General features: G+C 39.3%; 77 protein-coding genes, 5 long non-coding RNA genes, 8 other non-coding genes and 1 pseudogene across 143 annotated transcripts; 41 read left to right on the top strand and 50 right to left on the bottom strand.

Moving 5' to 3' along the window:
* Positions 1-2,411: 2,411 nt before the first annotated feature.
* On the bottom strand, positions 2,412-3,792 carry LOC135589245 (uncharacterized). Of its 3 annotated transcripts, none has more exons than XR_010476662.1 (2): positions 2,869-3,792; positions 2,412-2,781 (listed from the first exon to the last, which is right to left on the bottom strand). It is a non-coding gene; the product is annotated as an uncharacterized LOC135589245 (long non-coding RNA). The 3 variants fall into 3 exon arrangements; XR_010476663.1 differs by having other exon boundaries at positions 2,412-2,747; XR_010476664.1 differs by having other exon boundaries at positions 2,412-2,729.
* A 6,269-nt stretch (positions 3,793-10,061) lies between these two features.
* LOC135588780 (porphobilinogen deaminase, chloroplastic-like) lies at positions 10,062-15,628 on the bottom strand. Of its 2 annotated transcripts, none has more exons than XM_065081084.1 (5): positions 15,340-15,628; positions 14,285-14,690; positions 12,451-12,654; positions 10,495-10,672; positions 10,062-10,400 (listed from the first exon to the last, which is right to left on the bottom strand). In XM_065081084.1, the coding sequence occupies exons 1-5, from the start codon at positions 15,534-15,536 to the stop codon at positions 10,288-10,290; spliced, it is 1,098 nt and encodes a 365-aa protein (XP_064937156.1). In that variant the 5' UTR covers positions 15,537-15,628; the 3' UTR covers positions 10,062-10,287. The 2 variants fall into 2 exon arrangements, with proteins under 2 accessions (XP_064937156.1, XP_064937157.1); XM_065081085.1 differs by having other exon boundaries at positions 14,285-14,695; positions 15,340-15,479.
* A 466-nt stretch (positions 15,629-16,094) lies between these two features.
* Positions 16,095-21,070, bottom strand: LOC103995612 (alkaline ceramidase). 3 transcript variants are annotated; one of them, XM_009416235.3, is made up of 3 exons: positions 20,954-21,070; positions 18,792-19,150; positions 16,095-16,941 (listed from the first exon to the last, which is right to left on the bottom strand). In XM_009416235.3, exons 2-3 carry the CDS (start codon positions 19,046-19,048, stop codon positions 16,425-16,427), a joined length of 774 nt encoding a protein of 257 aa, XP_009414510.2. In that variant the 5' UTR covers positions 19,049-19,150; positions 20,954-21,070; the 3' UTR covers positions 16,095-16,424. The 3 variants fall into 3 exon arrangements, with proteins under 3 accessions (XP_009414510.2, XP_018686066.2, XP_018686065.2); XM_018830521.2 differs by having other exon boundaries at positions 18,879-19,150; XM_018830520.2 differs by lacking the exon at positions 20,954-21,070 and adding an exon at positions 20,579-20,946.
* Positions 21,071-22,686: 1,616 nt separating this feature from the next.
* Positions 22,687-23,606, bottom strand: LOC135589244 (putative germin-like protein 2-1). Its single transcript, XM_065081525.1, has 2 exons — positions 23,453-23,606; positions 22,687-23,363 (listed from the first exon to the last, which is right to left on the bottom strand). Exons 1-2 carry the CDS (start codon positions 23,571-23,573, stop codon positions 22,828-22,830), a joined length of 657 nt encoding a protein of 218 aa, XP_064937597.1. The 5' UTR covers positions 23,574-23,606; the 3' UTR covers positions 22,687-22,827.
* A 519-nt stretch (positions 23,607-24,125) lies between these two features.
* On the top strand, positions 24,126-25,054 carry LOC135589243 (putative germin-like protein 2-1). The gene is made up of 2 exons (XM_065081524.1): positions 24,126-24,304; positions 24,389-25,054. Exons 1-2 carry the CDS (start codon positions 24,187-24,189, stop codon positions 24,922-24,924), a joined length of 654 nt encoding a protein of 217 aa, XP_064937596.1. The 5' UTR covers positions 24,126-24,186; the 3' UTR covers positions 24,925-25,054.
* Positions 25,055-29,870: 4,816 nt separating this feature from the next.
* Positions 29,871-30,815, bottom strand: LOC103995614 (putative germin-like protein 2-1). The gene is made up of 2 exons (XM_009416237.3): positions 30,637-30,815; positions 29,871-30,552 (listed from the first exon to the last, which is right to left on the bottom strand). The coding sequence occupies exons 1-2, from the start codon at positions 30,752-30,754 to the stop codon at positions 30,017-30,019; spliced, it is 654 nt and encodes a 217-aa protein (XP_009414512.2). The 5' UTR covers positions 30,755-30,815; the 3' UTR covers positions 29,871-30,016.
* A 519-nt stretch (positions 30,816-31,334) lies between these two features.
* LOC135589241 (putative germin-like protein 2-1) lies at positions 31,335-32,282 on the top strand. Its single transcript, XM_065081523.1, has 2 exons — positions 31,335-31,488; positions 31,578-32,282. Exons 1-2 carry the CDS (start codon positions 31,368-31,370, stop codon positions 32,111-32,113), a joined length of 657 nt encoding a protein of 218 aa, XP_064937595.1. The 5' UTR covers positions 31,335-31,367; the 3' UTR covers positions 32,114-32,282.
* A 6,308-nt stretch (positions 32,283-38,590) lies between these two features.
* LOC135589240 (putative germin-like protein 2-1) lies at positions 38,591-39,589 on the top strand. The gene is made up of 2 exons (XM_065081522.1): positions 38,591-38,783; positions 38,871-39,589. Exons 1-2 carry the CDS (start codon positions 38,666-38,668, stop codon positions 39,404-39,406), a joined length of 654 nt encoding a protein of 217 aa, XP_064937594.1. The 5' UTR covers positions 38,591-38,665; the 3' UTR covers positions 39,407-39,589.
* A 300-nt stretch (positions 39,590-39,889) lies between these two features.
* LOC135588779 (tubulin beta chain-like) lies at positions 39,890-42,977 on the top strand. Its single transcript, XM_065081083.1, has 3 exons — positions 39,890-40,389; positions 41,302-41,571; positions 42,163-42,977. The coding sequence occupies exons 1-3, from the start codon at positions 39,996-39,998 to the stop codon at positions 42,831-42,833; spliced, it is 1,335 nt and encodes a 444-aa protein (XP_064937155.1). The 5' UTR covers positions 39,890-39,995; the 3' UTR covers positions 42,834-42,977.
* Positions 42,978-43,647: 670 nt separating this feature from the next.
* Positions 43,648-54,636, bottom strand: LOC103995618 (biotin--protein ligase 2). 2 transcript variants are annotated; one of them, XM_009416241.3, is made up of 9 exons: positions 54,190-54,629; positions 54,029-54,090; positions 53,775-53,923; positions 53,514-53,634; positions 53,083-53,238; positions 51,814-51,859; positions 44,769-44,838; positions 44,623-44,699; positions 43,648-43,956 (listed from the first exon to the last, which is right to left on the bottom strand). In XM_009416241.3, the coding sequence occupies exons 1-9, from the start codon at positions 54,585-54,587 to the stop codon at positions 43,914-43,916; spliced, it is 1,122 nt and encodes a 373-aa protein (XP_009414516.3). In that variant the 5' UTR covers positions 54,588-54,629; the 3' UTR covers positions 43,648-43,913. The 2 variants fall into 2 exon arrangements, with proteins under 2 accessions (XP_009414516.3, XP_018685361.2); XM_018829816.2 differs by lacking the exon at positions 53,083-53,238 and having other exon boundaries at positions 54,190-54,636.
* A 1,745-nt stretch (positions 54,637-56,381) lies between these two features.
* LOC103995620 (probable UDP-arabinose 4-epimerase 2) lies at positions 56,382-61,801 on the top strand. 6 transcript variants are annotated; one of them, XM_009416242.3, is made up of 11 exons: positions 56,382-56,540; positions 57,341-57,525; positions 57,826-57,950; positions 58,785-58,898; positions 59,023-59,130; positions 59,230-59,321; positions 60,013-60,154; positions 60,350-60,444; positions 60,520-60,649; positions 60,793-60,937; positions 61,241-61,801. In XM_009416242.3, exons 2-11 carry the CDS (start codon positions 57,465-57,467, stop codon positions 61,480-61,482), a joined length of 1,254 nt encoding a protein of 417 aa, XP_009414517.2. In that variant the 5' UTR covers positions 56,382-56,540; positions 57,341-57,464; the 3' UTR covers positions 61,483-61,801. The 6 variants fall into 6 exon arrangements, with proteins under 6 accessions (XP_009414517.2, XP_064937150.1, XP_064937153.1 ...); XM_065081078.1 differs by having other exon boundaries at positions 59,230-59,325; positions 60,017-60,154; XM_065081079.1 differs by lacking the exon at positions 56,382-56,540 and adding an exon at positions 56,589-56,916 and having other exon boundaries at positions 59,230-59,325; positions 60,017-60,154.
* Positions 61,802-66,457: 4,656 nt separating this feature from the next.
* LOC135588777 (NAC domain-containing protein 21/22-like) lies at positions 66,458-68,477 on the top strand. The gene is made up of 3 exons (XM_065081077.1): positions 66,458-66,671; positions 67,395-67,666; positions 67,756-68,477. Exons 1-3 carry the CDS (start codon positions 66,479-66,481, stop codon positions 68,140-68,142), a joined length of 852 nt encoding a protein of 283 aa, XP_064937149.1. The 5' UTR covers positions 66,458-66,478; the 3' UTR covers positions 68,143-68,477.
* Positions 68,478-72,635: 4,158 nt separating this feature from the next.
* On the bottom strand, positions 72,636-77,837 carry LOC135581495 (cold-responsive protein kinase 1-like). Of its 2 annotated transcripts, XM_065081075.1 has the most exons (7): positions 77,579-77,837; positions 76,264-76,398; positions 75,994-76,109; positions 75,695-75,905; positions 75,358-75,595; positions 74,978-75,128; positions 72,636-73,136 (listed from the first exon to the last, which is right to left on the bottom strand). In XM_065081075.1, exons 2-7 carry the CDS (start codon positions 76,331-76,333, stop codon positions 72,789-72,791), a joined length of 1,134 nt encoding a protein of 377 aa, XP_064937147.1. In that variant the 5' UTR covers positions 76,334-76,398; positions 77,579-77,837; the 3' UTR covers positions 72,636-72,788. The 2 variants fall into 2 exon arrangements, with proteins under 2 accessions (XP_064937147.1, XP_064937148.1); XM_065081076.1 differs by lacking the exon at positions 77,579-77,837 and having other exon boundaries at positions 75,695-75,900.
* A 6,884-nt stretch (positions 77,838-84,721) lies between these two features.
* Positions 84,722-87,170, bottom strand: LOC135588776 (F-box/WD-40 repeat-containing protein At5g21040-like). The gene has a single exon (XM_065081074.1). It carries the CDS (start codon positions 86,611-86,613, stop codon positions 84,916-84,918), a length of 1,698 nt encoding a protein of 565 aa, XP_064937146.1. The 5' UTR covers positions 86,614-87,170; the 3' UTR covers positions 84,722-84,915.
* An 838-nt stretch (positions 87,171-88,008) lies between these two features.
* Positions 88,009-91,547, bottom strand: LOC103995624 (DNA-damage-repair/toleration protein DRT111, chloroplastic). Of its 3 annotated transcripts, XM_065081073.1 has the most exons (4): positions 91,397-91,547; positions 89,942-90,841; positions 88,457-88,730; positions 88,009-88,370 (listed from the first exon to the last, which is right to left on the bottom strand). In XM_065081073.1, exons 2-4 carry the CDS (start codon positions 90,812-90,814, stop codon positions 88,357-88,359), a joined length of 1,161 nt encoding a protein of 386 aa, XP_064937145.1. In that variant the 5' UTR covers positions 90,815-90,841; positions 91,397-91,547; the 3' UTR covers positions 88,009-88,356. The 3 variants fall into 3 exon arrangements, with proteins under 3 accessions (XP_064937145.1, XP_009414528.1, XP_009414526.1); XM_009416253.2 differs by having other exon boundaries at positions 88,009-88,730; XM_009416251.3 differs by having other exon boundaries at positions 88,009-88,730; positions 89,942-90,876; positions 91,397-91,503.
* A 1,258-nt stretch (positions 91,548-92,805) lies between these two features.
* On the bottom strand, positions 92,806-97,394 carry LOC103995626 (uncharacterized). The gene is made up of 3 exons (XR_010476465.1): positions 97,236-97,394; positions 93,198-93,395; positions 92,806-93,013 (listed from the first exon to the last, which is right to left on the bottom strand). It is a non-coding gene; the product is annotated as an uncharacterized LOC103995626 (transcript).
* Positions 97,395-98,102: 708 nt separating this feature from the next.
* On the bottom strand, positions 98,103-128,932 carry LOC135588774 (ABC transporter C family member 2-like). Its single transcript, XM_065081072.1, has 29 exons — positions 128,709-128,932; positions 127,425-127,820; positions 126,629-126,807; positions 126,094-126,133; positions 125,705-125,864; positions 125,484-125,598; positions 125,318-125,398; positions 125,160-125,184; positions 124,717-124,773; positions 121,879-121,944; positions 120,802-120,876; positions 118,928-119,035; positions 118,378-118,512; positions 116,361-116,467; positions 116,184-116,277; positions 115,885-116,052; positions 115,101-115,241; positions 108,894-109,100; positions 108,720-108,818; positions 108,178-108,330; positions 106,803-107,194; positions 104,907-105,087; positions 104,448-104,771; positions 103,577-104,333; positions 102,694-102,815; positions 101,834-102,079; positions 100,154-100,255; positions 98,922-99,234; positions 98,103-98,551 (listed from the first exon to the last, which is right to left on the bottom strand). Exons 2-28 carry the CDS (start codon positions 127,755-127,757, stop codon positions 99,091-99,093), a joined length of 4,611 nt encoding a protein of 1,536 aa, XP_064937144.1. The 5' UTR covers positions 127,758-127,820; positions 128,709-128,932; the 3' UTR covers positions 98,103-98,551; positions 98,922-99,090.
* Positions 128,933-131,534: 2,602 nt separating this feature from the next.
* Positions 131,535-133,181, top strand: LOC135680441 (cytochrome P450 703A2-like). The gene is made up of 2 exons (XM_065194323.1): positions 131,535-132,464; positions 132,537-133,181. The coding sequence occupies exons 1-2, from the start codon at positions 131,535-131,537 to the stop codon at positions 133,179-133,181; spliced, it is 1,575 nt and encodes a 524-aa protein (XP_065050395.1).
* Positions 133,182-134,854: 1,673 nt separating this feature from the next.
* Positions 134,855-137,425, bottom strand: LOC103995629 (uncharacterized). Its single transcript, XR_672528.3, has 2 exons — positions 137,254-137,425; positions 134,855-135,456 (listed from the first exon to the last, which is right to left on the bottom strand). It is a non-coding gene; the product is annotated as an uncharacterized LOC103995629 (long non-coding RNA).
* Positions 137,426-137,656: 231 nt separating this feature from the next.
* LOC135588773 (protein transport protein SEC23 E-like) lies at positions 137,657-148,355 on the top strand. 2 transcript variants are annotated; one of them, XM_065081070.1, is made up of 13 exons: positions 137,657-138,570; positions 138,659-138,832; positions 140,384-140,545; positions 141,427-141,569; positions 142,610-142,685; positions 142,810-142,982; positions 143,065-143,143; positions 144,562-144,639; positions 145,048-145,209; positions 145,317-145,580; positions 147,265-147,369; positions 147,739-147,918; positions 148,026-148,355. In XM_065081070.1, exons 1-12 carry the CDS (start codon positions 137,776-137,778, stop codon positions 147,883-147,885), a joined length of 2,358 nt encoding a protein of 785 aa, XP_064937142.1. In that variant the 5' UTR covers positions 137,657-137,775; the 3' UTR covers positions 147,886-147,918; positions 148,026-148,355. The 2 variants fall into 2 exon arrangements, with proteins under 2 accessions (XP_064937142.1, XP_064937143.1); XM_065081071.1 differs by having other exon boundaries at positions 148,010-148,355.
* A 1,037-nt stretch (positions 148,356-149,392) lies between these two features.
* Positions 149,393-169,049, top strand: LOC103995631 (protein EXPORTIN 1A). The gene is made up of 32 exons (XM_009416263.3): positions 149,393-149,795; positions 150,306-150,422; positions 151,468-151,560; positions 151,673-151,744; positions 151,894-152,001; positions 152,073-152,155; positions 154,236-154,374; positions 154,496-154,564; positions 154,807-154,884; positions 155,024-155,086; positions 155,201-155,245; positions 155,737-155,844; positions 155,936-156,034; positions 157,389-157,592; positions 157,905-157,964; positions 159,266-159,376; positions 160,015-160,112; positions 160,201-160,309; positions 161,042-161,107; positions 162,460-162,558; positions 162,654-162,734; positions 162,864-162,953; positions 163,845-163,930; positions 164,106-164,186; positions 164,283-164,465; positions 166,043-166,109; positions 166,191-166,301; positions 166,370-166,477; positions 166,571-166,708; positions 166,773-166,910; positions 166,999-167,103; positions 168,262-169,049. The coding sequence occupies exons 1-32, from the start codon at positions 149,700-149,702 to the stop codon at positions 168,382-168,384; spliced, it is 3,228 nt and encodes a 1,075-aa protein (XP_009414538.1). The 5' UTR covers positions 149,393-149,699; the 3' UTR covers positions 168,385-169,049.
* A 1,114-nt stretch (positions 169,050-170,163) lies between these two features.
* On the bottom strand, positions 170,164-175,599 carry LOC135588771 (uncharacterized). Of its 4 annotated transcripts, none has more exons than XM_065081067.1 (4): positions 175,464-175,599; positions 172,893-173,040; positions 171,318-171,397; positions 170,164-170,524 (listed from the first exon to the last, which is right to left on the bottom strand). In XM_065081067.1, the coding sequence occupies exons 2-4, from the start codon at positions 173,001-173,003 to the stop codon at positions 170,452-170,454; spliced, it is 264 nt and encodes an 87-aa protein (XP_064937139.1). In that variant the 5' UTR covers positions 173,004-173,040; positions 175,464-175,599; the 3' UTR covers positions 170,164-170,451. The 4 variants fall into 4 exon arrangements, with proteins under 4 accessions (XP_064937139.1, XP_064937138.1, XP_064937140.1 ...); XM_065081066.1 differs by having other exon boundaries at positions 175,403-175,555; XM_065081068.1 differs by having other exon boundaries at positions 175,411-175,548.
* Positions 175,600-176,452: 853 nt separating this feature from the next.
* LOC135588770 (transcription factor ILR3-like) lies at positions 176,453-180,269 on the bottom strand. 2 transcript variants are annotated; one of them, XM_065081064.1, is made up of 5 exons: positions 179,905-180,256; positions 177,701-177,748; positions 177,529-177,603; positions 177,257-177,419; positions 176,453-176,971 (listed from the first exon to the last, which is right to left on the bottom strand). In XM_065081064.1, the coding sequence occupies exons 1-5, from the start codon at positions 180,033-180,035 to the stop codon at positions 176,708-176,710; spliced, it is 681 nt and encodes a 226-aa protein (XP_064937136.1). In that variant the 5' UTR covers positions 180,036-180,256; the 3' UTR covers positions 176,453-176,707. The 2 variants fall into 2 exon arrangements, with proteins under 2 accessions (XP_064937136.1, XP_064937137.1); XM_065081065.1 differs by lacking the exon at positions 177,701-177,748 and having other exon boundaries at positions 179,905-180,269.
* Positions 180,270-181,735: 1,466 nt separating this feature from the next.
* Positions 181,736-182,137, bottom strand: LOC135680440 (classical arabinogalactan protein 9-like). Its single transcript, XM_065194322.1, has one exon. The coding sequence runs from the start codon at positions 182,135-182,137 to the stop codon at positions 181,736-181,738; it is 402 nt and encodes a 133-aa protein (XP_065050394.1).
* Positions 182,138-183,102: 965 nt separating this feature from the next.
* On the bottom strand, positions 183,103-185,878 carry LOC135588768 (large ribosomal subunit protein uL24c-like). The gene is made up of 4 exons (XM_065081061.1): positions 185,712-185,878; positions 184,006-184,044; positions 183,611-183,841; positions 183,103-183,462 (listed from the first exon to the last, which is right to left on the bottom strand). The coding sequence occupies exons 1-4, from the start codon at positions 185,811-185,813 to the stop codon at positions 183,262-183,264; spliced, it is 573 nt and encodes a 190-aa protein (XP_064937133.1). The 5' UTR covers positions 185,814-185,878; the 3' UTR covers positions 183,103-183,261.
* A 2,289-nt stretch (positions 185,879-188,167) lies between these two features.
* LOC103995637 (beta-glucosidase 25-like) lies at positions 188,168-192,578 on the top strand. Of its 3 annotated transcripts, none has more exons than XM_009416272.3 (13): positions 188,168-188,440; positions 188,521-188,587; positions 188,689-188,747; positions 190,327-190,402; positions 190,482-190,553; positions 190,653-190,740; positions 190,815-191,070; positions 191,160-191,275; positions 191,361-191,584; positions 191,654-191,685; positions 191,766-191,868; positions 191,945-192,047; positions 192,171-192,578. In XM_009416272.3, the coding sequence occupies exons 1-13, from the start codon at positions 188,237-188,239 to the stop codon at positions 192,352-192,354; spliced, it is 1,584 nt and encodes a 527-aa protein (XP_009414547.2). In that variant the 5' UTR covers positions 188,168-188,236; the 3' UTR covers positions 192,355-192,578. The 3 variants fall into 3 exon arrangements, with proteins under 3 accessions (XP_009414547.2, XP_018685364.2, XP_018685363.2); XM_018829819.2 differs by having other exon boundaries at positions 188,300-188,440; positions 190,331-190,402; positions 191,358-191,584; XM_018829818.2 differs by having other exon boundaries at positions 188,306-188,440; positions 191,358-191,584.
* A 918-nt stretch (positions 192,579-193,496) lies between these two features.
* On the bottom strand, positions 193,497-196,614 carry LOC135581478 (multiple organellar RNA editing factor 9, chloroplastic-like). 2 transcript variants are annotated; one of them, XM_065081063.1, is made up of 5 exons: positions 196,196-196,613; positions 194,372-194,469; positions 194,227-194,292; positions 193,905-194,078; positions 193,497-193,825 (listed from the first exon to the last, which is right to left on the bottom strand). In XM_065081063.1, exons 1-4 carry the CDS (start codon positions 196,579-196,581, stop codon positions 193,906-193,908), a joined length of 723 nt encoding a protein of 240 aa, XP_064937135.1. In that variant the 5' UTR covers positions 196,582-196,613; the 3' UTR covers positions 193,497-193,825; position 193,905. The 2 variants fall into 2 exon arrangements, with proteins under 2 accessions (XP_064937135.1, XP_064937134.1); XM_065081062.1 differs by having other exon boundaries at positions 193,497-194,078; positions 196,196-196,614.
* Positions 196,615-201,470: 4,856 nt separating this feature from the next.
* LOC103996412 (G-type lectin S-receptor-like serine/threonine-protein kinase At2g19130) lies at positions 201,471-204,030 on the top strand. The gene has a single exon (XM_009417336.3). The coding sequence runs from the start codon at positions 201,500-201,502 to the stop codon at positions 203,969-203,971; it is 2,472 nt and encodes an 823-aa protein (XP_009415611.3). The 5' UTR covers positions 201,471-201,499; the 3' UTR covers positions 203,972-204,030.
* A 155-nt stretch (positions 204,031-204,185) lies between these two features.
* LOC103995640 (ubiquitin carboxyl-terminal hydrolase 14) lies at positions 204,186-230,693 on the top strand. The gene is made up of 19 exons (XM_009416275.3): positions 204,186-204,449; positions 204,535-204,706; positions 210,205-210,317; positions 210,391-210,727; positions 212,391-212,485; positions 213,818-213,951; positions 214,037-214,093; positions 214,170-214,247; positions 224,106-224,160; positions 224,973-225,053; positions 225,950-226,148; positions 226,226-226,283; positions 226,364-226,486; positions 228,187-228,275; positions 228,388-228,477; positions 228,590-228,757; positions 228,931-229,058; positions 229,289-229,415; positions 230,247-230,693. The coding sequence occupies exons 1-19, from the start codon at positions 204,354-204,356 to the stop codon at positions 230,423-230,425; spliced, it is 2,379 nt and encodes a 792-aa protein (XP_009414550.2). The 5' UTR covers positions 204,186-204,353; the 3' UTR covers positions 230,426-230,693.
* A 212-nt stretch (positions 230,694-230,905) lies between these two features.
* Positions 230,906-231,627, bottom strand: LOC135588767 (uncharacterized). Its single transcript, XR_010476462.1, has 2 exons — positions 231,246-231,627; positions 230,906-231,154 (listed from the first exon to the last, which is right to left on the bottom strand). It is a non-coding gene; the product is annotated as an uncharacterized LOC135588767 (long non-coding RNA).
* Positions 231,628-232,338: 711 nt separating this feature from the next.
* Positions 232,339-236,396, top strand: LOC135588766 (vesicle-associated protein 4-2-like). Its single transcript, XM_065081060.1, has 7 exons — positions 232,339-232,754; positions 233,880-233,950; positions 234,198-234,279; positions 234,400-234,518; positions 235,716-235,793; positions 235,889-236,008; positions 236,110-236,396. The coding sequence occupies exons 1-7, from the start codon at positions 232,472-232,474 to the stop codon at positions 236,167-236,169; spliced, it is 813 nt and encodes a 270-aa protein (XP_064937132.1). The 5' UTR covers positions 232,339-232,471; the 3' UTR covers positions 236,170-236,396.
* Positions 236,397-237,599: 1,203 nt separating this feature from the next.
* LOC135588763 (uncharacterized) lies at positions 237,600-241,474 on the bottom strand. Its single transcript, XM_065081059.1, has 2 exons — positions 241,120-241,474; positions 237,600-239,542 (listed from the first exon to the last, which is right to left on the bottom strand). The coding sequence occupies exons 1-2, from the start codon at positions 241,324-241,326 to the stop codon at positions 238,052-238,054; spliced, it is 1,698 nt and encodes a 565-aa protein (XP_064937131.1). The 5' UTR covers positions 241,327-241,474; the 3' UTR covers positions 237,600-238,051.
* LOC135588765 (uncharacterized) lies at positions 241,269-242,282 on the top strand. The gene is made up of 2 exons (XR_010476460.1): positions 241,269-241,406; positions 241,621-242,282. It is a non-coding gene; the product is annotated as an uncharacterized LOC135588765 (long non-coding RNA).
* Positions 242,283-243,041: 759 nt separating this feature from the next.
* LOC135588762 (AP-5 complex subunit mu-like) lies at positions 243,042-252,329 on the bottom strand. 2 transcript variants are annotated; one of them, XR_010476459.1, is made up of 9 exons: positions 252,183-252,329; positions 251,807-251,947; positions 251,272-251,583; positions 248,838-249,121; positions 247,809-248,713; positions 245,733-245,789; positions 244,569-244,616; positions 243,528-243,870; positions 243,042-243,354 (listed from the first exon to the last, which is right to left on the bottom strand). XR_010476459.1 is itself a non-coding variant. In XM_065081058.1 (8 exons), exons 1-8 carry the CDS (start codon positions 252,254-252,256, stop codon positions 243,280-243,282), a joined length of 1,896 nt encoding a protein of 631 aa, XP_064937130.1. In that variant the 5' UTR covers positions 252,257-252,329; the 3' UTR covers positions 243,042-243,279. The 2 variants fall into 2 exon arrangements, 1 of the variants encoding a protein (XP_064937130.1); XM_065081058.1 differs by lacking the exon at positions 243,528-243,870.
* Positions 252,330-252,458: 129 nt separating this feature from the next.
* Positions 252,459-252,541, bottom strand: TRNAL-UAA (transfer RNA leucine (anticodon UAA)). The gene has a single exon. It is a non-coding gene; the product is annotated as a tRNA-Leu (tRNA).
* Positions 252,542-253,457: 916 nt separating this feature from the next.
* On the top strand, positions 253,458-255,202 carry LOC135588761 (arogenate dehydratase/prephenate dehydratase 6, chloroplastic-like). The gene has a single exon (XM_065081057.1). It carries the CDS (start codon positions 253,584-253,586, stop codon positions 254,979-254,981), a length of 1,398 nt encoding a protein of 465 aa, XP_064937129.1. The 5' UTR covers positions 253,458-253,583; the 3' UTR covers positions 254,982-255,202.
* A 5,227-nt stretch (positions 255,203-260,429) lies between these two features.
* Positions 260,430-262,591, bottom strand: LOC135588760 (cytochrome P450 94C1-like). Its single transcript, XM_065081056.1, has one exon. The coding sequence runs from the start codon at positions 262,256-262,258 to the stop codon at positions 260,720-260,722; it is 1,539 nt and encodes a 512-aa protein (XP_064937128.1). The 5' UTR covers positions 262,259-262,591; the 3' UTR covers positions 260,430-260,719.
* Positions 262,592-267,829: 5,238 nt separating this feature from the next.
* LOC135588757 (protein HIRA-like) lies at positions 267,830-276,336 on the top strand. The gene is made up of 10 exons (XM_065081051.1): positions 267,830-268,212; positions 268,958-269,233; positions 269,348-269,599; positions 269,703-270,100; positions 270,201-271,260; positions 273,535-273,745; positions 273,852-274,092; positions 274,231-274,353; positions 275,476-275,593; positions 276,037-276,336. The coding sequence occupies exons 1-10, from the start codon at positions 268,105-268,107 to the stop codon at positions 276,208-276,210; spliced, it is 2,961 nt and encodes a 986-aa protein (XP_064937123.1). The 5' UTR covers positions 267,830-268,104; the 3' UTR covers positions 276,211-276,336.
* A 34-nt stretch (positions 276,337-276,370) lies between these two features.
* On the bottom strand, positions 276,371-278,236 carry LOC103995648 (GDSL esterase/lipase At5g03610). 2 transcript variants are annotated; one of them, XM_009416285.3, is made up of 5 exons: positions 278,059-278,236; positions 277,782-277,997; positions 277,389-277,663; positions 277,032-277,284; positions 276,371-276,958 (listed from the first exon to the last, which is right to left on the bottom strand). In XM_009416285.3, exons 1-5 carry the CDS (start codon positions 278,120-278,122, stop codon positions 276,735-276,737), a joined length of 1,032 nt encoding a protein of 343 aa, XP_009414560.2. In that variant the 5' UTR covers positions 278,123-278,236; the 3' UTR covers positions 276,371-276,734. The 2 variants fall into 2 exon arrangements, with proteins under 2 accessions (XP_009414560.2, XP_009414559.2); XM_009416284.3 differs by having other exon boundaries at positions 277,032-277,320; positions 278,059-278,232.
* A 2,548-nt stretch (positions 278,237-280,784) lies between these two features.
* On the bottom strand, positions 280,785-284,980 carry LOC135588758 (nifU-like protein 4, mitochondrial). 4 transcript variants are annotated; one of them, XM_065081052.1, is made up of 8 exons: positions 284,775-284,980; positions 284,440-284,695; positions 283,460-283,621; positions 282,131-282,306; positions 281,577-281,680; positions 281,366-281,477; positions 281,217-281,264; positions 280,785-281,133 (listed from the first exon to the last, which is right to left on the bottom strand). In XM_065081052.1, the coding sequence occupies exons 2-8, from the start codon at positions 284,654-284,656 to the stop codon at positions 281,068-281,070; spliced, it is 885 nt and encodes a 294-aa protein (XP_064937124.1). In that variant the 5' UTR covers positions 284,657-284,695; positions 284,775-284,980; the 3' UTR covers positions 280,785-281,067. The 4 variants fall into 4 exon arrangements, with proteins under 4 accessions (XP_064937124.1, XP_064937125.1, XP_064937127.1 ...); XM_065081053.1 differs by having other exon boundaries at positions 284,440-284,685; XM_065081055.1 differs by lacking the exons at positions 284,440-284,695; positions 284,775-284,980 and adding exons at positions 282,666-282,784; positions 282,934-282,998 and having other exon boundaries at positions 283,460-283,597.
* Positions 284,981-287,392: 2,412 nt separating this feature from the next.
* Positions 287,393-289,088, top strand: LOC103995650 (sialyltransferase-like protein 1). Its single transcript, XM_009416293.3, has one exon. It carries the CDS (start codon positions 287,630-287,632, stop codon positions 288,797-288,799), a length of 1,170 nt encoding a protein of 389 aa, XP_009414568.2. The 5' UTR covers positions 287,393-287,629; the 3' UTR covers positions 288,800-289,088.
* A 12,024-nt stretch (positions 289,089-301,112) lies between these two features.
* Positions 301,113-302,247, top strand: LOC135588756 (hevamine-A-like). The gene has a single exon (XM_065081050.1). The coding sequence runs from the start codon at positions 301,165-301,167 to the stop codon at positions 302,113-302,115; it is 951 nt and encodes a 316-aa protein (XP_064937122.1). The 5' UTR covers positions 301,113-301,164; the 3' UTR covers positions 302,116-302,247.
* Positions 302,248-312,584: 10,337 nt separating this feature from the next.
* Positions 312,585-313,635, top strand: LOC135589239 (hevamine-A-like). Its single transcript, XM_065081521.1, has one exon. The coding sequence runs from the start codon at positions 312,628-312,630 to the stop codon at positions 313,576-313,578; it is 951 nt and encodes a 316-aa protein (XP_064937593.1). The 5' UTR covers positions 312,585-312,627; the 3' UTR covers positions 313,579-313,635.
* Positions 313,636-317,171: 3,536 nt separating this feature from the next.
* LOC135589238 (hevamine-A-like) lies at positions 317,172-318,249 on the top strand. Its single transcript, XM_065081520.1, has one exon. The coding sequence runs from the start codon at positions 317,208-317,210 to the stop codon at positions 318,147-318,149; it is 942 nt and encodes a 313-aa protein (XP_064937592.1). The 5' UTR covers positions 317,172-317,207; the 3' UTR covers positions 318,150-318,249.
* A 591-nt stretch (positions 318,250-318,840) lies between these two features.
* LOC135588755 (hevamine-A-like) lies at positions 318,841-319,997 on the bottom strand. The gene has a single exon (XM_065081049.1). The coding sequence runs from the start codon at positions 319,980-319,982 to the stop codon at positions 318,966-318,968; it is 1,017 nt and encodes a 338-aa protein (XP_064937121.1). The 5' UTR covers positions 319,983-319,997; the 3' UTR covers positions 318,841-318,965.
* Positions 319,998-321,635: 1,638 nt separating this feature from the next.
* On the top strand, positions 321,636-322,387 carry LOC135589237 (acidic endochitinase-like). The gene has a single exon (XM_065081519.1). It carries the CDS (start codon positions 321,768-321,770, stop codon positions 322,281-322,283), a length of 516 nt encoding a protein of 171 aa, XP_064937591.1. The 5' UTR covers positions 321,636-321,767; the 3' UTR covers positions 322,284-322,387.
* A 2,417-nt stretch (positions 322,388-324,804) lies between these two features.
* On the top strand, positions 324,805-326,546 carry LOC135588753 (hevamine-A-like). The gene is made up of 2 exons (XM_065081048.1): positions 324,805-325,884; positions 326,138-326,546. Exon 1 carries the CDS (start codon positions 324,884-324,886, stop codon positions 325,838-325,840), a length of 957 nt encoding a protein of 318 aa, XP_064937120.1. The 5' UTR covers positions 324,805-324,883; the 3' UTR covers positions 325,841-325,884; positions 326,138-326,546.
* A 3,273-nt stretch (positions 326,547-329,819) lies between these two features.
* On the top strand, positions 329,820-330,952 carry LOC103995656 (hevamine-A-like). The gene has a single exon (XM_009416299.3). It carries the CDS (start codon positions 329,862-329,864, stop codon positions 330,819-330,821), a length of 960 nt encoding a protein of 319 aa, XP_009414574.2. The 5' UTR covers positions 329,820-329,861; the 3' UTR covers positions 330,822-330,952.
* A 642-nt stretch (positions 330,953-331,594) lies between these two features.
* LOC135588752 (transcription initiation factor TFIID subunit 7-like) lies at positions 331,595-335,153 on the top strand. 2 transcript variants are annotated; one of them, XM_065081046.1, is made up of 6 exons: positions 331,595-331,865; positions 333,033-333,217; positions 334,022-334,155; positions 334,223-334,342; positions 334,435-334,498; positions 334,759-335,153. In XM_065081046.1, exons 2-6 carry the CDS (start codon positions 333,103-333,105, stop codon positions 334,911-334,913), a joined length of 588 nt encoding a protein of 195 aa, XP_064937118.1. In that variant the 5' UTR covers positions 331,595-331,865; positions 333,033-333,102; the 3' UTR covers positions 334,914-335,153. The 2 variants fall into 2 exon arrangements, with proteins under 2 accessions (XP_064937118.1, XP_064937119.1); XM_065081047.1 differs by having other exon boundaries at positions 334,435-334,500; positions 334,767-335,153.
* A 584-nt stretch (positions 335,154-335,737) lies between these two features.
* On the top strand, positions 335,738-340,918 carry LOC135588751 (vesicle-associated membrane protein 727-like). Of its 3 annotated transcripts, none has more exons than XM_065081044.1 (6): positions 335,738-335,883; positions 336,320-336,537; positions 336,622-336,820; positions 336,898-337,018; positions 340,315-340,377; positions 340,487-340,918. In XM_065081044.1, exons 2-6 carry the CDS (start codon positions 336,348-336,350, stop codon positions 340,628-340,630), a joined length of 717 nt encoding a protein of 238 aa, XP_064937116.1. In that variant the 5' UTR covers positions 335,738-335,883; positions 336,320-336,347; the 3' UTR covers positions 340,631-340,918. The 3 variants fall into 3 exon arrangements, with proteins under 3 accessions (XP_064937116.1, XP_064937115.1, XP_064937117.1); XM_065081043.1 differs by having other exon boundaries at positions 335,763-335,916; XM_065081045.1 differs by having other exon boundaries at positions 335,804-335,909.
* A 322-nt stretch (positions 340,919-341,240) lies between these two features.
* On the bottom strand, positions 341,241-345,388 carry LOC135588750 (ubiquitin-ribosomal protein eL40 fusion protein). Its single transcript, XM_065081042.1, has 5 exons — positions 345,132-345,388; positions 344,935-345,021; positions 344,699-344,801; positions 342,037-342,103; positions 341,241-341,484 (listed from the first exon to the last, which is right to left on the bottom strand). Exons 1-5 carry the CDS (start codon positions 345,232-345,234, stop codon positions 341,458-341,460), a joined length of 387 nt encoding a protein of 128 aa, XP_064937114.1. The 5' UTR covers positions 345,235-345,388; the 3' UTR covers positions 341,241-341,457.
* On the bottom strand, positions 342,635-342,729 carry LOC135591895 (small nucleolar RNA Z266). The gene has a single exon (XR_010478660.1). It is a non-coding gene; the product is annotated as a small nucleolar RNA Z266 (small nucleolar RNA).
* LOC135591892 (small nucleolar RNA Z266) lies at positions 342,973-343,066 on the bottom strand. Its single transcript, XR_010478658.1, has one exon. It is a non-coding gene; the product is annotated as a small nucleolar RNA Z266 (small nucleolar RNA).
* Positions 343,308-343,401, bottom strand: LOC135591891 (small nucleolar RNA Z266). Its single transcript, XR_010478657.1, has one exon. It is a non-coding gene; the product is annotated as a small nucleolar RNA Z266 (small nucleolar RNA).
* Positions 343,644-343,737, bottom strand: LOC135591893 (small nucleolar RNA Z266). Its single transcript, XR_010478659.1, has one exon. It is a non-coding gene; the product is annotated as a small nucleolar RNA Z266 (small nucleolar RNA).
* A 192-nt stretch (positions 345,389-345,580) lies between the features above and the next one.
* LOC135588748 (uncharacterized) lies at positions 345,581-346,501 on the bottom strand. Its single transcript, XM_065081039.1, has 3 exons — positions 346,217-346,501; positions 346,081-346,134; positions 345,581-345,976 (listed from the first exon to the last, which is right to left on the bottom strand). The coding sequence occupies exons 1-3, from the start codon at positions 346,499-346,501 to the stop codon at positions 345,743-345,745; spliced, it is 573 nt and encodes a 190-aa protein (XP_064937111.1). The 3' UTR covers positions 345,581-345,742.
* On the bottom strand, positions 346,383-351,216 carry LOC103995661 (peptidyl-prolyl cis-trans isomerase CYP18-2). 4 transcript variants are annotated; one of them, XM_065081041.1, is made up of 7 exons: positions 351,061-351,216; positions 350,839-350,934; positions 350,676-350,737; positions 350,326-350,459; positions 348,379-348,463; positions 347,402-347,470; positions 346,383-346,578 (listed from the first exon to the last, which is right to left on the bottom strand). In XM_065081041.1, the coding sequence occupies exons 1-6, from the start codon at positions 351,130-351,132 to the stop codon at positions 347,425-347,427; spliced, it is 495 nt and encodes a 164-aa protein (XP_064937113.1). In that variant the 5' UTR covers positions 351,133-351,216; the 3' UTR covers positions 346,383-346,578; positions 347,402-347,424. The 4 variants fall into 4 exon arrangements, with proteins under 4 accessions (XP_064937113.1, XP_009414581.1, XP_064937112.1 ...); XM_009416306.3 differs by lacking the exon at positions 346,383-346,578 and adding an exon at positions 347,019-347,327; XM_065081040.1 differs by lacking the exon at positions 346,383-346,578 and adding an exon at positions 347,019-347,319.
* A 305-nt stretch (positions 351,217-351,521) lies between these two features.
* Positions 351,522-355,412, bottom strand: LOC103995662 (IAA-amino acid hydrolase ILR1-like 3). Of its 2 annotated transcripts, none has more exons than XM_065081036.1 (6): positions 355,024-355,412; positions 353,665-353,790; positions 353,134-353,448; positions 352,464-352,592; positions 351,945-352,331; positions 351,522-351,840 (listed from the first exon to the last, which is right to left on the bottom strand). In XM_065081036.1, exons 1-5 carry the CDS (start codon positions 355,381-355,383, stop codon positions 351,957-351,959), a joined length of 1,305 nt encoding a protein of 434 aa, XP_064937108.1. In that variant the 5' UTR covers positions 355,384-355,412; the 3' UTR covers positions 351,522-351,840; positions 351,945-351,956. The 2 variants fall into 2 exon arrangements, with proteins under 2 accessions (XP_064937108.1, XP_064937109.1); XM_065081037.1 differs by having other exon boundaries at positions 353,134-353,436.
* Positions 355,413-355,896: 484 nt separating this feature from the next.
* LOC135589236 (E3 ubiquitin-protein ligase PUB23-like) lies at positions 355,897-357,338 on the bottom strand. The gene has a single exon (XM_065081518.1). It carries the CDS (start codon positions 357,336-357,338, stop codon positions 356,091-356,093), a length of 1,248 nt encoding a protein of 415 aa, XP_064937590.1. The 3' UTR covers positions 355,897-356,090.
* Positions 357,339-359,184: 1,846 nt separating this feature from the next.
* On the bottom strand, positions 359,185-359,937 carry LOC135680439 (dof zinc finger protein DOF1.8-like). Its single transcript, XM_065194321.1, has one exon. The coding sequence runs from the start codon at positions 359,935-359,937 to the stop codon at positions 359,185-359,187; it is 753 nt and encodes a 250-aa protein (XP_065050393.1).
* Positions 359,938-360,058: 121 nt separating this feature from the next.
* Positions 360,059-360,130, bottom strand: TRNAP-AGG (transfer RNA proline (anticodon AGG)). The gene has a single exon. It is a non-coding gene; the product is annotated as a tRNA-Pro (tRNA).
* Positions 360,131-360,914: 784 nt separating this feature from the next.
* LOC135588746 (SKP1-interacting partner 15-like) lies at positions 360,915-364,871 on the bottom strand. 4 transcript variants are annotated; one of them, XM_065081032.1, is made up of 2 exons: positions 363,533-364,871; positions 360,915-361,292 (listed from the first exon to the last, which is right to left on the bottom strand). In XM_065081032.1, exon 1 carries the CDS (start codon positions 364,784-364,786, stop codon positions 363,551-363,553), a length of 1,236 nt encoding a protein of 411 aa, XP_064937104.1. In that variant the 5' UTR covers positions 364,787-364,871; the 3' UTR covers positions 360,915-361,292; positions 363,533-363,550. The 4 variants fall into 4 exon arrangements, with proteins under 4 accessions (XP_064937104.1, XP_064937106.1, XP_064937105.1 ...); XM_065081034.1 differs by having other exon boundaries at positions 360,915-361,241; XM_065081033.1 differs by having other exon boundaries at positions 360,915-361,226.
* Positions 364,872-368,212: 3,341 nt separating this feature from the next.
* LOC135588744 (RING-H2 finger protein ATL74-like) lies at positions 368,213-369,132 on the top strand. Its single transcript, XM_065081030.1, has one exon. The coding sequence runs from the start codon at positions 368,393-368,395 to the stop codon at positions 368,930-368,932; it is 540 nt and encodes a 179-aa protein (XP_064937102.1). The 5' UTR covers positions 368,213-368,392; the 3' UTR covers positions 368,933-369,132.
* A 1,072-nt stretch (positions 369,133-370,204) lies between these two features.
* On the top strand, positions 370,205-370,825 carry LOC135588745 (histone H3.2). The gene has a single exon (XM_065081031.1). The coding sequence runs from the start codon at positions 370,255-370,257 to the stop codon at positions 370,663-370,665; it is 411 nt and encodes a 136-aa protein (XP_064937103.1). The 5' UTR covers positions 370,205-370,254; the 3' UTR covers positions 370,666-370,825.
* Positions 370,826-376,617: 5,792 nt separating this feature from the next.
* On the top strand, positions 376,618-381,169 carry LOC103995665 (tubby-like F-box protein 8). Its single transcript, XM_009416313.3, has 5 exons — positions 376,618-376,871; positions 377,974-378,439; positions 378,663-378,750; positions 379,913-380,045; positions 380,120-381,169. The coding sequence occupies exons 2-5, from the start codon at positions 378,083-378,085 to the stop codon at positions 380,841-380,843; spliced, it is 1,302 nt and encodes a 433-aa protein (XP_009414588.1). The 5' UTR covers positions 376,618-376,871; positions 377,974-378,082; the 3' UTR covers positions 380,844-381,169.
* Positions 381,170-382,144: 975 nt separating this feature from the next.
* LOC135588743 (uncharacterized) lies at positions 382,145-391,033 on the top strand. Its single transcript, XM_065081029.1, has 13 exons — positions 382,145-382,321; positions 382,416-382,481; positions 382,905-382,970; positions 383,062-383,134; positions 384,813-384,890; positions 385,149-385,246; positions 386,181-386,254; positions 388,917-389,004; positions 389,086-389,243; positions 389,414-389,456; positions 389,596-389,661; positions 390,522-390,599; positions 390,788-391,033. The coding sequence occupies exons 1-13, from the start codon at positions 382,160-382,162 to the stop codon at positions 390,866-390,868; spliced, it is 1,131 nt and encodes a 376-aa protein (XP_064937101.1). The 5' UTR covers positions 382,145-382,159; the 3' UTR covers positions 390,869-391,033.
* Positions 391,034-396,167: 5,134 nt separating this feature from the next.
* On the top strand, positions 396,168-403,969 carry LOC103995667 (cellulose synthase A catalytic subunit 5 [UDP-forming]-like). Its single transcript, XM_009416316.3, has 14 exons — positions 396,168-396,671; positions 397,305-397,500; positions 397,571-397,794; positions 397,872-397,974; positions 398,097-398,280; positions 399,379-399,645; positions 399,721-400,066; positions 400,292-400,429; positions 400,876-401,001; positions 401,126-401,338; positions 401,441-401,723; positions 401,792-401,988; positions 402,098-402,448; positions 403,124-403,969. The coding sequence occupies exons 1-14, from the start codon at positions 396,591-396,593 to the stop codon at positions 403,706-403,708; spliced, it is 3,294 nt and encodes a 1,097-aa protein (XP_009414591.2). The 5' UTR covers positions 396,168-396,590; the 3' UTR covers positions 403,709-403,969.
* Positions 403,970-404,532: 563 nt separating this feature from the next.
* Positions 404,533-411,261, top strand: LOC135588741 (protein YIP4b-like). Its single transcript, XM_065081028.1, has 3 exons — positions 404,533-405,165; positions 410,564-410,638; positions 410,734-411,261. The coding sequence occupies exons 1-3, from the start codon at positions 404,674-404,676 to the stop codon at positions 410,992-410,994; spliced, it is 828 nt and encodes a 275-aa protein (XP_064937100.1). The 5' UTR covers positions 404,533-404,673; the 3' UTR covers positions 410,995-411,261.
* Positions 411,262-412,043: 782 nt separating this feature from the next.
* LOC108953597 (small ribosomal subunit protein eS10z-like) lies at positions 412,044-415,825 on the top strand (annotated as a pseudogene).
* A 141-nt stretch (positions 415,826-415,966) lies between these two features.
* Positions 415,967-417,517, top strand: LOC135588740 (pathogenesis-related thaumatin-like protein 3.5). Of its 2 annotated transcripts, none has more exons than XM_065081025.1 (4): positions 415,967-416,326; positions 416,483-416,555; positions 416,633-417,299; positions 417,380-417,517. In XM_065081025.1, the coding sequence occupies exons 1-4, from the start codon at positions 416,243-416,245 to the stop codon at positions 417,504-417,506; spliced, it is 951 nt and encodes a 316-aa protein (XP_064937097.1). In that variant the 5' UTR covers positions 415,967-416,242; the 3' UTR covers positions 417,507-417,517. The 2 variants fall into 2 exon arrangements, with proteins under 2 accessions (XP_064937097.1, XP_064937098.1); XM_065081026.1 differs by having other exon boundaries at positions 416,430-416,555.
* Positions 417,518-417,636: 119 nt separating this feature from the next.
* LOC135586768 (uncharacterized) lies at positions 417,637-421,390 on the bottom strand. 2 transcript variants are annotated; one of them, XR_010476453.1, is made up of 9 exons: positions 421,151-421,390; positions 420,953-421,042; positions 420,262-420,321; positions 419,913-419,952; positions 419,716-419,809; positions 418,675-418,734; positions 418,501-418,592; positions 417,879-418,044; positions 417,637-417,753 (listed from the first exon to the last, which is right to left on the bottom strand). XR_010476453.1 is itself a non-coding variant. In XM_065081027.1 (8 exons), the coding sequence occupies exons 1-8, from the start codon at positions 421,291-421,293 to the stop codon at positions 417,958-417,960; spliced, it is 666 nt and encodes a 221-aa protein (XP_064937099.1). In that variant the 5' UTR covers positions 421,294-421,390; the 3' UTR covers positions 417,720-417,957. The 2 variants fall into 2 exon arrangements, 1 of the variants encoding a protein (XP_064937099.1); XM_065081027.1 differs by having other exon boundaries at positions 417,720-418,044.
* Positions 421,391-422,538: 1,148 nt separating this feature from the next.
* Positions 422,539-424,075, top strand: LOC103996420 (uncharacterized). Its single transcript, XM_009417343.3, has 2 exons — positions 422,539-422,911; positions 423,223-424,075. Exons 1-2 carry the CDS (start codon positions 422,623-422,625, stop codon positions 423,543-423,545), a joined length of 612 nt encoding a protein of 203 aa, XP_009415618.3. The 5' UTR covers positions 422,539-422,622; the 3' UTR covers positions 423,546-424,075.
* A 1,629-nt stretch (positions 424,076-425,704) lies between these two features.
* On the bottom strand, positions 425,705-430,914 carry LOC135581447 (V-type proton ATPase subunit c1-like). 10 transcript variants are annotated; one of them, XR_010476451.1, is made up of 5 exons: positions 430,780-430,914; positions 430,504-430,665; positions 430,139-430,424; positions 426,876-427,463; positions 425,705-426,090 (listed from the first exon to the last, which is right to left on the bottom strand). XR_010476451.1 is itself a non-coding variant. In XM_065081019.1 (5 exons), exons 2-4 carry the CDS (start codon positions 430,577-430,579, stop codon positions 427,358-427,360), a joined length of 468 nt encoding a protein of 155 aa, XP_064937091.1. In that variant the 5' UTR covers positions 430,580-430,665; positions 430,780-430,914; the 3' UTR covers positions 425,705-427,257; positions 427,341-427,357. The 10 variants fall into 10 exon arrangements, 9 of the variants coding, with proteins under 9 accessions (XP_064937091.1, XP_064937092.1, XP_064937093.1 ...); XM_065081019.1 differs by having other exon boundaries at positions 425,705-427,257; positions 427,341-427,463; XM_065081020.1 differs by having other exon boundaries at positions 425,705-427,138; positions 427,341-427,463.
* On the top strand, positions 430,914-436,457 carry LOC103995672 (uncharacterized). Its single transcript, XM_009416321.3, has 3 exons — positions 430,914-431,160; positions 435,387-435,664; positions 435,966-436,457. The coding sequence occupies exons 1-3, from the start codon at positions 430,914-430,916 to the stop codon at positions 436,266-436,268; spliced, it is 828 nt and encodes a 275-aa protein (XP_009414596.2). The 3' UTR covers positions 436,269-436,457.
* Positions 436,458-438,624: 2,167 nt separating this feature from the next.
* TRNAQ-UUG (transfer RNA glutamine (anticodon UUG)) lies at positions 438,625-438,696 on the bottom strand. The gene has a single exon. It is a non-coding gene; the product is annotated as a tRNA-Gln (tRNA).
* Positions 438,697-438,981: 285 nt separating this feature from the next.
* On the bottom strand, positions 438,982-441,165 carry LOC135588738 (uncharacterized). Its single transcript, XR_010476449.1, has 2 exons — positions 440,808-441,165; positions 438,982-439,241 (listed from the first exon to the last, which is right to left on the bottom strand). It is a non-coding gene; the product is annotated as an uncharacterized LOC135588738 (long non-coding RNA).
* Positions 441,166-442,877: 1,712 nt separating this feature from the next.
* Positions 442,878-445,546, bottom strand: LOC135588735 (acid phosphatase 1-like). The gene is made up of 3 exons (XM_065081016.1): positions 444,268-445,546; positions 443,980-444,192; positions 442,878-443,164 (listed from the first exon to the last, which is right to left on the bottom strand). The coding sequence occupies exons 1-3, from the start codon at positions 444,750-444,752 to the stop codon at positions 442,987-442,989; spliced, it is 876 nt and encodes a 291-aa protein (XP_064937088.1). The 5' UTR covers positions 444,753-445,546; the 3' UTR covers positions 442,878-442,986.
* Positions 445,547-446,885: 1,339 nt separating this feature from the next.
* Positions 446,886-452,712, bottom strand: LOC135588737 (ABC transporter I family member 6, chloroplastic-like). Its single transcript, XM_065081017.1, has 7 exons — positions 452,380-452,712; positions 452,240-452,290; positions 451,737-451,958; positions 450,068-450,232; positions 449,770-449,833; positions 447,407-447,503; positions 446,886-447,319 (listed from the first exon to the last, which is right to left on the bottom strand). The coding sequence occupies exons 2-5, from the start codon at positions 452,276-452,278 to the stop codon at positions 449,825-449,827; spliced, it is 435 nt and encodes a 144-aa protein (XP_064937089.1). The 5' UTR covers positions 452,279-452,290; positions 452,380-452,712; the 3' UTR covers positions 446,886-447,319; positions 447,407-447,503; positions 449,770-449,824.
* Positions 452,713-453,878: 1,166 nt separating this feature from the next.
* On the bottom strand, positions 453,879-458,502 carry LOC135588734 (ribosomal lysine N-methyltransferase 3-like). The gene is made up of 6 exons (XM_065081015.1): positions 458,442-458,502; positions 457,993-458,374; positions 456,511-456,707; positions 456,244-456,389; positions 456,099-456,157; positions 453,879-454,690 (listed from the first exon to the last, which is right to left on the bottom strand). Exons 1-6 carry the CDS (start codon positions 458,447-458,449, stop codon positions 454,037-454,039), a joined length of 1,446 nt encoding a protein of 481 aa, XP_064937087.1. The 5' UTR covers positions 458,450-458,502; the 3' UTR covers positions 453,879-454,036.
* Positions 458,503-460,728: 2,226 nt separating this feature from the next.
* LOC135586385 (TOM1-like protein 5) lies at positions 460,729-471,514 on the bottom strand. Of its 4 annotated transcripts, none has more exons than XM_065081011.1 (10): positions 471,357-471,514; positions 470,504-470,696; positions 470,238-470,316; positions 469,954-470,052; positions 469,727-469,840; positions 468,448-468,605; positions 465,447-465,522; positions 465,108-465,193; positions 464,277-464,432; positions 460,729-461,446 (listed from the first exon to the last, which is right to left on the bottom strand). In XM_065081011.1, the coding sequence occupies exons 2-10, from the start codon at positions 470,602-470,604 to the stop codon at positions 461,086-461,088; spliced, it is 1,230 nt and encodes a 409-aa protein (XP_064937083.1). In that variant the 5' UTR covers positions 470,605-470,696; positions 471,357-471,514; the 3' UTR covers positions 460,729-461,085. The 4 variants fall into 4 exon arrangements, with proteins under 4 accessions (XP_064937083.1, XP_064937085.1, XP_064937084.1 ...); XM_065081013.1 differs by having other exon boundaries at positions 471,302-471,471; XM_065081012.1 differs by lacking the exon at positions 471,357-471,514 and adding an exon at positions 471,225-471,348.
* A 6,985-nt stretch (positions 471,515-478,499) lies between these two features.
* On the top strand, positions 478,500-482,264 carry LOC135588731 (UDP-glucuronate:xylan alpha-glucuronosyltransferase 1-like). Its single transcript, XM_065081009.1, has 5 exons — positions 478,500-478,652; positions 478,963-479,059; positions 480,013-480,210; positions 480,310-480,953; positions 481,063-482,264. The coding sequence occupies exons 2-5, from the start codon at positions 479,016-479,018 to the stop codon at positions 482,037-482,039; spliced, it is 1,863 nt and encodes a 620-aa protein (XP_064937081.1). The 5' UTR covers positions 478,500-478,652; positions 478,963-479,015; the 3' UTR covers positions 482,040-482,264.
* Positions 482,265-483,565: 1,301 nt separating this feature from the next.
* LOC135588733 (protein trichome berefringence-like 7) lies at positions 483,566-487,474 on the bottom strand. The gene is made up of 4 exons (XM_065081010.1): positions 486,412-487,474; positions 486,074-486,232; positions 484,200-484,477; positions 483,566-483,847 (listed from the first exon to the last, which is right to left on the bottom strand). Exons 1-4 carry the CDS (start codon positions 487,209-487,211, stop codon positions 483,831-483,833), a joined length of 1,254 nt encoding a protein of 417 aa, XP_064937082.1. The 5' UTR covers positions 487,212-487,474; the 3' UTR covers positions 483,566-483,830.
* Positions 487,475-494,010: 6,536 nt separating this feature from the next.
* On the top strand, positions 494,011-495,733 carry LOC135588730 (stearoyl-[acyl-carrier-protein] 9-desaturase 1, chloroplastic-like). The gene is made up of 2 exons (XM_065081008.1): positions 494,011-494,954; positions 495,063-495,733. Exons 1-2 carry the CDS (start codon positions 494,271-494,273, stop codon positions 495,630-495,632), a joined length of 1,254 nt encoding a protein of 417 aa, XP_064937080.1. The 5' UTR covers positions 494,011-494,270; the 3' UTR covers positions 495,633-495,733.
* Positions 495,734-496,646: 913 nt separating this feature from the next.
* Positions 496,647-498,894, bottom strand: LOC135588729 (ABC transporter G family member 5-like). Its single transcript, XM_065081007.1, has one exon. The coding sequence runs from the start codon at positions 498,800-498,802 to the stop codon at positions 496,799-496,801; it is 2,004 nt and encodes a 667-aa protein (XP_064937079.1). The 5' UTR covers positions 498,803-498,894; the 3' UTR covers positions 496,647-496,798.
* A 3,360-nt stretch (positions 498,895-502,254) lies between these two features.
* LOC135589234 (protein DMP7-like) lies at positions 502,255-503,200 on the bottom strand. The gene has a single exon (XM_065081517.1). The coding sequence runs from the start codon at positions 503,196-503,198 to the stop codon at positions 502,548-502,550; it is 651 nt and encodes a 216-aa protein (XP_064937589.1). The 5' UTR covers positions 503,199-503,200; the 3' UTR covers positions 502,255-502,547.
* A 2,629-nt stretch (positions 503,201-505,829) lies between these two features.
* LOC103995680 (cytochrome P450 71A1) lies at positions 505,830-507,982 on the top strand. Its single transcript, XM_009416330.3, has 2 exons — positions 505,830-506,752; positions 507,199-507,982. Exons 1-2 carry the CDS (start codon positions 505,847-505,849, stop codon positions 507,820-507,822), a joined length of 1,530 nt encoding a protein of 509 aa, XP_009414605.2. The 5' UTR covers positions 505,830-505,846; the 3' UTR covers positions 507,823-507,982.
* A 7,971-nt stretch (positions 507,983-515,953) lies between these two features.
* Positions 515,954-518,388, bottom strand: LOC135588727 (amino acid permease 3-like). The gene is made up of 7 exons (XM_065081004.1): positions 518,250-518,388; positions 517,981-518,110; positions 517,657-517,890; positions 517,479-517,572; positions 517,174-517,388; positions 516,946-517,085; positions 515,954-516,837 (listed from the first exon to the last, which is right to left on the bottom strand). Exons 1-7 carry the CDS (start codon positions 518,256-518,258, stop codon positions 516,184-516,186), a joined length of 1,476 nt encoding a protein of 491 aa, XP_064937076.1. The 5' UTR covers positions 518,259-518,388; the 3' UTR covers positions 515,954-516,183.
* A 1,586-nt stretch (positions 518,389-519,974) lies between these two features.
* LOC103995682 (probable anion transporter 6) lies at positions 519,975-522,505 on the top strand. Of its 3 annotated transcripts, XM_065081003.1 has the most exons (3): positions 519,975-520,179; positions 520,867-521,049; positions 521,133-522,505. In XM_065081003.1, the coding sequence occupies exon 3, from the start codon at positions 521,264-521,266 to the stop codon at positions 522,362-522,364; it is 1,101 nt and encodes a 366-aa protein (XP_064937075.1). In that variant the 5' UTR covers positions 519,975-520,179; positions 520,867-521,049; positions 521,133-521,263; the 3' UTR covers positions 522,365-522,505. The 3 variants fall into 3 exon arrangements, with proteins under 3 accessions (XP_064937075.1, XP_009414607.2, XP_018685418.2); XM_009416332.3 differs by having other exon boundaries at positions 520,921-522,505; XM_018829873.2 differs by having other exon boundaries at positions 520,867-522,505.
* Positions 522,506-523,766: 1,261 nt separating this feature from the next.
* Positions 523,767-540,989, top strand: LOC103995683 (ubinuclein-1). Its single transcript, XM_009416333.3, has 13 exons — positions 523,767-524,395; positions 525,034-525,117; positions 525,259-525,351; positions 526,661-526,737; positions 528,635-529,241; positions 531,517-531,613; positions 531,721-531,830; positions 533,692-533,778; positions 536,943-537,068; positions 537,246-537,383; positions 537,712-537,759; positions 538,193-538,294; positions 540,137-540,989. Exons 1-13 carry the CDS (start codon positions 524,036-524,038, stop codon positions 540,629-540,631), a joined length of 2,424 nt encoding a protein of 807 aa, XP_009414608.2. The 5' UTR covers positions 523,767-524,035; the 3' UTR covers positions 540,632-540,989.
* A 1,845-nt stretch (positions 540,990-542,834) lies between these two features.
* LOC135588725 (F-box protein At5g39450-like) lies at positions 542,835-547,064 on the top strand. Its single transcript, XM_065081002.1, has 2 exons — positions 542,835-544,883; positions 546,844-547,064. The coding sequence occupies exon 1, from the start codon at positions 543,052-543,054 to the stop codon at positions 544,861-544,863; it is 1,812 nt and encodes a 603-aa protein (XP_064937074.1). The 5' UTR covers positions 542,835-543,051; the 3' UTR covers positions 544,864-544,883; positions 546,844-547,064.
* A 601-nt stretch (positions 547,065-547,665) lies between these two features.
* Positions 547,666-550,303, bottom strand: LOC103995685 (BTB/POZ domain-containing protein At4g08455). The gene is made up of 2 exons (XM_009416335.3): positions 549,912-550,303; positions 547,666-548,397 (listed from the first exon to the last, which is right to left on the bottom strand). Exons 1-2 carry the CDS (start codon positions 550,188-550,190, stop codon positions 547,933-547,935), a joined length of 744 nt encoding a protein of 247 aa, XP_009414610.2. The 5' UTR covers positions 550,191-550,303; the 3' UTR covers positions 547,666-547,932.
* Positions 550,304-551,203: the final 900 nt, after the last annotated feature.

The raw sequence follows: 551,203 nt of genomic DNA, 5'->3' as shown, positions 1-551,203 counted from the left end.
GTGGTTTTGCAATCTCTTCCATTGTTATGTGAAGAGATACATGGTGAGATATTTAGAAAACATGAAATACTTGCAAAGTATTTAGTCGAAAATTAAAACTTGACTTCATGAATGATGCCTGCTGGTTAAATGAGAAGTATCAGAGTGCAGGTTTCTCGTCAAGGTTATCTCTCTTGGTATTTTTCAGCAAATATTAGGACTTCATTTAAGACAAATGAGTTGTGAAGATTCTTAACTGGTTTTTGGTGCCTTGTATTTCCTTCTGGTTTAGAACTGAATAGGCTGAAATGGTAATTAATCAACATGAGAACTTGAACATTCTGCAGTGTATTTGAACTTGTTTTAGTGTTTTTTTTCTTCTTTTGTGCAGTTTACAGAAATGAACTTGTGCTGAAGATTGTGGAAAACAATCATGAGATGTTCTACTAGAATTTAAGTACATCATGACATTTGTTTATTGTTATCAAGTGTATATAGTATTGCTAGTAAATGCAGCAAATCAGACCTGTGACTATCAGGTGGACCAATCATCAACATTAGGGAATTCAAAGTGGCTCAAACCAATAATCTTCTTGGCTGGACTTATGGAGAACACTTTGTTTCCTTTTTTTCAATCACATTTTAGAACATCTCTGAAACAACAGTCCTTGAGACAATTATTATGCTCTGTATTACTACTGCAATGTGGATTGAATCTTGGTGAACTTTTATCTGTCATGTCCATTGATTGTAGCATCTTCAAGAAACTCATACCTGTTGTAAAAGTTATGGGTCTTGCATGATGAATTATGTGACAGATTAGTTCCATTTCTTGTAGCTCCTGTCACCTTTCCCCCTTGTGCAGGATGGCATTTGTTCCATCACTGGTGGGGCAGTGTCAATTACTTTGCCAGTGTAGCAAACCAAATTAAGTGATGCTGGAAAATTAAATAATAGAATTATATATATATATATATATATATATATATATATATATATATATATACAATAGTAAGATTGTTCTTTTAGGACTAGAAAGATAAATACATTAATTATTCTTATATACTTGATTTGTGCTTTTCAGTATAATAATGTATTGAAGTTTTTCTCTGTTTCCTATTTATTTAGAAAAGTTGCTGAATTTTGAAGTATTCCAACTTTAATTGCAGTAACAAAAGTAGAACAAATCATAGAAAATCATGGGAAACAAGAGCACTGATATGATTTGGAGAACAGTAAAACTGTAATTATTTAATATAATTATAATATTATTATGTTCTTTTTTTTTATTATTATCTTTTCTATGCTCTATCCTTTCTGTATTCTCCTGCTGTTTCTTCTCATCTTCTTATGTTTTTTCATTTTTCTCTCTTTTTTTTTCCATGCTTTTGTTCTTCTTTGTCTAATCTATCTCCTCTCCTCCTATTAGATCTGTTTATATATTTTATTTCTTTCTCTCCCTTTCCTCTTAAAGACTGTTTGGGATAATGTAATCATAACAGCAAGAGAAAAAAGCTTGGAAGAATTGTTTTTTTTTTTAATGTTATGATGATCTCGATTATAATTTAAATCGATTTAAAAAGCAAAGGTGTTATTTTCTTTATTTATATTGAAAAATCAATCTGTTCTTGCTAATCGAATCGACTCCTATCATTCATTAGCGAACGATTTAGCCGATTCGATTTGATTTTTCGATTTACTTGGCCGTCGAACATGATTACATTCGGATCTAATTAGTTCTGATAACTATGATGACGACATCTGATAATGAAATATAATCATAATTATTCCATGGGAATCTTAGGCAGGCGATAGACATAACATGTGCCATGATGATTAATGTAATCAATCTTATTCATAAAGTCACAAGCAAGACGATTGTTGCCACTACAAAACAATTCAACTTTTTCGTGCTCATGGAAAGCACAAGGTTTATTTATAATCCTCCTATCTTTTTCTTCTTCTTCTTCTTCTTCTTCTTCTTCTTGTTCAGATGATTACCAAGTTGCCGAGAAATCCTTGTGTTAGTAGGAAAGTAGGCAGTGCATTGCTCACTCTTTCATGAATGTTTACTTGAAATCATCCATGTTGCTTCTTCTTCAACTACTGTAAGAATCTGATCTGATGGCCATGAAATTGAACAGTCTTTCAGATTGGCTAAGCATGATAAAGCTACTTTCTCTTTCTAACTCTCATTCTTTCATTTAGTTTCTTAAGTAAGATTGCCAAGAATTACTTGTATAGTGGAGTCAATAATTCATATATAATAATAATAATAATAATAATAATAATAATAATAATAATAATAATAATAATGAGAGTAATATGATTATTTCAGTTTGCAATGGTTTGAAGATTGACAGATTCATTCTTTCTTTCTTTCTTTTGGCACATTAAAATGTATATGTGTCATAAATCATCCTCACATCATCTTCAAGAAAATTTGCATAGAATCGATTCACCACTAGAGAAAAATGAAATATATTACATTATCAGAAATTCCAAGAATGCTACGTGACAAAGCCAACCCCATAACATCATGACTGTCGTTTGCCATATTATCCATGTCATCGCAGTGCTGTCATATGTGGGGGGTGGGTGGACGCCACCAAACACTTACCTCTGTGTACTGATATATGCCTTGTGTCTCACCTTTCTCTTCTTAGAACATGGAATAGAAGACATGACTGTCGTTTGCTATACTAGAATTGTGTTCTCATGACTCATTTCTGAGACACTCTTCTTCATGGCTACAATGCGAGACGGCTCTTCATGTGAGCAAGAGTCATCAGCTAGCATAAACTACAAAGAGGAAGCTAAAGAAGACGAAGAAGAAGAAGAAGGTAAAAGAAGAGCAAGAAAGATGATGAAGGAACCATAATTTTGTACCTCTTTTGAGCATTCTGGGAGAGAGCAAGAGAGCGCAGCCTTGTGTTGGTGAGTGAGTGATTGAAACTGCCGGATGATCTGATGGAATCAAATAACCCCCTCATCTCTCTGGATGGAAAGACACATTGGAGCTCTTGAGAACCTCAAACGATGGCTATATCTTTGGGTCTTAATCCTATTACCTTGTTGGATCAAGATGAGATGCTTCCTTCTCGTACCAATACTCATAACTAAACATGCAACATTGGGTTTCAGGGCACATAGCTCCGTCTCTACAGCTATCTAGACAAGGTGATCTTCCTACGGCTAACATCTCCATTATTGGACTGCCCACCATTGATGCTTTTGGCAGCTTCTAAGCAGCCATGGAGAGAATGAGCAGCATTCGATGACCAGATCATGCTGGCAGCTTCAACCTCTCACACCAACAAAGAAAACCTAAGCCGAGAATTGAGAAGAAGGATAAGAAGAAAGGCGGGTTGGCTAGCAGATATATAAGAGAGGAGAGAGAGAGAGAGAGAGAGAGAGAGAGAGAGAGTAATGGTGGGCTTTCAGAATGCCATCCAACAGAATCCATGCATGGTGGTGGTGGTGATAGGAAGGTCCCCCATCTTCCCTTGTGGAACTGCTGCTTTGTAGTCACGCCTCTTCCGCCTCCACATGAATGATCCTCATCACCATCGATCTTCTCTACATGCGATGTGCTGCTTCATTGGTGCAATTTGGCCGCTTAGCTTGCTACAGCTAGTGACAGTGACTCCGGTCTCTCTCTCTCTCTCTCTCTCTCTCTCTCTCTCTCTCTCTCTGGATCCATATGAAGTCGATCTTCTGTATGCTGTTGAATACCTTAATGGAAGACACCAAGCAAAACAAAGTTAGATCCTTAGGTTCCTTTGGCTGAGTGAGTACATGTGATGTGTAGCAACGAAACGATTCTACATGGATTACAGTAAGAGGTTTTTAACAGATGATATTTGTTTCTCCTCTTTGTAATAGAATGTCGAACAAAAAGACATATGCTCATTAGAGTTTAGCTGCTCTGATACTGTAGCAGCATAATAGCAGCATCAGCACAGGAGACAAAAAAGGATCATAGCAGCAAAGAAAATAGCAACTGATATTTGGTGTAATAGTTTCTGCTATTCCATGTTTGCCAATCCACACAGTGTTCGGCTTGTCTTATTCGGAGCAGCTTGTGGGAAGATGATCATGCATGTCCTATGATGACACATTTGGAACAGTAAGTTGTGTCCTGAATTAAGACGCCCACCAGCATTAGACTCTTCCCTGTCAAGCTAAGATATGAGATGCAATCCTGTCCATGTCCAAATAACATGTCACCCACTCACTCACTCCCTCACTCACTTACTCACTCTAGATATGAAATTTGCCTCATAAAATGTATAGTGCTTGGATCGGTGGACTGTGTCGAGAAGCAGTTGTGTGGGCTTGTCTTCTCTCTTGGGTGGTTCCATTGTCATGCTGTTGACAACCATTAGAGAGAGAGAGAGAGAGAGAGAGAGAGAGAAACAAACAAATAGGGACCATATGCCTTTCCAGTCGATTGATGGATAGGGGGCACATGGTTGCCCTTTGTACTGTAGCCAAGTGAGTCCCTCCTTCCTCGAGGCCAAGTCATGTCCTGTGGACTTCACCACACTCTTCCTACCCTTTTGCTGATCCAAAGCTTAGAGGGCAGTGTTCCACCACGGGTCCCATGATTTGAGCTTTGTCGGATTCAGAACAGTGGTTGGCATTTCATTGGATCATCAATTATGCTATCTCTACCTCCAAATATTAATTCTGGAAATGACTCCTTGCCTAACTCCAATTCATGACATAAAGCTGACACTAAATCACGATGCTCAAAGTCCTCTCAGCTTTGACACACATGTCATAGCTGTAAGTGCACAGCGAAGGAGATGGACATGTAGCCAACTCTGTTGTGATCATTAAAACCTCAATCTCATCACTTCTTCTTCTTCTTTGTGCTTTTTAGCCACACAAATGTTTCACTTTTCTGCTTGCTTGCTTGCTTGTTAGTTTACTGTGGATGTAGCAGTGCCAGGGATAGATGTTTGGGAGAGGTTAACGATACATTGCGTATGTGCTGCATGCGTTTAACTTAATTTGTTTTGTTTTCCTTTTCTTGGAAAGACAGATGAGGAGACTTTGCCACTGCATGACAATGTTCTGATCTAATTCCTCAGTTAGAACATATTTTATTGACTTCTTACTACTTTTTAAATTATTTTTTTTTTTAAAAAAATATATATATATAGAAAAGGAATCGCACCATTTTAGATTTTTAAACCACCGATTCTAGTAGTAGAATCTTTCTTTCTTTAGATTAGATTGCTGGGGATCTTGTCTGTTGAAGAGGAATACGATTCTGTCGTGTCCTTTACATATCTGTGGATCGTTTACCCAGTATCGCGATCTGGACCGTAGGATCGTGCGATCGTACGGCTCGGATAGAAGCTACCGAGCCGGTTCAAGCTTCGATCCGGCCCTAATCGACCCTTGGATGCCGTCCAGGCTGTTGAAGTCGTTTACGTCCTCGCAACTTGGGTTCCTACCTCATCGGGTCTACCCGACCGTGGGGCCCCCCGGAGCCACTTACGTCCACGCCCTCTCTCCCTCTCTCTTTGTGCTCCTCACGTATGATCGAGGCAGCGCGAAAGCGGCGTCGCCATATTTCTTCTGCTCCGCGAGGTCGGTGGCGTCAACTGACACCCCTAACGGAATGCGCTCACCACGTCCGGCTTTCGCGCTCTTCCCAATTCCCGCGTTAATCCCATCGACAGTCTTCTCTCCTTCTCCGTCTCTGCGTCCGCAGCAGCGTCTCCTTCGGGATAGGGCTACGGGTTCTATAAATCTCAAGCTCTCTGCGTCCATAATCTCCTACTTTGACCGCGTGTGCTTCTCGATCTTTCAGGATTGAATCTGCCATGCCAGTTGCTGGTGATGATTGATTCCTTAGGTTTCAGCAGCAAGAATTAGCTCTCTCTCTCTCTCTCTCTCTCTCTCTCTCTCTCTCTCAGTATTAGTCGAGCAGTCTGACATGATCTTGGAGGGAGGCTCTTGATGACAGATATCATGTGAGGCATCGCAGTATGGCTTCTTCCTGCTTCTTGATATTTGATGGGATTGTCGAGAAGGAATGCATGCATGCATGGTTATTTTCTGTAGCATGTTTTTGACAATTCTGCGAATTTATGTTCAGGTAGATTACATCTGACATCCAATGGATGAGGAAATCTCCATGAATTAACGTTGGTGGTAATCTTCACGATGGTGGGAACACGTAAACGTCGTCCAGGAGAACGGACAGACCCCGAAGAAGAGAAACCGGTGACTAGGGAAGAAGATGGAGAAGAAGTCATTGCTCAAAAGAGAGAAGCATGCAGAGTAATTGATCAAGTAAGGCTGTCTATTTTCTTTTCTCGTCTTTATATGTATATATATATATATTTTTTCTCTTTTCACTAATTTGTTTTTTTTGGTGGCATAAAAGAGCTTGATTTCTGCATTGTAAAATCCACATGGATCATGACGAAGAAGCAGTCTACATACATTCTATGAATGTTTTTTTGGGGGAAATATTTGATCTATTAACCTACATAATTTAACAAGATACAACAAAAGGAAGTAGAAATGCTAAACAGTTTACAGATTCATTTTAAGAACATGAGCATGCAGTTGTGGCATATTCACATTGGAGATTATGTTTCCTCATTTTTTAGCTGCTTTTTTCATGCTTAACATTTCAATTTCAGGTAAAAGTTTTGATCGAGGAGTGCCTCATGCAGTATATGAACAAGGAAGAAGTGTTGAATGATCTCTGTACAAGGAAAGGAGTCGACCGTGGAATCACTGAGACTGGTACTTAATCCGGCAAAACATCTTTTGCACTCACATCCATCCATTCCTCTTACGTGCTAATTTTTAGTTCATTACGTTCTTCTCCCTCAACATTTGTCTGATGTTTCAGTCCATTCTATGCAATTCACCATATTTTCTTTGGGTTCTCTGTCCTGGATTTTTTAGATTTCATATCACTTGCTACGTTCTTCTCTATATCTATTCTAATTGAAGTCAATGACAAGCAATGACATGTTCCTCTCTCCCTCTCTACCTATCTGACATCCTATGCCTTTGCAATGTCTACCAGTTTGGGAAAAGCTTGTGCAGGACAACTCTGAGTTCTTCCAGCAATACTATGCTAAAACGATGCTCAAGAAACAAATTCTGTGCTACAAGTATGTTCTCGAGAAGCAAGTCAGACTGACGCATGAAAGATTTCAATCTGCAGCTGCTTCCTCCACATGCATGCTTCTTCCTCCGATTTCAATGAATGCATTCCTTTTATGTTCCAGCTTTGGTTTCTTGTTCTACTACATGATCGTATCATGTAGTAGAACAGGCTTATGTTCTTGAATCTGGCATGCCTATTTTGTAAGAGAGGGCATTGTTCCTCGGTAACCCTCTCGTTTCATGATATATCGATCGTAATACACGATCGCAGATCGATACGAGTCTCTAAAAGTAGAATTTGTCGTTGTTTCAGTGCAATCTCAACCAGAGAATACAATGAGACATGGATCAAACTCTGCAGGGACAAGCTATAAGGTGGGCATGAACAATCAACAGAGTCCCATGATACATGATGAGTTCCCTGCACTTGTGAGCACACATGTTGGCCGGTGTGCTTCGGTTCCCACTGCGAGGGTGCCGAAAGGAATGATAACAGGAGATACAAGAGCTATAGCTCTTGAGGAGTTGACAGGGACAGCAAGGGTATCAGATAATAGCTACATGAACAACTTGGGTTCTGGATTTCCTGAGGGCAATCTCTTGGGAAGACCCTCATTCACAGGATACATGCTTGATGCATCTTTCGATCCTGAGTTGGTTGGGCAACACTATAGCAAGCAGTTCTTAGATGCTAATGTATCATCTGGATATTCATGTCAGGGATCTGAAGGTGCAGGTAAATTTCTGCCTTCCTATTAGACATGTTAAACTCTTCCTCCTCCTACTACTACTATCTTGTTTACATTGCTTTTGTTGTGCTTCATTTCATTTAGATGGTTTAGGAACAATGAAGGTTAGCAATATAAGAAGAGACAGATACAGCTTCTTACTAAGCTGTACACATAGTCACATCGTAATACCATATGGATACAGCTTGTATCGGCATATCCAATTGATAGGGTGTGGAATTGCATGAAAACTAGACATAGAATTTTGCTGAGATCTACAATAAGGTAAATCGCATGCATACTTGAAGATAGATAGATACAAACTGAAGGTAGGCAATACGAACCTGAATCAAGCGGATGCCACCAGAAAAGAATGGATGTAGATACCATCATCATAATTTGTTTTCGTCTCGCAATAAGTGAAAAAGTAAGAGATTAGGCGATAGGATTTTTGATAATTCTTCAAGAGAGAAGGAATTCATCTTCAGGATTGCTATAATAGAGTCTGATTTCTGGGATTCTTTTGTCTGATTGCTTCTGTTTCTTTGTTTATTTGTCTTTCTTCTCTTCTCCATCTTTTGGTACTGATTACTTCTTGTGTAGTTCTCATCTTGTAAAGCCTCCTTCTCTTTATTGTTGCAGGAGGAATTCCACCACCACATGTAACACAATTTGCTTCAGCTTCGGCAGCAAACTATCAGCCATGCGCTCAAAATCCTGAGAACATGATCACCCAAGGGGGGGGGATCTTCACACACCTCGCTCCCGCTCACGTGATGGGCAACTCGGCAGGCATGCAAGCATCAGAGAATCCATTCGGCGGAATGCTTCATGAGGTGGTAGGCGGAGGCACCATGTCCTCTCCCTGCTACCCGAGCAGCTTCGATTTTGGAGATGCTGCTGTTCCTGAGAGTGCCATGGAAGCTTCCGCCCCCATGCTGAGATCAGAGCCCCCAAACACCGGAATGCTGCTCCACGAGCCGGGAGGGAGAGGGGTCATGTCAGCTCCATTTTATTCGAGCAGTTCAGGATTCGCGAATGGTGAGGAAAACCCGGGAAGAATGCCGGCATCGGATCACTGGTACACCGAGTTGCCTGTGGAATTGATGGGGAGAGAGAACACGTACTGGAGTGCTTCCAATCCATCGTCCCTGCAACAGCTTCAGCGAGCTGGACAACCAGCTGCGGCGCATTCACCCTCGGCGTTCATGCATCGTAATATCTGATTCAGGTAACATTCTTTACGACGACGTTGTTTCTTCATCCAAGATCAAGAGCAACAGGCAGATTGTGGAAGCCACCGACCATGATGCACTTTGCAGAGCTTCCAAGGTAGCTCTGGCGGAGGAGCTACTGTTTCTGCTCTAGAGTTGTCATGTCTTGCAGACCTATTTTCTGCTGCGGAATATCTGTTTTGCTCCAAATGTTGCGAGCTCTCATTTCTTTGTTAGATGAACTTGAAAACTTGAAACGCTGGTCTTCTTGGTCTGCATTCATCTTCCTGCTCTGCAAGTTGTACAGGTCAACACATGCTTCAGGTTTGACAAGGATGAGGAAGAAACTTACCTGTATGACCAGCCCTAATAGAACTCATGGAAGAACACTGAAATAAACAGGCCTTGGAATCCTGTATGCATTTGCCAAAGGAGAACTTGGAAAGGAGAAAGGGCCATCTGTGTGCATCATGTACTTCCATGATTTCTGCTAATGCTTCACCTTCCAAAGCAGAGCTGCAGTTTGCTCACCCATTTTGCTGATGAAAGCTGCACTCTGCTGAAATCCATGCATGTCCGAAAAGTAAAGTTTAATTGCTACAATTTTAGGACACCTGAAATTTGCTAATTCAGATTAGCATCAGCTCAATATGACGAGGACTTCAATACAACCTCTGTTGAGCTCCACCGGCTGTCCATAATACAGAATTGCAGACCAAATACCTGCAAACATATAGCTCTAAAAGTTAAAAGTGATAATGGCATGACAACACATGCTTGCCTCTTTTTAGCTCATACAAAAAAGATTGAGTTAGATGATAGACTCTCAGTTTGTCGACAGATAAAGTCAGCTGGCCATCCAAAAGTATATATTGGACACACATGGCCAATCTCAAGTTTAAAACAGAACTCAGCACTTATTTAATATTATGAGCAATGCAGGTAAATCACTCCTACAAAAGCCCTCAACATTTTTTAACAATGGGACAGTGGCTTGTGATGTCAAGTTAATTCAACTTAAATCTTTGACAAAGTTACAAATAACTTAATGAGAAGGTCCAAATGAATACAACTACAATGATACAAAAGTTGGAGTACAGCCTCTGCAGACAAACTCTGAATAAATGACAAAGAAAGAAGAAAGCATAAAACAATGCCAAAGCTCTAAGTTCCCTTCCTAATTTGCTCTTGTTAACTTTTGTTGGCAATCTGATTACAGATTACCAATCAAAGAAACTTGGGCCAGCCTTTGAAAGTAACTCCTTCCCTGCATCCTTTCCCATTGCAACCATATCATCGAGAGCATACAAGCCTTTTCTTGATGTCTCCAGTACTGAAATATTAGAAACAGAAAAGAAAAACAATTAAGACAAGTTCAAAAATGAACAAAACAGATACATCTTTTAACATTAAAGATGTCAATTTACCCCTGGTTCCATCTGGAGAAGCAACCAAACATCTTAAAACACAATTTCCGTCACTATCACGATATGCATACCCCGCAATTGGTGTACGACAAGACCCATCCAGGGTCTCAAGAAATGCCCTCTCACAAGCAACAGCTAACCGAGTATCATCATGATTTAGTGAAGCTATGTAATTAGCCTGGTTCACAAAGTTAACTGGCTGTCAGGACCCACAATCTAAATTAAGCAGAAAAGTAACAACAAAGACCAAGTTGCTATGGAAGTAAAAGATGTTACGAGTATTTTGTTAAGCCTTTGTATTGCAAAATAGATATTTGACAATAGTCTGAAGCAAGGTTCGCTGTACTGTACCGTACCGATATTTTGACCCGGGCTCGGTACGGTATGGTACCGGTGTACTGGGTGGTACATCAGGGCGTACCGAGCGGTACACCCTAGTGTACTGAATATTTTTTTATTTTTTTTCATACCGTAGCACTGTAGCGGTGCTGTAGTATAATACTGTAGCAATGTAGCGGTATCGGATGGTCTGCATACCGATAACCTATCGTACCGGTACATACCGCCCGATACGGATGGTATGCTTCGGTACGGTAGACCTTGGTTTGAAGATTTACTACTCAAACCAACAGTGCAACTAAATTAAGCAATCTTAATTTTTTCCAAAGACAAACTAACCAATAAATAGGCTTTATTTTGTGAAATAATTTTCATATATTAAGCAGAATATAACATACTTTAGACATATAAGAATTTTCAGCAGGCAATATTAATAATGTAGATAATCAGGTCATAATCAACCTACTCTCCTGAGACACAAAATTGGTCCATGTAAAAATAAAATGAAAACTCAGACTAATTAAAAAGTTGCTAAAATTACATGAACATGCAATCTAAGTTTATTATTGACATCAATGCATCACCACATAGGGCAACCTAGGTAACATGACAACATAAATTGTATATAAAGCTTCAATATATGATATGCAATTACTTACACGATAATGACCATCTCACGAACAAGAACCATGGCTAAGTCTTAATTCGATATACTGAATATTGTATTTGCAAGATGAAAACTTCTCAACCATGTAGTGTGCCTTATCCTTTCATTCAACCATGAGCCAGAAAATAATGCAAGACCAAGGAAAGAAAATATAATTACCATCAAAAGCTTTCCCACTCAATAAATGACCAGCGATAAAGCCTGTTGATCAAAAAAAGTTATCTAGACCATTCGAGAAAAAAAATTGACCACATATTTTCCTACTACAACCCTCAAATTCCTCATGAAGGCAAAACTTAGACAAGTCAAGGAGTTGCAGTAAAGTATAAAACTAGACGTTTGGTAAAAACATCTACCTTGATAGTCACACAGACTAAGTTCATGCTAACAAGAATGATCCCAAGATTTCCTAAACCTGGAAAATGTCTAGAAAAACAGGGAAACAAAAAATTGGAAAGAGCAATATTTGTTTTCAAGATAATTGATTGATCTAATTTGATAGGAAAAAAATGACTGGGCATAAATTTGTTTAAATAGTTTTACTGACACCTGGAAACCTGATAAATTCCCACATTTGCTTGCAAGAAACTGTTTTACGAACTTCGTTTTAGTCAAAAACTATAAGATGAATAATCATTGCAGTTTCCAAGGGACAAGGGGTAGTGATATTATATAAGTGCCAAATTATTATGACAAAAAGTACATAAATGATTTCGTAAGACTAATTTATTTAATATTTCCCTATTCGAGAAGTTCCGTTACAGTGAGAATTTCATGAAAGATGACTGATTATGTTATCATATGTCAAGAAGTATCATCCACCAAAATAGCATTAACTATGTGCATCAAGGTCAAATCACACGTCCAAAAGTATGATCCTTAAATATACACGGCCTCGGAAGTTGCATTTAAATGAAAAAAAAATCCAAGTGAATATGTAATACACTGACCATCGTATCATCGTTGCTTCTACAAGCTATTCCAATAGCACCTTGGGCAATTGCTGGAAGCATTTCTTCAATAGAGAGTATAGCTGTGACATTTTCGGTCATGTTTAGCCGTTTTAGCCCTGCCAAGGCTAACAATGTTGCTTGGACTTCACCTTCATTGAGTTTCTTCAATCGTGTCTGGACATTTCCCCTGAAGTTAACAACCTGCAATTGAAAGTAACTATATAATTATCTACATGTGTCACATACTTATACCGGTCAACGGAAAGGTGAAAAGAAGAGAGAGAGAGAGAGAGAGAGAGAGAGAGAGAGAAAGAGAATTTGGATAAATAGGGTTCCTCAAAGGCACTGAATGCAGTTACAACAGATTGATAGGATTAGCATATACTATTTTTGAGATGCCTCACATTTGAAAACATTATGTCAGTATTAAATCTCCATGAAAACAAGCACAGTTTTCTAGATTTAACCCTCTCTTCAATTACTTAAACAAACCTTGATAGCATATTATGTTAATAATCAGGCACAGTAACTTAAAATAGACATGATTGGATGTCAGCATGAGCAAAATACTAAATATTGATATAATACCGGTTCTGGTAACCTATTGGAACAATATGGTACCAGATATAGTGGACAGTGTACCAATACGTATTGCCTATTGAATAGAATAACAAAAAATAAACAGAAGTCGAGCTATATGTTCTGATATTGGTACTTAGTTGAACTGGTAAATACTTGTTGGTATATATTAATTCAACTGGTGCTTAAATCCTTGAGCAGGAGTACATATAAACATGCAAGTACACATTATCATGGTTGTCCAAAAACACTAATTGATAATAGGACAACCATATACATGTAAACAAAATTCATACTGAAATAACAAAATCAATTTAGTTTGAGACTTCTTCCCAGTGCAAAAAGGTCACACAATAGACTTTTCAATCTCAGTAACAGTTGTTTAATGGTCAGCAACAAACAATCCTAAACTCTCGTCTCTTTGCATTAAAATTTAATTCCGTATCATTCATCTAGGTAGGCCACCACGAATCCTGAGGTAGAAACTGTCGGCAAATTGAAGTGTATTACATCTAGTAATTTACGGATCTACTTCAAGAGCAAGACAAAAGCATCTTGTCACTCTCACAAAGTATGATAGTGTCATTGCTAAAATAAAACCTCGGGATTAACTGTTGGTTTTGCATCCACTAAAATTAAGTGATTACAAATACTAAAGAAATATGTCATGAGAAACTTCCAGAAGCACATCTAGATAAGAAGGCAGTGATGAGTCATTAAATACCAGTATCCATGCTTACAGGCATACATAAGAAAACCTTAATTACCTACTTGTATGCATATATGCATACATATACTCACATATCCGCGTTCCAATGCAGACATGTGAATGCGCATGCATACCAACATTGTATACAGATAGGAGATTCATGTATACAATAGGCACACATGAAAATGCTTACATATAATACATAGATGTATAAATATGCATGTCTGCAAAGTAGGTACAACTTCATGAATATATGTATTGACATGAATGCGTCTATTTTCAATGGCGCATGAGCTTTGTAAATGCTCAACCGCAGATGTCAAGAAAAAGGTCAATATTAATCAAGACACATGTACAATTCAAGCACTCAGACAGAGATAATGTTTTGCCTTGTCAAATGGCTTAACATATAACAAGTTAGCGACAAAAACATGCTGCTGACTATTTATAATCAGCTGAGGTCTACAACTGATTAGGGAAATTAGGACAAGCAACTTTGTAATAAAGTAATATAGAAATATAAAGATCAAGATCAACATCTACCTTTAATGATGGATATCTATATAGAATTTGAGATTGTCTCCTAAGGGAAGCAGTTCCAATAACACTTCCAGCAGGCAACTCCGCAAGAGACTTTGCAGTCAAGCAAATGAATGCATCCCTTACATCTTCTCGGGGAAGGTTGCATGGCAAGATTGTCCCATCCGGAAGATATGTAGGCACATCCTTCATCGAGTGAACTGCAATATCGATGCTACCTTCCAAGAGGGCCTCATCTATCTCTTTTGTGAATAAACCCTTGCCACCAATGTCAGCAAGTGGTTGATTGAGTATTTTGTCGCCTGTTGTCTTGATAATTACTATGTCAATGGCTCCTTCCTCGGCTAGCTCTGAATGTGATGCCATGAGCTTATCCCGGGTCTCATAGGCCTGCGCAAGTGCTAGTGGACTGTCCTACATGCCCACGACGTGTGATAGTAAATGCACAGCCTCAAGGAAAAGAATAATACTTAAAGCTGCTAAAACAACTAAATTGATAATTCATGCGTAGATATAATTACAACATGATGCGCAAAACAAGAATTAAGTCGGAGAAAAATTACAAGGTCAGAACACGAATGAAGACCAAGTCATAATGTAAACATCTAAGAGACCAGAACATCTGACATTGTGCCAATGAGACCAGAGGAGATATCAACAACACCACCAGCATCGAACGGGTACTAAATGAAGTGAATCACGGTTGAGTCAAAGGGAAACCCCAGAAATATAATTCCAAAACTGATATATGTAGGAGGAACTAAACCTAAGAAATTAAAGAATCGAATTGGGACCTTCCCAGCACATGACCAAAACAGCGAGGAACCTCAGATGTGAAAAACCAATTAATTCAGAGGGATGTCTTAAGGAAAACCAGCGACCTCATTAGCGTCCAATTGAAGCAATCTCCAAGCGGGGGGGAGGCGGAAAGATACAATTTTTAAGAAGAAAAGCTAAAGGCCCGAGTCAACGACCGCACAGCAACAGAATCTTGATACAGAAAAATTAGAGAATGAGCCAGAAAACGAAGGTGGGGAAGAGGAAATCAAATGGTCTACCTGCCCCTGGTGCCAATTCTCACAAGGGAGATCTTGGTCTTGACCTCCTGCTCCACAACCACCGCAGCTCTGACGACCAAGGCCCCTCTCCTGGGGCGTCTAGATCCAGAGGGGAGCACAGGAGCCGAGGTCGGCCTTGGTCGAGGCCACAGGTTGCAAGGGGCGGTGATGAGAGGGTGATGCGTGGCGGTTCTCATGGCGGAAAGGAGGCGCAGATCCCCGAAGCCAACACGAGCGAGGGGAAGATGAAGAAGATGAGGTACTTGGAAGCCACCCTCTCATAAAAATTGGGTTATCGAGGGTTTTATATGGGGGGAACAGATAGGAGAAGATAATGTTAGGGGATTGACCAATCACATTCAAACAATCTTCGTTTCCATCTCCCTGATTTCTCCTTTTTTTTTTTTTTTTGTGTGTGTTTTCTAATTATCATCTAAAATTGGTCCAATTCTCAGTCAGCCCTCCCCCTCCCTTTCCACCTTGTTCACGGGGGACGTTTTGAGTTGGGTGACTAAGGCTAGTTCTGGATTTGGTTGGGCAAAAAGTCAACACAATCTTATGCAAGTGGAATCCATAGCCCAAAGGTCAATTCATCACTTCCGTGTATTTTCCAATCGTGCATGCACACGTATGCATTCTCAAGAATATTTATTTACATGATCGCATCTTTCATGTTCGACAAGATCCCACACACTCTCTAACATTAAAGATATAGCAACTAACATGCATACGTATATCATTGCTTGCTCTGGATGTAAGATTAAATTCACTAGTTAATTATAGACCCAATTAACCGGTTGGGTCAGTCTCCAATTCAATCATCTTGTGTAACCCTAAAAAAAAAACATATCAAGCAAGAAAAAGAAAAAAATACTGTTCATGATTCAACCTATTCTAAGCACAGATTGTAGATTTAGGAACAGTACATAGCAAGCGCCAGTCGATGAAATGTAAAACATCAATAAGCCCATGTCACTAACGTTCATTTCCAGAGTGCCACCGCCTGTTTGCACGCTAGACAAAACATCTGTTCCAAAGATTGCAGAAAGAAACCAGCATGGAACACTTTCCCAACTGCTTCTTTCTCACTCCTGCTTTTTGGGCTTATGAATCTTCACATATGGGAATACACCAAAGAGGTGAACAACTTGCGGTTCCCAACCCAGCTGCTGTGCCCGACAGAACATCAAAAATGCATTCGCAAAGTATGAGTTGAATCCCATAAGCACATGCCACCACGCATGACCCTGCGGATTAATATACCAGTGTGATAATTTCTTGCAGAACATTCGGTCGAACAACCAGCATATAGCCCCGAGAAATATTGTCGCAACATAGAGCTTGGCTAGCCGTTTAGCTGCCGCATCTTTTGTTTGTATGTAATACTTGTACATCCGCGGGATACATAGAAGACAAAGGCCAACATAGTGTATCTTGAATCCTATTCCAAAACGCACCAATGAATGAGCAACAGCGAAGGCAGCACCATAGAGGAAAAGAAAAGTAGGCATAGTGCTCCTATAGTGCCAGTCCGGTGAGTAAAGAACATAAAGGTAAAGCAACATCTCCCATACCATTGGTGTTTCATCGCTTTGCTGCAGTCTGAAAGTGAATTAAGATGTGATCAGATTGTTCATAAGCACTGACAACTAGTCATAATGTAATCTCATGCATAAAAATTATCCTAGCAATTGGTAAAAGAAAATTTTCAGTATGCAATAGATAAATGCACGATAAAAAAAGATAAAAGCTAATAAAATCAAGCAAACAATTTCAAAAGAAATTATACATATATTAATAACAAGCCAATCACAATGGTAAAAGTCAACAATGGAATACTTGGAAAAAGCAGCACTTGCATCCAAGTATCTTAAATCAAGTAGAACGTAGACGATACTAATAAAAGTAAAAGCAACTGAATCAACAAGCGCCATGAAGGCATTCCTTTCGGAAAGAAAGAAATGAAAAGGCAAATAGATAAAGCACTAGTGACTGAATCAACGTTATAGAAACACAAAGTAGGTAACTTTAGTACAATGAAGATCGATCATTAATACAGATCCACCAATTACCGAAGGTGCATATAGGTGCCACCAAACAGAACAGTCGCACAGATGTGGACAAAAGAATTAAATAGGATTCATATCCAAGCTTCCAGTATGAAAGAAGACAAAAAAGAAATTGCAAGGCATATGGAACTTTATTTTTTAAAATACATTGCACGATACTTATATTTCATTGTCATGATAATAAACTTCAAAGATGGATGCATAATAATGTTAAAAAAACAAAAAGGTCCACTTTCTCTCCTTTAATATTATAATATATGATCAAATAATATGATAAGCATCCAACAAACTGAGACATATCCAACATGTTTAATAGGGTGGATACCAGGTACCACTAACACTGCCAGTGACCTCTGAGATAATCAATTTATCTGAATAGTAGATCTATTTCATAATCATAGATGTATGGTAAATTCAGAAATGGACAGATAATAATTAACAAATGATTAGAGCTTAGCAAAAGCACCAGATAATACATCATAGCATATTGACAAAACACAAGAACCACTAATCACAGATAGGATGGTGATGCATGATTATAATATATCCAGCTGACTTTTTCGTGTGTTGAACATTCAAACTGGACCTTTGCTTAATTGCCACCTTCGTAAAGCCTGATTATATAACTTACATTAATCAGTATTTGAATCTCGGAGATTTTAGAGAGTTCACGGCCTGTAAGATATTCATGAATAAAGTTCCATATCAAAGCAATATATTGAAATGCAGCTGTCCAGTTTTAGTCCTACCACGTATTTTACCATTAAGAAAAAGCACATCCTAAAACAGAGCTCAATGACAGGAAAAAAGATATCCATGTAGCCATCTCCAAATATGTGCAACACAACAGCTTGTTGGATAGAAACAAAGCATGACATCTAAAGGTATCAGGTTCAGAAACAAATTTCATGTCATTAAAAGTTAGTAAAACAAACCTACCATCGAATACGTGTAGAACATGAAAGCCAACCTAGAATCCATCTATTAGGCTTTTATTATGAGCGACCACAAAAGACACAAGCAACCCCACAAAATGCTGTGGTTGCAGAAGTTACAATAGCTTGGCCAGGGCCAACCCCAGATGTCCTGATAGTATGCAGATGTGTGTTTGCTAACCATCAAGAAGCACACAAATAGCAACGTTAGATGTGCACATATGTTGTTCAAAGATTGAAGAAACGATGCTCACTGGCATGTTATCTGCCTCAGGTGCAGATGCATGTAAAGAAGTAATGATTTCTGCCAAACATACACATTATTTTGCAATAGAACCCAATATATTTCAAGGCGAGTAACTAGTATGATTGAACGATATAAACAGAATAAATAAAATGAAAAGACACAGAAAGCAAAAAGAATTCAGAGATGAGCAAAGAAATTTACACATGTTGCAATGTGGCATGAAATATCATGCTCCCAATTGCGAGTATCATGTTGGAAATGTGAAGCACACTAAATCGTTTCTCAAACCTTTGTCTAAGGGCATTTGTAAGGCCAATAAGTGCAAAAAGAATGCAAGGAATATTTGATATGGTGTTGTAAAATTCTGCAATATACGAAGAATGGGCATAGTTTTCCTCGCACAATTCTGTAGTGGATGTAACAGGTCCCCAAAAGCTTGAGATCCCTGAGTCTTCCATTTCTTTATATCAGTTGACAAAATATGGATCAGATTTCCATAATGAATGGACCTTGCAAGGAAGAACCTGGTGCTATAATCATATATTTAGCACATGGATGACCTGAAAAACACATAAAAGGATAATCATTAACAAATTCAATTAAGAATGTCAATTGAAACGATGACCATTTTATTTATCTTCATCTGTAAAGCATGTCCAGACAAAATTTACTTGATTGTAATTTCCAAAACCAACAAAATTGTCTTTAATCAATTCCTAAATCTATCTTATTAAACAATTGAAGGTTGCATGAATGCATGATCATGTATAAATAATCTATTTCCTAAAGAACCATAACAATTTCCACAAAAGAAGCATCTATTAGAATGATCCTCCTCTCTGGGCCTGATAAACGGAATCATCGCTGTAAAAACCTTGTGTCAGCAAAGTCGGTTAATCGTAAAGATTTATAATAACAGCAAATAAAAAACTGACAATATCAGCAGTATATCTAGAAATGAGTTAACTGGTATATCCATGTTGAAGCCTTCTTGCAGCAAACAAACTAAGCCATGTAGCTTCATATTCAAGATTATAATCACAAGACCTAGCGATGTGCATTTGATCAGAAAACAGAAGTTCAAAAGATAGAGAAGGATTAGTGTGAGGAGAACTTGGAAAGAAGGCAGATTATCCTAAGAATTTGCCGCCAATCATAACTGAAAATCCAGATAATCAAATACGAAGCAGAGGAAGTTGTTCAAAGACCAAAAGGTAAACAATAAGGATTCCGGTACAGGAACATTAAAAATGTCACCTTAAAGTTTGAAAGATCCCTCCAGTATATTAGTAGTTTAATTGCTTTCCCATATAATTATTGGCTGCAAAAAGGATCCCAACCTACAGTAAAGACAAAAATACCACTGGACGGATGCTACCTTTTAGATAAAATAAACAACACCACAAGGATAAGCCCAGAACATAACAAATGATCACAAAAGCACAGAAAGGTACAGGCAGACTGTCTGAATCTTTCTCCGTGATAATACCATTTAAATTTGTTACATTAGAGGATATATATATATATATATATATATATATATATATATATATATATATATATATATATATATATATATATATATATATATATATATATATATATATATATATATATATATAGAGAGAGAGAGAGAGAGAGAGAGAGAGAGAGAGAGTAATGAAATGATACTGCAACAAGAAGATTTAATCCTTGTCTTAAACATACTTGGCTGGCACAAGATTGCAGAAGCCACTGCTAGTGCCATAATCCAAGCTCCCAGACATCAAATCAATGCTTTATTATCAGTTTTTATCCTATTCATTTGAAAATTTTCCTCCACAAAGCTATCAACCTCAGATTTCAAAATGCAGATAGAATCTGGTTCAAACTACAAGTAAAACCCACAACTCTCCCTTCAACACTGAATCCCACATCTATAAAAGAAGCCTAACACATCGGTACACACACAGGAAAAGTAGAATAAGTACTAAAAGATTTTATCTAACCCTCAACGCAGGAAAGAGGTAGGTCAACTTCTTCTATGGCTCAAACAGCGATCGACGAGCACCATAACACCATCTCAAACCACGATTTAGAAAGGATCTAATTTTACGCCTTCGAATCGCCCGCTTTTGATCTTCCCTCTCATCCTCTCCTCGCGGCGCGATCCTTCTCTGCTACTTCCCATCAAGAGGATCTAAGGGGTCACAAGCGCTCCCCTGGCACCTCGCAAGAACCTCGGTGCAAGACGACAACCAAACCAGAGCGGATCCAAATCCAGCATCCACGAAGAAACCCGTCCAAACACGAGTTCCACGGAACATCGTGTTGGGCTACGAACGCATCGGCAAGTAGGGATCATGGCGGGGAAGAGATCGCACCTTGGGGGCATCGCCGAGGAAGCAGAACGGCGATCGACGAGGGACGGGATTAGGGCTCCGCGTGGTGGCATCCACCATCTTTAGTTTATTTATTCGAAGCGCTTTTCCTTTGCTTTTATTCTTTATTCCTTATTCTCATTTTTTTTATTTTCTTTTTAGTTTTACATATCTATCCTTTCAAAAATTACTCCAAGTTCTAATATGTAAATCCAATTATTAAGAATACTTATGTATATTGTCCCACAAAAATACTTAATATGAATATTTAAAGTATAAATAAAATTATACTATTTTGTTCTAATACTCAATATACATGCATAAAATATTCTAATATATAAATACAACTTGAATTTATCAACCCCTATCACATTCCAATCTGTTGTTAAATTATTTATCTAGTTTATATTGATTTTCATTTAATTGAACTGAGTTCTACTTGATATAAAGGAAAGTGATTTGATTTCTCTCATTGTCATCCTCGAGAATAAATTAAAAGACTTTATTTTTTATTTTTATGGGGAAAATAATTTTAACAATTATATATATTTATATATATATATTTTTATTTATTTATATTTCCACGGTCACTTGTTCTTGTCATCCGAACTTTGGGAGCACCTCCTGAATCATCTGTTCCGCAAGATCTCTGTACGTTGCCTCTGATGGATGAACGGAGTCCCAGAACATGAAGGAAGAAGGAGCCGAGCACACCGGCGTCATCGCATTGCACAATGGACCCACCTCCACCGTCCCGGTCCCGCAGCACCCCAACGTCGTCGACTCAAAACCTATGGCATCATATCATCGGGGAAGACAACGAGGACGTCCGCTCTTGAAGGCAAAAGAAGGGTTTCTTAGTGTTTCTGTTAGGGTTCTGGATCATGTCCATCAGTGGGGTGTAGATGTCCACGTACACGAACCTGCCTTGGACGAGCGAAGCACTAAGGGCGTCGATGGAGGGTTGGAGCAGGGAGTTGTATGCGGCGGCGTCGTTGTTCTGCGCCACCACGCAGCTTCGTTGTGGCGTGTGGTCGATGGGCACCATTGCCTTCAGAGTGATCTGCAGAGGAAGGCATCCTAGCGTAAGAGGCAACAAGACTTGTCTCAAAAGAGGAACTCTAACAAGATCGAACGGCTGACCGATGGGAAGATCATGTTACCATGAGAGAGAGAGAGAGAGAGAGAGAGAGAATTGTGCTTTTTCTCTCTTAATTGTATTTTCCATGTGATCTGAATCGAAAGAAAGTTGGCGTTTTGACTAAATTGTTTGGAAGCGATGGGAGAAGAAGCAAAGGAAAGCGAGGCGTGGAGAAGGACACGACACGTATGGTCTCTCCACGGCATTATGCGTCGGTCTGGGAGCGGGGCCCACTGAGACGAAGTTGTGGTGCGGGGTCGGGTGTGTTTTACGTATTTTACATATATATCATTTCAATTCTAAATTTCATTATAATATATAAATGCATACATTTGCATTTAAACTTTGCATCTGTCTATATCTAAATTTCAATCGGAAGTTGGATCTGAAATAAAACGATTTATTGTATTTATTTCTTCGCCTGTTTTCACCCGGTCATGTTGTAATCGTACAAACACAGAGTTACTACGTATTGCTATCGGCACCATGTTTTGCAACAGAAGAAAGAGAGAGAGAGAGAGCCTATATATATTACCGAGAACTCATTGAGATAATTAACGATAGCATTAACATTATTCAATCTAGAAACATCAAGAACGTTCACAAGGGACAAAATGCATACGACGATCAAATCAAACGAATGAATAGAAAGAATGATGATGATGACAAGGAGCAGCATGCAGCAGTGGTTCCCTAATCATTTTGAAGGTTTCAAATCATCCGAGATGGCCGGATCCTAGAAATGAGCCTGAATCCGGTCTACGATCTTCTTGTCCACCCCGAGGGCCTTAGCGAGGATATCATCCGAGATGGCCGGTTTGGAGCCGAAGACGGAATTGGCAATGGTGATCACCCCCGGGTTTTGGCTGCTGAGACCGGAGAGTGCGACGGCCTTGTTGGTGCCGTAGTTGAACTGGAAGTGGATGAGGCCTTGGGGGAACACAAACACATCACCCTTGCGAAGCACTTTGGTGACGAGCCTGTTGTCGGGGTTGGAGGTGACGAAGCCGACGTAGAGCGAGCCTTCCAACACCGTCTGAATCTCCGTCGCCCGGGGATGGATGTGAGGAGGGTTAAGGCCAAACGGCGCGTAGTCCACCCGGGCCATGGAGATGCCGAGGGTGTTGAGGCCGGGAATTCGGTTCGCGTTTAGGAGCGTGACGTTGGAGCCGACTTTGTTGGTGGTGTTGCGAGGCTGGTCGAGACCGGAGAAGAAGAAGTCCTCGGCTTTGACGAGCTTTGGATCCTTGCAGACAAATCCGTTGACGAACACTGCATGAGTCGAAGCAGGAATCAGCATCTCGAACCATGATAATAATTAACCCGATCACAGGGACATCGATAAGCTGTTAGTATAATACCATTGGATGTGTTATCCGCAACACACAAGTCCTGGAGAGCACCGGGATCGCGGGCCATGGCTGGAGAGGAAGCCAAAGCAAGGAGAGCAGCGAGGAGGAGGAGGACGTAGGACGCAGCCATGGCTTTACAACGAGAGCAAGGAAGCAACGAGAGAAGTTTACTTCTTGGTGGCAGAACAAGGAGGGGGCAGATGCATATATATATAGATAAGGAGACGGGTAAGGGAGACTTGGCAATAAGAAAGCGTCGGGGTTTATGGCAGCTCTAACGATCAATGATATCCGCCGGCAAATGATTGACCGAACAAGTCATCGTTTGCATGTGCCTCCAAGAAGAACAATTAAAACTTTGATGCAGTCCGCTACAGAACCTCATCCGTGTTTGATTATTTTGCTTTAAGACCATGAAGATACATCTCTTGATGACGGAAAAAGTCAAAGAGAAGCTAATTAATTGAGGACGTTACGTGGTGAAGCAGATGATGGACTTCATCAAACACATAGTAGTTGTTGTTACACAGCACTCGTAGTTGACTTCTTCTAGCTCAGGCCGGCTATGAATGCTTTCCTCTTCGACGGGAAAGCGTCAACTCTTCCGGCGTGGCCAAGTCTCACACACCTTCGATCTCCATATATATCCATCTGCGCCATTCTATTCTGCCATCAAATTACAGATTGCTTCTCTTCTCTCCTTGCTTCCTTGCTCTCATTACGCGGTAGCACAAATCAAAGACATGGCTGCGTCCTACATCCTCCTCCTCTCTGCTCTCCTTGCTTTGGCTGCCTCTCCAGCCATGGCTGGGGATCCCAGTGCCCTCCAAGACTTTTGTGTCGCGGACAACACATCCGATGGTATACGGCCTATCTAATGTACTTGTGATGCGGTTAATTATTATCATGTATCGAAGATGCTAATTGGTGCTTCGACCTATGCAGTGTTTGTGAACGGATTAGCCTGCAAGGATCCAAAGCTCGTCAAAGTCGAAGACTTCTTCTTCTCCGGTCTCGACAAGCCTCGCAACACCACCAACAAAGTCGGCTCCAACGTGACGCTCGTAAACGTGAACCGAATTCCCGGCCTCAACACCCTCGGCATCTCCATGGCCCGCTTGGATTTCGCACCTTACGGCCTTAACCCTCCTCACATCCATCCCCGGGCGACGGAGATCCTGACGGTGTTGGAAGGCTCGCTCTACGTCGGATTCGTCACCTCCAACCCCGACAACAAGCTCTTCACCAAAATGCTCACCAAGGGTGATGTGTTTGTGTTCCCCCAGGGCCTGATCCACTTCCAATTCAACCATGGCACCAAGAACGCCGTCGCGCTTGCGGCTCTCAGCAGCCAAAACCCCGGGCTGATCACCATCGCCAATGCTGTCTTCGGATCCAAACCGGCCATCTCGGACGATGTCCTCGCTAAGGCATTTCAGGTGGACGAGAAGACCGTACATCGGATCCAGGCACAATTCTAGGCACACAAACTAGCCAGACATCTGCTGCATGCTGCATACTGCTACTTATCCTCATTCTTTACTCTTCATTCATTTATTTGTCATGTGCTTGATTTTTCCGCTAAATAAATTTCGATGAAGTTTTATTGTTCTCATAGCAATAAATGCTCAACAATTTGTTGAAGGAGTTTATGTTGCATATTTGTCATCCAGATTTTGGGAAATTGAAGTATATTAACCATACTCAACAATCAAACCCTAGAACCTCTCTCAACTGCCACTGCACCCCGGTCTTGCCGACTATGCATCGACTTGTGCCATCTGTGGTCATCGCAATGCCACCCACATCACCACCCATGGTGAAGTCATCGCCCACATCCGCTAGCGATACAACCTGCTCGTCGACATCGTCGACATGATCCATTGATCAAATACACATCGAAGATACTTTTTTATTTTTAAAATGAACGCGTTAAGAATCATTATGATATTAGTAGCTAATTATAATTTTAGATATATCATATGAAATGTGAAATAAGTTTTTTGAATGAGAATTATTGTAATTGTACAAACAGAGAGTTATTGCTGTTGGAGAACGTTAATGCCATAGTCGAGATGTCAGCATAGCTCAGTCTAATTCTGAATGCATTAAGTCGCCCATGTGAATTCTTGGATAGTAGAAGTAGGCGTAGAGTCGAGTTGAGTTCTGTTAGGACCATTTTGGTACTAAGAGGGGGTGAATTAATGCTTTCGTAAAAATTATGTCTATTCAAAAATTTCATTCGATAAAGACAGTATTAGAAAAGAGTTTAACTTAAAACATTAATAAAGTAATAAGTAATTAAATCAATAAGTAATGAGAAAGAAAAGCATAACAGAAATGCAAACGAAGTTTATAATAGTTCGGTCATTACGACATACATCTACTCTCATTCCTCTTTCGTCGAGACCATCGGCATTCACTAATGATATTCTTTCAATGGGCAAAAATAAACTATCCTCTTACAACTCTTTTTCCTTTTCTCAGGTTTAGGATATAACCTTTACAAGTCTCACAACTCTCTTAGAAAGATCACAAAACTATAAAGAGGAGGACTCTTAATATATTTTAAGACTTTTCAACTCTAAATTACTAGCTTTTTTTGTTCACTTTTTGTGCTTTTGTAAGTAGAAAAGTGTGGGGTATTTGTAGGCCTCAAATGACTTCAAAAATAGAGCTAAAAAAGGCTTCATCATAAGTTTTCCGGGTCCTGGCGATACCATCGTCATTACTGGATTGTACCATCGTCTGCTAGATTGATAACTAGTGGTACCATCGCCTACCAGATTAACACTGGGTGGTACCACCGCCCAATCTGACGGTACCATTGCCTAACATTAATGGTACCACCATCGGGTCTTTCGAAAGAAATACATTTTATACTTTTCTAGCTCATGGGCAGTTCCACTGCCCTAGTCTGGCGGTGCCACTACCTAACCTAACCCTAGGTTACTGAATGGGCCTCCCAATGAGCCCAACTCAACTCCAGATCAGACCCAATAGGCCCCAAATTGAGTTATCATGGTTACCCCCCAAAGCCGACTCAATTAAACCTAAACTACTTCGATCTAAACACACGATTACAAGACTAGAATACTATGTTGTCCGGCATGTCATTGGTTCATCCGACGCTTCGTCTGATTTTTCGGTGCATCGTCTTCTCCTTCGGCGTATTACCCAATCGACATGTTGACCTCCCGCAACATCCGATCTCCTTAGTGTAATGTCTGATCCTTCGGTCCAATGCCTGAACTCATGACATGAAGTCCTTCTAGCACGTCAACCAGTCCTTCAACCCGACGTCCAATCTTCTAACATGTTCCACTATGGCCCAACATTTTATTCTTCTTGTTTTAATCGAATTATCTTTCTATGATCGAAGTTAGTCCTGCGTCACTCACTCAAACGTACATTAGATTATAACTTTAATTGATTTCTTTATCAAAATCCAAGATTCAACAATCTCTCCCTTAGAAAAACTACCTCGAGTGAGAGCATCGCCTCTGAATGCTAGACTAAAGGGTGACTCTCCCATGGCAGTCTTTTGTGTGTCTGAGATGCCTATAGGATGTTTCGGAGTGTCGTGCACCTCGATGACCCTTCTTTTTAGGCCTTCTAGTATTGTTTGGTTGGTCACTCCGCATGGCCGTTGGTTTGGGGGTGCTCTACTAAGCTGAATCTTAGCTGAATTCCATAATTTTGGCAGAACTCCTTAAATTTTGTATTGTTGAATTGGGCTCCATTATTCGTGATGATGGCCTTTAAGATGCCAAACTGAGTGATAATGTTTTTCTAGATAAAGCCTTCGACTTGTCTTTGGATGACAGATGCTAAGGGCTCGGCCTCGACCTATTTGGTAAAATAATCCATTTTGACGTTAAGGAATCTTCGTTGTCTTGAAGCCAAAGGGAAGGGGCCGAGGAGATCCATTCCCCATTATGCAAATGGCCACGTGCAATCTATCGAGGTCAGGGGTACCGCGAGCTGATGTTGCACTTGACCATGCGGTAGGATATCATCGCCTATATGCAATGATATATGCAATGATAGAAGCATGCTCAAGTGCAACATCAGCTCGCGGTACCCCTGACCTCGATAGATTGCACGTGGCCATTTGCATAATGGGGAATGGATCTCCTCGGCCCCTTCCCTTTGGCTTCAAGACAACGAAGATTCCTTAACGTCAAAATGGATTATTTTACCAAATAGGTCGAGGCCGAGCCCTTAGCATCTGTCATCCAAAGACAAGTCGAAGGCTTTATCTAGAAAAACATTATCACTCAGTTTGGCATCCTAAAGGCCATCATCACGAATAATGGAGCCCAATTCAACAATACAAAATTTAAGGAGTTCTGCCAAAATTATGGAATTCAGCTAAGATTCAGCTTAGTAGAGCACCCCCAAACCAACGGCCATGCGGAGTGACCAACCAAACAATACTAGAAGGCCTAAAAAGAAGGGTCATCGAGGTGCACGACACTCCGAAACATCCTATAGGCATCTCAGACACATAAAAGACTGCCATGGGAGAGTCACCCTTTAGTCTAGCATTCAGAGGCGATGCTCCCACTCGAGGTAGTTTTTCTAAGGGAGAGATTGTTGAATCTTGGATTTTGATAAAGAAATCAATTAAAGTTATAATCTAATGTACGTTTGAGTGACGCAGGACTAACTTCGATCATAGAAAGATAATTCGATTAAAACAAGAAGAATAAAATGTTGGGCCATAGTGGAACATGTTAGAAGATTGGACGTCGGGTTGAAGGACTGGTTGACGTGCTAGAAGGACTTCATGTCATGAGTTCAGGCATTGGACCGAAGGATCAGACATTACACTAAGGAGATCGGATGTTGCGGGAGGTCAACATGTCGATTGGGTAATACGCCGAAGGAGAAGACGATGCACCGAAAAATCAGACGAAGCGTCGGATGAACCAATGACATGCCGGACAACATAGTATTCTAGTCTTGTAATCGTGTGTTTAGATCGAAGTAGTTTAGGTTTAATTGAGTCGGCTTTGGGGGGTAACCATGATAACTCAATTTGGGGCCTATTGGGTCTGATCTGGAGTTGAGTTGGGCTCATTGGGAGGCCCATTCAGTAACCTAGGGTTAGGTTAGGTAGTAGCACCGCCAGACTAGGGCAGTGGAACTGCCCATGAGCTAGAAAAGTATAAAATGTATTTCTTTCGAAAGACCCGATGGTGGTACCATTAATGTTAGGCAATGGTACCGTCAGATTGGGCGATGGTACCACCCAGTGTTAATCTGGTAGGCGATGGTACCACTAGTTATCAATCTAGCAGACGATGGTACAATCCAGTAATGACAATGGTATCGCCAGGACCCGAAAAACTTATGATGAAGCCTTTTTTAGCTCTATTTTTGAAGTCATTTGAGGCCTACAAATACCCCACACTTTCCTACTTACAAAAGCACAAAAAGTGAACAAAAAAAGCTAGTAATTTAGAGTTGAAAAGTCTTAAAATATATTAAGAGTCCTCCTCTTTATAGTTTTGTGATCTTTCTAAGAGAGTTGTGAGACTTGTAAAGGTTATATCCTAAACCTGAGAAAAGGAAAAAGAGTTGTAAGAGGATAGTTTATTTTTGCCCATTGAAAGAATATCATTAGTGAATGCCGATGGTCTCGACGAAAGAGGAATGAGAGTAGATGTATGTCGTAATGACCGAACTATTATAAACTTCGTTTGCATTTCTGTTATGCTTTTCTTTCTCATTACTAATTGATTTAATTACTTATTACTTTATTAATGTTTTAAGTTAAACTCTTTTCTAATACTGTCTTTATCGAATGAAATTTTTGAATAGACATAATTTTTACGAAAGCATTAATTCACCCCCTCTTAGTACCAAAATGGTCCTAACAGAACTCAACTCGACTCTACGCCTACTTCTACTATCCAAGAATTCACATGGGCGACTTAATGCATTCAGAATTAGACTGAGCTATGCTGACATCTCGACTATGGCATTAACGTTCTCCAACAGCAATAACTCTCTGTTTGTACAATTACAATAATTCTCATTCAAAAAACTTATTTCACATTTCATATGATATATCTAAAATTATAATTAGCTACTAATATCATAATGATTCTTAACGCGTTCATTTAAAAAATAAAAAAGTATCTTCGATGTGTATTTGATCAATGGATCATGTCGACGATGTCGACGAGCAGGTTGTATCGCTAGCGGATGTGGGCGATGACTTCACCATGGGTGGTGATGTGGGTGGCATTGCGATGACCACAGATGGCACAAGTCGATGCATAGTCGGCAAGACCGGGGTGCAGTGGCAGTTGAGAGAGGTTCTAGGGTTTGATTGTTGAGTATGGTTAATATACTTCAATTTCCCAAAATCTGGATGACAAATATGCAACATAAACTCCTTCAACAAATTGTTGAGCATTTATTGCTATGAGAACAATAAAACTTCATCGAAATTTATTTAGCGGAAAAATCAAGCACATGACAAATAAATGAATGAAGAGTAAAGAATGAGGATAAGTAGCAGTATGCAGCATGCAGCAGATGTCTGGCTAGTTTGTGTGCCTAGAATTGTGCCTGGATCCGATGTACGGTCTTCTCGTCCACCTGAAATGCCTTAGCGAGGACATCGTCCGAGATGGCCGGTTTGGATCCGAAGACAGCATTGGCGATGGTGATCAGCCCGGGGTTTTGGCTGCTGAGAGCCGCAAGCGCGACGGCGTTCTTGGTGCCATGGTTGAATTGGAAGTGGATCAGGCCCTGGGGGAACACAAACACATCACCCTTGGTGAGCATTTTGGTGAAGAGCTTGTTGTCGGGGTTGGAGGTGACGAATCCGACGTAGAGCGAGCCTTCCAACACCGTCAGGATCTCCGTCGCCCGGGGATGGATGTGAGGAGGGTTAAGGCCGTAAGGTGCGAAATCCAAGCGGGCCATGGAGATGCCGAGGGTGTTGAGGCCGGGAATTCGGTTCACGTTTACGAGCGTCACGTTGGAGCCGACTTTGTTGGTGGTGTTGCGAGGCTTGTCGAGACCGGAGAAGAAGAAGTCTTCGACTTTGACGAGCTTTGGATCCTTGCAGGCTAATCCGTTCACAAACACTGCATAGGTCGAAGCACCAATTAGCATCTTCGATACATGATAATAATTAACCGCATCACAAGTACATTAGATAGGCCGTATACCATCGGATGTGTTGTCCGCGACACAAAAGTCTTGGAGGGCACTGGGATCCCCAGCCATGGCTGGAGAGGCAGCCAAAGCAAGGAGAGCAGAGAGGAGGAGGATGTAGGACGCAGCCATGTCTTTGATTTGTGCTACCGCGTAATGAGAGCAAGGAAGCAAGGAGAGAAGAGAAGCAATCTGTAATTTGATGGCAGAATAGAATGGCGCAGATGGATATATATGGAGATCGAAGGTGTGTGAGACTTGGCCACGCCGGAAGAGTTGACGCTTTCCCGTCGAAGAGGAAAGCATTCATAGCCGGCCTGAGCTAGAAGAAGTCAACTACGAGTGCTGTGTAACAACAACTACTATGTGTTTGATGAAGTCCATCATCTGCTTCACCACGTAACGTCCTCAATTAATTAGCTTCTCTTTGACTTTTTCCGTCATCAAGAGATGTATCTTCATGGTCTTAAAGCAAAATAATCAAACACGGATGAGGTTCTGTAGCGGACTGCATCAAAGTTTTAATTGTTCTTCTTGGAGGCACATGCAAACGATGACTTGTTCGGTCAATCATTTGCCGGCGGATATCATTGATCGTTAGAGCTGCCATAAACCCCGACGCTTTCTTATTGCCAAGTCTCCCTTACCCGTCTCCTTATCTATATATATATGCATCTGCCCCCTCCTTGTTCTGCCACCAAGAAGTAAACTTCTCTCGTTGCTTCCTTGCTCTCGTTGTAAAGCCATGGCTGCGTCCTACGTCCTCCTCCTCCTCGCTGCTCTCCTTGCTTTGGCTTCCTCTCCAGCCATGGCCCGCGATCCCGGTGCTCTCCAGGACTTGTGTGTTGCGGATAACACATCCAATGGTATTATACTAACAGCTTATCGATGTCCCTGTGATCGGGTTAATTATTATCATGGTTCGAGATGCTGATTCCTGCTTCGACTCATGCAGTGTTCGTCAACGGATTTGTCTGCAAGGATCCAAAGCTCGTCAAAGCCGAGGACTTCTTCTTCTCCGGTCTCGACCAGCCTCGCAACACCACCAACAAAGTCGGCTCCAACGTCACGCTCCTAAACGCGAACCGAATTCCCGGCCTCAACACCCTCGGCATCTCCATGGCCCGGGTGGACTACGCGCCGTTTGGCCTTAACCCTCCTCACATCCATCCCCGGGCGACGGAGATTCAGACGGTGTTGGAAGGCTCGCTCTACGTCGGCTTCGTCACCTCCAACCCCGACAACAGGCTCGTCACCAAAGTGCTTCGCAAGGGTGATGTGTTTGTGTTCCCCCAAGGCCTCATCCACTTCCAGTTCAACTACGGCACCAACAAGGCCGTCGCACTCTCCGGTCTCAGCAGCCAAAACCCGGGGGTGATCACCATTGCAAATTCCGTCTTCGGCTCCAAACCGGCCATCTCGGATGATATCCTCGCTAAGGCCCTCGGGGTGGACAAGGAGATCGTAGACCGGATTCAGGCTCATTTCTAGGATATTAAACTAGATAGGGAACCGATGCTGCATGCTTTTCCTTATCATCATCATCATTCTTTCTATTCATTCGTTTGATTTGATCGTTGTATGCATTTTCTCCCTTGTCAACGTTCTTGATGTTTCTAGATTGAATAATGTTAATGCTATTGTTGATTATCTCAATGAGTTCTCGGTAATTTTTTTAGTCTCTCTCTCTCTCTTCTGTCGCAAAACATGGTGCCGATTGTAATATGTAATTGATGTGGCACATTTCTCCACCGTCCGTGGCAGCATATGGTGACTATGGCAAGGCCAACAAACGACCTACAAGTTGACACCATGCAACACCTCGGATCGGAACGAGACGATCACACTCCCTCGGGCTATTCGACACCATACAAGTCAGCGTCGAATACCACGGAGTCGTTTCGAAAAGCTTGGAACAGAGCCGCACAACCCGGATCCGTACATATCCATCGATGTTCATCCATAGGGTACAAGTCATCCTCCCAAGGAGTTGACAACCATTAAAGGAACATGTACGATCAACCCTTATTCGCATGTCTAAAAGCTAACCCCCTAACCAAGGTCGAGAGGGATTTCGAGCACTCTACTCTCCCTAATTTCACTCACACTAACTTAAACTTTGGAGGGGTCGAGTTAGAAAATTCCTCTCCCGACTTTGGCCTATGTATAAGAACTCAGCGATAAAAAAGCAGGCAACTCACAAAGGGAGAAGACTGCACTCGGGAGACGAGGCTCAAACCCAACCTAACCCGATGCCTAGTTCTGCTATCCAAGCATTTGTATGGGCGACTTTGCATATGCAGGATTGGACCAAGCCGTGCTAACACCTCAGTTACGACATAAAGGTTCCCCAATATTTTAGCGCTAGAAGGAGAGCTCGATATCACAAGAACACCCCCAACTGAGCATCCCGAGAGAGCACCTTGGAGAAGAGCCACTCCCGACTCATCCGACCTTCGGGTTTGGATGACAGCTCCCACTTCCTCCAAGCCTAGAATGGAATACCTCGGCTGCGACCCCGAGTTGCTATTGACGGTTGTTCAATGATCCAGTGCTGTCACCTCCCGAGACCACCATGGGGCAACTTGCTGCCTCAGCTTCACTCACAAAGTCCAATCCTTAGCTGGGATGATGAAGACTATCATCCCCCTCATCACCCAACATGCCTAGCAGTCAGTACTGCCTAAACCGTTGCCGTCGTGGGACCCACCAACCCCTATCACCGTGCCACGAGAGCCATCTCTGGTCCCTCACCAACCTAGAGCAACGGATGTGAATCTGTCACCTGAAGAGTACTCAGGGATCCCGAGACCAACAATAGAGCACAGTGACCTAGGCCTCCGACGCACCATCCCGAGCTGCCTCGATCCCGACACCCTATCATATGACTCGATGGACTCTCTCGAAGCTCAGTTGCACTCGGTCAATCGATGTTTGGACAAGATCCAAAGGGAGTTTGATAAGTCCAAGAGCTCAGGAAGGCCTCCTCAATATGGTCTCCCTTTATGAAAGAGATCCAGGACAAATCGATACCACTAAACTTCCACCTCCCTACGCTTGAGGCTTACAATGGTGGCTCCGACCCGGTAGAGCATGTCGCCACCTTTTAGACTCAAATGGCCCTATATGGTACTTCCAATGCCTTGATGTGTCGCGCGTTTCCCATCGCTCTTCGGGGTTTGACTTGGATGTGGTATAGCCGACTTAGGCCAGCCTCGGCCTCATCTTTCAACCAGCTTACAAGGGAATTCAAGCTCAATTTCCTAGCTAGTGCATGGCCAAAACCATTTGCAGCTAAGCTCCTTAGTCTGAGTTAGAAGGACGACGAACCCCTCTCTCACTTTGTTGCTCATTTCGTCGTTGAGATATAAGGAGTTCCCGACACGCACCCCTCATTGATCATGCAAGCATTCTTGATGGGCATGCGACTATCCAAAATTTTTTGGTTATTGGTTGAGCGACTGCCGGTGATCATCTCTAAGATGCTCCAACGTGCAAATTAGTACATAGCCACCGAGGCCCCAGTAGCAGGAAAGCGTGAGGAACATAAGAGGCTTCGCATGGAGCAATCTTGAGGGTAGCCCTCGAGCCCACTAAAACGAAGGCTCGATCGACCCAAGCCACCACTCCCGTGGCCACCTCTCCCACCCTTGAGTTCATCCAAAATGGAGATCTTCATCTAGATTAGAGAAAAGGGGCTCCTAAGAGTGCCCAACCTAATGAAAACTTTGTGCTAGCTCAGAGATCACTTCAACTATTACCGGTTCCACCACAACTATGGTCATGACACCGAGAAGTGTCATGACCTAAAGAACCTGATCGAGGAGCTCATTCGTAGGGGGCATCTTGGATGCTACATTAAGAAGCCACGAGAATCCTCCCTGCACCCCCTGGGACTTGTAGAAAGATAGATTGATATCATCATTGGTGGTCTACTTTGGGAGGAGACATCACATCGACATAAAAAGCCTACACCCGAGCAATCGTGGAAAGGCGTCCCAAGTAATGGGATGAGCCCGAGATCACCTTCCCAACGGGGGAAGTCAAGCACCCTGACCATGACGATACCCTGGTGATCTCAGTCAGGATTGCCAACGCCCGGGTCAAAAGGATAATGGTAGATACCGGGAGCTTAGCCAAAGTATTGTACCTCAACGCCTTCTAGAAGCTTGGCTTAGCTAGAAAATACCTAGCTCCTATGGCCTCGACTCTCACCAGGTTTACTGGAGATTCTATTTCGCCCCTCGACACTACCACCTTATCGGTCACCATTGGGGAGGAACCGAGGTCCAAGACTATGATGGTCACCTCATAGTGGTCGGACTCCCTTCAACATATAATATCATCCTAGGCTGTCTGACTCTTAACAAGTTAAGAGCTATCATCTCCATTTATCATTGGGCAATAAAGTTCCTACTTGCATTGGGATTAGAGAAGGAGTGATCCTTGGGAGTCAAGGCAATGCAATCTGGCAGTTGTCATGCTACGTAAGAAGTTAAAACCCAAGCTGCATGTGTCCAACCCCCAAGATGTTGCCAAATTATCACATCGTCCTGAGCCAACTGAGTAGATACTGGATGTCCCCCTATGCAAAAGCCGATTAGACAAACTTGTGAAGGTCGGGTCTGAGCTCCTAGAAAAAGAATGAGTCCAACTCATTGACTTATCTATTCTGTTGAGGAAAATCCTCTATTCTGTTAGGGAAATCCTTCCTCATAATTTGTATAAATAGGAGAGGGAACATATTAATAGATTCAAGCTAAAGCTATTTCAATTCTACAATAAAGCTTCTTTAATTATTATTCTTATCTTTTATTATTTCTATCATGGTATCAGAGCCACTTGCTTAGAGCAAGCTCTCTTCTCGCTGCCAATTCATCATTAGTGTTGCCACTCTGCGCCAACGTCCGTTCACAAAAAATGTCGATGTCTTTGCTTGGTCGCCAAAAGACAAGTTGGGAATTAATCCAAAGGTAGCACGACACCACCTGAATAATTGCCCCCAAGTGCGACCGGTGAAGTAGAGGCCTTGAAAGTTTTCTCACAACTAACAGAAAGCAGTCAGTAATGAGGTGGATTGTCTATTGGAGGCATGGTTCATATTTGAGGTAAGGTATTCTTGATGGCTATCCAATATAGTCCTCGTCAAAAAATCTAATAGAAGCTAAAAGATATGTGTTGCTACACTGATCTTAATTGTGCATGCCCGAAGGATTGCTACCCGCTCCTGAGGTTTGACCGATTGGTCGACGTAACCTCGGGGTACGAGCTCCTTACATTCATGGATGCCTTCTCGGGATATAACTAAATCAAAATGGCTCCTGAAGATCAAGAGCATATTACCTTCATCACAAATCGAGGAGTCTACTATTACAAGGTTATGCCCTTCGGGCTGAAGATCGCCAGAACAACATACCAAAGAATAGTTAACAAGATGTTCAAGCACTAGATCGGGAGGAATATGGAGGTATACGTTGACGACATGATCACGAAAAGCAAGCTCACTAGCACCCATCTGGCATATCTGGCTGAGACATTCCTGATGAAAATAATAGAAGATAAGAACAAATATTGAATGAAGCTTTATTGAATAGTTGAAGATGCTTCAATACATTAACATGTTCCCTCTCCTATTTATACAAATTACGAGAAAGGATTCCCTAAACAGAATAGAGGATTTTTCTCAACAGAATAGAGAGATTTCCTCATATAGTTAGGGAAATCTTATCTTCTATCATGCCCCCGCAAGATGGTGCTCCTGATAAGGATACCAATCTTGGATCAATGTAAAGAATGATTTACAAGCAAGAGACTTTGTGAATAGAGCAAGAGCAGATCGCTGCTACTGTTGCGATTGCTGTTGCTATGAGGGCATAGGCGTTCCCTTCGTTCTCCTTAAGTCTGCCCTTCGTTCTCCTTAAGTCCACCGTCTTTTGGCAGATCAGCGAAGGCAGCGAAGGCTACTGCGGTGAGGAAGATGAGGATTGGCCGTGGAGCCTCTTAGGAATGTGGCTACAACGACGTTAGTCGCTGGCCGAAGACAAGGGCGAAGCTTCGCTTTTCTCAACGACGTTGGTCGCTAGCCAAAGGCAAGAGCGAAACTTCGCTTTTCTCACTGCTCTGATACCATCTGTCACGGACTTAGCTGGTTTTGCCTAAGTCGTGCGGCACCCTTGCGTGTCCGTCCGCAAAGGTCAGCCTCCCTGAAGCCTCCCCTGGTCCCTTAGGACCCACAAAAGAGAGAACAAGACAGAGAAAACGCCTCACTCGGGATCCACAAGCAAACATGTCCGAAAAATACTTCATAGACAATGCAAATTATAAACAGACTTTACAAGCTCTAAACAGTTGCACAACAAAGGGTAAGATTTCCCTAACTATATGAGGAAATCTTATCTTCTATCAGTTCCAAACGCTTAGGAAGTTCAGCATACGTCTCAACCTCGCCAAGTGCGCCTTCAGAGTCGATTCTGGTAAGTTCCTCAGCTTCATCATTCACCAGAGGGGGATAGCCCCAAAAAGGTTCGAGCTATAACTGATATGTTGCACCCCTGCTCGGCTAAGGAGGTGCAACGCCTTACAGGAAGGCTAGCCGCCCTTACCCGATTCTTGTCCCGAGAGACAAATGCCTTCCCTTCTTCCCAGCTTTAAGGCATCCCAAAGACTTCAAGTGGAATTCTGAATGTGAGGAAGCCTTTGGGAATCTCAAGGAATATCTCACTTAGCTACCTCAGCTTGCCTTGGTCATCTTGGGTGAACCGCTTAGCCTCTACCTCGTGTCGTCCAAACACGCAGTTAGTTCGGTCCTAGTCCGAGATGATGTAGAAACACAATGACCAATCTACTACATTAGCCACATCTTGAACGGGCCCGAGGGATGATACCAACCGATCGAGAAATTGGCATTAGCCCTAGCACAAGCGATTAGAAACTGCACTCATATTTTCAAGCCCACAAGATAAAGGTGGTGACCGATCAACTACTACGTCAGATTCTATCCAAGTTCGATGTATCAGGACAGATGCTCAAATGGTCGGTCGAGGTTGAAGAATTCGACATTCAATAGATCCCGAAGACTACCATCAAAGCCCAAACTATTTGAGTGGAAGTATCCTTACAAAGAATTATTTTCAAGATTCGGTGATCAATCGTTTGGAAAAGATAATTCTTTTGCCTTTGGATCTTTCAATCTTTGTTCTTCCAACTTTATTTTTTTGTGTGTTTCCATCAACATTGCCTCCGGTGCTTTAATTGTTACAATCTGCTAATACTCATTTGATAGTATGTATTGTATGCTGAAGACAGTATGCTGATACCAAATGTAATGTAACATAGAAGTCTCTTAAAGAGGGAGGTGTAAGAACACAATTAGGATAAGTTTAGATCACACGACAGTGTCAAGGAATCAACAATTCTGCAAGTTCGATTGCCAAATGGCCTAACAATCAATAATGTTATGCTCATTGCACAGTGTTTGGTGATCAAGACGGAGCCAAGAGAGAACTTTACTAGTTGGTGGTAGAACGAGGAGGAAGCAGATGGATGGATATCTACAGATAGAGAGACTTTTGGCAATAAGAAAGCGTTGACACAGTTATGCTTTCCCATTCAACGGGAAGGCTTACAGTAGCTGTGAACGATCGATCAACAATATCCCGCCGGCATATGATTGATTGAACAAGTCATTGTTCGCATGTGCCGATAAGAACAAGTACAAGTTTGATACAGTCACAACGGAACATTCTTTCTCTTTGGTGCTGCTATCAATAATTCCGCGTGCATATGTTGTTACGTGGTGAAGCAGAGGATGGACTACATCAAACATTCGATTCTTATTACTAGTATATATCACATGCGATTGACTCCTTCTTGCAGCTGCCGCCTATCATTTCCTGTTCAACGGGAAAGCGACAACTCTTCCGATGTGATATATATACATGTATCCATCTGCTCATGCTATCTGCATCCAACGACAAAAGCTCTCGTGATCCTTTCCTCTCTTTACTTCCTTGCTCTCGTTACATAGCGGAACAATTCAAAGACATGGCTGCAGCCTACGCCCTCCTCCTCGCTGCTCTCCTTGCTTTGGCTTCTTCCCCCACCATGGCTCGTGATCCCGGTGCTCTCCAAGACCTGTGTGTCGCAGATAACACGTCCAATGGTATACTAACAGCTTATCTAACGTACCTGTGATCGGGTTGATTATTATCATGGATCGAGATGTTGATTCCTGCTTCGACCCATGCAGTGTTCGTCAACGGATTTGTCTGCAAGAATCCGAAGATCGTCAAGGCCGAGGACTTCTTCTTCTCCGGTCTCGACGAGCCTCGCGACACCACCAACAAAGTCGGCTCCAACGTGACGCTCCTAAACGTGAACCGAATTCCCGGCCTCAACACCCTCGGCATCTCCATGGCCCGGGTGGACTACGCGCCGTTTGGCCTTAACCCTCCTCACATCCATCCCCGGGCGACGGAGATCCAAACGGTGTTGGAAGGCTCGCTCTACGTCGGCTTCGTCACCTCCAACCCCGACAACAGGCTCGTCACCAAAGTGCTTCGCAAGGGTGACGTGTTTGTGTTCCCCCAAGGCCTTATCCACTTCCAGTTCAACTACGGCACCAACAAGGCCGTCGCACTCTCCGGTCTCAGCAGCCAAAATCCGGGGGTGATCACCATCGCCAATTCCGTCTTCGGGTCCAAACCAGCCATCTCGGATGATATCCTCGCTAAGGCCTTTCAGGTGGACAAGAAGATCATAGATCGGATTCAGGCTCATTTCTAGGAACCACAAACTAGCTAGAGAATTCTATTTGTTTGTCTTGTGTGTGTTGACCTTAATAATCAAACGTCACCTACTGCTTCATCCAACGACCGATATAACTGTGATGTGTGTAGATCATGACATCCGATGCCGAGTTCACTGTTCTTGGCATCGACAAGTCAAACTTGGAAACCGGTATTTACCGAAGAGTCCATAACGGGTTCGCACGCCATATATCGCTGTGTTACAAAGGCGAAAGAGCGTTTTTTTCCGGCGCCAAACCGGAGCCAGGTGGTCGTTAACATCGTCGTTCTGTGAATGGCGATTGACGCCGTTGCGTAGATCGTCCGACTTACGTCGCGATGGAAGGATGTGCGTCTAAATCGTGACTCGTAGTTTAAGTTGTATCACAATCTGCGAAGTGAACCATTTCTCCTAAAAATAATTCCTAAATAATCGGTAAGCACGACTAACTCGGGTATAAATAGGGGCGGTTGTGAGTCTCCGATCCCATTCGTCTTCTCCGCCTACTTCTCCTCTTCGCCTCTCTTCCCTTCGCCGTCGCTCCGAACCCTAAACTTAGCGACCTTGGGATCTCCGGCAGGTGAGTATGAGGGAGATCCTGCACATACAAGGTGGCCAATGCGGTAACCAGATCGGTGCTAAGTTCTGGGAGGTGATCTGCGAGGAGCACGGCATCGACAGCACCGGTAATTGCACGGGCGACTCCGGCCTCCAGCTCGAGCGGATCAATGTATACTACAACGAGGCAAACGGCGGCCGGTACGTCCCCCGCGCCGTTCTTATGGATCTCGAGCCCGGCACCATGGACTCCATCAGATCCGGTCCCGTGGGCAAGATCTTTAGGCCCGACAACTTCGTCTTCGGCCAGTCCGGGGCCGGAAACAACTGGGCCAAAGGGCACTACACCGAGGGCGCCGAGCTCATCGATGCTGTCCTTGATGTCGTCCGCAAGGAGGCGGAGAACTGCGATTGCTTGCAAGGTACTTTCATTTTTGTACTTATATTTTGTTCGTAATGTTTGACATTTTTCTTTATCGCTTTGATATTTGTAAAGAGTAGAAATGAGACTAATTAGGTTTTCTATTTCTTGATTTTGAGAATTACTTTGGGAATTTATTACCTACGATTCAAGTTTGTTTACTGAAACTAAATGAATTTTCTTGTTTTCTTTCACAATCATGTAGCCATCTTGGTGCCGACAGGCTTTACCCTATTCAATCTTCTTTTCTTGCTCAAGTAGATTTTCCTGAAAGGAGAAGAGAGAAAAGAAAGTTTAAAGCATATTTGAAATAATATATGTCTTTGACATATTTGTAGTCTAATGTATTTTGTCTTAATAACATGTGCAAATAGATGTTTGTATCTATGAATCGTCAAGCATCTTTTTCCTTTTCATTTGTAACAAATTAGCCGAATCCAAGTAGTTGTGACCTTGTTGTTGTAGTGGTAGTATCTTATATCAAATTAGAAGAGCTAAAAATATTTTATTTTTGAGTCTGGAAATGCATCAAAGTAGTTGGATATCTGTTTGGATAGTAACCAAAGGAGAAGGGAATAGATAAGTGGAGAAAAAGGGAATAGAAGAGAAGGCAAGGGCGGAAGAGACATTAAAAAAGAAAAGTTAACTTGGTTTGGATCAGCAAAAAGAGAAGCTATCACTTAATGTTCTTCCTTCCTCTCCAAATCTCTCCACTTCTGGAGAGAAGGGCAAAGGGATTCCGGATAAAAATTGGTTCTATCCATGTTTCTCCATCTTTCTACCAAGATTTGCTGCCAAATGAGTGAAGTGTCTTATGTAATTCTGAAAAATTAGTTCATGTTTTACTGTGTTCCACCTGATTTGTTTATTGCTGCATGTAAAATTTCTGATTTTGTTCCCTTTTGGTCTGAAGGATTCCAAGTATGCCATTCTTTGGGAGGAGGAACGGGTTCCGGAATGGGCACCCTTCTAATCTCTAAGATCAGAGAGGAGTACCCAGACAGGATGATGCTAACATTCTCTGTTTTTCCATCACCTAAGGTATCAGATACTGTGGTGGAACCATACAATGCCACACTGTCCGTTCATCAACTTGTTGAGAATGCTGATGAATGTATGGTCCTGGACAACGAGGCACTCTATGACATCTGCTTTCGCACTCTGAAGCTTGCAACTCCTACTTGTAAGTAAACCCTATCAATGAGAACAGCTCTTTCATTATAATCAGATGCTATGACCGTCGACGTCCATCTTTAATATCATTTACTTACATTTCTGAATGTTTACATTCTTAACACGCACGTCTGCTGTTGCTTTTATTGTTGCATATACAAAAGCCTATTTGCTCTTTCCTCTGTTTTCTGTTCTGATCCATCTGGTAGATCTTTAGCATGGCTTCATTCATTTATTGATTTCTCTAACGTAATTTTAGCACATAACATAATCATGTTTAATTTTCTGAAATTCTTTAGGTTATTTCTTATCACAGTTAAGATCTTTACATCTATCTCACCTACCTTTATGGCCTGTGCATCTCTGTTCTATGACTGCTGCTTTCGTTTCTACTGTGGACAATGGAATTGCTGCGTATGCTTTTCCATATTTCCTTCTTTTTTTTTTCTTTCTAAATTATGCCTATATGCTTTTCCAAAGTTAAAGGTTTTTGATGTGTGGCAGCACTAGTAATGGTCACAAGAACTGTAACCTTTTTATTTAATCTTGGTTTCTCTTGTGCTAATCTTCAGTTCTTATTTATTTAATCTTTGCATTTCAGTTGGCGATCTTAATCATCTGATCTCTGCCACCATGAGCGGTGTGACATGCTGCCTTCGCTTCCCTGGCCAGCTTAATTCTGACCTCCGGAAGCTTGCGGTGAATCTTATTCCCTTCCCTCGCCTCCACTTCTTCATGGTAGGATTTGCACCATTGACATCACGAGGCTCCCAGCAGTACTGTGCCCTCACAGTTCCCGAGTTGACCCAACAAATGTGGGATGCCAAGAACATGATGTGTGCCGCCGACCCCCGTCATGGCAGGTACCTTACTGCCTCGGCCATGTTCCGAGGTAAGATGAGCACTAAGGAAGTCGATGAGCAGATGATAAATGTTCAGAATAAGAACTCATCCTACTTTGTCGAGTGGATTCCCAACAATGTCAAATCCAGCGTATGTGACAGTCCTCCCGAGGGGCTTAAGATGGCTTCCACTTTCATTGGCAACTCAACCTCCATCCAGGAGATGTTCAGGAGAGTGAGTGAGCAGTTCACGGCCATGTTCAGGCGGAAGGCTTTCTTGCACTGGTACACCGGCGAAGGCATGGATGAGATGGAATTTACAGAGGCCGAGAGTAACATGAACGATCTGGTTGCCGAGTACCAACAATACCAGGATGCAACAGCAGACGACGAGGAGGAAGAGTACGAGGAAGAGGAAGAGGCAGCTTGAGAGGGGTACTTGTGCCTGTTGATTTCTTCACGTTGCTACTTGTTAAACCTGTATGGTCCATGTGAAATCTCGCTATCTGCATGTTGTTTATGAAGCACATTGCCCTACCCAAAATTGTGTCGATTGTGTTTTTTCGTGTGATGAGTTGAAGTTTTAGATTTTATAAATTATTTATTCAATAAGATAAAAAGAGATTGATGAAAGCATTCTTTATAAAGAAGAGGATTAAATTGAAGAGGGATTGATGTCATCGGTTATCGTTTAAATCGAATGAAAAATTCTACATGTCAATTCTTAATGTTGTGCTAATTAAGAAATGATACATATTAAAATAAGTACCGTTAAGATGGATTTATGGAGTACATAAAAAATAAAATAAATTATTTTTTATTCATAAACATAATAAACATGTGATAAAGAGACACAAAAAATACTACAATTAAAAGATTAAAGATAACTAATATTAATTGTGTTAGGAGAGATAGACCTAAAAACAGATTTTTATTAGAACCAACCTATAAATAAAATTTTAAATACATCTATAGCTCAATTACGACAAACTAAAAGTATTTATTTATTGTTGTATATTTCTTTCTAAGTTCCAATCGCTTTTCCAATGTACGTATCTATTATCTTCATGGAAAACAAGTAGGAAACATAAACTCAAGTGGAAAAAATTGCACACATTCAAACATTGTATAGATGAGCAAATGATAAATGATGATAACCCACTGGTATTCCAGTGTTCATCACCCACAAACACCAAATACAAAGACAATAATTTGTTATTCTATACAATTTAACAAGATTTCGATGGACAAAAATGACTTGTCACTGTATAAACATCTGAAATCAGTTCAATTATTTGATTAGTTTATTGACGAACATTCAACAACAACAACAACAATAATTAAAAAAAAAAAACATAATTTTCAACTACTTGAGATTGATTGATTACACGAGTCTTTTGTCAAGTCATATCTTTAATTACTAAGAGTATTTGTAATTTAATGAGAAGGTTAAGCACCAAAATTCTCACATCCGCTAGTGCTGTTTGCTGCCTGCACAATTTCTTAGTCTTCACTCCAACTTTCTCCTAACCAGTCCTTTGAAGAAGTCAAAGCTGCATGCATCAAATAGGCAGGTAAAGACTCACAATTCTATATAATGACTATAAACAAATACAAGTATATATATATATATATATATATATATATATATATATATATATATATATATATATATATATATATATATATATATATATATATATAAAGTGAGAAAAGTAACTCAAATAGATGCATCAAATTTTAGTTGACTATCAGACAAGGCAAGCAAAGCAATGTTTAAATCATTTAAAAAACAATAGTTCTGTGATGTTAGCCATCAATGAGTTCTATAGCTCATGTCTATCAAGAAATTTATGAGTCGAAGTTTCAGCCAACCGAGTATCGCACCAACTTAAAACCAAAAATTTGGTTGGAGTTACATTGGCTAAGTTTCAAGTTAACAAGTTTTTAAATCATGCATCAAGATGATGAGAGATTCAATTCCTTCCACGGATTTGATGCTCAGATATCTTTCATAAAAAGAAACTCATAAACAACAGAAATACTTCACAATTGAGGGCAGGCATGCTGCCTCTTTAATTAGACCATGTAGGATAACATAGTCTGTACCGTTTATCAAAGATTTAAAGAGGACACAGACGATTGCTGCATCTGTACTCAGCATAAGCATAGAATGGTATTTATCATTTGTTAAAGATGTAAGATGACACAGAATATACCTATTGCCATCAGGATGGAGTTCATAACTCTTATCGTCCTCACCAACAGCTAATAAATATCCTGAGGATGTTAATCCCTGTGTAGAATAAGCCAAATTAGATAAGCTAGAACAGTTATTTCAGAATTTCACAATTGCAAAATTTACCTGAACTGTAACTATAATGCTTTCCTCAGGTTGTCCCTCTTGTTTTTCTTCTATGACAACCTTCTGACCACTGCATTTTTAAACATAACAGCTTATCAGACTATATGCAATGATACCAACAAAAGCGTGTGAATGGAAAAGAAAGCAGATAAGAGGTTGTCGAAAATGTGTACACATAGAAAGACAAAGAAAAAAGAGAAAATCAATGCCAAGTTCTTCACCCATTAATTTCTTGTCTGCATTGTCATGCTAGTCAGGTAAGGGTTTATTTCATTAAGTGTGGAATGTCAATTATATAAGTGGACAACTTCAAGTGACTAATCTGGTTAATTATAATGTGTCTCCCTTCCAGAACATCACTTTGATGTAGCTAAGAGATCAAACACTCATTTCCTGTGAAACAAACAACAAAATGTAATGATTGCCATGTCATTGTTACTTGAAGATCGATCATCATGTACAATGTGTTTTTTCTGTAGTTGGACATTTGCCATGTCTAACCATATAACTAGCCACTTATGTTAATTCTGTAATGAAAAAAAGTTATTTAACACCAAACCTACAGAACTGAATATCAGATTACTCAGTGAAACCACTCCTTGCAATTTGCAACTCACAAGTCACCTATCTAAGCACGTTTAGTTGAAGCAATAAAGCTCTCTGAAGGGTCTTTTGTAACAAGAAATTGTCTTGTGATCATGACAGAGCCTACTTAGTGGTAAGAGTGCTCCAAGCAAATAAAAACTGAGTTCCCTATACATTCCCTTGCTCCTACACTTATGTGACTTTCTCAATGAGATGAAACTTCTAGGATTTGTTCTGTCATCGAAACCTAAGCTATCACCAAGACCAAACCATCAGTCACGAAAGAAAAAAAAAAATCAAATTCAAGTTTTGGTTTCAATAACCATAATAACCATTTGGTCCTTGAACAATATAATTTTAAAAAAAAGTCATAGCAGATGCTAACTCTGTTTTCACAGATGTGGAAATGTGAAAAAATGTACACTAACAAAAGAATTTAAATGACTCCACAAACAAATGAGGTTTTTTTTTTACTAGACTTATGAAGATGCGTAAAACTACTTCTTAGATGAATGTCCTTATAATTGGTCTAAATTATTTTTGGGTCTCCGAGGTCCATCTTGAATATTGTGATAAGAATCAATGATATAAAAAGGCGCTCGGGCGCTTGCCTAGGTGCTCGTGCGAGGCGAGGCTCGAGCGCCTCATATAAGGGCTAGGCGATGCGCTTCAATAAGGCGTTGCCTAGGCGTTCACCTAAGCCCAAGCACTGGGTGCTTCAGGCAAGTGCCCGATTGATATAAGGCAACCGGGTTCGGTTAAATGTGCGTTAGTTGGTTCGATTGAACCAACTAACGCACGCAATTACCTCAAAACCTACGCGCGACCCCGACTACCAACCAACCTAGCATGCGCTTTCTCCCTTTGCCTCTGCTGCTGACGATTTCTCCCTCTACAGCCGCCGTTGACGATTTCTCCCTCTATCTCCATCGTCGACAATTTCTCCCGCTGCCTCTGAGTCATCCTCTGTCGTTGACTGAGTCTCCTCAACTTCCGCTGCTACTGTCCACGACTCTACTGCTGCCATTGCTGTTCGCTACCGCAGCTATTGTCCGTTGCTTCTCACCGCTGCTTCTCTTCTGAGTTTTAACTTCTCACTATCGATTTCACTAGGTGATATTTTTTATCCCTTTTAACAAATATACTCTTCCCTTCTAACTACTATTAACAGTAAATAATATACTATTAACAGTATATTATTAATTACTATACAAAATAATCTTTATTTAATATATTAATAATATTATATATTTTTTATATTTTAATATTTTAGAACGCCTCGCTTCGCTCAGGCGAGCACCTAACACCTCGGGCGTTTTGGGACCTTTGTCATAGACTTAGCTGGTTTTGCCTAAGTCGTACGGTACCCTTGCGTGTCCGTCCGCAAAGGTCAGCCTCCCCAAAACCTCCCATGGTCCCTTAGGACATACAAAAGAGAACGGGTTAGAGAAAGCGCCTCACTTGGGATTCACAAGCAAACATTCCAGGAAATACTTCATAGACAATGCAAATTACAAACAGACTTTACAAGCTCTGAACGGTTACACAACAAATTGTCAAAATGGTTCACTACAGATCGAATATATCTCATAAGTGTCCACATGACACAACATTTATTTACAAGCCTAAGAAGGCCACCAAACCCAACTAAAATGAGGCTGTTAAACCTTCAACCGTTCCTCTACATGTTGTGCAAAGCATGAACAAACAGAAAGACACGGACATACACAAGTATTACATCAAACATCCTGTTTAGAACTTTGTTCGTGACATTCTCCCCCACTTATTCCTTTAACGTCCTCGTCGAAGCCTTTGCCGACACTGCAACTCCTCGCCTTTGCTGAATCTTCAATCTTTTGCTCTAGCCGCAATACGCCTCTTGGCTCCCAACTGCTCTCCGTTGCTGTTTTTAAGTAGTCGAACCTTTGATCCACCATGCTGCTTCAACTCGCCAATGACTCTGACTCTAGTGTGGGGTTGGCTGAGTTGTATTGATCCCTGTTGGTTCCTACGAATCCTCTAGATGAAGGAAAAGACCATCCTTACTATGCGCTAGTCTCTCAAATGCCTCATGTTGCTTGAACTGGGTGGATGCTTGTTGGAGCTTTAACGAGCATCGCCTTATAAACTTATGAAGTTTTAGGTCCTTCCTCCACAAAATTTGCTCATCAACTCTTCTTTCACTTAGTTGTCACTTTCAAGTAGATTCACATCATTTTCGCTTTCGATTGGCATTTTGTTGGGAAATGAAACGGATAATCTACTCTCAGTAGCACTTATCACCATTGGTGAGGATTTGACAACTATTGTCTTCTAATATCTTCAAAGGGTTTTTGAACCTGTGCAGAACTTCTCTGCTGGATAGATAAGAGAATTGGGGCACTCGATTTCGCCCATTCTCTTAAGAGTTAAGAAGGTAACGATTACTTGATTTCGCCCACCTCCTCAAGAGTTGTACTCCATGCATCGAGCTAGTTACTGGCCTTCGCCCGCTCTTTGCTCATACTTCTGAAGCACTGGAAGTGTTTGCACTCCTTGCGTTGAGTTAGCTGCTGTGATTCACCCTCTCAATGTCATCGAACTTCTGGAATGCAGGAAGTTTTCACCCCAACTTGGAGTAAGTTTTTAATAGTTTTGGTCGCATATGGGATTGTACCGTCTTCTCTATCAACCTTGCAGCCTACTCCACTGAGTAGCAAAGGTACAACACCGCATACTGCTTGCTACGTTCCTTGGTCGGGCACTCTTGCACGACCCGAAGTCCTTTACATTCGGCTATTTTGATGCGAAGCTTGTTGACACCGATTTTACGAAGTTCCTTGACCTCTCTGCCCTTCAACCTTGTCTTGGTACTTGGAGTTTGCCTCTGCATGCTCCACCTCCTCGGCCCCTTTCACGACCAAGCGCTCCCCCTCCATGAGAGCAAGAGATCAATGACTTTCACAGAAGTCCCGCCTCTGCGATACCATGGCGCTGTCATGCCCATGGCCCTACTATCCGGCGCTTCGCATCTGCATCCCTTTTCTTCACGATCAGTAGATATGTCTCCGTGGCACTCCTCCGAGTCCACCTCCATTCTAATTGATGCTTGATTTTGGGTAGCTAAGTCCCTTTGGACTCGTCGTCGCTTCCTCGCCCCTTTCGACCCCCTGCTTCAACACCTTTGTGTTCTCCAAGCAGATCCCTTTGGTCGATGGAAAGACAGACTACAACTCTCATGCATGGCCTCTGCCATCACGTTGTAGGGTTTGCACCGATTCTGTTCTCCTTAGCTTCATTGGTAGCAACGTTCGCTTACTCGACCTTGTCCTCTGACTTGTTGGGCTCCCTTAAGTGAATATGGGCTCTGAAGCAGTTCAACTCTCCAACTACTTCGATCATACCTCTACATGATCAAGTCCCTCCCATGGGACTCACTGGTACTTGCATTCGAACTTTTCCCTTGGTGGAACACAGCCCCATATGCTGATGACCAAGGCTTTCATCCGATGCACGCACGGAAGACCCGCCTCTGCGGTACCATAGTCTTCACTCATTGAATTCATAGCCCTTCTTGTCGTTGTGTTGTTCACCGAAGTGGAGCTCTCAGTAGCTCCCGATCATATCTCCATATGATAGTCACTCACGGGACTATGTCGTGTGTATCGCATTGCCACGAACTGTTCCACCACGATCCGCTACACCATATCGCCTCTTAGTGACATCTCCATTGTATCCTAATTCTTGTGGGATGAACTCGAATTACGATCCCTCCATGTGTGGCCTTTGCCAATACCTTGCAGGGTCTTTTCCACCTTCGATTTTGTTCGCTCCTTCGACAATTGACCTTCATCCACCCGCTCTTGAGTCACACCTAGATGAAGTACCGCTCTAGGACAATCTGTCGCCTAGTAGCTCTCGAAGCCCACCGACTTCGCTGAAAATGGTGCACCTTTGTTTGAATCTTGGGCCTCTACCCCTACTAGCATAATCTTCGCTGTGCACCGCTTCCTTCATGGCAACTTGAATGATAACACTATGGCATATTCTTCAAGAGTACCCGCCTTCGTGTCCTCTTACCCCATGCCAAGGCCTTCCGAACCCAACTTTGCCTCCGCAAGTTGAGTCGCCTTAGTTCCTCTCTCAAATGCTTCACCGAGATAAGATGTATATGCCTAGAAGCTCCCTTCATCTTTGGCACCATGCAAAATAAGTCCGCTCCATCAGAATGAAGGACCCATGAAACAACAAGATCCTGCTCTTGTCTCTGTAAGAGTCAATGTCCTTGACCTCTGTCCAAGGAAAGCTTTGTGCCTCCGCTCCATGTTTCATCTTCTATGCCGGCTCCCTTCATGCGGCTTGGATACTTCGCCAAGTTACACCTAAGTTGCTCCGCTCCTTGTTTTGCATTGAGTTGACGGTGGCCCTCATGCCCACCATTCCACGGGTCAGCCCTCCCTTGAGTCCGATCTCCATATCGACTCCAAGTGTGTCTTCATTTGTGTTGTTTTGGATCGCTCCCCCACTTGATCTCGTAATGCATCCACCAATGCATTCTCTCAAGCGAGATCATGCGACGACTCCTCGCTGCTCGCCCGATCCATTGAGCTTCGTGGAGTTGTTATTTTTGAGGTACTCCTCCTCAACATGTACGGTTTGTTGCACATGATTCTCCCTCTGGAGAACCGGGATCTATCCCTCCTGGATAACTGTCCCGTTGGAGCAACATCTCTCTACGCTTCTTTCTCTCTGAAAGTTTCAGAGACCACAATCCCCTTGGACTACTCCGATTTGCTGAACAAACTGTACATTGTTCTGCCTCCTGCAAACGCACTTGCTAGATTATGACTCCACGTCAATACAGCCCCCGCTGCACCACTCAAGGCCTAACAATATGCTGAACTCACTGCACACTTCAGCCTCCTACGGATGTATCCTTCACATGCCGAAGAGAAAGTTTCAATGCTCCATGACGCCGAGTTTCGGTCGCCTTGGTATGGCCGTGAACATTCCATCGTCCACATACAAGCCCATGCATGAATACCAAATTCTTCGAGTTAGCAATTCCCCTCACCTCTGTGAGCTTTGCACAACTCTTTCGGTCGCTAAGCAACTCATTCCGCCTTGCATGGTCTCATCCTTTACTAAGCGCCTCGCTTGCCTTGAGTACCATCAAGTATCGTTGTCAACGTCGAGTCGTAGCTCGAACTCAGCCATCCCAACCTTTGTGCGCTCCGCATTCTTCCAAGCTTGCTTGTTCTCGTGGTATCTCTTGCACGAAGGGTTGGTCATTCCTTTGATTGTCAATCTCAGATGTCCGCTCCTCCGAGCAACTCCTTTTCCCTACATCTCCATGCTCGTTTTTCCCCCAAACAGTCGCGCGTGTGCTGACTGCCCTCAACGCAGCTTAGCTAGGTCCCCCACATTTGCATGCCATGTGTTTCTATGAGTGCTTGTCCCGCTCTGATACCATCTGTCATGGACTTAACTGGTTTTGCCTAAGTCGTGCGACACTCTTGCGTGTACGTCCGCAAAGGTCAGCCTCCCCGAAACCTCCCATGATCCCTTAGGACCTATAAAAGAGAAAACAGGTTAGAGAAAGAGCCTCACTCGGGATCCACAAGCAAACATTCCAGAAAACACTTTATAGACAATGCAAATTACAAACAGACTTTACAAGCTCTGAACGGTTACACAACAAAGGGTCAAAATGGTCCACTACAGACCGAATATCTCTCACAAGTGTCCACATGACACAACATTTATTTACAAGCCTAAGAAGGCCACCAAACCTAACTAACATAGGGCTGTTAAGCCTTCAACCATTCCTCTACATGCTGTGCAAAGCATGAACAAACAGAAAACACGGACATACACAAGTATTACATCAAACATTCTGTTTAGAACTTTGTTTGTAACACCTTGGTGCCTAGCGCATTTTAAATCACTGAAAAGAATCATATGCAGGAACGATATGAATTCAAGAAGGATGGAATCTAGATTCTTAAACTTTTTTTGAAAAATGGAATAATAAGTTTAGTCAATTTCTAATCAGCGGGTAGGCTATTCAAATTTTGCAGTAAATGTTGATCGTGCCTCATGATAGCAAGTGATCATCTTGTTGATCTAGGTAAGCTCTGGTAACAGGATCATGTCTAACTTTTGAGTTTATATTATGCTATGATGGGAGAAAAACTTTGAGCACGTTTCCAAGCTTAATCATCCAAGTAAAACATTTATGTAATCAAATCATTCAAATTAATTATTAAGTAGATGGATACATTACACCTTGCAAGTTAAGTATATCCAATACATGTTTATTGCATATATCTTCATAGAAAGAGAAGGAAGAAGAAAATGTACTGCATTAAACTTGCTTTAAAGAAATTATTGAGGAAAATCAGAAAAGTTTCAGAAAAAGTTAAAGTATTTACAAGTGCATGAATAAAAATAAAAGAATGATTTTGGAATTGTAATATACCTATGAAGCCATGTCTTATAGTACAGCTCCTCAAGAGACTGAAAGCCTGGCAAGAAAACAAAACCCGATACAGTTACAAGTTTCTAAACATTGACTTACTAGCTGTTGTTATAAGAACAGGGCAAGGAACCACAAAAAAGAAGCCTCATTAAGCAGGGTGAAAAAACATATTGGCAATGATGTTGAAGCAAGATGCACTACAGAATCACCCCCAAGTTTGGAAGGTTAACCATCTATGACATGAAAGCTAGCCATGGTAACCACTTTGGCTTCCAGCCAAAAAATTGTAATGCATCCAAAGGAGTTCTCACTCTATAACTGAACCTTCAAATTAAGCATGATGATATGAATTTCTGAGAAGAACTAAAAGTAGTAAATGGATGGCAGATATATGATTGAAAACAATTCTATGGGTTTCAACCAGTTTCAACCACAAATTCCTCAGGCTAAGCTAAGGGTTATGCGTTAAATTGGTGGTTATAGATTTAATACATGAAGTGCACAAGAGTTAAGAAGGGTCAAAATCATCCAATGGAAGTATTTAAACCCAGATAATCAGATGAAGAAAAAGAAAAAGCGTTAAAGCTAATTGGGTAACCAAGTTAATTCCATAATGTTAACCATAAATTCAACCCAGACCTTGTATAACCAAACCAAACAAGATTAGACAATATAGGGCATAGACCATAAAAAATAAGAATATGAACGACTATGAGTTATGTAACTATTTACAAATTGTATTTTAGCTATTTTAGCTACATACAACCCGAGTAAGCCAATCCATCTCTAATACAATCTAACTAAGCTTTGTGTTAAACTCTTTGGTTTCAACACAAAGGCAGTGATATGATTGACCTTAAACAGATACATACTTCAGATAAGGTGTAAAGAATCCTGATACAGAGGATGGATTAACATGGACCTGATCAAACTTAAAGTTAAGCTCAAGGAACTTTTATAAGTTGATGAGCTCAGTCAAGTTTGAGCCGGATAGAAGTTTAAATAGAATTGGACTAGTCCAACCTAATTTTCCTACATACAAATTAAGAAACTTATCTTGATATGACAATTAACCTGGTCTAATACAAATCCACCTATCCCTAACCAGTCAAATTCCAAGTTACCCTCATTCTTCCAGAATCGTTGATCCCTTGTGGGTTAGAGCAAGTTCAGGTTGGGCCTACTAACACAGATCAACTGGAACTGACCAATTGTCATCATTAATAGTGATATAAAAGAACAAAATGAAAGAATCATGTAGTAGTTTACCTTGATCTAAAAAAACCTCAAAGAGATTCTCAAATTTATTGAAAAATGATGCAAGTATATCCTCTCTCCTCAAGCAAAGTGAACCTGAGTTAATCTCTTGCAGTACTGCATTTAAACATGTAGTTGGCTTCTCATTATCCAAGTTCAATCCAATACCTATAAACATAGAATTATCCATTCATCAAGCCAAAGGGAAAAACTATCCGGTTAAAAACAAAATGTTTAAGCTGTTGTCATCATCCAAATTTAAATCCTAAGCAGGAAACAGGTAAATCAAATTAGTCTGTTAAAGAGGAGAAAAGCATCAAAGTAAATTTTCAATCCATTAAAACTTCACCCATTATTGCTATATTCAGAAGGTCAGAGCAGTCAAAAGAAATAAAAAGTATTGGAAACCTACACCATCACATGGAAAAAAGAGACCTGTTTACCAGCACAAACATTGAAGTGCTTCGATCTGTAAGTTGAAGTGCAAAGGATTCCGCCAACTTTAATACCATTTAGATAAAGATCATTTGGCCACTTTATTCTAATATCGAGCTGCGGTAATCCCTGAAATTATATTATTTTCACAAACCAAACCATCACATATCGATCACATTTGGAAATTGGAACGATCTAAAAACGAGGCCCAAAGAGACTATAACAAGAAGGCACAGGGGACGAGTAATAATTAGGATGAAAGAGCTCACATTGGTTTGGCACAACTCCTTGATTGCCTCAGTCACCGCAAGAGACACAACATACTGCAACAGCGGCAGCTTTCGCCCATCTTCCATCTGCAACGTGAACGAGAACAGAAGGCAGCCCATGGGCGACTCCCACACATTCTTCGCCCGACCTTCAGAGCCAAATAACAACATATACGGTCTTTATCCGAAAGGAAAACTTCATCGCACCCCGAGAGAGGAAACCAAAAACCATTTTTTTTTTTTTCGATCGATACCTCTGCCTTTGATCTGGACATCCGTGACGCAGACTGTGCCGACCGGCAGCACACCAAAGTTCCTATCCACGACTCATAAATCAAATATGAGGCTTCAAATCCAAGAAACGATTCAAGCAATAGGAATCAGAAGAAAAGACGGGATCTTTCCGTGCTCTCACTTTGAAACAAGGTCGTGGGTGGAGGGAAGTCTCGGGGACCAGATGAGTAGCCGCCCAAAGCGGCTTGCGGTGAGGGCGCCCATATAGAACTGAGGATCGAAAGTGGATTGGTACGCCTCGGAGCGGAGTAAAACCCTAACCTCCCCTGCTTCCTCGTCGAGGAGCTTTAGGGTGTCGCTCCTGGACTTGAGGAATCGAGCAAGGTCGTCCTCTTGCGGAGATTTGCCGGCCAGGACGAGGACCGTGGAGTTGCCGCAGCCGTCCATGGCACCACCACAATAGGACGAGAGCCGGGAGGCGGACAGGGGGAGGATCGGACGGCGGGGCGGAGGCGGGGAACGGAGGCCGAGGCGACAGAATGCGGCTGCAGCGGCCGTAGGGCGGAGGGCCGAGGGCATCGGGTTCGGTCGCGTCGCGACGCGTCCGAGACTTTGAAGCGAACGAAGTGTGATAGGATCCGCGATGACACGTGGCAGCTTCACGGGTTACGACTTACGGTACGATATAAATATATATTAAATCTAGAATTAGAGGAATAAAAACAAAAATAATATATTTAGAGGGTTATATATGAAAAATTGCATACATACAGAGCCAGACGAGCAGAGCATTCCCCGTCCGGCCAACTCGATCGACCGCGTCCTCCACAGCCGCTGCGGCGGCTTCGTCTTCGATCGTCCACGCTTTTCCGTGCGGCTGAGGGTTCGACGTAGTGAGCCAACACTAAGAGTTGGAAGCTGAGGAGAGCTCAACTCGGTTATCATCAAGTGCTCTGCATCGGATGCAAGCATCTGCTTCCATGGGGTTATCTGCAAACGAAGGATGGTGACAGGCCACATTATGTTCCATCATAGGATCTCAAACATGAATTTGCTGAGACTGTGCATGACATAATCTATGTGTGTGCTCTGCATCAGCTGCAGGCATCCGCTTGTGTGGAGTTTCCAGCAAAGCAGGGCCGGTGGCAGGTCATTGTCTGTAATCCCCGAGTCAATGAGAATACTTGTGAGTTAGGCCTTACCAAACCCAATCTCATCTTGCTCTCGTTTCACCTGTGTCATAACTTTCGAGTGCGGAGAGAAAGAGTGCCACCAAATCTTCCATGAGGACATGCCAAAAGCACGCGTCTTTGGCAAGTGGTGATGGTTCAGCATCAGACTCAAAGTTGTTTCAGATGCTTAGACTCGAGAAGAACATTTGAAGGAGAAGAAGATTTGGATTGGGAATTGGTGGAGTGCCATTCGTGGCCTTATTCCTAATAGTTTGACTTGTTAAACTCAGCTTGGCTTCTTTAGAGACATGATTTGACCCCCAAAAAAAAGAGAGAAAGAATTCATGATGGTAGTTCATCTGGTTGACTTTAACCCAAGTAATGGAAATTTAGGACATTACATGCATCCAGTGCTGATGATTTTTGAAACAATCTCTTGAGGAAAATGTTTTCTACCTTCTTCATTTGCTTATCATGTAGAGATCTATTGGTTATAGAAGCTTCACTTCAAACCAAGTGGATCTGACACAGATTCATGTTTTGCTGTTCTGATACTTGTTTAGACAATCAAATGGTTCAACAAGTGCTTCAGATAACTTTGTTAAGAAAGCATCTTTGAATGTCCACCTTATTATATTAAATTGTTGCTAATACCAATGCAAATTATATTGCCATTATGGTTCTCCAAATCTCCACCACAAAGACCCCTTTATTGTTCATCCTTCAATGTTACCAAATGCAAACTTCAAAGTCAACACCTACCTCTTGAACATTGACACTTCCTTCCAAATGCATCAATTCATTGATGAACTGACATCAGAAGTTTGGTCGAGCAATTAAAAACAATTGATTCTGTGTCATACTTATTATGTGTTAAGCAAGACTTCCTGTGGAACAAATACATGCAAAAGCAGAGTAAATTGTTCATCTTTTTGTTAGTGATGTGTGTAGCATCGAAGAATTAGGAACTCTACAATTCCTTTTGAAATGGAGAGGATCCTAAACATGAAGAATTAAGCGATAATTAAGGGGAAAAAAAGAATTTTAGTTGAAGAAATAAAATGAAATTGAGGAAGAAAAATGGGTTTGTTTCACTCTCTGTTCCAAGGAAAGGCATCCAATGAGATCAAGGCTCAAAATGTGGACCTTGTGTCTGTGGAAAGCTCCTCATAGGAAGAACATGGGAGGGGAGGGAGTCAAAGAGATCTCACAAATGTCTCAATTTCTTCTCTCTCTTCTTCCTAACCACTCTAAATGGTCCACACCGCGGCTTGGTCCAATCTCCCCCCAAACCTTCCTCCCCTCTTCTCGGTCCCTCCTCGTTCTCTCTTCCCCTCACCTGTTCCTCTATTGTTGCCAGGTACCTTCGCCGTTGCCAAGACTCGATTTTGATCGCGCGTTAATTCTCTCCGGTGGATTTCCCTGCGAGGATCTTGATGTGTTTCGGTTACTCTTTTGCGGGTTTCTTTCCGTGCGGGGTGTGGCAACCCCGTTTAGTTTTTTTACCGTGTGCCGCTCGTTCCTTCCGGGAATGGGGTCTTGTTGCTCGGATCCTATGTAGAGATCTTAAAGGTGGCCTTTTGGTTTGGTTGGTGCCTTTCGGGCGGTGGGGTTCCTTTGGCGTTGTGGGTTCGTGTTCTCTTGATATGTCCGCCTCTTTCTATTGGCTTTCTTTATCTTTATGAGATCGTCTCTACTTTTCGGAATTGAAGCAACCTCTTCTGGTTTCTTCGAGTGTAAGTTGAATCTTTCTTTCTTCTTTCAGTTTACTTGTCGTCGTTGTACTTGTTCTTTCATACTATACGGAGATTAGGCTTTCCTCGTCGTAGGCGGAAGTATGAATTCGCATTCTTCAGTCCTTGAATTCGTAAGGTGCTTTTCTCCTGAATCTTGGTGTTTTCTGTGGTCTTCCTCTTTCAATTTTTGGTAGATTGAGATGGCTGAGACTTTAATGCTGTCTATGTTAAGGTGCATCCCAAGCCTCCAAAGGGGTCTGATTGATTGTCATGGTTGGATGGCCTCCTTGTTGTTTTACTCAATATTTGGATCCCTTACAATCAAGAAAAGTTCGTTTTTGAAGTGACTTTTATTTCCACGTCAATTGCAGTGTGGAAACAACTGGTTTTTTCTTCTAAAATTTTACAACTCTTTGTTCCACAGCTTTGTGGAATTGGTGGGCAACTTCATGTTAGTTCAAGGAAAAGAGCAATCTGTTTTACCCCCAGTTTCTCTGAGGGTACCGCATGTTTGATCCTTGTGGTTTGACTTGAAGGGTCTTCCTCACATGCTACCCATCAATAGGAGCAGAAGTCAGTCCAGGGCTGGTAGTCCTTGGTCTTTTCCAGGTTTCAGCTATATCTTAGTATACTTTCTATGTTCTCTTCTGTTGATGATTGAAGTACATCCTTATTGATTAATAAGAATCCATAAAATTGGTTTGATGTCAGTAAAGTTTGATTCCATATGATCACCGGTTTGACCTCATGTTCATGGTAGTCATTCTTATCCTTTGAATTATATGCATTTTAGCAGTATATTCTTGGAAACTATCAACATGGTAGGGATTCACATCAAGATATAGTTTCTACCATTGTTTTGAGATAGACAATAAATTCTTCTTTGATCTAAATGTACTGAGATTACAGGAATGGACTACTCAGATTCAAGGCGCAAACCACAGGTTGTTGCAAAACTTGTTATGGTGGCTATTCTTACTGCCTTTTGCATATTCATTTTGAAGCAATCCCCTGCTTTCAGTGGACCTAGCCCGGTACTCTCTTGACTCCTTTTATGCGCAAGTCTTTACTTTTTTGACAGTGTTTGCTGAAAGTATATTGGACGATGCATGAAATTTCTCTTTCGGGTCATGTTTGATTAGCATCTTTCACAGTTTGACTTTTGAAACTGATACTGCAAATTTGCAATTTGATTCCTTGATTTGATATATGGAGGAAGTTAGATGAGTTGATGACACGACTATGTACATCCAGATTGAGTTTTGGCTATTAAAGTTTGATTATTTATTAAGCCAATATAGTTCTTTCATTATTAATAAAATGCAGTAAACTGTTCATCCTAAAAATGACAACACTTTTGTCTCACTAGCATCTTGTTAATTTTTGAAGCCCCGAGGTTATCTTAGAGAACTCTATAACATGACAGTTTACGTTTATAGATATTGATAAATTGAAAAAAAATGAATTGATTAACAGGTAAATTATGAAGGTATTGAGATAAATGTCTGGTCTAGGCATATGGAGATCTCAACTACTACATTTGCTCATGATGTCAATTCACTTAGATATGATCCATAACAAGTGAACACTTGAGATGAGAGATGTGCCCTAATGTTTTATATATTTAGCGACTTTAATTCTGCTGAGTAACTTCTTTCATATAGATCTTCAGCACTGATGTGCTCTTCTTGAAAAGATTCAATTATATTAGCAGGCTTACTTTACGTTGCAAATTAGTTGCAAATGCTGACAAAAATTTTATAATTCATGGCTAACGTATGAATGGTAAATCTAAATCCATGTGCCTCCTTGTTTCTTTTTTTGGTTTCCCTGGTGTTGTTGACATCAGTGTATCTTTAATTTTGCAGTTTTCACGTCGTGAAGTTGGAGCAACCCATGTTTTAGTAACAGGAGGTGCTGGGTATATTGGTTCACATGCTGCTCTTCGCCTATTGAAGGACTCATACAGAGTAACCATAGTGGTAATAATATTTATGCTACACTTTCGGGAAAAAATCATTGTGATCTCTGTACCCTCATAAGAGTTTATGTAAAAGGATTCAAGACTTCTACAGAAATAATTAATTTTCATCCATGATTTGACAGGACAACCTTTCTAGAGGAAATATCGGAGCCATCAAAGTTCTGGAGGGGCTGTTTCCAGAACCTGGGAGACTTCAATTTATTTATGCTGATTTAGGCGATGCAAGAGCTGTATCCTGATAATGCAGATTTTTAACAAACTAGTGATGTTGTTTTCTATATTATTGACTGCAAAAGGGCCTACAGTTCATTCTCTTAACCAACATTTAGGTTAACAGGATTTTTGCAGAAAACGCGTTTGATGCGGTTATGCATTTTGCAGCTGTTGCTTATGTGGGTGAAAGTACACTTGATCCTCTTAGGTACCTTGTGCATCTTCTCCACTGCATTCAAAATATTCTGATCATATTTTTCTTCGTTCAACAGTGACCATATATCTACTAGGAGCATCAGACAATTGGATTTGCATCTGTTTGGATATCTGAATTACACACACAGACTAGTTTTCAATGTCATAGTTGATGTACACTTCCTGTAACATGATGTTAGAAATTACAAATATGATAATTTTTACCTATGCTTTAAAACCTTCTTGCTGAATACTAGTCATCAATGCAAATATACAGATAAAATCTTCCCATCATATCAGCACTCACTTAGCAAACGAACAGGTTTGGTCAAATTTTGGGATTGGCATCGCATGGTACTTTCGATTGCAGATGTCTCATGTCCTTAGCATTATGTCGTTGATTCTTTATATATTTCGAGTTTTGAGTTAAAATTATCTCAGTTGTGATCTTTAAAGCAGAATATGGCACTATCTACTACTTTTATTAAATAGAATATTAATCTACTTGTATTTTTTTGTACTTTAAATTTATTAAATATTCATCATAAGTACTTATCTCACATTTATGATTTAACTGCAATGAATCATTATACCAACCTGATACGTAATCTACTTTGTTTATTTGTGAATAATAGAGTGTCTTAGTCAGCTCATTATTTATTACATGCTTATAGTTGCTAAAACAGTATCAAAGTCTGCAACAGGTACTATCATAATATCACAGCAAATACTTTGACACTTCTTGAGGCTATGTCAGCACATGGCGTTAAAACTCTTATTTACTCGAGTACTTGTGCTACTTATGGAGAGCCAGAAAAAATGCCCATTACAGAAGGAACACCTCAGGTTGGTGAAACATAACATTTTATTGCTTTGATCGATTGCATTTAGTTCTAATAGGATAAGCAATTTGGCTTAGCCTTCAATAAACTTCCATGATTACCTACCTTCAAAATGTGTTACCTCAATAACGTCAACCTTTAATATATTTAAAGTAGCAGCTTCAGATATTCCACTGAATAAGGTTTTGTTCAAATGCAGCTTCCTATCAACCCATATGGGAAGGCTAAGAAAATGGCAGAAGATATAATTTTGGATTTCTCAAAGAAATCAGACATGGCTGTCATGATCTTAAGGTATGTTGCTACTAATAACAGCTCAAAACACGAGCTGTTGAGTTTTTAGATTAATTTAGTTGTCTTCATGTGCAGATATTTTAATGTCATCGGATCAGATCCAGAAGGAAGATTAGGTGAAGCCCCCAGACCTGAGCTAAGGGAGCATGGACGAATTTCTGGTGCATGTTTTGATGCAGCACTCGGGATAATACCAGGGTTGAAGGTATCTTTAGTTTCTTTTCCTTATAGCTTGTATGTATACATTTAAAATTCCATTTACTCTGTTGTACAAATTGATGTCATGTAATTCTTCAGGAAGCTGAACAATGACTTTTCTGAGATACTGATTTTGTTTTCGTCCATTAGGTTAGAGGAACAGACTACCCGACGAATGACGGAACTTGTATAAGAGACTATATCGATGTCACTGATCTTGTCGATGCACATGTGAAAGCCCTTGACAAAGCAAGGCCTAGCAAAGTTGGCATATACAATGTCGGCACTGGAAAAGGTCACTTTGCCTGATTCTGCTTATCATTCTCCTCTTATCCATTACATGGAGAAACTTAATTTTTTTATACATGTTAGCAACAGAAATATATTATATTAGCAAACCTACAATGAAATAAATGCTCTTAGAGTAGACTTAATGAACTGTGAATACTGTTGTTTCTCATGTTACTGTTGCTACTAGAGAAGCTAATTACAATACAAGATAGTAATAAAATTACCTAACCTATCAGTAATGGAGAAATAATGTACTCTGATATTTATATCCGAGAGGGTTCAAGAATTATTTCCATCCTTTTTTCAGGCAGATCCGTCAAAGAGTTTGTCAAAGCCTGCAAGAAAGCAACTGGGGTGGAGGTTAAAGTTGAGTATCTCAGCCGGAGGCCTGGGGACTATGCTGAGGTTTACAGTGATCCATCGAAGATAAATCAGGAGCTCAACTGGACAGCGCGGTATATAAATCTTCAGGAAAGCCTTTCAGTTGCATGGAGATGGCAGAAAGCACATCCTAATGGTTATGGCTCACAATCAGTCATCACACTTTGACTCGATCCTTGCAACAATATAATTGCGTATAATTAGATTTGCATGGAGTTGCAGACTTCGAATAGGAAGTCGATAACTGCCATCTATTGCTTAGCTTGATAGAAGTAGCAAATATGGTTATATTTGGAAAAACGAAGATTTGGATACAGAATAAGAAGTCTCATCATACAGGTGTGGAGGGAGCTGTGCTAATTGCCTATCTTTTTTATACAGGGATAGACGAGAAACAATTAATTGTTAGTGATGAATGCTACACTTTCTTGATTCATTTCTGTTGTATCATTTATATTTATGGTAAATAGGAAAGCCATTCTCTCTTTTTTTTTTCATAATGATCATAAGTCTTTCTTTTTTACTCTTTCCTGATGTTCTAGCTCTATACAGTCGCTGTTAGCATTTTCCCTACACTCTTTAAGGTGCTTTTCTGTTTTAGGATTCTTGATCATTGTGAAATAGACCTGTTTTAGGATTCTTGATCATTGTGGAATAGACCAAGAAAAGAATTGCTAAATTCTTGATCAAAAATCATGATTTGGAAGGGAGAAGATGTGTGCATAGAACAGAGCATTCAGTACATAGAACATGAAGAGAATGCACTGCAGAAGTAGGTTATAGAAAGACATGCATATAAACATTAGGAAAACATTCTAGCAAAAGAAAATAGTAAATTTCACAGATATTTTAGGAAAAATGAATACAGCTAAGCTCAATTAGATAATAACAATAAAGTAGCACAACTGTGACATGATTAAATTTCAAGGTCAACACCTTTGACATGTGAAACTTGAATGGCAATTGGAGCCAAAAGATACTAGCATCTATCTTCATTCCACATATGAATAAAAAAGCATTGTGCTGAATGCATTGAAATAACAGGAAAAACTCCTCAGAGAATGCGGAAACCAATGCACAATTTGCACGTATCAATAGATACATCTACATCTTTTCATTCTAACACAAGAAGTTGCCTGGATAGAACAAGCATAGTTTTTTGTTTTCTTTTGCTCATGTAAAAGAATATTGTAGCCAACTGCAAGAGTGAGTCTGTTTCAGAGTTGACATAGATTTTGCTCTGCCTATGACTTAGTCTTCCAGTATGTCATGGATCTCAGCCAATATAGATTTTGCTCTGCCTATGACTTAGTCTTCCAGTATATCATGGATCTCAGCCAATAGTTTTCCTCATCTCAGGGAATTTTTACTTTGCTGTTTGTTACACATCAAGATAATAATGATCAGTGGAATAATTTGTTTCCAGAGAAAAAAAATATCATGATGATCCAACTTTTTGTCTGGTTGTGATGTATTGTTCTGTCTTAAAGCTTATCCTTAATTCTGGTTGACTAGTCTCCTCTATCTTCACATTACACAAATCTGAATTCTCTAAATGGACTGAAGGATATATCATCAAACTGATCCATTGCATCCACCTAATAATGCTGTGTCTTAAGTGTTTCCTGAACTGCTTCCTATGATGGATTGTTTTATGAACTAATTCACTGCTTGCTAAAACTGACTTGAAAACATGTTACCTTCTTTGTTTTATGGTGAAGGAATAAATTGAAGCCTTATTGTATTCTAAGGTGTTTGGGTTTTGCATATGAGGAAGTTAATTGCCTTCAAACTTCATATGTATCTCATGTATTGTGCTTGATTTCTATGAGCTGTATTGCTGAACTGTGATTAGAATATTGAGATCAGAGAAGCCCAGACTATGTACCTAATGAGCAACTTGATGTAGAACATTGTATACATGGAATCCCATGCATCTTATAATTGATGACCTACCAATTCAGAAAGTAATATTCTAACTTGACTTGGCATTAATACCAAGTCCTCCATGTGTTGCTTCACCTATCCCATGTTTGCCAGCATTAATTATCATCAGACCAACTACATCTCTCTTAAAACTGTTTGATCATTCTTCATGCTCACTGAAAAAGATGCTTGTGGAACACACACAATATGTTGGCAATTTGAATTTTATTATGAGCTTTTGGATGGGATCATCTTTTTCTTGTTTGAACTTTGAATTTGCTTTCCCTAAACAAGAATATTGTGTTGGAAATGAGAAAGAGAATTGTTGGTTCTCTTTGTTGGTGTTTGGATTGAGGTAACCTCATTTTTCTTCCAATTATGGAGCTGAATTGGAGTATCCTTAGGAATTGGAATTCATTCCTGGCTAAACTAACATATTATAGGAATATAAAATATAGTACAAATTTTTTTAACAATAAGATAATATAAAATTAAATAATATGAAACTCTAAAAAATAAGTAAAAGGTAATAAACAGTAAATATATAAAAGATCACAAACTTTTAAGAGCGAATTAATCACATAAACATTAAATAACAAATTCCAATTTCGCTTCTGAACTTTAGATTTTGGTCCATGTTTTATTTTTCCTTTTCATGTTTTGTGAATATAATAAACATGCTGATATCTCCATCCTTTCCTTCAAAAAGAAAGAAAGAAGAGATATTTGGATTAACATTGTTATTCTCTTATTCTGATTCCAGGATTTTAAGAGTGTCATATTGCATATTCTTTAACATAACCTGACATTGTGATAGATATGCTCAGTGAAGTAAAATGATGATCTTTCATTCCGAGTGAAAACATGTCATCTGTGGAGATATTCAAATCATTGTTCTATTACAAATAAAAAGAAGAAGTTGATATCCCAATTTATCACAGCCACAATAGATAAGACCAAGCCTTGTGAAAATATCCTGAAAAGGATTGCTACAGTGATCATGAAAGCAGAAGAGACCAAATTCTATATGCATCACTGTGACCAGGTAATAACATCTGACTTCAACATGATTGTGCTGACCTCATGATTTCCAGACTGTAGAACCTGAAGTTTCTCGGACTCCTCTCAGAGTTCACTGTAGGAGGAAGAACAAGGAGCAGTGTCCAATCTCGCTTTGACTTTCCATGTGTTTTTCTTGTGCTTATTTGAACCATTGACAATGATTTCTATATCCTAATAATATCTGACTGGGCAAAGTATGCATTGCTTTGGGGACTCAAACACAGCCATAGCTTGCTTTGATCTCTTTACTTGTTGTGATGCAGGCTTTTTGGCTCAAACCATGTGGTCAATCTCCTGCAGCCATTCCTTGATGCAGTCAAAACAAACAGATTGGATCATTGACTTGCTGCTTGGATCCACATCTTTGAGATCCTCATTACATGGAAAGCACTACTAGTCTCTTCATTTTCCTTGCTCTTCACCATGACCAGGTTCATCTCCCTGGTGATGTCTATCCAACCAAGGCACACTAGAGGTCTCAGTCTCAGCAGAGGTCGAAATGAGAGAGACAGTTTGGCAGCATACATTTATTGCCATATTATTCTGACTTTTTCTCCTCAGTTTTCTACATTGCAATGGTGGCAGCAGCCACTTCAAGAGCCACCCTCAGCAGCATGTGTGCAGGACTCTGTCATTGGTGGATGGAGAATGTGACAAGCCATTTGCTCATATCATGGAATGGAATTCCTCACTGCTCCTTGATTGGTTCATGTGCAATAATCATTCATGGCCTAAAGCTACATCAACTGTGGCATTCAGGTTTTTTTTTTTGAGCAACTTGTTCTCCCATGGAATTGGTGATAAGTCTCCATTGGTGTTTGATGGCACCCAATAGAGTAGTTAATATGATTCGATACATATAATATTTATCGGTTCAATAATTTATTTTTAAACGAATCATGTGTTTGATATAGATAAGGGTTATACTCGTTCCGACTACTATTAGGTAGCTATCGACGTATACTGATCCGATGAGGATCGATAATCGATATCTTATCGAAACATAATTCATGTAGTTATTGGTAAATGAAAGTCGAATCGACAAGATGATTCATCCATCTATCAAGTTCCAATAATCCAAGAAGGTAGCTATCCGTAGAAAGACAAAATGGATAGATAAGAAATTATTAGGAGACATCCTTTGGGCATCAGAAGACAATTCCAAATCATAGATGGTGACATTTATTAGTTGTGTGTGCCACAAAGATGTATGGGCGAAGATGGCTCTTGGCATGATGGGGTCCATTCATCGATGATTTATGGACGTTCGATCGTGATCGGAGGACGACGGGTGACGAGACAAGTGGCCGACAACACATGAAATCCATGTGGGGAAGCACGAGATAAAAGGTGTTGGTGTTGGGTGTGCCCCAATCTATCTCGTCTTCGAGGAGGATAGCGAGTCTAACTAAAAAGAAGGATTGGATCCGTAATTATAAATCAAGTTGGGAGGAGGATTCCTCGATGCAAATTTGTTGCCCCCCTCCCAAAATGAATCGATCTTTCTAGCTCGAGATTGGCAATTCGATTGCTGAATTGGTGAAGAGTCGGATTGATAACATCCATATCGATGGATTTAAGAGAGTAAAGTGACACACGTAGCTTTCCTAACTTTAGGGTTTACCAAAAGAAGACTACAAATTTAAACTCAAAAGAAAAAGAAGAAGATGGAGTATGTCATGTATATATCTACTGTCGAGAGTTTACCACGGCACGTCAAAATCTAACATAACAATCATTGTTCTGATATCATATTTATCTATCGATTTTATCATCATAAAAGAATCATAATTATCATTTGCAAGACGGATTAATTAATGATTCGATACATGCGTGGGAATAAAAATCAATGAGTAGCATCCACTTCTCATGGCCGTGTGTGAACTGCTTCCTTCTCCATGTCAAGCTCTCTCTCTCTCTCGAGCAGTTGACTTATGCATCTTATTAATACGCCATGTAGGTGGCCAACGGAGGCTTACACCTCCATCTCTTCATCCTCAACCCTCATCACCATCATCTCTCTCTCTCTCTCTCTCTCTCTATATATATATATATATATATATATATATATATATATATATATATATATATATATATACACACAAATATATATATATATATATATATATATATATATATATAGATACATACATACATACATACTATAGAGATCAAGATGAGCTTCTTGAGCATGACGGAGGCGAGGCTGCCGCCGGGGTTCCGATTCCACCCGCGGGACGAAGAGCTTGTGTGTGACTACCTGGAGAAGAAGGTGAGAGGCGGCAGTGATGGCGCCGGCAGCTCCCACGGCGGCTACCCCGTCATCGTCGACGTCGACCTCAACAAGTGCGAGCCATGGGACCTTCCCGGTGAGATGATCACGCTCTCGCTGCATCACACACACACACACACACAGTTGACCGTGTTGCCTTAAGCTCAACGAAGAGAGAAGCTGAATCTGTTCATGCCAAAGTTCTGTTTTTTGTTCTTTTTCTGAGGATTAAAAGATCACTTGTTCGTTCATCACCACAAATTATTGGTTTTCGCTGGATGGAAATCCTGTGTCTTGATTCAAAAAAAGATCCCAATTTACTATATTCTATGGCAACAAAAGTAGCCAACAATTCGATGATTTCCAAGATCTTTAGAGAATAGATTTTGGTTGCTTTTATGCTACGCTTGAGAGTATAATCTCCACATTTTAGACTTAATTGGATGTTTCTATTTTCTTCTTAGGATTTATCGTTTGTAGACTGCTGAGAATCAATTAATAGATTTTATGTCGGAATCTTATTGATCTTCTCAGATCAAAATGAATAGTAGATAGCAGATGATCTACGCCATCACCAGTTTTGTCAGCCTGATGCAGACACCACATCCTCCCAAGGTGGAATTATTGGCCATGGGAGGCGGCGGTGGATGTGCCGATTACATCATTGCATCCACACCACCTCAATAATCCATGCTGTGAATGCATCGGAGATGAATCTTTCATGTCAATTGTGACATCCCATCCCCCCAATAACAAAATCTTCTTCTTCTTCTTCTTCTTGTTGTTGAAAGAGTTGCATGGATTTTTGCCGTTGTTGCAGAGATGGCATGTGTGGGCGGCAAGGTGTGGTACTTCTACAGCCTGCGGGATCGCAAGTACGCGACGGGGCAGCGGACCAACCGCGCCACCATGACCGGATACTGGAAGGCCACCGGGAAGGACCGGCAGGTGAAGCGGCGGGGGGCGATGGTGGGCTTGAGGAAGACGCTCGTGTTCTACCATGGACGAGCTCCCAAGGGGAAGAAGACCGACTGGGTCATGCATGAGTTCCGAATGGAATCCAGTGATCCACCAAGCTTCCCTCCTCTCCGTGTACGCTGCTCTCTTCTCTCCTACAGCTTCTCACGGTAAATGATCGGTGCCTCACCAATCTTTATCTCTGTCCTTCTCCATCGGAGCAGGAAGATTGGGTCTTGTGCAGGGTGCTCCACAAGAGCAGAGATGGTGCCACCACCTCCATGACGACTTCCTGCCATGACCACGCAAACGCTTCCTCCCTTCCTCCCCTCATGGAGCCTTTCATCAGCTTCGACCCTGCGAGGCTGGAGAGCAACGCGCAGGCGCCCTGCTTCTCCGACCTCCCGCCGAGCTCGGTGCCCCTGCAAGATGCTGCAGCTCCTCCGACCTCCTCCATAGGTGGCTTCCCAGACTCGGGTGCCTGTGACCGTGATGACAAGGTCATCAAGACTCTGTTGAACCACTTCCTCCCTCCATCTCTGCCTCAGGGAAGCTCGGAGGGCTTCTTCTTCGCTGACAATGGCTTGTCCCACATGTGGAACACTTTTTAGCTGCAACCACAAGCCTCTCATGACACACAAACATGCACATACTTCACCTATAGTTAACTACAGTAAATTGGATTGTTAGGAACGTGTGATGTGTTCAGCAGTAGAATACCTAAATCATGTAGCAGAAACTGAGATCCTTGACAGCAATGCTGCCAACACCCACCAGGTTTCAGATCTACACATTTATGGTAAGCAAATACAGCTAATTCTTGGTCACCAACCGTGTGTTCTCATCAGGAGAACAAAATCTATGTAACTTGTTTTCGAATGACTGCAGTGCTGCTTCTCTGGCACACAAACAACTGTATGGTATTTGTTTGGGGTGAGATCCTTTACAGTGTGTGCCTCATGTGAATGATAACAATGAATCAGGTGGGGAATGAAAGTGCAAAGGGATGTCAGGTCTTTGTTGGAGCCAAATCAATTTGCCTTGACTTGACTTTGATGTAAAACATAAAAATATTTATGTGCAAGGCTATTTGATGATCCAAGAAATGAGAAATCCACAAGAGTATCAGTATTCAAGAGAAAAAGAAAGGAACTATAGCAGTTCTAGTGCTAGTCATACTTGTCATGCCATCATCAGTGACAGAAATTTAACCTCAGTGAAATAAATACTCATCAGCTCTGACAAGAAACAATAAAATCCAGCAGAGGTCAGAGACCAATATGTATTCATGAAACCAGGAAAAGGAGGATGTTAGCAGTTTTATTGTGCCATATATATTTGATGTCAATAACAACTCCATGAATATTCTCTTATGCTTGCATCAAGGATGAATACACCCACTTTAGTTTACCATAAGATCATGCTGCAAGAATAAGACTTGGAAGACCCAGACCAGTCTATAAATATAACTAAATAGATTCAAAAGGGAAAGAGAAATAATATTTACATGAGAAACATGAAATATTTTTAGCTTGCATGCTTGAAATATAAAGCATCAAAGTTAAGATCATGAATCAGAGGGTAGCATGCTTAGAGGATAGCACCAATTTCCAAGTTTTATAGCATCTATAATACATCCTATGGAAAGTTAATAGAACAGAGTGGCTCTCAAGCTAAGTGAAACCTCAAAGCTTTTGTATACCAATTTCAATGTGAATGTTAAGAATCATATATTCTGCAACATCACAATGCAATAAGCTAACATCTGGGAAAAGAAAGGAACATTGTGGTGCCCTCTGAAGAAACCAAGTTATAAATAAGCTGGGCATTCACCACAGCCAGATTTCTTATTCTACTCTGATTCTGGCTCTAATAATCCAATTATAAGGAGGTTTCCCCACATTTTCTCTGCAACTCCATTTGTTTTTCTGTTTCTTCCTTTCACTTTACTTACCCATCATAGATGCCTCTCCTCTCATTAGTAGTAATAAGCATGCTTTTGTTCCCAAAGATTGTTGCATCGCTGCATATTGCAATGTTGTGACATAATAAACCTTGATCTGATGATAGGATGGCAGAGCTCCATAACTTCCATCATCAATAAAAGGTTCCTCCAAAAAGACTGCAATTAATAAAACAACTTAACAAATGTGCTCACCCATTAACTCTTTCAGTTATCTTCATAGGTCATATCCATCTTAGAATGAAGAACCAATGCATTCACAAGCTTGTCAAAGAAAGAATCTTAAGCACAACAAAGCCAGATTGACTTTCTTCATAATATTCAGGGTTTTTTTACTGAGAGGAAGGAAGGACTTTTTTTACCCTTTTTTTGCTAATCTCTGGACAAGAATCAATAGAAGCCCCAATCAAACAGTGGAATTTCAAGTCTAGAAACCTTTCCATGAATACTAGTCCAAGCCCATAACTTAAACAAAAGAAAGTTTCTTCTCCCAAATCTTGAATCTGCAACATCAGACATATGCTTATTTTGTTCAATCTTCACCCTAGTCGAACATAGAATTCATAAGCCATTTATTTGATGGAAATGTTGTAGTATGGTCTCCTTAATATTACTTTCATTCATTCTTTATTCTGAGCTTTATATTTTTCAGTGTTTCTTGCAAATTTTAATATTCTATAAGTATCATCAAATCTGAAGGTAAGAAGATTGCTTGCTTCCAACATACTTCAGAAACATTGAAGTCTGAAAACTCCAGTTTGGGGTCACTGATTAACAGTTTGCAGCGATGGCTGTCAAAACCCAAAAAATTCCTTGTCAACATTAACAATTCCTATTAGCTTACAGTATATTAATCTATGAGAAGTCAACTACATCCTGCCATTCCAGCAAGACAGAAGAAGAAGAACAAGAACAATATGTTCTTTCCTGAACTGTTAGTTCTGTCAAGTAAAAAGGTTTCTGTAGTTTCAACCCTAGAAACAAAATCCTGACATGATTTAGCAAAATGATTCTGTTCTCTATGTTGCAAAATAGGCATTCTCATCAAAACCTAAAGCATTCCCAAAGCTACTGACTAAACAACAGTGAAAATTTTGAAGAATTGGCATGTTCATAGTAAAAACTAAATGCAATTTACTTCTCCAAAATGACTCTGTGAAGAACACTATCTTATTCTATTAACCTTCTCAATGACCAAAAAGAAAAACTCAGAGAAGAACATAGAGCCGTGTTTGCTGCCTGGATTCGAAAGTTAGGTGGTCCAATTGGGTCAAACAGTGCGAGCAATATGTCAATGGCTGCTTCAGGTCACATAGACCTTTGTCCATTGGGTGCCAACCTTGTCAAATATTGACATCTTGTTTGTCAAGTTGTCTGAGAGAATCACAGTTAATCCAAGCGCTCAAGACAAAACTCCAGTCCATATGCAGACGGGGAAAAGAGATACATCCCTACCCCCCGGGAGCAAGCGAGGAAAGCCAGCAGCCATTTGCTTTCTCCCACTCTTCCTCTTCTCCTTCCCTACCCACACCTACTCCCGCAGCTGGGTTCAGAGAACAGCAACTGAGCTCTTGCCTGTGGGTGATATATATAAGTGCTCCTTTAATCTGGAATCATCCTGTGTCACCTCTTCCATGGCTGCCCATTCATGATCATCTCTCTTTCAGGAGATCCGTAGGGTGGAAGAGCTATATGGGCTTTCGATGATTGTGAGAGAACGGCAAGAGAAGGAACGATGTTGTCGATTCTTTTCCTGTATGAGATCGGGTTGTCCCCTCAAAGGAAGAAGAGCTGATCATGGTGCAAGCACAAAGGTGACAAATGGTTGTGCCTGGCTCCCTGTATGCCACACATGGACACCAATCTTTGGGTGATTGGTGACTGTGGGTGGTGTGCAAGGAGCCAAGCATGCCTCTTCTCTCTCTCTCTCTCTCTCTCTCTCTCTCTCTCTCTGTATATAATATATGTCTATCTCTTTATTTTTCTCTCTAAAACACACGAATCATTTCACTCCGCAGAGGTTCTCTCTGAGAGCACTATAATGTTCTCTCTGGTGTATGCTTATTTTATTTGTCGAGATGGTTCAGAAGAAGTGGATGAAATCTGTCTTTGCATCATAACTTTCTGTTGTAATGAAGCATTCTCTCTCTCTCTCTCTCTCTCTCTCTCTCTCTCTCGTGATAAAGTGCAAGAGGAGTGAGGCTGGAGATTAAATTTGTGAGCATATAGAATCTAAGATCGAAATGTAGCCATGTCATGATCAGCTTTCCATCCTTCCTAGGATTCAGAAAATTTGAATTTCCAAAAAGAAGCTTAGTAAAGGAAGACCTCTAGAAAACAGTTGGGAAATCTAAATTCCAAGTCTCAATGGCGCATATACCTCTGAACCATTAAACATGAAAGTTTAAGATATAAAAAAACTTTAATATTTCCTCAAATGACCGATGAAAATAACGATGATGAAAGAGATATAAAAAAATTAACAAAATCGAAAATGGAAAGAACCGTAACGCAATCCATCGGTTGAACCGATCATATGGGTAATATAAGATTTTGGGTTTAAATCTTAAATTACTTTGGAGGGGAAAAAGGAAACAATGAAGGAATAAAGAATCCACTCAGTTTTTGACAGAAGATGTTGAACAAACTAAATTAAAGAAGTTGGTCTGATGTCCCTCTCCAGCAATTATTGAAGGTAATTAGTCTAACAATAAGTCTAATATGGAGGCTATTCCAAGTGACAAGAACACGGTAGCATGTTGTAGAAAAATCATCACCAATCCCAACTTTTAACAGAACATTAAAAGAATTATGGTAAATAAGGTGTCCAACTCATGCAAACAACACACTGGGCAAGACATGGACACATGATGGCTTGATTGATTCACTCAACAAAGAGTTTTCCAATTTGATAGTTTCATACCTGCAATATATATAAAGTACAAATTGGGCCATGCAATGCACATTAAAATCACAAAACTTTGCGTGCGGCAAAAATATTCTCATAAATTGAGAAAGTAATCGAGCATTAACTTCCAACTTGCCGCTCAAACTAATCAAGATTGGATTCAAGTCTTTTTTTTAGCTCCAGCAAATACCCAGATCAATATTTATTAGGCTCCAACTGAATGTTCACAGAAAAAACAAAAAAAAAAAATTTGTATACGAGGATGCAAACAAACAGACAAAATTTCTCACAAAAAAAAAAATGAAAAAATGTTTCACGGAATATACATGAAGTTATGTACCTTGCAATTAATTCTGCATACTGATATTTGAGCCTAAATCCGATCTTCATGTAGAGGTCATGGATGCAAGTGTAGTATTTTCTGATAACAATGGTGAACTATCATGACCGGAGGATATGAGGGAGGGAACATGGATGTCATCAGTTCTCTTCTGGCTTCTAAGGTCCAAGAAATCACCAAGTAGACCAGGCTTCGTGATTTCCTCTAAGTCAACATCCTTTTCACCGGTCAGCATCCTGACAACATCGGACATTGAAGGGCGCAGCTTTGCAGTGTCTTGTGTGCATAAAAGCCCGACCTTCAAGAACTTGCATGCTTCATCAACATCTAAATCATCAGCCAAATCAGTGTCTATAATGTACGTCATCTCACCACGTTCATATAGCGACCATATCTGCAATATGAGAAGTCTAAGCATGACGTCTGGGGATTATGGATTAAACCATGAGTTTCGATTCATTATTGATTAATGTATGAATTTCATCATTATAAATGCACATGAAAGCTCAATCATAAGAACTGGGACATTTTTAAGTAAGAAGTGAGACTTAATCATGAGAGCAGTTTCTACCTTCTGACAGAATGCAGTCAATACATATTCAGAAATACTTCCGCAAAGCCAGTTTGGTATAGAAATTGCTTCGGTCGCTAAACACATTTGAATTAGCAGTCGAATTTGATGCATTCAAACATTGTAAAGTTTAAGCTGTTGAGTGTGTATGTTCTCTTTTTTTGGTGAAATCTGGGAGCAAGCGTATGTATAGAATGTGCATATCATTGACCTTTGACTACAATGTCATGGAACCAAATGACTTTGATTCAAATATAAAAGAAGATGAATGACAATATAATACAGTTCTAACTGGCTGAAAACAGTAATCATGGTCAAGCATGAAAAAGAGAGGACAAGAAAATTTACATCAATATATTTGAGGATGAGAGAAAAGCATATAAAAAAGAATAACTGGGACACAATTAACAAGTTATCAAATAATTGACAAAAAATTAACAGGATGAAAGCATTGATGTAATGTAACCAAGCTGTCATGGCATGCTATTTATAAAACTAAAATTAGACAGGCAATAGTTGCAGTTGGGGTCTCTTAGCATCCATGCCAAATTAAGATGAGCATATGATCACGGAAATCATGAAGTATAGTCAAATTCTATAATCTTGCTAGATCATATATTTGTCATTTGTTCATATGAACAGGAATCAGATTACGTTGCTACGGAAATTTGGGATGAAAAAGCATAGGCAACTTAATTAACAGCATAGATTCATGCAAAAGAATAAATGGTGACTTACACCGATTGAATTTAAATACCTAGTGTTAAAAAAATAAATTTCTGTAATTTTGTAATTCTATATCCAATAATTAAAATAGAAGACATTGAGTTAAGGCAAGTAACAACTAGCAAATTTCCTCTTCTTTTCTTCTATATCTATATCGTTGATCTTTTTTCATAAAAGAAATATATGTCTGTCAAAACTTTTGTTTAGACGTCAATTCGTGATCATCCTTACTTCTTATCATAAAATTTTCATACATCTTAATGCATCTACTAGAATTTTGGGATGGTCCTTACTATTGGTAACAGTACAAATTTTGAAATTTTTTGCTTCTTTTTGTAAGAGACATCTTCAATATGTTTCTGATCTCAAATCTATTATTAATCACGACCTGAAATTGTTCATAACAGAAAGATTGTGGCAACCGGCATAACATCTGACACAATTTTTCTCATATCAACGCAATATGCAGAATACATATGTCATGAACATGTCAAGTTGTGCATTGAAATTCCGATAAGTAAGCACCTCTTATTTAAAGGTGTTAAAAGAAACATTAAAATTTAGATACTTTGAAGTGCCTGCTGCCTAATTTTAATTTGATTGAGCTTGTTGGAGAGGTAAAGCAATGACACTATATAAGCACAATAATGAGTTAAGACATAAATGTGTTTCTTAGGATTTAATTTTAAGAACCTGGCAAAAGTAGTAACTCTTCTCAGGATTATAGAGCATATGAAACATAAGTTGCATGTCGCCATCAACAACAATGACCATACGCAACATTTTGGTTATATACTAGACCAATGGACACAAGTAAAAAAGCATTCCAGCAAAAATGTCGACTGACATGAACAAAATAAATCTTGCTTATAAGCAAATATTTCAGATTCAAATGGAAAGATAGAAAACTACATCCATGTCGAATTATATTTTCTTACCCTCTCAAGTAGAAATTGATCCTCATATGGTAATCTTGTGTTTGTGTTACACCGGCCAGTGACTATTTCTAGTAGAAGCACGCCAAAGCTGTACACATCAGACTTCCGTGTAACTTGCCCTCTAATTGCATATTCAGGAGCCAAGTAACCGCTGCATAAAATATAAAGCGAACAATTTAAAAGGAATTAGATAACCAAGTTGGCCTGAGGTGTAACTGGATTCTATATTTTTTTGCATCAAACTGCAATTCCATGTTCCAGAGTGAACAAGTCAAGGCCACGGAGCACAAAAAGCAGTATCAAGTCAAATGCAAAGTTGTTACTGTGTAACTGAGAGAATAATATCGATTAGAAGCTAGAAAATTAAACAGTGGAATTACATTGTTCCAGCTACTCGAGTGCTGACATGGGTAGTATTTGGTGGCAGAAACCTTGCTAAACCAAAATCAGAAATCTTGGGTGTAAGATCCTTATCAAGAAGAATATTGCTGGCCTTAATGTCCCTGTGAACTATACGAGGCTGGACTTCCTCGTGTAGGAAGGCAAGCCCACAAGCAACGCCAATGCAGATTCTTACCCGTGTTCTCCAGTTGAATTTGATAGTACTGTGGCCAGAACCTGCAAGTAAGCAAGAACTTTAAGATATAATCTGACAGCATCAACAGTACTTATAAATAATGAATCAGGCATCGAAGCACTAGAAAGAAATTAGAATACCAAGAAGGGTTTGAGCAAGGCTATTATTCTCGAGATAATTGTAAACGAGTATCCTGTGAGTTCCTTCAACACAGCAACCATACAGACTAACAAGATTCTCATGCACAACATCAGAGATCACAGTCATTTCAGTCAAAAACTCTCGTGCTCCTTGTCTTGACTCAGAGGATAGCACCTTCACAGCAACAATTTTCCCATCTTTAAGCCTTCCCTAAACCAATTAATTCAAAAATAGCTAATCATTAGGAAAACTTCCAAAATTAAATAGCATTGGTTAATTAAAAGTCTGCAGAATTTACCTTGTAGACAGAACCAAAACCTCCCTCACCAACCTTATTGGCAAGGCTGAAATCACCAGTTGCATTTTTCAATTCCTTATATGTGTAGATTTTAATGTTTCTGATTCCCGGAATATCTGGAAAAGATTAACATAATCAGCACCCATTGAGGGTGGAAAGAACTTACTGGATGCAACCTATGACAAGCGCTCGAAACAAGTGAATCCTAATTTACCTCAAACACTGAAAACTAAATTAACTTTATTTAGACCTCGGTGTGATATGTCTAACCTTCATAAAGTTGATTCCTTTGTTCCCCTGAACAACTTGTCCTTTGAAATACGAAAGAGAAACAACTCATAGTGTATTCCTAAACCACCAATTTCTCTCTTTGCTGATCTTGTCTTTTGTCAAACAAAAAATTCCCTGCAAAAATAAACACATGATTGAGAATAGATATTATATCAAACCTAACACAAGCAGAAATCAAAATTAGGAATATATCGAAGGAGACGAATAATGATTTGTTAGTTTGATCGGTCACGTAATATGAAAAGGAACCATATTCCTACTATGGATATAGGATTTTGGCCCAAAACACTACCATTTTGGCTGATATTTCTTGTTTTGTCAGAATATTAAGTTGTGTAACAAGTTAGTCTTGTGGACCAGTTAAAAAAGTCTGAACCAGCTTTTAATTGGACTGAATCAGCTTTTGTTGGACTGAATTGGTGGATTGTTTTATCCATCACACTTAAAACTTGATTTAGGTTCTATAGAGTTTTGTCTGACATAATTTGCGAGTTAAAACAGCTGTTGCTCTTTGTCCAGCACATCTTTCCTTGACTTGGGTCCAAATGCTCACCATCTCAATTGACTATCCATTACTGAAGCATCAAATAATACCACTACAATAACAGGCTTCCTTTGTGTTAAATAAAGAGATAAAACTTACTATGCACCAACAAGAACCTAGTCAAGTGTCCTTATTTCAGTTACAGCTTGTGATGGGATCAACAGATAAATAAAAGCCTGCAGTGGGGAATGACCTAAGAGATCAGATGACTGACATGAAGATAAAACTCTAAAAGGTATAACAATAAAATGGCAAGGCAAACATGGTTGTAAAAAAACTGAATATTCTTTGGAAGGACAAGGTAGTCATTGTGAGATCCTCAGGAATTCTCTCACATCTTCAACTTTGTGCTATTTTTCGTACAATTGCCTCAGGAAAACTCATCGACCAAATGAATTGTGCTATGACACCCGACACTGCTCCCACAGGACGACACTACTCATCGACCATATAAATTTCCTTCTCATACACAACTTTACTTCCAACAAGAAATAAATACCACTAACTTCCATCGAAAAGGTGTTGTGCGGCCTTAAAATTCTGCTTATCCAAGAAGGCACTACTCAGTCCAATCAACCAATTTCAAAATGACTACAAACTATGCTCATCCAAGAAGAAGATCAGACATCTTGGGTTAATCTACAGGCAAGCACAGAGAGTGGGAATGTTTATGCGGAAAAATTAAAAGAAAAGAAAAAAAAAAGGATCCGATCTTGATGACCGAACAAAAAACCGGGGAATGGAACACACCTCGAAATTCGACCAGAGAGCCAAAGAAACGCAAGAGGGACCTCCAAGGACCCACGGCGCAGGTTAGCACACTCAACCAGGCCACCAGCCGACACCACTTCACCTTCGACCGCCGACGTCGTCTCCGGAACGATCGGGAGGAGAAATTAAATCGACTATCGCAAATCGATCGGGGCGAGACAGAACCCCGGGAAGAAAGCTACCAGATCGGGCCGGGAGAGAGAGAGAGAGAGAGGAGCTCCGAAGGCACGTGGAGAGACGGAATGCGGAGAAGGCGATGGGATGGGGAAATATATAGTCGACTTCGGGATCGCCAAGAAACGCGGAACCCGGTCGAGCTAAGCCGAACAATTGACCGGGACGGTTCGATGAGTCCACAAAAGCGTACCACGGCATACGTTCCTCCCACGCGCTACCTGTGTGAACCCACCCAATCTTGCCATCTCCCACGGAATTGGCAACCTGACGCGGGGTCCACGTTAGTCGCGTAAGAATTGCCCTTTCGTCGGTCAACAATCACACGCTGCATTCTTTGAACCGGGCGGTTCGATGAACCGAAAAAATCGAACCGGTTCGTGTCCCACACGCTGCCCCGTCGGAACCCACATTCTACCTTGTACACGATTTACATATGAGAGCACTCCTCGTCAAGTGGGACCCCTATATTTGGACCAGTCACGTGCTCGTCTTCGACTGACTAACTTATACTTGGAATTTATGATGAATTTTATACTGCAAAAAATGCCACCAATATTACGTAATAATCCATGTCAATTTCTAATTTCTTTGAAAGATGCACATGAATGAGTTAATTTGTTATTAAACTATGAATATAAATTTTAATTTGAAGGCCTCGAAATGCTCATCTATTTGACTATTATTAGAGATATATGTGATGATAACAAGTGTCACTGTGGATGAATCTCCCATTAGTTTTGTATTGGCCATTTATTATGCAAGTGGTATTAAATGAAGAGAAAGAAATGTCAAGTTGAGGGAAGGAAGTTTGTCGACTCCACCATCAATGTATATATATATATATATATATATATATATATTATGCCGCCGCACCTCTCAGCGTTGTTTGACTTCAATCGCCTTAGTGGGTCAACCCACTCTTCAAGAAGAGACGGCCACCACATCTCGAGTCAACGCCATCATCCCACGTGACTAGATTCTGACGCAATCGTGAGGAGTGCAAACGGGCATAATACTATTCAGGTGGACCAAATCACCCATGAAATCCATCATGTCATACGTGGCGCCTACATGTGTGGGCTCCTTTATATAAGATATTATCAGAGATCATAATCAAATTAAAATTAAGTTGGAACCAAATCGATCGACAATCGAAATCGAATCAGTGATGATTTCACTTGGAATCGATTTGATTCAGTTCCAAATTTAGTGGAATCAATTTTGATTTCGAAACCATTTTTCTCCCCACTCTTAAATTTTTCTTTATATCATGGAAAATAGAAGAATAAAATACTATTATTCGTTGACCAGAGCCTCCTGTGCACATGTTTGGGGTTGTTCATGTGTCAATTAGTCAAAGTAAAACAAAGCTGAGTTGACCATCATGCAGATTTTAGTCTGCCTTTGTTGTTTGACAGACTTGTTCTTGTTTTCGTGTCCAACAGATGTTCACAAGTGAGATTGAATGACCACAATATAAACCCAAGGCAGCATTCAAATGATATCCTCTTCTCAGAATCATTCATTGCATGGTTTTCCAAATGATATCCTCATCAGTGTTGTTTACCAACTTGTGTTTCCACATCAGTTGTTTCTGTTTTCTTTGCTTCGGAAAGCACAGCATCTGAAGTCATGGAAATTGATGGGAAGGTAGCCTTACTGAACCAGACTGCTCGCATCTCAGCATACATGTAAATTCATAATCTCAATTATTTTTCTTTTCTTGTAGGAAAATTATTGCATTTCTTACCAAAAATATGAAAACATTTTTTGTAAAGAGCTCCTAGATGGGGCGTCGAGAGTCCCGCACAACAGGTCTACGTCGGGGACATCCTGACTCGACTCCTCCGATGCTTAAGTTAGAGAGACGAAGAGATAGGTTAATCATGTAAGTGAGAGAGTAAATAACTCTTGCCCTAACTTGATCAAAGGCTTGGCTTTTATACCTAGATGCTGAGCAACCTGGACGTGCATTCACCAAGGCCCCCTTTACCCTATACAGTAGAGATATTAATGAGGGTGATTTCTGGTGCTTGAGGTGGACTGTTGGAGGGATGCTTTTGGGCTGACTTCTTTATCGCTTTAGATTACATAGGGAGTGGTCTCTTCATCAATCATTACGAAGAGAAGATTGGTAAATTTATGTTATCCGTCGTTAACGAGGAAACATAACTTTTGCTGATATATCATGAGCCCATTCTTGAAAGGTGAGGTGACATCTTATTAGCGACAGTAGAGAGTAGAAAGTGTTACTCACTTTTACTTAGATGTTACTCACTTCTTAAATGAAGCTAGATTATCTCTATCAATACTACAGGCACCTCTGCATGAGAGGTCTATGAGATGTTTGTTCTTCAACAGTTGCATACTTTGGAGTTGGAAGAATTTGGAGGTAAACTTAGCATCATCTGAAAGCAATTGCTTCTTATAAACTATATTATCTTGTTGTCATGTTGTTGTATATTTTAAAGGATTCTTCGAACACATTAGACCTGCAACTTCTCTTGAATGACTGACATTCAATCAAGTGCATCAAATCTGTGGAATACTATTCTAACAATTATTAGATTATATGACATAAACATCATGTAAGCTTCTTTCCGGCTTCCTGATCATAATATCTTTCCACACTTTAGCAGTCATTCTTACCAACATTGGCCAAGTTTGCAGACTTCTTTGACAAGATAGGAAGATCATTTGTTTATAGGTAACAGCACATTTTTGTGGTGCTACTTCTCTGGTATTCGAGGGATGAAATAGAATTCAACACACATGTGAATCCATATGCAGATCAGAAACATAGAACAGAACAATGACCAGTTTCTGATGGCAATTTCAATCCACTCGACATGTGATTAGTGTTCTTTTGGTCATCTGAATCTTGTTGGCTTCAATCATTCACACTTGTTATTTTAAATTCTTAAGATTCAAGTGAGGTTTCAAATCAACAGAGGCTGTGAGAGTTCATGTTCAATACTGGATGAGAGAAAGTAGGCAGCATTTGAGCCTGAAGAGATGCACTAAAAGTTAACCTCACACATTAGTTGTTCATCTTTATTTGACCCTAAGAAGACACATCAGTTTGAAGACAAACATGAGTTTGCTTGAGAACTCTGCTTTTAATTAAGAGTTGTACAGCAAATCTCTCCATGTTCTAATTTTCTTGGATCACCAAATGGGGTAAGGAATAATGACAAGCTTTTGTTTTCTTTGAAGCATCTATAAACATCTCTTTTATTCTGGACATGTAATTTGGATTGACTTGGTATCTTCTTTTTTTTCACTAGTTTTTTATGCATGCACATAAATGCATAAATATGTACGCACACCGACGTATAGATATATACATACATACATACATACATACATACATTTAATTCAAACATGAAATATATATATATATATATATAATTTAATTTTACTGTGGATAATTTAAATATTTTAACCATTAACTACTCATTTTTTATTGTTTCATGAAGTTAATAGCTGATTTTTTTTTAATCTATTTCTCTTATTTTCTGCTCTTGTCTGCCCTTCAGAAGTAGCTTTTAGAACATCTTATCTGCAAGTCAAGTCTAAATTCAAGTGCTATCAGAATTATGAAGAACTAATTTGTCACTATGATATTGAACAAAAATTTGAGGAAAAAAATCTCAATAGAAAGTTTGTCAACTAAATATTTGAAGTTGCTAACTTGCTGATCTATCAGAGGAGGATCAAGTAATCTTCCTCCCAGCTGAATCTTAAACATGATGCAGTTCACTGTATCAAATCAATCAGACTTATCTAATTACCAACATCTGAAGACTCTTCAATTTTGTTCAGATCAAGTGCACATTCAGATCCTCTACCAGCATTGGATTTGTGCCTCTTCTCTCCAGTTGTGCAAAGTGGATCCAATTCTCTCATCCTTTTTGCCCCTATGAGCACTCTCTCCTCTTCCATTTCTCCCAACTGACTTGATCTTCCGATGGAGGATGATGGTTCATCATGGTCACTCTGAGCATCCTCAGCTGCCATCTTGAAGTCTTCTACTTCAAATGTTGGATTCCATGTGACAGTCCTACTTCTTGCTGATTCCTTCCCTGAGCTTCTTCTCTGCCTCTCTTCTATCAATTGCCGGCGTGCCCGTTCTCCATCGACCAAGTGACAGAAAGCTTGAAACTCTGCAGACATGGTGCTTGCCTCACCATCACTGCTTTCTTTCTTCTCCATGTTCTGGTTGCTCTACACCTAATGAGAATGTGAGAGGAGATATGTTGCTATTTTTGGGTTAACTATCTACTTGCAGACAGTAGTCATCCAGAGAAAGAACTTGTAACATATTTAAGAAAGAGAGAGGCAGAAAGCAAACATGACCTGCTCACCATTTTGATCTGTGGAGGGAGGGCCTCTTCGATTCCTACGATTTCTTCTGTGGCTGCAACTATGATCACTGATGAGTTTAGAGTGTGAAGAGGGCCTGAAGGCTTCTATCTTATCTATCTGTTCTCGTTATGAGAAGAGTTGGGGTTAGAGATTCACTGATTTGCCTGTGAACTTCTTCATGTGTACGAGGAACTTGTGATTCAAATGTCACCAAAGTTACTTTGAATAGTTAATTACCCTCTTCTCATGAAAGTCATTGTGAATCTTTTGGCCAAAGTTTGTTCTGATGATGAAGTTCCTCTTCATTACTGATGTTATAGATTGATTCCTTGACTGAGGAGTCATATGGTTGATTTCCTTTGTTCTCCCCTATGGTGGTACTGTTTCAGAGCATCTTTAGTTATTTTGAGGGACACGTATTGCCAGCATCAATACTTTTTCTGTCTTTTTTGGTCTCCCTTTCTGCTTGAAATCTTGTATGATTTGGTATCTTCTGCAATGGACAGCACCTACTGAGTCTTGCCTTCACTTTCTATCATGCCTGAATCCATCTTTTAGATTTGTATCATTATCATCTCACCCAAAAGCTTGAGTAATTAAATAAGACATCATCAGATTTATATTCATAAAAGACTCATGCAAGTGAGGATAGCAGACAAACTCAATCTAACAGGTAGAACCAGATTAAGATATAGGATCTTCTGCTTTGTTACTGCCTTCAATCAAAATATTTATCATAGCAATAAAAATAAAATATGCAATCTGCCTTGCACATGATAAGAGATGTATTGGAAGCTACACTACTTTTTCTCAGGTCAACATAAACATGGTGGAGATGTATTGGAAGCTACACTACTTTTTCTCAGGTCTTCACTCATTTGCAGTCAGATTCATATGAACTCCTGCAGCATCATTTAAATTGCTTGGATTGCTGACCTCCCTGTCAAACAATGCAGTCACTACTCTCTCTGTCCTGTGGTCACAAGTTTCTGCAAGTCAGCAAGCCAACATCCATCATAATTTCCCCTGATTTTTCCTCTCACTTATCAATCAAGTCCTCAAATGAGAGATCTCATGAAAGTGGAGATTCTGCAAGTCAGCAAGCCAACATCCATCATATTTTCCCCTGATTTTTCCTTTCACTTATCATTCAAGTCCTCAAATGAGAGATCTCATGAAAGTGGAGATTCTGCAAGTCAGCAAGCCAACATCCATCATATTTTCCCCTGATTTTTCCTTTCACTTATCATTCAAGTCCTCAAATGAGAGATCTCATGAAAGTGGAGATTCTGCAAGTCAGCCAGCCAACATCCATCATATTTTCCCCTGATTTTTCCTCTCACTTATCATTCAAGTCCTCAAATGAGAGATCTCATGAAAGTGGAGAATTTTGCAGTGTTCTGGTCTGACAACATCTGTGAGTATGGTTAATATGAAATGCCTACAAAAAGTGAAAGAAAAGAATCTTGGAGAGTCCATCTCATCAGTTATACAATGGGCTATGTTGTAGGAGAACAAATGGCAGAGAGGTGTATATGTGGTGATAAGATGATGCAGTGCTGTGTGGATGCAAATGCAAGTCATGCAAACACACTTCAGCTCAAAGTTTCAAAAGCATTCGAGGGAAGTTCCAAAGATTTTACTCTCAACTAGAATTTATGCTCATGTTTTAGCAAAGCCTGATCAACAAATATGAGCAAGTGAAACATGAGGGGAGAAAAGGAATGTAGAAAGAGTCAGCTCTCTCCGGCCTCATCAGCTCTCAATACCTGCTCAATTTGTGCCATCTTGTGTCCAAACATAAATAAGAAGCCTTCTCATATCTCTGATTTGTGGACAGAACTAGTGAACATTGCTAGTTGCAGTGGCATAATAATGCAGATTACAATCCCTGAAGTAGAGATATGAGAACATCTAATAAAAGTCCAGTAATAGTTACTTAAAAAGAAGAAAAAAATGAAACTTTTCAGCACAGTGCATACAACAGAGATGTAGTGCTCTGATAACTAAACATCAAGCTTTTCCAGGGGCAAATACAACCATTGACAGAAAAATCTCCAGATGGACTTTAGGCAACAATAAGTTGAATATCTTAATGAGGCTAACAACAAGTAATATATCCTGGAGCACAGAGGAAACTGTCACCAATGCTTCTGGTCTGTACGGAATGAAATCATATTTTTGGCATATGATTCATCTCAAATATATTTCTGTACTTAACCAGGCACTTACAAGTGAACCCAGAAGCCACAGTTCACATTAGGCATCAGTCGGAAGTTAAGTGCATGTAGATAAAACATTAAAAGAGGGGGGGGGGGGGAACCAGCCAATTTGCTCTATCCCCACAAAGCTCATCTTTTAAGTATAATTTGTGAGAGCAATTTCCACATACTAAACTTCTCTTAGTCAAAGTCTCAATTATGTGAAGGCTAGTGTACCTACTACGCCGATATGCATATCCAGGAGCAAATATTCCTTAAAAATATACGAAAAAGAATATGACTAACAATATATGAGAAGGGGTCAGAACAAATCATCATCAAGTCAAAGCCAACACGAAAAGTAAGAACACAAAAATTGAGTACAAAATATAATAAGAGAGCTGAAAATGACAACAGTATGTTTACACTATGCAAGCACAAATCTATAATGAAGAAAAATGTGGAACATGGATAACACTATGCACCAGTCTAAGATTAATCCTGACAGTATGTTTATACAAGTTTCATAAATTAAGCACTTGACAAGTTACAGGGACAGAGTCCCTGTCTCTAGGCCTTTAGTTTTCCACTCATGCCACGCTTACTGTGCCAAACGCCACTGCGCTCCCCATTCAGCTGATTCCTTCTTGCTGCAACTGAACACTGATCAGCGCATGCACCATTACTACACATCTCAATCTGCGCCTTGCGCCGCCTCATCCGGTTCTCCAGCCTAACACTTCTAAGGGCTTGGGCCCTCTTTGCAACCTCCAATGCCTGTGAAAAGTTCCAAATTCTAATAATACCTTCCTCACCACCACATATGATCCTATCTGCACCAATGTCCACAGAGAAAAGATTGCAACCAAAGCCGTGTAGCATCCTTTGAGGTGGCTCCACTGCATCTGGTGTGGAGTGCCTGACCTGAGATTGCTGACTTGAAGTGCAAGATTGACCAGACTTCAACAGCTTCCTCACATCAATTAGGGCGATCCTCCCATCACTTGAAGATGACACAACCCATGGAAACTCAAAAGCAAGTGAATGAACAGGGCCTGTGTGTGGAATCCAAGTCGCAACTGGTTTAATATCTTCAGCATCACAGTCATGGCTAACTTGGTACATATGAATCATGCCATCCTCTCCTCCAGTAAATAAAAGATCTCCCAAATGGCTTCGAGTCAAAGAATAGGCATTACCCTCATGAGCATTATGGATAACAGTCATCAAGCATCCAGTATCAATGTCCCAAATATAAGCATCTCTACCAGCTGTGCTAGCAACAGTTCCACCACGAGGGACGAGAGACCACACCCAATCTCCATGCCTCAATGTCCTCAAGCATTTTGAATGAGTTCGGTCCCATATACGAACACTCATGTCCCATGAACCACTATAAATTCTGGTGGAATCTAAAGCAAGACAAGTAACAGGACCTTCATGGCCCCATAGGCGGAAGTTGCAGTTATGGTTCACAGAGACACCTGCAATGTCAAACAGGTGTGGATGCCCTTCAATTGCTCTCCAGCACTGCAGAAATGCATCTGTTCCACCAGCTACCAAGAGCTCAGAATCAGCAGTGATAGCTCGAATTGTGCAACCGAGAGGGCGAGATACCGCAACCGACAAGCCTTCTTCCATGTCCCACATACGAATGACAGCATCATACCCTCCGGTAAAGATAAGTTTTGCTGACTGGAGAAGAAATACAGCTCGTACAGCTTCAGTGTGGCCATGGAGGTCCTCCATGCTGTACCGTCCCATGAACGATTTGCTTCTAAACTCCCTTTCCACAAATAACTCCTTCCAAGATTTATGGTTTGGGAAGCCAGGTCCAGCAGGAGGATTCAGTCCCCGTGGAGGACCCCATCTATCACAATAGAAATCCTTCCACCCATAATGGTCAGATGCAAGGCTATTGAGCAGAGTAGAGACACAGGACATGATGCCGAGATCTTTGGCATCGAGACACTGAAGAATCTCAGAAACTACAGTCACAGGAAGGTCCGTGAAGGAAAGGGGTTGACCATTAGGACCTGCCTCATCAGCTGTCGTCCTCTCAGACTTGGAGTCACCTTTCTTCAAAGGAACCGAGGAAACAGATTTCCGAGTAATGGATTTGCTGTAAGGTTTCTTGCTGCACATTGGTTTCGAGCTGACACATAAAACTTGGGAAGGGACGCCAGCCCAGAGAACTTCTTCGTCCCAAGTACTAGCGGCAAACTTCTCTGGCAATGATTCCTCTATCCCTCGGCATTCTAAGGCCATAAAAGAGTCGAGCTTGGAACTAAATTGCAATTAGAACAGTCTCCTCTACCGCCAAAACAATTGTAAAATCCTCAAAGATCTCTTTTTGTCAAAGATTGAACAGCCAGAACCTAAATTAACGAAGACAAAAAAGCGAAAAGGGAAGAAAGAATGCTGTGGATCCCTTCTACAGGAAGAATTTGAGCCTAATTGAGAACAAAAAGACGAAGCAAAATGAAGAATCAACCAAAAACCCAAGAAGAGATCCTTCCCAAGTTCCTATTCCTAACTAGTAATCTGCAAACAAAAAAAAGCCCCTTTTTTATCGATGCTAAAACCTAATCAAAGATTAAAAGTAAGCCTCGGAACAACGAAACCCTAACCCTAACCAAGATCCGCAGGGATAGAAAGCGTCAAATAGTAGGCAACCGGAACGAAGGGTGACGAATTGAAGGTACCTCGAGAACCCGACGATTCGATCCAATCTCGAGAAAGAAACCCTGGGAGAGACTTCGATCGGATCCGCCCACAAAAGGCAGAAGAAGGAAAGGTCGAAGACTAATATCTTTCTTCATTTCTTGGCTTCCTTCCGCTATTTATATCGTCCACCGTCACGCCGCCAATGCCCACGATAACGGACGGCCAGATCTAACCATCCACTGAAAAGAAAGTGGTCGCAACCGTTGATTTTACGGCTCATTAACGGTCGAGGAGTCGCTTATGAACCGTGGCGGTCTATTTTGGCCCATTTCCATGTATAATAGACAATTGATAGCATATCAGTCAATTTCGGTAATAAATCCTTTTGTGGAACTATAAGTATTTTTCTGAAATTTATTTCCTGAACAAAAGTTAATGACCTTTTCTCTCTGCATTCAGTTTTTATTTTAGAGACATATTCTCAAAAAGTATGATATTTCCTTTTTTTGGTAGCTCTGTTTTAATTATGAAAAATAGAATTTGATATGCCTTCTGCATTGATTTCCTTGAAAAAGAAAACAACTCTACTGATCCCAAGTTTAAATTTATCAACACAAGGATATTCATTGCTAAAAGAATTACACACACATATGTATACATATACATATACACACATACATATATATATATATATGATAAATTGATTGAAAGAGTACAACCTAAATATTATTTATATATATATATATGTATATGTATATGTATATGTATATATGTATATGTATATATACATATACATATATATATATATATATGTTTACATACACATATACACACATACATATACATACATATATACACACACATATATATATATATATATATATATATATATATATATATATATATATATATATATAATCTTAAATCCAGTATATGATAAATTGATTGAAAGAGTGCAACCTAAAAATTACATACAAGACAAAGGGGGTTAGTTCATGCTGAGAACATTAGGATGAATCATTATGACAACTGACCTCACAGTTTTAACTAATAAAAGCAACCATGGAACAAGCAATATCCAGAAAAGGATCATGTCCAAGCATGTCTTTAGGTCTACCAACTTTTCCCCAATAAAAGATACACTTTCCTACTAATGCATCACACAGAATGATATGTACCTCAAACTAATAATAGTTCACATTAAGCTCCATGGTTCAGGAATATCAGAAGAGGTATAGCTTGTACAGCTCTTGATCCATGTTGGTTGTGTTCCTAAATATTGTTGCCAGCATCAAAAGTTCCCTAAATTTTGCCAAACAAGTGGCACAGCTCCAATGCGGGAAATCAGACTCCAGCTTCTACCAAAAAAGAAAATCACACAGGTTTACATCGATCCCCAATTTGGTCTGTGTTTAATCTTCTCATGGGTAACCAGGTATCTCACCAGGCATTGGAGCCAGCTCGTTGTTTCCGAATCTCTCCTCATCGTAGAATGAAGCATGCACTACTCTTCCACCAAAGAAGCGACCATCAAGGTCAATTAATGCCTTTGTCGCTTCTTCTGATCTCTCAAATTGCACAAAGATCCTGACTGCTTCATCAGTTGGGAAGTTGGCCTCGGTGATTTCGAATATCAAGACACGTGTCACAGTGCCATACTTGGTGCACTCGGAGGCAACCTCATCTTCAAGCTCATCATCCACCTCTCCTGGTCCAACCTGGTAAGAAAGCAGTCTATTAGCACCTCCATTAAATTACTATTTTCTTATTGTTTATGTTCCTTCTATGAAGCAGGCCAAGACTTAGGACAACGGAAACAATTTTCAAATGGTGTTAGGTACCTGTTCCAGAATGATTGACAACAGGTTTCTCTACAGCAATATATGAGGACAAGGGCTGAGTAGACAAATAATATCCAACAGCCTTCGAACTGGATTTCAAATGGAGGCTAAAGCAGTACAACAGCCTTCGAACGCTTATGCAATTAATATATCTTTCAGGTTCTTTCATCAGCTCACTAGCTTGTGTCTTTGAAATGAACATGGCTCCATATACCCCAAAGGAGGAGAAAAAAGTGACTGTACTTGTGCTACTCCAGTAAGTGAGTTGCACCAAAAACATTGGATCACACACATATAACAGAGAGAGAGAGAAGGCAAGAAAAGGGGAAGGGGAAAGAAAAAGAAAAGAAAAGCATACTGAAAAAGAGTGACAAGGATAACAAGAACAAAGGATAAACATTGTTGTTTGTACCTGTATAATACATACAGAACCATGAAAGAGTCCTTTCTTTCCTATAAGAACAATATTGTTCAACAATCTTTTCTTTTCTTTACAACTAAGATTATTCAATGATCTTATGTATGTGAGATATATTCCCTTGTGTCATGAGCCTAAACCTAAAACCCAGAATTTCGTAATTGAATCTTGTACAAATAAAACCACATAAGAGAGGATAGACCTCAAAGATCAATCCACCAAAAAAAAACACTAGCGGAAGAAGTTACATTAACAATTTGCAAGCTAAAATAATAAGCACAAAGGAATTTTAACATATTAACCACTGCCAACATCTTACTAAAAACAATACATGTCTATTTGAAAGAACTTGGAGACGAGAACCCATGAAATGATATAGAAAAGCACAAAATATGACAAAAAAGAACAATTTAACTTTCACTTGGGCATGCATATTGAGCAATACGAGCACATGTCTACTGCCATTTATATAACTTATGGCAGCATAATGTTAACAATTGCAACATCAAAAATTCAAAAGTTAATGCAGCAACACCTAAACAGGCATATGATCCGAGAAAACTGTATATGTACAAGAAAGCATGAGAATAGATTAGATAATAGCATGCAAAACAACACACTTGCTGAATCTGAAACCACAGTGATAAAACAAGAAAGACATCCCCCTTACCATGTTCCGGAGTAGTACAACACGAGTCGGTGAGCTATTGAGATTAACACTTTTAGGCTTCTTATCTGGTTTAGACTCGCTGGCATTAACTATCACCCCAGCTCGTCTGTCAGTCTTTTTGGCCATCAGTGGAGTAGTAATTCCCTGTTCCTGCTTGCCGAGTCCCTGGCCTTCTTTCCAGCCCATCTTTGCCATCATCCTCTGTGCAGCAGTCATCTGCCCACCAACACCAATTCCCAATCCAGTCGAACCTGACTTTCCGATGCTAAACCCCTCCCCACCTGGAGGTGGAGAAGGTGACCTTGGAGCAACTCCCCCGCTTATGGCAGCACGTCTTCTCCAAGCTTCTTCACCAGAAATACTCAATGATGAGGACCTTGATTGATGATCATTATCCTCTCTCTCTGCAGCTTCTCGTTCCCTTCTTTCACGCTCTCTCTCCCTTTCTTCCTCTTCGCGACGCCTCCTCTCCAGCTCCCTCTTCATTTCAGCCTCTGCAGCTCTTTTCTTCTTCTCTCTCCTATACTCTTCATAATCATTTGGTCTTGCAGGATCATATTCCTCGATCACTGATGATGTTACCCCGACAAGAGCTGGCTGAAAGGATGAGCTTTTTGTACCATTTTCTGGTAAAGATGGTGGTGGAGCAGAAGAACTCAGAGTCTTCATTTGTGACGCAATTGAGCTTTTAGCTTTGCTTTGTGACTGCTGGTTCTTCAAAACGGACTGAGGAGGTGTAAGTACAGATGACGGCTTTCGCAATGTGGCCGGCGCCATCTTTGCGCTGCTTGACCAAACAGTGGAACTACTGCTTTTCTCTTCATCAGCTGCTGAAGAAGGAGGCGGAAGGTCCCCATACAGTCCACCCAGCATTTTTTTTCCTTTTCTCCCTTAATAAAACTGCCGGCAATCACAAAGATGTTCAAGCTGTAAACCTAGAAACACACTGTGATCTATTGCAACTTAAATCAAGTTAATCGACAATGTCAATGGAAAGAGGAACTAAACATGAACATGCTCTTCACTAAGTTACAGTATTAACTAAGACAAACTGGGAGATGGCTTGACTCTGATCTCAGTAATTAGAATTCAGCAAATATTCATGACTCTGATTTCAGCAATCATCTTCTTCCATCTTTCAGTGGTCAAATTCTCAGAATAATCGAAAACTTAGGAAGCAGAACACAATCATCTTTCTCGATTTTATACCAAAAAAGATTGAAAGTTGAAGAGATGAAAGAAGCAAAAGAACTCGACGCTGAAACCTAATCAAATTTTCAACGTAAGTCCTATCCCTAACAAATCCTCTGCAAAAGCCCAATATTTAAGCCCTAATCTACGCTGAAACCTAATAAAAGATTAAAAGTAAGTCTCCGAACAACGAAACCCTAACCCTAACCAAGATCCGCAGGGATCGAAAGCGTCGAATAGTAGGCGACTGGAACGAAGGCTTACGAAATGAAGGTGCCTCGCGACTCGATGCTTCTGTTCAATCTCGAGGAAGAAACCCTAGGCGAGATTTCGATCGGATCCGCCCGCGAAGAGGCAGAAGAAGAAGAAGAAGAAGACGACGGAAAGGTAAAAGACTGTTATGTTATTTGTTGGCTCGCCTCCACTGTATCGCCTCCGGCGCTCGCGGACACGGACGGTCGGATCGGGTTACCCATTGAAAATAAGGTAGTCTCAGCCGTTGATTTTACGGCTCATCAGCGGTCGAGGAGTCTCTTATGAACCAGGCCGGTCCATTTTCGCAAATGCCCATTTTCGCTTTTTACTAGTGATAATCTCTTTTAAAAAATAATAAAATATTATTTTTCTTATTTACAGAGTTGCTGACGACTTACCAATCAATTTATGGTAATTAATCCTTTTGAAGAATTATAAGTCTTTTTTCTTATATTATTTCCTGAACAAAAGTTAAACCACATTTTCTCCCTGCATTATTTTTTTATTTTTAGAGATGTGTTCTTAAAATTTTTTTGAGATTTCATTTTATTCATTGTTGGTAAGTAGATGTGCTGGTGAGTCAGCACGGCCTGGTCCACGGGTCAATGTCGGGAGTCTTCTGTCGGTTGGGCTGGATGCCGAGGTCGATCGGGCCCTCGCAATGGGGTTTTGATCAACGTTTCTTGTATGCCGAGCTACGTCTCTCCTTCTCCGGAGTGACTGGCAGCTCGCCTTTGTGAGGTGGTCAGGTTCTCTTGCAAAAATAGCCCTCGTCGGGATCACCCGACGAGGCCCCTCTGACGAGCAAGTCAGTGGAGTGATCAATTGATCTTTTTTTCTTTTTTTCCCCACCCTGCCAGATGCTGGCTAGAGGTCTTTATAATATTGCACGTGGGTCGATCGTACGCGAGTTGACGTGGTAGACATGTCAAACAGTGCCTTGGTACAAATTCTGACTTAACGTGTCTCGAGAGTGATTCTACCTCGAGATTCCCAAGATATGACGTGCCGAGAAATGTCCTAGTACGGATTCTGACTGTGGCCGATGGCGTCGGACTCTGACGTGTCTTGAGCCAAAATATACCATATCATTCACTATATATGTTTTAATTTTGGAAATAAAACTTGATATGCCTTTGTTTTGATTTCCATGAAAAAGAAAATATCACTACATATATGATGACATTTATATGTAGATTTGAACCCAAGAACAGTACATTAATGATTGGAATGCGTCAACAGAGACAAATCCATGACTTGATTTATTTATGATGCTTCTTTCAAAAGGCTGCTTAAAAGATGTGAAGAAGGTTTCTAAAAATTTGAAGGAATGTGTTGTTTGTGAAAATCTACAGAGAAATATAAAATGAGAGACACAACAAGACACTGCTCTTTCCAGCAATCCATTTAGCTAAAACTGAAAGAAAAATAATTATCCATCCATGTATTGTCTTTTTTTTGTCGAAATAATATTGATACAGATGGATCATCCATCGGATACCATAATATTCATATGACAGGATCTGATCATTAAACCAAACTTTCTTTATCCTCACAACCCAAACTATGATTACCAAGTACTAATCATTCCAGTAGCAGCATTCAACCACAGCAAAACCACTTCCGCTGCACCAAATTAATGAACTGGTTAGTAAACCAAGAAATTGTGTGCTTGTGTAGTACAAGATTAGTTTGTGTTGAAACAAACATGATCATGGATACCAATTGGTGTGGAAGCTTCTGTGATCAAATCACAGTGATGAGTTTTTTCTTTTGTTTCAGCAAAGGTTCTAAAAGATAAGGGTCATACAGTTTTTCTCGGATGCTGGTAGGTGTCATCTGGTGGCAGACTACCTACATCTTTTCTCGTTGGTGTTGTCGGAGTGCCCGAGTTACCACCTGTCTTCTTCTCATCTCGAACTTTGTTAAATATAACAGTGAAACCTTCAGCCGAGGCAGGATTGTTGACATCCCACTCTCCAAACTTGGGCAATGGTTGACCCTTCTCCTGATGCACTCAAAAAAATAAAATCTCGGGGACCATAGTCAGCTATGGGAAACCAAAACAGCCATTTGGAAAGAAGACAGAAACAATTAAGCAAGCAGTCGATAGTCAATTTTCAGTAAAAAAAAAAAATTGTACTACAAAGTGTACAGTAAATGACAAGAATTGAAGAAGTTCTAGTATCATTAATCAAGTGCGGATTACAACAACAGGAAAATAACAAGCTGAAATATTCCAACTCTTTTGGGTCAGCTATGCAACCAAGATCAATTAGACCTATTTTTATTCTGATGTTTTAAAAAAAATTGTTTCTTTGGTCTTCTATATCTCTTTTTACACTGAATCATAATTGGCTTGTCTGTTCTAACTAGTACATCTGCAAGTCTCTTTTTGGCACTTACATACCACCTAAAATTCATCTCATTTTATTCTTTTGTAGAAACCACCCATAATTGTTTGCAAATGTAAACATTTCTGGTTCCATTTTTATTTAGTAATACATGATCTATCCCAACATCCTTATCTCAAAACCAATTTGGTGAGAGATAATAGCTTAAATGTTATTGATACTGGTGAATCTTCAAGCAGGAAAATGGTGATAAGGTATGAAACTACAGCATGTGTTCACTGCATTACCGATTCAACAAAATACTTCTCTAAATTCAAATAGAAGTACAATTATTGGAAAAAAAATAAAGGACAATTTCCTAGCAGAGTGGCAGTCAATGGGCAGTTGCCTTCAATTTCTCACTAGGGCCAACTTTTGAAGTTACTTAACAAAGTGCTGTTTACAGGTATAGCAAAATTCCATTGTTCATCCAAATGTACATCTCTACCTACACTTTTCTTTTCATCAATCTCCTAGCCCTTCACAAAGAAGCTTTTTGCAAGTAGCTGATGCATTTCTTCCTTGAGTAGATTTCAATTTATCTTCTTGAATAAACTTAAATTCACTCAAGTGCTTAAAAACATAATAATCCTTTTCACAAGAAAGTTCAACAAAGTAAAATTTTGAGAAGGAAGATACACTCAGGTACTGAAATGCATAATGATCCTTCTCATAATCAAAGCATAAGATTGTAAAAGTATGAGAATAAAAGGAAGACAAACTATGTACAACGGAACTGTGGATCTGCCAATTTGGCTAAACACTAATATATAAGAACTTCCGTAAGTATTATACCCAAACATATTAAAGTTTCTGATGTTCATTTCAAACACTCCTCAGTTTGACCTAACTGAGAAAAATAGAATACATCTCCTTGAAGCTTCAGATTTATGCAAGTCTAATGCATTTGTATTTAGGTTCCATATAACTGTCTTATCAACAAGCACACTAGTTTCCTTCTTGGATTTCTCACTTTTTCCCAACTCAATAATTGATGGAAGAAAAATTCTAGAATATATAGGCTAAGAGCTAAATTCAAGTTTGATATAACGTTCTGTTAAAGGCGATCATGAATTCTAGCTCAATGTTTAAAGCAAGATTCGCAATACCGTACCGTACCGGTATTTCGACCTGGGCTCGGTACCGGTACGGTACGGTATACCGAGCGGTACACCCAGGTGTGCCGAGTCCCTGGCCTGCGTACCGACAGTGCACTCGAACCGGTAACAGGTGATGAACCCTTCAAAAGAAACAGTGCTACAGTGCACTCGAACCGGTAACAGGTGGTCCGCGTACCGACAACCTGTCGGACCGGTACGTACCGCCCATACCGGGCAGTACGGTTCGGTACGGCAGACCCTGGTTTAAAGAGTTGGGTTTCAATAGGCTAGTTTCTTTTGAAGGGTTCATCACTTAAAAAAAGGCAACTTGCTTGCACAGAGAATAGTAGGAAGATTTATCAGACAGATAATTGTATGAGATAATCCTAGACTAGCAAGTGGAAATGGTTACAAATCACTTCACATAAAACTTTCAACTTGTAATAACAATTGTCCAGCATATAAAACAGTAGTAGAAGATGTAGCACGGCCCTCAAATCACTTAAAGAGTACTTTGGCAGTCACACTAGTAAGAATATTAATTGCAACGAAAGCAAGAAAAGGAAGAAGCAAGTGTGCAGTCATTTTCTGGTTTAATAACAATTGTCCAGCATATAAAACAGTAGTAGAAGATGTAGCACAGTCCCCAAATCGCTTAAGAGTACTTTGGCAGTGACACTAGTAAGAATATTAATTGCAGCCAAAACGAGAAAAGGAAGAAGCAAGCATGCAGTCATTTTCTGGTTTCAATTATGATCAACCCAAGCAAGGGAAAAATACTAGTATCATCGTCAAACACAATATGCCACGAAATATCATATGTAAATCTTATGTCATTACTTCCTTACATTTGTGCTATGATTATCTAGGCCATCCACTGATGCATGTTTGATGCTTCTTTATGTGTATGTGCAATACAGTCATCATTATCATGCACTTGAGAAGAAATATTTGGTATCTGTGCTGAGCAAGCAGTTTCTTAATAATGGTATACTGCTTTATATTTAATTACACAGTTAAGCATGATTAGAAATGACTAGACTCCATAGCATACCTTCTACATCCACAAAATTTATTGAGGCTATACAAGGAAATGTATAATCGGAAAAGTAGTGGACAGCAAGAAGTTATGATATATACCGGCTGACTGGAAGGCAGACATCCAATAGATTATATGATGGAAAGAAAGCTGGACTATTATGTTGTGAACAGGATTTTCCAAAAGATGAGTTGCATCGTGTTAGAGGAGAAAAATGAAGAGTGATCTCTGGGGGACCATAACCATAAGAAAAAAAGTTTGGCCAGCAAAGCCTGAGTCCACATCAAGGAACAGAATTGGTTGATACCAAGCAGAAGGTGTTGGCTTAAATATCAGACTTCATTAGATGTAGTCTACATTTAAGTGGATCACATATGTTCAGATGCCTTGTATGGTTTATCATGTCAGCTTTTTCATTCAAAGTTAGATTAAAGATCCATCTCCCTTAGATTTTGGCAAAATAAAACAAATTTAACAAGTAATATCATGTCCATATCCTGTTGTTTCTCACTCAGAAAAGAAAAGGATCATCTGTCTAATCTTTGCTGTCCTGTTACATTCCAAGGTTGAGCTTGCTAAAAAGTTCTAAAATGGGAACAGCAGGAAGAATAATGAACGTAATCAAGGTATATTGCTTATCCAGCACAAATTATTTCGATCATGAAAACAGATCCAAAAAATAGTAAAGCAATTCTAGATAACATTATTGGTTTGTTTGTTTAAGCACTCAGGTTACTAATATTAGCTCAGACGCCACAATTTGAAATCCTGATGCAAGAAAATCTTTCCCACATAAACAGGCCATGCATGTATAGATCTTGAGCTACTGGCACAATTCCTAAGGACTGGATCACTATATGATAAGCAATTAAACAATTTAATTCATCAAAAATTCTAAGCCAACAAGGAGCACAAATTACATGTTCCAACACACCAATCAAAGTGCTAAAGAGCAAAGACTGGCTCCACAGTAACCAATCAAAGATCATTGACTTCCACGTACGTGCATCAACAATCAAGCTTCACAATCGACCAAATCAAGACACACCCGCATCATTTCGGTCGATCCTCAAGACGGAACCAATCCTCAACCATAGCGCACGTCTCCCAGAACTTCCCAGAGTAAATTTTCATGATGATTCTCTTTTTTTTTTTTTCAGAATCAAAATCAGATGCATTAAATTCGAAGAAAAAAGAGCATTTTGACTACTCCGATTGTTAGAAAGGACCGGATGCTGGAAGTTCAATCGGAAGAAAAGGAATCACAGAATCAACGAAAAGAAGACTCAGGGAATCTGGAGAAGAGAATCGCTTACTGCGGACATGATCGACGAGATCGAATGCTGGGAAGCCCCAGAGATCGGAGGCGGAGGCGGAGGCGGAGGCGGAGAGGAAAGAGGGGTACTGGGAACGAGAGCCACTCCCACTCTGTCTTCCTTTCTTTCTCAGCACGAACGATATAATAATGCCCAGTTTATTATTCAACCGGCGGGCCCCAAGAAGGATCCCACGTCTCTTCAATCTGGCTACAAATGTGAGTAACTTTAGGCTTGGGTAACTTCTAGCTGGTTTCGCGACTCATAGCGCCTTCCTTGGCCGTTGGATATGCGCGCCTTTGCTTCAAGATCCGCGAACATGCGAATCCAACGGCATCCCCTAGGCAACATTTCACGTCTCGCGGGTCGACGGCGCAAGCAGACCCACGGACACGGTCGTGTCGGGGCCCAGCTGTGGATTCACTCCGATGTGACGAGGTGGGGACTCCCGGTGTCCCGTGCCCATCAGCCTGGTAGCCAGTATCAATAGCCGTCGAAAAGCTCCTCAATTGTCGTGTTTTGATTGGTTTCGCTTCGATTTGTTGTGATGGAGGCTGTCATGGCCGCTGCACGATCGCTATCCGAGTATAGGAATTGGGGGTCCACGTGTCAGTGACCGGTTGGTTACCTGTTCTTAAGCCGATGGGTTTTGAGTACACCTAAATAATCATGTCGATTAAATAGATATTTATTTTTCATCCATCCATCCATAAACAAAATCATATAATTAGCCCATCTCATCTAAACAACAAAGATGGATGATCAAGTCGAAGTCCAAATCAAAATGCAGAGTAACAATATGATAAAAAGTATGGGACAGAAGGTGTCATATTGTCAGGTCAAAGAAAGATGGATGGAACTCTCAGGTACAAGAAACCTACATTTCTGATACTCATAAATCCTTGCAATAGCATCTTTGACAATAAAGAGAGTGTTTGAAGACAATGTATGTCCATCACAGCAGAGTTTTACAAACATGCAAAAGCCAGTTACCTATCTGTGCCTTGGCATCCTCTCAATACCGATGATTGAGAGAGAAGAATTACAATTACAATTATAATTCCAATAATGGATGTCTTCAGTATCAGCTGTCGAAAAGAAGAGAGCAAAAGAAAGATTAAGAGTCACTTCAATGGACAAAAGTGGAGGCACCATAAGCTTCCCTTGCACTTCCCAGCAACCCGATTTGAGGTGCAAAATGGTGGTCAGCTGCATTTGCTACATCTCCAGCTGGTCCCAATCGAGCGATCTGTCTCCAAAAGCATAACCTGACTGTTGAAGTCGGTTCCGTGACAGTTTACTCATAATCGCAAGACCTGAAAGAGACCAGCATCGTAACATTAGAAGCTGCAAGAAGCAAATGAGACATAACAAGCATTTTGATCGAATAGTAGGGTAGAACAAAGGAACATGCACTTTCCACGATTGATAAGGGCTCGACTTATTTTTGTGTACCGTATTCTTTCAATCACTGTCACGGTGCCTCTTGTTACGTGTAGTATATTTGTTTAGTATAAGTTAAACATGAAAAATCTGTTAATATGCCTTGTTGAGTGCTGAATCTGGTGCATATGAACGTATCTCTTTTGACAAGCAATCAGCCGAAGCATATTAATTACCCATGCAGACTGTTGCAGTCTATGTTCAAACATGTGTTACGGGTAAAGCTATGTTGAAAGAAATTACCTTCAACCACTTTATATAGTGAAGACCACCACCTATCTCTTGGGACATGGTATTCTTCCAACTTTTCTTCAATTTCGTTGTCATGCTTTCCTTCCAAAACACTCTGCAATGTCACAACAGCATCCTTTGTTCTGCTAAGGATGTTATTCTCATCATCAATCACCAGCCCTTAGAGGTCACTCTGCGAAGATGTCAGGCTGACCCCGAGTGCAAATTGGGCAGCAGCTACCCAGCGTGATGAGGCCAACCATCTCCTCTGACCTTCTTGTCTCTTGGTCTCTTCCCTGCTAGACATGTTCTCGAAGACCAAACTCTGTTTCCATCAAACAAAAGGCCATAAGTGCATATTAAAAAAAAAATGCTGAACAGGAAGGCAAGCGATAGAAAAATAGCCATAATTACTCGTTACTTGATTTGGCAAAGGTCCACAACAACATACATACAATTGCTGGTAACAATTTTCAAATCCTAGTGCTGCCAAGCATGGATATTTGATGTCTTGAAGACTTATTTAGATGCTCATTATCAAAATTTGAGGTATTGAAGACTAATTACATGTTATAAATATCATACATATGTGCGAGACATATGCATGTCAATAGTACAAGGAGTTGAATACGTTTGAAGCATCATGCACATGTCATGAAGTATCCAATTAACATGGACACATAGACAACACAGGCACCACAAGAAATTTGAAGTGTCCAAGCTTGATGACAGGTTACCTGTTCTTGAGCCGATGGATTATCTAGGTCTAGCAGATAACTTATTCCTAAAATTGAGCAACCTCACCATGACACCAACACCCTCTGAATGATATTTGCAGCTTACAAAATGAAATTAGAGTGTGGAAGGTGTCTTCCTGTGACATTTGCAAATTTCTTGTTTGGTAATAAAGCTAAATTTCCAAAATACAACTTGAACTCTCAATACCAAGTCATTTTAAGAATTATTATTCCTCCTAGGATCTAAAGTGAGAATGAACAATTAAGGAAAAAGTCAATACCTAAAACCAAAGAAATACAAAAAAATGATTCATATTGGATAAAACATGCTTACTAATTTTTAACTTTATAGGCTTGACTAAGAGAGTTGACCACCTATATGACAACTAAGATTTGTGATGAACCATACTTCTAGATTAAAGTGACAAAACAAGATAAGATATTGCTCATGAAAACTCTTTTGAAGAGGTAAATAACTAACAGAAAGAAAAAGACATGTATTAGTACCCGTAGGTATTGTGCATTAGCAGTTCCAGTACTTTGAACCATCTTGGAGAAAGCACTGTCATCCTTTGATAAAAGGGTCTCTGGGGTGTCAAATTCCAAAACCTGCAGATGAAGTCGGGTGATATACATTGATGAAATCTGATAACTGTAATCTTTTAACATAGTAATTGAGAGAGAAGCATGAGACTTGACAGGAGTCTGAGCAGAACACCAGTATATCCGTTCAGATCTAAGTAGGCTGAAGTACATGTGGATTCAGATCTAGGCGTGAATGTATTAAAGCATGCACAGTAAGCATCAACATATGTATGCATCTCTGTTTATACATAAACAGTACACACCGGTATTTCCATAGAAGAAGATTCAGAAAAGGCAAGTTATCGTTTAATTGAATGAGCATTTCTTTTTTTTTTTTGCCAACAACATATTTACATAGAGAGCAGAAAGGCAATGCACTTTCAATATAATGAAGTACCAATTTCAGCACTGAGTCATGATTCTAAATATTAGGAATCACATTTCCAACATAAGTTTCCAAACCACAAAGATTTCAACTGCTATGAAGAAACCTAGTTAAATGCAATGATCAATATAAGAATTAATATCCACTTTGTCTCACTCACAAGAGGGTTGAGACAGTATCACGATATCAATCTTCCATGCTGAATTGTAGGGGTCAATACCATCGATTGATGCAACATCGACAAGCTGTAATGTCCGAACTATTTAGGCTGGCTAGATGGATTTATTTTTTTAGCATTGAGCTCAACAGTGCCATTTGATAATAACCAAATAGCTCTGCTGCCAAGGTGATTGCATTGAACTTGATAATTTTGACAATACTCATTGTGTACTATCAAGTTAGTCAAAGCTCTTGAACACAAATAATTCTTCACTTGATTCTTCTTAAGCAAAGCTATTTCACATGAAATGAGCATGGACCATGGAGATCTTAAGATGTAAATTTTTGCCAGAACTAGAAGGATAAGCCCAGATGTTGTCAATGGAGGAGGCAAGAGTTGCCATTGCTAACAAGAATATGATGCCACAAGTACAAAAGTGCTTCTGCATTTGCAATAAATTGGTGAATTCTTACTGCTTGATTAGAAAACCATAAAACTGAGATGATGACTGTGTGTTCATTTCAAAAATCTAACAGAAAGAAAAATAATTCAAAGAAAAGACAGCAACCAGTGGCTAAAAATCACCCATTTTATTTAAACAAAAATAGATAAATTTATATTGTAAAAGAAATACGTATCGGATCTCCATGAGTTGAGGTAAACTTATCCTAGATTTCTTGTCACCCCTCAACTCCCACCCACCCCCTCCAAAACCTCCTTCCCCAACTTTTCTCTTCCAAAGCACTGATGGTGTCCCCATTTATATGCATTCAGATGCATAAAAAATGATATGAGCTGTCCAAGAAAGGTTTGAATCTAGCTACTAGTGGTTAATAAATTCTATGACAATAAACCAACATGCTGTATTTTTATTTTTTTTGTAAGTTCAACATGCTAATAGCTATCCACATCTGAAGGTTAAATTCTGAACAATTAGTTGTTGAGTCCATAATAAGCAGATAAAAACATGCTCCAGATATTGAAAAAAAGGCTTTGGGTTCCCACACAAGTTATCCTAGTAAGATTGTCATGCGGCAACTGGAGTCTCACAGAATACCTTGCCAGCACCGAGGAGAAGAAGCCGGTCACAGTCGATGATGGTATTTAATCGATGAGCTATGATGAGCATTGTGCAAGATTTGAACTCTTCTCTTATAGTTTTCTGGATAAGAGCATCAGTCCTGACATCCACTGCTGCTGTTGCTTCATCAAGAACAAGAATCTTCGATCTCCTTAACAATGCTCGAGCAAGACTCAGAAGTTGCCGTTGCCCAACACTGAAATTCTCCCCTGCTTCTGAGACCTACAACAATAAGAGGTTGAATAGTTCAGCCACAATACTTGTGCAAAATCATCCTGAGGATAAGGGAAAAATTAATCATATCAGTAGAAGCTACATGTAATATACCCTTGTTCTATATCACTTTAGCATTTGAATTTATGAGAGAACTAAATTTCACCCTCATCCTTGGTGTCAAATAGGCAACAAAAATACGACTTCTGTTGTATTCTTGTAAGCCACTGATATTGCATCTACGGCAATAAGTCCAAAAAGATAATCATAGAGAGATAGGTTCACACAAGACCAAATAATGTAAGAAACTAAATATTTAAAACTGTAACTATGTAAAATTGAGGAGACAATCATAACATGCTGAAGAGAAAGCATAATTTATAATAGGAATTTACTTGATATACCTTAAACAGTGTATTTCAAATTCCAATCAACAAATTGAAAAGCCAGAAGTAAAGTAGTAAACATTATCAGGAACAATCAAAAGTATTTATTTGTTTCTGATTCTTTTGATGCTGAGGTTTTCTAGTCATAAGTCACTAGATGTCCACAATAACAGCAACTCAATGCATGCATATAATGAGAAGATAAATAGATGGTATAAAGAGTAGAATGCACCAAACCTGCGCATCAAGTCCCATTGTATTCCTCCGAATGACATCTTTTAGATGTGCTCTCTCCAAAGCCTCCCAAAGATCTGCATCATTGTGCTCATTGAAGGGATCCAGATTAAACCGGACAGTGCCTGGGTAGTTTTTGGGCCAGACAGTCAAAAACACAAACAAAAATAGAGCAAAACAGCACCATACAGATATATATAGTGAATAATGAACAGGTTCTGTCTATATGGAAAAATGAAAAGTTAGATTCTTTTAAAATCCTAGGGTACAGCACTTAAAATGATAGATTCTTGGATTAATGCAGGAAGTTCACAGCCGAAACTTCAACTATTTCAAGTAGTTAAAACTCTTGCACATGAAACTGCTTCAACAATGCATAATCAAACTAATAAGCCATGAAAGCATTTCAACAGTCTCCATGAATGCAAAAAGAATATCAAGATTCAGTTTGTCTTGCCATTTACCCAATGTTTTCATTTCGCTTGAAAATTTTGACTATTTGATAATTGAATTTGATATATCTTGTGATTTACTCAGTCAAATAAAAGCCCTTGAGAGGTCACCAATCTAATTATTGGCCTTTCAACTATTAAAAAAATCATTCAATTCAGGTCACATTAAACTGACACAAAAACACCTAGATGGTCCAAATTAATGTTCCAAATTAATGACCGTAAAACTAAAATTTTATAATAAATTCAGGAAACCTATGAAAGGTAACATGCCCTGATTGTCAGATTTTGTGCTAGATGCTTCAGGAAGATTCATACCACTAATAGAAGACTACTATCCAGTGTTTCATATTGTTTAAGTAACAGAACTTAAGCAAACAACAAAAAACTTTATTTTTAAATTCAAGCCCATAATGATGGAGGAAGTATAATACCTGAAAACAGAACCGGTGACTGTGGTATAATTCCAAGAACTTTACGCAAATCCCAAAGACCAAACTTAGATATATCATAATCATCAATAAATATTTTTCCTCTTTCTAGTTCCACAATGCGGAACAAAGCATTAAGCATGCTAGACTTTCCAGCCCCAGTACGACCAACTATTCCAATCTTTTCACTTCCTTCAATTGTGAAGGATATGCCATGAAGAACAGGGGGAAGCTCTGGCCTATAACGAAGGACAACATCTTGAAACTTGATAATTCCAGCTGATGGCCAACCTGGAGGTGGTCTGTTGCTTTCAATAACAGGAGGAGCTTCAGAAGGCAATTCTATGTATGTCCCAACTCGCTCGACAGCATTTAAACTATTTTCAGCGAGACTTGCAAGTCTCAGAACAGCTGTCAATAGGTTGGTAATGTTTAAAGCGTAAGTAAGAAGTAGACCCATAGTTGATGCAAATGCTTTCTGATTTTCTGCACGTTGGTTTTGCATGACAGCAAAAGTAGCTGTGAACCATATCATGATGCCTCCCAGTGTCTCCAACCGAATAGCAAGCCACCGATTACCACTCATATTAACAAGCGTGAATCTTACATTATTATCCATTGATTTACCATTGATGCTGGCCATCCTGTCATATGCTTTGTATGCTCGAATTGTTGACAAACCATTTAATGCTTCGGAAAATTGTGCATACACTGGCGATCTGGTAATGGAATCTAGACGCTTTACTTCACGTGCTGTACTCTGTAAAATATTAAAAATTTAAATGACCATGAAACAAGTGTTACAAGCATTTAGTTAAATGAAAATAAGGAAACTGCATTTCCTGAACTATTAAATAGACTAGAAATCTTTTACCTGATAGTACAAATAGGCAGCATAGAACAAAATCAAAAGGGGCATTATTGCCCACAGAGAGGTAGTGCTCACGATGCCAATCAAAACAAATGTTGAGAGAAGTTGTGAGACTTGTCCCAGGAACATGTTAACATAGACTGCAACATAGCGATCAATGTCACCAAGATCTTTTGCAAACCTGTTAATTATGCGTCCAAGCGGATTGGTGTGAAAGAATACCATTGGAGCTCTTAATATAGAGTGAAGCATGCCATCATGCAGCCTTTTGGCTGCATAAAGACTTGACATAATTAGCCAATAAGAGCTTGTCAGCGTCACTAGTACCTAAATTAACATTTGAACCTGGAGTTAGAATTCAGAGAAACTTCGGTTTAAGCAAAGATTCTACCCCGAATTAGAATTGCCAGAGATTGTTAACTGTGAGCAATTAATAACATTTTAGTTCTGAATTTTCTGTACCTGACCAAGAGAAAGAACTGAATAAATCAGATTGTAAAATCCAGCACCATGGCTCTTCGGAGAGCTCTGATCTGTCCAGACACTTAACCATGTGCTACTTGAGACTCGGAGAACTTCAGTCAAAGCATAGCAAGAGAATAGCATCAGAACAACCCACATCCCACCCAATGCATTCTTGTACCTGCAAAAAATACAATTAAACAAATTTGGTAAACATTAACCGCACTCAAGTACAAGGGCAAAAACAAAGCTGAACATGACATGAATCTTGAGTAACATATGCACTAATCTGGTGACATAGGAATTTCCAACTCGTGGCACTAATGGTTTAAAATGTCAGTCGGACCGATATGTACTGCCCCATATTTACCAATCCAACCATGCACCTAACTAACCATATACCTTGGTATAACTCAATATACTGCTTTTTTTATTAAGTGATACTGGGTACAACTCAGCATAGTTCTAAAATTTAGTTAGTATGACGCATACTAATCAGTGTTTATCAGTTTGACTACAGAACAATATCAAGTCATATGGTGCAATACCCATCAAAATAGTTTTTTAGTTTTTATTTCAAGTGACACCGAGTGGCATGGATCCATATACCATTTGGTTTATGGTTCCATATCAATCCAATAGATTACCAAAACCAGCATTGGACAGAGCTTTAAATCTTTGAAGATCAAAAACTATTATCGGATTACTACTTGAAACTTTGGTTGCAAATGCCTTGGATTAAAGTAGTAGCTGTTAATCATGCAAAGCTGTTGGAAACATTTAGAATACCTATCTTCATAATCTTCTGTCATGAAATGCCCAAGCAAAGCCCACAGCAGAGTTTTTGTAAAAGAAATAAGAGGCAAGAATTGTGAAATAAAACATTACAAAAATAAAGAGAGAGATTCATAACATAATATATAAGAACTTAGAAGAACAGAACATGTAGTAAGACATCAAAATGTTAATTTTGTTAATACAAATAGAGCACAGAAAGTTCTCTGGATATTAGATAGAGCACCAATTTATCAAGACAAATAATCAAAGCATAAAATGATTAAGAACTCAGGCTATATGAAACAAGGATACTCCAGATTACTTGCCATATCCATATCAGATTGCTCCTTGCAATATACATTTTCAAAATAACCATTAACTAGATCCAATGCATCTAGGATACTAGGTAATCTTTGATAGAGACTACGTGTAAGAACTTTGTTTTTGTTGAATGTTGATCTCAGATTGTTAATGAAATAATATATAATTTGATAAATTGCTTTGTGTTGTTTGTCTTAAATATCATAGTATGATAAACAAACTTAAAAGGATTTGGAGAAGTTATCGTAAGTGAAGTAAGATTAATATTTGAAGTAATATGTTACTAAAAATTCAAGATGAATAGTCAGCTAAATACTTCTTGTTATTTATAATGATACCTGACTACATTCTTTGACATTACAAATAAATATCAAGCTCTGTCATATATGCAATTCAAATATTTTTAATATCATATCCATGATTATTATATCATATATTTTCAAGATTTCCTGAATTGGTGTATTGGCACTGTCATATCAGTATCCAATATCCATATATACATAATCCCACAAGTATCAAGAAAGCCCTGTAAAATCAAAGTTTTGACCAATGCTATAATTGCAACACAAGCATTGCATATAAGATGAACTTCAGAGTCATCCTTCAAGAAAGTGCACAGAATGTCAAACAATGAATAAGTTAACAAGATTATCAGAGTTACATCTACAACTTAACATTGTAAAGCTTTATTCGGCATCCAATAATATGATGAATCAACGATTTCAGAAGGGTGAAAAAAAAATATATTATATTTATATTGTAATCACAAAGTTATGCAATGTAACTAAGATTTAATACCTCGCAAGAACTTTCAAACTAACAACACCTGTTTCACGTTCCTCTTGTTTGATAAGCACAGATTTTCCTTCTTTCCCTCTATTTGTTTTCTCTTCACTCTTCGACAAAGCATTCACTGTCTTTGACACATCTCCATTTTCAGCTGATTTTGCAGTCTCTTCAGAGTTACCACCTTGCTTTTCGTCTACTTGTTCTTCCATTTTCCCAGCATTTTCCATTAATTTTTGAAAATGTATTCCACTAGTACTGAGTTCCTCAAAGGTACCCTCCTCCTTCACCATTCCTTCATGAACGAGAATAATCTTGTCAACATGTGGAAGAATATGCAACTGATTAGTTACCAGGACTCGAGTTTTATTCCTCAGTTGATCGTTGATGCATTTATCAAAAACCTGGATCATAATAGACAGAAAAATCAGAATATAGAAATACTAATTTGTGGATAATGATATCATGATTTCTGAAGTCTACGGATAGACTATTTGCATACTCAACTAGAAATTTAAAACACAAAACATTTGTATTTATCCAATAACTTAAAGTTCCAGTAGCAGGAGGGAAGGCTACTCAGTACTCAAACAAGACAGGTTGTGAGTTAGCAACACATAAGTAGGTGGCCAGTTCCTGTCATTTACTTTATTTTAAACAACGGTTGTAATTCTGATACTAGAGCCATGTCAGTCGCCGGCTGGACTGGTATTTGTCTGATATGAACCAACAAATCGATACATGATATTGTGGTACATACCACAGTACCAGAAAGGAAAAGCAGGAGGACGAGGAGGAAAAGGAGCAAAAGGGGGGAGAAGGAAAGAAGTACTACCCATAGGCTGGGGACAACGGGCGATGCAAGAAGAGGTGCAGAAGGTTTCTGGAGTTAACTAGCAAGGGGCTTACTACACGGTTCATACGATTTATCAAGCGGCAAGCCCTATACTACATATATAATGTCAGATAGTCTGCAATTTGCATGATGGTTTATCCCTGAACTAGTAAATACCAGTAGATACATGTCAGTTTATGCAAGATTGTATTCCTTGGTCTCAAATATGTTTTTCCCCTTTTATTGTGTCCTTACCAGGTGCAGATACTTTATGCTTGAAGAAAAAGACCAATTGGAAGCACCTAGATATGCATTTGCACATATCTAGGCCCAGTGCTGGATTGATAGTGCTCTTGATACATGTAGCTACATCCAATATGATAAAAGGGGTGAATTTAACTATTGTAGATAAAACATTGAATTGGTACGAGACTTTGTCACTGAAATATGGTGAATGCTAAGCAAGATGTCTCTTTAACAATATAGGACCACAACAGCAAGTAGATAGAATCAGGGCATAAGTCAGCTGATGACAATTTTGGCAAATTGTACCTGCCGACCAACATGAGCATCCAATGCACTCAAAGGATCATCAAATATATATACATCTGAATCTGAATATACTGCCCTTGCCATTGAAACTCTTTGCTTTTGTCCACCACTGATATTCACTCCCCTTTCACCAATCTCTGTAAGATCACCACCCTGACAAAGCACAATGAAGAAGAAATTAAGCATCTATGTTCCTAAAAAAAAAAGAGCTAGAACAAAGGGGGCTTATTAGATTATTTTGCAAAGCACAAAGGCTAGTCCAGCAACTTATTTGATGGCTGATGCATACATGTCAAATACTTCTAAATTCTTAGGAACTCCCAGGTGAGAAGTTCTATTTCATGCATGTACATATTTTCATAGTTGCAACAGAAGTAGCATGAGTGTATACATAGGGATAGTGAATGTAAGAAACCCATCATGCACTGAAAAATGTCGGAATACACCATTTGTGTTTGTGTGAGTGACTCGGTGACAGAGAGAGCAGGGAGTTACAAGTCAGGAAAAGAAACACATCCCATTGCTATGACATGTTCACTTACTGGAAGCAAATCAAGGTCATGCTGCAATGAGGTAACCTCAATTGCCTTCTCATATTGCGATGGTTGAAAAGGATATCCAAATAATATGTTCTCACGTACCTGTCTTGCACAAGCAAAATTTAAGAATAGTTGTCTATTTGACAAATAATGAATAAAGACATAAATATAACTTACAGTAGCATTGAATATCCATGAAACTTGAGGAACATAAGCAACAGTCCCCCGAATAGTCACTGATGTATCAGTTCCAGCCACTGGTGTAAGTTCTCTAAGCATTGCTGATATTAGAGATGTTTTTCCTTCTCCAGTACTTCCAACTATTGCAACCAAGCTACCAACAGGTATATCCACATTGACATTTGCTAGTGTAGGCCTCTCTGCCTGAGCTTGATATGTTAGATAATTAGCATTTAAAGAAAATTTAGAAATACATTATGGCGTATAAAATGGATTGTGGCATATAGAAGACTAGTGCAATAAAATTAATGTTACACATGATGAAAATCTTGAGAACATAAGTGACTAGATGCACAATGGCCGAGCTTGTTATATTGTATAGACAAAAGATTAGTAAAACATATTTCTCACAAGCCACAAAGGAATGATTATAAGTATCTCGTAACCATCCTAACTATCACATCCATGATAGATACTAAAAAAGAATGGTCCCAACAAATGGTATCATCCATCCATAACATTCTTAATACTCAAGCAGACTGAATTCACAATATATATAGTGTGGTGCTAAAAAGGCAGCCATGCGCCAGTCAGTTTATGCCATACAACTTTGAAACCATTAGAATCCTGCAGCAGGAAAATATCACCAACTGGCAAGTATGACTTTACAATCTTTAAAATTCCACAGCAGGAAGCTATCACCAATTGGCACACAAGATTTTTGTAATTTGTATCACTCCTAATTTTATTTTGTTACTCTCAAAATTTTGTTTTACTTAACTACTTCAAGATCATTTCAGTAAAACAGGAGCTGTCAACAAAGTCTTCCTTTACATTTCTGTTGCACTAAAGAATATGTTGTAGGTAATTTAGGACCATATAGGCCATAAAAATTCAAGTATATTAGTCATAAAAAAATACAAGTAATATTTGTAGCTAGTACAATTTTTGTGGTCTTATTTGATTTTTTATAAACTGGTAACCATTTTGTCTCTGAGGAATGAGGAATGAGGACATATAATTGTGTTTGAAACTTAGAATGCTTCCAAATCTACTTGAAGATTGTCAAATTAAATTTCAGCTTTTTTGAAATATAAAAGAAAATAGAAAATAAATGCAATATGCATATGTAGGCAGTCATAAATTTATTAAGAAACAGAAAAAATACGACAGGCGAAAGAACTAAAGAGGATCCGAGCTCAATTTAAGGGATCACATTAAAAAGGGACCCAACAAGAATAATCTAGGGTTGATTAGAAAAAATATATGTATAGGAGATCGATTAATCAGTTACTAAGATGATTCTGATGTTGACATGCATAAATGACTCTAGTATGGAGGGTTTATTACAACAAGGCATGGAATTAATGCCATCACTGAAGATGGCTAATCTTGCAAACAGTAATGTTATCTGAGTTCATTGACACATAAGCCAAACCAAAAAAAATCAACTTAATTATAAAAAAAAGGATGTGAAATTTAGTATATTTTGTCACGGACAAAATTGTAAACGGGGTGTTTGATGTAATGCTCATGTATGTCCATGTCTTTCAGTTTTGTTCATGTTTTGCACAGCATGTAAAGGGCTGACAATAGGCTTAGCATACCCATTTTCTTTTGTTTTGGTGGCCGCCTTTAGCTTACAAACAAAGATTGTGTCATGTGGGCACTTGTGGAGATTTCAGTCTGTAGTGGACCATTTTGGACCCTTTGTTGTGCGCCCATTCAGAGATTGAGAAGTCTGTTTGTAATTTGCATTAGCTATGAAGTGCTTGCTGAAATGATTGCTTGTGGATCCCGAGTGAAACACTTTCTCTAACCCGTTTTCTCTTTTGTAGGTCCTAAGGGACTATAGGAGGTTTCGGTTTGCGGACGAACACGCAAGGGTGCTACACGACTTGGGCAAAACTAGCTAAGTGTGTGACATATGGTATCAGAGCGAGACAAGCACCCATAAAAACACTTGGCATGCGAACGTGGGAGACCTAGTGGGGCTGCATTGAGGGCAGCCAGCACGCGCGACCGTTTGGAGGAAATGAGCATGGAGATGTAGGGAAAAGAAGTCGCTTAGAGGAGCGGACATCTGAGATTGGCATTCAGAGGAATAGCCAACCCTTCGCGCAAGAGGCACCACGAGGACAAGCAAGTTGGGAAAAATGCATAGCGCACAAAGGTTAGAATGGCTGAGTTCGAGCTATAGCTCAACATTGACAACCATACTTGATGGTGCTCAAGGCAAGCAAGGCGCTTAGTAAAGGATGAGACCATGCAAAGTGAAATGGGTTGTTTAGCGACTGAAAGAGTTATGCAAAGCTCACAGAGGTGAGGGGAATTGCTAACTCAAAGAATTCGGTACTCATACAAGGGCTTGTATACGGATGATGTAATGTTCGTGGCCATCCCAAGGCGATCGAAACTCGGCGCCATGGAGCATTAGAACTTTCTCTTCGGCATGAGAAGGATACATCAGTAGGAGGCTGAAGTGTGCAGCGAGTTTAGCATGTTGCTAGGCCTTGAGGGGTGCAGCAGGTGTTATATTGGCGAGGAGTCCCGATATAGCAAGTGCATTTACAAAGGTAGAACAATACACAATTTGTTCAGTAAGACGGAGTAGTACAAAGGGATGGTGGTCTCCAAAACTTCCAGAGGGAAGGATACAAAGAGAGAAGTTGCTCCAATGGGACAGATACCTTGGAGGGACAAGTCCCGGTTTTCAATAGGGAGAATCATGCGCAACGAACCGCATATGTTGAGGAGTACCTCGAGACAACAACCGCACAAAGCTCAATAGACAGAGTGAGTGGTGAGGAGTCATCACATGATCTCGCATGAGGTAATGCATTAGTGGATGCATTGTGAGATCAAGTGGGGGAGCGACCCAAGGCAACACAAAATGAAGGCACACTTGGAGCCGATATGGAAATCGAACTCAACGGAGGGCTGACCAGTGGAATAGTGGGCGCGAGGACCACTATCAACTCAATGCAAATCGAGGAGCGGAGCAATTTAAATGTAATTTGGTGAAGTACCCAGGTCGCACGAAGGGAGTCGACATAGAAGATGGAATATAGAACGAAGGCATGAAGCTTTCCTTGGACAGAGGTCAAAGACATGAACTCTTGTAGAGGCAAGATCAGGATCATGTCGTTCCATGGGTCCCTCATTATGATGGAGCGGACTCATCCTACATGGTGCCAAAAACGAAGTGAGCTTCGAGGCACATGCACCTTATCTCGGAGAACCATTTGATGGAGGAACCAAGGCGACTTAACTTGTGGAGGCAAAGTTGGGTTCAGAAGGCCTTGACACGAGGCAAGAGGACGCAGAGGCGGGTACTCTTGAAGAATATGTCACAATGCTGTCATTCAAGTTGCCATGAAGGAAATAGTGCGCAGCGGAGATTGTGCTGGTGGAGGGCAGAGGCCCAGGATCCAGACAATGGTGCACCTATTTTAGCGAAGTCAATAGACTTCGGGAGCTGCTACGCAACGGGCTGTCCTAGAGCTATGTTTCGGCTGGGTGTGACCCGAGTGCGGGTGGACGAAGGTCGATTGCCAGTGGAGTGAACAGAATCGAAGGTGGAAGAGGCCATGCGATATGTTGGCAGAGGCCACACATGGAAGGATCGCAATCCGAGTTCATCCCACAATGATCAGAATGCAATGAATATGTCACCAGGAGGCGACATAGTGCACCGGATCGTGATGGAACAGTTCGTGGCAATGCGATACACATGAAACTAGTCCCGCGAGGGATTAGATCATACGGAGGTATGATCGGGAGCTACTGGAAGCTCCACTTCGGTGAACAACACGACGGTAAGAAAGGCTATGAATTCAAGAAGTTAATGCTATGGTATCGCAGAGGCGGGTCTTCCGTGCGTGCATCGAATTTTGCATCGAATAAAAGCCTTGGTCATCGGCATATGAGGGCTATGTACTACCGATGGAGAATTTCGAATGCAAGTACCAATGAGTCCCATGGGTGGGACTTGATCATACAGAGGTATGATCGGAGCGGTTGAAGAGTTGGACTGCTCCAAAGCTCATATTCGCTTTAGGGAGCCTGGCAAGTCAGAGGACAAGGCCAAGTAAGCGAACGTTACTACCAAGGAAGATAAGGAGAACAAAATAGGTGCGAACCCTACAACATGGTGGCGATGGCCATGCATGGGAGTTACAATCTATCTTTCCATCGACCAAGGGGAGCTGCTCGGAGAACACAGATGTGTTGAAGCGGATGGTTGAAAGGGGCGAGGAAAAGACGAGTCCAGAGGGACTTAGCTACCCAAAAACCAAGCATCGGTTAAAATGGAGGTGGACTCGGAGGAGTGTCATAGTGCCACAAAGCAGATCTACCGATCGCGAAGAAAGGGACGCAGATGCGAGGCAATGGATAGTAGGGCCATGGGCATGACAATGTCATGGTACCGCAGAGACGGGATTTTCGTGAAGTCATCGATCCCTTGTTCTCATGGAGGGAGAACGCTTGGTCGTAAAAGGGAATGAAGATGTGAAGAATGTAGAGGCAAACTCCAAGTACCGAGACAACACAGAAGAGCAGAGGGCAGGGAACTTCGTAAGACCGGTGTCAACAAGCTTCTCATCAAGATAGCCGAAAGTGGAAGACTTTGGGTCGATGAAAGAGTGCTCGACCAAGGAACGAAGTATGCAGTACGCGGTGTTGTACCTTTGCAACTCAAAGGAGTAGGTAACAAAAATGATGGAGAAGACGGTACAATCCTAGAGACGACCAAAACTATTAAAGACTTGCTCCAAGTTGGGGTGAAAACTTCTTGCATTCCAGAAGTTTAATGACATTGAGAAGGTGAATCACAGTAGCTAACTCAACGCAAGGAGTGAAAACACTTCGAGTGCTTCAGAAGTGTGAGCAAAAGAATGAGCGAAAGCTAGTAACCAACTCGATGCATAGAGTACAACCCTCGATGAGGCGGGCGAAGTCAAGTAACCTTTGTCTTCTCAACCCTTAAGAGAATGGGCGAAACCGAGTACCCCTATTCTCTTATCTATCTAGCATAGAAGCTCTGCACATGTTCAAAAACCCTTAGAAGAAAGCTAATAGAAGACAATAGTTGTCAAATCCTCACCAATTATGATCAGTGCTACTAAGAGTAGATTATCTGCTTCATTTCCTAACAGAATACCAATCGAAAGCGGAAGTGATGCGAACCAACTTGGAAGTGACGACTAAGTGGAAGAAGAATCGATTGACAAATTTTACGGAGGAAGGACCCAAAAACTTTAATGTCTGCGAGGTAATGCTCGTTAAAACTCCAATAAGCATCCACCTAATTCAAGCGACATGAGGGATTTGAGAGATTAGCATATACTAAGGATGGTCTTTTCCTTCATCTAAGGGATCCACAAGAAACAACAAGGATCGGCACAACTCAGTCGACCCCATACCAGAGTCGGTATCATTGGCGAGTTGAAGTAGCATGGCGGATCAAAGTTCGACTACTCAACAATAGCAACGGAGTACAACTGGGAGACAAGAGGCATATTGCAACTAGAGCAGAAGATTGAAGACACAGCAAAGGCAAGGAGATGCAGCGTCTGCAAAAACTTCGACAAGGACGTCGAAGGAATAAGTGGGGGAGAATGTCACGGACAAAATTGTAAACGAGGTGTTTGATGTAATGCTTATGTATGTCCGTGTCTTTCGGTTTTATTCATGCTTTGCACAACATATAAAGGGCTGACAGTAGGCTTAACAGCCTCATTTTCTTTGACTTTGGTGGTCGTCTTTATCTTGTAAACAAATGTTGTGTCATGTGGGCACTTGTGGGGATTTCGATCCGTAGTGAACCATTTTGGACCCTTTGTTGTACGACCGTTTAGAGCTTGGGAAATTTGTTTGTAATTTGCATTAGCTATAAAGTGTTTGCTGAAATGATTGCTTGTGGATCCCGAGTGAAACGCTTTCTCTAACCCGTTTTCTCTTTTGTAGATCCTAAGGGACTATAGGAGGTTTCGGAGATGTTAACCTTTGCGGACGAACACACAAAAGTGCCGCATGACTTAGACAAAACTAGCTAAGTGCGTGACATTCGGTAGAGACCATTGCCAAGACAAGCATCAAAGAGAGAAACGATGAACAAGAGAGTAGTACTTTTGCCCTCAAGTTTAACTAAAAAGATGCAAAACCATATTAACAAAATAAGGCAAGATTATGATATGAAACCTGTGAATCCCAAGAGAAGTATCCATTCTTAATCGAAATAGCTGGCAGCCCTGGGTCAATAGGTGGATTTGGCAAAAGAATTCTCTCTTCCGCTAGAAGTAGGTCCTCTAAACGTTGAAGTGACACATTACAATTCACAACCTGCAGAAAAAAAATAGATATCAGGCATTAGAAAAGAATGATGTGCTTGTTAAGTACCTTAAATTCTATTTGTGAATCTATCTCCATGTATATTTTTACAAGATTTTGCCATGTGGGTAGAATGGAATGCTCACATGAAAAAGAGCATGAGCCTATATTTTCTACATCATAACAAACACTACCCAAGTCAATTTTAGCGACGGTGAGCAACAACTCACTTAGTTTAGTCACAGTGGACCCGTAGTATCACTCCAACCCCTCACTGAGGTTAGTCACAGTGACTTTGTCATTGATATTAGCAAAGCATACAAGAAGCTAGATATAAACCCCCAAATGCAGCAAGTATAACTGTTGAAGGCTCCCATAAATGAACTCGTGCGTAGCAGTAGCACCATACATATAAGATGAGAGGCTAATTTTGTGGCTTGAACCCATGACAGAGACAAACTTATCATGGTGCCAAGGTTCAACTTTAATATTTGATAAATCTAATTTTCTTTATATACAAGGCTAAGTACTTCAATTTATTCAAGCTTCAAAGTTCAAACTCTGAGGACAGTTTCGATTATCTTATAGCCACATTGAGAAAAGACTACCAACTACCAAGTGATAGAAAAGACATAAAGCTTAGGGAGTATTGTACCTGAGTAATCAAATTGGGGAGCATGAACAGAGGAAACCTCAACACTGCAAACAATGAAAGTGAGGTAAATGCTTTTGCAGGTGTTAAATCCCCTCCAAGAAGAGTATACACCCCAAATGAGGCAACTGTAACAAATACTGGAATGGTGTTCAGGATGAAAGTATTGAACTGCAAAATTAGGTAGAATTCATAAGAATACATAAACTTTCTACAAAAAAAAGAAACAAAAATAATATTTTTTCACTGGTATATCCTCTGATCCCACTAGGGAATTCATGAAAATATTTTTTTAATCTTACCGCAGCTAACAGCTGAGAACTGCGGAACCATGAAAGCTCATCATTGCGAATGCTCTGCACTTTTGACTGGAAGCTCTGTTCCCATGCGTAGCATCTGGTTCACCGAGAGATCAAGAATGATCAGCGGCCAGCCAAAATAAGATACTCTAAAGCAATACCAACCAATCTGAAACATACTTCACTGTATCCATCGCAGCTAATATTTCATTCATGAGACTAATCCGCTTGTCAGTACGTTGCAAACCCTCCTTAGAAAGTTTCTGCATTTTACTTATCACCAATGTCTGGTTCCACAATAAACCAAAAAAGATATCAGAATGGGAAATAATATAGGGAAAGCAGTTAACAGACCTAAATACTTGTACAACTGCATTCTAGTGAAACAGTGAAAGTTATTCTTTAGAGTTTAGCCTGATTGATTTGTCTATGAAAAATTGACAAACAATCATTGGTATGGTTGATTTAAAAAGGCAGATACTGTAAAACATTAAAATGACAACTCCAAGCACTATATTAAATGTAAACACCCCATACATATCGATTCTAGTTAGTTGCTTTATATGGCTAACATGGAATGTGGTTTTAAATTGAGTAGCAAATTTCAAATGTAACAATTGGCATAGAAAAAGAAAAAAAAATGTTTCAATGAAGCGAAGAACTTCTGGAATTTCTCTACATTGAAGTATAAAAAGCTGCTCCAAGCTCCAAAGCTATGTTCTCTTTTATATGAGAGAAACATATATGGCCAAGAATTTCAAAATATTTTATTAACCTGCACCTAAAAACTGCTTGGAAATCACAGCCTCACTTAAGGCAAACTTATATAAAAGACTGAACAAGCCATAAACAACACATAAGATGATTGTAGTAGGCAATGAAAAAAATACCATACAGGACTTTACATTATAACTTTGAGACAACTATTCTGTTCCTTCCAATTAAGAATATCAGAGCTGAAACAGCTTCATGTTTCTTCAGCTCAAGGACTGTTTAAAAGCACCCAAAAAATTGGTATAAGCTCAGGCTTAAGTTCCTGAGATGCAATTTGCCTGACAAAAACCTATATTTGAAGGTAATGCAATCCATTTAGGATTGCATCACTCGATTATGTCAATCATCTTTTACCAAGTAAACAGTGACTATCAGATCCACTCCATACTGGTACGGTGGGCGGTTCTTGGAAATTTTCATTTGCAATTACTTAAAAGATTACCAAATAAATCAAGACAAGGAATATTCCTTTGATAGCTAAAAGTTCCAACCAGCCTCCATACAACTAGAAGCATGATCCACTTGACCCTTAGAATAGGCTTTTTTAATGTAATTTCCACATGATAAACAAGAGAGCATTAGAAGCATAGGTTGCCAGGATACGTATGAAGCTAGTGCTGCGAATCTATTTCAGTCTTGGTATTCCAAACTAAACAAGAAAAGAGTAAAATAGATCAAAGGACATATATGCACAGCAGAGAAGGATTGGAGAGGACTATCTTGTAAATAACAAGTTTTAGGGGATATACAAAAATATGCATTTGAATAACTAATATGGAAAATATTATATTGTCTTGCTCATATAATTTCAAGGTGAAGCCAAGCTGAACATGTTAAGGAGTTGACAGCGATCGCAAGCCCTTTTCTCACTGCTGCCCTCTTCACACGACGCTGCTGCCGTTCGATGTCACTGCCGCTTATCTCCATAATACACTTCCTCCTCTTCTCCCCCTTCTCTTCATCATTCTTTTTCTCCCTTCCTCTTCTTCCTCGTCCTCCTCCACCACTTCCTCTTCTTCCTTCTTCTTTCTCCATCTCTTCTTCTACCACTACCCCTTCATCTTCCTCCTTTCTTTCTCCACCTTTTCCTCCATCACCTCCTCTTCTTCCTTCCTCTTCCTTTTTTCCTTCCTCTACTGTGCCTTCCTCTTCTTCTTCTTCATCTTCCAAACACCAATACATACCGGTGTACCATATGTTGGTACACCGGTACTAACGTGCACATACCGGTTCGAGTAGAACACCGAAATGGGTCCAATATCCAAAACGGCAATCCTTGCTACTAAGAACCATAAAGTGCAAGTATCACATTTGAAATTGTGTCAAACTTGACCTTAATAATGTTATGAGATGACAAAAGTTCAACATTGAGACTGCAGAAAAATGATAGATTGCAAAAATATAATATTATAAGGGTGATTACCTGTATGGGAAACAAAAGAACCAGCACAAATGAGCCAATAAGAGATGCAACACCTAGCTGCTCGTACAGAAGAATAACTGAAATGATAATCCGAAAGGGAGCTGACCATAGACTGTGAAGCTGCTGGCACACTTGCTGTTCAAAGAGAATGGCAAGATGCATCAAAATAATGTTTAGTTTTGTACACAACCTTACCGAACCTTAACCTGAAAGTTTTCACAATGCCAGTTGATTAAACTTGTCAGTCATTATCAATTATCTTAATTCTTTAAAGAATAATTTTAAAAAGACATGCATAGAAATATACTTATTTTACATAAGAAACCAGAATATATGTGCTTTCTTTTTCAGCATATATCACCTAACTGGAAAAGATCACAAAATGTGACCTTTGTTGAGGTAAGAAACTAGATGTGCTATTTAACATGTTATCTTCCATTAAAACATTTGAGCAGACAAATTTTTTGACACAGTTAAGCAATTGAGGTGGACTAAATATTTCTTTCACGTCATCTCATCTGCAGTAATAGGTTTAGCAAGATGGAAATGCCTGAAGTGCTTCTGCATCAGTTGTCATCAAGTTGGTTATCTTTCCTGATGGGAATTTATTGCGACTCTCGTGGGTTAGTCTTAGAGATTTCCGAAACACTGCTGCAACCTGTAATGAAAAGGACAAGTACATAATTTCTTTAGGACACAACTATCGAACCTAAACATAGAAACCAGAACAATAAGTCTCAAAGAATTTCAATATGATAGTAATCTGAGAAATCTTAAGGTGAATAAAAATCAAATAGTCATACTAATAATTGAAGCAAAGCAAAAACAAAAAAATGAAATGAAATGAAGATGCGAAGCCAATACATGAATAAATTAGGACTAGTCAAATTAAAATGATATAACATATACAAAAAACAAGTAAAATTTGTCGTGGTTTCACTGCTTCAATATAATGAGTTCCTTGAAACAAGTTCATATGGGGGAAGGTATCATAAGGGAAAGGCAGTAACTTAGCTGCAGTGAAGCAATAAGAGATATTCCTTACAAGAGTAGAAGTATCAGAATGTCCTGCATTTATACCAAGTATCATCATTAAATGAAATGAGATTCTACTCTACATGGATAATCTTTTAACTCATATTTCGTAGACCATCCTGATCCCATAACTCTGAACCAAAGCTCCTCGGAAAAGGTCTAAGAACTTCAATGTTCAAATGGGAGAGAAACAGCAATGTATTGCACAAATTCAGCAATATTCCAGCCATGGTGAAAAAAGCAACAAAACAATAACAGCTTTATGTGATTTCACATATTGTTCTCTGTCTTGACTTTTTCACCAAATTCAAATCAACGTCAGCCCGTGGTGGACTCAGATCAACAGAACTAATTGTATTTGTTAAATGTCCTATAAGTTGTTCTCTAGATTATTATCAGTACCATATTACATATTCCTACTAGAGTAATTTTTAAGAATGAGTAGCATCAACAGTCCTCAAACTTCTGAGCCGGACTTCATTTTAACTCTACAGCAACATCTAACTGTAGCAAATGTTTAAAAAGAGGAGACATAGTGCATGAGGCTCCTACCAAATTTGATCCCAAAAGGTTAAAGCAATCTACTCAATCTGCTAACACATGAAAGATACAGGGACACTATTCAGAGCAAGGTATGCAATTTCGAATAATACCGCCCGATATGGGCGGTACATACCGGTCCGTCAGCTTACCGGTACACGGACCGTCCGTTACCGAGCAGAACGAAAATAAAAAATAAAAAATAATATATATATATATATATATATATATATATATATATATATTATAAAAGGTGACGTCGCGTCGCCTTTTTCGACGACATTGCCTTATATATAAAGAATATTTATATATAAATATTTATATATAAATATAAATATAAATATATATATATATATATATATATATACGAGGCGACGTCGCCTTTTATAAAAATATTTTATATATAAATATTTATAAATATATATATATAAATAAACGAGGCGACGTCGCGCCGCGTGGGAGAAGGAAAAGGCGACGTCGCCGAGGCAATGCGACATCGCCTTTATAATATATATATATATATGTGTACCGAGCGGTATACCGAACGGTATACCGCTCGGTATACAGTTTCGTACCGTACCGAGCAAACGTCAAAACTCCGGTACAGTACGAAATTACATACCTTAATTCAGAGTATCTTATGGTACGAAAGAAATATTGACCATAATTATGAAGGAGATGCAGATAGCAATGACATGAATAGCAGAAAGGATACACATCAACCATGATATTAGACTATTCTAAATGTGTCTGCAACAAAGTACCTCCAGAATAAGGTTAACTACGCACTTTTATGTAACTTAAATTTTAATCCTAGTGTTGAAGAACAGTAATATTTGCGTAGCATACCAACGTAGTCCTCAGTCTAAAACCAACACGCATGACATTTTGGAAGTATTGTGCTTCAGATAATACTCCTAGTGCCTGAAATCAAAATATTTGTCAGCAAGCAAAAAGATAACAATATAGCCTTCTGCAAAATTATATGCAATTGCAAAGGTGCCAGCAGAAAAAGAAAATAAAAATAAAAATAACAGTTAAACTCAATATTTACTGAAAAGGGAGAAACTATGCTACCAAAAATATTGAAAAGACCTTTTTCATAAGTTCAACAATTGCTATATGATGAAACGTGCTTTTGGTTTTCATTTATAAGCAATTGTTGATCTGGGTCAAAACACAAAGACACCCAAATGTCCAAATTTTAGCTATCACTACTAGAGCTATTCCCTCTTGAACCATGTAGAGAACAGGAACCACACTATAATGTATCAGAGAGATCAAACAGCCAATATCACCAGGTATCACATCCCTAATGAGAAGGTTCACTAGGAATGAAATTCTCTTAGTTGAAAGCTAAAACAATGACAACACAAACATATCAGAATGTATATGTGCATAGAGCCATAGACCACTACATATCTGGCTAAATTACAAAAACCATATGTGCATTTTATGTCATATATCAATATGTACATATGTGATTTTTTTTTTTTATCTATATGTGGCACTTGATTTCTAGTTCTTCCCTTCATTCTCATGTAAGGCCTGTTCCAATTCATTGTGGCATCTCCTTTTGAAAAGCATGTTTAATAATCAATTGAAGGCAATACTAAGACATCTCTCAGCATGTTGCCTTGACTTCACCTTCCAGCTGCTCCTCTCCCCTGTGCCCGTCTTCCCCACACCCACAACCTTCCAATGTATATTTAAGTCACTCCTATCCATATCAGTCTCTTAGCTTATTAATTCCATGGAGGGCAATACTGAACATCACATGATCAGATACATTGATGTACACTGACATTTTTCAGATAAGCCCTCTTTAGTTATTTGGATAAATAATAACTAGATACATGTTCATCAACATTATGAAGTGAAAATGCCTGCACCAAAAATATGTATGCGTAAGATAGAAGCACATACCACCCCAGCAAAGATTGAGAATGCGTAAATGTAGCCAGTCCATGCCGGTTCCCCTTGTTGCATGGACTGCATATCATGTCAGCAAACTTCAGATTTATCTTAAGAAAAATCAACAACAAATAGAAAATTAAAGAAAAACAGAACATGTTTAGTAAAAGACCAGAAACTGAAGTAGAACAGCAAAAATAAAACCATAATAAATGAGCAAACAAACCAGTTACTTGTGCTGTGGTTCAAATGTTCTAGGCAAAAAGCCTACCTTCTGTCACCTGTTTTACCTATATACATATATGCATTATAAACACATATATCCATATTTGTATGTACCTAACAGGAGGAGACATCATGGATCAACCCAGGTCATGTTCAATGTTCATCTTTAATGACCATCCTTGGGGAAGGTCTATAAGTAACTAAGTATAGGGTACAGGCAACCAAGAGGCACCTTTACGGATATCTTTTTTTCCTCTTACAAACAGATTAAAAAAATTGAACTCGTGCACATTCTGAAGAACTACAATACAGATATGGAGTTTCTTGCCCAAATTCCAAATCCACCATCATGTAAGACTTCTTTCTACAATCCCAAGACCTCAGTGCAGATGTTCTCTCCCAAAGTGAGTGTCCCCACAGACACAAATCACCCTGGTTCCCATCTAGACCACTCAACTGGAACTTGCGGCCCATGGTTGCAGCCTCCATCCCAATCATCTCAGACCACCATTGTGCCTAGACTGAGTTCCTCATCTCCCCATCCTCACCATATGTACCAAGATCTTCTACGACAACAGCATGGCAATGACCTAATACCACCTTCACTGCTACACTCTGCTCCATTTCTGCCATGCTGATAAGTAATTCTTCCCCCACTGGGGGAATTGACAAACTAAGGAACCTGCAACACCCCGAAAAGTCCCACATCGAGAGTAGGCAAAACTAAGATTATCTTATAAGGGTCTGATAGGTGTACTACTATTGACTTTAGCTCAGGCATTCTGACCAATGGTTTGGGTTCAACGAAGTTGATAAGCCAGTTAGCCCATCAAGCCTGGGTCAAGACAGAACCGAATCAGCATCACAAGTTAAGTGACGTTGTAATAGTTATAGCATTCTAGGTTTCATTTAACTAGAAAACATCAAGTCCGTTCAAAAAATTATGTAATAAATAATTAACTAAACAACGAACAACCCTAGTTAATAAAAGAAAGGGCCACAAACAAAGTGGATTCCAATGGTAAAATTAGATTAAATTAACATACTAATCTATCCAACTTGGGTTCTTGTAGTCGAGTATCATAGAAGAAAATATCACTGACAATGTTCTGAAAATTTTCAGCCCTAAGACTAATCTACAATAAAGATAACATCTGCAGATATGCCTAAGAATTTTTTGCACAACAAAAATACAGTTCAAAATTTCAAATCAAGGAATGTTGTGTCAAGTACTGACCCTGTATTGATCCCCTTTGAGAGCACTATGATATAGGTATTGTATTATATCAAGGTGTTGATACATTTGTTTGATTTCTTCTTCTTGAAGTGGTAGCCCTCATCTAAAAATATGCCCAAATGGAGGGTTTTGTCGAAGAATGGGAGACAGATGGAATGTCAGCAAGAGGGAGCTGGATGAAGAGAAAGTTGGGAGAAACAGAACAATGGGAAGGATCGAGAGGGTCACCAGTTAACCAGGAACCATCAAGGTCTTAAGTATTTCAACCAACCATTATCAGTTAGAACTTACTGGGCTTCAACTAAGACCAGGCAAAATCTTGGAATTTTGACTTTTGCATGTGTCTTAAGTGGTTCTAACCCAAATTTGGCAAGCCACAAGCTGGTCATAGGCTTGAACTTGTACATACCTCATGAAAATCAAGACACTTTTCAGTTCTGTACTAGGCATGGAAAGAAGAAAGTTCATCAGTAATACCTTTAGACAGTGATGATAATTGGATTCAAGTTCAATTGACATGTTTTCAATTCAATCTATTTTTTTTAATAATATTAGTATTTTAGAGGGTGTTTTGTAAAAAAAACATAAGTTGCCACATGGCAGCATTTTCCATGATTCTATTTTAGTTTCCTAGATAGCACAAGGAGAAGAAAAAGATGGAAGCAATTAAAACTTGAATTGATTAAAGATCACAAATCTTGATTGATGATTTCCTATCATCCTTTCTATCTTGGGGTGAGTCCAATAAGTTATCTATTATTTCTTATCTTCCTTTTCTGTCTTCCCCAAATATCCTACTCATATAAATTCTACCATTACAAAATCTCTAAACCCCAGACACTACTATCCTAGACTTTCCCTTGACCATACACGATCCATCCAACTAGTGAGAGCCTGATGTTGCTGGAACAACCCAGCATTGGAGAATAGCAGATAAAAATCACAACCTAGTGAGGCTAGCCAAGAAGGCAAATCAATATCTTTCTCCCTCCTCAAAATTGGTATATGTTTGAATTTGCGCTACTTGTTCTTTCATGGTTTCAAATCAAATTCCCCATAGATCGACTGAATTGTTGAATCTCCCCTCTTTTGTGTCACCTTTTTTCACCGGCTCTCTCCCTAAACCCATCAGCCTAAACCTTTTGATTGTCCTACACCAATACCTCGTGTCAATAGAAATTTCATGAAACTAGAGTGTTCCATTTTTGGCACATAAATTAAATCTGAAAAAGAATTGCATCCACATAATTTTGCTAATTACGTCAAAAAAGAGATATCATGCCACTGAATAAATAAACACATATTAAAATGAGCAACAATGTGAAAACACAGCATAAAATAAGATAAAAAAAATTCTATAAATTCAGGTTTGTCAGAAAATAACATACCAGTAATAGGCGGTTTAATATTAGTGGACCAACAAACTGAGATGCATCATTACCAATCTGAGACAAGAAGGAAAAAGAATTATCCAAGAAGACCCACCCAGTAGATAAATGAAGTTGGTACTCTGCAATATGCAGCTTGCACTATATTGTCCATCAACCGGGTTTCATCCATACAAATTAGTCTAGCCATTCATGAAATTTTCCGACAATTTTATTTCTTCATCACGCAACATAAATTTTATGGATGCTTCCACAAAATTGATGGAAACATCAATACAAAGTTACAAACTGTAATTACATAAGGAATTTCCATAAAAAAGATAACTGAAAGCATTGTTTATTGGGTCAATTATTAGCAATGCAGTTCATTCCATTTCAATTTCAGTGAAAAAAAAAAGGCTAAATCAAAGTAAAAGACAACTGTAAGAATGTCCATGTGTTACCTTGAAAAATCCACCAAGCCAAAATCTGTCGAGAAGGTCAAAGAGAAACCGAAATATTAGATCGGAGAAAAATCCCCAAGGTATTACAGAGAATAAATATCCCCCGAACATATAATTGCAACACAAAACTTGCACAATTAGTAGGTTATAGTTCGTACCTTCCTCCGAGACTGCGATGCAGTGCTCTCAACAGCCAAGGTTTAGGTTTTCTAGATTCCTCAGCCCAGCATTGCTGGAACCTGAAACAAGAATCCATTAGAAGGAATTGAAAAGTTAACATTTATGATTCTGTGAGAAACTAGCCAAGGGATTGAGGGCAAATACCTGCCATTCAGAGTTTCCGTCTGGTCCCATGAATCTAATTTCCAAACATCTTTCTCAGTGATGGGCCTCTTAAAGCCTTGTTGCATGAGAGGAGTCATCCATGAAAAGAATATTTCTAAGGAGAAAATAGAAAGTCATCACCCAAGATATGGTAACAAGGAAATTTTTGCTTAATACTATCAAGCCATCACTTAAAACAATTAAGCCTTCAATATACTCACTGGAAAACATGTTGGCTTCCCTCTCAGGACATATATGCTCTTCTCCAGGAAGTGGTTCATAGTCCGTGTTGTCAATTAATGCCTCGGTTCTAACTGGACTGTATCCAGGATAAGCATCCAAACTTGGAACATAGATAAGCAAAAGGATACCAAACAAAAACTGCATGTGAAATACAAGAATATTTAGCGAAGTTCACAAACTTTGGCTACTTAAATGTACGGCTTAAAGTTTAATATCACTATGAAGAAGATGACATTGTGAACAAAGCTTTATCGAGGGTAGGTTCTAGATGCAAATAATAAAGAAGAGGGAATATCAACCGTAGAAAACCACCTGAAAGTAAATTGTATTTGATATTTATAAGATACAAGAAAGAAACGATACAAACCTGGGATACTATCTCGCTGGTGTAAATATAGAAAATTGATCTGCATACAGCACAAAATGGTAATGATGATTTAGTTCTGCTTAGATGCTCAAGAATTTTAGCCAGATAAAGCAAGTAATGCATAATATCATGAGAGACTTCAAGATGTCCTAGACATTACCAAAACATTTAACAAAAAATTACCCCTTTAATAACTTTGTTGAGGAATCTTCAAACTGAAGGAATTTCACAGAAACAATATCCTTGCACGAATTCCTCTTATTACTAGGTTTAAGAAGCTAAGCCTGGTGAGATTACAAAATTTGAACAATTGATTTAATGAATTTGTTTGGTTCATTTCATGATACTCCACATTTTAGCTAAATTCAGGCTCTGAGACAATTGCTTCATGCATTATAAAACTAAGGCAGCTTATTATTTTCATTTACAAGAATTCAAGGCTTAGGAAATTTCTAAAAACTGAATCCACGTTACATGCTTGGATACAGGCTACAAAAGAATATGCGCAATGAACATGACACTTCAAGAAACTTACTTGTCAAAATATTGTCTCACCGATAGTACAAGGTTGTACATAGAAATTTCACCAACCAGAACATAGACAACTACAAAGCGAATATACCACCGGAACTCGTGTATATAGATTTTTGTCTCCATTATTATCAGCACAAGCATACAGCACCAAGCAGCAGCTTCAATAAGCAATGTAACTACCTGAAAGAAGAAGATAATATAGTAAAATGAGCTTGTGAATGTGGGTGCTTTATGCTACAAAACCAAAACAAAATATAATATGATTATGTCAAGAAAGGTCCAGAGCCAACAGGTGAAATATACTATCGTCGGTGGTACACCTATTGTCATGAATCTAGACATTGTGAAAGGCGTAGGACGATTCAGTGAAGCAAGATGTAATAGAAATGCTTCAAAAGAGATTTTATTTCTGTCTATTATCATTTTACTGAACTTTAAGGATGCTAAAAGCCTGCCATACAAAAGCAGAAATTGCTATGGTTGATTAAAGCATATCTCTGTCCTGGGAAATTTTCTTCCTTTAGAAGAAATTACCTTAAATATATCACCCTAAACAAAATAATCACATAGCATATTCAGACTATGTTTGTCCGAGCATCATGTTGGAGAACTATAAGGGAATCATTGAGCACTATTAGCTTAACTAGATAAAATTGCTTAGCAATGAAATGAAAAATTATCACTTGATTAACTATCAACTCAACAAATCCAAGAACTCTCTTTTAGCAATGAAAGAGAGAGTTGAGTAATGAGTCACTAAAAACAAGACAAAATATCTAGACAAATTGGGCACTCACCTCAAATGGAGCCAGACCTGTGTACCCATCCAGATTTGTGACAGAAAGGCCCATCACCATCCTAAACAATGGCTCTGCAGTGCAGTATGCTGCAAGCAGCGACAACAAATAACTGTAATATGGAGACCTCAGGCAGTAGCGCTGGACAGTGTGGTCCCTCTTAGTCCTCCATATCCGATAGAAGCAGACACCGAAGAGGGCCAAATGGGAGATGCAAACCACCAAGCTCTCCATACCACAAGGCGTGTACGGGCCAAAAGCGTTCTCCACCACCGTCGACCAAGCCCCATGCTTCTCCGGCTGGCAGTACCACATCAGCGGCTTGAAACCCATGGCTCTGAACAGCCTCAAACTCCAATCACTTCACCCGGTTTCTCTTTATATTAGACGTCTCTTCTAACCAGATCCATCGATGGACAAATGCCAAAAGAAAACAAAAAAAAAGTGTTAGCCAGCACAGAATATATCTTCTATAGATAGGTCCATTATAATCGCTTCAACGAACCAAAGCCACTAGATACGCTAAAGCCGACAGCAAGAATCAACCCTTTTTAGACGTGTATAACAGAAAAAATCCGGATTCTATAAAAGCCTGTCCGATATAGCTTCGCTCAAACCACTCAAAACTCTCGAAACCGGACGCGTACAAGCTCACAATGGAATTATTTTTCCTCTTTCAAGAAGAAACAGGATGGCAATTATCAAACTAATTCAAGAAACAGGGCCGCTTGTTTAAGAAAGAAACCAAACAGACCCGTTATAATCGCATCAACGAACGTAACCCACTTGTTCCGCAATAAGCGGACGGGAAGAACCCCATCATCTCCAAAAGTAGTCTAGCACAAAAGATTGGATTCTCATCGCGCCATCTCAAAACTCGCGAAGAAACCGTGCAGACTCGAAAATCAATCCTTTTCCTCTTTCAAGAAAGAAGAGAAGAAAGAGAACAAAAAGGCACGATCAAAAGGAAATTCTTGTTGTTCTTTCGAGAAGCAATAAAGGAAGAAGAGAAATTTGAGGGAACAAGACGCAAGACGCAATCTTTTTCTCTTTGAAGAACGAAGCAGAAGGAGAAAAGAAAATTCATTTTTTTTTATTTCGAGGAACAACAAAAGAAGAAGAGAAATTTGAGCGATCAAACAAACCGCGCGCAAACTCTTGAAGGGAGCTTCTGCCACCCTCCAAACGGAATCTTTCTGACGCTTCAAGCAGACGTAGAACAGAAACGACGGGAACACGAACAATCCATCCAGCGAATCGTGCGGGAAGGGGTTGTGACAGTACCTTGAAGCTCGCCGCTGCCCCCCGCCGAAGAGACTTGGAGGAGGGGAAGCTAATTCTTTGGCGGGCGGATCCGCAAAGTTGTCGTCGTCGTCGTTTTCATGATACGATTGTAGTGGATTGGCAAGCGCTGCTTACTGTACTCCCTTGGCTTGTGGCTTTGGAGTGCTAAACAGAGGAGGAGAGAGGGGGAGGCGGCGATGCAGGTGGATGGGGAGCTAAGCGCTTACGGAGGGATGATGAGGACAGCGTAGTCGTTGACATCAAATTAGAGAGACAGTATTTAATAAAAAAATATTTTTTATTATTTTTTAAAGGATTATAAATAGTAAAAAAAATTATATATAGTAAAAGATGGCTCTAAATAATAAGATTTTTATAGAACGGGACTTATGGATGACATAAAAAATAAATAAAGAATCATTAAATGAAATTACTTTAAACTTTGTGTCATCTCATCGATCTAAATCTAATGTGTAGGACCCACACTATTTAAGAAGTTATGTTTAATCTAAATATATTTATTCCTTTATAAGATTAAGATGATATGAAACAATTTTAATTCTCAAAGAATAATACGAACATATTACATAAATCATCATGAGATACGATCAAATGCTTCATTTATCAGTGCCACTTTGGTTCTTCAAACCTTCTCATCAAAGGTCTAAGCAACATATTTGACTTTATTATTCATACATACATGTAAACATGCACTGCTCAAATAATGTTTTCTTTAAAAAAAACAATTTCATCATTTTTCCTCTCTCTACATATAATATTGATTTATTTTTATCAAACTTAATGTGATATGAGAAATTTTTTTTTTTTATTGTTTAAACATAAGCATTTTAAGTTAGTCACTTTGGCTTATGACTTCCTCCAAAAAATTAATCTCATATTTTTTTCTCCAGAATTTGAGTATAATCATATATAATACAAGCTATTTCTGATGAAAAATTGGTTTGACATGAAATATTAAGAGGATAGTGAGGTCTAACAAACTCAAAGTCCATTCAAGATATATTTATTATTTGCTAGACAAGGTAATGCATCCTAACTTTAGGAACAAGTCACAAAGTGGGACTTTGGACAGAGTAAAACACAGACCACAAAAAGACTATTGTTTTTTAAGATTTGATGAATTGATGAAGTTGTTTTTACTTCATTAGATTGCTTGGTGACTTAAACATGTATTTTTTTCCAACCTTCTCATCTTCTCTCTAGAACTGTAGTTTTTTTATTTGTTCTTTCCCTCATTACCTAAAAGGTCACCACTTAAAACTATGACTTGTAGCATAATTAAGCTGCCATTTTTGAAGGACTGAGATGGTTGAGTCAGGAATGACAAAAAAAAAGAAGATAACTTTGATCATTGCAACAACTTAGAAAAGGTAAAGGGGGAGCAGCAGATGATAACAACAATGGAGAAGTAACTGTTGAGAGGTTATTTGGAAGTGATGTTCACAATGGAAATTACGTAAACAAAAAAAAAATGTGAATGCTGTTTTCTGGAATTGAGTTCATTCTAAGATTCAAACATTATGTAGGCAGCAAATTTTCTTTGGGGTGTGTAAAGCAAAATCATGGAGTGTAGGCATAAAACAGATAGAACTTCTATATCAGATTACAAACATGAGAACTACTTGAATTAAAAATTGCAATCCTTGTCCTTTAGAATCCAAATTGTTCTAATTCAAACAAGGAGTAGGCAGCAAGTCAGCAATTTTTCTTTGACCAATACAATATATATACACTTCTAGACTGCCTTTTCTCCTCCAGGAAGAAAAAAAGAGAGAGAAATCAGCATCTGTCCTTCTTTGACCAATTCAATATGTATACACTTTTAGACTGCCTTTGCTCCTACAGGAAGCAAAAAAAGAGAGAGAAATCAGCATCTGTACTTCTTTGACCAATTCAATATATATAAATAATATTATACTTTAGACAGATCAGAGCCATAGCCTCATCCTCTGCCAGTTTAGTTTATTTCCCTAATATAAGGATGAAATTTGAAGATGTGAAATGTCTTATCAATCTTCTTGGTCAAAAAAATTATGTGAGGCAGCAGCTTCGTTTGAAGTCTAAATAATTGAAAGTATTTAAAGAGTCAGTACCATCCCCCATCCTCTCTTGAAATCATTTAAAGAGTCAGTACCATCCCCCAACCTCTCTTGAATAAACAAGTAAATTAAATCAGGAAAATTTCCTGATTTCATATGTTTTTGTTGGTTGCCAAGAAATGCACTTTCTGGTATGTTATTTTCCAGCAACAAAAGCATTTAAAGCAGCACATATGTTATGTACTAAATCTGCAAATATGCAAGTCTGCTAAATGCTTAATCATGCAACACCCATAACTTGTTTGAGTAAATGCCAAAAGCATTTAAAGCAGATAGTTTCAAACACATGTTATCTACTAAATCCGCAAATATACAAGTCTGCTAAATGCTTAATCATGCAACACCCATAACTTGTTTGATTAAATGCCAAGAGCATTTAAAGCAGATAGTTTCAAGCACTTCTGTTATCTACTAAATCTGCAAATATACAAGTCTGCTAAATGCTTAATCATGCAACACCCATAACTTGTTTGACTAAATGCCAAAAGCATGGCTCACCTGCTACCAGCAACCACACTCTTGTCCTAACAGAGCCCAAGCCGCCTCCTCCACGTCTCCTACTTGTCCATGTCAAGGTCATGCACTGTTCTCGGTAACCTAACTTTAATAGAACCAACACAGACAAATCATGATCGCCTTCGCATTATAAATACAAATGCTCTCGCAAATCTCTACTTACTGTTGATGATATTTCGGTGATACGGAGATGGTTCATCCTGTGGGTATTCTGGTCTCCGTTGCTCTCCTTGTTCTACTTCTTATGTTGGGATTCACTCTGGTGTCAAGGGCTGCTTGGAAGCCCAAACTGAGACAGCCACCGGGCCCACCAAGGTGGCCCGTCTTCGGGAACCTCCTTCTATTGGGCCCACTCCCGCACAAGGACATGGCCCAACTTTCCTCAGCCTACGGGCCGCTCGTTTACCTCCGACTCGGCGCCGTCGACGCCGTCACCACCGACGACCCGGAGGTCATCCGGGAGATCCTACTTCGGCAGGATGACGTGTTCGCCTCCCGGCCCCGGACGCTGGCCGCCGTCCACCTCGCCTACGGCTGCCGAGACGTCGCCTTGGCCCCGTTCGGCTCGCACTGGAAGCGGATGCGGCGAACCTGCATGGAGCACTTGCTTACCACGAAGCAGATCGAGTCGTTCTCGGGCCACCGGAAAATCGAGGCCTGCCACCTCGCCCGAGATGTGTGGCGCAAGGCCCGAGATGGGGAGCCCGTCAACCTGCGGCAGTTCTTGGGCAACTTTTCCATGAACAACGTGACGAGGATGCTGCTGGGAAAGCAGTACTTCGGACCCGAGCTGGCCGGGCCGGCCGAGGCGGCAGAGTTCATGCACATCACCCACGAGCTGTTCTGGCTCCTGGGGCTGATCTATCTCGGCGACTACCTGCCGCTGTGGAGGTGGCTCGACCCGCTCGGGCGCGAGAAGAAAATAAGGGAGGTGGGGAAGAGGATGGACAGGTTCCACCAGAAGATAATCGAGGAGCACCGGGAAGCCATGGCGAGGAGGAAGGAAGCTGGCGATGGCGAGAACAAAGAAGCAATGGACTTTGTTGATGTGCTGCTCTCCTTGCCAGGTGAGGATGGGAAGGAACGCATGGACGACACAGAGATCAAAGCTCTTATGCAGGTATGTCGTCGCCACCATTCATGTTCTCGAGAGGATGACTTCTGCATCATGATGTCGATCAATTCGGCGTAGGACATGATTGCCGCGGCGACGGATACATCGGCGGTGACGAACGAATGGGCCATGACGGAGGTGATCAAGCACCCAGGGGTGCTGCGGCAAGTCCAGGAGGAGCTCGACAGGGTGGTCGGGAGGGATCGCCTGGTGCAGGAATCAGACCTTGCCCACCTGACGTACCTCCGGTGCGTCGTGAGGGAGACCTTCCGACTGCACCCGGCGGGGCCGTTCCTCATCCCTCACGAGTCCACCAGGGCCACCAAGCTCATGGGCTACGACATCCCCTTCAAGACGCGCGTGTTCATCAACACGTACGCGCTGGGGCGGAACAGGCGCGTCTGGGACGACGTCGACGCGTTCCGGCCCGAGCGACACCTGCCGCCGGAGGGCAGCGGCGGGCGGGTGGAGATCAGCCACGGGGCCGACTTCAGGATCCTGCCGTTCGGCGCGGGGAAGCGGAGGTGCCCCGGCGCGCCGCTGGGAGTGACCATGGTGCTGATGGCGCTCGCCACGCTCTTCCATTGCTTCGACTGGTCGCCGCCGGAGGGGGTCCGATGTGAGGAGATCGACACGGAGGAGGTCTACGGCATGACCATGCCCAAAGCCAAGCCACTGATGGCGGCAGCCATGCCGCGATTGGCCCCAAACCTGTACGACTAAGTTTCGTTACCGGTCTCTTCAAGCTTTAATATCTGAGGAAATGTTCTACTCAAATCAACGGTTACATAACAATACAAATGATTCTATATACTTTGCTCTTCACCTCAGAAGTTTAAGATACAAGTTCGAGAGGAGAAACGCACGGATTACTTTCGAGTCGTCAAAGAAGCACAAAAATAGAATCTTATGTATAGAAAAAGAAGAAAATGAAACAGCAGTGTAAATCTTCAAACAATCTTAACTTGTGACAATGCACTAGAACAAATAGCGACACCATGCAAAAGAGTTGTCAGGATCTTAGCAGATTTTACTGAAGTTATATGATATTGTTGCTTATTTGTTTGTAAAATATCAATCTTCTTAAGACTTTTTATGATTTCTTAATAACCTGCAAAAAGGAATATGAGCTATAAATCACGATACTTTACGATTATATAACAAAGGGTTCAAGATAATTCATCATGATCAGAAGTCTCCACAAGTGTCTATGACTTTATTATAAAACAAGATACTGAACCAGCTATAAACACTACCCCAATGGCTATCCAACCACATGCCACTTATGTAGCTCTAGGATGTTGTGTTAGTTGACACTCAAAATTACTTTGCAGAAAACTCTCAAAATGACTATCCAAGATGATTTATTTTTTGATAGTATGGTCTCATGACTACATACAACATATATTTACAGGACTAAAATGATAAAAAATAATAATCAAAATGTGATTGTTAAACCTATTACGAGTTCTTTATATATTGTATAAATTATGAACAAAATCAAAAGGCACGTACATCTATAAATATTATATCAAATATCGTGTTGTCACGACCTTAGTTAGAATTGCCTAAGGCGTGAAGCACCCTTGTAGTCAAAACGCGAATTTAGCTTGTCTTGTCTAAGTCGTGAGGCACTCTTGCGACAAAGACGCGAACTTAGCTTGCGTTGCCTAAGTCGTGCTTCGCCCTTGCGATATTGCTCCGTAAAGATCAGCCCACTTGCAACCTCTTGTAGGTCCCGAAGGACCTGTAAAAAGAGAAAGTTGATTAGTTCGAAAGAACAAGCGACGAACAAGTCTCGACGTCTCGCGAAAAGAGGATAAGCTTTATAAACAATTCAGTGAGCACCTTGCATGCACAAGAGAAAAGAGGGAGAGAGGGAAAACAATGACTTTAGAAGGTTGAACGAACAGCTGCAAGTCCACAAACAGCTGCTCACCGGGTGCCGAGCGCGACAACAAGTTCCCGTCAAGATAACGTGCGAACTTGCGAAAGGTTGCTCAATGTTACCTTGACAAGAGCTTGTTGTCACACTCAGCACCAAGTTCCTCTAGCTTACATTGTGATTTTTTCCTCTAGCCAATCTTGAATGCCCGCTCATCTGAACGACGTCTTTCCTTATATTTTTACGCTAATTTCCCTCAAACGATCACGTATGTTGGTTGTCCTCAACACATCCCCCATGTTTGCATGTCAAGTGTTTATAAATATATTTATTCCACTCCAATATCATTTCTCATGAACTTAGTTGATTCTTCACCCATGTAGCTTCTTGGTATTATATTGGTTAACACTTTGTATCACTTTATGGAGCTAAAAAACCTCTCAAAATGATTGCTTAGATGATATATTTTTGGACAGTTTTACTTCTAAGTGACAATTACATATAACCAACGTTTACAAGACTGAAATGATTACATAAACCAACTAAAATGGGGCTGCCAAGCCTATTGTAAACTTTTTACATTTTGTGCAAAACATGAACAAAATCGAAATACACATATATATCTGGGTGGAATAAAATGGAGTAAAGTACAACATCTTATGCCGGTGGAAGCTGAGCATACAGGAATGCAAATGACATTTGCTTGCAAACAATTCTAAAATAGGTGCCAACAACATACTTGATATAGCTCCACAGATTTAAATTGAAACACCCATCATCTATCAAAACCAACAAAACATGATTCCAAATATGCCATCAATCTATCCCAATTTCTTGAGTTGCAAATTAAAGGACCTTATTAACTTTAGCATCTCAAGCATCCAATTGTAGAGTTGTCGGATGAGCATTCGATCTCAGACTTGCTTAACATTATGAAAAATTCGGAGCTCATCATCTTCTAGGAAGGTCTGGATCATCATTTTCCCGTGGTAAAAGCTCCACCAATCATGTACCTGGCAGATTCAAAGTAATCAATCTTTACTAGATTCATCAGTCCACCTTTTGACTTAACCCTTAAGCTTTCACCTTCAAGCCGAGTACCTCTTTCTAAGACTGCATAAAAATAAGATAAGTCCCGGTTAATACAAAAGCTAAACAAAAAATAACAAATTGCAAGTTCATTAGTATAATGTTAACTTATCCACAAAAAATTCAAATGATAAGATAGTCATCGGAAGTAAGCTACAAATAAGACTGACTTATAAAGGTCCGATAGGTATATTACTATTAACTTTTAGATATTAAGTTCAAGCTCAACAAAGTTAAGTTAAAGGCTAATTATCCAGTCATGACTAGATCCTTTTAATCCCAAGTCCTGTTTAGGTCATCGAAACTTACATTTTATACATTTCTTTTAGACAGATATTACCTCCATGGATGTACATAAGTCTCCTCTATAATGGTCAATAATCCATCCCGAAGACAGTAATTTCCTGAACCAGCAAAGGGGTCGTGAATGGTCCCTTAGAGATCCATACCAAATGCAACCTACTTAAGTAACTCTGCAGAGAAAAGGATGCAGGTTTTCTGCTGGGCCACAAATCTAAAGGTCTCCTATTTCACGACCTCTCACCATGGAACTCCTGTTCATTTCTAGGTTTACTTGAATTAAGTTCTTTCACATGCTTAGATATAGGAGCATGGTTGACCATCAACAGGTTGAAATATTTGCATTAAATCAGCTTACATTGTCATGTCTCTACAATTAGTACCATATAGAGGTTGGAGTATCTTCAATCAGGGGATGTGATGAATATACTGCATGAGCAGCTACTGCATTCATCTTGGCAGAAGGCTTTCAAAAGAAACAAGAAACTTTCATTGGAGAACAACTGGAACCTTGCTTGCAATCCCAAAACTCTTATTATGCATAAAGCTTGCTGCAGCTGCATCAATTTTTCTTGAAGCAAACTAAGGTTTGCTTAAAGGACAACATAAGTATTTACAAAGGAATTTTCACAGAGCAGCAGATTTAGCTGCTCATTGGATAAATCAGATACTAAATACATTTAAAAATCATCCGAAGAAAAAACTACCTCTATATACGTTACAAGACTCTCTCACAGAGAAAATCCATCTCTCAAAGAGTTAATCCAAACTCAAACTCAAAACTCTTGTACACCCACTCATATGAATACCAATAATATAAACATCTTAGGAACATGTGCTTTTCCTCAATACCTCCTCATTTAAAGCAACCAAACCCTAATTCCCAAGGAATTCTTTTCATACTTAAATTTCTATCTTGCTCTCCAAGTAATTTAAATTCTATTAGGACCTAAAAAAATCTCTGCCAACCCTAACAACAACCAATTTCTATTGCGACTAGCAACAATGGATCTTTACAGGGATGTGCATTAGAGATATCATATGGAAATAAAAATCGTCCAACAATTTAGTCCAATCAATGTAACTAATCTAAATGGCCAAGAAAACGAGCGAGAGAGCAAAAATTATCAGAACACCTGAACTCAATGTTATTACTACGGCCGCACTGCATTCAATGGTAAATACGAACCAAGAGAGATACAGACCCTATTCCACAATCCAGATTTAGAAAGTAATGATACCGAAGAAAAAAAAATCCAAAATGTTTGTTTTATCACCCAAACAGGCACCTTTCTGAAAATCTCACACCAACAGTATCACCAGCTCTAAACGAAATCTAATCATGGCATCCTCACTATATGTTCGACGGTCGCCTTTAAGCATTTAAGAAAACACTCGAACAGCCTTCTACCAGCGCAATCTACAGATCGTCACAGAAATCTGCAATTTCCGTAATGACACTAAGAAAAGAAGTCACCCACTTGATTATGGATGCGGAACAGTAAAGAGAGAAGGCGGGACCTGGACGGCAATGCTGCCGTAATTTGGCGGCTCAGATCGGAGGAAAACCGTCTACCTCCGCGGCCATTTTTCCCCCTTCGAAAAGGAGGTGGGAGACCCATCGAATCGCATCGATTCCACGGCGCTCCTCTCCTCCGACGAGAGACGGCGAGAGTGATCAAGGAAGCGAAACGAGAAGGGCGACGCAGCCACGTTGAATCCCAAATCCGTATTTAACGGGCCGGTCATAGTTTGGACCCGCATGACAGAACCCGACCCGTTTGTGCAATGAATTATAGTATAATTAAAACAATCCCGCATGACAAAACCCGACCCGTTTGTGCAGTTAATTATAGTAGAATTTAAAGAATCCGACCACGTCGGACTCTCTCAACGCACCGGACAATAAACGAAGACATAAATACTTGACCGCTGCGTCCATCCCCCATTTCGCCGACCCACCCTAAGTTTCCCATTCGTAACTGCCACCGGCGAGCATTCCTTTGCTGCTCCGCTTCCGCTGCCGCCACCACCGCCGTCTGCATGGCGGAGGAACTAGTCGGAACGGGTGGCGCCACCTCGGACCCCGACGGTCCCGACGGCGTCCGTATGAGCTGGAACAATTGGCCCCGTTCCAAGATCGAGGCGAGCAAGTGCGTCATCCCCGTTGCTGCCTCCATCACCCCGATCCGCGCCTCCCCCTCCGTTCTCGTCCTCCCCTACCAGCCCCTCCGCTGCAAGCCCCCCTGCTCCGCCGTCCTCAGCCCCTTCGCCCGCGTCGACTTCGCCGCCAAGATCTGGATCTGCCCTCTCTGCTTCTCACGCAACCACTTCCCCCCGCACTACGCCGGAATCAGCGAAGCCAATGTCCCCGGCGAGCTCTACCCCCAGTGCACAACCGTCGAGTACGCCCCACCGCCCCTCGACCACCACTCCGCTCCATCGTCTGCCCCGCCGCCGCCCCCCGTCTTCCTCTTCGTCATCGACACCTGCCTCATCGAGGAGGAGCTAGGATTCCTCAAGTCAGCGATGCGCCGGGCCATCGGCCTGCTCCCGGATAACGCCCTCGTTGGGCTGCTCACCTTCGGCACCCAGGTCCATCTATACGAGCTAGGGTTCGCGGATGTGTCCAAGATCTACGTGTTCAGGGGGATAAAGGAAATCTCGAAAGACCATATCTTGGATCAGCTCGGGCTCTCTGCTTCGAGTGTCCGGCATGGTGCCGCCGTTGGAATGCCAGGGTATACCAAGGCGCCGCAGACCAATGGGTTTCATCCGTCTGGATCGGTTCATAGATTCCTGCTTCCGGCTGCAGATTGTGAATACGCTCTCAGTTCGGTGAGATTTTTAATCTATTCCTCGAATTAGTTGATCGACTACCTTTTTTCCCCTCTTAGAGCTAAAAATTGTTTTTGTTCTGTTGCAGTTGCTGGACGAGCTGCAGACAGATCAGTGGCCAGTTGAAGCAGGGAGCCGTGCTCTTCGTTGCACGGGGGTTGCCCTAAGTGTTGCCGCTGGCTTACTGGGAGCATGCGTGCCTGGTACTGGGGCTCGCATCATAGCTTTGGTTGGTGGACCATGTACGCAGGGCCCTGGAATGGTAAAGATGTCTGCTTTATTTGGTGCATCTTCGTTTTCAAATCTTGTTCTGGGATTTAGTAATTAGTTTGCTTGAAATGAAACATTTGAATTTATGACCCATATTAATTCGGGGTCTGCATATTTGAGTTTCTGTTAAATGCAAGTTTTTAGATGTCCATCCAATACCAATTTCGGTAGGCTCTTGGATTGGGTACAGTATGGGTGTACCTAGCAGCATACTCACCCAGACCACCCAATGCCAGCTGAAAAATAAATAATAATACCAACTGGTATTGAATCCAATTCTAGTTGGACTAGTAAATACTGGTCCGTGCATATCATACCAGCCAGTATTTGAAGCCTTGGTTAAATGTGACAGTGAAAACCAAATAAGCAAATAACTTAGTCATTGGATTTGTGGGTTTGTCCAAACATACTCTTTCCTGAACCTTTGTTGGGAGAAAGATTTCACTTGCATATGATAAATTTAATTGTCTGTCTGTTGTTATCTCCATCCATTGCTTCAGCTAACATGGGCTGGATCTAGATGCTAGGTGATCCTTGCAATAACAACAACAGCCAGTCGTAAATTCCCAACTATCTATGGCGGACTATGCTTTTTCACTATTGAGCTCTGGACAAAATAATGGAGAAAATTTAAACCTTTTATAGTTTCTAATAAGATATTCATGAGTGTTTTTCATCTACAATTTCTCACATCATTGATGCTAATTATCTCACATCTTCAAACTATAATATTTTTTAATTCATTTAAAACATGTGTTCATATCATTTTAACTTATTATTTCCCATTTAGATAGAGCTATGTTTGATTTTTTTCTTTCTTAGTAACTTTACACATCAATCTCAGCATTCTCATTTCATTGACACAAACATTTTATACTTTTTTTGTACCATCCAATACTGAATACTCAGATCCATAAAGTATTAATAAATTTTATTTGGTTCAATTCTTCAAGAATTATTTTTATGTTTTGATTTTAGTTGTGCTTTATAGGTTTATTTGTAACTTGACTATTGTTTCTTGGAATAGAATTCTGAAAGCTGAGCGGACTTGATCTGCCTTTAGGCATTTTTATTTATGTTCTATGATTATGTACCATTACAAAGTATGGCCATTTTTGACTTTTGGGATGGAAAGTCTGATCCATAATCTTTTTTCTAACATTTGCTAAGAGAAGCCTTTTTAATCAAAGACTACAATGATATTGGGTTGAGTGTTCTATGATTGTTAGGCTGTGACTTACATCATGAATTAACTAGTACAAACTGCATATGTCAATCGAAGTCTTTACTTGGATACTTTCTTAATAAGCAAATCTACAGTTAATTTCTTTCAATGAAGGCCCATAGTTGAAGTCTGCTTACAAAAGCAGTAAGAAATCATGATAACTGAGAGCATCTTAGACAACTTTAGCTGTGAAGATATTAACAATCGGTTTTTCTGTTTTTCTTCAAAATTTCTGTTACATCATTTACATTCTCAAGTTGTTTTCCTTATTAATATTCAGTTCATTCTTCTTGTCTCCACTTTATTTGTGATTTGCAGATTGTCTCAAAAGATTTGTCAGAACCAGTTCGCTCTCATAAAGATCTTGATAAAGATGCTGCTACACATTTCCACAAAGCTGTTAAATTTTATGAAAATTTGGCCAAGCAGCTAGTTAGCCAGGGCCATGTATTGGACCTATTTGCTTCTGCACTTGATCAGGTTTCAGTCACATTTCATTGTATTAAGAATTTTCTCTGTGATTATTTGGGAGATTTCACTATGCTTTACATGGTTTCTCTGAATATTGGACATGCTAGTGGTATGATAATTTGATTATCCTGACATGCTTTAAGATTGTTAAACAATTGACCAGTATGTGTATGAATTGATAGAGGATCCTTGTTTGAAGAATTTGCTATTGCATTGATTGTAATTTTATCATACGTTATTTTTATGCAATAATTTCATGTTAGTAATTAGTAGTATTTAAAAGTGCCTATACGAACTATTTTAATTGCTATCAATGGCAATTGTGTGGTACTTGGCATTGGACATCTTCAAAGATGCACCGTGCATGTGAATGCAACAAGATAACCCTGCTTTTTGCCCATATTATTTTTATGATACCCTTACTAAATTCCTATCATATTTTCATAGCTTACCACAACTTTAAAAGTAGCTCTTTTACTATATAACAACCTGTGGACATTTGTCAGTGAGCTATTTTGCAGACAAATCCTTTGCAAAGTACCTTGCAGAAATTGACATGTAAAAAACTATTGTGTTTTTATAATGTTGTTCCCTTTCATTTTCCTTTTTTTTTATGTGTTTTGGTGGAGTGGATGGTGTCGCATCACTTTCAGGTTAATGTTTTACAGCCTAAACACTAATGTTTTGCCTTACCTTAGTAAGCTTCTATGATTGTAATTTTCTTATTGCTAAAAAAGGGAAATATGCTGTTATTGTCATTAATTTTATCTTTCTATTGTCAGAATGTTACTGCTGTGGATTTGCCATGTGTTGATTTAACTAACTCATCAAAGTTTGTTTTCATTTAATTCAATAATTGTTGTCATTTCTCCTTTTGCATGTAAATTCAGGTTGGGGTTGCAGAGATGAAAGTATCAGTTGAAAGAACAGGTGGACTTGTTGTTCTTGCTGAAAGTTTCGGGCACCCAGTTTTTAAAGACTCCTTCAAACGTATTTTTGAAAATGGCGAGCAGTCTCTTGGTCTTTCTTTTAAGTAATTTTCTTGCTCTGTATGTAAATAGCAAAACTTGAAATAGCTCTATAAAAGAAATTGATTTGAAACGTATGTGCTATGAAATGATTGACATCAAATTCAATGCCAGAACATCGTGGGAGCTACAACAAGCTCCAGAAACAACTGGAGAATTCTCGAGAATCCAATTTGTTCTGATCAAGATTATTGAACATAATGTGATCCTACAGGCTTTTAACCAAAACTAAAATCCTTTAGGCATCATAGTTGACTTTGTGATGGTTTTGACTTCTCAAAGAAACATCGATCACATTGTTGTTTCTATCTATCAGCTGAAATGTTCATGCATAGCTATTGATAGATGTTGAAGTAAAAGAAACTGGTCGATGTGATCATCCATTTTTAACCTTATGACAACTTTGTCTCTTTTTTTTATAAGTGGAAAACTGCCAGTTGCATATAAGATTGGCATATTTCTTTTGCCATCTATTCCAAATTATACTCCTTTAGTATTTTTTATCAACAGAACCTAGAACCAAGGTCTAAATTCTCAGTCCTGTACTGATAATAGCTGTATGTCAGATTGGTATGATACAAGTAATCGAGTATCAAACCACACCTTGTTTGTATGGACCCTTACTGGTTGGTGGTGGCCTAATTGGCAGGTTCCAATTTTGAATCCCTACAACAACAACAAACAAACCATAATGTTCCAACTATCTGAGGTTGACCACACAAATATTTTCCTGGCATTGTGTTTCAGACATCTAAAACCCTGATTGAACTCTTTTTTGTGTGTGTTTTGTCTCAATAATGAAACAAAATATGTTTTTAGGATCTCTTGCAAGTCATTTATGAAAAACACATGTAAAAAACTTTAAGAATGTAAGAAATTAGCGCATTACAAGATATGATACATGTATTATAAAAAACTTCTTGGGTGGGTCTATGCCGATCTTTGTCGGATCTGTGATGATCTAGATCACTTTTATTGTCTTTTATTTTGTTAGTACTGCTTTCTTTTGAAGACAATAATTCTCATTATTATTATTTTGTTCCAGTGGGACACTTGAGATCAACTGTTCAAAGGATATCAGAATTGAGGGAATTATTGGGCCATGTACATCTTTAGAGAAGGTTGTCTTAAATCCTAATTTTACTGATTGACATAAGATACATATTGAAATGGTTTTTTTCTGTCCCAAAAATTAGAAATTTGAATTTGTCTGAAGTGGACTGCTGTCTTATTTAACATTTGCAGAAGGGAACTCTTTGTGCTGATGTTGTCGTAGGCCAAGGAAATACCACTTCGTGGAAGATGTGTGGTCTTGATAGGACTACTTGTTTGACTGTATTCTTTGAAATCGTACCAAGCGAACGGTCAAACCAATCTGGAATTCCAAATCCACAATTATATATACAATTCTTAACAAAGTATGATACCTTGTCATTTTGCTTTATTCATCACTTCAAAGTGGGCCTAACTAATCAGTTACATGATGTCACTTGTATGTAGTTATCAGGGTCCTGAAGGTCAAATGAGGTTCCGGGTTACAACCATCACTAGAAGATGGGTGGATGGTTCCAATGCAGAGGTTAGTTAGGAATATTCTGTTCTATGTTATGTTTGATTACAGATGAGAAAATTATTAATTGTTGGGGGTTTTTCGGATGTATTGCAAGAACTTGATTAGTTAATGATTGACATTTGATTATCTCATGTACTTCTGTCCTAATTAGCAACTAATTGATGTTTGACTGGAGTATTCCATTCTGCTTTACTTATCATCGTGATTTGTTTGATTTGGTTTGTATTATCATGAAAGATGAAGATATGGATGATGTAGATAAATAATGCCTGGTGGTCCAAATGGAGCGATATCTGCTGTTCAATGAATTATGTCCGAACTTGGCAGTTGTGAGTTGTGACAAATGCCATGTGTGTTGATTGTGTTACCAACCAATATTGTATACGGTAGCACTGAGAGTGCCCACTGACAATACATGTGGTCATTTCTTTGCAAATTTTTAAGTCAATTAAACATAACATATCTAATGATGCTAGCCATGTTATAAGTTAAAATTAGATACTGACAGTCTGACATGTGAATTAACATGACTGTTTACAGAGTCTGGATAGTCGTGTCTGTCCTTTTGATTTTTTGCATCAGGTAGAATACAGTGAGATAAGAGGAGGCATTTATTAAGATGAGCATTCTGACATTAGATGATGTTATTCTGGTGAACATTAAATGTTAATCTGTTGGACTTGAGATATCCGATTAGATTTTCTTGTTGCAGAAAATTCCTGCGCGTGGTGTCTTAAACCTGTCTTCTAGTCATTATAGGTCATGATACCTGGAACTTGTGTCCCAATTCCAAGCCTGGTCTGATTGTATCTGAGCCAAGTCCAATGTCTGAGATATCCATGTAGCGTAATATAGTATATGGGAGACAAAGTAAATACATACTGTGAAGTTGTGGTATCTATCTTGCTCATAAGATGATGAAACCTAGCTTGTCTTTTCACCTTTCTTATTGAACATTTCTTAGTATATGGGATACAACTTTTTGCAAACTGGTTTTTTTTTTTACTGCTTTGGCTTATGAGGATTTAGTTTATTTGCTATTTTGCGCATCTTATTTTGTTTCTTCACTGGTCCTCATTTCTCAAGTGCTGGTGAATCAGTCGACCTTGGATTAAAATTCTGTAACGGGAGAAGTGACAGCAAGTCTTTATTTGGTGTTGTCAATTGTGATATGGATCAACATGTCAGTTAGAAATAAATGTGCATTTATTAGTATGGGTTGGTCATAAAGTTATCAATAATCGCTAAGAATAGGTAACATGTGTGGTTCCTACTGCCTAATTAGTTTATAATCCAATTGTTGTTAGATTATGCCACTTTAGCATGCAGCTTTGTCATAAAATAGCTATATGTTTTAAGTTTCATTTTGCATTTTATCAGAACAATAATGACTTGTTGACTTATTTTTGGACACTGTGATACAGGAACTGATTGAAGGATTTGATCAGGAAACTGCAGCTGTTGTTTTGGCAAGATACGTCTCCTTGAAAATGGAGATGGAGGTAAGCTAAGCTACATATTTGCATCGAAAAGCTCTCCGACAAGAGTCTTGATTTAGTCTTTTACAGTTTTACCCTTTGTTGTGACTTGGTACAGATTATAAGCTGATATATAGTTATGTTTATATTTAATAATTCTCCGAAGTCCGAACACACTAATATGCCTAAAAAAGTATTTACCATCTTTTAGTACATTGGCTTTTGTGTAGCATGTTTGCATTCTGCTGCTTGTAAGTATTCTTATTGTATCTTGACCTTTTTATATTTTTGGCAGATTTTAGAAGTTTGACCTTGTACGAATGAATAGGCTCTCTGTCATATGTTCAATGACCAGTGAACATCAAAACATTAGATATTATGTATCAAGTCTTGGTTTACTTTGTACCAATATGGTATCTGTTTAATTTTCAGGAAGAATTTGATGCAACACGATGGTTGGATAGATCACTAATCCGCCTTTGCTCCAGATTTGGTGATTACCGAAAAGATGATCCTGCTTCATTTACATTAAATCCAAATTTTTCAATACTCCCACAGTTTATGTTCAACCTGAGGCGCTCACAGTTTGTACAGGTGCTTTCTTGGATTATTACCAAGAATTTTAAAATTGGTGAATGCTGAAATTTGTTATATGTAATTTTTTATGTTGGTGCATCTAATTGTTTATGTTCTTCCTTCAGGTTTTCAACAACAGCCCCGATGAAACTGCTTATTTCCGTATGTTGTTGAATCGGGAGAGCATCACCAATTCTGTTGTCATGATACAACCTTCACTTCTTTCATATTCTTTTAACTCCCCTCCTGTTCCTGCATTATTAGATGTTGCGTCTATATCTTCAGATCGTATATTATTGCTAGATGCCTATTTTAGTGTTGTTATCTTCCACGGTATGACTATTGCTCAATGGCGCAACATGGGTTACCAGAATCAGCCTGAGCATCAGGTGACTTAATGAGAATTTTATTTCTTACTACTCTGGTCATTATAATCGTTAATCATAACAGCCAGTTTAATTACAAAATCATGTTGTTTTTATATGTCTACATATACTTACAATTCAAGTTGAACTTCTCTGTATTTGGAAGTTCAATTATTTTAAGAGGAACACCTGAAAAAAAAAGTAAATAAAACACAATGGACCTTTTATGATCTTCCACACCAACTGAGAATCAAACTAAAGAATATATTTAGAATCTATCTTAGAAGACAAAGTCCTAGAGAGTATATGCTCTTCTATGAATATTCAATAAAGAATATACCCAGAATCTATCTTAGAAGATAAAGTTCTAGAGTGAATGTTATTTTTCAGTGAATATCTAATCTTGTATTGAACTTTATATCTCTCAGCAAGATTTACCTCTCGTAGAAAGAGTCACCTTACGGCTGGGACTGCATTGTCAGAAAGTGGAACTGCTTTAGTCATAAAAAAGCAATACTGCATTTTTTAGCTTATGTCACTCTTTATTACCCGTCCACAATTACTTCCATTCTGCTGTAGCTTCTGCAAAACAGAAGTCTTTTTTCCTTTCTTTATGGACATAACAAATCATAAAATGTGCTGAGTACTGCCAACATCTTGTAGATTCTGAAGTGCTAATGACCAACTATGCCATCCACATTGCCTACTCTTTTTTCTATTAATTTATAGGTCTTCTTCAATAATGCTAAATCTCAGAGAGAGAGAGAGAGAGAGAGAGAGAGAGAGATTGTACATCAGCTTTGTCAACCATTTAATGATTTTTCGAGAGAGATTGTACATCAGCTTTATCAACCATTTAATGATTTTTCATTATGGTGACTTGGTCATCACCATTTAAGTTTTTAGACTTAAATATGTTTTGGTAGTATCAGACTCTTTCTTTTTTTCTTGAAGAGCTCTTTTCCACGTTAGGAGCAAAGATTGCCTGAGTTGTCAGATTAGTAGAAATCTCATCTTCCATGACACTGATCTATAACCAGGTTTTGTAGTCATCCTCCTGATGTAATAAATTTCTTATTCTCCCTATTCCAGTTTGGTTCACATCCAAATGCTTCATCTTTCTGATTTAGTAAAGTAGTTCTTATTTATGATTCATCCTGCTTGGTGGGCAATTTCTTTGGTATAAAGAAGCCATTTAATCTACAACTTAAATTTACTCTTAGAACTCCTTTAAGAAAGCAACATTTATAGCTTATCTTAGATTATAAAGAGGCATCTTCATACTCACACATCTTCTACCTATATAATATTATTTATCTCCTGATGCATTCTTCCCCCATTTACATGATCAATCAACTTATGGTTTATTTTCATAATTTTGTGTGCCGCTTCTCATCCATGTTTCACTTTTTTGCTGAATGGTGCTTATCTCAGTGTTTCAACACAGCTTAAACTTAAGATAAGCTATAGTAGTTGGCTCATAACATCGAGACATATCCTGCATGCTTGGTAAAAGCATACATACAGCATGTAGTGGGTAATTTTAACATAAAAGAACACAAGCCAGAGCAAATAATGCAAAAAATAAAAAAATAATATTTTTAAAATCCATTTGCCTTGCCGACTCCATAAAGTTACGTAATGTGGTGAACCTTTTTTTACATAAAAATAATGTATGTTTTCCTTTTCTATTTCTTGTGACCAACAGGCTTTTGCTCAGCTGTTACAAGCTCCTCAAGATGATGCCCAGGTGATCATCAGAGACCGCTTCCCTGTGCCCAGATTAGTTATCTGTGATCAGCATGGCTCCCAGGTCTGTGTTTAAGTTTGCTTTTTCTTTGTACTGCTCCTCTGCTATGCCATGTTTTGTTGTGCTTCATCATGCTATTCCTCCACACTATCATCACTAGCAACTTAGTTACTAATCATATCAATTTCTTTCACTCTGGCCACAAAATAACCTGTCATTTGAAAATGGGTTAGGCGGGCATTTCCATAAGAGCAAATGTAAACAACGCAACTCTTCTTCGTGTTAAACATTCTTCTATCGTAAGAAGATACTGTTGAACTCCTGGAATTTGAGTGATCAATGAACCTGAAGTTTATTTATCGTTACACTGTGTGCTCGAGGTTCTACTAGGGTCTGGCTGCTGACAACTCCTGGTGTTTCTGTTCTCTACAGGCAAGATTTCTGTTAGCCAAGTTGAATCCATCAGCTACATATAACTCTGCCCATGAGGTGGTGCCAGGGTCTGATGTCATCTTCACTGATGATGTTAATCTTCAAGTGTTCTGTGAGCATCTTCGAAGACTGGTTGTTCAGTCATGAGGACATTCATTTTGCTCGACTTAATTAATTATGGTAAGCATAATATGTAGGTGTGAGTTGTATGGTTCTCCTTCATGTTCGTCAGTTTTCTTTTCCACTGACAATTAGGCTTGATGTTTACCAGTTTCTTTGGGTTTCAGACAATGCATTTGCTGTTTATGGAGTTGACTTCATCTGGGGACCGAGGTGGGTAGCTTCTGCCAATTTTTTGGAGTCTTGGAATATGGGAAATTTAAATATGGTACAAATCAGGTTGACATTTTTGGATGGGAATTCAGTCAGGGTAACTTCTTTTTCTACTTTCCTTCTTTACTCACTTGACCTTGTTCACTGAAAGTGGACATTTTTGGACCTCTTACATTTATATATATTTTTTTATAGTAATGGAGTCGAAATCGAACAATGTGGCCTGGAGAAAACATGTAGGGCCTATTTATTAGTTTTATATAAATGGAAACATTGCTCTTTTATATTGTTTTCCTTCAAATCTTGGTCATTTGTTTGTGAAATTTTTGGAAAAGATTAGTGTGTTTCACATTAAGCTTACAACCTAATATGAATCATTAATGAATAGCATGTAATTTCCAAAACAACTTAGATAACCTCAGACACTTGTTTGGTTGATGGTTGGTTGCCCTTTCCTAGTTCAGCTTTCATCTCTTTTATATCATGTTGCACAATGGAACGCCCGAATTCCTATTAACTCTTTATCTATCGATGTGGCTTGTGGAAGCTCCGTTTCTTGCAGAAACCCACATCACATCACATGTTTGTGCTTCGACTGACCTCTTCTAGCTTTGGAACATGAAATGTCAAGCAACTTTGTTGATTTGGATTGTCGACGAGACCCTGAGAAGATCTCATAGCTCATGAGACGCTTTCACATCTCCCCTCGTCCTTGTTTTGTTATAGTGCTTTCTTTCGTGAAATCACTTATGATTTTGTATCATAAGAACGTGACAAAACCGACCATAGTTATTTAATACACAGACCTCCGAAGTTATAAGAATGTCGACTCGATCCGACAAGTTTCCGGGATACTGATAATTCAATTATTTGGATGGTGGTTTTATTATTTCATTTAGTACAAAAATATATTTCACTATTTAGATATTTTTAGATCGAAGTGAAAAATATATACGAAATGAGTTCTATTATAATGTACATTTTGTAGTTATTCTTTTCAGAGAGATTCTTTTGACGCCATCAGAATGGAACAGCCCATTGAGCTGGCCTATCGAACCGGCCTATTAAACCGGGCCAATTGTTAGACCCAAAGCCACTCCCGCGCGATCAAACCCTGAGCCGAACACACCGTTTCGTGTCATCGGGTGACGAAATGACTGAAACACCCTCGACGCCTCCGAAAAAGGACGGCTCCGCCTGCTCCAGCGTTTTCGTATTTCCCCCCAAAGCACAGTGGCAGTATCGTTATTAGACCCCAACCACGGCCCCCTTTTCACTAACCAAAAACCCCAAGGCCGCTTCCCCTAATCTTCTACCATATTTCTGCGCGGCCCCTTCGATCGCTCGACGACCGCCGAAGGAGAGCGAAAGCGAGCGTATAAAAGGAGAGAGAGAGAGAGAGAGAGAAAGAGAGGGGGAAAAGAGGAGAAGAAGGCGGAGGAGAGAGAAGCCTTTTCTCCTCTTGAAATCGAATCCTCTCGCGGAGCTGAGAAGAGGGGAGCTAGGGTTTGGGAGAGGTCCCGCTCGCTCGTCTCTTCTCCCCTCCTTTCTGGGTTGTTCCGCACTTCGACGGCACTTCGTTGGTGATCTCTCTAGGGTTTTCTTGCTGGATCTGGGTGTGCGGTCCCATGGCGGAGCGATTGAGGGATTTGAGCCAGCCGATCGATGTCCCCCTCCTTGATGCGACCGTGGCCGCTTTCTATGGGACGGGATCCAAGGAGGAGGTGCGTTTCCCGCTTGCGCCTGGCGTTCTTTTTGGTTCAGTTTCCTTCGTTTTAGGGTTCTTGGTGGCGGTTCGCTGCTCCCGGGTCGGTGGGTTTTGTCCTCCGGGGGTTGCTAGGACTTTGGATGGTATTGGGGGCACGCTTATAGCAACTTCATTTTTTCGGTTGAGTATCACAAGTAAACCGGGGATTGATTCAGGAAGAAAATGCCGCTCCTTTCTTTGCATTTTCTTGGAATGCCTCGATTGTGTGGTTATCGAATTTTATTTATTTTGTTCTTTGGTGTTAAAAAAAATGATCTGGTTATGCTGCCTCGTTGCTGTCGTCGCCTTTGAGTATAGCAACGAGCTTGTCTATTTGATTTGTTCTTGAGTTTATTTTTTTGGGTACATGGACCGTAAGGGCTAGTTCTAGCTCCTAATTTTTTATTTTATCTTATGTTTAATTACTTTTGATCTTTAATTTCTTTTGTGAAACCTTAGCTGATCTTTAGCTTGCTATTTGTTGCAGAGGTCAGCTGCAGATCAGATACTGCAGGAATTGCAGACCAACCCCGATACCTGGCTTCAAGTGGTTCACATTCTACAGAATTCACAAAGCTTGAACACTAAGTTTTTTGCACTCCAGGTTAGTTGGAAACAATTATGTGACTGTTTGAGGTAACATATTTCTTTCGATATGATGATATAAACCTGGACTTGTCATGGGTGAGAGAGTCTGGTGTGTAAATTGCACATTTAATTGGTTATCTTGTTAAGAGATTTAAAAGGCCATATCAGTGCCAATTGCAGTGTTGCAGGGCAGTTTGCTATAGGTGTAAATGAGTTGAAATGTGCTAGGACTCTATATATCATGGTTCCGATTGTCAAAGAATGAGATGTAGATATGGATTATTATGTTCATGGAAAAGAATACAAGGGTATATAACTCTTGAAAAGGTGGTGTCTTATTGATATCTTTTCCTTTTCTGTATAATTTGATCCACGGTTGACCTAAATGAATGAAGTGACAACAGTTTTGATGTTTCTTGCCTACAATGTGGAACAGGGGATGTTACTTATTTAAGATAGAAATGTTTTGTCTCTTTTCCGATTTACCTGTCAAAACACACATCAGAACATGGCCTTCTTCGTGGAAACAACATGGAGGTGACATGACGCTAATATAATAAAGGTTTAATAAAAGAAATAGGGGGTGGCTGATCTCAAACCTGCCAAAATAATGTATATGATCAAAGATTTTCTTAATTAGGTTGGTTGTAAGAACAAATTGCTACTAAAAATGGAATTCTTATAGATGGACCACTTAGTTCCAAAACCAACCCGAGTGTCTCACTACATACCTTAGGTTCAAGTATGGTTCTTGCAACTGTGGGTATGTGGACAATGTCATCATGTGTGCCTATTGAATGGAAATGTTCCAAACTGAAATGATTGGCAGAATATTGCTCTCGGTAGTCATTTTGTTAGTCAGCCAGAAGGCATAATAAGATGCATTTTTAATATTTGATCTTGTATTTTTGTTTTGAACTTCTTTGTTTCTGTTACCTGATGTCAATGAGTAAAGCTTTAAAATTGAATATACATGTGCATATGCGTGTCTATTGTTCATGTCCTTTAGTTCTGGGTTAAATTTGGAGCCTTTTTGACCAGCCTAATTATTCCCTTCATAGGTACTAGAAAATGTCATTAAGTACAGATGGAATGCCTTGCCAGTTGAACAGAGAGATGGAATAAAGAATTATATATCTGAGGTTATTGTACAGGTAACTGTGGTTCTGTTTTCTGGTTTACATGTAACATGCCTAGATCTTTTTCTGTATTACTTCTGTCCTAACTGTTCTTTGTGTTGTGGGACATTTTTGTGAATTCATTCAGCTTTCTAGTAATGAAGTTTCCTTCCGAAAAGAGCGGCTGTACGTCAATAAGCTTAATGTCATTTTAGTGCAGGTAATGGCAAGTATTTTTTACAGTCATCTTGTTCAGAGCCAGTAACTGTTAGCCTCTTCTGTCTATGAGTTATGCGATTTCAATTTTTTTTAGCACAATCTCTTATGTGTTGGGATCGAGATAATTATATTGTGTATCCTGAAGAGTAGGTTTTAAAGCATGAGTGGCCAGCCAGATGGCAGAGCTTCATTCCTGATCTTGTTTCAGCTGCGAAGAGTAGTGAAACTATATGTGAGAATTGCATGGCTATACTAAAGGTGTGTGTATATTTTTATGCAATCAGTCTTAATCTTAAGAGTATTTGCTAACATAGTTACTAATTGCACAGCTTTTGAGTGAAGAAGTTTTTGATTTCTCTAGAGGAGAGATGACTCAACAAAAAATAAAAGAACTTAAGCAGTCTTTAAATAGGTATGATTTATCTGATCATTGTGCTTTTTCATAATGTTTAACTGCCTTCTGTACTTGTTGCTGTACTCTGCTAAGTATTATATGTGCTATTACTTTTTATTGTATTACTGTCCAAAGCACAGTTATCAAGATCGGTATGGGGGTTGACTAGGTTCACAATTTGGATTGATAGGATTGGATCAACAGGATCAGAGTCAGTAATGAAAAAAATTCATACAAAAATAGCAAGATACAAGAAAAGCAAATAATATTTGAGAAAATATAATTTAATGTCAAATGTGCATTTTGTTTTTATATTTTATAAGATATTATCAGAAAAAATAAAAAACTGAACAAAAGATACAAATTGTATAATAATGACAATGACAATAATATGCAATAATTGATTAGTTTTAACTATCACATATTTTTAAAAGATATATACAAATATTATTATAGGGAATAACATTTAATATAGCAAGCAAAAGATCTTAGCCAGCTGTACCTTTGAATATAACTATAAACCCCACTGTGACACAATGGTTCTGTAATCAGACAATAGAATGGAGTATTTCAAAACAAGCAAAAAAAAATTTGATATCACATTGAATCACATGGCATCTTCATTTTTGTAATAGCATCTCTATTTTGTTAAAAGGTGAAGGACTAGTTCACATCCTTTTTCTTTCTTTGTACCTTTTTTCTCCATCTCGAATTACAACTTAACACAACACAAACAATAAACAAAATGTTAATCTTTCATTTCACATGCTTAGTCATTAATTTTTTTATAGCTTCTTAATTACAGCTTCTCTTTTCTCTATCCTGTCCTAGCACTTTCCTTTTTTCTATTTCTTCTGAGGCTGTGAAAGCAGCAAAAAATTGACCAAAATTGGTGAACTCCAGTTGAGTTCCATTGGTTCAGTCAGTACCACCTGATTTCTGGTTATGGGGGCAAAAACACTGCTATTGTTGGATGGGTTTTGGATGACACTGATAAATTGGGCTGCTCGGATCAGTTTTAATCAATATCACAAACTGTGTCCCAAAAGCAAGACTTCATTTTGGCAATGCCTTTCGTTCTTTAACAGAGCCACTGCAAGAGAGCTTTTGCAACTTCTTGTTTCTACTGCAAGGTGGTTGCATGAGTGAATTCTGTTTGGCACTAACATTCTTAATCAATAGTAGAGCTACAATTGATTATTAGTTGCAAGTAGGACCGAATGACGTCGGAAAATGTAGAAAGCCAGTTCTGATCCGGACATCTTCATGTTCTCAATTGTAGTCTTCCCTGGATTATAGCAAGGGCTGTGTGGTTTGGTGATGGTAGCCCATTCTAAAGTGGTAGGTAGAATTTGTAAAAGTAGAGGGTTTCACTTTTGGAAAGATTCAAGTAGAGAAATATCACTTTCAGAAAGATCCTCACTTTCTTGAATTCGACTTCAGTTGGACCTTTGCAGTCATTTACGGAAACTAAATTGTTCGTTTTATACAAAGTTAATTCATTGGAATTTAGTTCCAAATTTTGGATTTTGTACAAACGAATATTGATTCATCTAACCGACGGACAAAATGAACAACCTATGGTAAGTGTGAGCTAACTGGAAAATCTTGCTAGATTTGTCTTTACCTGAAAATTGTGAGAATGGGACCAGTTTTTATGTTTAAAATTATAAGTTTGTGAGGCTGAAATGACAAAATTATGATCAGATATGTCACACTCGGTAAACAAGTGTTTGCTTTTTTTCTTTGTTCTGCCTACCAAGCTTTTTTCTGCATCAGTAGATATTTTAGTGTTTCACTTTCATTCTGTTATGCAGAGTAGGGGTCATACAGAAGGTTTTTGTTTGTCGTTCTTATCATACTTCCATTAAGCTACTATTTTGGCTAGTTTGTGTTGAATTTCTCTTGACCTGTAAGATCAGTTTTCCAATATGGGTAATATTAATATGCTTCAAAGTTCAATGTTTGAAATCCTATCTACTTTTTCATCTCATGCCATTCTAATGATAGTATTCAATGATGTTTTCTTGTTCTTTAGCACTTTTCCCTTATCTAGTAACATTGGAACTTATGAATCTACACTTTGTCTTCAAAACAGTGAATTTCAACTCATTCATGAGTTATGCTTATACGTATTATCAGCGTCACAAAGAACAGAGCTTATCCGGGCTACCTTGGCAACACTTCATGCTTTTTTGTCATGGATTCCACTTGGTTACATATTTGAATCTCCATTGGTTCGTGCTTTCATGACCATAAGCATCGATTTTTGATGTTCTAGTTTGTGGTAGATGGTAAAAAAAATATTTTGATGTAGTTATGGTGGAGCTTATCTTTATTTTCTGTAATTCTTCTCAGCTCGAGATACTCTTGAAATTCTTTCCCATTGCGTCATACCGGAACCTTACACTCCAGTGTTTGACAGAGGTACATGTCTATTATATTGCTTTTAAACTTGTGTTTTTTAATATTACCTTTTGATATGAAGAGCTTGCTGGATGTTTTATCTGAACTATGATGTAGTGTCAAAGTTTGTGCTAGACTCAGAATAGGACAAATTTCCCACGAGGAATTACATTTGGAGTAGGAGCTTAGGCTTGCCATTACCATCTTTGTTACTGCTGGTCTTTTCTTAGAACAGGATAGTAACAACTAATGCTAATTTACAGGTTGCAGCACTTCAATTTGGTGATTTTTATGACATGCAGTATGTAAAGATGTATACAATCTTTATGATACAATTGCAGGTATGTTTGCTGTGGTGGTTTTTTACTTTTGTATTAAATTTATATATTTGCTCATGACTATGACCTTGTTATGGACATTGCTATCTTGAATCGTCTATTCTGTACTTTTATATGGTGAGATTGTTTATTTGATGTGTAGACTATTATCCCAGCTGGTACAAATATCTCTGAAGCTTACACAAATGGTTCCAGTGAAGAGCAGGTATACGTTTGTTTCTTTGGGGATTAGCTGTTCAACGAATCAACCTCTGTCAGCTATTAGTTTGTTTCTTTATGACATTCAATGAACTATACTAACATATTTTTCCCTATGTAGGCTTTCATCCAAAATCTTGCACTGTTTTTTACTTCGTTTTGCAAGGTAGGTTCTCCTTCTTCCTTGATTGTTTTCTTGAAACTAATTATTAGTTCCATACATGCAAGATTTATGTTCTCTTTGGTAGAATTATGCTCCCATTATGGTTTCCAATATTATTCCTAGGAAGGGGTGCCTTGAGTCGTGGTTTTTTATTTTATTTAACATCATACTGAGTGTCATTTAAGCCATAGTTGGTTTGCTGCTGCCTTTATTGTGGTTTTATAATGTATTCGTTGATGTGGCTCTGAATTGAGATGTAAGCCTGTCAATGGAATTTGTGGCATCTTTTTATCATGTTTGTGACTTTTTTATTGTGCTTGATTCTTATGCAAGTTTACTATTAAGTTGTTGTCATCTGTCTGAAATCATAAGTGTTGTGTCTTAGTTTCAACAAGAGATTTTGGTTGTAATATTCTGCTGTTAGCATATGGGTATTGAAAGCAACTTATCAGTTAGAATTCACTGTGTTTATGGGGCTCTCTCTCCCTTTACAGTCTCACATACGAGTGCTTGAATCTACTCCTGAAAATAGAGCTGCATTATTGACGGGTCTTGAATACCTTATTAGTATCTCATATGTTGATGACACAGAGGTTTTCAAGGTATTGTGATGCCTATTCATTGTAATATAACAAAATATTTACAATGCATTGTAATCTGTGGTGTTCACTGTTTTATTGAATGTATGGGCAGGTTTGCTTGGACTACTGGAATCTACTGGTCCTAGAACTGTTTGAGGCACATCACAGCCTGGATATCCCTGTTGTTTCTGTGGGCTTGATGGGTCTTCAGGTATCTTTTTGTGGCATTTAAAGCTGGAGTGTGTTTCTCTCTTTATCCACACACACACACACACACACACACACACACACACACACACACACATATATATATATATATATATATATATGTAAGGGAGTATGTTCCTATTCCTCTCCACTTTTATAGCATAACATTGAGGTATCCTCTCTTGTTAAAGTATCCAGGTCGACCTCCCTTTAAGCTGAGTAAATCTGTTTTGGTGTTAAAGTCACCTATATACTTCTACATTTTTATATTAACTACTCCTTTCTTTGTCATCCTCCGAAAAGTGTGTTCTGAAATTTTATTGTTTGGAAAATCTATCAGAGTTTTTTTTATATGTATCTTTGTTGATCAAGTGTCTCAATGCACAATCTTAATTTTCAAATAAATGGATGTGGGATATGGAATTAAACATCCGCAGAGCTTCATCGAAAGTGTTCATTTTTAGGAGATATTTAGAATTTCATTTTATTTTAGAACTTTTAAGTTAGAAAAGGGACATGTGGGTAGTTTTGCACTAAGAAGCATGGACATGGAACGTAGACATGATACGACACGAATATGGTGACACGCCATTTTTAAAAAAATCAGGCATGGACACTGCTAGGACACATGTATTTTTAATATATATATATATATATATATATAATATTTGATTAACTTGAGTTTTATAGTGTTTATACTTAAATTTTATAAACTCCAGATATATGTTTAACAATATATGATTGATTTATGCTTCCTTGCGACAATCTCTAAATTTCTTTCTTTTCAATGCTGATGATCTGACTCCATGTAGAATCTGAAGCAAATGGCCCTCTCACAAGGGCCACACGATGAAGTGCATGGGAGCGAAGTGGGAGTGGTGTCGTGTCCCACAAGTATAAATGAAAATAAATAAAATGACACAATTGGACATGTGTCGGTCACGTGTCCGGCCATGCATACGTGTACGACATGTGTCAAAACGGATATGTCCACCAAAAGCATGTGTCCGTGCTTCTTAGGTTTTGCATTAATATGTTTGAGGTTTTACCTCAATCATGCTTTTGAAGCAGATTTTGGTACTATATTCATTACCATCGTGTTACTTATTGGAAAAATAAATTAGTGATGATGCTTGAGTTCTTTCAACTGAATTGAATATTTTTGTGTCAATGCAATTATATCTTTCCTGCCATTTGTTTTTGTGTAGTTTGTTTGTGATTTTATGATAGTGACTCTCAACATGTTAATTTCTGACTGTCATAATTGGTTTCTTATTTTATATTGTCATGTTGATTAAACTACAATGGCTTTTTTGCAATACACCTTTTTATAATAACACCACCTCTGGATTTTTCAGGCTACGTTGATCCCAGAGGTGGTTGATGGCCTTGGTTCGCCACTTCTTCAGAGAAGGCAGCTTTATTCAGATCCATTATCAAAATTAAGAACTCTCATGATTTGTCGAATGGCCAAACCAGAAGAGGTTTTGATAGTTGAAGATGAAAATGGAAACATAGTTCGTGAAACTATGAAAGACAATGATGTGCTTGTTCAATATAAGGTTTGTTCTTGATTCTTTTCCTGGAAACTTCAACAATGCATCTCATTTTCTTCACCTACCATATATATGATTTTGATGGTCAACTTTGAAACTTCCTATGTAGCCCACAACGCTGAGTTCTTGATCTGATGACATTGTCCTGCATTCTGTTACTTAAATGTTCAAATAAGTGGCTTAAGCTTTTTAGGATCAAAATGCAATTCTATTGTCGAGAGGACAAACTTGCTAGAAAATTGTTTCTTTTTGGTATCTTAGTTGCTGAATTATTAAATTTGTTTTGATTTGCTTATGTATTGTGATTCACTGTTGCAGATCATGAGGGAAACACTAATATACTTGTCACATCTTGATCATGAGGACACAGAACAACAGGTACAACATAATGATGTATTTTTTTTTTCATTAATTTTGGCTATGAACAACAAGAATTTGGTTGGCATGGACTTGTTTTTCTGGCCTCAGATACCGATTTTTGGTATCTTGAGTTGTAGAAAGAGTGTAGTTAGGCTATGAACAACAATAATTTGGTTGACATGGACTTGGTTTTCTGGCCTCAGATACTGTTTTTTGGTATCTTGAGTTGTAGAAATAGTGTAGTTACTAGAAAAAGAGTGCATAAGTGTACTTCACAGTTGGTGGTTTAGTCAAGTTGGTGATTTTCTGGTCTATTAAGGGCATCACCAAGTTATGTGAATACTAGTATTTAGACTCGTGAGCTGCAAACCTTAGCAGGTTTCTAGTTCAGTATTTATATGACTTGTTAAACCATGTTACTGAGATGGACAAAGTCCTGTTGTCGCTCATTTCATAGTTGCTGGCTACATATGTTGGTCAATCTTGGTTTGTTGACATACAATGGCTAATCTAGGCTTCCTGCTTTTACTGAGAGGTGCCATACCTATATTTCATGTTATGTAAATTGCTCTAATAAGCATCTGACTATATATTAATGGACATTATTTAGACAACTGTTTCTAGATGTTCCAGATTACTCATCTAACTTCATGAATGTAAAGAGGCTATGCTTTTCTTGATGGGTTAATTAGGTTGATATTGACCAGAGAATGTGTGCACTTAAAACAAGAATTTTACTTGTCTGTTCACCAAGGTTGTATTCTAGATCCTACTTATATATTTATATATAGACATATTTCCTTTTACTTGGCTTACTATGGTTGGTGCCTTATGTTCAAACAGAAGAATCTTTGTTGAGCCTGTTGCAGTAGGTCTTAAAATTGAGTAATCATTTCTACTTTTCTCTCTCTTTCTAGACAGGTTGTTAGTTTAACTAATTTGACACTAGTATTGCTGTGCTTGTATATAAGGAATTAATCTAGCTCTTAGTTTTGCAACTAATATTTTTGTACCTAGTTCAGTTAAGGGCTTATTTCGCACATGTGTTATGTGATTATTGTGACAGAATTTCTCTTTTTACAAATCCATATATTATTCACAATTGTCTTGGCCATACAGAAGTTCTATAAATTGTTCATGATTGGCCTTGCCTTTGAATCATTTGGGTGTAACTACTCAATTTTTGCTGTTAAAACTTAATAATTTGTTGGCTTTTGTTTCTTTTCTCAGTGTTTTTTTAATCCAGTTCTATGTTGCTTGATGTTATCTGGTCTTCTTTGCTAATAGCAATTTGATTTTATATATAATTTTGGTTTTAGATGTTGAAGAAGTTGAGTAAACAACTGAGTGGGGAGGAATGGTCTTGGAACAACTTAAACACATTGTGCTGGGCTATTGGATCGATATCTGGTTCAATGATGGAGGAGCAGGTACACTCTCTGATGATGATGATGATGCTTGCACTTCATGGAGAATGTACTCTTAGGCTTCTGGTTCCTTTGTCTTGGATAATTTGATTTTTGTGTTTTCGTGAATGGTGACTACTGTTTTGCTGGGAACTTCTTTTTCTTGTTCGAGAGGTTTATATTCTTGGTTAAGTTTGGATCTCTTAGTAAGTCTTCTCAGATATGGTAAATGCCATGAACTATGATATGACTAGTTGCTTTCAGAGGATATGATAAACTATACATATGTTACTATTTTCTTTGTGGAGAGTTGAATACTAATATAAATCGAAAAAGGAAAAACAGCTGTGTTTTGGTCTTTTGGAAAGTAGAGCAAAAACCTTCTACTTTAGAGGTTTAGATGTGCCTTTTGCAGGTTATTTATGACAAAGCATAAGATCTTTGTCTACATAATGACTAAATCTTCTGCAAAATTCAACATAGTATTTGGTTTCTCACTTTCTTGCTTCTGTACATATAATATATCTTTTTCCTAAATCTTTTAGAGATATCTATATTTGTTAAGCTTTGTCTTTTCTGTTGTTGAAATGCTTCTCTGCATTTTTTTTAACTTTTTCAGTAACTAATGTTTATTTTATTTATAATGGTCTTAATCTTGCCAGGAAAATAGATTTCTAGTTATGGTCATTCGTGATTTGCTGAATCTTTGTGAAATTACAAAAGGAAAAGATAACAAAGCTGTGATTGCAAGCAACATCATGTGAGCTAATTGCTTCTTTTACATTGTTATTTCATTCCGTTTGATAATTTTGTCTTTAACCCGTGCAGTTGTTTGGTATAAATTTTAGGTATGTTGTAGGACAGTATCCAAGGTTTCTCCGAGCCCACTGGAAGTTCCTGAAAACAGTTGTGAATAAATTGTTTGAGTTTATGCATGAAACTCATCCAGGAGTTCAGGTGATTGTTTTTTGCTTCTTGTTTCTGAGTTTTCAGAGTTTATGTAATTACTGCTACAAGATTTTGCGTTGATTCAGTTTGGGCTGTGGAGCGGCATATATGCAGAAGACAATTTAGAAGTTCAAAAAATACTTAGCACTTTACTGCTGGATTTTGAATTTGTCGGTCATGTGAAAATTAGTGCACCAAACTTTTAACTTAAATAACTAGATGGTGTAATTGTGTGTTTTTTTTTAATTTGTTACAAACACATTTACAATTTATTATGAAAATATTTATATTAAATTGCTTTCTGGATGCTTGATGCAAATTAGCTCAATCTGGAAGAATTAGATTTTGAGCTTTGAGATAATGTTTTTAAATTTAATGTTTAGCCTGAGACTTTGGTTTTTTGCCCCTTCAGCTGAAACCGCTGTCTGTAGGACCTAATCAGCTTGTAATTCAAAATTATAGAACATGCTGGAACCATGAAAACTCAGGGTTCCGGTTGGTTACAAGTCTCCATAGTTGTTGGCTTTTAAGTGGTTCTTTTATCCGTAGCCACCAAGTCTATTAATCCGATCTGTCATTTAAGTGCTTGCATTATTTACATCTCCAGTTAGTTGTCTTGGTTGATACTGGTCACACTGAATTTAATTTTCCAAATTGTCTAAATATCATATGGAATTTGATATACATCCTATGATTTGATCCATTTAAATTGCTATGTACTGAATTTTATCTCATTTTCAGGACATGGCTTGTGATACTTTTCTGAAAATTGTCCAGAAATGCAAGCGGAAGTTTGTGATCACACAGGTAAGTTAAACTTTGCTTGTTAATAATAGTAGTGGAAATCCTTTTTGTCCCTGTCAATAGTTCTCTACTCAATTGCTCAGTCATGTTTTTGATCAATTTAAGTGATTCCAGTTGCATTTGAATAATCATGGAATGCAGTAAATAAATACGTGTTGGAGTTCATTAGGAATAGTTGTAATCTATTTCATAGCAGTGCAGGGTTCTGTGGTTCCAGTAAATGGTGAGGAAACCTGAGAAAGCTTATTGCATACTCAGAAGATAGATGAAAATGGTGGTTAGCTTTACTCTCTGGTTAGGGTTCATATTGAATTTTATGGTTGAATCATTATGATTTGGATACTGGCTCTTTTTCAGTGCTTCTGTCAATTTGTAATCATGCCCTTCAATGGACTGTTATAAAACACAAAATAACGAGTGCATTTTAAAGGCCAGTAAATAATGTGTCCCTTCTGGTAAGCATGTCAAACTCTTGGGTCACCAATTCTGCCAAACAGCTATCGACATATAGCTATGTGGCATATCACAGTACAGTTCATTACTGTAATTTGTGCATCTTTTTAGGCGAAGTGCTTGAATGATGGTTGTGTCAGAAATGACAAAATGAGCACAACCTAGTTGTTGGCCCTTAAGAATTGGCTTTGCTGTACAATAATCTTACACTTGGACCAGCAGAAGCTTTGCATATGTTACAGCAGAAGCTGTAATATGCTCAACTCCTTTCTTCCTTGTAATAGTTGTGGGGGAATTTCTCATATTTCTTGCATTTGGAGAGTGCAAAAATTGATGCTGATGAAGTATCCTGACATATTCATGCATTTTGAACCCCTCTAAAGCAAATTATTTTTTTTTGACAAATCTAATTCAGTGCCAAGCTTTAAACCTTTTGCAAGGCATACATTTGAAGTAATCTTCTTTTTTTTTTAAACTTGAAAGTAACATCTGATTTCATTTAAGAAGTATTATTCACCTCATTATGTGGCTTGATGATTTGGTTATTAAGAAGGTGACATCTTTATAAGGTGACTTTGTTCTGATCTTGGCATCTGCTTACCTGCTTGGTTTATTTTGTCTGCTCATGGTGATTGGGATCTTCTATCTTGATGTCTTTGGATATTTGAGAATATATGTTGAATAATATGAAACTGCACTCTCAGTGGTTTCTTATGGATAATTTGTTGGGGTTGGGGTCCAAATTATTATTATTATTATTATTATTATTATTAAATTTTTTTTTTTTTTTTTTTTTTGTGTTTTGGTAGTCATAGAGTTCAGTCAGCATCAAAGATACTCTATTAGCACAAACATGTATGCATGAGTATATCTTATGGACAGAATGTTGTCTGATGATGTAGGTTGGAGAGAATGAGCCATTTGTCTCCGAGCTTCTATCTAGTCTACCAACTACAGTTTCGGATCTTCAGCCTCACCAGATTCACTCATTTTATGAATCTGTAAGCATAAACATTTAATATTTATATTGCAACCCCTTTTTTCTTATGAATATACAATTTTCTTGACCATATTTTTCTACTGTGGCTGAATGCAGGTTGGTCACATGATTCAAGCAGAATCTGATGCTACTAAGAGAGACGAATATCTGAAAAGGTTAATGGATCTTCCTAATCAGGTAAATACCACCCTTTGATCTAAGTATCTTATTTCTAATCTTTTATAGTTTTTACAGTCATATGCTAAGTTATAAAATATTAATATCACATGTAGTGATGGCCTTTACCACAATGTATGATTATTGTAGAAATGGGCTGAAATCATTGGACAAGCCAGCCGTAGTGTTGATGTCCTGAAAGATCAAGATGTCATAAGAGCAGTTCTGAACATATTGCAGGTACCTATGGAAAATGTTTTTTCAATTTTGCAAATGACAATATGATTACTAGTGACTAGTTGAGATTACTACGTTGGTTCACAATTATTATTGCAATTATTATTGTCAATTTTTCAATTGACAATATGATTACTACGACCTTATAGATAAGGTCGTAGTCTAGCAGTTCATATTTCTTATTGTTTCTTATATGTCATAATGTTTTTATCTAAATGTCTTTTTTATTTTTATATCCATGTCCTAATTTTGACTTTCTGGCTTGCTGTTATCCATATCCTAACATCTATTTTAATAACCATTCAATATGTCTTAATCAGAATATTTTTTTTAATATTTTGTAGTAATCTCTGTAATAATGATATTTTGCGTATGCATATATCCATATTTGTCTGGTTATCAAATTTTTTTGTGTGTGTCCTGGGAGAGATAGGTAAATATTTTATGCTGGAATTTAAATTAGAGTTGCTCAGAGGGTAGTGAGAGAACCACTCCAGTAACTCTTTTATTTTATGAAAAACTACAGAGTTGTAAAGGATATGATGGTCCTATAGTTATGGGTAGATTATTATTGGTAGGACAAAAATAACAAGAGCAACCTTAAAGGTTGGACCTTGAGGCAGCTTCTGCTGATTCACACTTTTATTTTTCCAGTTTTCTGTCTGTAAACAAAATGCTGCATAAGTCCTTTTCTTTGTCTAATAACTAGTTAGTTTCTATTCCAATTTGTAACACAGATAAATCCATCATCACTTTCCTCATGTATTTGACTACTTGCAGAAATGACTCTATTAGTGACATAGCTATTAGTAGCTTTTTGATGTTATAGTTATGATTTCTTTTAAAGTTTAATATGACAGTTACTAATCTTGTGTGTTTGATGATACTTGACAGACAAATACAAGTGCTGCTAGTTCTCTTGGAACATATTTCTTCCCGCAAATATCTCTAATATTCTTGGACATGCTTACCGTATACAGGTGCACTAGTAGTAGTCATCTTTTGCTGGTTTGGGCTTTTAGAATTTAAGAGATGAAAACATAGGACATTGTAACATTTTGTTCCTGTGTGGTGTAATTAATGTATTGAAACATAAATCTTTGCTCAAATATTTTTCCAATACTATTAACCTGATGATATTATTCTTCTTTACAGAATGTACAGTGAGTTAATATCAAATAGTATTGCAGAAGGAGGGCCTTTTGCTTCAAAAACATCCTTTGTGAAGCTTTTACGGTATGAATCAACAGTTTGTCTTCTTGATGCAAATTATTATTATTTGATTATTTAGTTTTCTTGGAATTTATTATATTTTTAAATATTTAATAACAGATCTGTAAAGCGGGAGACACTCAAGCTGATTGAGACATTTGTAGACAAAGCTGAAGATCAACCACATATTGGAAAGCAGTTTGTGCCACCAATGATGGATCCTGTCCTTGGTGACTATGCTAGAAACCTGCCAGATGCCAGGGAATCTGAAGTTTTGTCACTCTTTGCAACAATTATAAACAAGTATGTTTGGATTCCACAGATTCTTCCCTGCATTCTTGTTTATCTATCGCCTGGTTAGCTTATAATTGTTGGTTATGTGCATTCATATTCATCTTTTTTTGCTATAAATGAATGTTAGAGATTAGTCTCACAAGGAGTGCACAAGAACAATCATTCCTTCACTGCAAAAGAACTTTGATGCACTTGGTCATGTCTTGTTCATTGTCTTGCTGTACCTCTGCAATTGTGATTTAGGTGTACCGCTTTTCAAATTGGTTCAACTGGATCAGGTTGCGAAATATCATTGGCGTGTCAGTTGGAAAACAGGACCTTATCTATTTTGGTCATTGTTCATGTGTATCAGACGGTTTTACCTGCCAAAACAGAAGGTTTTATTTGAATAATTACCTCTCTAATCACTATACAGTCATCAAATGGGTCTGCATGCAGTTCTTTTCTTTTTTAACCGAGTATCTGGATTTTCTACAGGTGTATATATTATTCCAATGTGGTATGCCTTTTCTGCACTGTTTCTTGAGCTTCCAAAAATCTTGATATTCCTATAAATCCATATGACAACTGATATACCGACACCCTGTTATTTATAAACATTTGCAAAAACATTGTCCATCTTTGTTTGTCTGGTACTTCTTAAATCTGTCCCTTGCTTTTCTGGTACTTCCAACCATTTGTTTTGTTTCATCTTATAGAATAGGGCAACACAGTTTCTTATGCCCCTTAGTTGAAGATGATTAGTCTGTTTTAACGATTCCTGGTTCCAACAAATTATGGAGACACATTTTTGTAGTGTGTTTAAAGTCTATCTATAAAGGAACTTGGCCGAATTGTTTGGCATCCTTTGATTGGCAAAGGCATTCATGTGTTTGGGTCTTTGTCGGTTCTATACCGTCTATTGAGTGGGCATCTCTAATATGTTCTATGCAGTTAAGATTGACTTGAGCTTAACGATGGTTCATTGTGGAATCCCATTTCTGCTTTTCCATGGTTGTGCTTGCTGTAGGTTGTCTGACTAGGGTTCTTAAGGGTTTCGCATGTGTGAGTGCATGTGGTCAAGTTTCTTAGAGGTAGTTAATTGATTGTATGGGATTTATTTCCTGCTAATGAGCACCAACCGTAGGAAAAGTAATACTGACTATATATATATATATATATATATATATATATATATATATATATATATATATATATATATATATGTATGTATGTATGTATATATATATGTATGTATGTATATATATATGTACGTATGTATGTATGTATGTATGTATGTATGTATGTATGTATGTATGTATGTAGGACATGGATGATCCAATGGTCTTGAAATCATGTTAGGCTTGCATGGTATGTCACATTATGGATCTTTTTGTTTTAAACATGGACAAAATTAATTACTAGATTTTTTTTGGATGTTTTCATATTCAGGAACTTCATTTCTTAATTCAATCTGACGTGTATAGATTAAATTGATTCATCTTGACCTTATAATTGATCCACTCCAATTTGCTTATTCTTTGTTACTTATGCATCAACTTGCTGGTTTCTTACCTTTGTACTGATTTCGAATTTGATTTGCGTAGATACAAAGGTGTTATGATGGAGTATGTACCTCGCATATTTGAAGCTGTTTTTCAGTGCACTCTAGAGGTAAGTGTATGCAGTTCGGATAACATCTCAGATCTTGAAGGTTGTGTCATCCTGCTACAAGCCTCTGCTTCTCTGTTACAGATGATTACCAAAAATTTTGAGGACTATCCAGAGCATCGCCTTAAGTTCTTCTCTTTATTGCGTGCGATTGGTACCCATTGTTTTCAAGCCTTAATTCAACTCTCAAGTCAGGTAAGTGATACATATGCACAAGTATGTGCACGTCTTAAGTTTTCTGATGTGTTCCTGTTCTGTGTCAGCAATTAGAACTTGTGATGAATTCAATCATCTGGGCTTTTCGGCATACTGAAAGGAATATTGCTGAGACTGGCCTCAGTCTTTTGTTGGAGTTGCTGAAGAATTTTCAGGTTTGGCAGCTGATCCAAATTAGGTCATCTTCTTAAGAAGTGCATTATCTTACCATCAGTATCTTACCATCTGATATGATTTACTTCTGACAGGTTTCGGAGTTCTGTAACCAATTCTATAGAACGTATTATTTGAAAATTGAGCAAGAAATTTTTGCTGTTCTGACAGATGCATTCCATAAGCCTGGCTTTAAGCTACATGTTTTAGTGCTTCAGCATTTGTTTTGCTTGGTAAGAAGTGAATACTTTATTTCCTTTTGTGCTGTCTTTAAACTGAGTTTTGGTTAAATTTCAGGTTGACTCTGGTGCACTAACAGAGCCACTATGGGATGCTTCTACAGTTCCATATCCATACCCAAATAATACAATGTTTGTTCGTGATTACACCATAAAACTATTAGGATCATCCTTTCCAAATATGACAGCAGCAGAGGTAGGGATGCGATTCTCATCTTAATATTTGTTTCCTTATGTTTACTTTTTGTGAAAGCTTGGTAATTGTGAAGTGTTTCTTTTACCAGATAACACAATTCGTTGGTGGATTATTTGAATCAAGAAATGATCTCCCAACTTTCAAGAACCATATGCGAGACTTTCTCGTGCAATCAAAAAAATTTTCTGCTCAGGTATTGCAAGTGGCTAATGTTAAATGCATAACTTATCCCACTGATTTGTGATGTAATAGAGCATGCTATATTGCTGTGAGATAAAGGTCTTAGACTATTCTATATTGCTTGCAGTAGTTAATGCAAAACTTTATGAGATGCCAATATTATATAAAATTTCTCTAGCTTCAAAGTGCATTCCACTCTATCATACATATTTGAAATGCAGAAACTCCTGCACAAAGTTGAGATACAGAAGGTTATTTCTATAGGGTGGCTCCTCATACCAAATTGTGTTTTGGAACTTGGATAATAGGGTTTTTGGGTGTACATTGGGTTGGGAAATTGAGGATGAAAACAAATGATCAAATTTAATTTCTCGAGCATGCAACTCAAATGATCCTTGTTATGATCAAGGTTCTCAATTTCGGTCCGTGCCAATGTACCATACTGAGATGTACCGACGGTATGCCCAAAAAGAGCTAAAAATCCTCTAAAAATACTGGGGCGTATCGATCGTTATGCCTTGGTAACGATCGAAATCTGGGACGTACCAACTAGTATGCCTCGGTAACGATCAAAATCTGGGACGTACCAACTAGTATGCCTCGATAATGGTCGGATTTCGATTGTTACCGTCCAATACAGACTCTGTATCGCTCGATACGAGGTCAAAACACTGGTATCGCCCAGTAGAGGGCAGTCCATGTACTAGTATCCTCTCGGACCAGTACATACTGCCCTTACTGGGTGGTACACATCAAAATCAAAAACCATGGTTATGATGTTTTGGGTTGTGTTTCGTTGGCTTCCATACCTTGTGCTTTTGATGGAATGTTCAAGGCTGCGTGTCCTGGTCATATTTGGTTATATTTATTTACTTTGGTTGGTGTGTTTTGCTATTTTTCAACTAATCTTTTAGGGTTTTTAGGCAAGTTTGCTTTGTGATGGAATTCAGTGCCAGCTCTTTGGGTTGATGCACATTAATAAACTGTCAAATCCTCATTTTTGTTCTTAGTGATGTTCTACAGCTGATAAAACATCATTTTAGAAAAATGGTCTCTCATATTGTTTATGATTCTATCTATTCATATAACATCAATGTTATATATATACACACGCGCGCGCGCGCGCTTGGAGATTTGACCCTTGCTCGCCATCCATATTTTGATTCCACAGGATAACAAGGATCTTTATGCTGAGGAGACTGCAGCACAAAGAGAAAGGGAACGCCAGAGAATGTTGTCGATTCCTGGAATGATTGCCCCTAGTGAGCTGCAAGATGAGATGGTAGATTCATAAGTTCTGGTGGCTTTGCAGGCACTAATTCCACAGATTCTTTTTTCTTGTTTCCTAATTCCAGTGGGTGCCTCGCATCGTTTGGCCGATTTCCTGCCACAGATGGTCGAGGCTTTCTCAATTTCTAATTTGATATACACCCCCTCTACTGATTTGCTTTGCTGGGAAGATAAGAAGGCAGTTGTCTGTCAAGAGAGAGCTATTTGGACTGCGGGTGATACTTACAGGTCTGTAACTAATGCCTTGTTGGAGTGGCTGCAGCTTCTTGGCAGAATGTATTTGCTGGTATGGGGGAGAATAGTGTTGTAGCAGCAACAGCAGCAGCTTGTCGTACCTATTTGGTGATAGGTGGGATTCGATGATGTGTCATCAACCATAGTGCCATACAGTGTGTTTTGGATTTGGCCCTTTGTAATCAAGAGGAGCATCATTCTTAAGTCTCATCATTTCAACTTGGGATAGGTTTCTTTCCTCCCTTTTGTTATTAGTCTACATACATTTTATCTATCTGTCTCTATATATATATCCTTGTGTTGACATGCAGTAAAAAACCTAGTGCGTGCTGTTGCTGATTAGTACAGTACATTGTCAACTTGTGAGGGCTACGGTTAAATCCTAAATCGAAAGGTAAGAGACTATGGAATCGTTGGCAATTAATCTTTTTCTTAGTAGTAGTAAGTGATTTTAATGTGTATGAAATGTGCAACAATGTCGGAATATCTTGTTTTCTGGGTGGTATATGATGGTGTTTTTTCTCCGCAAATTTTGCTGCAGTAACGTTCAACACTATCTTGAACATAAATAATTGTGAAAATAATGATGGGCCGTAGGATTTTGATTCTACGTCGATGTTTTTTAACGTCCTTAAAATAAAGAAGCAAAACATAAGGTTTTCTTTCGATGCGAGATAAAGAGCTCGGTGACGAAAGATGTGGTGGGTTAGAGGTCTTGGCCTTCTCTCCTATTACGCAAGAAGTAGTAGGAATGAATTGTAACATAGGGAGATTAATGCTTCTGGTGCTGTTTGGATGTGACGTGGCCAATGTCGCAGATGTGGTAGAGAGAGAGAGAGAGAGAGAGTCTTAAAAGAGCCCGCACAACTATAATCAAATAACGCTAGCACGCTCTCCTCGGGTTTCGAAAGGCTACACTTCCCTCCTTTTCTTTCTATGGAAGTCGGTACGATCCAAGGGTTTCGATTAAGGTTTCCAATTCAGGTTTTCTTTAATCGTCCTTTCGAAGGGTTTTCGATGTTGCTCGTGTTTCTTTGGCGATTTCTCCTGGAACTGATCGCAGGAAACGTCTGCAATTGGCGACGGCGAAAGATCTGAGGGTGTGCCTCTTCGCTGAAGACGACAGAGTTCGAGGTCCGGAAAGGTACGATCTTCTCGGTTGTCTTTCTATTAGTCGTATCGCTTGAAAACCCTGAGTCTTGATTAACAGAACCCATCGTCTTGATTAGCTTATCCATGTTTTTTGCTGGGTTCTTTGCGTATTATTGGATTTGGTTTGAGCTGTGACGGTGTATTGAAAGTCTTTGTTTGAGACCTACCTCTGTCTCTCATTTTAATTTTGAAAGCCTGCTATACATGAGTTGATTTTATCTGTGAACTCGGTCATCTCCCTCGTGACTCATTCATCATGTTTGTTTCCTAATTTTGTTACAACATTTTGTTTTCCCTTTTGTATTTGCATTTGTTCCTTCCCCCCTTAAACCATTCCTAGTGTGCCAAAACAAAAAGGAGAACAAATAAGTGCAATTACATCTCCAACATAAAAATATAAGAGGCAACAAAGGGATCAAGTTTGTCCAATAATTCGCATGCCATGCCATGCCAGAACAAAGATTCCTACATGACATCGACCAATATGTTTCTAATTTGAAACAAACAAATCAAGACGACCTTGAAAACATCAACTAGAATCTTCCAACAAGTGATGAAGCAAGATTTGTTTTCCCAGTACAAAATGGATGGATCAAGGCTCGTTATTCACAATGATATAGCCTGTCAAAATTATTTCAAGTGCTAACAGAAAAAGGCTATGATTTGTAAGTTTTTATCATCCCTGCTACTCTAATTTGGCCTCTTCCTTTTTTGGTGGATCCAGTTGCAAGTAGTAGAAAGGTTCCGTTGGCTCCTCCCTGTAAATCAATAGGATAAATAAATGAAACAATACAAGCAACGTTTTAAATCTCGATCTGGTATCAATCTATCGCATCAATATAATACGGGTGTACTAGATGGTATACCAATCCATTCTATCAAAAAAATTAATGAAAAAATAATACCAATCGGCAAACACCGGTTAGTTAGTATATGGCCCCATACCATTGTTTGGAATTTCTACATAAGAAACGGGCTTTCAACTGTGAGCACTATATGAGTTTGTTTACTGAAGTCAGGCATAGAAACAGAATCAGCTTACATAGAACAGCTACTACAGTTAAAGATGATGCATCATGATCATTATTACATTATCAGGGTGAAAACACTTCTAAAAGGAATTGCGCATGATATTATTGGGTCTTCATCTGCGACGGATGATGATGCTTGATATCACACTGAATAAAAACTCATTTAATTTCTGATTAGATTTCGTGGTGTTTCCACCTTGTCATGTTACGGTCAGCTCTATGTTCGATCATTCGCTGAAGTTGAACTCTATGGACTTCAAAGTGTAATCTCGGATCATCCGAAGAAGATGCTCTTTGTTGACGGAAAAAAAGGGACAAGAGGGCATATCATGTAGAACAGAAGATATGTTGGCAGGAGAAACAGAAAATTAGCTACAAGAATGAAGTCTGAGCTATTGGCGTCACCCACGTCGGATACAAGTTGCTACCAGGCAACCAAAATAAGTGAAAGCTGAACAGTCCAAATTGGTCAAGTAAAAGCCCAAAGTATAATAAGAACAGTCCGAGAGATACACAGTACCCGGGCTTAGATCGCATGCATTGCCAGAAGAGCTTGAAAGGGCCCGGAACTTTTTTTAATGGATTTCCTTCAAACAAAGCCTGCAAAAAACATCAGGCAAGCACAATTATTGAACATTTAAGACTTTCATCCTTAAGTATATAAAACTCTAGATAGCGATGGATGATAAATTACAGACGAACAAAGGGTAAAAGGCATGAGACCAGAGTATATTACTTAATGCTAGACCAAACAACAGTTGAACATGCACTTTAACAGGATACACACACTTCAATCCTAAACACAAACACTTGACATCTAAGGCAGATCCCTCAGATCTGTCGATCTTCCGTATTTGACCATTTATACCATCAAGTGGTGAATTTAAAAGACAGAGAATATGAGCAACCTTAAAAATTCTAGGAGATTTTGGGGCAACACATTTACCAACTCATAATAATCAACAACTAGTACAGGCAGCAGCTACTTAAACTATCCAGGGATTTCAATGAGAAGTTTATATTCCTCATCAAAAAATTTCCATAAATTAAGAATAAATGGATCTACTACTGAAGAAGCATCATGAAAGATACAATAATTAAACCCAAAACTTCGAACCACAACCACAAAACTTGGTAGAATAATTATAGGATTGCCATTATAGCTATTCATGGGGGTACACCCAAGGGCCTCCACCAACAGGTCTAATGATAGCCCGTCACGTATCCATGTGCCATGTCAGCCAGCAAGGACTGCTACACGACACTATACACAACCCAAGGCACAATCGTTACACAATGTTAGTGGCCAGATGTTTACATCCTGTGGCCAACTCAACGATGATGATTAGATTCCACTATGCCATAATACCGGTTTCAAAATATAAAACAAATGACAAAACAGACATCACATCAAGAAGTTGAGAAGTTTCAAACTTTTGGCTAGTAGTGTTTTTTTATCACTTCTCAGTAAAATTTCTTCCAAATCAAACCATGCAATGTTTTTCACAAAATCGAGGGATATATCTAAGAAATACAAGCCAACAACTAATACAAGGATTAGTTATAAAAAATAAACACTCACCAAATACAATAATTTGCCATTCTAAGTAGTTCATGAAGGCCACGAATCCATCCTAGGAACAGAAGAAGTCCGACTGAACAGACCATGAGGGGACTAAATCTACTATTCAAACAAATTTTAATATGTAGGAATTTATGGTAAAGTTTCCAAGATGACAGGCTAAGAAACAGCATTGTACGTAAAATGAAACTGAAAAAGGAAACCAAAAAGATTGATTCTTACATGAAATTCATTAATGACTGCAATGTGGCAAGACACAAGCTTAAAGAGAACTATTATTTCAATCTTCTCAACTTTGTACAGCAATAGCAAATTGTATCTGTATAGCTAGACATATATATTCTGCCATCAAGATATAATTTTTGACTTCTAAAATAAAGAAAAGTAAACGTCCTACATGATCAATCAAACAAAACGAACAAGAAAGAGAAAGCTTTTGGCATGAAACCAACTATAGATCAGATGAAACAGAGTAACAGTAGCTTCTTTTGAAGATGTCAAAAAAAGGAAAACCTGGATAACATCCTCTGCACGATCATTGCATCTGTGTGCCACAGGCTGTCGTGTGTCACCTTCAGGTAAACCCCAGGGGCTTTCTCTCCTTGGCACAGGCCTAGTGCTCATTCTTTTCTCTTTGAATCAGAATCAAAATCACCTCCACCTTTTGAGTCACACAGCAGTAAAATCAACTTAATCAAATCTAGAATTTTAACAAACTAAGCACTATAGACAAGTGAACAAACAACAAGATTAATATTTTTGGTTTAAAAAAGTAGCAAATATCACATCCTTCTTTGGGAAAAGTTCCAGATACATAAGATTATTTAAACAAATCAAGCATAGAACAAGACAGATCACAGAGACAGAAAATCTTGAAACAAAGAATCAGGCAAGGATAAGGAAGGTGATTTTGTGATTTTCAACAATGAAAAATAAGAGAAGAGCCAAATAAGGTGAAAGGGAGAGACGTGTTCCTCTTCCTTGTGCCATCTCAAATCTGCAACCATTATGAAGTGCTTGCCCATTTTGCTTCTTGATGGTTTATCAGATAGTTTTCTTAAATTGGCTTGTAATAAGATAGAAATGGTCACCAATGGCTTGTCAGCTTGTCACTGTGGGGTTATCAAATCATCAAAAATGCATTTCAAGAGGAACAAAACCAAACCTATGTAACTCTTCCCACCTGGGAAGAGAACCTGGAGTTGGTCTGCCAATCCTAGATGTGCCCCAAAACAATACATGGTGCACCGCTCAGAATACAGGTTGGATGATGCTAAGTTTGCACTAGGCCTAAATGCACTCAAGCTGGAGTGCAACAAACAGACATCGAGAGCAATGTGGATGCAAGTGCAACCAATTACTTTTTTTCCAAGAAAAAGAGTAAACATATTAATCCAAAAGCGGTTACAACCTGTGCCATACAAAAGAAGTTCTATCGGTTCTGGCAGACTTTGCCAACCGATTTGCACAGTTGTTCCCCTCCCTAAACACATGGGAGAGCCTGCAGTGAGAGAAATCAGCTAAGATATGTAAAATGTCCTGAACAAGATTGGCTGCTTGCCAAGGAGGGGAAGTTTGTTTCTCCAAGATCTTAATGGCCAGTTCAGCATCTGCCTCCCTGATAATGCTCAAAACCCCTTTCCGTCTTGCATGAATCAGCCCTGCCTTCATAGCAACCAGCTTGTGGATGCAACCAATTATTATTGGCTCAATCTATTGCTAACAATGTTCCAAGGATGATGTAGATACAAAATGTTGCTGTAAATTAGACTGTTTTGGATGCAGAAGAGTCAAGTGGCCAATTGAACATCTCAAAGAAGTATTCTCAATGGTAATATTGAACTTCAAATTAATTTGTTTTTCGAACCATTATGGCCTGTTTGTCTCCAAGAAATTGGGACTTTTTAGGTAGCCAGTCATAGCATTTCTTTCCTGATAATTGACTGTAACAGTTTAGGAAGCATGCATGCCCACTCACTGATCTCCAAGTGTCGTTTGATAACTTGCTGTACACACTACCGTCTAGTTTTCTAATCCTTGTTGTCCTTTTTCTACCTTCTAACTTATTTTCTTTACTCTAATACTTTACTCGATTCCTCCAATCTATATTTTCTGTTAGCCCAAACTATCTTATCTGAATAGGAACGATCTAACAGGAGAATCAAATTACACGAACATAAACTCAAACCAAATGGGAAAGTGATAGTGATAAAAATGCAAGAGTAACCAAGAGAGAGAACTCATCGAGTCACCATCTAACTCAAACTATTTTGGAATGTGAAGCAACAAATGTAAGACTCAAACCTCAATTTCATGATCTCCGATCTTCTATAAATGTATTGAATCACCATTCAACTTAACTCTGATAACCTGAAGCAACAAATATAACGCTCAAACTCAATTTCACGATCTTTGATCTTCTATGGTTGTCTTCAAAATCTTTTGAATTAAGCTTGTGTCTTGAAACTCATTTTATCAGCTCCTGTAGTTTGACGGGTGCTAGATGCTCATTAGAAGTACCCAAACTCTTCACCAAGAAGATTAATGACCAAGCCATATTATTCTTCTTTGATAAATGATTTTCTATATAAACAACTAGTTAAAAACTGTGGCAAACCTCTCATGCCTTTCTCAACCAGCCTAAGTCCTGTACTTAATTTACTCTAGGGCAGATCAATTATCCAACAGATAAAATAAGAATCACAATTAGTAAACGCCATTACTGTAACTTACACATACCAAAAACTCACAGCAAAAATTACCACAGAAATCATGTAAAGCATGGAACCCTATGTAGATCTCCTTTATGACACGAGTCATCGATTCATCAGATAAGCCGGCAAAGTATTTGCAAGAACGTAGCAATAATTAATTAGGAAATCCATTAAACACATATTGCTTGAAACTAAATTTGACTCAAGATCATTCGGTGCCTATTTCATCATAGATCGTTGGAAACCACACATAGTATGATGCTACTAGTCTAGTAATCTTTTAGGACTGCAAACATGAAAGGAGAGTACCGGAGAACCTAAGGGAGAAGAACCAAGAAGAGAGAGAAGGATTCCGAACTCTTGCGCGCACCTGCGAGCTTCGAGATGGAGATGGAGATGGTCTTTGAGAGGGGGGCTAGGGATTTGCGGGTTTGTGTCATCCCGTAACCCAACACTGAACCGAGTCGGAGCAGGTTCAATTTACTGGACCGAGCCGAACACGTATCTCCGGTCCGGTTTAACGTAAGGATTTATTATTCCATCTGCTGCCGCCGCCATTCGTAATGACCGCGGATTGTCTTCCTTCTAGAAGAAGATGCTGTCGTCAGAAGGATCGAAGATGACGCAACTGAAGTTACGTCACTAAGTCTTATCTATTCATTATGGTCCGTTGGATTGGGGTTTGCCTCCCACAGCTGGCCGTCGTCGCCAATAAAAGGCCTACGTTTTGACAGGGTTAGAATCTCATCGCCGTAGGCCTTCGCGGCCTCGCCCACCCATCATCGGGTTCGACCTCGGCGCACCTTGGGCGGTGTGTGGCTTCTTCCCAGACCTCGTCAGCCATGGATGATCTCCCTTCCAAGGTCGCCTCCTACGGTCTCATACTCATCGTGCTTGCCCTTGCGCCCGCCATGGTCAACCCGATCGGCGACGGGCGGAGGGCTGACACTTCCGTGGCCGCTTGCCTGGGCCTGCTCTTCGTCCTCCTCCTCGGCACAGGGCTAGTGATGCTCAGCGTGTGGCTCCGCGACTCGCAAGACCCGACCGGCAACCCGCTGCTGGCCGACGCCGATCGCCCGACGGTTGGACCAGGATCCGGTGTACCAAGCGATTAAAACACCGTGACGATGACGACGACAACGACCACCAGATTACTATATATACATATAAGATAAGGTGGATATTCTACATATTAGCATATGTTGATTTGGCATTAGAAGTTTATATATGTTTGACTTTTATGTTCTTTGTCAATAGTACCTGAAAGAACTCATGACAATAGCTTCAAAAGATCGTTAGAGCATATATGAGCAGAAAATTTTTAGAGCATAAGGAACCAAGATAGACTTAGTTCACTAGTGAGCACAACAATAATACGAGCATGCAGCTCATCACATTTAACAAAGTAGCAAATGGGTCAACAATCCCCAATTTATGTGCATTTACAGGGAGATCTGCCACTTATAACTTGCGCTGATCCAAGAAAAGACATTCACTGGTTAACAACACATCATTGAAAATAGTAATCATGTTTTTAGAACTAACAACGAAATCAAGCTAGAATCCTTGGCATAACCTAGAGCCCAAAGAGTGTCGGCTTGATCAGCTATTAGCCTAGGCAGCAGGTGGATATTTATCAGCATCCTGCGATGTATCGATATCGGAAGGCGCCATGAATTGCCACATTGGGAAGCCAGGGTAACCGATGATGGGTATCATTAGCTTCTGTGCCGCAGCTTGACCTTTTGCTGTGAAGGGGGTCGCTATTACAGGTGGTGGGTGAGAAACATAGCTCGATCTGAGTTTTATTTGCTGCTCCAGACTCTCATTCTCTGCCTTCAGCTTCTGCTTCTCATCACGAAGCTCATTCTTCTCAGCCTGAAGAGCAATAAAATGTAATTAGATAACAGGTCGGCAAATCATGCTAGAAAAGAAAAAAAAAAAAATGGAACAGAAAAGTTCCATAATGCTTGAAAAAGATACCTACTTTTTTTTCCCAAAATTATTGCATTTAATTGAAGCAAATGCATCTATGTTAGCCTTCTAAATAATCTCAACATCACATAGATCTTAATCTGATACAATACAAGCACAGTCATGAGAGATGATGACACAAACTACATATATCTAACGATAGTAATACCAAAGGAAAATCTAAGCCACCTTTAATTCATTTATCTTCTCTTGGAGAATTTCATTTGACTCTTTAAGCTTTTCTGTCTCACTGCGCAGTTGAGTCAACACACGAACAGCATCACTTAGGATAGCAGATTTGTCCAATTTTGATAACTTTCCAGGTTCAAGAAGAGAGCCCAATTCCAGGAATCTTAAATCAAAAACAAAAATAAAAGCCTTGAGGTCATCTTGATGCATGAGGAAAAAGTACCATATTTAGCATCACTGCTGGTTCACACATAATAAATCAGATATCACACCTGTCATTCAACCTGTCCCTTCTCATTTTTTCTCTACAAGCTTTGGCAGGTGTACTACAGGTTTCTGACCTCTTACTGCAATAAAGCTTTCTGGTCTCAAAAACTGATCAACAAAAATGCATATGAAGTAACAATAATATCCTAAGTTTCACTTATAAGATCAAATTTCGACCGCTTTCCAGTGACTGGTTCTGTGAGGCCATTGGAGTCTGAAAAGGAGCTGTCAATCATGACAACAGGCAGAAGAAATATGCTTGTTAGAACTTTGAAAAAAAAAAAAGAATTTGAATAGAAGAATCACTGAAGATATCCAAAGAATAAAAATGCATAATATACAATACTTAAGTTAAAATCATAGAAAAATGACAAAATTTAAAAACCATAGCAGCTTCCAAATGATTCATACAAACCATAAGAATGTGATTGATGACTATGATGCAAAGTATTGATTTTTGCTGAAAGAATTATGAAGATTCTCAAAACCATTTCCACTATATTGACACCCAAGACCAAATAACGCAATGCCCTGAAGGATCTTCAGCTCCAAGGTCCTTATGGAACACATAAAATCTAGTAGTCTAAATTTACAGAAAATATGAACCATGATGATTAATCTAAGACAAGTCCTTAAGTGTGTTTACGTATGCCCCAACATACTTTTATGATTTTAAGTATCCATCTAAATCCAAATGATCCTCTCCAATATGGAATTTTCATGTCATCTTTTATGATTGTCAGTATCTGTATGAATAATTTGCCTAATTCTCATGAACCAGAGCCACTGCAGTATCCAATGGGATTTATTAGTCAGATATTCATTTGAATTTTAATAGGAATCTTTTAATGGATCATTAGTCAACAGATAGAGTGGTTATTATCATACGATGTAGAGTACGAACCCTGTGGACTATCAATGAACAATACGATTCTGAAAAGATTAAACATACATATATTGAAATTTACCCCACTAACACGATCCAGTCATAAAGCACATATCGGTTAGAAAGGGATAGATTGGACTAAATTGATGAAATGAGTCATCTCAGCTAATTAATGATAAAATGATTTGTTGGATTGCTCCTAAGCAATGTATGCATTAATTATAAAGAGCTTGCTTTAGCAATCATCACAAGATAAAGTAGGATCAAACTTATCTTGGCACAAGTCAATTCTATGACAAATCAAAGAAACTGAATTGGAAACTTGAAGTGTGAATTGGACAGAGTGGTCATGTAAGATGGCATAGTCAGCTCTAAGGTGTGGGCACAGTTTGCAAGGCAGAATCAAAGCTTTTTCCTCACTTGTTATGAGGCAATAAAAGAAAATTTTTTATGCAATTAGTTTCTTTGTCTATTTCCAATATTAAAGTATAGTGCAAACCTTAAAACATCCAACTTTTCTCTAAATTCATGCAGCATATGCATGGTTTACTCCTTCCTTAATTATGTTGTGTCCTTTTCGGAAGTTGTGGGAAATTTCTTGTTTTGAGCATATAGACTAGTAATAGCATTTGGTTGTTCTTCCCAATGGATGGACCGCCTCTGTTCTTCTAGCTCTGTTAATGTCTGCAGGTTATGCAAAGATTTTAATCAAAAACTTCACCCAGATCAGCATGGGACACTTTCAAAAAGTCCTCTGCGACCACAAATAAAATATTTCCTATTCCATGTGTTGCATAGAACATTTCCTATTCCATGAGTTTCCGAAACACCTTAACTTGGTAGCATCTGATAAATTAAATCTACACAATGAAGAGATAATACTCTCTGTGATGCATATAGTACATCTCACCACCATCCAGGAAAAAGTCAATCTAGTTTCGACTTTTCAAGTTATCCTATTTAAGGCCCATAAAATGCAATAAGTGTTATACAGTACCTAAAAGTTTTCATCTTTCTATGACCAAATTACAAGATGATCAATATGTCTTCTCACTAACTTGCATCTTGCTCAACCCCCTCTTAGATCAGTGTAGAAGAGTGAAGATTCACCGTACAAATCACTCTCTTCTATTATGTAGATACCAAATATAGATTGAAATTGAATAGGCAAAATCAACAAACCCAACATCCACATGCTACGTGATCGGTCGAAACAATATTCCCACCCTAATCCACTCCATAAGGTTTTCTTGCTACATGTATCCACAATACTACCAATGATCATAGCAACTCTCAATATCATACTATGATTCAATAAAACACTAACCTTAGAAGATCAAAAGTAACTACATGCATCAAACATTAACAGATCAAGAAAGAAGAAACAAAGCCGCAACTTTAGGAGACACCAGCTCTCCAGTTCATCCAAGAAGAGTGTTAGACAGTTCTCGACGACAACCGCAACGAGATCCCAAAGTATCGGATTCGAAATCACCTGAAGGAAATATTGAATCCCGGGGGAGCCCAGCAAAAGCCGCCGTTGACCCCCGCGAGATCGCCCTCGGAGGCGTGCATGTCGCCGATCAAGTCATCCAAGAACCAAGCAGGGTTTTCGGACGAACCCATCACCGATACTTCGTCGGAACCCTCGCGGCCGGCGCTCGTTGGCGGATTCAGGGAACGGTTCGCCGTCGGGAGATCAATGGGTTTCCCTCTCGCCTTTCTCTTTCCGCCCTTTTACCGGCCTCGAACGTTAATGAAGTAACAGAGGAATACTTTGCTTACATACTCCCAACGCAACGTCCCTCGAACCTCACCAGCCTTGTTATCGGACAACTTGCAGCGCACTGTGGAGCCCAAATGAACTCCCATCTCAGTCTGCAGCCACCGTGGGTAGCAATTCAGTACAAAATAAGAACAAGACAGATGAGAGATAAATAAATGGGGTGGACTTGTGATGATAGATAAGATTGTGAATTTTAATATACTATCATGATATTTTATTTTTCATATATAGCTGTGATTTTAGATTTGGTTTCATTGAAGAATAAAATAATATGACATTATTTTTAGAATCATTTTAATGTTCAAAGAGAACATATTATATATTATTGTAAAAATTAAAATAAAAAAATTTATATCAAATAACATATATAACGTTTATTTATAAGTGGACGATGTATCACTTATACAATAATACACTAACCAACTCAGATGTTTTAATAGAAATAAATTATATATCTTTTTAATACATTTGTGTTTTTAATGATTTAGATCATAACGATCGATCGATTATATCTATTATGTTTATTTAAAATTAAAATTCTTAGAGTTGTAAATTAAGTACTTATTTTTACTCAAACCTAATCTAAAATTTCATCCAAGGATATCCAAATCAGTCTGAAGGAAACAGTATTGCTCATCAAATTCCGAGGGATTGGGATCAGCTCATTTGTATGATAACAGTGGAGTGCTTACTATTAAAGAACAGTAGTGGAATTAGAAATTGGCATCTTGTGTTGTCTACTGACAGGGAGCAGATAAAGATTCCAAATAGGAGCAGCAACCACACATGAGTGTCAGGGAAGAACATGCAGACAAAGGCTACAGCCACTCCACTTCTCAGATACAAGGAGAAAGAAAGAGGACATGGCTGTAGCTTCATGTTCTTCTTTCTCTCTCTCTCTCTCTTCATAATATGATATTAATGGGCAAAATATGACCACTTCCAACGACAGCTCTCTCTCTCTCTCTCTCTCTCTCATCCTGCAGTGGTGTACTTGTGTTCTTCTTTGCAGGCATGAACTCTTGTGACATCTCTTTTTTCTGTGGTCTGTGTGATCCAAGCATTACTTCATGTCAGGCAACGACTCCAAGCCTCTGATGTCATCCATGGATGGTGACTCCGAAAAGAGAAATCTTATCCGGTGGTGATGAAAATAAAGAATTAAGAAAAAAGAATGATAATTGTAGTGCATTATGTTTCATTAATTAACAGTGAGCATAAAAACTTAGCCTTTTAATCCTTTTCTTGAGCCTAAATCAAAAAGTTTAAGGATAGGAAGAAAGAGGAAGAAGAGATGATCGATGTTGTGAATAATTCCCCCACATGAATCTATTCCAATCATCCCAAATTAATCTCGAGTTCCAAATGTTAAGAACAAAGAAAAGAAGATTACCTAATAGCCTTCATGAGTTCCCTTCCCCCAACCCCCCCCCCCAAAAAAAAACAAAAGAAATTGAAAGAAAATTACTATTAAATTAAGAAAAAAGAAACAAAGTAATGAAAGGTGAGTCTAAGGTGGTTCAGCGGTCTATTTGTCGTCTTATGCATGGGCCGGGCCGAGCGCTTGGTAAACCGGGCTTGGTGGGCCGAAGCTGACAAGCGGCGGTGCGGCCGTGGAACTGGCCGGCGGGGGAACGTCGGTGGCGGTGGCTGTGGGCGGCGCAGGCGGCAGGATGACGGTCGATGGCGGCGTGGTGGGCGGCGTGGGAACGTCGGTGGCAGCGGGCGGCGGAGGCGGCACGGGGATCGTGCCCGCGGGAATGGCGGCGGCGGGGAAGGGTGGGGCCGTGGAGGCGGTGGCGGTGTCGGCGGGAATGGGGTCGGGGAAGATGGGCCGGCATCCGGCGGCGGTCAACGACGATGACTGGCAAGGCTGGGCGGCGGCCTTGTGTGCCCAGCCGTGCCGGACGAGGCCGAAGCCGACGACGAGGCCCACCACCATGAGCGCCCCTACGAGGAAGAAGAAGATCTTGGTCGCTTTCCCTACGTAACACATCCTCCTTCTTGAGGTTTCAGACCATGGAAATCACAAGAAGAAGAAGAAGAAGAAGAAGAAGAAGAGAGAGAGATTAGTGAGAGAGGAGCAGTGACCAAAACAGAGGCAGTTGGCCTCCTCTCTTTATTTTGTTGTTGCTTGTGTCGGGCCACCGCTGCACGCGTTCACGTGAAGCTGAAAGCCAAGAGAGATAGAGAGCTACAGAGTAAAGGAATATAAATAAAAGGGGAAAAAGAAAAAGGAGCAGTACTGGCTGGAGACACCTTTAGACCACAAAAATCACACCTTCACTCACTTCACATGTTGGGCCCACAGGGAGGTGTAACATTGGGTGCAAAAGTATAGGTTTTTGTTGTGCATATAGGCAGATGGAGCTCAAAAGTACTGCATACATGTGAAGTTTCTTGGGAATTAGATCTGACAATGGTGCTAATTTTAGTTAGGTTTTGGCCTCAATGATAGAGAGAATGAGCCTCTTATTAAACGAGCACTACACAGAATGCTCACAAAGAAGAAGATGCAAAAGGGGGTTGAAAAGTGATGATGATGATGATGATGATGATGATGTCCTTTGTTGCTCCTATTGTCCTTTTTAAGTGGTCCTCTTACTACTTGATTAGCTGTTTTGCATTCATGTGTCGACTTATGAGAGGTTGAGTGATGGATTTGGAAGTTATGAGAGGAATCTCTCGTCTTATTTAAACATGAGATGTTGGGAGGAGAAGCCATTGTTTCTCAAACAAAACACAAATTTCTTGATACAGATAAGAGATCTTAGAATGAATCAAATATCATAAAAACATAAATGTCACAAAAAAAACACAAATTCACTACTTCAGAACATGATTACAGCATGCAAAGAGACCATATTAGAGTAAAGGTAGTGATTCCAAATTCATAGACATAACAAGTACAAAAATGAATGATTTCAATGAAAAAAAGAAGTTTCCATGACAGAGTAGAAAACATTCCGGGAGCATAACTGCTCTTGATTACAAATGGAATGCAACAACAAACTTCTAGAGAAGGGATTTAAAATGTCATACATGAAGCAACTTGATGCCTTGATGCTAACTGGATGCCTCTTCTTTCTTTTCCTTTCTTTCTTTCACAACCTTTTTCCAGTTCTCTGCGCTGTCGATTATTTCGCCAGTTTTGATGAGGTAGCGGACTCTGGTTCCGTCCTCAAGGATTTTGTGACCCACTCTGCTCGCCACTTCTTTTTCTTTAGAGTAAAGCATCACATTTGAGCTGTGGATAGGTGCTTCAATCTGTTCAGAAACAGTTCGTTGTCCAGGATAACTCAGGCTCAACACATGAGAAAGCAATGGAAGGAGTAAAGTTCAAGAGAGGAAAGCCTGATCCTGCCATTTGCTCATTCATAAACACGAATGGAAGTTCAGAAAATAGAGAGCATACCTTGACAATCTGCCCAGGTTCACCTTGTTCTCTGCTCTTCATGTGCTTTGTTTTCAGGTTCAAGCCTTTTACAATCACAGTGCTGTTATGCCTGAAAATGCGAGTAATTTCCCCAATTTTACCGTTCTCATGGCCTGTGATAAGTTTGACTGTGTCCCCTACCTTAACATGCATTTTATGCAGTATGGGAAGACTATTTGGTTTACATTCCTTGCGCTCCCAGCGTTTAAGCTGCAATAGAAGATGAAAAATATAAAGAAAGCGATAAGATCATCCACAGAATAATTCACCCAGTTCGGTGCTCATTGGTAATCTAATTTCCGATAGCTCATAAAGGAAATAGTTTAGCACGATCATCTTCAATACAGAACATGCAGAAGAACTGATGAACTAACCCTCATTACTATAGTGCATGGCTGGTCCACCGATTTAACCTGCAACAAGAAAATGCAACACACTTATGTTAATTACAAAAGATCAATAATGGGGAAACCATGCACTACAGAGATGTGAAAAAATCAAAATTAGCATCACATACAGGGCCTAGATATTCTAAAAGTAATTGAGGACTTGGACATCTCAGATATTACTTAATTCAGCTTAGTCATAAAATTTATCCAGCACAGCAGCTCAATAATCAGAACATCATACAAAGCAACATTTCATAGTTGCTGATATAATTTACAGTGGTCCTATTGTATGTTTGTTATCTACCGACTTCAGAAAATACATAATCAATATACCTTCTTATGCCTGAACCATCCATTTCTCTGAAGACAATTTGTTTCGAGTGGTACTTACTGATCACAACAGTATTGTCTCTAAAAAAGATTATGAGCCAAATTTGTATTTGTGGACATTCATAGTTGATGTTCGATGATAAATGTTAAGGTTTTTCTTCTTTCATTTTACATTTATTAAGATACATAGCTTAGCTTAAGAGTATTTTGTGAAATAATAAATAGGTAACCAAACATCATTATCAATTTTAAGGAATATGCTTGAAAATGGTAACATACAAAGAATAAGGTCAATTGATTATAAAAATCATCATCAAATTCTTCATAGCACATGCTATATGATTTGGTGATGTTTTACCTTTCTTGATATTCCAAATAGGATAATGTTTAATCATAACATGGAAAAATTGCATAAGTCCCAAGCCTTACATATCCCCTCTGCATATGTGTTAGTTTCCGGCCTAGATCAAAGAATTTGGTTTAAGCCAAGTTGAACAAATTGCAAGTGGCTATAAGGTTGAGCCAATCGTCTCAACATGGTTTAGTTGCATATGACTTAAGGCTTAGTGCAGGTAAGCAATTAGTTTTAAGCTGGATGATTGAAATGACACAAGTTTCACAGAAAGGTGCTACCTATAGGCATCCATGCCTCTCTTACTCGTAGAGGCTATTAGACATCATATGAGAAGCAAGGATATATAAGATATAAAGAAAATTGCAATTTGCAATCACTTGTCAAATTCTTGATGCCAAAATGTACATTGTGCAACTAAATCAGAGTTTCTAATTCCACATGCTTGTTCTTCTTGATCCCCTTATGCAACATTTTTGAGAAAACACAGTTTTTTGTTCCTCTCAAAATCCAAATAGTATAATTTCAACACAAACTAGCAAAAAAGATCGTTTTCTATATACGCTATAGAGTTCATTAGTAAGACCAGAAAAAAGTAAACACAAAAGAGCATTCAAATGGCTACTAAATAGCATCAACCACTAATCGCTTAAAATCCTTGTTCTGAAAAAGGAACCGGTTGCTTTAGTTCTCTGAGAAACCTCAATTCCTAGAATTAGAAAACGGAAACGTCAGAGGTCTTCTAACTCTTTGTATTTTCCTACCCCTAAAATCGAAGTCCATTGGATCCAATTTACCCTGTTGAGAGAATTCAGAAACGAAATCAAAGAATAAACAAAAGGAAGTTCTTTCCACGGTCGACAATCAAATTTATCAAGTAAAATGCCATCTAAAAGCCATCTTCTCCGCATTTTCCTCTCAGGAAGTCGGATTAAGGCACAATAACACATCAAATGAGTTCAAAAACCAAACATTTCAGAAAGTAAGGGCAGAGGGGCAGAGAGCTAACGGGCGTCGATAGGAGTGGGGGAGAGAGGCGCTGGCCCAAGAAGGAATTGGAGGAGATGGAAAGGGAAGCCATCGAGCTCTGTAGCGCCACCATCGTCGCCATCTTCGAGCGCTCTCGTCTGCACTTGGGAGTTTCGGATAAAGAGCAGAAGGGGTGAGTGGATGTCCCTCTTTAACCCCTTTTTTTTATTGATTATATATATATATATATATATATATATATATATATATATATATATATATATATATATATATATATACACACACACCCTCAACATTAAGTAATTCTCATAATTGTGCCAATATATATATATATATATATATATATATATATATATATATATATATATATATCTTTGTCACATGTTACAGTTAGTATAGTCCTAAATCGAAAGGGTGCAGACAATAACAATTGGTTTGGCTGTTTGATGAAGCAACGCAAACTTAGATTGCTACGCGAAGGATTGGAAATCCGAAAGGAGAAGGAAGAAACATGCACAAGCATCTCCAAGTTTATCACGTGTCTTAGAAGACTTTGATGCTTTTAATTTATGAAAGAGTTCCAATAAATGAATCAAAAAGATATTCCATAACTCATCGCATTATCCAATACCCGACCTGTAATATAAATATGATTCAAATGATCAGTATTAAATAATATAATGGTCTTAATGAGATATTTTTAACATGAATGTGAAAATAAATCTTTTGAATAGGGATTTAGATTTATATGGATTAACCTAAATGATTCGTAAAGAAAATGAAATAAATATAAAATTTAGTATGAAGATTTAAGAAATTTATTTATGATTGTAAATAAACTTCTAAATAACAATATATAAAGTTTCTTAACATTATTATTTTCTTTAGATTTAAGGAAAAATATTGTTGATCAATATTTATATATAAATATCATTGAAAACTAGTTTATTATATTGATCTTATTTATAGATAATAATTTACTTATTACGGTCTTAGTTTATTATAGTAAATCAAGAAAAATTTCTCCAAAAATTCTAAGATAGTTAATATGAATAAAATAATTTATGTTATTGATATTGAGATATTCAGAAATAATCTTAAAGATTGTTAAGACTATCTTACAAATGATATATTGATTAAGTCTTATAAAGATTAAATATACAGCTTGTTCAGCAAATAACAAAAATAAAAAATTTTAGACAAAACAAAAATTATAAAATAATTTTAAAAATTTTAAAAAATATATTCATTTATATATGCACAATTAGAAGTCTATTATATACTCAAGTGAGACTATATATCAATTTTGTAGTCGGAATACTAAGTATATATTAGAGTTATCCAGAAATTAAACACTAAAATACTAAAAAAATAATAAGATTTTTGAAATAAAAAGATAAAAGATTATATGCTCACATATATGAAATTTAATCAACTTAAAATAATATTTTTTAGACACTAATTATATAATTAAAGAATAATAATAATATATTATTCTATTATCAACTATAGAAATACATTTTATGACATGTTTTAAAGTTACTAATCTAGCTTTATAACCATAAAATTTTATATCAAGATTTGATGTGATCTCAGACTTAATTATCAACGCTAAAGATACTTTGTGACATACCACAATATTTTTTTTCTCTAAGAATGATAAATACTCTATTAGTTCTGTACATTAAGGTATAAAATATTTGATGATTAGAGAAAATCTAAAAATAATTAATATCAATTAAGAACTTAAATTCCATTATATTGATTGTTGATCTATTCATTTAAAACCTAAAATTTTTAAAAATATATGTTCTTATGATTGAATTTATGAACATCCCATAAAAGATATAATATTATATATTTAATTAATATTATAATTAATAATTTTATTTATATAATTAAAATTATTTATTTATATTATCTTATTCCTATTCATATATGTATATACTATGGTTGAATGTGATAATATAAGATAAATTTTAAAAATTATTTTAAATTACATTAAAAAGGACTAATAGTATTATGATATATAAAAAAAAAACATGACATTGATAACCTACGATCGTTATGACTTAAATTAATAGCTAGATTTAATATGATATAATATTTATTTAAACTTATTGATCAATTTTATAAAAATTTATACGCACATGTAAATTTTTTTTAAAAAAAATTAAAATTTAATTAAATAAAATAATTTTTATTTTATTAATTTTAGTTTTATTTCATTTATATCTTATAAATTAATGAGCAACTGTAAAAATATAAGATTATGTGATCTTACCTAATTAGATAAAATATATTATAAATATGACTAAATTTGATTATCGATAAATAAAAAATCTAATAATAGTAAAATTTATTTGATGGGAGAGACACTTGTAAGGAATATAATTAGACTTCTTTTTATTGACTGATAACTATAATTAAAATTTAATTATATTTATAATGTATGTTAATTAAATGAAATGTCCTTCTCTTCATATCCAATCCCAGCAAATCACATTGGTCCATTCGATCTCCTTGAAGCTTCGGCAACAACGCATGAATTCTGAAGCACTCCACCGAAATTGCACCCAGCACTCCTCTGCTTTTAACAAACACAAGCCTCTCTGGCATTGGGAGTTACCGATGGCAGCGTCGGCAACACTCTGTTTCATCTTCTGCTTCATTGCAACCACTGATGCTATTAGTAGGGCTGACTTCCCCAGTGGTTTCGTCTTCGGAACAGCTTCTTCATCTTTCCAGGTGCGAGGCCATGCACAAATGTCTCATCTTTTCTTTCACGTTCATCCTTACGTCTTGCTCTGAAGAGTTCGACACCTCAGTTCGAAGGAGCTGTAAAAGAAGGAAATAGGGGACAAAGCATATGGGATACTTTCACAAAACGATCAGGTACAGTTTGTGTATCAATATGTATAATATGCACAGAGGGCAAAAAAAGCAATCATATAGCTTGGATTCTATGTGTTAACTTTAAAGACTGTTATTGGCAGGGAGGATTTTAGACTTCAGCAATGCAGATGTAGCGGTGGATCAATACCATCGGTACAAGGTGAACTCTGGAATAATATTCTGTTCATATTGAGTAGTCATCTGTAGATGTTTAGTGTGTTTAGATTTCCCTGATGAAACTTGAATCCAATGATATTATCCTGATGAAATCTGACTCCAGCTTAATTTTACATTGGATCTGAAACTTCAAGTTTTTGCATGAAATAAAGTTGACAGTCCGAAAGCAACTCCTAGAACTGAAAGATCTTCAAATTATGGATAAGAGACTACAAATAAAATAAAGGCCCCAAGGAAGCATCGGAAAATTTAAGAAAAGCTTTGTTTATTCTGATAGATTACTCAAAGCACCAGCAAGTGCTTATGACAGTAGGTGCAAGATGCAAGATACTTGCAAAAGCTGCCTTACAATGAAAAGGGAGAAATCATAATTGTTCTATAAAATATTTTTTCTATCACCTGAGCAGCTATGTGCTAACTTACAAGATACTTTTTCTCCATGGCCTACTTCACCTAAAGAGGTGAAGGTACTCTGACACGTTGAGAGAACATATTATTTAGTCAATGATAATGATGTGGGAGAGCTCTAGCTAAATGACAACCTATACTACTGTCACCTATTGTTAGTTGAGGTTCGAATCTTATCCTCTTTTCAAGACAAAGTTCAGCACATATTTTCTCTCTTCTACTTCATAAAAAATGTAGAAAGTTCAGTTTAAACAACAAGACCACTGATGAAAAACATGAGAAAGAAAAGGTACAAGAGCAAAGAACTGAATACTTGCTTAAACAAGGAACTTGCATGATCAAATTTTGTCCATCATATTTGTGAGGAAAGACGATCTATAATTTTCATTTACTAACTCAATCTACAGATATTTTCACTTAAAAGAACATCCTAGTCTCGAAAGACTCAGAATATTTCTTACAACCTGAAGGGTGGGTCTTCGCTAGTACACTTGGTATCTTATGAGCAAACTCTGTAGGTTGAAGATAACAGTAGCATTCCATTTTAAACTGAATTTTCCTTTTTTTTTTCTTTTTTGGTTGTGCTTACAATTGTCTTGGAAACTTCACCTATATATGTTAGAAAATTTTATGATTTTGAATCAGAAACTTCTTGATATCCAACAGCTGTTCTGCTTAATCATATTTTCTCAACAATGAGGTTCCCTTTTTCTTCCCCCTTGAGATCATACAACTTACAGCCTTTAACACAGCAAGCCAAAGATCTGCTTTGGTAAACTAATACATTTTGCAGGATCTTGTGAGACAAATTCAGAATCACTCAACTGATATGAATTTTCCATATAACTGCAGTTTGCCTAGACATTGAATTAACTGTGAACCACCATGCTTAATCATATAGTGCTTTCCCATCACATAATCTTGCACTTGCAGCTTATCTGAGCTTCTTCCATGAACTCGGCTCATTCACAAATACAGGCTTCTTGAAGTTGTAACTTGTACACTGGATGAATAGAACAGCCATCTGCTCTAATGGTCTTCTCAACAAAAAAGACATGTTTAATTTCTTCATGCAGAAGAATGATGACGGACTTCATGAAATATATTTAACATATTATTTTATAGTACCAAAAGATACTGCTCTCTTTATGCAGACAGATGTGGATTTGATGAAGGACATAGGAATGGATGCCTACAGGTTCTCTATCTCATGGCCACGGATATTCCCAAGTAATACAGAGCTGGCTAATTGGTATTAGAAATATTTACACCTCTTTCCTGAATAAAATAACAAGCTTCCTGTTCACAGATGGAACCGGGGAACCTAATCAAGAAGGAATAAGCTACTATAACAGACTCATAGATGCTCTGCTAGAGAATGGTGACCTTTTAAAAGCCTTTCCTTGTGGGTCCTAATGAAAGTTTCAAGGGCTGAGCATTCCCTTTTTCTTCTTTTTTCCCCCTTATTTTTCTGTTTCAGGAATACAACCTTATGTTACACTCTTTCACTGGGATCTTCCACAGGCTCTAGAGGACCGATACAATGGATGGTTGAGCCAAGAGATCATGTAAGGATTAAATTGAATGTTTATTCATTCAGCAAGATCCAGAAAAGAAAGCTAAAAGTCACTCTACAATGCAGACAAGATTTCGAGTATTATGCTTATACTTGTTTCAAAGCATTCGGGGATCGAGTGAAGCATTGGATCACCTTCAACGAGCCTCATGGATTCTCAATTCAAGGATATGACACAGGTCTGCAAGCTCCAGGAAGGTGTTCTATTCTATCTCACATGCTTTGTCGGAGAGGCAAATCATCAACTGAACCATATATCGTGGCTCACAACATCCTCTTATCTCATGCTGCTGCATTTCATACTTACAAGCTCCACTTTAAGGTAAACCATTGGTTTAAATTGCTGCAACCTCTCCACTGCCATAAAATGTATCAGACATGGCATGATAAGAAGCCAAGTTTAATCTGTAGGAAAAGCAAAAGGGCACTATTGGAATAGCTCTTGATTCCAAATGGTATGAACCTATATCTGGCACCGAAGAAGATACAGATGCTGCCTATAGAGCAATGAAATTCGAACTGGGATGGTAATCTGCTACCGATTTCATGCTATATATAAAATAACCTAGTACCTGGACTGATGATTGATTGGTGAATATGGATCTGAAGCAGGTTCTTGGATCCCCTTGTGTATGGAGATTATCCTCAAACCATGAAGAAACTAGTAGGTGACAGACTACCCAGATTTACCAGTGACGACTCTGAGTCATTGGCTGGTTCACTAGATTTTGTAGGAATTAACCACTACACCTCATTATATGCTCGGAATGATCGGACAAGAATCAGGAAGCTGATACTGAATGATGCTTCATCTGATGCAGTCGTTATCGCAACATGTATGACAAAATCATAAACAAAACTTTATTCCTGATAGACCATACTAATTTCTACCATGTTCTCAACAGCTACTCGGCATGGAGAGAGGATTGGCGAAAGAGTAAGTCACGACATCCATGCTTCTAATGACTATTCAACCGATGCTCAGGTTTAGGCACTATCACTTCATGCTTCTTTCAGGCTGCTTCAGGATGGCTTCACATTGTGCCATGGGGTATTCGCAAGTTAATGAACTATATCAAGGAGAACTATGAGAACCCGCTAGTTATCATTACAGAAAATGGTAAAACCAATCTGATCAAATCCAGAATTAGCTCTCTATTTTGACAGATATTACAAAAAGTCATTCGGTATTGTAGGTATGGATGATCCAAATTTCACTAACCTAGACATAGCACTGAAGGATGAAAAGAGGATACGCTATCATGCCGACTACCTGTCAAACCTGCAAGCTGCGATACGGTAATTTTCTTTCATGCTAGTTCACTTGATGTTGTGGTCATTAATCTTTTACTGATCTCAAATAAATCAATTGGCATGACCATATTCAGTTCCACTGCTTCCTTTTTTTATGAACCAATGCAGGGAAGACGGTTGCAATGTGCATGGCTACTTCGTGTGGTCATTACTAGATAATTGGGAATGGAACTCAGGCTACACAGTTCGATTCGGCCTCTATTATGTTGATTACAAGAAGAACCTAACGAGGATGCCAAAAGATTCAGTCCAGTGGTTCAAGCATTTCCTAGAACAAGAGTACGACACTTGACCAAAACAAAAACACGGTCAAAAAGAAAAACTTATTGCAGGATGATTTGTAGAGTCGATTCACTGTCCCTCGTATTTATTTATCTTAGTTCGGTTCGATAGTCATTCAAGAGGTTAGTAGTTCCAAATGTCAATCATAATCCATTTGTGAAGTGACAATTCCTTCCCTTCGTAAACTGTATCTTCTGTACCAATTAAGGAATATACAATCGACGATGTGTCTAAGAGCAGAACTTAAATCAGCAGCGAAATAATAAGAGAAACACCGACAAACATGATTAAGACGTAAAAGTTAAAAGTTCGCTGTCAAACAAAAGAGTAAAACTTCATGGATTTGGAAAGCACAAGAAAAGAATCTTGATGGATTTACCTAAGAATTCGTGTGCACGAGCGATCTAACCTCGTCTGTTCTTGATCCACCAATCGAACGATTCCATGTCCAATCGAGATCGCTGCGACGAGATGGCTTTTGCCGCAGCTCCATCGAAGGCGAAAACCGTTTCTGACGCGGCCAACAGCCACATCTCGACATGGAAACCCCATTCCGATGGCCCATCCTCCACTTCTCACCACGCTCGCCCCTATCTGAAAACGGCAGAATCCCACGCTGGAAAGCAACGAGTGGGACGATTAGAGGGACAGGCTATCATCCATACGCGTTACATTTATAATTGCTCGAATATTAATCATGTGCGATGATTGAGATCGTCATAAACTCAAAATTAACCCCAAGTATCAAAAAGTAAATGATATATATATAATGTTATCGAATTATATATATATATATATATATATATATATATATATATATATATATATGAATTTGAATCATTTGTATGATAAACTTGGCCAATTTGATAACATTTATATATAGTTGCCACAAATATAATAAAACACATTGGAAACCAATGTATGATAGACTGGAGTGGTCGATACACAGAACAATGATAGATTTGATAATTTTCTCACTTACATATTATCAACACATAAGAATTTCATTTGATCAAATTTAGAAAAGAATAGCTAGTAAACACTTTGTAAGACAACTGCAGCATTTTGATCAAATCCTGCCTCCACCAATCCACCAATCCTCCTTTCTTTGTTTATCCTTGGTAACAAAAAAAAAAACACACACACACAAAATTAAGTTACGATAGGCTCAACTAGCTTTATAAGTCTGATATGAATATTACAATAACACATCAGCTTGCTACCAAATGACCAGAGATATGCCAAAATAGGACTTAGTTTGATCATCAGCTTCACATCTCGGTTCATACAAAGGAGCTTACAACTCTTGATCAGATCACTAGAGCTATATGGACATAAACCTGACGAAGTAGAGACGTAAATAAATCAACCACACAGCTCAATGCACACCTTTAGATTACCCTAGCAAGAAATGGCATACTTCATGCATAAAAGTATATAGTTGACCGATTGTCACTGTTTTATCCGACACCAATTGATGCCTACAAAATATGACATTAGAGGTATGAAAATGATATTTCTACGAATGAGACATAATAGAAGGTCATGCAGAGATCATGCCTCATGCGGAAGCAGACCCAGCCTGAGGGGTTTCTCCAGCCGGTCTTCTGCGTTCTGGTGGAGGGCCATCCCTCCGCCTCACATATTTTCTGCTTTCGTTCTTTGATCCACGTTGCTTCGGTTGATAAGTAGGATATGTACATGGGATTATCTCCCCATTTATGTATTTATCACCTGAAAAGGGAAGGAAGGCAATAATGTAATCATGAATCTAAGCACATGGTATTATCTCGCCAGTTATGTATCTATCACCTGAAGACAGGAAGAAAGACAACAATTTGAACATCAAAATAATATGAATATTTAAGTGCTTTCGACAAACCTCCATAATCTTTGTTCTTCACATCAATGTATGAATCGGGCAGTACCCAGAGGACTCCTGGTAAACCTGAATGCAACAAAAAATTGTGCAAACAATTTAAGAATAAACAACCAAGGATTTGATATTATCGCAAATGTAAGAGCACCTTTAAATTTTTCTGATGTTTCTTCAGATACAGTGCACTGGAATCCAGTATATGTGGTTGTGCTGAAAGCATACATGTTCTTCTTGGCTTCTTCCATGCTGCAAGAGATACATGAGAGAGTGAAGAATTGAAATAAACAATAATAAATTTACCAAGCTTGTACATATATAATTTCAGGCAATACCATTTATGCCAACAGTTTGCTTTATATTATTGCTACTTACAACAACATGGATTCTAACATTAAAAAGAACACCATCATGAGAACACTTGTGATTCAGAAATAAAAATTCAAGGTATTCACATAAAAAAACTATTCAGTACAACCTCAAGTCCCATTGTGTTTGTAATTTTTGTTCCTAAGAGCACCATGAATATCACACACTTATGGTGCATCTAAAAGCCTCTCAAATAATCTATCTTAATCATCCATGTTTTGATAAGCAGGGATCGTTCATCACATCAAACTATAAAAGCCTATGTTCTTGTTTCGATGTAAACAACTTGTTCTGATTGAATAATATATATTTTCTAATTAAATGACAAATACTCTTTGAGTCAGTTTGCAAAGTACATCCTAGTGCAAACATAACTTTTTGTCACTATCATTTGTGCCAAACAGGCAGAAACTAAGATCAGCTTTCATCAATAGATCAACTGTGAGGGTTTGATGTTCCAATGTAGAGGCTTTGAATTTTTTTTATAATGTCTCATTATAAAACCAAATGCATCCAAAAATGATGGACTGAATGAGATATGCTAATCATTAACTATTCAATGTATGTGAAAGCAGCATAGTATTAATGATGAGTAGGCATAGCAACGCAGATGTTGCATCCATTTGTCGAAAGAGGAACAGAATGTTGATATATGTTGTCGTTGTTTTATTTTTTTGCCTGTTCCACATGGCATTTGGAACAGACTTAAAAGTTCAAATGGGATATTTTACTTCCCTATTAAAATTTCATCATCCATCTTCTACTAACACAGTCAATTCGATTGACATGTTGACCGAGTCGGAATTTCTGAAGGTATCATACAGCATTTATCAGGTCCAAATTAGAAAGCAGTCCATAGGCATCACAAGTTTTCATGCAATGAATCTAGAACAATTTCATGCACATAATTTTTCACAGAAGTGCAGCATGGAGTGGAATGTTATGGATAGTGATAAAGAAATGGGATGATATGATACTAATTACAAACGACATCCAAAAAATAATATCACAAGATGATAAGAACGCATATCAGTTATTCATCTTTCAATTGCTTTAAAAGAATCATACCTCAATTATTTGATGTGTAAACTCCAAAACATCCGATGTGGCAGGATCAAACAGGTTATTAATCATAGTTATATGTCGCTCAAAGTAACAGGATAACCAACTTTTGTTGCACCACATACCAGTTTAGAAAAGGATGCACCTTTGAAGGGATTGAGTCTCTGAGCAACTTATTACACGACTAAATTATCAGATTTGGAACTGTGTAACTATCTCAATGTTTGCACAAGTTCATGCAATTAGCCCAACTATCTGAATATTTTCTTAACATTTCATGACCAAACATATCCTTCAAGTAGCAAAATCTTTAGCTTTCTCTACAATCTAACACGGTCTAATTCAGAGAAATCAACTATTTCAACGTCTATATCTGCTAATTTCACTCGGTTGCCCTTAATTGAGCAATGTAAACCCTAAAGAAAAGGACGACAACACCAAATAATCAGTAAACAAGTCAATCCGTCTCCGAATAATTAGCATTAAGATAGACAAAAACAATCATGTAATGCACAAAGATAACAAGATAAACAAAGGAATCTACCTTCCCAGGACGGTGGCGAGAGTGTTGAGATAGGTCTCGATCATCTGCTCCCGCGTGGGCGCCGGATCCTTCGGGAACTCCATCACGATGAGCCAGTGGTTGTAATCGCAGCCGGGGAGCATGATCGTCTCCCTCGGCTCGCTGCTGCCGCCCCTCCTCGACGAGTAATCGGAGTCGATGGCCATTGCGCGGATCGCCACAGGGGCGCCTCCGATGCCACGTGACCGGGAGACGACCCGGCGGCGGGAGGAGAAGGCGGGGCGAGGGAGCATCGAGGCGGGGAGCAGAAGGTTAGAGGTTGGTGAAGGCGCGGATGGTAGGGCTCTGAGGCGGATGAGAGAGGAAGAGGGGGAGCTCATCGTCGCCATCAGAAGCGATGAGCTCATTGGGCGAACAGTGGGGAAGATAAGGTTTCGGTTCGGTGTTTTATGTGGGGGGAAAGAGATTCTTTTTTGAGGGAAGGGGTTTAGGGTTTTGGGCCCATTGGGCTGCCAAGTGGGTTCAATGGAAAATTTTTGATTTCCTTCCACAATTGTTATGTTGATAATTATTAATTATAATATCATAAAATGTTAGCACAGTCATCTAAGGAGATAGAAGGACAATTTAAAAATAATTTAATAAATATTTAAATATTCTTGTTATCGTTCATCGAATCCAAGCACGAGGGTTCGAGAGGAATTATATGATTTGGGTGGGTTCGATTATAATTATTCGCTTTAGGTGAGTGACAAGATTATCCTACGTTTTAATTGATTGATATATTTATCAAATTTAAATTTAATTAAATATATTTTAAAAAAAATATTATTTTTCATCTCCCTTTAGTATGTTAAGCATATCCTCGATTTTTATCATAAACGAGGGTGACAGTTCATTTGTTGTTAATTTACTAAGATATCATGTGTTTCTACTCGAGATTGTATCATCACAACTCTATTTATGCCCAAATTAAAGTAAATGAGCAGCTAAATATGATAATTTCATTAATGTTTTTTTAATACATATAAGCTATAATTTGGATATCTATTTTACTATTCAAACCTTTTATTGAATTAGGTACTTTAAATCAGGTTTAAGTGGATCAATATATCTCATAATCTAGTCTCATTTAACCATAGAATGATAATAAGTATAGTAACGAATGATCAATATATCTCATAATCTAGTCTCATTTAACCATAGAATGATCAATATATCTCATAATCTAGTCTCATTTAACCATAAGTATAGTTAATAAAATCTCAAGTTTCAAATCCGTTTAAATAATATAGATTCGAGTGATTAAAAATGATTGATTTTTTTAAGTAAATGATTGAGACGAGTTTTACTGATGTTATAATGATCACATAAAGTTTTTAAACAATTAATATATTTTTTTCTTACATTAATATGATGCTTTTATTAGTTAGCATATTTGATATTAGAATAATTAAATTCACGATTAACTCTTTAAAGCGGAGAACTCATCTCCTAGTTGTAGCTCGCAATATGATTATCAGAATGACATGGTTGTCACCTTAGCCCAATAACAATGATAAATTCAGAAGGAAATATTTCATCTGGGTCAAACTACACATGTGATTCAAAATCGAGTTAAGTTGACAAAGGTATCATTGATCTTTCAACTATCATTTTAGCACTATAAGAAGGACTCTATGTCATAAGAGCGTCACACTATCGATCTATTCAACTAGCATTAGATCAAGGATGCACCACTTTAGACCTATAACACTTTCACCAAAGAGGCCAATAGTAGATGTTCTTGATGCTCAATACCTCGACCTCTACCTAAACCTCCATATAATATTAATGGTTATTTAATGACTCGAGTCTCTCCATTCCAATGATGATGGCAATCCACAAGCTGGTTCCGACATATGGCTTCCTAAACATTGTCTAGTAAGTCCAGACTCTTATCGGGATGATGTAGTCAATCGTTCCCCTACTCTCATAGCTAGCATACTCAGTGCCTATTGTTCTTCCTCAGTAGCCAGTGGTGCTTCAAAATCCTAACAAGCCACTTCAACCCAAGTTGTCATAGAACCACCTTGGCTAGCTGATAGCTCATGAATTTGAGGCCAATTAGTGGAGGATCCAAAATGCACTACGTGGCACTCTAAATTCACGGTCATTGCTTCCTTAACGAGGTTGAACAACCAAATACTCAACTCCCCAAGATTTATCCATACATAAGAGCAACTTAAAATGGAGAAAGTGCCTCCAGAAGTGAAGCATACCTTAAGGGGCAAGACTTAGAGTAGCCCCAATCATTCAATTATCATCCATGAACTTGATAGCACTATACTTCTCTTCTCCTTGGTCAGAAAAGGAAGGGTGTCAACGGAAGAATGTGTAGACTAGACTAGTCCAAATCGAAGACTTAGTCCAAATTGATACTAATGAAGAAGAATCGTTCATTTCAATCCTTATTGAAAGTCGATGCCTCCTTATAATTTTTTTAAAAAATAAATGATATAAATATATTTGAATAATATTATAATGATCACATAGAGTTATTTTACAAAAAATAAACTAATTTTTTATCACATTAAATAGTATAATAAAACCTGTGACATATTTGACAATTTACTAATAAGACGAGCACACAATAATTTTTTTACCAATCAATATTTTTTATATTAAAATTATAAATTTACCGTTAACCCTAAATATCGAAAAGCCAAAGAAAACAAAACAATTCATCCACCAAACCTCATACGATATGATAAGGCCACTACAACAAAATGAGATGCATCACATCATCAACAATCGGAGAGGAGTAAATGGATGGTTAATGCAAGCAGATGGATGTACACAACGTGCCCCATACTTATTATGACCTAACTTTATTGCACTGTCGTTTCCATGCAACCTTAAATTGATGTCCGGTGTCCTGCTCCGGCGAAGTGAATCCATGTAAACCCACTTCCTCCCCGTCGCTATTTAACCCGATACGGCGCCTTCCCGCCTACCGATCCGATCAGGTCATCGGACGGTCGTCATTGTTAGATCGGCGCACAGAAGGCATCCACGATTTCATCGCCGTCGTCCAAATGGAGGTACGGTTTGTAGTCATTCTTTTTTCTCGAATTTATTTTATTATATTTTTGGATTATTTTTTATAGGATGGATGGACGGGTGGGTGGGTTTAGCATAGATAACGGGAGTGACATGTGAGCAACCCATCAATAATTCATGTCTTAATCAATCTAATATGATTCGGATTTATGTGTATAGGACTATACACGAGGTACATTCGTTACGAAAACATTGAGTTATTGAGGTGTTATATGTACGAAGATCGAGATTCTAATAGATTTTTCTACTCAATTCCTCTCACATCCAAATTCTTAATATGAGTATATAAGTATAAACCTGAGCGATCAAAAAGTGATTCTCATTTCATTGTGTTGAATACGAGCTTTTTTTATATATGATCATAAAAGGATTAAATATTTTATAGAATATTCTATAATAATATAATCTCTAACTATCTCTAACAATCTCTCCTTACCTTTTTATTCTTATAGGCAATAAGGGAGAAGAGACTATGATCATCTGTCTTATACCATTTTTCACGTGGATAGACATATGCATGTTGACCTTCGTGTTCTCCTTTTAATCCGAATACTATACGGTAGTCATGTGTTGATGAGGATATTCTCTTTGTCACCAAATAATTAATCGTTTCATTAATTAAATTATTATTTTAATTTAATAATTACACGATCTTACTGTAAAAAGTCCTCGAGATGTGTCATTTAATCATTGAACAATACTCACTTATATCTTCCATTTCTTGAATATTTTTATTTAATCAATTTAAGCATAAGTATAAAGTGAGGAAGGGCAAGAGATACCATCTTCATTTATTTTTTCATTAAAACAGATTAAATATGATATAATTAGATCAGATCGGGGTAGTGCAATGTGTATTCGGAGTGTAATTATCATCTATAATGTCTGGTCTACGTGGGAGATGGACAATAAATGATAATATAAATATGAGTTGATGATGAAACATAAGTGCACACGATATTAACTCAAAAGCAAATTATGTTCATTACCTGACACATGCGTAAGTTGGTGAGACCGTTGTGTGTAGCTTTTAATGCATTCCAACCACTACGGTGAATTAATGTGCATCTATTTGGACATCACCGGTGGTCTGCATGCATGCATCAATTTGTATTTTTAGTTATAGTGTTTATATATATATATATATATATATATATATATATATATGATAAAAATAATATAATTGACATATAAAAATAATTTTTTTTACATGTTATTGATCATAAAAAATAAAAACATCTATTTGAAGTAGCACTATTTTATTTTTTTTAATTTGGTGTTATTTTTTCCTCTAATATCTTGAATATCTCTTGTTGTCTCTCCACATCCGTGAGGCTCTTCATCTTTGTTTTTTTCTTTATTAGATGAGAGAATAAAAAAAAAGATGAGACAAAGATGACAGGCCTTGTGACGGGCGTAGATGACGGATGACCATGAGATATATTAAGAAAAAAATAAAATAAAAAAAATAAAATTGAGAATAGAAAAGAAAAAAAAACGAGCATTTTTCGAGAAAAGCATGCTATTTTTATTGTTTTGAGATAAACAATATGTAAAAAAACTTAATTTTTATGTCAATTATAATTTTTAATCATATATATAACACTACAACTAAAAAATATTGATAAAAAATACAACTAATAACCCTTTGTGATTTTTTGAATATATATTTTTATTAATTTGAGAATAAAATTATTTTAAAAAAACTTATCAGTTATACTATTATTGAATATATTTATAGTATTTTTGATGCATCAATAAAAACATCGTAAACCTATATATATATATATATATATATATATATATATATATTGTTGCATGTATCGAATCGGTACAGCGCAAAGGGCGAAAGTCTCCAAAGAGCATATTTTGCAGTGGACTACTACTTTCTGGAGTCGTAGGAAGTCTTCCCCGCGTACGCCAGAAAGCCTCACGGAGGAAGACGAAGGCAGCTTCGCTCTCAGTGTTACTGCATGGCAATTCTTGTCTCTTCTTTAGGCTGTCATGGCTTTTTACCCGTTTGTGGTTGAGAGAAAGGAAGCCTGTCTCACATGACACTTGCCAATGTCTCTCCTCTTCTCTCTCTTGCCCTCGTCGCCAGACTCTCATCTATCAGCTCTCATTTCATGGCCCATAAGATGTCCCATCATCCATCGTCTGTTCTCTCTACTATTTATCTATCTATCTATCTATCTATCTATCTATCTCGTGAGTCGGCTCATCATGGCTTCGCGAAGACATCTCTCCTTGTTTTCCCACACCCCGACCCTCTTCCTCCTCCTCTTCTTCGTCTGTGTAAATGCCACCCTCGCGTTTGCAGTCGATTACATCTCCTCCAACCACAGTCTCTCCGGAAACCAGACCATCACCTCCCCGGGTGGCAACTTTGTGCTCGGCTTCTTCCAAGTAGGTGAACAGAGTCCCAGCCGCCACTACATAGGCATCTTATTCAAGAAGGTCTCGAAGCTTACTCCGATCTGGGTAGCAAATAGAAACAATCCCGTATTCGACCCAGCCACATCTCAGCTCAAGATTTCCGATGACGGCAACTTGGTCATCCTCGGCCAGTCTGATGCACAAGTTTGGTCCACCAACCTCACGTCCACGGTCTCCAACGCCACGGTCGCTGAGATCCTCGACTCGGGAAACTTTATCCTGAGAGACTGGTCTGACCCATCCAAGCTCCTTTGGCAGAGCTTTGATCACCCAACTGATACATGGCTCCCCGGGGTAAAGTTTGTGATGAACAAAGTGACCGGAAAAGGTCCAGTCCTCACTTCATGGCGGAACTCCGATGATCCTGCTGCTGGCATCTTCTCTGTGGAGTTGGATCCTACCGGTCTAACCCAATTCATTCTACTGTGGAACAGGTCTAAGCAGTACTGGAGTACAGGGCCTTGGAATGGGCATTTCTTTAGCTCGGTCCCGGAGATGACGGCCTACCGTCAGGATCCGACGGTGGTCAACGTCTCTGTCGAGTTCTTCTCCAACTCCACGACCAACTACTTCGTGTATGAACTCAGGGGCGACATGATCACCAGAACCATATTAGACATCTCGGGGCAGCTCACTCAACTTGCTTGGGTGGAAGAAGCCCAGGAGTGGATTAGGTTCCTGGCTCTGCCCAAGAAACAGTGCGATGTCTACGCTCTCTGCGGGCCTTTCGGCAGCTGCAACGAGAACGGCTTACCATTCTGCAGCTGCATCAAAGGTTTCAGCGAGAAGTCCCCCGTGGACTGGCAATTGGGCGATCGACGCCAGGGATGCGCGAGGAACACCCCGTTGCAGTGCGGCAAAGATGACAGGTTCTTTGCCATCTCTGGTACCCAACTGCCGGATGATCCCCGTTCGCTAGCAGCTGCCAGTGTCGAGGAGTGCGAATTGTTGTGCTTGCAGAATTGTTCGTGCACTGCTTATTCCTACGATGGCGGATGTTCTGCCTGGTATGGTGATCTGCTGAATCTCCAGGAGCTGTCTGATGGATCCAGGCGAGAAACAGTGTATGTACGTTTAGCTGCTTCGGAGCTGCCAATGCCCGGGAGAGAGACAAGAAGGACCCTCAAGCTCGTGGTGGTTGGTGCTGCCGTTGCTCTCGCTCTCTTGGCTTCTGCCCTGGTGCTGTTCTTGAGACAACTTGGGAAAAGAGAACTTGGTACTGACGAAGCAACGGAGGGTAATCTGGTGGTCTTCAGGTATGGTGACTTGCAGCGGATGACCAGGAACTTCTCGGAGCGGTTGGGCGGAGGAGGTTTCGGTTCAGTGTTCAAAGGGACTCTGCCTGACTCCACTCTCATCGCTGTAAAAAAGCTCAGAAGCCTTGTACATCAAGGGGAGAAGCAATTCCGCAACGAAGTGAGCACTCTGGGAATGATTCAACATGTTAACCTGGTTCGTCTTCGTGGATTCTGCTCCGAAGCCAACAAGAGGTTGCTGGTTTACGATTACATGACGAATGGTTCTCTAAACACGCATCTGTTTAGTAAAGGTTCCCCGGCTATGGCCTGGTTGACAAGGTATAACATCGCCATCGGAACAGCTCGAGGATTAGCTTATCTGCACGAGCAATGCAGGGACTGCATCATACACTGCGACGTGAAGCCGGAGAACATACTCTTGGACGAATCCTTTCACCCGAAGCTGGCCGACTTCGGCTTGGCAAAGCTCTTAGGCCGAGACTTCAGCAAGGTCTTGACCACGATGAGAGGAACCGTGGGCTACCTCGCTCCAGAATGGATCTCCGGCGAGGCCATCACCCCCAAAGCCGACGCCTACAGTTACGGGATGACACTCTTAGAACTCATATCCGGGAGAAGAAACACGGAGCAATCCCGGGAAGACGATCCCTTCTTCCCCGTGTTGGCTGCGACGAAGTTGGTGGAAGGTGACATTCTTAGCCTGTTGGATCCGCGGCTGCATGGAAACGCCGACATATCAGAGCTTGAGAGAGCATGTAGAGTTGCGTGCTGGTGCATTCAGGACGATGAAGCCCACAGGCCATCGATGGCGCAGGTTGTTCAGATTCTGGAGGGTGCTCTTGACGTTGACAAGCCTCCGACGCCAAGGAAACTCCAAGCTCTCTTGGATGACAGTAACACCAAATGCTTCTCCTCAGACTCCTCTTCAGGCCACGGTTCCACGAAGGCACTCTCGACTTCTCTGATAGAGACCACGTCTTTGATCAGTTCTGAAGGCTAAAGATGATGTAGAATTGTGTTGGTGTTTGATGTGTATAGAACTAGTAAATTTCTTTCGGATGGGTTGATCTTGAATGCCATTGTTCTTGGATCTCTGTTTCAGCTCAATGAACGTGCTCTGTTTCCCCGACGGAAACGGCTCCGGAACCGTTTCCGTTTCCCAAGAAACCTCGAGGACTCGCTTCGGAATTGACTTCAAAAGACGTCAAGTTTTAGGCGCGCCGAAAGGATATCGGCGCAAGAAAAGAATCCCCTCTCCTCCTCTCTCTCCCTCCGTCTCTTTCCCTCTTCCCCGCGATAACAGCGACGAAAACCCTAGCACCGCCCTCTCTTCGATCTCCTCGTCCTCCTTTATCTCTTCCTCAAACCGCTTATCGTCGCCGATGGAGCTCCTCCGCTCGCACCTCTCCAGGGTTCGGATCCCGGAGCCCACCAACCGCATCTACAAGACGGAGTGCTGCATCTCGTTCGACACCCCGGTAGCCTCCCTTCTGATCTCTTCTCGCCGCTATTCTTTGATTCGTTTTCCGATGGACTGATCTTGTTCCGTGTCGCGCCGGCCAGAGGTCGGAAGGGGGGCTGTACGTGGATCTCAGCTCGTTTATTGCGTTCGGGAAGGAGGGCGTGGGGTGGAACTATGAGAAGAGCGGGAACCCCGTCTACCTCCACATACAGCAGCGGCCCAAGCCCGTGCCCGAGGACCGGCCTCTCAAGAAGCCTACCCTCCTCGCGATCGGTATTTTGTTCTATTGGATTTGTTTTGCTTGGTTTCTTGTTCTTGAAATAATCTGTAATGCTAGCGTTAAATTCTGTCGACTCTGAAATGGTTCTCTTGAGCAACCAAACGGAACAGTCAAAGCATAGCAAATATTATTTACAGTATCGTCCTTATCCACATTTGCAACATCGATACACATTATGAACATATTTAAGGTAGTGATGTTTCATCTTTGAAGCACTGTGGAAATCTTTTTTCAGTCAAATTAGTTGTATAATCCATTGCATAATATGCATGACTGTCATTAAACCGCTGACATATATACTTTCTATGGTGAACGTCATTGGCGAAACTTCTGGAGGAAAACAAAAGAAAAGGATTAATATGTCTACTGGTTCTCATAAAGTGCATTACAGTAACAAGATATAAATTGGTGTAAGACTGTAAGCTTTTGTTTCTTGTTCTTGAAATTGTTTCTAATGCTAGCATCAAATTTCTTGAACCTGAAATGGTCTTCTCGAGCAACCAAATGGAACAGTCAAAGCAAAATAAAAATTATTTACAGTATTGTCCTTATCGCTTTTGCAACATTGATACAGATCATGGAAATATTTAGCATAACAAAGTTTCAGCTTTGAAGCACTGTGGAAATCTTTTGTTTTGTAAATCATTGCATAGTGTGCATAACTGCCATTAAATCACTCATTTATGCTTTCTATGGTGAACATCATTGGCAAAGCCTCTGGGGGAGATCAAAATCAGAGGATTTTTATGTCTGCTGGTTCTCATAAATAGCATTATTGTAACAAGATATAAATGGGTGTAAGATTTGGTTATAGCTATAATTGTTATGCAAATTCTTATCTATCAGCTCTTCTTTGAAGCCTAAGTGCCTTTATGTCAACATCTCGGAAGTGTTCCTTGAAGCGTTACATGGTGATAAAAATAAATAATGTCACATCATGGAAAGTAGAACTAGATTGTGGTAAATACACTCATGAAAGCAAGGATTAAAATTTCGTACTGTACTGGTGTATCGAGCTTTGCTCGGTATGAGACGGTACGACGTACTGAGCGGTACGCCTAATTTAGGTGTAAAATACTCGAAAAATACCTAAAAAATAAAAAAAAGTTTGGATAGAGTTTTTTAGTTAGAAATAAATATACATTTAGTATAAGTTTAGTAAAATCAATGTAAATTAGGTAAGAATAGTATCACATATCTTTTTTGGGTTTTGAGGAATAGCCTTGTACAAGGTTCGTATTTCGATCTGTTACAGATTGTCCTTCTATAAATATTAAAATATTTACAGAAAAATCATTTGAATTGTTAGGTTATTTTATTACAATATAAACTCTAAGATTCAAATAATTAAATAATTATATATGTAGATATACCTGATTGTTGATTCTACCATCGAAATAAACGACGGGCCTTCACGGGTGGTGGATCGGGGTCCTCGATCCTATGTATTTGTATATCAATATGATATGTTTGTTGGACTTAATCCCGAAATTGATCCCATGACATAGTGTATTGATACATCATATGTCATTGATGCATCAATGTGGTGATGATTGTAGGTTGATCGTTATGAATCATGTGTCCAAGGCGGCTCTTGAGGCATGTATTGGTGAATGTTAGAGCTTCTACTTTCGCTACTGATCTGTTGCTCCGTATCATACTGTTGCACGGAGAAGTATGACCAACTATCATCGTATTGCTGTTGGCCATAAGATTTTCCATAATACAATAGTTGTGAATATGATGAGTTTCGTTCTGTGTCTACATCGTGTAGGTTTTGTCGCATCTGTTCAAATTCATCTACTGGCTTCCTCTTCCCCTTTCACACATAGATTTGACCAGTACATTGTCGAGTTCCATGATCTGAATCTTGGGTGGCGTGTGTAAAATATTGCTCCTCGGTCCATGCACCACCCTCAAGTTGTGTAGATGAGACCAACGACTGCCCGATGTCGCCACCATCATCCGTCGAGGCACTGTTGTCCGTGTTGCTGTCATGTCTCTGGACCGAGCGAGTTGCTGAATGCAATTGTGAATGGCATACGGTGTATCAATACACTGTTGTCCGTGTTGCTGTCATGTCTCTGGACCACCCTCAATATGATTTATGACGATCAATCTACGATCAGTACCACATTGATGCATCAATGGCATACGGTGTATCAATACACTATGTCATGGGATCAATTTCATGATTGGGTCCAACAAACGTATCATATTGATATGTATCGGATCGAGGACCCCGATCCACCACCCGTGGAGGCTCGTCGTTCGTTTTGGTGGTAGAATTAACAATCAGGTATATCTAGATATATGATTATTTAATTCATTTGAATTTTAGAGTTTATATTGTAACAAAATAGTCTAACAATTCAACTGATTTTTCTATAGATATTTCAATCTATAACGAGCTGAAATACGAACCTCGAACAAGACTACCTCAAAGCCCGAAAAAGATATGTGATGCTATTTTTATCTAATTTACATTGATTTTGCTAAACTTATACTATTACTATATTTATTTGTAACTTGAAAACTCTATCCTAACTTTTTTTTTAATTTTCAGGTATTTTCGGAGGGATAAATCGGTGAAATTAAGTGTACCGAGCGGTACACCTCGGTATACCGCTCGGTACGCCGTACCGTACCGTACCGAGCCGGCGTCGAAACGCCGGTACGGTACGGTTCGGCGAACCTTGCTCGTTGCTCAACTTGATTCTTTCCAACGATGCGGCTGATGCTACTGCCTTCCCCTTTGCCTCTGCCTTTGCACGTTGGGCGGACGACTGTGACAGTTGGGTGTCTATAGTTCCTCGAGCAGTCTGACCCGATGTTGTTTGACTCCTACCATTTTGTGACTGAGGGAGATTTTCCACCTGCTGGGGTTATGCTTCCTCTTCTTCTATTGTCTCGGTGAGAAAACGGGTAGGACGTTGAGGATCTCCTACCTTATCAAGGAGGATCCTCTTGGTTCTTTGTCGCTTCGACCCACTCTAACATCGGCTCTTAATCTTGTTATAGAATTGGAGGTCGATGGGATCAATATCTGGTTTCTTTGGATCCTTATCCAGCTTGGTACACCGCAATCTTAGCTGCATGTTATAATAGACATATACCAGTTTCTTTAACCATCTATACAAGAGTCTGTTGCGGACCTTTGTATGAATCAATACGAACGTTGACCAATTACGTTCGAACCATTAGATGTCATCGTTTGTGAAAGTACACAAACGACAATATTCCTTAAATGTGGTGCATCCCCTCCAAATTGTAGCCACTACTCAATTTCAAAAAGATATAAATAAGATTTTATTAGCATAACAAATAATTAACATCAAATATAATTGATAATCAATATGTGTAACTTTTTCTCACCAGGATTCATAGTGTAACAATACGATATAGCTACGACGTCGAAGAATGAATCAACTGTTTCTCGAAATAATCGACCCTCCATAAGAGCATTGGTTGCATCATGAACCAAGTGTTTAGCAAGAGTCGATATATAACATTTCATAGTGTCGTTAGTAAATCATTTTGTGTTCCGAGAGCATATTGATATTGAATTGTCGGGTTTAGATAATACGTTGCAAGACATAATTTTGTTAGTATGATTTTTTATTATATATAAAAAAAAATTAAATTATTTCGAATATGAATTTACCTGCATTATGGATATCTTGATCCATATGAACTTTAGTCCGACAATCAATGATCCGTACGTATTGGTTAGTCTTAAAATCATCTTTGAATGCTTTCCTGATCTCCTCTCTTGTTGAAATCAACATATATTTAAGATATGATATCTGTGAACACTTGTCCACATCGACCTTACAGAGAACAACATAAAGTGGTTCTACACCTTTTATGATTTCAGTCGCGATCTCCCAAAATCTAGAGGAAAGAATGACCTTTTCTATCTTTTTTGCATCGCTCAATCTCAAATATCTGGAATCAAACCACTTCTGTGAGGTGACCATTGCTTTCAAGTTATGCCTTTTTATGTTGTAATGACTTTAATACAATGAAATTGGTAATAAATCGAATGACTCCAGGTCGGAGTATCTCATCGTTTACATACTTTTGCATTAAAGAGTGGACCTAATAATGATTATATATAAACTTTATAATTGATTGTACTTGAGCTACACACTTCTTGACCATGTCCGGCTCACCAATATCTTTCAGCATTAAATTTATGCAATGAGCTGCATATGGAGTCCAAAACAATGTTTTTCTTTTTTCCATCAATTACAAATCGACTTTCTTGAAATTCGCTCCATTGTCGGTTACTACTTGGGCAGTATACCGTGGTCCGATGTCCTCTACTATGATGTCCATCAAGCTCTCAATATAATTTGCATCTTGAATCTTTTCAGAAGCATTAACTGACTTATGAAACACCACCCTTCTGTTGCAAGAAACGAGAAAGTTAATGATACTAATTCTTGTTGGCCCTGTCTAAATGTCATACGTCACCCCGTACTTTCATGATGAAAGTATGTCAAGACCAAGGTTCGTAATTTCGTATCGTACCAAAGTTTCGAGCTCAGTTCGGTATGATACGGTACAAGTATATCGAGCGGTATATTTCGGTATATCGCTCGGTATATATATATATATATATATATATATATATATATATATATATATATATATATATATATATATATATATATATTATAATAATAATAATAAAACGACGGCACCTCAATACTCCTCGCACTCTGCCCGCGTGAGGAGAAGGAGGTTTCTTTCTCTTCCGCGCAAAAAAAAAGGGAAAGGTGACATCGCTCGGTTTAAAAAAAGAAGAAGGAAAAGGGCGACAATGCTCGATTTATGCTCGCATGGGGAGAAGAAATCGTTTGCTTCTCCCCGCACAAAAAAAAGGCGACATTGCTCGGTTTTTGCACGCGTGGGGTTTCATCTCCTCACGCAAAAAAGTTCAAAAAAAAAACCGCCTCATTTCTTCTGCCGGGGAAAAGAAATCTCTTCTCCCCACGACGTCGCCGAGGCTTTGTCGCCGTGCCGGATCTCTAGGTTTTTTCTTTTCTTCTCCCTCTTTTTTCTTCTCCGTCACCGACCGTTTTTGGAACGGAAACAATCTCAGTCGATGCTACCACCCGGTAGCGGACGGTCCACTTATTGTTCTACTGACAGACTGGTATGTACCGCTCGATACAGGCGATATTATTCGAAATTAAAATCCTTGGTCAAGACACTAATTCTCAAATAGCTTGAGTTGACAGAAATTGTGGTAAGCATGCAATTTTTCCTTACAATATCTCATTTGAGGATTGAGGTAATTGCTCTTGATTTGATGTACAAGTTACTTGTGTTCTTAACATCTGTTCTGTAATCAAAACTGAATAAGGGTCAGCGATTCCATATATTATGTTTACATTTGAAGTAGGCTCTGCAACAAAACAAACATAAAATGATTTGGATATTCTTATGGAAAAAGGCTCTTGTAATATAGCATGGTTTGCAGGTGTGGATGGAGGATTTGACCATGAAGAAACTGAATATGAAGAGACTTACAGCATTGTCATGTTGCCTGATTATATGTCTCTTCCATTTCCATCGGTTGAGTTGCCAGAAAAGGTACCTGCATTTTTATTTTTTTAATGTATGGTCCTTCTTACATATATTGTCCTTTTGTTTGACCAACTTGTAGGTTAGGTTGGCAGTTGATGCCATTTTGATAGCCGAGGGTGCTAAACGCAATGAGCAATTAGCATCTTGGACTGCAGAGAAGAAGAAAGTTAGTGCTTATGCAATGAATCTGCAACAGATTAATAATGGTGTTGTGGTGCCTCCATATGGCTGGAAATGCTGCAAATGTGATAAGTCTGATAATCTCTGGCTAAACTTAACTGATGGCATGATACTTTGTGGTCGTAGAAATTGGGATGGAAGTGGTGGCAATAATCACGCAACTGAACATTATGAGGAGACACGGTATCCTCTAGCTGTGAAACTTGGTACCATAACTGCTGATTTGGAAGGTGCAGGTAATGATTCTTCTGTCCTCTGAAAGCATTTGCAGTTTTCTTTTATAGTTTTTCTTGCATAAAACCTATTTTCTGCTGTCAAGTTCTTGTATGTAGCTGTGCAAATATCTTGTTTCTCATGTTATTTTGATGCTAATGTTTGAAGTACTCATTTGTGGCTGCCTAAATTTATTTCTCTTCAGTACTCATTTCATGTTGACATTATCTTACTAGAACAACTTGCATCTTTGATCTTGTTCTAGAATACTCATTTCAAGTCGCATCTTTGTCCCAACTTAAAGATTGGGTCATTACTGGATGTTTACCTTTTGGTATGATGAGTCCTCCCAACTAGGGTTTTTAATAGATAAGAAGACAGGCAGTAATAGATCAATTTGATGATATCACCTGGTTCTTTGTTTGTATCATGAAGTTACAAGGAACCCGATATGCCCGTAGCCTTGAGATGGGCTCTTAAAGGATGCTGACATGCTATGCTATAGCAAGAGGAATAGAATTAATTCATAAGGAGCTGAAGAATGGTTTTTGGAGACAGAGATGGAATGGCTACAGTAATTACAAGAGGTGCAGTGAGTTCCATGATCAGTACCACAAATACTGGAAGGATGAAGGGTATTTAGACCAACATATCTGGCTCATTTGTCATGTAAGAAAGGAGTACTCCAGCTTTCTTGAGAGGATTGAAATGAACAAACACCAGGGAAAAAACTGATGGTAACACTAGTAAATTAGACAAAGCTTGCAATACTCTAAATACTAATTTAGGAGTTAGAAATTTATACTTTATCATGATGTCCTCAAAAAATTTTAACAGATAATAGCATTTGAAAGCACTGAACTGCATTCTAAAGGTGGGTTTATGGACATACCACATAGTACCTGGACTGTGTAACAGGTCCAGCAACCTTAAGAGTGCCTAGTTGCTCACACAAAGGTTTGTGTGTTCTTGTTTGTTCCTCTTTGACTTCTTTTGTTGTATTTTTAAGTGGTTGTTTTTTGCTGTTACTTTTTTGGTTTTATCATATAAGTCTAACTCAATATCTAGTTTCATGTTTTAAATTTGAACTGTTCAAATATTAAAGGACACATCACAAGCATTTCACAGACGTGTCCACAGAATGACTGCATATTGTTCAAAGGCTTGGTCATCCAAGTCATCTGCTTCCTAGGACACTGCCAGTTTTCTATTTCTTGAGCATGCAAAATTATAGTGTATTCTGAAATCAGTTGAGTAAATTAAAGTTGCAGCCAAGCAATTGTAAGAAAGCAACTAGCTGAAGGTGAATTATTAATGAAATATGGCATCCATGTTGTTTTAGAGAATTATGTCATGAGGCAGGTGGATACATGCACTCCGAAAACTGTATATTATTTTTTTCCCATGGTAGGTGGGTTAGATCCCAACTTTCCCTTTATATGTGCAATTATGAATGTAGACTTGGATGAGAAAAGTGTATGAAGATGAGCTAACTACTTAAGCGAGTTTGCTATATTTATGTTTTTCCACTAAATGTTAAAAATTTTAAAAATGACAGTGGGAAATTATATACCATTTTCTTCATTTTTTTTCCATAATAAATGATGTTATCAAAATACGATGTGAGCTTTTTGCATTTTATTCTAGTAAGATGTCACTTATAGTGTAACCATTATGGCAGTTCAGATGTTTTCTCTTACCCTGAGGATGTTACCGTTGAGGATCCTTTATTGGCTGAACATCTAGAATTTTTTGGTATCGATTTCTCATCATTGCAAAAGGTTAGTGATGATTTCATCTTATGGGAGAACCTTTTTTTGGCTATATAACTATTTTATGCTGATAAATTTTCACTTAATATATCAGGCCAAGAACATTTTAACATGTTTTTTTACCTCACGATGCTGAGGTTATTTTTCTCTTAGTATCCTGTGTCTTTATTCTAATACATTCGTACTTTTATATGATTGCTGTTTGATGCTTTTGATGTTGTGATGTGCTTCATCAACTCTCCTAATGGCTGGATAACAGGTCATTTTTTAGGACCTTTGCAATAAGATTTCTGCAGCACTGTTTGACACCTTAATTCCATCAATGGGTATGAATTGAAGTTCAATAACATTTATTATGCAATGAAAGTTTGTCCATTGTTTGTATCCGATTACACCCATTTATTGATTCTGCAATCTATGTATTAAACTCACCAAGCAATATGTGACGTTAGTGGTCTGTGCATACTTATTTTTCTTTGCTGCTTAACTGTTGTGGCTAGTATTATGATCAAAGTTTTAAATACTGGTCTGATACTAGTTATAACAACTTGTTGGATTAATACAAATTCAACATTCTAGGCGATATACCAAATTGAACTATCTGGTATTACTCAAAAGAAAATATTAAAATGTGTGCCAAAATGGGTGGTGATTGGTCCTGATCCATACAATCTGGTACCTGTTTTTGGTCAGACTGAAAAATACCTTGTTACATATTGGTCCAATTGGTATTTGATACCATTATTGCAACATATAGAACTGCAGTGCTGTTTTCACAACAAAGCATAGAGATAGCAGTCAAAGAAGATAATTAAATTCTTCAAGACCTATGAATGTACTAAATACATGTGTTTTTTTCCTTGGAAATCCCCTTTAAACTAAACCTAAGAAAGATATAGTCTGCAATGAGTTTAGTGTCAAAGTTGATGAGGCACATAAAAAGAGGGTGCAGTAGTTGGCAAAGAAACAGAAGTGCAGAAGGAATTAAGTTTTGTTAGGTATTTGGTATATTTAAATAAAAATTGTATGTATGATTTGAGATCTTTAGATACAGGCAGTGGGCTTATATTTCGGACACACTGGTTGTCCGGGATGGAGGAAGAGGATTATGTTCAGACAGCTTATTAAACAGTAGAAACTTTGTTTTACTAAAGGTACCATCTTGTGAAGTCTGACTTCATATTGTGGTGAATAAGTCTTGTGTATATGGTTATGGTTGAGGCCAGGATCTGCTTGATACTTGCTACACTTACTGAGTATTCCAAAACTGTCTTAGTGGTCCATGGTACGGCATGCATTTGTTACGAACATCTCTTGAAAGTGTATTCATATTTTTTGCAGACAGAAATGACTACCACTGAAAAGGAACTTGACCAGAACATGAATTTTGACTGGAACCGTATTCAGGAAAGTGGGCAGCAAGTGGAGCCCTTATTTGGTCCAGGATATACTGGCCTTGTTAATCTTGGAAATAGGTAGTCAGATGATGAAAAAATTGAAGCCTTGCCTATCACATTAGTTTTCGCAAAGTAACAGTTTTTTGTTGTATTTCTTTGTCAGCTGCTATATGGCTTCAATAATGCAAGTAGTTTTTACAACTCGTGCTTTCATCTCTAGGTTAGTATATTTTTTCATGCACTTAAGGTTTCTCAACTTAGGCCACTCTTATATCATGTAATTGTCTTATACACAGATATTATGAACACCAGAGTTTGAAGATGGCTTTTCTGATGGCTCCTTCTGATCCAACAGTAGACTTAAATGCACAGTTGTAAGTGTAGATTGAGTTAATGAATTTTAATTGTACAGCTACTCTAGGTGCAAACAATTACACAACTGACTATTCATGTGTTAAGTGCTAGTCATAAGTGCCCAGCAAGCCAATCACGTGAGTGATGGCACGTGTGACTTGATACAGAATCTTTTTGCTTATTATATTTTTTTGGCGTATATCACTTTATAACTATTGCATAAATGCATATGTATTGTGATGTCCTTGGATTTGTGCAATGGGAATCGGATCGTGATGAGATCACGATAATGAGATCGATTCACCTTTAAACACATATCCTAAATAATCCCGGTCATAGGTTACTCGAGAGGGACATCGTGATAACCGGATACACTGGTGTGCTGTATACCCGTCCATATGATGGATGCAGCTGGTCTCATAGCTGCTCGTGTAGGGACACTAGGGATACAGTACAGGTGCTCATTGGAGAATGAGTTCACTGATTGATCCGCTTACGGAATGCTGGATGGTTGATGATGCCTTATTGTCAGACAACGATTCCGTAGTCCTAGTGGTGTATCTGGTTCTTAGACTTGAGACACCAAGGATGTCCTGTATGAGTGCTCCACTCTTTGATACCAGACTTATAGGTTTGGCTGTTCCCAGATCTAGTACAACTGGTCATTGAGAGTGGTAGTCGACCTTACGAGGGCTATTGAGTGTCGATAGAGGATCATCCACTCTCGGTATCATGAGAGGAATATCCCATGTGTTCTTGCTCAGACAAATCCCTGGCCAGGGTCATTCGGGTTGAGAGAGAAAGAGTTCTCCGGGAGAATCCGATTAGAGCGAGACTCAAGTAGAAACCGTATGGGTCTGACAGCACCATGCTCGATATACGGTCTCTGGGATATTAGATGGATGAGGGACTATAGGTACATGGTAACTGAGGACAGACAGGTCCAATGGATTGGATTCCCCTGTATCGTCTGGGGACTACGGCGTAGTGGCCTAGTACTTCCGTAGTCGATGAGTCGAGTGAATTATTACAGAGATAATAATTCACTTAGTTAGAAGGAGTTCTGACAGGTATGACTCACGGCCAGCTCGATATTGGGCCTAGAGGGTCACACACATATGGTAGGCATTGCGATGAGTAGAGGTTCGGATATGAGATATCCGACGGAGCCCTTGTCTTATTGGATGCAGATCCAATACCCACTAGGGAAAGGACCCATTAGGGTTTTGACACGGGATCTCTATAAATAGGAGGGATTCACAGCCTCATAGGCTAGAGTCTTTGCTTGCCCTTCCTATTCTCCTCTCCCTCTCCACCTCAGAGTAGGCCTGGAGTTTTGAGGAGCGTCGTCGCAACCCTGCTGTGTGGATCACCGCTAGAGAGGAGGACGCTTGACCTCCTTCACCCTCTCCTGAGGATCTGCAAGGAAACAGGGATATACGATCTCCCTAGGTAACACAATCTCTATACGCAGTTTTGTGTTTTGCGGATTTTGCGCACCAATCTTCGCACGACGACGAACATCTTTTTGGGAATCGGAGATTTTTGTTTTCTTGTTCTTCCGCTGCGCATATGATGTCGCCCCCCCATGATTTCCCAACAGTGGTATCAGAGCCAGGTTGTTCGTGCGAATGATTGGTTTTTGAACTGCGTGTGTTGTGTTTAGGAAGAATATTGACGTCAAAATCGTTGACGCAAAAGCAAGGAAGGGCAGCAACAGTTGCTGCCCTCGATCTGCATGCCTGCAGCCAGCCGCAGCCGCAGCCAGGCAGCACAGCGCCGGCGCATGCGCAAGCGCTGTGCCTGCAGTAGCCGGCCGGCGATCTGCTTGCAGCAGGCTTGCGGCCGGCGGGGCTGGGAGCCCGCTCGGTAGAAGCGCCTGCGGCCACTGAGCCCGCGGGCAGAGGCGCCGCGGGGCAGCAGCGCGGGCTGAGGCACCACAGGGCAGCGGCGCCTGTGGCCGCTGCTCCCACGGGCAAAAACCCCGCAGGGGCGGCCGCCAGCGAGACAGCACCACCTGCGGGCGCTGACTAGCGGGCAGAACCGCCCGCGGGGGCGCCCACCTGCAGCGGCAGCGACCCCAGCGAGCGTGCCACCTGCAGGCGAGGGCAGTGCCCTCGCCCTCGCCGCACAGGCCGCCGCCAGCAGGGTGGCGGCGGCGGCGGCGCAGCAGCGAAAAGGGGAAAGGGTATTAGGGTTTTCTGCGCAAAAGACAGTTTTGCCCCTCGGAATTTGAGAAATTCCAGTTTCTGTCTTTTGTCCAAATTACGAAAATACCCTTAGGAATTGAGAAATTTCCTATATATCCCTGATTTCAGAAAATATTAATTAATTAAAAGGTTTAGTTGATTATTATTTTTATTATCTAGTAGTCCTACATAATGACGATTATTTATACATGTGATGTATGATGAGTGGACGGATGATCATGGACCGTGTGATGTGTGTACTTGTGATTATTATTATTGAGGTCTGCGAACCTCCATTATATTTCTCGTTTATTGTCGGGCCTGCGTGCCTATGATTAAGTTGTAATCACATGAGGAGGCGCAGCGGGAGCGTGGAAGCCATAGCGGGACCCACGAGACGGACGATCGTGATGCATGAAGATGCATCAAGATGTCGACGGAACCAACGAGGACGAGATGGACGATCACAAGGCATGGAGATGCACCGTTGCACACATAGATCTTGATGTGAGTGATTAGGCCTACTGGCTCGGGCCTAATCATATTAGGTTGTGGTCCATGATCATCTGGTGTGATTGCTTATACACATACTAGATATGTATATATATTTGCATGCGATGTAGATATATATTAAATATGTACATGTGTGACATGTCATAATAGGAGACCAAATCATAGAAACATCTCTCGATAATATTAAGTCGGTAAACGTGAGGCAATTAGATTGACCCACGTGGCCTTCCATCGTTATGAGTAGGAACCGAATCCCGGTGTAGGTTGAGTTGGTCGAGTCCCTCGAGACTCACCTATATCGCGATTCGCTATCTTGCTTACGACATAGAGATGTCACCGGTGACCTGAGGGCATGATATGCTTGGTCGAGTCCCTCGAGGGTATATCATCAAATCAGACTCATCTTATAACGAAGGTGTTGACTTAACCGAGCATCATGGTTGGTCGAGTCCCTCGAGGCCATGGTGATTCGGAGGCCGAACAGGACGGGAATCACAAGGAGTTGTGATCGGCAAGAGTTGTCTACCTTTTAGGCTTAGTGTGATTGGTCGAGTCCCTCGAGGTTACACTAAGACGCTGATTGGATCCTGATCCCCACTAGAAGTCTGCCGGAGACTTCCGTTTCACGTGCTGAGGGTGTCGCGTGACTCGTTAGTAAAATAGTGGGAGCATATTAAGATAGAAGTTCATATCTTGATAGTTTATTTCTTGCAAAATCTGCATGTTATTCATTTTTGCTACATCTTTATTTTCAGAAAATGTCGTTTTCAAATCCCTTACGTGGCATACTTGATGTCAACCGCCTCACTGGTCCAAATTATACGGATTGGCTCCGTAACTTGAGAATTGTTCTCACAGCGGAGAAAATCGTGTACGTCCTTGATACAGTGATGCCTACGCCCGAAGAAGGGGCAAGCGAGGATGAGATCGCTCGCTACGTGAAGTACATTGATGACTCCACTCTTGCTCAGTGCTATATGTTGGGCTCTATGACTCCAGAGTTACAGAGACAACATGAAAAGATGGATGCCAGATCCATTCTCCTACATGTCCGTAAATTGTTTGAGGAACAGGGAAGGACTCAACGATATGAGATATCCAAGAGCCTTTTCCGCGCTAGGATGACTGAGGGGACACCGGTTCAGAACCATGTCCTAAAGATGATTGAGTGGATAGAGAAACTCACAGGTCTAGGAATGGTCCTAGAGGATAACTTGTGTGTGGACATTGTGCTTCAGTCCCTACCAGATTCCTTTTCACAGTTCATAATGAATTTTAATATGAATAAACTTGAGGTGACTCTCCCAGAGCTCCTCAATATGTTGAGGGAGGCAGAGAGTACTATTAAGAAAGAGAAGCCAGTTCTCTATACTGGTGAGACCAGAAAGAAAAGGAAAGCAGAAAGGTCCCTTAAGAAGGGAAAGGGCAAGGGCAAACAAGGTAAAGCAAAGGTTGCTAAGAAAGACCCAACAAAGGACAAAGGCCAGTGCTTCCACTGTGGTAAAGATGGGCACTGGAAGAGAAACTGCAAAGAGTACCTTGCAGAAAGGGCGAAACAAAAGCTTGATGAAGCTTCAGGTACATTCATGATCGGTCTCCATTTGTCAGACTCTTATGATAACACATGGGTATTAGATACCGGTAGTGCTTATCATATATGTAATTCGTTGCAGGTTCTGGCAAGGCCTAGGAGACTAGAGAGAGGCGAGATGGACCTCAAGATGGGTAATGGAGCAAAAGTTGCTGTTTTAGCTGTTGGCGAGGTCGCCCTACATCTGCCTAGTGGAGCTTTTATTGCATTAGATGCATGTTATTTTGTTCCTTCTATTATCAAAAACATTATCTCCATTTCATGTTTAACAGTTAGTGGATATAAATTTGTTTTTGAGAACAATGGTTGTTCGATATTATTAGATGATAAGATCATCACGAAAGGAACATTGCATAATGGTTTATTTATGTTAGACACCACTCCACATATCATGAATGTAAATATGTCCAAAAGGAAACGAGATGAGTTGAACAGTGCATACCTGTGGCATTGTAGGCTAGGTCACATCCATGAAAGAAGGATTCAAAAGTTGCTAAATGATGGATATCTAGATCCATTCGACTATGTGTCATATGCAACTTGTGAGCCTTGCATTCGTGGAAAACTGACCAACTCTCCATTTAGTGGAACTGGAGAGAGAGCCACTGAGTTGTTGGAACTCATACATAGTGATGTATGTGGACCCATGTCAACTCATGCCATTGGAGGTTACTCCTACTTCATTACATTTACTGATGATTTCTCAAGGTATGGATATGTGTACTTAATGAAGTACAAGTCCGAGGCCTTTGAGAAATTCAGAGAGTATAAGAATGAGGTGGAGAACCAGACTGGAAAGAGTATCAAAACTCTTCGATCAGATCGAGGAGGTGAGTACTTAAGTACAGAGTTTACTCACTTCCTCAAGGACCATGGGATATTATCCCAATGGACACCTCCTTATACACCTCAGCTCAATGGTGTCTCTGAAAGGAGAAATCGTACATTATTAGATATGGTACGGTCCATGATGAGTTTCGCTGACCTACCCATCTCATTCTGGGGATATGCCCTAGAAACCGCAGCTTACCTTCTGAACAGAGTTCCAACTAAGTCGGTGGTGTCTACACCATATGAGATATGGAAAGGGAAGAAGCCTGATCTTAAAGTAGTTAAGATTTGGGGCTGCTCTGCCCATGTTAAAAGACACAACCCCGATAAGTTAGAATCAAGGACAGGGCGATGTAAATTTGTGGGATACCCCAAGGAAACTTGTGGGTATTACTCCTATCATCTCAAGGACCAAAAGGTCTTTGTAGCTAAGAGAGCAGTGTTCCTTGAGAAGGAACACATTCTTGACGGAGACAGTGGGAGAATGATAGAATTGAGCGAGGTTGGAGAACCAAGCTCAAGCACCACTCTACAGCCCGAGTCTGTTCAGGTATCTAATACACAAGTTTCAACTTTACGCAGGTCTGATAGAGTATCTCATCCTCCTGAGAGATATGTGGGACATATTAGTGGAGAGGATGCTGAGGATATTGATCCTCAGACCTACGAGGAGGCTATTATGAGTATAGACTCCGGGAAGTGGAAAGAAGCCATGAATTCTGAGATGGATTCTATGTACTCCAATAAGGTTTGGAACCTAGTTGATGCACCCGAAGGTATTGTACCCATCGGTTGCAAGTGGATCTTTAAGAAAAAGATCGGAGTAGATGGAAAGGTAGAGACCTATAAAGCAAGGCTAGTGGCTAAGGGGTATCGTCAAAGGCAAGGTGTTGACTACGACGAAACTTTCTCACCCGTAGCAATGCTAAAATCCATCAGAATTCTATTGGCTATTGCAGCACACTATGATTATGAGATCTGGCAGATGGATGTGAAAACCGTATTCCTCAATGGGAACCTCGAGGAGGAGGTGTATATGATGCAACCTGAGGGATTCGTGTCCAAGAACTGCCCAAATAAGGTGTGTAGGTTGCTTAGATCCATTTATGGACTAAAGCAAGCTTCCCGAAGTTGGAACATAAGATTTGATGAGGCAATCAGATCTTATGACTTCGTTAAGAACGAAGATGAGCCTTGTGTATACAGAAAGGTAAGTGGGAGCGCTATTAGCTTTTTGGTGTTATATGTGGATGACATCCTCATCATTGGGAATGACATAGGAATGCTATCCACAATAAAGGCTTGGTTATCTAGACACTTCTCCATGAAGGACTTAGGAGAAGCATCTTATATCTTGGGGATTAGAATCTATAGAGATAGATCCAAAAGGATGCTTGGCTTGTCCCAGTCCAGGTACATAGAAACCATTGTCAAAATGTTTGGCATTGAAAATTCTAAGAAAGGGCGAACATGGATATGATACCTTATCCCTCAGCAATAGGGTCTATCATGTATGCCATGCTATGTACTAGGCCTGATATAGCGCATGCTCTGAGTGTCACGAGCAGGTATCAGGCGGATCCAGGCTTAGAGCACTGGAAAGCAGTAAAGTGTATCCTTAAGTACTTGAGAAGGACTAAGGATCTTTTACTAGTATATGGAGGTAATAGCCTTAAGGTTGAAGGCTACACTGACTCAAGTTTTCAGTCTGATGTCGATGATAGCAAGTCGAATTCAGGGTATGTGTACACCTTGAATGGAGGAGCAGTGTGCTGGAAGAGTTCCAAGCAAGATACCACTGCTGACTTGACCACAGAGGCGGAGTACATTGCTGCATCAGATGCAGCAAAGGAGGGAGTCTGGTTGAAGAAGTTCATCACAGATTTGGGAGTCGTGCCGGATAGTGAGGAGCCGATTTCCCTATATTGCGACAACAACGGGGCAATTGCTCAAGCGAAGGAACCTAGGTCTCATCAGAAATCTAAGCATGTTCTGAGGAGGTTCCACCTTATCAGAGAGATCGTGACCCGAGGAGATGTAGCAGTGGAAAGAGTTCCATCCGAAGATAACATTGCAGATCCACTAACAAAGCCATTGTCTCAGATTGTCTTTGAGCGTCACAGGGGTCTGATGGGGATCAGACACATAGGTGATTGGCTTTAGGTCAAGTGGGAGATTGCTAGTCATAAGTGCCCAGCAAGCCAATCACGTGAGTGATGGCACGTGTGACTTGATACAGAATCTTTTTGCTTATTATATTTTTTTGGCGTATATCACTTTATAACTATTGCATAAATGCATATGTATTGTGATGTCCTTGGATTTGTGCAATGGGAATCGGATCGTGATGAGATCACGATAATGAGATCGATTCACCTTTAAACACATATCCTAAATAATCCCGGTCATAGGTTACTCGAGAGGGACATCGTGATAACCGGATAGACTGGTGTGCTGTATACCCGTCCATATGATGGATGCAGCTGGTCTCATAGCTGCTCGTGTAGGGACACTAGGGATACAGTACAGGTGCTCATTGGAGAATGAGTTCACTGATTGATCCGCTTACGGAATGCTGGATGGTTGATGATGCCTTATTGTCAGACAACGATTCCGTAGTCCTAGTGGTGTATCTGGTTCTTAGACTTGAGACACCAAGGATGTCCTGTATGAGTGCTCCACTCTTTGATACCAGACTTATAGGTTTGGCTGTTCCCAGATCTAGTACAGCTGGTCATTGGGAGTGGTAGTCGACCTTACGAGGGCTATTGAGTGTCGATAGAGGATCATCCACTCTCGGTATCATGAGAGGAATATCCCATGTGTTCTTGCTCAGACAAATCCCTGGCCAGGGTCATTCGGGTTGAGAGAGAAAGAGTTCTCCGGGAGAATCCGATTAGAGCGAGACTCAAGTAGAAACCGTATGGGTCTGACAGCACCATGCTCGATATACGGTCTCTGGGATATTAGATGGATGAGGGACTATAGGTACATGGTAACTGAGGACAGACAGGTCCAATGGATTGGATTCCCCTGTATCGTCTGGGGACTACGGCGTAGTGGCCTAGTACTTCCGTAGTCGATGAGTCGAGTGAATTATTACAGAGATAATAATTCACTTAGTTAGAAGGAGTTCTGACAGGTATGACTCACGGCCAGCTCGATATTGGGCCTAGAGGGTCACACACATATGGTAGGCATTGCGATGAGTAGAGGTTCGGATATGAGATATCCGACGGAGCCCTTGTCTTATTGGATGCAGATCCAATACCCACTAGGGAAAGGACCCATTAGGGTTTTGACACGGGATCTCTATAAATAGGAGGGATTCACAGCCTCATAGGCTAGAGTCTTTGCTTGCCCTTCCTATTCTCCTCTCCCTCTCCACCTCAGAGTAGGCCTGGAGTTTTGAGGAGCGTCGTCGCAACCCTGCTGTGTGGATCACCGCTAGAGAGGAGGACGCTTGACCTCCTTCACCCTCTCCTGAGGATCTGCAAGGAAACAGGGATATACGATCTCCCTAGGTAACACAATCTCTATACGCAGTTTTGTGTTTTGCGGATTTTGCGCACCAATCTTCGCACGACGACGAACATCTTTTTGGGAATCGGGGATTTTTGTTTTCTTGTTCTTCCGCTGCGCATATGATGTCGCCCCCCCATGATTTCCCAACAATTACACTACTCTAGGTGCAAACAATTACACAACTGACTATTCATGTGTTAAGTGGCCACACTTTTCCTGGCCATACCCAATGGTTGCTTTTGCAAACATGTTTCGTTGTTGGATAGGTCAAAATGCATTAGATTGGCTGGTTAACTACAATTTGGTACTGACTGGAAGTTGAAAGACTTTATTTCCATTCGACAATTGGAAATGTGTTTCAGAAGCATCTTTGGTTCCAGTGTTTCCCTGCCGATGGTGTTATATATGTTTATTATTTGTTGAAAATTGAAATAAGGTCTTGGCTGCCTTGACTCCTGGTTGATGGAGTCTTGTATTTGACAGCCTTTAGCTGAAATTAGTGAAACCATGGTGAATTATGTGTGAAGTATTATGAATGATAATTAGATAATATATAACTTTTTGACTATTTTGTTCATAAGAATATGTTCATAAACAACTAAATAAGGCTTCGGTATTATACAAGAAGTATTGTATCGTCGCTAAATCCCACTATATGGTTTCTAGCTGGTTGATCAACAAGTTAAGTTCTGATGAAAGATGCATGCTATTCTTATTTGGAAAAATAGATGAACTAAATCACTAATGCAATTTAAATATTGTTGGTGGATAATTGTTGTGATTTTTGTATCACAAACACATCACCACTTGTTGTGTATTTCTACTTGGTTGATTCAAGGTTTGCAGGACTGGATTGGGATTGATGAGATCAGCTAGATCAGACTGGTGGATTTGGGATTAGGAGGAAGTACAAATTTAAACTAGAAAATGAATAAAAAGAGGCCAGGAAGAATTAACTTGAAGAATGATATTTTACTATCTTATTAGGTTCATGTTTGTATTATGATCTTACATGGATGCTGGCATCTTTTTCCTCTTGAAAATAATAGTGTTCATCTCCTTCTACAATAGAGTTGATGAATCTGGTCACTTAGTTCATATATAGCATTTGTTGTGCTAGTTTGTTTTGTCACATTTAATTGTTGGCTACTTAATGTACATATTCGTGGTCTAATTTACCAGAAATGAGCCTTTTGTTCTTCTAAATTTTTGATGCATTTTTAATATAGGACTAAACTGGCGCATGGATTGCTATCTGGTAAATATTCTTTTCCAGTTCAAGAGGTATGATAAGTTTTACTCATAATTTGCTCTATTTTCTGGTAAATATTCTTTGCTGTCTGGCAAACAACTTCGTGCATTGTAAGTTCTCGTGTATCTTTAGACCTTTTGGAGATGTGGGGAGTGTAATGGCTTGGAAAATTCCTTGGGTATACTTCAGTTGCATTTGTTAGCATAGTGGATCTCTATTCTGTCCTGGTTATCTAATGCCCCATTTTGGAGGAACAAGGCATTTCTAGTCATTATGTGTCTTGCATACTTATAAGCCTTGTGGAGTTCTTCATTACATATTATTCTTGCTCCTGCTGATATCCAAATATGGGAAATTGCAATTTATTTCATGACTTATGTGAAGTTCTGTAAAAAAATAAGAAATAAGAAGAATTCTAGCAATAATCTATTAAGCAAGATTGTTTATTGAGTTGAAGCAACTAGTAAATCTGATCTTAAAGATGCTATTAGGTTTCAAAACTTTTTCTTCTGAACACTCTTATCATGATCAGGTGTGATGCGAATCGAAGTGTTATTATTCTGAAGTTTTCTGTTCACAACATCATTGAAGTTGGGGAAAATTCGAATTTTATAAAGTGATTTGATATGATTAGAAACTTCATACAGCAATAATCATGTATTTTCAGTTATGCTTCTTTATTGCAGAAGATAAGATAAATCTGCAATTGATTCATGGTTTTAGACTTTAGTGAAGAAATTATAGGGAGATCAACCTATATTTGAAGTGGATGGTGTATTTAATTATGTAAGCTTTTCTGCTGGTACCTTTGGTTTGTGCTCAGAGAATTTCTCTTTTGTTTCAGAAGCAAGAAGGTATTCCCCTTCACATGTTTAAAACAATTATTGCTGCCAATCATCTTGAGTTTTCAAGTATGAGGCAACAGGTACCTTTTTTGTAAAGATCCATAGGAACTTTCTACATGGTTTTGTTTCTATATAGCTCGAGTCTTGAACTTGTTAGTGACATTTATTGTTGGTGACATTTAAATCATAAGTACATGGTAGCTGTAGCGTACTTGATTTGCAAGGGTGGATAAGGAAGATGCATGGTGGTTAGTCCTGCATTCTAGTTCAATATATGTGGGGCGTATGATATCAAATAATATACATATTGTTGTAACATGGGCCCGAGAACAAGAAGCATGGTTTGATTTTGCACTTTCCGTCTTTTATGCCTGTTCGGTTGTTACTTTCAATGATTTATTATGTTCACAAGCGACTTGTTTGTTTTATGTTAATTATTTTTTATTGCTCAGGTGATTTGGTATGTTTATGTGATGTTATTAAGATTGATAACATGAATTTCTTTCTATAAATCCCAGATTAAAGGACTGGCACCTTCATTGCAGGAGTTCCGAAAGAACTTTGTTTTGTTGACAGTTTTCTGGAACACTTTAGCATGGGTCCTTCTTGTTTCTTTTTAGCATCTGAAATGTGAAGTATTAAGTGGAAAGAAGTCTTTTTTTAATGCCTTTATCATAATCAAAAGGGCTTCTGACCCACAAATCAGTACCACACTAGAAATAGGAGTGTGGTTGCAGCGGTTTATAGGGCTAGATGAGTTTACTACTAATGGATTCGGCTTAAGATTGTTTTTTTTTTTTGGACCACATGGTTTAGGTTTGTGGTGTACGAGTCACTATGCATACCCTAAGAGCACCTTCTAGATACCCTTTTGGAGGGTTTGATCCATGTGGTTGTATGACAGTGTTCTTGACTATCAAATATTTGTCCCCATATTAAGTTTTTAAACTTGTGATTTTTATTGGACTTTCTTCAGGACGCATTGGAGTTTTTTCTGTATTTTCTTGATCAAGTTGAACGGGGAAATGCTGGAAAACCTGAGTTGGATCCTTCAAGGAGTTTTAAGTTTATTATTGAAGAGAGGCTTCAGTGTCCCTCTGGAAAAGTTGCTTATAATAAAAGATCAGACTATATTCTTTCTCTGACAATACCGTTGCACAAGGCTACTAATGGAGGTATTTTTTTTTAAATTCCTGATTTCTTAATAATGATATCTGTAGGTAGTACTAACACTCTCCCTTTATTGGTTCAGAACAGCTTGAAGCCTTTGACAAGCTGAAGGCCGAAAAAAAATTGAAAGGGAAGGACATGTAAGCTATAAGAGCATAATGCATCCTTTTTTTTGTCATTGTGTTCTGTTGTTTATATGTTTCTGATGCATTTTAAACAGAGCTAGTGGTGAAATTGTACGACCAAGAGTTCCACTGGAAGCATGCCTAGATTGTTTTTCAGCTCCTGAGGAGGTCCATGATTTTTATAGCTCTGCGTTAAATGCTAAGACAACAGCAATCAAGTAAGTTTATGATATTATGCAGAAGACCTGGGTAATTATTTGCTATTTCTTGATTTGTTAAATCTGAAGACAATCATTTCTTTGTTGTCTTGATGTTTGATATACCGAATCATATACCTATAGACTCTCATGTTGCACATGCAGAATCTGAGTTCCATTTCATGACAACATTCATATAGTAAGGTTCACACCGTAATTGTTAATCATGAAAAGTAATTATATGATTCAGGCTTTTCTATGTTGTGCCATCTTTAGCCTTTTTATACTTCTGATATTGAACTTAAGAACCATGTTGTTACTCATTATTCATTTTGAATATGGCAGAGGCAGTTCTTTTTTCCTTTCTTAAACAATTTTATTGGGTGTGAGGAAATTATGCTAGGTGTGTTGGTATTTTCTCAGACAGGAATGAGGATTTCATTGAAGCAGCTAATCCCTTGTCTTGTGCATAGTGGTGACACGCATTGGGGCATCCTTTTTCGCTTTCTGAGAAATAGTCTACTCTCATTAATCTTCCTTTCGAAATTTAAAAAAAAATGATAAATAAGGTTCTCTAGTCATTGAATCTTGCACTCGATGAAGCTCAGTAGTGGAAAAGATCAAAGTATCCTACCCTGATTTGTTAGTATGGTTAACACTGATCCTGGTCCTCATTATATACTGTATTATTGAAGTTTGGAATAAATAGCTGTGAGCCAGCTATTATTACTTAGTTAAGCTTGTGCTCTCCTTTGGTATTATGTACTACAGCGCCTATGCCTGTTCTATAGCAGATTAGCAGGACGTGAATATTGGCTTATTGAAAAGTGTTATTTCTAGTAACTATTTGTGTAGATACACTGCAAATTACAGATTGTCATTGCACCACCAATTTTAGCAACTATTTTAATCAAATTAAGCCTCATTTTGGATGTAAGACTCACAAAAATTGAACCATAACTTCTCAGCTTCCATAACTGTAAACCTTTTACCTTTGACACTGGTCTATAACACATTGCAAATGAATTTATCTTTTGATCCTTTGTGTCTCTTGGAAAATGTAGTGCAAATGCTATTCCTCAGAATTTTGAAAGAATCAACTGTGCCCTTTTCCAAATACTCTCATGGATTTATTGGTGCTGCATTTCTTGGTGGCAACAAGTTGTGATAAAAATTTATCAAGCTGAAATGAGGGATCTGATGTTTGGAACCTCCTGCATTTGATATCATCCCCTTCCAGGCTGTTTGATATACTGTCTGACAAATCTCGACATATAGCTACATCTCAAATGACAAGTAACATAAGGAATATTGCTATTGGCTGTTGTGTATGCAACACATTTGAGCTGCAAATGTGAAACATTATGGTTCGAAGCAGTTATCTGATGTCTTACATTTCTTATCTTTCAGCATGCACTCATGTAATCCTTTCAACAAATAGGACATGACCTTCTAGTGTTGTGAAAATCATAGCTCGAAGCATGGTCTTATTCTAACATGGTTGGAATCCGAATTTTCTATAGTTTTGTTTTAAATACTGAAGCAGAATGAGATATACTCCCTTATGTGATATTTATCTCATTCCTACATGGTCTATACCTAAAAACTTAATAATACCTAAATAACTTGGCCAATTAAGCTTATTTATAATTTTTCTGTATTACTGTAATTAGTTTTTTCATCCTTTATCATTTTAGACAACTGACAACATGGCTTTTCAGGACTGCTGGTTTGTCTACGTTTCCTGATTACCTGGTATTGCACATGCAGAAGTTTGTGCTGGAGGAAGGATGGGTGCCGAAGAAACTTGGTAGATTCTTTTTCTCATCTCATATTTAGGACCTTGCAATTAATCTGTTGGAAGTCTTGGTGTTTTTTCTCTTTTGCAGTTCTTCAATTAATATTCTACCTTTATAATGCAGATGTTTACATTGATGTGCCTGATGTAATTGATATCACACATATGCGCAGCAAAGGTTTGCAGCCAGGAGAAGAACTACTACCAGAAACAGGTTTGTAATGCTACTCTTTTGTATGCTCATCAAGTAAATTAGTTTCTAGAAGCTGAATTATGTATGTACTCCTTTCTGCTATAGCTTGTTGACTGATGTACTTGTTTTATAGGTCCTTGCGAGGTTGAACCCACCCATTTTGTTGCCAGCGAGGACATTGTTTCCAAACTTGCAGCTATGGGATTTAATTATGTTCACTGCCAGAAAGCTGCTATAAACACTGCCAATGCGGGGGTTGAGGAAGCAATGACTTGGTTGCTGTCTCACATGAATGATTCAGGTTTGTGTATGGAAGCATGAAGCAAGCTGGTTCCTTGGTAGCAAGTTTACTTGACACTTATATTGGATGGAACAGCTCTTTTTGATCTTATATAGGATTTAGAATGGCATTTAGAAAAAAGATAATTCCATTTGGTGAATGACTTCAACTTGATTTTTGGTACTATAATGCAGATATTGATGATCCTATTTCACAGAACCCGCATACAATGGAACTTCAATCTGCTGATGAAGCAAGTGTTGCAACTTTAATTTCATTCGGGTTTCAAGAAGGGGTTGCCAAAAAAGCATTGAAGGCCTCAGTAACATTCTTCTCTAACTCCATTAATTTGAAGTTCTGCATGCTTTCATTGATATGAACCTCTTGATTAACATGAAAATGTTGCTGTCATGCATAATATGCAATTGGTTGATTGCAACTTCATGTCATTCTACGTTGCACTTAATTTTGTCTACATCCTGAAGATTTTCCTTCAAGTTGTTGCAATAGGATGTTTGATGATGATCTTTGTTGTATTTTACCCATAAACAGGGTGGGGACATAGAGAAAGCAACCGATTGGATATTTAACCACCCTGAGGCATCTAGCTCAGTGGACACTGAATTAACCTCAAGTGGCGTTCAGGCTGATGATCCTGCAGTACCTGATGGAAGTGGCAGTTAAATTCCTTCTACTGCTACCCTTTTTGTCCCTAGCATATGAGATGATAAGTTTCATAATTTTTCTTTTTTTTGCATTTATTGTTTACTTTCTTATGTTGGACTTGTGATGAAACTTGCACAAAACTTCTTAATTTTAAGCCTTCATTTTTAGAATCCCCAGAATGGGATGATGCTTCTTTTTTTTTTAATTTCTGTTGCAACACGAAATATAAATTCCACTTCATATTGTCATGGAAAGACACATAGAATGAGCCCCTAGCTGTAATCAATTAAAAGTCACAGCAATATGGCTATTGGCCAGACACATATGTGAGATTTGAGTTATGGCAGTAAGTTTTCATTCAAGTCTACCGCTAGACATGTGTTTAACTTTAGATTGCTTTTCTCATAATAAAGGATTGCATGTATCAATCATCAATACTTTTTTTTAGTTACATCTCGGGTAGGTTATTAGAACAGAATTCTGGTGTCATTGAATAAAATAGTAGAAAATATAAAGTGAACACCATATTGGACAATAGGGAGCTGCATGGTCGATTATTGTTACTTGTTTGGATTGGTGAATATTGGTCGGTATGTATCGGTTAGATCATACTATAATCCATGAGATAGACTATATGTTACTTGCTGATTTCACAATGTTTTTGTTGCATCTTCTTCCGGAGGACAGATTAATATGGTTTAGGATATGCTATGCCTTTTAGTGTTCTGAAATTTGGTTATCTGGGTCAGTAGTGACCTGGTTTGATGCAGTAGTTATATGGCTAGATTTGTTAAGTTGGTTATAGTTTTTCTTTTCCAAGTCATGTAACAATTTCATTGTGCAGGATACAAGCTCATGGCATTGGTCAGCCACATCGGGACCTCCACCCAGTGTGGGCATTATGTGGCTCATGTGTATAAAGATGGAAGATGGGTGATTTTCAACGACAACAAAGTTGGGGCTTCAATTGACCCACCAAAAGACATGGGATACTTGTACTTTTTCTCGAGGATAGATGGCTAAAGTCATTATCGTAGGTTGTCCCTGTGATCCAAGCGACAAATCTCTGGCAACAGCAGGAGTTGACTAGCAATTTGACAGGTGATACCTCTTACATCTGACCTTGCTAGAAGAATACGGGGATCAATCGTTTTTCATCTCTCACTTCGTTTAGTGGTATCTTTCTGTTGCCTGGATTCTGATATCAAGTTGCCTGTCATGAATAGGCTTAACAGTGAGTTTACATTTGTGATTAATCTGAAAAATCAAGACGTGCCTTTCTTTTGCCCTATCGTTAACCCAGCAGATGGAGAAGACACTCCGGGGTGGTAGGTGTTCAGCATTTTCCACTGTAGGTCATATGGCGATACAGGTAATTGGGTAAGAAGTCATCATAACCTGAAAGGGCCCGATTAATGATTAGGTTAAAATGTAGTGCTTGCCTGCTATATGTATGTATTAGATATCATAATTGCCAGCCTGCTGGATAATGCTATGATCATGTTGAGCACGACCTTCAATCTTTATTTGTGCTGGAATAGTTACAAGTTGGCAGAGGAGGAGGTTCTTGTTCTATATTAGCATCTAGAGGAAACACTAGTTTCTTTGCAAGGCAGCATCTCGGGCTTAAAGGGAGAAGAAAATTGACACTGAACTCTTATTGTTCTCTTGTTTGCCCTTTTTGGTTTTCAGGTTAATCCCCTCTACGGTGGGTGAAGAGTGGATTCCTTGGTAGTCAAATGAGAGATTGCCCTGAACATGCTCAAACAAATAATATGTAATTTCACTAATATTAACCGGTTATATTTAATTGGGGCCCCAGCAGCTTAGGTACATGACTAACCGAAGAGATTCCTCAGACTGCTTGGCTCTCTCATCTCCACCTTCCACTCCTTTGCTCTTGACGACGGTTGAAGACGACCTCGTCGACGGAGACGACGGGTTCTGGCGAGACCTCAGCACGTTGGTCCATCGGTACAGTCCCGCTTGATTCTTCGGAGCTTCAACCGCAGCACTCATGCTGGCTGCTACGATAAGGCAACCCCTGCCCGCCCACCCCATACCCCTCTTCTCTTACCTATGTATGTATGCTGTGGCAACGGAAAGAAGAGCTTTATAGATTTGTAGATACCGTGGGCTTGGGGGAGTTATAGTGCTCGCATCGCATTCCTTCCACAAGCTACGAGCGCAGCTAAATGGTTCGCTAGCCTCGTGTTTGTATTACTACTTCGGGAGAAGCAATGCACGCGGCTAATGGTTCGCTGCCACTAGAATTCATGGCATCCAATGGCCGCCGCAGTCCAAAACCAACGGACAACAATATATATATATATATATATATGTATATATATATATATATGTATATATATATATATAGTGCAATGCTACCAAACTTTGACGCAGAAACTACAGCGACAGGGGTAATTGTTTGACCCTTGTGCCAAAACAAAAAAGTTCCCTCTCATGCTAAAGGCGTTCTGTGGATTACGATCATAAAAATCTCAAGTCTTTTATAGTGCGTAAGACTATAAAGTGGTTTACATGATAGAGATGTTTTATACCCTGACGAAAGAAGGAACACGCGTAGCTAAAGTCATCACACCAACAACAGCTATCGTTGGATTTTACTAGGCGATATATATACACTGCTTAATAAGACACCCTGCATGCCCGTGTTTCGGATCACGCAACTTTGCAGCTACTGGATTTATGTTATTTTTTCTTGTTAATAAGACTGTCTAATAGTCATTTTGAATGTCTAATTAATAGTCTGATGCGATATTTATTTACCTTTATTAAAAGAACATGTAAAAAGAGCGAGTGAAAGAAAGAAAGAAAAGAGATGATCCGACTCCACGGACTTGAAACCCTACCATCTTCAATGCAATTAATTTGTCATTTAACGTCCGAGCTGTTCCGTCACCCATCACTCCGCTAAAGGTCGCCACTCCGCCCCAAGCTGACGCGGTCTTCCGCGTAGCTGAGCTGACGTAAGTCCTACCGCGGTCCGCTCCTCCGCCGTCGACTGAGAGCGAGCCTCTGCTGGATGGATTGAGGCGGGATCTCGCCATGGCGGTAGAGAATGGAAGGGTCGGGGCGGCCGTCGAGGGGAAGGGGTGGGGCCTCTGTCGGATGCCCTTCTTCGGCGGCGGCGGGGCCGGAGGTTCCTCGTCGTTGAACTCTTCCTCGGCTTATAGCTTGACGCAGCAGCAGCACCGACCGACGGGGCAGGGCCAGCCGGAGGCTCGGCGGCGCGGCTCCGGCGGCAGTTCCGTGTCGTCGGTGGCCAAGGCGCTGCTGCCCACCCGGCGCCGCCTCCGTCTAGATCCAACCACTAAGATCTACTTTCCATGTGAGTTCGTTTCTTTGGGTTCTTTTCCGGCGGATCTTTTTGCTCCTCCGCTCAAGGTTTGATATGCCGATCTTGGAAAGGGGGCGGTCCTTTTCCAACTTGTGTCGTTAAAATAGCTCTTTATAGAACCGTTGGATGTGTCATGTCTTCATTCTTAAGCCTTTTTCTCATCTTTAATCGGGTTCTTGCAAAGGAGCTTCCTTTTTCCCGAGGAATTGGTTATGGATATTATGGAGTGTTGGATTGTGTCGTTTGCTTTAAATTTCTTAGGTTTGAGTTGGTGTTTCTTCGTATGGAGTTGTAGGTCTACTTTTTCCTTTGTCTCCTACTCTCGGAACCTTAGCATTTGGTGTGACTATTGGAGATGGTTTTGTCTGTATGAGCTCTTTCTATGGATCTTTATACTGGTATATTGGCTACATGCTATTTGAGCTTTGGAACTCTTCAGTTTACATCTGTCCGCTATCATTTTAGTCTCTGTTTCCAGTCGAACTAAGTATCAGGTCTTTCAATTGGTTTGGTAATCTTTAAGGTCGAAGCAGTACATGACCTTTTCGTTCTCCAAGACTGTTTTTTTTTTTTTTCTCATTTACAAAATGCAAACCGTAATTGGGTTTCTAAATGCTTTTTCTGACGTGCAAAGGAGTTCACTTGATAGTTGGTGGTGTTTGTACTTAAGCTGATACGATCGTGTATCCTGATCGATAAATTTCTCTTAGTGCATTGTGATTATCCATCGTCCAGCTATTCTTTTGCTACTTTTTATGATACATAGCATTTAGTTCTAATATGTTAGACCTGGTCTTATTTTTTGTGGATTCCATGTCTAAGTATGTTCTATCTTTCAATTAGTTTGTTTGAAATGGAGGGTTGGGGCAATATCTTTCATTTTGTTCTGCATAAATTGGGTGAATTAGGTTGTTCATATTCCCTGAGAGGATACTTTTTAATATCTTACTCTGCTTAAACCATTGACCACATTGAAGATTGAGTACATTTTTTTATTATCTTTCTTATTCTTTCTTACCTCTAGTTTCATGGTGTAGACATCAATTTGAATGCCTATTATTTTGCTGAGGTGATGTTACTTCTTTCATTAACTTTTGCTATGATTCTTTATTGAAGATGAACCTGGCAAGCAGGTCAGGAGTGCAGTTAAGATAAAGAACACCAGCAAGTCTCATGTGGCATTTAAGGTAAGTATGGCTTTACCCTAGTTGCTACTATTTTATGACATTGAGCTTCTTAAAGAGTTGTGGATAGTATTTTTTTTATTTTTAAGTACTTATTAATTAGTTCTATCCGGATTTTTTTTCCCTACAGAATAATAATTTTTTATTTAGATATTAACTACACAATTTAGGCATAGGTTCTTTGTTTTCCTGTTATATTTCTTCTATGTTTAACCTTGTCGGGCAGATATTAACCTTTTGGTGGTTTCAGTTTCAAACAACTGCACCAAAGAGTTGTTTTATGCGGCCTCCTGGAGGTATACTTTCTCCTGGCGAGAGTATCATTGCTACAGGTAATTCCTTTCCTCTTTGCCTTCTTGCTGGTTTTGCCTTGATTTCTCTCAGCATGTGACATTTGTAACTATTGGGGGTTGCTATAAAAGTCTCCTACCTTTGTTTCTTTCTAATGGCAGTTTTCAAGTTTGTTGAGCCTCCAGAGAATAACGAGAAACCACTGGAGCAAAAGTGCAAGGTTAAATTTAAGATTGTCAGTCTAAAGGTGGAAGGACCTATGGAATATGTTCCAGAATTGGTTAGTCTGTCCCTTGCTTTTAGTCTCTTCAGCTTGAGATGAAATGATTCATGTCCAGAGCAATGTTCGGATTTGCTTGTCTTTTGAAGTATCTTGATTCATTTGGTTAACAGTGAGTTTGTTTATACTAGATATTTGTTCTTTGGCAACTAATTTGTAGATGCCTTGAAAAAAATTTCATTCTTGTCTTTCTGTAGGACTTTGTAAGGCTGTTTTCTTGCACTCTAGAAAGCATGGGCACAACATTTTGGCCCTTGGGATGAGTGTCGTGTCCTTGTCCAACTTGTAGGGGGTATTTGTCTGACATGGTGAGAGTGTCAAACTGCGGTCGAGGAGGACAAAAGGAGGAGAGAACAAGAAGATTAGAGGGAGAGGAAAACTGTGGTACCCTGCTTTTATAATATTATGCTGTCATGTCCATATTGCTTAGGTTCATGTCATGTCCATATTGCTTATGTTCGTGTCAATGCTTCATAGATATTAAAATTGATATTGTCGCTTTTGTCAAAGGGCATAGTCAAATAAGGCATTGGTTTCCAAACTTAGTTGTGGCAGCTAGATTGTAAATCTCGAGTGTTGGGGGATAATTTGGAGTCTACTGGGAACTTTGCTACTCTGGTTCTCAATCACTTGATTTAAATATTAAATGACAATAACACCCTCACTTACTAAAGCTAACTGATCCTCTTGGATTTCTGCTGGACCAGTTGGTCTGACCTCATTCTGATAAATATGGCTAGCGTACTAGATTATAGTTCATCTAGTGAGTCCAGGACAGATGTTAGTGTGCCAAAAATAAAAGGAAAAGAAAAAAGGCTTCAAGCCACAGTCAGATTGTTGGTGGTGGAGGGAATTAGAAGCTAGTTTTTTCTGGTTAAGAGTCCTGTAACCTTGTCCATGGTTCAGCTCACCAAATCTGGCAGAGGATTGTGATGAGTCCTGAAATCTGAACTTGTTATTGGCACCGGCATACAATTTGAACCTTCAACTGGTGTATATTTTACTGAACAGGTGATCATTCTGCCTAATCCTGGTTAAATATTACAATACTGATCAATGCTTGTAGTAAGACATTCAAATTTTGGTAGTACTGATTTACTTATTAATTAATATCAGGCTGCATTCTTTTACGTTGTCGTGCACATTTTGCAAGAATTACATCTAAAGCAATGAGGAAGACTAATATTTGTTAAACAGTTTGATGAGCAGAAAGACCACGTTGCAGTGGAGCAGATTCTGCGGGTTGTGTTCTTAGACCCTGAACGACCAAGTCCTGTAAGCCATAGTTGATCCCTACACTTCATAGAAAAGACTGCTTGTTTACTCTTAAAAGACATAGTTTATGAAATACGCGGCACTATTTGTTTAAGCAATTGGAGAAGTTGAAGCGACAGCTAGCAGAGGCTGATGCAGCTTTAGAGGCACGTAAGAAACCTCCTGAAGATACAGGGCCTCGGATTGTTGGAGAGGGGCTCGTCATAGATGAATGGGTATAACTTTTTTTCCTTCTATTTACCATATATACTATTTTTTCTCGTATATGATCTTTTCTATATTTTTTTTAAAAATCTTTGCTTTGTTCCTTTTCCAGAAAGAACGAAGAGAAAGATATCTGGCTCGCCAGCAGGTTGAAGGGGTTGATTCAGTGTAAAGTATGGTTTGTGATTGTTGCAACTTGTAATGTCCAAGTACATCCACTGATCCATTCATGTATATGGAGAAAATGTCTGTCATGATTCCTCCCTCCTTAATTTAGGCTTTTCATTGGTCATTTGGAAACTAAAATCCTTAAGAGATTTCTTGTGCTTGATTCAGACTTGTTTGTAGATATTGGGATTCTACTTTGATGAGAAATAAAGACATATGTTTCTGGTGGTAGTCTCCAAAATCTTGCACTTCTTTTTGTTGATCATTTTCTTCCACCTTTTTCTTTTTTTTGGTGCAACTTGCTATGTTTGAAATTTTCTTTGGGGTGAAGAAATTAGGTCCAGCCTGTAGTTGGTTTCTCCTTGCCTTCAATAATCTGAGAATGATCTAATATTCTGTTCTTGTTCTTGATTGTGAATATTTGAAAGTACGGGAGACTAAAGTTTGACTTGCTTGGTCGTGTTTTGCTTTATAGGAGAACTAGCTAATTATAGATTATCTCTTTATCCATTAAAGTTAATAGAAAAAAATTAATATAAATAAAAATAATATTACGAAATTATCTTTTTAAATATATGGAGATTTTAATATAATTTTTAAAAGATTAGAGATTGAAATACTGGTGGAGTACAGTAATATGTAATATGATTATTTACCTGATTTGACTTTTTAACTTTTGTTTGTCTTTCAAGTCAACCGTTGACTTTAAATGCTGGTAAACCACTGCATGTAGAAATGGTGACGCAGATTACTATTATATTACTAATTAAAAATTAAATATCATTAATACACTTTAATGATTTATTATGTCTATAATAATATTAGACATGTTTTAGATTTTTTATATCTTTTTAACTGAAATAGTGCCATTTACCTTTAGAAACTTTAATATAATATACTTAACATCATTTGTATGTATAAATAAGCACAGTCATATGTCTCCTCACAAAGGAGGCGCCAAACATAATAGCCTTTCCCACGCCATGACGAGGCCGATGGAAGAAGGAGGCCCCATTGGGACTCCGAGCTCCTCCGGCGGCCTTCCTAAGCCACCTCGTCCTCCGCCTTTATCATCTTTCCCTCGTGCCGCGGCTCAAGAGCCGGCACCGCTGCCCTCGGCCTGGTCAGGTTGCGATCTCCTCACGAGCTACTCCCTCTGCGACCTCGAGGAGCTCCAGAATGCGTGCGCGAGCACGGTCGTCCCTTCCTCCTCGGATCGGTTGGTTGATGCTTTTCAGTTCGATTTCCGCTCTCAAGACCTTGTCGCTTTGGGCACTCAAACTGATCTTCTTCTTGAGTGTGGTTAATATCCTGCCCTAAGTTTTTCTTTCGATCGATTATAAAAAGGATGGTTTTTTATACATCTCAAAGACTTGCTTGAAAGATTATGGGCAACATTATAAGGCTAGATGAATGGCCGATCCTTTGAGGAAAAAAGCATTTTTGTAAGGATTTATAAGAACAATGGAAATGTTGAAATCTGCAGAAACAGTTTATGTTGTGTAATAGAGCTATAGAACTCCATCAATCCAGGCAGTCTAAGCTGGAGCCAGAGAAAAAAAAGTTACATCTTAATGAATACCATTCGTATGGTTGGAAAACAATGTCTAGTCACTATTATTGCATCCATCACTCTGAACAAAGACAAATAAACTACATTGTTCTACTGGGCTATGACATCACATTTTGTTCCAAACAGGATATAATGGTAGTACCAATTTCCTGGTAAACCATAGAAGTTCCTTATTTTCTGCATCTTAGATTGTCCATCCTTCTCATCGGTCTCAATGCAAGCTTTTTAACTACCAACTGTTGGAATCTAGCGTATGGAAACTCTGTTCTAATGATATCTGATAATGTTGAGGGGCTATATTAGCTCTCATGGTTTATGTTGAACTAACCGTTACTTCTTGGTCGTCATTGTGAGGATTACCGTCATTTGGTTTCACCGAGTCATCATTTTGAGGCTTCTCAGATTCTGTCAGTTTGTCATCTGTTGAGACTGCTTCCTTTTCTTCCCCCTCGTGTTCACTTCCAGTAGAACTCTCTCCTCCAGGTTGCTGAATATATTCACTGCTCTCATGATTTTGTGATTTGCTATCTGAAAGGCTTTCTGGACCATCTAGTTCGTTGGTGCTGGAAAATGACCCTTTTTCTGCATGTTCTGATTTGGGATTATCATCAGTAATATGTGTGCTTCCTTCAATTTCATCTTCCTTATTTCTTTCCTTGTTTTCCATAGTTTGAGGAACCTCATTCTCATGAAGACTTGTGGTCATTTTGACACTTACATCATTTGTATGGTTTGCTTGTTCTTTATCATCACCTTTGCTGCTTCCAGCATCTGTTGTCAAATCTTCTGTTTCGGTTCTTATTACCTGACTTTCATCTTCTGGTGTAACCCTATTGTCCTCCCAAGCAGACTTCTCTAGTTCCATTCCTTTTGGAACTACTTGTCGTCTTCTACTTCTTGTTTTTGTCTTTTTATGACGTCGATGTTTCATTTTGGGGCCATCAATGGCAGTAACCTCTTTGAGATCTGTTCTTACCTTTTGTTCATTGCTGAACCGAGAGTTCTTTAGTTTTCCTGAGCTATCATCTTCAGGACCCCATTGTTCTTTTTCCTCCATTTCTGTTACCTTAGGTTTGTTATCACCAGCAACCACAGTCTCTTCATCGTTAAGTTTCTTGGTACGTTCTTCAGCCTCCGGTGGAATTTCTTGATCTATTTCTCCCTGCTTTTTTGAGTGTTCACTACCCTGAGAAACTTCAATCTTTTCCAGCTGATTCTCCTGTGAAACTTCTGGTGCAATTTGTTCATCATTGCTTTCACTTTCATCTATCAAGCCTTCATTCTCAAAGATGGTCTCAAGCTTCACCCATGTTCCTTTGCTGGAATTGTCTTCATTTGCACCACCAACTTGTGTTTTCTCTTCTGAGGTTTTCCTGTCACCAGGATTTGTACTTGCTAATGATCTATCTTGGAGATCTTCATTTTCTTTGGTGTAATCAGGACCTGTCACATTCCTAACAATGTCATCTTCTGTGGTAATGTTCTCAGGTTGGTGTACTTCTGAAAGTTTGTGTTTCATTTCTTCAATTTCATCTTCTTTTTTCTTCAAAATTTCAGAAAGATCAGATGCTTTGCGGTCTGCCACTACGGATGCTGCTGCTTGTTTTGTTATTTGAATGATCTGGTTCTCCTTGTCCTGAAGGGTTGCTTCCATCTCTTTTTTTGTCCTTTTGAGTTCGGCAAACATCATTTCTGTTTCTGTGAGCTTGTTGTAAAGCTCGGATTTTTGTTGGCTTAAAGAAATTGTTTTGTTTCTCAAGTCATCCAATCTGCTTTTCATTTCTTTGGTAGTCTCTCTTTCTTTCTGTTCACAGAAGATAGAGGTCAATATGATTCAGTTGGTCCAAGGATTACATAGTTTTGGTGGCGTAGTAAAATATATCTGATACATATTTAGCCATTTGTGGAACTCCATCACCATAACTTTCATGATGGTGTGATAGTGAGCTTTGCACCAGATTGAAGGATCATGTGCAATAGGAAGAGCAGGAAAATTTTGATGGGAATGAGTTAAAATCTCATATTGAAGTATTAGGATCATAGAGGGAAAAGGAGGACAGCATCCACGGTGTTTTTACTTTATGTTTAATTTTGCACAACCATTGATCTAGATTGAATGGTGCATAAGCTAGTTGCGGCTTTATCAGTATCGAAAAGAAACTGGTCACTAAGAACCTGAAGTCCAAGTGGCTTGTCAGGACAGTGACATTTTGTTGTAGCAATGCATGAACAAATGAATGATTGCAGTTGTTGAAGCATGTCTCCTAATATTAGGATTTAATGCTAGATTTCAGCAGTATGAAATATAATTTATTATCAGATCTACTCTCTATCACAGTAATGATTTGTGTTATTGCATCATAAGCTCCTTAGTTATTGTAATAAATTAAATTCCTTTATATGATGTCTAAATTCTACCTTAGATTTAAGTTTTTCACTTGCTTGAAAAGAGAAAACATGGATGCTCTGGAGTGGTATATATGCAATCTGAACAAGATGCTGCCAAAAACACTACTCAGAGTGAGATATTGCAACTCCTACTACAGTGGTACCATAAACATCACTCGGTTTTATTTTTTGGTCTTTATTATTATTATTTATTTTTCTGTGGCATGAAAGTATGTACACACTGAATGGTGTCTATCATGAATACTGAATATACTCTCTATATAATATGTAGACTCCTTTACTTTTCCATTTTATGCCAATAATTTGCCACTACAACACATGAGCATTCAAGAGAGGAGTTTGGACTAATCCCCTTTAATAAAGAATAACTACTAAACATGTTAGGCATCATCAACAGAAGTTCCACATACTCAGATTTAACTTCATTTCAGATCTAGAGGTGGTGTTCTTAAGGAAAGGTTTATCTCTTTACGTTAAGCATCTAATTGTTCCAGGAATCTTACTATACATTGGACTTTATTTCTTTGTAACAACAGTCAAAAGTTGGGTTTATGTTTTCATCATGCTGCACTCTGCCTATTGTATGATAATATAGCATAGGATGACAAGAAGCAGATTTTCAAGTCTAATCACCACAGAACCAGAAAACTTCACAAGGTAGCCAATGTTGATATACTATTGATGCAAGTTTTCAAACAATGCATCTTTTTTTCCATCTTAAAAATATGGTAATAATTTGTTCAAGATTTTAGAAATTTTCAAATGTGATTGAGCAGTTACATATGTTTCTTCATCGAACTTTGTTAATTTTGTGTTTCAAACAATTGTTTTACATATCAATTCCTTCTTTTTCTTTTTTCAGTTTTTAACCAGAGGCATTTCTTGAATGAGGATCGAATTGGAAACCAGAAAGATTCATATCATGTAAGCGACCAGCAATGTGTGCAAGAAATCTTTGATGGCTATGGTTACCTGTAAAAGGAGCTCAAAAGCAAGCAGCTCATGCTCTCGGTCCTGGAGGAGGAGGCCGAGGACACGTCTCTCCCTCAACTTCTGCAGCACGATGACGCTCAGCAATGCTGCTCCAAGTGCCAGGAGCAGCAGCAGACCATAGGACTTCTTCCTGTTATTGCCTGCCATCACGGTGCCCTTGTGCAGGGACCTCGATGCCAATCTCATCTCCCTTCCCTCTCCAACCTTCTCTCTTTAAAGGGACTGGAGAATATGGCTTGTTCTTCCTTGCATCAACCACAAGAAAGGTAAGTTGCCTTTTGTTTGCTTTAAATCTAAAAAGAGAGGAGTTTGAAATTGGTGCTTTGGGGAGTTCATTCTGGGATTCCTCTGTGCTTTGTTATATATATATCAGTCAAAGGGCCTTCTGTTGTTGCCTGTCAAGGGAGGTCATTAAACTATTTCACTCGATTTATTGCCTGTATCGAGCAATTTAACAAATCATGAGGTCAACTTGTGCAGATGGCATGAGAACATGATGGAATTTTCAATGACCATGACCATGAGGGTGCTGTGCTAAGCTGGATGAGGTACAAAAACAGATTGCTTGACACACATACTGATGTCGTATTAGCATCATATTCCTCCTACAAAGTGAGGTGATTGGTAATTTTCGATCCGGGCAGACCAATCCTCTTTTTGTGGTTCAGGTACTCCTCCTCTTAAGCCACCTACTCTTCTTTTCGATCTGACAAGAGATCGATACAAGTCTGGTACATGAGATAATATTTGTTGAGCAGTTCCATTTTGTTGGCATGTTGAAGAAATAATATAAGCTGCAAAACTGTGCTACCATATTATAAATGGAAGCACAACCATGCAGAGTGTGGATGAAGGGAGAGTTGCCACCGGACTCCTTGGAATGAGAGAAAGCTTATATTAAGGCGCAAGAGTGAGAACTCTCTGAGCACCAACTTCCATGGTTTTTTATGTGTACAACAAGTAAGGTGGGGGGCATTGGAATGGTTGCCAGTAGTCATCGTCATTTTTATATATAGCTTCTTGTCTGTCCGAAAGGCTATCATGCAAGAAAGTAAGTAAAGGCTTTGTTAACTTCAAGGATTTGTCGGATATTGATCTGAGGTGTATGATCAAGTATCGATATCCAAATACATCATTTGATATCGATTTGTTTGACTTTTACATATTAGTAGCTCAAGGTAATGTAATGTTTAGAGAGAGAGAGAGAGAGAGAGAGAGAGAGAGAGAGAGAGAGAGAGAGAGGAATTTTAATGAGAATTTAAATATTTTAATTTAATCAAAAAAAATATATTTTATAGAGCTCACGGAAAGAAGTTGATCTTAAATAGTTGGGAGATTAAGATTTCATTGGTATTGTTGTTGTTGTTGTTGTTACGATGAGGAATCCATCCCATGTAGTGAATCTTAAATAATTAGGACATTAAGATTTTGGTATCATATATTATGAAATCGACATAGATTCTTAGATTGATTCTACAAACATCTCATATAGCGTGATGTGCATGAACTATATAGTTGGTCTCCAACAACATCTAGTATTTCTTCTATGAGTGCATGGAATGGAATTAACTTTCTTCTTCTGCTATATATGGAGCAAGTCTTGATCATTGATGCCCCGGACCAACAACGTGACGTCAACCACATAGCAAGTCTGGATCGAGCTCATACATAGCCAACCACTACAAAGTACAACTCACCACCTTTTTATATGGATCAAATCTGAATCGTTCTCCAACAAGCAACACAGTCAACTACAGAGTACGATCAAATGGTGGAGAAAGCACCATGAAATCCTCAGTAGAAAAACTCTATGGAGAGAGAAACGAAGCCCACATAAATGCAAGTAGGAAAACCTTCTCCAAGTGCAACAGTTGACATAAATGCAGTCATAATCTGAAATAAGTCATAAGAGGCAAAATTCCAAAGGATGGATTTCCGAGCAAAATTAAACAGAAATGCAGTCAGATTATTGTATTTCTAAGTGCTTAACCAAACATTTGAATGTTCAAACCCTTTTATATAATTGCACTTTCGTTTAACCAAACAACCACATTATTCTCCTCATTGGGTCTGCCTGTCTCCTGTCCCTTCGAAATGATACATAAGGCTTGTCCAAGGAACATAAATGAGCATCAATCATCAATAAACTTTAGGAGAAACAGCAGAAGGGCATTTTCCCAAAGTATTCCACAATATGTACTCTCCGGAGGATGCCTGTCAAAGCCAAACAATCCGTGAATTGTAGGTACCAATACAACAATCTCATATATATATATATATATATATACACACACACAAATTAATAACACCAAGACTCCAACCTAAAAATAAAAACAAAATTAAACATGCCGGTTTGGAGGGGCAATAAACAGGATTAGAGAACTTACATGCCACGAGAACATCGTTTAAATGTTAACACAGGATTATTTGAAGCCTTGTCAATGGATCTCATTATATTCATTTTTGACAATACTGGAGGAAGTTTGGTGATAAAGAGAAAAGAGATTGTCATCCAACTTGATTATAATCAGCAGAAGAGTATTGATAAGTTTATCCCTTTTCTTAAAATCAAAGATTGGTATCAGAATATTTCTTGTGACGCTCACATTAGAAGTTGAATGATGGTTTATAGGGCTCTATAAGCGTACTTCCATTAACTTGGGCTTAAGTCTCATCAAGTCAGTTTTACCATCAGGTTGGATCGTCTTCATATCGGATCTCATTGATTTTCTGCAGAAAGAGTTGAGCCATGATGAGCAATGTGGGTTTAATAATTGACTTTTCAAAATACAATAGTGGTCAAGGGAATTATGGACCCCACATCTGCACTCAGTGGATCCAACTTAGAGAGACCACTGAACTATTAGTTCATATTTTGATTAGTTAAGAAGGGGTTAAGGAACTATGAAATCAGTCCTAAATTGTTCATAGATGCAAATTTAGTGAAATTCAAAAGCTTATAGTCAACAGGTAACCATCTGCTCCCATAATCACATAATATCATGATATTTGAATTGAGTTGCTCATCTCACAAGATGTTTGTACGTTTAGTTATATTCAGGCAGGGAAAAAAAGAAACCATGAACCCTGAAACCTGATATTTCTACTTTCATTGCATGATTTTGTTTCCTCTTATCAAGTTATTCCTTTGCCCTTGAATTATGATTAACAAAAGACTTGAAAATACTCCGGAAAATTTGAAAATAGGGCACGGTAAAATCATATTTTGAAGTTCATAGCCACCCAATGCAATCAGTTATCAAGTAGCTCAAGCATGGTGATGAAAATCAAGCATTAACCTCCATTTGTTCATAATCATCAGATCTATTTGTAAGATACAACAATTTAAAGTTTGCAAGCATTATCAATATGCTTTGTTGTAATGATCACCATGAAATGGAAAATATAGAGACAATAATAAAATCTACCTGCATAGAGAGTTCAACTGGTGCTTTCAAAGCCGGATAGATGCTTACCTGCACAAGAGATGAAATGTCACTAGATCAATCACACGAATAAGGCTGGACAGACGCTTACCTGTAAAACCGCATAATTGGACACATACATACAGATGTGCATATAGATGTGCAACTTAGTGCATGTATGCATATGTATGCAAGCCACAATGAAAATCATTTGTTTGATTTCCAAGGGATTCTTGAAGAAAAAGTACCATAAATTAATAAATAAAAATTCCAATAATAGGATCAAAAGTAATTTGAGAACAAATATTATGTGGGCATGAGTTGTATGACCTAATAAAGACAGCAATTAGACTCAGTTGTTGCATTTTTCTTTTTTAAGGTTTTGTTGCAATTAGCCCAAATCCTGCTGATCCTGCCAAACCTAATTGATGGTCAATCCTGGGGGTTCCATCGGTTACCAGCTATTTGAACCAATTCCAGTCAGCTCCAGCCGATCTCAAGCCAATTTTAGGCTATGACAAAGAAACCCAATCTTAAGATCTAACTTGCCCGATCCAGACCTGTTTGACCCTAAATTGTTCAACAAATCCAACTCAATTGCAGTTCTGCAAACCTTGCAAAGTGTGTTATTTACTGAAGTTATATTATTAAAAGATCAAAGAGCATAAATTCACATAGTATTAGGATTTAAAACAGAAGCAATGATGACACACATTCATGGTTGCCCAATATGGCTTTTGGAAAAGGTATAACCGTAAAAATGGAAATAATTACCAAAGCCAATCACATATTCAACTGAGGCACAACCACAAGGGATGTTTTGTTCTCATCATATAAATATATCAAAATGACAGAAGGCTATGATCCAATGTCACGAACAAAAACAGAGTAGTAAATAACACTTTGTTCTTGTGAAAAAACAAGGCAAATAACACAAGGTCTTTCAATTAGAGTTGAAGAAGCACTGGATGGAGACAAAATATAAGCAATGGGCAGGCAGGTAAGCATGCTACTGACTTTCACAAAATTACTTTTCAAAAGCTCTTTGTAACATTTGTTCATCTATATTTGTTGTAAATGATAAGACATGAGATCTTTGATGTTCTCCATAATAAGTTATTGCTTAATACGATGATGAGATGTATGGAAAAAATTATTAAGACTTACCGATTTTGGATCTATTGACATTCCAGATAGCGTGCCTCCAATAATCTTAAAAGAAACCTGAAAGTTCATGCATCAGTACCCCAAGAAGATGGCTCTAAACATGGTAAGAAAAGTGAAAAAATATATATTTCCAACTGAAAAATGCAAAGCAAATATGCAGTATGTAAATTGATATGCCAATGTAGCAGTCTCGGGCAAACAGTAGGTGATCAGTGTTGCTTATACAATGAACTTGTAGTTTATGCACAAAATTTACTGCAACAAACTTTATGGTAAGTGATTTGCAGGTACCACTACTGAACATAACGAAAGTGATTTGCAGGGGGCAACTATTGAACATATCAAGCAAAATCTATTGCTACCACCATACTAAAAATGGCCTCTTACATGCACAATCAGGTAGCAGAAGCTCCCTTGCACGACTCTGAATCCTTTGTATCATGTTCATGAGGCTCAAGCATTGCCTCATCATGCCATGGGTGAGTGCCAATATCTTTTTTAGCATAGTTTGATCTCGTGTCATGTCAATCAGCATGCCCCTATGCTGATCAGCAATGCCAATACTTGGCCCAACCATATGTCAATACCTCCAACTCGATTGACATGGGTTGTGCAAATACCTCTTCTGGATGGTATGTTTTGACTTGTGTTGATTGGCATTACAACTATTGGAAGAAGGTGAAGGAAAATATTCATTACATTAGAAAAGAATTTATATGGAACCAATGTTTTTGATAGGCACCTGCGCGCTCGCCCAAGTGCTCGGGCGAGGCGACACCCAAGTGCCTCGCACAACCTCTAAGCAAGGCATTTTGATGAAGTGCCACCCAAGCACTCGCCTGAGCCCAAGCATTGGGCTCCTCGGCCAAGCGCTGAAGTGAAGAGGCAAGTTGGTACCGGGTGGGGTTTGCGCCTGGTTCAATTGAACCAACTAAAGTGCCCTAACAAAAACTCGTGCCGCTCCCGACCCAAGTTTGAAACCCTATGTTTGTTGCTGCCGTTGCCTTTGTCCGTCACTGCCGCCTTCATCCGTAGGTTCCTCCCCCATTGCCACCTTCGTCCGTAGCTTCCTCCGTCGCCCTCTTCTATCCCACCTTCCTCCATATATATTTTTTATATTTTTAATATTAAGGAGTATCTCGTTTCGTTCCGACGAGCACCTTACACCTTGAGCATTTTGAGACCTTGGCGTCTTTCAGCATCTAGTGCTTTTAAATCATTGTATAGAGCTAGCATCATGACATGACTAGTAGTAGACTTAGGTTTAAAAGAACTACAAAATGTTTAATCTTCCATTGTCATTAGAGAAACCAATAAAAACACGAGCATTGTGAAAAATCTTGTTCGTAGAGAGACAAGACGTGGTTGCTATAGATGCTTGAAGATCTTGATAGGGACTCAAACCTCATGAAGCACCAACCGGCAATATGAAATTCTTTTAAACAGCAAATGTTTCTTCTGATCGTATTTCAGTAAAAGAAATATTCTTCTCTCTCAAGCCTTAGCATTAACAAGCTTTAATGCAGCATGGAGGATCAAAACATTCTGATGATTGCTTGCTAAAGCTTCTGAGACAGTCATCCAGACCAGTATGACAACTGTTAGACCTCTCGTAACTCATCTTTCACTAAAAGCTTAATAAATACAAGAACAAGCTCTTTTAATTTGAGGGATTATCCATCAAACACTTATCCATCAAGAAGCTCTCTTTAAGATTTGAGGGATTATCCATCAATCTTAGCCATCATATATTGCTTTTAACAAATGATTATATGAAACTCAACCAGAAAAATAACTGAATGACTACTTGCCACACATCATGTCACCAATAAAAAATCTTTTTGAATCACATGAAGAAAAATACAAATGCATATACTGAAGCACAAGAGTATTTAGTGATAGCAACATAAACATGACACTGATGTATTAAATATTCATGAGATAATAATATGCTTACTATCTCTACCATTAGCAAAAGAACATTACAAAACAAGATGGGAAATTTATATAAACATATTGTATGTATGTTGAAAAAAGACCATGTAATAAATAACCTCATGGGAATAGGAAGCTTACCTTTGCATAATTGTATGCTTGCCAACAAAATGGCTCTTCCAAATCTACTGACTCTAAGTCCTTATTCATTTTTTCCATCAAATTATCCTCAATGTTGAGAGTATTATTAGCAGTGTCCTGTTCAGCATCACTATGAGTATCTTCTTCAACCATATTTCTTGAAACTGACCTTGGTAGTGAAGGACCCCTCTGGATTGTCCTTGAAAAAAATTTTATTGTACCTGGAAAAGTTGCCTCAATGCTTTTACCGGTGATACCCCTGCCACTTGTAACAATTTTCCATTCCAAGGAATGCTCTGTCATTGAAACTGTTCCAGTTGAAGGATTCCCATCAAAAGATAGCACTCTTCTACGTGGAAATGGCATGGAAACAGTACAAAAGTCCATAGAAAAAGGAGCCCTGTAACCCTCCATCAACTGCAACTTGAACAAAAATGCACCTTCATCCTCAGAGACCATAGATAACTGGTAAAAGCCTTTTACTGGTGGATCAGGACCACATAAGGCCTGATAACGCATCAAAACAAAATTCCCGAGTGGCGGAGAAAACATTAGAGCTTGTTTATCATCACCATGTTCTGATACCTGTACACAATGGTGAAATGAAACTATTTCCATGCTAGCATTCTTCAGTCCACTCAGAGGTAAGGAAACATCAGGCAATCCTTCTAAGTCCGCTCTGCAGTTTACTTGACCTGTAATTGAAATAGAATCTGGTATTTCATCACGGTCGTACATGGCAGCATTTATCGTCTCATGAATCATGAACAACATCCGCTGCTTTCCTTTGTGTAAATATGGCTTCCAGGCTGGTTGCTTGAGTTCTGCAGGTGGCAAATCTGAAGAAGAAAAACCATGGGCCTTGATTACAGATACATGTGCAAAGTCTAGGTCAAGAGGCGTTCCTGAAAGCAAATATTAGATGAAAGAAAAAAAATTATCATAAAATCTGAACAAGATTATGAAATATAGGAACAATATTAAGAAACAAAATCTGAGATGAGAAATACCATAACAGAAAGTACCAACCAAAGGGCATTGAGCTGCTCAGAAAAGTAAGCAATGCATCTTTGTCTATTGGTCTGGATGTGCTTTTGGAAGCATCCATTGCTATAGTACCAACTGCAGAAGCACCTGAAGTACTTGAGGCTGCAACAGAAGCTGCAACAGGTTTTGCCCTGGCTGATATGCCTATACTACCAGTCAGTGAGTCCAACAACCCTCCTACGGATGGAGATGAACTAATGACCACATCAGGGTCAACAACGTCACCAGTAATTATGTCCCCCACAGTGTGTGCCACCATAATTGCTCTGTGAGAAATAAGATCTTATAAGCATTCATAACACATTAAACCAATTCCACATTCCAAAACCTATTACAAGAATGTGGAAACAGAAGAAAAATGAGAACAAAAGAGCATTGACCAATTAAATTTACTGAATCGAACACAGAAGCAGCTTGAGATTTCAAGCTACACGACACCTACTGCAATACAGAATTAACTTTCAGACCAAGAAAATGAACATCAGTATCTTCTTGTTGAGAACAGCATTAAAAGGGAAGTAAACAAAACATGTGGAACCGGGAACTAAACCACTCAGTATAAGACAAAATGTTGCCAAATCAACAAAACTAAGTTGGTAAGATGGTTTATTTTTAGTCTCTTAAGCATCCTCTCTTTCCAACACCTCATTTATCCCCGAATCCCAGAATCTGATATGCAGAATCACTATTCCATGGTTCTGAACCAATGAAGCTCTTTATCATCCTCCTTGTGCAGCAACAAACCTTTCAGTTAATTTACAAACTAGTCCTGTTAAAATATTGTTTGCTCTCATCAGTAACACTGGTATTCTCAACAAACCACATCACTCGGAGAAAACTGAGCCTTATTAAAAGGAAACAACAAAAATATAAATGAATTTCCAGATAATTTTTGTCCTTAAACCAGATATAGATTATCTCCAGAAGTCTATAAGACACCCGAAAACAGATATTACTCAAATTTCCATCAAAATGCAGAATTATAAACCTTGAACTTTCAGCCTCTAATCCTTATTAAGCAACTAAAAGGCTCTTCTATGCAGCTTCATCCCTTTACCTAAGTTGTCATTGTCAGGTTACAAGAACTCCTGGTAACCATAATGTTCTATTAGACTACAAACTGAAGCCCCAAAAATCACAATTAAACACCTCATCTCCAGTCATCGCAACTTTTCTGCCACACAGTCATATTGGACAGTGATATTTGTTGAATGCTTCTCAATTACATCAGACACTTCCCAGGATATCCAATATTTACTAAAAGAGGGCACATTGTACCTTTTGGACCAACTTCATGGATGGTTTTCATTCAGATTTTGTTTTCTTAGTATGCTCTTCTTATGATGGACAAAACTGATTAAAGATTTTTCAAATATGTAACATGCCATTTGCATCGAGTATCATATTATAATAAATGAATTAAGAGAGCCAAATTCATTTTTGCCTACTAAGTTTTATTTACTTTCTCTATGTTTCTGGAAGTGTTGTCATTATAAAAACTTATTTCTTAATGGTACTTGTTAATTGCTAGCTTATCGCGTTATACAACACCATATTTGAACACTCTATATGGATGTCATGACATGTAAAACATTCTGATACATTATTTAAAATAATATTTATTCATTTTATCCATGATGTAATCATTATGTAACTCATAAAGTTGTAAGATCAGTCATGATTTATGGATCAAAATGATGGACATATAAGAATATTCAAATTAGCATTGCCAAAATGAAAATATTGAGATATATTAGTGGCATCAGTTGAAATAAATAAAATAAGGAAATCTATAGGTTAATTTGGTCACTAGGATAAACAATAAAATAGCAGCTCTGGTAGAAAATAAAATAAGGAAAGGATAGAATAAAGAATATTTACATTTGTAAATAGCAGTTGTGGTAGAAAATAAAACAACGGCAACTGCTTAAGATGATAAGAAGACAATCACAGGAGACCCATGGATGCCCTGGTTAGAATAGGTGCGTCAATCAAGATTAGTGGTGCAAAGGAGAGAATCGAGAGATAAAGAGAACCCTAAAATTTTGTATTACAGACGATGAAAAGGTCAGTTCTTTCTTGGGCACCATAGAACTATTTTCCACAATGCAAAATGCAAAAAAAATGCTTATTAATATACATTCACCTGGTGCTAAAGTCCATTGGACATTTTAGCAAGAAAACCAAGGAAAATCATGAAGATAGTTTGGTTCCATAAATAATTATATCATATCATGTTATATAATATTTAAATATCTACAAAATTACATTATATTATATATATCTACAAAGTCTTAAAATAGAAGACAAAATTGTGATGTTCTTTGCCGTCAAGAAGCATTACAAGCAGAAATCATTACAAACACAGGAAAAGAGAGGATAATAATATTTTTTTAGCAACAAAAACTTACATTACCCTGTGATGCATGGTAGACTGTATAAAAGGGACGAGAGGCTGTATTCCTCCCCCACTGAACCACCACAATCAGATCTTGTGCACAATTTCTCATATGCTTTAAACTGTTGAGGCTCAACAAAAGGCAAAATGATAATATAATAACTGCCCTTTGTATGTAAAACCAACGGCCATAACATAAATTCTTCTTCGCCACCCTCTCTTTTAATGGAGAGTGATATAATGTGACGTGTGATTGGATCATCAACCCAGGAATCTGATCCTTGAGTTGACTGAGCGAGGCGGATGCCAAATCCTTGTGCGGAACCCTCCCTGATCAAGGTAAATTATGCGTAAGAAACTCTCGTATCAGATAAGTCATCCATGGCATTGCAAAGAACACAATTCTCATAAACACCATAGTACATAAATTATGGCTGTTGCAAGGAAAAACAATATGTATAAGATTTCACCAAAATCTAGAACGAAAACACCATAGGACATAAGTATTTGGAACCCTAGTTATTGAGAGAGGTTCTTGATGGTACGAATTTACCTCCTCTTCCTCTCAGAAAAAGCGGAAACCAGTTCAGGATCCGTCGGTAGCAGAGGCAGCACGCTGTACCCAACAGACTCTGATCTCTCGTTCTCTCTCGCACAGGCCAAACGCCACCTTTTCTCCACCACCGGAAATCTCCTGTTAAAACAAGAAAAGGATAAAACCAAAAAGACAACATTTTTTGAAGTCAATAAAGACTCATAAATCAAATATTGTTAAGGTTTTCCCCCGAAAAACAACGATTTGGACGAATAAGAGGAGATCTTTAAGGACTCCAAAATACGACATGACAGAGAGCACCTCGATCGAGTCTGCTACCCTAGAAAGAATAAAAAAAGAAGGGGATGGGATGCCGGGAGGCGTATTCATTCACCTGGAGAAGGCGACGTTGTCCTGAGAGCTGAGGATCCAAAGGGCTCTGATGCTACAAGGCGACGATGAAGGCATTGTTCCGCTCAGTCGTTCCCCCCCTTTTCCCTCCGGAAGCGAGTAACGCGACGCCAAAATGAGTACCGATGAGGGTTTTCTTTTTCCACATAAGTCCTCCAAATTCCTGTTATTTATATAAAAATTCCTCCCAAATTCAACAAAATGGTGCCGCAGCGACATAATCGGTTTTAAATTGAATGGATCCGCCAACTATTTTATTTGCTGGCTATGGGGTTCGAACCCATGCGCACTTATGTGCAGAAGATCTTAAGTCTTCCCCCTTAACCACTCGGGCAAACCAGCTAATTGGTATTTTAGATTAAAATCTAATGAATTACATTTAATCTAATAAAATATGGTCAGTTTGATCTCCTGATTTAGATAATGCCATATTATTATTATTATTAGTTTCATCATCATCATCATCATTTTTATGAAAATTTTTGGATTATAATAATATTAAGTAAGAAAAATCGAATGATATAATGTCACATTTCTTATACCTCGTGACTGTGTGGATCTAAAGAAGCCACGTGTATGCTGGAAACTTGGTGGTTGCTTAATTGCGTGGAACGCAACCAATGCTCCCCAAATCTTTTCTGATGGCGATGCTATGTGAAGCCCGATCGAGCCTGTTCGGTGATCGATGAGGTGTCAACTTCACATGCGAGTGTCGGCAGTTGGTCCCATTAGAAGTGGGACCTGCTATAAAACGTGTCGTTTGCTGGTTGAGGGTAGGCACGTACGCGTGCACCACACCTGACACGCACGCACAGAATTGGCGTCATGGTTAACCAGGTAAACTTGCATTTGCGCCAGAGTGAGACTCGTCCAAGAATTGAAGCGTAAAAGCTACGGACGCACGCAAACTGGGCATGCATGCGAAGCAAAAGGTGGCGAGAACTGGAAACAAACAGAGAATGGGACGTCGTCGTGGATTGGAAGTCATCAATAGCAGCAGCAACGGCACTGAAGAAGAAAGGAAAGGATGCAGAAGTGTCGACCAACCTCTCGACAGAGTACAGTCCAAGAAGAAGGCCTCGGTGAATGCATGTGTGCGGTGGTTGGTGTAGGATTTGACCAACTCCAGCATCTGCTGTCGTTCTTCCCTCTTCGCTTCTCCCTTCTCTTCTCTCTTCGTTCCCACCTACCTACCCTTCCCAACCCATCTACCCACAGGCCGCAGCCATATAAAACCTTGTGTTCTCTGCCATTCCTGTTTTCTCTCAGCTTGAAAGGGTTCTTCTTCTCAAGCTTTTACCAGTTCATCGCAACCCCTCCTCCTCGTCCTCTTCCATCTAAGTTTTCTTCTGTTATAGCTATATATATATATTGCGTCTTATAGATGTCACCAATGGCGGCGACCATGCTTTCTTCTGCGCCAAAGCATGTCTTTAGTCCCACCATCCCGCCGCCGGACCACCAGGCAGCTCCTCCTACAGCGATCCCCAAGCACCGCCCGGCCATCCGGCGTGTCTTCTCTACCGCCCTCCGCCCCACCGTTCGATCCATCTACCTACCGGACTCCTCCTCCGCCTCCCCCTTCCATGACGCTGTCGGCTCCAGCCGCTCAGACTGGCAGACCAACTTCGCCATTCTCGCCAGCAAGGCCTCTTCCTACTCCTCTTCTCCTTCATCTTCCAGTAAGGACGGCGCCGCTTCCAGTGAATCCACCAATGGCAACGATGGTAACCAGTACCACTTGGTGAGTCCTCCTCCTGTTAACGGCCCGAATCAGAGCTCGGCGACTCTCGACCTGGTGCCGGTGACCAACCTTCCCCGGCCGCTCTCCATCTCCTACCTCTCGCCGGCCCCGAAGCATGGGTCCCGGCTCCGCGTGGCGTACCAGGGCGTCCCGGGGGCATACAGCGAGGCGGCGGCAGGCAAGGCCTACCCCAACTGCGAGGCCATCCCCTGCGACCAGTTCGAGGTGGCCTTCCAGGCGGTGGAGCTCTGGATCGCGGACAGCGCCGTCCTCCCGGTGGAGAACTCCCTCGGCGGCAGTATCCACCGCAACTATGACCTTCTCCTGCGCCATCGGCTCCACATCGTGGGCGAGGTTCAGCTCCCCGTCCACCACTGCCTCCTCGCCCTCCCGGGCGTGCGCAAGGAGCAGCTGACCCGGGTGATTAGCCACCCTCAGGCGCTCTCCCAGTGCGAACTGACGCTGACGGAAATGGGCCTCAGCGTGGTGCGGGAGGCCTTCGACGACACGGCAGGCGCCGCCGAGTACGTGGCCAACAACGGCCTCCGTGACACGGCGGCCATCGCGTCGGCGCGGGCCGCGGAGCTGTACGGGATGCAGGTGCTAGCCGACGGCATCCAGGACGACAGCGGGAACGTGACGCGCTTCGTGATGCTGGCGCGGGATCCCATCATCCCACGCACTGATCGCCCCTTCAAGACCAGCATTGTCTTCGCCCACGACCGGGAAGGCACGTCCGTCCTCTTCAAGGTGCTCTCCGCCTTCGCCTTCCGGGACATCAACCTGACCAAGATCGAGAGCCGGCCGCACCGCCACCAGCCGCTGCGCCTGGTGGACGACGCCAACGTCGGCACCGCCAAGCACTTCGAGTACATGTTCTACATCGATTTCGAGGCGTCCATGGCGGAGACCCGAGCGCAGAACGCCCTCGCGGAGGTCCAGGAGTACACCTCCTTCCTCCGCGTCCTCGGCAGCTACCCCATGGACATGACCCCCTGGGCCGCATCGTCCACCACCAACTCCTCGTCTTCGTCTTGACTCTTCAGATCTGGCCGTTCGTTTCCTCCCATCGCCGATCCGACGGATGCGATCGGTCAAAACCAAACCCCTTCTTCTTCTTTGTTTATCGTCGCATGAGTACGTGACGACATGTGATCCGATCGTCACCAACCCACCCACCATGGCGTTTAATTACTGTGTTGCCGGCCATGAAAACAATGTATATTTTTTCCCTTCAAATTATACGAAAATAAGTGTCACTATTGAGTATTGTCATTACTCGAAAGATCTAAATTATATCTTTCATTTATTATGTATCAGAATAATTCTGATTAACGTTACAAATGTGAGCGGAAGATTTATGGTGTAATCTTCCGCGTCCTAAACACATTATAACGGTTTCAAGACCCGCTTCTACACATATATCGTTATAAAACGGAGGTTGGCGAGGATAGTAGGTGGAAATCAGGTGGAGGAATAGAGACGTGGTGGGGTTGGTGGCCGATGGCCAAATTGATCCACATGTTTCGTCCGATTTGGTCCAATTAGGGTTAAACTCATCAGATTACTTTGTACCGGAAAATGCATCTCTAATATAGTCAACAAGGAAGAAGGGACATGCAACTCGATATGGCATATTCTGGTATCCAATCAATGGATATGTTGGCTACCACGGTCAACCTGGCACAGTGTTCCAAAGCTAATATGGTGCATCGAGCGAACTTGACACTTCAGACCTGAACGAGACAATCGCCTGATATCCATACCACCAGCACGCTGCATTAACATCGCGTGCCCCATCCTGAGCTACTCCATAGGTGTAGAGCAACGACGAATGAAACAGGGCCAAACAGATCAAACTGCGCCCGTATCCCAATATACAAGCTAACCACCTATGGCGATGGCTACCTTTAAACATCTGTGTACAAAGATGTCGACAATCATTAACAACTATGTACATCAACGCACGACACTATATATAAAAGTCACTCCCAAGAACAATGGTAGGTCGAACCTCGTACATACATTCCAATTCTTGTTAACTTAAATATTTGAGGGATCGAGTTGGGAATTCCTCTCTTGATTATGACCTGTATGCAGGCACCCGACGGACAGCTAAAGAAGTGATCTTCAACCTCCATCTAGGAGAATGAGGCCTATGCCCCCTCAGTCAGACCTAAGGTTAATATGCTCTAGCTAAAAAATCATGCTAATGATCTTGTATACTCGAGCGGGCCAAATAGTAATGACAACTAAGCCATGTTTTCTCACCACTATTAATTCCTCTGTCGAGGAAATCAGCAAAGATGCTTCCTTCACTGTTTTCTCTTCCTCCTAAAGAATCATCCTATGGATTCATTCTTGCAACAATTCCATTACAGTTCCTATATTATATTTGGTAGTTGAGCTGGCAAATGGAAAGAAGAGAGAGTCATAGTAGTGAAGGATTACAAAGACATGGCAAGATCTTTCTTTCCTGCCAGTTCTCATCTACTTAAGCAGGTGAGAGAAAGTGAAACTGCTCGTTTGGAAACCAAAGCGTGGTTCTTACTGGATAAAGAGAAGAGGATGAAGACATAGCCAAGTTAAGCAAAGCCGCAACCCTCAGTTACAGACCTTAGCAACTGGCAAATGCAGGCCTGTCATCTGCTTCTACGATCTGAGATCGAGGAAAAATTGTTTCATCAGATTGTGGATGGTCTTTGATGTTGAACATTCGTGAATTTGATTGGTGTGATGGACTTGATTCCATTGCCAATAGATGTTGAGCATCAGCTTCTGTAAGATCTGCCATGTTTCTATCAGAAGAAGACATCTGATGCCACAGCAGCAAATGCTGCTGTAAGATCTGCTGTGTTTCTATCATCTGACTTCTTTTATCACACAGAATCAAACTGCACAGAGTATGGTTTATAATCTAATGCAAATCATTTCTACTGGGTGTGATGTCATTTTCTCATACTTTGCAGCAACATATGATGGTGGCTCATTAGTCATCTGATGTATCACTTTCTTTTGTCAGTTGACTATTAGAGAGATAGATCAGGTGTTTCTGAAGTCCTTTTAGGTGTCCTTAGTAACCTAAGAATATTTTTCTTTGTATACTTTAAAAAGTTTCATTAAAATATCATGAAATACTCAACAAGTGAAATTTAAATTGATCAACATTCAGTTCTAATGAATTAATATCTGGTTTTGGTTTCATGGATTTGAAGGTATCGGAACTGGAGAAATGAAAGGACAACATTATAAGGTTGATAAGTATGTTTTAAGAGGAGTTAACTTGAATTATGAAAGAAATCCTTAAATAACAAGGCCTAAAAAAAATTCCCCTGATTTATATGAGAGAGTATAAATAGTCTTAGAGGTAACTTTAATTTTTAGTTTTCTCTTACATCATTAAAAAATGTATTTTTCTCTATGAGGAATGTCAAACCATACAAATCTTTTGTTTCCTGTTATTTCAAAAATTGTATATTTTATTATTATTATTATTGTTATATATATATATATATATATATATATATATATATACACACACGAGGATGGTTTTGTCTTTTCAATTATGCAATGATTGGTGGTTTAATCATGATGATGGATGTTAATGTGGTAAACAGTAATGACCTGACTTCAATTTGAAATTGATTATATGATTTTTTTTTTCTCGTTGAATTGTATATTATAATATAACTAATTATATAGAATACTTTATATCTTTCGAAGCACAATTTTGATAGCATACCCTAACCACGATGGCACCATGGAGCCTCCCAGCGTGCGATAGCATAAGTGTGGAGGATAGCATAAGCATCGCCGTCGATTATAGAGTCGTCCCGGAATAATCGGGATGACATCGCTCGAGGACAATCTGCACACATCAATCGGAACAACATTGTCAAGTACAGAGCCACCTTGAAATGGTCGGGACAACGTCGCTCGGAAATGTTTCGCATAGCGCCATCGAGCATAGAGGCGTGGGTCGACCGCTTAAGATATCGATGATCATTAACGTATGGGATACAATCGTTCTCCACATATAGGTATAAAAGCTCATCCCTTAGTCATTGCCAGGGGACTCCCTCCAACTCCACAACATTGACTTCAACTTCGGAGGGGTCGAGTCTGGAAACCCCCCTCCCGATCTCGACCTTGTGTAGGAACCGACAATGAAGCAACAACCACCTGCCGAGGGAGAATCGTATGCCTGGAGAAGATGCTTGGACGCCAACCCAACTCAACGTCGACGTGACCCGATCATTCGTGGGCAACCTTACGCATTTGGGATTGGACCGAGCTATGCTGACACCTCGGCCAAAGGTTCACTAACAGAATTTATCCTAATTTATGCTTTATAAATAATGCATTCATTAAAAATTTATTCCTGACGATGAATAATAGGGCATACATATCTGTTTCTTAATCAAAATTTACAATTAATCTGACTTGAACTTTCATCGACAAATTGATATCACCAACAAACAAAATATGCAATGAAATCACGACTAGTAAATTTAATTAAAGAGTGTTGGTGTAAACAACCTTAAGCCGTGGCATCGGGGCCGACACGGCTTGGTTCGGGTTCGGACGATGGGGGATCTTCCCGGGATAACCCTTGAGACCGCTGAGGTGGCCGGCTGGGTGGTCCGATCGGGACGGGGTCGTCGTTTCCTCCGAGAGGGAGCTCCTCGCCTGGGCGTCTAGCGGGAGGCCTTCATCTTCGCACCTGCACACAGGTCGGGTCGGGAGAGCCTGACCCGACCCCTCCGATGATCAAGTCAGTGGATGGTAAAGGGGGTTTGTTCGTTATTCTCTCCCCATTTAGAATGTGAGGGTATTTATAGAGAAGCATATTATTTCCTGATGTGCCCACTTGTAGGGGACATGCTCGTACTCCTGGTAGCGTCCGACACTGGTGTTAGCGTGGCGTGAAGGACCGAGCCTGAGCAGGACGTTAATGCGTCTCGATCGGTGTTCTGGTCCGTTTGACCAGGTGCTATCGGGTCGATCGAGGCGTGAGGCGTCATCTGGGGCAGCTGACGTCAGCCCGAGTCTTGTCGCCATTATTATCCTCATCATATTCCCCCCCGGAAAGAAGCTATGTGTCGGTCGTTGTAACGGGAGTCTAAGGCATGGCTTCAGCTTTCAGTATTTGTTCTTGCCGGGTGGTTGCTGGTCCGTTACCAGGGGCGCAGTCCGGATTTAGCAAATAAGGGAGGCTGGGCGTGCGACAGTGTTCTCGGACAGCATGCAGCTTGAGGAGAACGTCTCAGGCGGGCAGGCCGCGCAGAGGAAGTGGTCTCGGGCGACATGCAGCCGAGGAGCACGACACAAGCGGGCTGGCCACGCAGAGGTTGTGGCCTCGGGCGACATGCAGCCGAGGAGCACGACACAGGCGGGCTGGCCGCGCAGAGGTTGTGGCCTCGGGCGACATGCAGCCGAGACCACGCCTGCGCGGCCAGCCCGCCTGTGTCGTGCTCCTCGGCTCCATGCTCCTCGAGACCACACCTGTGCGGCCAGCCCGCCTGCGTTGTGCTCCTCGGCTCCATGCTCCCCAAGATCACACCTGTGTGGCTAGCCCGCCTGCGTCGTGCTCCTCGGCTCCATGCTCCCTCGGGCAACACGCGGCCGAGGAGCACGACGGAGGCGAGCAGGCCGCGCAGAGGCGGTATCGAGTAGTCTACAGCCGAGGGACACAGCTCAAGCGGGCAGGTCGCGCTGAGGTGGACTCGGGTAGTCTACGGCCGAGCCGTGTAGATACATAAGGGGGTTAGGCCGGAGCTGACCGCATGTTCGTCCGGGCCAATCGGGTGATCCCTCGACATTCGGGCCCTCCTTCTAGCGTTAAAATGTTGGTGTAAACAACCTTAAGCCGTGGCCTCGGGGCCGACGCGGCTTGGTTCGGGTCCGGACGATGGGGGATCTTCCCGGGACGACCCTTGAGACCGCTGAGGTGGCCGGTTGCGGTGGTCCGATCGGGAGGCCTCCGTCTTCGCACCTACGCACCTGACGATCAAGTCAGTGGATGGTAAAGGGGGTTTGTTCGTTGTTCTCTCCCCGTTTAGAATGCGAGGGTATTTATAGGGAAGCTTATTGTTTCCTGATGTGCCCGCTTGCAGGGGCAAGCTCGTACTCCTAGTAGCGTCTGACACTGGTGTTGGCGTTGCGTGAAGGACCGAGCCTGAGCAGGACATTAATGCGCCTCGACCGGTGTTCTGGTCCGTTTGACCAGGTGCTGTCGGGTCGATCGAGGCGTGAGGCGTCATGTGGGGCAGCTGACGTCAGCCCGAGTCTTATCGCCATTATTATACTCATCAAACAGGTAATTATTGGATAGTTTCATATGGCATGGCCCCAAACCTACGTATGATTAAGACTGAAGGGCAGAGACGGCCAGATGGATGCATGTTGGAATATTTTGATCGCTCAACGAGCTTAAAACTGTTGAAATATATTAATAACCAATAATTCGATTATTTACAACATAAATTGAAGGACGCATATCCATTATTTATGCACAAATTTTACATACATACATATATATATATATATATATATATATATATATATATATATATATATTTATATAAAAGGGCATAATAAAAAAATGTACATCCCTTTTATCGTAAATATCACCAACCGTCGATCACGGCTGACTATTTTAATCTCGACCGTACACCCAGTTTCATGAAAGGTGGGACCCAAAAACAAGATTTGTCCGAGGCCATCGGACGGTTGAGATTAAAGAATGTGTATTAAATCGACGGTTGATGAAAAACTTAGTACCAGCGTAGAGCTTGTGTTCGTGCATCTAAGCCCGTGCGAGAGGCACGACCCTTTCTCCGGTGGACTCTGACGGCGAGCCCTCCGCTGAAGATGGCCGTGAGGCCGGGTGCGAACTTCGGCGGACGGTTACCTTCGATAACTTCGACGTCGAATTCGCGGACGACGGACGCGATCACGCTCTTCATCTCCATCAGCGCCATCTCCTTGCCGAGGCAGACGCGAAGGCCACCCTGGAAGACCGGGTACTTGAACGGGCTCTCGGGTGTGAATGCGCCGGTGTGACGGAGCCACCGCTCGGGCCGGAACTCGGCCCAGTCGCTCCCCCACAGATCCTCCATCCGCCCCATGGCGTAGACGTGGTACGTCATCCTCGTCCCCTTCCTCACGAAGGTGCCGTCCGGAAGCACGTCGTCGTCGAGGCAAAACTTGGAGTCAAACTGCACCGGCGGGTACAGTCGCATGCTCTCGCATATGGCCGCGTTCAAATAGTGCATCTTCCTCAGTTGGTCGCAGCTCGGGAGCGCTTGGCTGTTCCCGACAATGAGCTCGACCTCGTCGCGGATGGCGGTACAGGCCGCCGGGTGCCGGGATAGAAGCATGAAGAAGCTTGTCAGGGCGGACGCGACGGTGTCCCGGCCGGCCAATATGAAGCTGACGACGATGTCGCGGAGGTACTTGTCGTTGTCCACGCAGCCCATGAACCGGGACAGGAGATCCTGGTCCGACGCGAAACCAAGCTTCCTTCTCTGGAGGATGACTTCCTTGGCCAGGAGATCTACTAGCCCGATCGCCTCCCGGAGCTCTCTCTCCGACCCCCAGTTGAAGAGCCGCTTGGCCTTCCATATCAACGGGATGGTGTGCGTCGCGCGCCGCGCCGATAGTCTCGTGGCTTTGTCGAAGGCCGCCGCGAACTCCGACAAGGACAGCGACAGCTCGAAACAGCCGGGGTCGAGCCCGAACGAGATCTTGCATATGTTGTCGAACGCAAACCTCTGGAACACGTCCTGCAGGTCGAGAACCCGACCGCACTCGCACGCCACATCGAGGAGGGGGAGCAGGCGGCCGCCGACCTCGGCGGCAACGGTCCGCGACGCAAAGGCGCGGACCGCGGCGCTGCCGAGCTCGGTGCTCGCCATCTTGCGCTGGAACCGCCAGAGGTCACCGTCGACGTTAAAGATGCCGCGGCCAAGGAGGTCGCCGAGGATGGTGGCGAAGGGCTTCCCCTTGGGGTAGTTGTCGAAGCGGGTCTTGAGCATGTGTTCGACGTTCTCGGGGTTGGCGGTGACGGTGCAGCCGAGCACGTGGACCGTGACCGTCCGCGTGGCCGACGTCCGGAGGAGGTGCGTATACCAGTCACAGAGGTTGTCGAAGTCCGCAGCCCACGACGACGTCACGTACGCCTGGCAGACGGCGCAGTTACACCACCATGGCCGGATCCTCAAGAGCTCCACCAACACAGCGAAGACCACAAAGGAGACGGAGAAGGAGAAGAAGAGCAGGGAGAAGTGAGACCGAAGGGCTTCCACTTCCATTCTATCTAGCTCTGTTGTGAGGCCAAGGGGCGAGGCACTGGTTACTTATAGCGATGCCACAATCTCACATCTCTCTTCACCATATCGTTCGAACGTAGCTGATTTCGGTGGACGGGGCACACAAGAAAACGAAGGGATGGCACGGCAGTGGAGATGGAGACTGGTACGCTCAGCGAAAGCAGAGACCGGCGTCACGAGGCGTGTTTGTTTATCTCAACTTGGCCTCGAAGAACAGTAGCTTATAATAATTGCTGGTGACGGAGGACATTAATGACGACGAAGCTCTGATCGTTCGATCGGTCTCGTGGTTTGTGCAGCTCTTCGTTGCCCACGGCGTTGCTCCATCTCCTTGGATGACATTAATGCCTCTGCAACATCCGTCGTCCATCACTATTACTATCTACGTGACTATGAGCCACAAAAAGTTGACCGAATTGTGTCTCGTAAATGGAAAGTCAACAGGTACGAGGGATAGAGATCCCAACTAGGCCGGGCCAGACGAGGAGTCTTTTCTCGGCCGCTCTCATCCCCCATCCCCCGTCCCTGTCATACCATTTCTTATTTAGACGGGGCGGGCCGGGGGGCTCCCTTTTTCTCCTAATTAATATATTATTATTATTTTTCTTCCAGCTGTCGATTTGCGGTATATTTGGGGCCTTGCGAGATGATGTGGTCCACCAGCGACTGATAGTGTGCGCACATGGGATAAATGCTACTACGACTATTCCATCGTGATCATTCATGGATACTGTTCTCAAACACAGTTGTAGTGTGAAGTGTGACAAGCTACCGTCGAAGCTTTCTATCGCAACACACACACGCACGCCTACGGCTGAAGCTTGGGACCAACATGGATCCTCGTCAAGCTCATTCACCACCACCATCCTCTACTCCTCCTCATCCTCATCCTCCACTGCAGCTACTACTCGAGGGACACGGACAGTGACCTAACCTCCTCCGATCTGAGGGGATGTCGGCCGAGGACTGTTCGATTAGGCCCCGTTCTCTGCTGCTTGCCTTTTGTGGCACAGCAGCGGAATCGTCTCTGCGAGGCGATGCACGAACCAGAGCAGGATCAGGACGCAGGGAGAGCCTCTGCTTTCCCCAGTAGCAGTACAAGCTCTAATGGCCAAGCTGACATCCTAACATGAACCGGTACACTTACGGAGACCATTTTAAGTCGCCGAGGGAGCTGTCGATCACTCTGCTCGACTGCTCGTGAGGGAGAGATAGGAATTCCGTACTCAATGTTTTTTTTTGGATGTCCATTTACGCTCCTCTCTCTCTCTCTCTCCCACACACACACTCACACACCTCATGGATGATATCTAAGTACGAGATTTAAAGAAACTTAGTCTGCGTGATCAGCACAGTCGATTCATATGAAGCTGAATTTTCTGAGGAACTCGTAATTCTTTCAGGGAGCTCATATGTGGCTAATGCTACAGTGGAATGCATCATGCAGCTCTCACTATGTGCATCAGCATCCAGGCCTGAAGAAATAATTCTGCATGAAACCTGATTTGGAGAGAAATGAGATGCACCAAACAGTGTGGCACTGTCAGCGCAATTGGCATTTAGCACCAAGTGCATCGCATCGCATCGCAGCCGACACAACACAAAGTTAGTTGGCTCAATCACTGCACTTGGTAGATCAATCAGATTGAAGGTCTCATTTCAATCATCTTTTTTCGCCACTTCAGGATCATTTTCGTCAGCATTACTACCTCAACTTGCAGTTTGTTCATTTCCATAGCCTATAGGATAAGCTCTGTTTATCTTGCTCGTCAATCATCAAAAGAAACAGATATAGGTATCTAACGAGAACATGCTTCACACAGAATTCTGAAGACTTCAATCACTAGTGATATAGTCTACCATTGATCCTGTAGCTGATGTTTCATTCAAGTGGAACATTCATGAACCTGGAGGGCTATGGTTCATGCATGTTTTGCTGCAACAATGAGCTACTCGGTAGGGCCTTGAAAAGGCCAGATTGCTCCCTGTTGCTGTCAGTTTGCATGATTCACATGCCATATTCGCAATTGCTTATTGGACTTAAGAAACTTGGGAGGAGTTTAATGACTGCATGCATGCATGCATTTTGAACAAGAAAGACTTGCTTGATGCAGATGTAGCAGAGGAGAAGCAGAACTTACAGCTTACTAGAATGCTGAACTAAACCATGAGCAGCAGCAGTTCAAACATAAAATAGGAGAAGAATATGATGGCCAGCAAGCAGGGATCAAAACAGCAGTGACAACTACTGGAACATCCCCCATGGACATCAAATGTCCATTTCCTTCCAATGTCCTCTTTCCAATTGATCATTGTCTTTTCTTTCTTTCTTCTCATCCTACTTTGCTGACAATTTGGAAGCTGGTTTCTGGCATGGCTAATTGTACATGTGATGATTGATTCTTGAACAGTTTATCTACAAAGTAATCACTGGATGCTCTTTCATCTCTGTACAAATTGCACCTCAAGCATCTACCCAGTGGTTCATCTTAAGCTTAGATCCAGCAATAACCTAATGTTCAGCAGATGAGAATTAACCAGTGAATTTACAGCGGATTTTTTGGATCATTGACATCATGCTTAGAACCTAGTAGTTGCAGTGGGCAAAGAAAGCAAGAAAAGTGAGACTTGAACAGGTTATACCTGGAAAAGCTGCATACTTTGATTCATAGTGTCAAGTGCCAAAGTTACATTTAAGCTGAGGGCAGCACAAATTGGGAGGATGATCCATCAAAACGATGGATTGGGCCATCATCTTAGACCATCTCATTGGGCTTCAGAAAATGCATGATAAGAGGAGGAGGAGAACTGGAAATGTACAAAGGATACTGTTTCCTTCACTCTTGATTCTAGCTATTTCAGATACAGAAAAAGAAAAAGCAATCCAATGGTGATAAACTAGCATCATTTTTCTTTCCTTGGAAGAATAATTTGATCCCTGAAGCAGAATGCAACAATGCTAACATGAGACATTCAGTTCCATTACTCAAAGCTCTGTTCAGCACTCATCTCACCTGAATCTTTACATTGTTTCACATTAAATCTCTAATGATATCAACTTGGAATGACAAGGAGCCACCTTAAGCTACAGATTCAGATTCTAACACAAACATTTGAGAGGACTACCTCCACAGTATTCAGGAGGAGCAGGGGGAAGAGTACACATGAACACTGTTGCTACAAGTGTAGAAATGTGCATGGCAACAAACCTGCATAGACAACCATGAAATGCTTCTCTTTCAGCGTAAAGGTGGAGAACAACCCCAACCTAAACAACATGAAACACTCACCTAAGACACAGCTCAAGGATTTAACTTCTGCTTAGGAGTCGAATGGCATCGAGGCACTCGAAGTTGCACCGATGCATCTGAAGCTAGTTTCCAGTGAAGGGAGTGATCTTGATGACAAGACCTGGGAATACATCATCGAAGTCTTGGACGTGAGGATTCTCCTCGAGTACGAACGGGTCGCCACACTTGTCGATGATCGTCTGAAGCGTCTCTCCTTCTCCGACCACGTATATCTCGTCGCAGGGCCGGTCGTTCACCGGCAGATACCTCCGAATCGGCGCGCCGGCCTCGTCCGGATCACAGCAGTTGGAAACGAGCAAGAGAATCAAGAGCAGCGCGCAGTACCATGAGACCTTCTCCGCAACCATCCATGTCATAGAGGAACAGCCAGCCATGGTCGGAGGAAGAAGAACAACACACCACCGTGGTGGCTTATCGGAATCGATAACGGCATTTTATTGATTCGATTTCGAGAGGGTGAGACATTTTGAGGTGGTTGGAGTTGGAGTCGATGAATGAGAGGTGGGAGTTCTTTGTCTTGATTGCTGGTGGAGGTAAGTAAGGGTTGTGGCGGGAGGTCAAACCACCATTGCAGTGTAGTTGGTGAATAGGATGCAAGGAATATGGGGAGCTTCCGACTCCAAACACTATGCTAATAAATACAATCCTCAGCTCCGGTAATAATGTTCCATTAGATATGATAAAAAGAATAGAAGATAAGAACACTTATTGAAGAAGCTTTATTGAAGAAGTGTGAAGCTTCGTTTCTCTCAACGACGTTGGTCAGTGGTCAAAGACAAGAGCACTTTTTGAATATAAGATAATAACATTTATTGAAAAAATTTTATTGAAGAAGTGAAGAAGCTTTATTGAAGAAATAAAAAAATGCTTCAATACATTAACATGTTCCCTCTCCTATTTATACAAATTAGGAGAAAGAATTTCTCTCAACAAAGGATTTTTCTCAACAGAATAGAAAGATTATCTTCTATCAAGATCTCCACTTGCACTTATTGGAAGGAGAAGGAGGAGAACATCTCCGACTAAAATAGAAATCTCAAAAAATTAATAAAATAAAATAATTATAAATTAGAAAATCAATATAAGATTAACACTTTTTGCTTATATATATATATGAAGAACAAAATAATTTTATATCATATGAGTTCAATTATAAATATCATAAATTTGTCTGTATACTTTCCTATATAAATTTTAAAAAATTTTATTTTTAATATCTTTTTTCTCACTCTCTCTCTATATATATTTAAAATAATTTTGTAAATCCTTTTTGTATTAAAACCTATACACATATGAGATTTTATAGAATAATCAAATCTTAATTTTTAAAATTTATTTTCTTTAAAAAGAATTCTTTTCGGGCTATGATTACTTGTTGGGACTCGAGAAATTCAAAAATACTTATTGATCTAACAATTATATAAAGTAAATAAGAAGAGGTTCTAGCATAAGCAAACACCACACTAATGCCACTTTCTAATCTCCTAAAAGTCAAAATAAGAAGGTATCAGGAACTTGCAAATGGATCCATGTTTTGTTTTATATTTTGGTGCTTTTGACCTTTTGTGTTCTTGGCCCTCCAATGTTCCTTTGACAAAGGTCAAAGGTCAACAATGTAGTGAACCACTTCACATTTGTCCACAGAGCAGAAGAAATCAAAGAATGGAGTCTCCCTTAGTTCCTTGGATCGGTTCAAATGCTTTATAACATTTCCATGCTTTTGTATATATTTATTACAGATAAAAACTTTGTATATTATTTAACTACTAAATATACTTTTCCATCCTAATAAATATTTAACTTTGTATATTATTTCCATCCTAAATATATTTAACTTTGTATATATTTATTACAGATAAGACCTATTACTTAATACACTAATTGATCTAGATATAACTTTCTAATAGTTACCTTAAGATATGGATGTTAATAGGGTGGGGAATGCTTGTTTCGTTCATGTCTCATCCCCTATTCTCCGTTCATATTCTATTCACTATTTATGATTAATCATGTCTCATCCCCTATACTACGTGATATGATTAATCATGCTAAATTGGATTCAAAAGTAATCATAAATGAAGTTTCCTATTCCGAGAAAGGGTTGCGATGCTCATCGCCGTTTCAGAGTACGTTCGATATGATCCGACGGTACGTAACGACTTGTCTTGAGATCGAACGGCACACGTAAATCCGAGGATTGAACCTTTTCTTAACGCCTTTTTATGCTTTTTACCAAGCTAATTTTATTTGCCGCTTTAATCTCTCTCTCGTCTCGATCGGCGAGAGAAGAATTCGATTCCGGATCGCTGTCGCAAACTCTCCCAAATCTTTCCCTTCTCCGTCTTGGTTTGGAATTCGGGTTCTTCTCATCCGATTCCTCCATCCAATCTCTGTCACGGGTCGCATTAGGGTTTTGGTCTTACACCCTTCTAGGGTTTTGGAACCTCGAATTTGAAGTCGGGAATTAGTCTGACAGCGCTGAAGGTTCGGCGGGAGCGGTGGAAGACATAGGTGAGGATGATCACGGAGAAGCCTAGCTGGGTTACGCATGAGGGGATGCAGATCTTCTCCATCGACATCCAAGCCGGAGGTCTCCGGTTTGCCACTGGTGGCGGAGACCACAAGGTGAGTCTTTTTTTTTTTCCCCTTTTCTTTCCGATTTATTTCTCTTTAGGTGACCGCTTTGAAGAAGGTGCCTCTGTTTACCTCCGTACTTGGGATCTCACGTAGATCTAATTGACGTCCCTTCTTCCTTATGCACGTTGCTGACTGTTATTGAATTAAAATGATTCCTGTTTGTCTTCGAATTTTGACAACGCTAGCTAGTTCATCTTATTTAAGAATACGTGTTTGGTTGATTTTGCGTTAGTGCGATCTCTTTTTCATTTTGAATAAGGTTTCAGGTATTAAGAGAGTAATTTTTCTCACGTGTTACGTGGATTGTGGTGTATATTTTTGGTGCTCTTTTGACGTGAAAAATTTATTGATCAGTTTTGTCAGTTCAAGATTCTATTTCATAGTAAACATTAATCTGATGTCCATATGTTGTGTTTAATATGGTAATTCTGTCACTGTATTTGCTTAATATTCTTTTTCACTTGCCAAGTGCACTGGGTGGGTGAATTTCCAAGTCACGTACAATTTTATGTAGAATATGCGACTTATTGGGTATTTTGTAATTTTTTTTTTGTTAAACTACATTGTAGCTAGCAGTTCAACAGTTTGTAGTTTCCATAGCAGTCTTTTGTTTATTCATTTATTTATTTTTGTTGAGAACTTGGTGTTAGAGTGATGGGAACTTTGGCATCCAGAACTTTTATAGTGTCACATGAATTTTTACAGATACTAATCGTCTTCTGCTTTAATGTAGGTCCGAATATGGAACATGAAATCGGTAGCAACGGACTCTGAAAATGACTCTTCAAACCCAAGATTGCTGGCTACTCTGCGTGATCACTTTGGATCAGTCAATTGTGTTAGGTGGGCTAAGCATGGTAGATTTCTTGCCTCTGGATCGGATGATCATGTAATTCTTATTCATGAGAGAAAACCTGGGTCAGGTACTACTGAATTTGGCAGTGGAGAGCCTCCAGATGTGGAAAATTGGAAAGTCACTATGACATTGAGGGGTCATACTGCAGATGTGGTAATTAAATCTTCTCTTATCTCGATGTCAATCTTTCAGGCTCATTGAGCCCCAGTACTTTTTATTATGTGTTTCTATTCACATTAAAAAGCAGTTTTTCGATGTTTGAAGTAGGTAGATCTCAATTGGTCTCCGGATGACTTAACATTAGCTAGTGGTAGTTTGGATAACACAATTCATATATGGAACATCACGACCGGCATCTGCACTGCTGTATTAAGAGGGCATTCCAGCTTAGTCAAAGGGGTTACTTGGGATCCTATTGGTTCTTTTATAGCAAGCCAGTCAGATGATAAGACTGTCATCATATGGAGAACCAGTGACTGGAGTTTGGCCCACAGGACAGAAGGCCACTGGTCAAAATCGGTAACTTTTGTACTCTAGATCATTTACTTTCTATATACCATTTTCTATTCCAGTAATATTTTCTTCTATTAGTCTGTTTCTTAGTAGATGTGCTCTTTTGCAGCTTGGCTCTACATTTTTCAGACGACTTGGGTGGTCACCTTGTGGCCATTTCATCACCACGACTCATGGCTTTCAGAAACCTAGACACTCAGCCCCAGTACTGGAAAGGGGCGAATGGTCTGCTACCTTTGACTTTCTAGGTCACAATGCCCCTATTATTGTGGTAAAGTTTAACCACTCTATGTTTCGGAAGCATTTTTCTAATACTCAAGAAGCAAACACTGCACCTGCTGGATGGACCAATGGGGCATGTAGGACTACATCAAAAGAATTCCAGCCGTATAATGTGATTGCAATTGGAAGTCAGGACCGCACTATAACTGTATGGACAACAGCGAGTGCCCGCCCTCTGTTTGTTGCTAAACATTTTTTCACACAAAGTGTTGTAGATTTATCATGGTAATACATTTTTCTGGTTGTTAAATATTTGAATTTTTATTATTGTTGCTCCATATCTAGTTCATGATCTTTAATCTAAACCTCATCACTGCTGAAACAGGAGTCCTGATGGCTATGCACTTTTTGCCTGCTCCTTGGATGGGACAGTGGCCACTTTCCATTTTGAAGTGAAGGAGTTAGGGCATCGATTAACTGATACTGAGCTGGATGAGATAAAGAGAAGTCGATATGGAGATGTCAGAGGAAGGCAAGCAAACATAGCTGAAAGTGCTGCACAGTTGTTGCTAGAAGCAGTATGTGCTAAGCAATCAGTGAGCAAAAAAGGAGCATCCAACATTGAGCAAAATCAGATATCTGGAAATGCTTCCATGGATCCAATAAATGGAATCAATAGCCAGTCAGTTCAAAAGGCTCCTGAAGCCCAAGCTGGAGATGACAAGAAAAATGGAGGAGCCAATATGGATGGTTCTAATAAAATGCCACCTGTCCAGTTATCAAGTCCTCCAAAACAAAGAGAATATCGTCGTCCTGATGGGCGAAAAAGAATAATCCCTGAAGCAGTTGGAGTTCCTGCACATGAGGAAAATCTATCTGCAGCCCAGGCTCAACTGGTGGAGTTTTCTTCCTTGGCTTTGGATCAAGTGAAGGATGATCGTAATGCTGTTGCAGATGGTGGGGTAAAAGAAGCTTCCCTGAAGAGGCCATTTAGTGGAAGCTATGGTGCATATAGCTACTCTGACAAGTGCAACAACTGTGGATCTAAAGAGCGTTCTGGACTCACTGCTAGGGCTAACATTAATGACAGCCTTATTATTGAGAAAGCACCAGCATTGACTAGCACTGATGGAAGGACAAATGTAGAACACATGGGATCTATTGGTATGACGAGTTATCTGATGACTTCCGGTGCTCTTTCTATTCGGGTATCCAATAAGAAAGACGGGGAAGATAGTTTACCGATTTGCTTGGAAGCTAAGCCCGTAGAACGATCAGTACATGATGTAATTGGTGTTAGCAATTCAGTTTTTACAAAAGAAACTGAAATAAGTTGCACGAAAGGATCTGAAACTCTGTGGTCTGACCGTATATCTGGAAATGTAACTGTCTTAGCTGGAAATGCGAACTTTTGGGCGGTTGGTTGTGAAGATGGCTGCCTACAGGTACTCCAACAATTGTTCTTCATACACTGAAAGTTCATTGAAATTATTGAACCTTGGCAGTTATTTTTGTTAGATGTTTGTTGACTGCCACATGCTTGTTGTTTTCCAAGTGTTTGAGATTTTGTTTTATTTTGAGTTTAAAGAGTCAGAACGAATGTAGATATTTATAATAGTTATACTTTTTGGTGATTTGTTGTCAGCATATCATAACAATATTGAAGAGCATAATTGTTAGGACTTCGGATTAAAAAAAAATTTCCTGTTGAATTGTACGCATAGACAAAACAAGCTCCCCATGTTAGATGTCTTTTGGCTTTTGAGTAGTCTTTTCTATGGTTTAGGATATTTTGCAGGGTTGCTATAGGACACTTGATCACCAGTTGGCTTAATTTCTTATTGCTGCATGTCATGCATACCACGTGATGCCACAAAACATCTTGCCAGGAATTCTGCTGTAATTTCTTGATGTGTATGTGTGAACTTGACATATTGTGATATCAAATAATTCTGTAGTAAACCATTTTGGAACTAAAAAAACTGTATTATTATGATGATTGTTTGCGCATGTTATATGAAACGCTCAGACAGTCTATAGGATAATCTTATTGATTTCCAACAGGAAAGTCTCTTGAAGTTCATATAAAAAATAGTGTCATGTTATGTTCTATGAAACCTACTGAGGGAACATGCAGATGCATGCACTGCTTCAATTAATTATTAAGGCCTAAGATCAGAAATACTAAAGATTATGGGGTGACATCTCATTGTACCATGGACTAAAATATATGTTAAATATTGAATAGGAAATTTGTGTTTCTATTTATAGGTATAAGAAATTAACATTCTTTGTTTGTCTTAACTTATAGACAGAATGTGATTTCTGTCTATTTTTGGTCTCAACTTGGGAAAAATGGACAGTGTATTTTGCAGTCTAAATACATATATATATATATATATATATATATGATATATGATATATGATATATACCATTGTCTAATATATTTGTCATATTTCTAACTAGTGCTTAGCAAACATGATACAATAAATGTTCTCTCTTTTGCTGTGTTGACACACTTTCCTTAGTCTTTGTCATTATCTTTCAGAGGAGAGACTGTATATGGTTGCATTTGTGATGATAATAATATATGCATACTCACATAAAAGCTTCATATGATTCACAGATTTACAGAACTGATGCCAATACTGTTCTAGGATATATAAGTAAGGATAACATGTGCATGGAGTTACTTGTTGCCTAAATTTAGCTGCAAAGCCAGGATCTACAAGAAAAAGATTAGGTGAAGGATCACAAGGATCTTGCCCTTGAAGGATTTGAAAAAGGCTAGGTTATGTAGGCTTATCCAGCATGCAGGGAGGTAGTTTGAATGATTTGAACCAAGGTTTAAATACTGGTCGAATTGGAAATTGGTATGTATTGCCCATATTTATTGGTTTGACCAAGGACCAACATCAAAACATATAGCTTGATAGCGACAGAGTGATGTTCATTTATTCTATCATACCAGGAGGTACAGGTAGGGACACAGTGCATGCAGTATATCAACACCGTACCAGCCCGATAGGTTAGCAAAATTGATATTACATGGCATTTAAAACCTGGATTTGATCTATAAGCATGCATGTTGCAATAAAGCAACTTTTCTGTAGCATTAAGACTTGCCTTTAAGATTATGAGTGTAGAACCAACTTCAAATTTATATCTTTTAAGTTCTTCAATTTGCAATTACCTATTTAATGGTATCTACAAATTTTGCCATGGTCAAAATATTATTCTATAAACAAATTGTAGGAATCAACAGAAGTAAAAAAAATATATATTTTGTCATATAAACCCAGTTTGATTGGAATTTGCAAACCATAACTAAGCCCACGGAGCTGACAAACGAGGTAATTTTGTTTATAAGAGTTTTATTCTTGTAATTCTAAAGTCACTTCCATGAATTACATTCTGTTTGTTTCATGACTTCAAGGAATTCTAGCAACTGATCTTTCTCACTTAGTGCTTACCAACTACTGAACCTTGATCTGAGTTAAGTTGATTGGCATGTTCATTATGGTTAAAATTTGTTTCTGAAAACACTTTCTTTTGTACATCCCTTAGCTCTTTAGAGTTATGCCAAAAATATGGATCTTTTTGTGCTTCTTTTATTTTACATCATTGTTGGCTGTCAGCTTTAATAGACATTTTATTTTCCATAACTGTTTCTTCTTGTTTAAATTATAAATAATGGTTGCCCATTTGTCTTTGTTAGATCTATACTAAATGTGGAAGACGAGCAATTCCAGCCATGATGATGGGATCTGCTGCAGTTTTTGTAGACTGTGATGAGTCTTGGAAGTTACTTCTTGTTACAAGGAGAGGCTTGCTGTATGTCTGGGATCTTTTTAACAGGACTTGCATTTTGCATGAATCTTTATCTTCTCTAGTTACTTCAAGGGAGGATTCGTCAGCAAAAGATGCTGGTAAGAACTTTGAACTATATGATTCTGATTATAAAATTGGAAATATTCAAGGCATTATGATGTTCGTTAGAAGTTTGTCTTTGATCTGTTTCATCTCATTAATCAGGTACAATAAGAATTATATCTGCAAGATTTTCAAGATCTGGTTCACCCTTGGTTGTTCTTGCCACGCGTCATGCCTTTCTGTTTGACATGAGCCTGATGTGCTGGCTAAGGATAGCTGATGACTGCTTCCCAGCTTCAAACTTTTCAAGTTCTTTTAACTTGAGTCATATTCAAAGTGGTGAATTGGGCAAATTGCAGGTTGATGTTAGCAAATTCATGGCAAGAAAGCCAAGTTGGACTAGGTATGCAGAATGTGCATCCCTCAATGCCAGTATGAATTTTAACAAATATAATTATTTTCATTTGTGGTAATGTTTCCTTTCGTGTTTGTCATGTTTTGTTCAACTACTAACTTTGAGAAATTTTTAATACATATATAGAGTGACGGGTGACGGGACACAGACACGTGCACATTTGGAAACACAGTTGGCATCATCACTTGTTTTAAAATCACCTAATGAATATCGTCAGTGCCTTCTATCTTATATACGGTTTCTTGCAAGGTAAGTACATTTTTGCCTGCAATCAATGAATTTATGATTATGTTCTTCTTGGGTGTTTATGTTCATTACTTGTATCTGCATCATTTACTGCTCTTGCAACCTCCCTAAGGCACCACTGTGATAGACAACTTGGGATTTTCCCTTTATCACCTAAATAAGCTGCTGCTGTTTCTAGGGTGCAAGCGGTCATAAGTGATATATTTGTACATAGATTTGTTCAAATTTTCCCACTTTGAGATAGAATTTTTAGATGAACTGTAGCATACTAAGATATCTACGGTCATATGTAAAGCACCTAATGTGTAAATGGTAATATTCAAATAGTTGCTTGCAGATGGAATCAGCACTAATTTTTATCATACATGAATGAATGATGCTAATTGACAGCAGGATGTTCGAAGAGATGGAAGTATTGTTCCGAATGCAATCTATGCAGATCTATAATGTGGATATCTTGTATGACTGCTTCACATAAGAATATGTTTTGGTATATGGTGTGTTACTATCTATGCGGGATATGTGGCTGCTTATGGAGTCCTCATAAGAGTGTAATGGTCATGCATATAATGTAATGGCCATGCATAATGGCCATTATATATAATATTTTCAAATTCTAGCATTCAGCACAAATGCATTGGATACATGGCTGCATGCGGCATTTCCACTGTGTAGTACCTTGACCATCTTTCTACCAGAGTCACTTTGGAACATTAGATGGGAGGTAACAGAAAATTGACTATTCTCTTGAAATTTATAAGTTATGATTTGACTTGTGCTGGTTACCCGAATGCAGTAGATAAAACCCTTCATTTCTTCTCTGAAAATTAAATAGCGAGGAATTCATCATAGTAATACTTGTATGCAAAGTACACCCCTGCAGTATGTATTATGCATGGTAATCAGTTTCCTAACTAATCATTTTGGTGAACTTTGTTTTTTGCTTAATTGTGTTTATCTTGTGCTAGTTCTTTTTCGCCCTCATGTCTACGGATATTCATATTTCATTTGGTGTGCTTCATGCTTCCAGAGAAAAATGTCTTCATTCAATTGTAGCATTTTTTGAAACTTATAGGGCACAGCTTACAAGATGAGGACTGAGATAACCATGGTCTTATTTTACAGAGAAGCTGATGAGTCCCGATTGCGTGAAGTTTGTGAGAGTTTTCTTGGCCCTCCTACAGGAATGGCTGACGCCACACTTGTGGACTCGAAGAAACCAGCATGGGACCCCTATGTGCTTGTGAGATTCTCTTTATCCTCAATCATTTTCTTTCATGTGTGGTTGTAGCATTTGTATTTTTTCAAAATATGTTCGGAGCATTTGTTGTTTGAAATCTTTTCGTTTGTTCATCTAGTTAGCCCTCGGTTTGGATTCAGCCAAAACGAACCTTATTTTGATCTCTTTCAGGGGTTGTCTCAAGCCTAAGTTCTTTTACTTTTATTCTTTTTTCAGCCTCAAATACATCAGTAGTTTTTCAAATGCATTTCTTATACATGTCGACATAAGCATTGTTATGCTGTGCTCATCATTTGAAACTAAAATCAGATATCCAAGGAAGGAGCACGAGATGAGGAATTCTTATGTCTCATAGGGGTCTTGAGAGATCCTCCTTCAAGTTCTTGTTACTTTTACCTTGCTGTCTTATAGTTACTGAAACTTTTGGCCAATTTATGGTATCGCAGGGAATGAAAAAGCAAAAACTCCTCAGGGAAGATATTCTTCCAGCCATGGCATCGAACAGGAAGGTCCAACGGCTGCTAAATGAATTCATGGACCTTCTTTCCGAATACGAAACCAATGGCACTAATGCCGATCATATGGATGTTGACGGGCAAACAAATGATGCCAACATATAAAGTTTGGTATTTATCCTATTTTATTTTCAACTTTGTTCAAAATATAGTCGGTCCGATTCATGTGACAGAATGTAACAGAATTAATGTGCTATATATAAAAGCCAAAATGATTCACTTGTGCCTTTAGTTGTCAGGGTTTCATTATGTAAAAAAAAAATGCTAAAAGCCTGAAAGAACTCTTGTATTCCCCTTTTTGCTAATTGATTCAGGAATCATTAAAAGTTTCAATGGAGAGTGAAAACATTTACATTTTGTGACTAACAATTAACTAATGTATGATGAGTTGGATTTATGCTGCTGTAAAAGCCTTTCACTATGTGTTTAAGGTTTACAGGAATGCATGCCTTTTTTATTCCCTGATGAGTGTTTATGAGTCTTATTATATATGCCAAATACTATTTTGACTTTTGTCTTCGTTGAGAAAAAACTGGCCGCCATGATCGAGCTGTATCACCCCGACAAGAGGAGAGAAATGGAAGACGAGGGATCTGATGATATCTGTAACTCGAGATATCTCAAGCAGGTCAGAGTTGGAGGAACTCGCGGAGCGAGGGCCGGAGGAACTCGAAGGCAGCAGCCCACCCGGCCTGAGTCGGGTGCACCGAGTCCCAGTAGAAGTGTTCCTCCGGGCGGCGACACACCCCGTACAACCTGTTCCCCTCGGCGTCGATCTCTCCACACTCCGTCGTGTTGGATCTACTCACACAACATGGCACCAACGGGTGCTTGATCTCCTTTGCTCCCTTCGCTGCAACGTGGAAGAAAGAAAAGATCAGCAGAAGAAAGCCACTGAATTCGTGCGAGATTGCGGAGCTGCAGACCTCGATGGAGCACGTTCAAGAAGGCTGTGTTGACGTCGAGAGAGAGGAAGGTGGTGTCACTGCCTCCACCCAACTCCTGCATCAGCTCGTCGACCCTGCGGTTGTGCTCTGCGACCGCGGATGACACGTTCGAGTAGCAGGCCGTGTAATTGGTCGGCCTGGTGTAGGACGGAATGCATCCGATCGGGTGCAGGTTGGTGACGATGACCTTCGGCACCCCGATGTGACTGAGGCGTTTCAGATCTACCTTGAGCTGCGCGAACAAACGGTGCATGAATCCATGGAGGTGCTGCAAGCAGAGGGAAGAACTCCATCAGCCCGCGAACTGCGTCTTCGTTCATGTTAATCGACACTCACGTGCAAGTAGTCCGGATCGAGCTCGGAAAGGAATTGGTAATCGTTCCCGGAGACAGCAATCAGCGCAGCGGAAGACTTGAGGTCGTGTCTTGAGAAGACGCCATCGTCGATCTGAGCCTGGAACTTGTCTATCTGAGCTGTTAGGTTGCTCTGGAAGTTGCCGGTGTCGAAGATCCCGGAACCGGCGACGGCGAAGTTCATGCCGTATGGCAGCAGCTTCTGGCCGAACTTTCTGATCCTGTAAGGAATGGGAGATCTGATCCGCAAAAACGAGGCTGCCACACCATGTAGACACAGCTTTGACTGCAGTTCTTAGATATGCTTGCAGTCTAACAGAGTCAAGGAATCACGTCATAAAGCGAGAGACAGAGAAAGAGAGAGGAATTGACAGACCAACGTAGTCGGTGAGGACTCTGCCATCGGAGAAGCGGCCGGTGGGCTTCCTAGGGAAGGTCATGCCGTAAGGTTCGAACCATGAACGCGCGAGCCTCCCCAGCAACCTCCCCAGGTTGCCGGTGTCGACGTAAGAGTCGCCGAAGACGAACAGCTTATTGACATAGTGATGCTCTGGTTTCTGCTTGCCGTGAGCAGAACCGGCAATCCGAGTCCCTGAAACATGAATCAGTCAAGACATGGAAAAAGGGCTCGGTGAAGGAGATGACGGTCTTACCCATCACGAGGAACACTAAAGAGAAGACATAGAGAAGGGCGAGGAATCGGTTGGCCTTCGCCATGGTAGAAGACAGAGAGAGAGAGAGAGATGGAGCTGCTGAGATTCATGTATCGAGACTGTAGCGGAGAATTTATAGGGATACGACTGGATTTGGAATCTTGTTTGCTTCCAAGGAAATAAAGATCGAAGACATGAGAGTATTATTATATCGGCGTAGTATATATCGATCGACAATGGAATGTTGATTGGGGGCATCAGTAAATTAATCGTATCTCGGCATTAACTGTGTTCACATTGTCATCGTCATACAAAGCGGTCGATATGCTTTCCTTCGGCCTCCGAGCCCGTCCATGTCGACTTCGCGGAACACGGCAAGCTGAGGGAGACCTCCTTGCTGAGTTCGTCGTCCATGTCGACTTCCCGGGACACGTCAGCTGTGGGCTATCTATCATAAGTTTATTCTTAAGTAGATTCTGATTGTTGGAGGTGGAATTAATATAATGATGAGGAAAATAATTATGATAAGACTCGGCTGACGTCAGATAACGTTTCACGCAACAGCACCTGGTCAATGCAGATCGGAACGTCAACCGAGACGCATTAACAACCTGCCAAAGCTCAATTCTTTACGCCACGCTAACACAAAGTCAGACGCTACCAGCCTGCCCCCTGCAAGCGGGTAGCTTAGGAAGCAGTATGCTTCCCTATAAATACCCTCTCGTTCATTAGAAAGAGGAGGGACAGACACACAAAAACCCTTCTCATTTGAAACCCCCTCCACATCAGCTAACTTGATCGTCGGAGGGGTCGGGCCGAGAGCCTCGGCTCGACCTTTGTGCAGGTGCGAAGCCGAAGGTCCCCTTTGGACGCGTAGGCGAGGAGTTCCTGCCCGGAGGAGACGGCTACACCATCCCGATCGGACACCGCACCCAACCGCCTCAGCGGGCTCGAGGAGCGCCCCAGGGAGATCCCCGTCGTCCGGACCCGAACCGAACCACGTCGGCCCCGAGGCCACGGCTCAAAATTGTTTTCCACAACATATAAGTAGAAGCCTAACTCAATCATAAGTTAAGTTAGTTTGACGACGATACGAAATCTTAGTGGGGAATAAATTTTCATATTTAAATTAAAATTTAATAAAAATTTTAGATAATTTGGTAATATACTTGTGAGATAGTGTGCTTTCTCATCAGATATATTTTGGGTCCAAGCCGAGCCGTGCTGACTCATCAACCACAGCTGTTCATCGACACATGAGATTTTTGATAACTATCTATGTAGGCTAATAGTGATAGTTTGATCTTGCAATAATATGACATAAAATATATATAATATATATATAGTCAAATATTTGTATTCTTTTCAATAATATTAGTAACAATGATTGAAACTTAGGGCATGCATGCATGCATGCATGCATATGATGACATGGCAAACAATCAGTGAAGTGATTACACTCGAAGAAGAAGGCTCTATAGAGAAAACCCTCAAAGCGATTGTAACCGTGAAAACAACCACCAACCTAACCCACCAAATGTGCCCCTACACGGAGTGGTGTCCGTCCGTCATTGAATGATCACACGCCGATCAAACCGGTGGACCGATTAATTGAACTTTGGTTGTCAGTAGCGATCAGAAAGCATGCTTTGATGGCTTCACTCAACCAGTCACATAATGTTGCCTTGATTTGGACGTTCAACCATTTTTTTTCTATATTTTCTTCTTCAAAAAGATTTTGTATAAAATGAAGACGATTTCTCTCGAAAAGTTTATCTTTTTTATATTTTTTTTTAAATATACTTCTTATTTTTATTTTTTTTCAAATGATATTTTTTTTTTATATTTTGTTTTCATGTTTCCGTCAATAAAACCAACCGACGACGATGTTAACGTAAATAAACTTAAATGTTTCACTTTCATTATAAATTTTTAAATCTACTGATCGATCGAGATAATATATAATTAATCCTAAATTTTATCTAAAAACTCAAATGAAAATAATATTTTATTTTTTAATCTTTAAATAATTTTTTAATAAAATATTAATATATAATTTTTTTATTATATATATACAACAAAATCCGAAAAATACTTATTAACTCAATATTATTTATTATATATAAAACTGAACGAAATTGTGCAACTTCTTTATCAGCCGACTCGGATGGGAATATGTGGCATTTGGGGGGGTATTTTGGGATATCTCTTCTCCATGGGTAATTGCGTTGCGTCGTCACCGAGGGAGGGATCTCCCCCTTTCCATCGTAATAATGCCAAGTCGGAAGATGCGGCAAAGATGTCGGAATCGTGAGGCCAAGCGAGAGAGATGACATTAAGGCTTTCCGGCATGCTTCATCACCAACGCACCCATCCGTGGAAACAGATGCACTTACTTGCTTGTTAAGAGACATTGGCTGTGATATTGAAGTACATCAGATGCCGCTGCCGCTGCTGCTGCCACTGCCGCATTCAATCAAAAGTGGCATCATCGAGATCTGTGGAGGTGCCATTAGAGTGCAGGTTTGCGTCTTCAAAGAAGGTTCTGTAACTTTACACCGACTCCTCCCATGGTTGATGCCATCAGAAGCACACATTGGGTGGGCTGCGCACCTCATCCCCATTACTTTGGGACAACTGCATCCTTCGGGAGTTCCAATGAGCTGCTACAGAATAAATGCATTTACCAATAGCATCTTATCCATGATCTTGGAAGAGCCAAGTAGTGAAATAAAAAGACAACATTTATGTGGAAATGTGCCCATGGATAAAAATGAAAAAAAAAAAAATATATATATATATATATATATATCTCATTTCGATAGTTACATGCTTCGCTATCGAACATTACGGTTATCTTTTTCCTCTCTTACAAAACATATATACAAAGGTTAAATGGTCTTCAGCTATAACTCCAGATTTCTCCACTGATGTTGCGAGTTGAGAAATCACAGCAGGTACTAATTCTTTACGGGGGAGGTTCGATGATTAGGCTTCTTCAGTGACATTTTATTGCGTTTGACCGCTTGATGAAGCACCCTCATCCGTATCTAGCTCCTGGTCAACCCCTTTGACCTGTCGATCAAAAGAGAACAAAAATAAACCAGACAAACTTTTTATATATAAGAAATTAACAGTAATACAAAGTGATATGTCACTGTTATTTGGGAACGTCTGTTTCCGTCAAGATTCTTAACTGCCTCGTCCTATGAGATGGAAAGTTGTACAAGAGCTAAAACATTTTAGCATACTTGAATTCTGAAGGACATGCGGTGGCACTCAAAACAAATGTATGTCATGATATTACCTCCGGCACATAATGCATAAGCATATTCTCGATGCCAGACTTCAATGTCACAGATGAGCTTGGGCAGCCGCTACAGGCACCTTGCATTCTTAGCGTGACTATCCCAGAATCCCTGAAGAAGAGCAAACATTAAGTAAAATCAAGCTACCGCCGAATCAACATGGGAGTATAGCTTATTTTTTGGTCTGATGAGAGCAAAGAGGAGAAATACGGATCAAATCCACGATACTCGATATCCCCACCATCATCCTGCACTGCAGGTCGAATTCGTGTTTCTAGTAATTCTTTGATCATTGCAACAATTTCTGAATCGTCCTACAAAAGTAATGCTTGGCCTTAGAATATCACAAAATTCAGCATGCCGATACTATATTAGGTCCTAAATGCAAAAAAACAAGTTATACCAACAATATAAAAGTACATTAAAAAGTCAATATTAAACTGTAATTCCAGGCAACACATCTAGTTTGCACTGAGCTGAATAATTTTTCTCCTCATGGAGAAAACTACGATGCTAGAAGAGAGCCGACCATTAAACATCCTGCACCTACAAACTTTTAGTTATGTTACACTATTCAATTCGTTTACTTGTTCAAGATCTTTGTTTTCCAATTACAACCGATCCCTAACTAGCTCAACTATATTCTTTTAATTACAGAAGGAACCAACTTGGCATACAAATTCTGGTCACTTGCATATTATTTAGATATGATGATACCTGTAGCAATAATTGAATATTCCGCAACCAAAGTGCATAAGTGATACCTCATGGATTGCTGTGTCCATATAAGCTGCAACATTTGAGTCGAGCAAAAGTGGTTTTCCAGATGAATAGAAGTCCATTATTGCTGCAAAAATCTCGGGCTTCAGAAAATCCCACGAAGCTTCTTCTGACTTTGTTACCGTGACAAAATCTGATCCGAAGAAAACTCTTGAGACTCCTGGATTAATGAAAATTCAATCAAATTTCAGCATGTCTATTCGCAATGTAATCAGTCATTTGTAACAGAGAAAAGGAGCAGTATGCTGATAAGCATATGGATTAAAAATCCAGCAAGAAATAAGGATATCTGGATAATATACCGAAGGAACTTAACCTCATAAAACATCCTTTTGCACAAACACCTTACAACTTAATAAGCAAAACTTCTGTTCTTCCTAGGATTCCTAGGACGAAATTGCCCTGTTTGTGCTACACTGCGCCAGAGCTTTGTCTTGCAAGCAATTAAAATTTTGAAAAAACAGAACCTATCTCTACACCCATAGACCTGAATCAGGCTCAGATTGATTCCAAACTCACCTCGCCAATAACCAAAGGGATCATCCCCTCTCAGAGATGACGAAGTGTTAACCAGGGGTGTCAACCCACTCTCAGAGATGAGAAGTGTTGACCAGGGGCATGACCCTTCCTTCAGAGAGCTGTATCATGTAGCGATGGCTGGTTAAATATGAAGCATGGACATGGAAAGGGGGAAATGGAAAACTGATAAAAGTAGGACATGACGTGCATGCAAACAGCAACTATTATATCCACACCCCTACGTGCTATTGTTGTTTTATCCTCATACCTGGAGAACTTATCGAAGCCAAAGTAAAGCACTTGATTGTGTAGGAAGATTCTCCTAACTGTAACCTATATGAAGATGATTGATACTACTTACCCAGCAATTAGATTAGAAAAAACATAGATTTCAGTATCCATATAACCCACATTTAAGAAATGTAAAATGCAAAATTTGAAAAAAATACACATAAGCATAAGACATAATAATAGCAACAACAAATACCATACGTGATATAGGGAACAAGAAATTATTAGGAGGAATCACAATTTCAAAAAACAAAACAAAAAAATGAACTAAATATATAAATGATATTTATAACACCAACAGATAACTTATCAACATAATAGAGTATACTAAGTTATTTGAGCAACAAATCAACAATGTTTCTAGAGATTTGATGTAAAAGAAAGATACCATCAATGGATAATTATCCAATTCAATATGAATAAAAAACACATTTAACATGTCATCCAAGCTCACTGTTATAAGTCTAAGAATAGCAAGAGATGAAACAGAAAAGAAAATATACCATCAATTTCAAACATAGATTTAGCCAGTGGCGAAGTCATAGCCGTACGAGCATTGGGAAAATCAGCACTTCCAACTTCCATTACTGGTTGTCCTGGGTAAAACATGAGAGACAATGGATTGGGTGTCGACTGTGTTTGGATAAACAGGCTTCTCCTCTGTCCTGTGCATAGAATGATCAGAGCAAAAGTAAGTCTTCCGCAAATTTCTGCAAGGGACAGTAGCTTCATCATATTTTACAACACACAATAACACAAGTGACATCAGCATAACTTAAAGACTTAAGGTTGCAGATGCAACGGTGACTCTTACAATCAGATAGTAAGGTTCCTGATGGATGCTAATGTTAGTTTCTTACACTTTGATTGTCATAGATCTCTGAAACTGATTAAAGAAAAGATAACAAAATGAAAAAGAATTGTTAAGGAAAACATGCAAAGAAGTTTCAAAGATAGAAGCATATACAATTAACCAATGCAACTTAATTTTAAAAGTAGTATGAGCATTCTCACTCCCGATAAGATGAAAATAAGTTACCCGAAACCTACATATGAGATTATTAATCAAACGGAGAAGCTGCGAGTAGTGTTTTGACCAATTAATTTACCTTCCTGATTAAGCTAGCCAGTTCCTCAGGACCTGCCATATCACTACTTGTACTTATTAGGGGGGGAGAAATAAGCCTTAACAGCTGCCTAATAAAGAGCTCATATACACACGAGGGATACCAATCAACCCAAAAGTATGGGCACTCGATGTGCTATGTCCTCGTACTGTCTTGCATCATCGTCGTATGAGACCATTCACTAACAAATGAATGTTCAACATCATTATTGTCGTAATTACTTATAAGTACATGCAACAAAAGTACCTTTTGAGCTTATTGACAAGCCCAATGATGCCAAAGGCAATCAAGATGCTATAATAGCGGAAACTTTGGGAACAAATGAGAACAGAAGAGACAACAGAAGACAATCTGACCTCCGAACCGAATCCACGGTGACGATGCCCATGAATTGGATGGATTTCGAGAAAAGGGCCATTGATTCCGAAGAGGAAGAGGGATCGACGCAGAAGAGATTGCACGAAGAGAAGAATAGAGATAGCATCCGCTACTCCCCCTGATCAAACTTGGATTAGGATTTGTAGTCCTACCCAAGAGATAGGTTATCGCAACCAGCCTTGCGGATCTCTTCATCCCCTGCTTCGTATAGGTTGTCCTGAGACCTACAATATACTAGAAGCGGGAGGGATCTCCTGTTACCCAAATTTTGACGAACTCCAAACAAGAAAATAGGCAGGGCGAGATCGTATACCCGCTCCTTTGCGTCGCTCGACGCGGGGTTCCAAAAGTGCTGCGAATGCGGGCGAAGGGCGAGAGCCACCGAGGGGGAAAGGAGATCGATGTAAGCCGAGGTAGAGACGGCACCGATGCCCTTGCTTGGGCAGAGGCCAAGCGTGGCGGCAAGGACGGCGAGAGAGAGAGAGAGAGAGGAGGGGGTTCTCCAGAGAGATAATAGAAATACTTTTTCACCCGTTTATTCATTCCACATCGACGGGTGACGTATTTCATTGGAAGAAAACTGGGCTCCACTAGACAATTTAACACGTGGCAATTTTATCTTGAATCATTCACCAGGTACGATTGGGTCAGACGAACGTATTCTTTGTTCATTTGTAATCTTTCTTTCTCCCTTCGTCGTTGATATATATATATATATATATATATAATCATATAATCTTAAAAAAAAATTCAAGTTAATGTAGCTAACTACAATTAGCATTAGTTGATTAAGTTGAAAATACGACTTCCTAAAAGATATTAATGTCAATTAAAGTTTTGAGTGGAGCCAAATGATAATGAACTAACAGAGGTTGAACACAACGCAAATATGTTTTTGGTAAATTATTAAATAACTTGATTAATTAGAAATTCTAATACAGAATTTGTATAGGAGTTTATCTCAAAACATAAATTTATAAGGATAAATGGCAAAGGGTAAGTCCTCTAAAAAAATCTTTTTATTTTTTTTATTTCGGTTAGATCCTCTTTTGCCTGAATATTTATATATCATTCCTTACTTCTTAAATAATAAAATTATTTTTTTATGTTTTAAATGATGAAATTGTCTTTAGCTTCTGTTTTGTCGATCGATACTTCTATCGCTTCCCCCTCTCTTTTTCCTTGACCTTTTCATCTCCGTCACTAACGTTTGCCTTCGCCCTAATACTCTTTTTATCTTTCTTTGTCATCGTTATCTTTTGTCTTGAAATACCTTGATTAATCTTATATATAAAGAAAGATTAAAATTAATTTATAAAAAATTTTGTGAGTATATTATTATTAAATTTAATTTAAATATTTTTATGAACCGTTTGGATTAAACAAAATTAATATGTCAAGTAGCCTATCAAACTTAGGTTATGACTTTTGGTATCATAGCTGATAGGCTATTCATCGATAGAATAAGAGAACTCATCATTCAGCTACTCAATTAAAATTTAAATATTAAATTAAAATTAAACCTTGCAAGAATATAAAGTAATATTTTTACTAATAAAATACTTAATAAAATCACCTTAAAGGTTTAAGGTGATTTTATTTTTTTTAAATAAAATACTTAATAAGAGTATAGTAAATCTAACAAATCCATAATCCGATTCAATCGGGATAAATTTAACTAATTTTGACCAAAGAACAAAATGTGATCCTAAGTCATAGTCTTCAAAAACTCAGATTAGATTCGAATCTTTAATAAAATTGAGATAAGACCTTGGAGTTTCAGACAAAAAAAACATGAAATTGTATATGAAATATTAGACTGATGGAAATGTTCAAATTTCTAGATGGATATGGATATAGATTTTGATCGGGTCATTAATAACTCCAAAATGCTCAAAGTCGACCATGGAAAAAAAGAGAAGCAATCTTGTCCCTATTGTTATGTCCTTTTCAAAGCACAATAAGATATCTTATTGCAAGAGACATGTTTGAAAAAGAAGGAAAAGGAAGAAAAAAAAAAGAAAAGAAAAGAAATCACCATCATTCACATTGTACAAATGGACATATGTGGATTCAACTTGCCAATAGTTCCAAGGCAAACACATTATCTCAAACTAATCTTATCTTTCCAAAGACTTTGAATACCCTTTTTTATGTTTTCTTGTTCTTTTAGATCTTTACTAAGTTCCCTGAACCATCCAAGGTGGCAATCCAAATCTACAAAGTTACCATTGTTGGTAGACAAGAAAAAAAAGATTGTTGTTAGACAAGACACCACAAGTCATTTGATCAATAGAAAGTGGAGGGAAATAATTAAATGGAGAAAATATTCTTTTTCATTATTACTCAATGGTAATAAAATAAATCTAAAGAATAATTAAAACATATACCCTACACCATTACCTTTTTCTTTTGGTGAAGGACAAGCTTAAGCTGAGAGAAGACCATGAAAGTAGTATGAATTTATTTGCTCTTAGTAAAGCAAGAATAAGAATTATGAAGCATTTATTTCACTGATAATTTGGTAGATGGAGACCTGTTAGGATGTGAATGACTTGTTCATGTACATGTGATGGATGGATGGATTGGGATCTCTCTCATAAGCCACAAAATAATAGGATTAACCAGTCAACCATCTTCCAATCTTTATCAAGATGGAATGATTCCTAACAAATACATACATACAAATTGTGACTTGGCCAGGGAAGGCAGTATTGGGGGCAGTTCCTTTCTCCCTATTCTTCCTACCCGTTTTGCCTACCTAACTAATGAGATAGTTGGGATCCTTCTGATGTGGTTAATTGGGGCCCCACAATGTCTTGCAATCAAGAAGCGTGTATTTTGTTGGGTGACGAGCTAACGGGTAAGTAGTTGTGCACGCAAGAAGCTCCCCAAATCCTTCGGGAAGCTTACAATATTACATGAAACCCAATCGAGTGATCCCCAACATCTGCTCCCCTCTCGTTTCGAGCTCTCAGCATTCGAGACTCACATCCATGGCGATGCGGATACCTCCCTCGTAGATTCATCGGTGGAAGCTTCCCCGTTCCACCCCGAAGTCGCCACCTTTGGTGCCCCGATTCGGAGGAATGCGTCTCCGGATGTAAAGATGCGATCTTGGGCCAGAATGAGGGGCTCTTCCTGGGGTCCGTCGATCTAGCGGCGAGGATGAAGCGATCCCTCCGTTTGCCCTTCAGCTTTTTGATCCTCGTCGCTGTGTTTTCTGTCCTCAGCTTCCGGGCGGCGGTGCAGGACAGCAGGCGGCGCGAGCGGCGGCCGGAGGTGGCCCCTCCGGCCAACGCGACTCTTCTTAGGTTGGCGGCGGTGGAGTCCGGGGAGGCGGAGCTGCGGAAGGACGTCGACGACCTCCTCGACGGGACCTTCCCCTCTGGCCACCGTGGCGTGGCCGGGTGGCGGCTCCGGACCCACTTGGACTGGCGGCAGGAGAACCACCTGGAGGTGCTGCGTCGGAATGAGCCCCGGTTTCGCCACCGGCTCCGGGGCCCCAAGGACTACCGGGCCTTGCCCGATTTCCGCCGCCCCCTCCGCGACTGGTTCCGGCGCCGCCGGTTCCATCCCGGGGTCATGTCGGAGCTGGTCGAGCTCATCAAACGCCCCATCGATCGCCACCACGGCCGCCCCGACACCAAAACAGAGCGGTACGGCTCCTGCGCCGTGGTCGGCAACAGCGGGATCCTCCTGAACAACGACCACGGCGGCCTGATCGACGGCCACGACCTGGTGATCCGCCTCAACAACGCTCGCGTCAGCGGGTACAACCACAAGGTCGGATCAAAGACCGGCCTTTCCTTCGTCAACAGCAACATCCTCCACCTCTGCGCTCGAAGGCCGGGCTGCTTCTGTCATCCGTACGGCGAGGGCGTCCCCATCGTCATGTACATCTGCCAACCCGTCCATTTCCTCGACTACGCCGTGTGCAATTCGTCCCACAAGGCGCCGCTCCTCATCACGGACGTGCGGTTCGACATGCTCTGCACCCGGATCGTGAAGTACTACTCTCTGAAGACGTTCGTGGACACAACAGGGAAGCCGCCGGGGGAGTGGACGAAGGTCCACGACGAGAAGATGTTCCACTACTCGTCGGGGATGCAGGCGGTGATGCTGGCCTTGGGGATCTGCGACCAAGTCAGCGTCTTTGGCTTCGGGAAGTCGGCGGAGGCGAAGCACCATTACCACACGAACCAGAAGGCGGAGCTGGACTTGCATGATTACGAGGCGGAGTACGCCTTGTACAGGGACCTGGTGGAGCAGCCGGAGGTAATACCCTTCCTCAAGGACTTTGGATTCAAGGTTCCTCCAGTAGTATTCTACCATTGAACTGATTGCTCGGATCGAATAAGTTGCAATTCACCATTTTGTGATAGAAAAATCTTGCAAAAAGAAGGAAAAAAAAGAAAACAAGAATTGTTAGTCAGATTGTTTGGTAGATTTTCGATAGATTGTTCGTGAGTCGAAGATGTAGTTTGAGTTGCCATGTCTAATTTTCGATGTCGTTTGTGCAAATAATTATGTTGATAAGGGTTTTGAGATTTACTTCATGTCGATTCTTTTGTAAAAAAAAAAAGGAAACTTTGTCCCATATGATAGTTCTCCATTAGTTGATGAATTTGTCGATTGTGTTCGAAAAGCTGGATTGATTGAATGGGTTACACAAGAGATCTCTCTTGGTCCATAGTTCTGATATTGCATAAGGAATTTGTGACTTGAGGGAAATGACTCTTCTTCAGCTCTCCGATAAGATCGGGGAGATTTAATGCTAATCATGTTAAGTTGTTTTCACTGCAGACTGTCTGTTGATTACAACAACCAGCATATGTGAGCTGCCGCCATGGAATTAAATCGATAGAGTTAGCAAATCTAATTAGATTGGTTCTGTGTGACCTATCATGATATTAAGTAGCTGATAGCTTCATCAATGTTTCGCATTGTCCTTGACATGGCACACACTGCATCATTCCCATCGCTTCTCTAGCTTATTCTCCGACCTGTTGTTTCGGGAAGCAGCTCAGCTGGGTTGGATTTTCTACAACGCACACAACAAATATTTTGCATCTTTTATGTCATTATTATTTATCCTTGTTTAGATTTTGGCAAATAGTTTATGCCATCTTTTACGTCATAAACTGCAGCCAAGTTAGCAAACAGTTTACATAAAAGGTACATAAAAGATGCATCTTTTATGTCTAATTTATGGTACGTGTAAAGAAAGTTTTGTTATTTTCCCTGAACTCGCTATAATTAATAGTTTAACCCAGTATCAATATTTACCACATTGTGCTTTTGCAACAACTGAGCTTTCTTTCATAAGAAGAAAAGCTGTTGCAAAAATTCACAATAAAAAACTCTTCGAGTGTAGCATTTCACTGCAAAATGGCTCATCTTGCTTTTATGCATTCAAAGCAACATGTTGTGTTGGTTGTGCATTATGAGCACTGGATGGACCAGTATCAGTTTCAATTCCATTTTCAAGGGTTCTGAAACAACTATTGTTCACTTTTGAAATTTGTCACTGCAAGATTTAGGTCATGTACTTGGGATCCATCATGGTTGTAGTAACTCAAGGAAGTTAAGTGTGTTGTGAATTCTTGTACTCCAAAAAGAATTTGGGTTTTCTAGCACAAAAGTTGCCAAGCAACTATCTGATCTACTGACTTTAAGAAGGCTTGCTCAAGAATTATATGCAGGTTAGTTCTTCTGATAAGGTTGATGCTAAACCAAAAAATGTCAGAAATTTTGATGTAAATATGGTATACTATATGATGGGGAGCATTTATGCTCCTTGATCCATGATGTTAGTAGGGCAGTTTAGCCAGTTGAAAAAGAGAAGATGATTTTTATACACTTTTTATGTGGTTGATTGATCTGTTTTATGGTTACTTTTTAGTTACTAAACTTATCTGTTTATTGTAAAATACTTGGAAGAAAGACAAACAGACAAGGAGAGCAAGAAAAGGGCAAATATGTTATGTCTGTTGTTTTAGCTGCATAAATATGTTCTCTGGTGATTAAGAAATCACATTCTCAGAAACAACAACACTTGCAAATGAACACAGAAAAAAAAATATACCTTGTTGGTTTCATCATTCATCCATCTGCAGTGGGACTCCTGTTGATTAATGGTGCTATATCCTGTGTGAAGTTGACACTTGAACCATGATACTGCTCCTGAATGGAAAAGAGATGAATCGAAGAGGAAACAATGATACCTTCGATCAAGAAGAGGAAACATGATGAATTGAAGAATACCCTACAGGAATATTCTAGCCTTGAGGTTTCTATTATTTTTCTCTAGAAAAATTTGCACCCCTACCTTTGGTTTCCCAAAGATTGACAAAGGGATGCTTGGAATGAGGTTTCTATTATTTTTCTCTAGAAAAATTTGCACCCCTACCTTTGGTTTCCCAAAGATTGACAAAGGGATGCTTGGAAAGCAGAAAAAAGAACATTAGAAGAAACCAAGACCACATCTTTTTTTTTTTTTTTTAAGGTGGAAAATGAGTGACTTTTTACACAATCGGTAAAACATTTCAATGTCCCAACCAAAACGACAAGCCTCTTCTTCTCCCTTTCTTTTTGCCCTTTTGACAAAAGAGAAAGCATGATGACATTGCTTTATTTATTTAAATACAGAGAGCAAAAAGCAATGCTCAATCTAAGTCAGAGAGTGCAACGGACCCACAAAATTCCCTTACTTGGTCTTAGGCTGACTTGATAACACGTTGGTAATGGATCCATTAAATTTATCGGGTCGGATATGAATCCTCGATCCACAAAACTATATATATATCTGATACCAATTAAATACCATCATGGATCGGATCGAGTCAAAGGTGGATTATACCCGATAACATCCCTACGACCGGCACGCCAGGTTTATGACAAAATGCCCAAAGTTCCCCCACCTTTGTCGTGGGGCAAAGAAGAAATCCAGCTCACGACGCTCATTTAGTGTCCCACTTTACTCTTCCGAGCATCTTAAATCACTAGCCTGCGCTGAGTAAGGCTGGTGGAAGTGCAGACCAACGTGCTAGCTTCGGTGGGTGAAAAGATTCGTGTTGTATTTGGACCGATCTCGTCCTCTGAGCTGAGCTCTGACGGTAGTCTAAAGCTGTCTGTAAATTATTGAAGAATTCTTCTTCGCTGGAACTAAAAAATTGCAAATGTCGAGCCCGCCCAACCATCATTATATCATTTGGCTTTCTGTCTTCTCCTGCTTCTTCCCTTTGTTCATCTGCCGTCCATTACGTTCTAATCAATGAGTCGGCCATAGACCTCTGTGTCTCTGTCGACACTCCTACCCCAGCCACTCCTAAAAGATCAAAGGATGGCCACTCCAAAACGGAAAAAAAAAAAAAAAAAAAAAAGAGTTGTGATTGTTGTTGACCCAACAATTCTTGTGGCGGCTATTCTTCATTGACTGATCCGCTTGAGTCGTTCAATAATTTGCATGTGTTTATCTTTCTAAACTTGGTTCTTTGCACCTGCGAGAGTTCGATCGCAAGACATCTTTCCCCTTCTACCCCAAGGATGTAGTACTTCACCCTTCGTAGCACTTCCATCTCGCACACCCTCAGAATATATATATATATATATATATATATCCCGACTTATTCTGGTAACTTTTCTAATCTCAATTTAAGTTGTAGACAAATACATCACATCACCCACCAACAATTCTAGCACCAAAAGACATAACATTGCTAAGCTAACAATTTTAGGTCCCATAAGAGGCAACAACATATTCACTGATATACAAAATGTAGTTGGCAAGTATATCTATCCCATTAACAATTGTCAGTGTCAAAGAAGGGAAAAAGGTAACTACTTAATGGGGGCTTCTAATGCCAAGAAATATCTTCTACTTAAAGCATCCGCAGGCGTGTTAGCAAACTGCTTTTCAGCTTCTACAATACACGAAACAACACGGAGAGCCATGTTATCTGAACAATTTTAGACAAGCAAGTGACACCATGTTGATTCAATTACTCAATTCAACATCTATGTGACATTTACAGTTGTAGTTCCTTCCATATCAATTTTCAGATCCATAATGATGATGATACCAAATATGGATATTTCTTGTTTTTTTTTTTTTTTTGTATACTTATCTACCACTAGGTAATCTTTCAAAACGTGAACTGTGCAAATGTAAATGTGGTCTCATGAAATAATATCTCCAAATCGGTTATAGACCTCAGCAGTCACTATTGATCAGTGATGGTAACGATAATATGGACTTACCTGACACCAGAATTTGCTCAATGCTGCCAACCCGAAGCTAAGGTGGAATTTGGCTTTAGCAACTTGGCCCTGTTAGAAATTAACATGTGAGTTTGTTTCGACATGAGAAAATTCTTCAATTGAAATACATGGATACGTTCTTCAGTCTCGATCACGGCTGACTCCACGTAGCAGTTTAACTCTGAAAGAACCTTGATTATTTCACAAGGCACCGCCGGATTATGGGCCGTCTCTATGAGCATCACGCTGTTGACATTAACATCATTAAAAAGGAGAACCCTGAGAATAGCCGCAAGTGATAGGCAAACATATTTTGCACACATTATGGTTACATATTGTGCACGATATCTAATCTACAGAACTGATTCCCATATATCATGCTGCAGTTTACGAGTGGGGACTCTTTTGACTCTTGAGAATATGACTAGGCAACTGGCTGTTTTACTACTAACTCTAATAGAGCAGAATTCCATTTTATTAGCAAACAAAAAAAGACTGAATATTTCATGATTAGAATATCCAAGTAAAATGAATCTCTAATGGAGTAGAATTTCATGCTAATCAGCTCACAAAAGGGTTGCATATTTCATAATTGGAGGTAACCAAGTAGAACTGCATCTTATATGATCAATCCCCAAATGTTAAGAAATGACACCAACACAACGACAAAAAAATATAATCACAGGTACAGAGAAAAGCAGAAGCAACAGGAAGCACACACATTATTATTCCTTTTCTTCCTTGGAGTTTGATCAGAATATTACACATAGCAGGTTATGTGCTTTTGTTTACAACGCTTTTTCTTGGACCTAAACAGTGGCCAAAGGTTACAACACTATAACAGAGGAGAGGTTTAGTCGCCTGGATATCTGACATCAACTGTGTGGTGATCGCTTGTAGGAGAACTAACGAGAGTAGATCTTATGTAAAAAATGAGAGCTACATGGTATACTGAAAGCACTATCATAGAGGAAATAACCGGACATGAAGATGTAGTCTTAAATGAAATGTTAGGTCTTTTATTTTTCTTAGAGAATATGGCATATTAGACTGAGAATTGATCCTATGCTTTGAAACTGATCTTTGACACTTTCAAGAGCAAAGAAAATTCACCACACATTTATTGGTAATATGAACCACTAGGTGCTGACAGAATAATGATAAACAAAAATTTAACGATAAAGATAACGAAAGGAAAGCAGCACACCTTGTCCTTGGTCCATTGTAGACAAAACGTAAAGATGTTGCAGAATCGGTATAGAGCTGTAAATAATAATATAAACTCAGTAGTCTCAGCCCGTTCCAAAGTGATGCAACCTACCGAAAACATGCTAAAATTTGAAGGGTAGCCAGAGACATGTGATAAAGACTTCATTTGAAATACAATATGCTAACAGTGCATGATAGGGAACCTAAACCTCCAACTTGTGAACCTGGCAGCCAGAAATATATTAGTACACTTTAGAAACAACCTGGTTCACGCTAGAATTTAAGGAGAAGCCAATGAAGTAACTACAAGTATATTCAAGTATGGACTTCTAATGATTGTATTATAAAAATGTTGTAATAAGTTTTTCATCTTTTCATACATGAATAAGTTTTCAAGGTAAATGAAAAATAATATATCTTTTTTTTTTGTTTTGACGGAAACTGAGACTATAGTCAAATGTCCTAATAATTTCACGATAATGGTGATAGTTGGTTATGATGCCTGGAACTTACAACCCGGAATAGTTCAGGCCTGAATAGATTGGCGTGTGACAATATACAGTTAAGGAAATATCAGCCATGGCAGAATTTAACCTTCTTGTTTCCAATATCCTCTGCAGTTCCCATTTGCTCACCAGATACCTAGATTAAGTATGTCAACATGAAGAAATATATCACCATAAGACATTAAGTCAATCAGGATTTAAAGGTAATAAAGTAATAAAAAAATCATATCATACTTTTGGATACTTCTGTACTACATCAGTGGAGGCCATCTTGTTCTTAATGAGCTCACCAAGATACTCAACTTTGCATGGCCTACCAGTTACATTGAGACCATGTAACTTCAAATCCAAGAAATATCCTTAAGATGGGAAAATTGACAGTACCAATATAAAAGAAGGATGCCCAGGCATAATTTATCGAAGAAAGAGTTTGATGATACGATTTAGAAATATACTAATCATTTTCTGCTTAAGCATTAATAACAGAATGCAAAAAAACTGATGGGCTCTGATGTCAATGCAAGTTTCAAACAATGAGAAAAGAAACTAAATTAAATATAAAGATTTTTCAATGGCTATCTACTGCCTTTTTCTTTTTTTTTGAGGTATTTTTTATGCATAACAGAAAACAATGCTTTCCATTGCACTGGCAAGTATCAAACTGATATTGTTATGTGGACAATTCAAGTTACTAAAGCACCTTAATTATCAAAGCAAATGATCAGCATATTTTTACTGAAAAATGCTTCGAAGTATGGCTCGTGGACATTCTTTTTCATAAAAGCCTCAAGATATCTACTGGTCTTTTATGAAGATATCTCCTTCAAATTGTCAGTAGAAATAGAATAAGCAAGTCACAAACTCATACTGATTAAACTAAAACGTTGGCATTTGTCCATGCTACATATTATGGTTATTGCATATGTTGTTACACCATTGTTTGAGCAACAAGAATCAGCTATGCAACCTAAGCAGCTTCCTTACATGTGACTGTATAGTATATGACGAATTCATCAAATACTCTTGAACCATTAAATGATGTTTTCATTTTGTGAAAGAAGGAAATATGAGGGAGCATCCAGCCAAAAAATGATCATGAAATACTATAGGAGTTCAGAATAAGGTAGACTGTGTACATGGTTGCAAATCTTTTATATTCATCTTGCAAAGAAAGAGGAACAATAGCCTTTATTTGCACTGTGGTAGAAGTAATCAGATGATTATAGGAATATTCAAACTAATTACATGATCACTCACAATCTTGTAATAAACACTGATCTTAGTAAAATAGAAGCCTCACACTCGACAGTTCCTTTAACCACAACACCTTCAAGATCCTTCAAAATCTCCAGCTGCAAGATCAAAAACTAGATATTAAGAACTCAGAATCAAGAGATCATGTTTAATGGACATTTCTGACCAGAGGAAGACCATCTATTTTCCCTTTTCCTCTGAAACCAGCTGAAAAACCAATAACAAATTATAATTGGCGTCCTAATCTCACCCCATAGACGTCAAAGGAATATTTCCACCTCCCAAACCAATTGACAAAACAACAGTTTAGAAACATGAAGCTTGATCTGGATGCAATAAAATATACAATATACCAGTTTTGTCATATATGACTATATTAACTGCAATCAAGACTGCATCACATGAGTATAATGAAGTGGCCTAGAAAGATACAAACAAACCATGCACATAGGTGCACACATGGATGCATATAGTTACACACACAGGACCCAGAAGATGCTGACTGAAAAGTGGAAAATTTGTTATTAGAGCTACTATTTGCAGATCTGGCTCGTTTTGATAGGGAAACAAGAGAAATCTTTTGATGAACTTAGAAAGTTTCCTACAAGGATATCTTAATAAAGAAAAGGTCAATTGATTCTGTTGTGGGCACTTCAAATGAGCGAGTAGAGTTGAGACTAGTCTTTGTTTTTTGGGATTTTCTTTTATTTATTTATTTATTTATTTTTGGCTTCATCAAGGGGGCCAATTTGTTATGGTGGTTTCTCCACAAACGACTAGGTCAAATTTCACAATCACCTCCTTTGTTTACATATTTATGTTTACATAAAAGATGCACATAAGTTAATTAAGAGTGCTGCATACTCCATTCTTTCAGCGCATACACTGAATATAAACAACATATCCAAAACCTAAGACCTTTCTCTTTGCTTAAAAGAATCAAGATATAGTGCTGCATCATCGATCACCTACCAGTAAATCTTTATGAGGAAAAAATATCAAAGCGTTCAGAAACTTAATGTTCAACTCCATTAGTCTATTATGTATTTGCAGTTGATAAAACAGAATATTCCTTCAAACCTAAATCCTCAGGCAGAAATTGACAAAACACAGACTACCTTCTCTTTGCTACTATAAGGAAACAGTTAACAGAAACAAAATAATCTGCAAAGAATGGATTCAAGGAAATGAAACCATGGTTTATGCATGATAAGAACAAAATGGTAAGGAATCGCTTAACCAGGTCAAATAATGCCTTCATATGGTCCTCTGAAGCACAATGCACAAATGCTGAAAGATCTGAACCTTGCTTTAGCCAAACAGTCAGTGTATCACAATCCTCATCATACTGTTCTGATGGCTGACAGGAAACAATTTCTGACAGGGTCAGTACAGAACAACAACGAAACACAGGGAATACCATCTCGTATAAAACCACATAATAGTTCTAACCATTTATAAATACATACAAGCTCCTTGATAGAAAACACATCCATGATTTGATATCGAAAAGCTATTTGTCACCAAATTTGACAAGTCAACTAGGCATTTATATCTACTCTTGTACTTAATATCTTAACCATTGTGGTATCATGAAGCTGAATACAGAGCCTACGTCACACCCTCGCTACTCAAACTGTTAATTGCTCATCTTGATTGGCATAATTACGAATGTGCATAAATTATGAGCGGAAAGATCTCTATAATCAATAAAATATTCTGCTTCTCAGCTTTAAATGTAGAAAGCAGATATTGTTTTGATTTCACATATCACTATGTCATCAGCACAATTTTTCTCCGACTGAACCCAAAACAATTGCAAAAGGAGCCTGTAGAAGAAAGTTTGCGGAGTTAACTTAAAACCCAATGCAGCAGAGTAATGTAGCTGATGAATCCATACCTCGGAGGAGAATCGCACCAAATGAGAATAATGAGAACCAACCCTAACCACAGAAGGAGACTGTCATGCGCGAGAACTCAAACAGTCTCTTTGTACCAAAAGAAATATAATCCACCTAGTTAAACTCGAGACCTCTCAATTTATCAAGACGCGATATCAGAAGGCACAAGTTAATGTATCAAAAACTGGGATTTACATGATTACTAGAAGCATTATTCTTGTCATTCTTTCTTCCCTTCTGATGCTACAAATATAAACTCAGTTGTAGTGCAGACAAAAGGAGAAGCAAATTGCAATATTGCAAGGCCAAATGCGTCGTCTTCATCTAAAATTTTCAAATGCGCCTCATATTGTGAGAAGAAAAAGTATTTAATCATTAAAAATAGAATTTTCAAGATGTTCCACCTCGTTTATATATAGAAGGCACCATCATTTTGCTATTCTGCAACAGTATCCAGCCAGCAACACTATTTCAAATTCCAGTCAAGAATCACATGTCCACAACTGTGCTCGTCTATTCTTTCTCTGCCACGATGATATTGCTCTAGATTGCTACTTTCTAATCAAACAGAAGTAAACTAAAAAATTAAAAAAACCATACAAAACAACACCACAAATTTCTCCCAAATCCCCATAGACCAAACAGAAATCACAAAAAAAAAAAAAACAAATAAACATGAAAGATTCCATAACTATCATTAAGACGAGCCTCGATTGCAATAACATGATCCGTGAAACAACAAACTAAATGTCACATAAGTTTAATCAATTACAATAAGCAAGATCATCACAGACCAAGAAAATCGAATATTAATACCATTCACTAAGCTAAAACGGTCGTGATCCATATACAAAAGCACCTGGTTTCAACCTGCAGCTATAGAATAACTGGAATCTAGATGGACAGACCGAAAAGATAGACGAACCGAGACATTGAATCTTAACAACATTCAAGAACTAAACGATCGAGATCCGGACATACAATCAACACATCCCAAACTAAACCACAAAAGTCGCAGAAACCGCAGAACATGATCCAAAAGAATAAATTCCACGGATAAAATGAACGAACCAAGACAGGGCAAGGGAACTTACCGGCGGATCATTCCGAGAGGGTCCCGGCGGGACGAAGGGGATCCGTCGAGGAACAAGGGGCGCTCGAGGGTCTCGGAACGAGAAGTACAAAGGCGAATAAACCCTAGATCCGGAACCCTAAGTCGGTGGGAAACGAGAGAGAGCGGAGGAAGAGAAGAGGAGGAGACGCGAGGCAAAGCCATTGCGTTCGTTAGAACCCCCGCGAGGGAGCAGGCCCTTTTATAGGCAAATGACGGGGATTCACTGTTAAGTTTAGAACAGCGAGAGTGCTTTGTAATAAATCAAAACCGTCCGATTACATTACGTGGCAAGATCGTTGGCTCGCATCTCATACTCCCTAAATGGGAATCTTAGGAAGTTGGTTTGATGGTATTTAAATATCTGATAGATGTTCAAATGTGAAAATATTATTAAGTAAACAGTCATAATTAATCTTAGAAGCAAAATATGTGTCACATAATATATATATAGCTATACAAAGGTATTGGATAACTTATGCTTCAAATCAACTGTGTCTCTTTCTTATTCTTTGAAATGCATGGACTATAATATGAACATTCCTCCCCAACCTTCATGCCCATCTCTTTGCTTGATTGACAGTCACCCAATTACACTCACGAGGGTATTGAATTATCACTCTAGAGAACAAAGCCATCATAGAGCTGTGAATGAACTAACATCTTAAATTGGAAATAGGTAAAAAAATTAGATTGAATACTATCAGTGTCTTATTATTAATTTCGACTTAAGTATTTTGAGTCTGAAACATTTATTCCAATGCAATCATAGAATAGTTTTCAGAATATTAGTTTTCTTATTATTTTTATTAAGATATTTTAATGAGTATCATATTATTGTATAATTGAAAAGTCTTATATTTTTAAGTATATACGAGAATTGTATCGATCATTACTTAACTATGAAAATTCTATTGGAATACTATGCCTAGGAGACGTTTATCTATGCTATTTATTGCATGATAAAATAATTTTACTTCAAACTAGCCAAATAAATCTTGACAATAATTGTTAGGCTCGGAAGAGAAAGAAAGCTAACATGGTAATCTTATCAATCACATAATTTATATACCTAATTATATATTAAGATTTTAGAAACTTAATTAGATTTTGATTAAAGTTATCGATAAATAAAAAAGAGTATTAATCTTGATGGGAGAGACTTAAGTTAACTCTATCTAGGTCCTCCACTCTCGCATATATAATGATATACACACTTAATTATTTTCATCATATAGATCTAAGGTTTTTAATTCAATAATAATATCGAAAGGTATGTGATATTATTCTGGATAAATGATATTTTTTTTATTTTAATCCTGACTTAATTATATTCCACAAGATAATTTAATTTTATAAATCTAACAAAAAAATATAACTAAATTTGATTATTACGAGTTATCATCCATTATTACAGAGAGAGGATTTGGAATCGAATAGCGATGTTGTGTTAGCAGAGATGGAGGAAAATGACAACACTGACAAGAAGATAACACCAAAAACAAACACGTGAAAATTAAGAGAAACACCATTGTTGAGCAATAATTTAGAGTCCTATGTTTATTTTTCGCAACGTCCAAAATCCCCCCAAAAAGAAGAAGACGAGGACAAGAAAGCCCACCCGATTAATTAGCGGTGGGCATGACGTCGAAGACGATGGCAAGAAAAAAGAACCCATACATCTCATGCCCTTTTGGTTTTTATACTTAGACCAAAATATCGTGATTAAGATAAATAAAAAATACATCAATTTAAAATTGAGTTCTTCCATGACTCATTTTTTTATGGTATGATTCTATCATTCACATGAGAAATTAGCGAAGGTGAGAGACCTTCTTCATAAGCCATGAAGTTGGAAGGCTTTCATCTTGGAGGTATTCTTGTTGAGCCAAAACTAGCCTGTTAATTTATTATTATTATTTTTTAAGATTAGTATCTTTCTATTCCTCTATTTTTGTTCCGTTATTATCAAGAAAAAAGTATTAGAAAAAAATAAAAATAAAAAGGAGGCTCTTTGGACGCTCGCCATTAAGGAATAGTGTCTGAGTTTTAGGTTACATGACAACACTTTAAGAATGAGAAGGTAACATTTGAGGTACATGCATGGGCTCGTGTACTTTGTTGGAGTACAATAATTGAGAGACAGCCAACAATAATTGAGAGGCACCCAACACCAACTTCTTTTATCTTTTACCTTGGAAAGTGTTCGATACTGATATCGTGTGTTGACATCAACCCTTCGCATGATCCAAAATCCAAAGAATGACAAATGACTGTCCGACGTAAATATTGGAATCATAGGACGAGATATTTAGACAGTGGAAACACATGCATGAACATATGACAAAAGAAGGACAAGTCTCCTCTTATCCACTTCTTCTATATAAGAGAGTAGTATGCCATGGATTAGTTGTGTGAAGGAAGGAAGGAAGGAAGAGAGCAGCATCCTCGTGGTTCAATATGGCGAGCTTACCACCACTGAAACTAGCAGTCCTGTGCCTGTTGCTTGCACTCACCGGAAGACTGCGTGCCGAACCATGCATCGCAGTCTACTGGGGCCAAAATGGCAACGAGGGAGGCTTACGAGACGCCTGTGCCACCGGCTACTACAAGTACGTCCTCGTAGCCTTCCTCAACCAGTTCGGCAACGGCCAGATTCCACAGATGAACCTCGCCGGCCACTGTGACCCCAACAGCGGCGGCTGCACTTTCCTGAGCAGCGACATCATCTCGTGCCAGCAGGACTACAACGTCAAGGTGATGCTCTCCCTGGGCGGTGGCATCGGCAGCTACCGCCTGGCGTCCAAGGAGGATGCCAGGGAGGTCGCCCGCTACATCTATAACAGTTTCTTGGGCGGCTCTTCCTCCAACCGGCCCCTCGGGAACGCCGTGTTGGACGGCGTCGACTTCGACATCGAGGGAGGGAGCAGAGACCACTGGGACGACCTTGCTCGCTACTTGAAGGCCTACGATACGCCGGAGCGGAAAGTTCATCTGAGCGCGGCTCCACAGTGCCCCATTCCCGACTATTACCTTCAAACTGCGATCGACACCGGTCTCTTCGACTACCTGTTTGTGCAGTTCTACAACAACTACTGCCAGTACACGTCCAGCAACGAGGCCACCTTTGAACAGATATGGAACCAGTGGGTTTCCAAAAACGTAAGCAAGGTGTTCCTCGGACTCCCTGCTTCTCCACAGGCGGCAGGAAATGGCTTCGTCGAACCCTACGAGCTCATAAAGAACGTTATTCCCATCGTCAAGCGTTCAGAGAAGTATGGAGGAATTATGCTATGGAGCAGATACTATGACGTTATCTATGGTTTCAGTCCTCGAGTAAAGAACCATGTGTGTCCCAATGAGTTATCCTTCGCCTCGTCCATGAGGATTAAGCCGTTGACGATGATCTGAACTATGTCAGTGAGCTAGTCTACTTGTGAACCATGTCTCCTATGTCCTACGTGTGGTGTTCTCCATCAGTAAAATAAATATCGTGACATCCTCACTATGTTCTCCATCAATAAAATAAGTCTTTGACGATGATCTGAACTATGTCAGCGAACTATTCTACTTCCTTGTGAACCCGGGAGGATGTCTCCTATGTTCTTCATCAATAAAACAAAGATGGTGAAATCCTCATCATAACTAATATTGTTTGAATCTGCTTCGTTGAAACCACCTTTATTCCTTCACATTTTTCATCCGCCTTCGAGGTCACTACAGACCGATAATGAAACACAGGTAATATCATCTTGTAGTTTATATTTTTTATCAACCCGTGTGCAGAATTATATAAGATGCCTTCCAGGTGGAAAAAATCGAACTCCTGAGATATTATTTTTCATGAAGCCTAAGATCGGAAGGAGTTTCCCAACCTAATTACCTCCACACCCAAATTACTAAACCGAGAAAGACAAATACGGTGATAAACAGTCAAAAAATAATCCCCAAATAACTATGTTAAAAGTGAGACAAATCGTAGAGGGACAATTGAAGGGTAAAATATTCTGTGGGGAGGTAGCCTTAATCATCTTTAACAGTCTATTTTCATATTTATGTCCAGGTAATAGTGAAGGAAGTCACTCATAATTGTCTGATTTAGACTTATATCCACATAGGTAGACTACAAGGGCGGACAATTATTACCAAATGTCTGATAATAATTGATCATTGATATTCCCCTATCGTTTGTCCCTCCCAAAGGTGCACACTTCACGAATTCTTTAAGAGAGTTTTTGAAATGTAGTTATCATCTTATCTAACAACTAGGGAGAGGAGCCATCGAAATGTCTATTTCAAGTAATAAAGCATATGATCGATCTATTCGGTCTACCAAGAGACCAACTACGAACAAAGGAAGCTTACTCTCAACTGACTTATTTAAGAGCCAAGGCATGCTCCTCTCCTACTTGTCATCGAGACAGGCTATGGAGGAGCCGAGATGAGCATCTCCTCTCTTTGTCGTCGAGGGACTCACGTCGGGCGATGGGTCTACTGTAGGACCACCCAAGGATCTCGTAGATCTATAGCGATGGTGTTAGGGAGTCATCTCCATCATTGATCTGGCCCTCCTCTTTCGCTCATGTTGAGGCGTGCTCCTTTGTTAAGGGTCTACGAGATTGCCTGGGGCTCTTTCCAGTTTGGCGCTAATTTATCCCAGGATCGAATTAGGTCATTGACTTCAACTTTTTGAAACACTAGGTCCCCAAGTCTGACTCCCCAAGGGCGAATACCTTGGTTGTAGAGCTTGGTCACTGCTTTTTTTATATCTTAATGTCCTTAAGTGTGCTTCTACTCTAACCTCGCTAATTAGGTCGAGTTCAACCTGAAGTCTTTTTTCAAAGATTTTCTCATCAAAATTCTCAACTCAATATGTTGAAAAGACTATCTGAGTGGTAGGATAGCCTTAGTGCTAAAGGGTAAATTGAATGGTGACTCTCTCAACTCAATCTTAAGTGTCGTCCAACTTTTGTTGAACTCCATCAGATTGACAAAACTTCTTGAATTTCACATTGTTAAATTGTGTTCCATTGTCGATAATTATGACTCTTCCAATTCTAAAGCAAGTAATGATATACTTCCATACAAATCTCTTGAACTACTTCTCAATGATCGACACCAATGACTTAGCCTCTACTCACTTCGTAAAATAATCAACTCTGACGATGAGAAACCTTCGCTGGCCCGAGGCTAGTGGAAAGGGTTCGAAAATATCCATATCCCTTTGAGCGAAGGGCTATCTGTACTCGATCGAACTTAAAGGGACTACCGATTGATGTTGTATCCATGTGAAACTCTGTCATCAATCACATTTTTGGGCATAGGCTATGGTGTCATTCCATAACGTCGACTAGTAGAACTCTTGAGAAAGTGCATTGAAAGAGAGAGTTCATCTATCATTGTGCTCCCCACATATACCCTTATGCACCTCAACTAACATCATCTTAGCTTCCTGAGGTATTAGGCTTCTAAGGAATGACGAACTAAAAGACTTACAATACGAGCGATTGTTAATTATGTAGTATCATAGAGGAAATAACCGGACATGAAGATGTAGTCAAATGAAATGTTAGGTCTTTTTTTTTTTCTTAGAGAATATGGCATATTAAACTGAGAATTGATCCTACGCTTTGAAACTGATCTTTGACACTTTCAAGAGCAAAGAAAATTCACCACACATTTATTGGTAATATGAACCACTAGGTGCTGACAGAATAATGATAAACAAAAATTTAACGATAAAGATAACAAAAGGAAAGCAGCACACCTTGTCCTTGGTCCATTGTAGACAAAACGCAAAGATGTTGCAAAATCGGCATAGAGCTGTAAATAATAATATAAACTCAGTAGTCTCAGCCCGTTCCTAAGTGATGCAACCTACCGAAAACATACTAAATTTTGAAGGGTAGCCAGAGACATGAGATAAAGACTTCATTTGAAATACAATATGCTAACGGTGCATGATAGGGAACCTAAACCTCCAACTTGTGAACCTGGCAGCCAGAAATATATTAGTACACTTTAGAAACAACCTGGTTCACGCTAGAATTTAAGGAGAAGCCAATGAAGTAACTACAAGTATATTCAAGTATGGACTTCTAATGATTGTATTATAAAAATATTGTAATAAGTTTTTCATCTTTTCATACATGAATAAGTTTTCAAGGTAAATGAAAAATAATATATCTTTTTTTTTTTTTTTATGGAAACTGAGACTATAGTCAGATGTCCTAATAATTTCACGATAATGGTGATAGTTGGTTATGATGCCTGGAACTTGCAACCCGGAATAGTTCAGGCCTGAATAGATTGGCGTGTCACAATATACAGTAAAGGAAATATCAGCCATGGCAGAATTTAACCTTCTTGTTTCCAATATCCTCTGCAGTTCCCATTTGCTCACCAGATACCTAGATTAAGTATGTCAACATGAAGAAATATATCACCATAAGACATTAAGTCAATCAGGATTTAAAGGTAATAAAGCAATAAAAAAATCATATCATACTTTTGGATACTTCTGTACTACATCAGTGGAGGCCATCTTGTTCTTAATGAGCTCACCAAGATACTCAACTTTGCATGGCCTACCAGTTACATTGAGACCATGTAACTTCAAATCCAAGAAATATCCTTAAGATGGGAAAATTGACAGTACCAATATAAAAGAAGGATGCCCAGGCATAATTTATGGAAGAAAGAGTTTGATGATACGATTTAGAAATATACTAATCATTTTCTGCTTAAGCATTAATAACAGAATGCAAAAAAACTGATGGGCTCTGATGTCAATGCAAGTTTCAAACAATGAGAAAAGAAACTAAATTAAATATAAAGATTTTTCAATGGCTATCTACTGTCTTTTTTTTTTTTGAGGTATTTTTGATGCATAACAGAAAACAATGCTTTCCATTGCACTGGCAAGTATCAAACTGATATTGTTATGTGGACAATTCAAGTTACTAGAGCACCTTAATTATCAAAGCAAATGATCAGCATATTTTTACTGAAAAATGCTTCGAAGTATGGCTCGTGGACATTCTTTTTCATAAATGCCTCAAGATATCTACTGGTCTTTTATGAAGATATCTCCTTCAAATTGTCAGTAGAAATAGAATAAGCGAGTCACAAACTCATACTGATTAAACTAAAACGTTGGCATTTGTCCATGCTACATATTATGGTTATTGCATATGTTGTTACACCATTGTTTGAGCAACAAGAATCAGCTATGCAACCTAAGCAGCTTCCTTACATGTGACTGTATAGTATATGACGAATTCATCAAATACTCTTGAACCATTAAATGATGTTTTCATTTTGTGAAAGAAGGAAATATGAGGGAGCATCCAGCCAAAAAATGATCATGAAATACTATAGGAGTTCAGAATAAGGTAGGCTGTGTACATGGTTGCAAATCTTTTATATTCATCTTGCAAAGAAAGAGGAACATTAGCCTTTATTTGCACTGTGGTAGAAGTAATCAGATGATTATAGGAATATTCAAACTAATTACATGATCACTTACAATCTTGTAATAAACACTGATCTTAGTAAAATAGAAGCCTCACACTCTACAGTTCCTTTAACCACAACAACTTCAAGATCCTTCAAAATCTCCAGCTGCAAGATCAAAAACTAGATATTAAGAACTCAGAATCAAGAGATCATGTTTAATGGACATTTCTGACCAGAGGAAGACCATCTATTTTCCCTTTTCCTCTGAAACCAGCTGAAAAACCAATAACAAATTATAATTGGCGTCCTAATCTCACCCCATAGACGTCAAAGGAATATTTCCAACTCCCAAACCAATTGACAAAACAACAGTTTAGAAACATAAAGCTTGATCTGGATGCAATAAAATATACAATATACCAGTTTTGTCATATATGACTATATTAACTGCAATCAAGACAGCATCACATGAGTATAATGAAGTGGCCTAGAAAGATACAAAGAAACCATGCGCATAGGTGCACACATGGATGCATATAGTTACACACACAGGACCCAGAAGAAGCTGACTGAAAAGTGGAAAATTTGTTATTAGAGCTACTATTTGCAGATCTGGCTCGTTTTGATAGGGAAACAAGAGAAATCTTTTGATGAACTTATAAAGTTTCCGACAAGGATATCTTAATAAAGAAAAGGTCAATTGATTCTGTTGTGGGCATATTTCAAATGAGCGAGTAGAGTTGAGACTAGTCTTTGGTTTTTGGGATTTTCTTTTATTTATTTATTTATTTATTTTTGGCTTCATCAAGGGGGCCAATTTGTTATGGTGGTCAAATTTCACAATCACCTCCTTTGTTTACATATTTATGTTTACATAAAAGATGCACATAAGTTACTTAAGAGTGCTGCATACTCCATTCTTTCAGCACATACACTGAATATAAACAACATATCCAAAACCTAAGACCTTTCTCTTTGCTTAAAAGAATCAAGATATAGTGCTGCATCGTCGATCACCTACCAGTAAATCTTTATGAGGAAAAAATATCAAAGCGTTCAGAAACTTAATGTTCAACTCCATTAGTCTATTATGTATTTGCAGTTGATAAAACAGAATATTCCTTCAAACCTAAATCCTCAGGCAGAAATTGACAAAACACAGACTACCTTCTCTTTGCTATTATAAGGAAACAGTTAACAGAAACAAAATAATCTGCAAAGAATGGATTCAAGGAAATGAAACCATGGTTTATGTATGATAAGAACAAAATGGTAAGGAATCGCTTAACCAGGTCAAATAATGCCTTCGTATGGTCCTCCGAAGCACAATGCACAAATGCTGAAAGATCTGAACCTTGCTTTAGCCAAACAGTCAGTGTATCACAATCCTCATCATACTGTTCTGATGGCTGACAGGAAACAATTTCTGACAGGGTCAGTACAGAACAACAACGAAACACAGGAAATACCATTTCGTATAAAACCACATAATAGTTCTAACCATTTATAAATACATACAAGCTCCTTGATAGAAAACACATCCATGATTTGATATCGAAAAGCTATTTGTCACCAAATTTGACAAGTCAACTAGGCATTTATATCTACTCTTGTACTTAATATCTTAACCATTGTGGTATCATGAAGCTGAATACAGAGCCTACGTCACACCCTCGCTACTCAAACTGTTAATTGCTCATCTTGATTGGCATAATTACGAATGTGCATAAATTATGAGCGGAAATATCTCTATAATCAATAAAATATTATGCTTCTCAGCTTTAATTGTAGAAAGCAGATATTGTTTTGATTTCAAATATCACTATGTCATCAGCACAATTTTTCTCCGACTGAACCCAAAACAATTGCAAAAGGAGCCTGTAGAAGAAAGTTTGCGGAGTTAACTTAAAACCCAATGCAGCAGAGTAATGTAGCTGATGAATCCATACCTCGGAGGAGAATCGCACCAAATGAGAATAATGAGAACCAACCCTAACCACAGAAGGAGACTGTCATGCGCGAGAACTCAAACAGTCTTTGTACCAAAAGAAATAAAACCCATCTAGTTAAACTCGAGACCTCTCAATTTGTCAAGACGCGATATCAGAAGGCACAAGTTAATGTATCAAAAACTGGGATTTACATGATTACTAGAAGCATTATTCTTGTCATTCTTTCTTCCCTTCTGATGCTAAAAATATAAACTCAGTTGTAGTGCAGACAAAAGGAGAAGCTAATTGCAATATTGCAAGACCAAATGCGTCGTCTTCATCTAAAATTTTCAAATGCGCCTCATATTGTGAGAAGAAAAAGTATTTAAACATTAAAAATAGAATTTTCAAGATGTTCCACCTCGTTTATATATATAAGGCACCATCATTTTGCTATTCTGCAACAGTATCCAGCCAGCAACACTATTTCAAATTCCAGTCAAGAATCACATGTCCACAACTGTGCTTGTCTATTCTTTCTCTGCCACGATGATATTGCTCTAGATTGCTACTTTCTAATCAAACAGAAGTAAACTAAAAAATTAAAAAAACCATACAAAACAACACCACAAATTTCTCCCAAATCCCCATAGACCAAACAGAAATCACAAAAAAAAAAAAACAAATAAACATGAAAGATTCCATAACTATCATTAAGACGAGCCTCGATTGCAATAACATGATCCGTGAAACAACAAACTAAATGTCACATAAGTTTAATCAATTACAATAGGCAAGATCATCACAGACCAAGAAAATCGAACATTAATACCATTCACTAAGCTAAAACGGTCGTGATCCATATACAAAAGCACCTGGTTTCAACCTGCAGCTATAGAATAACTGGAATCTAGATGGACAGACCGAAAAGATAGACGAACCGAGACATTGAATCTTAACAACATTCAAGAACTAAACGATCGAGATCCGGACATACAATCAACACATCCCAAACTAAACCACAAAAGTCGCAGAAACCGCAGAACATGATCCAAAAGAATAAATTCCACGGATAAAATGAACGAACCAAGACAGGGCAAGGGAACTTACCGGCGGATCGTTCCGAGAGGGTCCCGGCGGGACGAAGGGGATCCGTCGAGGAACAAGGGGCGCTCGAGGGTCTCGGAACGAGAAGTACAAAGGCGAATAAACCCTAGATCCGGAACCCTAAGTCGGTGGGAAACGAGAGAGAGCGGAGGAAGAGAAGAGGAGGAGACGCGCGGCAAAGCCATTGCGTTCGTTAGAACCCCCGCGAGGGAGCAGGCCCTTTTATAGGCAAATGACGGGGATTCACTGTTAAGTTTAGAACAGCGAGAGTGCTTTGTAATAAATCAAAGCCGTCCGATTACATTACGTGGCAAGATCGTTGGCTCGCATCTCATACTACCTAAATGGGAATCTTAGGAAGTTGGTTTGATGGTATTTAAATATCTGATAGATGTTCAAATGTGAAAATATTATTAAGTAAACAGTCATAATTAATCTTAGAAGCAAAATATGTGTCACATTATATATATATATATATATATATATATATATAGCTATACAAAGGTATTGGATAACTTATGCTTCAAATCAACTGTGTCTCTTTCTTATTCTTTGAAATGTATGGACTATATATAATATGAACATTCCTCCCCAACCTACATGCCCATCTCTTTGCTTGATTGACAGTCACCCAATTACACTATTTTGAAGGGGGAAAAAGAAAATGCACTCATGAGGGTATTGAATTATCACTCTAGAGAACAAAGCCATCATAGAGCTGTGAATGAACTAACATCTTAAATTGAAAATTGGTAAAAAATTAGATTGATTACTATCAGTGTCTTACTATTAATTTCGACTTAAGTATTTTGAGTCTGAAACATTTATTCCAATGCAATCATAGAATAGTTTTCAGAATATTGGTTTTCTTATTATTTTTATTAAGATATTTTAATGAGTATCGTATTATTGTATAATTGAAAAGTCTTATATTTTTAAGTATATACGAGAATTGTATTGATCATTACTTAACTAAGAAAATTCTATTAGAATACTATGCCGAGGAGGCGTTTATATGGTATTTATTGCATGATTAAATAATATTATAATTCTAGTACTTCAAACTAGCCAATAAATCTTCACAATAATTGATAGGCTCGGAAGAGAAAGAAAGCTAACATGGTAATCTTATCAATCACATAATTTATATACCAAATCTTGTTAGGTTATGTGTCTCAATAACTTAAGATATGTTAAGATTTTAGAAACTTAATTAGATTTTAATTAAAGTTATCGATGAATAGAAAAGAGTATTAATCTTAAGAGAATCTTGATGTGAAAGACTCAAGTTAACTCTATCTAGATCCTTCACTCTCGTGTATATATATACTCCATCACATAGATCTAAGGTTTTCGAGTCAACAATAATATCGAAAGGTACGTGACACTATTTTGGATAAATGATATTTTTTATTTCAATCATGGCTTAATTATATTCCGTAAGATAATTTTATTGGGAAAATATGTTATAGTGGAATAATTCTTTTTTCCTCTTTGTGTATCAAAAGGGGTTTCCTCATCAAAATACCAATATCAAAAGCATATATTAATCAGAACAACATAAACAACAGTACAATAAATCAATCAAATTTTAACATGAAAAATCAGGAAAAATCACAGGACCGTAGTCCACTTGAAACTTCCACTATTACTAGTAATGATAACATGTTTACAATAAGTCTTCTCTAAAATAATAAGAGAATCATAATAATATCAAAACCACGGCTCAAAAAGAATATATTATCATCACATTGATGGATCTCATCAAAAGAAAAGTTAAAGTTTCACTGAGTATAATAGAAAAGTACCTAAGAAAGAATAAACTACAGAGAGCAAGATCGTTAAGATTATAAAGCTTGTTGCGAGGATTCTCCACGTATAATTTGGGTCAAAACTGACAAAGTAAAATAATTCTTTTTTTACTGTCTATGTATCAAAATGGGTTCCTTTTAAAAAAAACATAAATTAGATTTAGGCTTAATTTTATTAGTCCCAACAAATTTAATTTTATAAATCTAACAAATATATATATATATATATATATATAAAACTAAATTTGATTATTACAAGCTATCATCCATTTCAGAGAGCGGTTTTGGAATCGAATGGCGATGTTATGTTACCAGAGATGGAGGAAAATGACACCATTGTTGAGCAATAATTTAGAGTCCTATGTTTATTTTTTGCAACGTCCAAAATCCCCCAAGAAGAAGACGAGGATAAGAAAGCCCACCCGATTAGTTAGCGGTGGGCTTGACGTCGAAGACGATGGCAAGAAAAAAGAACCCATACATCTCATGCATGTTATAATCAGTGGTGGCAACTCCCAATTAATCCTCTCATAATATTCCAAAGAAAAGAAAAAAAGAACTCATCTAATCCTCGACGATGCAAGAGCAATTTATTTTTTTATTAAATAAATTTTATTAATTTAAGAATATTTGTATTATGTAATAAATTATTAATAATATTTATTCAGTGATGAGAAAATAAAAGTAAATGGAAAAAATAGAAAAAAAAATCAAATCAAGAATATTATGATTATATATTCGATTCGATGTTATTATAATTTTTATTTTTAAAATTGTCCTTTTGGTTTTTACACTTAGACCAAAATATCGTGATTAAAATCAATAAAAAATGAATCAATTTAAAATTTAGTTCTTTCATGTGACTCATTTTTTATGGTATGATTCCATCGTCCTCATGAGAAATAATGAGCGAAGGTGAGAAACATTTACCATAGGAGTATTTTTCACGAGTCAGGAAGCTGAAAGGTTTTCATCTTGGAAGTATTCTTCTTGAGCACCTATTAATTATTTTTTTATTTTATATTATTAGTGTCTTTCTATTCATCTATTTTTGTTCCATTATTATTGAGAAAAAAAATATATTAAAGAAAAAAAAGGCTCTTGGAGGCCATTAAGTAAATAGTGTATGAGTTTGAGGTAACATGATAACACTTGTGGTGCATGCATGGGATATCATTTGTGGTGCATGCATGGGAGAAGAAGAAGGTAACATTTGTGGTGCATGCATGGGATATCAAGAAGTAGAAGAAGGTAACATTTGTGGTGCATGCGTGGGATATCAACTGGTGTCCTTACAATAACTGAGAGACAGGCAACAATAATTGAGAGGCACCCAACACCAACTTCTTTTATCTTTTACCTTCGAAAGTGTTCAATACTGATATCGTGTGTTGACATCCACCCTTCGCAAGATCCAAAATCCAAAAGAAAGAGAAATAACTGTTCGACGTTAATATTGGAATCATAGGACGAGATATTTAGACAGTGAATGACAAATGACAAAAGAGGGACGAGTCTCCTCTTATCCACTTCTCCTAAATAAGAGAGTAGTATGCCATGGATTAGTTCTGTGAAGGAAGGAAGGAAGGAAGAGAGCAGCATCCTCGTGGTTCAATATGGCGAGCTTACCACCACTGCAACTAGCAGTCCTGTGCCTGTTGCTTGCACTCACCGGAAGACTGCGTGCCGAACCATCATGCATCGCAGTCTACTGGGGCCAAAACGGCTACGAGAGAGGCTTACGAGAAGCCTGTGCCACCGGCTACTACAAGTACGTCCTCATAGCCTTCCTCAACCAGTTCGGAAACAGCCGGATTCCACAGATGAACCTCGCCGGCCGCTGTGACCCCAACAGCGGCGGCTGCACTTTCCTGAGCAGCGACATCATCTCATGCCAGCAGGACCACAACGTCACGGTGATGCTCTCCCTGGGCGGTGCCATCGGCAACTACAACCTGGTGTCCGAGGAGGATGCCAGGGAGGTCGCCACCTACATCTGGAACAATTTCTTGGGCGGTTCTTCCGCCAATCGACCCCTCGGGAACGCCGTCTTGGACGGAGTAGACTTGGACATCGAAATAGGGGGTGCCGCTTATTACGACGATCTTGTTCGCTACTTGAAGGCCTACAGCACGCCGGAGCAGAAAGTTTACCTGAGCGCGGCGCCACAGTGCCCCTTCCCAGACGCACACCTTCAACCTGCGATCGACACCGGTCTCTTGGACTACCTGTTTGTGCAGTTCTACAACAACCACTGTCAGTACTCTCCCAGCAACGTTGACACCTTTGTTCAGGTATGGAACCAGTGGGTTTCCGTAAACGTAAGCAAGGTGTTCCTCGGACTCCTTGCTTCTCCTGAGGCTGGAAGTGGCTACGGCTCACCTGATGACCTCATAAATAAAGTTCTTCCCCTCGTCAAGCCCTCAGAGAAGTACGGAGGAATTATGCTATGGAACAGATACTTTGACCTGACCAATAACTATAGTGCTCGGGTGAAGGACTACGTGTGCCCTCATCGTCGTCTGTACTCCATCTCGTCTACTTTGGTGGCGTCGTCTTCCGTGTGAACTGGAACTGTGTGAGCGTCCAGTTATGATGGATGCTGCGCCTGTGGTGTCCTCTAATAATACAATAAACACCTGCAGTGATTGCGCAAAGATATGTCCCCATCTTATTATTTTCTCTAATAATAATAATAATAATAACAACAACCACGCATGATTATAATAACAATGATTTATACGTTCATTTGGACAATGAGTATAGATTTTCTACTTATACCTACACGAGAGGATTAGAATTCACGTTAGGACAATGATTTATAGGTTCGGATTTCTTTTCATCTTTTTTTAATCATTCATTCAATATTTAATTAGATGTTTTGCTCAGTTTTTACTATTATTTCTTTACCATTGCTCTAATAGTTTAACCACACTTGTCCTTGTTACATACATGGGCTTCATTCTTATACTTCAGATCCAATATATGTCTTTTCTTTATGTTGCTTAACTTTAGCAGATCCGATAAGGATTATATCAACACAGTGACAATTGTTTATGCATGCATTAGTCCCTCCTTGTGTTGCACAGGTACAAAGTAAACATAAGAACGACGTTGAAATATATTATGCATATGTGAATGAATTATCACGCAGGAGAACACATCCATCGTAGACCTGTGAATGATGTAACTTATTGTAACATCTTAATTTAGTCATTATCAACATCTTAATTTTTGAGTCAGATCAGAGTGTGACACCTAATTCCAATGCGATCGTAGAATAGTTCTCAGAATATTGGATTTTCTTATTATCTTTGTTATATAGCAGGCCTCAAATCTATAATGGTTTCACCAAGTCCAAGGCATGTAATTCAATAATAATATATGAATGTATGTGATATTATTCTCAAGCAATGATATTTTTGAATTTAATCCTGAGTTAATTGAATTAATTTTATTAATCTAATAATATATATATATATATAACTAAATTTGAATAATATAAGGTATCATCTATTTCAGAGAGCAGTTTTAGAATCTAATGGCGATGTTATGCTTGTTAGCAGAGATGGAGAAAAAATGACGACAATGACAAGAAGATAACACCACAAAACAAACACGTGAAAATTAAGAGAAGCACCTTTGTTCAGCAATAATTTAGAGTCCAAAGAAAACAAGAAAAGAAAACTCATCTAATCCTTGGTCTCTTGTTCGACACCATTAAGATAATTGATCAATCTAACTGATAAATGAATCGAGTTCTTCTCACTTTGTGTGTGAGTGGTGTTAGTTTGGCAAGTCCCATATCGGGAAAACATTCTATTGTAATTATAAATAAGGGCGTGAGTTTTGAAGTCAGATACAAAAAAAAAAAAACCTAATTGTTTGCTTTAAACTTTTCTTGTTCAATAGTTTTCAATGTTTTATGGTCTAGAAACATCTTCCTAAAACATTTGTAATAGTCTTTTTATAGTAATGTTTTGCTTCTCCTTCGTCCTTGGATATAGGCCAATTGATTGAACCACGTAAATACAGTGTTCTTGTCTCTTTTATTTTTTCGTTTTATTATCTTTATTGGGTTACCAAATTACCCTTTTGGTAAAATTTTCTGAGGCCAGCTCTAACCTTTAAGCAATGGAAGGCTTTGATTGAGAAGCAAACAGGTAAACAGATTAAGCGGCTTTGAATAGATAATGGCATGAAATTTTGTGAATGTGACTTTGATGAATTCTGCAAAAATAAAGGAATTGTTCGGCATCGCACTGTTAGGATGATGCCTCAGCAAAATGATGTGGCCGAACGTATGAACAGAACACTCTTAGAGAGAGCAAGGTGTATGATCTCAAATGCAGGATTGATAAAGGACTTTTGGGTAGAGGCGATTAATATGGCTTGTTACGTTGTCAACCGCGCTCCTTCTGCAGCATTTAACTTTAAAACTCCAAAGAAAGTTTAGTCAAGTATACCTACTGATTACTCTGATTTAAAATTTTTTGGGTGTCCAGTATACATGCATGTAAATGAAGGAAAATTAGAGCCTCGAGCGAAAAAGTACATTTTCCTTGGGTATGCTTCTGGGGTGAAAGGATACAGATTATGGTGCTCTGGTCCAAATCTCCAAATTTTATAATAAGTAGAGATGGTACTTTTAATGAATTGTTTATGTTATCTTCCAAAGAGGAATCAATTATTTGTACAAATGATAATGCGCAGAAACAGGTGGAGCTTAAGATTGGTGTTCAGATTCTTTTAAGTCGAACTCTTCTACTCAAATAATGCTAGTAGATGGTCCCGAGTCTACTAACGAAGATGATATAGAGGAAGAGCAATATTTTATAACTAAAGATAGACCATGGAGAGATATTCGACCACCACAAAGATATGTAAATTTGGTTGCATATGCTTTGTTTGTTGCAGAAGAAACAAGTGAAGTTGGTGAGCCTACTACCTACTCAAATGTAGTTTCTTGTGATAATTCCGCTAAGTGGTTCATTTTAATGAATGAAGAAATAAAATCTCTCAATCAGAATAAAACTTGGGATCTTGTGAAGCCGCATTCGGGTAAGAAAATTCATATGAAGGACAATCCAACTGATATGCTTATGAAGCCTCTTCCGATTTACAAGTTCAAGCAGTGCTTGGACTTGGTTGGTGTTCATTGTTGGTGATTGTTCGTTGGGGCTTTTGTGAAAAAGGTGGAGTAAGTTTTGTTGGGATATGCCGGAGATTTGTTAGTTTGACAAGCCTCATATAGTCCCACATCGGGAAAACCAAGTTTGTTATCTCCTATTGTAACTATAAATAAGGGTCTAAGCTTTGAAGTCAGATGCACCATAAGAAAACCTAATTGTTTGTTTTAGGTTTTTTTTGTTCAATAGTTTTTGGTGTTTTATGGCCTACGAACATCTTGTTAAAACATTTGTAATAGTCTTTTTATCCGTGGATATAGGTCAATTGATCGAACAACATAAATATGATATTTTTGTCTGTTTTATTTTTCTACTTTATTGTCTTTATTGGGTTGTCAAATTACCCTTTTGATAAAATTTCCTAACCCCAGTTCTAACAAGTGGTGGGAGACCTGTGCATGATATAATTTTATCATTTAAGAGATATAGGAAGGTTTAATTTCTCTTGGAGTGTTGTTTGAGCGAGAGATACTTACCAATTTTATTATTATTTATTATTATTATTATTATTATTATTATTATTATTATATTGTTGGACACAATTATATCTTTACGACTTTGAGGTAACATGATAACACTGAGAAGAAAATGGTGACATCTTAGAGGTGCATGCATGGGATACCAACTCTTTGTCCTTCGTTCAAATAATAGTCAGGTTCTCTACCTTCCCTCTCAAAGAGTCCAAAATCCAAAAGAAAACAAACGTGAGTTCTCTCTGTTATCCTAATCAGCTTTGCAAGTCCTTTGTTCAATGCTGATCTCGTGTGTATATATCCACCCTTCCCAAGATCCAAAATCAAAACGATGACTGTTACTTACTGACTGTTCGATGTAGATGTTGGAATCAAAGGACAAGAGACTTGGACAATCGAACTGTATGCATGCGCGCATGTACAGCAACAGGGGAGAGTCTCATCTTATCCACTTTTCCTATATAAGAGAGTAGCATGCCATGGATTAGTTCTGCGAAGGAAGGAAGGAAGAGAGCAACATCCTCGTGGTTCAATATGGCGAGCTTATCACCACTGCTAGTAGCAGTCCTGTGCCTGTTACTTGCAATCACAGGAAGACTGCATGCTGAATCATGTATTGGAGTCTACTGGGGTCAAAATGGCAACGAGGGAAGCTTACGAGAAGCTTGTGCCACCGGCAACTACAAGTACGTCCTAATAGCCTTCCTCAACCAGTTCGGCAACGGCCAGATTCCACGGTTGAACCTCGCCGGCCACTGTGACCCCATCAGCGGCGGCTGCACTTTCCTGAGCAACGACATAATCTCATGCCAGCAGGACTACAACGTCACGGTGATGCTCTCCCTGGGCGGTGCCATCGGCAACTACCACCTGGTGTCCAAGGAGGATGCCAGGTATGTCGCCGCCTACATCTGGGACAATTTCTTGGGCGGCTCATCCCCCAACCGGCCCCTCGGGAACGCCGTGTTGGACGGGGTAGACTTCGACATCGAGGGAGGGAGCAGAGACCACTGGGACGACCTTGTTCGCTACTTGAAGGCCTACAGCACGCCGGGGCAGAAAGTTTACCTGAGCGCGGCAACACGCTGCTGCATGCCCGACTATTACCTTCAAACTGCGATCGACACCGGTCTCTTCGACTACCTGTGGGTGCAGTTCTGCGACATCTACTGCCAGTGCTCCCTCAGCGACGTTGACACCTTTTTTAGGATATGCGACCAGTGGGCTTCCATGAACGTAAGCAAGGTGTTCCTCGGAATCACTGTTCATCGCGGAAATGACTGCGTCACACCTGAGGACCTCGTAAACATAGTTATTCCCATCATCAAACATTGCGATAAGTATGGAGGAATTATGCTGTGGAACCGATACTCTGACGCTATCACTAACTTTAGCGCTCAGGTGAAGGACTACGTGTGTCCTGATCGTCGTCAGTACTCCACCGCGGCTACTTTGGTGGCGTCGTCTTCCGTGTGAACTGGAACTGTGTGCGCGTCCAGTTATGATGCTTCGCCGATGCGCAATGTGTGGTGTCCTCTAATAATACAATAAACACCTGCTGTGATTGCGTAATGATATGTCCCCATCTTAATATTTTCTCAAAGTATATACGCATGGTTATTTCCAATAATAATAATAACAACAACAACGCATGATTATAATAATAACGATTCGTGTCTTTAGGATTCTTCGATCCTTTTCTTAGATCCTTCATTTGGACAACGAGAATAGATTTTCTACCTATACCTACACGAAAGGATTGGAATTCACGTTAGGACAATGATTTATACCATCGGATTTCTTTTCATCTTTTTTTAATCATTCATTTAATATTCGATTAGATTTTCTTATCAGTTTTACTATTATTTCTTTACCATTTCTCTAATAGTTTAACCACACTTCTCCCATGTTATATGGCCTTCATTATTTTGGTGTCATTCTGATACTTCAGATCCAATATATGTCTTTCCTTTGTGTTGCTTAACTTTAGCATATCCAATAAGGGTTATAAAGGACATTGATCTCAACACAGTGACAATAAGGGTTATATATATATATATATATATATATATATATATATATATATATATATATATATATATATATATATATATATATATATATATATATATATATATATATATATATATATATATGCGCATGAGAATTATCACTCCCAGAGAGATCTTTATTATATTATTAGACAACACCACGTACACACAGTACATGGATGACCGTAGATCTCATGAACACATACGACACACTCATACCATAGTAGCATACGTGCGCAGTTCAAACCTTCATGAAGGGTCTCACAGTCATAGACAAGAGGGAGGCCATACGATCGGGACACACATGGTTCTTTACCTGAGGACTGAAGCCATAGATAACGTCGTGGTATCTGCTCCATAGCATAATTCCTCCATACTTCTCTGAGCGCTTGACTATGGGAAGAACGCTATCTATGAGCTCGTCGGGTGTGACGAAGCCACTTCCAGCCGCCTGAGGAGAAGCAGGGAGGCCGAGGAACACCTTGCTTACGTTTGCGGAAACCCACTGGTTCCATATCTGTGCAAAGGTGACCGCGTTGCCGGAGGAGTACTGGCAGTAGTTGTTGTAGAACTGTACCCACAGGTAGTCGAAGAGACCGGTGTCGATCGCAGGTTGAAGGAAATAGTCGGGCATGGGGCACTGTGGAGCCGCGCTCAGGTGAACTTTCTGCTCCGTCGTGCTGTAGGCCTTCAAGTAGCGAGCAAGGTCGTCCCAGTGGTTTCTGCTCCCTCCCTCGATGTCGAAGTCTACGCCGTCCAACACGGCGTTCCCGAGGGGCCGGTTGGAGGAAGAGCCGCCCAAGAAACTGTTATAGATGTAGTGGGCGGCCTCCCTGGCATCCTCCTTGGACGCCAGGCGGTAGCTGCCGATGCCACCGCCGAGGGAGAGCATCACCTTGACGTTGTAGTCCTGCTGGCAGGAGATGATGTCGCTGCTCAGGAAAGTGCAGCCGCCGTTGTTGGGGTCACAGTGGCCGGCGAGGTTCATCTGTGGAATCTGGCCGTTGCCGAACTGGTTGAGGAAGGCTACGAGGACGTACTTGTAGTAGCCGGTGGCACAGGCTTCTCGTAAGCCTCCCTCGAAGCCGTTTTGGCCCCAGTAGACTGCAATGCATGGTTCGGCACGCAGTCTTCCGGCGAGTGCAAGTAGCAGGCACGCTGCTAGTAGCAGCGACAACGCTGGTGATCGGATCGCCATGGTGAACCAGGAGGCTGTTGGCGAGGCAAGCTTGGGATGGTGTGTCATGAACAAGGCCATGGCAGTCCCTTATATAAAAACACACAGATCAAATTGGTCCTCTATTCCTACACATACAATGCGCTTGGATATCTCTAGAAAGAGCAAAGGTGGTAAGATATGGAATCAAGTTGACGGTTCACGTTCGTCCACCATTGCAAATATTATACAGTCTACAAAGAAATGGATATTAGTCATTCGCTCAGTGGTAGATCGATAGATAAATTAGCAATGGTGGTAAGTAGCACCCACCCAAATCATACAAAGCGTCAAAACACTTATGTCAGACAACAGGGAATAATTATTAGTGTTGCAGACCCGTCTTTAACTCGGACGACGACGACGACGAGAGGTCTCTAAAATGTGCTAGAAGAACATCGAAGCAATATGATAACACTGACAATAACAGATAGCATTAAAATCATGAAGCTATTTCCAATTATATATGTAAACCCAATGTTCCATGGACACCTCGAACAGCACCAAATGTTCTTGTGTTTGGTCCATCAAAAACACCATCGAGTCTCAACATATCAAGATTGACTGATTGATTGTTTCTTCATAATACTATAGAGGGAGGGTTAAAACAGCGAGATTTCTTTTTTTAGAACACAAAAGAATAGAAAGATAGAAATAAATAATAATAACCTAATAATAGAAAAGAAATCATGTAATCGAGTGGCTTCGCACCACACATCCCGAGAGTTGGATTTGGGACTCGCGAGTCGCCATCAAAACCACACCATCGAGTCTCAACAAGCTTTACCAAGATCAAACGGATCATTGCCCAAAGGATCTCTGAGGTGTCACCGCAAACTCCGTCGGTTCTCAAAGAGCATTCCATGTCTTGACGCTTTGTTTGACTTGGGTGGGTGCTACACATGACATTTCTTTGGCGTATCTTGTGGGGCTCCACAAACTATCTATCTGTAGGAACAGACGACCACCGTGATCCCTCCGTTCCATATAAACCTATGCGCAAAGTCCCAAATCCAAGTCTTGGAATCTGTGGTAATCCAAGCCGTGACCATATAAACCTATGCACGTCATAGTGTGTCTGTCGTTTCTTTATCTCCGTATAAGCGTTATTGTAGACCTCTTTTTCACGATAGGAGATGAGCACCGTTCTTCGATGAGTGTCGATCGAGTCGCACTTGTAGATCACTTAGAATCGCGTAGGTGTTCATGAGAACGTACGATGGATTTGTCTCATCATCGTTAGATGAGTCGGACTACAGCCCTATAAAGTCACTCCGATTCATTATCAAGTTCTTTAATCAATGATAATTTGTTAATAAAAATAAATTTGATTAGTTTATAAATAATACTTTTATTAATAAAAAATTATCATAAAAAATAAATAATGATAAAAAAATATTATAAATCTTGCTGGTTTTTTATGGACCGTCCACAAAGTTCGCAATCCAAAGAGAACCTGACAAACGAAAATACAAGAACACTTTTGGTGTTGTTGGAGGTGTCATCTATTGCTATTTGTTCTGATGATTAGTTTGATTTGATTATAATCCATGTGTGCAAATGAGAAGGTTTCAGAAACTCAATATCAACCTACATAAAAATCAAGATCACAGATTTATCGGAGTTATTTGTAGACTATATGATGTTGTTCTAAGGAGGATTAATATCGAACTTGATTCCATATCTTGCAATCTTTACTCTTTCTAGAGTTATCCAAGCGCAATGTGTGTGCAGAAACAGAGGGCCAGCCTCACCCCCGGCACCTATACAAGGGAGTGCCATGGCCTTCCTTGTTCATGACACACCACCCCAAGCTCCTGGTTCTACATGGCGATCCGATCACCAGCGTTGCCGCTGCTACTAGCAGCGTGCCTGCTACTTGCACTCACCGGAAGACTGCGTGCCGAACCATGCATCGCGGTCTACTGGGGCCAAAACGGCTACGAGGGAGGCTTACGAGAAGCCTGTGCCACCGGCAACTACAAGTACGTCCTCATAGCCTTCTTCAACCAGTTCGGCGGCAACCAAGAGCCGCAGCTGAACCTCGCCGGCCATTGTGACCCCAACACCACCGGCTGCACTTTCCTGAGCAACGACATCGTCTCGTGCCAGAGGGATTACAACGTCAAGGTGATGCTCTCCCTGGGCGGCGCCATCGGCAACTACCGCCTGGTGTCCAAGGAGGAAGCCAGGGAGGTCGCCCGCTACATCTACAACAGTTTCTTGGGCGGCTCTTCCTCCAACCGGCCCCTCGGGAACGCCGTGTTGGACGGCGTAGACTTCGACATCGAGGGAGGGAGCAGAGACCACTGGGAAGACGAGGAAAATCCTCTATTCTGTTAGGGAAATCTTTCCTCCTAATTCCTATAAATAGGAGAGGGAACATGTTAATAGATTCAAGCTAAAGTTTCTCTACTTCAATAAAGTTTCTTATATTCTATTGTTCTTATCTTTCTATTTCTTCGCTTAATTTCTATCATGGTATCAGAGCCGCTTGCCTAGAGCAAGCTCTCTTCTCGCTGCCAATTCATCATTGGTGTTGCCACTCTGCGCCAACGTCCATTCCTTTCCGCTAGCGACCGACTTAAGGAGAATGAAGGGAACGCCTGTGCCATCACAGCAACAGCAATCGCAGCAACAGCAGCAGCGATCCAAGATTGGTATCCGAGCACCATCTTACGGGGGCATGATAGAAGATAAGATTTTCCTAACTATATGAGGAAATTTCTCTATTCTGTTGAGGAAAATCCTCTATTCTGTTATATATTTTTTTTTTAATATTATAACATAAATTTTATGTTCATTACTTCTAAATTTATATTTTTATTTTTTGAATATTAATGCGCGGTCTGATGTGTTTTAGCGTTTTCATTCGATGTATTAAATATTATGTGAGATAATTTTATAATTTTCATTTAACTAATTTATAATATTTTAATAATATCATATTATTTTTATTGAGGTATTAAAATTACTATAAAACTATTATAAGTTATATTATATTATGTCTTGTAGACCATTATGATATTATTTTTAAGCTTGTAATTATTTTGATTGAAATTAAAAAGTCTATCTGAAATATTAAAATTTAAATATATTTTATAATATTTTTATTGTGGCGGCCAAAGCACTATAATGTATTAATTTTTTATCCCTATTTGAGTGATGTTAATCTTAAACTATTATGAATACCTATTTGAATCATAGAATGATAAATCAAATAGTTTCTATTTTTAAAATTTTTATTAGACTCATTTTATGATATTTTTAATAGCATTATAATATTTTTATTGATGTACTAAAAATATTACTCTAAATGACATCATATTATTTTTAGACCTGAAATTAATTTGATTAAGATTACGAGCCCATTTATATCATTTTATAATATTTTTTAAGTATATTGTTATAATTATTTTTATTATAATGATGAACGTATTATAATAAATATTTTGATGATTATTCAAAATATGAGTACAATTTGAAAACAATAAAACCAAAAAAAATAAATATATAACTCATGCATGCATGCATGCATGCACCTCACGTTCCAAATATTTTAGAGGCAACGGGCTACGATCCCAAAAAGATAAGCACGAGAGTTACACCTCCCCAAATTCTTTATTCAATTAAGGCTCCGATCGTCGCAAACGATTAGAACGACAAACACGTGAAACATGAGATGCTTAGATGTTTGTGCTCACGCCTTCGGAATCCTCCACCCTTTGCAAAATCCAATACAAAAGAAATTAATACCACGCAAAATTTGAGGCAAAAATAAATACAACTCATGCACGCGATCACCACTCCCTAAGCCCTTTTGTTCGAGATTAACACGAGCGGGGTTGTGGTCACACACATCCCCAACTCCTTTCTTCAACGATAATTTATATGATACAAAAATTATTTTCTTCAAAAATAACTATGTTTTGATTTTTTTTTTAAATTTTATAATAATATTTTCTAATTTAAAATAAATATATAAAATATTCTTCATCGATCCGTGGTATTTTTTTTCAGCCTTAGTAATAACGTTTTTAGGCTATTGCTATTCATCAAATTCTTTTAATTTGAATAATATCTAAAATGAATTTTAAATTTAAATAACATAATTTTTATTTATAGTATTTTTTTAATAATATTAATTTTTTATTGAGGTGTTGAAAACACTGTGAAACTATTGAAAAATGCCATAAGTGACATCATAATTTGTTTCTCTAATTGTCATCGCTAGTCACTATTTTTAGGGTTTGATTGAGGTCAAAAACCCATTTGAAATATTTATAATATTTTTAAATAATATCTTATAGTATTTTTATTGTGGTGATCAAAGCACTACAATATATCAATTTTTTAATCCCTATTTGAGTGATGTTAATTTTTAAACCATTATAAATACCCATTCGAATCATAGTATGACATCAAATAGTTTCTCGTATTTTTATTTTATTTTATTAGGATCATTTATAATATTTTTAATAACACTAATATTTTTATTGATGCATTCAAAATATTATAAAATTAAATTTTTAGACTTAAAATTGGTTTGATTAAGGCTACGAGTCCATTTATATCATGCATAATTTTTAAAATATATTTTATAGTATTTTTATTATGATGATGAAAATATTATAATAAATATTTTGATGTTTATTCAAAATATGAGTACGATTTGAAAATAATAAAAACATGTATACTTAGAAGAAGAAAAAACTAAAAAGACTTTTAAAGGACAACTTGTGCCTCACGTTATATATATTTTAGAGGCAACCAGCGACGGTCCCAAAAAGATAAACACAAAGACCGGTTGTGGTTCCACCACCACCACTCTCTTTCTTCACTGTATAAAGGGAGCCTCGTGGCCGCCTTCATCATCACACACTATCCCAAGCTTGCCTTCTTTTGGTTGTGTGTACGTAGAGCAACAGCCTCATTGGTTCGACATGGCGATCCGATCACCAGCATCGCCGCTGCTACTAGCAGCGTGCTTGCTACTTGCACTCGCCGGAAGACTGCGTGCCGAACCATGCATTGCAGTATACTGGGGCCAAAACGGCAACGAGGGAGGCTTACGAGAAGCCTGTGCCACCGGCTACTACAAGTACGTCCTCATAGCCTTCCTCAACCAGTTCGGTGGCGGCCAGATGCCACAGATGAACCTCGCCGGCCACTGTGACCCCAACACCGGCGGCTGCACTTTCCTGAGCAACGACATCATCTCATGCCAGCAGGAGTACAACGTCAAGGTGATGCTCTCCCTCGGCGGTGGCATCGGCAGCTACCGCCTGGTGTCCGAGGAGGATGCCCGGGAGGTCGCCGCCTACATCTGGGACAATTTCTTGGGCGGCTCATCCCCCAACCGGCCCCTCGGGGACGCCGTCTTGGATGGCGTGGACTTCGACATCGAGGGAGGGAGCAAAGACCACTGGGACGACCTTGCTCGCTTCTTGAACGCGTACAGCACGCCGGAGCAGAAAGTTTACCTGAGCGCGGCGCCACAGTGCCCCAAACCCGACTATTACCTTCAAACTGCGATCGACACCGGTCTCTTCGACTACCTGTGGGTGCAGTTCTACAACAACTACTGCCAGTACTCCCCCAGCACCGTTGACACCTTTGTTCAGGTATGGAACCAGTGGACTTCCACGAGCGTAGGCAAGGTGTTCCTCGGACTCCCTGCTTCTCCTGCCGCAGCCGGAAGTGGCTACGTCACACCTGATGACCTCATAAATAAGGTGCTTCCCCTCATCAAGGACTCGGACAAGTACGGAGGAATTATGCTATGGAGCAGATACTATGACGTGCTCAATAACTATAGTGCTCAGGTGAAGGACTACGTGTGTCCTAATGATGTGTCCTTTACTTCGACTATGCGGATTAAGCCTTTGATGAAGGTTTGAACCGTCTCAGTGAGCTAATCTGCTTCCTTGTTAATGGGGACTAGGTAAGTGACTACGTATAATGTCTCTTATGTACTAAGTCTCCTACGTACTACGTGTAGTATTCTCTCCATCAATAAAATAAACATCTATGTTGGTGAGATCCTCATTTATTTTCATTACTAATGATTATGGCAGTAATAGATCTTAAGACATGTCACATTATTATATGTACATAATTCTTGTACATATCAGCAGGTTTCTGGCTATGTTTCTTCTTGCTATTTTGGCTCCTGATATGCTCATCTGGTGCTTCAGGTTCTCTCAGATTTTTGGGTTACTGCTTTCCAATCTGCTTTTTGGCCTGAAACACATCACCAGCGTTGCCGCTGCTACTTGCACTCACCGGAAGAAGACTGCGTATCCGCTGATACCACGACGACGTTCTCTACGGCAACAGTTCTGAGGTTAAGAATTGTGTGTGCTGGGATCGTCAGTCCTCCATCTTGTCTATGCTGGTGAGGCCTTTCATGATGGTCTGAACTGCGTGTGTGAAAACGGTATGGCGTTGCGTATGTAATCCGTATATGGTCTGTGTCTGTCTCATCGTATGTCTCCCATCCATGTCAACCGGAACTATGTAAGCTAACTGCGTATCGTGTAATCTATGCGTATGTCCTCTTCTCATAATATAATAAAGATCATGTCGGTGAAGGTCCTCGTCATACATATGTCCTCTTCTCCGGTGTTCTCACAAGACACCAATCGATATATGTATTGATCACTGACAAAAATTAATAGCATTAAAATAATAAAACTACTACCGATTACCTCCCACTCTTTTGGGGACACCTCAAATGGCCCCAAAATCTTGTTGATTCTTCCGTTGTTTGTCCTTTTGGATTTTGGACTTACTACTGCGGAGGAGTCCATCAAACTAACGCTGCACAAAGGACATGTGAGTCACCATCAAAAGAACACCATCGAGTCTCCGCAAACATTTCAAGCTTCCTCTTGTCAATTATCTTTTACAATTTTTTTTTATTAAAAATAGGTTTTGTGTTTGAAGGATCAGTTGCTTGAGCAAAAAATCTGAGCTTAAAAAAAATCTACTTATAAAATTCAAATTCCTAATAAATAAGAATTTAATTATCATATATTTTTTATATATCTCACCGTTTTCAATGTCATCGGTGTGGAAGAAAAATATTTTTAAGTATTATCAAGAGTTTTTTCTCATGCGGATGAGATTGAGTGAAAATCATGCATGATTTATACGAGACATTGTACTAAAGATTTTTTTATATTTTATTATTATCATTTGTTAGGATCGTAAAAAAAATTAAGATAAGATGAATTAGTGCTTTTAAAAAGTTAAAATGATTTAAAAAATTTGTTCGATCAAACCCGTATCGAAAATACGTTTAACGTGGAATGTGAGTAAAAGCAGTGAGCAATTAGAACAATAAGCAATAAGAATGAAAAGCATAAAAGGAATGCACACGGGATTTATAGTTGTTAAATCGTCGTGACCTATATCTACTCTCGATTCATCTTCACTTGAGGCCATTAGTTTCTACTACTAATCTTTTCTCCATTGGACGAAGATCAACTATCCTTATTATAACTCTTTATCCTTATTATAACCTTTACAACCCTCTTTTATAAAGAAATACTCACACACCTCCCTTAGAACAACATCTAAGCTCAAGTAGGAGGGGACTTAACTTTTTTATAGAGTTTACACACTCCAAATCACATATTTTCATTCTCTTTTCTTCCTACACCTAGCATGCATGAGTGAGGTATTTATAAGTCCCAAATGGCTTCAAAAATAGAACTAAAAATTTAAATCTCTAAATTTTCGAGGTATTAGCGGAACCATCGCTTGTATTGGGTGGTACCATTGCCTGACAACCTATGCACTGGTGGTACCACCACCTACCTAAGCAGTATCATCCCTTGACACAATCTCAGAAATTGAGTTCTGACCATATCACCGCCAATCTGGGGGTGGTACCACCATTAGGTTTTATAGAAAAGTACATTTCATGCTTTCTAGCTCATAGGCTGTTCTACCACCTCACCCGATGGTGCCACCACTTAGCTCAACTTCAGGTCACTAAATTGGCCTTCCAACAAGCTTAATTCAGCCCTTATTCCAACCCAATAAGCCTCTAATCAATTTGACATGATTATACCTAAAACTAACTCGATTAAAATCTAAACTACTTCACTCAAAACACAAACGATTACAAACATGAATCTTATGTTGTTCGGCATATCATTGGTTCATCTGGCATTTCATCCGAACCTTCAGCGTATCGTCATCTCCTTCGACGTATTGCTCGATCTATCGACATGTTGAACTCCCGCAACATCCAATTTTCAGGCGCAATATCCGATTCTTCTGGCCTAATGTCCAAACTCAACACGAAGTCTGTCTTCTAACACATCGACCAATCCTCTAGCTCGATATCCAATCTCCAACATAATCCATTTCAACCCAACGTTTGATTCTCCTACTTCAATTTATTTGTCTTTCCACGATAGAAGTTAGTCATACGTCACTCAAACACTCGTTAAATCATAACTTCATCAATTGATTTCATCATCAAAATCCGAGATTCAACAATGTTCGTTACATCTGAATTTATATTTTATTATTTATTTATTTATTTTTGCATATTAATGATCTGATGTGTTTTAGTGTTTTTATTTGATGTATTATATGTTATGTGAGATAATTTAAACATTTTTATTTGAATAATTTATAGAAGTTTTTAATGATATTATATTTTTCTTTATTAAGGGAATATTATATTATAGTATAATAGTTATATTATATTAAGGTTAATAATATTATATCATAGTAGTTATATCATATTATGTCTCTTTCATTATCGTAAACCATTATAATATTATTTTTAGACTTAAAATTAGTTTGATTGAGCTTAGGAGTCCATTTCAAATTATTTATAGTGTTTTTAAATTATTATAAATATTCATTTGAATCATAGTATGATATATCAAATAGTTTCTAGTTTTTTTATTTTATTTTATTAAGCTTATTTATGATTTTTAAATAGTATTATAATATTTTATTAATGTACTAAAATTAATAAAAATATACTATAATTGACATCATATTATTTTTAGATTTAAAATTAATTTGATTAAGGTTACGAGTAAATTTATATCATCTATAATATTTTTATTATGATGATGAAAACATTACAATAAATATTTTGATGATTATTCAAAATATGAGTACGATTTGGAAAACAATAAAACCATGAACACTTAGAAAAAAAATTAAAATATACAACTCATGAATGCATGCATGCATGCATGCACCTCACGTTGCAAATATTTTAGAGGCAACCGACAAATGGTCCCAAAAAGATAAGCACAAGAGTTAGGCCTCCCTAAATTGTTTATTGAATAAGATACAAACTCGTGAACCATGAGATGCTTAGCTTGTTTGCGCCGACGCCTTCCGAATCCTCCACCCATTGCAAAATCTAATACAGAAGAAATCAACACCACGCAAATTCGAGGCAAAAATAAAAATAATCACGGCAACAAATAATTACAACTCATGTGGTTGTGGTCACACCTCCCCAACTCCTTTCTTTGACGATTATAAATACTTATTTGAATCTCAAATAGTTTGTAATATTTTATTTTATTTTATTAGGACCATTTATGATATTTTTTAACAACTTTGCAATATCTTTCTTGATGTATTTTATCTCTTTATTTGTCATTACTTATATATCATTACAATATCAAAATTTTAAGCTTGAAATTTATATTATTTATAATATTTTAAAGTATATTTTATAGTCTTTTTATTATATATATATATTAGAGGCGGTCCCAAAAAAAGATGAACACAAGACTGGTTGTGGTTCCCACCTCCCCGCACTCTATTTAATATATAAGGGAGCCTCGTGGCCGCCTTCACGATCACACACTATCCCAAGCTTGCGTTTGGATATAAGACTGCGTCCGTAGAGCAGCAGCCTCCTGGTTCAACATGGCGATCCGATCACCAGCATCCCCGCCGCTGCTACTAGCAGCGTGCTTGCTGCTTGCACTCGCCGGAAGACTGCGTGCCGAACCATGCAATGCAGTCTACTGGGGCCAAGACGCCTACGAGGGAAGCTTACGAGAAGCCTGTGCCACCGGCTACTACAAGTACGTCCTCATAGCCTCCCTCAACCAGTTCGGCCACGGCAAGATTCCACGGTTGAACCTCGCCGGCCACTGTGACCCCACCTTCGGAGGCTGCACTTTCCTGAGCAGCGACATCATCTCATGCCAGCAGGACTACAACGTCAAGGTGATGCTCTCCCTGGGCGGTGCCTACGGCAACTACCGCCTGGCGTCCAAGAAGGATGCCAGGAACGTCGCCACACACATCTGGAACAGTTACTTGGGCGGCGAATCCCCCTACCGGCCCCTCGGGAACTCCGTCTTGGATGGCATAGACTTCGACATCGAGGGAGGGAGCAGATTCTACTGGGACGACCTTGCTCGCTACTTGAACGCCTACAGCACGCCGGAGCGGAAAATTTACCTGAGCGCGGCTCCACAGTGCCCCATGCCCGACTATTACCTTCAAGCTGCAATCGACACCGGTCTCTTCGACTACGTGTGGGTGCAGTTCTACGACAACTACTGCCAGTTCTCCCCCAACAACGTTGGCACCTTTCTTCAGGCATGGAACCAGTGGACTTCCACGAGCGTAAGCAAGGTGTTCCTGGGACTGCCTGCTTCTCCTGAGGCAGCTATAAGTGGCTACGTCACACCTGATGACCTCATAAACACCGTTCTTCCCTTGGTCAGGAGTTCGAGCGTGTACGGGGGAATTATGCTATGGAACAGATACTTAGACAAGATCAATGGATATAGTCCTCTGGTGAACGACTCAGTGTGTCCTTTGACAATGGGGATTGAGCCATTGATGAAGAACGGAACTGTATCAGTGAACTAATATGCTTCTTCGTTAATCGGGACTAAGTAAGCTCCTACGTAAAATGTAATGTCTCGTATGGACTACGTGTACTCTCCTGTGTACTACGTGTAATATTCTCCATCAATAAAATAAATACCTGTGTTGGTGAATTCCTCGTTATAAATAATATTGTTTGAACCTACCACGTGTAATTAGTTAGGTCTCGCACAATCTTCGATCAAGAAGCGGGCCTAATATCTTTTCACTTCCGCTCTTCCACCCTTCCTTTCGATTGGACGCGATGCTCAATCTTGTGCGGGTCCCTCGTAGGCTTCCAGTTGAAGAGCGGGTACGAACCGATCCCCGTTGGTAGTCCGGAAATCCGAAGACCGGTGTTTTCGTACCGGCGTGCGACGCACCCGAGAAAGTACGCCGGCTTATGATTGGCCGAAATGGCTCTCTCGACGTGGGTCCCCTATCTGAATCGGACGAGTTATTTTTATTTTCCCGACGTGCTAAACAAAGGCAACCCCACACTTTTGCTTTGTTTTGTCTCTCTCTCTCCTTTTTACCTACAACAAATAAACAAAATTAGACTTTTTGGGGATTTTATCCCTCTAAATTTGTATTTTTACAGCAGTAAATTATATCGAAATTACTTATATATATGCACATATGTTGACCAGTAATTAAAGCGAGGAGTATGTCTGGGGATTGCAATGATGTGCAGGGACATAAATGGTATTTCGTGGGCTCAAGGAGTAAACAAAGGCGAGCCTCAATGATGCGGCATTGATGTTGCCCTTAAAAGTGATCCTGGCAAACGCCGTCCCGGTCCTATTCCCACCACCCTCCACTTCTACCTCCGCCCCTCCTCTCAATTGGATTTAAGGGGGCTTTGAATTCCGTCGTCTTCTGCGTCTGGCTCTGTCTTGCGAGAGAGAGGAGGCGGCGGCGAGAAGGGCTGTGGTGAGTGGGATATTTGGTGGGCGGCCGATTGGGTTCGAAAGTTCGGCGGGATCAAAGCGTTGAGTCCTCCGTTCCTCTTTGGGTGTTTCTGCCTTCAGATTCAAGAGATTTGAGGTAGATCGACCGATGGTTTTGCTTTTGTGTCTTTTTTTAGGGACTATTATGTTTTGGCTTGTAAAGATTTGTCCTTTGAGCTCGCTATGATTGCTTTAATTAGCAACCCTACGAGATGGTTTGAGGTTGTTCTAGAAAAGCCATAAATTTTCGTCTCAGGAATGTAAAGGTTTAAGCTTGGAGCTATTTATATTGTTTCTGTTGATCTTTTTGTGGTTCTTTCTGAAATTAAAAATTTGATTTCTCATCAAATTCTTGATTTCACATTTTCCTTCAATTTTTTCCTTGTCCTGTTGCTCTACGATCGATTGATATCTTTCTTCTGCTATACTATCTTTATTGTGGACTTTGATACCTTCGTCGTTCACAAAAGAGAAATTAATGAGAGGAACACAACGAAAAGAGCACAAGGGTTGGATTATATAAATAGACAATTGTATAAGTGGGTGAACACAAAGAAGAGAGCATGAGAGGAAGAAGAGAGTTATAGATCGCACCTCAATTTGGAATGATTAGATCGGACTGGACTATGCTCGCAAGTGACCCTATTCCTTTTTCAAGGAGTTTCAAGGAGAATTGGCCTAGTTAGAGATGGAGGGAACATTATTAGGGCATCAGGCAAGAAGATAAAGAATTGTAATATGTTTTTTGGCCTGAAACACATGATCCAGCTATGTTTTGTTGGATTGGTTTCTTATGAAGCATATGGTTGTAGAACATGAACTTCAAGCATTCTTTTATTTGTGGTATGCACAATCCATTATTTATTTGTTTGGTGCTTTACCTACTTCATTTGCATGTATTTTTTAGATCTTTTTTGTGAAATAGTAATTTCTGTATGCATAAACCAAATTTCTGGTTTCATTTTGATTAAATACAGAATAACTTGCCTATGCTTGATTAGCACCATTTTTTAACTTGAATATGGGAAGCTTTCTTTACATACTGGTTTATTCATTTGAGTGTTTCATTTGGTTGTTGGCCACTACTGAATGAAAAATTTTAGCTGAAAGCGAGAAGTAGCACAACCATCACTGCTGCCACCACTTCCTATGAGTCACTCCTAAAGATAAATGTCCTTAGAGATACATATAATATTTTTTTTATTTCAATATTTGTCTGTCCAGTTATTTTAACTTGAGGACATTCTTCTGTTTCTGGTCTTAGGAAGTGTCTTCCTGCTTCCAGTTTGGATCTGTTACAACTGGAATTATCTGCTGAGTGGAACATCTGTCAAATGGAAGAACAATTTATTCTCCGTGTTCCCCCATCTGTAGCAGAACGAATCGAACGCCTTTTGAATGAGAATGCCTCCTCTTCTTTAGATGGCTCGCTGGATGTATCCTTTTCAGGTAATTTTTAAGTATGATTACTTGAAAATATCCTTGTGATAAACCTGCTAGAGGCTCCATTTATCATAGATGAATTTTGGTGTTCTACAACTTGGAGGAATCTTCTTGTTAAATGAAGTGCACTTGTGTGATTTCAAATTAAGAGTCATGACATGTTAATAAGGTATTGTTGATTGGGATAGGGAGGTTATTTATGCAAAAGCTGATGAACAGTAAGGTGAGGAATGTTATGATCACACTTAATTTTCAAAAGGCTCTGTCTTGTATAACTTGCTTTGACACATTAATTTTTAGAGTTTCGCAACCAGTAAAACTTATAAGCTATTGAGGACTATAATAGCTTGAGGGGATGTAACTTATTTTCTTTCAGAAGATTTTGCATGAAAGATAATAAGGTTAAGTGGAATTAACTAGACAGTGAGTCTAGAAACTGTTTCAAGGCAGAGGGGGGAAGATCGTTGCAAGTGAGAGTATGGTCAGGATCTATTTGATATTTAAATGATTCCATTTCTTTTCATATTGTTAGCCACATAATAGCCACTCAGCATTTCTTGTTGCCAGGTAGCATTTTATCATCAATGATTCAGTATTCCATTAGATTTGTAGTTTCGTGTTACATAATAAATTTAGCCTGGTTTCATTTTTGAGCTTTCAACACAGTTATGCACATGTTGTCTCTTTGGCGTACTGATTTCCTTGCACTATGTTCGAAGCTGCATGTTCTTGTATAATAGTGGTGCTTCAGTTCATCTCATCATTTGTTGTTTCTTTTAGGAGTATTAGTTTTATTTTTATTTTATGTAGAGGATGGACGAAGTGGTACATTTATGATAGGCGATGAGAGGTTTCCTGCCTCCCTCTTGGATCTTCCCTGCATAGTGGAATCCTATAAAACCTACGATGATAATGTGTTGATCAAAACAGCTGATGTCGGCCAGGTAACTAGACCGTTTATTTCTTGACAAAGTTGAGGTATTAATACCACAACTTAGAGGTTGTAAACAGATGATCATGGTAAGAGACGAAGGCGATGCTGCTGTTGAAGGGGTTGAATACAAGCATGGACTTACTCCTCCAATGAGAGATGCTCGTAGACGGCGATTCCGGAGGGAACCTGATCTAAATGTAGTTGTCTTGACTGTATACTACTTTTTTCTTGTTTTCGTTCTTTCTGCTCTTTTTCTTATTTCTATTCCTACATCTTTTTGCATGAACAGCCGGAGGTTGTGCAACGGGTTGAGAAAGATCTACTGAACATTATGTCTGGTGGGACAGTAGAAAATATCCTTGTCACACTTTTGCAAACGTACCATTGGGTTTCTTTCTATTAAAAGTAGCATCAACAAATCCATTCCTAATCATCTATAAGAATCAATTCTTACGGCTAAATGTCCTTAATCATAGTCTTTAAACTGTAATGCCTATCCAGATGTTTCTAATTTCGTTAAAATTGTTTCTTCTTTGCTGCATTCTGACCTTCTCTGCACTAGAAGTTCTTGTGTGTGTATTATTCCTATGTTTGTTCCTTGACTGTTTGGTAGGTTTACATGTCGAAACAGTCATGCCGGAGGCAGGCGGTCAGCGCAAAAAGAATGCTCCGGTGGCTGCTCCAAAGCCAGATGAAGTGCATGTGAAGAGTGCTGGAGGTGAACCTGAAAGAAGTGATTCTGATGATTCTTTGGAACCTGAAAGCTAGTGCATTAGAAGCAGACGACGTCTTTGGAACTTTGGATGGTGACATAGTCTGAGTTTGATGGATCTTGATGTAGCTGGGAAATATGATGCATGGTTTCTGATGTTCCAAACGTATTGTTACCCAAACAAGGTTTTGACATGCCAGTGTCAAAATCCTTTTTACATGAGACGTGCCATTTAAACCTTGATATGTGGTGCCTCTTTGGTTACAATAATAATACCTGTGACAAATCTGGTGGAAGTCTCATTCTAATCCTTTCCCTCTATATAGGTTTTCAGAAATTTTTGTTGCATAAGATGAGGAATGTTCGGTTATTGGAGGATTAATAATTAGTGGTAATTACTAAATATGAGTAATAATTGTTATTTCTTATTATAATTTTGTGGTGGCTTCAGATTGGATTGTTTTGGCTCCCGGACTAACCCAATATGTTTCTACAATTTGTTTTTGTCCTGAATTTTAATTTTTTAATAATATTAAGAAAACTATTAAAATGTTGCATAAAAAAATCGTAATTGATGATCATCTAATTCGACGGATCCATTTATCCTATGAACCGATTAGGGAAAGAAAAAAAAAAAAGATTATTGAATAAAAAATGCATTTAAAATTAGATACAGAAAGAGATATTAGAAAATAAAGAAGCAGTACACAATTACGTTAGGAATAAAAGAATTGGAAGGATAAAAGCGGTATTTTAAGTAAATACTGAACTACCATTCCAACCCCACCATGCGGTCACCAACAAACGGCTGCTTAAATTACCAGCGTACCCTTTTTCCCCTAACCCGAGATTTTAAAGAAACAAATGGTAAATTTGATATTATAAGAGACTTTGAGGGTTCTTTACCATCAAGTTTTCTTGCTTCAGCCCGTCCCCATCTCGTCTCCCCAGCATTAATTGCGACGCTCGATCGGAAGAGAAGACGAAATACTTTGAGCCGAAGCAACAAAAATTAGGGTTCCCGTGGTGCGATTCTACTTCATCTGCTTGGGGTTTGTGGTAGATCTCTTCGGTTCTTCCGATCCGACACGCTTTTTTTTTTTTTTTTTATGGTTTTCGAGAATCCGTCTTCTAATTTCAAGTTCTTGTTTCCCGAAGAGTTTGGAGTTCTTGCGAGATCGTGGTCATCGCTGTGCGATTCGCTATGTTTTCTTCCGGTTTGCGGTTTTTCTATGATGGATCACGACTTTCTGTGATGGCTTCTGATATAAAATACAAATTTAGGCTGATCAATGTACTCCGAGGCAATTTTAGTTCTTGTTCGATCGGGTTGAATTCTTTTCCGGCTGATCTCTGATTCATTTTAATCTATGCGTGGAATTTCTTGATTTGCTGATTTGATCGAGCCCAAACTTATGATTTTTACTAGTTGTAAAGGGCTTTGAGGAAATCGCTGGTGTAGGTTTTATTGGGGATTTTGCTTTGGAGCCATGAGCAAGCAGCCGCTGATATATAGTTTTGTGGCCAAAGGCGCTGTGGTGCTTGCCGAGCACACTACATTTTCTGGGAATTTCAGTACTATTGCTGTCCAGTGCTTGCAGAAGTTGCCTCGAAATAGCAACAAATTTACTTACTCATGCGATGGTCATACATTCAACTTTCTGCTTGATAAAGAGTTTGGTATGGTTATTGATCTGGTGAATTTGTTTTCATGTATGTTCCATAGCATTTTCTAATTTTTCGGATTGACTTCTTTCCTTGTAGTGTTCCTTGTGGTAGCCGATGAAGCTGTTGGGAGGAGTGTACCGTTTGTGTTTCTGGAGCGAGTCAAGGAAGATTTCATGCAGCGTTATGGAGCAATCATTGATGGTGGAGGTCCTCACCCACTTGCTGATGAGGATGAGGATGATGATCTTTTTGAAGATAGGTTCAGCATTGCTTACAATCTTGATCGTGAATTTGGGTATGGGAAGAATTTCGCACCTGAGATTCTAAAGGACTTCAAATGGCTTGTAACTGATTGCTTATTTGTTTGAGCAGCCCCAGGCTCAAGGAGCACATGCAGTATTGCATAAATCATCCAGAAGAAATGAGCAAGCTCTCCAAGTTGAGAGCTCAAATTACTGAGGTCAAAGGAATAATGATGGACAATATTGAGAAGGTATGTGGATTGATGTTCATTTTAGCAGCAAATCCTCAGATGCATTGTTGTGCCTACGCGAATTGCCTTTTTTTAGGTAGTGAACATTCTCGTCTTTTGTTATGCTAAAAAGGGCACTATATGTGATACCAGTCTATCTTAACACTCTGTGATTATGTGAAAATGGCATGATCTGCTACTTTGTGTCAAAACTTCCCATCTTTTTCTTATCCTTATGAATCAGGAACTATTGAAGGTACCATATCCATAACAATTTTGGGACATCACAGGTATCTGATGTGGAATTTTTGAAGGTTAGCTAGCTAGAGCTAGAGTGGAGGTAAGAATATGTTGAATAGGCATCTGGGAGCATGTTTAGTTAGTACTGGTGTGAGGGACACTCACCATCTTATTACCAGCCCTGTGTTAATTTAGTGTTTCCATCACTTCCAACTAAAATGTGTTACCTCTATCCCCTTGAATGTGTAATATGCTCCAAACGGAGCAGGACGACGTTACCAGAAGCTTCATCATGACATCACCTGTCAAAATTTTGGCTTTACCAGGTTATTCTCCTTATCTTATGAAGATTTGGTTGTCTGCAACAAGTATCTCACTAGCAAGCTTTTGTTTGCCTGCAAGTGGTCACTTGAAACATGTGTGCGTGCAATTAAACCCACCATTCAGCAAGTGGACATCTGATCTAAGATATTTCATGTTGCACTTGCAAGCTGCGTTGCAAGTCAATATGGGATTTGGATAGTCCACCCCCCCATGTCACACGTGTTGCCTCCATACACGTTGTAGTTATCTCTTCCTCTTCCTCCCTCTTTCAGCATAGATTATTGTCGCCTCTATGTTAGTTACAACTGCAAGTAACAGTTATACATGTAGGCATCCAAATAGCTGCACCTGCAATTTCTATAATGCTTACTGCTGGTTGCAACTGCTACTTTCAGGCATTTCCAGTTTCAAGCAACCAAATTCCCCCCTTAATTTCTTTTAAGGAAGTTAGTCGCTTTCAAAAGTTTGTTTTGGATGAGCATCCTTTAAAATCTTTCTTCAATTTTGTGGATTAAAAATATGATTTTTTTTTTTCACTTACTGGTGCTTTCCTAGCTTCACAGGTTTAAGATTGGTTATAGAATTTAGAAAAGGGACCAATCCAGATTAGGCAAATCAAAATTTAAGATTTTCAATATTGTTTTTATTTTTATGAAAGTAAACCAAAGTGATATTTGTCAGGAACTCGTAGTCCCACAGCAGAATTACAAGCGCTTGAAAAATCACGGTTTTGCAATCACCCAGAGCAGATTCAGATCAGATGATCCCAAAAGACAATGTTTCCAATACCATTCTTCTATACAATTATTTGCTGATAGATGATCTGTATATGTCATTTGATGCATTCTTCATATCAAACTGCATAATTATTCTTTCATGCTTTTACTTGCTGACTGACAAGATAAAAGAAACTCCTTAACCCTTGTGTCTCATATCAAGGAGGTTATGCAACAATTTTGTTATATGGAATTTCTATGTTGAATTTTCATTCAGACATTGAAAGCTTGCATAAAATCAGACCCAGACCTTCTGGTTTATTGAAACTACACCTGAACACTGATCCACATTTGGCTAGTGTCACAATACAAGAATACGAGACTACTAAGGACACCCAGAAAAAATTTGTTAACGTAAGTAAACCACAAGAAACATGATGACTTTGTTAGGCTTTTCAAAATTAGTTGAGAAGGGATTTCAGATATAAAAGAGCACGCTAGTGCATGAGGCTCCTACCATTGCAGGAGTACGAGTATATGGTCAATGTATACTACTTTATGTACAAGCAAATGGCATGATATCTTAAATGCTTAATAATAATTTCAGGGCCTATTAGTTTATGCAAATGAATAGTTAAATGCACATTTTGAGTACGATCCATCTTGGTGAAGATTGTTATATCCTTGAAGACCTTGATGAATCATGGCTTTATTATCTAGGAGACTCAGTTTTGTTAAAGTTGACAAAGTAATTTTATGCTTAACAATGGTGCATGCATAGCCAATGAAGAACTTGTATATATTGCATTTTATTTAAATTTTGCATTTTAAGAATTAAGTCAGTGCTTGTAGGTAAAGTAAGTTGTTGGTGACATACCTGAAGCTATTTTTTCAATATTATCTGTTCATATTTCCTTGTAAACTAGAAATCCGTCTTCCACAAGTTATGAGCAACCTAAAGTCCCCTATTCTTCCTGCTATGCTGCTAATCAGGATTTATTTATCCTCCTCTATTTGATCAAGCTGTCATAGATGTTCACTGAAAATATTTTACTTAACCTTAGCTTGGAGGATTTAATAGTAGCTCCCTCTATACCTGCTAGCTAGAGTATACCATAAAATCATTTGTGAAGTCAAATTTATTCATCATAAGGTAATGTTTTGTTTTCCGGATGAAAGGGTCTATTGGAAAAGATAGCTTCATAAATTAACTAAACAAATCATTGTAGTTATTTTTAAGTGGTAAACATTTTGTATTAAAAGAAAAACCATTTTATACAAATGGTCAGTTGTCTATTCTGTGTTAAACACTTTTAGTTGCTTGTAAAGCTTGGCATAGAATGCATTCCCATGAAATTTATTATCTGAACTCGGGTACACATTCCAACTTATTGTCTCAGCAGTGCCACAATCATGATGGGGCAGTGTGGGTCCACTGAATCTGATCACAGCAAATTATCCAATTTTACAAAACTGAATTTGTTTCATTAGTATTATCAAGTTTTGGGATTTTGTAAGGAGACTGCCTATCTCTAGGATGCCAATGCCGAATGTGAATTTTGTTTCAATTGTTTCTTGGTTTATTGACAAGCCATTAAAAACATCATTGCTGCTCTAATTGTTTGAAGAATCCTCTATGAAATGTTTGTAAGTGGATGGAATCTGAAAGAATATAATTTACAGAATGTTAACTAACCTGCAAAGATATAAAATGAAGCTCTTTGTTCATGTAATTTAAACGGTTTGCCTGTTCTTATCCCCTCATTTTGTGTGTAGTAGGTCGCAATGTGTTGGACTCCCACTTCAGTGCTTCTTCACAGTCAATCATGTTTTCCAATCTCTATCTATGGTTCAGAAAATCTCTAGACTAAATGCAAATTTGACCTGAAAACAAGCTATTGCAATTCTTCCATCTTCTGGCTATATCCATATAAATGATAGTGATGATAATCGATGTATTGTATAGTTTTTTTTTTTTTTTCTAATGTTTCTATGTGCAACGAAAGTGAAAACTAAATAAATTGCAATGTCGTATAGGTTCTTGATCGTGGAGAGAAAATTGAACTCTTGGTGGACAAGACTGAAAGTTTGCAGTTTCAGGTACTTTTTTGTTTGGAAAGAACAATAGAAAATTTGACAGTGCTGTATTTTTCTGGAAATGATGAGCCAAAAGTCTCATTTTTGTTTTATTTATTTATTTATGTTTCAGGCGGACAGCTTCCAGAGGCAGGGCAGGCAACTCCGGAGGAAGATGTGGCTGCAGAATATCAGATTCAAACTGATCGTGGCTGGCACTCTCATTGCACTCATACTCATCATTTGGTTGAGAGCCTGCGGAGGGTTTAAGTGCTAATGGGTATGACTGATCCTTTGGTTGGTGGCTTGCGAACGTGAATATGATCCATCCATCGTCTGTTGGATACAGCGAATGCTGCTACTATGTGCATGTGATGTCCATTAATTAGCTTCGTTGATATACCTACACTACACTACACAGATAATACTGAAACTTTGGATTCATTGTGCACTTAACACAGTGAAGAGGCAGTACTCTCTTTTTAAGTAATTTCGTCTACGTTGTCCGTTCAAAACGCTGTACCGTGATGCTATATAAGTTAAGGTGTGGTCGGCCATTCGGTTACTGCTACCGAGCGCTCTCGATATGATTGAGTTCTTTTAGCTAATTAATTAATTAATCACTAGGGGACTATGGCACACTTTTGATTTCTGCAATAACCGGGTATTTGCGGAGTTGCACATTGTTGTTTTACGTTTTAAGTTTGTCTGAAGAGCCAAGAACGATGAATAAAAAATAGTTGATGTGGAAGCGCCCATAACACAACTTGCTGATGCAGATATCGAGCCACAGCTTCAGATGTGACCCTGTCTAGCACACTGTATGGTCCTGAATTGCTCTTCGTGCCACGGTGGGGGGATTCACATCCGTTGTAATAATAAATTCATAGTAGCAACGAAAAAACGCATCTTATACGACAGGAAACATGTATAACAACAAGAATCCCTGTTGCTAATGTTCACAAAATTATGACAAGTATACGATAAAACTTAGTCCATAACAACCAACAAAAACTTGAACATGTAGTCTATTGCCAATGGAGAAATAAGATGACACCTAACACATCCAGGCTCAGCAGCAACGTTGTTCTATCCATCCACAATTTACTTAATCTTCTTCTTCGGCCTCAGCTGCAAAAATAACAAGAAATCCATCAAAAACCAATATATATATATATATATATATATATATATATATATATATATATATATATATATATATTAATATATATATGCACTACTCATGGACACCTATGATAACAAATAATGGCATGATTCCATGTTAACAATCTATGAAAGATGGATGTGGGATGTGTCCAAAATGACGACACAGATATCTCGACATACCCAATATATATATATAAAAAAGACAACACTTGCTAAAAATATAATTCTCTCAAAAAATCCATAATAATTATTCACAAAAAACATATTAATTTAAGAAAGCATCTGACCAAATCCAAGAAGCATCCCAAAAATAACATATTTGACTTGTATTTGATATGAACATGACAAACAAATTGAATTACCTTAACTCATAAACGATAGCTAAGTTGGCTGATTTTAACCAGAAATTACAACAAGATCATAGAAGCTCACCTCTCAAAGATGGATGATAGTTAAAAGATTGCACGAGTCTTTTTACAAGAATACTAAAATACACTTGTAGATATAATAACCCACCTGATTGCTATGACCACACTTCTTCTTGCGGCAATTAACAGCCCTCGGATGCAATCTTGCATAGCATCTGCAAATAGAAAAAGTACTCTGTAAAATTCAGTGCATGCAAACTGTGGGATATGAAAGTATATTCAACTAGTAAATAGTATCATGTTGGACGGGGAACAAAACCGTTGCAACTCCAAATCCATATTTGATCTACAAACATGATCTACATAATAGTTATAGCGGATTGACAAATACTAAGTAAAACGAAGAATAAGCTTCTTAATAAACATGCTCTGAGATAACAAAACTGAGATCTGGTTCATTGACATCCAGAACCATACTTATAACAAAGGATAAAACAAAGGACTACAACTGCAGCCAGGTAAATAATACATCAAATTAATGAATCACAAAAAAGAAAACAAGACTAATCCAAGCAAAACTGGTTAAAAAGAGCAAAGCCACAAAACATAAATATGTCACAAATAAAGAGTTGGAATCTTCAAGTTAATGATCAGGAAATAAAAAAAGCAAAGTTCAAAGAAGTTGCAACCTCAAAATAAGATGCACTTTGATATCTTAATTGACAAAAGGCATATATTTTGATGTTAATTGGCAGGTCAGAATTCTAATATGCCTCAATAGTTGAGCACATGAGAAAACTTCCGTTCGCACATTTAATTGATTCATCACGCCTGCCATATTAAGCTTCATACAATGCGCTAGTAAAGGTAAAAATAACTCTGCCTATAAAAATGGTTAGTTGCCAGTTAAATAAATAACAACAATAACTGTGTCTAAAAGAGAAAGGAAATCAGTTTCCCAGCAAAGTTGAACAAAAAAGAAACACTGAAGCCAGAATAGCAACATGAATTTAAGATTAAAAAAAGTTGCAACCATGAAATAAGCAGTAATTTTATACCTTAATTAAAAAGATACTTTGATATTATTTGGCAGGTCAGAATTCTAATATGCCTCAATAGTTGAGCACATGAGAAAACTTCTATTCACACATCTAATTGATTCATCATGCCTGCCATATTAGGCATCATACAAAGCACTAGTAAAGGTAAAAATAACTCAGCCTATAAAAATAGTTAGTTGCCAGTTAAATAAAAAACAACAATAACCGTCTAAAAGAGAAGGGAAATCGGTTTCACAGCAAAGTTAAACAAAAATGAAACACTGAATCCAGAACAACATGAATTTAAGATTAAAAATAAAAGTTGCAACCATGAAATAAGCAGTAGTTTTATACCTTAATTAAAAAGATACTTGATATTATTTGGCAGGTCAGAATTCTAATATGCCTCAAAAGTTGAGCACATGAGAAAACTTCTATTCACACATCTAATTGATTCATCATGCCTGCCATATTAAGCTTCATACAAAGCACTAGTAAAGGTAAAAATAACTCAGCCTAAAAAAATAGTTAGTTGCCAGTTAAATAAAAAACAACAATAACCATCTAAAAGAGAAGGGAAATCGGCTTCACATCAAAGTTAAACAAAAATGAAACACTGAATCCAGAACAACATGAATTTAAGATTAAAAATAAAAGTTGCAACCATGAAATAAGCAGTAGTTTTATACCTTAATTAAAAAGATACTTTGATATTATTTGGCAGGTCAGAATTCTAATATGCCTCAAAAGGTGAGCACATGAGAAAACTTCTATTCGCACATCTAATTGATTCATCATGCCTACCATATTAAGCTTCATACAAAGCACTAGTAAAGGCAGATAGCAAGCTTGAGCATATAATAATTGTTAGTTTCCAGTTAGAAAAAAAGCACAATAACTCTGTTTAAAAGGGAAGAGAAATCAGAAAAATGAAACATTCCAAACCACAAACAAGTTGGAAGAAACGAGTTACACCATCCAGACATCCAATTCTAATAAGAATTCTCTTTGTAAAAGAAATGTGGTAATCATAATAGATATTGGCAATCATATGAACATTGAAACTAAGGAAAGACACAAATGCTCGTAACTATAACAATAGACATGAGGAACCAGGGTATTGACACTGCAACCATAATCTTACGACATAGTATGATCACAAAAACCATGGCACCCAAGTCCAATGGATCTTGAAATACACCTTGCTTGCAAGATAAAATAAAGGATTGTTTATCTAACACCCAAGTCCAGCAAAGCTTTATAAATTTGTTTATCCAATGACATCAAGGAGTAAAAGAGGATATTTAGTAACACTAGCATCAAAAATAAGAAAGGAACTAACAATGTCATTGTTATTCGAAACAAAAAATGCTTTGCATTTGTGTGCTTCTTAAAGCTAAATGGAATTTAAAAAATCATTTGCAAGAGTATGGGTGTTTGTACACTCTGGAGAATCACCACAAGTATCACCCAATCACCAATACCTTAAAAGCACGTCACCCTTTGGAATATTCCAAATCTTATGCTAAAATAACTTCATGTTATGTTTCACCCATGACGATCTCGGCAGTAGAGCCAATGCAAGGTGAACAAAATCCGTCCAAAAGATACTAGATTGTACGTGTTTCACATAACTTGTTTGCTTATGAGAAGCACATGATACAAACAGATTAAGGGACAGAGAATGATAATCCAAATGAAAGTCAATAAAGCGCAAATAGATTACGGATGACAGTTTAAAGAGAGATTAAAAGAGGAAGATGAACATACTTTCTGCAAATCATCTTTTCCTGGTTGTATTTCCTGGCTAAAGCCATAAGCGAGGGCTCGATAATCCCACCCCTCAGCCTCAGCACCAGATGCAGCGTCGACTCTGTTACAACACCACAAGAATCGAAAATGCGCATCAAATTTCAAGATTACAATCCCAAAGGAACCACAAATTGTAGAATCTCGTAACAAATCAAAACAAAATGGAGAAAAGAACGGTTGGTGCACTCAGGGACCTTTCTGGATGTTATAGTCAGCGAGGGTTCTTCCATCCTCGAGCTGCTTCCCCGCAAAGATCAGCCGCTGCTGGTCCGGCGGAATCCCTAATGATCATACAATAAAACGACAGCGACGCTCCATAAGTAATGAGAAATAGAGATCAATCCAACCGACTTAAAGAAGTGGAGATCGATCGATCGAAAGCCGACAGTACCTTCCTTGTCCTGGATCTTGGCCTTGACATTGTCGATGGTGTCGCTGCTCTCGACCTCGAGGGTTATGGTCTTCCCCGTTAGGGTTTTCACAAAGATCTGCATCTTGGCCGACCTCCCTCGCGCCGCGTGTAAGGAGAAGCACCTCTTCGCACGAGCGCCTTTTATAGGACTCCTCGGCTGCTAGGGTTATCATCATGCAGCATAATTACGAAATTGCCTTTATTGGGCTGCATTGAGATCTAATCGAGGCCCAGCCCAATCCCTAGGCCCATTTCCGCCATCATCATCCTTTCTATTCCATTTCTTCTTCTCTGGAAAATATCTTTAAAAGCTTTTGATAATTAAATGGACTTCAATCTTTCTTGTGTACAAATTATACATCGATCATGGATTCTTCCTCAACAGCTCATATTATCCTTTTTGTGCAGAAAAGATGATGGAAACACTATGAAGTTGTTAATCCTTGTTGATTGATTTAAAGGTTTTGTGGAAGAGAGCTTCATGGTAATGCTCGATTTCGATACATGTAGCGAAGAACAAAGAGGCAACAGATGTGGCATCATGCAAAAGGCAGACCACAAGATTAATCCGAGGTGAAGCGTTCCGGTTCTCAGATCCTCGCGATCTCCACAGATGTCTGGAGGGCCTGAAGGAGGCTTCTCATGATTCGGGGCTCCCCCGGCGGCACTTGATCCTTCATTGGTCCGTTCCTTATGGCTCGGAAGACGGGGCCGGAGCCGTCGGTGGCCGGAACAACCAGGCAGTCGATGTACGCGCACACCTCCGTCTTCCCGTCCTCGACCTTAATGAAGCCCAGTCTGGCTCCACCCGCCACCTTGTCCACCTGTTTCCACTCCAACACTGTCAGTGAGCAGATCACGAAGCTATCGAGGAGAAGGAGAATGAGATTCTCGAGCGTTAGGTTTCTTGCGGAGGAAATCGACAGACCTTGAGAGGAACAGGAAGTGGTAGATTGGCGCCTTGACACAAACTGTTTGCCCACTGCACACACAACGACAGTTCATCACGAAGCAAGCACCGTTGACATCCATCCACTGGCAACATCACGAAGTAAGCTGTTTACCTGGAAGAGAAGGGTCTCGAATCGAGCGACGTCAGTGTCAGGAGGCAGCTTCATCGTCCCCAGGGAAACTCCGTCGTCATCGGCTTGTACGATGCCGTCGTTCTTCGACGAAGCTCGGAGTGGCGAGATGGCTGCTTCCACCGCCCTCCTCTGGAGCTTTGTTGAGCTGAAGCCGAAGAGAGGAAGAGAAGCGGCGGGGGTGACTCGGGGGGTGGAGGAGCAGAATGGTCTCGACGGGATCAGCTGGCATCTGAAGTGAAGCAACTTCGCTGCAGCAGTCGCCATGTCTTCTGACAGGAGATTGTACGGTGTTGGGTGTTGCTGTTCATAACCTCTGTTGAGCCACACGATGGGTGCTGCCACTGGATAAGGATCGGAGAGTCATGTGGACCGAGCTTGAGATGATAATTTTAAGTTAAAGCAATTTGTTCTATGCTGTAAGAGGCTCGAAAGAAACGGGGAAGAACGCCATCTGTTCAAGCATTTGTCTCTACCTAAATTTTGCTTCCAAAAAAAGTTGAAATTTGGTGTAGAAAGAGATGTTGTAACACTGCCACTGCATTTAACTCGGACATCCCAAGAAGGATCTACTGATGCAAAAAAGCCTAAGCATTTTGAGTCGCCTAGTTCTCAACTTAAGTCAATTTATCCCATCAAATCAGATCAAGATAAAATGATATCAAACTTAGTATCGAGCATCATAGGAGACACGAGTAGAAAAAAGTAATTCATAAATCGAGATAGAAGAACATCACGACATATATCATGTTAGGACTAGATTGGAAGTTACGTTAGTCCGTGTGAAGACATCAAGCCCAAGTCTCAAAAGGATTTAATGTTTTTTACCTGTAATACTCCTCTCTGATGAAAACAAACATAGACAAACCACTGGTTCTTGCTAACACCTGTTTTACTGAAAAGCAAGATCAAGCCCATCCAACAGAATATGCAAGTCCAATGGTTACCGAATCATAACATCCGACATACTTAATTGTTTCTTGACACAACTAACACAAGATTCTTACACATCTTAGCTTGCTCTTTTCTCAAACAGCAGAGTGGAAGTTTTTGGCTTGTACTGCCACACACAATCAAATTTGTACCTGAGTAGCTAAAGATAGAAATATTCGTTTATGCAAAATGGAAACAAAGCTCAAGGAAATAAATGGTTTTACTAATTAGTACCTCTTTAATTGTTACTAGCAATTTCAATCCTTGACTATTGTTCGCAGTATCTTCACATCGTGTATCGGCCTGAATCAGCAGAAAGCAACGAGGATATAAGATATGGCCGGCCAAAGAATATATAAGAAAAAGAAGCACAATAGATGTAAACCTGGGGTTGGATTAAAATTGTGGAAAAATGAAACAAATATCAACGGACAAAGATTCAGTTATATGATAGATATTACTATCATAAACAACTATGGATAATCCAAGTTTCGAATTTGATATCTAGATACCTTATTTTGTAGCTTCATTTGAACTAGTTACTTGTGCAATTCCAATAAGAAGCTCGTCGAGCTCAAAAATTTGACACCAAACAACATGATTCTAGTTTAAAGTGAATTAATATAATGACACCTGTATTTGGCTTGTGCAAATAAAAACGAACCCAACAATATTAGTTTATATCTCATCAACCAGCTCAAACAGAATTGTGAAGACAAACATCCCCATGGGTTATGGGCTATTTTGTTGGCATATTTAGTTGATGCATCAAATTCTTTGGTAAGTAAAAGATAGAGCCGGTCAGACTCTATTCACATAAAGCTTGGTACAGAGTAAGAGTCACAGCTAGGTACTTTGCAGAAGCAGCCATCAGAAACTTATACATTTCTGAAGCATATTTTTATGCAAAATCCAGCACATCTACATCTGCAAAGTGTTTTTTTTTTCTTATCTCAATTTAAAGAAAAACATGTGTAAAATCCTGCAACGTTTTCAGCCATGCTAGTTCATTTCACACTTCATAGTTCAGAAAAAATTAACTTCTTTGGAGAAACAGAATGCTTAGACTAAACATTATGTGGTTGATCTTTAAGTTGTTTTGAATACCTTATCTTTCGGATTATTGATTTTGCATGCTAAAACATGTGCATCAGAGATGCACATATATGCTAACATATACAGTATACCATACTGTACACTTCATGACTTACCTATCATTGTTGTCAGTTTGCACACTTCCAAGACGTTTAATAACCTCCATCCCGCTGCAAACTCTTCCAAAAATGGTGTGTTTTCCTGTGGGAAGTCATATCACAACCATATCAAATTCTTAACATAGTAATATAACAACAATTCCAATGCTCACTTTTGATGTCTGAATGATAAAAGAAGGCTGAGAGAAAGTAAGAATAGGATTAAGAATATACGAATCTAAAAGCACAGGGATCTGGCAGATCATCGGACAGACATTCAGGAGCTGAGATTTGTAATTAGGTCTTTATGGTAAACAGTAAACAGTCATTATCTACACATGCCATAGCCAAAAGTGTTCAAAACAGCAAACAGAAATCAAAATTACTCTTTTACATGAAATATGGTATGCGACTGAAAAAGTGTAAAACTTTATGACCAACTCTAAAGGACCTCAGGCAGCATTGAGAAATTAGGGACAACATCCACAACCTATATGATGTTTAATGCCATAAAGATTGGTCACATCTCATTTTGGAATGTATCACTTTATTATGTATTGCTAACCATGAGAGATAGTTTCAAAGGTCAGTAAGAGTTGCCCAATAGTTTCTTGTAGCAGTGAAGAACTGATCATTTATGAGGTAATGTCAAATGAAAGCTCCCTCTGAAGTTAGTGAAGATGTCATCATATAAAAAAGTTATCTAGGTGCTGATAATTTTTATTATCTGTTTCTTATATACAGACTAGTCATTTTGTAAATTACAATATCATATGGAAGGAATGGTTGTTGTAACTTTGGTGAAGGACAACACATTTTCTTCTTTCTTCCACTTAAGATTATCTCATATTCTTCTTCAGAGCATACTTCATATTTATCCTCGTTTTTGTACATTTGTAGCAGTAGACTGCACTCATTATCATATTTTTTGCAATTTTCTTTCGGATCCTACTCTATTCCAGTATCCTCTATGCACTTTTTGCAATCACTTTTACAAGATAGGACAGAGCTAATCTAAAACTGTTATGAACTAACAACCAAAAAAGTGGTCATCATTGCAACAAAATAATAATATGGACCACCAAACCCTTAAAAGCACTTCTCAGTCTAATCATGACATCTTAACATTTACATACCAAATAATCCATGAAACCTTTTCAAGTACACAAATCTTACAATAGCATGTCTCCTGAAGTCTTCTTTTTTAAGAGACATGCTCTGGACAAAATGTAACTTTCATATCCCTGATTCTCTATTTGACCACAAAAGCTTCCTCAAGGAAACACTATTTCCAATCTTTCAAATTATTGCAGGCTTCAAAAGGCAGCATAAGAAGCACTTTCACTTCTAAATGTTTGCCTTGTACATGTCAAATGTTGATGCTTCATAGATACCTTTGGAAACATGTCTGGTATTTCAAGAATAGTAGACTCTTATCCAGCCTACACTTATTTTATACATATGGGCTCTATATATGAAGGGCATACAACGAGGCACGTGTCGCCAAGACAAGTCGAAAAAACCAAAAAGATCCTGCAACCTGGATAGATTTTAATAGATTTAGTATTTTTTTCAATAAACATCTTTCAACAGCCTAAGAATATTTCCAACATGGAGTATCTAGCAATTGGTCAAAATGTGAACTTTTAAGTTTCCTCATGCAATAAAGCAAAAATCAAAGTCTATTTTAGACGTTGATACGGAACTGCATCACCCATTTTATATCAAGTAGAAAGGCAGCCATGCAAATATTTCACCATAATATATAGTTTCACTAATGTAAACTAGTAAGCAAAAAATAAGTAATAGCTTGATTAACTCAGAAACAGCATATCGGTGACATGCAATCAAATTAGAAAGTCCCACTACTTAACTGCAAAGAAACCAACTTCAGGTATTATTTCTTCTCAAGTGAATAAGAAGAAATTAAAAACAGAAATAAACTTGTATTTCATGTTTACATACCATCCAATGATTGACATGGTGCTAAAGTAATAAAGAACTGGCTCCCATTGGTATTAGGACCAGCATTTGCCATCGATAGTATGCCCGCTCCTGTATGCTTCAGTTCAGGCCTGATCTCATCCTCAAACTTAGGACTGCAAAAACAAACAATCAAATTAAACATGAAATCAAAGGATGAACTCAAAAGCACATTTTTACTATCAATGCGTAAAAAATCACGCTAGTTCAAAGCAAGCTGCTAATTTGCAAATCCAAGTGACAACCAAGATAAAAAATAACTCCCTCTTGAAAACTTGCACAAAACCCTAAACCCCATCGACGTCCATAAGGAGAGCAAGATAGCAACAAACCCATAGATGGATTCACCACCTCTCCCAGTCCCCGTCGGATCTCCACCTTGCACGATGAAATCCTACACCAGAAATAACCTAATTAGCGAAAATAGTCGCAGAAAATTCCTTCTTTTTTTCCTCAATAAGCTACATTAGGGACAAAGGAAGGGCGAGGGGGAACCTTAATAATCCTGTGGAACTTGACGTCATCGTAGTAACCTCTCCTGGAGAGCTCCACGAAGTTCCTGCAAGTTTTCGGTGTGTGCTTGTAGTACATCTACGTTCCACCGAAGGAGCGACATGAGAGAGAGAGAGAGAGAGAGAGAGAGAGAGGGGGATCCGAGGGCACAGATCGAACGAAGAGGAAGAGCTGAGGAAGGAAACAGAGTAATAAAGGGAGAACCTCGACGGTCAAGGGCCCCATGGAGGTCTCCAAGGTGACCTCCGGAGCGCCGCCGTCCGCGCTCCCCCACATCGCCGAGCGAGGAGCGAGACTCGAAACCACAAGAGATGAGGGCGGGTTTTCGAATGCCTCGCTGGGAACTTTAGTGGTGTAGCCATACCATGCCCGAATAAATTCAAATCCGAAACCCGATAGGGTTTATTGGGTACTGCATCCGTTAAGATCGCGTATAGGTCTCTATATATATATATATAGAGAGAGAGAGAGAGAGAGAGAGAGCCGAAAACAATGGAAGAAATTGTGTCGATTCTTGATCAAGTCTGTTCATACGTATATGTCGAATTATTGGAGCAGCCGACACTGCGGCCCTTCAATTAATTGAGATGTGCATATCCATCCATCAGAATCTTAATTGAAGGTGAATGAATATGAAATGTGAAGTATACTGATAATATCAAATGTGAAGGTGAAGGTGCATGAATATACTGATATCATTTGTAAAGTATACTGATATATCAAATGTGAAGGTGCATGAATATGATTCGTTCCCATGAGAAATTAGATTTTGGTATTACAAAATCATACCATCATACTTTAAGATGGTAGAGAGAATTACTTGGTACCTTTATCATCTGCGCTTGGGTCCATAGGCTTCTGTCCCACTATGCCAATCTTGGCGAGAAGGGCAACTCAGTCTGAAGTTGGGCAAAGGGCAAAGGGCAAAGAAGCTTTTCCACCGAAGGTGAAGCACTCAACTCAGAAGATGGCCAGTGTGTAGTTCTGTAACCATTATGCACAAAGCCTATATGTAAGCTTCAGATCCAAATCTGCAAACTAGATTCACAAAATGTGGCTATAAAACTTGGACAAATCAGAACTAATACCTCAATTGGAATTTATACCACCGTGGAGTGGTGGTCCAGGTAAGCCTTTGCTACTGACGCATGGAAAGCAGCTCCTATTGGAAGTGCCTGCTCATCAAGAAAGAAGTGGGGAGAATGCAATGGGTAACCTGGCCCCAGTGTCTGATTTTTTATTCCAATCCAGAACAAAGCACTCGGCATCCGTTGTGAAAAGAAGCTAAAGTCCTCTGCAGCCATGGTTGGTAGGCTCTCATGGACATTGTCTTTCCCAAGCAGGCTCTCCCCCACCCTTCTGGCATGGGCGTATATTCGTTCATCATTCACCCTTGCAGGATATGGTCTTAGTTCCTGTTCCATAAAATCTATTGTGGCAGTGCAACGGTGTACGGCAGCTTGTGTCTCTATGACCTGTTAATAATGTTTAGGCAGTTGGATAAGAAGTAAGTGTCCAACATAATAACAAGTCATTCTTACACAGGGAACTGCAGAAAAAGCATTGTTTTTGAGATTGGGTTCCTGAATGGTAAGTGTCTGTCTCACCTCTTTAATCCTTCTTGAGAGTTCGAAGAGACCCTCCGTGGTCATGCTCCTATATGTGCCACCAAAAGTCACAGACTCTGGAATAACATTGTATGCTTCTCCGGCTTTCATGAACCCAATAGAGACAACCTGAAAGTAAACGATTTATGGTTCACTACTGCCTATTTCACATGAATCTGCATACAAATGGGCATTAATTATGGTGCAAGAACTTGTAGGGTGATGATATATCACCTCATGAATAAGAAACTCTTTCCATGCCAAACTCAGAATATATGCTTCCTCTAGTTTTACAAGGATTACATTTCAACATCCCAAAATTTGAAGTTAGATACCTCTATGATTTAAGAATGTTGACTAAAATGCTATTGTGTGTTTTTGTGTATTTAGAGATGTATGCTACCTTTGGTATAAATATTTGCATAGATGACAAATGAATACATTTTCATATAACCGATTTGCCAGTTTAAGTTCGTCAACTAATCACCACTGTCTTTATCTCGTTCAAACTGCATACCATCATTGGACCATTGTTCTTTGGCTAAAAAAAATTCCTACTACGTGATTTCAAAATTACCAAAATTAAAGGGGGTTACTAATTTTGTGAAAATGTACTGTTCGTGATAAATGCTCTGAATAACTAAGTGATAGGCAAAAGCAAATAACTCACTCTACTCTCAAGTGGGTCTGACTCCCGCGAGACAAGCAGTTGAAGGCTGAGGATTGCAAAGGAGGCAGGAATAACAGGATCTACTGTTAGATGTGGAAGTGCTGCATGCCCACCTTTTCCTTTGATCGTGACTACAAAACGTCCAGATGCTGCAAGAAGCGGACCAGGTCGAGAAGCAATAGCACCAGTTGTCAGGCGAGAATCAACATGCAAAGTGAAGATTGCCTCTACACCATCTATTGCACCACTTTGCAGCATATGATAAGCACCAGCACCACGCTCTTCTGCTGGTTGGAAAACAAGCTTTACAGTGCCCTTCATCAGAATAGACCATGATGCTTATTACTAGTGTCGAGACTCGAGAAAGCTTTCAATTGGAACTTAAAGCAAATGCAAAGGCAAATGCATTTTACATACATTCATAAAAAATTCAAGAAATAAAGTTAACTACAGATTAAATGTATTTAATACTAGTTCTTGATAAATTATTTATTAACATAACATCATCATAATAACTTGTCCATTGTATACCTTCAATGTGTTCTTCCGATGTTGAAGCAATTTAGCTGCCCCAAGAAGCATTGTTACATGAGCATCATGGCCACAAGCATGCATTTTTCCGCTTACTTTGCTTTTGTACTCCCAGTCCACAAGCTCCTGTTAGACGATAAGAATAATAAATTATTAGAAATCTTTTCATAAATACATTCCTTGGACTACAGTATCAACAACCAAATGAACACCAGAATACTGATAAACAGAGTTTTGAAGAAACCAACAATAGAGACTAAAGGATATTATAATGTTGACGAAGGTTACTAGAGACCAATCGTGTGAACATCTATTTAGACAGAAATTCAAGAGTAAATATATTAGAGAACTTGCATACGTCAAAATGTCAATTGATAAAAGGAAATTATGCAGATTTGCAAATAGATAAACTACTAAACCCAGATCAGTGCTAGGAAACCATTGAGAGATGTGCAGAAAACACCACCAATCGATATAGATGGCACAAGTTTTAGCTTTGTGGCATGCACCCGTGCTGGCACTATGCACGCTGCTAATATTGGCCATCATGGGTTCTAAAGGCAACCTAGTGCTCTGATGGAATAAATTTGGCATGGCATCATGCCCCCACATAACCTTATATGGAAAAGCATATGCTGGATGGATACATTGAGCAGCTGCTACTAAAAGTTAAAAATATTGTAGGTCCAAATGCAAATGGAATAAAACCAATATCAGACTTTTGTAGCAGAGATATCATCTCTAAACAAACACATGTGATATGATTGCTCATGTAAAATCAGATGCAAGGAACATTGGCTTATTCCAGAATTTGTTACAGATATAAACTGTTCTAAAAAACAAGGTGTAAATGTTCCCAGGCTATTTTGGGAATACATGACATACAAAAGTGAAACTGCTCTTCTTTCAAACGTAGAGTGATAAAAGTATATATTAGGGTATCCAATACCTTAGGTTTTGGACTTTGTTGAGCACCAACTCAAACTTTTCGTAGCTCAAAAAAGCATTTTGATCTTTCCTTCCGTGGCCTTTAACTTACCGAGCTTGAAGATTTCTAGCTCAATTATGCATGAAAGATAAGGAAAAGGAAATCAAGATGAAAATACTTCGGTCCATTCAGCCCAATGTTTTCTATCCTGAATCAACAATATAAAATTCACCATTTCCGTGAAGGACACTGTCTCTTCAATTCAAGCCAATTCCATTCTGCTCGGAAGTATAGCAATTTTATTATGCCCAACAACGTCTACTAACCCATTTTCCCTGTCTTTTTCGTTGTTGCCCAATCAGTGAGAAAGCAATACCCAACAAACCAATTATAAAGCATACAAATTCAACCACCTAGGTATTCACCGATACCTGCAATGGGAGAGCATCCATGTCTGCCCTAAGAGAGAAGACGGGGCCACCGCCGGAGCCGACGGAGGCCACGATTCCGGTCCCAGAGATCGGCCAGGCGTACTCAATACCGAGGGCGTCGAGCTCTGACCGGATCAATTCACTCGTTTTGTACTCCTCGAAGGCGAGCTCCGGGTGCTGGTGGATCCGCCTCCGAATAGCCGTCAACCAATCGAAGAACTCCGGCTCGCGAGCCGATTCCAGGAGCTCACGGGGCGAGTTCTGCAACGCCCACGACCTGGACAAGGAGAAGAAGATAAGAAGCGGGAAGAAGAGGAGGCGAGGGTGGTAGACCAGCGGTGGCCGAGAGGTGGAGCCCATGGATGCAAAGGCGAAGCCTGGGAGACCGCCCATCGGGATCCCTAAATGGTGTCAGGCAACGCCTGGTAATTATAGGATCCGAATCCGATACCCTCCCTGTAGGTACGACGAAGCTACGAATTATCTCATCAACACCATCCATCTGACTACAGAATTGATCCCAACCGTCCGCTAATTTTGAGGAGAAAGCATATATCAGAGCTATAACGGTTGAGATTAAAAGTGATGATCCTATGGACGGTTGTGATGAGACCCTTCATAGTGAGCCCTACATTTAGCTTTGCTGCTTCACATATAAATTTGTATACAATACAAATATCAAAAATTAATTTATATAATGTGATTTGACTATTTCAATTATGATTGATTTAGTAATACAACATGATGTTTGTACTAATCCAGTCAACTTAGGAAAAGAATACCACAGCCAAATTGCTTTTGTTAAGCTCCAAAAAAAGTCAACAAATTATTACAAGCATTGGTTTCCATGGAACAATTTTGACTTTATTCTAATCATGTCAAAACATTCTGTCCATTAGATCTCAAATTGATTTCAAACAATTAACTTGAGCAACAAAACTGTGTGTTTTTGTTTCTGCTCAAGCCAATTAACTCTTTTGTTGATGTACACGAACTTGAGCAGCAAAACACACACACTCACTCTCTCTCTCTCGCTCTCTCTCTTCTCTCTCTCTCTCTCTGTGCAATTAACGTATGTACGGTGAAGGATATGAAACCTGGAACTGAGGAGAGAGACAAGGAGAAGTCTTCCACACCCGTGAGTGCAACCTCAGGATCTCGCTTGCCTGCTCCTTGGTTTTAACGTTGCAATCGAGTTGGAGCACCAAACACAGCTTTGACACCACTCCCACCTGCATCATCTCCTGCAGCAACCCGGGAGTCGCAGAGTGCGTCGCCACCGAGTGCAGCACCCTCACCGCCCGCTCGCTGGCCACCTGCGACACGCGCAGTATCTTCTTCGACACCACGGGGATCCCCGCTGCATGTCCCACCAGCTCCGCCCTCCCTTCGGCGCACCCGCAAAGCCGGTCCATCGCCACGAGCACCAGTTCACAGACTCGCCGGTCAGGTTCTTCGAGGAGGAGCTCGACCAGGACGTGGACTGCGCCTGCGTTCGCCGCCTTGATCCGGTTCCTCCCCCGTGGACATGCGTCGACGAGGACATGCAACGCTGCCTTCGTTGCCTGGTGCGAGATCCGGTCGTGTATGACGCTTACTATCTCTTGGAATAGTTGGTCGCTGAGATTGATCAGCTGATCCTGCGACATGACTCGAAGAATTTGGTTGAGCAACAGCGTCGCGTGGGCTCGCGAGTTATAGTTCGATCGTCTCAGTATCGTCGTCAACGATTCCACCATGCCGGCATTTTTTGCGACGAGGTCGCGGAGGCCCTCCTCGGAGATTTGAAGAGAGCAGAGAATGTGGAGTGCCTCATCACAAGCAGCGCTGGTGGACTCCAAGCAATCATCATCAATATCTTCTCCACTCGAGTTGCGGTCGACGATGGAAGCCAAGAGATCTACCGCGCCGGTGGCCGCTTCGACGCACCGCTTGTTGCGCTCGCTCTCTGAGACGAACGCCCTTAACTTGCGCAGCGAGCCGAGCTGGGACTGCGGCAGCTTGGCCTCACCGACGAGCATCTCGATCTGGGCCTTGTCAACGGGGGCCTTCGGGGTGGGAAACCGCTCGACGCCGACGTCCGCGTTGGCGGTGCACCAGGCTTGGATCAGCCGCCGGAGAGTGTGGTTGGGCGTGAGCTCGCAGTCCGGCAAGGTCTGATTCGTGACCGGGCATGTGGTCTTCCTCGCGGCGAAGATCCACCGCTCGATGCTATCTCGATCGTAGGTGATGCCGGTGGACAGCGTCACCGGGTCCTTCATCAGCTGCAGAGATACGGGGCAAAGGAAGTAAGATGGTATCTCTACTCCCTCCATTGAGATCGGATTGCAGTTGGGAGGTCGAATTAATGATGAGGTATTTATTGGGAAGAAGGGCGGATATGACCGCTAAGGAGATTCAAAGTACCCAACCGAGTCAACGCGTGATTTATGTGTATTGTATGCAGTTAAGAAGGGTGAGAGAGAGAGAGATCAAAGGATTGACTCTTTGCGTGGCTGTAAGCTAACGTGAATGCGGGATAGTTTTGACCGACACTTGATCCGCTCTTTGGGTTGACTTTGAGGTGTAAGCAAGACTAAGAATATGGACTTCACGCCTTGCAAAAAAAAGTCAAAAATCAACAACGAATTAGACTGTGGAAAAACTTCAATAATTGAATAATTCGTCTATTTCGAAGAAAAATTGGGGTGGCAATTTTAAGCCTAACCCATCGAGTAAGCTTGAATCGGTCAATCTTATGTGTGACACATTTTGCTTGCTCACTCTAATCCAATCAAAGTGGAGTCCAACCAATGGCAAATCATGCAAGACGAGGGTTCGAGCCGGACCTGACGGTTCGAAGATTCACATGGTTGACTCCCACCGTGTTGCCGACTTCTTGGGGAGGGCCCACCTCCCTCATTTTGACTTTCCAACATATGTTGCTGCTATGCTTCAATGATCATCAATAAGTTACAATGATTTAATTGCTTTCATTTCGTCAAAACTCATAAATCACACCGATAAATTAACTAGGAGAAAAAAAATAGTAACTAAAATATAATTTAGAAAAACATATGAGTATTCGCTTTGATTATAATTCGATTGTATGCTTTAGATATTTGTCCATTTGCGCTTTTGACAATGATGTCTACGTATATTAGGATAAGTCAAAATATATGATATTTTCCTTAACTTTTTCGTGAAAAAGTGTCTAGATAACTAAGTTTTTACTATTAATAGTATTTCTTTATCATTCCCAATAATTAGGATATCATTCACATATAACACCAAAAATTTAATAACTCTCCCATTTACCTTTCTGTACACACAAGATTCATCATCATTCTTAACGAAGTTATAATATCTGATCGATGTTTCAATTTCGGGAAGCTTGCTTCAGTCCATAAATGGACCTAAGTAACATACACACCTTATTTAGGTAATTCTTAGATATGAATCCTTTAGACTGTATCACATACACCAATTCTCGAGGTTGTCATTGGGGAACTCGATTTTCATATTCATTTGCTAGATATCATAATCATAGTGTGTTGCAATAGTCAATAGAATTTGAATGGATTTCAACATGACTATAACTATAGGTGAGAATATTTCGTCATAAGTGAAGGGATGACATATATCTTCTCTCTTTCTCTATTGGTATGATTAAGTATTAGGTGTCAGTTGATGATTAACTGTATATTACTTATCAAATAGCATAACTATTTTAGGCTATCCTATTCTTAATATTCTCGGGAACCAAAGTTTAATCGATAATTGTTCATGCTTAAAATTATGTTGTTTAAACAGCTCATATGGATAGCATTAAACACCGAGATCGAGCCTTTTGTGTTGGATCATGAGCCTTTTTCTTGGATCATCGCCCTTGTGCAGTGCCAATGGTTGCGCCTAAAACCACGTTCCAGAGATCGACCACTTCTCAATGTCTAACATTCTGAAGAAGTCAAAACGTTGACAATGAATCCGAACCATGCACCTTAATTTTGACTTGCATTCATTGAGATTGTCCATAAGCATATTACTTTTATGGGATTTACTTTCTACTACGTTACATGTAACTCTCGGTTTCATCACATCATATATTTCCTTCCATGCATACAGGTTTCTTTGTCGCTGCTCTTCCACTCTCCAACCAGAGCTTCCTGTAAGTCTTCACCTTCAGCACCAATCACTCGAAGGAAGATTGTAGTCGAGAGATGGATACATGTTGGCTTCACTCACAAAGTCTGGAGCGTTTGAGAGATCAGATGAGTAGTAGTTGGCAATCTCCAATGGCGACGGAAGTGTGTCGAACGTGTTGTTTGGATCGAGCTCTCCGATGAGACATTGTTGGTTCATTTGATCGAGGAAACCTTCTCCGATTGGCTCCGTGATCGATCCTTGGCATTCAGCGTGATCGACGGTCGAGCCACTGACGGAGTCGATGTCTTCCGGCAACCCCGGCACGACGAGGCCTGGCTCAAGCTGAGGACACCGACTAGAGAACGTAGCGTACAACGCTGCCAGATCAACGGAGCCCTCGGTGCCATGGTTTTGCGGTTGGTGACCATAGCTCGGTTCACGGGCGACCGGTGGAGCGCCGGAGACCCTGCTAGGCATCCTTCTACGATTCGTTCGGCTGCTACCGCCGACGGGAACGTTGCGGAGCGACCCGCCCATGGTCCAGTAACGCCGGCAGCCCTTGCAGAAGTAGCGTGGCTGGCTCAGGCTGTAGTTGTTGTAGTAGCAGAACTTGGTGTCGCAGGAGCCGCAGCGCGGGCACCGTGGGGAGAGCTCGACGTGGGGTTTCGACCGGCCGTGGGCACAGGGCGCCAAGCCATGGCGAGACGCAGACATGGACGGGAAGAAAGAAGCAAAGGAAGGTGGGACGTCGTCCTTAAGAGCTGTAGGAGATTGATGGTGCATGTGCATGTTGTGGAGTTCGATGAGGGGAATACTAATACGCTCGTGGGCGGTGTAAAGACTATTCCGTCGGCGGCTTGGACGTGTCGCTGTTAAGCGCAGCAAAAAGTAGAAGAAAATAAAAATAATAGGGGCATTCCGAGAATTGAACTCGGGACCTCTCGCACCCTAAGCGAGAATCATACCACTAGACCAAATGCCCACTGTATGTTTCATTACCACCCATTATGTTATAATAATTATAAATATTCATTTTTCCTTTTCTTCTATTTTCTTTCTTATAACATTCTTTATTTTCTAAAAAATAAGATTACCCCTCTTTATTTAAAAATAAAATAAAATTATCCCTAATCTCTATCCAACATTCATTGATGATTAAGAATGACGACAAGAACAATAGAGCAGACGTGAGCGATAGAGATGACCATGATGGGACGATCAACCGAAGGCAATGAAAAAAAGATTAGAGGTAATCTCATATTTAAAAAAAAAAAAAAAAAGTCTTTGCAAGAAAAAGCAAAAAAAATTAAAGTTTTTTTTTTTTAATTTCCCTTTTCTGCACTTCTTTCTCCTTTCTATTTGTCTCCTGTTTTCTTATCCCATACAGATTTAAATTGATTCAGAAACAAAAGAATACAATTGCCTTTTGCATACATGAAAATATTAATCGATCCCTATAGCTCATTAGAAAATTAGTCAGATAACTCGTTCTTGATCTTTTGACAGAGCCGGACCATTTTCCGAGCCTTTTAATAAAGCCCTAAAGAAGTTTCTGCCATCACAAGCATCGAGTTTTAATGTCAGTGAGATCTCACACCAGAAAGTGACTAATTGGAGATGTGGAGGAATCAAGGACGCTGCCTGCTTTTTAAAGTAAACCCCATCCGTGTTTGAATAAAATAGCAGATAAGCATGCTACATGACCCTAATTTTTGGTAGGATGTGCACCGAATATAGGCGAGAAAAAAAAGGACTCGTCAAGCCAGTTGATAAGCCATATAGGCTAGACTACATTCATCAAGTAGTAGAGTGCTACATAAACTCAAATAAATATTTGATAGACAACCGAGGCCTTGGTTGCGTCAACTAAATGTGATGCCAAGACCAGTGAAAACGATAAGCACGCACCTTCATCGGTTTCATGTTCTCATACACAAAGCACGGTGCAGTACAGACGCCGAAGCGAAGCCACCTTCACACCAACCCCTCCCTTGCAATGGCTTGCACTGATGCAAAGGCCTGTCTCTCCGCCGTCTCGGATTTTATGTGCAGCAAGTGGTTCTCTCTATACTTGGTTACTGGTACAAAACAGGCTCGAGGAGGGAGATACCAAGTTAATTATACTTTCAAAAGTCAATCATAAGCTGCAGAGAAATAAGAATCATCAATTTAGCTCTCCACCGGAGATGCTATTATTTCATTTTTCTTTCCATAACAATGCAGACTAAACTACCAAGGAAGAGAAGATGGAACTGCCTAGTTAACTATGCTAGGCATATAATACAATCATATACCGGATGCATATCTGCATGTCTGAGAATATTAAGTGCAACTTTCAAGTTTGGCTAACTTCCTAAAGTTCAGTGCTATGGCATCATGGAACTCTCATCTATAGCATATGTAAACCATTTGATCCCATGTATTTACTTGCCCAATCAGTACAAGGGAGAGGTCCAAGTATGGATAATGAAAAATATATCAATTGTAAAGGAAAAGGCATAAAAGTATAGTAAGTCTAAGTGATGCAAATAAGGCAATTAAATAAATATGGTCAGTTCACTTTCAGAAGCAATACTAGAAGAAGTTAAATAAAGTATCCTTTGATCTAACGCAAACCACAAAGCATAGGAACATCCATTTGACATGACAAAAAGAAGCTCTAATTCAAATATACACCCTTACCAATGGAAGCTTGTGATATATTAAAGATTTAATAAAAATAATTACTCGCTTGATTCAAATCGAGAAAGGAGCCTAAGGGATGTCAAACGGATCCAAAACAAGAGTGGATAACAAGGAAAGTTGGAGTTGGCACCGCACGCCTACATGAGAACATACCAAAAAGTTGAGTTTACATGAAAGGAGCTTCCATTGTGTAGAAAGAACCAGAACAATCTTGGGAACGGAAAATAAAGCTTCCATTTAGTTATGTTTGAGCCTTAAGGACTTAGAATCACCAATACTTACAGGACTATTAGTGCCTTGATCTCCTAATCTAACCAGGATTACAAAACTAGTTTAGAGTAATAAGCTATACAAGAGATATTGCTGAAAATATGAAAAAGAAGTTGTATAATAGTTAATGACTGCTGTCCTACGTGATTCAGAAGTTGAATAACCCATTGAACCTCGGAGGGGCCTCATGGACTCATGCAAATAGATGGTACGGACTGTGCATACAGCCAGTCAGTACGACACAGACAGTGGGTTTGTCCGCAAAACAGGAATTTTTTGTCACTGTTTAGGTCATGATCATTTGCAAGCCCATCAAAATCCCTTTTCTTTCTAAAATAGGATTGTGGAACCCTGAACTACTTCTTAAAGTTCCTGTCCATTAGAGGCCTTTCAAAATCGGAGAACTGCTATACTAATAATCTAAAAGTTGGAAACAAGCATTTCAATGATCTGAATTGCCTGCTGTGTCCCATCTTTTAAGGCAGATAAGAACTTGTCTTGATTCAGACCAAGGTACAAATTGGGTCTAAATCAATTCCATACAAAATGCTTGGCCAAATTATTCTCTAGCGTGTAGATGCAGGTTCAGGCTAAAGTGTCAAATACTGTACTAATTATTAGAGAGAGTGCCAACCTTTAGACAATAACTGAGAACAACTGTTTAGTTAACCTCACGAGATAGTCTAGCAAAAGCATGTGGCCTTAAAAAACACTCTATGTCAGTACCAATTTAAATTATCTGTGTCTCGTACACTATATTCAAATAAGAGACAATTCAAACTCAGCAGATCCTAGTAATGCTAAAGGTCAACTAGATTTAGAGGAGGATTTTGGTTGAGTGAAATTGACTGCAGAATGGAAAAAAAAAAAAAAAGACTGCAGAATACAGCATCACAGCAATTGACAAACTTCTACTCGGCTAACTAGATTATCTACATCATCCCACCTACTATTGCTATCCAACTTTTCACGGAAACCAGTTCCTCAATAATAAATGAAAACTACGCGACTCTGAGCAATAAGCCCCAAAAAACAATTAGTTCCATGAAATACATTCTAGATCCACAGGGCCTTGTTCAATAGCTCAGTGGTTTTTGAGAGAATATATCTGATCGCTCTTGGTTTGCCTAGTGATATGACCCTCTAAACAGCAGGAAAAAAATATATGTAGACCCTAATGGAGGGACGTGAAGAGGATTTAAGTTGAAGGCTTGAATAAATAAGTTGTGCCAGGATCTTTCACCTAAAACCAGCTGGAACAAACCTAAGATCAGATAAGACAAACCCCAGATGTTCCAATTAACTATTAGATAGATCTCGATTCTAGAAATTCACAAAGGATATAATTTTAAATGCATCTGAAAAGAGAATAATTCCTAGTCATCTATGATATAATTACAGGTTCTACATAAAACTGGAGCAAAAGTACCTCACTAGTTTGTGTATCTCAGGGCATGGCACTGAAACCAGCATCAAAGACGAAGCCCCTGTATACTCCTTCATTGCACCCTGGAACGCCATCAACCCAACTCCACACACCACAGCCACCCTTGTCGTCCTCCTCCCACATTGCCAACTTTCCTCTGACCCTCCTCCCCGAGAACCAAACCCTCCCGTCCCCACCGAACACCTTCACCTTGTTATTGGCCCCGCCGGCTGCCGCCACATGGCCCAACCCGCCACCCCCGAAGCACTGATACATCTCCGAAGGCATCCTACCAGCCTCATCCCACTCCATCGTTTGTAGATCGAGCCTCAAGATCAGCACCGTCGAGCACGGCGCATCCGCATCGAGCGACGACCGTAGCCCTCCGATCATTAATATCCGTCCACCGCCCGCACCAGCCAGCAGGCGCGGCCGCTTGAGGATGTTGAGCACGTCCCCCCACTCGGGCCGTTTCAGCGGAGCCCACTCACCGAGATCGAGCAGGCGGCAGGAGAAGAGCCTCCACAGGCTCCGCCAGGGAGTGCCGACGTCGCATAGCGCGAAGATCGCCCCGGCCATCAGAACTGGGCTCCGGGGCTTGGAAGGCAAGTTGAGGGAGAACTTGAGCCAGCGGTCGGATCCGGGGGAATACGCGAGGGCGGCCAGCTGGGTGAGGACGAGAACAGCACCACCAGGGCCGGCGAGAACGGTGCCGTGGCGAGACCAGGCGGAGCCGAGCGGGGGGAGCAGGCGGTGGGATCCGGAGAGGGGATTGTAGACGGCGAGGGTTCTCGGGATCTTTGCGTCGCCAGTGGAGGCGGCGGCGGCGTCGACCCAGAGGTAGAGGAGCGAGGGGGAGGCGGTCACCGGGGAGGAGGAGGGGAAGGGGAGGAAAAACAGGGGAAGGCGGATCCAGCTACGGAGGGAGGGATCGAACGCGTGGAGACAGGATCCGTGGGAGTCGCGTCCGCCGCCGTTGGCCGAGGAGCGGGGGTGGCGGAGGGCGAGGAGGCGGAGAGGGGGGAGAGAGGACAGAAAGGGAAAGGATGAGAGGGCGTCCCGGAAGAGGCGGCAGACTGGGCGGCAGGCAAGGGCCTCGCGGAGGGAGAGGCGGCCGAGAACGTTGTGGAGGGCGTCCTGGGGGAGGAGCTGGATCGGGGCACCCGGCGGCGAATGACCCGGCTCCAGCTCCGAAGTTGTCGCGGCGGTGGCGGAGGCATCGGAGGCCGTGTCGTGGGTCGCCTGGCTCGGGGGCATGGCGACGCCACCGTCGTCCGCACCGGCGCGGAGGAGGAAGAAAAGGGACGGAAGCGGCGACGGATGGCGTTTAATGATGGGAAAGGGGTAGCAGCTGAAAGGGTAATTAGGTCAATTAATATAGTTTTGTTTTTCTGTTACTATCTGTAACTCTTCTTTACTGTTTATAATCCTATTTTAATTTTTTTTAATGTTTTAAAACTATCTTTTTACAAATAAATATAATATTTTATTCTTTCATTTATTTTTTTCATCTCTTTTACTACTTCTATTTTTTAAAAAAAGGACGACATAAAAAAAAGGATATCAATTAAGAGCAAAATGAAATAAGAGGATATGAGAAAAAAATAAAATCAATAATATTAAGATTATAATAAAAAAATATTTTTTTTATTATTTTTTAAAAAATTATCAATTATAAGGGACTGTAAATAGTAAATGCAGATTATAAATAGTAAACTTCCTTTTTCGTTAAGCAATATATTAGGCGTTCCATTTGCACCTTCATAACTACCACTATTTCTACTAACAACACCTTATAAAACAGTATATTTGATAAAAATATATTATTTTTATTATTCTTTAAAATAAAACTTATATAATTCTTGAAAGTATTTGATGGTATTACAATGCAACTAAGCACATTATCTCTTGACTCACTTGCATTATCCATTCTACAAAAGACATGTAATGTTTTAGATAATACCACCTTTCTTTAATAGTCCAAATTTTTAATACAGAAATAGTTGTGCTTATAGCTTTATTAACAAAGGTATTATGTCATTGACTGCTTATTATTTTTAAATTTAACATAATTATCCTTTATAAGTTATCATTTGTTCTAATCGATACAAGTAGAATAGTTTGCATGAGACTTCGTTTTCCAATAAGAGTTGATAAGACATATTTTGGTGTCACTTGCTTGGTAATGGGCGACAGTCACCTCATGATCGACGTGGTGTATACGTGTCGATAAAAGTACATCGGAACTAAGGGCGACGGAAGTCATACCCGTGCCACTTGGATTTGTATGAGGCAACGTTACCCTACCCCAAGTCATCTGCGATGATGCAAAACAGTGCCGCATAGCGCAGAGCTATACAAGTCGGCTCGCGTAGTGCGGAAAGCTTGGGTCGACCTCCCAAGGTATCATAGATAGCCTCGTATGGTCGAGCTTCCGACAAATTGGTATAAAAACTAATCCCCTCCCCACTAATAAGGGGAGCACACCTCAAACAGTTATATACCACCTCGAGCTGAATTAAACTTTGGAGAGATTGAGTCGAGAATCTCCATCCCGACATTAATCTTTCTTGGCAAGGAGGAGCAACAATCGAAAACCCACCTTGAGTTGACTGATGAGGTACTCTCCGACCCGACTTAGTTCCTCTGCCACATCTTCGGATCTTCGTGTGGGCAACCCTACATATTCGGGATAGAATCTAACCGTATTGACTCCTCAATATTAAGTTTTACAACATGAGTATATAATTTTTATTTTCTCATTAAGTTACTAAAAAACTTAGTAATTGTCACATCCCAGGATAATAAAAGTTATTAAAATTTCAAGATAAACTTAAGAAGAGAACGAAGAAAATGTTCAAAAAAAAGGAAAAAGAAAAAAAAAGTCAAAGACATCTCAAGTGGTGGAATTGAAGAAGACATGTTCCCTACCACCACTCCATACAAGAAAGTTTTTCTGTTGAGCTCTGAAACCTGGCCCAGGCACTTGATCTGATAGAAGCTGAGAGTCAAGATAATGTCCGGGAGACATCCAACATAAGTACCCCCACTAATAGGCAAGTTGAGAAAAAGAACCATTATTTGTCAGTCTTATCCATTTGAGACTTGCAGTAGACTTTGTGCCACATTAACGTTGAAGATGCACATGAAACTCCAAAGTGGCAGTAGGGTTCGGAACAGCACTTAGCACTTGCCACAATGTTTGAGGAACTGTCGGGATGCCTTAAGATATTTCATAGATTATATATTTAATAAATTCTTATAAAACTTTTCTTATAATGTGAAAATATTAATTTATCCCTGTTTTTATCATATCTACTATGCACTGTCTCATTACGTCGAGGAAGAAGAGGTATAACGACGACTCTCGTAATTTTTATTTATAGCCCTTATGCACAAAGAAAGATCCAGTGGGATTATCATCATCTAAGTAGGGATATAAGTAACAAGTCCAACAATAATCAGAGAGCCAGTATTAAACGAATATGAATGCGACATGCAGATTTGGGTATAGTGAAAGCTAAGATAAAATAGTTATTTCATGAAAAATACTATATGAAAATTTATAAAGATTTTGGATACTTTACGAAAAAATTTTCACACATATTAATTATATTATTTATATATATATATTCATTTTGAGTGAGTTTTGTTTGTTCAATTTTGATAGAAGTAACTCTGATACTTATGTGAATCATTTTACTTCGTATGACTAAATATGTCAATTAATATCTCTTTTTACTTACCTAAAGCCTCTTGTTACCTTATATGATATGTCATATAATAAATAATTATTTATATTTATCGATTCAAGAGCTCGATAGAAATTATCCTTTCTAAATAGGTCATGCGTGATTTTATCCCTTTTTTTTAAAGACCTCAAGAAGTGTTGAAAAATGTAGAGATACTTTTATGTATAATTGTATAAAAGAGAGAGTAATACTCATTTTGTATTCATTAAATTATAAAAACACTTCCAAATTAAGGACTCTTCACAAAATAATTTTCACAAATGATTCTTTTTTTCTAATTTTTACAAACTAAGAAAATTTTTTAAAATATAGTTCTAAGTACTGGAAAACCAATTTTTCATCAAATCGTTTCCAAGAATATATATATATATATATCCTTGCAAAGAGTATAGAAGTAGCACGTTATTCATCATACATTTTGTTATAACATATGTATCATTCGAATATTAAGATCCTTCTTACCACTCATTAACATATATAAAAAAAGTTAGATAATCCATGTCTAATCATGGTTTCTATTATTTTGTTTAATTTCTTTAAAAGCATTTGTATATATTTAATTTTTAGCTAACACATATACAAGTTTTTAAGCTTTTAAATAAGAATATATATATATATATATATATATATATATATATATATATTTGCTTTTAAATAACACAATCTTTATATGCATGATTGCATATAATAATTCCAGACGGCATCATATATTACTATCCCAAAAGGGACGGCATCCTTCCACCCACCCTAACCACACCACTCCAACTCCATCACCCACGCCTCCCATTGCCTTGCGGCGCGATGTGATCTACTCACGAGTAGACAAGTCAGCGTCGTCGGATCCCCGTTTCTCCGGGCGCAGTGATGCATCCCTCTCCTTGATGAATATTAAAGTCTAAGTGGAGGCTCCAAATCCATGATTTATGGTGGCTTCGAGTGTAATCTTGTTTGGAGTTGCTGCACTGGTCTTTTCCTGTGTCCAATTAGCTTGTGTGAGTGCAAGCCTCGTTTGTCCTTGCTCGATGTAAAGCCTGGAGAACACCTCATCGGAATCCCGTCTTTAAGTGCAGATTCCAGCCCTGCGTTTGGAAGATAGCTCCTTAGCACGATAATGCTGTCTTCCACTCTTCCCGTTGCTCCACAACGCGGCCGGAGGCTGCTGTTGCTTGATGAGTTGGCACCCGTGGCCTCGCCGAACTCGCGGGGGCGCAGCTCCTACGACGCCGACGTGATCATGATCCTGGCCGTCGTCCTCTGCGTGCTCATCGGCGCCGTCGTCGCGAGCTTCGTCGTCCGGTGCGTGCTCCGCGTCGCGCGGTGGGCGTGGCTGGAACCGCACGCTGCCCGGCCGTGTCTTGCCGGCCTCCCGGCGGCCGCGGCAGCCGCTCGCGTCAAGGGGGAGCAGGCCGCCACCGCGAGCTCCGGCCTGATCGTGTACTCGGGCGAGCCGGTCGGGGGGTCGGAGTGCGCGATATGCCTGTCGGAGTTCGCGCCCGGCGAGCGCGTCCGGGTGCTACCCGGCTGTAACCATGGCTTCCACGTCCACTGCATTGATCGTTGGCTGGCGTCCCGGCTCTCGTGCCCGACGTGCCGGCGGAGCCTGTTCGGCAAGTGCAGCGCCGCTTCGGACGGCGATCACGCAGTTCACTAGTAGTCAGATGTGCGTATCACAGTGTGAAGTGAAGCAGTCTGTGATTTCGTCTTCATGAGTCCATGAATTGATGTGCAGTTGGTGTAAGGATTTAAGCGGGCAGGTGTCTTCCACGACTCCCCTTCGAGCACTTGATTCTGGTTGACTCCATATATCCCGGTCAATGCTGGGACTTGAGCCCATAGATCGTGTTCTTGTGGCTAAACAATGGAAATAAATATAGTAAATACGAATTTAGTTCCATTAATAAACTACTAAATATTCAAATTCGTAGATTTGATTCGTATATCTATTTTCCTACTCGTAATTATATTTCTGGTAACTCCGATCCACCAATTTTAAGCAGTACACTATATGATCGGATGGAATTCACGTCAAACTTTGACCCTTATTTATCGCATTTCATTTGATATGGCTTTGTACATTAAATTGAAACAAAATGTTTCTGGGCATTTTATCTTTAAAAAATTATTATTAAACTTTTTCTTAATACCTTATATATATATATATATACATATATATATATATATACATATAATTCTTTTTACGTATAACCCTCTACCATCACCCTCACTCTGTTCGTCGGCATATTACTATCTCTAACTCCTCGTCTACTTTCATCATTACCATTGACCCTTACTTGCTAATGATGATAGCGATTTTTAGAGATGATGTTGGAGATCATGAAAGAGGGGATGACATTGTTGATGACAATAATTAATAGAGAATGAGATGGTACCAATAAAATTAGAAGATAAAGGAAAAGACAACGTGACAATTGAGAGTGAGAGTAGTGGCAAAGAGATATTTTTATCTAAGGTGAAAAAAAAAAGACGTCAAGTGTAAACGAGTTAAAATTAAAGAAAAAAAATTTAATTAATGGATGTCATTGGATAAAAACTCAAGATTTTTTATTAATTTAAAATGCACAAATGTAAACGAGTTAAAATTAAAGAAAAAAAAGTCGCTGAAACAGATCCGCCACATCTGGTCGTTCGAATCAGGTCGTTGTGAGACCTACACGTGTGATAAAAAATGTTTCTGATAAGTGATAGGAAGAGCCAGGGATCGCGATCCGCGTATTCCCACTGTGCATCATCTTTGCCGTTCATCGATTCCGATCGAACGCCCCAAATTCTACGCGGGAAAGCGAAAATTCTCGTGCGAACTTTTTTTCGAACCCCCAATTAATTGCCCCGATCCCGCCACTTCTTCCCCCTCCGCCTATAAAATGACCCAAATCTCATGTCCTTCTCCCATTCCAATCCCAAAGTTCCGATCTAGAAATCCCCAAATTTTCCTCACTCGACCCCGATCTCCAGATGGCGAGAACGAAACAGACCGCTCGCAAGTCCACCGGCGGGAAGGCACCGAGGAAGCAACTGGCGACGAAGGCGGCGAGGAAGTCGGCGCCCGCGACCGGCGGCGTGAAGAAGCCCCATCGTTTTCGCCCCGGGACGGTGGCCTTAAGGGAGATCCGCAAGTACCAGAAGAGCACGGAGCTCCTCATCCGGAAGCTGCCTTTCCAGAGGCTGGTGCGGGAGATCGCGCAAGACTTCAAGACGGACCTCCGGTTCCAAAGCTCCGCCGTGTCGGCCCTCCAGGAGGCGGCGGAGGCCTACCTCGTCGGCCTCTTCGAGGATACCAATCTCTGCGCGATCCACGCCAAGAGGGTGACCATCATGCCCAAGGACATCCAGCTCGCGCGCAGGATCCGCGGGGAGAGGGCTTGATGCGCCTTTCTTCCTTGGGGTTTCGTTTCCTATCGTTTCTCTTCTTTCTTGTGATGCACAGAGGGAAGAATGGTGACTCCATTTGCCTCTTTGCACTAAATCTGCTTCAGTAATCTTAGAATGTGGCTATATTAGAATCAGGCTTTGAAATTTCGAATTATGAATCTGCGTAGATGCAATCTCAATGAATGCATACTAATCAGATCGAAATCTCTACAATCATTTGATCGGTGAAGGGTTGTCCGATCGAGGACGCGACGCTGGTTGAGGCGCATCCCATCGATCGGACTGGGAGAAGACCTTCGTCCGGTCTCGATGAAACCCGGTTCGGTTTAATCGAGTCTAAGTTGCGGATCGATTTGGTCCGATGAAGAGGACCTACGTCAGGTTGGTTCGGAAACAGTTATTTTTCTGTCACTTTAGGAGGGCAATAAATGCCATGACTATATGGCCTCTGTGTCCAATCTAACATTAATCTCGCTGAGCCTATGTATGCATCGGACCCAACTAGTGGCAGTCTCCTTTAACTTCTATCACAAATACTCTTATCCTGCATTCAACCGTGACTTCAGTACTTCATGATACACAAAACACACCTTTTATTTGGAGGATTTAGGTGTTGACTCTGCGCACTTAGGAAGATTTTTTGTTGGTCAGCTATCAACCTGATTGATGTCAATACTGTATCTGATTTGACTCTCGAATGGTGGCTATAAACAAAAGGCACCATTAAAACTGGAACCTTTTTATTTGGTGGATTTAGACGTTGACTTGATGGCACTTACAGAGATTGTTTTTGGTAGCTATCAACCAGATTGATATCACTACTCTATCAGATTTGACCCTCAAACAGCAGTATGATTAGAAATTTCCTGCCATCATCCTCATCCCTTGTTTCCTGAGGAGCTACTGTGCTTGATCTAATTCCTCTCCTTGACAGTGGAGAGGGGTTGAGGTTATGTCAAATATACACCAACATATGCAGTGATCTCTATACTTAGAAGTTGTGGTGGCGTCAAATATCTTTGTGACGTTTCGTAATAAAACATAATCTTTTTCCTTTCCACCTAAGACAGGTAGATGGTCGTTGAGGAAGAACCAATAGAGTAAACCTCGGTAAACATAAGAGGCAGTGAGTGATCTTATACTTGAGTTGTAGTCTTTCAATTATTTGTGTGATACTTTATATATATATATATATATACGAGTCTGATGAGCTAATTAGGCTATCAACTTTGTTTGGTTTAAACCATTGACCAAAATATTTAAGCTAAAGTTAATAATAGTATACTTATCAGACTCTTATAAGTTAATTTTAGTCCTATCCACTTTTGATATGGGATTAATAAGAGGTGTTATAATATGTATATATCTATATGTATTAATAACAACAGATTTTATCCAAGAATTATAGATCATCAAAGAGGAAGAAGGAAACATAAGATAGTGATCTCCGCACACTAGATTATATGACTCTTATGATTATATTATATTGGTGTAAAAAAATATTATAATATTTTGATTAATCTCATCTAAAAAATTGATAAATTATTTAGTTTGTTATATTTTGATCAACATTTGATATTAGAATTGATTAAATAATTAGGTATAGTGAGAGAGCTCTATGACACATATGTATTATAATAACTTATAAAAAACTTAGTATATAACTATCAATCAATTTAAATATTTCGATCGGATCAAATAAAATTAATAAGTTAACTAAGAATAGTGACAAATGCTTTCTCTGTAAAGTTTTCTTTTCGAATCATATGAATCAATATGTGTGAAAAACATCCTAATTGCTTCCTCTGCTTTTTCACACATCTTTTTCAAGCTGCTAAAAAAAGAATTTTTATGTTTTCACATGTTTTTCATTATTTAATGGATAAAATACAATTAACAATCGTGACGAGCCAACAGAAGATGCATTGATGATATGTTTTTGATGTGGAATAGAAAAGAAACATGCATCGTTGAATCATACCAATCATCATAAAATGATATGGGGATCTAATGCCACTTTACAACTCGAACAGTAATAGTGGAACCAATAAGGATTTCAACGCTCTGAAAATGACCCTTACCTAAAGGTAAGAAGATATTTTTTTTCTCCTAATCTTTGTCGCATTCATCATCTTGTCTTTTTCTTCGCTTAATATGACTTCCCACTTGATTGCTAGAGGGAAGACTTTCTTAGACACATTCTACGTGTCCTTTTTCGCTTTTGTAGATTCATTCATGATATTTTTTAGATCTCCATATACTTTTTGATGTTTTCTTTCGTTATATATATATATATATATTTATTTATTTATATAAACAAAATAAAATTGATCAACAAAAGAAAATCAATGAAACATAATCGATTAGTTATTCTTTTCACAGTGAAGGAATCATATTCTATATTAGAATATTAGTATCATGCTCGAACGATCCGATCTCAAAAAATAAATCATGAAATTATAATAAAATACTCTAATATCTAAATTAATACAAAGAGAAAGGAAACTTTCATGCAACCCAAAACAAGTCTTACAATAACATCTCACCCACGTATGATTCCTTCGATTCCTTCTATCTTATAGATGCGTTAGGTAACGTAATGAAATCACATCATGCGTGCTAGCGACATCTAAAGCTAGATTGGCATCTTTCGGCCATAATACGCGCACTAACCCTTTAATAATCGACATAGTCTTAGTATTATTAGCCTCTAATTATTGACATGACCTTATAGATCGAGGAGAATTATTCCAAACATTTTTCTAAACCCATGTCGGGAGCAATTAACGTATGGAAGGATTGGATCCCAATCGATGTAGATGTGAACTCTTTATGTGGTGTAATGTCACCCGACATCCATCGACATAAGTCCTCGAGGGAATGATTCCTTCACTATGATTGTATGTGCGAATCTGATGTGTTTGAACACTTTGGATTGGATTTTGTGAATCTTATATGAGGGATAGAGCAAATGATGTCTAATTAGGATTTGACATCGATAGATTTGAATAAGATATGGCTACCTACTCGGATTGAGCTAAAGTTAGGTTAGCTAAATGATTAGTGAAGTTTTCAGATCTAATCTATTGCAATTCCTATTTAGATCAATCGAGAAGGTGGATAAGATATTTGTTCATCCGTGGAGTCCAATTATGTGATCATAATTGGTGTGTTGTTTTTTACTTATAATTAGGCATATAAAATATTGATTTGATAGTGTAATAGAACCCTTCATCAAATATTAAAAAATAATAAATTTTAATAAATATAATTATCAGCATTATTTAGAACGTGACGCTTATTAGTCTTTTAAAATATAATATGACTCGATATACCGTCTCTTATTAGTCTCATAAAGTCTATTGTCTCTAAATTTTAATTTTTTTTTAAATAATTATATTTATTTAAGATTGTGTTATAAATTAGGAAAAAAATATTATTAACATCTTTAACAGCTTGACGTGATCTATATTAGTGTGTATAGAAATATCCAAAATGCCTTTGAGGTATATCCGATGTGAAAATACTATCTTCTGAGATGGCTTTAAATTTCGAGGTAGAAGGTGACTCTAAGATAATTCTGAGATGGAAGGTGGTTTCGAGATAGTTCCGAGGTAGCTCTAAAGTAAAAGCATCATATTTCCAAGATATCACCTGTACGAAGATTAAGGCCAAGTTAGATTTTTCGATCCGATCCCTCCGACACTCAAGTTAGTAGCATAAAATCTCCAAACGAGGGTTAGAGTCGTTCTCGGAGTTAAAATTTTCATTGTTTAAGATATGATTTTATACATTTGAAGGAGGAGAGAAAAATTTATGATTGTCTTCTCTTATCATCGGGGAGGAGAAATAGGTTTAGGATTCTCCATCTCGTTGTAAAGGAAAAGAACGAAATTTGTATTTTTCTTCTTTTCCATGATAGATTGAAAAAAAAAAAAAAAAAAAGCTTTCTCTGTGGGTCATGTGTCAACTATTGATAATTTTTTTATCAACTATGTTATACCAAAATTTGCTAGGGATGACTCACCAAATTTCTCGACCTAAATTTGTGAGTAATAATGTGATAGAGAATCTCAAAGTCATGTTGATGAACTCCAAGTAGTCTGTCTTGACCACAGTGGACGACGGGTGAAGTCAATAACTTTTAAGTTCTTCTAGTAGATGAAATTATTTAGAATAAAGTGTTTTTCTAATCTCTTAAAATGTGATGCAGACTCGATATAAAATATATAATCAGATTATACAACATTAATTTAAATATATTAACAAAAATCTATCGTCTCTAAACTTAAAAAATTTTAATTTTAATTTTTAAAAAAATAATTATATTAATTTAAAGCTGAATTACAAATAAGAAGCTGAGTGATCATTGGAAAAAGAAAGAAAGAGATGATTATGATCTATCATGGCTTATAGTGATAAAATTGGTAAACTTTTTTTTAGTAATTTTTGAATCCTCGTAAAGTTATGCATTTTGTTATTAACGGGTTTAATGCTCGGAAAAAATATCATATCATGGTTTATCATCTATAGATTTAACTAGAAAACCAATTGAGATAGAGATGATAGAAGAAGTAAATGAACTACGAATATGGAGAGTAGAAAACAAAGCCTATCATGGTTTATCATGTCATTTTCTCCATTGCCTGATCGACTCGCTACTCTAATTGTGGCAATCAGTAATTGTGGCTGCAGCTCTCATTACCATCCATCATTGCCCCCACAATACAGTAATTATGGCCACCCTATCAATTGTTGTCACGCCACCCATGAAATTATTGTGCACCGCCCCATCCAGCTTATAATATCCATCACATAATTGCATTTATTATTATTATTATTATTATTATTGTGGGAATAATAATCTCCTATTAATCTCTCTCATCATCACATCGGATGAGGTCGCGAACTTTGATGAGCCGAAGCGTGCGTCCCTCATTATTCCATGTTTCTTCCCCCGAACACCCACCGGCGTGCAACCCGAGAACGCGGGCGTGGTGTTATCGAAACCCGAAGCAGTTCTCCTCACTTCCGACCTCCCACCCGTTACCCCGCTCCGCCTTTCGATTGGACGCGACGCTCCATCTCATAAGGGTCCCTCGTAGGCCTCCAGTTGAAGAGCGGGTAAGTCGAGAACGGCGTTGGTGGTCCGGAAACCCGAGACCGGTGTTTTCTTACCGGCGGGCGACGCACCCGAAAACGTACGCCGGCTTATGATTGGCCGAAACGGCTCTCTCGACGTGGGTCCCCTATCTGAATCGGACGAGTTCTTTTTATTTTCCCGACGTGCTAAAAAAGCTAACCCCACTTTGATTTGTTCTGTCTCTGTCTTTGTCTCTCTCCTTTTAACCCACACCATAAAAAGCAAATAAACAAAATTAGACTTTTTGGGGATTTTTCATCCCTCCAAATTTCTATTTTTACAGCAGTAAATAATTATATCGAAATTACTTATATATATGTACGTATGTAATGTTGACCGGTAATTAAAGAGAGAAGTATCTTCGAGGATTGCAATGGTGTGCAGGGATATAAATGGTATTTCGTCGGCTGAAGAAGTAAACAAAGGCGAGCCTCATTGATGCAGCGTTGATGTTGACTTAAAGTGATCCAGGCAAACGCCGTCCCGCTCATGGGAAGCTTCGCGCTCACGCGGAGAGACGAGGCCACCAGTGGCAGCCGCCTTAAAAGCTGCTCCACTGTCCCGGGAAAGTCAGGGAACACGATTGTTCCCTCTTTGGACGAAACAATGCCGTGGGGCCAACGTTATCACGTGACGTGTCGGAACATTACAGATGAAAAATGTGTTTTGTGCCGGAGTAATGACAGGAGATCATGATATACTTCCCTCGGGAGGCGTCGTCGCTTGACGGCGTCAGTCTCCTCCGTCCCGGTAAGTGGCGGACATGGGATAATATTAAACTACGCGTCCGGCACTATTCCCACCACCCTCCCCTTCTCCCTTCTCCCTTCTCCCTTCTGACTCCCCCCTCCTCTCAATTGGATTTAACGGGGCTTTGAATTCCGTCGTCTTCTGCGTCTGGGTCGATCTTGTGAGAGAGAGGAGGGCGGCGAGAAGGGATGTCGTGACTGGGAGATTTGGTGGGCGGCCGGTGAGGTTCGTAAGTTCGGAGGGATCGAAGCGTTGAGCCCTCCGTTCCTCTTTGGGTGTTTCTGCCTTCAGATTCAAGAGATTTGAGGTAGATCGACCGATGGTTTTGCTTTTGTGTCTTTTTTGAGGGAGTATTGTGTTTTGGCTTGTGAATATTTGCCCTTTGATGCCGAATTGTTTGTCTTGAGCTCGCTATGATTGTTTTAATTAGCAACCCTAGGAGATGGTTTGAGGTAGTTCTTGGAAAGGCTTAAATTTTCGTCTCAGGAAGGTAAAGTTTTAATCTTTGGCTATTTATGTTGTTTCTGTTGATCTTTCTGTGGTTTTTTTTTTTCTTTTTCTTTTTTGTCGTTTATATTTCTCGTTGTAAGCTTCGGTAACCTTAAGAACGTGTAGATTTGTGTTGTCTTTTAATATTTACGGATCAAAAATAGATTTTTTGAAGCAAAAATCATGAATATCTGTCATTTGTAATGTTTGCTTCCGTACGAGGTAATTTTCGATCAATGTGCTCGACGTTAGAAGATTTCTAGGTTCGAGTGATAAAATGGTCGAAATTTCTCACTTGAGGGTCAGGGTGATTCTTTTTCTCCGTTTTTAAGGCCTCTCACCGAAGTTTGTTCGATTTGTTATGTGATCTTGTTGGTCTTGAATGATTATTTTATCATCTTTGAGCTCGCTCTCATGTCTGATCCAACGGATTGTTGATGACGATATAATGGTGTCTAGATCCAAGCTTTTAGTTTTCCTAGCTTTATATCTTGGTAGGCTATCCTGCCTCGCTTCACTACCGGAAGAGTTTAATCAGTGGCTTCTGTCACAAACTCTCGTTGATTTTGGTTTTGTAATATATATATAAAGAGAAAAAAATTGGGCTTACCACCGTACTCGCACCATGATATATTTAACTCGTGCTCTTACAATTTTGATTTGTTCTGTTATTAATCCTATTATGTCATGATTATTAGAAGAGTATTTTTCTGTAATGGTGTTATTCTTTTGATGCTTGCTTAAGAAAGATTGCTTAGAATTCTATTTTGTTTTGTTAATGCATTGTAGTATACCATTAAAAGATAATCATAGTTATTCTTAATATTTTGCTGGTAATTGAGAAATGTAGATTGACTTCCCTCTTGTTATTTTTTTTGTTTGTAGAGGCAACATTTCATCATTGTGTTATATTTGTGCAGTTCAACGTCTTGACCATCTTTTCACTCCGACACAAGTGGGCTGCCATATTACCTCCTTGGTGGTTCTGTCTATCCTATTCTGTGCCGTTTCTGGCGTTGGTTAGACTAGATGTCGTTCCGTAGTATAGTTCGAGATGTGCGGGATAGTTTTGGGAGCTTGTCAAGGCGTAGTTTCGAAGTGAGACTTTCAAGTCTTTCTGGGCATCTCCGGGGTAAATCTCAAGTGTTTGTGCCTGAGCCACATGACACACCTCCAGTTATCCAGTCAAGTCGCTGGGCTAGCCTTCCACCTGAGCTACTTCGGGATGTGATTAAAAGATTGGAGGCAAGTGAAGGTACCTGGCCATCTCGTAAGGATGTTGTCGCCTGTGCAGCTGTGTGCAGAGCTTGGAGGGAGATGTGCAAAGAGATAGTAAGAAGTCCCGAGTTTTGTGGGAAGCTCACTTTTCCAATATCATTGAAACAGGTAGATCTTTGTTTTACCACTTTACAAGAAAGATATTTGCCTTTTTATCTTGTAACAGAGATTATGCACCATCATATTTTCTTAAGCAAGCTATACGTTAATATCATGTAGCAGAGATGACAAGCCATCTTGTTTTAAGTGAGCAATATGTGGCATGGGGGGGGTTTAGATGACACTTATTTATTTGATGTTTGATGTTTCTATTTTTTTTCTTCTTTTACAGCCTGGAACCCGAGATGGAATGATTCAATGTTTCATCAAGAGGGACAAGTCGAAATTAACTTATCATCTATATCTGTGTCTTAGCCCTGGTAAGTTTGTGCCTGATTGATCAATTTTCTGTATGTCTATATTTTCTATCTTGTAATCCATTTTTTTTTTCTGGGGGGGGTGGTGGGGGGGGAGGGGTTCTTACATGTCACCTCTTAGATCTTTTTAAAAGATTAATGGAATGCTTGAACATCAGCACATCAAACTTGTTGACTAGCCAGGAGATGTGTTAATCGGATTCTTAAGTGTCTATGTTTATGCCAAAATAAAAAAAATACATATTCTATCTGGCATACCCGAAGTCCCTCAACCGTCCACACTTACTGTGTAGGAGTAGTGTAGATTGAAAAGTTAACAAAAGCTTTGAAAGAAGTTAACAATCATTTTTTAGCATAGTTACATTATAATCAGCTACAGTTAGGGCCTAAACAGATGTGACACATCATTGCTGATCAAATTTGGGCTTTGGTCTCAAGTCATAGCGGTTGCCGACAGGGCTGTTGCTATCTGTTCCTTTTCTTCCAGTAGAAGTCAAGTAGCAGTAGTTATGTCCTGTTTTAACAATATTGGAATAACCTGCAGAGATCAGAGGCAGTTATTATATTGGAAATAAATAATTTCTTTGATCAAAATGCAATTCTTTCACTCTGTGTTCTTTTGTCCTACTGGCTCGTTCGTTTGCTTGTGCATTGACATGCGTATAACTTAACTATACGCATGTGGTTTCACTCCCTAGTTGTATAGTTTAACTATAGTCAATCTTTCTACGGTCAACTTGCTTGTAAATTCCTCTCTTGTTAAAACTTCGTTTGGTCATGAGAAACTTGTCATCAAGTATTGTAGAATGATGTCAGGTTGGTAATTATTGTAAACTTTGTCAAATTAACTTAAAAGGCCTTGTGCTATGTTGATTCTTGTATTTGGGTGATTCTTTTAGAGCTTCTTTTCTTCTTTTTTACGCCAAAAGCAGAAAGTTCTACTTGGTGTAAGAATCTTTGCAGAAACCAATCTGAGAATTCTTCAATTCTTCATTTCTTCTCGTTTTTTTAATCTGAATATGGGGATTGCAGATTCCTGTTCCATCACTCTTCCTGATATTCCATGTCCCTTTTGTTCCTTTCTGTGGAGTATCAGATTGTTGCATGCACATATGATAAGTTTGATGTTTGTTAATAATGCTCATGTCTAATCTGCATCTTGTAGCTGTGCTGGTTGAGAATGGGAAGTTCCTTCTATCAGCTAAAAGGATCCGTAGGACAGCTTGTACTGAATATGTTATCTCAATGGATGCCAATAACATATCACGATCGACCAACACGTACATTGGGAAGTTGAGGTATTGGAATTTATTTCCTAGACTGTGGCAGTGGTGGCAAATCTCAATTTAGATGCTTCCCTTTTACATTGTAGGTCAAATTTTCTCGGTACAAAGTTCATAATTTATGACACACAGCCTCCATATAATGGGGCTGCCATCTGCCCGCCTGGACGAACAAGCCGCAGATTTTATTCCAAGAAAGTGTCTCCTAAAGTCCCATCGGGCAGCTACAGCATAGCTCAGGTGACATATGAGCTGAATGTCCTTGGCACCAGAGGACCACGTCGAATGCATTGCGTTATGCACTCTATTCCTGCCTCAGCCCTTGAGCCTGGTGGCACAGTTCCTGGCCAGCCTGACAGCCTTGTTTCACGCTCCCTGGAGGAGTCCTTCCGCAGCATGTCCTTCTCCAAGTCCATCATGGATCGTTCCATGGACTTCAGCAGCTCTCGCTTCTCTGATATCATAGGAGGAACTCAAGAGGGGGATGAAGGCGGAGAGGCCAAGGAGAGACCACTGGTTCTCAGGAACAAACCCCCCAGGTGGCATGAGCAGCTGCAGTGCTGGTGCCTAAATTTTCGTGGTCGGGTCACTGTTGCCTCAGTGAAGAACTTCCAGCTCATCGCTGCATCACAGCCCGCCGCTGGGGCACCTACACCATCTCAGCCAGCACCATCCGAGCATGATAAGATTATACTGCAGTTTGGCAAGGTTGCAAAGGATATGTTCACGATGGATTATCGCTACCCACTCTCGGCGTTCCAGGCATTCGCAATCTGTTTGAGTAGCTTCGACACCAAGCTGGCTTGTGAATAGAACAATGAGAATAGATAATATCTACATCATGGTCACTCTGTTATCGATTCCTCATGGCTGTTGATGCACTAGTTGTGACCTGCAACCCATTTCTTGGAGCACTAACCTGCTTCCTGATCAGTCTCAAGCTTCTCCAGCCGCTCTGCATGAAGCAGTGAACTGATAACTCCACCAGATTCTTCATGTTTGTGTAGAATTCTGTCTAGATCAAGGCTTTGTTTAGTAGGCACAACATTGAACCTTTATGGAGAGATCGGTTGGTACTATTTTTCTTCCTTCTGTCTTGATCTCCCTCATGAATCCATTGACTTTTTATTCTTCTTCCATCTGCTTTCTGTAAAGGAGTTCCCCCTGTGGGCCTGAGCACAGTCCATGAGCTGCTTTTGTTTTACAATTTTATCTCCTTTTCCAAAGTGGTACTCTACCATGGAGGAGATGTTGGGTTTGTTTTGGCAGATCACACTTGCAGCAGGAGTAGATTCCATGCTGTCTTGGATGAAGAGTAAGACATGTTTGAATTGTAGGCTTTTCATACAGCTGGGGGAATAAAAGCAAAAGAAACAACAAAGTCTTGTGACCAAAACAGACAGAAGCCAAGGAGAACAGCTGGTAGGCACTAAGCTCCTGGCCCATCTTGATCTCACCTACTAATGGATGAAACCACTATTCATGTAGTGACAGCCTAGCCGGGATGGTTGTGCTATTTATTAGTAGGGAAAAGGTGCAGAGGTTGATGGCCTCTGTCACATTCAAGATCACCATTTTGCCATGCTCTCAAGTACAAATGGGGAGCAGTAGTTCCAGGCATCAGCTACACTGGTTTGCTATGTTTGAACCATTGCCTACAATGTTCAGATTTAATTTAATGGGAGTAAACTTATCAATTTTTAAAACTAATTCAAGTTGTAAATAAATTCCCCTTAGTATCTTTATGTGAGGAAAATTGGGCACACATTGCCTTTTTAATCCTAAAATTAGTGTCTTTATATGAAGAAAACGTTGCGAACAGAAAGAAAATAAAATCTCAACTCAAAAATGTTTTCTTTCTTTCTTTTTTGATTCTCAAATCAAACGGCTAAAAAAAGGCGATCAGATCTGATCGATGGTGGAAATGATTGTCTCGGTGATTAGTTTAGGATTACGGGATGCTCGCGATCTCAATCTCAAGTTGAGTCCAATCTAAACCGAATCGGACCCAACGGTTCGCTTATTCAACGTTGCGGGCTTCCGACTCGGGTCCGACTCAACCTCTTTCAGTGTCGCCATCATGCGCATGGCACGTGACTGATTCCAGGCTATATAAGGCAGGCGGATAGATGACACTCCGCGGCTCATTTGGGTCGCCCGCGCCGGAGGAGAGGGGAAGACAAACTCGGGGAATGTTGGAAGCGAGGAGCTTGCGGAAGGCGGTCGTCCCGGCCTCGCTATTCCGAGACCCGTCGCCGGGGAACATCCAATCCACTCGCCTCGCTCTCAATGTACGTAAAATACGGGAAACCCTAATTCTCTCGCCTTCCCTCCCATCCTGGTTTCCGTTTCGTCTTCGTGAAATGTCGTTCCTGTGCTATTTAGGTCAATGATGGCGGCTCTTCTTGCTCCGTATACATCGCTTCCGGTTGCCGCGTCTACAAGATCGAGGTATCATGGGTTGTTGCTTGTACGGATGACCCCGAGTTCTGGTCTCGAAGGATCATTTTTGTAATGGAGTAAATTCCTTTTGGTGTCTCTTGGCTTGTTCAGTATGCCTATGCTACTGTATAGACAGAATTCATTGCTTATGTCTTATTGTGAGCGTTCAAGCTTGCATAGACAGAATTCATTGCTAATCACTGTCAGATTCTGAGCAACAAGCAATTTCTACATGAATTTAAAACATCGTGTGGGCTGGAGTACTAATTTCAAAAGGGCAAGAAATGTATGCTAAAAAGATTTGGGAAATGTATTAATGTGTAACTACCTAAATATAGATAATGCTCACATAATCATTTTTTTTACTAATGCAATTTTTTTCCTGTAAAAATTGACAAGCATATACACCTTTGATAGCTTTCTTTTTTCTAGATATCCATGGAAGATTCTGTAATTACTAAAGGAAAAGAAAGCCTTATAATTCCTGTCAATGCAGAGGTATGGTCTATATCTAATGTTGAAATGCCAAATAATCCTTGAAAAGTTTGTTTTATCTGGTTTAAATTTTGGTTCATTATCTATAAAATAGGTCATACACTCATCTGCGGTTGACCGCTGTCCTCATCGTTCAGAGATTCAAAGTTTAGTCCTTACTGAAGGAGGTCAGTTCTCATGTCTTATCACCCCTGCTATCTATTTATTGAAGTCCACATTATAGCTTTATCTATCAAGTCTAGATGGCTGTTGATACATAATTCTTATCTATTAGCAGCAAATATAAAATGATAATACAAGTGGTTCAGTAGACAATGATCCTATAAACTGCTTTGGTGTCTACCAGTTACCTAGAAAGCCTTAAGTGACAAACTTTTTTTTGCCATTTGTATGCACTTATCCGTGATCAATGGATTCTTTTGGGGTGTAATATGTGTGATAGTTTCATTTAGTGATTCGGACTGAATTAAACATCCAATGATAGAACCTTTTCTGTGGTAGCAACTTGGTAATCATATTTTACTATTCACATATTCATTAAATAAGCTCTTTTAAAGGTGTTCTTGGACTTGACCTTTGGTGAGTTGTTGGATGATATGATACACTACTTTCTTTTTTGACCTAGCGGATGCTTTGTCTTGTGTAAGGAATATAGTTTCCTTCAATAGTTTTTGGTTTTTTTTTTTCATTTTTAATAAGCCAAATGGCTCAGTTTCTTTAGTGTCTGCCATTTTGTATTCACCGTGTCTGCATATTTAATATATATTAAATATTTTAAGACCAGGAGGGGTACATGGTTGACGTAGACTTTCTCCCTTGTGGTGTGAATGAATTGCATATGCCTTTGTTTTTCCTCAAATACCCTTATCGTATTGATTCATTTTCAAATGCTGGCCCAAAGTTAGGAACTACTACTTGGTTTAATTCATGTAGACACCATGTGTCATCTGCACCATGTTTCACTACAAAACATTATAATCAACTTCTGATGGACACCAGAATCTTCATGTGTAGGTTCTGATGTGGAACCCACATGGTGGTCACATAACATCCAGGTTGTGTAGAAACCACATGTCATATAGTGTCAGAAAGTGCAGCCCGGAGTGGGATCTACAGTACTCCCCTAGTCGGATTATAGTGGTCCACATGAATGCAAATCTGATCCCTTGGTAAACCCCGCAAGTGAGGATCTTAACTGCCTTGACTTCTAAAGGAAGTAAAGAAGGACGAAGCCCATATATTATACAATAAGGATTGCCTCTCCTATGTAAGAAGTGGATGGCGTTGAGGAATTGAACAGTGAACCTGTGAATTTTTTTACAAATGTTGATTTCGTTTCTAGAAACTGGATGAGTTTTTTTTTTTTTTTTTCTATAATCTTATTCTTTCCTTGATAGTTTCTAATTCTCCATCCCTTTTGCTCATTCAACTGTAAAAAATGACTTGAATGCCATTCCATGGAAGATTAACAATATTACCAAGTCCCAGAATGGCAGACACTGCTTTATTATAAAGATGGGTACTCCCCATGAGCTCCAGAGACATCCCTGTGAATATAAGTTTCCATATCATATCAGATTTGCTTTTTGAGTAAGAGTTTAATTGATCATGCATGAAAAATTATACCGGAACATGTCACATGCATGATTAAATTTATTTATTTTCATTGTCCTTTTTACAAATTCAAAATGATGTGATTAACAAAGATTTTCCATACTACTCTTTTCATCTTTTTCCATTAGTGCTTTTGCATCCTTAAGTTCAACCTTTCTGATACACATATGCTATGATATATTCATTATAGAACTTGTGGTAGATTATATTTGATATGCCATATCGTTGCAGGTGATAACTGCTTGATTATGGGCACAGTGGACTGTTATGGGCACCTTATTGTATCCCAGTTGGATCCAGTTGGTTCAGGTACCACTATATCTTATCCAATGTTGTTGTTGTTTATACTTGCATGGTAAATTAGCTGTGGGCATTTAACTCTTTTGGTTTTATGCTAAGCTGGAAAGATATGGCCTCAAAATAAGAATTGGCAACTTAATATGGCAGATCCAAATATTTTATTTTCTTCCTATAATGATGCTTTACTATGCATAGCTGTTAATTAAAACTTCTATGGCAATAACATGAAGAAACTAATATTAACCCACTAGCACTGTACTTGATCAGTCATCGACAGGCTTTCTTATTCGGTGTTACCTCGAGATTGCGGTATAGGAGAGGGGAGCTGGGCTGGTATCTGCTTTAGTCCAGCACACTGGTCTACAGTATAATATCTTTTCCTGATTATAACCCCCTGTTCATTTTTTGTGATATCTTTCAAAATTTACATGTCACTTTTTGCATTCAAGATCACATTATCACTTTAAAATCATACTTTATCCTGTCACCAGAGCACAATTTTTGTGTCTCACAGACCCTCGAGTCTGAAAAAGCAGTTAAATATTGTTAATTTGGAGCAAATTTATTTGAACAGAAGGGATTCAGAGCATATACGAGCTTCTTTTCTCCAATACCATTGTAATTATACATCATAATGACTCAGATTGCTTACTATGTAAGAATATTCCAACTTCTCTAGGACTTTGTCTCATCTCATATTAGCACACTGCCAAACACATGCAAGGGTCCATAGTGGCCTTCTTCCACATTGCTTCTCCTTGCAGATTCCCCGTTCTTCCATTCATAATTTTTTTTATAGCCATATTGAGAAAATTTGCAATGAAGCATGTCCGACCGTTATTCACTGACATGGTGGTTAATTATCTGATAGCTTGTTATATTTGAATCTTTGTATAGATTCATGGGAACTCAAGTTTTTTTTTCTATTTGTATAAAGGTTGAATTTATTTGGTTTTTGGGTTTTCTTTATTCTCCCCTAGTTGTAAATGCATATTTTCTTTGGGCAGACAAGCAATGCAAAAATAACTGTATTGTCTTTTATGCATTTAAATTTTCATCGAGATTCACATCTGAAACGTAATGCTTTCTTATCCAAATTATTTTGGAAATTCTACAATTATTGACATATACTCCTAGGCATGCAACTTTCATATATGGAGAAATGTTTGCCTTTCTCTTATATTATCATAGTATATGATTCACAGGAGTATTGTTGGTCGAAAAAGGTTATGGTTATGAATGTTATTTTGATATAATATCAAATATTCTTAATTTTATGCCAAATATTAATTATTTCAGGTAGCAGTCGCCCGCAGCTTCTGCAAAAGTATCGATGTTTATGACCAAGATATCCACATTAAGAGTTTACAAACGTATGTGTGTTTGATGTGAAATCTAGATTAAAATTCCTCCTTTCATTTCTCAATTTTGCAAGTTATCATTTTCTATGTAAAATTCTGCTTGTAATGTATGAATAATTGATCTTGCACTAGCGGTGATAGTTATACTTCCATGTATATTTCAGTTCAAATTATGTGTTCAACACTTCCTCGTCCACTGAAATTTCTTGAGCGATAATTTGATTATAAATTGTGCTGTGTGAGTCTTCATAAATATATTCATCAAAATCCTTTGTCTACATGTAGCAAAACCATGCACCAATGTGGTCATGTGTGCTCACAGTTTTGTCTAGGTTCTGGAATTTGTGATACATAAAACATATCTTATATGAAACAACTATCTTGTATGATCTCTGTGTTCTCTATTTAAGCTCCATGTGTAAGAAGTTAAGCTACTAGAGTTTTGGTTACTTGAATAAGGATGAATATGATTTTTTTTAAGTAATTAAAGAAAGATAAGAATATAGTAGTTGAAACAAATTATAAATGGAACCGATGTCATTGGTATACACTTAGAATATATGAGATTTGGGGAGTTAGACATTTATTATTATTTTTTTGTAAATTTCTTAGTGTCAAATTGAACTGAGTATCCTTGTTAAACTGGGACACTTAGCCGTTTTTTAGAACCATATGGTCCTGATGTTTGTGTTTTCATCATGGAGAATATACTTGCATGTTCCCTTGATGAACTGGTATATTTCAGTAAGAATCTAAAGTATGGGAATATGGTGGCAGTTTGGAAATTTTGTAAGACTGAGGAGGGCATTTGATGTTTTAGGAAATCTAGGTGGAAATTTTAAAGGAACATTCAAAAAGGATTTCTTTGAGATTGAAATCATCTTTGAACAAAAATGAAGTTCAACCTCCAGAATCCACTGGAGCGGTTGGCACAAGACACTATAAACATGATCATGTACTTCAGCAAGTTTATGGTTCATAAACATTTTAAAGCAATCTGGGATGGTCTATTGGGATTACTGGTGATTCTTTTTGGTAGGCAAGCGATATTATAAATGTGCTGGCTAGGCTGCTGTGGGCTGTCCTTCATGGACTGGTATGCTGTAGCTGGCTTGCAGCAGCTGCCGACCTGCCTGCTGCGGATTTTCTGGCTATTATGTTCAGATGATTTGAATAACATGATAGGAGTTGATCCTTTAAGCAGATTATAGAAAAGTATACAAAATATTTCAGGTAAATGTAAGAACAAGCTAGGATTATCAAGAACATAAGTACTGCAGGAAATAGTATATCAGAAGAAGCTAAAAGAGGATCACAGTTGTCCCAGCTTTGATGAAAAGTTCAGAGAAGAGGGGATTATTGGAGATGTGATTGAATCCTAGTATTATCAAGAACGTAAGTGCTGAAGCTAAAAGAGGATCACAGTAGTTCCCAGCTTTAATGAAAAGTTCAGAGAAGAGGGGATTATTGGAGATGTGATTGAATCCTACATTGGAACAAAAATCCATTCTTATTAAAAATCTAAGTCAAGTAAGAGACACTTTATTATTGTTTATCGTGTTTAAAAAATATTGGTCATTAGAATTTTCTTATATGCATAATTAGAATCTTTTCTGAATGCAAAAAATCAAAATCTCTCATGTGGCCAAATTCAGTTGCTGTAGCATATTCAACCAGTAGGTGGTATTTGGCAGCATATGTGGATGTTTTCATATGTCATCTTGCAGAGATACATTTAGTCTCAATATGTTACTACGGTAAGTATCTCTAGTAAAAGCATTGTTGTGTACATGGTGGATGTCTCTTCTTGTTACTGTTATATCTCTATTTACTACTTAAGCATGAAAATACAGTACTTTAATAATTGCTTGTTAAGTACGAAAAATCAGTTGATATATGATATATGTTTTATGTTTCCTCTTGATCACCACTGTTTTTTGACTTAATTTGTTGAGTGTTTATGACACTACTCATTTGATCACTTGGATGCACCAACTTTTTTGCTTATTAATAAAAGAGCTTCTTAAATGCCTGATTTGGCTGTAGCCTATTAATTGCATAAAAATGAATTATTTTTTGTTGGTTGTATTTCGTCACATATTATTCGAAGTACTTCACATATTGTCGTAGTTGCTCTTGGGTTGCTCCTTTGTATCCTGGATATCAAGGTTCAAAAACAATATATTTAAATATTTAAAGGTAAGACTATATACATGGACCCTCCCCAGACCTCATATTAGCAGGAGCCTCGTGCATTAGGTACATCCTTTTTTCACTTTCCTATAAAGTTATGAACTGTACATGTGGCTGCATACCAAATATGTATTGTGCAGTACCTTGATCACACATCACACATCTACCTTCTGGAACATTGATGATACCAGTGCTTAGTATGAACTTTGGCAATCATTGGAGATAAAAAGACATCCTAGAAAGGGGGTTTTCCTTTTTATGTATGTAATAACCACAAAATCTACCTTATTCCCATTTGAATCTGATTTATCCCTTGGGCATATTTCGCATCAAGGACTAGATTAAAATGCCTTAATGTGTTGCCTATCTTACTTTAATCATTGTAATTAGCAATGCTGTCTGGATCCCAAACAAGAATGATGAATTTGTTAATAAGGTTGTATGGTCATTTCTAATTGCTTATCTTTTAATTGACTTTTAGATTGTGGTACCCGGCTTCATTAAGTTTTTTTGATAATCCACATTATGAGGGGCACTCCTCTGTACTAGCTGTTGCTGAAGGCTCTCAGGTTACGTTTGTCTGTCTATGTTATATTTATAATTTTATGCACTTTTACTCGATAATTGCCTTCATTGTGCTGTAATTCCAGCTGACCATATGGGACTTGAGAACAAATCAAAATGGTGGATGTGTACAACGTGTATGTGGTTCCATTGGAGATCTCATATATTCCCTGTGTAGTTCACCATCTGGAACAATTGCTGTTGGTGGATCTGATCGTACTGTTACCATTTATGATCCTCGCAGGTTGGTGATTAGGTTCCCCTTTGTAGGTAGCACTTCCAAAATTTGATGTGAATGATATCCTTTTATATTAGTATTTTTCAGCAATTGACTATTTTCTTGTGTTACATTTTTGCTGCCTTTGGATCTTTGTTCACAACAAAACTGACTTTTAATGTCCCTTCCTGACTTAGGTGGTCGGCCATATCAAGATGGGTGAACTGCTCAAAGTATGAGGTTTGTATCTTCGTAATATTTTAGATATATTTGAAAAAGCAAGGCAGCTTTGTGTTTCTTAATCTCCTAGTATTTTTAGTGTTTCTGAATTCAATTAAAAAAGGATAACAAGATGTTTTTTCCTTCTTTCCAAATGCAGATAACAGGTCTCTATTTCTCAACAATCGACTCAGATTACATCTACATCCAAGGTGTTGATTATGAGGTGATCCTTGAATATTGATGATGATGGAACTCTTTGTATTGTTCTTTTAAATCATACTTCATTGGCATTATTAAGTTAAAAGACCCAAAACTATCAATTAACAAAACATGCCTATACCACTTGTGTTGTACATTCTCCATGCGTGTGTATTTGACATGCTATGACTCTTTACAAAATGGATATCCTTCACAATTTTTAACCAACACGAGCACAGCATATATGGTGCTAATCTGAGTTGAACTGGCCTATAATATATATTAGTAATTATAATAACATCTTCCTTATCAAACATGTCTCGATATGTCGAACCTTTATCAACAAGAAAAGAACTTCATTTTCTGCATTTGTTTAGCTTAGCTACAAAATAATTTTGTTGCTTTCTGGAATCAATGGTGTGAAGCTTGTAGGTTATGTTTTTCACTTTTCATTTGCTTTGATCATGCTTCATAGCAGTCCACAGGGATATTGACTGGTCTGGTATCAAAAGTGTAAGTCTCCATGTACTTCTCTTGGTATCATTTTCTTCATAAATCATCATGAAGTTCCTGGGGTATTGACCACTCTGATCTGGCACAAATCTGAGTGTTTTATGCATTCAAGCCCCTCATTGCATGCCCTTTGATTTGAATGATTTGCTTTCAAGATGATCTTTTTTTCTTTCTTTAAATGTGAAGTAGTTCAACCACAATGATGACCTAACAAAGGTTCCAAACATGGTTGGATCAAAGCTTTTTAGAGAAAAAAAGAGAGAAACATTAACAAATTGAATCCGAATCAATTCTGGTAACTTGAAGGTGTAGTGGACTAGGGCGAATCGGGAAAAGCCCTATATCTTTAGCTCTAAGTTTTCAATATTGCAGGTTATCTGTGGAACATGGAAAGAAGGTAGAAAAGCATTCTCCTTTAGGGGAGACTCAAACTGGTTGGGCTTTAGTAAGGTACTCTCTTTCCATGTTTATTTTGGATTAGAATTCATATATATCTATAAGAATGAAGTTTTGCGGCCAAAATATCCTTGTATGTAATATAAATATATCAGAGATATACGAAGCTCTAAGCTCTTAAATATATTTATATTACATATAAATATATTTATTTTGTATGCTTTAACCACCTTCCTCTGCAGTGTGCAAATGCAGATGTTCTTGCTGGATGGTGCGATTCTGGTAGCATCTTTGTGGCTGATGTTGTAGAGGAGCACTCATGAAACCTGTGAATACTGTTATCGACCTGATATCACATGTTGTCAGTGTAGTGTTATCTGCCCGCAACTTTGAATACAAATACAAAATGCTAGAAATTATGTTGAAACATAATTTCTCTTCTAATGATACGTTCTTTACGATAATTGAAAGGCCACTTGTTGGATGCATTCAACTCTAGCCACCAAGATACAGGAAATTGATCTTTTATAGTTTTAATTGGTGCAGGATCTTTTGTGGTCTGGGGTGCGATCGGATTATGTTGAAACATTTGTCTCTCGTATGAACGACAGGAGCAGAGTTGTGAATTGGATTATCTTTCTACCCTCCATGTTCCTTGTTGAAACATTAATCTGTCGTGATGCTAATGAGACTTTTAACTATAGGGGCTGGGCTCATATGTAATTAATCATGAATCCAATGACATTGATGTAATCGACGAGCCAGATAGCTCAGCCAAGTGTCTCATTTAAAGTGCAATAAAAAAAGGCCACGACGACATCTGTACTAACTTGGCGGATCCATGGCCCCAACCCAACCGCTTGTCCACCAGAAAAGACCAGTTATGGACACGTTCGTCATAACGGGTGCGGTCTTCGTCGGGTTCGGATCGCTTGTTGGGCTCGCTCGCCGACTCAATTTAACCCAATAGGTGCGCGTCACTGTCTGACGCAAGCAAACTGCGACGCACATTGCCCGCTTCCAGACTTGTTCGCAGGCCGTCCCCATCGGAAAACCTGGGTGGTGCCAGATATATTGAGAGTTTTATGGGGTTTTGAGTTCATCGATTGGATTCTTTATATGTGTTCCTTCGGTGATGATCTGGAACAGGACTTTTGACTGGTAGCTGATCGATTTATCCACTTCGGTGCTATTTGAAGTTGGAATTGGGAGGCTCTGCAGCTGATTGCGTGGCTTTCATGCGACTTTGGTGGACGAAATGGCCAGCAAGGGAGCGGTCGTGACTCGCTCATCGGCATCGCATCGTCGAGGTTGGTCATCTAGCTGATGTTCTAAGATTGTCTTCCCCACTTTGCGATAGTTGTACAGAACATGGACTGGACTATTTGAGTACCAATTGTCCTTTTAGCTCATTGAAATCTTGGAGCATCTTTCCCTTCATTGACTTACAGGAAAACATCGGAGTTTTACCCCCTTTGAATTTGTGGATTGTAGTGAAATACAAGGTTAGATCAAGAGATGCGATGTAATATAATATTTAACACATTATATTTAACACATTATATATTATATTATATAAAATCTAAACAGTACAGTACAGTACAGTACAGTACAGGACTGTTTGGTTTTGGTTGGTTATGTACCGAGAAACACTGGTTGAACCATGTCGAACCAGCCGATGCAGTGAACCTTGGTTTGGAGTACCAGTCTCAGCTCAGACCTGGACTGATCATTACCAACCATCTGGTTTTGAAAATAATTCTCTCACTTTGACTTTCTATGTAGTTCTCTCACTTGATGCATAATGAAGTGTTTCCTTTCTTTGGTGACCAATACTTGTGGGGTGAGAGGATTCGAGCAATAGTAGTCGGACCTGCACCAATTCCCATATCAGAGCTCAGCGTTGAACATCTTTCAAATGCTATAAGATTTATGCTCCAACCAGAGGTAACCCAACAGTTTGATTCAAACGATATGAAGATGATATACCATCTTTTCCTTCTTTCTGGCCAACAGTTTGCCTCTTTCTTGTTGTTTTATTTATGGAGGTTAAGTTGCGTGCCATGGAATTAAGAGAGCAAATAGACAATGAAGATGGTGTTGCGGATGCATTCCATAGGCATTTGCCACCACAGCTACCGATCCCTCCTCCTCCTTCGGATGATGGACCACCAAATCCCATTCGGTGGCTGCCTCAGTTCGTCTTCCATGCGCGCTTCATGGTCCTCCCTGTGTTTTAGCCATTCTTTATTATGTTCTCATTGTCATTTTTTTTGTGTGTGAATATGGGGTAATAAAGACCAATTATATAGTTTTCTCTACATGTATTGAGTGAGAATTTTGTCAACGATTGCTGTCCTCGATGCTGCGTGGTCAACCGCTGCTCGTCCCTCATCGATCATGGGGAATGGCGAGGTTTTTGGCGCAAACCGAGGAGGCGGGACGAAGATAATTTTAGCGGGGGATGCAGGTTTGGCGCCAACCCTCGACAGCCATTCCAAGTCTCGCTTTGGCATTCTCCACAGCAGATTCCAAGTCGGTCTCTCTCCTAAGATTTGGAGAGAGAGAGGATATGGTTCCGTGATGCACTCACTGCATTCCGCCAGAAAGATGAACGGGGAATACGACAGAGGGAAAGAAAGAAACAAAGAACACGACACTGTTCGAGCCTACTAACAGTGTCGCCAAGTCCGATTAATAATGTGATAAATCATTGGACACACTGCGCCTCGGCACTCTCACACAAAGGTCGCTTTTGCCAGAAGGAAGGATGCACTGTACCCATATAGAGATGGGTTTGTATGCTATTTACCGGCTGGTGTAGTATTATTCTATGTTTCTTTTATCTTTTATTTTTGCTTCTATAAACCCTTCTAACCTTCTTTTATTATTATCCTTGCAATCAAATAAATTAAATTCATTCTGTTGAATATTTTTCCTAACCACTTCATCCCCGAATATAAAAAGCTAACTCAATACAATTATAGACTTATTTTGATATTTTTTAGTTCAGGCATTAGACACAACTGTTACCAAGATAACTATCTTTGGTTATGAAGATGACTAATTATATATTATTTCTTGTAATTAGTTATCTTTAATATCTTAATCTTTATATTTAAAAAAATTATATTGATATCTATATAGTTACAAAAGTAAAATATTTATATTTATTTATCATAACGTTGTTAATCTTATCAACGGAAACACGAAGGCAAAGAGTAAAAAGATAATTTTAACGTTATACTTGATGGTGACGGACAATGACATCGTTGGGGGTTGTGAATAAATATTAGGGTTGAGGAGAGCAACAAAATGAGATAAGAGTCGCCCTAGTATCTGTGTCTACACCGACATAATTGTCGAGCGATATTACTCCACATTTGCATTGGTGCTGATACAGATATTGAGCGATCCTTTTACCTTTTGACAATTGCATCAACAATGACGTAGATGCAGAATAGTGAAAGGGCTGCTTGGCAATTACATCAGTATTGACATAAATATAGAGTGACCCTCACTACTCGTCGTCGCTTTCCTCGTCCACGACACCAACCTACACACCCCAATGACACCACCATTCGTCACCATTGAGATGATTCATCATCACCAATTAAAATATTAAAATTAATTTTTTTATCAATTATTTTTGTATTTATGTTTGTAAAACAAATGACATTAGAGTAAATGAATCAAAATATTTTACTTTCGTAATTATAAGAATATCAATATAATTTTTTAAAATATAAAAATCGAAATATTAGAGATAATTAATTATAAAAAAAATAATATATAATTAGTCCTTATCAAGATTATATGAGAATATTGTAGGACCAATCCTCATATATATATATATATCCAGTTGAATCGATTGATGCATCGCTGACGCGATGATGGTCCCATGATACATGATGGTGATAAACGTTGGATATGTGCGCGTAATGATGGTGGCGCTGCCGAACTCGCGATCCGATGCAACGACGAATTAGAAGGCCGGGCTGGGGATCAATTGGCGGTGATTCACCGGGTGGGCAACAAAGCATGTATGCCATGCCATGCCATGCCATGCCATGATCATGCAAAGAAAGCCAGGCAGAGAAGTACACTTTGCTTGTCTCCCAAACATGCCCGGGAATCACATCGATAGCTCATGGGCCCCCAACCAACATCACCAGGTGGAATCTAATTGCTCCATGAACACCTCCAAACGCCAAGGGATCGATCACCTTTTCATCGTGTGTCTTGATCGACACCCATAAGTATTATGTGATTCATCTTTATCTTCACGACTTGATGATTAGGGTTCCAAGTTTCCAACATAGTCTATAAACCTAATCGAACTGATTGATTACTCAGATCCTAAAATTATGAACGTAATCCTCTGATGGTTTATTTATGCTAAAAATATTTATTTCTTTTCGTAAGAAGAAATATATTATGTTTATTGCTTTCTCATCTTCTGTTTCTTACATTCCTATCATTCTTTTTTCATTATATTATGAAATATATTTTTATTTATTTTATCTTTTAACATAATATATTATCCATCTGAGTTATATATATATATATATATATCTCATTCTCATTCATAAGATAGAGTTAAATTATGATTTTAGACTCAATTCGCTGCGATAAACATCAATTTTTCTAATTCATATTTTAATTTACATGGATGCTTTTACCCTAAAAAAAAATAATTTTGGGAATAAATCGTCTATTTGATTACCAATTTTTTAACATATATATATAAATATATTCTGAGAAATTGGAGTGAGTTTTTATTTAATGACTCAAAGTTCGAGGAAGTCAAAGGGTTTATAGAGAGAGTGGTGTAGCATTTCTGTCTCTACATAGCTTCATCATTAGCACATTGGGAATTGTACACCAAATGTAATTATGTCTCGGTGTTAACACAATTGGGAACTCCATTGGAGGTTGATTGAATTATTAGAATACTTTGCACATCTATCTATTTAAGATTTTTCACATATATTTCCTTTAATGTGTGAAAACAATACATCATAATATATTTTTTATTAATTAAAATATTTAGTCTCAAATTAGTTGAGGAACAAAAATAAAAACCTTAACACATATATATATTTTTTCATCCCAAAAGGATAAAAATATGATAATAATATCTTTAATATATAGAAAGATACATAAATACCCAATATCTTTAATAGTTTTATATTTATAATAATTTTAAAGTATACTAAATGTCTTATAGAGTTTTAATTAATAGCCAAACCAAAATTACATGCGACAATATTCTTTATTAAATTTAGAGTGGTAAATGCGAGAATCACTTAATTTTGGCTAATAAATGCCGATTTAATCAGGCAAAAGTAAATTTTTTTTAGAAAAGAAAAGAGGTAAATATTGACGAAAGAAAATAATCTAAAGATATAATAATATAATTATATTAAGATAAGAAATATGTAAATTTTTTTATCTTATTAATTTAATCAAAATATCTATTTTTTAATTCATAAAAAATTGCACTAAAAATATTAAAAATCCAATTTAAACATATTGAAAGAGACTCAAATGTTTGAGATCCGTACACATATGCCATAGTCACGGACAGTATGTACTCGCGACGAACAACGTCGAGTCGAATCCAATGCAACACAGGGCGTCACTGCCTTCCCTCTCTCTCTCTCTCTCTCTCTCTCTCGTGTTCTTACTTTAATGTCCGATCACTGGCAACGCGTTGAGCAATTAATGTTCTCTCCATTTCCCATCCCTGTCTGCTCTGTTTTCGCTGTGTCATTTTGCTTGTAGCGTTTCTTTTTCTTGCCCTTTCGCGTACACAGACACGCGCTCTTATTCCTGAAGGATTCTAGAGCGGAAACCCCGAAAAGGAGAAAAAGAGAGAGAAAAATCTACCTTTTTATCGGGTTTTCCCTTTGTCTTGAGCATCTTTGGGTACTTGCAGCTGTTTCGAGGAATGAGAAAGGGAAGGCGAGTGATTGATTTGGATAGGCCTTGAAAGCTCTGGTCTTTGGAGGAAAGAAGGGTTTTTGATCGGCGCAGGGAGAGATGGATACCGGGCGCCGCCTTGTAGCCGGTTCGCGTAACCGCAACGAGTTCGTGGTCATCAATGCTGATGATTTTGAGCGGGTGAGTGCGATAAATATGTCGTCTTTCTATCCGGGTGTCCGTTCCTTTCTCGATTCCTGGGTGATCGTTGATGGTGCTTCCCATCCCGAGTTCTGAAACGTGCGCTGGTGCTTGCCTTTCGGTGGAAGTAATGGAAAAAAGATGACAAGCGATTTTGCGTTGAGCTTTTCATCAAAAGTCTCATCTTTTTGTTGGATGTCTAAAGTTTTGAGGGTTTTCATTTGATTAGTATCGCTATGTTCAGGCATTCTTCGGCTCCCTCTTTTTTCTTGATCTCGCACTTCACACGGATGGATAAAAGCTCTTGTTCTCTGGGATTCTTTTAGACGCATTTCGTTTTCTGCTGCTCTTGACTTCTCTTCAGCTATTTTCCTCTTCGGTACTAGTGATAACGAGTGCAGTTATGAAGTATTTTCTTTTACGCACTCATGGTTCTTGTCATCTTTCCTTAGTCCAGGAACAAGATTTCCTGATACTTATAATCTATAATTTTAACTTCACATGCGCTATTTTCGATTTTGTTGGCTGTCGGAGATATAAAAATTTAACATTTTGATGTTGCGATTTTTCATCTTCGCTTGTACAACATGGTTTTCTCCAATCATATTTCATGGTACCATTGGGTTTCTGCAGCCCAAATTCGCCCAAGTTTCCAGTAGGCAGATCTGCCAGATTTGTGGAGACGAAATCGAAGTATTGGTCGAAGAGGAATTCTTCGTTGCCTGCAATGAATGCGCTTTCCCTGTATGTAGGACTTGCTACGAGTATGAGAGGAGGGAGGGGACTCAGGCCTGCCCACAGTGCAAGACCCGGTACAAGCGCCACAAAGGTTCGCCATCCTTGGACTTGTTGGTGTGTGCTTGGTATCGGTACCTTGTCCTAACGATGAAGTTTTGCAGGTAGTCCTAGGGTAGAGGGTGATGAGGAAGAAGATGGTGATGATGATCTGGAGAAAGAATTTAATTTTGGCAATTTTGACTCGAAGGAGACGCTGAACGATCCTCTGACAAATCTTGAACGACCGTGTGGTGTAGGACAGAGCTCTCTCAGTGGGCTAGGCACTTCTAACCCCATTGTGCAAAGTAATGGCACCAATATCCTACTTCTGACTGATGGTGAAGAGGTAGAGTGATTGATTACATGCAGGAAGAGAAATCTTTTAAATTGCTTTATGTCGGCTCATGATCATGAATTTATTAGGTCGATGGAATTTCTCCTGATCACCATGCTCTCATAGTCCTTCCATATCTGGGATTTAGAGGACAAATTATTCCCAGTAATGCTACACAAACATCTGCCTCTAGTAAGTGGATTGTTCTAGCTTTGTAACTCTTTGTATTGTTGCTAGCACTATAGTCAGTAGTGTTCTTGTCCTTGTCTCCTTTTTACCGAGTCTAGGGAGTAATGCTTGATGTACTTTTTCAGCACAACATAGAGCTATCAATCCCAACAAAGACATATCAGTATATGGCTATGGAACTGTTGCTTGGAAGGATAGAATTGACGAGTGGAAGAGAAAGCAATTAAACAAGTGTCAGCACCTTCAGCATGAAGGGTGGGATGGTAATGGCTTTGATGGATACGGGCAAGAAAACGATGAATTACCTATGTATGTTAACATCTTTCCTCTCTCTCTCTCTCTCTCTCTCTCTCTCTCTCCTCTCTTTCTCTTTTACATTGTAAAATTTGTAATATATGTTTGTTACTCTATGCTTGAACTAGTATATCCACATATCACTTTTGTTTTTTCCATTATTTCTGAAGTTTTGATGTTATAACTTTAGCTCTTTATCTTTTGGTTTTGATTGAGAATCGTTCATTGTCCTCAGCCAACTGGGGTCAAGATTGCAAATGGAAGCTTTTGACTTCATACTGTATTCGATACTTTTAACTAATGCACGACTTTGATAGTTATAGGTTATTGTTTTATGTGCAACCCTGCATAAGAGATTCTTTGAAGTTTGAACTGCAAGTCTTAAATTTTGGTGGCTTTTGAATTTACTTAGCTTGAGCTATTTTTCAGTATTGAAGCATCCTTTCAGTAAATATTTGTTCAAAGGTTCAGATTGACTAGCTTTCCTGACAATATATAAATTAAAGATATGAAGCTTGCACGATTTTGTGTCATTCATTAATTATAATCTATGCCTCAAAAATGAGTCAGCACCATGTTATCGACATTAAATGTTGCTCCTGTACTGGTAAGCCTGCTTGGTCATATAGTCCACGCAGAAAAAAAAGGGCAAAAAAAGAGATACATTAGAAGGAAAAATTGCATCTAGATTACCTTTTTTTATATAAAAAAACTTGGTTTCTGCTTTTTCCTTAGAGTACAAGTATATGCTTTGATAAAGTAACAATCCCTTACACTGGTTAAGTGAATGTGCAGTTTATGTTATCATTGCTTGGTAGAGGGCCTCCACTTACAATTGCACATTCATTTAACCAATATAAGTGATTTGTCTAGTGCACTCACAAAAGAGAATAGTGCACTAGACAGCCTTCTTTTTTGTGTTCAGTTTTTTAGTCCACATGGTAAAACTAAAATTTATCCATCTTTAAGCTATTTCATTTACGATCATCAAGAAATTACCTTTCAAATGATTGAATGTTGCCTTTTCTTTTCATTAATTGTACTCTCTTCCATTTTCTAGCAGTTATGCATCTGTTTAAATTGTCACTCTTCATTTCCAAACTTCTGATGTAGGTCTGATGAGAGCAGGCAACCATTGTCGAGAAAGCTACCCATTGCTTCCAGTAAGATAAGCCCGTACAGGATAATAATTTTGTTGAGGCTCATCATTCTTGGTTTCTTCTTCCATTATAGACTTCTGAACCCAGTTCTGGATGCCTATGGATTGTGGCTGACATCTGTTATATGTGAAATCTGGTTTGCCATTTCATGGATTTTGGATCAATTTCCAAAATGGTATCCTATAGAACGAGAGACCTACTTGGATCGTCTATCATTGAGGTAATCAAACTTTCTAAGAATGTTGTATAACTTAATTAGTTTTTGTTACCTGACTGATGAATAATTTGTTCCCAGGTATGAGAAAGAAGGGAAACCATCTGAGTTAGCAGATGTTGATATCTTTGTTAGCACTGTTGATCCTATGAAAGAACCTCCACTTATCACTGCAAATACAGTTTTATCTATACTTGCAGTGGATTATCCTGTTGCTAAAGTTTCATGTTATGTATCTGATGATGGTGCTGCAATGCTTACATTTGAAGCACTTTCAGAAACCTCTGAATTTGCCAAAAAGTGGGTTCCATTTTGCAAAAAGTTCAACATTGAACCTCGTGCTCCTGAATGGTACTTCGCTCAGAAAATTGACTATTTGAAGGACAAATTTCATCCAGATTTTGTGAGGGAACGACGTGCTATAAAGGTTTACTCATCTTTGAAATCCTTTTTTGTTATTTTGGTAATTCCATATTTAAAATTTGATTTCTACAGTCCTGCTTTAGCCAACTTTATGCCTCATAAAGTTCCCACTGTCATTTTTTGTTTACATGGTTTTATCGTGATATGGTAGTCATTGTCAATAATGAGTTTAATCCTTAGGACCCTGAAACGCCTAATGCAATTTAATCCGGTATTTTGTATCTTGCAGAGAGAATATGAGGAGTTTAAGGTTCGTATTAATGCATTAGTTTCCATGGCACAAAAGGTTCCTGAAGAAGGCTGGACAATGCAGGATGGAACTCCATGGCCTGGAAACAATGTCCGAGACCATCCAGGAATGATTCAGGTGTCCGCCATACTATTAACAATTCCTAGTAACTGTAACTGCTTCTTCTTTATACTATTCAAATCGACCTCATTTTATTTTCATGGGGTTCCATGAAATGATGCATAAAGATCTGATATATTCTAAGACCAAATTTTGTTGCTGATTAATACTTTGCATCTAGATTCTTACATGAAGCTAAACATCTATCTCTGCATGTTTCTCAAATTTTAAACGCAACTTAGCTGTTTATTTTTGAGTGAACTAGACTCAGTCCTTTAGTTCAGCCATCCTTTAGGCTGTATGCAAAATGTAAAATTATGTTTGCATTTGTTACAAACAAGGTGCTAAAAGCATAGGAAACTTGTTTATTTCTAATTTTATTTCCTTTTATTTTTCATTTGATGCAGTTTCTAAATATAAATTTGCAACCACATTAGAAATTGCTAATCTTGTATGCTCTTTAGGTCTTTTTGGGTCATGATGGCATGCTTGATGAGGAAGGAAACAATTTACCACGTCTAGTATATGTTTCTCGAGAGAAAAGACCAGGATACAATCACCACAAAAAAGCTGGTGCCATGAATGCTCTGGTAATTTTCCTTCACGAAAATCTATGATTTTGTTCTATGTTCAATGGATGATAGAGTTTCTCACCTATTCCATTTGATGTTGATAACTAGATTTTATGTCAATAACTAGTTGACTTGATTCCAGGTGCGTGTTTCAGCAGTTATCTCCAATGCTCCTTACATCTTGAATGTGGATTGTGATCACTATATTAACAATAGCAAAGCCCTTAGAGAAGCTATGTGTTTCTTGATGGATCCCATCTCAGGAAAGAAAGTTTGTTATGTTCAATTCCCACAGAGATTTGATGGAATTGATCGGCATGATCGATATTCAAATCGCAATGTTGTTTTCTTTGACGTATGTAAAATGGTGGTGCTTTTCTTTGGTGTTGACTATATTATTATTTTTAGCATTCATATAGGTTTCATATGACCAAGTGACTTTGTCATTTTCAAACAGATCAATATGAAAGGTCTTGATGGGATCCAGGGACCAATTTATGTTGGTACTGGATGCGTTTTCAGAAGGCAAGCACTCTATGGATTTGATGCTCCCGTTGAAGAGAAACCTCCAGGAAAAACCTGCAATTGTTGGCCAAAGTGGTGCTTCTTTTGTGGTGGATCTAAAAGAAAAAATAGCAAAAGCAATCATAAGCAGGAGGAGGAGACGAAGAAGAAGAGGGCGAAGCACAGAGAGGCATCCACTCAAGTGCATGCACTCGATATATTTGAAGAACACAGAGGTGAGTATAATATTTGGTTCATCAGGATGTTCTTAACATTGAGCTTATTAATGCTGTGCTACTTGCAGGACAAGAAAGTGAAAACTCTTTCTTGGTGCCTCGGGAAAAGCTTGAGAAGAAGTTTGGCCAATCACCTGTTTTTGTGGCATCCACACTCCAAGAGAATGGCGGGACTGCTAGAGGTGTTGGTTTTGCTTCATGCCTTAGTGAGGCCATGCATGTCATTAGCTGTGGTTATGAAGATAAAACTGACTGGGGAAAAGAGGTAATGCTAAGCTCTCATGAGTGCCAAAGCCTATCATATCATGAGTGCTCACTCCTATCTGATAATTATTATGCCCTACTCAATCTTCATTAGTCTTCATGCTTGTCAGGTTGGCTGGATATATGGATCGGTCACAGAGGATATTCTGACAGGCTTTAAGATGCATTGTCACGGTTGGCGGTCTGTTTACTGCATACCTAAAAGACCAGCATTTAAAGGATCAGCTCCTATCAACCTTTCTGATCGTCTTCATCAAGTCTTAAGATGGGCTCTTGGATCTGTTGAAATTTTTCTTAGCAAGCATTGCCCTATATGGTATGGCTATAGAGGTGGTTTGAAGTGGTTGGAAAGATTTTCCTACATAAACTCGGTTGTCTATCCGTGGACGTCTATTCCTTTGGTTGCTTATTGTACTTTGCCAGCTATTTGTCTCCTCACAGGGAAGTTTATTGTGCCTGAGGTACTCTCTGAATTCCACTTTCTGGAACAGATTTTATTTTTATTGGACAAAAACTGAACAAATTTGGCTGATTCATCTATAGATTTCTTGACATTTTGTGCTATTGTAGATAAAATCTATGCATGTACCACCTAAGGGACAACGAAGAAGCAACTTTTTCATACAAGCATTTAAACCATAAAAGAGCCACCGTATAAGGACAAGACATAGTTATGGGTTGTGTATCATTAAGACAAAGACTGATACTCAGCTTATTAGTATACTGATAATTTTCTCTACTTTCAATACAGCAACAAGATGAATAATTTGATGAAAGTTTCTACAGCTGTATGCCATCTTGGAGATGAGGAATAAATTTATTTTGTTTGAGAATATCATCACGACAAGTGAGAAGTGTATCTTTTTTGTTAACGAATAGAAGCTTTAACTGATGAGGCAAAAAAAAAAAAGAAGCTCACTTGCTTTCTAATATTCATGAAATTTCAGTTTTGATGGTGACTAACTTTTCGTAACATGTCATACTGCTTTAGCTATGAATTACACACGAATGTCAATTTTTCTTCTTGCATTATCGGCTTCAGCATTTTTATTTTGGTTGGATTTTTTTGTATGTTATCCTGAGTTGCACATTTTTGCCATCCCAGAAAATAACTGGAACTCATTTGTATTTGACAGATTAGCAGCTACGCAAGCATAGTCTTCATGGCTCTCTTTGTATCCATAGCTGCAACCAGCATCCTTGAGATGCAATGGGGAGGTGTGAGCATCGATGACTGGTGGAGGAACGAGCAGTTCTGGGTGATTGGTGGTGTTTCATCACACCTCTTTGCACTTTTTCAGGGTCTCCTCAAGGTTCTAGCTGGTGTCGAGACAAACTTCACAGTCACATCCAAAGGAGCGGATGATGGCGAATTTTCAGAGCTTTATCTCTTCAAATGGACCTCATTGCTGATTCCTCCAATGACACTGCTTATTCTCAACATCATTGGCGTCGTAGCTGGAATCTCTAATGCCATTACCAATGGTTATGAATCATGGGGCCCGTTGTTTGGTAAGCTCTTCTTTGCCATTTGGGTCATAATGCATCTGTACCCATTCCTCAAGGGAATCATGGGGAAGCAGGATCGATTGCCGACGATCATCATCGTCTGGTCCATACTTCTCTCATCTATTTGTTCGCTTTTGTGGGTTCGAGTGAACCCGTTCATAGGTAAATATGATGGTCCTGTACTAGAAGTCTGTGGCTTAGATTGTAACTGATATTTGCGTGCATTTTTTCGGACGTCTTTGTGCTTGGGATTTGGATGTCAATTTCCCTGGTAAGTGATTGATGAGGAAGAATGAGTTTAGAGAACAAAAAAAAAAAAAAAAGGAAAGAAAAGAACAGAAGACGGTTGGTTTGTGTAGATAGTCACATTGTTATCTCTAATTTCTACTTCTTTTTTTCATTCTTTTTCAATACTTCATGGTTGTTCAACTGATTGATCTGACAGCATGTAATCCTCAACAAAATGTTGTCTAGTTTTTTTTGGTGTTCAATTGATTTCTATGGATTGACTACTGTTCATCGAAATGTATGAGTTCTATTGATGCCTCAAGCAAACTTGTGTTTTGTATACTGAGGCTTTCTTCCATTAATCTTCTCCTCTGTGTAAGTTTGTCAAGTGTTTCAAAAGCACGGATTGTGGACCAAAATGTACATAGCAAATATTGTTTATATATATATATATATATATACATATATGTATATATGTATATGTATATGTATATATATATATGTATATATACATAAATATATATATCAAAAGGGCTCTTTTTATACCAGAGAAAAATAAAAAAAAGGGGTTTTCTTGGTGTAAGAGTCATAACGAGATCAATTAAATCATAAAACACAGGTCATGCATCAAATGGTGGAGAATCGTCGATTGCATAGATCTTGTTCGTTGGTTTGGTTAGTTCATTACACTATTAACCGATCGGATCCGCTAGCTATGCGGTTCAAATCCTTAATCGGGACGGATCGGATCCGACCCGTTCCCGGTTCTTCATCTTTGCCCCTCCATCTCGTTGACACCGTCAACGCGCCGTCACGACTCGACCCTTCTTGTTGATGGGTAGGTAAATAGCGCAGCGAAATCTATCCCTCCATCTCCAGATCGAAGCCCTCGTCCCTCCCTTCTCACCCCTCCTGTGATCCGGCGGTTTCGCCGCGGCGGTCGGCGAAGATGTCGCATAGCGACACGATCCCCCTTCACCCCTCCTCCCAGTCCGACATCGACGAGATCGAGAACCTCATCAATGCTGACGTCCACTCCGTCACCGTACTCCCCGCTCGACCCCCCAGTCCTCCTCGCGTTTCCATTCCCATCTCCCATTCGCCCTCCCCCTTGCCGCCCTACCAGAAGGTGCCTCCCTCCGCCTCCCCGCCCCCGGTCGTGCCCGCTGTACCCGCTGCAGCCGCGGCGCCGGCTGGGAGCTCTCGTATCGGCATCTCCTCGGACGCGTTCGGGTCGCCGCCCGACACGCTTACGGAGCCCGTGTGGGACACGGTGAAGCGGGATCTGGCGCGGATCGTGAGCAACCTGAAGCTGGTGGTGTTCCCGAATCCATATAGAGAGGACCCCGGGAGGGCGCTGAGGGATTGGGATCTCTGGGGTCCCTTCTTCTTCATCGTGTTCCTTGGGCTTACTCTTTCCTGGTCTGCATCGGCCAAGAAGGTATGATCGGATCTAGGTTTCCTACCTTTATCTGATTCAAGTTTAATCAATCATGCTTTCGTTTAGATCTCGTCGCTGGTACCAACAATTTTTTGATGCTTACTCCATCTTTGATGTCAGAATTATGGTTGTTGAAAGAAAAAGATGGCATAGTTTTGAAATAAATTCTTCTCGAATTAGATCGTAAGCGTTGGATTCAGTGTTGATGTTCTTGACTGTAATTGTTTTCCTTCAGAAAAAAAAAATATTTTTGAGGGTGGAATGTATGTGTAAGTTGTTCTTTGACATGTTTAATGTGTACCTGTGCTGTATATATAAAAATTAAGGTACACTGAGGGGGATGCCAAAAGTTATAGTTGATGTTGCCAAAATACTTAACCTTACATTTAACTGGTTCTTGTGAGATATTATGATCAAGCTTCTACATGCATCAAGGTTCTTAGCAACATCTAGTTTTTTTTTTTTTTTTTGAACTATGGTTTTAGAAAGTTCTTAAGCACTATTTATAATGCAAGAAAATCAAAGGTGACAATATTTTTCAGGTTCCAACTGGCCTATCATCATAGACATACATGGAACCAGTTCAGGAAAGCTTCAAGTTCTGGTTGAAAAGAATAAAATTGGAGTTATGAGTGCTATATGGATACGAGTGTTTGATAATTAAAAAATAACATATACAAAAAAGTTTATGTTGTTGAGATAAGGATGCTAAGATGGATGCGTGGAGTTACTAGGAAGAATAGAATACAAAATATTTTTATTTGTGAACAACTAGGTACTGCTTCAATAGAGGATAAGATGAGAGAGAATCGTTTAAGATGGTATGAACATGTGCTTATGAGACCTATGGATGCAATAATCAAAAAAGATGAAATGATTAATAGCAGTGGTACGAGGAGAGGTAGAAGAAGACCTAAAAAGACTTTTATATAAATTATAAATAATGATTTAAATACTTTAAACTTAGCTAAAACTATGACTTTTTACGGATCCCAATGACGACAAAAGATCTATATAGTTGACCCCAAATAATTGGGATTTATGAATTTGTTGTTATTGTTGTATTACACCTCTATGAAAGACTTCATGGGTGCTTTCTGAGTATTTAGGTGGAGATGTTAAAATTTGTATTCACGATCAGTGAAGTCACCATGCGCCTAAGCGAGGCGTCAAGCACTCGCTTATTGGGTTGGGTGGGTGACTTGACTCAGGTATGACTGGTGCTGGTTCAACTCAGGCCAGGTTGAGCCTAAGTCGAACCAAAACATTCATTTGGTTCGATTGAACCAAATATTTGTCACCGGAACCACCACTCACGAGTGCCCTAATGCAAAAGTTCTTTCCCTACTACATTTCTCACGGCAGCAGAGTTCCATCGGCAAATTATGGTAGTAGCGACAGCAGCGACATCCTCCTTCAGTGACAATAGCGACGTCTTCCTCTAGCGATAGCGGCGGGTCTTCCTTCGGTGGCAATGGTGGTGGCTTCTTTCCCTCCTAGGTGTATCTCTCTTTCTCCTCCCTCCTCCCTCCTCCCTCCTAACTCTGCCTTGTTCACCGCAGCCCTCCTATGGTGTTTTGGGACCATGGCTCCTTTTGGCACCTAGCACTTTTAACTATACTGTTCACAATAACATATTGTTAACAATGAGCAATTACAAGGAGAAAAAGTGATATTGGCATTTGGTCCTCACATACCTAAAGATTCTTTAGTTGGGTGGATCTTGTGTTCATTCCTTTTTTTCCTACTTATATTTACGTCTTTCAAATGGTTTTCTTCTTGCTTGGAGATATTCACAATGATGTTCCTTTCAAGTCTTTGTCCATCTTATTTATTCCTTTAAGATCAAGTTTTTCTTGATGCCTTCACTAATGTTGAAATAAATAAGACCAACTCGTTTTTTCTTATAATTATATACAATCACTTCATATATATGTATATATATATATATATATATATATATATATATATATATATATATATATATATATATATTCATGACCATATTTTAATAGGTTTATTTATTCTCATCCTGATTTTATCATCATGTTTGTGTGAGGATGTCAGATTACACTTGTATTTTGTTTGTACCTCTATGTGAACTATGATATTGATAGCAGACCATGACAGCATATCTTTTCCATCTGTAAAAACCACTTTACCGTAGTTTGTGGTTTTAGAAATTGTTTATTTGAAAAGGCCAAATGTATCTAGGTATCTATATCTTACTACTAATCATTGTTTTAAGAAGTGGTCATAGTTGTTTGAAGTTGCAGTCCATATGCTGTACCTGTGCAGTGCCCATGTTCTGTTTTGGGCTCATTGTGGGCTATTAGCAGTTATTGTTGCTGCTATATTGTGGGCCCTTAACAAGCACGTTAGGCTTGTGTATGATCACTAAAGTGTCTCAACTTGTAATAACCTTGTTATTCATTTATTTTTTATTTCAAATCCATATTAATGATTTATACTTTTTGAATCTTAGCAACATTCCCAAATCCCACTTGTTTTTTACCAGAATCACTTTCTCTTTCTGACGTTGACTGCCCCGCTGCCTCAGTCCTTAACATGATCCTTGCCACCCCTTTCCTCTCCCTCAATTATTTTCCCATATAATGGATGATAATATTTCCCTCTCTCCCTCCCTGAGTACTATATATTTCAACTTTTGATGACAATATTTTCGATCGTGGATGATAATATCATGCTTTGATACTGGTATTTTTGATTTTTTATGGCTAGTGAACAATCATGTTATATATTGATGATAATGTACATCATCACCATCTATCCAAAACATGAATCATTTTGTGCCTGGATTTCTTGTGTAGTAAAGGGGAATAATGTACCGTTGCTTTGAAAAAAAATGATATAAACTGATTACTATTGGAAAAGAGAGTCATATTTTCCAAAATTAGAGATGTTTGGGGCTGAACTTATACTGCTACATCTTAGAATTCCTTTAGAGTTGGAAGTCCCTTTTCGACTTAATGATTTATAAAAGGCCAACAAGCACTTTCTAAGTGAGAAGACGTAATTAACTAGTGATTTAAAAAGCGCTAGGCATCAAAAGGTACCAAGGTCCTAAAATGCTCGAGGCCCTATGCCCTATTTGCCCTGATTGGGCAGCAATCAACTTTTACTGAGAAATAGTGTAGGGTTGGGTTATAATTTTTAAAAACCGACTGGGACCAAGGTGGGGACTTTATCACTTATCTCCACTCCAAGGGCAGTCTTCACCAGTCTGGTCAATGGAAAAACCACTCATGGCAATTTCCGATCACTAATTTCCCTATTATTTTTCAACTATAAGTAATGTATGTGCCAATGATATTATATGTACTCCCACAATTTACATTGGATGGCCCAGGTAAGAATTAATATCATCGGTTTTTGTCAAGGGCCAGGGATGTTATTGTATTTACTAATTCAGATGCGGATGGGTGGGGATGAGGCCTTTGAGTGACAGGGAAGTGACAGTTTGAGTAAAAACCATCTCCACCCTGGCTTCATGGCATCCCTAATGCCTTGCGATTCTTGTATATTGCAACCTTAATAGTTTTTGTTTGAGCTTCATTAGTGTTTTCTCAAGGGAATAGAATAGTGACCTTATAATAGTAAAAAGAAAGGTGCATTTGGGATTTAGAAACTATTGAATGAAAAGGAGTTTCTTGTCCTAAATTTGCATAGGTGTAGATCTTGGAGGAGCAGAGAGGGAAACTAGGGTTTTTGGCAAAACCTTTTGTTTCTCTCTAAGTTTCAGGTAGGAAGAGATAAGCTGATTGTGATTGCAGTTGCATATAAAAGAAGAAAAATGGTATTTAGATTAAATTTTTGAGAAAAAATGTGCAACTGATTTGTAGATTTATCTTACAAGATTTCATGAAGTAGTTGATATAATTTTAGAGGGAACTGTGCAGAACAATCCAACATAACTAGAAGTTTCCACTTGCCACCTCTATATTTTCAGCTTTTCCCAAGTTTGAGTGATTGTGACATGTGGGTGTCTTCAAGGATGAACTCCGTGGCTTCTAAGTTTTTTTATTTAATTTTAAAAGGTATATACGATTTTATTTTATAAGTTTCTGAAATATATCTCTTCAGTTGGTTGAGCTGCTTTAGCATGATTATCTTTAAAAGTAGCAACAAATGACTACTGATATGAAACCCACTCCAATAGTGGATTTGGTTTTTTTTGCTTGCTATTGTGAGTAGCTAGCCACACAGAGAGATTATCCTTGCTTTCTACATCTTTTTGTTCCTGTTCAACGTTGTCATACCTTTCTGATGAAACTGATTTTCTGTGGGGAATTGACCGTATGTTTTCTTCCTTCCCTCTATCCACATATACTTACCATAACCAAACTGGACTCAGACCGACCCAAGCCTTCAATTGGATGCTGGTTGGACCGGTGGGTCAAAAGATTGGACTGCAAGTTTAATAATAATAATAATAATAATAATAATAATAATAATAATAATAATAATAATAATAATAATAATATATGTATATATATGTGTGCAATTAAATACTATATTAGTTATGTTTTATTTTATCTAGTATATAATATATTTGAGAAAAGACAAAGTTATATCTTTTTCTTCCCTCTTCTCTGTCAACAGATATTGAATGAGGAGAATTTTCTTCATTTTCCTCTTTTCTTAATTCTTTTTTTCATTTTTTTCTCTCTTTCCTCAGCAACACCTTCCTCATGTCCCACATCAGTTATGCTGAGGGCTGAGGTGATATTGTCATCTACTTCAATTGACCCAACATCCACTGCTTGGATCATCTCCTTTGCTTCTCAAGGCTGGACCAGTACTTGGTGCTGGTATTGGCTGAAGAGGCGCATGCCATATGGCAGCCTAAATGGTGTGCTATTCACTATTCAGGTGAGATCACAGTAAGGCTGGAAAAGGAAGATGTGAGAAAAAAAGGCCCTAGAATCGATTGTAAACTGTGTTAGTTCTGTTGGAGCCGGCAACTTCATTTGGGATGTGTTATAAAACAGGTTGGGTAATCAAGTTTTGTTAGTCTAACAACATAAAAGCTAAATTGAATTAGGCAACAGTCTGATTTTTGTTTTGTTTTTTCTTTTAGAACAGCTGATTCTGTCTAGTTCTGTTGATAGATTCACATTCTCTATTTGTGTTTGATTGTTTCTGTAAAAGTAAGTGAGAAATCAAAAGAGGATAGAAGCTCTCTCTCTTTAGTCCAGTTTTCTCTGTATTTCCTTGGACTGGAAATAGTGCATTCTGGATGCAGAGGCTTAATCATTGTCCCATGGATGAGCAATTATAATAGTTTTCCACAATTTCTCTTTTGTGCATTAATAAATGGCCGCCTTTTTTATGTACGACGCACTTATGTCTGTTGTTATTGTTTTTATTCTCACAGTCCGAAGTATTTGCTGTTGCATTTGCAATCCTTGCTGCTGGTGCTATTATCCTGACATTGAATGTTCTACTTCTGGTAAGCAGCTGATGTGGGTCATGTTCTATTTTGCTTTATTGTGGCTTATTTTTCATGGGACATTTTTAATTAGTGTTTTTTCTTTATTGGAATAGGGTGGACACATCATCTTCTTTCAAAGTCTCAGTCTTCTTGGCTATTGCCTTTTCCCCCTGGCAATAGGAGCTCTAATTTGCATGCTAGAAGGTAATGTTATAATCAAGATAGTTGTGGTCTCCATAACATTGGCATGGAGCTGTTGGGCAGCTTATCCCTTCATGAGTGCAGCTGTTAATCCAAGAAGAAAGGCCTTAGCCCTGTATCCTGTATTCCTCATGTACATATCTGTTGCGTTCTTTATTATCGCCATAGATTAAGACATCAATATATCTGGTGTGTTTTGTTAAGTCTCTATGCCATAAACCCGTTCTTCCGTCCAACCAGCCGGACATACAATTATAGACAGACATTTCCAAGCTATTGCTCCTCTGTGGGCAGTGTTATTAGCTTTATTTGTGGTTATTGAGACTCAGAGTCCTCTTTGATTGAGGTGTAGAATGGTTTATGTTTACTCATGTGGAATACTTGGATATATGTCACAAGTTACCTTCAGAATGTAAAGCTATAAAATTTTATTTTGCATACTTAGCAAGAGAATCTTAAAATTTTTCCTTCGTCTTTTAATTTATTACCTGGATAGATTGCTTTCTAGATAATATTGAAAACTTTGAATTATTTGGAACAGAAATGTTTCTGGTTACATCGTTGTCTGACTTCTTTTTTTCTCAGAAGAGTATGTTGTCTTATGTCTATTGTTCCTTTGTAATCTATCATCAATTACTTCACTGTTCATAGGTCATATTATTATCTGCATAAGTTGATAGAGAAGCGGGAGGTGATGATGAAATGGGCCTCGACCACTACTGGAAAGTGATCTCTTTGCTGGATTGACCACCATGGTTGACTCGGCGAAAGCTAGTCAAACTTAATGGATCGACTGATGGAGGCAAAGAAATCTTGCATCATAATCTGTCAGCCAATAACAATTGCGTTCGTGATGCGATTGCAGAAACAGATTGCAAGGTTGTTCTGCTGTTCAGAGTATGGTTGTGGATTCAACGAGGAAAGAGAGAGACATTTCTTGGTCATGCGCGTGGTGAGGCCGAGGCCAAACCAAGTACCACTACTGACGTGGCATCATGCTACTGGAAGTTAAAACAAGCTCTTCAGTGAAAAAGGTACAATGATTCCGGATGAAGTCCACCGTGTGACTTCAGTCCATCTTCCTCCTTTCCACGCCTCGGTTTCTCTGACTTCACACGCGGTCCTCCAAGTGAATCCCTCCTCTATTTATTCCCCTCGGACATCACCCCACAGTCGCAGCCTCTGCTCTCTCAGTCCTCTTTCTTCGTCCATACTGACATAGATGTCTGTGAGACTGGAGGAAGGCATGACAGAGCCTGATATCGAGGCAGCACAGCAGCTGGTGCAGCTCAGCAGCGGGGAGGAAGAAGACAGTGAAGAGTCGACATGCTGCAAGAAGAAAGAGGAGGAAGGGATGAAACAAGCTCTGATATTAATGACAGGAAGACGAAGAGACGAGTGCGACCAAGAGGAAGAGAACAAGGAGGACCGGCCGAGGAAAAGGCAGCGGTTCCAGTCAGTGGTGACGATATATAAGCTGACCCAACCCATAACCTATGATCGCCATGGTTTCTAGCAAGAATGCAAGAGAAGTGGAAGAGGTAAACCGGTGGGAGGAGGAGGAGGAGGTCACGTTGTGGCAATAGTTCTCTAATAATCTTGATTGTACGATCTGCATCCCCTCTCTCTCTCTCTCTCTCAGGATCGGAGGGTCCTTTGGACAGTCTTCTGTTGGTTTTTTCGCATTAATCTTCATAATCCAAAAAATACATCTTGTGATATGAGAAGTATATATTATAACACTGTATAATATTAAGGTATTTAACGACTCGAGAACTCCACGAACTGCAAGTTTGGACCGACACGGTATAAGCTAAATAGTGTGAGCAGCAGACGAGACCGGATCAGGCCATGAACCCGGTTCGGTTTCCAATTAGCCACTCACTGCATAATGGACCGGCCAATTAGCCTGGACTTCACCCGAACATTAACCCGGCCGATGTATACGATGTATCGAAGGACCCCCAAGAAGCTAGGGATCATTTCCCTCCTCTTCGTTGTCGTCCTCCCACTCGTTCCTCGGCGGCTGCGTTCTCCCGCGCGCAATCACGGTGAGAAATTCTAGCTTTCCAGTTCTCCTCCTCGTCCCTCGATTTCAGGCAGTTCTATCCCTGATCTCCACCTGTGCTTCTCTCCCAGATCATCCCCAAGAAGAACCGCCGTGAGATTTGCAAGTACCTCTTCCAAGGTAGTTTTGAATGCATAAAAGGGCTTCCCTTATTAGTATTCTTGCCGTAAGATCGTTCTTTTTCATTGATTATCTTGGATTTAATTTGTTGCTGTTATCTGTTGGTATAGAGGGGCTGCTTTACGCGAAGAAGGATTACAATCTTGCCAAGCATCCCGAGATGGACGTGCCAAACCTGCAGGTCATCAAGCGGATGCAGATCTTCAAGTCAAGGGAGTACGTGAGGGAGACCTTTGCTTGGCAGCACTACGACTGGTATCTCGCCGATGATGGTATCGAGTACCTGAGAACTTACCTTAATCTTCCCTCCGAAATTGTCCCCCGCGACCCTGAAGAAGTCCACGAGACCGCCGGCCCGCCCGTTTGGCTCTGGCCCTCCCGGTGACCGCCCCAGGTGACTATAACCCCCCCCCCCCCCCCCAATCTCTTCCATTTCAGTGTTACGAAGAGTACTTTTGGTTGATGTTTTCTATTCTTAGCAGGGGACCACCACGATTTGAAGGAGATATGCCAAGATTTGGGGATAGGGATGGATGTCGGGGTGGTCCTCGTCCTCGAGGTCCTCCGGGTGATCTTGCTGACAAGGGCGGCGCACCTCCGGAGTTTCAGCCATCTTTCAGGGTATGCATCAACTCATATTTCATATCTTTATTCTAAGCTTTTTTCCTATCATCAAAATTTGTTACGAGTATTACGAGGTCAGTCAAGAATGCTTTTTCTGGTCGTATTTTTGGTAGAGAATGATGAAAGGTTCGTTCTTGCTGTTATGTTGTAGGAGGTGGACTCTGCTATTAGAAATGTGTGATTTGGCTATAGAGAATTTCTAGTTTATCTCTTCCAGAAGTGTTATCTGCCTTCTCGCTGTATTCTCTGGGGCAGTTTATTCTAGGTGAAAGACAAGTTTATTCATTGTCAAATATTTGAATGATATCATAGACATGGAGCTAACCTACCACAATTATTTGACAAGAAAATGATAAGCTTGCAAATATGCAACTTTTCTAGAAGCCATTCTGCAAATTTTTGCACAATCGCTTTGGAGAATGGAAGTGCAGAATATCATAGCAGGCACTAGAAATGCTTGGAATATGTTCAATAATCATACTCATGATATTAATATCTACTTGCAGCGTCCTCATGCAAAAGGTAGCTTCGATTTATGAATTTTATTGTGGAATATTGGAAGGCAAATGAACCTTGGTAGTAGAGAGTAAGATCCAGAATGCATGGATGTTTTATTGCTTAGAAGTGAGTGTAACTTCCAAAGCGAGATTAAATTAGGAGGGGAGACTGCTAATCTGGGACAGCAAATAAAAAGCTGCCATGCATCAAGTTTTGATGTGGAGGATCCTTATCTGAATGTTGCAAATCACATTATCATTGGTTTGAGTTGTCTTGTGCCAAAGCGAAGTTATTATGAGTTAATGTTCAATTTTAAGTTGATTCCTATGTTGTGGGATTCTAGTCATGGTCTTATTGCTGGTTGTCACATAGTTTTACTTGTTTTCTAGATTCTTGGCTTCCCATTATCTGACCCTAGATTTTTGTTCTATTCAAAAAGTATATGATGCTCCTCATTTTACATGTAATTGCAAACTCGATTAATTCTTCATTTCAACCATGTTGTAATGGCACTTGTCATAACATGATGCTCATCACTTGTCATGTTTTGATTGATTATCTTGAGTAGTTGTATTAAATCATGCATTCAGGATTTTTTTTTTTTGTCATTTCTAGAATCCAAAGCAAGAAGCAATATGATGAGTATAGTTTTTTTTTGTACGTTATGATGGTCATCTGAAACATTTCTGGGCCGATAAATTTCAAATCTCTGAAGGGTTTTCTTTGGGAATGATTAATATTATTTACTTGTCTGATTTATATTGATGAAGAGTCAAGTATGGCCTTGGTTAAAATTCTCAGTTAGCAAATCACCAAAGTTTGTCCTACGTGACCTTTGGCAGAAAAAGAGTGATTCATTATTTGATATTCTGGTATCTTGGTTCATTGACTTCTATTATGATCATCGTAATCTGACTTGCTGAAACATGTGTCCTAGAAGAACATGTTATCACATATATGCTTGCTTTTTGATGGAATCCTACTTCATAGAACCCAAATATGACAGGGAGTTGAAATTTATTCTCACAAAAAACACATATTTCAGCTTTCGATGGCACCATTATTTAGGAAACAGGATCTTAGCTTTATTATGTAACAGAAAATCCTGTAATTTGTGTTTACAATCAGTTCGTAGATTGTAGTATCCCATGAGTTTGTAATTGAATTATGGTCCTTCACCTAGGTAATGCTAAAATATAAATGAAGCATGTATTTTTAGTTTTTTATCGAATTACCGATGGAAAGCAGCCCATTGCACATCAAAACGAGAATCAAAAGACGCACACATACTAACTAGTAATAAGATTGTCCACTACTAAATGATAAACAAAATATGCATTTTAATTGTAGGATTTTGTGAACATTGTACATATATCTTTCTTTACCACCTGAATTATTTTCCTGAGGCATTGTATACACACCACCTGATATCAATGCACTTCTTTTGCGGGCAGTGATATGGATTAACCATTAAAATTGTGCAGGGTGCTGGTGGCAGACCCGTATTTGGTGCTGGTTCTGCCTGAGCTTCTCTTCAGTGGCTTTTAGGGCTGCTTTTCCAAGTGTTCCCCGTCGAGCTTTTTGACATGAAAGGCATTTTTGATGATTTCGTCTGTTTGTTTCCAATTTGTTGAATTGATTAGAAATTGTAAGATTCTGCTGGTCAAATGCATAATGCCTTTGGAAATTTTTAAGAGGTTGGCGTATGAAGTGGTGCTACATCAGATTTGCTTATATGCTCTGCCAACTCAAACAGTGCTGCTCTAGCACTCTACAATTTCTGCTGACATCAGTAAATAGTTTTTGAGTTGCAGAGCTAGGAATCAATCTGAAAACTCTTGGTGCCATACATAATATATATAATATTTTGATAATCTAATGATTCTCGACTGACCTTTTGATCCGAGTTCAGAGTCCTTGAATCAGATGAATGATCTCTGTGCTGGTCATCCTGCAGCTCGTCAAATGGAATATACATCAATCAGCACTACCGTCTCCCGCATGAACGCCTCTCCTGCGCATCATTTGCGTGACCACGTCCTAAAAACTATTTGAAGATTTCCAGTCTTGATCTCATCGGGAACAATCATAAACTGCAACCCAAGGGAGGAATGAAGGCAAGCGGACAGGTGCACAGAGAAGATAGTGGGAAGAGATGTAGCCCCCATATACTTGATCCCCCTCCTGGAAGCAAGGTAGCACCACTCACCTGTGCCATTGATTCTTGTTTCATATCCACGTATTCCTTCTCCACTCAGCCTTTTTATTCTAAACTCACGACATCTTGTTTGTTTGCAGTATAATTATTCTTAGAATAACAGTTCTTGCTTCTTATATCACCATCACCGCAGGGAGATAACGAGACAGCCATCGTAGAAGAAGAAATGAGAACTCTATGGATTGTGCTCCTCCTCGTCTTCTCAGGTATTCGGAACATGTCGTCTCTTAATGAAGAGCATTGCGTTGTGATTGACCTGTAGTGGGAATTCTTCTGTTGGCAGGGGCAAAACCGTCCGAGGGAGCGCGAGTCTTCACCATAGTGAACGAGTGCAAGACCACGATATGGCCGGGGATCATACCGGGGGAAAGCTTCAACGGCGGTGGGTTCGCCCTGAAGCAGGGCCAGTCCGTCGTCGTCAAGGCGCCGGTCGGGTGGTCCGGCCGGATATGGGGCCGGACCGGATGCAACTTCGACCGGAACGGGAACGGGTCGTGCCAGACCGGCTCCTGCGGCTCCTCCCTCAAATGCTCCGGCTCGGGCGAGACGCCCGCCACGCTCGCCGAGTTCACCCTCGCCGCCTTGGACTTCTACGACGTCAGCCTCGTCGATGGCTTCAACCTTCCGGTGGTGGTGACCCCGGTCAATGCGCAGGGCGGCAACTGCAGCTCCGCCGGCTGCGACGGCGACCTGCGACAGACCTGCCCCTCGGAGCTGGCCGTCATGGTCAAGAGGGAGACGGTGGCGTGCCGGAGCGCGTGCGACGTGTTCGATACCGACCAGTACTGCTGCCGCGGCGTGTACGGGAACCCGTCCACGTGCCAGCCGACGTACTATTCCAAGAAGTTCAAGACGGCGTGCCCGGCGGCGTACAGCTACGCGTACGACGACCCCAGCAGCATCTTCACCTGCAGCCAGGCCGACTACATCGTCACCTTCTGCTCCAACAGGTGAACGCATTACCTTGCTTGATTGCCAGGGTTTCTGAGAGCAGGACGACGGACTCAGTCGCATCGTGGCTTCGTTGCAGGAAGAACAGAGTGTGCTCGTACCACGACAACAGGCTGACTTGCAGCGGAACCGAGGGGGGAGCATCTACTTGTAAATGGCTGATAGCGATGTTCCTCGGTTTGTGGGGCTCGCTGCTCGTATCATAGGCAAAGCGAAGCTGAATGTTTCTTTCTTGTGGTGCACAGTTGCAGAGGATGATGAGCCTGCCAGTTTGTGTCCTCTACGATGGGGCTCATCCCCGTTTGTGACAGACACATTAAGAGAATGATATGTTCTCCAGAATTCCAATACTACTGCTGGTTTTTGATACAGAACTCCGCTCCACTTCGTTTGACGCATTAAGAGTTTGTTTGGACTTTTATTACAAGCCGTACATCTGGCGGTCCTAAGTATCTAACAAAAAAAAAGTTCTGGTAAGAGCTAGTTGCAGTTGCAAATAATGAACTGATAACCTTTTCCTTAATCCCCAAAAAATGAAAAAAAGCTAATGGCAATAATGGAGCAATCTCCATTCTTACCCAAGCCAAGGAAACTAAAATGAAAACTCTTTGATATTCTCAATGTTTCAAGGATCAACGAGACGAGGAATGAGATTGCTCATTCATCAGGGCCAAAGTCCTCATCGGAGGCATTTCCTAAGAATGATCCAAGAGATTTGCGTAAGATGCTGAAAGATCTGTCATCCTGTAACGTAACCAAGACACAGCATGACATTAGCGTAAGTCTGATTGATGCTTGAAGTTAAATTGAGACAAGGATAAGTAAGCTTTAGATCCCTGAAAATTTTACATGCTTGCACCAAACAGAACCCTTACTTGTCGAGGAATGCATCGACAAGATGATGTGATTAGATTAATGAGGCTGAGAAAAAAAGAAAAAAAAGCTTGTAAAAAACGAGTGCCATCTATCAGTGCTACTGATCTTTGACATGTCCTAGATAGAACCTGGTACTTGCACTCAAATCACTAACCATCCAGAGACACGCACAAGACTATGAAAATTCTTGAGACTGGCAGATTGAGATGCATAATTTTAGCAAGAACGACATATGATGCAAAAATACCAGAAAGCAACCATAGAAAAGTGGAGGATAACAAGCAAACCAGACTGCTGACCGACTGTTGTATTCCGCTGACTTACCTGCATCTTCTTTTTCAGAGATTCTTCTGCACTGGCTAGCTTGTCTGTACAGGTCTTCTCGAGTTCAGAGAGACTAGTTTTCTCTTTCTTTCCTACAAGACATGGAAGACAATGACTGCGTTAAACCTCTTCCTTTGGCAGTCTAGTTTTGAAAAAGAAAAAGCTGGTGCTCACTGTGTTGTTCATATCGAATGGACAATTTTTCCTTTTCATCTTCGTATTTGGAATATATGTCTGAAAGCAGAACCAATAAATGATAAGCTATTGACCATCAAGAGATGCCTGTAGTTTGCAACTTACGGATTGAAAAGAAAATAATTCCTAACATTTGAAAAATTATCTAATATTTGCAAGCAATAGCTTAGAGGATCAAACCGACTCCTTTGACCAAATGAAAACAGCCGCTGTACTTAACCTGTAGGATCATGTTCTATGGATCGTGTCCTTCAATGCTAGTTTACGAAATAGAAAGTTGCATGATACACAGTTGTAGTCCAATAGCCCAGACGTAAAAATCACGAGTCCGGGTGTTGGAAACATGCAAATTACAATCAATATGCATATAATTTGTAGATAAAAAGTTCTGAATAACAATGATAATCTAACCTGCATTTCAGTCCACAATCAATCGGACCAGAATTTGAAGCTTTTAGCTACAAATTCATCTCATGCTGAAGGATATCCTTAGAGGGATAGTCTACCAGTTAGCCTTAGAAAAACAAACTGATGAAGTTCGTATAGGGTTGAAATCAGATTTACAAAGCTGTCATGGTGAACAATTTAGAAAAGTACTACTAATGTAGGTAATCTTATAACCACGAATGATATGAGAAGGTACCCATATTCTGGAAGGCATATTGGTGAGTGGACAACATAGTTGAGACAATTGTTCTTGTATCTTCATAATTTATTTTGAACTAATATTATTATGCCAGGTTTGCAGAATCACGATATTTTACGAAATCTCCATTTAGAAGAATATACATTGATACTTCAACTTGCCCCATCCTTTAGCTACTACTGTGTAGAACAAACTAGAGTGCTCTGAGTCACAGACACACTTTTAGATGGTCAAATATCTAATATTGTGGCTAAATCTATATAATAAAGTCTAATATCTGCAGAAGAGTTGGTAATGACCCATTAATCACAAGACAAATGTTATGCTGAGGTGCTCATTGCAAATCAAACAGTTTACTACTTGTTTGAACTTACCTTTAAAAGCCTGTATATGTGCTTGTTTCTCCTTGCAAAACTTTTCATAAGCTGCTTGAAACTTGCTGTACTCTGTTTTCAAAGAGCTCTCACACTACGGTTTATTCATGTTAGAAGATCAAAATTATCACAATACTAATGGTCCTAAGAACATTGTTATTAATAAACTTTAACCAACGAATTATTGCTTAATGAACCTCTTTAGAACTCTTTAATAATGCCTTCATCAAACTCTGCCTGTCATTGAAAGAGGAACTACTTGATTACATGTGCTGTCTATGTCATAAGAAGGTGAAGGAGATACTATCTATCGAGTGTGCAGAACCAAATGAATTAACTACGACTATTTGAACTTTGCGATGACAGAAAATAACAATTTAGTTTTTCGATATTAACCATGATATATGAGCAAAAGAGACGCTTAGCATTGCGATCATTCCAAAAATGATTATAATATTGTAGAGTTGTGTGTTAAATAACCATCCTGGCATTTCAAATTCATTAAGCTAAATCAACAACACATGGCAAGAAATGGATTTCTTCTACCTTTCTTTGTCGAACTTTGATTTGGCATCATCTGTCATTGATTGGATCTCCAACTCTAGACTGTTAACCAAATAGATCGTCAGCTACATGATAAAATGATACACATGATTGGTGCGCAAGCTCTGTAATATGGTAGCCGATACACTTTACACCTAAAGGTGAATGATTTTGTAAATAAGCTAATGCTTGCTCATTTATAAATGGAGTCAAAGAGATCAACATGTATTTCAGACAAGAAATCTATTGAGTACACATGTATCAGTCCAAGACAAAATGTTTGCTACTGCATATAAAGAACAAAATCATACAAGAATAGATTTCTCCTTTAAACTATTGATAAAAATTACTGCATCATCTCTATTATCCAGAGTGCAGATATTGGAACAAAAACTCATCTGGTTATCTGTACAAATCAAAATAATACAAAGATAGCTCGGATTCAACAAACTCCCCATCTGGAAAACTACATCAGTTCATTTAATTGTTAGGGCACAGAATGGTAGCTCTAGATTCAGAAATCCGCATAATCAATATTTTATCCAAATCTTATTATCTCTGCTGTTAAATCGTAGGTCATAGCATAAAAGGGAAGAAACCTAACAAGAGAAGAGGATTGATCCATAATAGAACAGAGAAGAACAACGGAATATGAAAGGAGAGGCTATTAGGTTTCATTGAGATAAGAATTGACCTCTTTATCGTTTCCTCGGCCTTCTTTTGCCCATCCTTCAGAGCTTTTTCTCTGATCTGATGCAAGGCCGATATGATCCCCTTGATATCACTGAAATCGCCAATCATTTGGATCCGTTCACGCAACAAACCCGGAGAACGAAACCACGGGAAAACAAGATCGAAGGAAGAACATATAGGGGTACAGTCAATACCGTACCTGGATAGATCGAGATCTGGGTCGTCATCAACACTCTCTCGCTTCTTCGCCTTCCTCTCAGGCCTCAGGCACTCGGACTCCTCCCTGCTTCGCTTGGCACTTCCTGCGGCTGCCGACATTGGAAATCCACCCAAATCCAACATGAAAACCTCCGACCTAGGATCGAGAAGAGTAGGGCCACCAAAGAGATGCAGGGGCTTAGGGTTTCGAAACCCTAGTTCGTCGAAACGAAGACGAAGATCGAGCTGGCGTCCTCTTCGCTCGAACGCGCTCTGGCCTCATCTAATATCCCGCGTGCCGGATGCAATTACTCTTTTACCCCCGACATGGGAGCGGCTCGTGAGTTCAGATCCGGCCTGTCCTTAGGGGTATTTCTGGTACAACAGAACAAAGTTTGAACTCGCCCGCCATTTCCATCGGTGGTGAGTGGGGATCCCCTCCAAGCGAATCGCAGTGTAAAAGTCTTACAAGTCCAACACATGCAACCGATGAAAAGCTTCAAGGTTTGATTGATGTGACTACGAGTCTAATCCTTCTCCAACTTCATCATTATTGATCCATAAAATCGATTGCGCATTAGGAATTTAATCGAAACCATTTTGATGAGAACAAACATTACAATTGGCTGCTTTCATCAGTAATGATATGAAGAAATTAGCCGGAAGCAAAGCAGCTTTACTCATAGTAAGGTCTTCAAAGCTTGTTCTTGCAGCATTGGTAATCAGTAACCATGCAGTTGCAGATGTGTTCTTGCATAATCTGCTAATATATCTTAAAGATGGATTGACAGTTTCTCCTTCCATCCTCCAAAGAAACAGCACAAGATCATATGAAGCCATGTTCTTCCCTTTATCTCGGCTCTGATGATTGGAACACCCATCACTCGGACGTGGTCTCCACCTTCCCATGTGAACGATCAGCTTTTTCCCATCCCTCGAACCACCACAGAGCCATTTCCTTTTCACCGAAGCCATGGCTGCTGGTCAATCAATGTCTGTGGGGATATCCTTGAAGACAGGAAAGGAACTGGCCATAAGTTGCCTGGAGATGCCAAACGTTGATGTTGCTCATGTCAAACTTGCACATCTTTGCATTCGCAGTGGCCTTCCGGACAGCCGAAACAAGCTTCAAGATGTCATAGAATCACCTACATGAACTCATGGATGGATTTCATTCGAGAGTTTTGAGCTCCAGTTTCGGGTGATCAGCTCACTAGGCAAAGCTGCACAATACCAGAGTGAGAATGTTCTTGCGAACCACCCTGTCGGCAGAGTCATGTGGACTATGGGAGTGACTGTTGTGAGACCCACAGAAGGCGACCCGTCATGGGGGATGACCTAATCGCATTAGGGTTACACGTTCTGTTCTTGTCGTGAATGGTCTTAAAGGTGAAATCTTTGGATGACTTCTTATACCAACCGATCCTGTGTTCCTCGCATTTGCCTCCTCTTCTCCATTACGCTCCTACAAACATGAATGACTTCAGGGAGAGCAAGCAGTACTGCTATTTCCACCCCAAGCAGTTGGTCGTGGGGATATGTGCTCAGTGCTTGAGAGACAGGCTCCTGCTCTTGGAATCCAAACAAGCTCATCTTCCTCGAACCAAGGACGGCATTAGGTCATTCAGAGTCTTGAAGAGGAAATCCATCATCGCCCTTCCTAAAATCTTCGCTCTGGGCTCTTTCGTACATCTCCTCGAGCCCCATCATCGTGAGAACAAAGATCACTCCGAAGACGAAGGCTCCATTGACAGCCTTGAAGGTAAACGTTTAGTCCAAATTCGTGGTAGATCATGTATGTCTTAAGTGAATCAATCATCTATATCTCCATCGACATGCAGCCTCGGTGTGCTAAATATGAACAGAAGAATGCTTTCCATGAGATAGACTTCAAATACAGCCTTTAGGTTAGTTAATTCATAAGTAAAGGTAGATCAGTATAGCTACTCCTCATTTTTCTCATGATCAATGATTCAAACTGATTGAACGTGAGTTGCCAGTCTCTTTTCAGCATTCATGGAGGTCATGCTCGAGTAGTATGTGATTACACGTAACTGGTTCCGGTTTTGTCAGACTCATTCATAACGATGAAGTTTGAGGATGATGGACAAGCTTCATGGAATACTGACGGCAAAAGCAAGAGCATCGAGTCTTGTGCAAACAACACAATGAGCGATGACACCAAGGTGGTAAGAACAGCACTGGTGGAGCACTCAAACCCCGGTGGGGTGCTGAGATGGCGAAAGAGAATCGGGCAGCTTCTCCAGCTTGGACGTTGGAAGCGGTCCAACAAGGCAAGCACATGCCATGTCGGATTTAGAGGGAAGGTGGAAGGAGTCAAGGGAAGGAGAAGTTGGATAAGGAGCTTCACAAGGAGGACCACCAGCAGTGACTAGTGGAGAGTGGCAGGCTATGCATTATGAACTTTAGCTTTCCTTCACCCAATTTGATGTCAACTTTGCTGCAAAGTATTGGATGAGTAAATCAAACACATGAGACTTGAGTTTTGACTGTATACTGACTGTACAGCATCAAGCTATTATTAATCATGGCAAAAAGGGGTTCTTTTTCGACATGGAAAGATCACTTGATTTTGGTCATCTTCATCTGCAAGCAAAAGAATGTCAATGTGCTATGGATGTTTTCTGAATCTGTAGGCTCATCAATGCACTTTGTGGATTCTGAACTAAGATGAATAAAGCATGAAAGGAAGCTGAATTTTCTTAAGCTTGATCCACAATGCATTAAATCTATGAAGATTGATGATGGTTTTGTGTGGGTAGAAGACTGATAAATTATTGGAGCAAAAAAAAGAAAAGAAAGTTGATTCCATAATGCATTTATATTCATGGAGCTGTTGTTGGTATTGAGAAGATTGATGATTGTGTGGATAGAAGACTGATTAAAAAGCTATTGAGGCCAATTCAAGTTGTACCCACAAAATGAACATGACATGTTTCTGGGTTCAATTTTTTTTGTGTTATATATGTTTTTGTGCCCATAAAAACTCCATAGGCTTGTAGGAGTTTGACCAAATTCTTTTTCATACATGTTTTAGGTTTTAATTAATTCATGACATGTTATTGGGTTTATTTTTTGTCATTTTAAGATCTATCTATATACAAGGATAAAGTCTTCATTTATGGACCACTAAGAGCAAAGGAAATTGACTAAAAAAAAAAAGCAAAAGTGGTTCAATTAATAATTATATATATATATATATATATATCTCCACATGGCCTCTTGCGATTTAAGAGTGAACAGTTACTCTTAATAGCTTGAATTAAGAGTAACTTTTCACTCTTAATTAAGGACATACCCAATAAGATTTTTTGGATGCTTAAATTAGCTTGGATTTAAAGAATTTAATCAAATATTAAATTTATATGAACACAATTATACTGAAATAATTCAGATGTCCAAAAGCCTGCACAAGAGACCTTTTATAGTATCATATGAAATTATTAGAGTGAGAGTTGAGAAGATGATATATCGATCATATAAAGATGAGATATCGATTAAGCGAAAGACGATATGTCAATCGCATAGACGTGAGACCATCCACGTATCATACTTCGCGTTTATAGATTTTACAATATATAATATTGATAGAAATCATGTTTTCTAAGAGTTGGTAGTCAAAATAATAATAATAATAATAATAATAAATTAAGGTAAGCTGTGCTATAGAAAAATAAAGATATCTCTTGGTTAGATCGTTTTAACTTTCTTCCTTTTTTTTTTTTTGTGACCTTTTCGTTATTCTATAGTTAAATGATTATTACAAGAAGTTAATTATTTTCACAATTAGCTCTTCCATTTATTTATGACAGTTGAGAGAATGGTATTCAACTGTGATTCTCAACAGAGTGTCATAAACTATTGGCACGCAGAGTAACACCTACCCATAGGAATATCAAATCATGAGATGTTGCTTTCTCATCATCTGTATGGGCTAAGTGTCATCGCATCTACAAGACATCCAAATATGTTCGACATTTAGCTACATGAGGTGTCAACATATCCATAGAGCTCTTAAACACGTCCACATATCTTGAGAGCTTTCATGTGATGTGACATAAAATATGGTTGGAGTGAGCTGTTAATATAGTCTTCTGTCACATTGGTCCATCGTTTGTTACATGTATACCAATAAGACTCGGAGAAAACATACAAAGGGAACATGCACGCATGGAGTGTGGAGATCGCTTCCAAAAGCACCAGTGCCACTGCAATCATTCCTGCTGGAAGCTGGCTAGATCAATAATATCATGCCTCGAACAATGGAAGAAATGCTGCAGAACACGACGATGCGACGACAGCAGTAGAACTTGGATCTTTCTCGTCCTTTTCATGTCGAGCCAGTCCGATGGAGACACGCACGAGGTGCATGCTGAGCATGGACACAGCGGATCATGGCGAGCTTAGCGTCTGTATCCCTTCTTGTTCTTCCATGGACTGCTGTAGGATCATGCAGTCAATCATTGAGCTCAATAATGCAGGCCACCAGCCCTTACAACTCTCTCTCTCTCTCTCTCTTGAGAAATATGCCAAGTGAAGTGAAGCATGAGTAGTAGCCATATATATCTCTTCTAAGAGTCATCGTCAGTGGATAGTTGAGAGAAAAAAAAGAAAAAAAAAGGAGAGGATCCATCGTGCTGCCATTTGTTTGCATTCGGAAGGTCTTCTGGTTGGCTGCAAATATTTAGCTACTTCTCCTCTTCTTTTCCTGTTGTCATGATCACAACTCATGCTGCAGGTCTTCCAAAATTTGATTGAGCTTTTACCATGAAGAGTTGATACGGTGTCATCATTATCACTGGTTCCCTCTTCCCAACTGAGGTTTCCTGACCTCAATTCCCACAGTGCCATATTCCTTGTCGTACAAATTGTTTTGGATCACTAAGCTTGTACCAGTGCTTCACAAGCCCCCATGGCCAGCTACAGACAAGCAAAATAAATGGAAGAACATAAGGAGGAACAGATGCAGATAAATATAAGCAAAAGCTTGTAAAACTTCAAACTGTACTAGCTCCATGACTCATGTTGCAGATTACCATTTCACTGACAGTCAATGTTGAAGAAATTGATATTACAAGAGCTGGATATTGTAAAAAAAAACTAGCACCTCAGAAATCGATATTGAAGTTGATATTTCAGAAATTTATGCAGGGGAGTAGACAGCACCGAAAAATACAAAGAAGCTGTTAGTAAGAGCAGGATCATGGTGGTAAATAATACACAATAAAATTCAACAGAGTAAGAATAATCTAAGAGGTCTGCAAAACCTAATGCTCCATGCCGTTATCTAGGAGTAGAAGAATCATGTAAAAGGAACAGGGAAGCAAATGAACAGCCACCACCTCCAAAGATAAATGTCATTCTAAGCATAGATATAGGCAGCTGGGCAGAATTTGGAAAAAGAATTGGATGCAGCAACTAGTGGGAAAAGTAGTTTACACAACACATAAAGCAGTACTTTGAGAGTGGAAACTGCATAATTCCTGTTTCAAGCTTGCCACATATTCCACCTTGAGATAACTAACCAAGCTAACATGAGAGATGATTTGCCATGTGGACACAGGAAACTTACTCGGAGAAAGCTACTGAGAGATTTTAATAAGAGCTGGCATAGGAAAATGGTCAATATTTACTCCTTAAGGGGGGCCTAGTTAGTGACACAGCTTGGTGCATATTATTTTAGATCCAGGACGAACACAGTCTACCTTTTGGTGAGAAAAAAGATTAACCTTCTTGGCCAGTGAATAACCATATCATTCCATAGACAAACTTTTTGATCAACTGTGAAAGATTAATCCATGCAGTGATGTTTACACGAGAACCCGCCTGTGGCACCAGCTATGAGAAGCATTAGTGAAGTCTTTTTCTTCCACATGCTTTCGATTACATCTTACCTCCTCACAATCGGAGTCCCCATCATTGTTCATGTTACCTGGCACAATCATGATTTGAATGAAAGGTAACCTGCCTGTTCAAGCGGATGGGAGTCATGTCAGTGGCATGGTTGCAATGATAGCTGTTATGAAGCTTGCACCATGACAATGTCATTGTCAAAGATGTAACTTTGGTCTGGTCTATTACCATCCTCTGCAATGGTGCACCTCACTAACATCGACGAAGTCCCAATAAAGTGAATAAAACTTTGGCCATAAGAGTATGAAGTTAGTTACCTTTGACGAAGACCAGCTTAGCCAACTGCTTCAACCCTCAGACTCGTCCCAAGGTTGGACTGGATCCAGGAGACAAAAAGGAGAAGTTTAGTTACAGAAGATGATCTAGTCACTTTGTCATTCCTATAAGAATTGACAGGGAGAAATATCAATTTGACGTTACAGAGTATTCTATGCTCAAGGAAAAAAACTGGATATATCACTGGTAAGAACAAATGAGTCTTTGCTTTTTCTAATATAGATTGGCATATGAGAAGCAAAACTAGATCGTTATCCTTTTGTTTGTATAAAAGACACTTGCAGATTCAACAATACCAAACAATATCAGAAGGATCCTAGCAGTCCCTTTGCAACATAAATGCCAACAGGAATAAGACAACTGAATGGCATGATGATGATCAAGATCTACATTTGCTTTCCTTTTGACCAGAATAATAAGTCACCAAATATCAAGTCACAATAAACTCTATATAAAGCAAAAAGGAGAATATAATGAACTGCCATGTTAACCTATATTAAAAAAGAACAACAATCTAAGCTCATAGTAAGGCATAAATATTTAATGCAAAAAAACTCTCACTCTTCATTACAATGAGATTGATGCATTTACATTATTAAAAAGACATGGAACTGCCAAAGGGCTCTGGTTAATACAAGTTATCTGGATAGTTCACAGTGTAATCAGAAAAGTAGAAAATAGATATTTAGAACAAATGTTCTGTAGCAAACATAGGAAGCAACGGGAAATGACATCCGAGACTTCATGTTTTCTTAATCTGCCCGAGATTGACCAGCTCGAGATGAAAGGATGATGCCAACAATAAGACCATAGAGTGCAAGAGCTTCAGCAAAAATGAGAATAAGAATCATCCCAACAAACAGCTTGGGCTGCTGTGCATTGGCCCTGCAACAAATATAAACTCAATTCATTCTTATATGGACTAAATGAACAAAAAACTGTAACATACCAACTCAAAGACCACAATTAGTCTACACACCAAATAGTCTCTATCAGACTTGTATCTGGTCTAGGACATAGGTTTCAATATATGGAAGGAAACAATATTTCAAGATCTAATGTCAAAACTTAATGCTGACAAGTAGATCAGCACTAAGCACCTGTGGGATGAAGCACAAAGTGTATTAGGTCCAGAACACAGAACTGGTTGGTTTTGTTGAAATTGGGAACAACCATAGTATCTTAGTTCAAACTAGGGAGAATAACAGATAGGCAGACACAGATTGCTGAACAATTTTAATCTGCTTTTGCTTGCTCATTCAAACAAAAACGATAGTTGAATCACAAGTAACCTAAGAGCAAGAGGCAAATATATTGGCAGTCCCTTAAATCACTGGTGCATCACATCCTCCATATGGTGCAAAGTAGAGTTCAATTTCGTTTGATGTGTTACTCCAGATTCTAGGTTTGTTATCTTAAATTAGTAACAATGAGAATAAGATCAGAGTTTTGGAAGGTGCTCCATGGTTTATACAAGCTATTGGGTTTCCGTGCATAGAAATAAGATCTGAGATTAAAAAATAATAATTTACAGAAACTTGATTAGGACTAAGAGATATTAACTTCCCCAATTTTTGGTCTTCAAAGTTCTTGATATGATCGGGAATGGTATGGTTAAACCTTTATACTTGGATCATGATAAACACATCTAATCTAGTTGCAGTTAGAAAGGCTCTTCAGTCCAGGAGTCCTAATAGTTCCAGTACCACTGACAACAACATTATGAAACATATGGGGAAAATGAACAACCAACAGAGTGACATGTAACTGACCCTGAAATTAGCAAGTTTGAGATTCGGTGCCGCATCACATCTTGGTTTATGCAAAAGGAGGACCACATCTCATGTTAAGATATCGAGCAACTATTGAAGGACTTCAAATGGCTAAACTCAACTGCAATCATCCAGATGACAGAAGCAGGATATACTAACTATCAATCCCCACCTACAACTTAACACATCACACAGATGGAACTGATTACTCATTTTATGTCAGCTCCAGGACACTGCTTACTGCCCAGAGCCAAGTATATTTAGGCTTCAGCATATATAGGTTCATACCATCCACAATCATTCTCAATTTATTTTCTTTAACCAGACGACTAGAGATATCCAAAATTTAATGATAACAATTAAGTCCCGTATATGCATATCTTTTGCGTGTGCATAAAAGAATAAAGTAGTTTGCAAATGTTAGCAAACAATGAAATAATAACTTGCTACCGTATTCCATGCCAATGAAGATATTACCAGCACACACCATAAAAGCAGTATGATTATCTCCAAGCTCATAACTAATATTAGCATCATATTATTGAAGAAACATAATTTCTTATCTTAAATTTATGTCCTTCTGTTCATTGTTTATCAACAAGAACAAATTTGAATTAGCATTATGGTGAACATGTATAGATAAGCCACAATTTTCAATGCATCATTAAGACCTTGCTCAGAGATCCATCAGACAAAAAAAAACATTTACCGCTAAAATATGGCTGATCTAATGATATGACATTTTATAACAATCTTCTCATTCCATAATGGAATAATATCACATAGATAAAGAAGCTAGAAGATGAAGGTTATGTTTTATGTAGAATTGGTCATGTAACTTCAATCAAGGATGGTTTTTCTAAAGAAAATTATATATGTGAAATAGAAGCTCAATAATCAAGATCGATGTAGACATATAAGCTGCTATTTCTCAATATTATCAAAAACGCCAGCGAAAAGCATCTCAATAACCAGAGAAAAATCAAATCAGATCGGAAAAGAGGTACCTAACGCCAGCATCTCCGACGATCCCGATCGCCATCCCGGCAGAAAGCCCAGCGAGACCACAAGCCAGTCCGGACGAGAGGTGAGCGTAGCCGTCGAAGAGATAGTACGGCTTGGCCTTAGGGTTTATCCCGGTGCTGATGATCACAGCAATGATCAACCCATAGATCCCGAGCACTCCCGCCATGACAACGGGCACGATCGACTTCATCACGAGCTCCGGTCGCATCACTCCCATTGAAGCCACCCCAACTCCGCTCTTCGCCGTCCCGTACGCGGCCCCCATGCCTGCAAAGAAAAAAAGCGCCTCATCAAAGCCAAATTCGGATTTGACGAGGCATGCGATTCGATCAAAGGATAGTATTACAGGAGAAAACAAGAGCCGCCGCGGCTCCGAGGAATCCGAAGAAGGGGGCCGTCTCATCGCCGGTGAAGGTTGACATCGCCAGGTGGATATGTGAAACCCTAGAATTTGGAAGCCTTAATTCCTGCAGAGCGGTGGATGAGGAGGAGGAAGAAGGGCCGACGACTGGGATCGGTGACAATAGATTCGTTGGTGTCAATATAATAACATTATAAGCAACTACATATGTTTGGTCAGATTTGGGTCTATGCTAATATCGGTGCAAGATAATAAAACTACCAGCGGTGACGATATCTCCAAGCAGACAGCGGTTTAGCCTCTGCAATGCGCACGGTCGTGCTTCCGATGAGTTAAGGGCTTCGTAGATAGAGCGATAGAGAGCGAGACAGAGAGAGGGGAAGACGGAGAGGGAGATGGCACCGCCCAGGGGGAGAGCGAAGGGCGACACGGCGGTATTCTTCGCGGCGACGCTGGTGCTGTGGGGCGTGTCGGTGGCCTTCGAGATGACCTTCAACAGGAAGTCCGAGCTCGCGCCCGTCGTCGCCGGCTTCTTCTTCTTCCAGGCTGCCAACTGGGCCGTCCGCTTCTCCCTCTCCCGTGACCCGCTCTTCGTCAACACGGCCGTCTCCCTCCTCCACTCTACCGTCACCACCACCTCCGGTTCGTAAACCTCCCTCGCTGGCCCCAATTCTTCGCTTCTTGTGAAAAGCGACGCTCAAGTCTCTTCTTTTTAAACTTTCGTCCTCGTTCTTTGCTCGACCTAGCTCTCAATTACAGAACGCCGTAAGCTAAAGTCATCCTCGGCTTGAAAGTATTCAGTAAAATTGCATTTTGCTGACAGTCATTTCCATTTTTTGGAAGTTTGGGAAGTTGGTGTGAAGTCTTGGCCAAAGGAAGCAAGCTTGCTGGACTATACACTTGTCGTTCACAATTTATGTACAGACATAGAGTTTCTACCTGATTAGATTTATGGCATCCGCCCGGGTAGTACCGACAATGTCCTATTTAGAGCTCTGAACCTTCTTTAAAATCTCCTCCCTGCTTTGTGATTTCCTATGTCGGGTTTTGGAAGATGTAAGTTCGCCCATATAATTTTACGACTTAGCTTCGGCCAAATGGGAGTAGAATTGGCAGTTGCATCTCATGGTACACCTGCATGATAGGCTCCGGATGAGCTTTGACTATAAGTTGTTGTAGTTAAAAATGGAAGTGCATTGCAAAGTAGTCTATGTGTTCCTAGATTCTTAATAAGCCACATTCCTTTGAGGTGTAAATCATGTAAGGAACTTTTACACATTTCCAACTGGTTCAAATTGAGTGTAACTTCCATATGTGATCCATAGCACTGGAGTCAGGATGTTATTCTGAGAAAATGAATAAAGTGGACAAACAGGCTGTAGAGATTCTCTACAACTTGGTAGGTAGAGACAGGTGGCATGTGAATACTGTGTCATGCCACTTCTTCCCCCTTGTCGTCCCTTGCCTTTCGTAGCATAGACGGTGAAAAACATTTATGTGTAGAGATAGTTATTTTAGTGATTTGCAGTAGGTTTCAGTGCTTCTTTGGCATGTTATACTGTTATCTCGCTTTATTTTTCTTGTACTGCTTTATAGTACTTGAAGCACATTGCTCTTAGTCCTTTAAATTTAGGTTTTTCTTAAAGCTCATTCAGGTCTTTTGGTGAAATGCATCCATCCAAGGCAATCATTATATATTTTCTGTACTGATCAAGGCATGCACCATAATCCAATCTTTCTATTTATTGGACTAATAGAATATATTTCTCAAAACCAGTCCCCCATAAGCATTATATTTCATGTTATATGCATGTATTATTCATACACTCTGCATGTTTGCTCCATTTTGACGCTATGACTAAGCTTTATCAACTTTGTGGGTTTTGCAGAGGATTGAATAAATTTTATATCTGACTATGGTCTAGAGTGACCATTATCCCCAAGTTTCTGGCCCTATTTCTGGACTTAGAAAACCAAAAATGAACACTTGTGATTGATCTATGAGAATTCCAAACACAAGAGTCATAGGACCACATCTGTTGAACTTAGGAATACCACAATAGAAGGTTGGTAATTGGTATTTGGTAAGAAGAATAGAGAAACACTCTATAGTGGTAAAATAATTTAATTTTTTTCTCTTTCAATTTAGGTTGATGAACAATGATAATTATTATAGGATTGAGGATTTGGTTGGTAGCTATGGAGTTTCATGGATTGTGCTACTTTGTGATGTGTAACTTGGTTTAGTTCATAGCATGTGAGGGATGAGATTAATTTGGATGATAGTACTTAATAAATCACTCAGATAATTTGCTAAATAAGGTAAGATATTTTGTCCTATAAATAAATTTCCATTGAATTAAACCAAAAGAAATGGATTGTACATTTAATAATATCTATAAAATTTAATTGTTTTTCAGTTGATTTATATTTAATGACTTAATGATATTGATGAAACTTGATCCCCCATTTTAGGCATTTCAAAGCATTTTGGATCAGTCCAAGATAACATTGTGTCATGAATTGGGATGTGCAACTTGAGTTGTGGTCCCAAAGGGGTAGAATGATCCTTGTAACCATGGTAGCTATCTTAAACAATTTTTCATTTCAGTGCTTGGACCTAAGTTTATAATAATTTCATCAATTTGGTGGTGTTGGTCATATTATGCAGTTTTTGATTTATCAAGTTAGATATTCACGTAAGTCCTAGAAAAAATTGTAAGATAGGGATGGATCCAAAATATTTAACAACAATTGAAGTACATATTGTTTCTTAGGCATATTCTACCATAATCTTCACTAGTTTCAACCATATTCTATCATAGCATGGTTTACTTGTCCAACCAAGTACCGGTAATGGTACATATAACTTCATACCACTCTATACAGTTTGTTATATTATTTCTTATTGATGTAGGAGTGTCTGGATCAGTAACTGTCCCATATACCACATTTAGATCCAATAGATCATCAAAACCAAAATCGAACTGATATTTAAATCCATAGTCTTGACAGGTTTATAGAACCATATCTAGTCAACAATTGATAAGACTTTGCAAAGTGAGAGAATCATATTATTAGATTGTGAATACCCTGTTAGTATCAGCCAAATATAACTACTAGATAGAACATTTTGGATTCTTATAGAACTCTTAGAGTTGCAGAAACTGGTTGATCTCAGCTGACATATTGGCGTACAATTTCAACAGCAAATTATCTGTTTTAGCAAAATAAGAAAAGCTTGCTTTAACCTCATCCAAAAGCGAAGGACAAGCCATAATATGACTTTGATTCCATGGAAATTATCTCTTGTTCTTGTTTACCTTCATATTATGTTATAGTTAATATCAAATTAGGTAGCTTAGGTTTGAGCCAAATTAGGTTTTATTTCAGGCTGAACATGTTCCATATCTTTTAGGAAATTTTTGAAGGTGAATTTCATCTTTTTTTTCTATTTTATAGGATCAGATTTGTTAAATTTTGGTTCCAAGTTGAGTCATAGTGGGGTTCAATAAGAGTTTTAGTTGGGGGGTAGTTTCCTTGTTGACACATTGAATTGAATTGGTCAGGCCAAGTAGGAAACAAATTGAATTGGTCAAATCTCTTTGCAATCTATTACTAAATCCTTCTAAACTATTGAAGTCTTGAAAGCAAGAATTGTCATACAACTCGTACCATTCAGTGGAAGTTAGCTTGTGATCATTCAAAAAAGACACGGCCACATATTGTTTTCGGCTATGTTGTTGGTGTTGACACATGACTAGGCCAATATTTGGTCTGTTGGCTGACTAAGGAGTGCACATCTGCCACAAAACATTAATGTGATATGTAAGAAAGGTATTGGTTAATCCCTTGTGCTGTGAAACAACATGCCTCGCTTTAAAATGACTTAGAATCATGTCAAACACTGAAGCCATCTGTATCTATCTGCTGCAACCCTTGCCTTAGGGTTTTGAAGCTGGATCGTGCTTCTGATACAACCCCAATGAGGTGAGTGGATTTCGATATTTGTTGTCCTCTTTTGAGCAGGAGTTTTATCTGTCAAGTTTATATGGTTTTATATGTCAGAGTGTGGACATCTAGAGAGGAGCATGTGAATATGATGATTTGACGAGTCCATGCTTTTTATTTGATGCTCTTTTGCAACTTGGGAGGCCAGGGTTCAAGTCACAAAAACATTTAAGTGCATTTTTTCTTTTATCCTACTCTTGAATTTTTCTATCCTTTACTTCTTTCCTGATTTCCTGTTTTCTTGTAGTGACAGTTCCTCTGCTACTAATAGTCAGAAACCATGCTGATAAGCCTTCAGATACACCACTGTGTTACAGAATTATCATTGTAGTGGTCGATGAAAGGGCTGCACAGCCCTTGCCTCAACAATATAGGCACTCTCAGGATCTGATTTTATTAGGACCATCGAGGTAGCTCATGTGATAACATCAAAGGCCCAAAAGGAAGTGTTTGTCATTGGCTTAAAACTCCAAAGAATACCAAAATCTGATGGGGTGTTTCTATGCAGGATAGCTTAGTTAATATGTCTCTATCATAACTTTTGTTACTTTCTACTCTGTCTTGGCATCTTGGGAGGCCTTCTCCTCCTTGAATTGGAGAAACCCTGATCAGGACGATCTTTACTAACACATATACTAACTCATGTTTCCATGGTTCCTTATTGACATTTCGGAAACTTCTGTTAAGTTTGCTTGCCAGAAATATCTTTTTCTAGTAATTTACCATCAACCTCACATTTGCTAGACATTACATTTCTAGGATCTTCTGCTCCTTTCTATCATATTTTTATCATTTTAGCATGTTGAGATAAGCCTGGTTAGCTTATGCATAACTAAATCAATTCGTATATGGTGCAGTTGTCTTGATTCTGATCAATCAGTGGATGATTAAGGGACTAGGCAATATGTTTGAACATGAGCAGCTGTTTGGTGGCACATGGCTTGGTGCATATTCGGCATTGTGTTTTTCTTGTGGTTACTTTGCATATGACCAATTGGACATGCTCCGGTATCACCTCTATAGTGGTTGGATTCCTGGCATCCTTGTTCACCATTTGATTCTGCTGGTTTGCTTTACATTGGCTCTCTATCGGAATGTTACAATCAACTATCTCATACTTTCTCTTATCTGTGAGGTAAAACTTGGACCCTTCTGCCTCTTTAATTTTCACATATGTGTTTTTTGAAATAGACTATTGTGATGCCTAACGTTTTAAACTTTCTGAAAGGTGCCAAGTTTTCATAGAAATGTGCAGTAATTATCGTATTCTTCCTTGATCATCTGTTCAGTTTATTACTTTCTGATTTAAAAACAGCACCAGCTGTAGTTATACTCATGGTTGGCTGTTTTATCGAAACAGCAGCAAAATCACATTTCTGATGAGTTTACATAAAGCAAGCAAACCATATTTCTGATGTGACATCTACTGTTTTCAGTTCCATTCGATCTTTCTACACATGAGAAAAGTGAGGAGGATGGCTGGGTTCCGTGATGCGAAAAGCAGAGTGGTGAAAGTAGAGTGGGTGCTCAATTGGACCACCTTCTTTGTTACAAGACTCGGATGTCACGTGCTCATCACATACAAGCTAATCTCCGATGCACCCAAGTTTGGGAGGGGTATCGAGTTGCCACTGGCTCTGTTTGGAATGGCTGGCATGAATCTGCTCAACATTATTCTTGGCCGTGATCTCTACGGAGCATATAAACGAGAAAAAATTCAGCAAAGACGTCAGGAATGATGGTTTTGTTCTTGTGATAATTGATTTAAGCATTGTGTTGCACTGGAGATATGTGCTTATTGAGTTTATACTCTTTTTGCACCTTGCCCAGTATGATTCATTTGCATCCTTGTTCTCACATATGCAAACTAAATCTTTCTTTGTATGCACAGTAATTTTATACATGGAAAAAAATCACTTATAGTGCCAGTGGTGGTGATGTGATGTAGAAATGGTTTGTGGTGTAGAAATGTTACTCCCAGGAAGGAACGAGGAATGCAACTGTGTTTTTGCTGGTGCTACAGAAATACTTGAGTGATAAAAATAATCAAAATTCATGCTGAAAGTTTCTCGGTAGTTTATATACTTTTCATATCTACAAGCTTTTTTAATTTTTTATTCTTTCTAAAAATTAAAATTTCACTCTCTTTGACCATCGATCTTAATTTTTTATATATTTATCAAGATCAAATTGGAGTCAATCTACCTGCAATGGCTTCTTTAACTTCTTGATTCATGGCTTGTCCATGCCTTACCCAACCCTATTTCTAATCCTACTATATGAAACTGTTTTGTTAATACTGATACGTATTTTTTTGATAAATCCTCATAATTTGGAAAACGGATGATCTAAGTTTGAAGCAAAAATCATAAAAAAGGGTGATACATGATCTATCTAACTAAACAAGAAACACAAAATCAAGATACGATTAATTAATTATTGCAATTAGTATAACATACAACAACGAAATATGTAAATTTCCTCTATAATAAATGTTAGAAATTTAGTTTATTGATAATAATGATACAAGGATTGAAATTTCGTACTATACCGATGTATCAAGCTGTACTAGAAAAATTATTAAAATTAATTTTAATATCGAACGATACTATATATATATATATATATATATCTTTTTATATTAAAAATAAAAAATTAAAAAAATTTAATATATATATATATATAATATAAATATATAAAAAAGATAAAGATATGACATACTAAGCGATCACCTCGTCATCATCGCCTCACCTCGACTATGGCCTTGAACGTCAAGGATGTGAGAAGAAGAAAGATAATATCGATATGGGAAGGTTCTCCGTGTAGCAATAGTGGATGAAGCAGACTATTCGGAGATGAAGAAGGTTGGGGTCTTCACCACCTTCCTTGCAATTGCCTTTTCCGCTACTCTCATTGCCACCTCCCCTGATCCCCGTGTCTCTAGCTCCCCCTCCAAAGGGTACGACTTTCCTTATTGTTACCTCCTAGATCGGGATCATTGAGGGAGAGCGGCGCTAGATTGGGATCGAGAAAGGGCGTGGAAGATAATCTCCCACCGAGGTTCGACGGGCTAGACGGTGGTGACGACGCATCGGTGACTTTACAATACTCTTTATTGATGCTTCTCCCTCTTCTTTGAATGTTATCTTCTTCCTCGCCTTGTCTTATTGCAACCAGGCTAATATCGTCCGATAATAGACGGTCTGTGTGTCGGTTAATTGGTGGATCAATACGTATCGCCCGTACTGGACGATACAGAATGGTATTAAAAACCCTATATAAACAATCATAAAATCAAGCTACAATGAAATGATTATTCCAATCAGTTAGTAATATACAACAACATTCAAATATGTGAATTTTCTCCGAAATAAATAGCATAGTGTTGATTTGGAGTTTATTTAACGCAAATAGGATAGAAATTTAGCATATTGATTACAATGATATAAATGCAATCATAAAATCAAACTATAAATAAATGATTATTACAATTAGTTATAATATACAATAACGTTCAAATAAGTGAATTTTCACTGTAATAAATAGGATCGAGGGAGGATGGCACCGGATCGGGATGGAGAAAAGGCATGGAAGATAAGCTTCCACTAAAGTTTGACAGGCTCAGGTTTGTCGAGACGTTGGTGACTGCGCATCAGTGACTCCGAAGTACTCTTTATCGATGCTTCTCCCTCTTTTTTTAATGCTCTCTTCTTCCTCGTCTCGCCTCGTCGCAATCGGGATAATATCATCCTGTAGCAGACGGTCCGTTACCAGTCAACTAGCGGACCTATACGTATCGCCCGTACTAGACGATATGGAATGGTATTAAAAACCCTATATAAACACAATAATAAAATCAAGCTACAATTAAATGATTATTCCAATCAGTTGTAATATACAACAACATTCAAAAAAATGTGAATTTTCTCTTAAATAAATAGCATAGTGTTGATTTCGAGTCTATTTAACGCAAATATGATAGAAATTTAGCATATTGGTTGCAATGATATAAACGCAATCATAAAATCGAAGTACAAGTAATGATTCTTGCAATTAGTTATAATATAAAACAACGTTGAAATAGCTACCAAAAAGAGGTCCCACCGGGATTCGAACCCAGGTCGCCAGATTCAAAGTCTGGAGTGCTAACCACTACACCATGGAACCACTTGGTTGACATCACTGTCACTATTCCATAATTATACAATTTGTTTTCCCTTAAAGACAATAGCGCAACACTCGGCGTTCAACTAAAGTAGAAGCTGAAAAAGACGCAAATAAGTACATCACTTGCAATGGCGAAGGCCGGTCATTGCGATCTGCCAAATAAAACACACAGTAATATTGCCCGCTCGAGTTATGGCAGACCTTTCATTCTTAGGAAGAATAAATGGAGATACTGCAATAGACAGTGTTTACAAGATTCAAACCAGAAGTATCAAAAGACACACAGATGCAAACCATGAAAGTAGTGTATTATTCATTTCAAATAGGTCCTACAATATCAGCACACGGTAGGTTCTCCATTCTGTGGAATCAAAGTATCAACAAAGCCACGATGAGAGAATACTCATCCATGTTCCTCGAACAAAGATGAAAATACAACAGAGTAACCAGAGATGATGGCTTTATGGTGATAGCTTGTAGCTAGGAGATGTAGCTTGCATACGACTACTCATGGTGTTGCAAAATTTTCCATGCCGATAACTTGGCTGCAATTAGATCATTCAGTTTCTGTCAGATGCAACAAACTTGACATTCTCCGCATGATAGTTCAAAGATAACAAGCTATCTTTATCCTAAAAGTATAAGAACCAAATTGATTTATGACGTAATAACCAAAAGATGGACAGTTAATCACTTGCAGTCCAGTTCAGTTCAACAATTACAAAGATTAACCCACTACACCAGAAAGACAGCAAGAAGCAACACAAAATTCCTTGCTTGAAGTCTCATTCTTATCGTTAACTCTTAGGAAAATGATTCTACAAATTATAGAGCTAATCTACCTGACATCATGCATCCAAACATAAATTGCACGATTGATTCCACGGATTTTCAGTTATCTCATGACCATAATGTACACCAAGTTCTATGTTTCATCCTGACCATAGTAATGGAAGCCACCTCCAATATCCATCATCAATTGGATGGGGCAAACGTATACGTTCTTATGATGTTTCAAAAGTTTAGTTTTACCCTCTACCCTCTCTATATTTGGATTGCACATATGTCCCTTGGATGGCAACAAGCTTGCATAACTCAATACATTTTCTGAGGGAATTAAAGTTTTGCTAACAAAACACCTTCATTTGAGTTAGATCCAGTAAACCCATGACCCACCGGCCGATGATAATATGTAGCCAGTGCAGCAAAGTGAGCAAAGTTGAACAACAACAAAAGCAGATCTCAAATTATATCGGACACAAGGAATAGTAGATCAAGAAAATTTGACTAGCAAACTTATTTCATGTCTTACAAGTGCTTTTGAAATCTATATCTAAATGAAGTTCCATGACTAGAACAGAAATTTTCTTATAAAGAGATTTTTTTCTAAATCTATCAATGATATTAGTTTCTAAATCAAACACTAGTCCTATCCTCATTTACATTATTTTCTTCTGTTCCTTAGCTTTCTGAACAAATATGAAAGTTAGGGCAGAGCACTTCAATGCATAACAAATAATCTTCTTCAGATAATCTAAGAAAAAGTATACTGCAAAAATCTTGTGGTTTTTCCTATCATTCCACATGGCTTCCAAAGCTATTAAAGCTAGACGACAACCAAAAGGTGTCCGTAATAACAACAATATCCAATTCTGGCAGTCCGGCTAATGCCTGTAACAATAGGGAGATAAGTCACCCAAGCTAGTCACTGACACCAATGAATGGTATACATAATATGTTAGCCAGGAATGAGGTTCCAATTCCGACTTCTTAACTTGAGGAGATGTTACTCATGGCACAGCAAAAATGCCTGACGAGTTCTCATCGTGCTTTTGCCTTTGGAATGATCATGTTAGGGTTTTGGTCGACATTAAACAGTATATGTTTACTTCGGATCAAGCCAGTCCATGTAATAAATACATCGGAAAACGCCGACTTTAACAAGTTGATTCAGAAAGAAGCGCGGTTCCCAAAATTGGCCGATCCGAAACCAGATCGGGATCAGCACACCTCTAAATCGAAGGATATTTCAAGCTTTCATGTGAGTCTAAGCATCGGAAAGCAAGATATATATATAAACGAGGTCAATCGATCGAGAATGAGAGCATTACCCTCATCAGTGCCCTCCATCATGGGAACAGCAACGATGGCTGGGCCCGGCGCCGCCATCCTCCTCGTCGCTGTCGTCCTCGTCGAATGGCTTCTGCTTGTGGAAGATGCAGCACTTCTTGGAGCTTTTCCTGTTGAGGAACTCGTTGTCGACGGTGCCCTCCTTCCAGGAGACCTTCTTGGGGCGCTTGAGGCGGAGGACGAGGGTCTGGTGGGGGGACGGCTGCGATGGCCGCGATGTGGAGGAAGGGGATGGCTCCTCGAGGGTTATCGTAAGGGTTCCGGTGGATGGGGAGGCCGTCGCGGGTCTCGCCATCGCAAGTCTCGCTCGCCTCCTCGCGGAATATTATAAGAGACGATAGTGAGAGGCCGGACGGCTATTTAAAGTATGAGAGGAACCTTCCAAGGAAAACTCTCTCTGTACGTTCTGGGACTGACTTCACTTCTTACCTGTAATGCGATTAGGAGTATCAATGTGCTTTTAGTGGGCCCCATATCAGGTACCAATGACACAACGCTGGTAAGAACTCGGTGCGGTCTCCATCGTGGCTTCCTGACTATTAATAAGAAGGGCAAATTCCAAACAAATAAATAAATAAACTTTCATTATTTTCGCAGAATATATTTTTTGCTTTATTCGGGCAGGATGATCATTTCTGGCCTTATTTATTGTTTTCCTTTTTTTTTATCTGATCCTTTTTTTTTTTTATCCCAACACTCATCGTTTTTACGATCGTTTTCGTCTTAAGGTTCTATCGTCTCTCGTATGATTAGTTGTTTGGTCATGTCTTCGTAAAGGCCACTAAGACTTTTGAGCATATCCTTATCCTCCTCGATCATATTATTATTTCGATAGAAATTTAAAAAATAAAAATAATATATCTATTAGTATAAATTTTATATACGAGGGATCGGACCGATTCAATCGAGTCTAACATGCACCATCTTATTAAGCATTATTTTAGGGATGACAAAAAAAAAGTCCCTTGAAAAAAAAAATAAAAAAGAGTATCAATTTAGAAAACCTTAAAATGGTTTTTTGTTTGAGGGGTGAATATGCATAAGAGATTTTATTTTGCTGTTTTGTTTTGGTGTTCCAAATAATTAGCTGATTTCTTAAAGAAAGAAGCAAGCTTGGTTAATTTTTTTTATTGGCGTAAAAAATGGTTTTCCTCAAAATGTGCATCGAGTAAAGAAAAGGTCATGCATTTATTAATGGATTAATGAAGTGACAAAGAAGACTTTTGGGAAGCATAGCAAAAGATGACCACTGAGATTGATTTTGGAAGGATGGGAAGTGATTTATAGTCACTACACAGATACTGATATTGCAACAGCTGAAAGCAATGCTCTACTTAGAAAACATTAGCATGTTTGAAGATAGAGAGAGAGAGAGAGAGATTTGGACAGCCATTAATCTGTCAAAAGGAAAAGGATTTCTCAATCATCATCAGGTATCAATAAATCCTTCCTACTTGTTTAGAATTAGTGGATTGTGCAGACCAGCTCTGAGTAGATGCAGCAAGTGCATCTAAACCACCTTCCAGTGTACAACAATTATCACAAACAAAGCTTCATCTAAATTCAATCCACCAGAGCTTTTTTCTTCTGATCCTTTTTATCAACAATACAAATTTTCTGAGAACATAATGATGAATAAACTGATTTCTCACCAAAGGAATTAACAGAAAAAAAAAAACACACAATTAAAATGCTGGGAAAAGACTCTGCTTCTTGAGCTTTCACAGATGCATCATTGCCTTGTACAAGAATTACAATCTCTTCCACAATTCACTTTCACTGATATAGCATCAAGAAAGTTTTGAACAGAAATCTAGTTAGCTAAGTTCAGCTTTATTCAATGAAACTCCAGAATTGATTCATGTCATTCAGACATTTCTTGATCTAAAACATCTTTGTTCAAGGTTCAACTCATTTTTCAGCACTCATCGATGAGGCTCATCTAAACTGTCAAGATGTGTTTCTTTTTACCTTTCATCTGTTCTTCTCTGTAAACTTGGATAACTTTGATCCCTGATCAATTCATTTCAAGATAAACTATCTCATCATCATTTATATGACAATATTGTAGCTTTATTGAATTGTGCAGAACATTGATACTGTTCCTGTGCACCAGAGAGAGGATGACAATCTACACTTCTTGAGGAGCAACAAACTCTCTCATGGAACAAAATACATGGGATTAGGCAGTTTAAATAAGCGGTTGCCAATGCAATCTCCTGACAAGTCGCTCCACTGATCCCCGATGTTCCCTCGAATCCGGTAGCCCTCTGACACCAGCTGCTTCCTGATGGCAGACTTGAACACTGCTGCACCCTGTCCTCTGTAAGCTTGGTTTCTGCAGAGGTCTCACCAAGTGAATTGTTACTGAAAGCTAAAACCAAGATGAACACTATTGGGCTGTGTCAAGGAATCATGAATGGGAGTGGAAATACATGTTTCCACTTTGATCAGAATTGGAGTTGATGAACTGTTAGCAGTATCAGATGTATGTTAAGGAATAACAATGGATGGGAGTGGAAATATATGTTTCCACTTTGATCAGAATTGGAGTTCAAGAACTGTTAGCAGTATCAGATGTCTAAATCCTGGAAGATTAAACATCAGTTAGGCACAAATTGGAGTTGTAAGCTTCCTAAATGGCTCAAGCTATTTCCTTAAAAGATTTAAAAGCAAAATTATGCAATCATCCTACATCTTGATTGGACCCAGAGTTCAAGTAATGTCATTCTTTAATTGTTTTGTGTCATGTATCTGCAAGACAGATGGAACATCTCTGATTTGTGGAGATCAAATTGGTGGTCCACTCTGGACCTTCATCCTCACATCTCCATATGTTTAACATATATTTCTATCCACAATCTGCATAATATTGGCTCATAACCTCTTGTTTATATAGCTTGCTAAGATTGCAGTAGACCGAAAGCAATGCATGGGTGGATGTTAACAGATCAAATCTGAAGAACAAGGGCAAAGACAGTTGTTGACTTTGGTTTCAAAGGATCTCCCTGCTTCTCATAGGTAAGCCATGAATAGTTCCTACCAAGTTCAACTTGTTTATGCAAAAATGTTAATCAATCATTCACAGAGATGATAAATTGCTTATAAAGTAGAGATTTCACTAGTTCTTAGCGTTAGATGATAGTCCTTTACCTCAGTATCAACCTCTCATGTCCCGTGAACCCCTGCGCATGCAGATTCTGAGATGTTGATGAGCTGAACACCACTTCATCTCTTCCAGTGAGAAGAAAGACTTTGAAGCCTTTTTCTATCAGCCTTTTATACAGCTGAAGGACTGCAGGAATCGCCGGACAAACCCCTTTCTGAGCCCAGCTCTTGAATGCCAGAGGATCATATGGGTCTCCTCTGAAGCAGCAAAGCCATATCAGCAGCAGCAAGTTGATAGCAAGCAAAAACAACAGAAAACCTGTGTTACCTTACCCAAAATGCTTGTCCTTGTAGTACAGAAGATTCGATAGGCATGTGTCGTCGACGTCGAGGATCCAAGCATCCATGCCATCATCAGCTGCAAGGGTTGTTCCATTGAGGTAGATAAAGATCTGGTCGATGGCCGTGTCAAGGTCCCTGTTGTATTGGCCTCCGAGCATGTAGTCCTCGACGTAGTGAGTGCATTGTGCAGGAACGGTGCGCCAGGCCTGGGCGTTGTTAGCTTCCACCGCCACCCTCCAGCTAAGGCAATAGTTCATGTCCGAAGCCGAGCCTGAGCCTGAGCCTGAGCCTGAGCACGGCCTTGCGGCGATGGCTCCCCAGAAGAGGTTGGCGAGCAGAAGCAGCAGTGTTTCCCATAAGGCCGCCATCGATGGGATTGCAGAGACGGAGTCTGCACATCGAGGCAACTCAAGAACGCTGCAATGGTGGAGAAGATTGGAAGTATTTAAAGCTACAAGACACTGATCCCTTGGCATTTGTTTGATGAAATGGCCAATGAGTTAGCATGAGGTTTCTTTCGGTTTCACCTGTGTAACAGTGGGCATTTGACTTGCTTACACCTCTTTCTTTATCGACAAAAAGCATAGAAACAAGAATGGCAAAGGGAATCATCCCTTTTGAATGCCCAAACCACTTGCTGCTCCAATATTTCTCCAAGTTGGCTCGTAGATGGACACGGAGCCAACGAATTCCCTCGAGTCAATACTTCACATGGAAATGTCTGCCACATCCATGTGTAAATTGTCTTCAACAGGGCTCGACTTCCATCACAATGTGGACTATCTCATGCCAAAGCCTCGCTTTTCCTCGGCGTGACCCTCATGCACTACACCATGCCGTCACTTTCGGGATGCTGTGTGCAAGCGTGCGTTCGAGAGAGAGAGAGAGAGAGAGAGAGAGAGAGAGAGAGAGAGAGAGAACCAACCCGAAGCCAAACGGATGGGATTGGGAAGCTCGAGAGGAAGAAGTCTACAATTAATGAAAGGTGGCAAAAAACACACACACAGAGAGAGAGAGAGAGAAGAAAGCATGGAACTACGTAAGAGGGAGATGGGAATTATTGTATTGACCCAATTCGTAGTGATGCAGGGTCGGCTGTCAGCTTGATCGGCGAGTGCTCCACCGTTCTCATGACGCCATTCGCTTGGAATCTAATGATGCAGAGAAGGTGTTTGTGTAATTGTTTGGTGCACCTGTTTGCAGAGCACCTACCCAGTGGGCCTGTGCAGAACACATTTTTAAGGATTCTGATGGTACTGAGCAGGACCGTTTGATCTAAATTTCATAATTGATTGGGTTGGTATAAGATTTTATGATGTGGTTGGTCTGATTCTGATTGAAGAATTGGTAATTAATTTGCAGGAGAATTTGGTCAGAGTTGAGGAATTGGTAATTAATTTGCAGGAGAATTTGGTCAGAGTTGAGGAATTGGTAATTAATTTGCAGTAGAATTTGGTCAGAGTTGACCTATTAGGACCACTAGGAAGGAATAGGATCCAAGTCATCCAGGCCAAATCTTAACACTGCAAAGCAAGGAAGTTGGAATCCAAGTTGGGTTGCATAAAGGGTGAGGCAGCACTAGCAGCTAGTAGAGGGATGCCACTTTTTTGGGTGGATCATGAATTATGGGCATCCAAAGCATATATTTCCATGGATGATGATCCATAACAAGGTCAATGCAAGGCACAGGCCACATTGGCTTTTGGATAAATCATCCTTTGGCCATGATCAAGGGTGATAATTTGTCACTTTTGGGTGGTCTGGGAATCAGATGCTTGGTGGTGGCATCATTTTATTCTTCATGTATCACTCTCTGGAGTCTTAAAGAAAACAGATCAAGGAGAACAGAAGCATGATGCTGCCATTATTTTTATTTCCCTTGGCTAAGTACCTCCTCAGATTCATAATAACAAAAAATATATATATATATATGATAGATAACATGATATGGTCCATGATAAGATTCCATGAAGCACTTAAATTATGAGTTCAATGGCCCCAAAACCAGAGTTAAAAACAACCAAATCCTCAGAAGAATGCATCTGTTCCTTGGTATAAGATTATTGTAGAATCTGTAAGTCTAGATAATGGAGCAGTGTAACCTTGCAAATGAAGTGAGGACATGATGCAGCAGGAACAAAAGAAATGGTCATTGACTGACACACATACCTGCAGTGCTAGTAGTAGAAGGGACCACTGTAGTGCTTGTACCACAGCCATTGGTCTCAAAGTCATTTCTTCTGTGAGCAATGTCAGCTCTCTAAACAAGACTGAAATGTATTTTCACTTGCTCTGTTTTGACCTCAACCTGGGTGGTGTCTTGAAGTGCTGCACCTCTGGGGGTTCCATCTTCTGTCAAAGAATCTGTGCCACCAATGAGTTGTTGACAGTGGAGCACTTTGTTTCAGTCATTGCCAATTGTAGTGGAGTGATAAATGAAAGCCACAATGAAGTTCAAAGTACAGATTGCAACTTGTACTGTTACTCCCAATGGTCCCCTGGGTATCTATAGAACTTCCACCATTTCTCTGTTCTGCTTGAAAAAAGAGCCCAAGAACATGAAATGGCCACACAGTTAATTTCCCATCATGAAATTTAAATCTTCTATGTTGATTTTTAACTTCTGTCCTCATATTTTTGCATTTAATTATTTTTCCTTTATAACATATTCATGGTTTATGCTGGCTATTACAGGATTGAAGTGACTAAACACTCAAAGAATGTTCTATATCAACTATTCATCTTAAGAGAATTATTTCTTCTACAAAAATAATTTCCGACACTAATCAAATCTGTTTGGAGTATATAAAGCTTATGAGAAGATTTACAACAATATGTCATGAAATATCCACCGACTACAACTTAAACCTACAAGCACACCTTCTGCAACCAACTAATTAGATACCAAAATTTGATCATACTCTTCGTTTGGGTGTATGGCAATGGTAGCGTATTACTCTCAAATGATGCATCAAGGCATGTGATTGTCGATCTACCACTTCAACAGGTGTGAGTTGGATACATTTCCTCTGAAATCATATGCCTGCCAGAATCATTTTTACGGAAAGATCACAAAAAGAAATACTAATAGAATATGCACAACCGAGAATAAACTGAGCAAATCACCAACCAGCTCTACAATTATGACATGGACATCCCTCTGTAGCCTCCCTCTCAAGTTGGTTTGCTAGTGAAACATCACCTGTCTTTACAATCATGCCATCCTCCTGAACATGAACAAATGAGAACACTTGATATATTGAGAAACTAATGACGCATATGACTTGAAATCTAATTTACAAACTCAACTGCAGGACTTCAACCAAACAAGATGTGGTCTACAGATTTAGGTGGTTTCCAAGTATTCTCTATCACTTTGTTTTGCTAAACACAACCGAGTGGCAAGCAGATCACACATAAGATGATGAACAGTACCACATGAACTTAACAATAAACAAGCCAAAGAAAAAAATATGTTCGGCAATAAATGGTACATTGGTACTTAACATTCTCATCCTGTTTATGACCTTGGTTTGGTTCAAAATTTAACAAGATTCGTCAGTATTGGAAAACAAACATATTTAACAATTATGTAAAGCAAGAAAATAAAATCACTAATCATATTTAGGTTAATACAAGTAGCAAAAACTCAAATATATCATGTACACTATATGTTGCCTAAACAGGATCTGTATTAGAGTATACTATCACGTCCGGCAAGCAAAAATTAGGTTAAAAACCACAAACTCTAATTATTGTAATGATACCTACCAAGAAATGCTGAAATAACTACAGAAGAATTGAATAGGAGCACTATCAGACAAATGATGATAAAGGCATAAAGCGGCTCTTTAACAAGCTTGATCTATTGAGATATAAGTTCCCTACCACTATATGAACATAGCTCGGATTGATATAATCCAATAGATGTTTATAATGTGTGATCATCAAGACAGAATTATTTGGTGTTAACAGCCCATTAACTTATTTTCCTACATCTCGAAGTGCGTCGACATCTAATCCTGAATCAATTTCATCTACAATAGCCGGATATGCCTCACGAACCTGAAGAAGCAGAAAGATCAAATGAAGTGAGAATGACACTGAAAAGGATAAGCTAAAATGAGCATTGATATCCCAAAGCAGAATTCATTTCAGAACAGACTACAAGATTGTATATTGCTTTATGTCTTTCTCAAATATGGCTACAATGTTTGGATAATAACAGAGTACAAATGATTAGGAAGAAGAGGAAAAGGAAGAAGAATGGAGCAGAAAAAGAGGACAGAGAAAGAGAAACAAAAAATAATACATTGGGCAAGTCAGCCTTTCTTTTAGTGAGGAGGAAGAAAAACGGATGGAGAAAGGAGGAAACAAAAAATGGAGAGAGAGAACAATTGAAATGATATCTTGGCCAGTCAACCTTTCTATTCGTCATTCTAGGCCTTGCTTAAGTCACTCAAATTCTGTCACTGCATTCTGTGTGATACAGATGGAAGGCATAAGCAGGCTATTTTAACATAGTTCACATACAAAGCTTAAAGAATATTACAAGGTCTCTGTGTCAAAACGCCAAAGTACAAATGCCGTTCCTTTCTTCTTTATTCTTTCCGTTTCTTATTAACAATCATTGTAATGGCACACTTGACATTGGATTATTCTATGTAGTTATTGATATGCATGTCCTCAATGTCATATGCAATGTTATAATAATATAATCTTCAACCTTTATAGATCGTTTTGGGTTATAAATATGCATCTTAGATGTCCAATGAGATTGGTAACAGAAAAGTGCAAAATTCCAGTTCGTGCGTAAAACTGAAAGTTAAGGACTAATTCTGGTAATTGCTTCCAACAGAAGGATTCTGATGCTGATCCGATTCCTATGATCATGAACCAAATATGTGGACACAAACCAAATACCACCTAAGTTATTTCTATATCCATCAACTTGGAGCAAGAGTATTTGGCTTAATTTATTCCAAATCATCTTCGTTAAGTGATAAAAGGCCATGTTGTCCACACAAATCTCACGTACAACATTCATGTCAAAGCTTGTTCAGAAATTTACAAAGGAGAAATGTATGCCCTGGCACAAAGATTGAGAGAACTTCAGTTTTAGAGTAATTGATGCTTAAATTACAAAATTGAGCTACATTGTGTTAATTGTAGTGAATGCTAGTGCAACATAGTGTGGTCAACATAATATGTTAAGAATTTGACAGTAAACCAAGTAAAAAGAAAAGACTTCCCACAAAGAAAGATATATTTTGTTTGTAAAAGAAAAGGTTTCATAGATCAATGTCAACAATTGAGATTAACATGTGCTTGTGGGACAAAGCAAGAAGAGGCTTGACAACGAGATATTAAAATTTCTTAGTAGACTTTATAGAATTCAACAGCTTTATAATGATCAAAAGATTATAGAAAATATATGCTAATGGCAGTAACATTAGTCTTGGAATTGCATTCATATATGATTTTAGGTGTTACCTGGTAAAGACCTTTACAGTTTATCACAAGGTCCTGAGTTTGAATCTCATCTTCATCACTTACCCTTTGCAAAAAAATATATATATTAGCTTTGGAAGATTAGCATGACAACAGAGGCAAAGGAGAAAACTCATTAATATTGGGACAACAATTTGGCAGTGCTTAACTATGGACACGTCAAACCAATAATATGATTTTTTGGAAATTTGATCATGCATATTTTATGTTTTACATGACTTTTGATATTTATAACTTGCAGAATCTCAAAATGACAAAGATAAATACTCCCATTGCTTACCGGATTGATTTTGTCATGCAGCAGAAGAGTAAGAATACATACTGCAAGTTGCAGAATTTCATTCCATTTCATTTCACCACCACTGAAGATTTCATTTACATTTCTGTCAACAAACTTTGGATTCATATTTGAAGCAGCAACTTTGGGAGTCACCAAACTGTAGAACTGCAAATATAATACAGAAAAAAATCATTAACCATAGTGATTAAACAACATAGAAAATGCAAAATTATCACTGGCAGCACAATGAAAACAATATAAACATCATCATCTACAAAGGAATCTTCTTTAGTATAAATATATAGCTAACATAAAGAAGCTAAAGAGATACAGTTAAAATAATGTAGAAAACTAAAGCAACATGAACTTCATATATGATAGCGGCTTACTGGAAGCTGATGATTGTGGAATATCTTACTCGTAGAAATGGGAGTTGTGATGGATAGATCATACTACATCTTTTGAACAAAAATTGTGATATTAACAAAACACCATCTTATTTTCTCTAGTTTATCATTTTGATTTCATTATCTGAACCAGAAAAATCGTAACGGAATCCTGACATAGAGAGAAAGGCACAAGCAACATCTTATGTATTAGGAAAAAAGGAGCACGAACAGAGCCAATAGATTGTCGATACTAACTAGCTGGTTGAACTGAAGAACCACTTATACCTACCCTGAATTGGCACAATAAACAACCAAACATATGTTCCATGGTAACTGCCAAACCAGTCAATAGGCAATGGAACTGGCCATTCTCCCAATTCCATTCCTTATCTTTTCAATAGAACAAGCAAAAACACACTATCCGGATCACAATCTTTTAATTGATGTGCTGAAAAGAGAACTTGTACCAAAAAGAACTAAATTAAATTACTTCTGTAATTTGTCAGAACTCATCAGAAGTTCAGGGTACCATTGTGGATCAATTTTATATGGAAATGCATGATAAATATGTTGCTTAAGACATAGTATGCATAATCTTGCTAACTTATGCATTCTAAGAACATATTTCTTTTCAATTTTCATGTGTCTACATTTATACAACTTCTCATTCATCTTTTATAATTTCTACCGGAGTCTTATTGTATATTAATTCTTTTACCTCAAAATATTTTGTCAAACATCTGTTTCGACTGATTGACCCACAGTTTGTAGCAAGACCTAGCTCAGCCAATATCCACATTAGTTGTAATAACATCGAGAACATTTTTATCTGGTTTGCTAATTTGACTAAGCATTTCCCTGCATAATATTTTTAGTATAACCAAAATAACTGTAAAGATAAACACAAGACATGTCAACCACTAATTTTGAACAAATTAACACAACAATTTTCATGTAGACATATAAATGTAGACACACGCTTTATTTTTTTAGGCAATTATTTCTTTGTAATAACTAGATAAGGGTTACTTATACTTTTAAGCAAGAGAATAAGCCAAACTATATCGATCAGCATACTATTTCTGACACAGCTGCAAATTAAGATAAAAATGCTGGAATTTACAGAGCATCTAGTTGTATTGCAATAATAGCAGTCTCTATTAAGTGTGTTCTACAGGATATTGCATGTGCCATTTCAAAACAGAAAGAATGATCAAGAACATCGAGGACATGAAAGTCAATATTACAACCTAAAGAACAGGATTTAAAAGTTTGCACACCTCAAGGGGTTCTACCAGTGGTAGCCCATGGTTATTTCTTTGAGAATTGAATGCCATAAGAGGAAAGTCAAAGTTGCTTACACCTGATATTTCTACAGGGGTCTGGAAACTCATGAAAAGCCCAACATGGGACCTATCTTCTGGCTCCATTTCAAGCAAATTCTGGTCTTTAAAAAGAACACTACTTCCAGTTACCTCATAATCTGGATGGCCAACAAGAACCTGCAATAAGGCAGGCATTTCTCATGAGAATTACAAGGTGACAGAAAAAATACAGATGCCAATGCCTTCATGTCATGAACTTTTCGTAACTCTAATATTGTTCCTTTTGTACAGAAGACCTATTAAAGTAGTAAGCTTCAATAATAAAACAAACGCTTAATTTTCTTTGAGTATCGTCCAATGGAAAAGATATCAATCATATCAAGGTGCTTCTTTACGAGTATGAACAATTCAAACGAGAGCGACATCAAAAAGGTGAGAAGAAATGGCCGACGAGTCACCTTCGAAAACGTGAGTTTCCCCGATCCATTCTTCCCCATAATCGCGTACACCTAAAAATGAAAGGCGTTCAGTCGAAAACCCGGAACCCTAACAGGAACAGAAATCGGACGCGACGAAGACAAGGCGACGGGAGACAGACCAACTTTGCCCGCGTGGATGGTGAGATTGACACCACCAACAGGATTCCCCTGCCCGGACTGCTTGACGACGGCCTTCAAATCTTTCACCACCAACAGGATCCTCCAGGGAAGTTCCGGGAGGCGGAGTCGCCCGTGGAGGGGCAGTCGACGGTGAGCGTCGCGTTCGCCCATAGAGGGGCGTGGGGACAACGGAGGCGGGACCGGAGTCGTCTTGGATTGAGGAGAGCAGCGACATATGTTCGAGAGGGCGTCGGGAGATAGCTCCGAAAAGAGATGGAAGTCGAAGGAGAAGAGATGGCGGAGGAATGGAGGCGAAGGAGGAATAGGCGAGTTGGCGGAAGTCTACTTTCAGTTTGGGTATCAGCGTGGTGGCAACGCTTTTCTTTCTTATTTTTCGTATTTTCTTTAATCCGAGTTTTTTAATATTATAAAAAAATTGAATCTATTAATCCTTTGATGAATTATTTTAGAATAAATTCTTTAAAAAAAAACTCAATTTTTTTACTTTTCCTCGTGTTTTATTCTTAAATAACATCGTTTATATTCTTAAAAAATGAATCTCTATCCTTTCTCGTATCAATTGTCATCTTCATCTTGTCTCCTTGTCCTTCTAAGTTGAAGGAGCCCATCACCCATCCACAGCCTCCTTTCTTGGGCTCCTTCACCCTTTACTACAAGGGCCCATAACTTATTCATGATCCCTGTCATTTGACTTTAGACGTTTAACATCTCATCTCTCTCACATATTAATCGAGAGCACACAAGAGAACGAGCGATAAGATTTAAGCAACAAAACGAGAGCGATGAGGACAAGGATAACATCGGAGAGGAAAAAATCATCCTTCTCATCATAGGGAGGAGATGATAATATGAACAAAGACAACAATCGTTAATGTATCAAATTTAAAGAGGTAGGACAACAAACGCCTAAGTTAATGTACCAAATTTAAAGAGGTAGGACATCAAACGCCTAAACCTAAGCGACGAGGACTGCAAGTGGGCAACATGCACCTCCCACATGAGAGGATAAGGGGTGAGGGCGAAGGTCGACAAAACGAAAACCTAAAGATAATATTATCTTTTGAAAAATTAAAAGCACTTTACAAGAATAAAGTTAAAGAAAAGGACACCATGCAAGAAAAAATAAAAATAAAAACTTGATTTTTTTGAGAAAGTTACCCATTATTTTTTTTCTTTGATTAAATAATTAAATCGTTTCAAATGAAATAATCAAATCCATTAGCTGTATAGGATTTTTGGGATTAAATAAGGGAACTAATTAAGTCTCTTTTTATTTTTAGCATGAACTATCTAACAATAGAAATATATTAAACCTTACACACAAATACTTGGCATCTTATTTTTGGATATCATGTCTAAGATAATAAGCTTCATGTATAATTTCTACGAAATACCAAATCAAATCTGACCAGCTCTTCTCTAGCAGACTGAAAAGAGTATAAATGTAACATGTCAAGTTTATTCAGTCAACTATTCATAGAAAGTAGCAAAATGAATGCGAACTGAACAAAAATTCTAACTTTCAAATTTCAATACAAAACAAAAGATAAATAGTTTTCTATCTACCAGTAGACATTAATAAATCACATGAATGGGATACTCCAATACATGAAAATTAATGAGCTCTCTATACTATTATGCCTTCTTCCCAGATGATCGTTTTAAAGCATAATCTCTTAGCCTTGCAAGTATCATCCTTTCACTCGTTCGCAGTATCAGAGAATGGTACAGCTTCCTGTCTTTAACCGGACAACGTCTTTTCAACATGTTCATGTCCTCGTCCAGGGAGTTTGTGCCATAGAGGCTTTCCCTCAAATCAGCTAGTGATATTAAGGCAGAACATACATTCTCCGACACCAACAGTTCTTTGATGTCTTCCGGTTTCTTATGACCCTTTACTTTGCGGAATTTATTTCTCGTGATCTTGATTAAGTTCACAATATTTGTAGATTCATCTGGGCCCTCAAATGCATCAACCATGTAGCTCAGCTTCTCATAAGCATCATCTGCCAAAAAGATGATATAAAGAAGGACAAGAAGCTCCAGTTGTGGTTCCCCATCATAAGATATTTCAAAGTACTCGGTATGCTGGCTAGAGCATCCTGAATAATTTAGCCTTCTCCACAAAGAAATTCTTGCTCTGGCATAACGATTGGAGAATGTGGATGAGCACCATCTAACTAACAAGGCTAGGTCAATGTTAACAATGTCAAATGGGTTGTCAGCTTCAGTGAACCCATATCTGTGAAGCAGGGCAGCATTGCCCATAGATCCATACGTGTTGAAAACCTGAAAAAGATGGATCTCATATCAGTCTGATTTGGTTGGTAACATACATGAAAATACAATAGAAGCTGAAGCACATCACTCATTAGAGTTGATGAAAAGGACATGCAGAATGGAACTGCAAGGAGGACAAGTGAAATAATGGAGACTTTTGAGTGGTGAGAAGGAAATAACTGAGAGAAAAGGTGCCAGAACTAAGAGCTAAATTTAGGTTTGAATGATTCTCCAGCTGGTTTTAGGGACAACATGTAAACAAGATATATCCAATTTGTCCACCTAATGGTGCTTGTCGAGGTTTTGATTGGCTTGAAAGGTTAGTTGGTTAATTAAAAAGAGCAGCATTGACAATGAAGACTTGTAGCTATATAACTCTCAAAAGAGGTGTAGGGGTGTGTGTGTGTGTGTGTGTGTGTGTGTGTTCGGGTGATTAACAAGGGAAAAGAAACTAACATGTTACAAATCTTTGGATTCTATGTTTTCTCACAGTAGGTGTCACTTTTTAGAGTTCCTAGGTTTCTAGTTAGCTAATCATCTTACTTATGGAATAAAACGTTCCATGTTTTCTTACAGTAGCTTACATCTTTCAACAAATAGTCGGTCAATTCAATAAAAGAACAGCATGCTACAAGATAAGAATGATAGAAGCAATCCATCAGACAGTTGAATGTTGAGGTGATTAGTTTTAGAACTCAGACATTAAGCAGAAAGCCTTACGCAGTTAAAAGCTTTGATCCGGAAAAAAAATGCAAATAAAAGATATCCTGAAAATTTAAACTTATCTAAAGAGCTATTATGAGTATCTACAAGTATCAAGAACTGCAGGAGAAGGGCCTAGTATAGTTCACGAGGAACTAACTGTAGTGGCACTAAACTAACGTAAGGCTCTACTGAAATATATAATTCAAAGTATCAGAAAATGAAATATCCTTTGGTCCATAAAGAGTGGGAGATTTACAATATGGGTGAATTGCAAAAAAGGAAAATCATAGGATATTTGTATCACTGTGTTAAAAACCAATATGGGTTGATCCCAAACAAATAATGTCAGTGATGACAGAGCAACATGGGATTGGCATCAAAAAGAAGTTTATAATAGATAGCAAACACCAAAAGAATTTTTTTTAATTAAGAATACTCAAAAATACAGGAGAAAGCATCAACTTGGTTGGTACCTCACTATGTCATTCTTAAATTTTAGATGCTTTAATCAACTTTGTTGATGCAAGAGAAAGTGAGGCAATCTTAAGGATGCATGAACAAATCATAGTAGTATCCTGATATATAAATCTTACCAAGATCCACGAGTCACCAAAAATACTTCATACATGTGATTACACAGGAAACTTATAATATTGTGCTTCAATTACATGTATGAAAAATTACAAAGAAAGTGAAAATAAAAAATACTAACCTCAAATCCTGCCTCAACATTTCTCACGATAATCATTTCTAGAGCAGTATTATCTTCTCCTAAACAATAGAAAACAATATCACTAGGTTAATTTTCCCAACCAGAAAAGCTCCTTCTAAAAAGTGTGGTTGGATCACAGTGAAACCTGAAGAGCTAGTATTGGATTCGTCAATTAATAATTTATCATCACTAGCCTCATCACTGGCATGATCATCTCCTTCATCATCTGAGCTAGAAGGGGAACATACAGAGGTCAAATGGACATTCTCAGCTCCTGTCTTGTGATTGAAGCTGAAGTGTTTTTAGAACATAGTTAAACAAGGAAAAAACAATTGGAGAAATGGTTCCTCTACACATCTGTGTAGAGTGTGCTTAGAACTTGAATATTTGTCATAACAAATGGTTAACTTACAGATCAGCTAAAGGTACCATTCCATATCCGTGGTAATCATCTATTTCAAAAGATCTTGATGAAACCAGACTCTTGGCAGAAAAATATTGCTCAACACCAAAATTATCTCGGTCAAGCTTCCATTCACCAGATAGAATTAGGGGTTCAATACATTCTCTCCAATCCTCACATAAGATCGTCTTGTCTTGCTTTACTGCCTGTCTAGATATTTCCAGAACACAGTGAAAAAGAAAAATAATCAGTATCAGAAGCCTCTGTATAAAGGGCAGAGTGTACAGCATCTTATCCAGTGGATAAAAATACTTCCATTGCAACAAGATTTGTAGATAAAAGAATGTCCACTGAACATTGCATACAACGAGAGAACAAGACTGCAAACATGCAGATCATAGATGGGAAAATGGAATCAGTTTGTAAGCCAGCCAAGAGGACCACAACAACACAAAAGGGACCATTAACAAACTAAATTAAATTAACATGTCCAACTGAACTTGTCAGCAGGTTATACAGAGCCAAAATGAAATGCAAACAAATCAAATTTATTTTGGCATGTAAAAAAAAAAATCTTGATCACCTCAGAACCTAATGGGGCTGATGCCAAGCAGATGAAATTGTTTTATTATGGCTATTCAAGTTACTCAGACATGATGAGCACAATAACAATGTTTTTTTTCTTTTTAAAGAATAAGAATCTCTATTCATTCCATATGTGAAATAATACATGAAAGAACACAGAAAGAAGAAGATAATTCAAAACACAGGCTGATGAAAAGTAGATGAAATTGTCTTATAATGCCTATTCAAGTTACTCAGACATGATGAGCACGATAACAATCTGTTTTTCAAGAGAATATAAATCTTCAGTCATTCCATATGAAGTGAAATGATATATGAAAGAATACAGAAGGAGAAAAGATAATTCATATAAAGGGAGAACAACCACCAAAGAATTGATGCCAAAGATCATGAAAAAAAAAAAAGGAAGAATAATAAAAAGGAAAACAACAGAGAGAAAAGGAGGTGCTGAACGAAGAAACAGGTCGACAGGTCACTCACGTAAATGTAAACCAAGCAGAGTACAAACAACATGATGTCGTGTAGGCATCTGATGAACTGTATCACGGCCTCCACCAGCTTATACATTGCAGAATAGAAGTTTTTTCATCTCAGGACCATATAGATGTGAGTTCCAGAAATATGAAATAATGATTAGTAAAAATACCAAACCAAGTCCAACTAGATTTTTTTTTTTTTTGGTAAGTAGTCCAACTAGATTAACCTTCCACAGAAGAAAAACGATGTATGTAACATAGCTGTTCTGTGTTCTATTATTCCAAGCTTAGTATAATGAAAGTGGAAAACATAGTACAAAATGCTGAAAGGATCAAATATAAAATTTAAGCCATTATTAGATGCTTAATAACTCATTAACAATTGGACATAAAGAATCGACAATGCAATACAAAACCAGAATTTTTATACCTTGTGGAGCTCCGTTCCGGAGAGAAAGGTGTCGACTTCCCGCCAGGTCCAGACGAGAGGCACGCACTCCCTCTCCGGCAAGAGCTGGAGGTACCCCTGCCACGGCGACGCGGGTCCGCGGCTCCTCTCGTACATGAGAGCGACGACCAGGCCAAGACATCCCGCCAAACCGGCGCTCTCGATCATGTCGCGCGCGGCGGAGGTCCGGATGGTGAGGCACGCGCTCTTCGGGATGGTGGCCACGAGGTCCCCTTCCGTCAGGTCGCAGACGGCCCTCACCGAGATTCCATCACCGCTTTCGCTGCCGGCGTCGTCGAGTTTCAGGGCGTCGCTGCAATCGATGCCGTGGGATCTCATCCATCGCTTGAAGGTCCTCAATCGCCTGACATTGAAGAGACTAAGACATGCACTACAAAGCTATGCATTAGGATAGGAGAAGAAAGGCGTACCGGCTCATCACAGGAGGCGTCGGCGGTCTGCGCTTTTGGTAACGAGAACGAAGGTGAGGATTCAAACGTGTAGGGTTTGCTCGAGCGCCGGCCGGGGCTCCATTTAAGGAACCGGGAAACGAGCATCGTGAAAAAGCGGGAAACGAGAACAGGAGAAACTGATATTTATGCACTTTTAATTAATCTTCATTGTAATTGACTGTTACTTGAAACTCATCAATACCTTTAAGAACTCATTGCTTTTAAAGAAACTCTAATTATCATCAATACCTTTAACTCTAATGTTAAAGAAAAGAGGATGATTAATAATATTTAGAGGATTGATTATTCATGCTATACTAAAATTTGTAAGGCAAACATGTTATTTCCAATTTTTTCTAAAAATAGATATGTAAAACCATTAAATGTAAGTGATAATGTTGTTAAGATAATAATAGATATTTTAAAAAGCAGTTAATTATTTATGCAAAGGTGCAAAATGTTAATATGGTTTGAACAACTTTCACGGTTGATTTTAATGTAGGATTGAGAAAGAAATTTCTGAATTGACCAAATATTTTAATACATAAATATATTAAGGGAGTCTAATCAGAGCATAAATTGATACTAAAGCTCACACCTTATTGATACAATCATAAGTATATTAAGGGTATATAATCAGAGCACAAATTGATAATAAAGCTCACAACCTGATGATATAATCATAAATATATTAAGGGAGTGTAATCATAGCACAAATTCATACTAAAGCTCACAGCTTGAAGATACAATCATAAATATATTAAGGGAGTGTAATCAGAGCATAAATTGATACTAAAGTTCACAACACAAGGATACAATTATAAATATATTAAGGGAATGTAATCAGAGCATAAATTGATACTAAATCTCACAGCTTTAGGATACAATCATAAATATTTTAAGGGAGTGTAATCAGAGCATAAATTCATACTAAAGCTCACAGCTTGAAGATACAATCATAAATATATTAAGGGAGTGTAATCAGAACATAAATTCATACTAAAGCTCACAGCACAATCATAAATATATTAAGGGAATGTAATCAGAGCACAAATTGATACTAAATCTCGAGGATACAATCATAAATATATTAAGGGAGTGTAATCAGAGTACAAATTGATACTAAAGCTGAGGATACGATCACTGTAAAACCATAAAAGCTAGTCTTGAGCAGCATGGAAGACAATACAAAAAGGCAAGCAGTATTATTACCACCAAGAAGAACAATAATTGACAAGGCTTTCAGTGGTTAAGCAGATAGACTCCAAATTTTATTGGCCCTCTGGCTTGTATTCATCAGCTTCTTCTTGTATCTGTTTGGATGACCAATTGATGGCAACTTATTCCATCAGTTTGTGTTTTGGAGCCTCAAACAATCAAAAGAGTATATCATAAGCATCTGACATAGGCCATTATTTCATCATTAACCACCTACATTCAATTTCTGTTTCAAGAAAAAGGCAAATTGGATGTCCAAAGACTGATTTAATGAAGAAATTAGATACATTGTTGTGTCTCATGGATCAGCAACACATCCAGTGATCCAATTCACAGTCGTATACCCTCGGAGGACATCAGTATGAGAAATTAGATACATTGTTCTATGTCATGGACCATATGTCCAACAAGCAATAATGATTTAAATAACCAAATGGGGAGCTGGTATAATACTGATTGATCCAAGAAATTACCATCTGAGTATAACCTCCATTCCAAATTTTTTTATGCCAATAAACTTCTGGAAGCCACATGAGACGAGATGGATAGGAAATGGCATTATACTCTTATCAGTAGTCTCAAGATGGATGAAACCATAGTTGTTCTTGGAACAATCCAGATTGTTTTTGGTTGTCAAAAAATACACAAATACTGTCAGTTACATTGACAAAAAATACACTCATTATCATATATTAGATCGATACGATAATGATGAATAAAAAAATAATTTCAATATCTTCTGTTTCGAGATATTAAAATTATAAATAATAAAAATAAAATCCAAAAGATAACATCATAAAGTAAAAAATGAATAAAAAAATATATGAAAAATTTTATGTTTACCTTACAAATGTTCCAACATTTATTTGGAGCTTGTGCAGCACCAAAATACCACAACTTGTATTATAACAAAATTATTAATGGTACAGATGAAGAAACTCAAAAACTCAGCCTAATCTCTCTCACTCTACACAAGTTTTTGGATAGTATCAGACTAGGCAAGACAAATCAATAGCATTCAAAAACAAAGCATGAGACCCATTTCAGATTCACCAGCAAATCAACCTGCCATCCTATTATTATTCTATATGACACCATGAAGGTTTGAGTTCATGTTACATGGAATACAAAACAGTGATGCAGCAAGCTCAGAAAAAGGCCCTAGCGTGCATTGGTTAACACAACCAATAACCACTCTGTTCTTCCCCTCTTCATAACACCACTACCAATTCCAACTAGTTCAAACCAGAGACAATGGAGACACTGCAACAAATGTGTCAGCCAGGACAAATAGTCAACACCTCGAACCTCCAAGGGGGGTAATCATGAAAAGGAAAACAGAAATTCCAAATCTCTGTATTAGCACAGTGAAGCAGATGCCATATTTATGCAGATCCTCCTGCTGTTAATATGAGTCTCGAAAACCAAATACATCTCTTTCGCTACAATCAGTGCTGCCACTTCGGGAGCTACTACCGTTACGGCTGTCCAGTGATAGGCCCCTCATATGACCTGCAATGCCGGAGCCATCCCTACTCTTTTCCTTGAAGAATTTTTCTCTCTCCGTGTGCCTGGCTGGTGGAGGTGGCAATGACACAAGCGAAGACTGCTTACTCTCAGGATCCAATGGTTTACAATCTGAATCAGATGAATTTATGCAGAGTGGCCTTATAAGTGGCCTCCGCATCTTTTCCTCTGGAATTGATCTAAAAGAACTTATCGAACCCTCTGACTGATCTTCAGCACAAGCTTTTCCTTTGCATATTCTGTAATTTTTCAGGGAAGAGAGAACAGGAGCATCAGTGCACAAAGAAGTATAACTTGGTCAGTATGAAAGAAAAATCCTTTGGATTTCAGTGTAAATCATTCTACTATTGCATAGTTGAATCAGCACATTGACAAAGCTGCAAGGGCAACTGACATGAAAGAACCAAATTTTGGATCCTCTTCAGTGATGACAGTGTTTCAGCTATGAAACAAACAAGGTAGACGGGAATCCCCTTTTTTTTTAATATAAATCATTCTATTGTCTAGCTAAATCAGCACTATGACCAAGCTGCAAGGGCAACTGACATGAAAGAACCAACTTTTTTATCCTTTTCAGTGACAAGAGTGTCAGCCATGGAACAAACAAGGTAGACAGAGATACATGCAAGTAAATACAGATTGAGATATTTAATAAATCAATGTATAACTCCATCTACAATGTCCAATATTGAGACAAAGTTGTGCCTCAGAGAAGAACCTTTCTTAATCTCCACCTGCTTTTGCGCTAGATTCTCTTCAAGTATGAAAAACAAGACTCAAAGGATTGCTCAAACAGTTTTCATGTTTATCAACACAACGAGGAAGATTTTCTACCCCCAAGATGAGTTTAGTAGGATACCTAGGACAGAAGGTTAACACACTTAGAAGAGCTAAATAAAAAATTTGGCAAGGAACTACCTGAAAAATGCCTTTCGCTAAGTTAAACAGGAGCCATATGTCATGGGCCATATCTGAAATTTAAGCTTCCTCTTTATTTTTTGGGATAAATTTGATTATTCATAACTAGGTAATGGATAAATCAGGAGCATCTTTCAGCTAGTGAGAAGCTTTCACAAATATTCCAAATAATGGACATCATGTACATGAGAATTTCCTGAAAACTGTGTGACAATTCCCTAACTTTATGCAAAATACAACAGTGGAAGAGGTCCACAAGAAATTGAGAGTAAAATGTCCTAATTTTGTGACATATTTTTCATTCACCTACTTCACACAGACCTCCAGTATGAAAAAGTCTAGCACTGGCCGAACCTGGGGTCACACATCTTGTTGCCCTGCCAGCTTTCCAATCAAACAGTAATATGTAAAATGAGGGATTTGTTTGCCAAAATGCTGACAGGTCAATTTCAGCACTGTATTAGCAATTCAACATTTGACTTTTTATGTTGTCAAGATGTGACTGGTTTGGCACAGAAATCAGAAAGATAGATTCATGGATTTTGCTTAAGATCCTCTGCAAGGGATATAACTGCACAAAAAGAACATGCTAAAACAAGGTAACTCAGACATTTCCAAAAATCTAGTGTGGAGAAAAAGAAAAAGATATGATGTCATGACCAAACTAGCCAAGATAGCCACAGATCTAAAAAGACCTGATTGATCATATGGCACATATGATGTGGTTGGTATTCCTTTGGTTTATGTTCTTGTATAATATGCAAGTAAGGAAGTTTTCAAAATTTAGGCATCAGAAAAACAAACTGAGATTCAAATGCTGACATAAAGTCACATAATCTCAATGATTATTGCTAACATAACAATGAAAAAAGCCCACGCTTTTCTGCAAGTATCTGCCATGGCAACAACATAGTCATCCACATTGCTAGTTTTCCTGTATAAGAAGATAACAGTTACAATGCTGATTTTACATTACCTACCACAAGGGAGAATCACAAGGCACAGGTGAGTATTCCTATTTTTGTTTCCCTCATGTGACTTTCTTTTAGCTTGATTGAAAATTAGGGAGTCTTAAGTATGGCCTTAGACCAGGCCTAATCTAGTGCATCTTGATTCCAAGATGATTTTGTCATCAATACCCAAAGAAAGTAGTAGTCATGTTTTGTCTTCTTTCCTTTTTGGTTAGTGAATAATTATACTCATGACTTGTTTTCATTAAACTATATGGTTCTCACAAAGTAATATAATCATTACCTAGAAATGATCATACGATGCCATACGATAATTCGAACTACCTGAATTTGTTTGCCTAATAACAGGCATCTTGAGACATCACACCCAGTCATGATCAAAATAACAATAAGATATATATACAACAGAATGGGAAAAAAAAGCATATAGCTAAATAGATGTTATACAACACTATTGGATTGGTATGGATCAGAATGCACATTAATTGGGAACAGTCGCACTCTTCAGGAAATAAATCGTTTTAACTTTCCTCATTATTGAAAAAAGCTGAAAATGAAGACAACTCCAGGACAGAATATTGTTGATCTCAATAGAACTGGTAAAGCAAGAGCTCCAGCTGCTACCAGATCGGCTTGAGCCAAGGTTAGGGTGCTGGCTAACGGAAGGGCTATTGAGTCTTTTGCCTTCTTTTTGCTTGCTCTCTCTCAACAAGAAGAATACCAAAGAAAATCAAACTCTCTTCCTTATCTTCCAACCCAAAGGCCAATGGAGAGGGGCTTGTTGGGCAGACAAAGGCCTGAAAAGAGCCTTGCGGTTTACAATATTCAACTCATTTAAAAAGAGACAGGATGAGTCGCAAATCAGTTTCGACTCAGTTGTTCCTAATAAATAAAATTTATAATTCTTCTATAATTTGTTTTGGATTACAAATTTACTTTTCTTTTGTTGCAAGTGTGTAAGATTTGCTATACAAATATATTGCCTATGGCTCCATGGAGCTTGTGTTTGTGTGGTTTTCATGCCCCTATGTGTGGCAAATGATCCAGTATGGCGCATAATATGGGTTGTGCCACTGACAAAGCAGCAACTTGGGTACCACTGGAACCTTAGCCCATGATATGCAAAAGTTGAAAGTTTGAATTTTCTATGTATGCAAGGAACAAGTATAAGCAACGAAACCTTCGATAAAGACATTCTGCATCCTCTTCCTCTTCAGCTTGTTCATCAATACAAGAAGTTGGAGTAGCATGAACTGAAAGTAGAGAATCATGGTGGGTGAGCACCTTCTCTAGCTGTTCGTTCAATTCAATGGCTTGAGTGATCACTTTCTCATCCCTGAAGACATCAAATGCATTAGAACAACAAATTGTTTATTATAAAAATGCCAGCTCATGTCGTTTAATAATCAGCCAACTGCAGTTTCGAGGAAATTCAAGATAAATATTAAGATAACGGTGAGCATCCACATGGTTAAAAAAACATCTTCGTGGCAAAAGGATGTTCCATAGATAGTTCAAATGTGAAGGCCACGATTAGATATCCATGCTAGCATGAAGGCACTTACCAACTTTTGTCCATGATGCAATGTCATCAGTTAAAACTGTAATTCATATAAAGAACACTATCTAGCATCTAGGAAGGCAGAAACTCCAGTATACACCCAATTAATTACACTCAATATTAACCTACCAAAACACTTGGTTTTAGCATGTGTAGTAATATTCTGAACATCATAATGTTTGTGTATGTCCAACAAACATTTTTTTTTTCCAAGGTCAAGAATATTTTCTCTCATTATCAAAGTTGGATGGGGACCAGGACTGGTTCTCAACGAAAAGCAAACTACCAGTGGTAATTATACAATTTCAATGAGGATCTACAATTATAAAACACCAGAATCATTATTCAATAAGAAACAAAAAATGATTAAAAGATCAAAATCAAGCCAAAATTGAAATGTCTAAGCAAATAGTAAATAGGAAAAAAAAGAACAAGATCAAAATGTCCTACCGGGAGGTTATTACGAGGTGCATGACTCGCTGCTTCTGAAATGAGCATTGTTCCACAAGATCTAATACAAACTCATCAGTTGCTCCCTGCAATGAGTAGGTTAAGAATCCAATTAATGTCAATCGAGCAAACACAACAGATAACCATGTAAACCAAGCATATTCTAGTTTCAGATCTTAGACGTCCAATCACTGTGATGATTATACTGAAAAATCCTTATTTTAAAAGGCATTGTTAACATGAATATTGACAATTTCAAGAGAAGTATTTATTTAACCATTTTAACTAATATCTTTTCCGAAGAAGATGGTAGGTAAATTAAGTTTTCCCATTCCATACCTCAGGTCGCTTAGGATCCAAAGCATTCAGAACATCCCTTAAAACTTCCAAGACACTAGATGCTTTATGTATTATACTGAAATAAGACAAGCAGATAAATTGGAGAACAAGTAAATTTGATGGAAGATAATGGGTCAACAGAATAAAAAACATTAGCAAAGTAAATTTAGTAAGGTTAGACAGAAATTAGGTGCAATTTGTATGTTCATCAAAATTTGTCTAGGAGAATCTTCACTAGGAAATCTATAAGTTTTGTTGGATCTTTTTTGAAAAATATTTAACCAACACATTTTCATGCATTCTGATATGTTTATCAGATACTTATAGAAAAACTTCAGGTTTTACCGATCCAATGCTTACCAATATCTCAATCTTCATAGTCCAAATTTATAGCAAATGTTCAAGGTCTCAATCTTTTTAAATCCAAAGAAACAAAACCACATTCTCTTATACAAATTTCTCATTTAAATGAGTAAATGATGTTAGACAACTCTAGTTGCCAATTATGTAGTTCCCCTAGTTTTGTCACAGTCAACCATAAAATGGCATAATTAGCATCAACTTGGGCCCGACAGAGGATAGGTGCAGTATATAATTCCTTCTGTTACCGGAGAAATAAATAAGAAGCAAAACATATCCTAGCAGCAAATCTTGTATAACTATTTTCAGCTACCTGGACAACCTACCGAGGACTTAAAACAATGGATCAGTCACACTTTGCACAACAAAAAAACTAATTTTCACAAGTTCAATAAATGTGATCCAACAAGTTGGCCCTCAGGACAGAAAATTTTGGATGGTTAGTCCTGAAGACTTCAAATTTCTGCTTCTCTTTTCACTCGAGGATACTGCTGCACAGTAGAACAATGGTAACCAGTATTGGTTGGCACATACACCTAAAGGGATTATTTTGAGGTGTTGATGATGAAACTTAGACCTTTGCCCATGGTGAACTATGGCACTATGCTACATTAAATTAAAAAGGATAAATAGTGGATTAGTATAATGACTTTGAGAGGATATGCAGCATTCTTTTTAAAAAATTACATATCTATGTAGATTGGGCAAAGTCATCAACGAACTGAAAGATAGCCCCATCCAAGACTGCTTGCTGCTGTAGATGAGGCCAAGGTGGAAGAAGGATGTCTTTAATATTGAGAGTTAATTTCATATCTAGAAACTTATGGTATGTCCATCTCATCATCATATCCTGATGAATCATGCACTTTTTGCAGATAATGGTAGGCAAGAACCAAAAGTGGCATTTTCAGCTCAACCAGCAGTTAAGTTTTCTACCTCGAAAGTCAATACAAAATTGTAATTTGAAGAGAACCAAACTAGCAAACTGCAGAAGAAAGGATCTATCTTTCCACCACGAAGGACTAATCATACTGGTTAGGGGGGATTAATGATATTGGCTAAGGAAGAAGATGAATTAGACAAGAGCTGAACTTGGAATCAGCTTTCTTACCAGCAAAATGTACCCAAATTTCCCTTTATGCTTGATTGAAAAAATAAAACCTTAGCTTTACAAAGCCATGACAGTTCTCAGCTTCTCTACATGGCTACATTAAATTTTTGGTTGACACCAGTTTAACCCATGATTTTATAAGCAGCAAGTTCCATTAGTAAATGAAGATCAAGATGGAGCCGGTTGCACCCTTTAGTGTTTTATTTAAGGATGGATGGCAGGTTGAATGTCAAAAGCCAAGCAGGAAGGCCCCACTGAAGATTCAGGTGACCAGTTCGATATATTTAATTATTGCACCCAATTGAACTGTCTCAAGCTCAAAGCTGTTGAACATCAAGAATGATGGAAAAGACCCTCAACTTGCTTGGTCATGACTTACATCATGAATGAGTGACAATGTTGCACCCTCTTAGGTACAAGGTGAATCTGAGAAGCAAGGCATTGCGACAGAGTGTCTTGCTCTCAGTTACACCTGCTTGAGCCTCACATTTGTGCTTGTGTGGTAACCAAGATTGCAAGATCCGCATGTTTCTATGTTGTGTATGCCATGGGAACCCCAAGCTGTTGAACATCAAGAATGATGGAAAAGACCGTCAACTTGCTTGGTCACGACTTACATCATGAAGAGTGACAACATTGCACCCTCTTTGGTACAAGGTGAATCTGAGAAGCAAGGCATTGTTACTGAGTGTCTTGCTCTCAGCTACAGCTGCTTAAGCCTCACATTTGTGCTTGTGTGGTAACCAAGATTGCAAGATCTGCATGTTCCTATGTTGTGTATGCCGTGGGAACCCCAAGACATCAACATTGTGCCATCCCAAGTCACCAAGCTACATCTACTGCCCCAATCAATCGCAATCTTGCTCCATGTTCGCCACAGCAACATTGCACCACCACATCTGTGACTCCAGACCAAGTTCACACTACACCTTCATTGCCGCGTTCCAGTCATGTTCCTCAATGGTAAAGGAGTGAGCCCCCTTTTCAGTCACAGAAGCAATCAATGACCAATATTTAGCTGAACAAGGTTGTTAGCGATTATTAAGCATTTTTGTATCAACATTTTATTATTCAAGAGTCTATGTAAGGTTTTAAACAGACGAGCTTGCCAGAACCAAAACATGTCCAGAACTCTTCCGTATTTTTTCTGCTATTTTTTCAGTATTTTTCAGCAATAAAATCAGTCTAGTTCATTAATTATAATCTCTTCAAGAGGCTTCTGCTTCTTGAATTGAACGAGGGCTTGTTAAAGGCAAAACCCTAAACTCCCGTTTGCTGTCCTACCCATTTTGACGAAAAAAAACAAATGATCAGGTCCACACCATTAACGAGTATGAAAGCCTTGTCCCCCATTTCCAAATTAGATAGTTGAATGACCACATGAATATGTATATAATTAGAGATTTCTCTATCAAATTTTTAATCATTCATTTTAATATAGTAATTAAAAAAATCACAATGCTCATTCTGATTTCAGGAAAATAGTCCTAAGAAATATAAATAGCAGATAATAATGATCAGCTTACATACCTAGAGTCAGGTATGAGCTGAGCAGTTGCTTGTCTTTCCCCATTTTCACATCTTTGAAAGAGAGATTCTTGAGCAGACAATGGTTTTGCTTGTGTCTTTGAAGCAGGTACTGTTGGTGGGGTAACATGAGGGTGCTGTGGAAACTGTACCCCAGCAGACTGGAGCCGACAAACAAAAGACAATAAATATCATAAAAAGAGAAGCAAAGGATGATCTAAGAAATATCAAAAACTAACTACAAACAGAACTCCAAATAAATTTATCTTGACAATGATCTTAGCCTTTGAAAAGGCTACATATGTCTTTTTTTAAGAAAAAATAAAACTCCAAACAAATATTTCACTAATCTCTAATCAAGGATAGAATGAGGTAAGATGAAGTGTTATCAAATCAAAGATAAATGATAATATTTCAAATTATTTAGGAGAAATGGAAGAAAAACAATTAATAGGGATTTTTTACATCTATACATATTTTTTATCTTTGCTAAAGCTTTTTCTATCTAAGATTAAAGTGGTCACAAAGCAAGCATGCTCCGACAAAGACAAGCGAATAGAATGATTGAGAAGTCATAGATTTCTTCTTCACCCCTTTGTGTAATGTGTTGATCACCCTTTTGTGTAAGGTGATGCCATTAATGTGTGAAAAGCTTATTCTTCTACTCATATGAGAGAGAGAGAGAGTTCCCTGATGCATTTCCATATCCCTCTACCATTCTTCGGACAATAATAACCAAACAAGCTAAAGCCAGGAATAATTGGAACGACATCTAAAGGCCATCCCGAAGTATAATGATGGCCAATCCAACACCATTATCAGAAAATTCTTGTATGCATGTGTGAGTTTCAAATGATCATCCCAAACAAATAAACTATGTGATTACAAAAATAAATGACATAAACAAGTGATTGGATTTCTATAATGATGGCCAATCCAACACCATTATCAGTAAATTCTTGTCTGCAAGTGTGAGTTTCAAATGGTCAAGCCAAACGAACAAAACTAAGTGATAAAAAAATATGTATCAGATGACCAGGAATATTGTGGTATGTATCTCAATTCATCCCATGGTATATATTGCATGGTGACCCGAGTACCTTCTTTTAACATTTTTATTAGCTTTGTATTTGGGTAAGACTACTGAGGTTAGAAACAAGAAAATTAACTGAAGATATCATAAAGAAGTAGATTAGTAAGACGGGTATCAAAACATGTGTGTGCAACCATTGAGAACAATAATCATTGAAGGGATAGCACAATTTATTAATACAGTACTTACCACCAGGTCATAGTATGCATTATAGTACTGAGGGAATTTCCCAGAAGCCCCACCAAGGGCTGTCTGTGTAGCATCCAAAAGAAGAAATATTCTTTCTCGAACTGGCAAATCAGTCTGTAGCAAAACATGGATATCAGTTGCAGATTACCGACCCATCCGGTTTGAGATTTCAAAAACATCAGCAGATGAAGAGAGAGAGAGAGAGAGAGAGAGAGAGAGAGAGAGACCTTTTTCTTCACTATCTTCACTAGAATCAGCAGAAGCCCGTTATCAATGACTTGTCTATGAATGTGTTCTCCGCAGTTATTCATTAGCATTTCTAACAACTGCAATGTCACAGTGCAATTTTTTACCATCAGAAACCTGCAAATTCTGAAAGAAGCATTGCCAAAAGTTTTATTCTTTTTTTTCCGAACACAATAAGACTGCATTTTGGCAACCAAAATCCATTAGTCGCTAAAATCAAGTGAGGGGCATAGAGACTCCTAGTAAAAAAAACTGTAGTGCTTACCATGACAGTGAAAAGCTGAGTATTAGCATTTTTGTTCTTCAAGCGCTTTTTAATTGTTCTGATAACATCTTTTGCTTGCCTGGTGATCCAAAAGAATAAAGTTAGCACGAAAGCGAAGTGCCAAGGATGAGACTTGATGCAATAAACAGAAAACCACATGTACCACGAGCAATTAGAACAGAAATATTTCAGTTTTTCTCCTGTTCATGATAAAGTGAAAGCAAAAAGAAGAAAATAAACTGACTAATTTTGCCAATTATGTGTACCCCGGATCACGTGAAACAAGTTCACAAATCTCGATGTTTTTCATCCAGTCCATCTCCTTTAGCTTCTCGCTTGTTGCCAAACTGACCATCTCGGTCGCCATCGGTAACGTGGTTCCAGGAGCAACGTCGAAAAGCAAAGAGGGCAGATACCGAGCCACAATAACTGCTTCCGATTCCTCAAAATCGCTGCTTCCTGCATTAGAAAAAAAATACCAAAAGCAGATGCAACAGTCAAGAAAAGAATCGAGCATCACAATCGACACAAGGAAACACATGCTTTTGAGTCCTTAAAAAAAGTACGGATCATGAAGAAGTCTAGCAAAATCCAGGGAAGAGAATAACGCAAAGACCTAAACTAAAATTTCCAACACAAGAAATGAAAAGGGCAACACACAAATAAAGGACAGAGTTTTCGATAAAAATATATACCATTTAAACTTCAGCTCTAAAAAAAAAGTACAAAGAAATATAAAAACCCATCAGATCGGAAAAATGGAATAGGCAATCAACCCTCAAGAAACCGCACACGCCAGGGAACCTGAACTAGACGTCAGAGATAATTTTGCCAGAAAACATGTTTCGAAATCGAAAAACAGAGGCATCAGCAGAGATGCATAGGAATCATAAAGTAAGCCTAACAGTCAAAAGCCACTCAAAGATCACACCTTGCGCACATAGGTTCAGAAAGAAACAACGGGGAAAAACAAGAGATCACTATCACCAAAGCAAGCAAGATCGGCATAAACCAAAGCCGGAGGGACAGAAACGGAAGAGCAATGTCGCCAAAAGATCACGCACTCCCTCCTTCGCACCCTTGCGTCTTCGATTCCCGGTAACGAGGGGGTTCACTTACCCAAGGAGCCAATTGACCAAAAATTAGACCATCTTCTCGAGACGTAGCATCAATCGAATCGGACGAGAGCGACGCGGAGGCGACACCGCCACCGAAGAACACCAGGCGGAGCACTCGCAGCAAGAGAGAGAGAAAGAGAAAGGGCGAAAAGAAAGCAAGCTAAAGCAGAGAAAAGGCCAGGAAGGTAGCTTAGAATTACACGATTACCCCCGTCAACTATTTAGTACGTTTCCGTTAGTACAAATTGTTGGTGTTAAGTCACGACGCCTGACACGAAATTAGACGAGGATGATTTTGTTGATGCTGCGCTGCAGTCACATGTTGTGTCTCATGTCGCGACATCTTAATCTCCATGATGCAAATTTATCCTCCTCCATCATTTTCTCAATAGTTCACATAGAAATCTCTAACCAATATACAAATAATATCAATTCAAACCATGTGATCTGTCATTATCATTCGCGGTGCATATATAATCTATTCAATAGTAAATAACAATGAGAGGGATAAGACTCGGCAACCATTCGTGACTATGTAATTTAAGACATGGGGTAGGGGCAGGTTCGTAAAAGAACGGAAACTAGGAGAAGCAAGAGAGACGGCAACAGCAATGGGACAGCGTGTCGCCGGATGTTCCGCGGGTCCACCAGAGACCGCGGTGATCCTGCTGTCGCAACCGTCCGATCCTAGGGAGAAAGGCCGACCGCCGCCTAGGGACCTGCGGGACCCAGACCGGGGGGACTGGCGCACATGGGCCGAGTCTTGGGTGGGCCGCCGGATCCGGCTGGATAAGATTGGTTTGCTTTAAAATTCGCGCACACAAATGCATGCATGTGTATGTACATATATATAATAGGACGAATTCAAAAAAAAAAAAAAATTTTTTTTAGAAAATTTCTCTTTATTTTTAGAATGTTTTTTTAATCTAATACTTAGAATACTTAGAAAGTTTCTCTTCATAAAGATTATAGTATTTTCATTAATGTCAAAAAAAATTTATTATGACATAATATCAAAAAATATTATATTATAATATTTTTATATAATAGTATAATTTTTTTCTAATATTATAAATATAATATTTTTACATAATTTATAAAAAAAATATTTATGTCATAGTATATTTATATTTATTTTATATTTTTATATTACTAAAAATACTATAACGTAGTTTAAAAATATTATAATCGGATCGATTCACCCGATGGATTAATCCATATGAAATAATAATAATAATAATAATAATAAAGAATATTTTATATATTCTGATTTAAAAAAAAGAAAAGAAAATATGGTCGAGCCAATTATGAAAATGAGGGATATTTCATGGGAAAAACTTTGAAAAAAAAAAATTCATCATATTTATATTTTATATTTATATGGAGGTATTAAGGGAGGCAACACATGGGGCTGTGACAGGAGAGCAAGTGCAGTCACATTCTTTGCATTAATTGATGTACTTCTCATTTGGTGACTCATACATATGTTGGGGGGGGGAGGGGGTCCCAAATAAGGCTCTCGTGGGACATATCATCATGTGGCACATGCGAAGGACTGTTGGGTATTGTATCTATCTCTCCCTATATGTAGATTTCTATCTAATCCACTCTAAAATCTTAGATTAGATTTCGAGCCGCTTAATCATTCATATACAGTGTGATCTGCCCACTCGATCATATATGATCTAATCTGGTATCCTATTGGATTCCAATGATTGGAGGGTCGATGGTAGTCTCTGTCAGCCACTATTTGGTCCTAATATTGTTAATCGATATTGCTTTATCTAATTATCCTAACATAAATATAAATATGAATGTTGTCCACAAGAGACATAAGTTAGGAGATTAGATATCTTGCTAATCCTAATTGTTTTGGTTGAAGACTCTATGTCTTAGTATATATCGACTCGTCGTCTATGTCTATTATAATATCTTAAGTATTTTATACAGGTATCGTATTTAAAACTAACCATTTCAATTTTAGATTTTTGACATGAATCGAATTTTGAGTTTTTTCTTATATATATAACTTAAAGTAATAAAAAAATTTATAATTTCGATCAAATTTCACTTTGAAAAGTGGTTGGATTTCCATACACACACACACACACACAATAATGTCAAAATGAATATGTAAATTTTTTTTTCATATTTATTATATTTTAAATTATGAAATAACCTAAGAAATCTTAAAATAATTATTTATTTGACTATTTGCCATCATATTAAATTTTAAAAAATTTGGACAGTTTGAACCTATTAATTTTTTGTATTTTTTTTATTAATTTCAGCTCGACGTAGTTAGAATCGAAATTACACTATCATTCGATCCTGAATCGATAGACTGCCAAATCGATTCGAATTGAAATCTTCCGGAGTAGTAAGTTCCTAAGGTTGAAAATAGTAGATGGTGGATAGAAAAGATGGCCCAACAATGGTGTTGTAGACTCTGCCCATAGTTTTCGTAACCCAATTATATCATTTGTATCATTAGTTCATATCATTTATAAGATTTCTTTGAGATCGTAACCCAATTAATACTCGTTAGATTTCGATTTACAAAGGAATTCATAAGATCGTATAGAAATGCATGCGACAACGTGCAACTTTCTTTGATGTAATCGAAGCTTACACGGTTGTTTGAGTGAATCAAAGTAATCGATGTATGAGCGGACCACATTAATTAGTGGGACGAAGGTAGGATTCCATGAACATGGACTACAAAAGGTAAGGTTGATAGCTATTGGTGGGATCAACATATGGTTGAACCCATTAATTGCAACTTAAGAACTTGTTTATGGTGTTCATGTTCGCCAAACAAACACATGGACCCACTCCGATTAAGGGTCATCAACATCATCAAACACATGGATCCATTAGTCAACCTCGGTTTTGGTGAATCGAGAACCAAATTTCCACATTGGGTTACGTCGATGATTAGTATCCTCTCCAATTTTGCATCACAATTCTTTTTTTTTTGAAAATTTTCAATTTTTCATGTAAAATTTAATCCTTGTTTTTGTTTCATTCAAAAAGAGTTCTTTATTATCCATGTGGTATTTTTTTTTTCTACCAATATAATTTTTGGAGTTTTAATTACTCCTTATTTCAAAGTTTGAAAATAGTCTTTATATTTTAATCATATATATATATATATATTCATAATTTGATTGTTTGATTTGGTCGATGATTCGGAGGTTCCTTTTTTATATTGTCATAATTCGATCTTGACCGACATAATACTCATTCGATTTCAAATATTCTAAAACTTATAGAACTACGTTAAGGTCATTTTCATCGATGCTCGTTCAAAGTTTAAGTTAATTTTAAGTTCAAATAATTTAATCAATATTTTGAATAATATTAGAACGAGTCTTTGGTAATATCGATCATCGCTATCGTGATCAACATTAATTACGAGAAGTAGTTGTTGAAGTGTAGATCTTATGTCAACCATATAGTATTACGATGTTAGTCATAGGACGAAAAGAAGATAGCTAAGATGATAATTGTACTATATTAATTATATGAGGAGCACCACCTATCATATTTTCATTTTTCATATCAATCTCTATAAATAAATAAATAAATAATAAATGAACCTTCGTGACTTTCGTTATCGAGAAAGAATCTTATTGTTGTAGTTACTAATATGCCAAAACAAATAATGGTGATGGTTTTGTCTTGGAGCCCCAAACATAGTTATTATTATTATTATTATTATCATCTGTGAATGTGCAATGTTGATTAGATTGCACATTATAATGTTTAATGTTGACATGTTTCAATTAATTCCAAATCGGTTGATGTAAAGTTGGTGTCAAATGGGATGCAAACACTCGACACGACAAATTGGCGACGGCTTTAGTATGTGCCCGTCCAAAACGGTATTGTCATCAAATGAAAGTTTTATGACCATTGAATTGTAAAGTACATATCAACAATTAATAACATAAAAAAATAGGATTACACAAACATATATGATGGTGTGAAGATTTATACATCAATTAATCTTATTCTCACAAAGACGAAAATTACACCCAAGTAGTATCGAAATAATTTTAAGATAAAAGAAACATAAGAAAATATTTTTACATTCTATTCTTTTTCGTCGAAAACATATATTTGTCTAAAATGGTGTTAATCTATACTAAAATTGATATCGGACGAAATGATTAGTCTGACGATATCCATAAGAACAAAATTAAGACATCCCTTAATAATATCTGATATATTATTATGTTGTAAGAGATTTGGAGTTGTTGTCTCCTTCTTCTTCTTCCTACTCTTATCATCACTCTTTGTTTATTTCCACGCATGTCGCGCACGAAGGTTTGTTTAAGAAGTAGAAGTAGCATGCATTCCTTTGATTCGTGTCAACAAAAGTTGGGTGAAGGAAGGAAGGAAGGAAGGAGGATCTCAAACGTAAACGGAGTGTTGTCAACATCAACAGGACTACAACAACCTAATCGGAAGACGAGCATAAAAGAAAAGGAAAAGGAATTCTCGAGTGGCTTAATGTCGCTTCACGCCATGGTTGTTGACTCAGACGACGACGACGACCTCCTTCTTCTTCTTTCTTCTTTCTTCTTCTCCTCCTCCTCCAAATGTAAGCTTGCTGCGTGCGTCAACAATGGAGAAAGAAATAATGGTGAGAGTTAGTTAAAATGGAGGGTCGACTAGTTTGCAAGCAAAATGGGGTTTGGTCAAAGCCACACCCATCGATGATGGCAAAGTACTCACAGACATCAATGCTAGCTAGCAACGGTGAGGAGAGAAAGAGCGTCTCTTCGTCTCCAAGCTTGGGTTGCAATTTGTGGTCAAAGCCATCTTTTACTTCTTAGATCAGGAAGACTCCTCCCAGTGGTGAATGATGATATTGTTTATATTTATATCTACATATAATTAAAATGTTGTTGATAATAAGCCAAGTTTGATTATCGATTCAATCGGAGAAAATTAATTAGAGTTTGGAATATGAAAGATCATTGAATAGTCAAAACTCAAAGATATTATTTGAAGAAACATGAAAGATAAAAATGTAAATAGTGAGGGTTGATATTATGATGATATTAGATATATTTATGTACATCTTTCCATCCCATACTCATGCATAATTATAGGAAGGAAATATGTTATATGGGAAATAATTTGAGCTGCCACTGTTGTACTTTTATGTGTACTTTTAACCATCCATCACATCCTGTCCCTCTGATGCAGAAAGACTTTTTAATGTGAGTCCTGAGATCCATTCTCAGCACATCCTTTTTGTTATTGCTGTTGTTTGATTCAAGCAATTCCATGCAAATTAATTAGGGACATATCTCTTTTTGTTCTTTGACCTACAGCCATTTGTCCTCACAGTAATCCACTAGATTGAATTGTCTCAGCAAATGATGTTCTTTGACTCACAGCAAATGATGCATTTGTAATTAATGACCGTAATTTTAAGAAAAAAAAAGAAAGAAATAAATGTTCATAATCTTCTATTTGAGATGATACTAATACGATAATAAGTTGTGATATCCCAATTAATTACGATCGATATTGATATGGTATATTTCAACACCATCAACGTGACAATGGTCGATGACAACGCTAATAACAAAAGAACTCTAGATTGATATAAACGATATTTCAGACCCGAATGAGATGTTTACTGGCCTTTGTTCAAGACAATGATTGTTTACGTGCTTTTATATTTTATTTCTAAATCTCATATATTTTTTATTTCAATTTGATGATTGAATTTTTATTTTTATTTTCTAAAGACAAACAGGTTGGTAATTGATGGAAAATTAGGGCTTTCCCCACTTCATAGGGTTGTCTTCTTCATCAGCAAACATCTAAAAGGCCAATTACGACCACTGCGTCTTGTTCTTCATGCATACGTCATAGGACAGCTAGCTCGAATGCAGAATCTATCCCTAATCTAATTGGAGGTGCTTAGAACAACACAAGATCTAAGCCCTAATTATTGCATCGACACGTCATCATTTCCTATGAAAAGGTTTTACTTCTTCTAATTTTAACTAACTTTTTTATCTTAGGTTTGTAATTTTTAATCTCTCGGAAGAGACAAATAATATTGCAAAAAAGTATATATTACATATTTTTTCCTCCCAAAATCTTCATCCTTTCAGATTGTATATACACAAATAATTTCCCTTTAAAGTCAATTGTTTCTTGTGTTTTTTAGAGCCATAAGCTTAAGAAGAATTAGGCAGAATCGGTCAAAATAAACATCTGAAGCGGAGTGCCGGAAATCAACCTTGTTCAGGTCAATTAGGGTTTGGCAAAAAAGTATTTGTCTTTTCTTCTTCTTCTTCTTCTTCCTCCGACCTAAAGAAATATTAAATTCCAAACACGTGGCATTTGGTCTCCCTTTCCTGCACGCAATCGTTAGGCTGAACCATTCGTCTCTATATGATAAATCCATATTTTAATTAGAAGAGTATGTGACCGTTTAATTATATTTATTGATCAATAAAAAAAATCTAAGGATATATTATTTTGATGAAAAGATTCTTCTAATTTATTTATTTTGTTTTGATGAGAAATTAAAATTATTTACACGATAATAATTTATTCTACACATCCGTCGCCGGTACCCGTTCTTGTCACGATCCGCTCCACCGACGCCGTACGTGGGGTCCCATCCCGCTCTCGTGCAGTCAATACACCACATGTGTCTCTGGGACCAACGAGAAGGAGGTCGCAGCCCCACCGCCCTCATCATCATCTCCGAACTCGTTCCGTCGAGCAGCAGCCCACCGTGAAACGGAACTCCAGCTTTCAAAGTCCACAATAACCGCGTCGAGCGAGTAAAGACTGCGAGACGTGTCCGCATGTTTCACACCGCCATTGAGGCGGAAACAGCACGGAGAAGAAGCAGCAGAAGGAATCTAATTATTAGCCGTCAGGTCGGATTGTGTGCATGCATGGATGGCGTCGAGGACTCACGTCATGCGCGGTAACAAATGTTTTACCGGAGTTTGGGAATTTTTGTGAGGTACTTACCCACGGAAAATAATAATATTTGGCATCAGATTTCAATGGAAAGGACTTCAAAACTCTTCTGCTGTTTTAGCATTTGGAATGATTCAGCCCATTCTGACAGTGACTGATTTGTGCTGCGAATTTAGTCCCCAAGTTTTTTGTCTGCTACTGACTTATTGATAGGCTTCTTATCTGCCAGAATTCTCAGGCGCGTCCAGTGCCACCCCCCCACCTCTACCGGAAGATTACCATCGATGTTCGACGCAACTTCTCATCATCGCAAGGTTGACGATCCATGGTATGTTTGATTGTTCGGAACAGTAGTCTTTCGGCAGTGTACTTGTTGGACCATGGTTTTAACCATGAACTCGGTCTTCCAGTTCATCTGCTGTTTAACTGGTCAAATGTCGATCTGTATCACATTAACTATTGTCATTGGAACCATTGATTTCTCCTGTTAGCTGCCGACGACATCTTTCTTTAAATGCTCCTCCTGCTTGTTATGCTTCCCATGTCCTCCCCTCTGCCTCTTCCTGGAATCTTTGAGCTTTGTTAATCTATATCGGTCTCAGCCTGCTGCTATTTGAGTTTGGCTTTTCTTCTTCTAGTTGCTGTTGTCGTTGATGGGAGAGCGGACGATGCTTTCATCAGACTGATCGAGATGAGAGGCGCGAACGGCACCTTCCCCAAGTTTCCTGAATCACGGTATTCTCCTCCTCTTCGAATTATTTGCTTCTTTTGGTGGGGAATTCATCATAAGCAATTATTTCTGCTCTGTTCTACCTGATGGTTTCATCGTTTGTTTCGTTGACTGGCGCTGAATTCCTGGTTAAGTCGTTTCTTGCTGGTATTCTTCTCTGATCCTTTCGCTGTTTGATGCCTGGATGTTGATTTTGTTACTTTGCATCACCGGATGTTTGATTGGAGTCGAAATTTAATCTGTCAGAAGATCATGTCTCGTCTCCGATTCTCTTGAGTATTTGTTGTACTCGAGATTTCAGGGGGCGATAGATATTACTTCTTTGGGGAGCACTTCCTCTTTTCTTCTCAACGTAGGCTTATTGGACCGAGAAGGATTTCGCGACATCATAACCATGGCTTCGAAGAATTCCGGAAGCTCAGCATGATCCGAAGACGAATTGGAAATACCACCGATTAAATCCTGCATAAGCTTAGATTGCTGCAGCAGTGACTTAAATTTGCTTGTTTCTGGAGTTCTAAGGATCGATCTGCTTGTTCCCTGTAGACATCTCATCTTCCTCCGCTGGAAGATTTCTCCATCATGATGATCTCTAAAAGATTCTGAGCTTTCACATGCAGCAGGACGCATAATCCAAACTGTCTTAACATGGTCTCGCATAGGATTCGTCACCTCCTTCTCCTCCACCTCATCTCTGCCATCGGTGGGTGGGAAGGTTTCTTGTTTCTTGCATGAGACACACAGTACCGCATGCTGCATCCAAGCACCTGCGAGTAAATACTGTTCATCGAATACTGAACATTATGTTGTCCTGTCTGATCTGAAAGTAAAACCACATCATGCGGAAGAACCGTCGCCTTTGTTTTTGAGAATTTACTTCAAGTCGTTTTGATTCGATTCGTCCAGTTCTTTCTTGTGCCCGTAATTTTTGACCCCGGAATACTTGTTCTGTTTCCAGTGATGACAGCAAAAGAAAGATGAAGTTTAGGGACTACAAAGAGGGAGACAAATACAAGATCATATTTCCAGATAGGAGTTCAACCTGCAAGTTCCACTCGCTCAAACTAGCCCTGCTCATCATCACATGCTGTACGGTTCTAACACTTCTCTACTCCCCGACGGAGCCCACCGAGCCACTCCAGCAGTCGAGTTCCAAGTATGCTTATGTCTGCTACATCATCATCATCGTCCTCGCTATCTGATGTTTTCGTCACCGGAAGCACTGAAACTTTGAATGCTCTGTCGCTTAATGCAGGTCCAGACTTGTAGATGTTGGTCGGATATGGCAACAAACAGCTTCAGATCCTCGATACGTATCGAATCTGGAAGTTGATTGGCAAGGAATACCAAATCTTGTGGGAAGTGCGGACGGTAGACAAGGCAATCTCCAAATCGGCTTGCTAAATTTCAACCTTTCCGAGGTTGGCTATTGGAGGCAGACGATCCCCGATGCTGAGATCTCGCCGGTGCGCCTGGAGTACGCTGACACGAGCATCACATGGAATGTTCTTTATCCGGAATGGATCGACGAGGAAGAAGACAATGAAGTGCCCGCCTGTCCGTCTCTTCCGGAGCCCCAGGTCGAGAAAGGATCAAGATTTGATGTGGTCGCAGTAAAGCTGCCCTGCCACGGGTCGGGAAGCTGGGCCAGAGACGTAGCGAGACTGCACTTGCAGCTCTTTGCAGCCAAGCTCGCTGCAGCTTCCGCCGGAGGGCTCTCCCCTGTCCGCGTGCTCTTCATCACCGAGTGCTTCCCGTTGCCCAACCTGTTCACCTGCAGGAACCTCGTGAGACGCGAAGGGAACGCTTGGCTGTACGAGCCCGAGATGTCCATGTTGCAGGAGAAGCTCCGACTTCCGATCGGGTCGTGCGAACTTGCGGTTCCACTGAAAGCAGAAGGTCAGCTGTTCGACTAGTGTCCTCCTTTCTGCATTCCAACATGTTACTCGTTTCATCCTCGAGCTCCTCTCAGAGTTCCCATTGTGCGTGTGGTTGTCTCTTCCTACAGTGCGGCCGCAAACAGGGGATGGAACTCGAGAAGCCTATGCCACAATACTGCACTCCGCGGAAGTATACGTCTGCGGCGCGATCGCCGCTGCTCGGAGCATCCGGTTGGCTGGGTCAACCAGGGACCTCGTCATACTGGTGGACGAATCGATAAGCGACCATCACCGGAGCGGCCTCACAGCTGCGGGGTGGAAGGTGAGAGTGATCCAAAGGATCCGAAACCCCAAGGCGGAGAAGAACGCCTACAACGAGTACAACTACAGCAAGTTCCGGCTCTGGCAGCTCACCGAGTACGACAAGGTCATCTTCATCGACGCCGACCTGCTGATTCTGAGGAACATCGACTTCTTGTTCGGGATGCCAGAGATCTCCGCGACGGGCAACAACGCGACCATCTTCAACTCCGGTGTGATGGTCGTGGAGCCCTGCAACTGCACGTTCCAGCTGCTGATGGATCACATCAACGAGATAACGTCTTACAACGGAGGGGATCAGGGCTACCTGAACGAGATCTTCACATGGTGGCACCGGATTCCGAGGCACATGAACTTCCTGAAGCATTTCTGGGAGGGCGACAGCGAGGAGGTCAAAGCGAAGAAGACGAAGCTGTTCAAGGCTGAGACGCCGGGCCTCTACGTTCTGCACTACCTGGGGCTGAAGCCATGGCTGTGCTTCCGGGACTTCGACTGCAACTGGAACTCCATCCTCTACCGCAGCTTTGCCAGCGACGAAGCCCATGCGACGTGGTGGAGAGTGCACGACAGCATGCCGGAGAACCTGCAGAACTTGTGCCTTTTGTCGACGGTCACCAAGGCCGGGCTGGAGTACAACCGGAGGAAGGCCGAGACGGCCAACTTCCCCGACGAGCACTGGAAGCGCAACGTGACCGACCCGAGGCGGCATATCTGCTTCGAGAGTTTCTGCCGGTGGGAGGACGTGCTGCAGAACTGGGGCAAGCCGGCTTCATCCAAAACATGAGTACATGCAATGCCTTCGTTCTTTGGTTTTAACTCCTTTTCTTACTCAAAATGTAAAGCACTTAGGCCTGCCAACCATGCTTCATTGATTTGTACCTTTGTGTTCTTGAGAGAATGGTGGTTGACCACCAACCTGTTTCATTTCACCAGTAAAATGTATCATCTGGACACGGATCATCACACTTTGCGTTCTTCAATAAGATCATAAGTAGTCGATTCTTTTTTACCATGAATTTGCAGAGTAAGCCTTCATGCCAATACCATCTGGTCATCGCCATGGCTCGAGCTTCCAGCAAATGATTCAGCGAGCTTCGAAACTCAAACCTGTCAACGAGCATTCAGCAAAGGTTTAGATAGGAAGTATGTGCCAAGGCATGCGCTCGACATGCAGTAACGTGATGACACAAGTAGGAAGCATACAGGGAGTGAGAGACACAGAGCTGCCAACTGCTGACTCTGTTAATCATCACAAACATCTCAACCCATGCAATCGACATTGTGGTCTGAAAACTAATTGCATGTTCACACAAGTTAAATGGTCCAGTCCTTCTATATTCTGTTCCTCTCTTCCTTTTCTTTCCGGCGGACTGATTCCTTCTCGGAACTCTGGTGTTCTTCATGGGAATCAATGTGCAGTGATGAGCCGAATTATCATATGGTAGGGATCACACACTGTGAGCCCACACTGAACTTGGACCACCAGTCTGCATCACACAGCTGGAGGAGGAGTATCAGAAAGGCTCCAAGGAATACAGCAGCAGCACTTCAGCCTCTTATCCATGACCTGTTCTATGCTTACAATCATATGACAGAAAACAAGGAAATTTCCAGGGTACTTTTTGTGTCTTATCTAGCTATTAAAACCATTCTCTTTCCTCAAATTACATAAAGGCAAACTAACTTTTAAGAAATCAACAAAGAAACAGTTTACTCCTTTGAAAAAGAATACAAATCTACAATAAAAGAAATTTTAGTCTACCATACCGAGGTAACCAATCCAAAAAGGCTTCCAACAATCAGCAGTATCATTAAGTAAAGAGAAATTATCATGCAAGTACTAGGAGGCTTCTGCTAATTTATAGATGTCCTAACAAAGAAAACCTGTACACCGCGAATCTACCAGGGAGAACCTTCAAATCAGATATACCTGTGCCGAGCTCATTGACAGGGTGTATCTTTCTTGGAGCTGCTAGTTCAATCTAGAAACAAGCAAATAGAATCAAGAATATAGGAATGTCATCTGATGAGATATGTTTATGTATAGATCAAATGTGAAGACAAGCAGTATTGGGTTCTCTAATATTGATGTTGGTAGCAAGTATGAGATACAGATGATTGCGATGTTTCATCTAGTACAAAACAGATGATGTAGGTAAAAAATCATAGAAAAAATATGCAGAAATGATACAAGGAAATAGAATAGTCTTGTGGGAGACACTGAAGCATGTTGTTATTACTTATTGGTAAAGGCTTCTCATAGGAATTACTTACAAAATCAATACTGATTATCTCATCAGAACAGAATAATTGTCATTGCATACGTGTTTCAATATTATCATTTACCTATTACTTTGAGACATACAGGCGAGAGGCAACTGCATGAACTTGTCAAGGAAAAATGGTAACAACTAACAGTAAAAAAAAAAAAAAAAGGATGGAAGCCGCTGCCCCTGGCAATCTGCTTCATCTCACAGACAACCTTGCACTTCTTGTGCGCTTGCCATGTTGAACCCTAAAAGAATAACAAATTATACCAAGGAAAATAGAAAAGACCACAATCCCGAACATCAATTCACAACTTTCTCCAGCCTGCACACAGAAAAGAAATAAGATAAAGATGGTATGGTAGCACTAACCACAGTAATAGTATTAATACACAGAGACATTTATAGTTAACAAATTCTTATATGTGGTTGACAGAATTCATAACCAGATAAGGACAGATTGGTACAATCGTTGTGCATTGTCAAGCCTCTTTGTTAATCTAATTATCAATGATAAATATGTTACACCAACAAGATTAGGAATTTGTCATGTTTTTAGGAAACAAGTTTCATATGCATGTTGAATGAATAGCTTCCTGGATGAGCTATTTACCAATTATATTCACAAACTACTTACTGATCTTTATCCCATTTTTTACCAGCATGTGGGAACTCACCCTTCACCAGAAGATAGGAGAACACGAGTTCGTTCCAAGCATCTGGGACTCCAGGGAGACACCAATGGCTGCAATCAGTAACGGTAGAAGGGTGGCTCCAAGTGCCAACATGAGCATCACTTCTATAAGCACCCATCGGAGTTACATTAAGGACAGTGACAGGAACTTTCATCCTTTCCACTACCTCAACTATGATTTCTGAAAACTCCATCCGGTCATTCGCTTTGGCCTCAGCCAAAGGGTGCTGCGTCAAGTTACAGACCTTTTGGTTTGAGTCACTGTGACACCAGAGAGGCAGAATACAAATTAATAATGCACCTTTTACCGTACAAGTTAATGCAGAATACTCATTTGACAGGATGAGTCACAAACAGAGTATGTATCTAGTAGTGTTGCAATTAAGAAAACTCAGACTAAAAGAATAAAGACTTTTTAGTGCACTGTCAGAAAAAAAAGAAATTGTTGTCTCACAAACAGAGTATCTAGTAGTGTTGCAATTAAGAAATTCAAACTAAAAGAATAAAGACTTTTAGCGCACTGTCAGAGAGAAAGGGAAATGTTGTTCGTATCAGCACTCACCAATGATGAGTCCACATTTTTTAGAATCATTACTACCAACTGATTTAAATCCTTTGCGGTGACTTCTTTACATCTTATATGAAATTGAAAGCATCAAGAACCATGATAACACTTAACTGTCCCGCAAACGTAGGGTCTTCATACTCTTCATCGAAAAATGTGGCAAGATTTCAGGGATTTGTGAGAACCATGAACTACAGAGTAATGATCAATTACATGTTTAAGGAGGTTAGGTTCTGCTTGAGAGGGATTAAAATGAAATGATCAATATATCTTTCCAGAATGAAGGGGAACTCAAAAGCATTCCAGTTTCCACAGAAACAGCAATATAATTACAATGTAGCAAATTTCTAGAGCTGAAAAGTAAGTTTACCACATTATCAGTTTTGAACTACCAGAAGGACCCAAGGACAATCAAGATAGGCCACTACAGATTAATGCCGACCATATAGGGTGCCAGGATATACTTCCATGTTTCGATGAGTAGTTGAAAAGTAGAACAGCGGAGAGATGAGTTAGATTTGGATATTACGTTCTCTTTTGAAGACAATATGAGATTATGAAGAGAATCACACCTATGTTTTGTGTGAAGCTTTTATTTCATTCTTGCTTTATACTTATGTATAAAGCAAATCTACCGCATGCTGTTTTTTCTGATAAAATATTACCTAATTAGGTAGTTCTGTACATTTTTCCTAACTTTCTTATTTAAAAATATATAACTTGTACTTCGAATACTTGCTAGATCTACTTGTAATTAAAATATAACTATATCAAATAGTTTTTATAACAAATTATATTAAACTTGAAGATGCTAACATACTCTAAAGTTAACATCTCTAACCATTGAGATACGTTCAAAATTTCATTTTTCATGCTGTAGATCAGTAGAATAAAATTACTTTAAACCCCCAATTATTTTCTACCAAGAACCACCATCACACAAGGGTAATCTGCCCTTTGTTCCGCATCAACTTCTAAGGCAAATTCCAAGAAAATGGCTTATCAAGTCTGCAAAATAATATATCAATATCGAAGGGAGCAGAATTAAAGAAATTATTTTCTAATTCAGATAATATTAAAAAGTCCAAATATTTTAATAATATAGCCAACCAGTTATTAATATCAAACAAAACTTGATATTATACTAGCATGGGTAACTTGCTCATGGAATATTGCTGAAATAAAAAAAAAATCAAGCAACAAAAAAGAAACAACTCGAGTCCATTAGGAAAGTCTGCCCCATCCAGCTAGATGGATCAACTAATTCTACTAAATGAGGTATAAGCATATACCTCCAGTGGGAAGGCTCAAAGGTCCGGAAGAAGACATGAGTTCTATTTGTGTCGACCATCGTCTCAACCCAAGAAGCCCAGGTGTTTAAGGCGATTGTAAATGCAGAATCGACAGACATTCCAAGCTTCAGAGCTCCTCCAACCTGGAAATAGCAACCCCTGAGAAAAAGACCACTTCAAATTCAGTATTAACAATGGAAAATGAAAGAAGACTTCTTGTAATTGCTAATATCCGTTTCCCGTACTTGGAACTCCTATAGCATAACGAGTAGATGATATATTGAGCATAAAAATTGCCTTTGGAGTCCAATACAGAAGAGAAATCCCGAAACACTTACATGTCAAAGAGTTTGCTCGGAGTCCACCAGTGACCAGAATTGAAGATAAGTACATCTGAATCAACCCACTTCCTGCTCATGTCATCCTTCTTGTCCAGCTTCAGTGTCGTTCGAACCCGTTTTGGCCCATGTCGCGGCGGCAAGCTTTGCTGTACAAGAAAAACCGAGCGGAAGAACTCTATGCTCAAATTGAATGTCTGGAACCGAACGCCTAAGAAGCGGATTGTCTTTGAGATGTGTTTTCCATCGACTTCATAAACGGTGTTGGGATCCTGCACTCCGGTCATGAGCATGCATATTAGAGACTCCCACTGCGTGCGACTCATTGAATCACCTACAAAGACGACCCTTTTCCCTCTGAGCCTTTCCAAGACATCCTGCACATTAAATTTAGGCACATCGCATCGCCATGGTTTCCACCTCCACTTAAGATAGTCCATATCCTTCCTCCCGTTTGCCAAGCAATTGAAACCTCTTTCAGCAAATGGACACTCCGAGCTGTTGTACAGCGGGTATGAGCTATCCGGCACCCAGCGACCATCAAAGATATCACAAACATCAGCGTCACCGGTCAACCCAGAAACCAAACTCCCACTGCCCAGGTATCCTTTAACGTTGACATACATGAGACATCCAACAACGAGCAAGAGAGAGGCCAGACAGAAGGCCGCGGCCAGATCGCCCAAGGAAGGAGGTCTGGGCGCCACCCACAATTTCCGGCGAGCGGAAACCCTAGGGCTGCTCACAATCCTAGGGGTTAATCGAGCCGGCAGCCTCCTACTAAACCTACCACTCACCATCTACTGCACCAGAGAATCAATCAAAGAACCGTCTCGCCCTTCAGCAGCAGATCAAGACGAAGCTCCGGAACCGAGGCATCTCACAATCCAATCCAACATCGGCAAAACGACAACCAAACCGCAAGTTCTTGGTCTCAGACCAACCCCCAGGATAAAGAACAAGAAAAAAGGGCGAAAAGGAACGATTATTTCCCGCATCGAACAGCTTCGTGATAGAAATTAAGCGAAGAAGATAGAAAGATAGAAATTATAGAAAAACTATGAAATGTATAAGATATAATTACCTAATACATTTTAATAGTGAGTTCTTGACAGTCATTTATACACACTCAGTAGGGAGGTTATACATATTCAGCATGGAGGATTTTTCTCAATTGCTGTGAGATTTCTTCAACTGTCTTGAGGAAATCTTATCTGCTTATCATGCCCCCGCAAGATTGAGCTTCCATCAAGGATGTCGATCTTGGACCGATGCGATGAAAATAGTTTACGGGCGAGAGGCTTTGTGAGTGAGTCGGCTAGTTGATCTGCTGTATGTACATGAGAAACTCGGAGTTGATGTCTGGCAACTTGATCTCGCACAAAATGGAAGTCGATGGCTATGTGTTTCATGCGGGAATGGAACACTGGATTGACACATAAATAAGTAGCTCCAATATTATCACAATATATTGTAGGAATAACCGTGGAGTTGACGTTGAGTTCCTTGAGCAAATTTGTGACCCAATTGAGTTCAGCAGCGACGGTGGCGACGGCACGGTATTCAGCTTCAATTGTAGATCGTGCAACCGTCTTTTGTTTTTTAGAACTCCAACTGATTGGAGTAGCTCCAAGGAAGACAATGTATCCGGACGTAGATGTTCTATCATCAAAGTTCCCTGCCCAATCAGCATCAGCAAAGGCATGGAGATGGAGTGAAGTATTTTTGCGAAGAAAAATGCCATGATTAAGAGTCCCTTTAAGATACCACAAAATTCGTTTGACCGTAGACCAATGCGTAGTAGATGGTCGATGCATGAATTGCGATAACTTATTGACGGCAAATGAAATATCTGGACGGGTGAGAGCCAAGTACTGTAAGGAGCCAAGGACTTGTCGATACTGAGTCGAATCTGTAGTAGGACTTCCATCACATAATTTAAGTGATTCACTGGTAGAGAGAGGAGTTGTAACCTCTTTCGCATCCTGCATGTTTGCCTTTGATAATAAATCTTGAATATACTTTCTTTGTGATAGGAAAAGACCTAAAGATGTAAATGTTGCTTCCACTCCCAGAAAGTAGCTTAAAGTTCCTAGATCTTTGAGGGAGAATCGATCGGCCAAGTGCTTTAGAAATGCCTGAGTCTTCAAAGGATTATTTCCTGTGACAATAATATCATCCACATATACTAAAAGATATATTATGCTTCCATTGTGCTGACAAATGAATAACGAGGTATCAGACTTTGAATTGATGAAGCCAATTGAGGTAAAAAACGAGCCAAGCTCGTTATACCAAGCCCTTGGAGCTTGACGAAGTCCATAAATAGCTTTTTGAAGTTTGCAGACATGCCTCGGATATTGAGGATGAACGAAACCAGGAGGTTGTTGCATAAAGACATCTTCAGTAAGTGACCCCTGTAAAAAGGCATTGTTAACATCCAATTGTCGTATGTGCCAGCCCTTTGAGATAGCCAAACTCAGGATAAGACGGATTGTTGTGGGTTTAACAACGGGACTAAATGTCTTTGTGAAGTCGACACCAGGTCGTTGATGAAACCCTTTGGCGACTAGACGTGCTTTGTATCTGGCAACGGATCCGTCTGGGTTCCGCTTAATTCGAAAGACCCATTTACACCCGATGATATTTTGTGTGTGATGAAAGGGTACTAAGGTCCATGTAGAGTTATGGAGGAGAGCATCATATTCGTCACACATGGCTTTACGCCAGTGAGAAGATTTTTGAGCTTGAGTGATTGTAGTGGGTTCACTGGCCTAAGTGGAGGAATTTGTTATAGCATGTAAGTCAAGGACTTGACGTGGTTTGAAAATACCACTTTTGGAGCGTGTTGTCATTGGATGTCTAGGGGGGGTGGAAGTGGTAGATTGTGTTGGTGGTATAGCCGAGGGCGAGTCACTGTCATGGACCGGGTCAACCGTCGGCACAACAATGTCACTAGATCTAGGAGAAGGTAAAGCCAGTGGCAATGTTGCCGAGGGTATGACTTCATTAATAGGGGAAACTTGTGAGGAAGGGAGTGGAGGAATAGAGGGAGTGAGAAGCTGTTGAACTGGAGTAATAGTAGTATGTGAATCTTGAGAGTAAGGACTGGACGGTGTCATTGGAGGTTCGTGTGATGAGATCGGAGGGATATTCCAGTGATGTATGTTTATCGGAGTAGTTTGCATGGTAGGATTATTTTGAAAAGGAAAGACAGACTCCTCAAAGATAACATGACGTGATATAAAGACCTTTTTAGTTTGGGGTTCATAGCATCGAAAAGCATTATGTTCAAGAGAGTAGCCTATAAAAGTGCAAGGCTTAGATCGTGGTGTTAGCTTATGTGACGTATAGGGACGGAGCCATGGATAACATAAACAGTCAAAAACTCTGAGTTTATGAAGGTTTGGAAGTTTGTGGAATAATTTTTCAAATGGTGACTGGTATTGTAAGACTGGAGTGAGCATACGATTAATGAGATAAACTGCAGTTTGAAAAGCTACTGACCAAAAAGATGGTGGCATGGATGCTTGATGTAGAAGGGAGAGACCAGTTTCAACGATATGCCGATGTTTGCGTTCGGCAGAACCAACCAATTGGGGAGTATGTGGGGGTGACCTGAGGTGTTGTATACCACAAGCAGAGAGACAGGATGTGAGGGCTTGATATTCGCCTCCACCATCAGAGTAAACTGTTTTAATGGAAGATTGAAAAAAATTCTCGACCAACTTCCGAAAGTTGGTAAATACAGTAGAAACATCAGACTTATGATGGAGAGGATATAACCATGTGTACTTAGTAAAATAATCTACAAAAATGACATAAAAACGAAACTTGTCAAAAGAAGGAATTGGGGCAGGGCCCCACACGTCGGTATAAATAATTTCAAATGGTTTAGAGCAAGAAATGGAGGTTGTCCCAAAAGGCAGTTTATGACTTTTATTGCAAAGACAAGCATCACAATGATTAATAGTGCTATTGATTTTCAAGGTAGGAAGAGAATAACGAGAAAGTAATTTTTGCTGAATAAAAGGGGAGGGATGACCAAGACGACGATGCCATACATCAACCGGAGCTGCGATTGAGGAGTGAGCAGTAGGAAGGGTAATTTGTGAAGTGGATGGCCACTCATAAATGTTATCTTTGTTCTGGCCCTGGACCAAGGATGCCCCCGTGCTCAAATCCTTGACAAGAAAAAAGTTAGGAAAGAATTCAATTGATGTATTATTTTGTTTACAGAATTGAGAAACGGAAATGAGGTTTCTTTTAATGTTAGGTGCACACAAAACATCATCGAGTGTAAAGGTTGTGGTAAGTGAATTAAGCGTTGAGGAACCAGAATGAGTAATAGGAATTCTTTTACCGTCACCGATGATGATATCTTCATTTCCGTCATAGTTGTTGTGGATGGACAAGTTTTGAAGATCAGAGGTGATGTGATGAGAGGCGCCCGAATCCACAATCCAATTAGGTTGAGTAGGAGTTGGAGTAGCCATGAAATTCGCCTGAGGCCATTGTGATGGAGTAGGGAGTGTGGGACGAGACCGACAGACTTTCGCGGAGTGTCCAACTTTATCACATAGTTGGCAAACAACTCGTTGGCGGCCTGTGAAATCAGGACGCGACGGCTGAGTATTATGAAAGTTACCACCTTGATATGGGTAAGGAGGGTTTGGTCTGGGCCCCATAAGGCTAGGAGGCAGCTTAGCCAAATCGTTGTTGACGTGCTTATTGTACTGGTTGCTCTTCCTCTTGGATTTTTGATTGACCTGAGCTGTAATAGGTGGTCCGGGCAACTTATCATCACGCTTCAAGTACGTCTCATAGTCGATCAACTTATCATAAAGTTCTTCGAATGATATTGGTGAGTCACGTGCCCGAAGTGCTGCTGTCAGTTCTTTGTACTCGCCTCCTAAGCCATTGAGGGTATGGATTAGGACTTCTTCATCGCTGAGAAAATGACCTATCAAAGCTAAATCATCGATGATAACTTTGATATTTTGTAGATAATCAGCAATAGTACTTCCCTCTTGTTTTATTTTCATCAGATTGGAGAGAAGTCCGAGCATGCGAGTACGCGAGCGATTTGCCAAAGTTGTTTGTAATTTGCACCATGCTTCTGCAGCAGTCGTACATGAGGATATCAGCGGGGCAATGGATCCAGCAACGGAAGCTTGAATAGCTTGGAGGATGAGGCGATCTTGACGTAACCATAGTTGGTGGGCTGGATTTGGCACTGGATTGGGTTCGCCTGGGATGTTGATCACTTCAGGTGGACACTGGAGAGAGCCATCAACGTAACCTAAGAGATCATAGCCAAACAAAAGATTAGAAAGTTATGCCCGCCAAGATGCGTAGTTGCCGCCTTTGGATAATTTGAAGGGAATGAGTGCTGCAGCATTGATGGTGATAAGACTTTGAAAAGTGCTCAGAGTCCCTGCAGAAATAGGGACAGGAATAACGGAAGAGGAAAATGAAGACATCCCAGATATTTTGTGGCGGGTCAAGTGATCTTTATAGAAGATGATGAAGACGTCAGATGTAGAAGAGTAGCTGTATGCAATGCCGAAGAGGGCTGTTGCTTCTTCCAGAGGCACTGGTAGGCTGCAGCGATTCAGAGTGCAGGAGAGATTGTTGCAGCGAGGTGGAAGAAATCTCTGCAGCTTGCAGCGATTTCTGCAGCGATGCTGGAGAAATCTGCAAGGTTGGAGATAGTTACAGTAATGCAGTATTGGAGTTTGGTGGCCGGAAGAGCAGCGGAGTTTTCAGCGGAAGACTTCGGTTGGCAAGGGAGCAGCAGCCGACGGTAGAAACAAAGGCCGTGACTGTGCTTCCTTTAGGATCTGATATTAGCAGCCGCAAGTGCTGCAGTAGGCTGCAACGAATGGCTACGGCTGAGGGGCGGAGGCATCGCCACGAGAGGGATGGTTGGACTCCGGAGAAGAGGGTTTGCTCTAGGCAAATAGCTCTGATACCATGATAGAAATTAAGCGAAGAAGATAGAAAGATAGAAATTGTAGAAGAAACTATGAAATGTATAAGATATAATTGCCTAATACATTTTGATAGTGAGTTCTTGACAGCCATTTATACAGTAGGGAGGTTATACATATTCATGGAGGATTTTTCTCAACTGCTGATAGATTTCCTCAACTGCCTTGAGGAAATCTTATCTACTTCTCAAGAGATTTCCTCAACTGCCTTGAGCAAATCTTATCTGCTTATCACTTCGAACTCGATCTTGGTCGAACCAAGGTACAAATTTGGATCAAGAAACCAGATCTCCGCAAAATCGCAAATCTCACAGGCGGGAAACGGGATTGAAACCGGAAATCGACCGGGTTTTCCTTGCCGTATGTCGCCTCGTACTCTCCGAGCTCACTCCGCCGATCCAAGAAACTCCAATTCCAACTCGAGATCTCTCTTTGTCGGCTTCTTTCGCACGGTGGAGTACCGAATTGGTCAGGCTCGCGGGAAGTCGACGGCGGTGGTTGGAGGCGGGCGAAAGCTAAGTAGCTACCGACCGGGGGCGTTCCTGTAATTTTGTATGAAGCATTTGGTCATTTGTTGTGCCAACGGCTAACTTTGTTGTCCAAATTTGTTGTATAATCGGAATCAATTGGATCCTTTTCCACTTATATTTTCTTATGTTATCTGAAAAGGTCAAAAATAAAAGATATCAAATCTTTTATTTACCAAGAGGAGTTATAACACGATAATTATTAAAGATCATGATCGAAAATATACGATAAACACGAAAACGATTAAAGATCATGGTCGTGCTAATTGTATCTACCGAGAGTATGATGATGTAGTATTGATGTGTCAATCACTTGACGTTAACTCATTTACCATCGAGGCAACGATCAATCATCTTACATCGAGGTATCGATCACCTTACACTAGAATATCGATCACCTAACGCTAGAGTGTTATCCACATGACATTTAAGTATTGATGAGGATAATCACTGCGATAAGACTCGCGTGACGTCAACTGTCCCAAATAACGCCTCACAGCACCTGATCAATGCAGATCGGAATGCCGACCGAGACACATTAACACCTTGCTCAAGCTCAATCCTTCATGCGATGCCAACACCAGTGTTAGACGCTACCAGCCTGCCCCCTGCAAGCGGGTAGCTCGGGAAGCAGTAAGCTTCCCTATAAATACCCTCTCATTCATCGAGAAAAGGGGGAGGAGAAAAGATTCCCTAACCACTATCATCTGACTTGATTATCGGAGGGGTCGGGCTGAGCACCCCGATTCGACCTTTGTGCAAGTGCGAAGCAGGTCCCCGTCGGATGTGAATCGAGGAGTTCCTACCCGGAGGAAACAACGACCCCGTCCCGACCACCGTATCAGACCACCTCGACGGATTCAGAGATCGTCTCGGAAAGATCCCCCATCATCCGGACCCGAACCAAACCGCGTCGGCTCCGAGGCCACGGCTCAAAGATTGTTTCCACCAACAAGTATTGATCAAATGTCAGCCACCATTATTTTTGTATCGAAAAAAATATATGATAGAAAAATATATCTTTGTATCAGATTGAACTAAATTGGAGTTGCAATCCTCCCCAGCAAACTCCGGGCGGAGGCCGTCAAGAATCCCTACCGTCGACAAGAAGTCAAAGATAGGAATTTTACTGCTGACGCATCATCACGCACACCTCGCGTGACACTCCACGGCACCCTCGTGTTCCCAGTGGAGCACACCCACAGGAATTCGTTTCCTACTTCCCACTGAAACCGCTGCACCCACTGGTTTCCATCACCATGGTCAGTCACATATCGAGGAACTCGTAATACGAGAAGACCCCTCGAATCTTGGCGACGTGCACGGAGAAACCGGTGGTATGCTGCTCGGTTTCTCCAATTACCATGGGCATTTCGATCTCCACGCTGGTATAAGCACACGCGAGAAGCTGCTTCCACCTTCCACCTCTCATCGTAGCTCCCCGGTGCCAGCCATGCAGGCCTCTTCGCTTTCTCTCTGTCGCCGCCTCCACTGCTCCTCCTCGCCCGTCGGTTCGAGGAGATTCCGGGTGTCGGCGGTAGCGGCGCCTCCGCTGCGGCGCGATGCGGTGCAGCACTCGATGCCGCCGGAGAAGGTGGAGGTGTTCCGGTCGCTGGAGGGGTGGGCAACCGGGGCGCTGCTGCCGCTGCTGAAGCCGGTGGAGCAGTGCTGGCAGCCGACGGACTTCCTGCCAGATTCCTCCAGGCCGATGGAGGAGTTCGAGGAGGAGGTGCGGGCGCTGCGGGCCCGCACGGCGGAGCTGCCCGACGACTATTTCGTGGTGCTGGTGGGCGACATGATCACGGAGGAGGCGCTGCCGACGTACCAGACGATGATCAACACGCTCGACGGCGTGCGGGACGAGACGGGAGCGAGCGGGAGCCCGTGGGCGGTGTGGACGCGGACGTGGACCGCGGAGGAGAACCGCCACGGCGACCTCCTGGGCAAGTACCTCTACCTGTCCGGCCGCGTCGACATGCGCATGCTGGAGAAAACGGTGCAGTACCTCATCGGCGCAGGCATGGTATGTCGAGCACACGCTTCTTCGTCCCTCGAGGAATGGCATACATGTTTAGGGAGGGCGACCGCTGGAATTTGAGTGTGCTTATTTCGGTGCATCGATTGATCGCAGGACCCAGGGACGGAGAACAACCCTTACCTCGGCTTCGTCTACACCTCCTTCCAGGAGCGCGCCACCTTCGTCTCCCACGGAAACACCGCCCGCCTCGCCAAGGAGCGCGGCGACTCCGTGCTCGCCCGCGTCTGCGGCTCCATCGCTGCCGACGAGAAGCGGCACGAGAACGCCTACGCGCGCATCATCGAGAAGCTGCTAGAGCTGGACCCGGACGGCGCCGTGCTCGCCATCGCCGACATGATGCGCAAGAAGATCACGATGCCGGCCCACCTCATGGCCGACGGCCGCGACCCGCGCCTGTTCGACCACTACTCGGCCGTGGCGCAGCGGCTCGGGGTCTACACGGCGGCCGACTACACGTCCATCGTCGAGTTCCTGGTGGAGCGGTGGAGGCTGGAGAAGATGGAGGCAGGGCTCAGCGGGGAGGGTCGCCGCGCGAGGGACTTCGTCTGCGGCCTGCCGGCGAGGATGCGGCGGCTACAAGAGCGGGCGGAGGATCGTGCCAAAGCGGCGGAGCCGAGGAGAGTAAAGTTCAGCTGGATCTTCGACAGGGAGGTGACCATATAATGAATGGAGAGTACACAATAGAGAGGTGACCATATCTGTATCAAGCCCAGTCTGAATGAAACTAAAATCGATCTCCAATATAAACAAAACCTCTTCATTGAGAGCCAAGGAAAGCGATGAAACCCTAGCGATAGTGCGGCCACCGAGATAAAACTGCTGTCGGATCATCGCACTGCCCTTCAGAGAGAGGAAACACCAAGAAAGTACCGCCGGCACCGCCAATCGCAAGAAGAGTGGCAATGATCCGACTGTCCCTCCTCACATCTTCCTCTCGATCTGTCTCCGTTTCGCCCTCTCTCAGGGTTTGGAATCGGGAAGGGAGAGGAACAGATTATGAAGGGATGGGATTTGTAGTAACGGCCGTCGCGCCCGGCCCGACCCGTCTCAGCCCGACCCGACCCGTTTGCTTTGGAATCAAGGATCGAACGTGGATCATGAAAAGGATCCGAATCTTAATGCATATACAACCTCCAACAAGTAAGCCAAGCCTAGAAAAGAAGACTATGGCTGGGTATGAATACAAGGAAGAAACATATTTAGGTCTTTTTTATTCTATATTTGATAGGATGAAAAATGATTAAATAGGAGTTGACATCAGAATCCACTTCGTAATTGTAAATCATTTGAATCATGGGAAAAAATGGTCGCCTATTTCGGTTTCTTGGAAGTGAAAGGAAAAGGAAAAGAAGAAGTATGTTATTTGGTACCTCCTTGTCATCATCATTTGTTTGAAACTGTGGATGGATGTTAAACCTAGAAATGGGAGGAACTTGAGAAGCAAACAAGAAGGATTCTGAGGACATTTGGAAAGAAGCAATCCTACACTGGAAGGAATCGTCTTCATCGATCAAGCATCACATAAGAATCAGATCAGTACCTCTGTGACAAGTTACATCAGCCTGAGCTACTCCTATCTTTTGCATCCTCCTTTCTAATAGCTGTTCGACTTTTCAGTGGAGTAGATTGCTGCACACACTATCAAGTAAAAAACTGTATGTATGTAGCAATAAAAGGTAAAAGAAAAAAGAGAGCCATATGGATCGATCAACATTATTGCTGGAGAAAACAGTATTTTGATTAGGACAATAGAAACGACACAAAAGAGTGTGTTTGTGTGTGAGAGACAGAGACAGAGAGAGAGAGAGAGAAAGTTACATGGCTTTGCCTCAGATCAAGGCTCGTCTCAGCCCACCCTTGTGCACGCACCGGCACCTGCACCTGAGTATGAGGTAGGAGAAGAACCTGTAAGCCAAGATGAAGCACACCATCATCATCACGTTCTTCCACCTGCACTCCTTCCTCAATCCTTCCTCCCTCAGCACGTCGTCCCCTCTCAGCAGGCACACCCCGAACCCATTCGCCAAGCACTTGTCGGAGCCGGAGAACTCGTTGATGAGGAATCCTTCGAATGGGTACTTGAACAAGGAGATGTAGTGCATGAACACCCAGTAGCTCGGCATCCACTGCTTCGATATGAAGTACCCGGAGAAGAGGAAGAAGGTGCCCATGAGACCCGCGATGATCGAGTTGCCGATGATGAAGTTGGGGGCGAGAGCGCTGAAACAGACCACCACCGAGTTCGCGGTGTACAGGATTAGCCATATCAAGAGCAAGAAGTACATGAAGGCCGAGAAGCTCGGTCTGAGCCCTGCGAGCCAGTAGACCGGCACCGAGAAGAGTACGGCGAGGACGAAGAGGAACGGAAGGAAGACGAGCCCGTTGGCTATCACGTACGAGGAGACTCGGTAGCTCCCGTTCGATGTCTCCTTCATCAAGATCTCCCTTTCTTCAAGGAAGATCGGCAGAGCTTCTGTGGTGCAGGAGAGCAGGAATGTTAAGATGAAGGCGAAGAGGCCCACTCGTTCTCTGATGTTTTCGTCCATGAGATGGTAGAATATGGAGCCGAGGACGAGGCCGGAGACGAGCATTTGGATCGTCCGGCATGCGAACAGTTGCTTGGTCCGTAGTACGTTCTTCGAGAAGCGGTGGGTGAGGATGGCGATCTCCCGAAGCCTCGAGTTGGCGTAATCGTAGGACAGGTCATCGAGGTCGAGCCCGGCGAGCGATTCCTCGTCGACCACCTTGTGCTGCTGAAAGAGTTGCTGCAGGGTGCACCTGTCTCTCTTGCCTTCAGCTCCCTCGACTATTTTCTTGGGCAATTGGAATGGTGGCGCTCTGTTCGCCGGTGGTTCTTGCTGCTGGTGATGCTGTGATTGCGAGCGGCGGAGGGTCTCGATGGAGTCGATGGCGAACTCGAGGACATTAGCGTGGTGGGGGAGCTCGAGGCTGACGGAGCGGAGGTGGGAGTGGAGCTGGTCGATCGTACCGTGGTGGATGACGGCCCCGTCGGCGAGGAGGAGGACGGAGCCGAGGAGCTTGACGATGCGGAACCCTGGCTGGTGGATGCTGAGGATGATGGTGCGGCCTCGGGTCTCGGCCATGACCTTGAGCATGTCGACGATCTGCAGCGCCGACGTGCTATCGAGCCCCGACGTCGGCTCGTCGAGGATGAGTATTCGCGGGTCGTGGACGACGTCAACTCCGATGGAGACCCTCCGGCGCTCGCCGCCGGAGATGCCCCTGACTCGGGCATCGTCACCCACACGGGCGTCAGCCACGCGGCCCAGGCCAAGCTCCCGGAGGAGGGACTCCACCCGGGCGCTCAGCTGAGAACGGGAGAGACCGCGGTCGCCGCCGCAGCCGAGGCGGAGGCGGGCGCTGAACATGAGTGTCTCCCGCACCGTCAGCAGGGGAAACAGGGTGTCCTGCTGCGTGACGTAGCCAGAGATCCTGCGGAAGTCGGACTTATCCACCGGCCGCTGGTTGATCAGGATGGTCGGCGGCGCCGGCGGGGTTATCTTCCCCGCGAGTATCTCGAGCAATGTGGACTTACCGGCGCCGCTGGGCCCGACGATCGCAAGGATCTCCGACGGCTTGGCGCGGCAGCTGACGTTCTTCAGCACAAACCGCACTCTAAACTTCTCGCAGGCCTTGTCATTCGCCGGCGCGTTCTCCACCTCACCGAATGGCCCAGGGTGGTGGCTCAACGCACCACCACCCTGCTCTTCTTCTTCTCTAGTCCATATCTTCTTCAAAGGGTGGGATCTCCCTGGGACGGAGATCTGGTAGCTGATGCCCTTGGCTTCTATCTCACAGCCCTGTGGCTTCATGAGAGCTCTCCCACTTCTGCAGCAAAGCCTAGAACTCGCCACTGAAACAACACACCGCCTTGCCGCCACCTATAAGAATGGCATCAAAATGCAACAACCATTCCAAGCCCAATCTGCCCCTCGAGAGCTGAAGGAGATTGCGGGGTTTTGATGGACATTGCAGTGGTAGTTTGGGGATTCAAGTTAGGTGAGATGTACACCAGGAGTTCAGGCGAGGGTGTGTTAATAGAATAAACTAGTGGCTGGGAATGAAAGGGAGAACTATGCAAGGGACCCACCCTTCGTTGGCACACGCTGACTTGGCGAACTTCCCTTGTTTGCTTCCTCTGTGTGTATCTCCTCTGGCACGCCCGTGACCGCTGCTTCGGCCCTCGCGAGGTCCCCTTGGGAAAAGATGGCACAGTTCTGGGCCCGTGAACGCGCCCCGTGCCCAAACAGATCTCACACGTTGGGTGTCTCGTGAGGGTATCAGATCGAAGGCTGAGATTTGTTCTCACGAGAGATTTGTGGCCTGCGTTCCTCAGCGACGAGACATTCCAATTGTTTTGTTCCGTGCGAGAGATGGCCGTGGCAGTGCGCCATCTAAATATCAGCTCAGTCGAGGACAGAACAAGAGAGAGAGAGGGAAATTTGAGAAGGTTCTGGAATGTCTCGTGCGAGAGCTGAGATTTGTTCTCACGAGAGATTTGTGGCCTGCGTTCCTCAGCGACGAGACATTCCAATTGTTTTGTTCCGTGCGAGAGATGGCCGTGGCAGTGCGCCATCTAAATATCAGCTCAGTCGAGGACAGAACAAGAGAGAGAGAGGGAAATTTGAGAAGGTTCTGGAATGCTAGAAGCCTACGGATTGAGATCGTTTGGTAGCTCTATTTTTAATTGTGGATTGACATTTTTTGAATAAGATTGTGTGCCATTGTTGTTATCCAATTTGTAGCTCATGGTGGATTCACTAATCTTCTTCTTCTATTATTGGATCCCAGAGCTCCATCTTGGCAAATCGAGAACTTCACTTAAACTGCAGTAGCTCCACCACGACAGATCGAGAGCTTCGCTTCGATACTTCCATCTCTACTGACAGATCGAGAGCTCTTGCTGCGTAGTTCAACTCCTTGTTAACTCGGGTTAGTTCAGCTCCTCGGTACCTTGGGTTAGATCATCAACCTACCTCCGTTCCATCAAAAAATGGATTAGATTCCCGTAGAGAATAGTTGTTAGGGGCGATCCGTAAGGTGGCAGCGAGCTCGCATAATATTTACTATAGTCACGGGTGCAGGTCAAAGATGCATCAGTGCTCCAATTATTGGCGGTGGCTGATAGCGGCTTCTTCATCAGCAATGCAAAGACTTGCTCATAATTTAGTGGCTTTTGGCGAGTGCATCAGCCACTTTATGATTCACATTTATGAGTGACAATAATAATGCACCGTTCAGATCGATTCAGGTTCAACTTAACCCCCGACTCAGGTAAAGAAGCTATGTACAAATGCTTGTGAGCTCGCACTAAATACATCTGTCTTGATTTGGCTTCATCATGTTCGAGGTGCAGTACAGCAGCAAGAAGAGATTGGTTCCGAGATCCAATGCCATGTGAAACAAATACATTTTCTACTTGATGGATCCCTTCTCAGTTCTGGAGCTCCAGTGGAGACAAAGCATACAGAAGAAGAACACCGATTAGGATTAAGAAAGGTCTCGCTCGAGTCCAGCAACTACAGATAGATGCTGACAGAAGACGAGGAAAAACCAAACATATATGTTTTGTCCTTCGGATCATCTACTTGCGGATATGTCATGAAACTACAACTCAAAGCAGATCCACATTTCTATTCTTAGGTGGTCATTATGTTTTGCATATGCTGCACATGATGACCAGCTTAAACTGCGGAGGAGGTCATGCTTTTGCTTGCCTGTTCCTTGGTTTTGTGCTAATCAATCATTAATTTCCATGCAGCGGAGATGACCAGCTCTAGATGATATCTGAACTGTTGGGACTACTTCCCGAGCAATAAGTCCTGTGTAAATTCCAAGTTCCAGTGGATTAGGCTGCTTGCCTGAAGAACAGCCATCCTGTTACGTGAGACATGCTAATAATTTCCACGTGCTGGCCTGCAATGATTCGTACGCATGAAGCCATACCACATTAACTTTTGACAGACACCAACGCCCCGACAGGAGACGCCCTCTGGTTGTCATACAAATGGAGCCAAAGGCCTTGTTTTGGCTTTCATGCAACATCGCGTACAGGTACGTGCATGAATCCTGTTCCCAGATCACAAGGAAGAAGAAGGCATCCCTTAGAAATGGAGCATTGATGCATGCAGAGCTACATAGATAGATATATAGATGTCGTCTCTTCCTTTGGCTTCAGCGGCGAAGTTGTCCATGGCAGAGATCGAGGGCGGCGAGAAGTGTTTATCTTCTCGATCGGGGCGAAGGAAGGGCGGCGTCGAAGCTTCCCGATGGCGAAACCCCGAGGTTGAGCGGCGCCGATCATCGTCCCTTGAATTCTGACGTGTTCATCTTTCGAGGGGGAGCTGCAGTATGAGTTGGAGAAACCCCGAGGATGCAGTGAGATCGATGGGTTTAAACACATGAAGATTGATTGTCCACACTGTTGGGATGCAATTGAAATAAGATATTTTAAAAGAAAAAAAAAGTAGTATAATATTAATAAAAAAATAATTAATATTTAAATATACTTTACTCGAATTTTGATCCTATTTATAGATATACTAATAGTAACTATCTCACCATCTCATAAAATTTCACCTCAAGTGAAATTTTTATTCTTATAAAAATAAATAAAATAATTAGAAAAACATTTACCTGCCATCTTAATATCGAAGGAGACTTCTGACCGTTAGATCAAAGCCCACATCGGGCATGGGATTGATTGATCTTCCACGTCAGCCATCGGTTTTTGTTTATATCAACATATGAATTGAATAATGTTTAATTCGCTTTCTCAGTGACGTCAGTTCACTGCCTTCGTCAAGCGCGTACTGTGATGCTTTGCTGCTTCTATCTGCAGCGAGAATTCTCGGTTCACTTCCTTCATCTTTTGGATGCATGTTTACATTAACAACGTAAATAATAGCTCTGCATCTACTTAACAAGCATTGTTAATTAGCATCACATAATATTTTATGTTCGAATTCTCTGAACCCTCCTTCAGACTTTGTCTGTCCACTTTTGCGCCAAATCTGTTGTTGAATTAAGAAGAGGTTTGGATCCTGAACCATTTGTTGAACTAAGTGAAATCGTTTGGTCGGACTGGCATGAACACTAATTGAAATTACATTGTATCATAACAATGTTGTAAATGCATTTTGATTGTACATCTCATTCACCTTCTATTTATATATTTATCTCGTTGGTCGTCACGTAGGAAGAAGTTGAGATCGAAGCCACAGTTCTGCATCTTACAAGGACTGTAGGAGTGGCAGCGGTGGAGATGAGGGAGAGGAGCACGGGGACGATGATAGCTTGGGGATGCCACACTAAATATCTTACTGTATCCAGCAAACTGCGTGACATTGGCTCATCATGTTCGATTGCGTTTTCATAGATTTCTGTGAAATGTAATGCTTGCTGACTTGCATTAATGAGGTTTTCTCTCAGTTTCATGTAATGTCTTCGTTTAGTCCTATATCGGAAGAAACCTCCATGTTTAGCTTGGCTTCCACCTCTCTGCTTCTTTTCTGCGTCCACGTCTTCTTCCACCAGTTGTTCGATGCTGTGTCCGGCTTAGCCCTTCACGAAGACTGCATCCCTCTGCAGCAAGAAAGGGTACCCGATTCCCCTCCTCTTGGAAGGAAACAGCACGAAGGAAACGCTCACCACAAATCCAACCACCAACGGAACCGTGTTGGCGACCTTCCTCGGCAGCTTCACGCCATAGCACCCCATCACGTCGCCGTGAGACGCTGCGAAGGCAAGGAATGCAAGCAGCGAGAGCGACGCGTGGAAGAGGTCCGACCACGTGAGGCGATACGCCGCGGGATTCTGCGGGCCTTTGCGCCGCGCGTTGAACGCCCAGATGCCGCGGAACGTCGCGACGCCGTAGTACAGCCTCCCCGACGAGAACGACGCTCGGAAGCTGTCGGTGAACGTGAAGAAGACACAGGAGGCGGCGCAAGAGGCGACGAAGGCGGTCATGAGCCACCGGTTGAGGCTGCTGCAGTTGCCGCCGTCGTCGGTGAGAAGCGGGGCGAAGATGGTGAACGCGAGGATGGTGGCGGTGGGGAGGAGGACGTTGAGGCGAGCGGTGCCGTTGAGGATCAGGTTGAGGATGTATAAAAGGTGGGGCTCGTCGGCGCCGTCGTAATCGTCGTCGTGTGGGTCGGAGCGAGCACCAGCACCTTCGATGAGGACCTTGCATGTGTCATGGTCATCCATGGTGGAGGAGAAAGAGTTGCAGAAGAGACGAGGTGAGAGGAGGGAAGATTTTGTCGGAAGGGATGGATGCGAATCTTTAGATGATGGGAAGAATAAAACACGAGAAGTTTGGGATCATAACAAGTCCGTTCGATATGGAATTGGTGTTGGCTTTCGGTGCTTGCTTCAGGCACACAACATGGTATTACTTCTGCTGTGAATGATGTGTTTTCAGGGATGTTAAATATTAACTTTTAAATGGTCAGTATAGTTTTTCTTACAAAAAATTAATTTTTAATTATTATAGTAAACCATACAAGAAGCTTTCATGTGGACGGGAACATGAGATCTATGTAACGATAGCTAACCATACAAGAAGGTGGTTGTGCTTATCGATTCTAATTGCTCATAAGAGATATTAGACAGCTTGTTAATTAGTCATGCTATTCATAGAAATCCAACCTTGACACATGTCGTTCGATATGGTACGTCTACGTGGAGATAAGATTATTATTGGGTAGTACATGTCATTGGTGACTAAAACGATAATACGCCATCTGTTTATTATGTAAACTATATCATATCGATTGTAACATATGCCATCTACTTCATAGGTCGAGGAGTATCATAAATTCAGGTTGAAAATTATTGTTCACTTAAAGTCTATCAATGTAAGATAATAAGAGATATGACCCCAAATTTTTCATGAAGTCGACATGAGTTAAGATGCCTGACCTAATCTACTTGACTTAGTCCTTTTGTCGGGCTCTGATATGAGAGTGCATAATTTGCTACAATTTATTTATATGGACCTTACTTATGTTATGATATTTTTTTAAGCCCACAATGTTGCCTCGTAGTTTTAAACTTAGCCTACTCAATTATAATAGCTCATGAGCATATTCCCTATACAAAGTGTTTTTCTTCATGGCTAAGAAACACATTAAAGGAGTTATTACCGGTTGTAAGGCACTTAATCTCGTAATTCCCTATGCATGAAGGGTTATTTCATGCACTAATACTTATTTTGATGTTCTAGGGATAGAAAGAGTTTTAGAAACTGATGATATTATGGCAAAAGTTGTCTTGGAGTGCTCCCTTAAACTTTATATCTATTGAATGCTTTCTTGAGTAGTAAATCTTTTGTTTTCAGTTATATATTATTATTTATTATTCTTGGGGTGATGATCTTTCTGTATCCTTTTATGATTTTAAACTTGGTGATGAGCTTTCTTTTAATTTTATTAATGTTTTATCGTGAGTTCTTTCTTTTTCTATTATTGTCTTTCTTTCAAAATCCATTTTGCACTCTCCCTCGTATCAGGCCCCTGTTGATCAAGGATGCTAGTGATAGTGACAAAGCAAAAAAGTATAACTAGTTGCGATGTCATAGTGAAGTATCTCGGCAAACGACGATAGCACAATTACAACAATTACTGGAGTTCTACGTGAGAGTCGAAGGTTTGGAGCTTGCTAAGCGTGAAGAGGATTACTTGGACTTGGGGATTTATTTGTGGATTCTAACTTGATTTATTTGTGAGATGGTCTGTAATAAAACTTAGACTTCTAGCCTTACGAAACTAAGTCGAAGGATAACCTCAATATTATTCCTTCGATACTTAAAGCTAGTATTGATTTGTACGAATCAAATTAATCAAAGAAATCGAAGCCAAACCAATTTTTCATTAATTATCCCTGCAGTTCGAGAGGCCATTACACTATTTCTTCGGGATGATTATGTCTATCGATTACAACTACTCAATTGTTAGATATTAGATCATTTATTTATTCAAAAAATTAACCTTAATACGTGTGGATCGATGGTACAAAGTTATCGTTGAGAAGATGTTAATGACTAAAACGACCATACAACAGTCACAAGTACATATCATCATCAATGACCAAAATGATGACACAACAGTTATATGTGTCGCTAACAGTATCAACCACTTCTTATCCAAGATAAGATGTATTAATATATTAGCATAATTTACATTTTGACTTTTCTCATATAACCAATACTAATCAACTCATCTTATTTATTTAATATTATATATATTATTGGATAAATGATAAGTTTCGGATTAGATTTCACTTGTGCAGACGTCCTGTATACCATTTAATTGCTTAAAAATTAAGAAATCAACACGTGATGTCTGACCAATATAATTAAATAAGCCTCCAAATAAATATATCGTCACCATCACATTAGCTATCGAATTAAGTGGACACAAATATTCTTGAATTTATCAGATATATATATATATATATATATATATTTTAAATTATTATATTTATCTGAGATATTAAATTTAAAGGATTCCAAACTATTTTTTTGATCATCGACCGCAGACAATACCTCGGTATCTAAACATGAAACCACTCCGCAGACGGTGACGGAACACCGAACGCGTCCACCAGCGTATTAAACTTGTATTCCGCAGTCTTGACTTAATTCGGCTCCTTGCTTTTGCATAACCTCTGTTTCAGTGGTCGCACGCAGTAGCAGCAGCCCGTGACCGACACCCGAGTGTCGTGATTCGTAGCAGCCATGGGATCGGCCGCCCTTCAACGATTCAGAAACGGTCCGGCACGGGTACGACTAAGAACAGAGTCGGTCTCCTGCCTCGCATCGGCTATTTATGTGTGATGTTACCGCGTGGAGCGAGATGTGCTCAGGGCGATCGACAATGCTTTCGTCTTCGCTCCTCTTTGCCCTCCTCCTCCTCCTGGTGCTCCTCGGCACCAAGCGAGCCTTCTCCAAGAAGCGACGGCTTCCGCCTTCTCCGCCCAAGCTGCCGCTGCTCGGCCACCTCCTCCAGCTCGGCTCCCTGCCTCATCGCTCCCTCTCCGCCCTCTCCGAGAAGCATGGACCGCTCATGCTGCTGCATTTCGGCCATGTCCCCACCCTCGTGGTCTCGTCGGCCGACATGGCCGAAGAGGTCATGAGAACTCATGACACCTCCTTCGCCAGTCGGCCGGACCTGAAGCCGGTCAGAACCATACTCTACGATACCCATGACGTGGGTTTCGCCCCCTTTGGCGATTACTGGAGACACACCAGGAAGCTCTGCACCATCCACCTCCTGAGTGGCAAAAGGGTGAAGTCGTATCGGGCTCTGCGACAGGAGGAGGTGGCCTTCATGATGCAAAAGATCTCTCGGGCTTCTCTTTCCTCGACGTCCGGCTTCATCGACATGTCCAAGGTGATCAACTCTTTCGTCACTGATATCGTCGGCAGAGTCGTCTCAGGGACAAGCTTCAGAGCCGCCGATAGATGTCAGCTATTCAGCAAACTGATCGACGACAACGGCGTCGCGTTCCGTGAGCTCTGCGTCGAGGAACTCTTCCCCTCGTTGGGATTCTTGGATGGAATCCTCGGGTTGAACCCTACCGCCAAAAAGGTCGCCAAGGAATGGGATGTTGCTCTGAATGAGATGATCCAGGATCATGTCGAACGACTCAACAGGGATGAGGTGCAGGAGAGGGATTTCGTGGATGAGTTGCTTGATGTGGTTGACAAGCCTGAGAAGGACTTTTGCCTGACCATGAAGCAGATGAAGGCGATCTTGTGGGTAAGCTTCTTCCCTGCGAAAGATGTATTCTTCCTTTCTTAGACATGTTATTGTTCTAGGAGACATTTGCTGGCAATCGCAGCTGCCATCAGGAAGCAAAGACGAGTGACACTGTCAAGAAACCTTACCACGAACCAAACTCTCATAACCTTCTTCTTCTTCTTCTTCTTCTCGCCCCGTACGGCACGATGGCTCAACTTCTTTCTCTAGTAGTTTCGCTTCTCGAGTCAACATATATTGACTCCCATCACTTTTGGCTTCATGCATGATTTGACTCATTAATTTCTTGTGGCTTAACTCTTCTTTGATTTCCTCTTAAATCACATGTAGCCATTACATCTGTTGAGTGATTTTAAGGATTTGCTTTCTTGGAAGCCTAATAAAAGACCTAATAGGAAGAACAGCACCACTCGATTCTGGAAAGCTAAGTCACTGGCATTCTGCAGGATATGTTTTCTGCTGGCGTCGAAGCATCCTTCACTGCCCTCGAGTGGGCCATGGCAGAGCTCGTTCGACACCCAGAGACCCTGAAGAAGCTACAGGATGAGGTGAGAGGATTAGCCGCAGGGAAAGACATGGTCAAAGAAGACGAGACGCACGATATGGTCTACCTGAAGGCGGTCCTCAAGGAAGTCCTACGGGTGCATCCTCCCACTCCATTGTTGCTTCCGCGAGAATCCATCGAGGACTGCCAGATCCAAGGCTACCACGTCCCCAAGAAAACAAGAGTTCTGATCAACGCGTGGGCAATCGGCAGAGACCCGAAACACTGGGACGCACCCGAAGAGTTCCGGCCCGAGAGGTTCATGAGCAGCGACCTGGACTTCAAAGGAAAGAACTTCGAGTTCACACCGTTCGGTTCAGGAAGAAGGATTTGCCCGGGAATGCAGCTCGCGGTGGCCACCTTGGAGGTCGCACTGGCAAACCTTGTTCATCAGTTTGACTGGGAGCTTCCCCTCGGCATGACCAGAGATGAGTTCGATATGACGGAGAGTCCCGGGCTAACAGCACGCAAGAAGGAGCCACTTCACCTGGTGGCAAAACCTTGGGGGCAAATACCATTAGAATAACACTGTTCTTCTTCTTGTTCACGTTGGTAATAATAGCCTCAGCGATCATCCCCATATGTTACGATACTGTGGGATGTACGACTGAATAGCGACTATGAGATTCTATATTCACGTATGTAATCATGATCGATGATTATAATGGAATAAACATTATCCTCCACCACTGTCATCGATGTCACAGTATGTGCCACCAACACAAGAAAGGTGGTGTCACAGCAGCAGATGCCACTTGTAATATGTTGGAGACAGAAGAAGAAGAAGAAGAAGCACTTGGTTAAAATCGTTTAGAATTCATCCTCCTCCTCTCATATGATGGAGATGATGTCTACTTCTATGTGTTCTCCTCTTTGACTATTAATTTATTATCTATTCACCTATTGCTTCACGAAGGTTGCATCAGTGCTGATTGATGCATGTCTTTGTTTACCTATATGTCTTTTTGTTCTGTGGTTATAATCATCGGAAGATTCACATCTGTGATGTATATTTTCATGTTACAAGATTCTATCAAAGACTGCTGAAGCAATGCATCCAATTGTTTTGGATACAGTGACGTCTCATTGTAAGGCAAAAGAAAAAAGGGATTCCCATCTGAGACGTATACGATCATGTTATAATATTCTATTATATGTTGTTGAAGTAATGCATCCAAATATTTTGGATACATGGACGAGTCAAGCAAGTTATTATACGGTGCATGAAAGCGAAGTATGTCATCGTCAAGAGAGTGATGCGATTAGGAGGCACGAGATAAACGTATGGACTGCGTGCTTGGGTTGAAGCCTTCGTGGGGTGTGCTCGTATTCATCTAGAACTCCCTACCATAGTCATGTTTGACACTCTTATGTTTTGCAACATGTCATGTATGTTCAAATGTTCTTCGGAGAGTAAAGGACGTTAATATTTTCATATTTTCATACGTTAAGAGGAAGAAAATAACTCCACACATAAATAGGGAAAAATATCGAAAATATTCGTATGTGAGATTAAAAAAAAAAAATGAATGATGAATATTTGTATCGAAAATAACTCCACACAAAAATATTCGTCACACATGACGAAGATTAAAGGAGTTATATATATACTAGGTTTGGTCCATAATGAAGAAACTTTAAATGATGAATTGAATTAGTGTTTGACTTGACATACTAGGTTTTATGACCCACGATTATACTAATTTATATTATTATTATATTTATTATATTAAATAAGATATGAGACGTTCTCAGAAGATGACACGAATTTGTCCGATGACGGAGGCTGCGGAACTTGTGGCGAGAAGAAGCGACCGTCACCTTCGAAAGCCATGGAATTATGGCCGAGATGATGTTTTCTTGCCATTTTGGTGTGACAAAAAGTGAAAGCATGTCAATTACTCAACCCTTCCTTCCTTCCTCGTCAAACGTCATAAACCCTGAAGAATACGTTCTAGACCTTCTAATGGTTCTGAAGCGTGGGATGTACGACGTTGTAGCGACTATGAGATTCTACATATATATATCATCATCATGATTGATGATTATAAGATGACGAGTCTTATCACTATCGAAGAAAATGAATTCATGGCTTCCCCATTACTATAACCATCTTTTGCGATTGATCTCACTCCATTTACTTTCATTTAGAATATCCAACTGTGAGAGCGTAAAGAAAATAAATAATCGAATTACATATACTATGTTTAATCAGCAATAGAAACATTATGACGTTAGATTAATTTGTTTTTGATAGTCAATATTTAATTTCTGAAAAAGACACATAGTTTAGTTATCACTCGTTAATATACAAAACTTAGCTATCTTTGGAAGTTAAAATCGTTTAGGAGTCATCATCCTCCTCCTCATGCAATAAATAGAGATGCCTACTTCTACTTGTTTTCTTCTTTGACTATTTACTTTGTCTCTATAGTATATTAATCTATTATTTATTTATGCATGTCTTTTATTTACCTATAATAATATTCTATCAAATATTGCTGAAGTAACGTATCCAATTATTTTGGATACATCATTGTCCGACACAAAACAACAACAAAACAGGTGATGTGAGGAACATGAAACTAAATTCTTGAACGTGATGTAGTGACCCTAAAATTCCAAACCCTAACACTAAAAAGGTTGAATTCACCTCTTACGTCTTCGATGCATGTGTTCTTATTCGTCTCGAAGTGCCTACACGGGTCAATATTTCCATCTTCACTGAATCTTCCTTTGAGAGTGAAGTACGTTAATATTTCCATACTTTTGCCACAATTCTTACGAACGAGCATTGTTTTGCGATCTCAATTGTAGGATTAATTATAGACACGCAACTGTACTAAGTCGTATCGTCCTATGCATTCAATAAAAAAATGGATAAGAAGTTCTCACCAATAACGGGAGACCAGTAACGAGGAAGTAGCAACCATCACCTTCACAACCATTAATGCATGGCTGACAAAGTAAAGCATTTCAATTACTCGATCCTTCGTTCTCGAAGGTCATGGTGATGGTCATAATAACGACTGTTGCAAAAGTCACCATCACTATCTATCCTGAGAAGAACGTATAAGAAGTGATAAACAAGATTTGGGATTTATATATTCGATTATGTAATCATATCTAATCAGATAAAATACATTATAGATATGATATTTTGATAACCGTTATCAGTTAATTGAAATGAAGTTCAATTATAATAGAATTACTCACGGAGATAATCTTCTAATTACTTATCCTAAACCATTCTCTCTATAAACAAACGAGGTCAAAAAACTAGTTTTCCCAACCTATATATTTTTGCGGATTCCCTGAAAACTAAAAAGTCACATCACCCACAACGATGTGATGCGAGACAAAAACATGAGAAAGAAAAGTTGGAAACGCATGATACATGACACAAATGTATTGAAGGAAGAATCCGAAGCCTATGAAGCGTACAAAACATAGATTTGAACACTCTTTCACCGTACTTGCATCGTCCAATTTATATATGTTTCTTAGTTCTCGTTGGAATGTAGCGACTGATCGACAACCCTCCGTATGAAGACTGCCAACTTTGCCTAAGAATATATTATCGGATGAGAAAATGTGGCCCCAAAAAAAATATCACTTGCATGACTTGTATATCGAGACGAGATGGTGGAGGAAATGAAGAGTTAGAATATGTTTTATTCTGTCTTTGTTTTCTTGTGATGGGGAAGATGATAATAATAACAATGTATGGAGTCGACATCCTCCTTTCTACTCTCATAATTTGGCTTGACGATTCGCATGATGATATAAGGTTGGTTGTTGTAGTCGATTGTAGCCTCCGGCTTTTTAATGGGACAATAATTTGGGTTGGATTAGATTTTGGACTCCTCCTGTGCATGTCATGGAGTTCCTCGTTGATTTGAACTAAAGCTTGGATCGTGTGGATCGCATGGTTTGTGAATGAGAAACCTAAATGCTAAGGATAGGCTAACATAGCTTGTATTTTGTTATCACATATTCTAGTTGTTGGAAATATGACTGGGTTCAGAATCAAATGAGGTTCATTCTTCGGTCCATCTCAAGTCATTGATGATACTAAAAACGTTACGTATATTATTTAGTTATAAATGGGCTCTGAGATCACGCATCGAAACATCAAGGCTTATGGTTACCGACTAACGATTTTATCTGAGTTAGCTCATCGACACAGTTATATAGCTTGACCTCATGGGATAAGTCGACATCTTCCGTCATCGCCATGTCGCCAATTGCATGGGACTAAATAATACTTGGATCATGTGGATCGCATGGTTTGTGAATGAGAAACCTAACATTATGTGATGTTAAGCAAACAATAAAGTAGGTTAACATAGCTTGTGTTTTGTTATCATATATTTTAGTTGTTCGACATATGGCTAGGGTTCGGAATCTAGTTTATTCATTCTCGAGTCTATGTGATAGGTTGAAGAGTTTAGGGATTCGAGTTGAGATTATGTAAAAGAGCTATGTCGGGGATATATCTAATAAAAATACACTTAAATGCATATTACAATATCATTGGTGATGCATATTATAAATGGGTTATGAGATCGAAACATCAATGATTTTATCGTCATGTCGCTAATCTCATGGGACTTGATCCCAATTGATGTATCAATCAGATGAGTGTAATGTGTTAGCGATTGATTACTTGATCCTAATGCAGTCTAAGATGGTTATGAAAATTAAATGGACTTAAAACTAGTTTTAAATTGAGTTTCGAACTAATCATGCTCGATCATGATTGGCTCAAATCTACTTAAACGTGTTTCTATTCTATATACTTAGATTAGATTTTTTTTTCAAGCCAAAGAAAAAAACCGCTTAGCCTGATGGATCCTCCCCTATAAACATTTGTCAACCCATGGATCATATATTAAACTGATAATAACATATACTAATCAATGATGTATATCCGTACAATCAATTCACGTTAGTTTTAGACCGAAGATTAGGTTTCAGAACTTGATTTTCTGGTTCGCAGTGATGCAAACAGTGATGTACTTTTCGTTATACTCAGTAAAATTCAGTGTTCCTTAAAACAAAAACACTTCCCAGTGACATGGAGCCACCGCTCTCATGAACTAAGCAAATGCCTGCATCGAGGATAGAAGCTTCAGATCTTCTCTATCAGCGAGCCAACGTTGAGCTCATCCGATAACCTCGAATTAAAGGAGCAATCTTGGCGTCGAAAAAGCCTTATGAGGAAGAGGTAGATGGCCCGAGAGAAGCCTTAAGATGGTTTCCTAGCACCATAAACGACTCATCACATAGTGGTGAGACTATTCCTTGTCCAATGGGAATCAAAGGCGAGCCGATTCACTCAAATGAAACAGTGACTTCGATCGATGGGTAAAGGAAAGGGAAGGTTAGCTTTTGCTTTCCGGTTTTCCGATTTCATTTAGAGCTTTAGTTATTGTCATGATATATAAATTATTTATCTCGTGATTCGTCACTTCTCACATATTATATTTAATGCGATTGTTACCATGGAATAAAATATGAGCTAATGATTCAAAATATTTAAGATAATGAGAATTAACCCACTATATTCTATAAATCAATCTAAATATTTATCTATATTAAATATATGACTAAATTAAGATATTATAATCTTTTTATTTAAGGCAAATCCATGTGATACATAATATAGTCCGATAGTGATTTCATGTTTTGAAGAATCATTTTATATTCGAGTCTATGGTCTTTAATACCAATTGTTACAAACGCGATCTAATAGGATGAATGAATGACTCGTTAACTTTGTTAAAATTGAGCTCATATTTGACAATAATAAATCTATCTAACTCTTATAAGTAAGATTATTTATAATTTGATTAAAAAATCTATTATGATAGTATAGCAAGTTATCCCTTGTTATCTCGTTAATTCATGTTTGCATAAGTTTTTTTGTCGAATTGATTTGTATCATGCATTTACATTGGTTTTAATTTTAATATAAATTGGGTTCTTTTCTAAGATTGATAAGTGTTACGATGGGACACAATAATGACTCCTCGAGTGGATCCCACAACGTACCATCGATGCCCATCGTTTCGATGTGAGGCTCGTATTGCCCAAGAGATATCCTCGTCATATCTTGATATCGATGTCTTACATGAGTAAGTGGATACAAGTGATATGTGTCAGTGATAATGAAGTTTTAATATTATTTGTAATTATCATTCCTATGAATATCAAATCAAGTTTATTAGATTTTTCTCAAATGTTTCGTTTACTTGATTCATAGTACTATCATCAATGATATCTATAGGTCTTTTAATAAGTAATGCTAGACTAAGATTCAATAGATTCATTATAAATTATACATGCTCAAGTCATTCTAAATAATTTGATCCAAAAAAAGTTAATACGTGCGATGTTTGAGTATACAAAGAAGGAAGAACCATTAGAATTATAAATACAATAATATTAATATTTTGAGTTATCAAGTTACGATGAACTATCAATATTTCTCATTTAGGTGAAATGTTAACATATTGAGTGTAATTATGAAGGACTAATATCATTTATTTATTTTAGTGATATTATCTTTGGATGTACAACCTTAATCTACATGACTATCAAAATAGTGTTATCTTTTCCTACCACATAATTAATTGAAGAAGACTCTCTTTTGAGATTTTCTAAATATCTTTATTATGGATACTATTATGAATAGTTATTTTATTAATATCATTTATAACTAATTACTTATTGTCATAAAACTTATGAATGTAAATTAAAGATAATGCTCACTTAATTTTTTTTATTAATATTATAATGCAAAATTTATTCAATAAAATAACATAATAATAATCGAGCATAAATTTTAATAAGCATAATCAAGTAATAACAACAGTTTAGAATATACATCATACTTTCATGTGAAAATAAACAATATTTTATATTTTTTAATACTCCTATATTTAATAGCCATATAAATAATCCAAAAATATCAATTAGAATTTCTAAATAACATAAGCAATTAAATTCGAACAATAATAAATTATTTCTCATGAGTAACAAAATAATAAAAATAAAAAATATATATACTTTATTTTCTTTTTAATTACAACAAATATATTTATTAGATCTTATGCCATAATTTTAATCATTATTGATAAATTATGGTTACTAAGATAATAGTGCCAAATCTAAAGGGCAAAATTATAAACAAAAGACATCGATGGAAATAACCAATTTCATAAGAGCAAAACTATAATTTAAGGATCGAAGTTAGAAATAATTGATTATCGAAGTGTAAAATTATCTTTTAGTCATATTACTGATATTGTGTAATTTCATAAGACCTTCTGTCACATGTGGTCGATCAACAAGAGGGGTAAACTTAATAATTAGACATATTATACCAAAAAATAATTCAAAATAATGACATTTTTAATATTAAAATAATGATTTAAAGGATGAACAAATTTAATCACACAATTCGATCTAATAATATTCTTTACTGATCTAAGATATTTAAATTTTATTAATTTATGACTCTAGTATCAATCGTTAGAAAATAACTATAATTATGCATTGAAATATAAACTTTCATAGATTTGAAAAAGAAGATGCGCATACCTTTGTTCGACATAAACGATATGCTTATGTTGACTCAAAGTATCTCATGTTGTTACTGTCATCTTTAATCCCTATAAAGAATTAGTCTTTTTATCTCTCACCTATTTCCTCCAAGTAGGAAGAAGGTGGAATTACGCCAAGGAAGATGATGTGACAGTGCTTTCAGATTCTTTCTCTTTCTCGTCTCATGCATCAGTAGTTCTTATCGTTCTTTACATTTGTTCATTCATCTGCAGCGTTCCACCTTCGATCATACGGCTAACAAGTGATAGCTGCTGCAACTCCAGCGATTGGGTCTCGGGGCTTCCTAACGATGATTCATCATCATCTGCCTCTTCCATAGGAATTATTCTGTTCAAGAAAATTATTTCCATCGAATGTTCCTATCCTTGAAGCTTATGCCTTTGACCGATGCATGCAGTCTCCGGAGATCAGCCCGGACCGATTCATCATTAGAAAGCCGTGAACGCAACGAAAAGCCATATTCTCATTGCAAAGCCAATCAAACATCCCACTGCAATAATTCAATAGGAATAACGTTAAGACGGATACTGTCACAGTTCCCCGATAAGCATCCCACGATCTCGTGCTTCTTCAAGATAAGAAAAGAACCACAGCTGCAAGCAGAATCCAATCCCGCTTGTCCTCTAGTTTACTGACGACAGCGATCCTTGCGCTTGAAGCTGCATGCATGCGCTGAGAAGGCACGCTGCAGCTGAGCCACCCTTTTGAAGCAGATATTTGGTTTTTGCGGTGTTGGTGGTGATGGCTACAGCTGGGGAGCAGAGAAAGTGCAGCCGACAACCACCACCCACCACCCACCACCACGAGGCGCCTCCCTTAAAAGTGTCGTCCTGGCGTTCCATTCCATGGAGCTTCCTCTACCGATTGAATGGAGCTCCGAATGTTCTATTTAGGATCTATGGTTGATCGTGTCAAGTTAGCATGATTGACTTGATTGATGGCTACTCATCCATGTTTTCCGTAGAAAGATCTATACCAACATGACAACAAGAATTTAGAGCATGCATGATCAACCATTTGGATCCTCGAATGAACTGGCCTTCATCATAGTTTATTGCTAACTCCTTAATAAACATAGGTGAGGCATGACTGTGATAGTAAACCATATTCTGTTCATGCAATTACAAACACTTTCTTCTTAGTGAACTCCCTTCTTCGAAGAAGCATTACACACGATAATATCCACCAGACAGCAACAACGTAGTAAGCCCAGCGATCCCCAACTTGTTCTCCATGTGTGGACTGTGCAACCTTTTTAACTTGACTTGAATGGCCGGTAAACCTTGAGATCGCTCACGACGCCGGCGACTGATCCGGCGGCGGAAGCCACCGTGATGACAAGGCAAGCCAGGCTCAGCAACTGTAGGCATACCCACCTCGTGCTCCACTTGGGGATCTTCTTCTGGACAATGTACATCTCTACGGGGAAGTATACGGTCAGCGGCCAGAAGCCGATCGCGCCGAGGAAGCCGACCACGTCGTTGAAGAACGGCAGGAGCATGGAGACGACGGTGGTCACGATCACGAACACGGTGCGCCATGTCAGTCTGAAGAGGTTGAGGTTGTAGCATCTGCCGGAGGCGATCGGCACCTGGATCTCCTTGGTGATGAACTCCGACTTGGGCCACGTCTTGTGAGTCCACTTCTCGATGAACGCGAAGAGCGGCTGGCAGTAGACCTGGTAGGCGCCGACGAGGTGGATGACGATGGCGGCGTTGGCGATGTCGAGGAGCCAGTAGGGGTTGTAGAAGCCGAATCCGGTGAGGAGGTTGCCGGGGGCCAAGTCCCCGAACGCGGCGTAGCCCATGCACCCACAGAGCATGTAGAAGATGGTGGTCACCGTCACGCTGGTGAGCGTTGCCTTCTTCATCACCTTGGCTTCCGATGATGGCGAAGACTTTATGGTGTCCTGGAATCATACCAGGAAAACAGAGGCATGCTTCAGTACAACAATGTGACTGAAGAAAATGGCCAAACTCTCTACTGTTTTGTTCGAAGTGAAAGGTGGAATTGGTACCTGGATTTCGATCAGGATGATGGAGTAGGAGTAGGCGAAGGCGATGTCGCCGAAGGCTTGCAGGCTACGCCAGATTTTGTCCATCTGGCTCACGGTTCCGATGCTTATGCCGGTGAGACTGCCTTTAATTCCTCCGTTTTCTGTCAACGCCAGCGGAAAATTTGAGTCGGCATGGACTCAACCCAAGCGAGGAATCAAACAAAACCGCAGATAGATAGACTGGCTTACGGATCACTTGGACGATGCCGAGAACCAGACCGATGGAGGAGTACGTGAAGGACATGATGGCGGCGAGAATGGAGAGCCACGAGATCTGGTCGAAGTCAGGGATCTGAGACAAGACAATCTCCGCCACGCCGAACATGATCATGTAAGGATTGCTGTTTACATGACAGGGGCTGTCGTCTCCCTCCTTGTTGAAACAGTTGGACCTCTTTATTGCCCTGTTCGAACATGTCCAAAAAGCCATCAAAACTGATCCTTTGCTTGCACCAAAAGAATCAAGGACAGCTCCAGGTTTTCTGGCAACTTACACCATACTAATGGAAGCTGCGATCGTGTATCCGATGGCAACTCCGACGATATTGAGGTACTGGAGGTAGCCGCATATCTTGACCTTGATCCCATCTGTTCGTCAAAAGAGAACTCGTTATGTACGACAAGCTTTGATTCGAAGCCCTGTTTGTCTCAAATGCAAGTTTCGGAACGTACTTAAATTAGCCTGGACCGCATCCATGTAGGTGTAGTTCCGCCTGCCGGTGACGGGATCACCAGAGCGGTAGCAGTCAGCGAGTAGGGCAGAGGTGTAGAATGTCACAAAGGAGAAGAGGAGCATGACAGCAGGGCCTGCAACCCATCCGAGCTGACCAATTGCCCAAGCCAAGGACAGCACGCCGGAGCCGATCACCGCCGTTATGATGTGCGCGCTTGCAGTCCACACGGTCCCTGCAAAGCTTAACAGTATCAGACTTTGTAGGAGAAGTAAGTATATGGAGAAGAGAGAAGGTCAAGAAACGGCGATTCTCTTCTCGTTACCAGTCCTCTTGAGACGGCCATCATCGTCGAAACATTTCGAAGCTCCATGTTGGAAGCCGAGCTCCACGGACACCTCCACAGGTGCCAAAGCTACGTGCTGGTGGCAATTGGCAGCGCCATTCTCCCCCATCTTCATCGACACAACCGATCCAAATCGGAAAACCAAACGGACAAAGGTAAGACAACTTAATGAGCAGCAGGCAAGCGGAGCAATGCATGAGAAGAGAAGATAGGTGAAAGGAAAGCATCGGGCTTGATGAGTTTCTTACCTTAGACATTGAGACGTGCTCCTCGATCTGGCTTCTGCAAAAACTTATACCCACTGCAGTGGAGCAGTGGGAAGAAGCTCTAAGAGGTGATGAGCAAACAGAGACTAGAAATGTGGCCTTTATATAAGCAGAGGATGGCAGTCTCGATACAAAGAATAAAAACCTACTCTCATGCATCTCTCCCACGTGTGTTGCGTTTCCACCATCCTTTGGTGGGGAGAGGAATAGGTTCCTCCTTCCCAACTATGCTTATAGGTTGATTTGAACAACTCAATTAGCATTGTTTACTACTGCTAGGAATATAATGATTTGCCTTATTCCACTCTGTGAGACTGAGGATTTTTGAAGGTTTATTCCATCTCGAAGAAAGCTATCAAGTTGCATTATGAAGCCTTTAAGCACTTGCAGATTTGGGTGGGTACGTATTCATTACAGCTTTAAAACTGAGTCATATATTTCCTGAGGTTTGTGGTCTAAGGTTGTTTATGGTTTTGTATGCAACTGGACTGTAGTCAAAAGGCTCAATAGCGTCCATTGTTGGTCATACTTAAAAGAGTGTTTTAATGTGATGTGTGAGTGTGTTAATGCGCAGTTGGTAGACCATGCTATATCTCGGGGGTCTTTTTCTTAGGTCACTTGCCTTAAGGCTGAAGATTAATATGGCAAGAGAAAAGCATGTGATAAGTGGTAGTATAATTAAAACCTAAAAGCTCTGAGACCATGCCAAGGCATCAATTCTAAAGTCTAGCTTTTATTACGATTTTAAGGTCAAATCATTCCAGTGCACTTGCAGGCGTCCACTCTGGCCTCTTTCGAGCTCCCAAGGATCAAGGAAAACGAAGATGACAACTCCAAGAAGCCATTGAAGGTGGGGAGGCAATCTTTAGTGTTTGAACACCTTTTTGTCCCTCACTGATGGTCTGCTAGTGGCCAAGAGTGAGCCGCTACTGCTGCTGTGCCGCCCAGGGAATCTGGATGCGTTCCATAGTTGACTCCTTCAGGTCTCGATATACATGGCAGACGACCTCATGGATTCTGAACAGGGCCTCCTAGCATTTGCGTTCTATCTGTTAAAAGAGTCAACCCCTGTCATGACAGCAATGGTTCCTCCTCCTGCATGTCGAAGGTCAGGTTAGCAGGATAAGATGGCCCTTGTTCTCAGCCATATGATGATACGCCATGGCGGTACGACCTCCGGTCGTCGAGGATCATGTAGAGTTGGATCTGGGTGATGGTGAAAACACAGGAAAAGCAAGCTGGCTTGAATCTCGAGGCAACCATTGAATGGTTGAAGTGCTCCGAGGGTTGCGGTCTGGAGACTGACGAAGGCAACTACTGATGGAGGACGAAGAAGTTGCTTTTTGCTGCTGACTTTTAGGTTCTAGATCTCAATGCCAATGCTGACAAGAGGCCACAAAGGTCAACAGTCAGTCACTGCAAGTAAATAGTGACTATGATCTTTATAGCATTCGTCCGATAGATAGGTAGGGTTGTGCAGTAGGCAGAACATGGAGTTGCTGCAGCCAGCAAAACCATGGTTAAGATGGGATTCTTAGTGACTGCTTCAAGGTGCCAATGAGCATAAAACAGGGAATGTTGTCATACGTCATAAAGAGAAAGAAATAAATGACAAGAGGACAAGGATAGTGACGTCATCGGACGCTCATTCGATAAATGGGCTGGCCCGCCCCTGACTAGGCCGAGCCGAGACTAAGTGGAGCCCAGATGGGAACGATCACACCGAAACCGAACACCAACCCCCCACGCCCGCTCCCGCCTACCCCCCCGGCGTGCGCGCCCGTGCCCTAAACGCAGCGGCGGTGAAACCTTTCTCCCCAGCGACTGCGGCGTTTCCTTCGCGAACGGCGGCTGTCTTCCTCTCCATCGGCGAATGGCGTAGCATTGGCGGCGGCGTCATCTTCCCCTCCCGGTATCTCTCTCTCTCTCTCTCCTCCATTCGCCGTCGCACACTCCCTTCTCCTCCCTCCTCCCCCGTTCATCACACCCCCGTCTCCGCGCCTCGTAGAAGCCTCCCTTCCCCGATCCCTCCTTGCTCTTCCTATCACTCTTCCCCCTTTCGTCGCAGCTTTCCTCCTTCTCCGATGCCATCCCTTCTCGTTCCTTCTCCCTCTTCCCCCCGTTCATCTCAAGGTTTAGCGCCTAGGGCCTTTTGACTACACTGCTTGACACAAGATAGAAACCAAAATTCCATTTCAAATCAAGAACAGAGCATGCTTTTTCTCAACAAGGGTTTCCATCATATATCTGGTAACAGTAAGTCAATTCTAGGTACATGAAGTTCCTGATAAAATGATATCTTTTTCTTCCTTTGTTTACTCATAAATCTATCACAAGATAATCTTCATATGTATCTGTTCGATCTTTAATTTGAACTTAAAATAAACACAACTAATCACATTTGAGAGAAAATGACAAAGGAAGTGAAAATTAGTTGACCTTCCATGACTCAAACTTGATGTTGCATGAATCTTAAGTTTTTTCTTGCATCATTTTTTATGTTTCTTTATTATTAAATTTAAACAAGTTCAGAGATGTGCCAAATTCGAGCTTCAAATTGCAGAAGTTTTTGATATATAGCGCAATTCTTATTGTTCAGATGATACAATTTTTTTATCTAATGGATCAAGAAACGCATATTTGATTTCTTCAGAACTCATCAGTCTTGAGAAGAAGCAAAGGGAGCATCATGGCGAGTCAAAGGACACAAAACATCAGAACGCATACCGCATGATTTAATTGGATATTGAACTGATATGGCAAGAATGTTGTTTCCGAAAAGGTACATTATTGTCCTTCTGACCTTCATATGTACAAATGTTTGCTATATCGAGAGAATAGGCTTCTCCATTGCTTATACTTCAGCTGCAAATGCCGCCGGCGTGGATCAATCAATCAAGGGCTTGATCCTTTCGGTATTCTATTATGGGTATGCCCTGTCACAAATACCTGGTGGTTGGGTAGCACAGCATATAGGCGGAAGGCGTGTTCTGCTCATGTCCTTTGTATTGTGGTCTCTGATATGTGCTGTGGTTCCACTAGACCCTAATCTTGTCACTGTACTAGTCGTAGCTCGCCTTCTTGTTGGGGTGGCACAAGGTTTTATTTTCCCTTCTATTCACACAGTTCTGGCGCAATGGGTCCCACCTTTCGAGCGTTCCCGTTCTGTATCACTAACAACTTCAGGGATGTATCTTGGTGCAGCAAGTGGTATGCTGCTTCTTCCAAGTCTGGTAAAATACAAGGGTCCCCAGTCAGTATTTTTGGCTGAAGCTGCATTGGGTGCCATTTGGACCTTTCTTTGGTTCAAATTTGCTAGTGATGCACCCCGTTCAGATCATTCTAAAGCTACATCTGCTGGTTTTGGGCATGTCTCATTGCCAATTACAAAGTCTGAAGACAACAAGGTGGGCTTGCAGAAGACCATTATGCAAAATGGTTCTGTCCATGTTGCTAAAATTCCATGGAAATCAATTACATTCAGTTTACCTATATGGGCAATAGTTGTGAATAGCTTCACATTCCACTATGCGTTATATGTGCTGATGAATTGGTTACCGACATACTTTGAGCTTGGCCTTAAGCAAAGTCTTCAGGAAATGGGATCTTCCAAGATGCTGCCTTACCTTAATATGTTTATATTTTCCAACATAGGTGGAACTGCGGCAGACTATCTGATCACTAGAAGGATCTTATCTGTGACTAAGACCCGCAAGTTTCTGAACACACTTGGATTTTTGGTTGCTTCTGTTGCCTTGATGGTCCTTCCGTCGTTCAGAAGCTCCACAGGGGCAGTATTTTGTTCTTCAATCGCTCTTGGTTCGCTGGCACTAGGAAGGGCTGGGTTTGCAGTGAATCACATGGATGTAGCTCCGAAGTACGCAGGTATCGTCATGGGAATCTCTAACACTGCAGGAACTTTGGCTGGCGTGGTTGGTGTTGGCGTTACAGGAAGGATCCTGGATGCTGCAAAGAATGCTAATGTTGATCTTTCAAGTTCTGAAAGTTGGAAACCAGTTTTCTTCCTTCCAGGATGCTTTTGCATCGTCAGTTCCTTCATATTTTTAATATTCTCGACAGGAGAAAGAATTTTTTAGTAATAAGGTTTCTCAGTGGCAACATTTATGTTACTTGCACAAGTATTCATTTTAACAGCAATTCCTTCTAACTTATGATGACTTTTGAGGTCATAGATAAAATATAATATACAGAAGAAGAATGATTGAATTACACAGTTTTGTCCTGATATTCTTAGGATCAAAATTTAAGATTTACTATGGATGTTATAGAAATGCTATGTGTATATAGTAAATTGCATGTCATAATTTCTTGGTTTGTTGGCAATGATGTGGCATCCACATGTGTTTGTGCGACACAAATGTAGATATTGGTGGACTATAGTAAGAGGCTATAATATCTGCTCCATGCTGCTTTTGGGCAATTCAAATTAGATGGTACAGTCTGCATGCACTACATTAGTGGTATCTGCTTTAGGGTGTCGAATTCAGAACATACAGGAGATACAGAGTGTCACTAAATGACACAGAATCATGTGTAATCTCTACTTTCATTTTCTTCTTCTTTTTATTCTCTTTATTGCAAATTCTTACACTCGAATGCTTTCAATGTAAGAAGAGGGGAAACATGAGGAATTCAGAGCACTCATGGAAAATCTTCTGTACTCCCTCTGCGATCATCTTCTCATACAATAGAATTGATATTGATTTTTGTTATAATTGAATTTAAATGAATTGGAGTTTGTATAGGTCAATTAAAATTGAATTGGAATGAACGGAAAATGGATTTTGCTTTCAGGGAAAAAAAAATAAATCTTCATTGATTTTGAATAATTTTATACAATCTAAATTGATAAAAGACAATAAATAATAATTAAAATGGATATCCATTGATGTGTTTCATCACCGAGAAATAAAAATCTTTGGATTTCTATCAATCAAGAAAATAACATTGATTTTCTTTAATTTCTATATTCAGAGCTCACAATTATTTGCCAACCACTTTTACCAAAATAGATCAACCATAAACAAAAAGCTTCTATATTGCTTGAGTAATTAAAATTGCATAAGTTACATAAAAACATAAGCACGATTAATATACACGTATTTACATGTTTAAATAATTCATGTATGCAAATATATTGGTTTCCCGGAGCTTGTTATGTACATACGTACTCTTAAGTATGTTGTTAGGTTTCTCGAATAGGAGTGAGTGCCAATAAATACATGTCTTCCTTGCTTCCCGATCCCATTAATTACGTAAATATTAAAAGACAAACTCATATTTGATTTAAATATATTTCTTTTTTTTTTTATTTTATCGTACTACATAATTAATTAGTGAGTAATATTAAATTAAATAAAAGTTAAATATATTTTTGTATGATATAATATTTTTTTGGATACCCAAACGAGTACTCGAGAGTCTGATTTAAACGGTCGGTAGACACGAGTATTAAAGCGCTTTCTGCACGCATCGCTTGTTGCCAGAGGAGGGGATCCAAACCCAGTCCAAGGCAAGGCGGAAAAAGGAGAAGGATTGGATTGGAGTCACTGCAACAGCGCCACATTTATGTCCGATTAAGACCATTCTTCGCACCGGACAATCCCGCGCGGCGCCCCCTGTCCCGCTCCGTCCCATCCTGCTTTGCGCGAGCGAAGGGGATCGATCCGATCCCTTCCCCCCATCTCCGGAACCCTAATCGATCCTCTGCATCGCGTATGCCTTAGGAATTCTCCTCCGCGCTCACCATGGAAGACCAGAAAGGAGCCGCGGTTAGGGCTTCCTCCTCCTCCTCCTCCTCCGCCGCGGCCGTTGCTGCCCCGGCACCGCCGCCTCCGCTTCCCGCGCTGGCCCCGCCCCCTCCGGCGCCGCCCCATTCCTCATCTTCTTCCGATGTCGCCGCCGCCGCCGCTGCGCCGAAGGAGGAGCCGCTGCCGCCCGCAGACGGGGGCCAGAGGGTTCGGTTCTCGGTGGAGCTCAAGCCCGGGGAGACCACCATCGTCTCTTGGAAGCGGCTGCTTAAGGAGTCCAATAAAGGGGGCGGATCCCTTCCAATTGCATCCGTGGCCGAGCGGCCTCTTGCTGTCCAAGTCGGAACAGGTGGTCCGGTAGGGTTTCCCCACCTCCACCAATTTAGTTTTTCTTTTCCCCCTTCTTCTTGTTTGATCGTTCTTGCAAATTTCAGGGTTTGTCCCGTTTGTAAGGTGCTTTCTCTGCTGCCGTTTGGATGGTTGACTTTTGTTGATTTAGTTATGGTGTTTGCAATGTGCTACCTGACATCCATGGCATATGCAATTTCCTCCAATTGGTTCAACATTGGCCATTCTTTTAAATAACATAGACATTTTCTTGTTCTTCAGCCTTGTAGATGATCAATTGCTAGTGAATACCATATTACACTGTTTGCATCTCCAAGGTTTCGGCTCCAGCCATAGCCATAAGCTATTTTTTTAAGGTTTTTTTGCGGATACTATAAATATTGTATCCATGAATATTGGAGATTTGGATTGTTATAGAAGAGTTATGGTTTTTTTTACTGAAGTACTCATGTGCAACTATGAGAAATCCATGTTTCGTGCTTGAGCTTTATGTATATCTAGTACATTTCTTTTTTCGTCTATATGCATGTACATAAGCACAACAATGTGCCAAATATGAGGGAGATTTGTGATCCTTGTATAATATTATGTGTATTCTATATCATTGTTGAGAATTCTTTATAATTTGTCTTATTGTTGGAGTTCAGCCTGCAGAAAATGAATTAAAAGATGCAGTTCCACCTCCAAATCGTTTTAGTGCAGTTATTGAGAAGATTGAACGCCTATACATGGTATGAAAGGCTTCTTACGTTCAAATTTTTTGGTCAAATGGTTCGTGAAGATTATGAGTTCTGAATTGTTGCTCTTTCACTTATAAATCTTTCTGTTTGTGGTCTGGTGTCTTTGCTGATCATGCAAGTTTTTTGATCCAGGGCAAACAAAGCAGTGATGAAGAAGAACTTGATGATATTCCAGATGACGATCAATATGACACCGAGGATTCTTTTATAGATGATGCTGAGTTGGTTGGTGTTGTTTACCTTTTCATAAATATCATTGGCATAGATAATGGTTAGATTTTATAAACTATTTTGTTATTAGATCCAGTGACTTGTATAATTGTATTTGCATCGTTGCTAAACTGCACATTAAGGAACTCCTTTATTTGGTATTTTCTAATAGAATCACTAGCTACTTGCTTGGAACAAAAGAAGTTAAGTTATGAGGGTCTGGATCTTTTCTTTTTTGGGGTTTTGAACTTAAATGCTATAGAATCTGGATAGTGGGAGCAACAAGGATAGACAAGCCCTACATCACCTGGACATGTTTCTTTTTGAGGCTATGCTATCTGTATCCTAGATTAGCTGAAAAGTCAACTTCTTGGTCATGTTTCTCCCTATGCTGAATATTTCTAGCAAGAAGCACCTCAGTTCTGGGCATAGAAAAGTGATTGTTTTTCTGATGCTTTCTCTTGAATAACTTGCAATTGCAAATATCATGAGATATCTGATTTTTTTTTTTGAATCTTCTTCTTGAAGAACTGAGCAAGTTTTGAGACCAGTTCCATGTGTTACTGGGTGAGAAGTGGAAACACCTGTCACATTGTCACTTCCACCTGTGGCCTCATCCTTCAGGTTCCAGTTTTGGTAGTTTAGGCTCTAGTCTTGTAGTTTTCTTTCGGTGGATTTATGTCTTAATAGTAAATACTATATATGTTTATATTCCAACTTAAGAAAAATATATGTACTACTGTAATAATAACAACTAAATAAATCTGAAGCTTTTATTAGCTTGATGATGATAAGAAATTATCTCATTTTTGGTGATCCAATATTAGCTGATATCGGTTTTGAAATTGAGTTAATCGGTAAATCTCAGATTTTCTCAACATTTTAAATCAGGTTGACCAGTAAACAAACTGTTTAACAAGAAGTAGTTTGGTAAGATCATAAGACCTAACATTATGCATTTTGTTTCCTAAAGGATTTAATTGCCTGGGATAACACTGCAACACCAATAATTTTCTTGAAATATTTGGCATTTAAGAATTCTAATGTTCTACAATATGACTTTCAGGTTTTTTTTAAATCACTAATAAGTTTGGTTTCACTATAATGCATTAAGCAGAGAGTGGATGTCCCTCCTAGCTGTTTCTTACTTCGGAGCAACCTGATGGATTGACACATCTTAATCTGTTGCAACTATCCTATATTATGCATCTGTGATGATTTGTGTGAACATGCAATTTATTGTTTAGTTGGGTCTCATGGCTTTCATTTCTTGCCAATTGTACTGGTTTAACATTCAATTTTCTAAGAATTGCTTCTATTACAGGATGAATATTTTCAAGTGGACAAAATGTCAACCAAGCATAATGGATATTTTGTCAATAAAGGAAAGTTAGAGCAAATGTAAGTTTCTCCCACATGGTTTACTTTTACGATTGTCAATAAAGTTAGAGCATTTCTCTGAGCTATTTATCCTTTTCTGGGGCTATTATTTTGCTGATTTGAAAGATATTGGTTGTGTTGGAGCTATGATCTCTTAACTCGTTGTTTTGTCTAACTGATATATTCAATGCTTTTTTTGTATATATTCACATTAATCTTTTACAGTTGGTAGATTTTCTAGTGTCTGTCTATTTATGTTTTCTTGGAAGAGCAATTTATAGTTGGTTTTAGACCTTATAACTGCATAATCATTTTTCTTGTATCTGTTATATAGCCAGTATCTCAGTGCTGATTGGCATGGTCGAAGTGTACCATGCCATAAAGTATTGGCACTTGCGTTCTGACTGCTTTTTTTTTAAAAATAATTATAGTCCTTTCATGTTTTGTTGTTGTCATTAAGATTTTGTCCATATATTAGGGGTATTATATAATTCCAAGTAACACTGAGATTTTGATGAGGGGAAATGGAACAGTTTTCACTTGTTTCAAAATCTTAGCTTTGAAGTTTAATTTCCCAACTAAACATCTCCAAAAATTGTCATGTTTTTCAGTGATTAATTGAATTTTCGATTAACATTAACTTAGGCTAATTAAAAATGATTGTTATGGAGTGATTATGGAGATGAATAGAGGGCAGACCTTGGCCTTATGGTAAGTTTGCTCATTTATGATTTGAATGAGCAGAGTTATAGTCACAAAAAGAGTCTCTTTGCCTGTAATTGCAGGGCTGCATATGTTGACCCTCTCCAAAGTCCAAACCCTACGTTGGCGAGAACGCTGATCACTAGGCCACTAATTTGCTACTAATTTCAGGGCGTGAATATAGGTAGGATGCAATAGTTTTGCATATGAGGAGTGATCCTGTGATGGTGGTTGCCAATTTCCTAAAATGCAGTATGCAGTTACATTATTACATTGCATAGGGCCTATGTTTGTAGTCTGACTGCATATATGATCCATGGTGGCATAAATATTGGGTTATAAAATTATATTTACAATTGTATATAACTTTGCCATAGTGTATGCGGTTTGCATAAAGAATATGTGGTTGTTACATGTGGTTTATGTTTCCTCCTTGATATTCTTATACTATTAAATTATTTGGATAAAATAAATAGCATGTACTTAATATTTTAATCACACCTGCCTTAGCATGTTGCCGTAACGTATCAATGATATCTCTTCATAAGTACTTGCTTATAATCAATCATGTACATTTTGAATATTTTAATATCTATTGCATGTGTACCTCCTGTCCATGTACACACCCATATTGCTTCTGTGCTATGCCCTTGATGGCCCACATATTGAGGCCACATTTTAGAAGATCGGTTGTTGCATTTGTTTATTATATTTTATTTTTTCCCAGACTTTAAACTTAAACTAATATGCAAACATCAAGAACTGGTGGTTCTTCTATAATTTCTTTGCCTCCTCTTTGCATTAAATTTTGTCGGTAATATAATTTGATGATTGTGCTGGTTGAAGGATTAATTACATTTGCATTTATGAACTTGTTAGCAAGCATCTCTCACAAAGTTAGTTAATTGGACAGCAGAAGGTCCTCCACATATTTAAGATGACAGCTGTCGTTGCCAAAATATTCTTGTTTATCTGGTTTGTTTTATCATCAGCCATCATTAGCTTATTTGCTTTATTTTTCTATATTGCCTGAAAATTGAAGTTCAAGCCAACTTATGGTCTGACCTATCTGAAATTTTTCTTTCAAACAAGATTTTAGTAAGTGCGACCATTCACTATATCCCCTTTGATAGTATCATCTAATATATGTAAAAACTTATTTTTGTTTGTGGATGATCAACATCCAATTCATGTGTTTTTTTTTTTCTGGTTTTAGTGAGCCTAGCTCATCACCTAAAGAGGCACCTAAAAGAAGAAGAAGAAGGGACTCCACAAAACTGCACGGTGATGGTAGTCATGTTCTTGTTCCTGGTGGCCCTGCTAAAGTTGGCAGTATGCGCATTAAAGATGCTGCTAGGAATGCACCAGTGATGGGAAGGAAACCAAGTCCTGCTAAAGTTTATGCTCCATATGGTGAACATTACAGTGAGGAAGGCAGGAGTTTAAAGTATAAATCAAAAACCACTACAACGGTCTACAAAAGGAAATCTGCTGATTTCACTATTAAATCAGAGGAACAATCAACCATGAGAGTGCCAAATAAGGATGTTTTACCACTACCTTTGGAACTAAAGGATTTCGATAAGCATAAATCTGGGGTCCTTGCATCTGAAGACACTACTCATAGGGCAAGTGTAAGTCATTCATTTGACCCCTTGTACCAAGCATCTCGCAGTAAAGTTCAAGTAGAATTTCAGCCAAAAAAATTGCTAAAAAGTGAAACTGGAGAAGTGTCAGCTAAAATTCGGCGTAAGGAGAAATATGGCTCCAGCAATTTTCCTGCTATGAACTCTTCTATGAGTGTGTATCCTATGCATGCAGTGGTGAGTACATCTCTTTTCAAAAATCTTTCTGTATATCCATTGCATTTTTAAGGAATTCACTTCTCTTCAACTTGCTTTAACTTAGTTTTTAGTGTTTTCTTTTTCTTTTTTATTAGTGTCAGGAACTCTAGATAGTATCGATCTGACTTCTTGAATTTCTAGTTAAACTTGTTTGCTGTCTTTAAAAGAAATTCATATGTGAATGTGACATATGTACATTATCTCAAGTTTATAATCCTGTTAGTTGCTGATGTGCAGATAGGTAAATTTAAATTTTGAAAGAAAGACTTAACTTGATCATTCCAGAAAGAGAAGTTCCTGAAACCAACTAGTAATCTTTTACTATTTGTGTTGGTCAAAATACTAACATTAATTGCTGAAGGAGAAATGGAAAAAAGTTATCTGGAAAATTTGAGATATGTAGAGTGTAACATAGTTTCTTGGTGATTGTGCAACATTTTATATGTTGTCTTCAATGAATTCTCTCTTCCTTTTGGTCATCATTTTCACAAGGAGGTCATCGCTCTTGATAAAATCTCATTCAAACCTTTCATTGTTGTGCTGATATGATACAAGCTCATGTAATAATTGACAAGAACATCCTGCCTTGTTGTTATCTTAAGCTTACTACATATTCTCCCTTTGCTATATTGCTGATAATAAAAAGGGTTCAAGGAATTTATCTAATTTGATCATTAGCAAGATTCGATTAAAATAGAAAGGATAAGGATATTCCTAGCTTTCAATTGTACGATTGTCCACTCCCTCTGTATTCCTCCTCTCTTCCACTAAAGCCTCAAAACCTCTTCTTCTTTCTCAACCATTTGCCTCTCTTCCTATACATTCATGTCTCCTTACCTGCATTTTATTTAACATATGACACAGTGATCATTATTCTGATGGGTGAGGCATTTTCTTGTTTATTCAGCTAAATGTGTTATAAATACAGGATGTTTTGTTTATGTAACTGCTACTTAAATCAAGTTGTTATATAATTTTATTTTTGGTGTGATTAGAGCAGGTTACTAAATCCATGGCCAACTTGAAGTAAACTCAATGCTATTTATGTCGGTTTACTAAATTAGAGATATGTATTTCTTAGTCATGGAATTAATGGCAAATGTTAGAATTTTAAGTAGAGTGGGAAATCCTGGTGGCAAAATGTAACGGCTAGTAGTGTGAAGCTCAAAATGTACATGAAAATAGACGGTTTAAAATGAAAAATTTTGTTCCCCTTTTTTGTTGAAAATTTATAAGGATGATCAACTATGCTGAAACAATTGGTATATGCACTTAAGCCTTTAATTAATGGTTGCCCATCTAGAACTTTATTGAATTATTATGACTTTTATATAAAGAGATGATTCTCTTTTAATTTTTAATATTATTCTTTTTATCAAAGAGGGAGTAACTCTTGAACCTAATGATTTTTGTTCTTAAAGTAAGTGGTACATTTCAATTCCTGCATTACTATGAAGCAAGATTACGAGCACAAAGAGAACTGCTTTAAAAATTTGCTGTATATCTTTAAATGGCAATCCCTTTCTTTACGAAACAAGTGAGGTCCTAGCGTTAGTCTCATACTCTAGTATTACATGCTCTTTTAGGTTTTACTCTGAAAATTAATCCATATCAACTTTTAAGTCGGTATAACTTGAGTGACTACTTTGTTATCAGAATAAATGTATTAGTGGGGCAAAAGTTTTAATTGTACATATCTGCTAAAATTTGGTGAGTCAATCAGATAAGGGAAGAATGCTGGACCTTATTGATGTCTTAGTGGGTTGTTCTTTCTTGATTCTCTCGAGAGGTGATGAATCTTAAGATTGGCAAATATTATATGTTGGTATGCTTGTAGCTGCAACCAAAGGTTTACCATTATGTTTTGCATTTTCAGGGACATTTTTTTCATTAAAATAGACACTGAAAATCCCCAATCACGGTAAACTGGAGTTCCTGAAAAATCAATTATTTTGCAGAACTAGTGATTGTAGTAAGTCATGGTGGTCATAATAACCGTTTAGCTGCCCCATGGAACAAGTGAATTAGATCTTATAGATGACTGCTTATATAGTTATCATTTGTTGTTGTTTCAGTATAGTTTTGATGAAGCAATTTGTTAAAAGGTTCGAAGCAAGTTGTTTCTACTGTTACTGTTGCCCCTTCAGTTGTACATACATCCTATTGTTCACTATCTGAGGATGGAAATGTTTCTTTTTGATGTGCTGTATTATTTTATCTTGGTTGCTATTTGATCTTTGATCCATTGCTGCAGCAACCATCCACAAGGGTGAAAGAAAGTTCCTCCATGAGGCCTAAAGGGACCACACTTGAACGGGCCATCCGTGATCTTGAAAAGATAGTGGCTGAATGTATGCATTCGAGAATTCATATTGCTTACTTGTTAATAAGAATTCCCTTATGCGTAACCTCAATAAGTATTCTTTTAATTATTATTAATTTGGAATTACCTTTATAGGTAGACCACCAAGTCTTGATGTTCATGAGGTGGATCCTGCATTTCAAGGCATTAAGAGAAGACTTCCGCAGGAAGTAAAGCAGAAGCTTGCTAAAGTTGCAAGATTATCGGTATTGCTGAATAACCTTATCTATATTTATCACATTTAGTGCTATCTCTGATGACAAGCATTGCTACTATTTGATTGTGAACTTGATGGCTTCACGCTCAACGGTCCTGGGTTCACTTAAGTCATTTGGTGGGAATTAGGAGTGGTGATTCCTACTTGTTAGAAGAACAGGACTTTCTACTAAGTGCTTTTGTTTTTGAAAATCATCCGGCAATTTCCTCTGTTTGGTTCATACCATACCTATTATTTTGATTGTACCTGTTGATATATTGTCGGTAATTACTTCCCTGTTTTCTCATTCTAACCTGAGTCAGGAACCCCTTCCCCCACCCCCACCAGCCACTTTCACCCCATTTTCCCCTTTTACACTCGGTCTCTCTCAAATTTATTGCATACCTTCTGGTTTTCCACTTTAACCCAATTGAAAAATCTCTTCCTTCGTGATGAACTATTTACTTTCACCCTATTTTCCCATTATATGCTTAATCTCTCTCAAATTTACTTCCGGAACTCTGAATTTCCCTCAAATCTTAGCAAATTAAGGATCAAAGTCAAGAAAGGAGTGGTATTTATCTTCAGACCTTGGTAAATCTGAAATTAAAATAAGTTTTTTTTGTTACTTTCTCTTGATTAAATCTTTGTACTTAGATTTTTCACCTTAATATTAAATTTTTTTCACCTCATGTCAGGCTTGATCTATGCAAATATATCTTAGATCTAACTAAATTGAAGTTGGAGAAGCTCATATCTGATCGAGTTCTCTTTGAATCCATTTGAGATTTTGTGAATTCGACCTAGATCCACATGATCCTCATGGACTGGGCCTAGTAGATATAGGCTAAATGTATATGGATCTAGGCTAGGTCACATGGATCTGGCCTTGGCTTGCCTAAGATTCGAATAAATCTAACCTGGATCTGTGCATATCTACCGTAGATGCATGTGAATCTCTCCTTGATATGTGTAGATGTAGGCTAGATCTGCATGGATCCATCCCAGATCGTTGCAAATCGAACATAGATCACTAAAATTAGTAGCTTTCAGCTATTCCTGAATTTTCCAAGTTCATGGGGCTGTGAAAATGGTGTCAGAAAGCTCTTAGATCTCAGCATAGTAGACAGTAAAGATGTCGGCTAGATCTGCATGGATTCAGCCCAGACTGTTGCAAATCCAACATAGATCACTAAAATTGGAAGTTTTCGGCTATTGCTGAATCTTCTAAATTCATGGGGCTGTGAAAACGGTGTCAGAAAGATCTTAGATATCAGCCTAGGAGACAGTGAAGAAAACTCAGGTGTAAGTTGAAATTGCATCGATCACTTGGGTTTTTTTTTTACAAGGTAACCAAATCTACTTATCATTCTTCTATTTTCTCACTTTCTAGAATTTTCTGCTTTCTTGTTATGGTCCTTTACTACCTAGATGTTGTAAAATATTTGGACTTTAGGTTTTCTTGAGAAAATACTGAGACGTGAGCAAGAACCAAATAGTCAAAATACATAACAATTTTGGGCAATTTTGATGACTTTTTTGAGGCTGTGAGGTATGAATGTCTAAATAGCATACGTCTTTCTAGTTATATTTTCATAAACATAAATTATGAGTCAGACCTGGTACTCTTGAGCACATCCATGATCACATGGCAGACCCTCATATTTGGGTTTATTCTCTTCCTGTGTGTATATCCCCTAAAGTATCCTCTTGGCTTCTTAACATCATATCAGACAAAAATTACTCCACAGATGTAATTGGGCCAGGATCTACAGATTCCTTGATTACTAGTTATGATTTGACAAATTATTTTGCTTTTCTATTGAAATTTTTGACAATACAAAAGTGAATGGTTCTCTTTGTTATTGCAGGCAAGCCAAGGTAAAATTTCTGAAGATGAGTTGATTGATCGACTTATGGGCATTCTAGGTCACCTAGTTCAGCGCAAGACACTGAAGGTAATTTCAGAAAATCTGAAGCTCTAAATATCGTCATTGGCTAATCATGATGAACTAAATTTTCCTATATTTGTTTTACCTGGATTATGCTAGTCATGAAGCTTCATCTTGCATGTTCTGCACGAGGTTGTCGATGCTCCATACATCAATCTGTGCTGTTAATTTTAATTAATCTTCATTGAAACGTTTGCTATTCTTCTTTCAATGTATGACTGAACTTTATTTGGTTGTTCCATAGTCATGATTCTAACTTTTTGCAATCATTTCATGCCTGGTTACATGGATTAGCTAATTTGGTATGCTGCACATGGTTTAAGTTGAGGTGCTTAGCAGCTTTTTTTGTAGAACTGTATGCCTTTTTGTTTAATCAGCACAAAACCTTTTATGATAACCATAGGCAAAATGACAATCAAGAAATGACTGCAGTTGCGATAAATTCTTGAGCAATGATTTCCACTTTCTTGAAGTTATCATACGACAAATTAGTCCTCCCTGAAGTGTTAGGACAACTGTAGTATCTGTAGTTCATGAACTCACCAGCCATCTAATTGCACTATTACAAGCCAAACCAAGTCAAATAGTATAGTGAGAGCATGTTAAATATGAATTATATTATATAGCTAAATAATATTATCATGCAAGTATAGGAAATTATATCAAACGATTCAAACCCCATAATTTGATGAAATTGGATCGAGTTAGGAAATTTCTGAAAGAAAATTTGATTTTGCGATCTGATTATCTGAATTATGCTAAAACACCATTCACATTTATGGTGGCATATTCTTTGTCAAAGAGGCAAACATCAATATTTGTCTTTGGTGCTGAGTCCAACACCATGATTGTGAAGAATGTCATGAATCAAACACAAATTATACAAGTCAAACACCTCATATACAGTTATAAGCCAATTCCATGGCATTATGCTTGCACTGGTTAGTTAACAGTTTTAGGTTCTGGATGACAGACTATGGCAACTGCACAAGCATCATGAGAGTTGAGATCGCAAATAACTTGCACAGTTTTATTAAATACAGACAGAGAAGTGTTAGGATCACCAATGTAGGTCGAACTATACAAGCACACCAACGATGACAATAATCAACAGGATTCATAATAGACTAATAATTTTCAAAAAATTGACTAAACAATAATGGATTTGGATTTGATTTCAAACAATAATTCAAATGAAATTTTAAAATATCAACCATGCTCGCTACTGTAAGGTTTATGCACATGAACAGTGGAGAAAATAAGGATGTGAATTGCAGAGCAAAGGAACTGTTTTCACCAGGGTTTAAGTCTCAAATACTGGATCTGTACTAGCTGTTGGCCAGACCAGTACAGGTTCAGGCCATAGGAGTACACTAACACATGATATTTTGATCGTGTTGTGGTACTGAGGAGGGAGAGGAGGAACCATAGAGGAGGCAGAGGAGACAAAGGAGAAGAGGAGAGGACTAGGAAGAGGAAGAGAAGTATTGATCAGCACAAGTAGCAATTTGGGAGGCAGGTGGCTTATGGGGTGGGGCTCAAGGTTGAGAGAGAACCACCCAAAAAGGGCTGGAGTCCAGGCGGTTTTTCAACCCATGGATTTCACATTGACTAAAATTTGTATGATGTCTTCAAATGTGAATGTTGGAGGATGAATCCTAGAATACCTAGAGCTAAAACAACACCTTTGATGTATCTGCCCAAAAGCTGTGATCAGTGTTTCCATAAGTTCACTGGAGACAGGTATCTCTTCTGCACAAATGCAATTCTCACATGCTGCGCTGCTAGGTGAGGAGGTTTAAACATCATATCTAGAAGCTGCATGGCTCAAACGAGGGAACAGAATGAAAGTTAGGTCAGTTCTTGATGGCAATCACTCAGTGCAATGTTGTTAGCTTCTCTAACCATTTTTACCACATTTGGGGCTCAGGAGTGTTCTTGTGGTTATAGACATGTGGGACTATTGCTGCTGCAATCTGAAGTTATGTTTAGACTGGGGTTGTGTATATCGAGTTTCACAGCTTACTGATTGACCAATCTGCAGGATGGGTCGGTTGATTGGTTGACCTCTGCAGCTCTGCCCCAATATATTTAAATATTTTGATATGCAAGAGTCTGAAGGTTCAGTTGATCACTCCTCAGTTGACTAGCACTGTTTTCTCTTGGAATTTAAGGGATTCAAAACTACTTGGAGGAGTTTCTAAAGACTATTCTCCTTGTACATGCTTTCCAAAAAAGAGAAAATATATAATATGCTGTGTATTATGCAGAATAATTCTGTTTAACATATTGCCTCACTGGTAAATAAGTTCTGTTTTTTTTTCTTGACTAAATAAGAATCTGATTTTCTTTTAATCATTCATAGTTTGCCCCACTGGTTTCTTTTCTTTCTTTTTTTCTCTTTTCATACTCTCACTCCACCAAAAATCAGATTGTAAGCTGTTTAGGAAGAACAGTAAGTGGAGATAACTGTTTAGGAAGAATAGTGAGTGAAGATATTGGTACTGCTTCCGAGCTTGGAGAACTGACTTTAAGGTAGTGTGATATCTTTCTTTACAGCATTTAAGAAGTTGATCTAATACCAGACTGCTACTGGTGTTATAAATATTTAAAACATAGACTAATACATCTCTAATGAGGGAGAGTTCTGCAAGGAGTCTGCAACTGTTAAAAACTTGATCTGAAGGCGCACTTTTGTACAATTATTGCTCATGAAATCTTGGCCAAAATGGAAGTTAGGAACATTAACTCTTTGCTTGCATACCATTTTTGATTTGTGAGTTTTGTTAGCTAGCCATTTGATCCAAGCTTAAAGGCTTCAGAAGACTAAACATACATTCGTTACAAGGTGTGCTAAGGAGCTTTGGTTAAATATTGTGTGGTAACTTACTTGTAGATTTAGTATATACAATTCCAATTGTTGTTGATAATACTTTATTGAGGTTCATTTAGTTTCTCTTGTTTCTTAAAGCTGATTACATTGATGACAGTTTATGAGCTAGTTTTCTTTCATGGTTTTGATGTATGCCATTACATTAATGGAATAAGAGATGGTGCTTTTCTTCCATGTTGTTGATGGATTTTTTCTGGTTTTATGCACTATTTTGGTTCACTTCTAAGTTGTCCGGTATTTATGTTTTCCAGTCTAATAGATCATTTTCTTTTTGTAGAAAAATATGAGAGAGATGGTTGAGTTAGGTCTTTCAGCAAAACAACAGAAAGCTGATAGATTTCAACAAATAAAAAGGGAAGTCAATGAGATGATCAGAGCACGTGTCTCTCAGTTGAAGTCCAAGGTATGCTTATAGGTCATGTTATTGGTATTATATTTAGTTGACTAGTGGACAGGCTAAATTCCTGATATCGAAATCGAGTATTAATTCACAATTGACATGAACACAGTCTTACTTGTTTGCAATGAAATTTTGTTTCAGTTGCTTCCTGTTCTTCATTATGATGCGTTTCTTTGACAGTTGGCTGAGAAACAAGATGGTTCAGCTGATGATTTTCAGGAAATCAATAATGATGAAAGAAGAACTCTAAAAGGTAGATACAGTATGGATGCTGCACTAGAAGACAAGATCTGTGATCTCTATGATTTGTATGTTGAGGTACCAAACATAACTAATTTCATAAAGTCCTTTCATTTTGAGATGAAATTTGGATGCCGATTCATGTCAAAATAGGAGACAAGAAATAAGGAGTTTGGTTGAGGAGGGTACTTTGAGATGAGCTATTATATTATATGTAAAGCTGGACCTTTCATAGACTTCAAAGGCCTTTGTTAGAAGTTTTTGGCTTATCCAAGGTTATCATCCTAGTGTTTGTCGATCAGTGTTTTTCAATCTTGTAAAAAATTAAATGCCCTCATAGTCCAGTTTTTGCATAGGTTCTGGATGGACTTATTTTCTAAATGTTTTTATCTATGTTTTATTTCAGGGAATGGATGAAGACAAAGGCCCTCAAAGCAGGAAGCTTTATGTAGAGGTAGTGCTAATCTCTCAAGGATTCTCTTGATTTGATATATAATTATACTATTTGTTTGTTGATCTCTTTTCATAGAAGTCTGCTTATATAAACTTTGACCATTTAATATAATTCATTTCTTCTGTCTTAGATTATTTGTTTAATTAAAATTGTGACTTCACCAGCAAATAATCCCTTGAAGCATTAAATGCTGATTGATTATTATTTTGCCCCCCCTTTTTTTTTCCAAAATACTGATGTTCTTTCATATGCATATTTCTTTTGGTTGGTTATTCTTGAGAAAACACAGTTGCTCTATCACTCTTTTTTTTCTAAGGAAAAAACATTTTCTCAAAGTAAAGTTTGTTATCATAATATCCTTTTTTTGCTTAGTTTCACGTTTAATTAGCTTGATTCTTACTTTTCTATTGACATGTTTATTCCTACTTGCCAGCTAGCAGAATTGTGGCCCAGTGGTTACATGGATAATGTTGGAATCAAAGATGCCATTTACAGATCGAAGGAAAGGAAAAGATCACTTTACAGGCAGCATAAGGTCTTGATATCTGGATTGATCTCTGTGACTTTTTTTTAAATTCTTTCCTTTGATTAACATTATGGGTTTATTAATTTGCACGTTCTTTGTGTAAAACAACTTGCGCATCAGTAGTATCTAATTTCTGCATTCTGTTGATTTTTAATGGTTCACGTTGTTACTGTAGTACAAACTCTCATTGCAGTAAAATCTTAAATGCCAATAATTTTGTCTTGTATAATTAGCAATTAACATATACTTGCGGTTTAAAATTGTTGTGGAAGTTGAGATATTCTTTGTACCTGAAGTTGTGATGGTCTATGATAAACATTGATTTTGCTAGTGATATTTACTAAAACTTGATTGATAATTTAATTTCAGACAGTGATTTAAAAAGCGCTAGGCGCCAAAAGGCGCTAAGGTCCAAAAACGCCTGAGGCGCTAGGCGCTCGTCCGAGTGAAGCGAGACGCTAAAATATAAAAATATATAATATAATTATTTAAAATATTAAATAAAAATATGCTATTAAATTAAGAAAATCTAAGATACAAAATCATAATGTCACATTAACAAAAAGTTTCAAAATTCAAAAAAATATATTATTAATTTAATAAATATAAATATTATTATTAGTATACTGTTAATAGTATACAGAAGGAGAAGAAGGAAGAGGAGTGTAAGGGGGTGCTGACTGAGAAAAGAGGAAGCGACAACGGCAGCGGGAGCGGGAGTGTAAGGAGGCAGCAGCGACAGTGAGCAGCAGGAGCGGCAGCGGTAGCGAGCAGCGACAGCGGTGAGCAACGGAAGCGGCAGCGGCAACGAGCAGGGTTAGGGTTGGGCAGCGACAACTAATATCGGTGCTTTAGTTGGTTCAATTGAACCAACTAAAGCACCGGAGACCCAACCAGACCTAAAACGTTGGTTCGGTCGCCTGGTTTAACCCAGGCGCTTGCCCAAAGCGCCTGGGCTCGGGTGAGTGCCCAGGCGGCGCCTCTTTGAAGCGCGCTGCCTGGAAGTGAAGCGGGGCGCTCGGGCCTTGCCTCGCCTCGCCCGAGCGCCTAGGCGAGCGCCCGAGCGTCTTTTTAAATCACTGATTTCAGATATCCTAATCTACTTTCAAAGCCTCAATAAATAATGTGGAAGTTGAAAATTTGACATTAAGTAGCAGGTAGTATAGTAACAGATTGCTTCTCATTGTGCCTGGCAGATTGAAACAGACTAGAGAGTGATGGGTCTGAACTTTGATCCTGTTGTACTTGTGGTTGTCTGAGGCTGTTGCATGTACAACATATTCTTTCCCTTTGCTAGAGAGCAGTATGCATTTGTCATGGTTTAAATGAGTTTGTAAAAATTTTTTAGCTGGGATGCGGCACAACTTAAATTTCTCAAGTCAGATAAAGAAATAAAAATCCTGCTCTTTGACTCAAGAAGATAGCTAATCAAATTATTTATGGACACAAACTTGTGAGTCCATTAAATATTTGCTATCTCTGTAGGAAGACCTCATAATGCCTTGTGAATTCTCAAGTAAATTTCAGATGCTTTTGATTTCACAGACGCTAATGGATTTGCATTTGTAGCAGTAAGCCAAGAAGAGATATCTATTAACTGAAATAGATTTCTTCTAAGCCTGGGATATTATTCTAATCAGCAATGTTAGTCTAACACCTAATAATTTTCAGCACTAAAGGTGTCAAATTTGTTACCAATTGACTGACAAAATACAGGGCATTTGTTATAGCTCTATTTCAGTTGATGCTTATCTAATGTTTACCCTTTTGTTTTCTTGTAAACTGTGAAAGTTGCAGTTCCGAGGCTTTTCCTTGTGCATAGAAAATGACATTTTCACGCATGCTGCTCAGGTTCATGATGAAGAGAGAATCAAGAGGAAAAAGTTGGCTTCTACAAAGAGAATAGACGAGACTAATCCAGCTGCTCAGCTACGAGCTGGACAGGAGAAGCCAGTCCCAGTCGTTGAAGCCACTGCTCGGTTTCTTGCTCCGTTGGACAAGCTAATTTCCAATCAACCTGCTGGTTCAACAGGAAGATCAATGGATTCTGTTCAACCTGCTGATTCTAGTCAACATACACTGAAAAATCCTGACAAGGTTAGAGTTGCTAACATGAGCACGAACCCGGAGGATGCAAGCAAAGCTTTTGTTGATGTAAAGAAAAAATTGAAGAGGAAGGCAGAATCAGAGTTGAGTGACACACACATTCATTCCCAGAAGGTTCCTTCTCAGCATATCACTGAGAAGCAGAAGTCGCCCAGAATCATGGATGACACAAATATGAGTTACCAACCGAAACCAAGTCTCGAATTACCCGGTCCTACAGGTTCTGACCAGCCAAGCTGATTTGCTGCGACATAGGATTACATAAATTAGTTCAGGTTTTAGTTGTTGTTACCTTTTGTTTCTTGATTGTATGACCTTACATCTGATTAGTAGTCCTCTTAACATTCCGCCAACGAAACCCTTTGTGCTCGGCCACCATTTGATGCAACTACTGTCGCTATTTGGTGGTCCCTCTTTTTTCCTCCATTAACAGTTCATTACAAGTTATTATCTGTAGAAGCATTTGCTTTCGCAAGCTGCAACCTGTACATGTGTTATGCTTCTTCCCACCTTAAAGCAATAGCTGCTGCTTTCCCTATGTAACATGCTGCAACTTGACACATCTGAACATAAAAAGGGTCGGTCGCGCCATTTCTCTTTTTCTGTGCTCTAAGTGGTTAGAGAGCTTGTTTGTTGATTTCCTTTGATGTGATTTGAACTGGAGTTTTGCAAGAGAAATTAAGAAAATTCTTGATTACTTGAAAATTGTTGCAAATACAAGTTTTTTATTTATTTATCTTGCGGAGAATTTTGATTTCCGTGATCTATTGGGTTTGGTATGCACTTAGATGGTGTGTTTTGGCTATTATCATCAAAATGATATGTAAAATCTGCATTATATTTCATTGATATTTAGCTAAGCACGTCGCTTCTGTAGATCTCTACAGATGTTGATGCCATCTGCATTAGTATGGACTGATGGGCTCAGCGAATGGTTTACTCCTCTCGTTATATAAATGGTTATATTCGAAGATAGATATTTTAATTATTTTTATTACAAAATAAAAATTTTGAAAAAAAGAACATAACAGTTAGTTAGTTTTGGCATTTTAGGAAAGAAAATACTTCAAAATCTCTTATTCTTTTCTGATTAAGCACTCATTTTGAAGTTTAAACCTTATGCTCCTTCTCAAGCTCTCTCTTAAGCTCTTTTTGTTTCGATGAACTATCTATCGCCAATAATATTTATAGAATGATAAAAATAATTATAGAAGAATATTATTTTATTTTTAAAAATTTCTATTAGTTTTGATAATGCATCAACAAATATCGGAATTACAAGTAGTTTGTGATGATATTTTTTTTTTTCATGTTAGATGTGCCTACCATATTTTGAATTTATGCATACAAGATGGATTTTAATCTTTTAAAACTTTTCTTTCTTTTATTAAGTAAGCTATTTCATTCTTGTGGCGTCATCCATAAATAATAATAAAAAATAGGTCATATTTTATAAATTGAATGATAAAAGACCCAAAAGATTTCTTAGAGATGTTTCCACCCCATAGAATTCTACGTATAAATTATTAAAAAATATTTGAATATAAAAAATTATTATATATTTTTATGTCCATAATATTGAATTGTGTGAATGAATTAATTTTAAAAGTTTTTAATAATGCAACATATACTTTGTGCAGTGTTTATTATCCTACTGCACATATTCTTTAATTTATTTATATTAATATTGTTAGTGCAGTACAAGAATATGAAAATGATGATGGTTTATACATCACATGACATGACATGGCTATAAAACTAAAATTGATTAATTATTTTTAAAAAATTCTATCAGTTTATTTTGTTACATGTGGTTTTGATTCACATATTATATTAGATGACTTAAGCGATTATTTATCTATTTATTATCTAAATTTAAGAGTATATAGTATTTTCAATCTTAACGAAGTTTGTCAAGCAAATATTAGCGACTCCGGTGTTGATGAGAATTGTCGAGCAATCCTTTTTCGTCGGAGGACGAATCCTAGGTGAAACCACATCAAGCATAACCCCTGAATCAAAGCTCAAGCTTACCTCGATAATTAGACAAGGGCAACGAAATAGAAACAAGAGATTATTTGTGAAGAAATATGATCTCTTATTCAATCGATCAACGAACTAAGAGACTATCGAAACTAGAACGTCTCGACAACGGTAGAGATTTATATTTTATAATTTTATGCCAAATTTTTTTGTTATGTCATTATAGATTTACGGTCGTTATGGATGTACATCAATTTTAAAAAAAATTAAAAAAAATAAAATTATAAATTTTTATATTATAATTATTTTTTAAAAAATATTTAAAAAATTATCAGTTTAAATCGGAACTGTAATCGACCGAACCGGAACCGCGGTTCAATTCCGATACTAAAACCAGTGTTACTGGTTCGGTTCCGATTCGAGGTTATACTGAACGTAAACCGACGGTGTGGTCAGGCTTCGTGGCGGTGGTGCAGAAACCAAAAGATTCCTAGTATCACTCCGAATCGCTTCCGTCACGGCGATCCTCTCTCTGCTCCGCTTCTCTTCTGGTTCTATGACGAGGCAACCCAAGAACTTTGACGAGATACGAGAAGAGAAGGAGCCGCTTTTGGTTATCCTTTGGTCTGCGATCGAGAAGAGTGACGAAAGGAGCCACCTTTACGGATCCTCGAGCAATGTCGGACGAGGCGGCGGCCGAGGTCTGCGGCTCCGGGCTCTTCCTCGCGCTGCCGGACGATGTTCTGGCTTTCATCTCCGGCCGCCTCGGCCTGCGCGACCTCTTCGCCCTCGCCCTCTGCTGCCGAGGACTTTGGGAGGCCATCGCCGACTCCGAGAAGATCTGGTTCGCCCAGTGCTGCCGCATCGGCCCGCCGCCCCACGCCCTCCCGCTGTGGCGCGAGGGCGTGGACTCCTACTTCACCCTCTGTCGCTTCCTCGCCTCCGTCGAGCCCCTCCTCGGCGTGTGGGTCCATCAGAACCCCGAACTCCGCAACGTGGTCTGCGTCCTCTGGGGCTTCCTCTCCGTCGTCGGCGTCAGTGTCATACCTCAGGAGGTGGGGCCGCTCGGCCTCGACAGCGGACCTCTCCTGTGGGCGCCGGTTTTCGAGGTCCTCGCTGACGCCGATGGAGCCCCCTCCCGCCTCTTTCTCCATGGCCGTGGCGATCGCGGAGAGGACCGCCTCTACCCGGGCACCGTCCAACCCATCGACTCTTCCTGCAACGTCCTCCTCCTCGAGGTCGACGTCCGTCAAAGAGACCCCTGCTTCCCACCAAACCCTCCTCGCTTACCCTACTCCGGGTGCTTCTCGTTCCTTTCTGAGGGCAAATATCCAACCTTTACGAGACATCTTCGCCGGTTGAATACCAACATCATCTCCAGTCCTCCGGCGAACCCATTTAGTCAATTGTCCTTCAGCGACCGCAATTGGCTTCTGAACGAGGTGGCCGACACAGTCGCCCTTGAGATCCCTTCGGACCTGGCCACCGCTCCTCTCTTCGAACGTTGTTCTCCCTGCAACGACACAAAGCTCTTGGCTGGTCGATGGTCGCAACTCACTGAGATGCACATGCTCAACAGAAGACGCATCAAAATGAAAGCCACCAACAGAATGGTGCCGGGCTTGATGAAGCATCGAAGCCTTGACGGCTGCGATGGGATTAATGATCACCAGAGCACCGTCGCTGGCAAAAGAAAGGCCTTTTTCTCGGTGTTTGAGAACCTGAGAGATGAGCCCAAACAGTATATGAGTAGATCAATGTTTCCTCAGGTGGCTGATTTGGTATCGAGCAGTGGAAATTATTGGTGGAGCACCCCAGACGGACTGCTCAACTTCTTGATGTCTAGTGATAGTATCGGACTAAGCTTAAAAGCAGCACACAAGATGGATGCTACAAATATGGCGTGGCCCGATATGAGTTATGACTGGTTTGCGCTGTATAAGCTCCCGATGCAGGTCCCAACTGCCTGCCATGAGCATGACGGCCTGTGGGGTGGCACCTTTGGCTGGCCATTTGAAGATAAGCCAGAGAAGGCCTTGTTCTTGGTGTTGCTTTCTTATGAGGAGGTCATGGGACATCGTCTTCTGATTGCAACCAAGATTCTGGAAGGAACACAGCGTCTCCTCTATCCAAACGGCTCTCCAATGTTCACTGCGAGGCTTGATGAGGCACCTAAGAACCCGTTTCCATGGGGTATAGATAGAGAGTCTCCTCGAGTGAAAGTTAAGAAGAGTTACAATGGAGAAGGCGTCGTCACCAGTTACGGATTCCTATGCTCTGATCTCGAGCCTGGCTCATTGTATGTGCTTCAGAATGGACTGCTTGCATTTGTTTGGGAGAAGTCAGATTCTGTCATTACTTTGCAGAGGATAGTCCTGCAGGAGCTTCTGAGGAAAGGAGAAAGAGTGCCAATGCTACCTCCTACTGCTGATTTTTCATATTTCACCAAGTCTTACTCCAACATGTTCGCAGCAGTTCAGAACGGTTGAAATTGTTCAGATAGACTGAGGTATGATTAGTTGTTGTTGTTGCTATTAAGACTCCATATAACATTGATATTTTGCATTGAAGTTATAGTGTCGCTAATTAATCTTCAGCTTCTATTGAAGTGATTGAAGTTGCATTGATGTGTTAGTTTATGTAAGCATTTGTACTGTTTAAATGACAGCACAAATTGGTTATGCTTATCCGCTAAAATTTCAAATTTTGTTAATAGATCGTTCATGACTGAAGTCATAAAATTCTTTTTTGCACTTGTTGGTTTTATCAAATTGTATGGTTTTAATCCCTCTTGTTTTATGCTTGATCGCTTTCCAGTAAGAAATTGGAAATCTCTGAAATATGGAGTTTCATAAAATCTTGAGTAACGCCCTATTTTAGATCCAAATATGCATGATAGGTCCCCATTGCTAGTCGGAACTCTATGGCATTCTTTCCATCAAGAAAAAATAGTTCTTTAGTCTGTTGGAAAAAGATTGCAAGGAGTCTGATGGGGTTGAGACATATAGTTACTCAACCAAGGTTGTGTGAAGCAAGGCCGCTATTTGAAGTACTAAATACTACTAATACATTATTGTTGTTCTGATTTAAAGAGACAAATGGTTAAAAGCATATTGATTTAGGGAATGAGAAAGAATGAGACTAAGCATGGGAACTGACATAATATCAAATGTTACAGCTCGAGGGAAAAGTCTATCGGAAAAGGCTGAAAGAAGTTTTCTTTTTCAAAAGCTAAAAGAAGTTTTTAGTGCACAACTTCCTTGCAAGAAAGTGTTCATCTTAGTGAACAATCTCATGATTTAATACTTCTATTTATGTGGATTAAAAAATGACTAACCACATGAAACTTTCATTGTTAAAGACTAAGGTAATGGTCTTTATACAGCCTTTGAATTTAAAATGCAGAATTCTTGCAATTCTTAGCAGTTTGAGTGTGTGATGATTTTTCACAAGAGTATGTATCATGAAATTGCTTTACAGTGAGTAAAATTTCGTTGTAACAGATCGGAAATCTGCTGTTGCTTAGATTTCAGGGAATTCTTCGAAGTGACAATGGAGATTCGTTGAACTGGTTACCTGTAGGAATTTTCACTGGTCTAGGTGTTTATCGAGTTTTTGGAGCATAATGGTGTCATATATTTCCTTTTCTGATTTTGAGATTGCCTTTATATTTGATCAAGACAACAATCATTCTTGGAGGAAAAAAACTGGATGTCTTTTCTTTTATATACAGTTTTAACTTTCCTATCTAATTTAGAACGGACCTCGATCAAGAAACATATCATCTCCGACACCTTAGAACAAGTTAGTACATAACCTGCTTGAACAAGTCATATTGTGCCAGAAATTTGAGAATTGTGTTCAGAAGTTTGAATAAATAATTTGCTTGCTATGGCGTGATTCCATGTCGATCAGCAAAGTGAATCGAGGACATGAATCTAGCAATGCTACTATAAATTTGAGAAGGGTCATTTGACAACATAACAATCAAATCATGTCAATATCAATGTTGCTCTGCAATGTTAAAGGTTTATACTAACATCAGAAATATAGTATAGGGATCAGAGGAGACTTGATCAGGATGAAAGAAACCATGAGCAAGTATACAATTATGTGGAAACTGCATAATAGAAAAGGATGGGTATATCAGACTTTCTCTGAAAACCAAATCTCTCACAATAGTTTAAAAGATACATAGAATTCATTTTAGATGGAATTTGTCACCTATTATTATTTATCTCAATTATGCTCTTGTAATGTATCTTGTGTCTTTTGGTTCTTACATTTAAGTCCTGATTGGGTAGTGTCTTTAGATGTTTGCATCATCATGCGACCCGAACTTTAAATCGGACATTTCATCAAATGATTGCCGGCATGGATATTATTTCTGTTATTTAGTCTTTTTTGAGAAGCCAAGTAATTCCTTTTCCATGTGTGGAAAAATAATATTGAGTTTTCTTTATGTGCAGCATCACAGCATACTAGTAAGCCTGTCTCATCTGATCTTTTGCTGGATCAAGAACTAGTTTCAACATGGATGGTTGCTATGGGTTCACATCGACTTGTGCTTCGTTGGATGTGAGAGGTCTCTCAAGACTCATTGAGTTGGGAGAGATAAAGAGTAATAATTACTTGTGATGGACAAATGTTGATTTCTACAGGAAAAATAAATTGCCATTTCTTATTGTAACATACATGAGTTGCTTGAAATTAACTTCATAGGTTGAGACATCGCAATTGCCTGATATATTAAGATATATTTATTAAGATAAGCAGGAAAAATAAGCAGGAATCCCACATTATTAAGATATATTTATTTTAATATTTTTTTTATTATAAAATAGATCACTTTAAGATGTTTTATATCAGACTCATGTTTTGATTGCTTGATCTGCTGCTCCTCCAATCAGTGAAACCAATGACTCGAGACTTGGCCGAGTTAATGTCCAGTTAGGTTTAATACTATGCTCAATTAAAAGGATCATTTTGTGTGAAGAAAAAACAGGAATGCAACTATGTGCATTATGTTCACATGGAAGATTTAGTAGCAATGCTGGAGATTGATGATGATATTGTACTCTAATTATCCTTTTCTCCCTTTATTTCCCTGTGCAAATCCATAGGAATCTTTATGCCACAATCTAATACCCACAAGATGACCTATTATTTCCATGGCCTAATATTTACATGACCATTATTTACTTGTTCATCTTTCATCTTCCACTGAAAGTCCAGATCATGCAGAGCAATATGGAATCAGCTCAAGGATGGAGGAATTATAACACCATGAATGTCTCAAAGGTTAATAAATTATCTTCAAATAGAAGGTACAAGCACCTGTTTGCAGGCATTATCCCTAACAGAAGCAATGGCCAAAAGACATTTGTCATGGGGCCACAAGCAGCACAACATCGATACAACTTCAAGAGTGTCACAAAAAGCAGCTCGAGAGAACCATCAATGAATATAAATCAACAAAATGTTCATAACATTTTCCTCAAAAGCAAGTAATACTTGAACCGAACACTTCCGTCTTTCCTGGTTGCAGTTTCTACATCCTATGGTTGCAACGTTAAATCCTTGGCCGCAGTATTGACCTGCCTAGTGAGGTAGGCTTCATAAATCTCCACCACAAGCCGTGGGTCCTTCTCCACAAGTTCCTTGTACTCTTCGCGTTCTGTCAGTGTGGCCATGTTGTCCATTATCAGTGATAAGGAGGCCTCGAGCAGTTGCTTGGCGTTATGCCGATGGGCGAAGGCATAACTTGCAACGGCATTCTCACTGTTCACTTTGGATGTCATGAACTTCTCACAGAAGATCTTCAGATGCTTCACTTGGTATTTCTCAGCCAAGATCAAGAGGTCACAAGCCATATGTTCGTCAAGGAGCACTTCTGCCGTGTACAAGTAGTGGACAAAGGACCGAAGAACATCATAAGAGACATCATAGATTTTAATTATGCCGCTCCTGCTCTCCTCCATCTCATTCTCCAGCATTGCCTTGAAAACAGGAGACCTGCTAATCTACAAGAGGATAACAGAAAAAAGTAACCACGTTACTGAAAAAAATTTCCATATAAAACTTGCCCAACAATTCAGGGAGCATCCATCAGAACATCAATGAACCAGCTTATCAATTTGGTTGGCCTACGAATTATATTTCTCTTACCACACAAAAAAAAAAAGAGTAGATATCGATGCTGAATGTTTTGTTCGGCTTATATGACCATTAAACCATTGTCAACCTTTTGGGATACCATATAGGCCCAATTAAAGGACATAGCTGATTATATTCCAAATCAAGTTTATTTTGTTGAGTGCCTATCTAGAAATTTAACTTGTATAGAGGAACACATACAGATACTACCTGGGAACAGACATGTGGAATTTAGTTCAATAATGATTGCTTCACTTGATAAAGAGAAAAGGAAAATTTGAATGTAACCTTAGAGTATCAAAGTATAATGTAATTAATTATAAGATGGGATGAAACTGAATTCAAGTCATCTCATGTATCTAAAGAAACGTATGAAATTTAATTCGAAGTCATCTCATTTAACAAAAGAACAACTCTTTCAGACAGATATATGGCTTTATGTTCGACCATCTCCTGGAGATACAAATCATGTGCATTTGCAATACAACAAAGACATTCCTTAGGCAGGTGTGTTTGAGAATGGACTTATAGGGTCTCTGAACTATTTCCATCCCAAAGTGTTATGCATTTGATTGCTAGTTCAAAATATCTTATTACCTCCCTGGTTCATAGAAGATCTGGTGCATTTTTGGTAAAATTCTTTTGGTGAAACCTCAAAAAGATTAGATGTAAACACAAATTGCAGGCAGCAACAGTGAGAAATCAAATGCACATGGAGAAGAAGTTAAGAGAAAAACATAAAGAAAGTAGAAATTTAGGAGCAACTCATCAAAATTAATTTATCCCCATTTGCTTCGACATTTCAAGGAGACAAAGGCATATCAAATCAGGTATTGATAAATGGCTAGGAGAAGGGGGAGTGAATAATATACAAAAGAGGAACATTAAGTGACAAACCAATCAACAATAAGTGCAAGATTCATGAGATCAGAAATACTAAATGAACCCATCACAATTTGACGATATCGAGTAAATCTTGAGCGTCTTGCACCCTACCACGGATTAGGTATCTAATAAGTTTGCACATTACACGCTCTTTATACACATGTATAAGCATTCTAGTACGAGGTGGAGTTGATATATCTCTATATCAGTAACAAGCAAGTGACCTGCAAGAAGAACATTCCTGCTGCTTCTCAAAAACCCAACACTATGTCATGCTGGATCATCATCTCGAGTTCGTACATAACTTCTACAGTATCCGAACTAGTGAAATCGAAGTTCACGATGTTTTCTACAGTTCACATAGAGAATAAACCCTAATCACATCATGAAAATTTCCAAGCAAATCAAGCAAAAGACGCAAACTTTTACCGACCCATCGCTAGATCATGCAAAAGAAAGATAACCTAAGATGGAGAAAGGAGGGGAGAGCGCTCACGAGGACGGCGCGGTGGGCGGGGACGGCGGGGGTGGTGCAGAGTGAGGAATTCGGATTGGAGGGAGAGGAAGGGGAGGTAGAGGAGGAGGCGTGGAGGACGAGGTCGGTGGTGGAGACGAGGTCGTGGGGGGTGGCGAGGCGGAGGAAGGCGACCTTGGACTTGAGGTCGTCGATCTCGCGCTTCAGCTCCTCCTCCGTCTCGCTGGCCTCTTCATAGCACTCCTTGCACGTTCCCGCGTCCCTCTCCTCGTACTCCTCCCGGCACGATTGGCACCACATGATGATCCGGCGATCTCCGCCCTCCTCCTCTCCCTTCTCCCCTTTTCCTTCTCGGCACCTCCACACACCAACAGAAGCCACCGAACAGACGAAACAGAAGGAAGACAAGATGCAATATGGAAATAAAATAAATGATAATAAAACAGTAATAATATATAATTCCATTAACATCATCATCCCTCATATATACATATATATATATATATAAAACTAAAATCGAATCATCAAATCAATTCAGAATCGTGGATTCATTGACCGGCTATGATTCCGATTCTTGACTGACTCGATTTCATCCTCGACCGATGGAACGTAACCATCGATTGTGCGGTTTGCTGCTTTCGGTGTGCAGTGTTGGTGAGAATGATAGCACAGAATTATCTGTCAGTAGTGTATCTTAATGTAGTTGCTAAGTCCAACTCCCAAAATGAATATCCAGGCTGGCACCAGTTTAAATGTATTTATACTTTTAATCATTTTTTATATGATATAAAATAAAATGATTCTTTGCTGGTCTGTAATTATTTATATTATTTTTGATAAAAATTATATATATATGATTTATATATATTATTATTAACTAATTATTACCTAATAGAGAACCAATGTATCGTAAGTCCGTCGAGTCATCCTTATCCTGAAAGATTTTTTTTTTTGTTTATGAGTTTCGAAATGATAAAATCGTAAGAGTATACCTATTGTTCAAAACGGATAATTTATCACGAGTCAACAAGTTACACTAATGACGGACCGATAAAATATTAACTTATCATATTAACGCTAAAAGGAGAGTCCTAAGCCCTTAGCTCCTCTACGGGAGATATCATTATTATAGATATTTAAAAATTAGTATAGGTAATTTAAGTTTGAAAAAAAAAGTCAAATAATATGAAAGTGTTATTATAGGTACTTAAAAACTAATATTTTTTTCAAATTCAATATATGGAGGATTAATATTTAGAGGCATATGTGTATACCATTTATACTCCTTTTTTTATCTTTAAAATATTTTTGTG

Source organism: Musa acuminata, chromosome BXJ1-8 (genome assembly GCF_036884655.1).
Source record: "Musa acuminata AAA Group cultivar baxijiao chromosome BXJ1-8, Cavendish_Baxijiao_AAA, whole genome shotgun sequence".
NCBI lineage: Eukaryota > Viridiplantae > Streptophyta > Magnoliopsida > Zingiberales > Musaceae > Musa > Musa acuminata.
Note: the sequence above shows the minus strand (reverse complement) of the source record. Positions and strands in the feature narration are given on the sequence as shown.

Coding starts and splice junctions, on each gene's coding strand:
- LOC135588780 (XM_065081084.1), bottom strand. CDS start 15,536: ATGAGAACCGCCACGCATCACCCTCTCATCACCGCCCCTTGCAACCTG. Junction 14,691..15,339: donor AGAATTGGCACCAGGGGCAG/GTAGACCATTTG, acceptor CATGTAGGACAG/TCCACTAGCACTTGCGCAGG. Junction 10,401..10,494: donor TTCTCCAGATGGAACCAGGG/GTAAATTGACAT, acceptor CTAATATTTCAG/TACTGGAGACATCAAGAAAA.
- LOC103995612 (XM_009416235.3), bottom strand. CDS start 19,048: ATGGAAGACTCAGGGATCTCAAGCTTTTGGGGACCTGTTACATCCACT. Junction 16,942..18,791: donor CATGCCACATTGCAACATGT/GTAAATTTCTTT, acceptor ATTCACTTTCAG/ACTGCAGCAAAGCGATGAAA.
- LOC135589244 (XM_065081525.1), bottom strand. CDS start 23,573: ATGGCTGCGTCCTACGTCCTCCTCCTCCTCGCTGCTCTCCTTGCTTTG. Junction 23,364..23,452: donor TGCGGATAACACATCCAATG/GTATTATACTAA, acceptor CGACTCATGCAG/TGTTCGTCAACGGATTTGTC.
- LOC135589243 (XM_065081524.1), top strand. CDS start 24,187: ATGGCTGCGTCCTACATCCTCCTCCTCTCTGCTCTCCTTGCTTTGGCT. Junction 24,305..24,388: donor CGCGGACAACACATCCGATG/GTATACGGCCTA, acceptor CGACCTATGCAG/TGTTTGTGAACGGATTAGCC.
- LOC103995614 (XM_009416237.3), bottom strand. CDS start 30,754: ATGGCTGCGTCCTACATCCTCCTCCTCTCTGCTCTCCTTGCTTTGGCT. Junction 30,553..30,636: donor CGCGGACAACACATCCGATG/GTATACGGCCTA, acceptor CGACCTATGCAG/TGTTTGTGAACGGATTAGCC.
- LOC135589241 (XM_065081523.1), top strand. CDS start 31,368: ATGGCTGCGTCCTACGTCCTCCTCCTCCTCGCTGCTCTCCTTGCTTTG. Junction 31,489..31,577: donor TGCGGATAACACATCCAATG/GTATTATACTAA, acceptor CGACTCATGCAG/TGTTCGTCAACGGATTTGTC.
- LOC135589240 (XM_065081522.1), top strand. CDS start 38,666: ATGGCTGCAGCCTACGCCCTCCTCCTCGCTGCTCTCCTTGCTTTGGCT. Junction 38,784..38,870: donor CGCAGATAACACGTCCAATG/GTATACTAACAG, acceptor CGACCCATGCAG/TGTTCGTCAACGGATTTGTC.
- LOC135588779 (XM_065081083.1), top strand. CDS start 39,996: ATGAGGGAGATCCTGCACATACAAGGTGGCCAATGCGGTAACCAGATC. Junction 40,390..41,301: donor GAACTGCGATTGCTTGCAAG/GTACTTTCATTT, acceptor TTTGGTCTGAAG/GATTCCAAGTATGCCATTCT. Junction 41,572..42,162: donor GAAGCTTGCAACTCCTACTT/GTAAGTAAACCC, acceptor TTTGCATTTCAG/TTGGCGATCTTAATCATCTG.
- LOC103995618 (XM_009416241.3), bottom strand. CDS start 54,587: ATGCCCTCGGCCCTCCGCCCTACGGCCGCTGCAGCCGCATTCTGTCGC. Junction 53,635..53,774: donor AGGAGTTGTGCCAAACCAAT/GTGAGCTCTTTC, acceptor ATATAATTTCAG/GGATTACCGCAGCTCGATAT. Junction 53,239..53,513: donor GCACTTCAATGTTTGTGCTG/GTAAACAGGTCT, acceptor CTATGTTTATAG/GTATTGGATTGAACTTGGAT.
- LOC103995620 (XM_009416242.3), top strand. CDS start 57,465: ATGCTACCCATCAATAGGAGCAGAAGTCAGTCCAGGGCTGGTAGTCCT. Junction 57,526..57,825: donor TAGTCCTTGGTCTTTTCCAG/GTTTCAGCTATA, acceptor CTGAGATTACAG/GAATGGACTACTCAGATTCA. Junction 60,445..60,519: donor ATGGCTGTCATGATCTTAAG/GTATGTTGCTAC, acceptor CTTCATGTGCAG/ATATTTTAATGTCATCGGAT.
- LOC135588777 (XM_065081077.1), top strand. CDS start 66,479: ATGAGCTTCTTGAGCATGACGGAGGCGAGGCTGCCGCCGGGGTTCCGA. Junction 66,672..67,394: donor CGAGCCATGGGACCTTCCCG/GTGAGATGATCA, acceptor CCGTTGTTGCAG/AGATGGCATGTGTGGGCGGC. Junction 67,667..67,755: donor CAAGCTTCCCTCCTCTCCGT/GTACGCTGCTCT, acceptor CCATCGGAGCAG/GAAGATTGGGTCTTGTGCAG.
- LOC135581495 (XM_065081075.1), bottom strand. CDS start 76,333: ATGAGTTGTTTCTCTTTCGTATTTCAAAGGACAAGTTGTTCAGGGGAA. Junction 75,906..75,993: donor GTTTTGGTTCTGTCTACAAG/GTAAATTCTGCA, acceptor TAATTGGTTTAG/GGAAGGCTTAAAGATGGGAA. Junction 75,129..75,357: donor ACTCGAGTAGCTGGAACAAT/GTAATTCCACTG, acceptor TATTTTATGCAG/CGGTTACTTGGCTCCTGAAT.
- LOC135588776 (XM_065081074.1), bottom strand. CDS start 86,613: ATGGCCTTAGAATGCCGAGGGATAGAGGAATCATTGCCAGAGAAGTTT.
- LOC103995624 (XM_009416253.2), bottom strand. CDS start 90,814: ATGCTGGGTGGACTGTATGGGGACCTTCCGCCTCCTTCTTCAGCAGCT. Junction 88,731..89,941: donor TTGTACTACTCCGGAACATG/GTAAGGGGGATG, acceptor CTTTCTTACCAG/GTTGGACCAGGAGAGGTGGA.
- LOC135588774 (XM_065081072.1), bottom strand. CDS start 127,757: ATGGGTTTCAAGCCGCTGATGTGGTACTGCCAGCCGGAGAAGCATGGG. Junction 118,513..118,927: donor CTGATGCAGAAGCACTTCAG/GCATTTCCATCT, acceptor CTCTTTGAACAG/CAAGTGTGCCAGCAGCTTCA. Junction 107,195..108,177: donor ATGCTCATGTTGGTCGGCAG/GTACAATTTGCC, acceptor ATTATGATCCAG/GTTTTTGATAAATGCATCAA.
- LOC135680441 (XM_065194323.1), top strand. CDS start 131,535: ATGGTTCATCCTGTGGGTATTCTGGTCTCCGTTGCTCTCCTTGTTCTA. Junction 132,465..132,536: donor AGATCAAAGCTCTTATGCAG/GTATGTCGTCGC, acceptor AATTCGGCGTAG/GACATGATTGCCGCGGCGAC.
- LOC135588773 (XM_065081070.1), top strand. CDS start 137,776: ATGGCGGAGGAACTAGTCGGAACGGGTGGCGCCACCTCGGACCCCGAC. Junction 140,546..141,426: donor TTGCTTCTGCACTTGATCAG/GTTTCAGTCACA, acceptor ATGTAAATTCAG/GTTGGGGTTGCAGAGATGAA. Junction 143,144..144,561: donor TGGATGGTTCCAATGCAGAG/GTTAGTTAGGAA, acceptor ACTGTGATACAG/GAACTGATTGAAGGATTTGA.
- LOC103995631 (XM_009416263.3), top strand. CDS start 149,700: ATGGCGGAGCGATTGAGGGATTTGAGCCAGCCGATCGATGTCCCCCTC. Junction 162,559..162,653: donor TTCACTCATTTTATGAATCT/GTAAGCATAAAC, acceptor GGCTGAATGCAG/GTTGGTCACATGATTCAAGC. Junction 167,104..168,261: donor CAAAAAAATTTTCTGCTCAG/GTATTGCAAGTG, acceptor TTGATTCCACAG/GATAACAAGGATCTTTATGC.
- LOC135588771 (XM_065081067.1), bottom strand. CDS start 173,003: ATGAGCACTAGGCCTGTGCCAAGGAGAGAAAGCCCCTGGGGTTTACCT. Junction 171,398..172,892: donor GTGCAGAGGATGTTATCCAG/GTTTTCCTTTTT, acceptor TGTTTTTTGCAG/GCTTTGTTTGAAGGAAATCC. Junction 170,525..171,317: donor TGCATGCGATCTAAGCCCGG/GTACTGTGTATC, acceptor ATTGATTTACAG/GGAGGAGCCAACGGAACCTT.
- LOC135588770 (XM_065081064.1), bottom strand. CDS start 180,035: ATGGGTTCGTCCGAAAACCCTGCTTGGTTCTTGGATGACTTGATCGGC. Junction 177,749..179,904: donor GGATTCAATATTTCCTTCAG/GTGATTTCGAAT, acceptor CATGATTGACAG/CTCCTTTTCAGACTCCAATG. Junction 177,604..177,700: donor GAACCAGTCACTGGAAAGCG/GTCGAAATTTGA, acceptor GCTTTATTGCAG/TAAGAGGTCAGAAACCTGTA.
- LOC135680440 (XM_065194322.1), bottom strand. CDS start 182,137: ATGGTGGTGGGCCTCGTCGTCGGCTTCGGCCTCGTCCGGCACGGCTGG.
- LOC135588768 (XM_065081061.1), bottom strand. CDS start 185,813: ATGGCGACGATGGTGGCGCTACAGAGCTCGATGGCTTCCCTTTCCATC. Junction 184,045..185,711: donor CCCCACTCCTATCGACGCCC/GTTAGCTCTCTG, acceptor TTCTTGTTGCAG/GTTAAATCGGTGGACCAGCC. Junction 183,463..183,610: donor AACCTGGGCAGATTGTCAAG/GTATGCTCTCTA, acceptor GTTTCTGAACAG/ATTGAAGCACCTATCCACAG.
- LOC103995637 (XM_009416272.3), top strand. CDS start 188,237: ATGAATTCTGAAGCACTCCACCGAAATTGCACCCAGCACTCCTCTGCT. Junction 190,554..190,652: donor AGATGCTCTGCTAGAGAATG/GTGACCTTTTAA, acceptor TTTCTGTTTCAG/GAATACAACCTTATGTTACA. Junction 192,048..192,170: donor AACCTGCAAGCTGCGATACG/GTAATTTTCTTT, acceptor GAACCAATGCAG/GGAAGACGGTTGCAATGTGC.
- LOC135581478 (XM_065081062.1), bottom strand. CDS start 196,581: ATGAGCTCATCGCTTCTGATGGCGACGATGAGCTCCCCCTCTTCCTCT. Junction 194,470..196,195: donor CTCGCCACCGTCCTGGGAAG/GTAGATTCCTTT, acceptor TATCTCTTGCAG/CATGGAAGAAGCCAAGAAGA. Junction 194,293..194,371: donor AACATCAGAAAAATTTAAAG/GTGCTCTTACAT, acceptor TGTTGCATTCAG/GTTTACCAGGAGTCCTCTGG.
- LOC103996412 (XM_009417336.3), top strand. CDS start 201,500: ATGGCTTCGCGAAGACATCTCTCCTTGTTTTCCCACACCCCGACCCTC.
- LOC103995640 (XM_009416275.3), top strand. CDS start 204,354: ATGGAGCTCCTCCGCTCGCACCTCTCCAGGGTTCGGATCCCGGAGCCC. Junction 224,161..224,972: donor ATTCTTTTCCAGTTCAAGAG/GTATGATAAGTT, acceptor CTTTTGTTTCAG/AAGCAAGAAGGTATTCCCCT. Junction 228,276..228,387: donor ATGGGTGCCGAAGAAACTTG/GTAGATTCTTTT, acceptor TTTATAATGCAG/ATGTTTACATTGATGTGCCT.
- LOC135588766 (XM_065081060.1), top strand. CDS start 232,472: ATGGCGGTAGAGAATGGAAGGGTCGGGGCGGCCGTCGAGGGGAAGGGG. Junction 232,755..233,879: donor CACTAAGATCTACTTTCCAT/GTGAGTTCGTTT, acceptor TCTTTATTGAAG/ATGAACCTGGCAAGCAGGTC. Junction 236,009..236,109: donor GGCTCGTCATAGATGAATGG/GTATAACTTTTT, acceptor TTCCTTTTCCAG/AAAGAACGAAGAGAAAGATA.
- LOC135588763 (XM_065081059.1), bottom strand. CDS start 241,326: ATGAGATTGGCATCGAGGTCCCTGCACAAGGGCACCGTGATGGCAGGC. Junction 239,543..241,119: donor CTTTTGAGCTCCTTTTACAG/GTAACCATAGCC, acceptor TTCTGTGAACAG/AAAGAAAGAGAGACTACCAA.
- LOC135588762 (XM_065081058.1), bottom strand. CDS start 252,256: ATGCCTTCATCGTCGCCTTGTAGCATCAGAGCCCTTTGGATCCTCAGC. Junction 251,948..252,182: donor GACAACGTCGCCTTCTCCAG/GTGAATGAATAC, acceptor TTGTTTTAACAG/GAGATTTCCGGTGGTGGAGA. Junction 251,584..251,806: donor TTTTCTGAGAGGAAGAGGAG/GTAAATTCGTAC, acceptor TACCTTGATCAG/GGAGGGTTCCGCACAAGGAT.
- LOC135588761 (XM_065081057.1), top strand. CDS start 253,584: ATGTCACCAATGGCGGCGACCATGCTTTCTTCTGCGCCAAAGCATGTC.
- LOC135588760 (XM_065081056.1), bottom strand. CDS start 262,258: ATGGAAGTGGAAGCCCTTCGGTCTCACTTCTCCCTGCTCTTCTTCTCC.
- LOC135588757 (XM_065081051.1), top strand. CDS start 268,105: ATGATCACGGAGAAGCCTAGCTGGGTTACGCATGAGGGGATGCAGATC. Junction 270,101..270,200: donor AGTGTTGTAGATTTATCATG/GTAATACATTTT, acceptor CTGCTGAAACAG/GAGTCCTGATGGCTATGCAC. Junction 274,354..275,475: donor TATATACGGTTTCTTGCAAG/GTAAGTACATTT, acceptor CTTATTTTACAG/AGAAGCTGATGAGTCCCGAT.
- LOC103995648 (XM_009416284.3), bottom strand. CDS start 278,122: ATGGCGAAGGCCAACCGATTCCTCGCCCTTCTCTATGTCTTCTCTTTA. Junction 277,998..278,058: donor TTTAGTGTTCCTCGTGATGG/GTAAGACCGTCA, acceptor TTCATGTTTCAG/GGACTCGGATTGCCGGTTCT. Junction 277,321..277,388: donor TCGATCCGGACTACTTGCAC/GTGAGTGTCGAT, acceptor CTCTGCTTGCAG/CACCTCCATGGATTCATGCA.
- LOC135588758 (XM_065081052.1), bottom strand. CDS start 284,656: ATGAAGAGATCCGCAAGGCTGGTTGCGATAACCTATCTCTTGGGTAGG. Junction 281,478..281,576: donor GAGTATCGTGGATTTGATCC/GTATTTCTCCTC, acceptor GCTCTTCTTCAG/GGATTCTGGGATAGTCACGC. Junction 281,265..281,365: donor TTATGCATTATGTGCCGGAG/GTAATATCATGA, acceptor TCCATCTCATAG/GACGAGGCAGTTAAGAATCT.
- LOC103995650 (XM_009416293.3), top strand. CDS start 287,630: ATGAAGCGATCCCTCCGTTTGCCCTTCAGCTTTTTGATCCTCGTCGCT.
- LOC135588756 (XM_065081050.1), top strand. CDS start 301,165: ATGGCGAGCTTACCACCACTGAAACTAGCAGTCCTGTGCCTGTTGCTT.
- LOC135589239 (XM_065081521.1), top strand. CDS start 312,628: ATGGCGAGCTTACCACCACTGCAACTAGCAGTCCTGTGCCTGTTGCTT.
- LOC135589238 (XM_065081520.1), top strand. CDS start 317,208: ATGGCGAGCTTATCACCACTGCTAGTAGCAGTCCTGTGCCTGTTACTT.
- LOC135588755 (XM_065081049.1), bottom strand. CDS start 319,982: ATGGCCTTGTTCATGACACACCATCCCAAGCTTGCCTCGCCAACAGCC.
- LOC135589237 (XM_065081519.1), top strand. CDS start 321,768: ATGGCGATCCGATCACCAGCGTTGCCGCTGCTACTAGCAGCGTGCCTG.
- LOC135588753 (XM_065081048.1), top strand. CDS start 324,884: ATGGCGATCCGATCACCAGCATCGCCGCTGCTACTAGCAGCGTGCTTG.
- LOC103995656 (XM_009416299.3), top strand. CDS start 329,862: ATGGCGATCCGATCACCAGCATCCCCGCCGCTGCTACTAGCAGCGTGC.
- LOC135588752 (XM_065081046.1), top strand. CDS start 333,103: ATGGAAGAACAATTTATTCTCCGTGTTCCCCCATCTGTAGCAGAACGA. Junction 334,156..334,222: donor AAACAGCTGATGTCGGCCAG/GTAACTAGACCG, acceptor GGTTGTAAACAG/ATGATCATGGTAAGAGACGA. Junction 334,499..334,758: donor GTCTGGTGGGACAGTAGAAA/ATATCCTTGTCA, acceptor ACTGTTTGGTAG/GTTTACATGTCGAAACAGTC.
- LOC135588751 (XM_065081044.1), top strand. CDS start 336,348: ATGAGCAAGCAGCCGCTGATATATAGTTTTGTGGCCAAAGGCGCTGTG. Junction 336,821..336,897: donor AATCTTGATCGTGAATTTGG/GTATGGGAAGAA, acceptor TTGTTTGAGCAG/CCCCAGGCTCAAGGAGCACA. Junction 340,378..340,486: donor CTGAAAGTTTGCAGTTTCAG/GTACTTTTTTGT, acceptor TTTATGTTTCAG/GCGGACAGCTTCCAGAGGCA.
- LOC135588750 (XM_065081042.1), bottom strand. CDS start 345,234: ATGCAGATCTTTGTGAAAACCCTAACGGGGAAGACCATAACCCTCGAG. Junction 344,802..344,934: donor TGACTATAACATCCAGAAAG/GTCCCTGAGTGC, acceptor GTGTTGTAACAG/AGTCGACGCTGCATCTGGTG. Junction 342,104..344,698: donor GAAAAGATGATTTGCAGAAA/GTATGTTCATCT, acceptor TTCTATTTGCAG/ATGCTATGCAAGATTGCATC.
- LOC135588748 (XM_065081039.1), bottom strand. CDS start 346,501: ATGGCGACTGCTGCAGCGAAGTTGCTTCACTTCAGATGCCAGCTGATC. Junction 346,135..346,216: donor TCGAGACCCTTCTCTTCCAG/GTAAACAGCTTA, acceptor TTGTGTGTGCAG/TGGGCAAACAGTTTGTGTCA. Junction 345,977..346,080: donor CACTTCCTGTTCCTCTCAAG/GTCTGTCGATTT, acceptor GAGTGGAAACAG/GTGGACAAGGTGGCGGGTGG.
- LOC103995661 (XM_065081041.1), bottom strand. CDS start 351,132: ATGTGGGGGAGCGCGGACGGCGGCGCTCCGGAGGTCACCTTGGAGACC. Junction 350,738..350,838: donor AGTTCCACAGGATTATTAAG/GTTCCCCCTCGC, acceptor TTTCTGGTGTAG/GATTTCATCGTGCAAGGTGG. Junction 350,460..350,675: donor GGTGGTGAATCCATCTATGG/GTTTGTTGCTAT, acceptor TTGTTTTTGCAG/TCCTAAGTTTGAGGATGAGA.
- LOC103995662 (XM_065081036.1), bottom strand. CDS start 355,383: ATGGGCTCCACCTCTCGGCCACCGCTGGTCTACCACCCTCGCCTCCTC. Junction 353,791..355,023: donor TGGATGCTCTCCCATTGCAG/GTATCGGTGAAT, acceptor ATCGTCTAACAG/GAGCTTGTGGACTGGGAGTA. Junction 352,332..352,463: donor TCTCAAGAAGGATTAAAGAG/GTGAGACAGACA, acceptor CATTATTAACAG/GTCATAGAGACACAAGCTGC.
- LOC135589236 (XM_065081518.1), bottom strand. CDS start 357,338: ATGGAGGGAGTAGAGATACCATCTTACTTCCTTTGCCCCGTATCTCTG.
- LOC135680439 (XM_065194321.1), bottom strand. CDS start 359,937: ATGCACATGCACCATCAATCTCCTACAGCTCTTAAGGACGACGTCCCA.
- LOC135588746 (XM_065081032.1), bottom strand. CDS start 364,786: ATGCCCCCGAGCCAGGCGACCCACGACACGGCCTCCGATGCCTCCGCC.
- LOC135588744 (XM_065081030.1), top strand. CDS start 368,393: ATGCTGTCTTCCACTCTTCCCGTTGCTCCACAACGCGGCCGGAGGCTG.
- LOC135588745 (XM_065081031.1), top strand. CDS start 370,255: ATGGCGAGAACGAAACAGACCGCTCGCAAGTCCACCGGCGGGAAGGCA.
- LOC103995665 (XM_009416313.3), top strand. CDS start 378,083: ATGTCGTTCCGTAGTATAGTTCGAGATGTGCGGGATAGTTTTGGGAGC. Junction 378,440..378,662: donor TTCCAATATCATTGAAACAG/GTAGATCTTTGT, acceptor CTTCTTTTACAG/CCTGGAACCCGAGATGGAAT. Junction 380,046..380,119: donor ACGTACATTGGGAAGTTGAG/GTATTGGAATTT, acceptor TTTACATTGTAG/GTCAAATTTTCTCGGTACAA.
- LOC135588743 (XM_065081029.1), top strand. CDS start 382,160: ATGACACTCCGCGGCTCATTTGGGTCGCCCGCGCCGGAGGAGAGGGGA. Junction 384,891..385,148: donor GTTGGATCCAGTTGGTTCAG/GTACCACTATAT, acceptor GTACTTGATCAG/TCATCGACAGGCTTTCTTAT. Junction 389,457..389,595: donor TGAACTGCTCAAAGTATGAG/GTTTGTATCTTC, acceptor TTCCAAATGCAG/ATAACAGGTCTCTATTTCTC.
- LOC103995667 (XM_009416316.3), top strand. CDS start 396,591: ATGGATACCGGGCGCCGCCTTGTAGCCGGTTCGCGTAACCGCAACGAG. Junction 399,646..399,720: donor TTGGATCGTCTATCATTGAG/GTAATCAAACTT, acceptor ATTTGTTCCCAG/GTATGAGAAAGAAGGGAAAC. Junction 400,067..400,291: donor GGGAACGACGTGCTATAAAG/GTTTACTCATCT, acceptor TGTATCTTGCAG/AGAGAATATGAGGAGTTTAA.
- LOC135588741 (XM_065081028.1), top strand. CDS start 404,674: ATGTCGCATAGCGACACGATCCCCCTTCACCCCTCCTCCCAGTCCGAC. Junction 405,166..410,563: donor GGTCTGCATCGGCCAAGAAG/GTATGATCGGAT, acceptor TTATTCTCACAG/TCCGAAGTATTTGCTGTTGC. Junction 410,639..410,733: donor CATTGAATGTTCTACTTCTG/GTAAGCAGCTGA, acceptor TTATTGGAATAG/GGTGGACACATCATCTTCTT.
- LOC135588740 (XM_065081025.1), top strand. CDS start 416,243: ATGAAGGCAAGCGGACAGGTGCACAGAGAAGATAGTGGGAAGAGATGT. Junction 416,327..416,482: donor ATCCCCCTCCTGGAAGCAAG/GTAGCACCACTC, acceptor CCATCACCGCAG/GGAGATAACGAGACAGCCAT. Junction 417,300..417,379: donor GTCACCTTCTGCTCCAACAG/GTGAACGCATTA, acceptor GCTTCGTTGCAG/GAAGAACAGAGTGTGCTCGT.
- LOC135586768 (XM_065081027.1), bottom strand. CDS start 421,293: ATGTTGGATTTGGGTGGATTTCCAATGTCGGCAGCCGCAGGAAGTGCC. Junction 419,810..419,912: donor TATTAAAGAGTTCTAAAGAG/GTTCATTAAGCA, acceptor AATAAACCGTAG/TGTGAGAGCTCTTTGAAAAC. Junction 418,593..418,674: donor CATTCGATATGAACAACACA/GTGAGCACCAGC, acceptor CATGTCTTGTAG/GAAAGAAAGAGAAAACTAGT.
- LOC103996420 (XM_009417343.3), top strand. CDS start 422,623: ATGAATGACTTCAGGGAGAGCAAGCAGTACTGCTATTTCCACCCCAAG. Junction 422,912..423,222: donor CTCCATTGACAGCCTTGAAG/GTAAACGTTTAG, acceptor CGGTTTTGTCAG/ACTCATTCATAACGATGAAG.
- LOC135581447 (XM_009416320.3), bottom strand. CDS start 430,579: ATGTCAACCTTCACCGGCGATGAGACGGCCCCCTTCTTCGGATTCCTC. Junction 430,425..430,503: donor GGCGGCTCTTGTTTTCTCCT/GTAATACTATCC, acceptor TTTTCTTTGCAG/GCATGGGGGCCGCGTACGGG. Junction 428,245..430,138: donor GTCGGAGATGCTGGCGTTAG/GTACCTCTTTTC, acceptor TATTTGTTGCAG/GGCCAATGCACAGCAGCCCA.
- LOC103995672 (XM_009416321.3), top strand. CDS start 430,914: ATGGCACCGCCCAGGGGGAGAGCGAAGGGCGACACGGCGGTATTCTTC. Junction 431,161..435,386: donor TACCGTCACCACCACCTCCG/GTTCGTAAACCT, acceptor TATATGGTGCAG/TTGTCTTGATTCTGATCAAT. Junction 435,665..435,965: donor TACTTTCTCTTATCTGTGAG/GTAAAACTTGGA, acceptor TACTGTTTTCAG/TTCCATTCGATCTTTCTACA.
- LOC135588735 (XM_065081016.1), bottom strand. CDS start 444,752: ATGCCAAGGGATCAGTGTCTTGTAGCTTTAAATACTTCCAATCTTCTC. Junction 444,193..444,267: donor TACAAGGACAAGCATTTTGG/GTAAGGTAACAC, acceptor TTGCTGCTTCAG/AGGAGACCCATATGATCCTC. Junction 443,165..443,979: donor CATGAGAGGTTGATACTGAG/GTAAAGGACTAT, acceptor AGACCTCTGCAG/AAACCAAGCTTACAGAGGAC.
- LOC135588737 (XM_065081017.1), bottom strand. CDS start 452,278: ATGGGGAAGAATGGATCGGGGAAACTCACGTTTTCGAAG. Junction 451,959..452,239: donor GGAAACTCACGTTTTCGAAG/GTGACTCGTCGG, acceptor GCCTTATTGCAG/GTTCTTGTTGGCCATCCAGA. Junction 450,233..451,736: donor CACTGGTAGAACCCCTTGAG/GTGTGCAAACTT, acceptor TTATATTTGCAG/TTCTACAGTTTGGTGACTCC.
- LOC135588734 (XM_065081015.1), bottom strand. Junction 456,708..457,992: donor CCGGAACGGAGCTCCACAAG/GTATAAAAATTC, acceptor ATATCTAGACAG/GCAGTAAAGCAAGACAAGAC. Junction 456,158..456,243: donor ATCCAATACTAGCTCTTCAG/GTTTCACTGTGA, acceptor TCTATTGTTTAG/GAGAAGATAATACTGCTCTA.
- LOC135586385 (XM_065081011.1), bottom strand. CDS start 470,604: ATGGCGACCGAGATGGTCAGTTTGGCAACAAGCGAGAAGCTAAAGGAG. Junction 470,053..470,237: donor CTCAGCTTTTCACTGTCATG/GTAAGCACTACA, acceptor GTGACATTGCAG/TTGTTAGAAATGCTAATGAA. Junction 469,841..469,953: donor TGAAGATAGTGAAGAAAAAG/GTCTCTCTCTCT, acceptor GTTTTGCTACAG/ACTGATTTGCCAGTTCGAGA.
- LOC135588731 (XM_065081009.1), top strand. CDS start 479,016: ATGAGAGGCGCGAACGGCACCTTCCCCAAGTTTCCTGAATCACG. Junction 479,060..480,012: donor CCCAAGTTTCCTGAATCACG/GTATTCTCCTCC, acceptor TTCTGTTTCCAG/TGATGACAGCAAAAGAAAGA. Junction 480,954..481,062: donor GGTTCCACTGAAAGCAGAAG/GTCAGCTGTTCG, acceptor CTCTTCCTACAG/TGCGGCCGCAAACAGGGGAT.
- LOC135588733 (XM_065081010.1), bottom strand. CDS start 487,211: ATGGTGAGTGGTAGGTTTAGTAGGAGGCTGCCGGCTCGATTAACCCCT. Junction 486,233..486,411: donor CCGAGCAAACTCTTTGACAT/GTAAGTGTTTCG, acceptor TCTTTTTCTCAG/GGGTTGCTATTTCCAGGTTG. Junction 484,478..486,073: donor TTTGAGCCTTCCCACTGGAG/GTATATGCTTAT, acceptor CTGGTGTCACAG/TGACTCAAACCAAAAGGTCT.
- LOC135588730 (XM_065081008.1), top strand. CDS start 494,271: ATGCTGCTCGGTTTCTCCAATTACCATGGGCATTTCGATCTCCACGCT. Junction 494,955..495,062: donor ACCTCATCGGCGCAGGCATG/GTATGTCGAGCA, acceptor GATTGATCGCAG/GACCCAGGGACGGAGAACAA.
- LOC135588729 (XM_065081007.1), bottom strand. CDS start 498,802: ATGAAGCCACAGGGCTGTGAGATAGAAGCCAAGGGCATCAGCTACCAG.
- LOC135589234 (XM_065081517.1), bottom strand. CDS start 503,198: ATGGATGACCATGACACATGCAAGGTCCTCATCGAAGGTGCTGGTGCT.
- LOC103995680 (XM_009416330.3), top strand. CDS start 505,847: ATGTGCTCAGGGCGATCGACAATGCTTTCGTCTTCGCTCCTCTTTGCC. Junction 506,753..507,198: donor AGATGAAGGCGATCTTGTGG/GTAAGCTTCTTC, acceptor GGCATTCTGCAG/GATATGTTTTCTGCTGGCGT.
- LOC135588727 (XM_065081004.1), bottom strand. Junction 517,086..517,173: donor CGGCATCGTCCAAGTGATCC/GTAAGCCAGTCT, acceptor TGGCGTTGACAG/AAAACGGAGGAATTAAAGGC. Junction 516,838..516,945: donor TCATCCTGATCGAAATCCAG/GTACCAATTCCA, acceptor GTATGATTCCAG/GACACCATAAAGTCTTCGCC.
- LOC103995682 (XM_009416332.3), top strand. CDS start 521,024: ATGGCAAGAATGTTGTTTCCGAAAAGGTACATTATTGTCCTTCTGACC.
- LOC103995683 (XM_009416333.3), top strand. CDS start 524,036: ATGGAAGACCAGAAAGGAGCCGCGGTTAGGGCTTCCTCCTCCTCCTCC. Junction 524,396..525,033: donor AAGTCGGAACAGGTGGTCCG/GTAGGGTTTCCC, acceptor GTTGGAGTTCAG/CCTGCAGAAAATGAATTAAA. Junction 531,831..533,691: donor CTAAAGTTGCAAGATTATCG/GTATTGCTGAAT, acceptor TTGTTATTGCAG/GCAAGCCAAGGTAAAATTTC.
- LOC135588725 (XM_065081002.1), top strand. CDS start 543,052: ATGTCGGACGAGGCGGCGGCCGAGGTCTGCGGCTCCGGGCTCTTCCTC.
- LOC103995685 (XM_009416335.3), bottom strand. CDS start 550,190: ATGTGGTGCCAATCGTGCCGGGAGGAGTACGAGGAGAGGGACGCGGGA. Junction 548,398..549,911: donor CCGCCCACCGCGCCGTCCTC/GTGAGCGCTCTC, acceptor ATCCTCTTGTAG/ATTAGCAGGTCTCCTGTTTT.